Genomic DNA, 497543 nt, shown 5'->3' with positions numbered 1-497543 from the left:
CTTTCTACTTTGTCATCCACGCACACTTGTCATCCCCGTTACACAAATCTGTACAAAGTCCCCCGCCCCACTGTCTGCCAGTGGAGCAGTGCCACAAAGAAGCATCCTGCAGGGGGAGCTGGTCTGCATACTATTTGGTACCAGCCCATGGAGAGATGAAAACAAAATTGAGAGGAAACTTTTATAGCAATTTGACATTGCTACAGTGTTCTTAATTGCTTTAACAAAAATATTGGTCTGCAACAAATTGGAAGTTAAGAGGAAGAAAAATCTGGCCCCTCACAGATAATTTGAAATAGGAAAAACATCTGTTTTTTGTTAACCCCATACCCTTCACTTAGCACATAATACTTCCTCAGCAAATTTTTGTTGAGTGAATATATAGTAATTGATCGGGCTCTTGAGTCAGATCTAGATTTGAATTTTGCTCTGTCCTTCACCGTGTGGCCTCTTTTTTTTTTTTTTTTTTTTTTTTTTATTTATTTATGATAGGCACACAGTGAGAGAGAGAGAGAGGCAGAGACACAGGCAGAGGGAGAAGCAGGCTCCATGCACCGGAAGCCCGACGTGGGACTCGATCCCGGGTCTCCAGGATCGCGCCCTGGGCCAAAGGCAGGCGCCGAACCGCTGCGCCACCCAGGGATCCCGTGGCCTCTTAAATTATATAACCTTTATAGTACTCATCTCCTAGGGTCGTTGAGAGAACTGAATGATTTTCTGAATGTGTCACTAAATTCTGTACCTGGCAATAACTGGTTATTGTAACTGATTTTTTTTTTAAGATTTTATTTATTCATGAGAGACACACAGAGAGGGGGGCAGAGACACAAGTAGAGGGAGAAGCAGGCTCCATGCTGGGAGCCCAACATGGAACCTGATCCCTGGTCTCCAGGATCACGCCCTTGGCCAAAAGCGGCGCTAAACCGCTGAGCCACCCAGGCTCTGCCCTGTTGTAACTAATATTACTGTTTCCTGGAATGCTTTAGGACTAGTGGTTGAGTGTTCTCACTTGTCACAAAGACATAGAATTTTAAAACAGTAAGAATCATTAGCCACTGATCCCTTCAGTGTTCAAATAAAATCTTTAAAAATCAAAATCTAAAGTATGTAAATCTTTAGATGCCCTAGAATCTTAGTTTGAAAATTACTGATAAAAGCACATAGATTGGGATCCCTGGGTGGCGCAGCGGAGCCTGCTTCTCCTTCTGCCTATGTCTCTGTGTCTCTCATGAATGAATAAATAAAATCTTTTTTTAAAAAAATCTTTAAAAAGGAGGATGAAAAAAACGTTTTCAGATTTTGCTGAAAGAACATAAGATTTTTCTTTAGGAAAGAAGTTGAGTTTAGAAGGAAGGACTTAGGGCAACCCCAGTGGCGCAGCGATTTAGCGCCACCTGCAGCCCAGGGTGTGATCCTGGGGACCCGGGATCAAGTCCCACGTCAGGCTTCCTGCATGGAGCCTGCTTCTCCCTCTGCCTGTGTCTCTGCCTCTCTCTCTCTCTGTCTGAATTTAAAAAAATAGAAGGAAGGACTTAGATGCAAGAAGCAGGGTGAATGAAGAAACTGATAAACTGAAATACTCATGTAAAAACAATACATTTTTTATTAACTGGTAGAGAATAATCTTCAAGACATAACATGAAAAAGGCAAGAAAAAAACGAGGTTTACCAATACATACGATATTCTACTGTTATATAAAAGGAAAAAATACAATATGCATTTGCTGCTTTATATATAAAATACCTCCAGGAAACACATGAACTGTTGGGGGAAGACACCTGAGGTGCCAGGGGGGACAGAGGTGTTAAAGATTTTTCACAGTATATCTCTCTCTCTTTTTTTTTAAGACTTTATTTATTTATTTGAGCAAGAGCAAGCATGAGCGGTATGGGGGCAGGGAACAGAGGGAGAGGGAAAAGCGGATTCCCAGCTAGCAGGGAGCCTGACACAGGGCTCAATCCCAAGACTCTAAGATCATGACCTGAGCTGAAGGCAGATGCTTAACTGACAGCCACCCAGGTGTCCCTTCACTGTATATCCTTTTATTCCTTTTGAATTTTGTATCACGGCTATTTTATCTATTTAAATGAAACACTATAATAGGCGTCTATAAAAATATTGTGGAAGTGGGGATCCCTGGGTGGCTCAGCAGTTTAGCACCTGCCTTCGGCCCAGGGCATGATCCTGGGGTCCTGAAATCGAGTCACACATTGGGCTCCCGTCATGGAGCCTGCTTCTCCCTCTGCCTGTGTCTCTGCCTGTCTCTCTGTGTGTCTCATGAATAAATAAATAAAATCTTTAAAAAAAAATACTGTGAAAGTAAAAAATTGATTTGAGGTTTTAAAAACAAGGTGGAGGGATCCCTGGGTGGCGCAGCGGTTTAGCGCCTGCCTTTGGCCCAGGGCGCGATCCTGGAGACCCGGGATTGAATCCCACGTCGGGCTCCCAGTGCATGGAGCCTGCTTCTCCCTCTGCCTATGTCTCTGCCTCTCTCTCTCTCTCTCTCTCTCTCTGTGAGTATCATAAATAAATAAAAATTTAAAAAAAAAACAAGGTGGAGAGAAAAATGAGTGAAAATATCAGTGAGGGTGACAAAACATGAGAGACACTTAACTCTGGGAAATGAACAAGGGGTAGTGGAAGGGGAGGTGGGGGGTTGGGGTGACTAGGTGATGGGCACTGAGGGGGGCACTTGGCGGGTTGAGCACTGGGTGTTATACTATATGTTGGCAAATTGAATTCCAATAAAAAAATTTTAATAAAAAAACAAGGTGGAATGTACTACTTGATGATATGGAAGATAGGAGAAACTTTAAAATGTTGATGAACTTCAGAGTTTGTTAAGTGTGCGTATTAAGTTCTTAAGGATAATCAATAAAGGTGGAGATCAAATTGTAAAGGTGAAAAAAGGATTTAAAAAGAAAGTGAGGGATCCCTGGGTGGCGCAGCGGTTTGGCGCCTGCCTTTGACCCAGGGCGCGATCCTGGAGACCCGGGATCAAATCCCACGTCGGGCTCCCGGTGCATGGAGCCTGCTTCTCCCTCTGCCTGTCTCTGCCTCTCTCTCTCTTTCTCTCTCTCTCTCTCTGTGACTATCATAAATAAAAATAAAAATTTTAAAGAGAAAGTGAACACTCCCATAGAAATTCAAAAAACAGACAAACTGCACTTTTTTCCCCAAAAGCAATAACAGAACCTAGGGTAAGTGGGAAATACCTGTAAAGGGCTAATAGGCTAGATGCTCGGGGTGTGTGTGTGGGGGGGGAGATCAAGAAATCAAGAATAGAATTAATGCTGTAGCAACTAAATGTAATATTGGTGCAGGAATAAGTTCATATACGCAACTGAACAGAGTATAGATGAGATTTTTATATACACAAGAGATAGCATTACTGATAATGTGAAAAGGAGGACCTTTTCAACAGTTAATGAACAGCTGGTTCTCTATATGACATCTATTTGGATGCATATACAAAAATTGTAAATGTATTTTTATGTAGTACTCACATATGAAAAGCAAAGTATGTTAAATGTTTAGAAGAAACTATGAAAGACTTTCTGACTTGGAATGACGAAAGAACTTTTAACTGAGCTTTAAAGAATGCTAGCCCTAAAAGAATGATGAATTTAGCTATATTAAAATTAAGAACATCTGTTTATCTAATAACCTCTGTAAAGAAAATAAAGAGGCAAGTCATAAAGTGAAAATATTTGCAACACATACAAAGGGCAAAGGACTTAGACTATATTAAAAACTGCATATAATATGTATTTCAGTCAATTTTATATTTAAGCAAAAACTAGCCTCCTGCTTATGGGAGAAACATCAATCAAGAACCAGTCCATTATCACTAGTTAGCACTCTTCTAAAGGAGCTAACTGATACTATTAGCCAAGAGAAGGGAATATGTTAAAAATGTTACAGGAGACAAGAAAACTTTACTTAAAGTCGGTATCTGAAAAAAGAAAACTGAAAAAACTGTTACAGTAAGAAAATTCAGTAAGATGAGTTAGGTACAAAATAAGCAGAAAGTAGTAGATTTCCTATTTGTATAAAGGCAGTTGTGAGATGAAATGGAAGGAAATACTCCATTTGTAATAAAATATATATAATACCTAAAAAATATTTAATGCTACTTAGAGGCAAAATAAGCACAAAAAGAATACCATATGGGCTATTCTTAGAAAGATTCAATATTATAAAGATTTTGTTTCTCCCTAGATTAATGTATAAATTTACCATGACATAATAACATATCAAGCCTTTTTTTTTTTATTGAAACATAGTTGACACACGATGTAAACATTAGTTTCAGGTGTACAGCAGTGATTGCACAAGTCAGCTTGTGCCATGCACACCACATGTGTAGATACCATCTATCACACTTAACGTACAATCGACTATATTCCGTATGCTCTACCTTTGTACTGGTGACTTACTCGTTCTGTAACTGGAGTCGTCCCCCATCCCCTTTCACCTGCTTTGCCCATCCCCCCACCTCCTCCTGCAACCATCAGTTTGTCCTCTATGGGTCTGTTTTTGCTTTTTGTTTATTCACTTGTTTTTTAGATTCCATGTATAAGTGAAATTACACAGTATTTGTTTACAAGTCAACTTTTTGATGGAGTGGAAAACCAAACTGATTCTAAAGCTACCACGGAAAAATGAATATACAAGGATTCTTATTAAAAAAAAATATCTAAGAGGCACCTGCGTGGCTCAGTGGGTTGAGCACCTGACTCCTGATTTCATCTCAGTTCATGATTTCAGGGTCCTGAGATCAAGCCGAGTTGGGCTCCGCGTGGAGTCTGTTTCTCTTCCTCGGGCCCCCCTCCCACTCTCAAATAAATAAAATATTTTTCTAAAAATCTAAGAAAAAAATACTGAAGGACTACTAGCCATATCATGTATTACAAGTATTTTCAAACTATTAATAAAACAGTAATCCTGACACATGAGCTAATCAGTGGAGTGGAAGAGAGAACCTAGAAGTGATCTCACAATCCAGAGTATGTGATAAAGGTGGTATGTTATGAAATTGTTGGAAACATGGGAAACATAATGGTCTTGCAATAACTGAGCATTCATCTGGGAAAAATAAAGTTAGACCCAAGCCTTATTCCTTACACCAGAATATTTCAGGTGAGTAAAATATGAGAGGGACACCTGGCTGGCTCAGCAGTTGAGCATCTGCCTTTGGCTCAAGACATGATCCCAGAGTGTCCGGATCAAGTCCCACATTGGTCTTCCTGCATGGAGCCTGCTTCTCCCTTTGCCTATGTCTCTGCCTCTCTCTGTGTGTCTCTTATGAATAAATAAAAATTTTTTAAAAAATACATTATGATAGAAAATGAAAAGACCAAATTATAAGAAAAAAAGCAGAACAATGTTACTAATCTGGGCACAGAAAACATCTTTCTGATGATGTAACACAAAACCCAGAAGCTATGAATGAAAGGATGGATAAATCCAGCTTCCAACTGTCTGCAACAAAAAGACAAATGGCAGACTGACGAATATTTGCAATATGTACAGCAAAGAATTGATTCTCTTTAACATAAACTCCCGAAAACCAAAACAACAACCCAACATAAAATGAATATACAGAAAAGGACATAAAAATGGCATTTAAAGAAGAGAAATACAACTTCTCCATATACTGTGATACCATTTTCCACCTCAGTTACCAAAGATCAAAGAGTGATACTAAAAATATTTAACACCCTGGCACTGGTCAATCAGAACAGACTCTAAAGACTCCCTCATCTGCCTGATGTCAGTCCTTTAATTGGAGTGGGAGCAGTGGGGAAACTGGAGCTGAGATATCCAAGTGGAGCACTCGGGTTTGGGGCAGCAGCTTGTTACCAGTGGGTATGGAAGTATGTTGATATTTAACGGCCAGTACCATCCAACGGGTGCAGTACAGCTACCTATCACACCTGGTGGAGGAGAGTACCTCTCTTGTATTGTTGAAAAACAGCCTCGAAAAGGAAAACAGTAATATTTGCCCAAATTTTTCACTCAAAGGACCCATGATAAGAAAATACATCACAGTCTTATTTGAAAAGACAGAAGTAGCACTTCTATCAACAGGGAACTGGTTAAATAAATTGTAATGCATCCATACACCAGAAAGTCTGGAGTCATGAAAAGAATGAGCCAGTCCTATGTGTACTGATCAAGACAGATTATTAGAGAGGGGAGTAGGGGGTGAAGCAAGATTCAGAAGTGTGTATAATCAGTTACCATTGTTAAAAAAAAAAAAAAAAAAAAAAAAAAAGAGGAGAAACAACATACAGGCTTGTTTGCCCAGACTATCTCCAGGGGTAGAGACGGAATACATAGCAAACAGATGGTTAACAGTCATCTGAGGAAGAGATCTACAGATGGAAATGAAGGCTAACTTTCCATTTTGTATTCATTGCACTTAAAAACCTGTACAATGTGGACTCAAGTTGTTGTTTTTTTTTTTTAAGATTTTATTTGAGAAGGAGAGAGCAGGCTCCCCACTGAGCAGGGAACCCTCCCCACAACACAGGGCTCCATCCCAGGACCCTGCGTTCGTGACCTGAGCTGAAGGCAGATGCTTAACAGACCGAGTCACCCAGGTGCCCCTATGTGGACTCATTTAAAAATAATTCCCTTAGGGACGCCTGGCCGGTTTAGTTGGTAGGGCATAAGACTCCTGATCTCAGGGTTCTAAGTTTGAGCCCTGTATTGGGTGGAGAGATTACAAAATATTTTTTTTTTCTGTTCTTGTTTTGTTTTTAAATGAGATTAAGTTAGGTAATATCTAGGGTTCTTTCAAGCACTCAGTCTGCAAAACGGTAACCAAAACAACTGAGAAGTTCCCCCAAGCCTGCTCTGTCTTCAGGCCTTCTCTTGGAGTCCATGGCCTCTCCATTCTTCAGTTCAAAACAGAAACCTTGGAGTCATCTTTTCCTCACAGCCCACATTCACCCTTGCCCACCACCATCCCCCCCACTTCCAGATCTCATAGTCTTTTTTTTTTTTTTTTAATTAAATTCTATAGTCTATTTTCAGCTCAGGAACCAGAAAAATCCTGTTGAAGCATAAATCAAACTGTCATGCCTCTTGCTCAGAATTCTGCTGTGACTCCCCTCTTCACTTAAAAAGGTGAAGTCTTGGGCCTCCTGAGTGGCTCAGCAGTTGAGCATCTGCCTTCAGCTCAGGGCGTGACCCCTCGATCCCGGGGTCCTGGAATCGAGTCCCATATCGGGCTCCTCACGGGGAGCCTGCTTCTCCCTCTGTCTCTGCCTCTCTCTGTCTCTCATGAATAAATAAATAAAATCTTATAAAAAATAAAAAGATGGGCAGCTCAGGTGGCTCAGCGGTTTAGCGCCGCCTTCAGCCCAGGAGCCTGTGTGGAGCCTGCTTCTCCCTCTGCCTGTGTCTCTGCCTCTCTCTCTCTCTCTCTCTCATGAATAAATAAAATCTTTTAAAAAATAAAATAAAATAATAAAAAGATGAAGTCCTTTAAATGCATCAACATACATGACTTGCCTGTGCCACCCCTGTGTCACCATTTCCCACTCTAGCCCTGGCCATTTCAGCCTTCTGAACAGGCAGGCATGCTGCCCCCAGCGTTCCCCATAATTTATCCCCCTACTTCCTTATTGTTCAAACGTCACCTTCTCAGGAAAGCTTTCCACAGCTACCTTATTTTGAATTTCATTGCATCCTTCCTCTTCCCCATCTCACTCCAATCCTCCTTAACCTGCTCTATTTTTCCTATTATGTTTAATAGGTTCTAAATTCAGTATAGTGTACTTATTATATATATTGCCCATCTCCCCTCACTGAAAGATAAACTTCACAAGGATGATTACAGTGATGTAGCCCAATGCCTAGAACAGTGCCTGGCACGTAGATGACAATAAATGCTTGGTGAGTGAGTGGGTTTATACATTCTTCACTCAGTTCTTCTAAAGTCTACTTACATTATATGGAGAGAGTAATAGCTAATAATGGCATTACCAGTGGTAACAATCATAATGACAGTTACTTATCGAATTCACTGCCAGCGCGAATGTACTGTTAATTATAATTTTTAAACAATAATAGCAGTAATCCCAGTTACCTTGTATTAAATCCTTACACTCTGAGCCAGATAATCCTACATAGATTATCTTTCAGATAAGGGAATAGAGCCAAGAGTTAAACTTGCCCATGGCTAAGGCTGATAAATCTTTTCAGATTCCCTTTCGTCTGTGTTCTCAACCTTGGAAGTGCTCTTGGCAAGCTGGCAAGCTGTAGTCTTTTCTCCAGACTCTGTGGGAATGCCATTTGTTGCCTGAAGCATACAGAGATGCAGAATGGGCAAGTCTCTGAGTTTTCTGGTACTTCAGTCTCCAATCATGGGTAGTTATTGCTGCGTGTCTCTCCTGGAGCCAGCACTGCTCCCCACCTCAGCATACAGATTCAGGCGGAGGAGCTTTGTGTCGCTCAAGGCAGAAAACTAGTCCAAACGTGCCATCAGTGCCTCTCTTCTTGAAACAGATGCTGGAAAGGGCGTTTTTACTTAGGATCTCTAATCAACTGAATTTTCAACTGACCAGCTGGAAGAACAGATGGATTCTGGTGAAGCTGTGATGAAGCTGTAATCCAGAAGTTGAAACTGATTTCTGTTGGCAGTTTCAACCCTATTTGTCAGGAGGGAAGAGTGGGAACTCTTCTGGGGGAGTATTCTGTCCCAGGAAGAAAAGAATGTTTTCTGTTCTGACCACTGAATAAAGGGAGAATGAATCTAGGCAGAAATGACCTGGCTGAAGTTTAATAGATTTTAATATAAAAAGGCTAGCAGATTCCAGTGGAAGCGAATATAGTCAATTTGTATTTATAGACAAGGATTAAATAAACTAATCCGACAGGAGTCTTTGCAGGCAATTGTTCAGGAGCAAGATAGATCCATCTGCGTGCAAAGCATCGTGAATGAATGAGGATCCATGGCTCAGTGGGCAGGCGGAGCAGAGAGGAGACCACCAGTCCGGATAATCAGACATTCACATTTCCCACTGGTTTGTTCCATTGTATCCAAATGTGAGAAGCTGCTTTCCAGTGCCCCACATACAAAGCTCTTTATTGGACTTTATTGAGGCATGATCCTGACCGCTTTACTGAAACTGCCAGCCTCAGAAGGAGTTTTGCTTGATGGCGTCTGGCAGCTTGGCTTTGCCCTCAAGTCGATTTATGAGCTGTGAAAGATCGTCAAATTAACACCCTAAGCATTTCTGATAGGATTAGAGGGTTGGAGACATGCCTGCATTTGCATAGCGCCCTGATACAGGGCTATTGTGCCTTCCCAGCCCTCCTGAGTGGGGTGTGGAGAGGGCGAGTAGGAGGTGACACCATACTCCCCTCTCCCAGCTGGCAACAACACAAAGGGTGACCATGAGATTCCAGATGATGTTATTTGGCATTTAACATCGGCTAATGGCAGCATCTCCCAATCAAAAGGACTGAACTGAAGAGGTAAATGCACCCCCTTTCAGGGCTAGCTATCCGTCCAGGACTCCCCATGGAGAGAAAGCTCATCTCTTCCCTGGGGTGGGATTGACTTCCAACTGCCCTGACAAGCTCTGAGGGTGGGCCTTAAAAACATCCACGCACATCATTCCAGTCACTGATTGTTCTGATTGTAACAACAAACCACATTCATTGTAGAAAATTTGGAAAAGGCTGAAAAATATAGCAAGTGAAAATCACCCAGTATCCCATTTCTTAGAAATAGCTAACCATTAACATTTTGGTTATATTTATTTACAACCTGTCTTCTATACACGTAGATAAGTAACTTTTTGTTTTAACAAAGCCAGACGTTATTGTTTGACAATCTTTTCTTTTAATATTGTTATCAAAGCACTTTCCCGTGTTATTAAATATCTTTTTTCAGAAAAGCTTATTTTTAATGACTGCATAATGTTCCATCATAAATAATAAAGTAACTTAGGTTGCATTTGCCAGAGTAATGTGTTTTACTTTGGGGCACAGCGTGCATGAACCAGTATGTGCCCCACAAACAAGACGAAGTATTAAAGACTCCTCCCCCCCTTAATTTAGCCTGACACTGAAAGACTACAGGAAATTATATTAGGCTAATGGATTTTCTAAGTCTATAATTATTAATTAAATATGTGCTATTATTGCAAGAAGAGAATGAACATTATTGAAACAAAAAATGATATTTCAAATCAGTGAGGGAAATAATTACAGTTCTAATAGAAGTGATTGGGGAAATTTTAAATTAAGTTAAATGCTTACTTTCCATGATATTCTAAAATAAATTACAAGTGGGGTGCCTGGCTGGCTCAGTGGGAAGAGCATGTGACTCAACTTTGGGGTTATGATTTCTAGCCCCATGTTGGGTGCAGAAATTACTTTAAAAAATAAAATCTTTTGGGTTTCCTGGGTGGTTCAGTTGATTAAGCATCCAGCTCTTGATTTCAGCTCATGTCATGATCTCAGGGTCGGGAGATCAAGCTCCATGTTGGGCTCTCTCTCTAAAATAAACAGGGATCCCTGGGTGGCTCAGTGGTTGAGCATCTACCTTCAGCCCCAGGGCCTGATCCTGGAGTCCCAGGATCGAGTCCCACATCCGGTTCCCTGCATGGAGCCTGCTTCTCCCTCTGCCTGTGTCTCTGCCTCTGTGTGTGTGTGTGTCTCTCATGAATAAATAAATAAAATTTAAAAAATAAAAGTAAAATAAATAAGCAAGGGGCCACTGGGTGGTGCAGTTGGTTAACTGCCTGTCTCTTCATTTGGGCTCAGGTCATGATCTTGTGGTCATGGGATCAAGCCCCACGGCAGGCTCTGTTGTTAGTGTGGAATCTGCTTGAGATTCTCCCTCCCACTTGTTCTTTCTCTATCTCAAATATTTTTTTAATTAAATAAAATATTTTTTTAAAAAAAGATTCTCTTCCTTCCCTCTATCTTCTCTCCCCCAAAGAAAATAAATAAAATGAAACAAAATCTTGGGTGCCTGGCTGGTTCAGTAGATGGAGCATGCAACTTGATCTCAGGATTGTGAGTTTGAACCCCATATTGGATGTAGAGATTACTTAAAAAATAAAATCTAAATAAATAAAAATAAAGGACACCTGGGTGGCTCAGTGGTTGAGTGTCTGCCTTCGGCTCAGGGTGTGTTCCTGGGGTTCCAGGATCGAATCCTGCATCAGGCTCCCCACAGGGAGTCTGCTTCTCCCTCTGCTTATGTCTCTGCCTCTCTTTGTGTCTCTCATGAATAAATAAATAAAATCTTAAAAGAGAAACTAATCTAAATAAATAAAAAAAATCTTTTTTAAAAAATAAAAATCCCAAGGGGATTAAAAAAATTTTTATTTTTTTTTTAATTTATTTATTCATGAGAGACACAGAGAGAGAGAGAGAGAGGCAGAGGGAGAAGCAGGCTCCATGCAGGGAGCCATTCGTGGGACTCGATCCCGGGTCTCCAGGATCACACCCTGGGCTGCAGGCAGCACTAAACCACTGCACCACCAGGGCTGCCCTAAAAAATTTTTTAAATAGAACTACGGGCGCCTGGGTGGCTCAGTCAGTTGAGCCTCCCACTCTTGATTTCAGTTTGGGTCTTGATCTCGGGGTCATGGAATTTGGCCCTGCATCAGGCTCCATGCTCAATGCAGAGTCTACTTGAGATTCTCTCTCTCCCTTTCCCTCTGCCCAACCCCCTCATTTGCTCACTCTTTCTCCCTCCTTTCTAAAATAAATAAAATGTTAAAAAGAAAAGAAGAAAAAATAGAACTAGGGCACCTGGCTGGTTCAGTTGGAAGGTCATGCAACCATTGATTTCAGGGTTATGAATTCGAGCCCCACATTGAGTATAAGATTACTTAAAAAAATAAACTTTTTTAAAAATAAATTCTTTTTAAAAAATACTAAAAAAAATACAGAACTAGAAGATGATAAGGTGAATATTTATATGATCTCAAGATAAGGAAGCATTCTTTAAGAAATTATAAATCAAAATATTGAGCTGTGTGGGGCACCTGGGTGGCTCAGTCAGTTAAGCATCTGACTTCAGCTTAGGTCATATCTCACAGTCCTGGGTGTGAGGCCTGAGTTGGGCTGCCTGCTGAGAGGGGAGTCTACTTGTCCCTCTCCCTCTTCTCATCCCCCTGCTCATGCTCTTTCTCTCTCTTTTATCTCTCGCTCAAAGAAATAAAATCTTTAAAAAAATATTGAGCAGTATAATTATATTTTTTAAATTGATTTTGATATGTAAAAATATATAAATACAAAAATGTCCAAAATAGACCAGAAATATAACAAGGAAAAAAGTTCAACAGTAGACTTAATAATATGAATGAAAGCCAAAAAGACTTAATACCAATTTTATCTATCAAATGGCAATTTTTTGAGCAGCCCGGGTGGCTCAGGGGTTTAGCGACACGTTCAGCCCAGGGCCTGATGCTGGAGACCGGGGATTGAGTCCCGTGTCGGGCTCCCTGCATGGAGCCTGCTTCTCCCTCTGCCTGTGTCTCTGCCTCTCTCTCTCTCTCTGTCTGTGTCTCTCATTAATAAATAAATAAAAAAATCTTTTTTAAAATGGCAATTTTTTTAAAGAATAATACTATGTAGTGAAGATGCTAAAAGTAGATACTCTCATACTGCAGGTGGGAGTATAAATTGGTGAAAGATCAATCTGGAGATCAATGATATATATAACACCACACAGTAGATATCTGTTAACTATTTCTTTTAATATCTAAAAAGGAGGGCCTGGGGCACCTGGATGGCTCAGTGGGTTAAGTGTCTGCCTTTGGCTCAGGTCATGATCCCAGGGTCCTGGATTGAGCCCTGTATCCTGTATGCAGAGGGATCTCCCCCTGCTTGTGCTCTTTGGTACTGTCTGTGCTCTCTCTCTCCCACTCAAATAAATAAATAAAATCTTTTTTAAAATAAAAAATGAAAAGGAGGGCTGGGAAATGCTATTTTATGATTTACAGATTGTACGGCAGTTAAAACATCTAATGCCGTTATATTTCATAATATTGCTTTATGAAGTTGTGGGTTAGTGGATGCATGAAGAGTATGTAAAGGCCTGATCGTGGCCTGGGAGATTCCAGGCGGTATTGACCATAGGCCAGAGAATAACATTTCACTTTGCTGATCATGGGATATTTGAGTCATAGATTGTATCTAATACATAGTTATATAAGGAATGCCAATCTGTGCCCTGACGTGAGCGATACAGGCAGAATTCTACATATCCCGCAAGCAGTTTGATTTTGAAGTTCAGCATAATGCTGTGCCCACTGTAAGAAGGAATCATCAGTATAAATTGGGGAAAAGAGAATAACAAAGAGGATTACAACCTTCATTGTCATCTGAAGAGAAGTTCGAGGTCTTCCACAGGTTCACGGGAATAAGAAGGCATGTTAGCTGGCACAGTGGGCCCTGTGAGGAAGACACAGGTTTAATTCTTCATACATGAATCCATGAGGAGTGTCCTAACTTTATGCTGTGGGAGTACATAAAATGACCCAGTAGGGGCTCTTCCATTTTGGAGTTAAATCCCGTGCTGTATTACACTTCTAGTCCTTTAAATAAACCATATCTCCTGGGTTTACCTGAGGTAGGTTGCTAGTAACTGTTAAATCAGGTGTGGGGAGGATATGATCTATGTATTCCTGGAGAGATTTATGAATTAACCCAGCCTCAAATGAATAATTTAACAGAGCATTATAGTCTTCATCTCTTGGTAGGTCTACAGCGAGAAAAGGCTTCCCGTATAATAATTCAAAGAGGCTTAGCCCTGTTGGTTCTTTTGGGCAATTCTCATTCTGAGAAGCCCTACTGGTAAAAGAGTAATCCAATTTTCTTGAGTCTCACCTTTCCAGAGACTTGTGAATGCCAGGCCGAATGCAAATAGGAGCTAATGTTTAGGGCCCCAGTTATTTGTGCAATAAAAGACAGTCCACCATCACTTTGTAAAGACCAAGGGGATCCAAATCTAGGGACAATCTCCCTTAATAGAGTTTTTATCACCTTAGTGGCCTTTTCTGTTTTGAAAAAAAAAAAAAAAAAAGAAAACTAATGCAGGGATCCCTTCATCAGGCCTTTAATTGAATTGTACAATGGCTTGGCTAAGAGTCCAAGTCCAGGAATCCACAGGTGGCAAAAGCTAACCATGCCTAGGAAAGTGTGGAGTTGTTTCTTTGAAGTTAGGGGCTCGCGGGGATCCCTGGGTGGCTCAGCGGTATAGCACCTGCCTTCGGCCCAGGGCGTGATCCTGGAGTCCCGGGATCGAGTCCCACATCTGGCACCCTGCATGGAGCCTGCTTCTCCCTCTTACTAGAGCAAATCTGCTCCCTAGTTTATACATCAAGTCTCATCCAAGTAATGGAATGAGACATGATGGATGGACCAGAAAGACAGAGTAACAAACTGACATTTGTAAGTTAAAGGCCATTGTCTGATGGCACATTTTAGTTTCCCATTCTATGTCAACAGTTTTATGGTAAGAAAAACAAGTCGGACCAGGGATGCTGAATAAGGACAGAGTAAGTGGCTCCTGCATCAATAAGAAAATAATGACCTTACCTCCTACATCCAAGGTAACCTGGGGCTCAGTCATTTTGATGTCAAAGGAGACAGACCAGCCTCAGGACCCCAATATGCCAGATCCTCCAGTTCCAACTCTCAGGTGGGGAAGTGGGTGCCAGGTGGGGAAGTGGGTGCCAGACCTTCTGTCTCTCTGGAGACAAGGACAGTCTCTCTTCCAATGTCCTTTTTTTACAAGCAGGACATGGCCCAGGAGGAGAGCCTTTTGGGGGGATATTTTCTGCTCCATCTAAAACATGAGGTCTTATTTGACTTCTCATCATCCCTTGCCCCTGGATAATCTGGTGTGGTAGGGAGTCCACAACAGGGGCAGCCAATACTTCAGCCTCTATCTTACCCTGTAACCAAGCCCTTCAATCCTTTTCCTGTCTGAATATCATGTCTCTATTATTAAAATCTCCTGTAGGCACCTCCAGGATGCTTTGGGTGGGAGTTCAAGGGCCTAAGGCCATTTCAGTTATCTTTCAGTGGATGTCGGGTGCCAACTGATTCATAAAATGCATGTTTAAAATAGTTCTTCCCAACAGAATGGGAGAAGATATTTGCAAATGACATATCAGATAAAGGGCTAGTTTCCAAGATCTATAAAGAACTTCTTAAACTCAACACCAAAGAAACAAACAATCCAATCATGAAATAGGCAAAAGACGTGAACAGAAATCTCACAGAGGAAGACCTAGACATGGCCAACAAGCACATGAGAAAATGCTCCGCATCACTGGCCATCAGGGAAATACACATCAAAACCACAATGAGATACCACCTCACACCAGTGAGAATGGGGAAAATTAACAAGGCAGGAAACCACAAATGTTGGAGAGGATGTGGAGAAAAGGGAACCCTCTTGCACTGTTGGTGGGAATGTGAACTGGTGCAGCCACTCTGGAAAACTGTGTGGAGGTTCCTCAAAGAGTTAAAAGTAGACCTGCCCTACGACCCAGCAATTGCACTGCTGGGGATTTACCCCAAAGATGCAGATGCAGTGAAACGCCGGGACACCTGCACCCCGATGTTTATAGCAGCAATGGCCACACTAGCCAAACTGTGGAAGGAGCTTCGGTGTCCATCGAAAGATGAATGGATAAAGAAGATGTGGTTTATGTATACAATGGAATATTCCTCAGCCATTAGAAACGACAAATACCCACCATTTGCTTCGACGTGGATGGAACTGGAGGGTATTATGCTGAGTGAAGTAAGTCAATTGGAGAAGGACAAACATTATATGGTCTCATTCATGTGGGGAATATAAAAAATAGTGAAAGGGAATAAAGGGAAAGGAGGAAAAATGAGTGGGAAATATCAGAGAGGGAGACAGAACATGAGAGACTCCTAACTCTGGGAAATGAACTAGGGGTGGTGGAAAGGGAGGTGGGCAGGGGGTGGGGGTGACTGGGTAACGGGCACTAAGGGGGGCACGATGGGATGAGCACTGGGTGTTATGCTATATGTTGGCAAATTGAACTCCAATAAAAAAATAAATAAATAAAATAAAATAGTTCTTCCACAGAGCTGGCTCAGAGGAGCATGGGACTCTTGATCATGAGTTCGAGTCCTATGTTGTCTGTAGAGGTTACATAAAATAAATAAATAATTTTAAAAAATAAATGAAATACTTATTCCCTCAGGTGTAGTCAGGTCCAGGCTTATATTTTTAGGGATAGCCTCTATTAAGCAACCCTGAACTAGAGCAGGATTTCCATCAGCTCTTTGACTGACTTCCCAAATTTTGTCAGTTTACAGGTTTCATAAATCCTCTTTTCATTCCTTCTACCAGGCAGTGATCATATGATGTCTTTCCTGACTATCCTGATTGTTCCAATGGGATCCCGTAATTGGGACAGCAGTGCCCCCTACCGGACAACATTGCCTACCGATCGTGGTCCGTTTTTGTGTCGAGCACATCCAGCTCTTTTCCTCAGGGGTGCTACAACGAGTTAGTATGATTATATACATATATCTTGCCAGGTCAAATCAAATATAATGGATACTTGTTGAAAGCCTCAATAAATTGAGAAGAGTTTTCGGAATATCGTCCTAATCGTTTTATTTGAGCCAGGTCTGCCATGGAGAACAGGACATGGACTCTGACAGTATCCATTTCTCCATTAGCAACCTCCCTACAAGGATCAAATCCTGATTTAGGGGGTATTCCAGGAAGATAAGGAGTCCCGCTCCTACTGTGCCCTGTTGGGCTAGGTGCAGAAGACTCTCGGGACTTGTGAGGAGGAGGAAAAGTGATGGAATTAATGTGCCCTTTATTTGGAGAGGCCCGTGTTTCCTCCAGTAACCTGAGCTCATTAGGAGGAGGAACTGTGAGAGGGTCAGCATCCCCTTCATTAGGGATGGCCTGTGATTCCTCTGGCAATCTGGGTTTTAAATTAGGGGGAGGAAGAGGTCTGTTTAGATAATCATCACCCAATATATCAGGAGGGGGCTTGTTAGTCTGGTTAGCAGCCAAACGCATTCTACAAGAGGTCTTTAGGTTGGGGTCCTGATTTAGGGCCATGAAGACCTGAACATAGGGTACCTTAGTCCATTTGCCCTATTTTGTGCAGAAAACATCTAACTGATAGATTGTAATGGAGTTTAGTGTCCCATTAATGGGCCATTTTTTCTTGTCTCCTAAGGAGTACTGAGGCCATGCAGCATTACAGAAGATCAGTTTTTTCTTCTAAATCTTGCAATCCAAATTGTTTCCATTGAGTTAAAAGGCATCCCAAGGGAGAGTCCTTGGGAACTGAAGAACATCCCATGCTCCCAGAAAAGAAGAGAATGTCCATTACTAAGAAAATCCCACCCTACCCTCGACTCCCAGGTGGTGTCTCACTCAGGATACATCAGAAGTTCCTGGTATCAAAGCAAACTGTGGCATCCCTTGAACAAAATCGAAAATCGCTGTGACCACTGCCCTACTCTGTAGGAGGGACACCAGCATCTCCCCACTTACCCTTTGCATCCTAGGCTACAAATGGGTGCCAGTGAATGGACCAAAGAAGAAACTACTGTTCTAACCCATGGAAAACACTAGAAAAATTTTACAATATTGTAAGGTAAGTAGTCAGTAGGGGTCACTGATGAAAACCAGTTAAGGGGCAGCCCGGGGGGGGGGGGGGGGGGGGGGGGGGGCGGGGCGCTCAGTGGTTTAGCGCCACCTTCAGCCCAGAGCCTGATCCTGGAGACCCCGATCGAGTCTCACGTCAGGCTCTCTGCATGGAGCCTGTGTCTCTGCCTCTCCCTCTCTCTCTCTCATAAATAAATTAAATCTTTTTAAAGAAAAACAGTTAAGGTAGAAATCCATCATGGTCTAAGCAGCATTCCAACACATGTAGTCTTTTCAGCCAACTTTCCTGGAAAATGGTCCCCAGTTGGGTTTTAATTCAGTCAAGTACTGGTTTCAGCCAGCTCTAAGTGGAAGTCTCTTGGCCAGAAGTGGCTAGCCTAAAGATGTGGAGGGGAATCACATTAGACCAATGAGGAGGAAAACTTACACGGAGTCTTAAGATTAGCAGCTGTCCTAGTGACTTAGATGGCTGTCCAGTGCCCCAGAAAGACAATTTGTATAAGAATAGGGACAAAGAGAGGGCATCAAGTTTCGGGTCTCATTACCATGTGGTCCACAGTACTAGCTTCTAGCCAAAAGGCAGCATTTTATTTCCTCCCAGCAGAGTAACCAGAGGCTGGAGGATTGCAGCCTGAGCAACGGACAGGAAAGTGTTCCAATAAGACTGTACTCCTTGAAGAGCCCCTGGAATGAAAGTAAAAAAAGAGAAGGAGTACTCACCAAGTTTGCACCGAGGCTCCGAGTTCAGTTGAGAAGACTCAGGGCCCACGTTTTGGTGCCAAAATGAGGTGACGTGGGCCAGGAGCGAATAGTTAAGAATTCTTGAGACATTTTCTGTGCAAAAAATTTCCTTTATTATATTATATGAGGACAGGACCTGTGGGCAGAAAAAGCTGCACTGTGTCTATGAGAAGTGACTGATTAAATACCTTGTAGTTAGTTGGGGACAAAGGGTAGCATTAAGTCTCTAAGGAATTTGGAAGTAAAGCTTTCAGGACTGTGAGTGGCTAAGTGCTGCTAAGGTAAAGTTACTTACTATTGCCTCTTTGTTTTTTTTTTTTTTTAAGTTTGTTATTTATGTATTCATGATAGTCACACACACACACACACAGAGAGAGAGAGAGAGAGAGAGAGGCAGAGACACAGGCAGAGGGAGAAGCAGGCTCCATGCAGGGAGCCCGATGTGGGACTTGATCCCGGGTCTCCAGGATCACGCCCTGGGCCAAAGGCAGGCGCCAAACCGCTGTGCCATCCAGGGATCCCTTACTATTGCCTCTTAAAGCATCAGACTTGAGACTCTTCCGATGTATTATCAGTGGTCCCAATGATGGCTAACATGTATCTTGGGGAGTGTTACGGCTCTCAGGGAAAGCGACAGTAACAAGAGTGAAGCTATAGTGGTAAAGCAATACAGTCCTTGGGAGAGCTGTAGGAGTGTAACAATCCATAAGCCTCAAGAATTTTCCCCAGAGACTGTGAGCTGCAGCCAACTCTGGCCTTCACTTCTTTTTCTCCCATCATGACCACCAAGATGGCCCAGGCTGTCTCATAATAAGCCATGACCCCTCTGTGGCACGTTAGAATATTGTATGCCTATCACTGGATATTTTTTAAAGCACACATTTGGGCTTCTTGTCTTTTATTTTCAGGAATAAATTGTTGTTTGTAGTATGAAATAGGTTTTCAGAGCAGTACCCTAGTTCCTAGCCTTGTGTCTATAGAAAATAAATTCAAATTTTATTATTCGGGATCCCTGGGTGGCGCAGCGGTTTGGCGCCTGCCTTTGGCCCAGGGCGCGATCCTGGAGACCCGGGATCGAATCCCACGTCGGGCTCCCGGTGCATGGAGCCTGCTTCTCCCTCTGCCTGTGTCTCTGCCTCTCTCTCTCTCTCTGTGACTATCATGAATAAATAAATAAAATCTTTAAAAAAATTTTATTATTCAAATAAGGACTGTCATCTAGGAGTCATTTAGATTGTATTACTAAGTAGGTGGTTCCATTGTGCTAGAGAGGGGTTCCCTATGTTGGCTGTCATTTGAATCACCTGGAAAGTTTTAAAAATACTGCTGTTTGGGCTTCACCTCCAGGGATTCTGATTCAATTAGTCAAGAATGTACTTAGAGTATTAATGTTTTGTTTTGTTTTGTTTTAATCCTGAAATGTCAGAGGTGCCTGGCTGGCTCAGTCAGAAGAGCATGGGACTCCTGATCTCAGGGTCGTGAGTTTGAGCCCCATGTTGGGAGTAGAGATTACATACATATGTAAATACATACATCCCCAAAAACTCTAAAGTGCAGCTAAGAGTTGAGTAATGTGGGATTTGATTCCTTGTTCAATTGCCTTTCTTTTTTTTTTTTTTTCAAAAAAATTTTTTTTTTCAATTGCCTTTCTAACTGGGCTGCTGGCTCCATGTAGACCGGAACCACTTCAGTCTTGATCATGACTATCTTCCCAGCACCCAGCCCAGTGCCAGGGACACTTGTATTAAATGAATGTAATGATGCCCTTGTGAGTTCGTTGCTTCAAAGACTGAATGGCAGCTTGTTTAGAACCAAATGGCAGCTTTGGGCAGGCAGGGGGGTAGGTGGAGTGGGGAGTTCAATGTGGTGGGGGTGCTGTAGGCTCTAAGAACTAGTTTGAGCAAAATTTGGAAGTACTGGAGGAAACAGATGAAGATAAGTATATGATGGGTGACCAGGGTATGTGGGTTTTAGCAAGAGCTGGGGACAGGTTCAGCCAGCCTTGAGTGTGAGTAGACCGATTCAGTGTGAAAGGCTGAATTCACTTACTCCTTGAAGAACAATGGGATATCAATTGTATGAGAAAAGGTGAGATGTGGGGCCAGTTAAGAGCTTGCAGTAGAGACAGAGTTGGCCAAGCCCAGAGAGTTGTTGAGACACCCATGTTCAGAGACATGTTCCTGCTTTCCTATAATTCCAAGAACAAAGTTGTACTATAAATCAGAGCTATGGCAGTGACCAGACGAGAGCCCCCAGAAGACTGATGAGAATTGAGTAAGGGGGATAGGTAGGGGAAAGAAGGATAAAAAGCTGGTGTAGAACTGTTCTGAAACTAGGAAGCCAGAAGGAAGAGATGCTGCTTTGGATTTTCTGCAAGTGACTATTTAAAAGGATGAAGGGAGGAGCCACAAGGACTGGCTTCTTTAAAAGAGTATTTTGTTTTGTTTTGTGTCTGGCCCTGAAGCAAAATCATGACAGCAGTGCTGGGTGTAAAGTAGGAGGAAGCCAAAGTGTAATTTTTTATATATTAGCTTGTTTTGAAATACTATTTAGTTTTGAATATATTTATCATAATTCAAAATTATTAAAGTATAAAAATATATTCAATAAAGCCTCTCTCCTATCTTCATTTCCACTCACCCAATTCTCCCACATATGATAAATGCTATTATGGTTCTCGCCATACTCTGGTATGGTGCAGTTGCACTCATTCCTTTTCACTGTGTTTCTCATCCAGCTAGAGAGCAAGTTAGCTCCAGCCTGAGATTCTCATGGAGTTGGAAAAACTCTTAGAGGTTACATCTGTTTTTAAGATGTGTGTGATTTCAGGGGGTTATTATTTAAATATCCTATTTCCATTTCCAACTCTGAACCATAATGGGAGGAAGAAGGAGGATTCAGGAGGGAAAACCTAAAATGAAGCCTCACAAATGCTCTGTAGTCTCTGACTTGCCCAGTCCTGGGGACTCCTGGAATCTACCATTTCGAAACTCCTGCAAATCTCCTATCCTGTTCAGCCTTCACCTGATTTATGCATTGGTGTTCAGCATAAGATTTTGTTAGAAGTAAGGATTTGTGTCTTATATACCCCCTTGGATTTCAGAAGAGGGGAGTGAAGCCAAGAGAGATTGAGCAATTTACTCAAGGTCACCCCACTCGTGTAAGCAGGACCAGAACCTGGGTCTCCCATTGCAATGCCTATATCCTTCTCTCCTCATGCCAGGACCCTTATCCATCTTCTCAGGACAGACCGCGTCCTAAATTGGCAGCAGGGCCTTTAGCCAGCTCTTCCAGATGGCATGTATGCATGTTATCACGCACCACCCAAGCCAAAAGAACTTGTACGGCAGACATTCTGGGCATTCCAGCATCACTGGGAGAAACTAGGGGAAGAAGGCAATAGGTAGATGTCCAATCTCTCCTGCAGCACATGAGTCTAATCAGTGCAAGGCCAAAGAAACACCAGATCTAAGAGTTCACAAAAGAACCATGAACCAAAATGAAACACTCCCGGGTCTTGTCCAGATGAGTTGCATGGTAGTTGCCAATGGCAGTATTTTTTTTTTTTTTAAGATTTTATTTATTGGATAGTCCAAGTGGCTCAGTAGTTTAGCGCAACCTTCAGCCCAGGGTGTGATCCTGGAGACTGGGGATCGAGTCCCACGTCGGGCTCCCTGCATGGAGCCTGCTTCTCCCTCTGCCTGTGTATCTGCCTCTCTCTCTCTCTCTCATGAATAAATAAATAAAATCTAAAAAAAAAAAAAGCTTAGGTTGTTTATCTCTCTACCAAAGCATTAACATTTTTTAAAAAAGATTTTATTTATTTATTCATGAGAGACACAGAGAGAGGCAGAGACACAGGCAGAGAGAGAAGCAGGCTCCCTGTAGGGAGCCTGACGTGGGACTCGATTCCAGGACCCCAGGATCACAACCTGAGCCTAAGGCAGATGCTCAACCCCTGAGCCACCCAGGTGCCCCCCCTCCCCATGCTGGTATTCTTATCAGAAGCATCAGGGCAATCTACAGGTTAAAAATAGTACCCCAGGTGTTGCCACACAGGGTCATTTTTGGAAGATCAGAGTGGGGTCCAGAAATCTGTATGTTTCACAGACTGCCTGAGTGGTTCAAACAGAGCTACTGCTCAGCCCAGATTTGAAGAAATACCAGTGAATAGGAAGAGCACTTTAGAGTCAGATGTGGGTTCAGGGGCAGCTCTTTCCCGCAGGACACCTGCTCTGAGCCTCAGTTTCTCACAGTATTAATTAAATGTAGAGAAAGATCATGCGTGCCTCACAGAGTGGCTCTGAGGTTCAGAAGAGGTAATGTCTGTGAAAATGTTTGGCAAATTATAAGCTGCATATAAATGTGAGGAGGCGTTACCTTACTGTGCCCAAGAGGAAGATATTTGGAAGAGCCTGATTTATTTTCAGAGCTCACCAACAGCTCCCAGTTACCCTTGGGAAGTCTGCTTCAAAATCCACGATTATTCTCCTACTGAACATCCTTTCCTTCCTTTCTCGGTGGGCTTTGCTTGTGGCTTCATTTTACATCAGCTGCCACTTTTTAGGGTTTTGTACAGACTGGTTGGTTTCAGAGGCTCAGACTCCTTCTGCCATCAGGTATGGGACAATGAACGGCCTTCTCCCCACAGACCCATTCTCGGCCCTGCCCGAGTGTACCACGGATTTTAGGAGTGCCTTTGTGGTTGACTCTAGGTCACAAAATTGCCCTTAGTAATCCCACGGGATCATGGTTGCACCCAGTGCGTCAGAGGGGGACCGCTGCAATGGAATAAACGCCTTCCATTTGCCTCCCAGCTTTCCTAGGAAGGATGCAGAGGGGCCTAAAGGTTAATCAGATAAAGCCCTAGTGAGGCTGGCTTCTGGGGCTCTCCCCGAGGAATGTGATGTTGATTCACAGGTTGTTCAGTGAGACCCTCAGTAGGTCTCTTAGCATATCAGATGACAGCACCTCCTCCTCCCCCAAAAAGCAACTCCTGCTCTGTGGTCTCGATCTAATGAAAATGCAGCCTGCCTCGGCCTGGATTAAAAGCGATTTTCTTTTCTCTCTTCCTTTTCCAGTGTCTTGGAACAACAATCTAAAACAAGAGGTAAATTGCAACAGGCCCGAGGTTGTAGAGTAGTAGAATCTCAAACAATGTCAGTACAAGACAGTGATGGGCAAATCCTTCCCCTGCAGAGAGCAGCAGCATAGAGGCGCCCCGCGGGGAGAGCCCCAGATCCCGCCGCCCGGCGGCCTCAGCTGACACCAAGGGCTCTTCCTTCCCGCGGCCTCCGCCTTAGGCTGGCTGTTCTTGACCATTCGTGACTGGTGCACTCATCATTTTGGCGGGCCTTGTGATTTTTTAATAGAGAAGGGGAAGGAGGGGCAGCTGGGTGGCTCAGTGGTTGACTCTGCCTTCAGCCTAGGGCGTGATTCCGAGGTCCCGGCGTCGGCGTCGGCGTCGAGGCCCGCGTTGGCCTCCCTGCGGAGAGCCCGCTTCTCCCTCTGCCCGTGTCTCTGCCTCTGTCGCTCACGAAGAAATAAATAATACAATCTTGAGAGAGAGAGAGAGGGAGAGAGAGAGAGAGAGGAGGGAGAGGAAGGGGAGAGGGAGGATGGAGAGAGGGAGAGGGAACGAACCCATTTGAAGATCGGAACAATAGTTATCAGCTGTTGCCTATGAAGGGCCAGTGACCGCACACAGCCTAAGATGAAGCAGGAAAATCGAGAGAAGAGTACATTTTTTTTCAGTCATCAAAATGTTGCATTTTACCTTCTCTTTAGATGAGGACCTGCCGTTGTAAGTTTTACCTCTAAATTAGTCCACGATGAATGCGAAAAGGGCATTCTTTAGGAAGACCTGGGTTTTTGTCGTTTTGTTTGTTTTAAAAGATTTATTTATTCACTTGGGAGAGAGAGAGTGAGGGGAGGAGAAGGGGCAGAGGGAGAGGGAAAGAGAGAATCTCAGGCAGGAGCCCAATGCCCGGCTTCATCCCATGGCCCTGAGGGCAGGACCTGAGCTGAAACCAGGAGTTGCACGCTCAACTGCCAGAGCTGCCCAGGCGCCCCAGGACCTGGTTTTCTTATACATCTAGATTTTGATTAGCTTTTGCTCCAACTTGAGTAAACATTTCCTGAATGCTTTTTAGAGACAAGGCAGTGCAAAGGAGGAGGAGGGAGCAAAGAACAATTACCAGCACTTCTTAACCTGCCTTCCAGCAAATGTTTTCCTCCAAAAAACTAAAAACTATCAGCTTCCCTCCCTTTGCCTTAGTAATTGCCCAAACTTTGCTATATATTGGAGTTACCTGGGAACTGAAGGAAAGAAAGAAAGAAAGAAAGAAAGAGAGAGAGAGAGAGAAAGAAAGAAAGAAAGAAAAAGAAAGAAAGAAAAATACTGACATCACAGTCTCATCCCTATTTTGATTTAATAGGGGTGTGACATAAACTACCAGGATTTTTAAAAAGCTCCCCAGGTGATCTAATGTCCACAAAGTTAGGAAACCACTGGCCTAACTCCTTTCTCTTTCCTCTGGAGAACTTCCCTGATTTCCCTCCTCTCCTATCATCACACACACTCATGACTCTGACCCTGTGGGGCAGCCCTCCCATGGGCTCCTACAGCACCTGCTACTTAGCCTTTCATAATACTGGTCACTTTGCTCAACACTCTTCCTTGGGAATACTGGGAGATTCATCTTTTTAAAAGATTTATTTGTTTGTTTGTTTATTTATTTATTTATTCATGAGAGACAGAGAAAGAGAGATGCAGGCAGAGGGTGAAGCAGGCTCCATGCAGGAGCCTGATGCGGGACTCAATCCTGGACCCCAGAATCAGGCCCTGAGTCAAAGGCAGAGAGGTTCAAGCACTAAGCCACCCAGGCATCCCATACCGGGAGATTCTTGAGGGCACGACCGGTGTGAATCCCCATAGCTGGGCACATCCTGAGCTGTCTAAATTGTGAAGGAGTGAATTAATTTTGTGTGTATCTGTGTGTGTGTGTGAATTAATTTTCTATTTGGACATGTCATTTTACCCATTGTGACCATGCCAATTTACCTTCTCTGATCATAGATAATAAATGTAATTGTGTATTTCCCACTTAAACACATGTTCAGTTTTCAAGGTCATTAGATCATGTAATAAAAATGAAGCATTTACAGTATTTTATCTTTAAGATTTTTTATTTGAGAGAGAGAGCAGAGCAAGAGAGCACAAGTAGGGGGAGGGCCAGGGGGAGAGGAAGAAGCAGGCTCCTCACTGAGCAGGGAGCAGGGATGCCACTGGATCCCAGGAGCCTGGGATCATGACCTGAGCCAAAGGCAGATGCTTCACGAACTGAGCCAGCCTTATCTTTAAGGTATGTTATAAAATATTTGAGGCGATACTACCAGTTCAAGCTATCAAATCAAAGATCCAAAGATGTGGTTTTCCACAAGACAAGGTTAAATGATTAGACTTGGTTCAGGAGCATTATATGTGAAAATACATATTTTCATTTCGATTTCTGTAGAGTTGAAACCTGGTTTTCCCGTTTTATTAAAGAAAAAAAGTTGATAAGATACGCTGTACAAAATTAAGAAAGGCAGATGTCCACTTTGCTCAGTCCCTATGGATTTAATGTGCGCGCGCACGCGCACACACACACACACACACACACACTTAAGCTGAACCACGCTTTATTCCCAAAATCAGACAAAGAAACAGATCTGCACACACAGGCCCCCAGCAACATCACGAAGGGGTCGGATTACACGGCGGGGCGCCGGGGGCCTCCAGAACCCCCTGATTGTCTCCACGTTCCCGGCCGCGCATTTCCAGCTCCTGCGACGCCCGCGGACTCGTTAATGTCCCGCTTTGTCGCCCCGGCGGGCCGCGGGAATGACTCGCCGCGCGGGGTGGCCGCGGGAGGGGCGCGGGCCCGCCAGTGGGAGGGTCGGCCGCGGAGCAGCCACATCACCCCACCGGCATCAGGCCACCGCCTCCATTCAGCGGCGGAATGTGGGCGGGCGGGGGCGCGGGGGGGGCGGGGGCGCGGGCGGGGCCGGGGGGCGGGCGGGGGCGCGGGCGGGGCCGAGCGCGGGGCGGGGCGGTGAACCCCCTGCGCGCCCCCGGCAGCGGGAGCCCCGCCCAGCGCCTGTCTGCACGCGCGCGGGGCGCTTTCGCTGTGGTCTTTGCTTTTGCTCCCATCTCGCTCTTTAACCACTACGATCAGATCCCCCGGAACCACGTATTCTCACTACAATTCAACAGGTTTTCAGGTCGCTGGGGGCCTCCCTCCCGGCCCGAGCAGCCCCGAGGCGAGCGCGCCCGCGGTCTTAGGCGGCCCCGCCCCCACGCTGTGCACCTGGGAGCCCCCAGGCCGAAGCCGGTCTCTTTTCTCCCCTTCCTCGGAACTTAGTTATATTCCTAAACAAAGACGGGATCAGTTTCCAGTTAGTGGGGGGTTTTTCCCCCGTTAGTTTTTCTTCAAACTCTTTATTTAGGAAATACCCAAACTCACAGAAAAGTTGTAGTGCCGTGATATAAATGAGTGTTCCCTCGGTCCATCTGCATTTCACCACTTGGTAGCACTTGGCTTTAGGAGCTTTGTCATCCATCTCTATAGAGAGATTTCTTTCTCCTGCATCATTTGAAAGTAAATTGCTGATCTCATGACATTTTGCCTTGAAATAATTTGCCTGGAGCAAATAGAAATAAAGATGTTTTCTTTTGTAACCACAATTATCACACTGAAGAAAATTAACCCTAATGAAATAATATCACTTAAAATCTAGGCCACATTTAAATGTTCTCAGTTTAAAAAAAAATTACTTTTAACTATTTTTTTCTGAAAGATTTTATTTATTTATTTGAGAGAGAGAGAGAGAGCGGGGTGTGTTGTGCCCAAGATTGCGAATCCGAGAAACCACCAAGGAGCCGACACCGATGCAAACACACGAGGGTTTATTACAAGCTCGAGCTTGGGTCCAAGTGCACCCGACACAGCGGAGCAGGGACTTGGACCCGAGGTGGGTTACAGCAGGTTTTTTGTTTGTTTGTTTGTTTTTCCAGCTGGGTTTTTTATAGGCTGGTCTAGGGGATTTTTCAGAAGGGGTGGAGGAATATCTCAAGTTCTGTTTACATTCTGATATGGGGCTTAAGGGCATTGAGCTCTGCTCTCATTCTAATATGGGCCTTTCTACCACAGGTGTGGGCTCTGTTGTCTTTCTGATATGGGATTCCCTGCCGAGGACATTGAGAACATTCTGCAGTTTTTCCCCGTAAAGTTCAGCTCTTATTCACAGGGGCCTAAGATGGCTGTACTTGTGCTAATGCTAAACTTTAGGTGGGGTGGCCTTGATTTTTCTCGGCATCCAGGGGGGAAGGAGAGGGAGAAGCAGACGCTCTGTTGAACAGGGGCCCCAGCTGGAGGGCTTCATCCCAGGACCCTGATCATGACCTGAGCTGAAGGCAGGCATGCTTTACTGCAGGAGCCAGCCAGGCACCCTTTTACACTAATTTTTAAAAATTCAGAATCTAATAGAGATTCATACATTGCATCTAGTTATGTTTGTTAGGTTTTTTACTTTTTACAGTCATTATGTAATTTTTATTATTTTCAGCTGCATGTCACAGTTCTGGAGTTTAAATTTGGGGACTGTGGTTGTTCCACATCCATCTTATCCCTAAGGCTATTTAGCATGTTTTTAAACCAAGATTCTAAAAAACAACAACGGGGCACCTGGGTGGTTCAGTCAGGTAAGCATCAGATTCTGGGTTTCTGAGCGGATCATGATCTCAGAGTTGTGGGATCAAGACCCATGCCTGGCTCCACCTCAGGGTGGAGTCTGCTTGTCTCTCTCCCTCTGCTCATCTCCCTGCTCTCACTCTCTCAAATAAAATAAAATCTATTTAAAATAACAGCAACAACAAAGATTTTTGACAGAAATTTCTTTGTTGCAAAACTTCTGGTACAAACCATGGGTTTCATATGCAGACCAGTGGGCCTCTGTGCCCTGGGGTTTCACCCAATGTTTATGCAATAAAACTCCCTTTCACAGATCCTCCTCTCCAGAGCCAAGTGTGCCCTGGTGGCTCTTAGTCTTTTCCTTTTCTCTTGTTTCTCCTTTTGATCCCAACGATTTCCTTGCTGCTTTATGACAAATCTGATTAAACCTAAATTAAACCATTCTGTTTTCTCTTTTGATGTTGACCTTTAAAAAACATTTTTGAACTTCCCCAAAGTCTTGTCACTCTTGTCCCATTGTGTGGACCTCAGAATTATTTTTCCTATAATCCTTCTTGCCTTTCTCTCCTGGCTTAGATCCAATGAATGTGTATTGATGCTTGCTATATGGCAGACACTATATTGTTTTTTATATATCTCAGTAGTTCTCAGAGCAGTCTTAGAAAGTTGGTGCCACTAATATTACCTCCATTGTCTTAACATTTTTGACGTAAGCTCTGTGCCCAACATGGAGCTTGAACTCACCACCCCAAGATCAAGAGTCTCATGCTCTACTGACTGAGCCAGCCAGGTGCCCAATGTTACCTCGATTTCATCTATCTATTTATTAAAGATTTTATTTATTTATTCATGAGAGACACATAGAGAGAGGCAGAGACATAGGCAGTAGGAGAAGTAGGCTCCTCATGGGGAGCCTGATGCGGGACTGGATCTCAGGACCCTGGGATCATGACCTGAGCCGAAGGCAGACATTCAACCACTGAGCCACCCAGGTGCCCCTATTTATTTATTTTTATGTTTATTTTTTGTCACCTCCATTTTATTTTTATTTATTTATTTTTCTTTTTTTTAAGATTTATTTATTTATTTTTATTTATGATAGACAGAGAGAGAGAGAGAGAGAGAGAGAGAGGCAGAGACACAGGAGGAGGGAGAAGCAGGCTCCATGCTGGGAGCCCGACGTGGGACTCAATCCCGGGACTCCAGGATCGTGCCCTGGGCAAAAGGCAGGCGCCAAACCGCTGAGCCACCCAGGGATCCCCTATTTATTTATTTTTCAAGTAGGCATGTGCCAGTCTCCTGCCTCTGGAGCCCTACATGGGGGGAAGGAGTGGTGCCTGGGTGGCTCAGTGAGTTAAGTGTTTGCCTTTGATCTCAAGCCCTGCATCAGGCTCCCTGCTCAGTGGGGGTCTGCTTCTCCCTCTCCCTCTCTCTTCCCCTGCTTGTGGTTCTCTCGCTCACTCCCTCTCTCTCTTAAATAAATAAATAAATAAATAAATAAATAAATAAATAAATAAATATATTTTTAAAAAATGTATCGACAAATACAGTTGCTACTGCCTCAGCAGAATGAAGTATCTCAAAATTGGATTGAACAAAAACCGTCTAAGAACTACAATGATTGAAAAATTATTCTCTAATTTGGCATTTCTTGCAACAGACCACAAATTATGCTGTTGGGGATCCCTGGGTGGCTCAGCGGTTTAGCCTCTGCCTTCAGCTCAGGGCGTGATCCTGGAGTCCCACATCGGGCTCCCTGCATGGAGCCTGCTTCTCCCTCTGCCTATGTCTCTGCCTCTGTGTGTGTGTGTGTGTGTGTGTCTCTCATGAATAAATAAATAAAATGTTTCTTTTAAAAACAAAAACAAAAAAAAAACAAATTATGCTGTTATAATCCCAACAGCATAATTAGCACTTTTGCTGAAATGAAGACAAAAAATAAATATATAATAACTTGTGAATTAGATTTTGCTATTACTCATCGTCCTCTGCTCTATCAATAGAACACCAGACATGCACCATAATCATTAACTTCATTGTCTTGGGCATTTTGCCAACTTTTATTCACATAAAATTATAGTCTTCATATGTACATATTTAAAATTTTGTGGGGTCTGCTTCTCCCTCTCCTTCTGCCTTGCCCCCCAAGCCCTGCTCGTGCTTGCTCACTTGTGCTCTCTCTCTCTCTCTCGTGTTCTCTCTCTCAAATAAATAAATAAAATCTTTAAAAACAACCCTCAGTATTGCCCACTCCTATTTCCACAGCTCTGAGACCCTTACCTCCATGACCTCTCCTGGTACCTTACCCTCTCCCACTTGGTTTCCAAAAAGACATGAGTGGGACCAAGCTTCTTTGACATGTGCTGCTCAGTTCAGCACAGCTCACCCCTCCCTGAGGACTGGGCACAATTTACTAGGGGTTGGATCCCAGTCTATCTGAGCAACAGCACATGGTACAAGGTGCTTTTAGTTCCCACCAGCTCCCAGCTGGGGGCTTCATAGGGCAGCAATTTTTCCCCAAAGACACACAAGGTTCAGACTTGGAAACAGGCCCCTGGCACAAGGCCACAAGCTCATGGAGCTCACCAGGTACAGGCTCCCACATTTAGGTCCGAGCGCTCCCTCTCAATATTTAGCAAGTACTGGGAAGTCTATCAATTTCAATTCAGATCTAATGATGAACTTTGAGATAAACAAAGGAACTTGTGAAAAAAACAAACAAACAAACAAGGAACTTCTGTGTTATCTATATTGAATTTTGTAAAACTTCACTACCAAAATAACACACCAGTCGTGCCTAGATGATTTTCCAAATTATTTTCAAAATTCAAAGAAGATACTTTAGATATTAAACAATAGTTGCTGTTAATTTTTTTAAATGGTAAATGGAACTGCATAGTTATTAAAAGAGACCACCTCTTCTACTATTTTAATCTGTTTTTAAACAGATTTACCACTAAGAAGTTGTCAAATTTTCAGGCTGCAGCCAAATGCCCCTGCCCTTACATACTACTAGCTGCTCCCACCAGGCTAATTATCCCGTTGGCAAATAACCTCAGCTCTCCAGACTTCAATCTGCCCCCAGCCTTCCTAAGGCAGCCTACTTGCTTTTCGACACACATGGAAGCACACATGCTTGCAGTGAGGTCCCCCTTCATTCTGCGTGACTCACTTGAAGTTTTTATAACACTGTAGGCACCAGCCATTCACAGTTACTCAAAGCGGTTTCACTCTCCAGATTTTCCCAAAGGTTTATGTTGCAGAATTTACAGGGCTTTGTGGGAACATCCAAATCCATGTAAGGAACTGGTTGCATACCCACAGGTTGAGACTGCTGGTGTGAGCTAAGGAATTAAAGATGAGACTGTCCTAAACATCTTTCCTCTAAGCACACTGTTGCTGGTAAGTTTTCAAAATACTCCCATCGTGTTTGTGTGTGTGTGTGTGTGTGTGTGTGTGTGCTGTTATGTTGCGTATTGTTTTGCTTTGCCATTTTTTTTTTTTAATTGAGAGTATTCCTGAGCCTTGGGCAGGAAATGGAAGGGATAAGAAGAGAAGGGCAAAGAACTCCTCTAAATGTTGGTAAATATTTCATCCTGGGGCACTGTGAAGGAATACTTATTCATGGTTGAACATAAACTGTGACATCTCACCCTCCTGGGGATCCCACACTAGCCATCCCATCTTCCTTTCACCCCTCTCTCCATGTCTTCAAATCAATGCACAAGGGCCCTATCCCTGTCTCGATTTGGAGAAGAATCGTTCCCATTGTGATCATTGTGCCTGGGAACAAAAGAACATATGGATCAAAGGTTTAGGGGTCTTCAGCCCCACCACGATCACATGACCACCCTGCTCAAAGGAGGCAACTGTCAACTGAAGTGCTGGTCGGAAGCTTCTGGCCTTTCATGGAGAGTCCCTGTGGTTACCTAGAAACAGTCCCCTCACGCGTCATTTACATTGTTTTGCACTGTGCTGCCAACAGTCCTTTAGGAGATTCTGTATTTAGCCATTTCAAGTTGCATGCCTAATGAAAGCATCCTTTTTTTTTTTTTTTTTTTTTTTTTTGTCTCTCTAAAATATACAATCCCTTCAGCCCCTAAATTAATTTTGGGTTTCCTTTAGAATCAGTTGCTTAACACTCCAAAATCCTGTTGGTGGTTTTATTGTCCTCATTTTTACATGATTAAATATTTTACATGACATAAATGTAAATATTGTTTTAAATGAATAGATTATTTACAGATTGACATTTTTTAAACATTAGGACTTCTTATCTAATAACAGCATTAAATGCATCTGTATTTTCATTTATTTGAGTCTTTCTGTTCTGGCCTCAGAAGTGTTTCTGTGTTTCTCATATAGCTCTTGCAAAATTCCCGGTTTATTCTTTTTATCTTACCTTGTGTTGCTATTATTAGTAGCACTGTCCATGATCTTTTTGAACAGCTGTTGTCTACATATGATGACCACCCAATAATATTGCTGAAATGGCCTTCTTGCTTTAAAGGAGAGTGGTGGGCTCTGGTCTGCTTTTATGCCTGCTTTTAAAAATTGAAACAGGGAAGAGTTTGAATGTGGTGAGCTAGAGGTCACAGGAGGGACAAACTTGGTGTAAGTTCATCAAAGTCCTGCAGCTGTAAGCATTGGTCAAGAAGTAAGGAGGGCTGCTCTTTGAAGTCGTAGGAAAGCCGTGGAGCTGGGAGGTCAGCTGTGATTCCCGACCTTCCAAGACCACGAACATCCTTGCCTCTTTTCAAGTCTTCCTCACCAAAGGAGCTCTCACGTATCCCATTGCTTCCACATCAGGGATGCGAGCCCTGGCTATCGTACTCATCAGTTGGTTCTCTCTTCTACAACTACACATTTCTTGCATATTTCTTTTTATGGGCTTCTTAGCTAAGGTGGAAGACATGGATCACCATTTTGTGTAAGTATCCTTGCAGGCTGCAGGTTCCCCTTAGATGCTTGCACTGGTATACCAAAGGAAAGGGGGCACCAAGGATGTACTGACTACATGATTGCGATGTGTGGGGCTGTGCTTTCCATGAGCATCTCATTTAATGCCCCCAACAACCCTATGAGAAATTACTATTATCGGCCTCCCTGTTTTACATAGAAGAAAACTGAGGCTCAGAGAGATGAATAAATTGTTCAAGGTCACACAGCCAGTTAATGGGAACCCCAAGACTTGAACCCATGCATATTGGTCTCTGTCGTCTAAACTCTTGGTAGCTTTTAGCAATAATATCCTTTTGTGGTAGTGGAAGAAAGAAGACATAAATTATGTCTCAACCAAACTGAAACAGTTTCTTTTATTAAACTTATGTTGCAGCCGTGGGAGTGTACTGCTCAGATCTCCCCTTAAGTAAGAGCCTGTCATGAACACTATAGTTAGCTGACGGTGTCCACCAGTAGGGCCTTTAGGATCTACCATATTTATACCTGGAGCATGTCCTTCCCAGACCACTCCCAGACCATGGCTGTGCCTGCAGGAGAGCTGGAACCGGCCCATTCCTGTCCACTGTGGGACTCCTCCAGTCTCTGTGTTGGGGCTACTGGGGCTTCCCACCAGCCTGAGTGAGGTCTCCTCAGAGCTGCAAGAGCCAAAGCTCTTCCTATCCAATCCTCTTTCCTATCACTCTCCCTGCATAGGACTCAGAGGTTCTCCCCAACACGAGGCTCAAACTCATAACCCCCAAGATCAAGAGTAGGACATTCTACTGACAGAGACAGTCAAGCATCCCTGTAATGTCTCTCTTTCTCCTTTTTCTTTGTGTTGGAGTTTACTTTGTTGGATATTAACCTAGCCCCCTGGTGGTAGACAGCATAATGGCCCCCCAAAGATGTCCATGTCTTAATCCCCCAAATTTGTGAATAAATTGTGTTAGATAGCTATAGGGAATTAAGGTTGCTAATCAACTGGCCTGGAGATGAGGAGACTATCCTGGCCTATTTTGGAGGGCCCAACATAGTCACGAGGATCCTTTTATGTAAAAGAGGGAGGCTGGAAAGTGAGAGAGCAGGAGATTGTGGTTATAAAAGCAGAGGTCAGAGTGAGGTGATTGCTGACTTTGAAGATGGAAGGCAGCCATGAGCCAAAGCATATGGGTAGCCTCCAGAAACTGGAAAAAGCAAGGAAATGGATGCTCCATTGTTGGTTTTTTTTTCTTCCTCAGGTTGGCCTGACTGCCTGCTGTTTCTTGCTTGACCTTTTCAAGGACTCATTTTGGCCTTGAACCTTATCCTGTTGAAGTCTACGCCTAGAATTTTCTTTCAGTCATCAGAATGCAGAAAATTAAGAAAGATTTTTCAGGTGACAGTCTGCCCAGGCAATGAGATATGGTCGAAAGTTGGCATTTTATGGGCCTAATAATATTCCTGTACATATTTGCTTTCTGGATTGAAAGTGCAGAGCAGACTGACAGCATGCCAAGTATATTGTGACTAGCCATTTCCCATGAGTGCCAAGCAAATTTACAGTCCAATTGGGCCAGCCTTTTTTTTTTTTTTTTTTTTAAGATTTTATTTTTTCATGAGAGACACAGAGAGAGAGGCACAGACATGGGCAGAAGGAAAAGCAGGCTCCCTGCAGTGAGCCCAATGTGGGACTCCATCCCAAGACCCCAGGATCATGCCCTGAGACAAAGGCAGATGCTCAACCACGGGGCCACCCAGGTGTCCCTGGTTTTTTTTAGATTCTACATATAAATGAAATCGTATGGTATTTGTCTTTCTCTGTTTGTCTTATTTCACTTAGCATAATGCCCTCTAGGTCCATCTTTGTCAGAAATGTCAAGATCTCATTCTTTGTTTATGGCTGAGAGCCATAAAATATGGAGAGCACAGGATAAGAGAGTTATTGAATCACTATGTTGTAGACTTGAAACTAATGTAATATTGTGTGTCAGCTATACTCCAATAAAAAAAAGGAGGGTAAGTATTAAGCAAATCTATACCTATTTTATGTTTATACTTTCTTTGTATTGTGTACAAATAAATATGCTGTGTGTATATTTATATTCACATGTGCTGATTTAAAAAGATCTTGAAAACATTATGTGAAAAGTAAATTGTAGCATAATACAATACATATAACATGATTCCTACTTATGTAAGAAAAAACCCACTATATTTGTAAATACATATATGCACCGGGAGTAAGTTCTGAAAATTTACATATACCCTTGGTTAAGAACCTCAGACCACTTCTCAGTGGTGTCAGTATTTTTTTTCTTTTTTAAGATTTGATTTATTTATTTGAGAGAGAAAGTGAGAGCACAAACAGGGGAAGCAGCAGAGGAAGAAGCAGGTTACCCACTAAGCAGGAAGCCTGATGCTGGCCCCATCCCAGGACCTCAGGATCATGACCTTACCCAAAGGCAAACACTTAACCAACTGAGCCACCCAGGTGCCCCTCAGTGGTTTAAATATCTATTACATCCAGAGTGGGGAAAACAAACCCCTAGTGGTTTTCAGCAAGTTATACAGTCAGTGATTACTTCTGTGAAAAGGAAAGGGAGGAGTGAGAAGCTGAATAGAGATTTCACATTTTAGTCTTTTTACATCTATATTTTAAAATTATTATTATTTTATAAGTAGGCTCCGTGCCCAATGTGGGGCCTAAACTCAACCCTGAGATCAAGAGTTGCATGCTCCACTGACTGAGCCAGCCAGCCAGGCACCGGTATACATTTATATTTTAGAAAATTTTAATGAAAATATCTTTTTTTTTTTTTTGGTACAACGTTTTATGGAAGGCAATCTATCAAAACCTTTTATTTTTTTTAAGATTTTATTTATTTATTCATGAGAGACACACAGAGAGAGACAGAGAGAGAGAGGCAGAGACACAAGGCAGAGGGAGAAGCAGGCTCCATGCAGGGAGCCCAACATGGGACTTGATCCCGGGTCTCCAGGATCAGGCCCTGAGCTGAAGGCAGCGCTAAACCACTGAGCCACCTGGGCTGCCCAATAAATAAAATCTTTAAAAACAAACAAACAAATAAATAACTTTAAAAAATCTAAAAAATAAAAAAATAAAGTCCTAATGGTACCTGTCCTTTAAGCCACAGATTACATGTATAAGAATTTCTCTTGCAGATACACTTGCACATGTGCACAATAAAGTAATTTCAAAGTTATTTTTATGTATTTATATTAGTTACCTATTGCTACATAGCAAATTGCCCACAGATTTAGCAGCTTAAATAACATATTCATTATCTCACACTCTGTAGGTCAGACACAGCTCAGCTGGATTTCTTCAGAATCTTTCATGTGGCTGCAAAGTATCAATCTGGGCTGAGTCTCATCTGAGGCTCAGGTGGGGAAAGATCTGCTTCCAAATTCAGAATTGTTAGCAGGATTTAGTTTCCTGTAGATGTCATGCTGAGGGCTTCAGCTCCTTGCTGGCTGCTAGCTAGACTCTGTTTTCAGTTCCTAGCCATGTGGGCTTTTCTATATGGTTGCTTACTTCACTGTGTTCAGCAAAAGAATCAATAGAGAGGCTGCTAGCAAGAAAAAAGTTACAGGGGATCCCTGGGTGGCTCAGCGGTTTAGCACCTGCCTTTGGCCCAGGGCCTGATCCTGGAGACCCAGTATCGAGTCCCGCGTTGGGTTCCCGGCATGGAGCCTGCTTCTTCCTCTGCCTGTGTCTCTGCCTCTCTCTCTCTCTCTATGTCTATCATGAATAAATAAATACATCTTTAAAAAAAAAAAAAAAGGAAGAAGTTACAATATTGTGTAGTGTAGTTATGGAAGTGACATTTCATGTCCTTTGTTGCATTCTATTGAGGTTAGAAGCAAGCCACAGGTCCTGTCTGTATTCAAGGAGGATTACACAAAGGGTGAATACTAGGAGGTAGGATAATATAAATAATTATATATACTTATATACTCGTATATACAGTCAGCTATAGTATATAACTCATAGAGTTGATAAAATAATATAAATATTTATTCTTATTTGAAGGATTTAGATTTAACTTTGATTACTTTTAGGTAGATTTTGTTTGTTGTTTCAGGTCATAGGTGTTTAGGTTGCAAGGACCAAGAACTTACTGCTTTAATGTAATATGCAACTGTTTGTTCCAAATGGAGGGCCAAAATGTTCAGAATAACATTATCCCACCTTGTTAAGAAAATGAGGACTGAACTTCAAGCTTGGGAGTAAGTAGTTGTTGCATGGGATCCTGACATTCTTCCAAAAATTTTCATTAACAGTCATTAACTGGTATTCTTACTCTCTTCACCCCCACCCCGATTTTATATATATGTAACTTGTTTTTGTTTTGTTTTATTTAACAATGTACATGTGATAGTGTTGGATATCAGTTTATGTAGAGATCTTTCATTTTTTAAGTGGCCACTTAGTATTGTATTAAGTTGAACCATATAAAATTGTCATTTTAAAAAAAGATTTTATTTATTTATTCACGAGAGACAGAGAGAGAGAGAGGGAGAGAGAGAGAGAGAGAGAGAGAGAGAGGCAGAGACACAGGCAGAGGGAGAAGCAGGCTCCATGCAGGGAGCCCTACATGGGACTCCATCCTGGGTCCCCAGGATGACGCCCTGAGCGAAAGTGCTAAACCGCTGAGCCACCCAGGCTGCCCAAAATTGTCATTTTCTGTAAGTCAAAATGGTCAAATAATAGTTTCATATATATTCTGTGAAAGGGAAATGTATGTAAAATGACCTCCAAAGACTTGTAAGAGGCAAGGACCAAAGGACCATAAGAGGGAAGAAAACGGCTAAGAAGTCCAGCTTGACAAGAAATGGCTTATTAAGGAGACTTACAGACAGAAGCATATCTTGGGCTCTGCAAAACCAGCAGCTCTCCTCCACCCCACCTCCCTTTACACCTACTCTCCGTAGCCCTGGAGGCTGGGAGTACATGTTTGGGGGACCACCTACAGGGAAAATGTTTAAGAATATGGGTCTAGGGATCCCTGGGTGGCGCAGCCGTTTGGCGCCTGCCTTTGGCCCAGGGCGCGATCCTGGAGACCTGGGATCAAATCCCACATCTGGCTCCCGGTGCATGGAGCCTGCTTCTCCCTCTGCCTGTGTCTCTGCATCTCTCTCTATCTCTCTCTCACTGCGTGCCTATCATAAAAAAAAAAAAAAAAAGAATATGGGTCTGTTCTAGTCATATCTCTAGGGCAGATCAAGGATGTTATGCCCCTAGGCTGTGCTTAGTGGTATGGTTAAACAAAAGGAAAGAAAATGGGAGGGGATCCCTGGGTGGCTCAGTGGTTTAGTGCCTGCCTTCAGCCCAGGGCGTGATCCTGGAGACCCAGGATCGACTCCCGCATCGGGCTCCCTGCATGGAACCTGCTTCTCCCTCTGCCCCTCTCTCTCTCTCTCTGTGTCTCTCATGAATAAATAAATAAAATCTTAAAAAAAAAAAAAAAAAGAAAATGGGAGGGAAGGAGCCTTCTGTGACCTGAAACCACAGTCATCATGGTGGATATGTCCAAGATGACCTTAGTTTGGTTCACACAATATGGTTCAATCTAATATAAATGAATTGCAATTTCAATTTCAGTTGCAACATAATCAATTTCCCATTGATTGAAGTTGTTTCTATTTTTTTTGCCAATATAAAGAATGTTGCTATTAATAATTTTGTATTTCTATATGTCTTTGTACTAATAAGTCTTTAGGGTAAAAATATAGAACTCTAGGTTAAAGGGTATGGATATTTTAAATTTTGATAAAATAAACTGCCAACTTGTCTTCCATTAAGATTATGCCAATTTACACTCCCACCAATGTTCTCTGAGTTTTCTGGAAACTTCTGCAACATAGTATATACATTTTCCTCTTATGCCATATTGAGGCATAAGCATTTTAATGACTTGCCCAGATTTAGATCTAGAGGCAGAGCTGGGACTTGGCCCAAGAATTTTAGATTTACATCATTTCTTTTCACCATTTCATTTAGGTTTTCACTCATTTCCCACACCTGTTTTTTTGAGTTACACCAAAGTATATCTCAAGCTAATATCTTCTAGGTAGACTTCCCAAGTAACCAGACCTCTATGCTCACCTTTCATCTTCCTAATCTCTTACATGTAGAAACCTAATTTCTTTGGTTGTTGTTCTCATTGTTTTTCTAAGGGTTTCCTAAATTCCAGCTTGTTGAAGGCTGGTACTCTGTCAGTGTATCCCCACCTGCTTCCTCAACACCAAAGGCCAGGGCCTCTGGCACAGTATCAACGATAATTTGTTTATTGATTAATTAAATCTATTTTAAATTAATTGTGTATAGGAAGAAGATGTAATATTTATTGGGTATCTATTACATGGCAAGTATTGTGTGGTGCTGGGCAGTATCCAGTATGTCATATAATTTATTCTTCATGGTAACCCTGGAAGTAGGTAACCCTTCAACAAGAGAAGAGAAAGAAATATGAAGAGATTAAGCAACCTTCTCAAAGTAATTTGGAGTAAGATGTGGACAGAACTAGTATTCTTTTTTTTTTTTTTTTTTTTTAGATTTTTAAAATTTATTTGAGAGAGAGGCAGAGCATAGAGGGAAAAGCATAGAAGGATTAAAATGGTGGTGGTATGTCAGGGCAAACTGAGAGAGACTAAAGGACTTTGATGGTTGAAAAGATTTTGCCTAGGGGCACCAATAGAGCATGTGACTCTTAATCTCAGGGTCCTGAGTTCAAGCCCCACATTGGGTATGGAGCCAATTTAAGATTAAATAATAATATAATAATAATGATGATGATGATGATGATGATGATGATGATGAAATAAAAAAACAAAAGATTTTGCCTAGTGGAGATGAGTTCAGAAAAGCAAACTAGGAGAGGCACCTGGGGGATCCCCAGGTGGCTCAGCGGTTTAGCGCCTGCCTTCAGCCCAGGGCGTGATCCTGGAGACCCGGGATCGGGTCCCACATCGGGCTCCCTGCATGGGGCCTGCTCTCCCTCTGCCTGTGTCTCTGCCTGCCTCTCTCTCTCTGTGTCTCTCATGAATAAATAAATTAAATCTTTAAAAAAAAAAAAAAAAAGAGAGGCACCTGGGTGGCCCAGTCAGTTAAGTGTAAGACGCTTGATTTCAGCTCAGGTCATGACCTTGGGGTCATGGGATCAAGCCCCACATTGGGCTCAGTAGAGTCTGTCTCCCTCTGCTTCTCCTTCCACTTGCTCATTCTCTATGTCTAAAATAAATAAATAAAATCTTAAGAAAAAATAGAAAAAAAGGGCCACTGGGTGTCTCAGTTGGTTAAGCACCTGATTTTTTTTTTTTAAGATTTTATTTATTTATTCATGAGAGACATACAGAGAAAGAAAGAGGCAGAGGGAGAAACAGGCTCCATGCAGGGAGCCCGATGCGGCACTTGACCCCGGGTCTCCGGGATCACTCCCTGGGCTGAAGATGGTGCTAAACCGCTGAGCCATCCAGGCTGCCCAAGAACCTGATTTTGACTCGGGTCATGATCCTAAGGGTCCTGGGATGGAGCCCCCACTCCCACATCCCCCACCCCCTTGTCAGGCTCGCCCCTCAGCAGGGAGTCTACTGTTTCCCTCTCCCTCTTCCCCTCCCTCTGCTCATGCTCTCTCTGCCTCTCAAATAAATAAAAGCAATTTTAAAAAGGAGAAAAGGTTCGTGCCTGTGACTCAGCAGTTGAGCGCCCGCTTTCGGCTCAGGTTGTGATCCTGGAGTCCTGGGATCGAGTCCTGCATTGGGCTCCCTGCATGAAGCCTGCCTCTCCCTCTGCCTATGTCTCTGCCTCTCTATCTGGGTCTCTCATGAATAAATAGATAAAATCTTTTTTTTTATTAATTTATTTATTTATGATAGTCACAGAGAGAGAGAGAGAGAGGCAGAGACACAGGCAGAGGGAGAAGCAGGCTCCATGCACCGGGAGCCCGACGTGGGATTCGATCCCAGGTCTCCAGGATCGCGCCCTGGGCAGGTGCCAAACCGCTGCGCCACCCAGGGATCCCGATAAAATCTTTTCTTAAAAAAATTTTAAAAATAAAGAAAAAGAAAAGGCTAACTGGGTATGAGTGTAATTCCACCTTTCCTGATAGCTTTGTGCCTAATAATTCAGAAGTCCAAGAGAATAACATGGTTCAATGCTTTTAATAAATTCTCTGTGTCCAACAGACTGAGAGATGTCTTGCTACTTCTGATGCCCATGCTGATCCCAGCTCTGACAGTAAACTTGGATGTGCCCTGGCAACTTTCCTTTCACTTTTTTTAAAAGATTTTATTTTTAAGTAATCTCTCCACCCCATATGGGACCCTAACTCAAGATCCTGAGATCAAGATCCATGTACTCTACCAGCTGAGTCAGCCAGGTGCTCCTCCCTTCACTCTTGATGGTACCTGCAGGGAGAGAATACCCAAGTTCTCCCTGTCCATCCTCCTCCTCAGTATTTTAGAAATTTTGATCCTGTCTTCTCCCACCTGCAGATTTGTCCATCTGGCCCAAACTTCCAAATCTTTCTAGATGCTCCTATACAGAAGCCTTCTCTATTTCCCTCGCTATTTTGCTTGTCTTTCTCTGGAGCTTTTCCAACTCCATAATCTTTCTTGTGGTACTCTATACAGACTACTTGTTGATTTTCACATGCTATTATCACTATGCTATTCATTACACAAAACTATGTATAGGATCCTGGAGTTAGTAGTATGCCATAGGGACTTCAGATTTAACCTAGCCTAGTTCCCCTCAATATACATATTGGAGACATTAGGACTTAGTCATAATCACTCCAGAAGCTGATGGCAGGTTCTCTCCATTTCCTACTCACTGCAAGCAATTGGTCTCTATCATATCACAGTTCACACTCTGTTCTTGAGAAGAAGTCCTAATATAGTTCTTCTTAAAGAGTAAAGGAGCAGAAGCAGTAGTAATCTGCACTATGGACTTGGGCCTAGAGTTTGGCCTTTCCTTCCTTCATAGAGGTAAGCTCAGTAGATGGTCAAAAGGCACACAAGAAGGATTGGCATTTGTCTTGTATGTAGAGGTAAAACTATGATTCTAGATGGTGGTGTTTCACTTCTAATACCCTTCTCTGATGACACCCAAAATTTTCCAAGCTTTTTAGAGAAAGTGTACTTTAGTCCCTATCTTAAGGGCTTGGTCTCTAGCTACCCTGAACTTCCTTTACTTGACCAAGATGAATTTTATCTAATGGTCAATGTTACTCAGAATGTGAGCTTGTAAACCTGGCCTGGAACTACGTGCAATCTGGATGTATTGCCAATTGTATGAAGATAAGAATGTACAGAATAGGGGTGCCCGGGGGGCTCAGTCGAGTAAGGGTCTGCCTTTGGCTCAGGTCATGATCCTGGGGTCCTGGCATGGAGCCCCATCACTGGGGAGTCTGCTCACTGGGAGTCTGCTTCTCCTTCTCCTTCTGCCACTCCCCCTGCTTGTGCTAATGCTTTTTCTCTCCCTGTGTCAAATAAATAAAATCTTTTTTTTTTTTTTTAAGAATGTACAGAATAGTAAAGAAATAGTTAACATTTCCTAGAGGCTGGTCAAAGAAGAAAGAGTTCAGGAGATCCTTACATCAAGAGATGTAAGATTGTTGCATTTACCATAATTGTGACAAGCTGAGAAGCACAGATGGTCAGCAAAAAGGTAAGTCTTATATCTATCAGTGGCTTAAAAGTCTTATGGGCTCAGACCTGTAATGTAAATGAATAAAGTTTATTGGTGAGATTTGTAGGAGCAGTGGAGAACTCTAGAAAACACACCTAATCTAAAGGGGGCAGCCAATATTCCATGTCAGCTGATGGTTGTTGCCATATAGGAAGGTAGGTCCAAATGTTTATAGATCTAATTTTTCAAGGAAATTCAGATATCTGAATTTTTATGTGAAATTGTTTAATTTTTAAATGCTGGCAACAAATCCAAATTGGGAGGGAAGAAGAAGAGAGGAAAAAATGAAAGAGAACCACATGCAGGCCAAGCAGAGCAACGATACAACCCAGGGTTTAGCAGTCTGTCACTCTGGCTTTATGCAGACTTCTTATCTTTTCCTAACAATTCAAGAGGTGTTTGGGAATTTATTTCAAGGTATACTCAGAACTGTATCAAATGCAGTTAGAATTTCTATTGCCCTGCCAATTCTTTAAATCTATTCATGCAGTTTTTATTGAGCACTTAACATGTGCAAAATCATCACTACATTTTACTTAAAATGAAATGTTAATTAATTACATGAAACAGATATAACTTCCATAATGGTCCACATGACTCTGAGATACATACTTAATTTCAGCTGTTTTTAAAAAATATGATCACATATAAAGAAAATTCTTTTTTAAAACCTACCGGAGCATTACAATTCACCTCTGAATTTAAAAGGTTAATGGGAAAGTTTCAGAACACGAGGCATCCCTCTGTTTAAATGTAACACTTCTAAAAGAATTCAAGGGCAACCATCCTGAAAATCTACTCATTGGAGGCAATTTTGACCTCTGAATGGCTTCTATCCCAATAGAGGTCATCTATGACACCAAGCAGTACTCAAGTTCCTACTGATTCCAAAAAGAAAAAAAAAAAAAAAACGTTGGGAATCTTGCCAGCTGATTGGGTGAGGAGTCACTAAACTATTCAACCCGGCTGAGGTTATCAACTGCTTGTGATTACATTTCAATATACATGTGTGAAACAATGTACGCCGTTTCCTGCTTCGCACAGGAGATTTACTTGGCTTTCGTCACCCCCCGTCCCTTTTCCCCAGCCTTCTTCTGTACTCATCTCTCTCCCAATCTACAGTTGTTGCACATTTAAGGAATGGCTACTTCCTTCTCTTTTCACTATTTCTCCTGCTCTTAATCGGGGTCGGACTTTTCAAACATGTTAACGTCTCTGCCATCTCAGATTCTCCATACCCCTTACGCTCCCATCCCAAGGCCCACGCCCTCCCACCCCCCAGCCACATTCTAGAACCCGGACTCCTCTCCACTCCCCAAGCCTTAGCTTGGCCTAAAATGCGCTCAACTTCTCCCCGGCTGCGCACCCCTCCCCGCCGCCGCGTTCCTTCCCCGGCTGGCAGCCTCAGCCATTCCAGAAATTGACAAAGAAGTTGCAAAGCGAGTGCCACTTCTCGGCGCAGTAGGTCTCCGTGAGCTTCGCGTTCTCGTCCAGCCCGTCGGGCTCGGGCCGGGTCCCCAGAGGTCGCTCCACTCCCGGGTCGGAGGCCGCCTTCCTCTTGCCGGCTTTGGACTTCTCGGAGGGCTTCCCCCTGGGAGACGCGCTCGCGGGAAGGCGGGCCGCTGTGGCAGAGCCGGGGGCGGGCTCCCGGGGCGGCCCGCGGCTCCCGGCCCGGGGCTTGGGATCCCGGGCGAAGCCGGCCGCGGTGGGGCGCGCCGGCGAGGACGCGCGGGGCACCAGGCGCAGCTCGGCGCCGTGGCCCTCCTTGCCCGCGCACAGGCGAGCCTTGAGCGGAGCGGGGTCGCGGCACGGACGCCGCTTCCTGCGCAGCCCGCCCAGCACCTGCTTCCAGTAGTGCGAGCCGCGGGCGGCGTAGGCGGCGCAGCGCTCGGGCTCGCCGCGGTAGGCGCACTGCTGGCGCGCGCCGGCGGGGTCCCGGCAGCGCAGCGCCAGCTCGCTCCCCGCCGCGGGCCCCGGGGCGCGCAGCAGGAGCTGCCAGCTGCACGCGTGGCGCTCGGGGCTGACGAAGCGGCCGGACGAGCGGCCCGCCGGCCCCGGGGCAGGCTCGGCCACGCGGCCCGCCAGCCCCTTGTCTCTCCGGGCGGCCACGACGAGGCAGCCAGCCAGCAGCAGCAGCTGCAGCAGCAACAGCGAGAGCGACGCTCCCAGCCTCAGAGGCCTCATGGTCCGCGGGTCTGCGCTCAGCTCCGGTTTTGCGGGACGCCCGGGCGCTTCAGAGGCGGCAGGGCCGGGAGGGCAGCATCCCTGGGACCTGGGGACAGACGCAGAGACTGCTGCTGCAAACGCATCGACGACTTCCCCTTCCCGTGCGGTCTAGACGCTGGTTTGCAGCGGGCAGCAGCAGCCTGAGAGAGACCCTCTGAGAAAACCGCCGTCTAAAGATCGTTTTATATCTTTTCGAAAAGCAATGCGAAGACAAAACAAAGCGATGCCTGAAAATTGCCACCTCCACCCCTCCTTTCTTCACCCTCCAATAAACTATCTACAAAATCGTTTCAAATTATGCTTGGGAAACATACATTTTTACTGCACTTTGAACTTACCGAGTCCCAGGAGAGGTGGTGGAGCCCTATTAGGGCAGAGGGAGCGACCACACCGGAGATTAGTCCGCTTTAGCCGGTTCCCCGTGAATGAACGGGTTATGAATGGGACAGGAGGGGAGGGGCCTCCCCCCCACCGCCCGCCCTCCGGGACTTCCCTCACACCGAGAGATTTCCCACCCCCAGCACCACGCACACGCAACCCCAAGTGTAAAATGCAAGTGACACTGTGACATGAAATAGAAGTCTTGGATTTAGCTTTCAATGTTTCAAATAATCACGCAAATTTTAGCAAGTCATTCTTTTCTTTCCCTTTACATATTTAATCATCCGAATATGAAGTTAAAGAGAAAGATCCGAAATTTAAGAGTTAAACAAAAATTTCATGTTAGAAACAAAACAACTGTCAATATTCTAAACCAAACACTACACTCTCTTCTTCATATCATTCTGAGTTCTGTATTTTCACCCAGGTCTTTCTTATCCTAATAATAGAATCCTAATTTTAATAACTACTTTCTACTAATAATAATATATCCTGGTTTGCTAATATAGCATAGTGTCCTGCAGTTCACCCAGAGGTGGGCCTTTGGGCTTTTGGTTATTTTTAGGTATTATAAGTCAATTATAAACTGTTTGCAAAGATTAGAAGTTTAAAAATATAATTTATTGGATTATAGTTACAAGGTAAAATTACCAATTAAATGTTGTGATCTTTAAGACATTGTGTTCTTGAATCTCGAAAATTTTATATTTAAGCAAAGCTTAAAATATTCCATCATCTTTTAAAAAAATGTTCTCAGTAACAAATGTGAGGGTTTTTTTTTTTTTTTGGTTTCAAGAGTTGTTATACTGTTACAATTGTTTTATATATGTATTTTCCTAAAATAATTACCCAAGATGTCAAGAAGTCTCACTATATTTTCTAATGTTTTGTTGCAGACTATATTTTCTATTACTGACCTCACTTTAGATATCGTATTTAACAGTATAATTTGATTACTACTATAAAAATCAAAATATTGGGGATCCCTGAGTGGCTCAGCGGTTTAGCGTCTGCCTTTGGCCCAGGGCGCGATCCTGGAGTCCCGGGATCGAGTTCCATGTCAGGCTCCCGGCATGGGCCTGCTTCTCCCTCCTCCTGTGTCTCTGCCTCTCTCTCTCTCTCTGTGTCTATCATAAATAAATAAACCTTTATAAAAATAAAAATATTTCAGAATTAGAAGAATGTATTTAAATATATATTAGCATAAATTAAATCTATAGTAGGGTATATTGACCTAAGGAAGGATATTTTTTACTCCTCTGGTGAGATCAGAAAGATTAAATGATTTCCAAGGTCACACATCATCTAGTGATAAAGCCACATGCCACCTTTCAGTGATCAATAATCTTTACATTTCAGCTTTATATTACACTACTGTCACTTTTAAAGTTAATTATGTTTTTGTTACATCAATCTGATCTATAACGAAAAGCAATTAGTATCTATGAAGTTAACAACTAGTAATATAAGTTTCATAAACAAGAGTAGCTTATTATGTACTTCAAAGATGAAAACATTCTCTTTCCCAGAAAACTGTATTTGTACTAGTAAAGCACTGATGAGGAGAGTTAAGGTTTTTGTCTTGTTGCTCTGGTTTTACTTACTGTTATCAGCTACCAAACTGAATTGGAATAGTTTTGCAGCTAAAGAGTGACATCTTGTGACATTCTGCACTAATTACAATGAAAAAGTTCATTGTCTGAAAAGTCATAATCATTGAGAGATATTCCAGAGACCAAGTTTTCTGTCAGAAACATTATTCCCCAAGGAAAATGGACACACAGATGTGCTATGCCACATCAGAAAGAGGTAATGTCTTACCACAAGTTACATTTTATTTTATTTTAAGATTTATTTCTTTATTTTGAGAGAGAGAGAGAGTGAGCACAAGCCATGGAGGGGTGAGGTGGGCAGAGGCAGAGGGAGAGAGAGAGTATGAAGCACATTCCACCTGAGGCCGACATGGGCTCCACCTCACATCCCTGAGATCATAACCTAAGCTGAGGTCAGAGTGGGTTGCTCAACCGAGAGAGCCACCCAGGTGCCTCCCACAAATTACTTTTTATAAACTGTGGTAAAATATACATATCACAAATTTTACTATTTTAACCATTTTTCAATGTGCAGTTAAGTGGCATTAAGCGCATTCACACTGTTGTGCAACCATCAGCACCATTCAGCTCCAGAACATTTTTATCTTCCAAATGTACCCGTTAAACCTTAACTCCTTATGCCTTCCTTCCTCCTTCCTTCAACATTCTGTTTCTGTGGATTTGACTACTCTAGGCACCTCATAGAAGTGGACTTATACCATATTTGTCCTTTCTGACCAGCTTCTTTCACTTATGTCTTCAAGGTTATTCCATGTTGTAGCATTTGTCAGAATTTTCTTCCTATTTAAGACTAATAATATTCCATTGTATGTATGTACCACATTTTGTTTATTCATCAATCAATAGGTTCTTGAGTTACTTCCACCTTTTGGCTCTTGTGAATAATGCTGCTCTGAATCTGGCTGTACAAATATCTATTTGAGTTCCTGCTTTCAATTCTTTTGGGTATACACTTAGAGTGGAATTAGTGGCTCATATGGTATTTTATTTTTAACTTTTCAAGGAAGCTCCATACTGTTTCCTATAATGACTACACCATTTTACATTTCCGCCAACCGTGCACAAGTGTTCCAATTTCTTCAATCCTTAGCAATACTTGTTATTTATTGTTTGTTTGCTTACTTGATTTTGTTTTTATAATAGCCATCCTAATGGATGTAAGTGATATCTCATTGTGGTTTTTTAAAAAAGATTTTATTTACTTATTCATGAGAGACACCGAGAGAGAGAGGCAGAGACACAGGCAGAGAGAGAAGCAGGCTCCATGCAGGGAGCCTGAGGTGGGACTCCATCCCGGGACTCCAGGATCACGCCCTGGACCAATGGGTCATTGCTGAGCCACCCAGGCATCCCTCATTGTGGTTTTAATTGGCATTTCTCCAGTGACTAATGATGCTGAGCATTTTTTTTCACCTGCTTATTGCCCATTTGTATCTCTTCGTTGTAGGATGTCTGTTGAAGTCCTTTGCCCATTTTTTAATCAGGTTGTTTTGTTGTTGAATTGTAGGAGTTCTTTATATATTCTAGATATTAACCTCTTTTAAAAAATTTTAAAAGAAAAAGATTATTAAAAGATTTTATATTTATACATGTATTTTTAAAGATTTATTTGTTTGAGAGAGCACAAGCCGGGGGGAGCATCGGGAGAGGGAGAAGCAGGCTGCTGGCTGAGCAGGAAAGTGGATGCAGGGCTCCATCCCAGGACACTGAGATCATGACCTGAGCTGAAGGCAGATGTTTCAGCTGAGCCACCCAGGCACCCCTAAAGATTTTTAAAAATAATCTCTATACCCAACATGGGGCTCAAACTCACAGCCTGAGCTCAAGAGTTGTATGCTCCACCGACTGAGCCAGGCAGGAGCCCCTAAATATTAACCTCTTATGAATATATGACTTGCAGTATTTTCTCCTATTCAGTAGGTTGCCTTTGATATACAAGAGTTTTATTTTTTTTCAGTTGTTTTTTTGCAGTCTGTATGCAGTTTTTTCTTTCTTTTTTTTTTATTGGTGTTCAATTTACCAACATACAGAATAACCCCCAGTGCCCGTCACCCAATCACTCCCAACCCCCGCCCTCCTCCCCTTCCACCACTTCCACCATCCCAGAGTTAGCAGTCTTTACGTTCTGTCTCCCTTTCTGATATTTCCCACACATTTCTTCTCCCTTCCCTTATATTCCCTTTCACTATTATTTATATTCCCCACATGAATGAGAACATATGTTTGTCCTTCTCCGACTGACTTACTTCACTCAGCTGTACAAGAGTTTTAAATTTTGAAGTAGTCCAAAGGAAGACATTTTACACTTGATCTTAGCCAAAAGGCTGAGAAGCGATTTTTTTAAAAGACTTTATTTATTTATTCATGAGAGAGAGAGAGAGAGAGAGAGAGGCAGAGACACAGGCAGAGGGAGAAGTAGGCTCCATGCAGGGAGTCTGATGCGGGACTCAATCCTGTGACTCCAGGATCACATCCTGAGCCAAAGGCAGACGCTCAACCGCTGAGCCACCCAGGTGTCCCAGGAAGACATTTTAAAAAATATTATGATGTGAGATGTGTAAGGAAGCATGAAATAGATGTTTTAATATTGATTTAAAAATAATCTTGTTTGCATCAGTGTTCCAACATATCTGTTTGGATTCATACCATATGCTGCCTAATAGTTTAGAATGGGGTGAATTTCTTGATAATTTCAGTGATTAACTTCTTAGTCCTTCCTTGAGAATAATATGAAAGAAATATATTATCATGAGGAACTATGTAGCATCTCCTTGCCTTCTTCTCCCAGAGAAAATTAACTGCAGCACCTGACCCAACAAACTTCTGTGTTGCCTAAGTCTCCTGCCTCTTGGTTTCTCCCTTTTCTTTCCTTCTTTCTTTCTTTTTTCCTTCTTCCCTCCCCCTTTCCACCCTCCCCCTTTCTTTTTTTTAAAGTAATCTCTGCACACAATGTGGAACTTGAACTCACAACCTTGAGATCAAGAGTCACATACTCTACTGACTGAGCCACCCAGGTGCCCCAGAATAAATTAAATGTAATATAGCCATATAATGGGATACCGACAGCAGTAATTAAGTAAATTAACTAGATCTACATATGCCAATATGGATGAAATTCAAAACTGTAAGTAAAAAAAAGCAAGATGCAGAACAATATTTACAATACCACATTTCTATAAATTCTAAAAACTATACTTACAAAGCAATACTATTTGTATTCTTAAATCATGAATTATTTTAAATTTACAGAAAAATACAGAGAAAAAAATCTATGCATGGACTTCTCCCTCAGGTTTAACATATGTTAATATTTTACCATATTTGCTTCAGATAAGTTTTCGAGAAATTAAAGATGTAATTGAGGTCTTTTATTCCTCTCCAATCCCATTCTCCTCCCTGTCTTCCCAGAAATAACTTATGAAATTTGTGTATATACTTCCTGTCCATGTTTTTTTATTTTTCTACATATATGTGCATCCATAAACAATAAAAAGCAGTCTTTATAAGCTCATTTTTAATTAATTAACTTTGTTTCCAAGATCTAGTTCATTCTATGAAAATCCATTATTCACTTCTTTCATGCCACCCAGGTGTCTCAATAAAATAAAAATCTTAAAAAAAAAAGAATTAGTGGAAGATTTTTTTTCTTTCTTTCTTGAGGCAAACACTACCTCTTACTGCTTTGTTATCATGGATGTATGACACCTGGAGGTGAAGCAACCATCTTTCCAGTTCTCCCAGTAAAGCTTGTCTCAGAAGAAGCTGACTTTATTTTCATCTCCTGGGTGGTCTAAGGGCAATTCCAACCCAATGGTTTGCCAATGGTTAGTTTAGTTACGGGTGTGTGACCTAATTCTGCACACTTTGTGAAGTTTGCTGTCACCTTCTAAGAAAGTTCTTTCCTGCTTTTAAAAGAGACTCATGGAAAGCTAATCTTTCCCCTATCCCACATTGTCCTCTTCTATGTTTTCCTTTTACAATGTACAAATTTTATGGTTTAGTGAATTCAAGTTTACTTATTTTTTTTCCAATGGTAAATATAAGATGGTGCATTAAGAAATACTTTCCTACCCAGGTCAAATATTCTTTAATATAGTTACTGATAGTTTCAGAGTTCATTTTCAGAGTTCTATTTTTTCTTTTTCTTTTTTTTTTAAGATTTACTTATTCTTCAACAAAGCAGGAAAGAATATACAATGGAAAAAAAGTCTCTTCAACAAATGGTGTTGGGAAAATTGGACAGCCACATGCAAAAGAATTAAACTGGACCACTTTCTTACACCATACACAAAAAGAAACTCAAAATGGATGAAAGACCTAAATGTGAGACAGGAATCCATCAAAATCTTAGAGGAGAACACAGGCAGCAACCTCTTTGACTTCAGCCACAGCAACTTCTTGCTAGACAAGTCTCCAAAGATGAGGGAAACATAGGCAAAAATGAACTATTGGGACTTCATCAGGATAAAAGGCTTTTGCACAGCAAAGGAAACAGTCGACAAAACCCAAAGACAACCTACAGAATAGGAGAAGATATTTGCAAATGTCTGATCAGATAAAGGTCTAGTCTATAAAAAACTTATCAGACTCAACACCCAAAAACCAAATAATCCAGTCCAGAAACGGGCAGAAGACATGAACAGATATTTCTCCAAAGAAGATATACAAATGATTAACAGACACATGAAAAAAATGCTTAACTATTAAGCATCAGGGAACTAGAAATCAAAACTACAATGAGATACCACCTGACACTAGTCAGAATGGCTAAAATTAACAAGTCAGGAAATGACAGATGTTGGTAAAGATGTGGAGAAAGGGGAACCCTCTTATACTGCTGGTGGGAATGCAAGCTGGTACAGCCACTCTGAAAAACAGTATGGAGGTTCCTCAAAAACTTAAAAATAGAGCTACCCTATGACCAGCAATTGTACTACTAGGTATTTACCCAAAGGATGCACACACACACACACACACACACACACACACACACACAATGGAATATTACTCAGCCATCAGAAAATGAAATCTTACCATTTGCAATGATGTGGATGGAACTAGAGGGTATTATTCTAAGCAAAATAAGTCAACCAGATAAAGAATTATCATATGATCTCACTCATAATTCCCTAATTATGTGGGTATATTATATGATATGGATTCATATCATAATTCCATTCATGTGGAATTTAAGAAACAAAATAGAGGATCATAGGGGAAGGGAGGGAAAAATAAAATAATATGAAATCAGAGAAGGAGACAAACCCTCTTAACTCTTAACTATAAGAGACTCTTTTTTTTTTTTAAGAGACTCTTAACTATAGGAAATAAACTGAGGGTTGATAGAGGAGGTGGGTGGGGGGATGGGCTAACTGGGCGATGATGGGTATTAAGTAGAGTATTTGATGTAATGAGCACTGGGTGTTATATGCAACTGATGAATCACTAAACTCTACCTCTGAAACTAATAATACACTATATGTTAATTGGATTTAAATTTAAAAAAATTATACCCCCCAAAGTGATTTATTTATTTATTTATTTATTTGAGAGAGAGAGAGAAAGTTCAGGGGGAGGGGCAGAGAGATAGTCTTAAGCAGACTCTGCATTGAGCGTGGAGCCCAATATGGGGCTCAGTCTCAGGACCCATGACCACAGCCAAAATCAAGAGTTTGATGCTTAACAGTGCTACTCAGGTGCCCCATCTTTTCTTTCTTTTTTAAAAAGGTTTTATTTATTTATTCATGAGAGACACACACAGAGATAGAGGCAGAGACACAGGAAGAGGGAGAAGCAAGCTCCATGCAGGGAGCCCGATGCGGGACCTGATCCTGGGTTTTCTTACCTTTTTTTTTTTTTTTTTTTTTTAAAGCTCTATGCCCAATGTGGGGCTTGAACTCACAACCCTGAGATCAAGAATCTCATGCTCTACTGACTGAACCAGCCAGGTGTCCCTGGAGCAGAACTTTTTCTAGTTTTAGTAGAAAAGTTTTCATCTTTAGATCTCTAATCCATCTGAGATTTCTTTTGGGATATGGTATGAAGTAGAGATTTGATTTTTTCCCTGTACGTGGAGAGCCAATTGTCCAATATTCTTTGTTCAATAGTTTGTTCTTTTGCCATTGATTTTTTTTGTCCTCCACAGTTCCATCTTTATTATTATTATTTTTTATATTTTATTTATTCATGAGAGACACAGAGAGAGGCAGAGACACAGGCAGAAGAAGAAGCAGGCTCCATGCAGGGAGCCTGATGCAGTACTTGATCCCAGGACCCCAGGATCATGACCTGAGCCGAAGGCAGACGCTCAACCACTGAGCCACCCAGGTGTTCCCTACATTTCCCTATTTAATATAGCATTTTGCACCATATACATTAGTGAAATTTTGAAACAGACAAAAAGGACTTTAGCCAAACTCCCCTTCCTCTTCCAGCTTTATTGGACAGTTTAAAATTACATTTCTATTTTCTAGGACTTCAGTTGCTTTTGCTATCTGACTTTTAAAAACTGAAACACAGTGGTCTAAATGATATAGTATACAAAAATAGCATCTTGATTTCTGTGAAAATGCATTTCTCTGAAATTCCTGAATAACTCCAAATTATGCTAACTCTGAGCATGAATGTTTACTCTAGGTTTTAGATTTAGTCTTTCAACAAATTTGTTCCAAACTTTTGCCATCACCTTATATATATTCAGCCTCAATGCTGTGATGAAGTTTTTCCTGTTTAGGCCTTTATCTCGATTGTTCTCACACACCCATTAACACGTTTGTCTTTTTTTTAATATTTTGTTTATTCATGAGAGGCAGAGAGAGAGGCAGAGACATGGGCAGAGGATGAAGCACGCTCCCTGTGTGGAACCTGATGTGGGACTCAATCCCAGGACCCTGGGATCATGACCTGAGCTGAAGGCAGACACTCAACCATTGAGCCATCCAGTCATCCTCACATTTATCGTTGTATTTTATCCACTCAACTGTATGTTCTATATAGGGCCTGATATAGATGTTACTTGATATTATTTAATAGCTACTGAGGTCAGACAATATAAGGCCATCATTATGCTAAAATTAGAGCTATTTATGGAAGCTCATACATACTTACAGGATTGGTTTTACCTCCTACACAGGAACATGTTCAAAAAACCCAGAACAGGCTTACTGGTCTGATTCAACTCTTCCCATTCGTAGGAAATATCAGAAAGGGAGACAGAACATGGAAGACTCCTAACTCTGGGAAACGAACTAGGGGTGGTGGAAAGGGAGGAGGGCAGGGGGTGGGGGTGATTGGGTGGCGGGCACTGAGGGGGGCACTTTTTAAAAAATTTCTATTTATTTATGATAGTCACACAGAGAGAGAAAGAGAGGCAGAGACACAAGCAGAGGGAGAAGCAGGCTCCATGCACCGGGAGCCCGACGTGGGATTCAATCCCGGGTCTCCAGGATCGCACCCTGGGCCAAAGGCAGGCGCTAAACCACTGCACCACCCAGGGATCCCTGAGGGGGGCACTTGACAGGATGAGCACTGGGTGTTATTCTGTATGTTGGCAAATTGAACACCAATAAAAAATAAATTTATTATTACAAAAAAAAAAAGTCAAAAAAGAAAAAAACAAAACAAAAAAAAACTCTTCCCATTCATCAAAGCCTATTCACCAGTGGGGCAGAAAGGGAGTTCTTTAACAAAGCATTATCCATAACACCTCTAGCAAACTAAACATGAAACTTTTTTGGGTTTTGTTTTGTTTCGTTGGTTTGTTTTGTTTTGGTACTTAAATGTAGAAAGATGACTTTTTTCTGTTTTTTTTTTTAGTTAATTACTTACTTAATTAATTAATTTTAAAGCCTTTATTTATTCATTCATGAGAGAGAGAGAGAGAGAGAGAGAGAGGCAGAGACACAGGCAGAAGCAGAAGCAGGCTCCATGCAGGGAGCCTGATGTGGGACTCGATCCCGGGACTCCAGGATCACACCCTGGGCCGAAGGCAGGTGCTAAACCACCGAGTCACCCAGAGATCCCTGTTTCCTCCTTTTATATGGCAAGCAAAACTTCCTGGCTTAGGAGTAGACTCTATCTCTTTTTCCAGTGAGAGGATTCAGAAAAAATAATACAACCATCAATCAGAAAAAGGAAGAGCAATAAAGGAAAATAATAAAGCTGTGGCTTCAATGGTGCATTCCTTTACGAGGTGCCCTGGCTCACCACAGTGATAACAGTTGACTTCATTTGTTCTGCTGCAGTTGATGGCTATGTGACCAGTTTCACCACACCTTTAGCACTTCACTTTGGAGCAGTCTTTTTGTTTGTTTGTTTGTTTTTAATTTTTTTTATTTATTTATGATAGTCACACAGAGAGAGAGAGAGGCAGAGACACAGGCAGAGGGAGAAGCAGGCTCCATGCACCGGGAGCCCGATGTGGGATTCGATCCCGGGTCTCCAGGATCCCACCCTGGGCCAAAGGCAGGCGTCAAACCGCTGCGCCACCCAGGGATCCCTGGAGCAGTCTTTTTGAATGTGTCCAAAATGTCCACAAGAATAGCACTTCTGGGCAGCTCCCGTGGTGCAGCGGTTTAGTGCCGCCTGCAGCCTGGGGTGTGATCCTGGAGACAGACCCTGGATCGAGTCCCATGCCGGGCTCCCTGCATGGAGCCTGCTTCTCCCTCTGCCTGTGTCTCTGCCTCTCTCTCTCTTTATCTCTCATGAATAAATAAATACATAAATAAATAATCTTAAAAAAATAAAATATTAAAAAAAAAGAATAGCACTTCTGCTTATCCGCATGGTCACAGTCATGAGACAAATGGCCTAGTTTGCCACAGTGGTAGCAGCATTGCTCTTTCTCTTTCAGGCTCCTGGCAGTCCTTGATCATGAGGCCACCTCTAGTGCAATTACAGGAGGCATCCTTTTGAAGATCACAATTCTTGGAAGATAACCAGACTTACCACAGTGATAACAGGTGTCTGGAAGAGATAAGGAAACAAACTGGAAATCTCTATTGGAGGTAAAACCACCTCTGCCATGACTTCTCATTCCATGACCACAGCCTCCACCAGTAGAGCATTCCGGGGCCCAATAGCTAGATGGTCCACACTTGAAACATTTGTTGCTGCTCATGACTGCAGTTAGATCTTAGGTGTCTGAGCAGGCCGGCAGTGGTGGAGGTGCAGACACAGGCCCAGGGAAGGCCTGCCATTGATTTTTGAAACCACCTTTCTGTTGGTAAAAAATAATGGCTACTATTTATTTAGCACTTACTATTTTTAAGTGTATCATGTATTGTTCATTTAATCCTTACTATAACTTTAGAGAGCACAGGAGCACAGGTGCATGATCCTATTATTTAAAATTCCAAAACTGAGAAGAGTCTAAAAACAATATTTAAAAATTTGCATTTGGCAGCAAAGTCAGACGTGATTTAGCTTGCAGTTATTCATAGTCTTTGATTTATTCCTCTTAGTATGGCTATTCATACATTTGTAAATGTATTTGATCATAGGGTACTGTCCTAGAAGCTGCTGGGGTGTAACAAGGTATATGCACTGGATTACTAAATCCAATCAAAATCTAAAACCTATATCTGAATCTAAAAAAAGCTTTAAATTCAGAAAACCATCTGGCAGGTGGTTTCAAATAACACATTATGGACCAGTATGATGATCATCACCATTTCACAGATGAGGACATTGAGACATAAAAGTTAAGTCACTCGCTAAAGGTCACATAGTTGACAAAAAGAAAAATTGATGTAGTTAATAGTATTTTTGCATACTTATTGTGCCAGTCACTTGGTTAAATGCATTTTATTAATTATCTCACTTAATACTATCACCCTATGAGGTCCTATTATAATCCCCATACCATATCACAGGTGAAGGAACTGAAACTTACAAATGTTATACAACTCCGCTGGACACAGAACTGTTAACTGTGGTGAGGAAGGATTTAAAAACAAGACAGTCTCACATCAATATATTTGATTATTACATTGTCCCTTACAAAACTATTTTACCAGCCATTTCCTCTCTTCTAAATGTCATTTAGAACTATGTATCTACTTACCTCTTGGATATTAAAGAGTAAGATTTTGTATATATATTTATATCAGATCATTTTATTCAAATGTTAATACTCTTCTATGACTTTCTACTGTATAAAATCCAAATTTTTTACAATGGCCCCTTTTCCCAGTTTACCTCCCCACACAGCAGACTTCTCTTAGGCATTTATACTAGGTGTATCTTCTACCTTGAAATCTCCCCAGATCTTCCCACAGCTGGCTCCCTCCGGTCATTCAGGCCTCAGGTTAAGTGCCTCCTTGATTTCTCCCTAACTACCAAATAAAGAGTCTTTAATCATCTTATTATCCAATCATTCTGTTTTACATGGAATATAAACATGATATTTTGTTTATCTGTTTACTCTTTTTCCTTCCATTAGGATGGAAGTTCAACCAAAGTGGGCATCCTGTCTGTTTTGGGTTCTTTTGAAGCACCAATCTCTAGTAGAGTTCAGCAAGCGGTAGGTACTTAATTTTGGCTGAATAAATGAATGTAGTACATAATTAGTTAAGTAGCACCTATGTTTAGCTTCAGTGGTGGGAAAGATATTGAGAAGGGGTGTGTGTGTGAGAAGACTATGAAATGTGAAAATACTTGATCATCAGCTTAATCAGATTTTGTCTAACAGTACAAACAGTGCCTAGCAAAGTCTGACACAGAGTAGGTGCCAAATAAATATTTGTTGAATGAATGAACAACAGTAAATATTACTAGCTTGGATTGTGAGCAAATTACCTAAACTTTCTGAGTTTAGTTTCCTCACCTCTAAATTGAAGATTAATGGGGTGCCTGGCTAGTTTAATCGGTAGGGCATGTGACTCTTAATCTCAGGGTTGTGAGTTTGAGGCCCATGTTGGGTATAGAGATTATTTAAAAACTAAAATCTTAAGAACATAAATTTAAGATTAAAACTTACTTTACAGGGCTGGCCTAGGAATTTTATGAGGTAATGCATGCCAAAACGCCTACCACATAGCAGGCACTTGTTAGTTTCTTTTCACTTCCATTTATGTACTACTTCATGGTTTACAAAGCTCTTGTAAGCTCTCCGAGATGCATGGTCTCATTTTATTTCCATAACCTTCTAGAGTACTTCTCACCAGCTTCGTTTTATAGATGAAAACCAGACTCAAGAGACATAGATTCTTCAGGTAATGAAAAGCCAGAGGATAAGTTTTATAAGCAGAGTGACATGACAAAAAGCAGTGTTTTTTGTATATTTATCTGTTAATGACCTCTAAGATGGGCTTGAATGAAGCTGAATACTTTGACAGTTATAAAAATCAAAATGTTTAAAAGCCTAATGAATTAAGCGACTCAATAGCCAGATAAGCCACAAAAAGGGGGGGAAGGGTTGGGAATTTTCATATCTGGTTGAGAAATTATGGTACCTACAACATAAACAACCAAGAAATTAAACTTGATTTCGAAAATGGTGAGCAGATCTTCCCTACGATAGCTATGCATAATTTCTGGCGAATATGGCAAACACTGGAGCAGTGTTCTAAGTGCCATTGGAGATCTTTCTCAATTTCTGGCATCGCCACCCGGAGTTGAGCATCCTAAGGTCTTCTGGATCCTGTTTTCCCTAGCAGTCTGGTGGGACGAGGATCAGGGCAGTGAGGAGTTGGAAACCTAGGTTTTGAACTTCCAGAACCTTGGCTAAGTCGCCTTTTTTCCCCCTCTAGGAAATAGGAGTCCCTTATTTATCCTTCCTGCCTCGATAACGACAGATAGCCACACTTTTTTTCAAGCGAACGCCGCCAAGCAGAAATCACTCGCTCTCCTTCCTCTCAGTCGCGCGCAGCGGAGGCCCTGGCGGTGAGCTGACGTCACTTCCGGCGCGCTGACGCTCAGTTCAGCGTGCCGACGCCTGCGTCAGCAAAGAGCGGGGCTGGGGGCCCCCGGTTTGAAGTCGTGCGGGTCGGACGACTGCCGCCTCCGCCGCCGCCTCAGACCCCTGCTCCCCGGCCGCAGCGGGGGCGAATTCGGGCAGGCGGTGGGGCAGATGCTCAAGGGCCCGCGGCGGGACGCCCCGCGCCGCACCGGCCGCTCCCCTCTGACCGCGGCCTGGGCCTGCGCCGCTCTGCTGTCTGGAAACTAGCGCCTCAGCGGCGCGGCGCGGCGCGGCGCGGCGCGTAGCTCGCGGGGAACCCCGAACCGCCGGCGCCCGGCCATGGCGGTCTCCAGGTGGGTCTCGCTCCTGACGAGCGGACGGGAAGGTGGTCCAGGCGAGGCACGTTCTCCTCTCGGCGCCCCCACTCCTAGAAAGGAGCGGTTCCCATTGTCACTGGGCTCGGGCGCCTTCTTTCACAGACTTCGGAGTTCGCCCCCTCAGTCTCTGAGGGTTTGGGCTCCAGTTACTCTTGGTAAATCGGCTCAAAAACGTCTTTTTCTCGTGCCCTGTGCCACGCTAGAGCTAGTTTTTCGCTTTCCTCACCATGCTTCTCTTGTCTGGTTTCTCTTCCCTCTTTCAGTTCTGGATGGAGCCTGTTACCCTCTCGGTGTTCTAAGGCTGATCCCTAACCTCCATTTCATGGGAAAACTTGGTAGTAACTGTCGAGATCTGGGAGATTTGAATTACTATTATCTAAGTGAGCTTCTCATTATGTTAGAAACTATTTATGGCTTTAAGGATACGGACTTTCCTGAGGACTTTTTTCATACAGTGTAATTTTTTTGTTTAGCAGTAAACATTCAGTCGTCAGCATTGTTTTTGGCAAGTTATTATATTATTACTAACCTTCTTAGCTAAGGCGTGAAAGATGTCACAGATCTTAAGTTATTTTAAAATGTTGCCTATCAACAGGAACGTCTAGGAAAACTGTAGAAAAGCCAACAAGACGTCGTGATTGGGAGGAAAATCCTTACCTCCAATATAATAAGAATGGTGGGAAACCTTTTTGTTAGAGGTTTTATTTTTGGAAATATAAGTACGAGATAGTCTCTCTGATAGCAGTCAGGAATCACCTCATCACTAGAGTTGATGAGGTAAGTTTTGATGAGAACTGGTCTTTCTATCACATAGACTAAAGGAGGCAAACAAATAGTTCAGAAAACAAATAGTTTTCATTCATTTTTCACAATTGAGTACACTTCTTGACATTGTCGGTGGACATCATGGGTGCTCAAGCTCTGTGTTCCAAGCCAAAAGGATAACCCATCTCCTCACCGACTCCCTAGATAACTGATGAAATAGTGTGTGGAAGTCCATGGGAGTTGGTTTAAGGGGGTTGCTAGTATCTGTAGTAGGGAGCGTCTAGTTTTTATTTCATATGTTAATTGAATCCAGTCATTGTGAGGAAATTCTTGTTTTGTGATATATAAAATTGCCTTGAGAGAGTAAAGTGGTCTTTTAGCTTTTTGCAAATACTGAAAGGTGTATCTTCTAATTTGTGACCTCCCATATAAATATATGTTATAAATACACCGATACAGCAACTTAGTAAGAGATTTATTAGGGGATACATTGTTTAAGAGATTAAGTAGCTCCTGGGGCACCTGCCTGGCTCAGTTAGTGAAGCATGCTCTTGATCTAGGGGTCGTAAGTTCAAGCCCCACGTTGGGTAGAGAGTTTACTTATTAAAAAAAATTAAATAAAAAGAATGAATAGCTCTTGAAATTCCTTTTAGAGCAGACTTTTCACAGTATTGGATTTAGTTTTATAGAGACAAACCGAAGTATTTAAAAAGAAACTAATCTGCTTGGCCTTTGCTAATCTATTTACAGAAGTTGAGGGCATGCAAGTTTCTGAATGAATGAGTTGGGTTTTGAAGGCTATTGCCTTTTATTCTTCACATTGGATTTCAAAGAGTAGTGCTCTTTTTTTATGAGGATTCTAATTTTGCCAAAATCCTGTTAAATTCTTAAAAAGAAAAAAAAAAGCCTATCATGGTTATTTATGTAAACGCTACTACTCCTGTGTATATTTTGGTAATATGATGGTTCAAGAAAGACACTTTGAGACACCTTCTGCATTTTGGGGATACTGTCAGTTCTGGCCTTTATTATTAGCAGATTCACTTTGATTAGCAAACTTTAATTTCAAGCTCATCTTCTCCATACACTAAGCATGTTTCCTTTCCCTAACTGAATTTCCTTCCTTGTTGGTGTATGCTTGTAGAATACAGACTCATTTTAATATTTTATGTGGAATAGGTGGAAGATAGCTCCTTCTATATAAAAATATTTGCCACACACTTGACGGGATGAGCACTGGGTGTTATTCTATATGTTGGCAAGTTGAACACCAATAAAAAATAAATCTATAAAAAATATTTTCCACAATCAAATCTAAAATATTTTTTTGCACTGTAGTATTTTTAGGACCTTGTAAGATTTCCAACAGAAGAGAAATGGGTAGTTAGTATCATCATTCCCTCAATTGCCAGGTTCGGGAATCTGAGAATAATAAATTATTTTTCTCTCTCCTTCCTCCCATCCAGCTAGTCACTAAATCCAATCCTTTAAGTCTATATTTCCTTCTTCTTTTTTTTTTTTTTTAAAGATTTATTTGTTCATGAGAAACAGAGGGAGAGAGAGAGGCAGAGGGAGAAGCAGGCTTCATGCAGGGAGCCCAACGTGTGGGACTCAATTCCCGGTCTCCAGGATCAGGCCCTGGACTGAAGGCAGCACTAAACCACTGAGCCACCCGGGCTGCCCAAGTCTATATTTCTAATCTTTCTCTGGTCAGTCCTCTTTCCATACCAGTTACCACAGTCCTGCTCCATATACTACCACCATCATCTCTAATCCAAGGCACCTACAGCAGCAGCCACTTGTTCTTCTTGCCTCCCAACGCATCTCTAATTTATTCTTCATTTCAGACATATTTTGTGAATATACAAATTAATTAATTTGTATGTTGTATTAATGTCCTTTTTCTGCTTAAAACGTTTAGATGTTTTATTTTGCCTTAGCATAAAATCCAAATTCCTCAGACTTCTTACTAGATTCTTTGTGATCTAGTTCTGACTTCACCTTTTTAGCTTTACCTTGTGTCAGGTTCTCTGCATCCCTCTCTCCCTTTCATTTTTTTTTTTTTATGATAGTCAGAGAGAGAGAGAGAGAGAGAGAGAGGCAGAGACACAGGCAGAGGGAGAAGCAGGCTCCATGCACCGGGAGCCCGACGTGGGATTCGATCCAGGGTCTCCCGGATCGCGCCCTGGGCCAAAGGCAGGCGCCAAACCGCTGCGCCACCCAGGGATCCCTCTCCCTTTCATTTTGAATCTGTGTTCTCACCTCCCATTTTTTATCTCTGTAACACTTATTTTCTGCCCTCCCACCGCCTCCCCAAGTCTGGCTAACAGTTTTGGAGTCTAAGTTTATGTGTCCCTTTGGGAAGTTTTCTCTGGTTATACTTCATCTGAGTTATTTGTACTAATATATATTTCTGTCAGTCATAATATATTTTGTAATCATGTAATTGTTCTCCTCCCTACTTGGATTTACGTACACTCTGGAGAAAAGGGAATAAGTCTGACTTTTTTCTTTCCAGGAGAGTGGTTGGCTCCTCGAGTAGGTGCTCTGTACATTAAAAAAAAAAAAAAAAAAAAAAAAAACAAGTGATTTTGTTTCTTAATAGCTGTCATGATTTTGCCATAGTTAATGTATGTAGTAGAATATTCCAGTGTTTTTCAGTGAATCCTTACAGTTTTTCCACAGGAAGGCCAGTTTTCATTATAGCTTTGAATATTAACCGGGATTATAATTTTGTTTGTTTATTTATTTACAAAAGATTTTATTTATTTACCCATGAGAGACACAGAGAGAGAGAGAGGCCGAGATACAGGCAGAGGGAGAAGCAGGCTCCCCACAAGGAGTCTGATGTGGAACTCGATACAGGATCCCGGGATCACACCCTGAGCCAAAGCCAGACGCTCAACCACTGAGCCACGCAGGTGTCCCTGTAATTTAATTTAATTTAATTTAATTTAATTTAATTTTATTTTATTTTATTTTATTTTATTTTATTATTTTATTTTATTTATTTTATTTAAGATTTTATTTATTTATTCATGATAGTCACACAGAGAGAGACAGAGAGGCAGAGACACAGGCAGAGGGAGAAGCAGGCTCCATGCAGGGAGCCCGACGTGGGATTTGATAATCATAATATTATCAGAACTGTTTTTAAAAGTTTATAGCAGAATGAATTCTGTGATAGTGTGACCTTTTATAATGCAAATTGGATATAATACAACTTTGCACTCTGTGATCACATTTTTTAGACCCTGCTTATAGTTTTATAAAGGTCTAGTTTTACTGTACTTTAAATTGTAAGGATGTGGCAGAATTATCAAATACATGGTCAGCTCTTGATTTGTGGGAGAGTTAAATCTTGCAAACAAACAAACTTTGCAAATACAGCATTTGAAGTGCTCCATAACCTGCAGTGAAGTATTACTGGAAAATGTTTGTCTCCTTTGGACACTTGGTAAGAGAGGAGTATACAAATGTAGGAGTAGAGAACAATGTTGCCCTTAAGATGTGAATGCTGGAAGGTCAGCTAAGCTCATTCACTAGCTACTTGCTCCCACAAAACCAACCTTGGCAAAAAGACAAATTAGTATATATCACAGCTTTCAGTGTTGCTTGCAGACCATTGAAATAATAATTGTAGGGGATCCTTGGGTGGCTCAGTGATTTAGCGCCTGCCTTTGGCCCAGGGCGTGATCCTGGAGTCCTGGGATTGAGTCCCACACGAGGCTCCCTGCACGAAGCCTGCTTCTCCCTCTGCCTGTATCTCTGCCTCTGTCTCTCTCTCTCCTCTCTCCGTGTCTCTCATGAATAAGTAAATAAAATCTTAAAAAAAAATGTTAAATCTTTGAATACTGCTGTTTTGCTTTGGGAGCCTTTCTCCAGTATCATTTATCACTTGGTTGGGGGATGGGCCATCAATAGTAAATTAGGCAACCTCAGAGGAATTGTTAAGATTATGTTTATTACAGAAGATGGTGAATCTATGCCATTGTTGAGTATCATGGGTTACCACAGGTTTGTGTGTGTGTGTATTTTAAGGTTTCATACCTTTGCCAGTTTATGCCATAATTGAGCTGACTATTGTACATTGACTAGCTAATAGGAACATAGTTTCCCTCGATCATATAAATTTAAAAATACAATTTAAAGAATTTTTCATCAGTGATCTTAGCTATGCAGGTCATGTCTAAAATGTCTAGACAGTAATTATAATTTGACTGCATTATTAGAAACTGTTTCTCAGGGGGCACCTGGGTAGCTCAGTGGTTGAGCATCTTTTTTTGGCTCAGGTCATGATCCCACAGGAAGCCTACTTCTCCCTCTGCTTATGTCTGCCCCTCTCTTGGTGTCTCTCATGAATAAATAAAATCTTTTTTTTTTTTTTTAGCTTATGATAGTCACAGAGAGAGAGAGAGAGTGAGAGAGAGGGGCAGAGACACAGGCAGAGGGAGAAGCAGGCTCCATGCACCGGGAGCCCGATGTGGGACTCGATCCCGGGTCTCCAGGATCGCGCCCTGGGCCAAAGGCAGGCGCCAACCGCTGCTCCACCCAGGGATCCCTAAATAAAATCTTAAAAAAAAAAAAAAAAAAGAAAGAAACTGTTTCCCAGGTCTGTGACATTTTTGCATTTGAAAATCATGCAGTGTTCAGAAAGGTTTCTGGGGAAAAAGGGAACACACTCTTATGGAAGAAACAAATTGCTACATTTGATCAGACCTTTGCAGTTTTGTTAATTCTTTCTGTACTCCTGATACTTCAGAGAAACATTGTTTCAGCAGTCCTGTTCTGCCAAATACAAGGAAGTTTCTTTTCTTTTTTTTTTTTAAAGGTCAGATCTTTCTTTTTTTAAAAATTTTATTCATGAGAGACAGAGAGAGAGGGGCAGAGACATAGGTGCCATGCAGGGAGCCCAATTTGGGACTTGATCCCAGGACTCCAGGATCACACCCCAAGCTGAAGGCAGACGCTTAATGGCTGAGCCACCCAGGTGTCACTACAAGGAAGTTTCTTGACATGGAGGAAATTCCAGTGGTTCCTTCCTACTGACAGGGAAAATGCTAAAATGATCTTAATGATCTGTAGGACAGCACAGGTTTCTTGTGTTTGTTATGCTTTTTCTTTCATTACTGCTAATTTCAACCCATTAGAGGATTGACAGCTATTGTAAATTATAATGTCAAATATTTCATACTTTAAAAAAGTTAGGGACAAAAAAAGCTAGGAAAGGTAGAAGAGGTAGATAGAAACTTTTACATTTCTTTTTTTTTTTTTTTAAACTTTTACATTTCAATCTGTATGGTAAATTCCTCCCTATTTCTTTGGTTTATTCCTCAGAGTACTTATATACATCGATTCATTTTTAAGTTGTGATAAAATTCAACATTTTTAACCATTTTAAAGTACACAATTTTGTGTGAACTTTTAAAATAACATATTTCTTTTAAAGATTTTATTAATTTATATGACAGAGCTCACGCACAAGCAGGGTGAGTGGCAGGCAGAGGGAGAAGCAGTCTCCTCGTGGAGCAGGGAGCCTGATGTGGGTCTCGATTCCAGGACTCTGGGATCATGAATTGAGCCAAAGGCAGACACTTAACCAACTGAGTCACCCAAGCACCCCGAAAATAACATATTTCTTCTGAAGAAGAAGTCCTGTAAAAGGCTGTAGCTTGATGGATCAAGAGTAGAGATTAGAAAAAAATGTCCTAAAGGAAATAACTGATTGTACCTTTTCAGCATTCATTTATTGAGTATTTATAGAATGCTTTCTATGTTCTAGGTACTAGAGATAACAGCTGAGAACAAAGTAGAGTCCCCATTTTAAGGAATTTGTGTTCTAGTGTGGTAGTGAAGGAATGCAGCTGATTCTAGCATGCACCTGGCCTTGCACCTGGCATTGGTGTAGTTTCATTTTCATATTGATTCTCTCAGTGTACAGTGTGGTATCTTAAAGTAATTTTTCTTGTTTAAAGAATATAGCTTTCTTGCTTAATGATAATATGAGACTTAATACAGTGTTTATATCAGATATTTACTTTCTTACTCCCTAAGTCACAGAAAAGTAAAAGATTCAAATAGTTTATTTACTGCACTTTTGTTAAATGTAAAAAAAATGCATAACAAAATAGACAAACTTAACTGATCATTGTCTTAGTTAAGTTTATAAAACTTTCCTTGCGAAGTGTTCTGCTAGTTGACCATATAGTATTTTTCAAAGAGATTAAATTTAAATTTATTCGGAGGTTATTGAGTTTGGAAGTAGATTTGAAGAAGTTATATTTATATCCTTTTTTTTTTCTTTTTTAAAGTAATCTCTATCCCCAACGTGGGGTTTGAACTCATGATGCCAAAATCAAGAGTTGCATACTCTACTGACTGAGCCAGCCAGGCACCCCTATATATTTTTTTTCTTTTATCCTCAACGGGCTTTTTTACATTTAGTGGAAATGTAACATATACTTGTTTATTAATGGTGAAGTAGCAACCTAGGACATAGTTCAAAATATCTATGATTTTTTTCTGTACCTTTTAAAAAAAAAGATTTATTTATTTATTCAGAGAGAGAGAGAGAGAGGCAGAGACATAAGCAGAGGGAGAAGCAGGCTCCATGCAGGAAGCCCGACGTGGGACTCGATCCTGGGTTTCCAGGATCCCATCCCGGGCTGCAGGTGGCGCTAAACCGCTGCGCCACCGGAGCTGCCCTCCGTACCTTTTTATATCTTTACTTCATGAATTATCATAACGCAAACACCTGGAAGGGAAGAAGGGTTAGATAGAAGCTTCCTGCATAACCTCTACAAACTTCCATGTACTCTTTCCTTTTTCTGGGCAGTCTTTAGAGCAGTGTCCTGAAGTCACAAGTTGATACACAAAACCTGAATCAGGAACGCCTGGGTGGCTCAGCGATTGAGCACCTGCCTTTGGCTTGGGGTGTGATCCTGGAGACCTGGGATCGAATCCCACATCGGGCTCCCGGTGCATGGAGCCTGCTTCTCCCTCTGCCTGTGTCTCTGCCTCTCTCTCTCTCTCTGTGACTATCATGAATAAATAAATAAAATCTTTAAAAAAAAAAAAAAAAAACTTGGCCTTAGGAAACTACTTTTTTTTTTTTTATTTTAAGATTTTATTTATTTATTCATGAGACAGAGAGAGAGAGGCAGGGACATAGGCAGAGCAAGAAGCAGGCTCCATGCAGGGAGCCTGATGTGGGACTGGATCCCAGGTCTCCAGATCATGTCCTGGGCTGAAGGTGGCACTAAACCGCTGAGCCACCCAGGCTGCCCCTACTTTTTATTTTTAACTTATTTATTTATTCATGAGAGACACAGAGAAAAGGCAGAGACCTAGGCAGAGGGAGAAGTAGGCTCCCCGCAGGAAACCCAATGTGTGACTCAATCCAGGATCCTGGGATCACGCCCTGAGTAGAAGGCAGCTGCTCAACCACTGAGCCACCCAGGCGTCCTGGCATTTTTCCTTATAATTTTAATTATAGTAAATACAACTAAACAATTATTTGAATACTGAACAAAGACACTGTAGAGACACTATGCAGACTATTGTGGGGAACAAAAAGAATCACTGAAGGAGGTGAAGCCTCAGGAGTATAAGATACCATGTGACAAATTAGTGTAAGATGCCACAACAGAATTACAAATACCAAGAAGGTTATTCAAGATGAGAATTCATGTAGATTTCAGAAGTGGAATTCATCTCTATGATACAGCAGTCTAAGGTGGTTTCGAGAGCGTAAGGGACTTTAAATCTTAGTGAATGGGAGCTAGCTGAAGAATTAAACCAAGAAAAGACATTCCAGGTGGAGAAAATGGTATAGAAGAAATTGTAGAGGGGATCCCTGGGTGGCTCAGCGGTTTAGTGCCTGCCTTCGGCCCAGGGCATAATTCTGGAGTCCTGGGATCGAGTCCCATGTCAGGCTCCCTGCATGGAACTGGCTTCTCCCTCTGCCTGTGTCTCTGCCTCTCTATGTGTCTCTCTCATGAATAAATAAAATCTTAAAAAAAAAAAAAAAAGAAGAAATTGTGGAAACCAAAAAGATTCATGTTTGGGAGGCCCTTTTTTGATTTTTGTTTTGATAGGTAAGGATGAGCCATTCACAGTTTTAGAGTAAGATAGTAATTTGACCAAAATATGCTTGAGGAAGTAAATCTGGCAATAAGATAATGTTACCTTGGGGTTATGCTCACCAGACAGTTGAAAGTGTGGCTCCCAGATGGACTAGATTTGGGGATGATTTGTACTGTGTTACAGTTTAAACGAATAACAATATAGTTTCCTAAGGGAGGAAACTGATGAGAAGCCAAGGATTGAATATGGGAGAATGTTCATATGAAGAGGGAAACCAGAGGAAGAATTGAGAATTCAGAGTAACATAATGTGAAAATTTAAGAAGAAAAGTCTCTTAAAAATGGGTACTTGCTGGGATCCCTGGGTGGCGCAGCGGTTTGGAGCCTGCCTTTGGCCCAGGGCACGATCCTGGAGACCCAGGATCGAATCCCACATCGGGCTCCCGGTGCATGGAGCCTGCTTCTCCCTCTGCCTGTGTCTCTGCCCCTCTCTCTCTCTCTCTCTGTGTGACTATCATAAATAAATTAAAAAAAAATTAAAAAAAAATGGGTACTTGCTGATACCAGATGTTATAGAAAAGTCAGACTTAAGCAAAAAAAAAAAAAAAAAATCAGATTTGGAGTTTACAAGTTCATTGGTGACCATCAGGTGTGCTACTCAATAGAAAAGGAGAGTAGAAATTTGAGAGGGATTAGATTGTGTATAGTGAGGAAATAAAAGAATGATTTTAAACACTTGTTCATGATGCTTGGCAGGAAAAAAAAAGTATGCAAGATGACAAAATCAAGCAGTTTATTTTTCTCTGTAGAGACAGACCTCTGTATATTTGAAGGTAGGAGGGCATGGGTTAATAAGATAGTGATTTAAGGTAGTAGAGAAAAGATAATTGAATGAAAATAAAAGGGGATGGATGATATATCAAGGAAACAGTGGGACAATATCTAAGCCTTGAAGGTGAGTGAAGACAGTCTTTCCATTTGAAATAGAGAGGATGAGTGTAAAGAGCAATCTTTAGAGATAGTGAAGAGAGAACTTGAGATAATTTGGGTTCCAAAGCCTAGAGATCTATTCAGTAAAGTAATCCACTCCTTTTTAAGGAGTAGGGAAACTGGAAATGATTGGGGAAAACTTTGGAAACTATTTTCTTTTAACTTTTTACACACAGATTTATAAACAGGTCAGTATTATTACTTTCTTTTTTTTAATTTTTATTTATTTATGATAGGCACAGAGAGAGAAAGAGAGAGAGAGAGAGAGGCACAGAGACACAGGCAGAGGGAGAAGCAGGCTCCATGCACTGGGAGCCCGATGTGGGATTCGATCCCGGGTCTCCAGGATCGCGCCCTGGGCCAAAGGCAGGCGCCAAACCGCTGCGCCACCCAGGGATCCCGTATTGTTACTTTCTTACAGTGTTCATTTTGCAGCCAGCTTTTCTTTTGATCAGAAAAAGCAGAATCTCTGTTATGAAAAAAGAATTAAGAAGCTGTTGAAATCTTTCCAGAAGTGCAATCTAAGGAACTTGCCATCAAATAAGTCAAAGATAAGGCAAATATTATGTTATATAAGAAAAATTAAAAAGGAAAAAATCCACAATGATGTGAAACTGTAAAATATGCCTAAATTGTCTGTTTTATCCTCCAAAATAAGAGGTTAAGTGAAGTAGACTTCCTTAAGTCCTCCAACATGTGACAGAAGTAGGACTTTTAAAAGGTCTCCTTACTTCCAGTCTAGTTTATTATTTCACTACAGTTTTCTATAGGAAAGTCCTAAATCTATGCGATACATATAAGAGAGCCCAATATTATGGAATTTTTGTTTGTTTTGTTTTTAAGAGCCAAGGTAGGGGGATCCCTGGGTGGCTCAGCGGTTTAGCACCTGCCTTTGGCCCAGGGCGTGATCCTGGAGTCCCGGGCTCCCTTCATGGGGCCTGCTCCTCCCTCTGCCTGTTCCTCCCCCCGCCTTTTTTTCTCTTTAATGGGTCTCAAAATTCTGTGACAGATTTTTGGTCAAGTTGTTTCCATTAAAAAGTACTGATTTTAAAAACTAATAACTTAAAACTGCCACACACGTACAAAAACCACCAAATGGTCCACAAAACATTCTCCTTTCCTTCTGAAGTTTTTACGATGCATTGTTATCATTAATCAATCTTTTACTATTAGACTTAAATGGCCAATTGACACAAACAGTTCTGAGACCATTCTTCCACCACTGATTAAGACTGGGGTGGCAGGTATTGGGGATAGTATTCATTTAGCCTTCTGGGCAGACATGGTGACTTTGCCAACTCCAGCTGCTTTCTTGTCCAGTGCTTTGATGACACCCACAGCAACCATCTGTCTCACGTCACGAACAGCAAAACGGCCCAGAGGAGGATAGTCAGAGAAGCTCTCAACACATAGGTTTGCCAGGAACCATATCAACAATGGCAGCATCCCCAGATTTCAAGAACTTGAGACCATCTTCCAGCTTTTTTCCAGAACAAAGATCTATCTTCTCCTGCAGCTCAGCAAACTTACAAGCAATGTGAGCTGTGTGACAGTCTGGCACAGGTGCATACCCAGCACTGATTTGGCCTGGATGGATCAGGATGATCACTTGAGCCGTGAAGCCAGCTGCTTCCATTGGTGGGTCATTTTTGCTGTCACCAGCCACATTGCCACGACGAACATCTTTGACAGATACGTTCTCGACATTGAAGCCCACATTGTCCCCAGGAAGAGCCTCACTCAGAGCTCATGGTGCATTTCAACAGACTTTAGTTGTAACATTGACCGGAGCCAAGGTGACCATCATGCTTGGCTGAAGAACACCAGGTCTCCACTCGGCCCACTGGGACAGTACCAATACCACCAATTTTGTAGGCATCCTGGAGAGGCAAACGCAAGGGCTTATCAGTTGGACAAGTTGGTGGTAGAATACAGTCTAGAGCTTCAAGCAGTGTGGTTCCACTGGCATTCCCATCTTTACGGGTGACTTTCCATCCCTTGAACCAAGGCATGTTAGCACTTGGCTCCAGCATGTTGTCACCATTCCAACCAGAAATTGGCACAAATGCTACTGTGTCAGGGTTGTAGACAATTTTCTTAATGTAGGTGCTGACTTCCTTAACAATTTCTTCGTTTCTCTTCTGGCTGTAGGGTGGTTCAGTGGAATCCATCTTGTTAACACTAACAATTAGTTGCTTTACACCAGTGTATAAGCCAGAAGGACATGCTCATGGGTCTCCCATTCTTGGAGATAGCTGCTTCAAATTCACCAACACCAACAGCAACAATCAGGACAGCACAGTCAGCCTGAGATGTGCCTGTAATCATGTTTTTGATAAAGTCTCTGTGTCCTGGGGCATCAATGATGGTCACATAATACTTGCCGGTCTCAAATTTCCACAGGGAGATATCAGTGGTGATACCACGTTCACGTTCAGCCTTCAATTTATCCAAGACCCAGGCATACCTGAAGGAGCCTTTTCCCGTCTCAGCAGATTCCTCCTCAAATTTTTCAATAGTTCTTTGGTTGATCCCACCACATTTGTAGATCAGATAGCCAGTAGTGGTAGACTTGCCTGATTCTACGTGTCCAATGACGACGATGTTGATGTGAGTCTTTTCCTTTCCCATTTTGGTTTAGGTTTAGCGGTGGTTTTCATGACACCTGTGTTCTGGCGGCATACCCATTGCAGCAAAGCTCTGCCTGTGTCTCTGCCTCTCCTTCCCTCCCTCCCTCTCTTTTTGTCTCTCTGTGTCTCTCATGAATGAATAAAAAAAAAAAAAAAAAGAAAGAGCCAGGGTGGGGGTTGGGTCGGATAGGACAGGGCAGAGGAAGAGGGAGAGAGAAAATTCCAAACAGGCTCCACACCCAGCACAGAACCCAGTGCAGAGCTGGATCTCACATCCCTGAGATCATGACCTGAGCTGAAATTAAAGATGCTGAAATCAAAGATGCTTAACCTACTGAGCCACCTAGGTACCCCAAAAGCCTGATAATTGAATACATGAGCCTATATAGAATACACGTAGCAAGTCCATTTATAGTAGCTTAAATTTGACCTAAAACTAATCTGTTCTTTATAATAAAACTTATTCAATTTTTCCTAATATTTCCTGCCATATAATATAGAAGATTATTTTTTAAAGATTTTATTTATTCATGAGAGAGACAGAGACATAGGCAGAGGGAGAAGTAGGCTCTCTGTGCAGAGCCCAACACAGGACTTGATCCCAGGACCCTGGGATCACGTGCTGGGCCCAAGGCAGATGCTCAACCATTGAGCCACCCAAGAATCCCTAGAAGATTTTTTTTTTTTTTTTTTTTTTTAAAGTAAGCTCCATGCCCACCTTGGGGCTTGAACTTATGACCCTGAAATCAAGAGTCCCCCACACTACCAACAGTCAGATACCCCTAATACAGAATAATTAAAATGAATTTTTGTCTTGATAATTACAGAAAGTTGTTTATATATAGATGTTTGAAATTTCTTTTTGTGAATTTGTTTTCACTGACAAAATCATACGGTCATGGCAATATGCAGACATTTGTTGTGGAGGCTCAGAGATGATTTTCATGAACTTTAACATCACAGTTCAATTTAAAGATGAAAATAACTCAAGGGGCATTCTGAGAGTTACATATGGGTTGAGTGAGGGAAATCATTTTATGGGAAAGGAATTTGGGTCTGACTTAGTCTTAGAACTTTTAAATAACAGCAGCTGTCAAAAAATTTTTTTCTCCCTTTTGTTCCACTATCTCTGAGTCACTGTTCACCAAATCCTGTAGCAAAACCTAATGAATGGGTAAAGCAAGGATTTAGATAGCCTTGAATTAATAAGGAGAAATATTGTGTCAGCAGGTGGGGGATGTGTCTGTGTGTAGTGTATATATAAAATAAATAAATTTTTAGCATGTCTTATAAAAATTAATTTCATTATAATCACTCTGTGTGCCATTCCGTATATTGGAAGCAGAAACTGTGTTGTAGTACTCTGCTTTATATCTCTGGCTTTTTTATTACCTCACATATTTTTCTTGAAATCTGTCTTTCCTACATACCCTTAACTATAAATCTGAACCTTACCTCTTAGTGTTGTGTTCTGAAGCACTTGAAAACTTTTCCTAGTACCCTTACCATTCTTGATGGAAAAAGATCTATTTTAGTTCTATTTCTTACTACTTACAATGATTTTGTGATTAGTGACTGACTAGTTTGATAAATACTACCAGAAAAAGAAAAAAACAATCCTTCCCATTTCATTTGTCTCTTAAAGGTTTTTCTTATAAAAGGTTTTCAGAGCTTTGTTGTGTAATTTTTTAGCTCTTTGTGAAAAATAATCCCAGAAGTAAAATATGAGCTTCATTGCAGTTTATTAATGCTTAATGCTCATGGTTAGCTTTGGGACCTTACTTGCTTTCTCTTCCTCATTGGATAAAATTTGAAAATGTATTCCTATTCTCTTGTATAGGATTGGGTAGTCAGTATAACTTTGTCATTCTCCATTAAAAAAAAATTTTTTTTGCAGATTTATTTTAGAGAAAGCTAACACACGTGCTCGCCACGCACACGCACATGCAAGGTGGGGGAGGGGGCAGAGGGAGAAGGAGAAGAGTAGGAGACTCCTTGCTGAGTGCAGACCCTGACTTGAGCTAGATCTCACCACCCTGAGATCATGACTTGAGCTGAAACCAAGAGCCGGATACTCAACTGACTGAGCCACCCAGGTACCCCATCCTCCATCTTTTTAGAAGTACCCATTTATTCTTTATATGAAGTATGAAGCTGCCTTCTTTTCATTACCTGTGGCATTCACTTTGCCTTACTGAGCCTGATTAGTAGTGTGATAGGAAAGCTAGACCTATATTATGATATGTGGATAGCTGGTGGTAGTTACTTGTGACTTTGCCTTTCTAATACTTAGGATTTTCATGTATCACAGTAACACTAAAGTCATAGTAAGTGTTCCTTTTTTTTTTTTTTTAACCTATTCCAGGTAATATGGCACTGTGGTGTTATTCCAAACTTTATTCATTGGATAAATGGCAGAATTGGAATTTGAACTGTGTTGTTGTGGCTCTAGAATTGGTGCTGTTATGCTATATGCTTTTGGAGATGTTTTTCTTGGCGATCTTATTTATTGCCATTGTTTGTTACTTGTATACAAATGATCCCATATACCTATATGCCTTTATTCTCAACTCTTGTTGAACTTCAGATCTCTAGTCCAGCTATCCTTTTTGGTCTCTCCTAACTATCCTGTCCCTGCCACTAGTAAACTTGTCATCTAATTCCATATTTCCTCCACTAGTTCTTCCTTTTTTTTTTTTTTTTTTAAGATTTTATTTATTTATTCATCAGAGAGAGAGAGAGAGAGGCAGAGGGAGAAGCAGGCTCCATGCAGGGAGCCCGATGTGGGACTCGATCCCAGGTCTCCAGGATCACGCCCTGAGCCGAAGGTGGTGCTAAACTGCTGAGCCACCCAGGCTGCCCAGTTCTTCCCACTTTTTAAAATGACATCTTCATTTTCTAGGATTCAGAATCTGAGAGTCCTTTCATTTCCTTGATATTTCATTATTACACCATGTGTGTTTATCCCCTGCAGCATCTCTTCCAGCTTCTTTCTAGGCTTCTCGCCATGATTGTAGTTTAGGTCTGTACTTTCAGCCTAAAATTCTTTAAAACTTTTCTTCCATTATACTTCATGCTTCACACTGCTGCCAGATTAATCTTCCTAAAATGGAGCTCCAGTTCCATTGCTTTCTTGAACCAGGCAGGACCTTTGTGATTGACCTATTAAGGTCCATCTCATATACCACTTATTTTATAAAGCCTTTTCAGTATTACACAATTGGGGATATATAGTATTTGCTTCCTCTGTTCCCACTCTTCAGAGCACTTTTCTTTTCTGACACGTTATTGTACCCTATATTCTAATCATTTTTGTACTTGCCTTCCTACTCACCCTACCCTCAATTGCAAGTTCCTTGGGAGTAGAGATTCTCCTGTAGCCCTAGGATAGGTCTTCGTTCATTAATGCTCAATACATTTATTTATTCATTTATTTTTAAATTTTTATTTATTCATGAGAGAGAGGCAGAGACACAGGCAGAGGGAGAAGCAGGCTCCATGCAGGGAGCCCGATGTGGGACTCAATCCCGGGTCTCCAGGATCATGCCCTGGGCTGAAGGAGGTGCTAAACTGCTGAGCCACCTGGGCTGCCCTGCTCAATACATTTATTGACTTAAACTTACATCTATGAAGAAATACATTTCAGAGTAATCATTATATTTTTGTTATTTTAGGCTTGACCGTCTTTTTATTTTACTGGATACTGGCACTACTCCAGTTACAAGAAAAGCTGCAGCACAGCAACTTGGAGAAGTGGTGAAGCTCCATCCCCATGAACTAAATAACCTTTTATCTAAAGTAAGAACTCTTTTTTTCTTTTAGCATAATGCAATTGTAGAAATTTGTCTGTGGATAGAAATATAACAGTAGAATTGTCTTATTTTATTTTGTTGGCAATTTGTGGTCTTCAGATTCTATTAAATATCTTACTATTTCCATATATATATTATTTATATATACATATTTCCATATATATTTATATATTTATATTATATATATTTAAATTTTATTTATATATATATTTAAATTTGGTCTTTTTCATCACAAGATTTAAAATATTTTGGGTTTTTTTGCATCAAGTTTAATTGTCTAAGCAATTTGACAACATACAGCCTTTTGCCTGTGGCACAAATTTGAATCTGACCCAATTTGTTTATGAACTAAGTTGTTAATCTAATTTGTTGTTGTCTGACTTGTTCTTAATGGCTAGTAATTATATCATAGTTGCTAGTCTTCAAAAGGATTGAGTACTCATGGGAAATGATTGAAATATATGAGAAACTAGTTATTACATTTTTATTTATCACCTATTTGAAAGTGGAGGCTTTCTGCTTTGGTGGATCAGATTTTCATAATACTTGCCCATATTCTTTCCCTAAGCAATAGCTGTATTTTTACTGAACTCTGGACTTGAAGAAGTGTGCCTATATGATGATAAGCAACACATTCCATGTGTTTAATAATTCTCTGCCATGCAGGGGTACCTGGGTGGCTCATTTGGTTGAGCCTCCAACTCTTGCTATTGGCTTAGGTCCATGATCTCATGGGTTGTGGGATCAAGCCCCACGTGGGCTCTGCCCTCAGTGGGGAGTCTGCTTGAAGATTGTTTCCCCTCTGTCCCTCTCCCTACGTCTTCCCCCATCATATGTGTGCACTATCTCAAATAAATTTTTTTTTCTGTCATGCAAAGTGAAAACTGGAGTGCTTTGTGTGTCAGGGGCCTTGAATGGGAAGGAGGATGGAAATAGGGTTGAGGAGCGATATGAAAATCCCAAGATACCTCTCTTCCTGCTGGTCTTACCCCTTCCTTTTTATTTTTATTTTTATTTTTTAGCATTTTATTATTTGAGAGAGCATATGCGCAGAGGAGGTGGGGGGGTAAGAGGGATAGGAAGAAGCAGATTCCCCACTGAGCAGGGAGCCCAACATGGGGCTCAGTCTCAGGACCCCAAACTCATGACCTGAGCCAGATGCTTAACTGACTGAGCCACCAAATGACCCTTACCCCTCCCTTTCATTCTCATTTGTTCCTTCTTGATTCATATCAGTAGGAGTTATAAGCCCTTGTGAATAGACAAATCTGTATTTTATGGTTTCCACTATGAGGGCTGACAGTGACCGTCTTTTCCAGTATATTTCACATTTAGATATTATTAGGACTTTCTAACCAATATGTAGATGAAGAGACAGTGATTTGACATCCATGAGCTCCATGTTCTCAGAATGGAGAAGGATGCGTATTAGACAGTATTAAATATTATATTCATGTAGCAGGATAGAGAGGCATACCCATTTCTTTCTTATCCCAGGGGAAAGATGAAAGACTGAATGAGCTGAAACTGAAAACAGTGAGCAAAACTAATCTGTGCTGAACTGAGAAAAGGTTTCCAGCTTTCCAAGTGAATTCTGGTCTTCTTAGGTCCTGGCATATTGGCTGCCATGAAATAATTCCAAAAGAGGCATAGTTTGTTATACCTTCTCACCTCTTATCCTCATTTCTCTCCCCTCAGTGTTGTCCTGTTGCCTTTTGGTTTTGTTTTTTTAAACTACTTATTGTATACTTCAATTTCTTTATTGTACTATTTATTTATTTGTTTATTTATTTATTTATTAAAGATTTTATTTATTTATTCATAGAGAGAGAGAGAGAGGCAGAGACACAGGCAGAGGGAGAAGCGGGCTCCATGCAGGGAGCCCTATGTGGGACTTGATCCCTGGTCTCCAGGATCACACCCTGGGCTGCAGGTGGCGCTAAACCACTGCACCACTGGGGCTGCCCTATGTATTTTTTTAAGACTTTATTTATTTATTTATTTATTTATTTATTTATTTATTTATTTATTTATTTATTTATTTGAGACACAGAGAGAGAGAGGCAGAGACACAGGCAGAGGGAGAAGTAGACTCCATGCAGGGAGCCTGACATGGGACTCGATCCTGGGTCTCCAGGATCACGCCCTGGGCTGAAGGTGGCACTAAACCGCAGAGCCTCCCAGGTTGCCCCCTACTGTACTTTTTAAAAAAGGTTTTACTTTCAATAAATCTCTACACTCAGTCTTACTATTCCAAAACTAAGAGTTACGTGCTCCACCCACTGGGCCAGCCAGGCATCCCTCAATGATTTTAGATATGTGCAATCATTACCAGTCTAATTTTAAAACATTTTTATTTCCAAAAAGAAATTTCATGTGCATTAGCAATCATTCTCCTTCCCATTCCTAGTCTTAGGCAACTCCTAATCTACTTTCTGCCTATAGATTTGCCTATCCTGAAAGTTTTATATAAATGTGATTGGTTTCCTTCACATTTAAAATAATATTTTTAAGGTTTTTTTATATTGAAGCTTATCTCATTACTTCTTTCTTTTTTTATTGCCAAATATTCCATTGTATGGATGTGATATTGAATATATTATATGGATATACCATATCTTATTTATCTGTTCTTCAGTTAATGCACATTTGGGTTGTTTCCATTCTTTGGCCTTTGATGAATAATGCTGCTATTAAAATTCATGTACAAGTTTTTGTATGGGTGTATGTTCTTCTATTCTGTGTATAGAATTGCTGGATCATATAATAACTATGTTTAATTTTATGAAGAGCTAGGAGACTGTTTTCCAAACTGGCTCCGTTTTTTTATACTCCTGTTAGTGGTGTATGAGAGAGCTGATTTTTCTACATCCTTGCTGATGCTTGTTATTAACTGACTTTTATCATTTCCATACTAGTGAATGTGAAGTGATATGTCACTGTAGTTTTGACTTGCATTTTCCTGGTGATTAGTGATGTTGAACATCTTTTCATGTGTGAATTGACCTTTGGTATATCTTTTTGAGAACTGTCTCTTTAGATCCTTTGCTCATTTCTTCTTTTGAGGAGGGGGCAAAGGGAGAGGAAGGGAGAATCTTTTTTTTTTTTTTAAAGATTTTATTTATTTATTCATGAGAGACACCGAGAGAGAGAGGCAGAGACACAGGCAGAGAGAGAAGTAGGCTCCATTCAGGGAGCCTGACATGGGACTCGATCCCAGGTCTCCAGGATCAGGCCCTGGGCCAAAGGAGGCACTAAACTGCTGAGCCCCCTGGGCTGTCTGTCAGCTGGGATTTTGATAGGAATTTTGTTGAATCAGTAGATCGATTTAGGGAGTATTACTGCCTTAACAATTTTAAATCTTTAGATCCAAGAACATGAGGTATCTTTCTGTTTCTGTTTTTTTTTTTTTTTTTTTTTTTTTTCGTTGTTGTTTTATTAGCAGTAGAGAGAGAGAGAGCAAGCATGAATTTGGGGCACAGGGAGAGGGAGAAGCAGGCTACCCACTTAGCAGGGAGTCCGAGTGGGGCTTGATCCCAGGACCCTGGGATCAGGACCTCAGCTGAAGGCATATATTTAACTGATTGAGCCGCCAAGGTGCTCCAAGGTATCTTTCTGTTTGTTTAGATCTTATTTCATTTCTTTCAGTGGTATTTTGAATTTTTTCTAGTTTTCAGTGTATGAGTCTTATGCTTTAAGTTTATTTTTAAGTATTTTAAACTTTTCTATTATAAATGCGATTTAAAAAATTTTATTTTCAAATTGTTTATTGAAAGTATGTAGCAGAACAGTTGATTTTTGTATCCTGATCTTATATCTTCCAATCCTGCTAAACTCATTTATTTTTTTTTTCTGCTAGTTTTTACAACTTAACTCTTTGCATTAAGTAATGGGACTTAATGAAAATACACATTTTGTTTTTTACTATATTAAAAGGTAGGTTATTTTTTAAATGCATTTAACTATTTTTTAACTAAAAGTTTTCTGTTTCCTTTTTTTTTAAGATGTGATATTTCCTGTGAATGATAGAATCTTATAAATGATGTAATTTCAAGATTTTTTATATAAATTTATATATGAAGCCCAAGGGCTGATAAATTAAGAACAAGTAAATTTGTATTTCTCTGTTCTGGTTACTTTGAACAAATGATATTTTTGGTATAACTGTTTTGTCCTATGATTTTTTAAGGTGTTGATATATTTAAGGAGTACAAATTGGGATACTCGAATTGCAGCAGGACAAGCTGTTGAAGCTATAGTGAAAAATGTACCTGAGTGGAATCCAGTACCAAGAACCAAACAAGGTGCTTTTAAGTGGTAAAAGTAGTTTGCAGTAAAATCTACCTATAGAATTAACTATACTGCACATTTTATATTTCAATAATTTAATGATAATTATAATCTAAAAATTGTATTTTAAATTTTAATGATTAGATAATACAATTTAAAGGCTTAATTTTCAGGTGTAGCTTTGTCAGGAAATGACAATAAGGTGATTTTCACCATGCTTTTAAAAGACTACTAAACTATGTTTTTGTGTATGTTTTTTTTAAATTATTAACTGTACAGTATGCTTGATATAAAGAGATTATTGCTTCCCTCAAGGAATTTATGTCCTAAAAACAGAAACTAAATCAGTGCAATGTAAATATTTGAAGCAGTGCTTTTTTTCTTGTTGCTGGGAGAATTAGTGTAATTATTTTCTGATTTAAGCACAATTATGTATAGCTATTTGGCGGAGCCTTTAGTTTTTAATGTGACCTTTAGATGTCTTTGAGTGGAAATTATTTTTCTGACTGCTTGCAACAATATTTAAAAATGATTGTATGCTTTTAAAAATTTATAAATGTATACATCTCAATTAAGTGAAAATTTAACTTGGTGGTGCAATTTGATTTCATTTTCAACTCACTTTGATGACATCACTTTTATTATGCATTTTATTTTAGCTTGTCTAATATTTTGCTTTAATTATATGGCATCTTTTATGCTAAGTGACTGTATTAATTTGTCCTCTCTCATCAAATGAAACATAACCAGAAAAAAGTTATAACTTGTTTTAGTAAAGAGCTTTTTCTTTTTCAGCTTATTTTCCCTGCTTATTTTGGTATATAGTGATATTAGAACTCATATTCTTTTTATAAAACACTATATTAGTTACACCAGCATTAAGGTTTATGGTAAGGTTGCTTGTTATCACTGGAAAATTAAAGCAATTATACTTTAGTTTAATAAATGAATTATATGCAAGTGCCAGCTAAATAAACTGTTAAGTCAGTGAACAGTTACAATATATTTAAAAATTTTTAATGGCAGAACCTTTTTTTTTTTTTTTTTTTTGAGGAAAGAAAGCATTTTGCAGAGGATTTTAGGCCTTAGATAAATATGTAATTTTAGCAGTTTATCAGTTTATAATTTGCTCATATTATGAGGAGTCCTATTGAATGAATAATTGCTTTGTGTCATAGATATTCCTCAGGTATAGGGACAAATGATGCTTGTTGGCTTATATTTGAATATGTTCTGTGAATATATTTGTTTTCCAAGTTAGCACTGTAGTGTACTCAGGCTGTTATTTTGGTATTTTTAAACAGTTAATGGAGACAATATGATATTTAACATATATATTGCCATATGAGATGCATTTCTTTATATAATAATGTGCTTTTGTAGTGAAAAACAGCTATACATACACCAACTGATGTTCTGATAGTTTGTAGAAGGGGAGCCAACCAACTAAATAGTTTATTCATAAATAAGAGCTGATCATAAATCACAATAGCTTTTCTATTTCTGCTGCCTTTTACTTAAAATGTTACATACACAACCACCCCAAGTGGTGCTATTTTCTTTCATTCTACCCTTTGTTTTTGTGATCAAATTAAATATTTTCAACCTCATTTAGAATCTACTTCAGAAAGTGCTATGGAAGATTCACCTTCTACAGATCGATTGAATTTTGACAGATTTGATATATGTAGATTGTTACAACATGGGGCATCACTTTTGGGATCTGCTGGTGCAGAATTTGAAGTACAAGATGAAAAATCAGGTATGTAGTAGTCCTGTAGAAGAAAGTCTGAAATGTGTGTGTTTAATTTATCACTTGATATGCTACATATCAGTCATGCAAAGTCTTATTAATAGATGTTACAAAATGTAAATTGAAGTTTGTGGTTGGGAAAGAGGAGGCATTGTAGGTAGAGAAGATAACCAAAAGTACTTGGTCTAGGGTACCCCGGGTGGCTCAGTGGTTTAGCGCCTGCCTTCAGCCCAGGGCGTGATTGTGGAGACCAAGGATTGAGTCCTGCATCAGGCTTCCTGCATGGAGCCTGCTTCTCCCTCTGCCTGTATCTCTGCCTCTCTCTCATGAATAAATAAAAATTTAAAAATAAATGAATAAATAAATGTATTGAGCATTAATGAACGAAGACCTGTGTGTTAACATTAGTTAACTAATAACTAACATTATTAGTTTCAGGGGTAGAATTTAGTGATTCATGTTACCTGGTGCTCATTACATCAAGTACCCTCCTTAATGCCTGTCACCCAATTACCTCATCCCACAAATCCACCTCCCTTCCAGCAATCTTCAGTTTGTTTCCTAGAGTTAAGAATTTCTTCTGGTTTGCCTCCTTCTCTGTTTTTATCTCATTTTTCCTTCCTTTCCCCTATGTTCATCCTGTTTTGTTTCTTTAATTACACTTAGTATAATACCCTCTGGTTCCATCCATGTTGTTGTAAACAGCAAGATTTCATTCTTTTTGATGGCTGAGTGATATTCCATTACACATACACAACCATACCTCCTTTATTCAACTGTTGGTGGATATCTGGATTCTTTCCATAGTTTGTCTATTGTGAACATTGCTGCTATAATAAACATTGGAGTGCAGGTACCCCTTAGAATCACTGTGTTTATATTCTTTAGGTAAATACATAGTAGTGCAATTGCTGGTCATAGGATAGCTCTATTTTTAAGTTTTTGAGGAACCTCCAGACTGTTTTTCAGAGTGGCTGTACCAGCTTGCATTCCCACCAGCAGTATGAGTGTTCCCCTTTCTCCACCCTTTACCAACATCTGTCATTTCCTGACTTGTTAATTTTAGCCATTCTGATTGGTGTCAGGTGGTATCTCATTGTGGGTTTTTTTTTTTTTTTTAAATTTTATTTATTTATTCATGAGAGACACACAGAGAGGCAGACAAAGGCAGAGGGGGAAGCAGGATCCATGCAGGGAGTCTGATGTGGGACTCGATAAGACTCCAGGATCACACCCTGAGCCAAGGCAGATGCTTTAGCCGCTAATCCACCCACGCATCCCTCATTGTGGTTTTGATTTGTATTTCCCTGATGCTGAATGATGTTGAGCATTTTTTCATGTGTCTGTTAGCCATTTGTATGTTTTTTTTTTTTTTTTTTTTAATTTTTATTTATTTATGATAGTCACACAGAGAGAGAGAGAGAGGCAGAGACACAGGCAGAGGGAGAAGCAGGCTCCATGCACCGGGAGCCCGACGTGGGATTCGATCCCGGGTCTCCAGGATCGCACCCTGGGCCAAAGGCAGGCGCCAAACCGCTGCGCCACCCAGGGATCCCATTTGTATGTTTTCTTTGGAGAAATATCTGTTCACGTCTTCTGCCCGTTTCTGGACTGGATTATTTGGTTTTGGGGTGTTGAGTTTGATAAGTTCTTTATAGACTAGGCCTTTATCTGATCAGACATTTGCAAATATCTTCTCCTATTCTGTAGGTTGTCTTTGGGTTTTGTCGACTGTTTCCTTTGCTGTGCAAAAGCTTTTTATCTTGAAGTCCCAATAGTTCATTTTTGTCTATGTTTCCCTCACCTTTGGAGACGTGTCTAGCAAGAAGTTCCTGTGGCTGAAATCAGAGAGGTTGCTGCCTGTGTTCTCTAAGATTCTGATGGATTCCTGTCTCACATATAGGTCTTTCATCCATTTTGAGTTTCTTTTTGTGTATGGTGTAAGAAAGTGGTCCAGTTTAATTCTTTTGCATGTGGCTGTCCAATTTTCCCAACACCATTTGTGTCTTTTTTTTTTTTTTTTTCCCAACACCATTTGTTGAAGAGACTTTTTTTCCATTGGATATTCTTTCTTGCTTTGTTGATGATTAGTTGACCTTAGAGTTGAGAGTCCATTTCTGGGTTCTGTATTCTGTTCCATTGTTCTTTGTGTCTGTTTCTGTGCTAAGAATGTACTGTTTGAATGATTACAGCTTTGTAATACAGCTTGAAGTCTAGGACGTTGTATTTCAAAGAACAAAACTCCACAAGTGACTCTGATATGTAACTAGGATTGGGAACCCCAATTTTTGGGCAACTTAGATTTTAATGCTGATAAGTCTCAGTATACTGAACAGTGGTCATTTAAAATTCTCTAATTAGATTTTCTTTACATGTCTGCTTATCTGTGTTTGTTTTCTCATATATGAAGGACACATGCAGATTTAGTATAGGTGCTAGTTTGATTTTCCTTTGCATTTGTACAGGTTATTTTCTCCAGTAGGAATGAGAGGACTGATTTTGGGTTCTGTGTAAGTGTCATGGACTTGTGATCCAGCATTCTTCACTTTTGGCTGCCTATGGTTTTTCCCTCAAGGTAGAACAGTCTTAAATTAAAACAAAACAAAACAAAACAAAACTATTGAGATATAATTCACATACCATAAAATTCACCCATTTTTAAAGTGTACATTTCAGGGGCAGCCCCGGTGGCGCAGCAGTTTAGCGCCACCTGCAGCCCAGGGCGTGATCCTGGAGACCCTGGATCGAGTCCCACATCAGGCTCTCTGGATGGAGCCTGCTTCTCCCTCTGCCTGTGTCTCTATGAATAAATAAATAAAATCTTTTAAAAAAAAGTGTACATTTCAGTGGTGCTTAATATATTCACACATATATGCCGTCAATTTTAGAGTATTTTCCTTATCTCAAGAAGAAACCCTAAATCCTTTATCTATCAACCTCCTACTCCCTACTTCCTTCCGTCCCCTTCTAGGCCTTAAGCATCTTTCTGTCTCTGCCAGTTCTGGACAGTTCTTATGAATGGAATCATATAATTAATGTGGTCTTTTGTAACTGGCTTCTTAGCAGAATGTTTCTAAGGTTTATCCATCCTGTAGTATATATCAGTACTTATTTCATTTTGTTTTCCTAAATAGTTTTTATTACTGTTACCAGATGTATCAGTTTTTTAATTATGGTAGAATACAGATAACATAAGATTTACATTTTAACTATTTTTAAGCGTATATTTCAGTAATATTAAGTACATTTACATTGTTGTGAGCCAATCTCCAGAACTCTCTTCATGTTGCAAAACTGAAACTTTATACACTAGTCCCCCTTATCCACAAAGGACATATTTCAAGACCCCCAGTGGTTGCCTGAAACTGTAAGTAGTACCAAGCCATATGTATTCTGTTTTTTCCTATACATACAGAACTATGATAAAGTTTAATTTATAAATTAGGCACAGTGAGAGATTGACAACAATAAAATAGTACTATTATAATAATGCATTTTTAAAAAAATATTTATTTATTCATGAGAGACACAGAGAGAGAGGCAGAGACACACAAGGAGAAACAGGCTCCATGCAGGAAGCCCAATGTGGGACTTGATCCCAGGACTCCAGGATCACGCCCTGGGCCAAAGGCAGGTGCCAAACTGCTGCGCTACTCAGGGATCCCCATGATAATGTACTTTAATAAAAGTTATATAAATCTCTCTTGAAATATTTTACTGTAATGTACTTACCCTTCTTGTGATGATGTGAGATGGTAAAATGCCTAAGTAATGTGATGAAGTAAGGTGAATGACCTAGGCAATGTGATGTAGCGTTAGGCTACGATTGACCTTCTGACAATATGTCAGGAACAAGATCATCTGCCTCTGGGCTACACTTGAACCTCAGAAAGTGAAACCATGGATGAGTGGGGGTTAAACAATTCCCGTTCTTCCCTCCCTCCAGCCCCTAGTAACCACCATTCTACTTTCTGTTTTTGTGAGTTTGACTATCCTAAGTACTTCATATAAGTAGAGTCATAACAGTATTTGTCCTTTTGTGATTGGCTTGTTTTGCTTAAGATAATCTCCTCAGGGTTCATATATGTCATAGCATGTATCAGAATTTCCTTCCTTTTTAAGGCTGAATAATATTCCAATGTGTGTTTATGCCACATTTTGTTTATTCATTCACCCATCTGTGGATATTTGGGTTGCTTCTACATTTTGGTATTGTAAATAATGCTGCTGTGAACATGGGTATACAAATATCTATTTGAATTCCTGCTTTTGGTTCTTTTGGTTATATACCCAGAAGAGAATTACTGGATCACGTTGTATTTTAATTTTTAATTTTTTTAGGAACTGCCGAACTGTTTTAATAGTCGGTATACCATTTTACATTCACAAAAATTTCTAGTTTTTCCACATCCTTGCTGTGTTGGGGGGCCCATAGGTGGCTATTAAATTAACATGCAGATTATGACCTGCTGAATGAGAATGCTCAAACTACCCAGATGGAATTGGCACGTAGCCCCTCAACGTCAAGTTCCCATTTTGCAAAAGTGAAAACCCCAGATTGTTTTGATGGAAGGCACAATTTCAATTCACTCACACAAGGGAAATAAAATCACTTTGGGTGTGGAGCCTTCTTTAAAAATAAATAAGTTTATTTCCACAGGAATGGATCTCATTTTACATATATTTGATAATTCGTAGTAGGACAATGTGGGAATCTCAGTGAAAAGTCTTAGAGTGATTTGTTAGCTAGAACACTATTTTTAAATCATAGTTAGGACAGAGATAATGAATATGGTTGGTTTTATTGTCAGGAGGGGTGTTTTAATAGTTAAAATTAAAAAAAATTAATCAAGTTTGATCTTCATTTATTAGACTTCTTATCTGATTTGGAGGAAATCTATTTCTTTTCTGTGTAAAGGTGAAGTGGATCCTAAAGAGAGGATAGCACGCCAACGGAAACTATTACAGAAGAAACTTGGTCTTAATATGGGAGAAGCCATTGGAATGAGTACTGAAGAACTCTTCAATGATGAAGATTTGGATTATACCCCAACTTCGGCAGCCTTTCTAAACAAACAACCTGTAGGTAAAATCTTTGGTTGTTTGATTACAAGTAATAATACAGAGGTTTTGTTTCATTTTTCCATGTAATTGCAATTAAAAAAATACTATTCTTAATTCTGCTAATTCCTGCTTGTTCCACCGTAATTTAGTGTCTTCATAAATTGGATTTCTGATAACACATCCTAAAGAGACAGAAGTTCAGCCTATTGTAGACTCTGGATTGACAGATTAAAAAAAGCTGTGGTTGACCTTTTAGGAACCACTGCTACTGAGAGATCCTAGTTGCTTTTTCCTTTGTTCTTTAGTTAAAAAAAAAAAATGTATTTGAGAGATTGGAAGATAATAAGGGCTAGTATAATGATACTAGACATCTTTAGATCTATGATTTATTCTTTTGAGAAAGTAACAGACATGATAACAACACTTTCAAACAATACAAAAAGGTATACAATATGAAATAAAAGAAGTTTTAGATAATTGTTGGACACCCATGTCTCCATGCCCCATAAGCAACCCTTTATAAGTTACTTTACACAAGTATTTGTATCCTGTTAAGCCATATTTACATTTTCCCACTGCAAATAGCTGAATATGTAAGTATATATAGATTGATCATACATTTTTTAAACTTTTCTGCATATCCATTTAATTTTTTTTAATTGGAGATCATACATTTTTTTGATAGCTTGATAGTTCTGCTCTGTATTCCTTTCTTTTCTCTATTTTTGCAGTTCCCCTTGGATGCCTACATACTGCTGCTTTGTTTTGTTTTTGTTTTTATTTTTTTCCTGTTAATGTCCCAAACTGTTTAAGCTCCAGTAAAAGTTGTGGCTCTCTCCTCAGAAAAATTCACGTATAAGTGAAACATTACCATTCAGGGATTTGGTATTCTTTCCTCTTGCCCCTGCAGTATCTTTTAGCATTTCCTGGTCCTTGTTAAGAATTTCTGCTTTGTCCTGAAACGCTTATCTTCTCTCTCTTTTGGTCTTTTCCTTTGCCTTTTACGCTAGTTGTTTTCTAAACCATCAGAATTTGCAAACTCTTTTTTAGGGCTAAGGGAGTGTGTGTTGATGAATAGCTTTTGCAGACAAAATAATTGGAACATTCCAGAGGAAAAAAAGAGGTAGATGATAATAACACCAGGAAGGAACAGAAAAAAATGGGATGCAAAGCATGAAGTAGAAATAAAAAAGAAAGAAGAAAATAGAATAAAGGAGAATAAAAATGTAGTAATGTGATTACAATGTGGTAATTGTGTATGGTATCTTAAGAAAAAAGGTGGGTCAGGTATATTAGAGAAAATGGGCTGTTGACAGAATAGTTGTTTGTCGGATGGGCAACAGTCAGTTTGAAGTTGGCAAGATCCAAGTTGAATTGGCCTTATATGTCATGGACCTTTGGGAAGAGTTGTTTAATGCTACTTGTTGCTGTAGTTTCATCACTATTTGTATTTATGCCAGTGTTCCCTGGACCAAGACTATAGTAGGGCATCAGTACTAGTGACCCTGATTGGTTGTCAAAGTGTGGATTTCAGTTGAATCTTAATCAGATGAGTGCAGAAAGGATTTTTAGGCTTGAGTTCAAAATATTTCTACCTCACAGACTTTATAATGTCTCCCAAGAATGAAAAAGACAGCAAAAACAGTAGACAGGGTAACCTGGGTGGTGCATTCAGTTGAGTGTCCACTCAGGTCATGATCTCAGGATTGTGAGATCAAGCCCAGGGTCGGGCTCTGAGCTCAGTGAGGAGTCTGCTAAGGTTTCTCTCTCCCTCTACTTCTGCCGTTCCCTGTGCACACACACACACACTCTCTCTCTCTTAAGTGAGTAAATACATCTTTAAAAAAACCCAAAATAAAGAAGCAGAAGCGAAAAACAGTAGAAAGTGACTGCTTAAGAGGGAAGGAGCATATAATTTGGGTTATGTTGACTATAGGATGCTGGATCACTTAATGGCTGTAAGTTTTAGTTTTTTCAACAGATGATGATTCTCAGTTTCTTTTACTGATAATTCTTTATTATAACTTTTGGGGTGGTATTATGGTTATTCATTGATACATATGTGTGTGTGTGTGCATACATATATATACATATACACACACATATATATAGGTTTTATTTTATTTTAAATCCAGTATCATTAACATACAGTGTTATATTAGTTTTGGGTGTATGATATATTGATTCAACAATTCTGTATATTACTCAGCTCATCAAGTAAGTGTACTCTTAATCTCCTTCACCTATTTCACCCATATCCCCACCTACCTCCCCTCTGGTAACCATCAGTTTGTTCTCTATAATTAAGAGTCTATTGGGGTGCCTGGGTGGCTCAGTTGGTTAAGTGTCTGCCTTTGGCTCAGGTCATGATCCCAGCGTCCAGGGATGGAGCCCCACATCAGGCTCCTTGCTCAGTTGGGAGTCTGCTTCTCCCTCTCCCTGCTCTTATGCTCTCTCTTGCTCTCTCACTCTCTCCCTGTACCCCTCTCTCCCTCTCTTGTTCTCCATTTCTCCCTTTCCCTCTCAAAGTCTTTCTTTTTTTAAAGCCTGTTTTTGGTTTGTCTGTCTTGTTTTTCTTTGTTCATTTGTTTCTTAAATTCCACCTATAAGTGAAATCATATGGCATTTGTCTTTTTCTGATTTATTTTGCTTAGCATTATCATCTCTAAATCTATTATTGCCAATGGCAAGATTTCATTTTTTATGGCCGAGTAATATTCTGTTGTATCTCTGTACCACATCTTTATTACTGTGGTTAATTTGAGGTATCACCTTTTCAAAACCCTCTCTGTAGGTTATGATCATACATTTTTGTCACATCTGTGACAATAAAAGTTAAGAAACACACAAGCATCTGTTGGAAATTGGAAGAATATGGAAAAAGGAAGAAGAGATTGAAATTGTGGTAGAGCCATACAACAGAATAGCACAATGCTGTCAAAATATAGTTAATTTGGCTATAGTGAAATTCATAGACTTAGTCTTCTTCTGAGGCTATGACTATCGTTTATTTTAACTTCAAAAGTTCAAACTCAGCATTCTTTTATTCTTTTAGACTCTCCAGGCAGCTGAATTGATTGACTCAGAATTTCGAGCAGGAATGAGTAATAGACAAAAGAACAAAGCTAAAAGAATGGCCAAGTTATTTGCAAAACAGAGATCCAGGGATGCAGTGGAAACTAATGAGAAGAGGTAGTAATCTTTTTTTGCTTATTCATTTAAAATAGTGATGCTTTGTAGCTTAAATCTGTGTCTGCTTGATTTTTAAAAACATTTGCTGACTTTGTCTTTGGCTGTAGAGTACCTTTGGATTGTCTTGTCTATTGACAGAGATTATTTACTATTGGTGGGAACTAGGATAATTTACATATGCAGATTTTTTTGTTTGGATGGGGGCTGAAGCTCTTCCAAGGGAAGTACATTCCAAGTAGAGAGAACAAGTGTCAATGCCTTAATCATAGACTGTTCAAGAAACAGAAAGAAAGGCAGTACATCTAGGGTAAGTAGAGAGAAGTGAGGGCAGTACAGAGTGAAGTCAGAGAGATGGTCTAAGGGCCGCAAGTTAAGAATATTACTTGAGTATAGAACTGTCGCAGTATTATATTACCTGTCTTCCAGCCTGGGGACTAAGCCAAATAACAGGTAATAATGCAGGTTTGTTTACCGAATCTTGTTGTAGGAAAAATTCTGGATATACCTACTGTCCTTTTTCTTAACGAATTAATAAAAGTGATATCTGTATATGGTTTGGAAAAGCACTCCTAAGAGTAGTTCAGAACAACCCTTCAGAAGCACTTTAAGGGATGTATTAAAATACAGATTTTCATACCCCACTCTGCTGTGTTGAATCAAGATCTTGGTCTAGACGTGTTTGAGTAAATGATATAACGCATGAGGACTTACAAAGGCTTTTTGCAAGTGACAGAACCTTTTGTTTCCATTCACATAAAACTAAAAAGTAAGTTTACAGCATTTATTTAAAGACTAGATACAAGGGGGGAATAAGGGCAGTCCTGGTGGCGCAGCAGTTTAGCGCCGCCTGCAGCCCAGGGTGTGATCCTGGAGTCTGTCAGGCTCTCTGTATGATGCCTGCTTCTCCCTCTGCCTGTGTCTCTGCCTCTCTCTCTCTGTCTCTATGAATAAATAAATCTTAAAAAAAAAAATCAAAGGGGGAATAAATAATAAACATCTATTTGGTGTAAATTTCTTTGGGGTTCTTTTTAGTATGAAATTTTTATTAAGCTTTATTAAACAGCAGGTTTTTTTTTTTAAAAGAACAACTTACTAGGACTGCATATAGCAATCTGTGTCTTTTGGCTTTTTTCATATAAGCAGATTTCCCCAAATATTTGAATATTGAAATAGTAGATCTTACTTTTCAGAGTTCATGATTTATTCATTCTGCAAATATTTACTGAATAGCTTCTAAGTGCCAGATACTATTCTAGGCCCTCAGGATGCATTGGTGAATAAAATAGATTAAAATTCTGCCTTCATGAAGCTTATATTCTAGAGGAAAAAATGAAGAAGATAAGTAAGTAGGGGCACCTGCCTGGCTCAGTCGGTAGAGCATGCAACTCTGGGTCTTGGGGTTGTAAATTTGGTCCCATGTTGGGTAGAGATAACTTAAAAAAAAAAAAGAAGATAAGTAATATCATGTTAATGGTAAGGATTTAAAAAGACAAAGGAGATGAAACAAGGAAGTAACATGAAATGTTTTGTGGGGAGAGAGTTTGGAATTTTGGATAGCATAGTCAGGGAGGGATTCACAGAAGTGACTTTTCATTAAAGATTGGAAAGAAGTGAGGATGCTAGTCCTATGAATATTTGGAAAAGACATTACAAGTAGAGCCTGGAAAGAGAAACATGCCTAACAAGTTCATGGGCATATGGTGACCAACCAATGTGGCTAGATTGGAGAGAATTAGAGGAAGAATAATAGGGAGTGAATTAGGGGAATAATAATAAGGAATGAGATTAAGGAGGGTTAGATTTCTTTCATCACATTTACAAAAAATGGTTGGCCAAATCTAATTATTAAGATGGGGGAGGATATTTATGGAGAATAATCCTGTATATACCTTAACTCTGCTAATTGTGAATACTGAATAGTTTCATTTGCCTTCTCTTTTGTAATGTTTTATTACTATGCTAGCCTCAATATTTTTGTTCTAGTTATAAAGTAACATTTCCTCAAATTTTCTGGATACATTTTTCATTGGTCAGTTGTCTCTGTTTTTCAAAAGCTAGTAGGATTATAGTATGTTACTCAATATATTAGTTTCCTCCAGGGTACAAAAGCCTAGAAAAGTTATGCTGGGTCAGATTTAGGTTGTTAGACCAAGATCATTTAAAACAAAAAGGAGGGATCCCTGAGTGGCTCTAGTTTAGCACCGCCTTCAGTCTAGGGCTTGATCCTGGAGTCCCAGGATCGAGTCCCAAATCAGGCTCCCTGCATGGAGCCTGCTTCTTCCTCTATCTGTGCCTCTGCCTCTCTCTGTGTCTCTCATGAATGAATAAATAAAATCTTAAAAAAAAAAAAAAAAAAAAGGAGAAGAGCTGATTGTTGATAGGAAGTAAAAAAGACTTGTTAGATTTGAGATTCAGTTTGAAAGCAAGAATTCATGGATCTATTTTACATTCATCAGTAAGAGTAGGAGAGTATTTTTACCCAAAACTTTTTAAATGGTTAATCTTATTTGATACATGAAATTTAGGCAAACCATATAAGTAGAATATGGCAAAACATTGGTTCAAATGATGGATTCTCTGACATTCATTGTGGTTCACATTATTTTTCATTCACTTTTTAAAATGGTGACTTTTATTTTTTTAGCAATGATAGCACTGATGGGGAACCAGAAGAAAAGAGAAGAAAAATAGCAAATGTTGTTATTAATCAGTCTGCAAATGATTCCAAAGTCTTGATTGATAATGTTCCAGAGAGTTCTTCCTTAATTGAAGAGGTACTATTAAAATGCCCTGAGGTGTCTTTTGAAATCATTTATAATTTTTTCATACTAATATGATAGTAGATAGTATTTAATAATCTGCCCATTGAGAGAAATTTTATTGTATCTTTACTTCATTAGTAAAAATTTTAATTATTTAAATTTTAATTAATTAAATTATTTAAAATTTTAAAGCTTATTACTATAGATTTACAAATATTAAATTACTTAAATTGTGAGCATAAATCGGAACTTTTGAATTAGTACTAATTCTGTTTTTCTTATTCAGACAAATGAATGGCCGTTAGAAAGCTTTTGTGAAGAACTTTGCAATGACCTTTTTAATCCCTCCTGGGAGGTAAGATTTCTTTATTCCAGCTTCTCTCAGCTCTATATTTTTTGTTTTTGTTTTTTCTAATGAAGGGAGCCATGTCAAACACAATCTGTTAGGGTCCCTATTCTTTCCCTGTATACCTCTCAGGATACTTACTGACCCAGGCACTTCATATCATTCACCTTCTAAGTAGAAAACTTGAGACTCATTTTCACCTTTCATATACTTTTTGGTCGTTATTTCTTTAGTGATCTGTTAATTTCTTTTCATTTTTTTAGCTGTAGTATCTCTGGCATACCTCTTCCGAATAGTAAAAACTTCCTTTTTAAGTGGACAATTTTAGTGAAGAGCAGTAGTTTCCATCCCATCTTGTTAGTCTCAGAAATGTAAATCTTGATCAGATCCCAGTATATAAAAGAGATGAAAGTGAAATTCCTCTGAAGTTCAGGGTCGGTGGTCTCAAAGCATTCTGTCCTACGTTGGTTGGCTTCTGGGTGATTTAAAAAACAGTGCTCTGGAATACCTTTTAGGGGCATTTCTTCTCTTTGATGTCTTCTGTTTAAAAGTATTCAAGTCTTGAGTGCTTGGGTGGCTCGGTCAGTTAAACATCTGCCTTCAGCTCAGGTCATGAGTTCTGCATTGGGCTCCCTGCTCAGCGGGGAGTCTGCTTCTCTCTCTGCCCTTCCCCCCTGCTGTCTCTCTCAAATAAATACATAAAATAAAATCTTTAAAGTTATTCAAGTCTTACCGTAAATTGAATCTTAAGTGAGTGAATGCAGTGTCAGTGGCCCATTTGCTCCCTTCCAGATGATATTTCAGAAGGCCAGAGGGTGACAGTGAAGCACTAGTCACGAGACAGTTGAATTCTCTTCCTTTCACACTTACTCTGGTAGCTTTGGAACTTAGTTTTAATATATATATTTCTAAAATATTGATGTTGGGTCTATAGGAAACAACATATGATTCTTTCCTCTCTTTTGCTGAGGATAATGCTGAATGCAGGTAAAGGGTAGGGAAGTGACACCTATATAGATTAATATCTTAGAAGGATTTTAGAGGGACGCCTGAGTGGCTCAGCGGTTGGGCGCCTGCCTTTGGCTCAGGTCGTGATCCCTGGATCCGGGATCGAGTCCCGCGTCGGGCTCCCTGCGAGGAGCCTGCTTCTCCCTCTGCCTGTGTCTCTGCCTCTCCTCTCAATCTGTGTCTCTCATGAATAAATAAATAAATAAATCTTTAAAAAAAAATAAAGGGTTTTAGAATAATTGTTTTCTTAGCTTGATTTTAGAAAAATTCAATATAACCAAATCATGAAATTAATATACGTAATTTTTCTTGGATAGCAGAGGGATGACACATTCTCACTGTCATTTTGGTTTATTCTGATTTCTTAAAAATTTACTATCCCTTTTTCATATTGAAGAGAAGTTAAACTTAGTTTCTTAAGCATTTAGCCTCTGACAATTGCTTCTTGTTTGTTTTTAGGTTCGGCATGGTGCAGGCACTGGACTTAGGGAAATCCTTAAAGCTCATGGAAAAAGTGGTGGTAAAATGGGAGATAGCACTTTAGAAGAGGTATGTGTAGTAAAGGACCAGTTATCACTATATTTCAGTAGTTGAATTCTTTTCCCAAGCCAGGGAAGTTCCAGAGCTTGGGCCATGACATAGAAGTAATAAGTAGATAAATAATAAGAAATATGGAAAGCTGAATGTGAGGAAAAAAGTAAAAAGGTTGGGAAGAAGTCTGTTTACTAACATAGAAAGAATGAGCTCATGAGAAAGATATGTTCAGAAACACTAAGTAAGTAAAAAATAGAAGCAAGAGTACTTGAGCCAGGATATAATGGACTGGAAAGTAGAGTAAGAGGGACAGGGGGATAGTTTAGAGGTCATTAAGCAATATGACTGGTATAGCATGAGACACTGGTAGTAGGATAGATACATGACAGATATAATTGAAATCAGAGCAACTTTGAGTAGTTTCTTAATTTCTCTTGGAGTGCAAGTAACAGAATTGATGAATTTTAAAGATTTTGGTATGGTACATTTGAACCTAATTAATCAACAAACAAGATGTGGTTAATATTAGAGATAGTAATTGGACTATTCTATATTTTGGTTATTGTCCAGTCTGTCCCAATATTTAGTTTTGATTTTGGACCTAATGTTTCTTCAGCCGCCAATACAAAGTATGATCTTGATCTGTTAATTAAAAAATGATTGTTTTAACAGATGATTCAGCAGCATCAAGAGTGGTTGGAAGACTTAGTTATTAGACTTCTTTGTGTTTTTGCGTTAGACAGATTTGGAGACTTTGTTTCTGATGAAGTAAGTATCACCTAAGAGAGGCTTTGCCCAATCATATTTCAAATGTAACGGAATAAGTCTTTTGTAATTACGAGTTTTCTTCCTTTCTTGTTCATAGGTTGTAGCACCAGTTCGTGAAACTTGTGCTCAGACATTAGGTGTGGTGTTAAAACACATGAATGAAACAGGAGTTCATAAAACTGTGGATGTGCTGCTTAAATTACTTACACAAGAACAGTGGGAAGTTAGACATGGTGGTCTGCTAGGAATAAAGTATGCTTTGGCAGTTCGTCAGGTAAACACTTCAGTTTTTGAAGCATGTGTGGGAGAGTTATTCCCCCCTTAGTTTATTTTCATTAAGTATATGAAATGGCCCTGGATTCTTAGTGTTACAGATAAGCCAGCCTCTTTGAGGTAGTGTCATAGACCAAGGTGGTGCTAATAAGAATTTAAGTACAAATCAAAAGATGGTTCATTAGGTTTGAAAAACTGTTCCTGTTTCATAGCCAAACCAATTCTCAGAGAGGTTCCTAGTGTATGATCCTATGAGTAGCCCCTGTGGGGCCTCCTTTTGAGGAAACTGAAAGAATAGATTGGAGTTAGAAGCAGAAAGGGATGGCTTTTCCTGCCTTCTCTCACACCCGTTTTGATTGTCATTGGTGTTGAATAAGAGATACAAGTTGAGGTTCCGGCACCAGTGGTATATATGCGTGTGTGTTCAACACAGGGAGTTCATAGTCCTACTTGGAAAAATATTTTCTGATATTTTAAGCCATATTGAATAATAAAGTACTTGATACTGTTGTAGTCTTTTTCAAGTGGGATTAGTTACGCATAAGCTTCTGTTGATGTTATTTTTCTTTTTTGTTTATGTGATTCCTTTTTAATGAAGGTTGGGATTTATGGGGCACCTGGCTGGCTCAGTTGGAGAAGCATATGACTTGATCTCAGGGTTGTGAGTTGGAGCCCCACATTTAGTGTAGAGATTACTTAAAAGAATAAACCTAAAAAAATTATGATTTATGCTTTCATATGATAAATTTAATAAAAAATGTTTAAGTACAATAATTGTATTATGGAAGATTAATCTATTTTGATACACTGTTTTACAGGATGTAATTAATACTTTATTGCCTAAAGTTTTAACTAGAATAATTGAAGGACTTCAGGACCTTGATGATGATGTCAGAGCTGTTGCTGCAGCATCATTAGTACCTGTGGTAGAAAGCCTTGTGTATCTTCAGACACAGAAGGTAAATTAAATCTTTTCGCATTTTCTTCTATAGAGCTTGTTTATATTCACGGTGTAGAGTATTAGGAAAAACATTAAGTACTTTTTTCTCCTTCATCCTCCATTTTCTTTTTTCTTAAGATTTTATTTTTAAGTAATCTCTACATCCAGTGTGGGGCTCAAATTTACGGCCTTGAGATTGAGAGTTGTGTGCCCCACCAGCTGAGCCAGCCAGGCACCCCATCCTCCATTTTTCTTATGACAGATAGTCCTCTAATGTATGCAATTTCCGTTATATATTATCCTTGGAGGAGTGATTTTTGTCTATTAATTTTCTTCTCCTTCATGTAGAGAGTATATATAAGGAACTTCTTTGAGAAGAAAGCAACCGTTTTTTCTTTATTTTACTCCTTGTTTTTAGGCATATGGGATTTTTGTTTGTTTTGATTTTGGTTTTGGCTTTAGGTTTTTTAATCTGGTCTCATTTTTTGAAATGCCTCTTTTAAGATCTGATTTTCAAATTATCAAAATCAGAACATGAATATTTGGAAGTGCAGTAAGCAGTATTTATTTAAAAGCTCAAAAACTAAATTTGTCTTTTCATGATGATTAGTATTGTATTAAATATATTTAAGTTGCTTTACACAGAGGGTCATGTCTTGTATATGTACACTATATTGTTCTCAGAGTTTTTTTTTTTTTTTTTTTTAAATAAAATAGAGTATTGGCGTAATAATGAGTATTGGCTACCTTATTTCTTGAATTCTCCCTCCCGTTATGAGCCTGGTTTGGAAGGGAAGCACCAAAGTAGAGTTGAGTGGCATTTAAAGAGGGGTAGAGAATTAATATAAGTAAATAACATCTCCCTCCTCCTTAATTTTGCTCAAAACTGTTACTATCCAAAGGTGTGAGGATTATATGTTTTCGAATTAGTAGTGACTGAAGTTTGGCATAGCTTGTGCATATTTTGTGTAAAATGTTTTCTTAATAACTGATCTTATAGGTACCCTTCATTATAAATACATTATGGGATGCTCTGCTGGAACTAGATGATCTTACAGCTTCAACAAATAGTATTATGACTCTTCTTTCATCCTTATTAACTTATCCTCAGGTCCAACAATGCAGGTAATTATTTGTAGTTAGTGGAATAAAGTAAAAAGTGTTTACATACATTTCCAGATAATGAAACCTAAGAATACAATCGTAGAGCATCTTTAAGAACAGCACTGTGAGTTGGGGATGCCAAAGACTATATTCTCAAGCAGCCTTTTCTTCTTTAATCTCTAACCACTGGCGCATTTGAGGCAGGAAATTAAAAAGGTCATCTCCTTTACCCTTTCGTTGCATTGGTTTTATAATTCTTCTCTTGTTCATACTATTATAGTTAACTTCAGAAATATAATGGAATAGCAAAATAAGTGCCTGTAAAAGCAAGTGAAGAGAAAAAGTGGCAGGGCATATATGGAATTTCCTAATTTTCAGGTATTTTTAATTAATAATGAAAGCTATAGGCATTAAATGAGTTCATCTGTGTGAAAGCCCTTTTCAAGCTGCAAAATTCAAGAGTTATTTTTAATTGTACTAAATCAGAGGTTGGCAGACTTTTTCGATAAAAGTCCAGATGGTGGTATTTTGGTTTTGTGGGCCATGTGATCATTGTCAAAAGTACTCAGCAATGCCATTCTAATACAAAAGCATCCATAGACAGTATATAAAGGAATGGATATGGCTGTGTTCCAATAAAACTTTATTTAAAAAATTGGGTAGAGTGGGTTTGGACCATAAGCCTTTGTTAATAACTACCCTAAATAAAGGACTTAGGACTTAAAAGAAAAATCATTAAGTAGACAGTGTCAGGAAAGTTAAATAACGTAAGAAAATGAAAGTAGTAGTGAAAATTCTGTTAATTCAATGTGATAGATATAATGTGGTTTTTAATTTCTTTCAAAGTTGCCTTATTAGAAAGTTTGCTTCATATATTTGGCAGATACTTTCCATCTTATGTAAGAAATAAATGCAGCATGTCATTAGGAACATGAATAGTTACACTATTAACAAGACCTTATTATAATGTTTTTACATAGTTGGAGTCTTATGTCTCTGTGTGCATGTGTTTAAATTAAAATTTTATAAATAAATTTACTAAATGTTTAAGTAAATGTAAGAAGTGATGTTCATACAAACCTGTAAGTAATGAAAATAGTGTTAAAAGATAGACATTCTGAGGGGAACCACAAAAGAATGGATAGTTACACCTGCCATATTCTTTTTTATTCACGCCTTTTTCTACAGTTACATATTTTAAATGCTGTTATACATCATCATTTCCTAATTCAAGGTAATTTTTATAGTAAATGACTCATGTATGTGCGGGAATTCTGTGGTTCAAGTTGTTAGCATAGATGTGGCATTTCTTGCTTTTCCATTTAAATTCTAATCTGTGAGAAGGAAGATATTTGAGTTTTCTTAACTTAGTAATGTTAAATAAAGATAATGAATTTCAAAACTACTACCATACAACCTCTTGCTCATTTGATATGTGACAGAGATGACCCCAAAAGGAAATGTAAGTTATGTGCATCTATTGATTACCTATTGGGGTTAGCCATGGGCAAGAATGAATTAACAATCTTGATTTTGTGTAGCCTGACTACCAGTTAGGATACATATCCCATTTTCATGAGTAAGAACAGATTGAAAATAAGGACAGTTATATTAGAAAGTTTATTTGAAAAAGGTAATTCATGCTATTAGTGCCGTAGAACCTAATATTTCTTTTGCCTGCATTTGCTCTGGCTATTGTGGTGCTATAATACCAGTTCTGAATGAGGATGTTAAATGAATGTTCATATGAAAACTGTATTATCTTTTTAAAATTTATTCATCAGGAAAGATACTAGGTCCACAAGGACATATTTAGATAATGTATTAACATAGTTACAACTGAGAATGAGTAACATTGTGTTTTCTTTATTAGTATTCAGCAGTCACTCACAGTTTTAGTTCCACGTGTCTGGCCTTTTTTGCATCACACTATATCATCAGTTCGAAGAGCAGCACTGGAAACTCTATTTACATTATTATCAACACAGGACCAGGTAAGAACTAATAATTATGTCTAGTGATCTTGAAATTATATAAAATAATTTTATAAAATAAATCTGACCACCAGGTTACTCTTGCTACATATCCAAAGATCAGAAGAATGCTGGACTTAATAGCGGTGGTATGGTGACCATGTAGACACATAAGAATATAATCCCCATGAGGGCAGGAACATTTTTATATTTTGCTCTAGGTCATATTCCCAGTGCTTAGAATAGTACTCAACACATAGGAGGCCTTCAACAAATTTTTTGAGTGGAAGATGGATTGAATAGTCTGTTAGAGACCTATTCAGTTTTTGCTTGCTTTTTGTGGTTAACAGCTGGATGGTTGTTAGAATTGGCAGAGCTCATTCCAGATTAGGAGGCTACAGTTGGAGCTCTACAGTATGATTCCTTAAGAATGATGATGAAATTGCTAGGCACTTGCCTCTTCCTTAAGAATTACTCAATCTTAAGAGCATAGTATTTCCAAGGATAGTATACTTCAGGAGTCACACATGGAAATGCTTTGAAAGATCATCAGGTAATGTCACTGCTGACTTGAGGAGTCTTTGCCCTGCTTATAAAAGGCTTCACATTTTTATTTTAAAAATAACAATAGGTTAAAAAAAAATAAAAATAAAAATAACAATAGGTCAAACAAAATACTAGAATTTGGGGAAATATCATAAAGAGTCATTCTGACATGCTGTTATTTGTGGGTACCACAGTTTGAGCCAGTGATCCTTAAAAAGCAGCAGTTGGGGCAGCCCGGGTGGCTCAGTGGTTTAGCACTGCCTTTGGCCCAGGGTGTGGTCCTGGAGACCCGGGATCGAGCCCCACGTCAGGCTCCCTGCATGGAATGGAGCCTGCTTCTCCCTCTGCCTGTGTCTGTGCCTTTCTCTCTCTCTCTGTCTCTCATGAATAAATAAATTAAATCTTTAAAAAAAAAAATTGATTTTTTTCATTTTACTTATTTATTTTTCTTTTTTTCTTTTTTATACTTACTTATTTTTAGACAGTAGATTATAGTATAGGTAAATATCTCTCTTGTGTTCATGCCCTTCTGTGTGAATTAGGAATATTAAAAGAGGGGAATATTCCACATAGACTTGCTTTAATCAGCATGGTATTGTGTTGTATTTCTGTGATTCTGTATCTGTAAATTTGGTTTTGCCTTATTTTTAAATTTTATCTAATCAGAATCGTCTGAGGAAAAACCTTCAGATTTGTTTTATAACCCCCAGTTGATCAGGCATGGGTTCATATGACAACTGGCATGGGTTCTGAATTTTCATTTCATTTTTGTATTGTGGTATTTGATTCTTAAATAAATTCTTTTTTTTTTTTTTTTAATTTATTTATTTATGATAGTCACACAGAGAGAGAGAGGCAGAGACATAGGCAGAGGGAGAAGCAGGCTCCATGCACCGGAAGCCCGACGTGGGATTCGATCCCGGGTCTCCAGGATCGCGCCCCGGGCCAAAGGCAGGCGCCAAACCGCTGCGCCACCCAGGGATCCCTGATTCTTAAATAAATTCTTAAATAAAGTTCTTAAATTTACTTTGGTTAGCCCTCTTGAAGTTACCAGATTTCTTCACTTCATGGTTTTCTTTATTATTTTTCTAACAGACTTTTAAGAGCAGTTTAGGTTTACTGAAAAATTGGGCAAGAAGCACATATTTCTTATATGCCCCTACACACACACACACACACACACACACACACACACACATTTTCCCCATAGTTAACATCTTGCATTCGTGTAGTACTTTTTAAAAAAAATTTTGAGGGAGGGTGAGGGGCAGAGAGAGAAAGAATCTTAAGCAGATCCCATCCCATACCCATTGTGGAGCCTGATGGTTTGAACTAACAACCCTGAGATCATGACCTGTGCTGAAATCTAGAGTTGGGTAGTTAACCAACTGAGCCACTCAGGTGCCCCAGTATGTTCCATTGATCCATTAACTAAAGTCCATAGTTTACATTAGAATTTACTCTTTGTATTGTAGATTGTATGGGTTTTGACAAATGTCCAGTGATATGTTTCCACCATTGCAGTATCATACAAAATAAAAAAGTGCCTGTGCTCCATCTATGGATCCCTCTTTTCCTCTTTCCAAATTCTTTTTTTTTTTTTTTTTTAAGATTTTATTTATTTATTCATGAGAAACACAGAGAGAGAGGCAGAGACACAGGCAGAGGGAGAAGCAGGCTCTCTGTGGGGAGCCCGATGTGGGACTCTATCCGGGGACTCTGGGATCACACCCTGAGCCAAAGGCAGATGCTCAACCACTGAGCCACGAGGCATCCCCATTTACTGACTTATTGAAGGATATCTTGGTTGCTTCCTGTTTTGGGCAATTATGAATAAAGTTTTATTATTTTTTTTTAATTAGAGCAAGCACATAAGATGGGAGGGGTAGAGGGGGAGAGTGAGAATCAGACTCCCCTCTGAGTGGGGAGCTGGATGCAAGGCTCTATCCCAGGACCCTGAGATCATGACCTTAGCTGAAATCAGACACTTAACCAATTGAGCCACCAAGGCGCCCATGAATGAAGTTTGAAACATTATGTGCAAGTTTTTATATGGGAAAGTTTTCAGTGCACTTAGGTAAACCCCAGAGAGCACAAGGAGTATGTTTAATTTTATAAGAAATTGTCTTCCAGAATTGCCGTACCATTTGGCATTTCCATCAGTGGTGAATGAGAGTTCTTGTTGCTCCACATCCTTACAAACATTGAATGTTGTCAGTGTTGCAGATTTTAGCCTTTCTAATAAATGTGTAATGGAATCTTATAGTTTAAATTCCCCAATGATAGATGATGTTTTGAGCATCTTTTCATATGCTTATTTGCCATCTATATCTCTTCTTTAGTGAAGTGTCTATTCAGGTCTTTTCCCTTTTTAAAAAATTGAGTTGTTTTCTTACTCTTGAATTTTAAAATTTCTTTGTGTATTTCTTTTTTAAGTTTTATTTATTTAAGTAATCTCTTTACCCAATGTGAGGTTCAAGCTCATGACCCTGACTGAGATCAAGAGTTCTACGCTCTCGTGATTGACCCAGCCAGGTGCCCCTCTTCGGCCGTTGTCAGTCCTTTCCCTTATTATTTCCTAATATTAATCTGGAGTCAAGAAATATTTTCAAGTCCACCTCTGTAACCCAGCTGTAACCATGTTATATTTATTTGATGAAAAAATTTTTTCTGTAACAATGTTATATTTATTTGATGAATTTTTTAAAAAGATTTATTTATTTATTCATGAGAGAGACAGAGAGAGGCAGAGACCTAGGCAGAGGGAGAGGCAGGCTCTTCACGGGAGCCCAGGATCACGACCTGAGATGAAGGCAGCTGCCCAATCGTTGAGCCACCCAGGTGTCCCTATTTGATGAATTTTTAAAAAAATCCAGTATAGTTAACATAGTGTTATATCAGTGTCAGGTGTACAACATCGTGATTCGGGTACCTGAGTGGCTCAGTTGGTTAAGCAGGCACTTACCTTTGGCTCAGGTCATGATCTCATGGCCCTGGGATTGAGCCCCACATTGAGCTCCTGGTTCACTGGAGAGTTTGCTTCTCTTCTTCCTTTCCTCCTGCCTGTCACGCCTCTCATGCTTGCTCACTTGCTCTCTCAAATAAAAACAAAACAGGGGCAGCCCCGGTGGCTCAGCGGTTTAGCGCTGCCTTCAGCCCAAGGCGTGATCCTGGAGACCTGGGATCGAGTCCCACGTCGGGCTCCCTGCATGGGGCCTGCTTCTCCCTCTGCCTGTGTCTCTGCCTCTCTCTCTCAATGTCTCTCTCATGAATAAATAAATAAAATCTTAAAAAAATAAATAAAAACAAAACAAACCCACACAACTAATACAGTGATTCAATAATTCTATATATTAGTACTCATCACGATAAGTATCCTCTTGATCCACTTCACCTGCTCTACCCATCTATCCTCTGGTAACCATCAATTTGTTCTCTATGATTTAGTCTGTTTTTCTGGTTTATCTGTTGTTTTGTTGTTCGTTTTGTTAAATTTCACATTTATGATTAAAATCTTATGGTATTTGTCTTTCTCTAACTTATTTCACTTAGCATTATGTTCTCTAGATCATTCGTTTTGCAAATGGCAAGATTTTATTTTGTCCGTTTTTATGGCTAGTATTTCTGTGTATGCATGTGTGTGCGCATAACGTATCCCACATTTTCTTTATCCATTCATCTATCACTGGACACTGGGCTGCTTCCATATTTTGACTATTGTAAATATTGCTGCAATAAATGTAGAGATGCATGTATCTTTAAATTAATGTTTTCATATTCTTTGGGTAAATACCCAAAAGAACAATTAACTGGATCATTTGGATGTTTTAACTGTTTGATAAATCTCCATACTGTTTTCCACACTGGCTGTACCAGTTTGCATTCCAACCAGCAGTGCACAAGAATTCCTTTTTCTCCACATCCTTGCCAGCACCTCTTGTTTCTTGTGTTGTGAATTTTAGCCATTCTGACAACTGTGATGTGATATCTCATTGTAGTTTTGATTTGCATTTCCTTGATGATGAGCAGTGTTGAGCATCTTTTCATGTGTGTGTTGGCCATCTGTATGTCTCCTTTGAAGAAATGTCTGTCTTCTGCCCATTTTTAAATTGGATTACTTGGCGGTTTTTTTGGTGCTGAGTTTTCTAAGTTCTTTTTTCTTTCTTTTTTTTTTTTAAGATTTTATTTATTTATTTATTTATTTATTTATTTATTTATTTATTTATTCAAGAGAGACACACAGAGAGAAGCAGAGAGAAAGGCAGAGGGAGAAGCAGGCTCTCTGTGGGAAGCCCGATGTGGGACTCAATCCCAGGACCCCAGGATCATGCCCTGAGTCAAAGGCAGACGCTCAACCACTGAGCCACCCAGGCGTCCCTCTAAGTTCTTTTTTATATTTTGAATACTACCCTTTTATTGGATATGTCATTTGCAAACATCTTCTCCCATTCGTAGGTTGCCTTTTAGTTTTGTTGATTGTTTCCTTTGCTGTACAGAACCTTTTTGTTTTGATGTAGTCCTAGTAGTTTATTTTTTGCTTTTGTTTCCCTTGCTTGAGGAGACATGTCTAAAAAAATGTTGCTATGGCCATGCCAGAGAAATTACTGCCTGTGCTCTCTTGTAGGATTTTTATGGTTTCAAGCACACATGTAGGTCCTTAATCCATTTTGAGTTTTATTTTTGTGTCCAGTTTCATTCTTTTTTTTTTTTTTTTTAAAGACTTCATTTATTTATTCATGAGAGACAGAGAGAGAGAGGCAGAGACATAGGCAGAGGGAGAAGCAGGCTCCCTGTGGGGAGCCTGATGTGGAACTCAATCCCAGGACCCTGGGATCATGCCCTGAGTCAAAGGCAGATGCTCAACCACTGAGCCACCCAGGTGCCCCTGGATCAAAACTTTCTAGTTTCATTTTACTTTTTTTTTTTTTTTTTTAATAATGGGCCACATTTAATATATGGCCCACCTTTTCAATAATGTATCTCCATTCCTCTCTCTGTGATCCCACTACCATTGCCTGGTTCAAGCTTGTGCACTTCTCAAATACATCAATTCATCACCTTTCAAACTGGTCTCTCTGCCTCCATTTTGGTTCTCACCCCCATTTGGTCTTTCATGGTGCTGAGTGGGATTCTTATAAAATGCAATGCTAATCATTGGACTCCTTATTTAGACTCTTCAACTGTTTTTTTATATTCTTCACTAGTTTGGCACAGAAGACTTTCCAGATATTGGCTCTTCCTCCTCTATAGCCTCTTTTTTTCATTCAAGTACACTTTGTATAGCCAAACCAAACCACTTCGTAGGGAGCATGAAATAGGAACTTGTAAGCACACCTGAACTAGTTTCATTTGGTAAGAACATAAAAACAAGGTGTAACCTTTTTGTTAAACTAGCAGTTTGGTGATCAAAGTGAAGAAATTTACTACTTGATTTTACTTTCTGTACTGTCTCTTTAGCCCATGAGTGTTTTTATGCGTACAAGAGTGTATCTGTGAATCTGTATGTCTGTCAGTCAACTACTTTCCTGGAATATCTAGTATTGTTACCAGTTAGCGCTGTAGCTTGAACTTGACTCCTTAATCTAGAAAAACATGTTGGACTTTAATCTTTTGTTCTCCTGATAGGGTCAACTTTTCCATTCCACTTGCATCACAGCCACTTTGAGTTATTACAAAATTTCAGTTACATACATCATTGACTATTTGAAAAGCAAGCTTTAGCATGAAACATATTTAGCATGAAGATATATATGAGATTGAGTTGGAATCTCAGGATCTAGGATGTAAGAAATTTCTCATATGCATATGTAGAGGGGAAAAGAAAGACCAAAAGACTATATTTAACTAAGACTGGCATTAGAGAACATTAGCTAATTAGGTGTTGGCCAGATTTTACAAAGGTATTGAAGGGCAAGAGCAAAGGTTAAAATAACTCATCTGACTTTCAATAAATATTGATTGGACAAATGAGTAGAACAGAGCATTATAAATTGTGTAAATATGGACTTTACTTCATTTTTGTGTTGTTTTTTTTTTTCTTTCAGCAGTGGCCCAAAATGGGATTTCAGATCAAATTAATGAAAAAAAAAAACTCTGTAATTCATTGCTTAGTTGTGCTTCTTTCCAAATCTCCTCCCCTGAAACCCCAAATCACTTGATAACAGAGATAAGAAATGATGATGAATTTATCTACAGGCAGGAATCAAGTGTTCGTGGGAGTGATGATCAGACTTCTGCTTTTTTCCACATCTATAACCATTTTGTGGGAATGCTTGTGGGAAAATAAAAGAAGGGGTATAGCAAAAAGGTATCGGCAAGAGCTTACCCTGTCAGTTTTACAAATTTGGCATTTATTGCCAACTAAAATTGTGGAAAATTTCACATATAACTAACTACTCTCCATGACATGGGACCATTTCCTGTAAGAAATATGAATTTATTCAACAAATAATTTAGTGCCTACCTATGTCCTTACAATTCTTTAGATACTCATCAGTAAAAGACAAGGTCATTGCCCTTCTGTAGAGCTTAAAACAGGAAATTTTTTTTTTTTTTTTAATTTTTTATTTATTTATGATAGTCACAGAGAGAGAAAGAGAGGCAGAGACACAGGCAGAGGGAGAAGCAGGCTCCATGCACCGGGAGCCCGACGTGGGATTCGATCCCGGGTCTCCAGGATCGCGCCCTGGGCCAAAGGCAGGCGCCAAACCGCTGCGCCACCCAGGGATCCCTAAAACAGGAAATTAAACAAGACAGGAGAAACAGGCAACTAGACAAGCTCTAATAACAAAATGAGGTGTAAGCATCTGGTAGGGAAAGTAGACGATGCTGTTGGATCCTTGCTAGTGGGGTGAGTGAAGGCCAGGGAACACACCCTACTAAAAGTGAAGTTTAAGCTGAGATCTGAAGGATGAATAGAATTAAGGGAAAAGCAGAGTAAAGGTCAGGAACAGCATGTGAAACTCTGGAAGCAGGAGAGTGCATGATTGTACTAAAGAGGAAGTGAAAGCAAATTGGCTGGAGGGTAGAGTGTGAGTGAGTATAGTTGGCTAGAAGTTTCATCTTGATCTTCAGGTACAGTGAGCTGATAGTCCTATTTCTGTTTGTCATCAACTCAGTTTACTCTGAGTTCCAAGAAGGCAGAAGACAGCAAAGAACATCAATCTTAATAAAGCAACTGGAGGGATCCCTGGGTGGCGCAGCGGTTTAGGGCCTGCCTTTGGCCCGGGGCGTGATCCTGGAGACCCAGGATCGAATCCCACGTCGTTGGGCTCCCGGTGCATGGAGCCTGCTTCTCTCTGCCTCTCTCTCTCTCTCTCTCTGTGTGTGACTATCATAAATAAATAAAAATTAAAAAAAAAAATAAAGCAACTGGAAAGAAACTACCCCATCTATGTCACACTCCATAACAATTAGCCATTTCCTTAGTAATTCCCACAAATGCCTTCCCCTCCCATCTGATGCTTACTACAAAAATGTTGGGGACTACATTTAGGACTAACATAAAATGCTAATAATTGCTCTGTTAATTATTTAATACAGACCAAAAATTTTTTTCAAAGGCATTTGAAAAGCTTGAATTCACATATAACTTGAGTAATAGTGTTCCTGATTATAGTTAATTTAAACTTGGTGAAGGTATGGGACGCCTGGGTGGCTTAGTGGTTGAGTGCATCTGCCTTTGGCTCAGGGCGTGATCCTGGAGTCCCGAGATTGAGTTCTCGCATTGGCTCCCTGCATGGAGCCTGCTTCTCCCTCTGCTTGTGTCTCTGCCTCTCTCTTTCTGTGTCTCTCATGAATGAATAAATAAAATCTTAAAAAAAAAACACAAAAAACTTGGTGAAGTAAACAGACTGGTAGGAATTTTTCTGTATTTTAGTTTACACTATGCTAGACTAGTGCTAGGTGGTCATCAGCACTTTGTAGATATTCCCTAGATTGGGGGGAAATTTTTGATAAGTAGAGTCCTAGTTAGTAGCATACTAAAAGTCTATTAACTACTTTAATTAAAAAAGTTTGGAAAGAGGAATTCCAAGGAGGGTAGTCTCTAAGGGACTGAGGAATAATATGCTCCTCAATGTACTTCATTCCCCCACCAATCTAGTTAAAAAAACTTATAAATACAAAGCAGTAGCATTAGATTTCCTGCCTAAATCATTGTATACTGGAAGACAGGTGCAAAATTAGTCAAAACAAGTGGGCAGACTTTCAGATCTGCAAGAGATAGATTGGCCCTGGATGGGCCAGATTATACATTGTGATTTTTTCAGGTAATAGTAAGCTAATTACTTTCTGCAGCCAAATCGAAAAGATGTTTGCACAATTGTTCAGGTGAAGTGAATTTGGCCTTCAGGTGTTTCCCCAGTTTTATCTTGTATTTTCTACTAAGCAGACTTTATGCTATGCTACTAGAGAATCTGCATTTTTAAAATACTAGTTTTTCTGGTGATATTTAATTTCTCCAAATCATTAGAATAAGAAGTGCAATACTGTTGCTCCAAAATCTTGTAAAAATTTATCACCCAGTCGAACATTTTGGTAAAGTCATACCATCTTTTCATGGTAACACTTGTATTATTTGACTTGTAACTCTTCAAATAAGCTAACACTCAAGAATTATATACTATAGATTTGATGCTGTTTTTGTTTTCAGAACTCTTCATCTTGGCTTATACCTATCCTGCCTGATATGCTTCGACACATTTTTCAGTTTTGTGTTTTAGAAAGCAGCCAGGAAATTCTGGACCTCATTCACAAGGTACACAATAAATATATCTGTACTCTTTTCCCTGATAGCTTGGTAGATTTTTAAAATTTTTCATAATTGGCGTATGTTATTGGTCAAGGATTTTACGAAACTAGAAATCAAGACACTTGAAAAGTGTGGAGATCTATAAAATGAAACAAAGAAATAGGCCTTTTATGGAGTATAATAGTTAATTCTACTAGGCAAGTATTTTAAGCACTTTCTGATAGCCTCAATACAGAAAATAAATGAAAACACTTTTTCTGCATCATTTATTTTGCTGTTTATCCATATGCTTATTGATCCTGCAAAGTATCTTTTGGGATCATTGGTAATATATAGAGTCTTGATTGTTGTGGTTTGGATTTATATTTTTTTCCTTACTTAGCAAGATTGGTCATATGTGTTAGAATCTTTAAAAAAGAGGCACTTGATATATATAATAAATGCTTATGTAGGGAAATGGTACTCTTGTAATTCAGTCTTGAGTTCTTGCCCCTGAGGCAGCTTGTTGTTAACAGCCTTGGATTAACAGTGGTATTTTTATGTGTTTTTAGTTACATTTAATATTAGGCATCAAGAAAGGTACCTTATTGAGTAAGATCATGAATCAAGATTTGTTCTTAATTTTATGCTAGGATATTATTACCTCTAACTTTAGCAGAGGATCTCTATCAGAAGCTGTTATATCTTGAATATGTGTGTGGTTTTGTTTGTTTTTAAGATTGTATCTGACAGAGCATAAGTTGAGGGAGGGGGAGGGGCAGACTCTGCACTGAGCACAGAGCTTGACTTGAGGATTGATGCGGGCCTCGATACTAGGACCCTGAGATCATGACCAGAGCCAAAGGTAGACTCTTAACCAACTGAGCTACCCAGGTGCCCCTAAAGTGTGTGTGTTGACTATAGGACTGCATTAGTATCAAGATTTATGATTATATGCAAAGGATTTCAATGACTGAACTTTTGACAACTCTTATATTTATGGCTATCTTATATTTTAAATGATATTCACAAAATATTGAAGGAAATTCTTTGTATTCCTCTCTTGAAAACTTTTTGTTTTTTAGTATACAAACCTATCAAAAAGCTGTATTTAAAATTAAGCCTTTAAAAAAAAAAAAAATAAAATAAAAAATAAAAAAATAAAATTAAGCCTTTATATTGACTTTAAAATTGGTTTTTCTGCTGTTTCCTACTTTTTTTTTTAAAATTCAGTATCCCCCCAAAAAAATTCAGTATCCCTAAAAATAAGTGTTAGATTTTTTAAGTATTAGATTTTATTATTTTTTATTTATTTTTTATTTTTTAAAAGATTTTTTACTATTTATTTAAATACACAGAGAGGAGAGAGAGAGAGAGAGGCAGACACAGGCAGAGGGAGAAGCAGACTCCATGCAGGGAGCCTGATGTGGGACTCGATCTTGGGTCTCCAGGATCACGCCCTGGGCTGAAGGTGGCGCTAAACTGCTGAGCCACCAGAGCTGCCCCTAAGTATTAGATTTTAATAAGTATTAGATTTTACTAGCCCTTACTAGAAAAATTTCACTTTTCACGGTTCTCTTTTATTCTGTAGGTTTGGATGGAACTGCTGAGCAAGGCTTCAGTTCAGTATGTGGTAGCAGCTGCTTGTCCATGGATGGGTGCTTGGCTTTGCCTAATGATGCAGCCTTCTCATTTACCTATTGATTTAAATATGTTGCTAGAAGTAAAAGCTAGAGCCAAGGTAAGTGTAGAGGGACATAATATATTTGTATGTTCAGTTCTGGTTATTAATATGGTAACCATGTAAGAAATTTGTATTGGTTTATTTTAACCATGATTTAATTAATTTAATGTATGGAGAAATTATTATTTTATGAGGACCTTGGCAAAATGCATAATAACCTTGACAAAATACATAATAATTTTTATCCATGAAAATTTTGTGAAAAGAACTGTGTTTTACTGGGATAACAAATGAGAATATTTTTGTGTAGAGGAGAGTTGCCTATTAAGTTTTTTATTTTTAAAGATTTTATTTATTCATGAGAGACACACAGAAGCAGAGACATGTAGGCAGAAGGAGAAGCAGGCTCCCTTTAGGGAGCCTAATGTGGGACTCCATCCCAGGACCTTGGGATCAGGCCCTGAGCCAAAGGCAGACGTTCAACCACTGAGCCACCCAGGTGTCCCTGATGATTAATCTTTAATTATTTTTTTTCCTCTTTCCCTCTAGGAAAAAACAGGTGGTAAGATACGCCAAGGCCAAAGCCAAACTAAAGAAGTCCTTCAGGAATACATTGCAGGTGCAGACACCATCATGGAAGACCCCTCTACTAGGGATTTTGTTGTTATGCGGGCCAGAATGATGGCAGCCAAGTGAGTATACAAAATTCAGAAGCCCTTTAGCTAAAATATTCTTCTGATATGTTTGTCAGTACTTCCTCTAGCACACTATTACAGAAAAAGTGTAAGAGAACATTTTTAATTTTCTTGAAGTTTTAAATTACATTTATATCTTTTTATAAAGATAAAATAGGAGTTATGTCTTTGTTGGGAAAAGTTATAGCTTCAATAAGGAAAATGTTAAGAAATTTCTGTAGTAACTTTTTTCTCCCTCATAGGTTGTTAGGGGCGCTTTGTTGCTGTATTTGTGATCCAGGTGTAAATGTGGCAACCCAAGAAATTAAACCAGCTGAATCCCTTGGCCAATTACTGCTCTTCCATTTGAACTCCAAATCTGCCTTACAGAGAATTAGTGTTGCTTTGGTAATCTGTGAATGGGCTGCTTTACAAAAGGTAAGATTTTGCCCAAAAAGTAATGAAGACAAATTAAGTAAACCAGTTTCCATTAGCTGTTAGGATTATTCTTATTACATTTTATAAACAAACAAATCTTCTCCGTATAAAAACCCAACAGTTATAGAAAAGTTTTCTAAATTATAGTGAAACATTGTTTCTCTTCCATTTGCTTTTAACTTTAGGCTTTTTTTTTTTTTTTTTTCGTAGAATCCCTAATCTGGTACCTGAGACTACTAGCTAAGACTATACTTAATGTTTGCTCTTGATATTATAATCTGTTAAGAGATGTCCCTGCTAAAAAGACATGTGTGTGGAAGCAGTCCAGAAACTATTAGTCATTCATTCCTTTATATTTCAGATGTCACTGAAAACTACAAAAGATAAGAGGCTTTGAGTAATAGAAATCTATTTGTATGAGTAGTAGCAAGGGCAGAATTTTGGGTCACAGGAAGAATAAAACCTCTACATTTAAATGAAAATCTTCATGTTTTCAATTAAGCTATTCCTGCAGCCCCTTTAACCTTTAATTTCTAATAAGGTGTGTGATTTTGTGTAAGACTTCTGTAAATCAAAGAAACTTCCTGCTGGCTTTGTTTATTCCATTAACTGGAATTCTGGAAATTTAACTGTCTGCACTTGCTGTGAGAGTTTCTTGTTACTGCCTCTTAGCAGTTTGTTAAAGCTATAAGCTATGTCTAAAAGTAATTGAGCCATGCTCTGTTGCAACTGAGACCCCAGCTTTGCCTCTGGAAAGAAGCAAGGCTCATCTGTTTTTAGGCAGGACTCGGTGTGCTGGAGAGGCAGTGATGCTGTGTTTTTGTGCCTCTCAGACTCAGCAGCAAGTGTTGACAGTTCGGTTTCTGGACCCTCACAGAGCTTCTCTGGACTTACTCTGTGAAGCCCAGGCTGATCACCCAGATCCCACAGAACCCCTCATGGCTCACCACTGAGGCCATTCCCCCTCTGGTTGGGGCAGGCAACAACCAGAGAGAGTGGGAAGGGTTAGTTAAATTTGGGGGCAGGTAAGTAGCTTTTAAATTATATATCCATTTCTACAGTATGGCATGTGAAGCTATGGGTTCAACTATTAAATCTAATAATGAGTTTTCAAATAACATTTTTAATGCATGCTAAGTGTTCTTTTCTGACTGATTTCTTTTTACAGTTACATATTTTTAAATCTGTGCTATATGTATGTACACTTGGTATAAATTCAGAGTTAAGTAAGAGTAATTAGGTGCAAAATTTATGGAATTGTAATAGTTCCATGTGCATGTTCTGTGGTCATTCATATTAAAATTTTAGCATAGTTTGGGTGTGATACCTTTTCTACAACTAACGATGTTCTGGGAGGTAACAGAATGTAGATTCAAAATGTATAGGAATTTAGAATTTGGTAGTTTGCAAGTGAAAATGTATGCATCTCTAAGAATTATGTTTATATATTGGCCCTGATGTTTTTTGTCTGTTATATTTTAGGAGTGTAAAGCTGTTACCCTAGCTGTGCAGCCACGTTTACTTGATATCCTTTCAGAACATTTGTATTATGATGAAATTGCCGTTCCATTCACGCGAATGCAGAATGAGTGTAAACAGCTTATTTCATCATTAGCTGATGCACATATTGAAGTTGGTAATAGAGTAAACAACAATGTTTTTACAATAGATCAAGCTAATGACCTGGTGAGTAAAGAAGTAACTTTCTTAATTTTAGATTGAGCATGAAATAAAGATTAGAAATTTGTTATGTGGTGTTTACCACAAAAACACTATTTTGAATATGTCCGTGGCCTGATAGCTTGCCACCCCAGCCCTATAGGAAAGTTATTGTATTGTATTGACTTCTTTAAAATTAGAGGATGGGGAAGGAATTTTCTTTAAATCTCAGATTCTAACAAGCCCATGTACCTTTATCAGAAAAAGCTGTTCCATTTTTTGGTCATTTCTCAGTTTTGCTTAAAACTGGCAGAGTATTAGGATGCCTAGGTGGCTCAATTGGTTAAGTGTTTGAATCTTGGTTTCTGTGCAGGTGTTGATCTCAGGGTCTTGAGATCAGCCTTGCATCAGACACTGTGCTCAGAGTGCAGTCTGCCTGAGAGTCTTTCCTTCTCCCTCTCCATTCTTTGCCCCACCCTCTGCTTGTGCACAGGCATTCTCTCTCTCTCAAATAAAAAGCTTAAAAAAAAAAAACTAAACTAAAACTGGCAGAGTATAGAGAAAACTACTTCTATATAAGTTCCTGAGTATTTCTTATCTCCTCTCTCAACTTACAATGAAAATAGTCAAACATAAAGAAAAGGTAAAAAAAAAAAAAAAAAAAAAAAAAACATAAAGAAAAGGTAAAAGAATTACACAGTGAACATTCATATATTATTCATCGACTAGATTGTATAGTTAACATTTTACTAAATTTGCTTTATCACATATATATGCAGCTCTCTACTTAACCAGCCATCAGTTTATCTTATTTTTTTTGATGCATTTCTAAGTTGCAGACATTAGTACACTTCAGCATGTATATATATCATTAGCTAAAATTCAGTATTTGTTTTTTGCTCTTTTGTGAGGTAAAATTTATCTCCTATGGAGTACACAAATCTTAAACTATTTGATGAATTTTAACAGATGGGTGTATCTATGAAACCCAAACTTGGGATCCCTGGGTGGCGCAGCGGTTTGGCGCCTGCCTTTGGCCCAGGGTGCCATCCTGGAGACCCGGGATCAAATCCCACGTCGGGCTCCCGGTGCATGGAGCCTGCTTCTCCCTCTGCCTATGTCTCTGCCTCTCTCTCTCTCTCTCTCTCTCTCTCTGTGTGTGTGTGTGTGACTATCATAAATAAATAAAAATTAAAAAAAAAAAAAAAGAAACCCAAACTCCTGTCAAGTTACAGACAGTACCATCACTATTTCAAAGTCAATCCCTGCCCTCAAGTAATCATTGTTCTGATTTTTCCACCATAGATTACTTTTGCTTATTCTAGAATTTTATATAATCAGAATCATACACTTTGTGCTGTTTGATATAAGTTTTTTTTTTCAGCATGATGTTTTTAAAATTCATCCATGTTATGTGTTTTGGTGATTCATTGTTTTTTATCGATTAGTTTTATTCCATTGTATAAATATACCACAGTTAAACTCTTCTCCTATTGATAAAAACTTGAGCTGTTCCAAGTTTTGGGCTGTTATGAACAGAGTTGCTATAAACATTCTTGCACAAGTCTTTTTGTAGATCTGTATTTTCACTTCTTTGAATAAATATGTATGAGTAGAATTGCTGGGTCATTGGGTAGGTGTTTGTTTGGTTTTATAAAAAATTGCAGACCTTTTCCCAAAGTGGCTATATCATTTTACCTTCTAACCAATAATATGTGTGAGTTCTGGTTGTTCCACACCATCACCAGCATTTGGTGTGATTGCTCCATCACCAACATTTGGTATGATTGCTACTTTTATTTTAGCCATTCTGGTGGTTATATGATAGCGTCATTGTGGTTTTACTTTATGTTTCCTTGATGACTAATATGTTCAACACTTTTTTGTGTCATATTGGCCATTTGTAGACCTGTCTGAAATCTATATTCAAATTTTTTGTCTATTTTTTAATGAGGTTGTCTTATTATTATTGAGTTGTAGAAGTTTTGGTTTTTTAAAAAAGATTTACTTGAGGGAGGGAGGGAGAGAGAGAGAAAAAGAGAGAAAGAGAGGGCCACAGAGGAAGAAAGGGGCAGAGGGAGAGAGAGAGAAAGAGAGAATCTTAAGCAGACTCCAGGCTGAGCATGGAGCCCAACTCGGGGCCTTGATCTTATAACCCTGAGATCATGACCTGAGCTGAAACCAAGAGTCAGATGCTTGACCAGCTGAGCCACCCAGGTGCTCCTAGGAGTTGTTTTGTTTCGTTTTTAAATATATCTCAGAATACCAAATCTTTTTAAGAAGGGTGCTTTCTGAATATTTTTTCCCAGTATGTGGCTTGCCTTTTCTTAATTGTCTTTAGATAAGCAAATATTTTTAATTTTGATGACATCTAATTTATCAGTTGTTTTCTTCTATGGTTATTGTGTTCTGTGACCTAAAGTACCTTTTCTTACTCCAAGTTGTGAAGGTATTCACATACATTTTCTTGGCAGTTTTAGCTTGTTTCCTTGCTTGTTTGTTTATTTATATCTAGATTTATAGATTTTATTTATTCATTAGAGACACAGGCAGAGGGAGAAGCAGGCTGCATGGAGGGAACCCAATGCAGGACTCGATCCCAAGACTCCAGGATCACACCTTGGGCTAAAGGCGGCACTAAACTGCTGAGCCACCCGGGCTGCCCAGCTTTTATGTTTAGATTTGTCATCCATTTTGAATGTATAGTGTGAAGTACAGATTGTTTTCATGAAGATAACCATTTTTTCCAGCATCATTTATTGAAAAGATTTTCCATTCCCCATTGGATTGCTTTGGCACCTTTCAAAAATTTGTTGAAGTGTAGATCTATATTTGTACTCTGTTCAATCTATTTGTCTCTCATACCATCACCAATGTCTTAATTACTGTAAGCTCTGTACTTTAGTAAGTTCTTGAAGTTAGGTGTAAATGAGTTCTTCCTTTTTTGAGTTATAGTATCAGAAAACTGAGTTACTTGTGTTGGTTCCTGTGAAAGAGCAGTCTTCAATTTTTTATCCTTTTCTAATTAGAAACTTATATATTGAATTTTTTTTGTTCTCACCTGTGAGAAAAGTTAAATTGCTATTTTTTGAGTTGTTTATGAGGTGGTTTTTCTGGTTGTTGCTGTTCTATAATTTATCCATTTTTCTTCTGGTGGTTTTTTTTTTTTTTTTTTCCATCTTGGAATTAAATCTCAAACTTTACAGTCTGTCTTCCCTCTCTATTTTTGACAATTTTATTTTTCTTATGACGAAAACTTTCAAGGTTTACTGTCTTAGCAATGTCCACATATACAATGTAATATTATTTACTGTGGTTATCATGCTGTACATTACTTCCCCATAACTTATTTTATAACTGGAAGTTTGTACCTCTTGACCTCCACCCATTTTGCCCTCCTTCCCCAAATCTCCCTCCCCTCTGGGCAAATACCAGTCTACTTTGTATCTGTTAGCTTTATTTGCTCGTGTTTTTTTTTTAGATTACACATGTAAGTGAAATCATAATGTATTTGTCTTTCTCTGATGTATTTCACTTAGCATAATGCCCTCAAGGTCCATCCATTTTGTTGGAGATGGAAAAATTCAATCTCTTTTGTGGCTAAATAATATTCCATTGTAAATATATGCTGTATCTTCTTTATCCATTCATTCATCCGTGAAAAGCCATTGCTTTTTTTTTTAATTTTTATTTTATTTATGATAGTCACAGAGAGAGAGAGAGAGAGAGAGAGAGAGAGAGGGGGGCAGAGACACAGGCAGAGGGAGAAGCAGGCTCCATGCACCGGGAGCCCGATGTGGGACTCGATCCCGGGTCTCCAGGATCACGCCCTGGGCCAAAGGCAGGCGCCAAACCGCTGCGCCACCCAGGGATCCCAAGCCATTGCTTTTTAAATCTTTACATTGACTTCCTGTTTTTCTCTTACCTGCCAGTATAAGCGTATTCCTCAGATCTTTCTTTGTCACCATTCTCACAATTTAGTTCTTATCCAGGTGTTACGCTATCTTCTCTTGATCTCTTGAAGTTCTTCGATTGGGCATTTTTAGTTGGATAGCTTCAGTTTAATACAACCAAAACTGGAATTTAACAGTAAAATGCCCTTTTCAATCCACAGTTGCAAATTTTGCTACCATTTTCTTTCAGAAAGCCTCAGATGTTTATCTTTTCTCTGTTTTCATTACAATCTGGTCAAGGGCCTTAGTACTTTATGACTAGGTCCTGACTCATCTCTAAGGCTCTAGGTGGTCTTTGGCCCATTTCATCTTGCGTGTTGTGCCAGACTTGTAAAGTCTGTTAGTGCCACTCTGAAAGTATCCCTCCCTTACTTAAAAACATTATTTTTGTTTTCCTTGATTTTAGTTTTTTCTTTCTTACTTTTTTTTTTTTAAATTTTTTATTTATGATAGTCACAGAGAGAGAGAGAGAGGCAGAGACATAGGCAGAGGGAGAAGCAGGCTCCATGCACCAGGAGCCTGATGTGGGATTCGATCCCAGGTCTCCAGGATCGTGCCCTGGGCCAAAGGCAGGTGCCAAGCCACTGCGCCACCCAGGGATCCCTCTTTCTTACTTTTTACACCTTTTCTAAATTCTTTATCTCTTTTCATTATCTCTCAAATGCCCTCCCCTTCAGTGTAGTTTTTTTCTTGCAGAAATAAGCTATGCTCACTCAGTTTCTATGCCTCACTCATTCTCACTTCTGAGCCTGAGCTCCTATTTCTTTTGTCAAGAATTCCCTTCCTTCAACCCTCTATGTTTATCCCAGGTTCATCTCTTAACATTCCTCCATCTGCACCCTCTACTCAGTCCATGATGACTGTTCTCAATTCCCTGAAAAATGCCTCACTTTCCACTCACCACCTCACACTATTTGCCAAGATATCCTTACAACTCCTGGCTTAACACATTCTTTAAAAACCCATCACAAAGGACGCCTGGGTGGTTCAGTTGGTTGAGCATCTAACTTTTGGTTTTGGCTCAGGTCACATCTCAGAGTCATGAGATCAAGCCCCCACACCTGGCTCTGTGCTGGGCGAGGAGTCTGCTTGTACTACTCTCCCCTTGCTCATGAGTGCGTGCTCTCTCTCTCTCTTCCTCAAATGAATAAAATATTTAATAAAAATAAAAATCACAAGTGTTAACTTCATCTGGCAGGCCTCCACTAATCTTATCACTAGAGAAGAGTTATGCAACCCAGGTGTCCCACAGTAACTTGCACTTACTTCGGTTATATGTTACATTGTCTTGTTTACTTATATATCTCTCTTCCACATTAGTCTCTACATTTTTGAGAGTATGAAGACATTGGGTCTTATTCATCTTTTAGTATTCCTCAATAGAAATTTTTTGGGGATCCCTGGGTGGCGCAGCGGTTTGGCGCCTGCCTTTGGCCCAGGGCACGATCCTGGAGACCTGGGATCGAATCCCACGTCGGGCTCCTGGTGCATGGAGCCTGCTTCTCCCTCTGCCTGTGTCTCTGCCTCTCTCTCTCTCTCTGTGACTATCATAAATAAATAAAAATTTAAAAAAAAACCTTTTTGGATGAGTGAATTAATGAATTTGAGGTATTTGGAAAGCTGCTTAGAATCATTGAAAATTGACAGCATAGTATATTTAGGACAGTGTTTTCAAACTTTTAGCAGTGAAATCCTCTTTCCGATAAATCTTATGCAGAACCTGAATAAATAAAGTGGAAAGTATAAGCTGAAAGTGATATGTGATTATGTTTCTTTCTAGTGAGCAAGTGGACAAGGTCAAGTAGATATATGGCTCAATTTAAAGTTTCGTATTTTATAATAAAAGAGGATCTTAGTTGTGTCCCTGTTTTGTTGCTCATAATAAGAGGCCAGTATTATCAGTTTTGTCCATAATAGAATTATTTGTAAGTCTGAAAAAATCATACTTTCCATTTAAAAAAAAAGTTCTTCAATGTTACAGTCTTCTCTGGCTAATAGTCATTAGACTGGATCTACTTATAGAGGCTGCATATAATTATAGTTACCTGTCAAACAAGAAGACTATTTTTGTTATGTAAGCCATCACACAGTCTTTAGATGGTAATTAAAAAAACATGCCCATGCAAAAACTTGTACGTAAGTCTTCATAGAATCATTATTAAATATAGTAGCCGAAGGGTGGAAACAACCCAGATGTTCATCAACTAATGAATGGATAAATACAGTGTGATACATATCCATATAGTGTGGGATATTATTTGGCAAGAAAAGGGAAAGAAGTACTATATTCATTACTACAACATTGGTGAACTTTGAAAGCATTATGCTAAATGAAGGAAATCAGTCACTAAAGGTTACATACTGTATCAGTCCATTCATATGAAATGTCTAGAATAGGCAAATCTATAAAGTTAGAAAACAGATTAAATGGTTGCATAGGGTTAGAAAGAAATGAGTGATTACTAATAGGTATGAATTTTATTTTGGGGACAATGAACATGTTCTAAAATTGTGATGGTTGTAGGACTCTGAATAGAATAAAAATCATTGAATTGTACACTTTAAATGGGTGTATTTTTTGTGAATTATATCTCAAAATTGTTAAAGATGTATTGAGTTTTTTAATGTGGCTTGTAAAGTAATCTGATGTCACAGGGTTATAACTTTAGGCAGCTTTTGGTAAGTAGAATATTCATGACTATTGCAACAGTTTCTTTCCCTTTTTTTTTTTTTACACCTCCTACTCCCAGCATTTTCATGAGAAGGGAGGTCAAAGAAAGAATGAAAATAATCCAGTTAGCAATACTTAGCCACTTAGCAATAGCTGCCCCCCCCTGCCAAATTTCTAAGTTGAGAAGAATATTTTTCCCTGAAAAGTTTGTGAGATTTGGTATTTCTTAATTTAGTTTATATTTGTTGATAGCTTTCTCATTTCACCAAACTACTGTGTCGACATTCAATGTAATTTTCTCTTAAAGTCATTTGATATATTTAAAGGATAGATGATTTTGTTCTGTGTGTATAGTTGACACACCAGTGTTACATTAGTTTCAACTATAGGACTTAGCATAGGCAATGTAGTCAATGGTATTGTAATTAGTGTTGCAGGAAAACAGTCTTAAAGAATACAATGCTAATGTTACTCAGATTAAAATAAAATTTGATGTTGAGAGGTTTTAGACCTTTAGTTTTACTGTATACTAAAATAATACTAGATATTATGAAACAAAATTGAAGCAGAAAGCTTGCTGTTGCCCTTTAGTTTACAGACTATTTGGGATTGATGTCACTAATGATTTTTGATTTCTCTTTTTTAATAGGTCACTACTGTTTTTAATGAAGTCACATCATCTTTTGATTTGAATCCTCAAGTGTTACAGCAGTTAGATAGTAAACGACAGCAGGTCCACATGACAGTTACGGAGACCAACCAGGAGTGGCAAGTGCTGCAGTTGAGAGTGCATACTTTTGCTGCATGTGCGGTTGTGAGTTTGCAGCAGCTTCCAGAGAAATTAAATCCTATCATTAAGCCATTAATGGAAACAATTAAAAGAGAAGAGAATACACTAGTGCAGAACTATGCAGCTCAGTGCATAGCAAAACTACTTCAGCAGTGTACAACAAGGACACCCTGCCCCAATTCAAAAATTATTAAAAACCTCTGTAGCTCACTTTGTGTGGATCCATATCTAACTCCTTGTGTCACATGTCCAGTACCAACACAAAGCGGCCAGGACAATTCTAAAGGTATATATTTAAACTTTCATTTGGGGTAGAGAATTAACCACTTAAATTTGTTTTTATTTATTCATAGGTATCATTTAAACACAAATCCAGTTTATGTTAGAGCTCTTTCCTATTTTGCATATATTGGTAATCAGATAACAACCCTCTAAACTCAAACTACTCCTAAAAGACCTGATATTTCATATAAGATGATTGAAATCTGAGACAGGTGTTAACCTTTACACCTCTCTTTGAAGACCATCATTATAAGGTTTTAATGTTTAGGGCTAGGAAACTTAATTGTATCAAATGTTGAATAAAAATTCTTCCTATTGGGGCACCTGGGTGGCTTAGTGGTTGAGCATCTGCCTTTGACTCAGGTCATGATCCCAGGGTGCTGGGATTGAGTCCTGCATTGGGCTCTCCATGGGGAGCCTACTTCTTCTTCTGCCTGTGTTTCTGCCTCTCTCTGTCTGGGTCTCTCATAAATAAATAAAATCTTTAAAAAAAAATTCTTCCTATAAAACTCTGATTTCTCTAATTTAGTGCATGTTGTATAAGTGAATTCTATTATCTTTAGTAAATAATGCGTAACCATTCTGATTTCATCTGGAAAAAAATAATTGCTCTCTGCAGGCTAGTATCAAGGATGAATATTTTTTTACATGCCAGTCCTATATGATTTACTTTTTGTTTGTTTATAAGATTTTGCCAAAGCAAATTATTCAAAATGTAATAGATTTACAACTTTGGTACAGTATAGGTCTTAAAAAAATGTGAACAAACTGGAAGAAGAAAGTGGCATTTGGAATATCCACACCTTAAAACTATCATAGGATAACAGTCTCCCTTAGCCAACTCCTTGTGTTGTTTAAGCCAGTAATATTTTGCAGTGATCAATGTCAGGGTCTCAATTTATGGCGACTATGGACATTTCTTTTAGAGAGAACTTGCTTGCAGTGTTTTTTATTGTTTCTTTTTATGCCTAAAAGCAATCATTCATTTTTTAAAAATTATTAGACCTTAACTGAAGGCTCAAAATCATTCTTGCATGCCATATTTCTTATTAACATGATTCTGCAACTTTATATTAAGTATGATCCTATGCAAATATCAAAACATTTAATGTTGTAAATTATTGCTGTTTTGTTACCATTTCATTAGCCAAAGAAAATGTCATCAGCTTATCAAAATTGAGCCTTAAAGACATAGTTTTAAATATATGTTGTATCTCTTTTGGAGCAGGAAGCATTTGGTCACCTGTATTATACTTAAAAAGTTATTTACTTTTTTTCCTTTTAGGATCCAACTCTGAAAAAGATGGTATGCACCACACAGTCACCAAGCACAGAGGTATAATTACACTCTACAGACATCAGAAAGCTGCTTTTGCTATCACAAGTAGGCGAGGTCCTACCCCTAAAGCAGTGAAAGCTCAAATAGCAGATCTTCCTGCAGGAAGTAGTGGAAACATCCTTGTTGAACTTGATGAGGTAAATAATTGTTTTGGGTTTTTTTTGACTACTGTGATTTTTTAAACAAGAAGTCTTACAGATTGAGAGCTAAATATGAGCCTCCTTTATTGTATTTTATTTAATTTATTTTAATTTAATTTAACTTAATTTTTAAGATTTTTATTTATTTATTCATGAGAGACAGAGACAGAGAGGCAGAGACCCAAGCAGAGGGAGAGCAGGCTCCATGCAGGGAGCCTGATGTGGCACTGGATCCTGGGTCTCCAGGATCATGCCCTGGGCTGAAGGCAGGCACTAAACCACTGAGCCACCCAGGGATCCCTTTTATTGTATTTTTATATTTTTAAGTGAAAGATGTGGAATTAATAACCTTTTGTAGTATTCTCACATGATCTAGAAAAACTGCAAACTTCTTCAGATTTCTTTTGTTATTTAGTTAATAAGTATCAAATAATTATCACGTGGTTGACTTTTTAGTCAGCCTGAAATTTATTAAATGTGTGATACAAGATAGGGATCTAAATTTTTTTTTTTTTCAATATGAATAGCCAGTTATCCCACTGTTGAATCATTTCCTCCCTGGTTTATAATGATACCTCTGTTATATACTATGCTTCATATATGTATCTCTTTGGGCTTTCTTTTCTATTTCATTGGTCTGCTTGTTCTGTAGTACAATCTTCTTTAAAGATAATTTAACAAGTGTCTATTTTTTTTAAATGTTTGCGGTGACTGTATTAACAGTGGAATGATCTAGGTAGCTCCTTTGGTTGGCATGACATAGAAACTTACCTGGTTTAGCAATAAATTGTCAAAGCTAAAAGATGTGTATCTAATATATTTCTGAAAGATAGAGATATATTTTCAATTTCTTTTTAAATAAAAATCTTACCTTCTTACCTGTATTTCTTTTAAAATATTCTATGAATAGAATTTTTTTTACTAACTCTATTCTTCCCATAATAATTTTAATAAAAAATTTACTGTGATTTGGGTATTTATATCTCTGTGGTTTACATAGTTCTTCCTTAACTTAAAAAGTAATTTCAAAAATAAATGCATCTTTCTGGACGCACAGTTTTTTTGTATAATAATTAAATTATTGCTAAGTAAGAGGTTATTAATCCTGTGATTAGTTTAAACTGATGCTCTTATTGTATCCCTTAAGTGAATATAAATTTAAAGACAGATAATTTTCTCTCCTTATCTTCTCCCTAGCTGGTAAGTTTCTTTGGGGTAGAGGGAAGGAAAAAAAAAAACATGTCACTTAGAACTATCTCTAGAAACTGTCTATTCTTCTTTTCCTTATTTTTCAGTTCCAAAGAAGCATTTTACTTTGGATGGAAAAATCTAGTTTGGGGTTTTATGCCTATATAAATTTAAATATTAAAAGACATTTATAGTGATAAATAAGTTTATAGTTGCTTAATTGGTTAATAGTAACACCATGAATTTTTACGTGGTGACTTTTAAATTCTCTTAATAAAATTTAAAATGCATTAAACCTTTTTTTTTAAACTCTCTTATCAACTAACGTTTTATTTTAGGCCCAGAAGCCTTACCTGGTACAGCGAAGAGGTGCTGAGTTTGCCTTGACTACTATAGTGAAGCATTTTGGTGGTGAAATGGCAGTGAAGTTGCCACATCTGTGGGATGCTATGGTTGGTCCATTGAAGAATACAATCGACATAAATAATTTTGGTGTGTACATATTTTTCTGAGTTGGACTTTGAAAAATTATTTACAAGGTGATACACACTTAAATCAACATATTTTAACAGATGGAAAGTCCCTCTTGGAAAAGGGAGATGGTCCTGCCCAAGAATTGGTGAATTCTCTGCAAGTGTTTGAAACAGCAGCAGCGTCAATGGATTCTGAGCTTCATCCCTTGGTAACTAACTAATGCAAGTGTAGTTTTCTTCTAATAAAACAAGTGGTTTTATTAAAAAGTCCTAAGGCTTAAAAAGTAGAACTTTGATATCATCCCTAGTAATTGTATTTTCTTTATGTGGTATGACTAGATTCCTTCTTTATTGACAGCACATTTCTTGTGGGCTTTGAGGCAGACCTGGGCACATAAATGTTAGAAAACCCACTTTGAGGTTTTCTAGAATATGGGGCAGTGGGGACAAGGCTTTGATGACACACAAGCCAGGTGTAAACAGGAAAGAAAGCTACAGCCCTATTAATTTATGCTATATTTAATAATACAGCTCCAAGAAAGGAAGAGCACAAGTAATGAAATTTCTTCCTAAGATAAGTGTAAAGTTAGTGGAAGTTGAAGCTAGTCAGTGACAAAGAAAGAACATTGGTTTGTATTTTTTAACTATTAAAATAAATATTTCTGGGGTGCCTGGGTGGCTCAGTTAAGGTTAAGCATCTGCCTTCAGCTCAGATCATGATCTCAGGATCCTGGAATCTTGCCTTGCATCAGGCTCCCTGCTTAGTGGAGAGCCTCTTTCTTCCTCTCCATCTGTTGCTACTCCTGCTTGCGCGCGCGCTCTCTCTCTCTCTCTTGCAAATAAATAAGTAAAATCTTAAAAATATATATTTCTTAAAAAAAATTGTGAGAGGAGAAAAATAGACTAGAGAATTAAATGTTTTTTTTTCATAGAAGGAAGCAATATTCTTTCCATTTAACTGCAGTAGGAAGCTCTGCAATTTACAGCATTAAGTGTTAAGCTCCAATTTTCTATTCATTTTTTTTAAAGATTTTATTTATTTATTTATGATAGACACAGAGAGAGAGAGAGAGAGGCAGAGACACAGGCAGAAGGAGAAGCAGGCCCCATGCAGGGAGCCTGACGTGGGACTTGATCCTAGGACCCCAGGATCACACCGTGGGCCGAAGGCGGCGCTAAACTGTTGAGCCACCCAGGCTGCCCAATTTTCTATTCATATCTAAAAGAAAAGGGTGAATCTAGGAGAAAGAGTCAAACAAAACTTTTCTGTTTATATACAGTTATGAAGTTATATTTTTATACTTCATAAGTTTCGCTGATTTATCATTGGTAGAGAAGGGCAGAATCCATCTATAAAGTTAAAGAAACTCTTACTTTTTCTATGATCAGCTTAACATTCATCTGAGCTGTAAGGCTAGTCTATTGAGCATATATCTGATTCTCATCAGATGAGTTCTAGTATTCCATGCAGCAGGCATTTATTAATGAGATATATTGTGTTACTGTGATCATAATGTCTATGGTAAGCCAGAAAGTTAAAGTGGAATATACCTACCAAAGGATGGTGCCTAGAACAAGATCAGGATCACTCAACCCAGTGAATAAAAAGTATGTATGTAGGAGTACCAGGCTGGCTCAGTTAGTAGAGCATGTGACTCTTGATCTTGTCATGAGTTCTGCCTCACATTAGGCATAGAGCTTACTTGAGGGGGAAAAAAAGTATGTACCTAAACCTAAGCCAGAGCTACCAAATTGGGAGGGAGACTGGTGATGTGTGGTGTCATTTCTCTAGCCTCAGAAGGAGAGTCTTAACAGATACCTTTTCATGTGCACCCTGATGTCTTAAGATAAGAACAGGAGAAGTTCTGCAACTTTTATTTTAAGTAGAGTTTCAGTACCTTAGTTCAGATTTAGATAAATTTTTTTGTTGAGGATGTTTTTACAATAATGTTTGAAGTAATTGGAGATATTCTTGGATTTAGAGTCATTTAGAACATCAAGAACCTCTGAGTATGGGCTATAATAGTTATATTTTAAATGATAGATCCCTTATTGAATATTCTGATTGTCTTAAACTTTTTATTTTTAGTTGGTACAGCATTTGCCTCATCTTTATATGTGCCTTCAGTACCCCAGCACTGCAGTGAGGCACATGGCTGCTCGTTGTGTAGGCATCATGAGCAAAATAGCTACCATGGAAACAATGAATATTTTTTTGGAGAAGGTTCTTCCATGGCTGGGAGCAATTGATGACAATATCAAACAGGAGGGTGCAATTGAAGCACTTGCATGTATCCTTTATGATTTTTACAAACTTCAGAAATTATATTCATTTTATTTAAGGATGACTAAAATAAAATTATTTAAATGTTCATAAGTAACCTGTCTTGTTCCAAAATAAAACTACTTTGTTATATTTTATTTTGAAGTATCTTTATATTACATTATAAATACATTATAAAAATATATTTACATTTAATTTGAAAATATTCACAGTTTGAAGAATTGCTATTTAAGAGATTTTTTTAATCATCAAAAATAATTTTAGGTACTTTATGAAATATATTTCTGGTAACTGACATTGGTATATAATCAGTATTGTATTAGTACTAATCAGATACTTGTATGTAGTCCATATATTATAAACATGTTTGCAAAGTTGATTATGTGGATGGAAAATGACTAACTGTACTAAATAAGTAGAGATACACAGGCAAGCTTTTTGCTATGAGTACCATAGTATCTATTGACATTCTTTAATTCAAAGTATCTGAAAGATGTTTCTGAGAGCAAGAAATATGGATGGAGATCAAATCAGTAGATACCGGATCAGAAATGCTGAAGATTTGAGGAGGACTGAACTTACTGGGCCTTGCTGTGTCCAGTTTATGATTGTCAGGGTCATGGTGGGAAATTTGGAATTAATCTTTGAGTGACATTGAATTGTGCTACCTTGCTTGCAGTGTAACTCATTTTATTTTGGTATTGGAATTCTAGGAACTTGCAAGAATTTCTCTATGAGAAAAACCTGATTAAAATTTCTTCCAACCTCTCTCAGATGAAAAACCCAATTTTATGGTCTTAAGAGAAAGTTACATAATATTTACAAAGGAGGAACAGTGTACAAATGCTGTTAGAAGTTACAATCTTGATATATCTGTTTGTGAAAGCATTTACCTCAAAACAGTTTGGAAATTTCCTTAATAACTTAATCAGGTGTAATGGAACAACTGGATGTTGGTATTGTTCCATATATTGTCCTTTTAGTTGTGCCTGTGTTGGGAAGAATGAGTGATCAGACAGACAGTGTAAGATTCATGGCTACACAGTGCTTTGCAACACTAATTAGACTCATGCCACTTGAGGTAAGTTGAAGTACTTGGTTTACAGACTTAAATGTTTTCTGTAACTTCATCTGTAATGTAATTCTTTTAGAATGATGTCAGGTGAAAAAAATATCATGAATATGTTTATAAGCATTAGGATATAAATTTTATATTTTAATGGATATAAATATTTATATTTTCAACATAGGGTTTTAAGTAAAACTGTGGTTCCTAAAAGAATGATCATTTATTGATGCTATTCTAGAAACAGAATTGTTCCCAAGTATCCCTGATAACTTCTAGGTAAAGATTGTGTGCCAAAGTTTACATGCAAGGTAAATTTAAGGGATGATAATTGAAAGTGTAAAAAGCAAATGAAGTGTCTTTGGAAGTGTGGAGAAAGCAAACTAGAAGGTTGGTTGGAGACTTTTGGAATATACTCATGGGCTGGAAATAATATATGTGGCCAGTGCAGGAAGTAAGTGACTTGAAGTAAGGGAAGGGCCAGGACCCTGCCCATAACTGCTTAACATATTTTGATGGGATTTTTATAATTCAGGAAATTCAGTGTGTATCAATTGTTCCTTTTTACGGCTAAATAGTATTCCATTGTATGGCTATACCATGTTTTGTTTATCTACTTACCAGTTGATGGACTTGTGAATTTTGTTATCACCTTTTGATAGTTAACAAGTAATGCTACTATGAACATGCACTTAAAAGTCTTTGTGTGGATATATGCTTTTATATCTTTTGAGCAGATATCTAGAAATGGAATTACTGGGTCATATGATGTTGAACTTTTTGAGAAATTGCCAAGTCATTTTTCTAAGTAACTGTACCATTTTACATTTCTACTGCAAAGTATGAACATAAGTTGGATAGCTTCTATAAAAAAAAGTTTGGCTATGTCTGCTGAAGTTGAAGTTTCCTATCCCAGTAACCCAGCAAATTCATCCTAGATATATGGCCTAGAGAAATTCATACACATGTACCAAGACATTTATCCTTAAGAATATTTATCATAGCAGTAGTCTGACACCACTCAAATGTTATCACCAGTGGAGTAGAGGTGTTAACTGGATAACTATGGTGGGGGTGATGATGATACTACGTAAGAATGAATAAAGTAGAAAAACAACAATATTAATCTTTCACATAAGATTCCATTTTTATGAAGTTCAAAATAGATAAAAGTACATGGAATGCATACTTACTTGATAAAGGCATAAAGAAAAGTAAGAAAGGTTGCCTTGAAAGTCAGTAAAGTGGTTACCTTTTGGGGAAAGGAGAGTGGGTTATCACTGAGAAGGAGCATATGGGATCTTCTAGGATTATGGCAGGGCTGTTTTTATTGATTTGCTAATGGTTATAAAGTTGTTTTTATAAAATGGTACATTTATTTATATATTTCTCTACATGGTTTATTCCACAATAAAAAGTATTAAAATAACTACCATTACAAAAAAAAAAAAAAATAGGCTACTATATGGAAAGGCACAAGTTATTTCCCGAATAGTTTCCATCCTCTGCTTCCTAGGTCTTATTCATATTTTCAAATTCTTGGTCCTTGGATCGTCTTTGTAAACTAAATTGTCAGTCCCCTTGGTCCTTTCCCATTTTGGAATCAATGAGTGATAGGAAACCATCATGTGTTCTTTTTTTTTTTTTTTTTTTTAATTTTTTAAATTTATTTATGATAGTCACAGAGAGAGAGAAAGAGAGAGAGGCAGAGACATAGGCAGAGGGAGAAGCAGGCTCCATGCACCGGGAGCCTGATGTGGGATTCGATCCCGGGTCTCCAGGATCGCGCCCTGGGCCAAAGGCAGGCGCCAAACCGCTGCGCCACCCAGGGATCCCCCATCATGTGTTCTTTGAGGAAAAGAGTAGATGCTGAAAACAGTGTTTTAAGAAAATTAATTTAACAGTCGAAAGCTTAATAGCTGTTAGGAAAATCAGTTTAGTAGTTATTTATGGATTAGAATGGAAGTACCCCAAAACAGAGCCCAATCCATTGTGAGGTTATAGTCTTTTTTTATTAATTTTATTTTTGAAGTAATCTCCACATCCAGCTCTAACTTACAACCCTGAGATCAAGAGTCGCACGTTCTACCAATGTGCCCCAAGTCTTTTTTTTTTTTTTTAAGGGTATACTAACAATATTTGATAAACAGATTGGCAAAGTAAAGAGACTTTGACCATTAGAGATTGAGAAAAGTTTAGTAAACTTCTCTATGTTGTCAAAAATGATAAGAATGTGATCCATATTTTACTTTTGGCTATGATAGAAAAACAGTGACCAGGGCACCTGACTGGCTCAATTGGTAGAGCATGCAACTCTTGATCTACGGATTGTAAGTTCAAGTCCCATGTTGGGAGATTACTTAAAAATAAGATCTTTAAAAAGAAAATAGAGGGATGCCTGGGTGGCTCAGTGGTTGAGCGTCTGCCTTTGGCTCAGGGTGTGTAATCCTGGGGTCCTGGGATGGAGTCCCGCATTGGGCTCCCTGGAGGGGGCTTGCTTCTCCCTCTGCCTCTCTCTGCCTCTCTCTGTGTGTCTCTCATGAGTAAATAAATAAAAAATCTTAAAAAAAAGAGAGAAAAAGAAAATAGAAAATCAGATTTTTCCTCCCATCTTAACTAGAAGACTAGACAAAATGAATCCAAAAGTGATTTCAGATATTAACTGGCAACATGAAATAGTAATTCATGGGAGAAGAGAAACAAATGGAGTATCCTACCTTGCTTTCTGGAGTGGGATTCAGGCCATAGGACAAGGAAGTGAAAACTAAACTGAGCTTTCACAGTCTCACCAAGTTCAAATGGTCAATCATTCAGAGCATAGGTTAAGACAAGAAGGCTAGAATTTATAACACAGAGTACCCAAAAAGAAGTTGCTGCACAGAGAAGAAGCTCCAGAAGTACACACTAGGGCCGAGTATTCATCTGGGTATATGTGTGTTTGAGACTAGAAGAAGAAAAATGATGGAAAGGAGTAGGTGGAAGAATTCCCAAAGCTCAGAAAGGGCCAGGAATAGTTTGTTTCCACCAAGCTGAATCAGAAGATCTTCCACCATTTAGAGCATTAACTAAATACAGTCTTTAGAAGTATATTGCCTGAGTGTGTTGTAGGATCAGATTAGCCCTTGACAAAATGCTTATTTGAACTTCCCTTAACAAAGCTTTAAAACCTTAATGGGTAGCCTGGGTGGCTCAGCGGACCGCCTTCAGCCCAGGGTGTGATCCTGGAGACCTGGGTTTGAGTCCCACACCAGGCTCCCTGCATGGAGCCTGTTTCTTCTCCCAATGCCTGTGTCTCTGCCTCTCTCTCTCTGTCTCTCATGAATAAATAAAATCTTAAAAAAAAAAAAAAAAAAACAATCCTTAAAAGGGAGATCAAATGATTTCAAGGGGACGCCTGGGTGGCTCAGCGGTTGGGCGTCTGCCTTCGGCTCAGGGTGTGATCCTGGAGTCCCTGGATCGAGTCCCACATTGGGCTCCCTGCATGGAGCCTGCTTCTCCCTGTGCCTCTGCCTCTGTCTCTCGTGAATGAATAAATAAAATCTTAAAAAAAAAAAAAATCATTTCAAGTAACTTAAACTGCACCCTAGAAAATGACTCTAAAATATTAAAACCAAAAAACTCCAGCATCCAATAATGTAAATGAAGTTTAGCACTCACCAAAAAATGACAAGATATGAAAATATATCCAATAACCGTTAGAAAAGTCCATCAATAGAAACAGACCCTGAAGTGACCTAGATAATAGAACTAGTAGACAAGGACATTAAAATATACCCTATATGTTCAAGAAGGCAGAGGAAAGCATGAATGTAATGAACAAAGTGGAAGATAAAAGAACAAACCAAGTTGAACTTGTTGAAATGAAAAATACAATTACAAATAAAAACACACTATATGGGATTAATAGCAGGTTGGGTACTACAAAAGAAAAGATTACTAAGTTTGAAGATGTTGCAGTAGAAGCAAGAATGTCATGCAAATATATTCCTATTCTACTCTATCTTGATTTCCTCTGTTATATCTTCACAGGAAGAACATGTACTTTTCTGAAATATATACTGAAAAGGATTCAGGGAATATCAGCCAGTGATTTTGACAAATGCTCTAATTCCCTGCATTATTAGTAACTGTTGCTGATTTTATAGGAGTTGGAATGAGGAAAATACAGGAAGAGTTACTGGCACTGCATATTTATGACTCTTAGGCTTTGGGTTTTGTTGGTAGGGAGTGGACCTTGTTAGATGGCCTTATAGCTGGTTGTCCCTTATCAAAAATTCCATGAAGACAGATGTTTGAAAATTTTGTTATTTCTTTGTAAAGCATTGTCCAGAAAGGCCTCATTTTGATGATTATCATTATGCTATTAGATGTGCTAAAGTATTAGTTTCTATCTTACTAGAGTTATTAAAACCTTTTGAAAATATAGCACATAGTTACTTTAAAAAATCAATAAATATACTTCCTTCCTCTGATACTATTTCTCATGTTATATGGAATATATATTTTAATTGACTTTAATTGAAATTATGTTTGCAGAATTTTACTCCCCCCACTGCCCCAAGAAATTTACATTTTTCTTTTTTTTTTTTTTAAGATTTTATTTATTTATTCATGAGAGACACAGAGAGAGAGAGAGAGAGAGAGGCAGAGACACAGGAAGAGGGAGAAGCAGGCTCCATGCAGGGAGCCTGACGTGGGACTCGATCCAGGGTCTCCAGGATCATGCCCTGGACTGAAGGTGGTGCTAAACCCCTGAGCCACCCAGGCTGCCCGAATTTTACATTTCTTATCTTTAGAGACACCATAGGGTAGTAGTACTCAAACTTTTTGGTCTGAGGATCTCACTACATTCTTAAAAATTAAAGACCCCAAAGAGCTTTTATCATATTTTCTATAATAGAAATTAAAACTGAGAAGTGTAAAAAAGATTAATTCATTTAATAAGCCCATTGGATGTTACCATCAAAAATATTACCATCAGTAATATTTTTTAAATGAAAAATAACTTTTTTCTAAAACAAAAGTAAGTGAGAAGAGTGATATTGTTTGACATGTTTGCATATTTCTCTTATGCCTGGTCTAATAGATAGCTGGATTTGCTTGGGCATTCACTCTGTTGCAACATGTTTCTCTGGTTGAGGTATATCAAGAAAGTCAAACCTCAGGGATAGGTAGTCAGAAAAGTGAACAGTATTTGACAGCCTTTCCAGATAATTGTGGATATTCTTTTATCTGATAGCATACCAAAGTTCAAAAAGAGAAAACTTACTAAATTTATGTGCAGTGTGGAATATGAAATCCTATCAATGAATGTAAAATCTCTCATTAAAATTTATTGATTTCTCTTACACTTTTGAATAGATCTTTTACCCATACATGTTTTTTGACATCAGCGTTGGTCATTTGGAAAATATTAGTTCACAGAGTTATGTAAATCTTTTAAAGTTAGTATATTTTAAAATTAGTATATTTCGTTGTAAAATAGCAAAAAATCAGGGCAGCCCCGGTGGCCCAGCGGTTTAGTGCCACCTTCAGCCTGGGGTGTGATCCTGGAGACCCAGGATCGAGTCCCAAGTCAGGCTCCCTGCATGGAGCCTGCTTCTCTCTCTGCCTGTGTCTCTGCCTCTCTCTCTCTCTCTCTCTCTCTCTCTGTCATGAATAAATAAATAAAATAAAAAAGATGAAAAAAACCAAAAAATCAGATTCATAATATCACCAACAGAAAATTCCTTTTAAGTATTGGGAAGCTTATCCTTATGCTCAAGCTTACAGTGCTATTTCTTTTGGAAGATTGAATTTTATGACTAACAACAAGTTATGTCAGTTTTCCTTGAAGTGACAAATTTATTTTTTGAGAAAATGTTGGCCAAGCAGGCAACTCAGAATAACTGTAGTTATAGGTCAGTCCATTTGAGTAAAACGTTGTTCTGTGAAAAATAGCTCAGTCAGATCATAATTTAAACAGTGCTTTTCCTCAGCATATTGTATTTTGAAATGCAGCAAATGTGTTTTATGTGTACTTCACCTTTTATTGCACATGTTAAAAAGTGTGCATTCAAGGGTTGGGGTCTAATAAAATAATTTTTACTGCTTTAACTGAAACTGGCTTTAAAAAAAATGCTGGTTTATAGCTGTAACACAGTGACTACTGGTACATTTAGTGCTGTTGCCTTGATTCTTTCTGAGACATAAGCAGTTTTGCCTGCCATTATTTTGCAGCATCAGTGCAAATGTCAACACAGTGAAAAAAGCAAACAGTGTCTTTTATTATGAAATAGCTTTGACCTGAATGATCCTTTGAAAAAGTTTTGGGGATCCTGAGGGAATCTGCAGCCTACATTTTGAGAACCAATATTGTAACACTAAAATTGAGAAGCTCCAGTAACAGCATTGTATTTAAAATAAGCTTGGCAGTTCTATCTGCCTCTTTATCAAGTAATGCCTGGTATGGGAGGGGAAAAAAATAACTGTTCTTTAAAATACCTCAAATGTGTTTATTTAGTAGTCTTATAGCAATTTTAATACCAGTCACATTTAAACTGTTGTCCAGTCTTTAAAATTTTGTTATTGGGGCACCTGGGTGGCTTCAGTTGGTTAAACATCTGACTTCGGCTCATGTCGTGATCTCAGAGACATGGGATTGAGCCCAGCATCAGGCTTTGCATGCAGCAGGGAGTCTGTTTCTCCCTCTTCCTCTGCCACCACACCCGCGGGCCCCCTCCCCCCCAACTTGTGTGCTCACTTGCATGTGTATTCTCTCTCAAGATCTTTAAAAATATATTACTTATGTTTATTTATTACTATTTTTGAATAATTTTTTTCCGTGTTTATATTTTGAGAAGACTTAAATTATTGCATAATCTGAGTATGAAAACATTAACTATGGTAAATAGTTTTAATATACTTTTAAAAACTCACTTCAGGCAGGCATTCCAGACCCTCCAAATATGTCAGAAGAACTAATCCAATTGAAAGCCAAGGAGCGACACTTTTTGGAGCAATTATTAGATGGGAAAAAATTAGAAAATTATAAAATACCAGTACCCATCAATGCTGAACTCAGAAAATATCAGCAGGTAAAGTTTTATACTTACCTTATAGATCATGATTATTCCTTTCAATGTACCTTGAAGAATTTTTAAAATTGATTTAGTAAAATCTTGTGTTTAGTGTCTTTATACCTATTTTTCTTTTGCCTACAGAAATAAAAATTTTATAGGAAAAAATTTTTCATGATTTGTTCACATTTATAATTTTTCTCTTTCTCCCAACCTTTCAGGATGGTGTGAACTGGTTAGCATTTCTTAATAAGTATAAACTTCATGGAATTCTATGTGATGACATGGGTTTAGGAAAAACTTTACAGTCCATCTGCATTCTAGCAGGAGATCATTGTCATAGGTAATTTAAAATGTTATTTTTTGAAAAGAGCTTTCAGATGCTGAGAAATGTAAATAAGCCAATTAATTCATTGTGTTTTATTGTTGAAAAGGGCCCAAGAATATGCAAGATCAAAATTGGCAGAATGTATGCCACTTCCTTCTTTGGTGGTCTGTCCTCCAACATTAACAGGTCACTGGGTGGATGAAGTAGGTAAATTTTGCTCCAAAGAATATCTCAATCCATTACACTATACTGGACCTCCTACTGAAAGAATAAGGTAAGAACTATACAACAAAAAAATGTTTAATCTTTGCTTTAAGAACTTTAGAAGGGTAAAGTTTATTGAAAATGAATTCTAGTTTTTTGGTTGTCAGAAACTTTAACTTATTTAAGAAAGATGAATATACATTATAAAGGTATAATCAATGAAACCCATCAAAGTTTAAGGACTTTAGCCATTGTTAACAGTCAATTGGGTTTTCTAAGTATTTGACCTAGGAACCAAAGCCATTCTGTATGCTCTTCTTGGGAGCCTTGTGGTCATAATATATTTCTCTAAGAGCTCCCTCATCCCCAAAATGCTTTTGCTCCACAGTGGCTGCTCTGGCTGCCCTGATAACCATAGCATCACTAGAGTTCTATTAGCCTTACCCTTTTTCTCTTAAACTAGTACATCCCTTATGTTCCTAAATACAAATTTTGAAGAGCAGAATTTCATTTATTTCTGTTCATCTTTTAAAGCATGGGGAGTCATAGGTTGCTGATTAGTCTGTAGATTTGCTTCCCTTCTGTATCTGTAATAGTTAACATACACTAAGCATTTATTAGCCGGACGTTATTCTTAGTAGTTTTACATTTATGTAAAATTGTGTATTTGCACAATCACCATATGAGGTATGGTTATTATTTTTGTTCCCAGTTTGCAGATAAAAGCCTAAGACATGGGGCCTGGGTCCAAGGTCACACAGCTAATTAAATGGGCAGAGTGAGGATTTGAACACAGGCAAGTCAACAGCTTGCACTCTTAAAGAATTTACTGTAGTGTCTGTCAGAATTTCTTCATTTAAAAGTGAAAACTCAAACTAGCTTAAGCAAATAGGAAATTCGTTAATTCACTAAATTGAGAATTTTGGGGGTAATTTCTTGCTTCAGGCCCATCTAGATTGCTCTATTTGCTCTTCCTCCCCATACATAGCTTGTTTTTTGGTCTCTGCAGTTGTTGGATAAGATGACCATAGACAGGATGCTAGGTGGCTCAGTCAGTTGAGTGTGCAACTCTTGATCTCAGCTCAGGTCTATCTTGAAGTTGGGAGTTCAAGCCCTGCATTGGGCTCCATTGGACATGGAGCCTACTTAAAAAAACAAATCACCATAGACAGTCTTAAACCCACATTCTCTTAGCTTGGCAACTATAGTAAACAGAGATCTTCTCTCTTCTATCATGGTTATTATCAATACTGGAAGTGATTTGGATCATCCTCCCAAACCAGTCCTTATGGTCAGGAGATAAAATATTGTGATGAATGACTCAGCCTGGATCAGTATTCCATCTCTTTGGTGATTATGGGGACATGTGGCTCCCTCTTCCCCAGCACAGCATGGAGTTTGGAAGGAATAATGCCTTTAAAGAAGAGGTGTTAGCAGATAAAGTGTCCATCACAGTTTGAATCAGGTACCCACCTCTTTTCTAGTCAGACTGAGTTAGGCTAACAAGGCCAAGTCAAAAGAATAGTCTTCAGGTAGCAGGCTCATGGATGTAGAGCAGGCAAAAAGGAAAGTTGAATTTAGCAGGCACATTGAAAACACCTTGTCAGATGGTAGCTGTAATATCCCCTTTAAAGTTACATTATGGACTTCACAGATTGCTTGCTTCCTAATCTTACTTATTTTTAAATCTAGGTTACAGCATCAAGTAAAAAGGCACAATCTGATAGTGGCTTCATATGATGTTGTGAGAAATGACATAGATTTCTTTAGGTAAGAATTAAATTTTTTTTTCTTTAGAAAAATTTAGTATCAAAATTTGAAGAGAGTTAATATCTTCCTGTCTGAAAGACTCTTCATATAGTTCTTGCCATATTACTAAAAGATGGTAATTTTTTTTTTGCTTATTCTCCCTTAGAAATATTAAATTTAACTACTGTATTCTTGATGAAGGCCATGTCATCAAAAATGGAAAAACAAAATTGTCTAAAGCGGTAAAACAACTCACTGCTAATTATAGGATTATTCTTTCTGGAACACCAATCCAGGTGATTATGGACTGTTCTCTCTATATAGATTTGCCATGTGGAAAGAAGACTTGACATTTGGCAGGGATTTAAGGAAGTGTTTTTCTTTTTTTAGTTTATAAGAATGTTAATTTCCAGTTATTGTGTTTTATAGTGGTTCATTTGGTTTGTAATAGTATCTGAGCAAAACAGGTTTTAAAAGCAATGTGAAGGAGTGCCTGGATGGCACAGTAGATTAAGTGTCTGACTCTTGGTTTTAGTTCTGAGTCATGTTCTCAGGGTCATGAGATCAAGTCCCCACTCAGTGTGGAGTCTGCTTGGGACTCTCTCCTTCTGCCCCTTCCCACCATCCTTTCTCTCCCACTCCCCCTCCTTCTCTCTCTCTCTCTAAAGTAAATAAGTCTGGGGCACCTGGGTGGCTTAGTGGTTGAGGTTTGCTTTTGGCTCAGGTCGTATCCCAGGGTCCTGGGATCAAGTTCAACATCAGGCTTCCCGCAGAGAGCCTGCTTCTCCCTCTGTGTATATTTCTGCCCCTCTCTGTTTCTTTCATGAATAAATAAATAAAATCTTTAAAAAAATAAAAACATTGGAAAGCTAGAGCTGATTCAGAGGGGAATCCTCATTTGGTAGGGGTGTGAATACCTGGGGTTAGAAGGGAATTGGAAAAGATTTAAGAAACTTGTGATGGAAAAGGAAGGAGATGGGTAAATTCATAGAAATCTTTTGGGATTCCTGGTGGCTTGGTGGTTGAGTGTCTGCCTTTGGCTCTGGGTGTGATCCTGGGACCCAGGATCAAGTCCCACATCAGGCTCCCTGTGGGGAACCTACTTTTCCTCTGCCTCTCTCTCTGTGTCTCATGAATAAATAAATAAATCTTAAAAAAAAAAAAAAAAGAGAAATCTTCTGATACTTTTGAGAGATTCTGTAATGTTCCAGAGGAATGGTTGCCAATGTTCACACTTAGCTTCCTAAGAAATAAAAATGGGAAGATACCCATTCATTATTCTCCAAAGAGTAGAAGGGTGAACACTAGGTGACCTCTGAGATTCCTTCTGACTCTTAAAAAAATGGACAGTTCTTTGTTTACATCTTTGTTACTTTTCTTTTAAATTTAATTTTGGTGATGGACTGATCAGTGTGTTAGGATTTTATTCTTTAAGTGAATGCTTATTGTTCACAATATTACTTTCACAACATGTTTGGTTTTGGGTTTGCTTAAAGGCCATCTTTCTTTCTTCCTTCCCCACCTGAACATTTTAGCCCTGAATCTGTAAGGGTTTTTGCACTGAAGACCCATGGTAGTCCAGAGTTAGGAGGCAGAGCCTATGTCAGATTAGAAGGGTGTCCATATGGGAGGGCAGCCCACCATGATGAACCAGAGTCTGAGGGAGATGAAGAGGGCTTCTGGAAAGGAATAAGGGGGGTGGGGATGGTACCTTAGGATCCACACATATTGGCAATGCATCCAAAATGAAAAAGTGCTGATTTCTTTCTTTTCTTATTTTTTCTTACGTTTTAAAAAATGAAATTTCAGTAATAGAATTGGAAAAGAACCTGTGTTTATTTGTCATGACCCTTGAATACTGGATAGACTTGACCTATAATGAAACTCTTCTAGGTTTTCCTTAAGAAATACTGATGTTGGCCAAGGTCTTTAAATCTTGCTGTTAATTTTAGTATCAGAGATAAAAGAATCAGAAACATCCATCTTTCTCCTTTCTTTACTACTTGATAGATGCCATCAGTAGGATTTAAACACTATGGGCCAAGGCTTATTCTGGTGGAGGAGACTTGAAATTCTACCCAATGAGATAGAATATTTTCTCCAAGAATACAGATGTGAATTTTACACATTAAAATCTGACTATATGGGGATCCCTGGGTGGCGCAGCGGTTTGGCGCCTGCCTTTGGCCCAGGGCGCGATCCTGGAGACCCGGGATCGAATCCCACGTCGGGCTCCAGTGCATGGAGCCTGCTTCTCCCTCTGCCTATGTCTCTGCCTCTCTCTCTCTCTCTCTCTGTGACTATCATAAATAAATAAGAATTAAAAAATAAAATCTTTAAAAAAAAAAAAATCTGACTATATGTAAAAATGTGGTTGATTACCCCCCTCGCGTATGTCATCATAATGAGCTTTCATTAATACTCCATTTTTCGGGATCCCTGGGTGGCGCAGCGGTTTAGCGCCTGCCTTTGGCCCAGGGCGCGATCCTGGAGACCCAGGATCGAATCCCACGTCAGGCTCCCGGTGCATGGAGCCTGCTTCTCCCTCTGCCTAGGTCTCTGCCTCTCTCTCTCTCTCTCTATCATAATAAATAAAAATTAAAAAAAAAAAATACTCCATTTTTCAAGTGTAAGGAAATAATTCCAGTACAAAAGATAACTGATGTTCCTTTCTTATACATAGAACAACGTTTTGGAGCTGTGGTCATTATTTGATTTCCTCATGCCAGGATTTTTGGGGACTGAACGCCAGTTTGCTGCTCGATATGGTAAACCTATATTAGCAAGTAGGGATGCTCGAAGCTCTAGTCGAGAACAAGAAGCAGGTATGAAAAAGATGTAATTCAATACTGTGCAAGTGACTCTAACTTATTCCTAACTTTTTTGAAGTCATTTTCTCTTACTGTTAATAGGTGTTCTTGCAATGGATGCACTGCACCGCCAAGTCCTGCCATTTCTTTTGAGAAGAATGAAAGAAGATGTTTTGCAAGATCTTCCACCCAAAATTATTCAAGACTACTACTGTACTCTTAGTCCTCTGCAGGTTAGAAATCTGGTGATTGTGGTTGTTGGTGGTATGTTTATTAGGAGAATGCTTTGAAAAAGTCACACAAGTATTGAATAAAGGGGATTAGACTTTGCTTTATCACTCCAACCTAGTTTCCACTTTCATAGAGTTTAGGAATATTCTGTTTTAAATAGGTAGAGATAGGATCTGAATGGATCTTTTTGGACATGTAGATACACATTTGAATATGTGCATTTTGCATATGGCATTAAAACAAAAGCCAGTATCATAGTTGCTTTCTTATATGTTTTTTTTTTTTTTTTATTTGTGATAGTCACAGAGAGAGAGAGAGAGAGAGAGAGGCAGAGACACAGGCAGAGGGAGAAGCAGGCTCCATGCACTGGGAGCCTGATGTGGGATTCGATCCCGGGTCTCCAGGATCGCGCCCTGGGCCAAAGGCAGGCGCCAAACCGCTGCGCCACCCAGGGATCCCGCTTTCTTATATGTTGAATTAATCAGAAATTTTGCAAGATTAAATGATAAAGAAATGAGCCAATGTTTATAAGACCCAAAAATCTGCCTGTAATGTCATATCTTCACAACAGCATTATAGGTATTGTCAGTCCCCTCTTTTGCAAACAAGGAAAGGGAAGCTCAGAAAAGTTAAGTAATTTACTCAAGATTATATAGCTAATATAGATCAGGGCTGAGTTTCAAACCTGGGAAGTGGGACCTCATCCCTTTAAAAGTACTATTGCATTACCAGTAAATTTTTGAAATAAGATGGCTTTTGCACAGTTCTGATTTTGTACAGAGACCATTATCAAGGGAATTTATTTTAGTTTTTTTTTTTTTAAAGGAATTTATTATATGCCTTTCCTTGTGTAGTATTTTGTAAGGGGAAACTATCCCTTGTCTTAGGAAGACATGCCTATAATTAGAATTTTATTTTAACTTTATGTTTTAGGTTAGTTTGCATCCATCCATTTCAGCATTAAGAGTTGCTTTAGCATGGTAAAATGAAGAAAAGATATATAGACACACCCAGAAACTTAGTCTTTCGTCTTCTATCTGTACAACTTAAGTTTAGAGCTTAACAGGACACTAATCTAGATGCTGAGATTTCTGTGATCATTTATGTTATCTACTTCAACTGTCTGGGCCTCCAATCCTCATTTGTAAAAATTGGATTAGTATTTCTTGAAAGGAATATTTTAGGAGCAATGAGATGAAGACTTTTTGAAGTAAGTACAATAAAGAAAAGCTGCCATATGAAAAAAAAATCCATAGTAGGGGCGCCTGGCTGGCTTATTCAGTAGAGCATACAGCTATTGATCTCAGAGTTGTGAGTTTGAACCCCATGTTGGTTACAAAGATCACTCAAAAAATTGTTAAAAAAAAAAAATCCATAGTATGCAGTTGGTATAAAACACATTTAAGTAGCCTGGAGGAGAGGAGCTGGGAAGGAAGTGACATTTGGCTTTATTTAGCATTCACATGTTTTTTACTGTTCTTTTAGCACTCTTGATTTTCTTCCCTTTCACATTGTTTTAGCATGTATAATACAGGAACCCAGACTCCAAGGTAATGCTTCAACATTCATGAGTTCTCCTTTTAGGTAGTAGTAGTCTTTTACTTCTTTTTACTTTTTTTCCTTTTTAAGTTTTACTTATTTAAGCAATCTCTACACCTGATTTGGGGGCTTGAACTCATAATCCTGAGATCAAGAGTCACATTCTCAACTGACTGAGCTAATCAGGTGTCCCAGCAGTGATATTCTTTAAAAACTTGGTCTTTTGGAATATACTTATAGAGTATCACATAATTTCACTTAGGATTTTCTTACTTGTAAGGGTTTAGGTTCTCTTTTATTGGTAATACATTTATCTTCCTCAACAAAAATGGAGTCTAGGACTATTTGACTAGTTTTTAATATTTTAGCAGCCAAGCGTAATGTGTTATACTTGTTTTCTAAATATAATTTTAAAGGAATTTACCAAGATGTAGTAGATAATTTGTAATTAGGAGTAAAGCATAGATATCATACTTTGTTTAATGAGGGCTGGGTTGGGCGGCCCGGGTGGCTCAGCCATTTAGCACCGCCTTCAGCCCACGGATTGATCCTGGAGAGACCTGGGATCGAGTCCCACATCGGGTTCCCTGCATGAAGCCTGCTCCTCCCTCTACCTGTGTCTCTGCCTCTCTCTCTGTGTCTCTCATGAATAAATAAATAAAATCTTTTAAAAAAAAAAATGAGGGCTGGGTTTAAATGACTGCTTTTATTGGCATTTGCTAGCTATGTTTTGAACAATTGAAAATAAATTTACTTAACTGCTTTTGTGGCGGCAATTTTACAGGTTCAGCTCTATGAGGATTTTGCTAAGTCTCGTGCCAAGTGTGATGTTGATGAAACAGTTTCTTCAGCTGCACTTTCTGAAGAAACTGAAAAACCAAAGCTTAAAGCTACAGGCCATGTATTCCAGGTACATTCCTTTTTCATTCTTGAAGAATCATGTTCTTCAGTGCAGCAATTTTAACACAGAATACTAAGCATGGGTTTATTTAAATTTTTCAGTATTGTGTAAACATTCTTGAGAATAAAGAAAAATACTAATGTATTTTCATATTTATAGTTATTAAGCAATTTAATATTAAAATTATACAAAATGCAACATATTTTTGTATATTACACGAAAAGAAGAGTTTGAGAACTTTTGCTTTACATTTAAAAATACTGAAATGCCTGCTATAAGGCAGTAATTTTTGTTAGCTCAAGGATTAATTAAAGCATTGGAAAAAACAAACTCCTCCCTTGTAGCATTGAACAAGGAGTAAGTAAAATACATTTTATGTAAGAGAAAATAAAGCAGAATATAGGGTTATACAGTATAGGAGTTATCATGATTGTGGTTTTTAATAGAGGGATCAGGGATGGCCTCACTGAAAAGGTGATAAAGCAGAGATCTGGAGGATTGAAGCATGCAGATATGTGGGGGGGAAACTATTCCAGGCAGAGGATACCAAAAGTACAGATGTCATGAGACAGATGATGCCTGATGTGCTCAAGGGAATAGCAAGTGAAAAAAGAGAAAGTGTTAACTTAGTCTTCTGTCCCTTTTGAAATATTCCACTATAGGAAACCTCCTCAAACCCTCTTGCCACCAATAACTAAATACTGCTAACATTTTTAAAGATAGAAGAGGGGGGAAAATGGTTGTGAAGGCTAATACCTCTCCCATAGTTGCTATGGACACTGCTTAGTGTCCAGCAGTCTCTTGAGTTTTGTCAGTGGAGCTTGATTTCTAATACAAATCTCAAGACCCGGGCTCCTGGGTGGCTCAGCAGTTGGGCGTCTGCCTTTGGCCCGGAGCATGATCCTGGAATCCCAGGATCAAGTCCCGCATTGGGCTCCCTGCACGGAGCCTGCTTCTCCCTCTGTGTCTCTGCCTCTTTCTCTCTCTCTCTTTCTCTTTCTCTGTGTCATGAATAAATAAGTGGCATCTTAAAAAAAAAAAAAAAAGAAAAATCCCAAGACCCAAATCATAAGCCAAGTAAAAGGCAAGAAAGAATATAACAATTAGAGAAAAGAAAGAATGGACCCGGAGGGTTCTGATTCTTAAACACAACTACTTGAAATAACCACTGTGTTCCACCTTCTCCTCTTCCTGACTTGCTGAATTAGAATACTGTGTAGGGGAGAGACACATTTATAAGGTCCTCAAGAAATTTTATACTCATTGAAGTTTGAGAAACCTTTTGGAAATCTTTAGGAAATGTTGCCTATTCTAGAAGTAATTGTAAGCATTTTCAGGCACTTTGGGAAAGAGGTCTTTCTGCCATGAGAAGCTCATTGTCTAGTGAGGGAGACAGACATAAACTGTATAATTTATACGAGCTTATAAGTGCTCTCATATACTGCACAAGAAGCACAGATGAAGGCATCATAGATGAGATGTTTGAACTGGTCCTTGAAGAATGAGTGGGAGTAGCAAGAATAGGAAAAAGGGCATTTTATGGATGGAATAGAATAGGAAAAGATACGGAGACACAGACATTTGTGGCACGTATGGACTTGTATAAACTTTTTCCCTTTTAAAGGCATTACAGTACTTACGTAAGCTGTGCAACCATCCAGCATTAGTCTTAACACCTCAACATCCAGAATTCAAGAGTACTACTGAAAAACTAGCAGTTCAGAATTCTTCTCTTCACGATATTCAACATGCCCCTAAACTCTCAGCTTTGAAACAGGTAAGTAGGTCTCATGAGGTTAGTAGATGTGTGTTACACATTCTTGATCTGTAGTACTAAGTAAATTTGCTTTTCCAAAAGATTACTGATGTGTTTACCATATCTTTTATTTTTTAATGTGGTTTGTCCCATTTGTGGTATAGCTTTTTAAAAAACTGTGGTAAATATATGTAGTATAAGGTATGCCATTTTAACCATGTTTAAGTGTACAATTCTGTGGCATTAATTACATTCACAGTGTTGTGCAGCTGTCACCACTATTTCCAAAAGTTTTCCATCACTCAAACAGAAACTGTACACATGAAGCAATAACAGCTTCATGTAAGTGGAATCATATAATATTTATGCTTTTGTGACTGGCTTATTTCACTTGGTTTTCAAGGTTCATTTGTGTTTGTAGCACGTATCAGTACTTCATTTTTGTGGCTGAATAATACTATTATTATTTTTATGTATATACCTCATTTTGTTTATCTAGTCCTGTGTTGGTGGACACTTGCGTTGTTTCCACCTTTTGGCTTTTGTGAATAATACTGCAATGAATGTGAGCTAATAAGTATCTGTTTAAATAGCCCCTCTTCTCAGTTCTTTTGGTTGTAGATGTAGGAGTGGAATTGCTGGATCATTTAGCAGTTCTACATTTAACTTTTTCAGGGACTGCCAAACTGTTTTCCATGGTGGCTGCACCATTTACATTACCATCAGCAGTATGCCATGGTTTTAATTTCTTCACATCCTAGCCAACACTTTACTTTTATTTTTTTATTGTGGCTATCCCAGCAGGTATGAATTGCTATCTCATGGTTGAAAATGCCTCCTAAGTCTTTGGACCATTTTTAAATTGTATAGTCTGTCTTTGGTTGAGTTTTAAGAGTTCTTTTATATTCTAGATATTTTTAAGCCCTTATTAGATACATGATTTTGCAAATATTTTCTTCCATTCTGTAGATTGTCCTTTCACTTTCTTCAATAACGTCTTCCATGGTTTCTGATAAGAAATCCAATATTGATCTTCTTGAGGATCCTTTTTACATGACACATTCACTTTTCTCTTGCTCTCTCAGGATTCTCTTTCAGTGGTTTGATTGTAATGTGTGTCAGTGTGGATCTCTGAGTTTTATTAGGAGCTACCCACTCTGCCATTTTGCTCTTGTCACACTCTTGGTATATAGCTTCAAAAACAGAATCTTTGACAATTCTAAGATTTCAAAAGGTTGAACTTCTTAAAAGAACCAATTTCAAGGACCAAAATGTTAATGCTAATAATATTTAGTTCTAACCTTAAAAATTAAGAGCTTACCGGGATCCCTGGGTGGCGCAGCGGTTTGGTGCCTGCCTTTGGCCCAGGGCACGATCCTGGAGACCCGGGATCGAATCCCACGTCGGGCTCCCGGTGCATGGAGCCTGCTTCTCCCTCTGCCTGTGTCTCTGCCTCTCTCTCTCTCTGTGACTATCATAAATAAATAAATTAAAAAAAAAAAAAAGATTTTCTTTCTAAAAAAAAAAAAATTAAGAGCTTATTGTAAAATCTGGATTTTAGTAATTGTTTTTGCTTTCTGTAATTATTCTGGACTAAATTTCATTGAGAAAATGAATGAAGATTTTAGATTTCACATGGGTTAACATAGAAAATGTTTTGTAATGGCATATATGACATCCAAGCATGTATCCTTATATCACTAAATGTGAAAGAATGAGTTTTTACCATAAAATGGAAGAATGACTATTGCCTTTATTTATATATGGAATAGTTTTCTTATTTGACCAAACTAATTTTGTATATAAAATGTTCACAATTTTCTTAACATAGCTGATACATTTTCTAAAAAAGATTTTATTTACTTATTTGAGAGAGAGAGAGAGACCATGAGCAGGGAGGAGGGGCAGAGGGAGAAGGAGAAGCACAAGGCAGATGCTTAACTAACTGAGCCACCGGCACCCAACATACCTGATATATTAGATAAAGCTATAAGATATACTTAGTCAAGCAGTCAGCTAATTAGATTTCCAAAAAATATTGGATTACATTCCCACTTTAATTATAGGCTTTAAATTATTTTTAGTTTATCCTTTTGCACATTATTTTTTTTTCTGTGCAGTTATTAAACTGATCTCTCATTTTGTAGTGCTTCTGGTCATTCTAAAGTGTCTGGAATTAAGATGCTTAGGAACTCTGCAAACCCAAATGGTTTGGACGGATTATGGAGGGCTTTTCTAGAACCTGTCTTTTCCATTTTCTCAGTTCTTTTCAGCCATTCAGAACAGAGGTTCTGTCTTAGGAGAGAACTACGTTGCTTTCATCTAAAATATGTTTATTCTCTGAATTAGGGGAAAAGTCTTACTTGCTTTTTAAAAATCTGACACTAGATATGTAGGAACATATTTATCACCGAGTAATAGTGCCAGAATTATCTAATATTGCCAGAATTTTAAAATTTCAGGATACCGGACTGATGAACTAAAACAGGTGAAATTTAATGGAGATAAGCAAAGTCAGTTTTAAAAAACTTAACAGATTCTGTCAGGCTTGGCAAACATTTTATACAATGTAAAGTTGAGTTTGATTTGATGGCAGGTTTTCTGTAAACTTGTATGAATTAGTTACCAGTAAATAAAACTCCTAAGATCTTGGGTGGGATTAATAATAGTGTAATGACCAAAATGAGGGCATCAAAGTTTCATTGTCTTTCATAACTGTCACACCAAATTTTGATTATCATTTATAGTTCTGAGCACTCTAAGTGGAAGATGAAGATCAAAAGAATCTGGAAACCATTTTATATGAAAAATAGCTTGCAAAACCTGGGGTAATTTATCCTATGCTGAAGTTAGGGCAAGATAAAATTGCTCTCTAGGGAAGGCAACTGGCCTCTCAGACACCCATATCAGGTGGCCTTGGTAACCACTTTCTAGAGTCTAGTAATCAACTTTTCAAGGCTGCAAACTAAATTTTGTCAGAATACTTGGAGTTCATCTCTCCAGTCTCTCAGGGCAAACTCAGGTTATAAGAGATTATTGGAAAAACCAGAATGCCAGTTCTGCTGCCAGACAAGGATATTTATGTCAATGATATGTCCATACATCCAGTAGGATAGCTACACTAAAAGAATATATTAGGAAGATTGTATGTTAAGTGTGGACTTGGAGAAGTCATAGGTGGACATTCTGAATATGACTGGTTATCTGTATGGTTTGATATTGCTGCCTAAGTGATTATGATAATTGAATGTGCCTGACACAGACATTCTGATAAATTCTCTCTCTCTCTCTAGAACTCTTTTATAGAAGCCATGTAGAATGTCCCACTGATAACACGTTCTTTATATTGGGTACTACCTAGTTATACTCTCCTAAAACACACTAGGTTTTTTAAAAGAAAGTTAGATCGTAATCTTGATTGCAGATTTAGGGGCAGGGGATAGAGATAATTACATTTATCAGATTTTTAAATTCCACTTAGAGGTGTTCCTTGGTAGTATACCATATATGTACTCTATATCAAGAAGTGGGGGAAAGCTTAGGCCAACCTAATTAAAATTTACAGTTTAAGGGCTACTAAGGTAGAAGAGAAAGAACGTTTATTCTTCCCCTAGCATCAAATTATGACAACACATGTGAAATGTTGCCTATCAGGTAGGGCCATTAGAGACTCAATGCCAAAAGTTTTTATTGGGTCTGGTAATAGAGACTCCCTCTGTGTAGTATATACCAAAATTCTAGACTCCCCGAAAGAAAGCCAGTGTCAGCATAATCCTGTTGTTTGTATAACAGTTTGAGCAGAGTAGGCCATCCTTATCAGGTAAGAAACAATGGAAAGATCAAACCCAAGTTTCAAGACTTCTTTCAGCCAAGACCTTGCAAGCTGGACTTTCTGAAAAAGCATTTCAAGTCTGCTATGTTAACTTTTATTTTACACAGTACTCTGAGAGTTTTACATTTGATTTTTGGAGTTTGCCTAGATGGCCTTTTGGTTATCTTGCCCATCTGAGCTTTTGGTTTCCTTTTTCTTTTCTTTTCTTTCTTTCCTTTTTTTTTTTTTTTTATTTTTTTTTTTTTTAAGATTTTATTTATTTATTCATGAGAGAGACAGAGAGATAGGTAGAGGGAGAAGCAGGCTTCCTGCAGGGAGCTTGATGTGGTACTTGATCCCAGGACACCAGGATCACAACCTGAGCCAAAGGCAGACACTCAACCACTGAGCCAATATTGGGTACTTTCGTTTCCTAAGCAAATAAAAACATGATTCTCTTGGATTTTATTCACTTGTTTATTTATTGTACCTGCTGTGTGCTAGGCACTAAACCATAATGTAGCAGGAAATACAAAAGATCTATAGTAGCATGGTTCTTGCTGTTAAAGTTCTTGGTTGATAGCTATAGTAGTAAGCTCAAGAATCCAGAGATCTTACTAGATGCTTTTGGTTCTCTTCTTTTTTGTAATTTTGATGCCTGCCAGATTTAGCTACTTCGTTATGTTTTCTTCACACTGTTCTTTCTGATCTTTTCTTTTTTAATTAGGTAGGCTCCACACTCAACATGGGGCTTGAACTCACAACCTTGAGATCAAGAGTCGCATGCTCTACTGACTGAGTCAGCCAGGTGCCCCTACTCTGTTTTTTATAACTTTTTATGAACAATTTTGCCTGGAGATCTTCACTTTAAGTAAACATTTATTGAGACTCTAGTGACCCTCAGGTAACTCAGGAAAGGAAAGGGGAGATGGGCTGGTTAGGGAACCTCCTGAAGAAGTGATCAGGAAATTCTAAGCCTGAGCACCTCAAAAACTGGTTCCAGAAGTTGCAAGATGACAGGTTACAGCCCAGAGTAGCAATCTGCTTTCCAGGTAACAGATAAACTTAACCGTTTCTTACTACAAAAAGTATTTGTCACAGTGAGATTGGTTGCCTACTCTATTGAACACCTGTGTAACAATTGATTCTTTTTTCAAGTTGCTTTTGGACTGTGGTTTGGGAAATGGCAGCACTTCAGAGAGTGGCACAGAGTCTGTTGTGGCCCAGCACAGGATACTGATCTTCTGTCAGCTTAAAAGCATGCTTGATATAGTGGAACATGATCTTCTCAAACCTCACTTACCCTCTGTCACTTATCTGAGATTAGATGGCAGCATACCTCCTGGTCAGAGGCATTCCATTGTTTCACGGTAAGTGGCTTCGAAAACTCTTAGACAGCAAGTTATACTTAGTTATTAGTTACATAGAAGTTTACCTCATGACTAAATGTCTCCACATGTGTTTTTTTATTTTATAATTCAACCCAACTAAACCCTTTTATTATTATTTTTAAATTTTTTTAAAGATTTTATTTATTCATGAGAGACGCAGGGAGAGGGAGAAGCAGACTCCCCGCTGGGAGCCTGATGCGGGATTCAATCCTAGGACCCCAGGATCACAACCTGAGCCAAAGGCAGACGCCCAACCACTGAGGCACCCAGGTGCCCCCAAACCCTTTTTAAATACAAGAATATAATTGAATAGTTTTAGTTTAAAAAAAGAAAAAAACGTGACAATAGTAGGAAAGCACTCTGAAGGGCATGGAAGAAATTTAAGGCATCAATAAAAAATAGAGACAATGAACAATTAACAAAAAAAAAAAAAATAGAGACAATGACTTTCCCACTGACCTTTTTGGGGGGAGTTAGGGTAGGAAGAAGCAAACAAGTGGCTTAGCTAAGATCTCTAACATCCCTGTGTCTGCTGAGAACAAGTGGGAAGTTGGCATAGGTAGGAAGCAGAATTGGTAAGTGCAGTGTTTAAAACCTGTAGTCTGCCTTCTCTGCTTTAGAAACCTCAGAGGTTGGGTTTTTAAATTCAAGTTCCTAGGTTTTGTCCCAGACCTGCCTACTTTAAAAGATTATTAGGCACAGTAGTATTAGAGACCCACTAAGGAATTTTGGAGGCAGACAGACCTAGGTTTGACTCCCGACTCTAGACATGTCCAGTTGAGCCTATTTATTGAAAATTATAATATCTACAAGGACAATAATATCTTTATAAAGCTATTATAACAACATAATACACATAAAGCACTAACTCCATCATTTGATTCATAGTAAGAATGGAATAAATAGTAGCTTGGTAATGTTACTTTTTCTTTTTCCTAGAAGCTATCTCTCAAAACCTTTATCAGTATCTTCTGGGATTAGCACAATACTAGCAACTACTTCATCCTCTAATTTTCCTGACTCATGGAGCCTTTCCCCCAACTCTTCTATCTCCATATGTTAAAGGTTCATAGTTGAGTTTTATCTTCATTAGTGTTTAATTACATTTTTACTAGTTGGTCTTTATCTGGCCTCCTAAAAATATAACCCAGTTGACTTAGGTTTTTTTGTGAAATTTCTGAAATGTTCTAAAAAAACATTCTACTACTGAAGATGTGTATTTTTCATCTCAAGTGGTCACAGAAATGTCCACATCTTTTTTTTTATTTTTTTAAAGTAAACTCTAGGGACACCTGGGTGGCTCAGTGGTTTAGCGCCTGCCTTCGGCCTAGGCGTGGTCCTGGAGTCCCAGGATCGAGTCCCACATCGGGCTTCCTGCATGGAGCCTGCTTCTCCCTCTGCCTGTGTCTCTGCCCCTCTCTCTGTGTGTCTCTCATGAATAAATAAATAAAATTAAAAAGTAAAATAAAGTAAGCTCTATGCCCAATGTGGGGCTTGAAATTATAACCCCGAGATGGGGGTCACATGCTCTACTCACTGAGCCAGTCCGGCACCCCCATATCATAGTTTTGTTCAAGATTTATTTATTTGCAAGAGTGAGCGAGCATGCAAGTGGGAGGAAGGACAAAGGGAGAGGGAGACAGAGAAACTCAAGCAGATGTGGGGCTCCATCATGACCCTGAGGTTATGAACTAAGCCAAAACCAAGAGTGGGATGCTTAACCAACTGAGCCACCTGGGCACCTCCCCCCATATCATAGATTTTTAAAGCAGTATCTTCATTTAGGCTCTTTAATTTTTTTTTAAAGAGTCCAGTTTATTACAGAAACCTTAAGATATGCTAATTTTATTTTTTAATATCTATACTTTTAGGTTTAACAATGATCCATCCATAGATGTTCTTTTACTTACAACTCATGTTGGCGGCCTGGGGCTTAACTTAACAGGCGCTGACACAGTAGTATTTGTGGAGCATGACTGGAATCCTATGCGTGATCTACAGGCCATGGACCGAGCCCACCGCATTGGGCAGGTAAAAAAATCATCACTCACAGGGTGTTAACCTGCACTGTGGAAAAAATACCCAAAAGAGCCAGGAAGCCTTGGTTTTAGCTCCTTCTCTGATACTAAGTGTTGTGACCTTAGCAAGTTACCCAGTATATTGCACCACATCCTCAGGCATTAAGTAAGGTAGTTGGACTAAGGAAACCCCAGACACTGTCCATTCCTAATATTTAATTCTCTGCCAAATAATAAAATTTTAAACTCATGAAGTCAGGTAAATAAAATCCAATCCTTATTAGATAGTATTTAAGTACTTAGTTCAAGTATGCAAGCCCCCTGATTTGATGAACTTCAAAAGCTTATCAGTTTATTTGTGCTACAGTTGCTTACCTTCTTTCTGTCATTCAGAAACGTGTGGTTAACGTGTACCGGTTGATAACCAGAGGAACATTGGAAGAGAAAATAATGGGTTTGCAGAAATTCAAGATGAACATAGCAAATACTGTTATTAGCCAAGAGAATTCTAGTTTGCAGAGTATGGGGACAGATCAACTTCTTGACCTGTTTACTCTTGATAAGGTAAAGAACTTAAACAATTTGCTATATCTTTTACTGTGTTCACAGACTTCCCAGGACTGCTTGGTGAAAGTATTAAAGTGAGCAGCAAAAGGCATTCACTTTAGTATTAACTAGGCAACCCTTTGAGAGAATTTTTGATGTCCAGATAAAACTCTTAAGTTTTGACTTTCTGATTGCTGTCTTTAGTGTCTTGCCTCAGGTTTCTTAGCCCTTTCCTGCTAAAAGACAGCTATTACTGGAGTCAGCTAGACTTGGGTCTGTGTTTCTTGCCTTGCTACCTATTAACTGGTGACCTTTGGCAAATTAATTTCTCTGCTCAGAGACTTCTGTGCCCTTGGGAGGATAAAAAGGATGGTATTACATGGTTGCGAAGATAAAAATGGAATAATATCTGTAAGCACTTAGAAAGGTTACCTAGTATAAATCCTCAATAAATACTAGCTGTTATTATTGTGGATGATGGAACCAATATATCAGATAACAGTCCATAATCAAAGGATGCAACAGCCAGAAATATTGGTCTAATAATGTAAAACCAATAGGGTTGGATTTAAAGTCCTGCATAGGTTCTTGGAAAATGCACTGTGCACTCAGTATAAATTATAGTGAGAAATGGCCTTATATAATAAACTAGCTCTAATAATAGAATTGTAATGTCCAAATATGAGAGAAAGTAGTTCCATTGTACTCTTTGTGTGTTCAGCCCACATTTAGAATATTAGGTCTGGTGTGCTGAGTGCTGCATTTTAAACAGTAATTAATTAGTACATCCCCATGAGATGGCCAGATGGAGGAAGGTTCTTCAGTCATGTCATATAAGTAAGGTTGAACAGGATAACATATAATCTAAAAGAAGACTCAACAAAACCTGGATTGCTATTTTCAAATAACTTTTGATCTGTTCAGAATATTCTTATGGGTGATTTTTAGCAAACAGAACTATGCTCGGGGGATTATTGCCAGAATTGCCATAAAGGATCTTATTGTGACAGTTGGAAAAATTTGAATATGGACTTATACAGCAGTATTAAGTTTCCTTAATTTGATAATTATACTTTGATTATGTAAGAACATCCTTGTTCTTAAGAATACAGGCTGACTCCTATATAGGGATAAAAAGCCATAATATATACAACTTACTCTCAAATGTTTGGGAGAAGACATATATATTTATATATATGACAAATATGTACATCTACAACTAACAATGAGTTCTTTGTAATGTTCTTATAATTCTTTCTGAAGAAAAAGCTTAAACTGATAAAATTGTTAGGACTGTGGGAAAATAGAATTAGGTTAACTTATGAGATCACAAACTTGCTCATCATTTAAAGTGTCAAACTCTGTTGAATGAGTGCAATGTTAGAAACAAGTATTAATTTTAAAGTAGAATATTATTTCCGAAGTTCATAATCTTTCATTTTATCTTTCTGCCAATTTTTCTGAAGGATGGCAAAGCAGAAAAAGCTGACACTTCTACTTCCGGAAAAGCAAGTATGAAATCAATTCTTGAAAACCTGAGTGATCTTTGGGATCAAGAGCAATATGATTCAGAGTACAGCCTGGAAAATTTTATGCATTCTCTCAAGTAACTATCAAATATTGGAAATGCAGTTGCTGCTAGTTCAGTTACATTTCTGCTGATATTCAGCAAATTTCAAAGTTTATGGTGAACTTTTAGCTCAATGTGTAAATAGATCTGAAGAATATTCAGCATAACGCTGGTTCTTGTTTCACTGGGGGGAACAAGTTATTCTCAAATATTTGCACTGTATTAAATTTAAATGTTAATGTGAAATGGTTTAAATTTTACATGCTGAATAGCTGCAGAGCAGAGGAACCAAACCAGGTTTACATGTGCTACCATGAGGTGTTCTTACTGGGAACGAGCCTCCTATCTTTATGTAGTCACTTTGTACAGGATAATATCCATGAGTACTTTAGTGTTCATGTACATTTTTTCTTTTAAATAGAACTTGTTTTTATAAATGATTAAAAATAGGGCTTTTTTTGTATAAAAGCCTTAATGAGCCATAATTTTAAAAAATAATGACTATGATATTGGTCACTCTTGGAACATGAAAATCTTAGACAATGAATTGAACCTGACCCTTGGTGGAAACCTTTATATATTTAATGCAGATACATAGTGTTTTTCAAATCTTTAACATCATTTTGTCAACTTTTAAAATATATCAACTATTCTGAATACAGGTAATGGTCTATTTAAGGCTATCATAACATCCTATTAAGAGGGTGTTTTTTTAATTTATCTAATGGCTAGGATATAGCCAGATTCAGAGAACATATGTACTCAATAGGTTTCAATCATATATATATATATATAATATATTTTTTGTAACTATGAACATATACAGTTTTCCAGAAGTAGATTTTACACTGTTTAGAATTCCAAAACCTATGGTGAAAAGACTGTTTATTGTAGTAATGCATGACGGAAGCATAAAAGGGAGAAATAATTCCTTTATATACACAAACATACATAAATACACATATCTATATGCACACACATACCTATTCTGCATCCTACAAGGTGCTTGGTATTGGCACTAAAATCATGTAGTTATACTGAGCAGCAATAATAATTGGGCATGAAGCTGATTAGTTGTTAGGAAAGTGAGCTCAATGGTGAGGGTGGGTATATGCATATAGATATGCATGTATATGTATGTGTATAATTTTATAAATTTCACACATAAATTAATACATGCCTGTGTGCATATATATGTATGGAATATATTTGTATATACATGTACAGGTAATAAACATCCCCAAGGTTTGTGGCTGGCCATACACATAGGCATTGGTTTAAAAACCATCAGACCTCAATTGTAAAAGAACTTTTTTGTTTAAAATCATTAAAGTTATACTGTTCTGCAGCATTTAGACATGGACATTTGTCACATTTCATTAGCTTTGACAACCATACTGTAACATTAAACCTAGCATTCCACAGAGAATAAAAAATAAGATTGAAACTGTAAAATATATGCAACTGTGTGTTATTTGTAGGAAATATCACTAGAAAAATCAAAAGACTAAAATTAATTTTTCAGATATAAAGGTTCTAAGCTCAACACCTTTTTTTCTTACTAAATTTTTATTTCTTCATTGTTTAGGATTTATTTATTTATTTATTTATATTTATTTATGATAGTCACAGAGAGAGAGAGGCAGAGACACAGGCAGAGGGAGAAGCAGGCTCCATGCACCGGGAGCCTGACGTGGGATTCGATCCCAGGTCTCCAGGATCGCGCCCTGGGCCAAAGGCAGGCGCCAAACCGCTGCGCCACCCAGGGATCCCATGTTTAGGATTTATATTCAGATTATAGAAGACCAAAAGGAATCTCTTATGTAGAACATCCGTTGTAATAGCACTGGGTAGCTAAACCAGTATACATGAGTTAAATTCTTATTTGCCATTTATGTAAGCCAGCTTAAGCTCATAATAACTGAAGTTTTGTAAGAATATGTAGGCAACAATATATAATTAAAGAAATAGGAAAGGGCAGAAGAATTCACACCATAAAACTTAAAGATCCTTTTCCAATTTGAAAGGTCAGACAGGCTGAAAGATACTTAACTAGTTTAAATTTTAAGAGAGTAAAATATTTCTAGAAGCATACACAGGAAAATGGTTGCCTCTTAGTGGAAAAAGGTTGTAGGTCAGAGGAAGACTTAGTGTGACATAACATTAAAAAAATAACCTTTTGAATTGAATAAAATTGAACCACACATTCCAGAGTCACAGTAGTATAGCTTAGGAATAAATGGATACATAGGGAAAATTGAACTTAATATATGATATTAAAGATATTTATAGTTAATTTTGTGAATGTAATAAGGGTATGGTAGTTAACTTTTTTTTTAAGTGTGCATGTGGGAAGCAAAAAAGCATAAGAGGCTGTTGGTATTTTAAGCTGAATAATGGATTCATGGATATCCATTGTACTAGTTCTCTTGTTTTATGTTTATTTTTAACTTTTTGAAATTTTCCATAATAATCAGTCATCAGTAGTAATTCCTATAGGAAAATCTTACATATTTAGCACTATAGAAACATTGTTACAGGTATATATCCACGAACATTTCTCCAAAAATTATTCAAGTCTTTCAAGAAGAGCTTATTAAAATGGTAACAAGGATGAAAGTCTTTAATACTGGGACCGATTGAACCAGTATATTATAGCCTTATTCCTTCTGGGTGGTTATTAAAAGTTTACTTTTGAATAAGCTTACATAACACTTTACGAACCATATAAAATATAAAGTTTTATAAAATACTTTTTTTTGTAAAGATTTATTTATTTATTCATGAGAGGCGGGGGGGGGGCGGAGACAGGCAGAGGGAGAAGCAGGGAGCCCGATGCGGGACTCGATCCCGGGACTCCAAGACCACGCCCTGGGCCAAAGGCAGGCGCTAAATCACTGAGCCACCAAGGGATCCCCCTATAAAATACTTTAAAAAAGTAAAATGTGAAGCTGTTTGAGAATGTGACCACTTAGAGGCAAAAGTGGGGTAATTGTAAGAGTGTAACAGAAATTATAGAAAAACAGCTAGTATTGCATTGCATATCTGTTACAAATATTTAATCCCAGTACAATCTTATACCTCCTGATTAAAGATAGTACTCAGTGTGAATCTGTAAAGCAAAAACTTGAGTCTTGACAATTAATAAAAAAATGTTTACCGGGATCCCTGGGTGGCTCAGCGGTTTAGCGCCTGCCTTTGGTCCAGGGCATGATCCCGGAGTCCCGGGATCGAGTCCCACGTTGGGCTCCTGACATGGAGCCTGCTTCTCCCTCCTCCTGTGTCTCTGCCTCTCTCTCTCTATGTCTATCATAAATAAATAAATAAAATAAATCTTTAAAAGTTAAAAAAAATGTTCGCTATTCACACAAATTAGTGTTGATCATCATCTCTAAGATGACAAAAATTGTCTCCTACTTCAAGACAGTTCCTGCCAGTCCATGGTAGATTCTCTCAAACCAGTGAAGTTCTGTTAAAGAATGTAGAGGCTGCGATCCTATTACCTGTGTAGGGACAAAAGACTTGGTTTCAGGCTTTACTAGAAAATGGAGCTATAACTTAATTTTCTTTATAGAGCCTCATAGAACTCATGTATTCAAATGGGACCAGCACAAATTATCCATCAGCCTTCAGAAACACAGTCTGAAAAATCAGAATCCTAGGCTTGTACTACAGGTTAAGTTTAAGGTCTGGATGTAATAAGTATTTACTGTAGGAACCATAAATCAAGAAAATAACAATTCTGGGACCCTAGCAGAAGCAAATACAAAATTGCCATTTAGGAATAGTTTCAGATCAGGGTCCCATGGGGGAAAGATTCTAAGATTAAGTTTACACAGACAATCTATAGAAGGCAGTGAACTACCAGGAAGAAAATTCAGGAGATGCAAATAGAATTAGTTCTTAAAGAATTGCAAATAGGGCAGCCAGGGTGGCTCAGCGGTTTAGAGCTGAGCTGCCTTCAGCCCAGGGCCTGATCCTGGAGACCTGGGATCGAGTCCCATGTTGGGCTCCTTGCATGGAGCCTGCTTCTCCCTCTGCCTGTGTCTCTGCCTCTCTCTCTCTCTCTGTCTCTCATGAATAAATAAATAAAATCTTAAAAGAACTGCAAATAGAATAATGTCAGTAACCATAAAGTAAGATGATTCAAATAATTAAATATAAAAACAAATTTCAAAAAGATCCATAAACGAATACTGGGATTGAAAATTTGATAGTTATTAGTGCAGATTTCACACAACAGGAGAGATTTTGACCTGGAGGATTGATTTTACAAAATCACCTATAATGGGGTATAGAGATGAATAATAGAAACTGAAAGAGCAGGCAAAAATCCTGGGGGATGGAATGAAAGCATCTAGTATACACTGAATAGGCCCAGAATGAAAGGGAGATTTTGGGACAAGAGACAAGACATCCCTACATCTAGTCCATCAGCAAGCTATTTCTAGCTCTAAGATAAATTCCAAATCTGTTCACTTTTCTTCACTACTACTATAGTTTCCATCAACTTAACTCCCTCGAACTACTATATTCTGACTGGTCTTCCCTGCTTGCCAAATTCTCCAGTAGCTTCCTCTAACACTCACACTGAATGTGAACTCAGTACAGTCTACAGGATTTACAGTTTCTGGCCCCTGCCCCTCTCTGACTTTCTCTAAGTTCACCATATTTACCCCAGTCAAATCAATCTGCCTGTACCTCGACATAAAACCAAATGCTTTTTCATCTTGGTTTGGTTCTTGCACAACAGTGGTATAGTGGGAAGACCTAGAAAATGAAAAAGGGAGGAAATCTGGAAGAAAAGAAAGGTTAAGAAATCATGAATTGTCTTTTGGTCATTAAATTAGAGATTTCTATAGCAAAGTAGAGATAATGAGTAGAGCCTAGGTTATAGGTTAGAGCTCAAAAGAAAGGTCAAGACTGGAAACAAATTTGGAAGATAATTAAAAGCATGAAACCAAATAAGATCTGGGAGCTTATGTATGTAATGAAATACTATACAGCAGTGAAAAATCAACGTGTAAGAAAACATGGATAAATCTCAAGGGTGAATGATAAAAATAGAATGTGTAGTCTGCATCCATTTATATAAAGACTGGGAAACAGGCAAAAATGAAACACTGGGGAATTACAAATCACGTATATGGTTATCTCACATTTAAAAAATGAAAAATGGCAGTCATCTGCACATCATTTATTTGTCATTTTCTACTCTGTGCCAAGCACAATGGGAGAAGCTCAAAGACTAGCGAGGAGTGGGGATACCAAAGTCAACAGCTGGTACAGTTACATTAATTTCAGAAAAAGGACCCTTCTAGGTAAATAGTATTTTCAATAAAAGAGTATCTCATAATGATGAGACTCAGTTAACCTGTTATAACAATTCCAAATTGATACACATCTAAAAAATAGACAAAACCACAAAAAAGAAATGGAAAACTCGAAGGTCATGATGAAAGATTTTAACACCTCTTTTTCAGTAGAACAAGCAGACTGGGGAGTGGGAGGTGGGAGATGACAACACGATATAGATAATTTTAATACAATGAAAAAACATGACTTCATTGACATATACACACACACACACACACACACCCAGAGCCACTCAACAACTCCAGAATACATTCTTTGAAAATTTGTGGAACATTTACCAAACTGACCGTGTGCTGAACCATAATGCAAATCCTGGCAAATTTCAAGAAATCATATGTTGTGTTTACTTCCTCCAAGAGCATAAGTATTGGCATAAAGACAGAGATACACTTGACGCCCTCCCCAGTGCATGCAGGCCATAAAAGGAAGCTATACAAATTAGAAAATAAAACTTTCTACTTATAATGATTATATAAAATTCCAGAGAATCTACCAAAAAAACTACTAGAAGGAGTTGAGTAAGTTTGTAGGATATAAGGTCAATAGACAAAAAGTTGCATGTCTCTATATTAGCAATAAAAAAATTGGAAATTAAAGTTTAATTAAAAATTAAAGTTTAAATAAACTTTTTGTAATTGCACCAAACTATATAACACCCACAGCTACAGCAAACATTAAACAGAACCAAACTCAGATAAACATAAAATCTCACTCTAAAGGCCCATTGACCATTCATGTCCAGCTTTCAACACAAAATTACAAAACATGCTAAGGCAAGAAAGACACAATATGAAGAGACCAAGCAACACTACCAGACTCCTATGCAAAGACATTTAAAATAACTGATTAACATGCCATGGGCTTTAATGGAACATGCAAATAACATAAAAGGATAGATGAGTAATGTAAACCAAGAGACTGAAACCTGAGAATAAAAAGGGAATGCTAAAAATGAAAACTGTAACAGAAATGAAAATACCTTTGATGGTATTTTCAACAGACTCATCAACAGACTTGATACTGAGTCAAGTGACCTTGAAGTATGTCAATTGAAACTTCACAAACTGAAATGCAAAGAGGGGGGAGAAAGATGAAAGACAATACCCAAGATTCGAAGGATAATTACAAATGGTGTACCATATGTGTAATGGAATATCGGAAGAGAGAGAAAGCAAAAGAAATATTTTAAGTACTGATGACTGAGAGGGTTTTAAAATTAATGTCGGGAAGCTCAGAGAACAGCAAGCAGAATAAAAACCCCAAAAATCTACACCTATGCATATCATATTTAAACTGCATAAAGCCAAAGACAAAAATTTTTGAAAGAAGCTGGGCAGGAAAACATCTTTACCTATAAAGGAACAATGATAAAAATTTATCAGACTTTTCTTCACAAATCATGCAAACAAGAAGAGTAGAGTGAAATATTTAAAGTGGTAAAAGTAAAAACTCCCAACAACCTGCAATTCTTTGTCAAGTGAAATTATCCTTTAAAGATGAAGAACTAGAGACTTTCTCAGACAAAAACTGAGGAAATTTGTCACCAAGGAGACCTGCCTTGCATGGAATGTTGAAAGGAATTCTTCAGGGAGAACGAAAATAATAAACAGAAACTCAGATCTACATAAAGAAAGGAAAAGCATGAAGGGGAATAAATGAAGGTAAAATAGCACCTTTAACTTTTTGTGCTTAATTGATTTAATAGAAAACTGTTCAAAATCATAGTAAAAAGACAAAAACTAATTCAAAGGGCTACATGCTCCCCCATGTTTACTGTGGCATTATTTAAAATAACCAAACTACAGAAGTAGCCTAACTGTCCATTAATAGGTGAATGGATAAAGAAGATGTGTGTATGTACACACACACACACACACACACACACACACACACACACAGACATAAACTGGAATATTACTCAGCCATAAAAAGTGAAATATTGGGATCCCTGGGTGGTGCAGCGGTTTGGCGCCTGCCTTTGGCCCAGGGCACAATCCTGGAGACCCGGGATCGAATCCCATGTCGGGCTCCCGGTGCATGGAGCCTGCTTCTCCCTCTGCCTGTGTCTCTGCCTCTCTCTCTCTCTGTGTGTGTGTGTGACTCTCATAAATAATAAATTAAAAAATTTTTTTTAAAAAGTGAAATCTTGCCATTTGCAATGACATGGATAGAGCTAGAGAGTAAAATGCTAAGTGAAATAAGTAAGCTCTTTCTCTGAAAAGACAAATACCATATATTACTCATATGTGGAATTTAAGAAACTAAAGGCAGGGGAGGGGGTGAGAGACAAACCAAGAAACAGACTCTTTTTTTTTTTTTTTCATTTTTTTATTTATTTATGATAGTCACAGAGAGAGAGAGAGAGGCAGAGACACAGGCGGAGGGAGAAGCAGGCTCCATGCACTGGGAGCCGGACGTGGAATTCGATCCCGGGTCTCCAGGATCGCCTGGGCCAAAGGCAGGCGCTAAACCGCTGCGCCACCCAGGGATCCCCAGACTCTTAACCATAGATAACAAACATGATTACCAGAGGGGAGGTGGGTGGGGGCATGGGTGAAATGGTTGATGGGGATTAAGGAGTGCACTTGTTAGGATATGCACTGGTTAATGCATGAAATTTCTGAATCACTAAATTGTACACCTGAAATTCATATAATACTTTATGTTAATTGTACTGGAATTACAATTTAGTAATAAAAATAGCAACAATGTACTTGGTAATTATACATAAGTGACATGAATGACAGCCATAAAGGACAAGAGGAAGGAAGTGGAAATACTCTCTTATATGGTATCTGTACTACCCATGAAGCACAGTATAGTGTTATTCAAAAGTGGACTTAGAATATTGTCAATGTACGCTGCATACCCTAGGGCCACCAGTAAAAATTTTGTAAAATAAATAAAATTGACATTCTATTAGAGAATCTAATGATTTGCTTAAAAGAATCCAGAGAAGGCAGAAAAAGGGTTTGGGAGTCTTTAGAAGATACAAAAAGCGAGAACAATGAGTAAAAAACAGCTATAATATGGTAGATTTTAATCCAACTATATCAATAATCACTTTAAGTGTAAATAGCCTAAATACATCAAGGCAGAGACTGAGTAGATTTAAAAAATAAGACCCAACTACATGTTAATCTACAAGAAACCCACTCTCTCTTTTTCTACTCTGCAAAAGACACTGGTAAGAGAAGGAGAAGAGAAGCTACAGACTGGAATAAAATATTTGCAAAATGCATAGAGGACTTGCATCCAAAATATACAAAGAACTCTTAAAACTCAACAATAAGAAAACAACCCAATGTAAAAAATGGGCAAAAGATTTGAATAGACTTCTCACCAAAGAAAATACAGAATAGCAAATAAGCATATGAAAAGATGCTCAACATCATACATCATTACGGAATTGCAAATTAAAGCAATGAGATGCCACTACACACCTCTTAATAGCTAAAATCCCAAACCTGATGACACTAAATGCTGACACGGATGTGGAAGAACAGGAAGTCTCATTCATTGCTGGTAGGAATGCAAAATGGTATAGCCACTTTGAAAGACAGTTTGGCATCCTATTGCAAAGCTAAACGCAGTCTTACTCTGTGATACAGCAATCATGTTCATATTTACCCAGATGAGTTGAAAACTTACGTTCACCAAAAAGCCTGCTCATAGATGTTTATAGCAGCTTTATCCATAGTTGCCAAAAACAAGAAGCAACCAAGATGTTCTTCAGTAGGTGAGTGGATAAACTGTGGTACTTCTAGACAATGGATAATTATTCAGCACTAAAAAGTAATGAGCTCAAAAGCCATGAAAAGACATGGGAAAAACTTTAAATGCATCTAGCTTAGTGAAAGAAACCAGTCTGAAAAGGCTTTCTACTATATGATTCCAACTATGTGACATTTTGCAAAAGGCTCAAACTATGGAGACAGTATAAAGATCAGTTGTTGGCAGGGGGAGGGGGTATGAATAGCTGGAACACATGGGATTTTAACAGTTAAACTGTCCTAATTTTGTGTGCTGCTATGATGGTGGATATGTGATATTCTGCATTTGTCAAAACCCACAGAAATGTACAACACAGAGTCAACCATAATGTAAACTACAGACTTTAGTTAATAACTTATCAATATTGATTGATCAATGATAAGTGTACAGTACAGTACACATCTTGCATGAGTACACATGCAAGATTTAGTTAATAGGGGGATCTGGGGAGAGATATAAAGGGGGTACACGGGAACTCTGCCCTATTTGATCAGTTTTCTGTGAACTTAAAATTGCTCTATGAAGTGAAAGGATTTTAAAAATAGGCACATGACGGTGCCTAGGAGACTTGGTTAAGCATCCAACTCTTGGTTTTGGCTCAAGTCATGATCTCAGATGGGGAAAATTAACCAGGCAGGAAACCACAAATGTTGGAGAGGATGCGGAGAAAAGGGAACCCTCTTACACTGTTGGTGGGAATGTGAACTGGTGCAGCCACTCTGGAAAACTGTGTGGAGGTTCCTCAAAGAGTTAAAAATAGAGCTACCCTACGACCCAGCAATTGCACTGTTGGGGATTTACCCCAAAGATACAGATGCAATGAAATGCCGGGACACCTGCACCCCAATGTTTCTAGCAGCAATGGCCACAACAGCCAAACTGTGGAAGGAGCCTCGGTGTCCAACGAAAGATGAATGGATAAAGAAGATGTGGTTTATGTATACAATGGAATATTACTCAGCTATTAGAAACGACAAATACCCACCATTTGCTTCGACGTGGATGGAACTGGAGGGTATTATGCTGAGTGAAATAAGTCAATCGGAGAAGGACAAACATTATATGTTCTCATTCATTTGGGGAATATAAATAATAGTGAAGGGGTATGGAAGGGAAGGGAGAAGAAATGGGTGGGAAATATCTGAAAGGGAGACAGAACATGAAGACTCCTAACTCTGGGAAACGAACTAGGGGTGGTGGAAGGGGAGGAGGGTGGAGGGTGGGGGTGACTGGGTGGCGGGCACTTAGGGGGGCACCTGACTGGATGAGCACTGAGTGTTATTCTGTATGTTGGCAAATTGAACACCAATAAAAAATAAATTTATTATTAAAAAAAAGTCATGATCTCAGGGTTGTGAGATTGAATCGCACATTGGGCTCCATGCTCAGCACAGAGTCTGCTTGGGATTTTCTCTCTCCCCCTCTGTCCTTACCCCAGCTCACACATGGGTGTACACACATGACTTCTCTCTAAAATAAATAAATATTTATTTATTTTTAAAGATTTTATTTATTCATGAGAGACACAGAAAAAGGCAGAGACATAGGCAGAGGGAGAAGCAGGCTCCCAGGATCACGACCTGAACCAAAGGCAGATGCTCAATCACTGAGCCATCCAGGCATGCCAATGAACAAATCTTTAAAAAAAAAAAAAAAATTGGCACATGATTTAAAAAAAAAGTCAATTAGAAAATGGACAAAAGACATTTCACTAAAGAGGATACAGAGATGACAAATGTACATATGTACACGAAGAGATGTTCAACATCAACTAGCTTTCGATGTTTGAAGCTCAACCAAGTGTGGAGATTAACAGATGGAGTTTTTTTATACTTCTCTACCTCTCTCCGCAAATTGACAAAATAAAATAAAACCCTTCCAGATACTGGTAGGCTTAAGGAAAGGCAAAAAGGAGCCTGGAGATGAGGAGCAGGGAAATTGAGGTTGGGAACAGGAAAGCAGGCCAGTCCGAAGGAGCAACTGGTAACCATGACCAATGGAAATCACTTCTAATTATTCAGGAGTTGAAAAGTGGATTATACGGAGGTTCAACCTACAAATAATTCCATGTTCATGTTATCCACACATCAGCTTTTACCTTTCACAGAGCCATCTTTAAAAAGTGTTCCATTGAACAAAAAAGTGCAGATTGCAGCGTGTAGCTCAATTCTCACACCTGTGTATTCAACACCCATATCAAGAAAGTCACCAGACCCCAAAAGTCACCTTCATGCCCCCTTTCAGTAATTCCTGCACCTGTTTATATAAATGGAGTCCTAAGTTGCTTACTTTTTGATCATTAAGTTTGTGGGATCCCTTTATAATGTTGCACAAACTTTTGGATCTTCATTCTGTTGCGATACAGTATTCCATTTGTGGGTATACTGCAACTTATGCATTCTAACATTACAGGGCATGTGGAGAGTTTCCAGTTTGGGGCTGTGTGAGTTATGCCATGATCATTTTTGTACATGCCTTTTGGGAACATGCTACATATTTCTGTTGGGCATATGAATGAAAAACCTGAGTCATAGGATAGATTCACATCTTGCTCTTGTAAAACAGGTTTCTAGAATGGCTGCACCACTTTACATTTCTACCGGGATTTATCTACATTTCTACCGGGATTTATCTAGAGCCTCCCTAATATTTGGTATTTTCATTTTTATTCATTCTCATGGGTATGGGTTGGAATTGTGGGTTTTTTATTTTATTATTCTAGAGGTGGAGGGAAAGGGCAGAGGGAGAAAGAATCGCAAGCAGACTCCATGCTGAGCACAGAGCCTGAGGCGGGGCCCCATTTCATGACCTGAGCTGAAACCAAGAGTCAGATGCATAACTGCGCCCTCAGGTGCCCCAATTGTGTTTCGGTTTTAATGATGAGTAATGAAATTGAGCTTAAGGGCCTGGTCTTTGAAAAGGGAGGCCAAGCACCCAAGACAGTTCCTCACCTAGGGACCAAACCCAGAGAGCTCTTCCATGTAGAATCTCATTGGGTAAGGCCGGCACTAAAGGTGACAAGTTGGAATATTTCTAATATACTTAACAATTCAGCTCAAACCATCTTTTTTATTTTTATTGAGGTATAATTGACATATTGTTTTAGTTTAGGGTGTGCAACAGTGATTCAACTTTTGTGTACATTTGACAAGGTCATCACAGTGGGTTTACCTACCTGTCACCTTACAAGGACAATACAATATCACTTCCTCATGACTTATTTTATAGCTGCCAGTTTGTACTTTTAATCTCCTTTACCCAATTTGTGCCTCACTCCCTATCTCCTCTTGGGGAGATTGGTGGTCGAGCAACCACCAATCTGTCCTCCACATCTGTGAGCCTGGGTTTTATTTTGCTCTGCTTTTTAGAATCCACATACAAGTGAACTGGCAGTTCATCTTAAACCAAAGATTTGACCAGTAATCACAAAGAAGAAAATGTACAAGACTGGGGCTGCGCCTTGCGGGGCCTGAAGGAAATGCTGGCGGAAGTGGGTGTGTAAGCGGGTGCAGCCCAGTCCTCCTGGTCAGAACCCCAGCAATGCCCACGCTCAGAAGATCATTTTGTCCATCACACTATTCAACGAGACAGACTAAGGGTAACTTTCACTTATCTGTTCTAGTGACCGCTTCATTCCAGGCCTTTATCTGTGGGGACCCCCTCGGCTCCCCAGTGTTGATCTGAAGAGGATTTCAAACTGAAGGCATTGGAGGTTGAGTAGAGGCAAAACCAGCTGTCAGTTTCCCTTCTCTAAGGGCAGAAGCTCCCTGGAGCCAGGCTGGGCGCTGTGGCCTTTCTCGGGAGGTCTCCCCTGGCTGGAGGGAGGTTGGGGAGAGCACCCGCACCTGCATCAACAAACTTCATGGCCAGCTTGCTCATTTTTTCTCCTGGAAACCCACTGTCTTTCCTAAATAAACCCTGTGAAGCCCTGTTCTCCCTCTCGCTTCCTCCCAGGAGGTCACGTTCTAAGCCCCGCCCTTAATTCACATGCACGTGAACAATCCCACGTGTTGAATATTCTCATTCACACGCAGAAGCAGCTGCTCGGATTCACCTTCCTTTTGTCAGTTCATTAGAAGGCTCCAAATCACCGGACCTAAATGGGGAGAGGAAAGGGTTCTCCCCTTAGCAGCCCTGTGAATAGCAGTAGGACCCATCAACTGGACCCCCCCCAGCCCCCGGCCCTTTCCGGAACAGGAACCGAAGGAGGCCACAGCCATTCCAGTTTGAGGGTGCCCAGGGGACCCATGTCTGTGCCAAGGGGCTGGCGAGAAGCCACCAAGCCCGGTTTTAAAGCCGAGTGTGCATCTGAGCTTGCGGGTGAGGGGCCCCGCAGCCTGGTGGGCGTGGGCGGCCAGGGCCCGGCTTGCACGACTGCTGAGCACCGTTACTATCCTGCAAGGAGGTGGCTTCCGGCCGCCGTCCAGCCCCCGCGTTGGCCGGGCCGGGCCTCGGGGCTTCTGCCCCTGGAGCAGTGCCCGGCTCACCGAGGCGCCTTCGCTTCCCAGCCCCCTCCGCTCCAGGGCTCAGGACACGGGGGTCCGAGCCGGCCCAGCGGCCTGATAGCGGGGTTCCGGGGTTCCACCTGTGGCTCAGTGCGGGCGGAGGTATCTTTAGGAAATCAAACGGAAAAGGGACCGGAGACCTGACCTGCGTCCGGCCCTGCCGGGGGGGGGGGGGGGGGGGGGGGGGCGGCGGCAAGGGCCCCGGAGCAGCGCTCTGTGCTGCCCGCCGCTAGCTCCGCCCCGGGGCACCCTGCCGGCCGCGCACGCCCAGCCCCGCAACCGAGCCGCGCCTCCGGCCGAGGGGCGCGGCCACCCCCGGGTCCGCTTACCTGTCGCGCTGGGCGAGGGGCGAACCGGGGCCTCCAAGGGGGAGGCGCGGCCGCGGGGCCCGGTCTGGGCGCCCCCAGGTCGCGGCCGGAGCGGGGACCGGGACCGAGGGGGCCCGCGGACGCCGCCAGCGGCCCGGTCCCTTCCCGGAGCCGAGCCCCGCCTCCCCCGGGGGGCGGCGGGCGGGCTCCCCTCGGGCCCCAGCGCTGCGCGGCCGCGGGAGCCTAAGACGCCCGCGCCAGAGCCCGTGAGGCCGGTCTCGGGGTGGGACCCCCCACCTGCGCTTCGCGAAGGTTCTCCGGGGGATTCGGCCGTGCAGCCCCTGCGATCCATCGTCTAAAAGGATTAAACCGTCCCTACGAGAGAGCTTCCAGCGCGTCCGAAGTCGAGAGGGGACCGCAAAGACCCATTTTCTGAAATGGCCAGAGAGAGTCTAGTGTAAAAAGTCAAACGAAAGGGGCGTACTTACGTTGTCGCTGACTTTTTTGGTTCGGGTTTTGAAAATTGGTCTCAAGTACCGGCATAAAAACCCAACCGCCCCTTAAAAACCTTGCATTGACTACACGTGCATTGTGTCAACAAATACCTCCCTTTTGCAAATGTGCTTAAAAAACAAAAGTGTGTCAAAGAAAAGGTGAATTTTGCTGTAGTCTGCTGTAATTTGTCCCCCCTCCCAAAAAGGCTAACCAAGCAAATCTGAATGTGCGAATGTCCCCAAGATGCAATCTGTACACTCCAAGCTACTCCTTAGCAAATGCAAAGGATGACAAGTGTCAGTACTTCATACAACTATATTTAATAAGTTGTTATTACAGAAAAAAATGAAGTCCAAACTACAAAGTTTAAGCAGTTGTAAGCAATAGCTGCATTGAGCTCCATGTGTAGTCACAGTACTGCAGTTCCATACAAGCAATATTCGTCCAAGCCCCAAAGGCGGAAGCTGAGTAAGGGTTACTAGCAAAAACAATCTAAGAGAACAGGTAATAAAAGATACACTTAAAATTAGTTGTTAGTTGAAAAACAAATACAGAGATCTTAGCTGTGAACACTCTAAAAGTTATGTCCATTATTTTGACAGCAAAAATACAAATACCTAATACTTTATACCCCAACAGAACTATATCCAGAAAAGAAAGAGAGCAGAAGTTATCCTGTATTAGCACCCGAGTTTTCTACTTGTTGCCATTAGCATCGCCATACAAATTTAAACATCCCCAAATCACATATCCACTTCTTGATCCATTTTGGGGTATAAAGTCAACAGCATTAATTATAAAATACTTTATGGTAAAATGGAACACTATTGCAGCTGAGATAGAGAAATTTGGTTATTATAAAAAAAAAAAACAACCCAAAATGTTAGCTGACATACCATACAAACTGGTGAAAAAGCAACATTCCATACAAATAAGCCAGTTTTAACAAAAAGATACTTTTTTTTTCACTAATCTGTGACTAATCTTTCACTCAAACCTTGCAAGTAGAGATGTCACAATACTCAAATATTTAGGTAGGAGCTTTACCCAGTTAAATGCCAGTTTGTTGCTAATATAGTAGATAAAATGAAAACTAGCAGTTACTCGCTAATTGCATAAATGCAGTACACTCTGCATTAGCCCATGCCTCACTAACAAGCTATAAAACACAAGAAATAGGCAGAAATCTAAGCATAATCTTTGTACCACTAAGCAAGAATTTCCAATTTCTTTTCTTCTGTTCCTAATCGTTTATTTGTAGCTAAAATGTAAAATTCCAACCCGTAGTACCCACTTTGAGTTAAAATTTTACATCATGACTTGATCTAATCTATATATTATTTACAAAACTGAATACATAGAGCATACCCAAGAGCCAACTCTGGACACACGTGTCTCCAAGTTATTGATGAGCTCGGCTCCGTGGCAACGGAGCTGCACGAGGCCATCAAGGACTCTAGAAACACCATCATCTAGAGCAAGTCATCGAATGTTCTGTTTACGCAACACCAGTCTCGCAGTCGTAGAGGACCCAGCGTCGGTGCCATTACAGTGACGCGGGGCCTTGCCGGCACGGCCTCCGGGGCCCAGGGTGTTGGCGGAGCAGGAGGGCGGGCAGCTCGTGCTCCGGCGGCCCGAGGTCGCCACAGTGAGGGGCGCACGGGGGCACCGTCACGGGGAGGCTGGGGTCGGGGAAGACGGGGGCGGGCACCGTCCATGTCCAGTGGTGACGGCCGAGGGCGCCGGCTCAGCCAGCCGGCCCCGCCGCAGACACCCTCGGAGGCGGCGCCCCCGCAGCCTCCCCCGCTCTCGGGCGCCCCCAGCCGTCGCCACTGTGCATGCACCGGAGGCTGAGCCCGCAGCGAGGCCGGCTTCCCGCCCCCGGGCCGCGGCTCCCTCGCGCTCCCACGCGTGCGCGCGCGCAGGACGGAACGCAGAGTCCCGGGGAGAGCGAGGAAGCGCTCTGGAGGCCCAGCCGGGGTCCAGGCTGGCGGTGCTCGGCGGGGCTGGCTCCGCCATCCGGGCCCCCGACCCGCTGCACCTGGTGTTGTATAAATCCACTGCGACAGCCCTAGACAACCGTACTGTGACATCCCTAGTCTTACACTAAACCGCTGTAATAAAGGAAAAGGCTTGTCAAAATCTCACATGTTCTGCTCATTCTGTCATTTTATTACCCAATTATCCATTACATTTTCCAATCGCTTTACATAACCAACCATGTTCATCGTTGTCACACTATTGTAAACCACATCAGCAAGTTAATACATAAAGCTTTGCATTTCAAAAAACTAGACACTTTAGTAACAATATTACAAAGGTTTTAGCTTCAAAAATAACTGAAAATGAAAAAAATAAACTTTTAAAGAATTAGCATCATAAAATTAATTTATTCCAAGTAAAAATACAAAATAATATTATGACATTGACCAGATATGAAAGTCCCTCCCAGAAACAACTCTAGTAATGATTGAGAAAGCACTCCTTAAAGAAAATACGAAATAAAATGAAAAATATGTAAATATGTTTAATTTTTTTCTTAGCAAAAAATCTTTCTAAAAATAACAATGAAAATTTGTCTCAGTACAAAGGCTACATTACTATTGAAAAAATACCAGCATGAAGAAAAGGTACATATTTGACAGTAGAAAAATGATTTCAGTGAATCACAATGTCTAAAGTTTGCAATGAAAATAAATCTGCAATAAAGATTTATGCCTTTTTTCTTTTCTTTTTTTTTCTATTTTTTATACAAACAGTACAAACAGTATTGCACATAACAACAAATAGTCGAGGTTAGGTTATAGCCTTCAAAAAATCGACTAGTTCAAGTGTCACATCAAGGAAAGGCCACAACAGGACCTGTGATACCCAGGGGCTTCCCAGTCAAGTTGCAGGTCAGAACACCTCTTGTGTTTTAAAAAATAATTTTTTTGAAGGACCCTCTCTTTTAATATAACATTAACAACTTGGGGGCACATTTATTTACAAAACAAAAGGGAACATGTTATAATTTAATAAACTAAAAAAGTTCTCTTTAAAAAAATACAAACAGAAGAACTCTTTCACAATCCTGGTCAGCCGAGCACAATCAACGCTTGATTATAAATATACAAATGAAGGGAAAGTAGTCTCCACCATCTATCCACAACTTTCAGCACCAAAGGGAGTTTATTCTTTGTAACCTATTCTTCATGACAATGGTTTTCACCTCCACATCAGCTTCCCGCTGTACAAAGCTTCCAGCTTTTTTTTTTTTTTTAAATCTCAGTGTTGTTTTAGTACATGAAAGAGGGGTGCTTCTTCAAAAAGTTTTGCTTCTTTCACATAATTAGGTAGATTTCTGTAGGTTAGATATGATCTTTAATATTATAGTTATAAAGCTCTAACTTCTTCATTTTCAAAAAACACAAATAAGCATGAAAAAAATAAAGTTACCCATCTGTTAAATCATTTTTTCTTGCAGAATTAAATTAATATATATTTTTCTGAATAAACTTACTTAGAAAATATCATTTTCTTTCCTATATTTCAAAATTGAGGTATTGCAAAAGATCATGTCAGTCAGAAAGCATGCCTTTTTCCTTAAAAACAAACAAACAAAAAAATCTTCAGCCAACTTTTGAAAACTGTCTAGAATACAAAAAGTAGTAGTGCATAACAAAATTTCTTGTACAGATGAAAAAAACCACAAACATAGAAAAAAACAAACAGAAAACCACAGCTGGGCTGGAAAAAAGCAATTATTACCAAAAAGCCCAGAGGTAACCTCAAAAGGGGAGAATTCTAATATGCATTTTTAATCCAGTAAAAAACTATTTTGTTTTTTTCCTTTTTTGAAAACAAACTATAGTTTGAAAGCTGGTAATTGCAACTAAACACTGGAGAAACAAAACAAAACAAAAAACAAGCAGTATTAACTTAAGACACAGGACAAGGACATCACAGCACATAAAACACAGCGACTTAAATCTATTCTGCAGTGTCATATCCAGTCAGATTGTCCCCAGAATTCCAAAACATAGGAAGAAGATAAAAAAAAAAAAAAAAAAAAAAGAAAAAGAAAAGAAAGATTTACATAGTCTCACAATCATTGTGTTTATATATTACTATCTGCAGCCCAAGAGTGAATGCTAAAAAAATGTCCACGGTCATTATAGCAGGTCTTAGTTCTATTCAAGCTTTACAGGATAAATCCAGGGAATTAAGTAATTTCTCACCCAGACAACCAACCCTGCCCAGGCCATCTTGTTTTGGAGAGACATTTCTTTAGCATCACTGCCACGCAACTTTCTTAAAATGTGCCTAGTCTGTCAATCTGACATCTTATCTCTATATACTGTATATATTCCTAGTGTTTGTAAGCTAAGATGAGCTCTTTGGTTTTCTGGACAAGGTCTGAAGCTAATGTAAAATGGTGCGAGCACTAGGAGATTGTAACTAAGAGCTCATGTGTTAGTTAATAGTATACCAGTTATGAACTGTCAAGTTCGTTAATGTCTGACACAGAGGCTTTAAACAGTTAAGTTTGATCACAGTTAGACATAATCACTTTACTATATAAAATAAATTGCACAATATATAACAGAGCACCGCAAAGTACTTCATCTACCATCCACAAATTTGCTTTAAGAATATCCTACACCTAGGTTTTATATTGGTTGTAATATAGGTCATTCTGTTATGGGCTCTTCCTAATTTCAGAAGCATTCCATTTATTGAGGCATGCCTTCCTCCAGTCAATTACCAATTCTTTTGAGTGAAAAAAACTCTTAAAAAATCAGTATTTTATAGCTTATATAGATTCTTAATTTGTGCATTGTGGGAAGGTTTTATACTAGACATTGGATATAAAATTTATTGCATGCAGCAACCTGATTAAGTAAACATGCAGTCAGAAATAGTGACCTTCCGTTGAAGCTTTCTGTTGTCTACTCTGATCTCCTTTCGGCAGCTGATTCTACCCCTAAATCACAAACATGTGTTGTTGGGTTTCTTTAAATTGATACCTTAGCCTGAAGAGAGTATTATGGTATTAATAATACCATCTTAATAGCAGCAAAAGCTATTGCAGCATAAATTTACATAACACTAAAAGATCTAACCAAAATCCTCAGCAAAACAAAAATCAAACATGAAGGAAAAATAAAGATTCAGCTTATGAGGTATCCTTACATGTCAAAATAGAAAACTAAAGGCCTATTTTCATTAAGGGTTACCCTTACTCTAAATGACCCCAACTAATGATTGCTGAACTGTTGTGAAGTTTTTGCTACATCTGCCACCTACTCATGAGTATTACCTTTGGTAAGTCTTCTCCTAGGGGCAACTCTCTAAGTTTCTGAAAATAAGTGCATGCTCCAGTTCAAAAACAATCAGAACAACAACAACAACAACAACAACAACAACAACACAACAAACAAAAAAAAAATCACAGACGTCAACCTGATGGCCGCTGATGAGAATGGCAGTCTACGAGTGACAAATCAGGTGTAAGAAATTAAGGTACCAAGCAGACAAAGGTGTGAATCAAAGTGCAAATCAGTACCGTTATACACTCTGCAATTCTGCATTATACTGGACTGAGTTCAGTAATATGACTGTAAATAATAGTAATAATAAAAAGACCCATTTCTTCTTTAAAAATCGAGAACGAATGCACAGATTTCCAGAACACTGTAAGCCCTGAGGCAGTGCCCTCTCTTTTTCCCTCCTTGTTATCTACTCCAGTACTTGTGGCTGGGTCTGCCCTGGGCTCAGCTCCAGCGGAATGGGACATGCCGAGGGCGGTCGCCTCCCTCCTTCACCAGCGGTTTGTGGAACTCCCGCCCCGCACGGGAGTGTATGCTCGCCCAGCAGTATTCACAGTAATACTGCAGACAGGTGACGTTGGCACAGAAGAACGGGGCAAACTTCCCGCCACAGCGCGTGCCCTGGCACTCATCACACATCTGATCATCCAGCACATATGGCTTCACTTCCACCTGTACCCAAAGAGAAGAGACAGGAAAACATGTTTAGCAAAGCTTCATCACGTTTCTTCCTTTGAGGACTTACAGTATAGCTTAAGGTGTGTCAGGCAGACAAAGGTGTGAGTCAAAGTGCAAATCAGTACTTTGAATTCAGTGGTACTGGATGGCAGCTGAGAGTCTGCGCTTTGTGTGTTTTTTTTTTTTTAAGATTTTATTTATTCTATTCATGAGAAAGAGAGAGACAGAGAGGTAGAGACACAGGCAGAGGGAGAAGCAGGCTCCACACAGGGAGCCTGATGTGGGATTCGACTCCAAGTCTCCAGGATCAGGCCCTGGGCCGAAGGCGGCGCTAAACCGCTGAGCCACCTGGGCTGCCTGAGTCTTCACTTTGGAATTGGTTGATTTACAGGTTGTGTGATCACAGGCAAATTCTTAACCTCCTTCTGCATTTGTTCGCTTTTCGCTCTGCTAATCTGTCAAATGGGTATATTTTATACATAGTAGTGCACACATATTTGCATATCTGTAAAATGGGCACAATGATGCCCGCCTCCAAGGGTGCTGCTACAGATCAAGAGAGGTAGCGCATGTACAAGGACCTGGATCTGGAAGGCCAGGCGGCATTGGCCATTGGGGGCGAGAGAGAAAGGGGGTCAGGAAGAGGAACCAGCTGGGACAAAGCTCACAAACAGGCACAGGCAAGGAGCGAAGTTGGGGAATGGTGTGGTGTGAGCCAGCCCGGAGGGGCATAGTCACACTGGCTGGCAAGACAGGCTGGGATGTGATACCACAGCGAGGCTCGAGGCCTTAGTATTTTAGTGACAAGGCTTCCAAAAGTCTGTCATCCCAGGTCTATCACACCATGTCCAGGGGACTAGAGGGAAAAGTGGAGGGGACTAGTGACCTGCTAAGCTACTATAATAATTGAGACTTTCATATTTTTTGGACTTTATTCCTTAATCTCCTCCTATCACAGCCCTTCAGGGGACAATTCATAATTTAAACAAAGCAATGTGGTATAGTGGAAACCAAAAGCAAGGAAGAACAAAGTTGCCAGAGTTTTCCCTATGCCCTCTTCCTAGAACCGCAGAAAAGGGACATCATTCATGTTTGCATCTTGAATGTTAGAAATTAGCACAAAGGTGACAAGTCTGTGATCGGGCCCCTTCCCATGCAGCCCTCCAGGACAATTCTGGGGAAGAGTGACACCGTGGCTACCGTGACAAAGACACTGGGCTTTGGGACAGGGGGTAACTGCCTGGCAATTCCACCTGCTTCTGGGTGCAGACAGGAGGTTCTAGCAGGGCACGAGGCAGGGTACAGGTAAGGGGCAGCAGGGTGGACAGAACGGGGTGAGCAGGAAAGATGGCCTACCTAGGATCAGACACTCAACTTTCCTGGCTCCTCTCCTCCATGGGAAGGCCCCTCTGCTGGCCTCCTCTGGAGTTCTGTCTCTGGCCATGAGCTCCAGTCCACAGGACCAATGGCCAGCCAGGTACTCCAACTTGGAAGACCCGCCTGAGAAGACCTGTAGCAGCTCTTGGTTACCCAGGGGGAATTGTCCTCTGGCTGGAGTTCCCTACCTCCAATCTCCTCCCCCTCTTCAACCTGACAAGTTAGTGAATGGGCTTCAAAAACATCTTTTGCGTTGATCTCTGCATCATAATTAAAACTGTATTGGGGGCAGCCCGGGTGGCTCAGTGGTTAAGTGCTGCCTTCAGCCCAGGGCCTGATCCTGGAGACCAGGGATCGAGTCCGACGTCGGGCTTCCTGCCTGCTTCTCCCTCTGCCTGTGTCCCTACCTCTCTCTCTCTCTCTCTCTCTCTCTGTATCTCTCATGAATAAATAAATAAAATCTTAAAAAAAAAAAACACAAAACTGTAGTGCCTCTGGGCCACGTCAGTAGCTAGGCAACCTGAGGCAAATTTCTCTTAGGCAAGGCCACTCTGAGCCTATGTCCTCATCTGTGCACTGGGGGAAAAGGAGAATTCACACCTGATGGGGTTCCTAGGGGGATTAAATGAGGTCAACATCATAAAGCTGCAGAACAGGCCTGGCTTGGTTTGGATTCCTCCTGCATCCCTTCTAGTCCCGGCCATCCCAGCCTGTCCCAGGTACGTTCACTACTGACAGCCTCTGCACCAGCCACCAAGCTCCAGGCCTTCCCTGGCTCCCCCAATGACATGCTGACCTTTCATTTAATCTGCTCGCAGTGTTCCTTCCCTGGTCACAAGCTATTCCAATTCTTCAGTGCTGACAGGAGTGGGCCAAGCTGCCTAAGTCTGACAGGGTGCTCTGCTTCCCAGGACTCAGACATAAGCCAGAGGCTGCACCATCTGCCCCAGGCTCCTTAGCTGGGCCCCAACTCAAACTCCACCTGGGCTCTACCTTTACTTGTACCTTCTTTCCACCTTAAATGCTCAATCCACTCAATTTTATGTACCTATTGAGAGGTCAGGTCTTTTCTTTTTTTTAAAGATTTATTTATTTATTTATTTATTTATTTATTTATTTATTTATTTAAATTTACCTATTCGTGAGAGTCACAGAGAGAGAGAGAGAGAGAGAGAGAGAGGGGCAGAGACACAGGCAGAGAGAGAAGCAGGCCCCATGCAGGGAACCTGACGTGGGACTTGATCCCAAGGTCTCCAGGATCACACCTTGGGCCGAAGGTGGCGCTAAACCACTGGGCAGCGCGGTCTTTTCTTTTTAACATAAAATTAACAATTTTAAAGTGGGCTGCCCAGGTCTTTCTTTTTAACATAAAATTAACAATTTTAAAGTGATCATTCAGTACCATGCACAACCACCCCCTCTAGTCCCAAAACAGTTTCATCCCCCAAAGGGGATCCATTACCTACAGAACAGTTATCCCTCCTCTTGCCTCCCCAACCCCTGTCGACGGCCTGCCTGCCTTCTTTCCCTATGGATTTACCTATTCTAGATATTATATATGAATAGCATCACACAGTATGTGATCTTTTGTGTCTGATATCTTTCACTTATTATCACCATAAGTGGAGGTTCAATCCATGATGTAGCATGCAGCAGTATTTTATTCTTTTTGACTGAATATTTCATTATACATGTGTATGTGTGTGACACACACACACACACACACACACATTTTGTCTATCCATTCACTCACTGATGGGAGGTTTCCACCTCTTGGCTACTGTAAATGGCGCTGCTATGAACATGTACGTACATATATTTGTTTGAACACTGGTTTTCAATTATTTTGAGTATATACCTAGAAGTAGAACTGCTGGGCATATGGCAATTCTATGTTTAACTTTTTGAGGAACTGCCCAATTATTTTCTATAGAGGCTGTACCATTTTACACTCCCACCAGCAGTGTCCCAGGGTTCTAATTTCTTTACATTCTCATCAACACTTGTTGTTTTCCATTTTTGTGATCTACCATCCTAGTAGGTGTGAAGATGTATTTCACTGTGGCTTGATTTGCATTTCTCTACTGACTAATGACACTGAACATCTTTTCATGTGCTTGCTGGCCACATGTATATCTTCTTTGGAAAAGGTCTATTCAATATGAATATATTAAGTGCTCTGGATTGTTCACTTTAAAATGGTTAATTTTTCATGATTTGATCTCAATTAAAAAAATTGATTTAAGCTCTTAAAAAAACTGGAGGGGGAAAACCCATATAACTAACTATATTCTATTATCATTTTTTATACCTAAACAAAAGTAACCTTTAAAAAAATTACCAAAACGTCTCTCTGTGCTAGACTTGAATCTCCTTAGTTGCTCTTTTCATATCTGTATGTATTATAAACAGCTATTGTCATTCTAGAACTGGACAATCCCCTGCCCATTTTTAAATTGTATTGTCTTTTTGTTCTTGAGTTGTAAGTTCTTTATATATGCTAGATATTAGATTTCCATTAGACATATGATTTGCAAATATTTTCTAAATTGTTTTACTTTGCTGACAAGGTCTTTTGATGCACAGAAGTTTTTAATTTTGATGAAGTCCAATTTATCTATTTTTTTCTTTTGTTGCTCTTCCTTTTGATGTCATATCTAAGACTCTACTGCCAAGTCCAAGGTCATAAAGATTTACCCATTTCCTTCTAAGAGTTTTATGGTTTTAGCTCCTGCATTTATGTTTTTAGTTAATGTTGTATATAGTGTGAGGCACAGGTCTAACTTCATTCTTTTGCATGTGGATATCCAGATACTTCAGCACCATTTGTTGAAGAGACTGTTCCTTACCCAATGAATGGCAACCTTGTCAAAAATCAATTACAGGCCCAGCCTTCCTTAACTATTTCAGTCCTACAGGGATCTATTCCTTTCTCCTTTGAGCTTAATACTCCTTATTGCTCCTCTGGCATTTCTTATCTATAGCCTTTCCTTGGTCAACATCTCTCCTGAGCTTCAAGTAACTTGATGACAGAGTCCTGGAGCAAGACAGGACAGTGGCTGGTCCAAAGAAAAGGGTCTTCAGGGGTTGTGGACTTTTGTGGGAATGAGGCTATTGGCTTATGAGAGTATACCTAACTTGGCCTGATCTCCTTGCATCTGAAAGTCAACAAGGAATCAAAATGGTGGAATGAACCCCCTCTGCCCTGAAACTAGAGGATTATTGGTAGAGGCAGGGCATTCAGGGAACAGGTAGCAGCCTGCTTTTCCACCTCAAGTCCAGGAGCTGAAGACCACTTTGCTACTACCACTATACTCAGGGTACTCCAGGTCAGAGAGAGAACTGGTCTGAACAAATAATTCACATTCAGCAAAAGAAAGCTGCTGGAGGAGAAAGACAATAGTCATTTAATTATAAATACAAATACAAACTTAAAAAGAGCATGTAAGGAGAATTTTTATTTATACAAATAAAAAAAAAGCATGTAGATTCAAGTCTAGCACAAAGGAGATACTCTGGTAATATATATTTTTTAAAAAGGTTACTTTTGTTCAGGTGTAAAAATGGTATTGTGGTTGTATGGGTTTATCTTTCCTCTGTTTTTTTTAAGAGCTTAATTTTTTAAAAGATTTTATTTATTTGAGAAAGAGAGAGAGCATAAGCAGGGGGAGGAGCAGAGAACATGTGAGAAGCAGACTCCCCACAGAGCAGGAAGCCTGAGGCAGCTGGATCCTGAGATTGTGACCTGAGGTGAAGGCAGATCGCAGATGCTTAACTGACTGAACCACTGAACCACTCAGGTGCTCTTAATTTTTTAAAATTGAGCTTAAATTCATTAAAAAATTAACTATTTTATTTCATTTATATTTTTAAAGTTTTATTTGAGAGAGCTAGAGAGAGAGGGGAGGGGTAGAGGGAGAGAAATCCTTAAGCAGACTCCCTTCCGAGCATAGAGCAGGACATGGGGCTCAACCTTGAGATCATGACCTGAGCCAAAATCAAGAGTTGGCTGCCTGACTGAGCCACCCAGGTGCCCCTGAGTTTCTTAAAGGCACTCCCAAACCATTTGTAATTTTCGCCTTACCTTAATGCTACCTACATGATGTTTTTACTTGACTATCCAGATTGTTTTTCTCAATACACAGACATGTAGCTATTAAAATAAAAATGGATTTTTCTGTTAGTCAACTAAATCACCTGGAGTATCAATAAACTCTAACACACGGAGATACCAAGCTATTGGGATTATATTACTGATCTACACTTCCATTATTAAAATCCAAATACTACAATCCTATGCAAAGCCAGTCTTATCATCAAATAGACCTTATGCTTTAAAGGGATTTGTAAGTACAGGAGATGAAAACTTCCTACACAGAGAATCTGGATTCATACCACACACCTAAAGAAGATGACCAACGCCCAAGGATGCTGACAATTATGTGGAACTTATTGATGAACTGTGAAAACCATTAAGGATAAGAAGGACTGATATGGATAAGCAGCTGTAAACTGGATAAAGGGAATAATATATTTAGAATGACAAAGAGAAAGCCATACCTGAACAAACCGTTCTCAGTGCTGACACTGTTTTGTATCTAACAAGCTAGAGAAAATATTTGTCTGGAGTTTTTTTGATATCAGTCAACAAAATGACCTTCCAATGTAAATAAAGCAATGACTAAATAGCTCTTGGTGGCAGAGAGGAGATACCTAGGGAGAACATAAACAATTTATAGGTCCAGAATTCCCTCTTCTTGAGCCTGAAAGGTTGTAGAAATGAGAAGGGGGGCATTAGCCAAGATAAAAGCTCAGTTTGAATGATGTGCTAAATGTCCTCTTAAGGACAGCTAAAGAATGGTCCCTGTTGTAGTCTCCCACATGGCCACAGGAACCACCAAATTAAGTCTGTCAGATACCTAGCCAGCCACCCCCAGGCAGGTAAGGCATGCTTAACAAGGGGCTAGAGGGTGAGTAGAAGCAAAGATTTTATTTTATTTTTTATTTTTTAAAAAATATTTTCTTTATTTATCCATGAGAGACACACACACAGACACACAGAGAGAGGCAGAGACACAGGCAGAGGGAGAAGCAGGCTCCATGCAGGAAGCCCGACATGGGACTCGATCCCAGGACTCCAGGACCATGCCCCGGCCGAAGGCAGGCGGCAAACCGCTGAGCCACCCAGGGATCCCCCAGAAGTAAAGATTTTAGATAATGGAGTCAGAGTGGACACATCAGAGAAAGAGGCCAACAGGTATATTTTGATAGGGATAAATGAAGAGGCTTGCTCAGAAGTCAGGTAGGCCATTTCTTATCATCTTGAACAACATGCTTCTTGGAAAAACCATTTTATTTGGTGTATTAAAGCTTATAAACATGATGTGCTCCTAATCTCCTTGGCATGTGTCACAGAGTACATCTATCTATGCCTAAAAACCACAGTAACCTCATTAACATTCCCACCAAACTGGTGTCTTTACAGTTGCTAACATAAGTCCTCTACCAGCAGGCAATACTAAGATTGTTCAGACATAAATTTTCAGTTTTTCAACAGACCATGAGCTGGAATCCTGCTGTTTAGAAAGCAGATGACAGATGCCTAGGAAATTAAAGCAGTGATGTGAAAATGGCTTTTCTTTAGCAACAAAGTTATCCACAACCTTCCAGATATAGCAAATTCACAGTTATTAATTTTAGAAGCCATCTGGGGTAGATTAAAAAAAACATACGGGAAAGGGTTTGAATTTTCTTTTTACCTGATTTCAGGTAAAAAGATAGTAGGATAGGACCTACTGTCTTTCATATTCTTAAGTGTAAGGGGAAGAAAGATTTTAAAATTGTCCTTGTGTCCTTCCCACAGCTCAGAATGTGCTTATGTTGACACCTTTGCCACATGTTTATAGAGTGCAGAGAGATAGATGAGTGCTCTGTTTGGCCTTAAGGTAACTTGTTCATGAAACAACGGGCCAGCTGACAGTATCCCACGCAATCCATAGATCCACTCCCTAGTCTGGTTTTCTTTCACACTGATTGAGAATGGGGCTGGGGTTGAGGATATAAACTAGCCTCAAACCAGGTTCTTAGCAGAACAGTGTATCATGTGGAGAACAAAGGGTAAGCAAATCATTAAAAATCTGTGACATGCCTAACTGCTATGGCTTCACCACCCTCTCAGAACACAGAAGTGTGGAGTGCCCTGGCTCCTTCCATTCATTGGCTATATCACAGTCTTGCAGGCCTCAGTTTCTCCTACCCTATGAGAGGTTTACACCAGCTCTTCCAAGTGAGAATGAGCACCCACCCACAAACTGCTAATTGACTAATAGTCTTGGACTTCTGGGGTTAAAGAACTTGAATGTCCTACTGAGATAAGTACTTAGAAAAATGGAGGTGCTCATTTTTCCATTAGTATTCTCACAAACAGCCTATCCTCAAATATGAGCAGGAAAGAACATTAAATCATTCTAATGAGTTTTCATATTAAAAATTATTCCAATTCCAAGAGAAAAGACATAAAAAGAGAGAACAGGACAGGAGAAATCAAGGGTCAAGACTAGGAAGGAGAGACAAGACAAAATGGTTCCAGGCTCTTCAGAGAAGAGGGATATAGCTTTCTTTAAATTGCCCAAACTCCATTTAAAAAACTATTTCTAGTCAAAGGTTCTGAGATCCCCAGGGCTTCAAAATGAGCCCAGGAAGGATTACTTCAGATGACATTTGAACTCACTTCTGGGTGCTGCTTCCTCTCAAAGGGTCAAATCAAACATAGCTATAGCTACAGCTGGGAGGTTTTCAAGCCAGATCCAGCAGGGACCAGTAGCAGCGGTGGAATAAAGGCTGGGCTGTCAGAGCCCCAGACCAAGGCTGGGGGCAGAACTAGTCTAGGAACAGGCCATCAGAACCTTCACATCTTTTGCTATTGAGTCATCATATATATTCCAGCTGTGGCTGAGGACACAGTGATCATCAGCATTTCTGTTCATATGGTTACTGGGTCATATTAATCTTCATGCAGGCTAAAAATATAAAGCCTCTGACAGTCTGTAGCTAAAATTCAGGCCCAACATGTTTCTGGGAAGAGAGAAAAAAAGATTAAATATGTGAAATATTTGAAGTGCTTGCAAAGAAAGGTGCAATGGATAACATCTCATTAAATAAAAAATGGGTTATTCTAAAGTATGCAATTCAAAGCAAATATTATGCACTATGACTTGGCTATCACAATGTTCCCTAAATAAAAGTATCAGAAAGCCTCAAATTAGCTAACTGAAAGGCAGTCTCTCTGGTCCTCTGCATTCAGCTAAAACAGAATGGTCAAGGGAACATTATTTGTCAATCATATACTCATTTCAAAACTATGGATTTCCCTTCTCACATAGATAGAGACTGGTATGTTAGAGAGAGATATTAGATAATCTCAAGTAGTCAAAAGAACTATAGATACTAAGGGGAATCATCAAACATCAAACTTCAATGTCCCACTACCACCATGGACATACAGTTGTTCTTCTTCTGCCTTACTCCAACTCTCTGTAGATAGAAAATATATATCCAGCACCCCTTTCTGGGTATTTATTCAAAAGAATTGAAATCAGGCCCACATCAACTGCAGCATTATTCACAATAACCAAGATGTGGAAGCAACCTAAATGTCCATAGAACAATTAATGGATAAAGAAAACGTGCTCACACACACACACACACACACACATATACAATGGGATATATTATTCAGTCTTAAAAAGGATGGAAATCCTGACACACTCAACAACATGGATGAACCTTAAGGACATTATGCTAAGTAAAATAAGTCAGTCACAGAAGGATGAATGCTGCATAAATCCATTTATGTTTCTTTAAAAGCGCACATAAAATGCCATAAGTATCTTTGCCCTAAGTATTTTCACTAAAACATTTTTGTTGCATAACTAATTGGCTGTGAAGCAATTTTATTGTAAAAAAATAATGAGAAACAAAAAAGGAACGTTCATTAAAAAGGACATAATGAAACATGAAAATGGTAATAAAATTAAAATGACTATATTGTGAAATACAAAATATCTGAATACATTCAAAATGTATGGTGTAAATACATGGCAATATTGCACAAATAACTGATTTTATTTTGTGGATTATACCTAGGCATTTGTCTTCAATGGCTTTCGTTCAGAGTATTAAACATTTTTTTTTGCTTGTTGATTCATCTCTTTGATATCATGCTTTTTCTTTTATTCACTGAAATTCTTTCCTTCATTAAGAGAGGTTATTAGGATGCATATTTGTGAGTGAGCTTTGTATTGCTTTGTGAAAACCTTCTACACCATTGTTTGTTCTGGACATGTTGTCACATGTCCAATGACAGATGTTCCAAAGTTCTATGGGAAATGTGAGTTCAAAACTTTGTGCAACTGTGTAGACCATTAGGAGGGCTAAGATTTATATAATATAAAAATGGGAGTACTGCATCAATGGAGAAATGAAATCAAACTGTCAACCAGCTGATGACAACCAAACTGTCAAACCAAATTGTAGACCAGTTTTTTTTTTAAATTTTATTTTAGGGCAAAATTGCCTTAAGGCCAATTAGTTATGTGGTGAAAATGCTTGTGGCATAAATATCTATGGCAAGATGCTTACAGGGAAAATACTGGACCTGTCAATTTATATGACAGATCTAAAGTAGTCAAACTCATAGAAAGTAGGAAGTAGAATGGTGGTTGCCAGGGACTGGGGATGGGAAAGTATCAGCTGTTCAAAGGGTATCAGCTTTCAGTTAAGCAAGGTGAAAAACTTACAGAGATGTGCTGTACAACATAGTGCTTATAGTTAACAATACTGTATTGTACACTTAAAAAGTGTTAAGAGGGTAGATCTTATGTGCTTTTTCACCACAATAAGAAAAAAAAGAAAATACATGGTGGGTAGGACACATTTGGGAAAAACAGGTTAAGAAAAGGAAAAACAATCACTACTTATTAAAAATAGAACTACCCTACGACCCAGTAATTGCGCTACTAGGTATTTACCCAGAGGAAATAAAAAACAGATTCAAAGGGGTATATGCACCCTGATGTTTATAGCAGCATTATCAACAATAGCCAAACTATGGAAAGAGCCCAAATGTTCACTGATTGATAAATGTAGAAAGAATGGTGTGTATACACACACACACACACACACACACACACTGGAATATTACTCAGCCATAAAAAGAAGGAAATCTTGCCATTTGCAATGACATGGATGGAACTAGAGGGTATTACACTATGTGAAACAAGTCAGCCAGAAAAAGACAAATACTGTATGACTTCACTCATATGTGGAAATAAGAAAAAACAGATGAACATAAGGAAGGGGGAAAAGAAAAAAAGGAGAGAAACAAGGCATAGAGACTGTAAACAATAGGGAACAAACTGAGGGTTGATGGAGGGGAAGAGGTGGGAGAAATGGGCTAAATGGGTGATGGGTATTAATGAGGGCACTGGTTGTGATGAGCACTGGGTGTTGTATGTAAGTGATGAATCACTAAATTCTACTCCTGAAATACCAATATTATACTACATGTTAACTAACTAGAATTTATTTATTAAAATATTTTATTAATTTAATTTAATTTATTTATTCATTCATGAGAGACACAGACCTAGGCAGAGGGAGACGTAGTATCCCTGTGGGGAGCCTGATGCAGGGATTTGATCCCAGGACCTCAGGATCACAATCTGAGTTAAAGGCAAATGCTCAACAACTGAGCCACCCAGGTGCCCCAAATATTTTATTTATTTATTTGACAAGAGAATGAGAGAGCCCAAGCAGAAGGAGAAGCAGGCTCCTTGGTATGGGAGCTCCCATGACCCAGGGATTATGATAAGAGCCAAAGGAGAATGCTTAACTGACTAAGCCACCCAGGTGCTCTACTTGCTTGCTTGCTTGCTTACTTACTTAATTCATTCATTCGTTCATTCATTCATTCATGCATTCATGCATTCATTCATTCTAACTAGAATTTTAATAAAAATCGGAAACAATAGAACCTAAAACCAACACTACATACATATTAAACTTCTGAATTTGAGCATGAAGAAATTGAAAACACAGTATTTTCTCAAGTGGATCGCTTACAACATTATTCCCAAGAGATGGTAAATTTCAGAAGTTATATGATCAAAAAATTTATGAAAAACTGCATTCTTCCCTGGGTCTTCACAATGGACACTGATATATAAAAGATTCTAAGAAGTTCTAGAACATACCTGCTTATTTAATTTTCTTCAAGAAAGCATTTCCAAACTCATTTGACTCAGTAAAAGAGTTTTGTTTTTTTTTTTTAAATAAAATAGTCATTAAAATTGAAAGAGCCTCATGTTTTACACAGAACAATTTAGGAAATCATGGTTTAGGGGAACTAATTTTAGGGACAGATTTCAAGGCAGGCCAGACCTACCTACTGAGAGCTCCTTCTCTTCTTTCAAAAACTGAGCTAACCAACCAATGTTACCCCTGTCTTGCCTGACATAGATAACTCCTTTAATCATGTGAAATTCTAATTAATTGTCTTATGAGTATCTTCTAGAAGAGTTCAAATATTAGTCATGGTTTTGTGTAAATTAATATATTCTCAGTACCACTATATACTGAGTGCTTTAAGCTTTTAAAATTGCTTTCAATAGGGGTGCCTGAGTGGCTCAGTCGATTAAATGTCTGCCTTTGGCTCAGATCATGATCTCAGAGTCCTGAGATTGAGCCCCATATCAGGCTCCCTGACCAACAGGGAATCTGCTTCTCCCTCTTCCCCCTGCTCATGTTCTCTCGCGCACATTCTCTCTCTCTCATAAATAAGTAAATAAAACCTTTTTTGAAATCAATCAATAGAATTTTTTTTTAAAAAATCGCTTTCATCAACATACACACACCCATACACTATCCTTCCTTCAAATTTATACAGTAAGCGGTTTAGTGACAACTAAAGTCCAGATTGGCTGGTTTTACCCTTTATAGTAGTAAAAGGTCTCTGTGGACTGAGTTGGCAGCCCATTGGCTTTAACCAATGTCTGCTGCATGATGAATTTCAAGTTCTAAATATCTAATTTACAAATTTCTAGGAAAGGGAGTCTAGGTGGCTCAGTCGGTTAAATGGCCAACTCATGATCTTGCTTAGGTCATGATCTCAGGGTCATAGGTTTGAGCCCCACGTTGGGAGTTTGCTTCAGATTTTCTCTCCTCTCCCTCTGCCCCTCTCCCCTGCTCACGTGCTCTCTCATAAATAAATAAATAAATAAATAAATAAATAAATAAATAAATAAATAAATCTATCTTAAAAAAAAATTCCAAGAGACAAAATGACCAAGTTGTGGTAAACAATAGCTGTATGTGAGGGGGTCCCCTCAGATTTTTATAGAGAAGTTGTTCATATTAATCAAATATGCTTTTGTTAGACTAAAGGAGATTCAACTGATTCTATCCTTATGAATTTTCTCAGGACCATACAGAGTAGACAAAAGGATAGAAAATGGACATATAAAAAGATTACCTATTTTCTAATGATCTCATTTTTCACAGTACAAAAATCTTTCATACGTGTGAGTAGCCTAGCCTTGAGTTATAAAGAAACTGGATTTAGCAGAGCTTTCACATCCTAAGTGTTCCTTTGGCATCACTTCCAAAAATACCATTAAAACAGACAGAATGAGTACAGGTGCCCTCTTTTGCCCTTATTGTACTTAAATAATTTAAACTGTTCCAGTTTTTCACAGTAACACTGCTCATGGATTATAAGCAAAATTTAATTCTAACCTTCTACTCAACTTAAGGTTCAAAATCTTTTCATCATCAGAGAAATGATACTGGTAAAAATACTTTTTTTTCTGGACAGGACTTTCCTTCTTCCTTCAATCTTTTACATGGAAAATGTATTTAGGTGTTTACATCTATAAAAGGGACTTAAGAGTCTCTGTGTGTGTCTCGACAAATATCCAACCAGCACATTGGCAGACTGGCAGCTAATTTTTTTTTTTTTTTTTTTTTTTTTAGCATCAACTTCCAACTATTTCATTGTCTCTATACTAAAGATCCTTAGTGGAACTAAGTAGGTGCTTTATTTTTTTATTTTTTAAAGATTTATTTTTATTTATTTATGATAGAGAGAGAGAGAGAGAGAGAGAGGCAGAGACACAGGCAGAGGGAGAAATAGGCTCCATGCCAGGAGCCTAACGTGGGACTTGATCCCGGGACTCCAGGATCGCGCCCTGGGCCAAAGGCAGGCGCGAAACCGCTGAGCCACCCAGGGATCCCAAGTAGGTGCTTTATTATTTTTTTTTTTAATTTTTTTATTTTATTTATGATAGTCGCACAGAGAGAGAGAGAGAAGCAGAGACATAGGCAGAGGGAGAAGCAGGCTCCATGCACCGGGAGCCTGACGTGGGATTCGATCCCGGGTCTCCAGGATCGCGCCCTGGGCCAAAGGCAGGCGCCAAACCGCTGCGCCACCCAGGGATCCCTTACTTTTTTTTTTTTTTTTTTTTAATTTTTTAATTTTATTTATGATAGTCGCACAGAGAGAGAGAGAGAGAAGCAGAGACATAGGCAGAGGGAGAAGCAGGCTCCATGCACCGGGAGCCTGACGTGGGATTCGATCAAGTAGGTGCTTTAAATGAAAAAAAGAGGGAGTCAACAATTAGCATTGTATGCATGATTAGGCAACTGCACAATTTAAATAAGACAGGCTCAGCAATAATACCAATCAATATTCTGCACAGGAAAAAATTTTTCCAAGATGCTTCTTCAATCTGTCATTGTCAGTCCAACAAACTGCAAAACAGATTGGTGTTCTTACTACTATTGGAAAAAAAATCAATAAAATTAGGTCTCTAAAAGGTGGTAAGTTGTCCAAGGTCACACCAATACCAGGAGAAGAGCTAGGAGTGTTGACTCCGATCTCACAATTTCCAAGCCAGAAGAGAACACTTCTTTCACTGTCGTCATGGTTCTCTGGTTGGTAAGGACAGAAGTGGGCATGGGGTGTTACCTCCACTAAGATACTGATGGTCATACCGCAGAAATGGTCCACCCTATTAGTGTTCTAGGGAACCTGTTACTCAGGAGTGCATCACATGCCTTGTCTGTGCCAAGGCAGAAGAGACACTGAGAATTGCTGTGTTGTGCATCACACAATCTTAATATTGTCAACATGGGGACAAATTACCAATTGGCTGATAACTGGTGAATATTAGCCATCACATATGTATAATATAACCTTTAAAGGATTTATTTCAAGATGCTAACAATATTTCCTTGAAAGTAAAAACTGAAGCATAAATTGGTTTGTGTCATTTAAAACATTTTTTTTATCTTTCCCACCCTTTGTGTCATTTATAATAATTTTTCATAACAACAGTCATAATGGCACTTAAAATCCCATACATTTCCACCAAATGCTATATAACCCAGTGGAGTTGCACTGGTTCACACGGACTTGTAAAAGATTTCATATGAAGACAACGTAAAAGTGAAAATCAAAAGCAAAACAACTGCAAAAAGGCACAGAAAAATTTCCAGCTCATTTTGCTAATGTTAAAAATGACCTACAGACATATTAGAAACTCTTGCTAACAAACCACAGATATACTTTGCCTTGTGTAGAATATGTTCACCTGAGAAGTTAAATGAACTACTGGAACATATACAAAACCCACAAAGGGACATGTAATCTAACTCAGAAGTTCTGAATCTAAGGTTTGTGGAAAAAGGACTTCATGGAAAAGTGAGTGTGAAGAAACATTAGACTGTAGGTGAGCCCAAGGTTCTGGGAGGGAGTTCCACAAGCAAAGGCAGCTCTGCCCTTAATTGACAGGTATCTTGAGTCTCCAAACCTCTCCTTTGTTGCAAAATAAAGGAGGTTAGACCACGTTATACCTAAGGTTAAGTCCAGCTTTAATGTCAAAGAACACTTTTTGATATTCTAAATGTTTAAGGCTTTACTTATTTATTTGAGATACAGTGCACATGCACACTCATGCACATGCACAAATGAGGAAGCAGGGGTGGGGTAGAGCGAGACAGAGAGAATCTCAAGCAGACCCCCACTGAGTGTGGAACCTGATGTGGACCCTATGTATCCCAGGACCCTGAGGTCATGACCTGAGCCAAAATCAAGACTCAGAAGCTTAACTGACTGAGCCACCTAGGCATCCTGCACAAGTGAGTGTTCTTAATGAAGTAGAAGAAGAAAGCTGTGCAAAGTGCCTTTTGGTCGGCAGCTGGATATGCCAAAGGTTGCTACCTAAGGGCTTCCCATCAGAGCTACCTTTCAGTCGATATTCATCCAACAACTCACTTAGTTATTCATCTAAAAACAAATAATTAATGTGTGTCCACTATGTGTCAAGTATTAAGTATACAGTAGATAACATGAAAGACACACAGTAATTACCTTCATGGATTGGATAATCTAATAGGGTAGATGTACATTAAATGAAGCAATATTTCATTATGGAGGTATTTAAGGCTGCAAAGAAATGGTAGGTGGTATTATGACAATCACCTATGATGGAGATGTAAGCTCCACTGAAGAAAGGATTCCTAAAAATGTTATAATTAAGCTGAGACCCAAAGGGAAAGTGGGTGTTAGGCAGGCAGAAGTAAGTATGACCTTAAAAAAATAGAGAAGAGACCAGTCGTGACTGCCTCAAGATGGGGAAGGCAGGGCCAAGGCAAAAGAAGTGTACAGTGAATGGGGCAGCCCCGGTGGCGCAGCGGTTTAGCGCCACCTGCAGCCCAGGGCGTGATCCTGGAGACCTGGGATAGAGTCCCACATCAGGCTCCCTGCATGGTGCCTGCTTCTCCCTCTGCCTGTGTCTCTGCCTCTCTCTCTAGCTGTGTCTCTTTGAATAAATAAATTTAAAAAAAAAAGAAGCGTACAGTGCATGAAGGGTCATGTAGGGAATATTAATTAAGGATTTTGACTCTATTGTAATGGCAGTAGAACATAACCAAAAGGTTTAAAGGAGGGGAAGACATGATTCACATTATGATTTTAAAAGATCACTCTGGTTTTTATGTAAAGAATGCACTGGAGATTGGCTAAGCTGAACTGGGGAGACCAGTGGGGAAGCTCCTCTAGATGTCCAGATAAGAGATGAGTGACTCATTCCAGTATCCTTGACAGCTTTCCATGGTCACATCCAGGCCTTGTCCCATACATCATCCTGATTTATTCTACACATTTTACTGAGTGTCACCCATGTGCCGAGCATTCCCATTCAGACTTTTGGGCACATGTGGAAGAATCAAAACCCTGGAAATTCTGGAAGGAAGTACCATTAGAAGCCCCTTTCACCTCTATGAGTCCTCCCATTGCCAACCATACCACAGCAAGAAGTTTGTTGATGTGTAGATTTATCAGCCAACTCGAATAAGTCACATATTCTTGGGGGAGTCTAATTACAGCCAAAGCTGGCTCCAAAGCTTGCCCCAGCAGCCTGGGCTACCTTGTCCCTGTGACTTCAAGGAGTACAGGTTAAATAAGGAGGGTCTTCTTCCTATAATAACCAAACAGGATAAATGCAGTGTTCCCACTCCCTCCCTCACTGGGGGTTATTGTTCAGTTAATTCTCTTACCAGAGGCTTGAAGGTTATACATTATAATACTTCTACATATATCAATGCTTCTTCCTATATTCTAAATTTTACTGTGGTGATGGCTGCACAGCTATGTAAATCATGAATATGCTAAAAATTGTTGAACTATACACTTTAAATTGGTGATTTATATGATATGTGAGTTACATCTAAATAAAGCTATTACCAAAACAAAAAACAAAAATGTCACTTCTTCCTTAAAGATGGTAGCATCATGGATGAGTGAAATGACAGTAGATATAAAAGTGCCAAAACTATAGGATGGACAGTTCCCATAGATGTTGCATATTGATGTATTTTATTTTATATTCATAGGCAAGCCAAAACGTCTCTGGGACTATGAGAAGAAATCAAATCTGTAAAGATTCTATTTTCTCTAATAGCCACTTCATCTAAAAACTTAGACAAAGACCAGCAATAACAACAACAATAAATATGTAAGAATTTAAATTCTCAAAAGAGATGTCTTTTTTGAGAAAAGCTGGCTGGATACGAAAGAGTAAAGGAAATACATCAGTCAAATTCTTCTTCATTTACCTCCCATGGTTTACCTAGGAAAGATGCAACCTGAGAACACACACCTTAAGCAGTCCTAGAACTTCCATGGTTCCTGGCTGCTCAGCAGATGGCCCTCTTCCACTCTCCATATGGGGCAAAAATGAAAAGATTTAGGGGCTGTAAACAGCAAGCAAGTGGCTTTAAAATGCTACCTGTAGGGTTTTAAAAAAATTCGCTGATGGCATTATATCTGCATTCATAGTGATGCAGACAAAAAGGAAGTTCCTTTGAACAGAAGGGTAATAAAGGCTGATGCTATTTAAAATAGTCAAGGTCTTGGTTTAAAGTTGCTAACATAAGAGGCTAACATAAGAAGGAAGGAGACTAGGACTTGGAACCTACTATAGCAAGGAAAAGGGATTATGGGCACAGGAAGATATCTGCCACCGACTTTTAGAACAGCAAGTTACAAAACCTTAGCTAGACTACCGCTAAAAAACCTAAAGGGATTATTCAGGAAAGAAGGTTGTGCCTAATGAGAAATTCTCTGTAGACAATCAAGAATAGAGGCCCTGAGAAATAAAAAGAGCATTACCTAAGGAAAAACTGATGTGCTTATATAAAATGGGGGCTCTCTGGAAAGCTCAAACTTATGCTTTAGGAGAAAGATAAAAATAAAACTAGTGATGAACTTTAAAAAGCATCTAAGAAGGATATAGTTAACAGAGGTTCAAAATGCCAGAGTCAAAAAATTAAGATATTGTTGGCTATGTTCAAAGTATAAAGAAAACAAGAGGACAGAGTAACTGTCAGGGGAAGGGAGTGTAATGTTCACAAAAGAAGAGTGATAAAGGAGCCTATCTCAGGATGGAAGCTGGTTTGCATCTCTCATAATGAAGAAAATGGCCTCCATATTGGGCAGGGCAAACAAAGAACATGAAGATGGAGCTGGGAGATAGAAGAGAGGAAGGACTGTGCCACTTGCAATGATTTCCAATTGTCTCCCTCAGATGATTCTCATTCCAGGGCACTGCAGAATGGACAGGTCCATTCTGGACACCATGTGGATGGAGGTGGCGTTCTTGTGACCTCAGCAATAGTCCCACTATCCACATGTTACATGCTGCTTTCTGTTCACTTCCTCTCCCGGGCTTCTCACAGGGCTATTGCTACTGCCTTCATTTATACACTAACACTCAGCATTTAAGTGATCTACCCAAAGTCACACAGCCCATGGGAAACAAGACCAGATGTAGACCCAGCCACATGACTCTGACCCAGTGCTTTTTTAACTAACCAGTTTGTCTTTTCACTACATCTTCAGTGAGCAACTGATAAAATTCAAGCTACGTAATATTAATGATGTTAGTATTAAGTGCACTTGTAGCAAGATGAATACTGTTAACCATCAAGTGCTAGTTACTAACCATCTATCCAAAGGTCATACAGCTCTGGCTGTTCAATCTTCAAATCCCATTTATTCTTCAGACTTGAGGTTCCTGGCATTAAGTAAGTTACTTGGCATCACCAGTGACTACTGCATCAGAGATTTAAAAGTACTGAAATCTATTCTAGCTCCAAACTCCATACTCTTTCTACTACAACGAGGAGGTACTCTAAATATTTATCAAGGACTACTCCACAAGATGGAAGGTGCGGTTAACCCAAATGCAGTGGGCAGAAAATAGTTCAATGGCTTTCTTGAGTTCTCAGAAGTTTAATGTTCCAAATATCTTCTCACAAGCATGGCCTATGATCATGCTCACAAAGGCAAAGCCACCTCTCTTTTACCTAGTTCTAAGTCTTTGGGAAGAAATATGGAGGGCCAGAGTATAGCAGGGGAAGGAATAGGGGTGGGCAACAAAACAAACAGTATCTGAATTTACTGTGATTTTAAAAGGGGCTCAAAGATTGGCATATTCCCTGGAGCAAGTGTACTTCCCTCTATTAAGGAACAGGTCGGGAGGTTGTTTGCCTGGGGGCAAAGGGAAGACAGAAGCAAGGGAAATGGAGCCTTGTCTATCGACTCTAGTACCATCTCCTGTTTAGTCACTAGTTCTGGCTCCAGAGAGGAACAAAGAAAGCATACAGATGAGAATCTAAGGCTTTTTGGGTTAAGTTTATTACCTGGGGTCACCAGTGGTGAGTGCAATAGCAGTCTAAATGTAACAGAGCCTGGTGTTTCAGACTCACAAAAGTATGGGCACAAGCAAGTCCACTGCCACCAGTAGCAAAAGAAAATCTTCCAAGTATAACCATTCGTCGATTCAACCAAGGTTTACCAAGCACCTACTACTGTAGTTATATGTCAAGCAATGGGTGAGCAATGGGAATGAAGCAGACCCTGTGCCTATCTCTGTGGAGCTTACAGTCTGTAGGGGGATTACTGCTGCAAAAGGGAAGGGTGGGTGACTGAAAGCTAGGAATGGAGTTGAATCTTTATCACACCTCTGAATCTCCATTAATTCAAAGAATGTTTCAAAATTCTGGAAAAGAATTATTTTATTTTATTTTTTAAATATTTTATTTATTTATGACAGATACAGAGAGAGAGAGAGAGAGAGAGGCAGAGACACAGGCAGAGGGAGAAGCAGGCTCCATGCACCGGGAGCCCGATGTGGGATTCGATCCCGGGTCTCCAGGATCACGCCCTGGGCCAAAGGCAGGCGCCAAACCGCTGTGCCACCCAGGGATCCCTATTTTGTTTATTTTAATTAAAAAACAAACCACCACTACTTACTTTTAAGGAGCCGAGTAATGTGGCAAGTGTTTATTTTAGGCACTGCCTTTTGCAATTTGATCAGATATATATGTCTTAATAAAAATATAACTTGTTGAATATTTAAAAATCCATCACCAACTGAAACTTTCACCTTCTAAGAACTTAAGTCAGTTATACAAAATTAGTCAAAGACAATCATAGAGAGTATAGGTGAAACTTCATGACAGATCATATTTGAGGAATCTGGATGGTGCAGTCAGTTAAGTGTCCAACTTGGTTTTGGCTCAGGTCCTGATCTCAGGGTCCTGGGACTGAGCCCCATGTTGGGCTCTGTGCTCAGCTCAGAGTCTCCTTAGACTCTTTCTCCCCACTCTCCTCCATTCTCTCTCTCTCAAATAAATAAATAAATCTTTTTTTTAAAAAATAACATATTTATTCCAGTCCAGTGTATGCCCCAAGAACATCCTTTGCTGGAAGTGTTAACAGCCATTGCACAATTGCAAAGGGAGGTGTGTGTTCATTACCTGATCTATTCTCTACTTCCTCTGTTAATCCATTAACATAGGTCTCAGATTATCTCTTCCTACCACCTTCTATTCCCCCAAACTTCCAAAGAATGGTAGAGCTGGGATTTTAGGGATTTAAACCTATGTCTCTCCGCAAAACCAACTAAGCACACCAACTCCCTCCAACTCTATCATGTGTCCCCTCTTTAGATCAGAGGTAGCAAATTAGAATGCCTTTAGTGGCCAGGCAGGCAACATCATGGAGCAAAAGTGTAGGTAATGCACATGCATATGTGTTATAAACAGGACCACAGGGAGGTGGAGGGGACTGGAAGGGACAGTAGCTATTTGGCTCCAATGATTGCAGTTATGTGTGATCTTGCAATTTTAAGAGAAATCGGAATTTCAAAATTTTACGTATACTCTTGAACATTAAATATCAGTCCAAACTTATTTAAATCCACCACATGGGTCAAACAGGTCACCAGCTGGCAACCTTTTTAATGTACTGTTGGCATCATCTTTTGGTATGCTAAATTCTGCAGGGTTACTTTCATAAGTGTAACATCACCCTGAGGATGGGTGAGACAGAAGGTTCATTAATGCCTGCAATACCATGGGTACTCTTTTTCAGGCAGTCTAGAGAGATTCATGGACTGATACCATGTAAGGTAGAACTGCTCACTTATGATCGCAACAGGAGCCCAGAAAATAACTTCATTTCTTTCCAATTGCAATTATACCCCAAGCAGTTGCTTACCCGTTTGTCAATGTCATTGTGTTGGAGCTGCACAAAGCGAGCGCTGATGGCTGCAATGTAACTCTGCTGATTGGAGAATGCCACACGGCCAGCACCTTTGGGGTACTTCAGCTCTGGGTCCGTATCAATGCCAGCATAGCAGACACCACCGTACAAACGGTCCATGATCATTGCCAACTCAACTACAAGAAAATAAACACAATTTGGTATAAATGTTTAGAAGGCACTTTTGCCCAGGAGAAGGAAGAACTATTTAAAGATCACGTAGTATAATTAAGAAAGGGAAAACCCACATTAAGTATCATGAAGAGTGTCCATATCAGTCTTACAACTCAAGTAGTAGAGCTCCTCATATTTAAAAATAAAATGAAAAAAAAAAAAATAAAAATAAAAATAAAATGAAAAAAAATCAAGAATTTATAAAATATATACACAAATTTACATAATCAGAACTTCAGCAACATATAAAAGGAATGATCTATCAGCAATCCTCCTGTTTTAATTTTTTTTCCTGTTCTAATTTTTAACTGTTCAGTCCACTGGAGTGGGCCCTGGGTAGGCAAAGCTTTTCAAACAATGCCCTAAACTAGTTAATTATAAACAGCCCTACTTACTGACCCTAAGACTGAAAGCAATTACTAAAGTCATACTGCTATATTAAGACTAAGCTATAGAAAGAATTAAATGTTCTTTTAATAAGAGGCAAAATATTTATAACCTTAAGATAAATCTCTACAATTAAAAATATATTTTTTAGTATATTCTATCCCAACTGAGAAATCTCCACACTAGCCTCTCACACTGAATTCTAAATAATAACAATACTAGTAATGATAATAGCAGCAATGAACATTTATTGAGCACTTACAATGTACCAGGAAACAATAAGCTGCAATGAAGGCAGTAAAAACATACCCATCTTATACGCTGCTATAAATCCAGATATCTAGTCTGCACTCCTTGCCACATTTCTTCTAAATATACTTTTACATTGGTATATTTACAAAACACCTAGACAGAAGGTATTTGAAAACTGGACATTTCAAAGGTCTGATATTCTAGAAGTATCCTCACCATAAAGGTATCAAGGAGAGACATGTAGCAGTTACTTACCTGGATCCAAATTGCCTGAAGGTAATTGTTTACTTGATACTGGATGTCACTTCCTCCACGTATGACCATTCCTTTCAGGCTACTCATGACTTAAGTCCAGAAGACTTAGCCCTACCCCTGGGGAATGATCCAAGAACCAACTTCCCTACAACACCTACATATGGTGTTTAGAAAGGAGAAGACAGGGTAGGTGGATGCTGACCTGGGTCATAGCCAGTGTGCAAAGACCGTCTCATCACACAACAGACCTCCGCAGGAATCAGTATTTGGAGAGAAGGAAAGCAAGCCATTGGGGTAGAGGAACTTTGTAATAGATACAAGAGTTGAATGGTATAAAAACCTCACCAGATTTCTATGAACAGAAGGAAAGCCAAGAATTACTGGTTCCCATACTATGAAGCTATGTCATCATAACAGAAAGGTTTTCTACTTAATGTCTTCAAAATTTTTCTCCATACCAGACTAATATTGGTGATTGTTTTCTAAGTGCCTGTTTTTAAGAGGAATGATCTGCAACCAACAGATTCTGGGATTTTCAGAAGGTAAGAAAATAAGCTAGCAATAACTAAACCCTAGAATAGGTACTATTGAGGTAGAACAGCAGAAAGCTATCCCAATTATCGCATTATGATCAGAATTTCTGAGTCTTATCAACCAAAGAACATTGCTGATTATAGCCCAAGTGGACTCTGACTGCAGTTTTGGGGCAGGATCCAGGAATCACTTTCATTCAAATTACACAATATGAATCATGCATATACCCTTCATATCAGAGTTTAGTGTGTCCTCATGTTTAAGCCCAACAACCTCTAATGGCTTGAGGACTTCCTCACATGGCTAATGGTATTCCAATAACAAGGAAGACAATGAAGGTAGAAATAATTAAATGCAGTCATTAATGGATTTCCTTTATTAGTCAATGGGCTTACTAAAATAAATAACCTCAGGAAATGGAAATTAAACACCAAAGCCCGAGCTTCTCATGGAATGGAATAAGAGAAGAAATACTTCCTCAGCCTGGTGAACAGCCAGGAGAAGGAGGCTGGCAAGGAACTGAATGGCACTTGTCCACCCTTAGAAAGGACTCAGGAAAGCACCTGATTTAGAAAGAAGGTATATCATCTGTAAGCTCCAGCTAAAGAGAAGAGTTACTAGAACCACAGACTTACTAGAACCACAGGTTCTTCTAAACCATAGTGGTCTCCAAAGGAATTTTAGGGATCCCTGGATGTCAGAGAAGGTGACATGTCACAGCAATGTCACAGCAAAAACATTCTATTACTTCATGAATCTAACTGCTAGAAAATCATCTTCACATGCCAAAGATGAGGTCATGACTGATGTTGCTGGCAGTTAAGTACTTTTGATAGGAAGCAAAACCCTTACTCACTAATGTTTTATGAAAGCTAATTATAAATAAATAATTTCCATTTATAATCTTATATATAGTCATTTTATTGGCCACCAAAAAGTCTCCAGACATTTGAGCTAATAAAATCTCACTCACATGAAGAGCAATTTATTGAGGAGCTAGAAGAAATCAAGGTGACTAAAGGCTGTTTTGGGAAAGAGTATGAAGATTTCCCATCTCTTTTTCTACCCTAATCTCTGTTTTAACTACAGAAGGTCTACTACTGTGTGATTACCCTTGAAGAAAAGTAAATAATAGTCAAACAACTGCTATTTATATTTGGTCCTTTACTCAATCAGAAAAAAAAAAAAAAAGCACACTTCCTGTAGGCTACCCTCATGCTGGGCTCTAACACCATAGTGGTATTATTTAAGTACTAAACAGCGTTTCTAATTATTGAGAAAAGTAGCCATGCTTGGTAAAAAACAGTATTAAAAAAAGAGAGAGAGACTAACTTAATTCATCTACCACATAGGTGACTAACAGAAACAGAACAAGCCTTCCTTAAGTCCTAAAAAATTTTAATCTGAAACACTTTTTTTTTTAATATAGAACATAAAAATTCACCTACAGATGTCAAAGTGTACAACTACTTTTAGAGATTAGGGTCTTTAAAAAATTTTTTTAAATTTAAATTCAATTAATTAACATATAATGCATTATTGGTTCCAGAGTACAGACTAGGTTTAAAAAAATTCCTTAAAGTAAAGTATCACCAGTTAATATAGGAAAGTCCTACATAGACTCCCTTTCTCTGATGTGGGTGAAACTGTGCCATGAGGAGGGATACCCACTTGACTGCTTGGGAGGAGGAGAGACAAACAGAAGAAAGGCAGTAAGGATCTGACAAAAGTCAACTAAAACCTTGATGGGTTTATCTATATCTTGTGATCTCAACCTTGCTCATGAAATGTGAACCTTTGATCAAGGATATGTCTTATTCTGAAAATATAGTCAAACTACCTACTAAGCCTATGACAGTGAATCCTCATTCTAAATCTGTAGAAGGCAGAGACAGTGCAGTTCCCAGAAGCTTGTTCCTAACAACTGACCTGAGGGAAATGAGATGAGAGGAAGGCATAGAGGTGAGGGTTGGAATTCAGAGAGATAGATGCGATAGCAGGCACAGCCAGAGCCCGTGTGGAAGTCAGGAGTTTTCAGAACACTTTTGATTTTTTGCTTCCTATCCAGTGTTCATAGGATCTGTCTGGTCACCACAGGGGTAGAAATGAGCAAGTCTGGTAGCCATATCCAATGGCATTTTATACTTTGGGTGAGATGCTCTGTGCTCCTAAGGCAACTCAAGTTATCTCATGAATGGTAACAGCAACACTACTATTACTCTGATTTACATATTGGCTCTTGTGATGAGCTTCATTGTGCTGCAGGTGGAGAGGGCAACAAGAATACTGTAGCTGTGTGTAGCATTTAGAAATCTGATAATTCCTCTAGGTTGTGGGGACAATGCCTTTGAAGTGGAATCTAAGCCCCAATTATGGTTCCTTGGATTTGCTTCTGAATCTTCACAGAGATATGAGAGGTATTTTAGTTCACCAGAGAGAAAATCATGATGACTCTTGCATCCTACCCGACACCGGGATCCTGTTCCTACTACTCAGCCATAATAAGCAGTGTCTAAAAGGCTGAGATACCATGAGAACCAAATGGGGTAGAGACAGAGTAAGAACTCCCAAGGGAAATATCAACACATTCAGCTTTCTAGATTCTAAACTGTGAATCTAGAAGCCATATTTCTTCTCTGGAAATAAGAACAAAGCAGACAGGAAAGAGGCATGAGGCACCTCTGGGGGACAAAGAAGTCTGGACTTTGGAAAAAAAGCACAATTCAACTAGAAGCCAAACTGTCTAGGTTTTCCACAATTGCCAAGTTGGTTCACAAGGCAATTCACATATCTAACATGGAGGAGGAAATGTACTTATAAGCTTCTACTCTGCATCAAATGTTGGGAAGTAATGAATTTTTTTAAATTTTTATTTATTTATGATAGTCACACACAGAGAGAGAGAGGCAGAGACATAGGCAGAGGGAGAAGCAGGCTCCATGCACCGGGAGCCCGACGTGGGACTCGATCCCGGGTCTCCAGGATCGCGCCCTGGGCCAAAGGCAGGCGCCAAACCGCTGCGCCACCCAGGGTTCCCTGAATATTTTCAAATAAGTGGCATGAACAACCAAACTAAGTCAGAGGGATTGTTCAACTTGATTAAATAGGACTGGTAACCAAGTTGACTGTTTTTGTTTTTGTTTTTTTAAGATTTTATTTATTTATTCATGAGAGACAGAGAGAGGCAGAGACACAGGCAGAGAGAGAGGCAGAGAGAGAGAAGCAGGCTCCATGCAGGGAGCCCAATGTGGGACTCGATCCTGGGTCTCCAGGATCACGCCCTGGGCTGAAGGCAGGCGCCAAACCGCTGAGCCACCCAGGCGTTCCCAAGTTAACTGTTAATACTGTTATTGAGACATCTCAGATCTCAGCTTGATAAAGAAGTTTCCTCTGCACAAAGAACATCAATACTTGAAGTCTGGAAATCAGAGTTAAAGTCTTGGCATTTTTACTTATTGTGGCCTTGGCCAATCACTCCCTTTGAACTCTGCTTCCTTATAAATAAAACGAAAAGTCTACCACTTACAACTTCACAAGGTTATCATGACGATTAAACATACATAAGAGCTCTGAATACACTGGTGAGCACAAGTGGTGCTCAGATGTTTAGTTTTGCCCGGGAGGTGTTTTTCTCTTTACTCAGAAATCTTTGCTTAATATTAACTTGGCCCGGTTTATGCTCCATAAGCACCGATTCGTCCCAGTCTTACTTTGGCTTTATGCTAATGTTACTAAACCTGCCAATGATATGGCAAAGTTTGACATCAGTTGTGGGTGAGCATTAGCTTTTGGGGTGAGGGGGGGGGGAGAAAGAAGGCAAGCATGTACTAGCATTAGAAAATACTTAACCTTAAAGGCAATCTAGTTAATCAAGTCAGTGTACCAAATTTGGAATTTATCTGATACATTTCATACTGAACTTGGGACTTGGTGAAAAAAAACTTCTACTACTGAGAAACACCTGGTATGATTTCTGCCTACTACCACTTTACAGAACAACAAAGAAAGGATACGGTTATTCCTATTTCCTAAATTAGAAATCAGGATGTGGTTCCTAATACACATAAATTATCAGAATGTACAGAATGTCTGAAATAAATGCTTCTAGAAAAATTCAAGATGTTCTCTAGATGTATGGCATACATCACTGCATATTTACCTCAAAAGTTTTTATATTGTTTTGTTTTCCTCTCAGAAAAGCCATCCTCATAATAGTCAGAGAGAGGAAAAAGGTGGAGAAGGAAATGTCAGGATCCATCACAGAATATTAGTAGGGGAGAAAAAGACAGTAAAAAAATTAGAGCAATAGGAAAGGCAAGAGACCCAAAGATGATGAGCAAATGTAGGCTCCAGGACTTAGATAAGCAATCTCGCAAGATTGATCTGTTCTGCAGGATCTGGTTAGATAAACTGTCAGAAGGAAGTCATGAAGTGAAAGAACAGCTCACATGCCCCTAATTAGAGAAGTCTAGGGGTTTTCGAAGCGTGATTAAAGTTGGAAGTGGATGGGCCCCAAAGTTTGATCACTGAGGCAGTCCCTATATGAGACATCTAAGCGAAGAAGCTGGGGTTGCAATACTCAGGTTTATAAACTGGGGAGCATACAGGGACTAGATACTTCGTTCTCTACTTTTTCTGTTTTTTTTTTTTTTTAAGATTTTATTTATTCATGACACACACACACACACACACACACACACACAGAGAGAGAGAGAGAGAGGCAGAGACACAGGCAGAGGGAGAAGCAGGCTCCATGCTGGGAGCCCAACGTGGGACTTGATCCTGGATCTCCAGGATCACACCCTGGGCTGAAGGCGGCGCTAAACCTCTGGGCCACTAGGGCTGTCCTCTCCACTTTTTCTTGGTGGCCTCTTCATAGTCCCCAAGCCTGGCACTTATTTCTCCTCAGAGTAAAGAGATGCATTTTACAGAGGTCCTAATGCCACAGGAATATACAATAGGGCTATTTCTGTACGGAGATTCAGAAAGACATGGTGTTCACATTACTTGAATGAAGAGTGGCAACTGTTGGATTTTCAGGTGGTAGCAAGCAGAGAACCAGACAGACTACTCCTTTCCCAGTACTGACTCTCTGAAGAATATGTAAACTTTAGCCACATGATGGCATGGTGAGTCTACCTATAGCCTTTCCTAGGATGGGGGTGGAAGAGGTGGGGAGGTGGGGAGTGGAAGCGGAGAAATGCCAAGAGACTTAAGGCAAACTGTTCTTGGCTTGCCACTGTCACTGATGAGTGAGGGAAGGGAGGGACAAGAGACAATAGGAATGTGTCAGACAGTTTAATTTCGGGTAAACATCTAGATTTTCCATTGATAATTTCTCATTTTCAGGTTGATATTTTTAGGCCTGTGATTTTTTTTTTCCCCAACCTGAATTTTTTTTTTAATTTTTTAATTTTTATTTATTTATGATAGTCAGAGAGAGAGAGAGAGAGAGAGAGAGGGGCAGAGACATAGGCAGAGGGAGAAGCAGGCTCCATGCACCGGGAGCCCGACGTGGGATTCGATCCTGGGTCTCCAGGATCGCGCCCTGGGCCAAAGGCAGGCGCTAAACCGCTGCGCCACCCAGGGATCCCCCAACCTGAATTTTGAAAAGGAAGGCTTGTCAAAAGGACTGGAAGAACCAACTTAAACTTAGCCAGGGTAATACTGCTTAAAACAGGTTGCCTTGTTTCTTTAGAAGAGTTTGTATGTGTCTATTGGGTAGGATAGGGACTATATTTCAAATAATTTATTAGTGATAATAGTCCCTAACAATGGGAAGATATCAAAGAGAAAAAGATTCAAAGGAGTAATCCTTGAGTGATAACATTTTAGTTACTGTAACATGTTGAAGGACAGTTTTTGGCCTAGGGTGAGGTGAAAACCAATCTGGACACCTAAAAATCTCACCTGTCGAGTATTACCAACCATGTCTGGTCCAGGATCACCCTGTACAGAGTGCCTGAGATAGTTTAAAGACTTCAGAATTCCATGACCACAATAGCCCCTAGAAGTAATCAAAAACGCCCTGAAGTATTTAAAAACCAAATCTGAGAATCACCGTGTTGAAGTTAATTTAGTATTCAATTACTTCTGAGTTAGCATTCTATTAATACATTTCTTGTTTTCTTCTCTTCTGAAATCTCTGACTCTCTGTAGATGATGACCTGTTTAACAAGATAGTGGGATGTTCATTCAGTTTGGCACAGATGTGTACTTGCTCTGTGCCAGTAACATGTGGATGCTCAATAAATGTTTATTGTTCAAGTGAACTGCATTGTATTCAATTCAAGACTGCCCAGCAGAGTCAAAATGAATTCCTTTAAAAATAGTCTTCTATTCTAAGGCACACACCAGTCCACAAAGCTCAGTGTGTTCCAAAGAAACCCAATTCTATGCACATGGATAAAAGCTGCAGATGTTAATTCTTTTTGTTTAGATGACATGGATTCCAATCTGGAAGGCTTGGATAGAAAGTAAAATGCTAAGATGCTAATATTGATTGCTTAGCCATCTAGAAACAAGCTACATGTATGGGAGGTGTTGGCATGGGGGAACATTTTCACTAAACCAAGTGAATGTAAATTACTATCCACACAAATGTAAAAACAAAACAAAACAAAGTCAAAACAGGAAATTAATTTTAATAATATACTTTAACTTTTAAGACAAAAAGCTTTAGCTTAGCTTAAAAAAGGAGAACTTTGAAGATTATAAAAGGTCTATCATCTAGGTAGGGAACACAAAATCCCATTTTGGACTAGATAACTAAATATAATTCTTGCCTAATCCTAGGACTTGTAGCATCTTGTGAATAATAATAAAAAGAATAAATAATAAAAGAGGGAATTTAGTTTATAAACTTTTGTGTCTATAACTTAAAAACAGACATAAAAGTTAACCAGTTCTATTATTTTTATAACTATGGGACTTTTTCTTTCAGAATTTTTTTTTTCAGATCCCCATCTAGAAAAAAAAAGGAAAGGGGCTAGAATATTAAAAATAATTTGTACTTGTAGTTCGCTGCAAAAAAGAATAGCATGAATGCCCATTCTTTTAGAATACATATGTGATTAAAAGACTATCAAAGGGGATTCTTCTCCCTAACATAACACCAGTTAGAAAAAGAGGAATATTCCATGCCCCACCCACATTTCTCTTTTTTTAAAGCACAAGCAGTTTAGAAACAAAGGGCTACGTTTGCCCTCATCTCATAATGCTGTTCACGTTTGAGTCAGCCCTTCTTAGCCTCTATTCTCTGACAGTAGATAAAAGGGAGGCATCTCTGCTGCTTGGCTTTCTTCCTCTCCGCACAGTATTCCATTAGAGTGAGAACAAGACCTAAAGATATTTGGCTTTCTGAAAAACTGTAAAATTACAAACTTCGGTACAGTTTATGTGTTTTAAAGTCCTTCAAAATGGAATTATGAATATATCTTTAAATAGGCCTACTGTTATCTTTTAGGAGTAGATTGAAGTTGAAATTTGAACAAATACATTAGAAATGTTGATGAACATTCAGAATTAAGTCAGAGATGAACAGCTGTAGATACATTTTATAATTCTTTTTTCACTACTTGATTTTAATGGTGTCTGCTTTTTCTTTTCTAAGTAGAACTAAGTCTGCTTGCTTACAAGTAACAGAGAGAACATTGTACTTTTGCAACTATGGGGCAATGGTAACCTTATTTTCTCATCTTACTTTTGAAAAATAAACTCAATTATTTTAAGCACTTTAAAAACTTTGTTCTTACAAATAATTTTATTGTATTCTACTGGTAGAACACTGATCTGCCACTGATTAGATTTGTCTTTGGATTTAAATATTGAAGTCATCGGCTCAGCATCACTTCAAATGCCCCAGTAAATTATGATTCAGCTCAATCTCAGTCCACAATTATTTCATAATTGGAAAAGAACTTAAAAAAGAAAAAAAGGGGGAAGCTTTTAAAAAGTTGTAATAAAGATGCTCAAATACATTAGTCATTTTTCAAAGTGCATAAGAAAAAACAGGAACCTGTTTCACTTGGGAAGAGTTCAGTTTGTTTCCCAGTGACACAAATCCTAGCAGTGGTTTCGCTTGTCACTGAGGGGTACACAGCTGTGCTGGAAAGATTTCTGATGGAATGATTTCTTCTTCTGTCATACGTAATAATGCTAACATGAGAACACACACTGTCAAATGTATTATTATTATTTTTAAAATATGTGGTTGAGAGCACTAAATAGAATTCATCCTTTCAAAATAACAGTTTAATGAAATTCACTCTTGCACCAAAAGAAATAAAGCACTTGGGGAGAAAATGTTTAATCCTGAAAGAGCTCAAAGAAACTTCTTTTTGGAGACTGTGTACAGCTGAGCAGAAACCTAGAAAATATTGAAGACTAATACATTGGGGATTTTGTTGTTGGTGGTTTTGTTGTTGTGGTGTTACTATTTCCACTCACCAGCTCGAAGGGGTCGTGGAACTCCCCCAACAAAGATAGTTTTTCTGGGGTCCAAAGGCTGAGAACCATCCATTACAAAGTCACTGTCACTTAGGTTCCATGGTCGAATTTGCACCTGAAAAAAAGTTGTTTACTTGGTCCTTACTTCATTTCCATCAACCCCAAATGAGAATAAGGTGACTAAAGACAAACCCACTGATTCGTGCATTTTACAACATATACAACCCAAACAAAATCCAGTTATTAATTTATTATCTGCATTGAGTGCCTTTCATCAGAACTCAGGGAATCTACTTAACAGGTACTATACTCAACACTCTAAGACATATACCATGAAACCTTCTGAAACCACCTGTGATTTTGAAAAAAGGCAGTCTTTTAGAGACAGATTCTGGATTTTGAATCAGATCTATTTTAACACATGATAGATGGTTTATAAACTGTCACAGATAAGCACTTAGCTTTTTAAGAGCTCACCTAAAGAACAGGAATAGGAACATTAGGAATATTTTCTAAAAATTATCTATAGGTTTGGCTTTTAAATTTTTATCAACCCCTGAAATTGAAACATTTATCTTTTGGAAATATTGGTTTAACACAGATTGACACTCCTCAGGTTAGCATGGAATTACTAATATCAAATACTGAAGCATTATACAGCATTATCTATTTTTCATTTATCTGATTTTCCTAAATAAGTTTGGTTAAATAAAGGTGAGCCTAGATAGAAATAGAACTAACTTTTCAAAGAGTAGAAAAATAAATCTTTATGGAGATAATTTTTTCTATTTGGTAATATCTCTTCACTGGTACTCTGACTTTCTGCCTACAATTCATCAGAATCCTAACCTTAAACATATTCCTTTCAATCCCTAACTCAATCATCAAAGGATAGCTTAAAAGAAAAATGCAAAAAAACTCTCTCATACCAAAAGGAGAGTTTCAGCACTGCCTGAGAATCAACCAGTTTAGTCAGCCGCTGCTCTGGGAAATGAGCTACGTGCAGAAGCAGAGAAACCAGTGTCTGTCTTTATAGAACGTGCCTTTACTTTCCCGTCTCACCAATAGGATAGGAAACAAAACAGCTGAATTTTCATTTTCTTAACATCAACACAATTCTTCATTTTCCTCATTGTTCAACTATCGACACAATGCAAAAAACCACATAAGATGATTTCTTATATGGCTTGATATATTAAGTACTCTCATTTGAAAGTTAGTAAAACTTTCAAATGAGAAAAACACCTTGAATCAACTCCAAAACTGGCATTGCTCAGTTAGAAACAGTCCACACGTTCCCTATGATTGCTATAAAATTCACCCTTCACCGAACTTTTTGCCATTTATGACACTGTTGCCTTCACGTTAGTGAGAAGTAGTAAAATCTCCATTTTTTCCTTAGACCCTGAAAACATGTTGCAATTCTGCTAACATTTAAGCATTTGCTCCACCTTTATCGTGTGAAAAAAAAAATCTAGCTCTTTACTTTGAACATTTGGTCTATTTGACTAAATTTCCGTTCCCTTGACATTTAGCACAAAAGCAGATTCACGAATACCATAAAGCACCATTTTTAAATCCTTTCATGAGGGCCCAGTTTTAATTTTTAATTAAAAACATAATTTCTTCATACTGTGAGAACAAAGATTCTAATGTCACCAATAACAAAAAAGTAGGACATTTCTTTTTCTACACAGAGCCCTCTCTTCTTCTAGTCTTATCCCTGATAAATTTAAGGCAACTTCAGGATCTGGTAAGGCAATTCTAATCACTGAATGTTAATTAAATTTAATTGTGGGTCACACTTTGTTTCACAAATGAAAACAATTCCCTTGTAGTATTCATGGCATTCTGGTTTCATTTAATCAGAGTACAGAAAATGCAGCCTTCTAAAATAGCTGTAGGTTACTGCTGCTCAAAAGAACTCTGCAGGCTATCTCAAACCTTCCTGCTGAGAGCTTTCATTACTGCCTCTTCTCCCGCCCACCCTTGCTTCATTACATCACACGCAACCCATTCCCTTAGCCTATTCCTGTATTATAGATTAGGTAAAAATACAGGAAGAAGACTCAAGAGACACTAATGATTAAACCCTAGTTCCAGAACCTGCATTTCCCAGCTGCCACCAGAAAATAGCTCCTCAGAGCTCCCACCATTACAGAATCAGAAAAATGTCAACATAGGCCAACATCAGCACATTCTGCACACTAAGCAAAAAATAATATTGTGGTATTGTTTGCACTGGGAAGTTCCATTCACACTCTGGTTTCTCTCTAAAATAGAAGCCCACTCTCACATAAGGCATGTTCTCTACCTTCTACATTTATTCTCAGCCCTCTAGGCCTGATACCCATATTTTATCTTTCTGACTTATTCTTTGATATATTTTCTGGTCCTCATTTATATACATAGATATTTCTCTACTTTTAAAGTATCATGCTTTTTTTTTTTTTTTTAAGATTTATTTATTTATTCATTCAGAGAGAGCGAGAGAGAGGCAGAGACACAGGCAGAGGGAGAAGCAGGCTCCATGCAGAAAGCCCGATGTGGGACTCGATCCCCGGTCTCCAGGATCACACCCCGGGCTGCAGGCGGCGCTAAACTGCTGAGCCACCAGGGCTGCCCAGTACCATGCTTTTTAAGCTAACTCAAATATACTGTAGAAAGAGGTGGAATACAAATAAGAGAACTGCTTTTTGATTTTTGTTTTTTAATAACTATTTTTGAGAATGGATGAAATTAGAGCTCTGTTCTACTTCAATATAAATCTCCTACAGCAAAATAACCTTTAACATATATAGGGATCACTGGGTGTATGTGTAAAACAACTTTTTCAGTATGCTGTCAAATAGATTATACTCTGGGCAATAAGAGCCTCAACATTCTGAGGGGTGAGTGTATAGGGACTTCATCAGACATGGTGAAAATTCCCTTAAATGAACCTGACACAGATTCCAACACTTCTTCATGGAGACACCTGACCACGTTTGCTTATAAAGGTAACTCTAGAAAGAGGCGCCGCCCACTAGCCCTTCAGCCACGCCATGGCCTCACAGTAGAGGTTACACAAAACTAAACGTCCATAGGGATGGACAGGTAGCATAAATTTATCCAGTCACCAGGACAATAGTTGGTAAGGCAGGCTATGACACACCAGTGTAAACCATCCTTTAAACATTTTGCAGCTTCAGCAAGTAGTTATCATTTGTGAATGTGCTGTCAGACTTTTCCATTTTTCAAGAGTAGCTAGAAATTCAGATTTTTATGTGAAACTTCAAGATTTTAAAATGTTGAGAAGTAATTCATTTTTTTAAAAGATTTTATTTATTTATTCCTGAGAGACACAGAGAAAGAGAGAGAGGCAGAGACACAGGCAGAGGGAGAAGCAGGCTCCACTCCATGCAGGGAGCCTGATGTGGGACTCGATCCTTGGCCTCTAGGATCACACCCTAGGCTGAAGGCAGCACTAAACCGCGCGCCACCCGGGCTGCCCTTGAGAAGGAATTCAAATGTTAAAGTCACTGTGCAGTTAAACAAAACCAGATCTATCCTGTGGGAGAAAAAACAAAAGTGGTTTTTCCTTAGTTTCTTTTTTTTTTTTTTTTTTTTTTTTTAAGGATTTTATTTATTTATTCATGAGAGACATACAGAGAGTGAGAGGCAGAGACACAGGCAGGCAGAAGGAGAAGCAGGCTCCATGCAGAGACCCCAACTTGGGACTCAACCCCAGGACTCCAGGATCATGCCCTGAGCTGAAGGCAGATGCTCAACCACTGAGCCACCCATGTGTCCCTCCTTAGTTTCTTTTTTAAGCATATGTTCCTACAGAAGCTCTGATGAGGATTGTGAAAGCTACTCTTTGGCTGAATTATTTGTTTCTTAAATCTTAAGAATAATATGAATTATCTGAATTCATAATCTTCTTTGCATAATTGCGTATCTCCAAAGGCAAATCTTTTTAAGGAAAAAGGTAGAAACCAAACGTAAAGGTGGTGCTATTAATATATCAATTTATGCCATATAGTGACTCTAATACTCTTCAAGAAACTTAAGAGAATGTAACATTAATCATATCAACAGTTAGTATGGAAAGCACTCATTTTCCTTTTCAAGGTTCCCAATGTGTGTTCTGTGAACAGCAGGTCTATAGGGTTGTTCTTTCAGACAAACAGTGTTTAGAAAAGTTACAGGCTATCTTTCCCTTCTTGGAGTTTCATGGCACCCACTGATGTATATTAATCAAAGGCTCTAAGAAGTTCTACAGGAAAGAAATCTGTTCAAATGTTTTATCCAGCATTTCCAAAAATTTTTTCATAACACCTATTAATAATCCATACTTTGGATAATATTGCCTTATTATATCTTACTCTTAGTCTGTATCAAAATATGGCATAGTAAGGTTGAAGCAACTGAGCAAAATGTAAAAACTTCACTCCAATCAAGGCCTTTTTCTCACTTATTTTCTACTATTGCTCTAAAAGGGATGTTCTTGTAGAAATTAACTTTAAATGGTTAAGAGTATAGAAAATATAAATAATAAATAGCTGTTCAAAAAATTCAAAGCTTTCTGGCTAAACTGCACAAAAGAGATGTTTAATTATTTTGATATCAATAAAGAATAATTATAGTTCTATGTAAAAATTGAAGTTGCGTCCTCTATAAAACTAAAAGTCATTAATGGGGATAAGATATGGCCAAGTTCTAGGAAAAAGAAATCTAAGAAATAGAGTATAGGTCACTTATTTCGAGAAGAAGCTATAAGATCATTTTCTAAAAAGTAAATTTCACTGAAAATTTGCAAAAGCCTCTAAGTAAAAATTCAATATAAGATGTAGTTTTATTGATCTTTAATAACCAGATAACAGAAAACACATAGCTTTATATGAACAGTTTTTTAACATAAACCTTAGGGCTTTATGTTTCCAAACATAACCAAGCCACCCTATGGTTCTAGAATTCTAGATTCTAGGGATCCCTGGGTGGCGCAGCGGTTTGGCGCCTGCCTTTGGCCCAGGGCGCGATCCTGGAGACCCGGGATCGAATTCCACATCGGGCATCCCGGTGCATGGAGCCTGCTTATCCCTCTGCCTGTGTCTCTGCCTCTCTCTCTCTCTCTCTATCATAAATAAGTGAAAATTGAAAAAAAAAACAAAACAAAAAACAAAACTAGAATTCTAGATTCTAGACCACTATTTATTTATTTATTTATTTATTTTTATTTTAGTTTTTAAAAAATTTTTATTTATTTATGATAGTCACACAGAGAGAGAGAGAGAGAGAGAGAGAGAGAGAGAGAAAGGCAGAGACATAGGCAGAGGGAGAAGCAGGCTCCATGCACCGGGAGCCTGACGTGGGATTCGATCCCGGGTCTCCAAGATTGCGCCCCAGGCCAAAGGCAGGCGGTAAACCGCTGCGCCACCCAGGGATCCCTAGACCACTATTTAGAATTTAGACATTCACCTATCAATAAATAATAGTATCTTGAGCTCATTTTGAACATCTTATCCTATACTTCATTCTTGTCTGGTCATCTTTTTTTTTTTTTTTAATTTATTTTTTATTGGTGTTCAATTTACTAACATACTGAATAACCCCCAGTGCCCGTCACCCATTCACTCCCACCCCCCGCCCTCCTCCCCTTCTACCACCCCTAGTTCGTTTCCCAGAGTTAGCAGTCTTTACGTTCTGTCTCCCTTTCTGATATTTCCCACACATTTCTTCTCCCTTCCCTTATATTCCCTTTCACTATTATTTATATTCCCCAAATGAATGAGAACATATAATGTTTGTCCTTCTCCGACTGACTTACTTCACTCAGCTGGTCATCTTCTTAAGTTACAAACATCCAACACATGAATGTCCTACTGCATAGTGCCTTCCTTTTCATCTATTCATCTCAAGGCGGCTCTACAAAGCAACCAAGCTGTTCAGAGTCAACAGTGCAATCTGGTGGCCAGCTCAGGAAATGACCTGATCAAAACCGCTTCCTACTATGTTTTCTTTCCCATGAATTTTCCACAAGACCCATGGCATGGCCCAACCTCCTTACTCTCCCATTTCCTCTTTCCTTTTCAATACCCTTCAAACTTCCTACTCAAATTCTGCAGAAGGTCTCCGTTTTTCTCTCTCTAGTCTTACAATCCTTTCAATCTATGTGAATCACAAAAGCAATGTTGCAGAAGCATCAGGACTGCTCTCCCCAGCAAGAGCAGTATCGGGGCTCTTGGGACCATCAGGATGAGTCAGCTAAACTTAGGTCCGCTGACATACAGCTGCAATAGCTTGGCTGTGCTGGTAATGAACTCAGGCCCACCCCAGCTGTCAGCAATTCTATTTTAAGCATCACAGACCTCAAAGAATGACTGGAGTACCCCACAGTATCACAAATAAACTAGTTTGTGAGGCATCTTTGTCTCATCCATGCTATAAGGGGTTGTTTTATTATTATTAATCACCAAAACTAATAGCCATTAACAACAATAATTGTGGTTTGGATTCTCCAAAGTACGTTCATATTTAGTTTCTCACTTCAAAAAAATTTTTTTTAACCATACAGCTCCCTAACAAACAGGTCAGCCAATTTCTAGGAGTTTAGATGTGACCTATTATTCTCAGGTGCTGCTTTCCACCCAATGGAGAGGTGGAGACACCCTCCCTGTATCTTCTGGGGGAAGTGGCCAGATGATAAGACTTTTCTACCCTGTGCTGCACTGGGGTCTCTACTCAGAACTCCACTGGGCCTCCAAGCAAAAGACTAACTTTCACACTCAAACTATTCCTCCTATTCTTGGATACAAATAGATCACAGGCCCCAGAGAAGTTCATCAAAATAGGCAGGATTCTTCCTAGACAGGGAGCCAAAAGCAACCCTGGGAAATTCTCTCATGCCCTCTCAGAATGCTCTAGGTCCCCTATGAGGGTCAGAAAACAGTCCAGGTACAAAAAAGAAACCTCTGCCATCACTACCAAGCGGCACAGCCTGCCTGACATACAGAAACCACAGGCTTTGAACACTTCAAATAGCATTCTGCATACTGTTTCATAAGGGCACCCAGTATAAAAACGGAGCATGCATAAACTGTGCCCTGAAAAGTATGAGGTATAGCCTTGCTCTAAGCTTGACTTAGTAAAGCCATTATCAATTAAATGCAATGATTAATATTTATATTTATAACCCGAAGATTCAAGGGAATACCTTCTTTCTAAAGGCTTTTCTGACTCCCTCAGAAACATCTGACCACTTTGCCTTTGAGCCCCCACCCCATGACTACTTATACTTTTATCATAGCACCTTTGACTCCTTATTTCACTTTGTATTTACATGTCTATTTCCTTCCACTGGGCTCTAGGGTCCTCTAAAGCTGAGATCATGTCTCTGTGTGGGTCCCCACTGCCTGGCAAAGTGCCAACCCTTAGTGAGCACTCTGTGTTCATCAGTGTTCTGGTGAATTAACAAAGGTTTTCCTGAGGGGCAGACGCTGATGCGGCAAGATGTCCAGCCCTTCTACAGCTCCCAGATCACTCTCTTCAGTCTACTGAAAGCCACCTTCCAGGGATATGGAAATACAATGTGTCTGATCACCAGTGGGTACCTCAGGGCTTGGTCTAATCAGTGCAAATTTCTGATGCCCCTCGTGACCTACCCAGTGATCAGAATTACCTATTGTTCATCACCGCTGCTGATATTCCTACCTCACTTAGAAAATTTAAACATGATAGATGGTTTCCTTTTGAAGACATAAACTACACCACTGTGCTAGGCATTTTAACACACTGTCACACTTAAACTCATCATAACTGTTATGCTGTAAACACTACCCCTACGACTTTAGAGGTTAAGGAAACTAAGGCTAAGAAGAGAGAAGTCCAGTTGGAACTGAAACCCCAGTTTATCTGACCCAGTGTCTATATATATCCTCTTTCCAGTGCAATGATGTCTTCCTATGCCTACAAGACTCCTTGTCCTCCAGGCTACTGGCCACCAGTTCTGCTTCCTGAGAGTCATCCGAACAAGTCAAAATGCATTTTGTGAATGATTAATTTCTCTATTCTTTCTAAATTCATTCTTCTCCTTTTCAATGCAATAAGAAATGACTAATGGATTCTTCTTAAACCTAACAAAACTAGCAGTTAGAAAAGCTGAAGAAAATGATTTAGCAATGAATTGGCACTATATTCAGCTATTTTAACTTCCAGGTTCATAACCTCAAGCAATAGTGCTCTGCAGCCAGACAATTTTGTCCAGTGTCTACATAAATGTGTATTTGCAGCTCCATGGTACTAGGACAAGGATGTTGTTACTGGCATGCTGATCACTAAAACTCTTGAGAGTAATGTACACATAAAAGTTCAAGTTACTTAAGTTTTTCCTGGGAAGAAGCCTATTTTTTGAATGAGCTTCATGGAATACTAATTCTACCAAAATCTTCACAACTATAATCCCCAAACAGATATAGCAAATGCTGGATTAAAAAATATTACACACTTATTTACTGCAAGACTTCTCAGAACCTTAATATATCAATTTTTCCCAAATGTTCTTGGCAATGAAACCTTTAATTGAAAGAGAAAATGGATATAAAATGCACAAAGTTCTCAACAAATGACACCTATTATTGTTATGAGCAAACGTTTTGTTAATGATCCTCTCAAGAGATCAGTGTCTGATGGCACAGGTGTTCTTCAGGACACACTTTGGAAAACACTAAACATGGTCCCTTAGGGGATGGTATGAGCTATTTTGTCCACTAGAAACTATTTTAGTATATCAGAACTGCAGCATCATTTAGACTGCCCTAGAAAGGAATAATATCTCCAAAGACTCAAGCACTAAGAAACTCTGGACTCAAATGCAAATACAGAGCCTGGGGAGAGGGGAAGGATTTATTATGAATAAGAGGTATTTCTCTCATTTTAGAGGAGAAATTCCTTCCTTGGAGAAATTCCTATGATAGAAGGTGCCCAAACCACAGATTTAGACCAAAAGGAATAAATAAATAAATAAATAAATAAATAAATAAATAAATAAATAATAAATAAATAAATAATCAGAGATGCTGAAGATTTCCAAGGAGGGATATGACAAATCCAATTTGACTGAGCCAAGATAAAATTACAGTTATTGTCTTAGGAGATATTAAGTGGAGAACAAAAGAGTTTAAGTAAATATACCACAAACCCAAGGGCTGAGGCCATCAATCAAGTTGCCCTATAACTTAGCCCCTACTTATTTTTCCAATTTAATGTCCTACTCCCTTTCATACATTTGTGCCCCATATAACCAACCTAAATGTTCTTCATTCATTCTGCACAGTTTCTCATTTCTGTGTTTATACTGTTGGCTTTCTTGAAATGTCCATTTTCCACACTTTCACAGCACCACCTCTCCCCTGGCTAATCTCCAAACCCTTTTCAACTTTCAAGGTCTAGTTCAAATGACACTTCCTCCAAGAAGCTTTCTTTCATCACTCCAGGTATATATAAACTCTCCAAAGCACTTAATCTTATCTTCACTGTATTTGTTATTTTTCCTAATTTGACAAATATTTAAAAACTTTCTATGTGCCAGGCTCTATAGGTTCATGTATTTATATACTTTATCTGCCCATTACACTATTAACTTTCTGAACACAGAATTTTATGTCTAATTCAGAGTAACCAACTGTAATGTCTTGCCCATAGTTGGCACTCAAACATGGTTTAAAGGAAGGAAGGCATATTATTTTGAAAAGATGGCTGTATGTGGGTTGGAGATAGCTATAATAGTAGGTATGAGTCACCATAAATGGTGTAGTGATCAGAGAAGGCTTCAGGAAAAAGATGACATTTGAGAGGGGTCTTAAAATAAGTATAGCAATTAGAAATTGAGACAAGAACAGAAATATTTCAGTTGACTGGAATACAGGGCTCAGAAGGAAAGCAGAAAAAATAAAGGTTGAAAAAAACTTGAAGTCAGACTGGAAAGGTTTTAGGTCCAAGGCAAAGGGATCTGAACTGTCTTTGAAGGTAAAGAAGAATGACTAAAAGTGCTAGAGATCCTGCTGATACATAAACGGGAGTAGGAAAGACCAGAATTATTGGCAGGTTGGACAGAATTAAAAATTAAAGAACTGAACCAGCCTCTAATTGGTTTCCAGCTTCCTTGCTCCCAACATTTTTTTTTCAATTTTTGTTTTTCAAATTCTGAGTGGATGACCATGTTGCCTGAGCAATAACCAAACTTCAGTTTTAAATATACAGTTGACCCTTAAAAAAAAAAAAAGATTTTATTTATTTATTCTGAGACACAGAGAGAGAGAGAGAGGGGTAGAGACATAGGTAGAGGGAGAAGCAAGCTCCCCTGAGGGAGCTCGATGTGGGACTCGATCCCTGAACTCCAGGATCACGCCCTGAGCCAAAAGCAGAGCTTAACTGCTGAGCCATCCAACCATCCCTACAGTTGACCCTTGAACAACACAGGTTTGAAATGTGCAACTCCACCTATATGCAGATTTTTTCAATAAATTCAGTATAGTATACTTTTTCTTTTCCTTATGATGTTCTTAGTAACATTCTCTTTTCTCTAGCTTACTTTATTGTAAGAATATGGTATTCAGTCTATTTAACATACAATATATTTAATCAACTGTGTATGTTATTATTAAGGCTTTTTGTCAATAGTAGGGTATTGGTAATTAAGTTTCTGGGGAGTCAAAAGTTATATGTGGGTTTTTCAACTACACAGGGGTCAGTACCCACCCTACCCCTATCTCATCCCATTGTTCAAGAATCAACTATATAGTAAAATCAACCTGTCACATTTCAGGATATTTATAAATAGTGATTATGATATAAATTGTAAGGAAGAAGAAGTAGAAAACTTCTGATACTCCTTTCAAGGTGTCTACTATCCCACATCTCTGGCCAAAGTGTTTTAGAAGGTAAGAGCCATAAACATCTCCTTCCACACCTTGTTTTCAAAGTTACTATTTTTCAGCCTCATCTCTGTTAGACTCTGGGAAGTTTCCTGCTCTATTAGTTTGCTATTTTGAACCTTCAAATTTAGTCTATAATTCAAAAAGTGGATGGAGTTAGTTTGACAAGAGAGACCACGATGTCTGTCCACTTCACTGGAAACCTGGACAAGAACACAGCTATCCTCTGGGATGCCTAGAACATCTGAGCAATAGAACTCCTCTTACTAGAGTAGGAAAAATATCACAAATCTAGGAGCTTTGCAATAACTCCTGCTCTTGCCAATTTGTTTACCCACTCTTTTGGGACTGAGAAGTCAATCGAACAAGCTATAGATTGCAGTGTCTTCTGCTGTTTTTCAGGATCAGACTTATACATAGGGTAGCCCGAGTGGTCATAATTGAAAGGTAAATCACTCACCAAAAATCTTTTAATACTATCTGAAATCCACTGGTTAGGGATTTGAGTTGAAAAACAAACAAGATTTTAGAAAGGTGAGAGGGACCTTGCTATCAGGCTCTGTATTAGGAAAACAATCTGATTAACCTAATCCATACAAACAGAATGTGGGTTTGATTTAGGGGGAAGAGATAAGGAAGAAAGTCAAATGATAGAAATCTGTGAGATCACAGAAATTCTGTGAGATCATTCTGGAACGCTGTATATTTCCAAGGAGAAATCCAGGGAGGATCAGAAAGAACTAAACAATAGAACGAGGGCACTAGAATCCTGAAGGGTAGCCAAGCTAAGAAAAAGCAAAAAAGAGCCATAGCTCAGGAAGTTTGGTGAATAAGTTCCAAAGGTTGACTTTACCTTGAGTTATTGCCAAGGTCCTCATTTACTCCCAATAGTTCAACCCTGCTCTTACTTTCTGTGGGGGCATCCAAAATGAGGTGGAATGTACCGAAACCTGAGTGGGGAAGTATGGCCAAATGAGGCTGGGAGTGATAGATGTGGAGTTGAAGCCAACAGAAGGTTTCAAAAATGGAGCCAAAAGAACTAGAACCCAAAATGGGATCCAGTTCATTAGAATAACAGGTATTTGGGGACTTTTCTGTTTCCCATCCTAGGTTTTATTCAAATTGTTTATGCTGGAAATTCTGAGTATGCCTGGGTTAAAGAAATACGTGATCAGCGGCCATCATTCAGAATTCACCAAGCTCCAATAAAACTGCTTCACTTGAGTTCAGAAAATGAAAACTGCAATAAGCAAAAATTTGTAGAAACACAAACAGTGAAAGTTAGTTTCCCCATAAACATTTCTAAAACAGATAATTACACTAATTATTTTTGAAAGTTCTTCAAGCCCAGGGTAATACATGTATTTGGAGGGAAAACAACATACCACCACCATCTGTAACTGCCACTGTTCATTCCCTTCTCAAGAGATGTCCAGTCCTGGTGAAGGCCTGCTCAGACAAGGCATAATATCTTCCTTCTCCCACAGAGCCAGTGACATGACTCTTCCAAGGTACACAAGCCCATCTGCTCAAGTCCAGTCTCCTCCCCTCAATTCAACAGCTTCTTAATCTACTTTGGGCATAACTATCTTTATGTGGACTTCTACTCCTCTGCTTTTTTTTTTTTAATGTATAAATATATGTCAAATCCTCTCCTACAGTGGCAGAGGCTCTCTTGGACGTTAACCATTTACCTTTCAGACATCTAAACCTGCCAAATTGGGATCAGTCTTTCTAATCTCACACTATTCCAAAGAGGTTTATAGAAGTTATGTCAGCTTTCTTATTATTTACTTAGATGAAATACTGCACACTCTTATTCTAATCACAATGCACAGCTTCTCCACACTGTTTAAATTAAGATCAAAGCTAACAAAGGTTCCCTACTCTTTTTTCCCACCTGTATAGTTACCTTATCCAAGTCTGCTAACTGCTATAAAAATTTGGTAATAGTCCCAAAATTTGAAAAATACAGCACTGCTTGTACTGTCACACTTGCTAAAATCCTTGCTTCTTCTATTGCATTGATTATTCTGTGACTCAGTATCCCCATTCTTTATTAACTCCTTCTACTTTCCATGCTGCAGTCTCCCTCTTATAGGTAGACAAATCCCAACATCATTCTTTTGCAACCAACCATAAACTCTGTTCTAGAAGTCACCATTCTTTTCAACAGACCTTACTATGTAGATATGCTCTAAACTTTCTCTCCTCACTACAGCACTATGTGACACCAATAGCATCATCTAGTTATACTTGCACAAGTCCCAAATGCTTTCATATTCATTTTTCTCTCTTACCTGAGCTGCTCAACATCCTAGAGAGAAACCATATTCCTTCCATTTTATAGATAAGGAAACCAAGATTCTGTAAGGACTAGATGACTTATTCTGAGCCAAGCAGATAATGTAAAATTAGCTAGAGTCAAGACTTCTACTTCTCTTCCCAACTCTTTCCGCATGCATATTTCTGAGAATAAACCTAAACGCCAAGCAAGCCCCACATGTCTGGTGTAAGTCTGAGAGGGCATGTTGCAGGCCCTGTGAGAGATACCTACTTTGGTCCCTTGGTTTGTATCACTATTTTTACCCTATTTCCCACTCCTAGCACCAAATCTTGATACACAAACTCACCCTCTCCTAATTTCCCTCGATCCTACTTCTAACATGTTAACCAATTTCTTTTTGCTGTTATTCTGAATAGTCTTGCTCCTTCTATACCGATAACCCCTCTGTCAGGAGAAAGGACGCAGTCTTCTCTTAACCAATAACTTCTAACACTCTTTGGCTTAGAAGCCACAAACTCTTAACATAAACTCTGTATAAGTGTACATTTATTTATGGTTTTGGGTCCATGTTCCCTGTCCTTGCCTTCTCCTGCCCTGTTCGAAGTTATCCATTTGAGAGTGTAAGCTTCTGGCCCAGAAGGATCTAGTTAGTCAGTTGTGGGTACCACCCAACACAATGCCTTGCATTCACAGGAGCATAAACATTGCCGATTATGATCATTTTTTTAAAAATAATAAATTATTCCTGTCCTTGATCTGAAATAATGACAGAAACCAGCTGCCAAAACCACTAAGAGCATTGTTTACTTCAGAGTTACTGAATAGGAATTAGCTTAAAAGAGTTGTAAAGTGAAAGACAAGGACACATTTGTTTACACACAGTCCCAAAGGTATAAAACAAAATACTGAGTAATTTGTTATTAGTTTCTCATCCACAACAGTCCAGCTCTACTGCATAGCAAGGTCACCCTGGGTAAGAGGATCCAAGTTACCAGTATTCCCATTACAAAAAGGTAGTCATCAGCTATTCCAAATGCTTGTGTGCTCTAGAAAAGCAACAGCTGGCTGCATATTACTTACCGGTTTATCCTTGATAGTGGGGCTTGACACGCACAGGTACAGCTTCCCGTCTTCTTCCAGGCAAGCATCTATCAATGCTTGTACTGAGCTCTCCTCTTGGAACAGGAGAAAGGCATAGCCTTGGGAGGACAAAAACAAAAGGGTATAGAGAGAAATCAGTACATTGAACTTGAGGTACCAAATAAAAATTTACCTGTTGTTTCACTTTGGCGAATTCTTACTAAAATCCAAGAACATAAAATGGGACATAGGGAAGTAATAATCACTGAAGCCCTCATATGCCAAGCAATGGATTAAGTACTCATAGACAATATCTTGCTTAATTCTCATAATTACTCAGGGGAGCAAGTTCAGAACTCTATGGAATTTCCATGAAATACAAGCATACCTCATTTTATTGTGCTTCATAGATATTCAGTTTTTTAAACATTGAAGGCTTGTGGTAACCCTACATTAAGTAAATCTATTGGAGCCATTTTTTTCCAACAGCATTTGCTTACTTTGTGTCTTTGTGTCACATTTTGGTAATTCTTACAATATTTCAAACTTTTTCTTCATTATTATTACATTTGACAAGGTGATCTGTGATCAGGGATATTTGATATTACTATTGTGATTGTTCTGGGAGCCATGAACTCGGCCCACATAAGACGGTGAACTTAATAGACATTGCATGTGTTGTAACTGCTCCACTAACCAGTCATTCCACTGTCTCTCTTCCTCTCTGTGGGCCTCTCTATTTCCTGAGATACATCAACAGTGAAAGTAGGCCAATGAATAACCAAGGGCCTTTAAGTGTTCAAGTAAAAGGAAGAGTCACACATCTCTCACTTTAAATCAACAACTAGAAATGATTAAGCATAGTGCAGAAGACATGTCAAAAGCTGAGAGAGGCTGACAGCTAGGTCTCTTGAGCCAGTTAGTCAAGTTGCACATGCAAAGGAAAAATTCTTGAAGGAAATTAAAAGTGCTACTCCAGTGAACACATGATGATAAGAAAGCAAAACAGCTTAAAAAAAAAAAAAGAAAGATTATTTATTTATTTATTCATGAAAGACACAGAGAGGCAGAGGCATAGGCAGAGGGAGAAGTAGGCTCCCCATGGGAAGCCTGATACAAGACTCGATCCCAGGGCCCCAGGATCACAACCTGAGCTGAAGGCAGATGTTCAACCACTGAGCCACCCAGATGCCCCAGAAAGCAAAACAGCTTTATAGCTGATATGAAAAAAGTTCTAGTGGTCTAGATAGAAGATCAAACCAGCCACAATATTCCCTTCAACCAAAGCCTAATCCAGAGCAAAGCCTTAACTCTCCGCAATTCTGTGAAGGCTAAGAGAGGTGAGGAAACTGAAAGAGAAAAGTTGGAAACTAGGGGATCCCTGGGTGGCTCAGCAGTTTAGCGCCTGCCTTCGGCCCAGGATCCTGGAGTCCCGGGATAGAGTCCCACGTCGGGCTCCCAGCATGGAGCCTGCTTCTCCCTCTGCCTGTGTCTCTGCCTTTCTCTCTCTCTCTCTCTCTCTCCTCTGTGTCTTTCATGAATAAAAAAATAAAATGTAAAAAAAAAAAAAGAAAATTTGGAAACTAGCAGAGGTTGATTCATCAAGTTTAAAGAAAGAAGTCATCTCCATGACATAAAAGTACAAGGTAAAGCAGCAAATGCTGATGTAGAAGCTGCAGCAGGTTATCCAGAAGATCTAGCTAAAGGTAATTAATGAAGGTGCCTGCCATAAACAGCAGCTTTTTCAATGTAGATGAAATAGCCTTCTATTGGAAGATAATGCCATCTAGGACTTTCATAGCTAAAGAGGAGAAGTCAATGCTAATCTTTAAAGCTTTGAAGGACAGGCTCACTCTCTAGTTAGGGGTTAATATAGCTGGTGACTTTATGTTGAAGGCAAGGCTCATTGATCATTCTGAAAATCCTACAGCTCTTAAGAATTATGAGAGATCTATTTTGCCTGTGCTCTATAAATGCAATAAAGCCTAGATGACAATACATCTGTTTACAAGATAGTTTACTGAATATTTTAGGCCCACTATTGACCTACTGCTCAGAAATTATTTCAAAATATTATTGCTCATTGACAATACACTAGGTCCCTTAAGAGTATTGATGGAGGTATACAGTGAAATGAATATTGTTTTCATGCCTGCTAACCCAATGTCCACTCTGTAGCCCATGGATTAAAAAGTCATTTCAACTTTTAAGCCTTATTTTTTAAAAATTTATTAACTTATTTTAGTAATTTCTACACCCAACCCCTGTTGGTGTAGAAATTACTAAATTTGTTTGAGCCCACAAATTTAGAAACTACTAAATTTGTGGCCTCAACCCCACACCTGAGATCAAGAGTCACATGTAACTCCAACTGAAACAGCCAGGCATCCCCGCCCCACCAAGTCTTATTATTTAAGAAATACATTTCATCAGACTATAGCTGCCAGATTCCTCTGATGGATCTGGGCAAAGTAAATTGAAAATCTTTTGGAAAAGATCCACTATTCTAGATGTCATTAAGAACAATCATGATTCATGGGAAGAGGTCAAAATATCACCATGACAGGAATTTGGAAGAAGTTGATTCCAACCTAAAGATGACTTTGAGGGGTTCAAGACTCGAGTGGAGGATGTAACTGCAGATGTGAAATAGAAATAACAAGAGAACTAGAATTAGAAGTGAAGCCTGAAGATGTAACTGAATGGCTGTAATCTCAGCCAGTTTTAATGATAAAACTTTAACAGACGAGTTGTTTCTCATGGATGAGTAAAGAAAATGGTTTCTTGAGATGCAATCTATTCCTGGTGAAGATGCTATGAAGATTGTTGAAATGATAACAAAAGATTTAGAATATTACATAAACTTAGCTTATAAAGCAGAGGCAGGGTTTGACAAGACTGACCTCGATTTTGAAAGAAGTTCTACTGTGGGTAACATGCTATCAAACAGCATTATATGCTATAGAGAAATCATTTGTGAAAGGAGTCAACTGATATGGCAAAGTTAACTGTTGTATTATTTTAAGAAACCACAGCCATCCTAACCTTTAACAATCACCACCCTGATCTGTCAGCAGCCATGAACACAGAAAAGATTCTCCACCAACAAGATTATAACTCACTGAAAGCTCAGATGATGGTCAGCATATTTTATTATTTAAGATATGTACAGTTTTTTAAGATATAATGCTATTGCATACTTAATAGACTACAGTATAGTATAAACTATATGTATGACTTTTATATGTACTGGGAAAAATTACTTGATTCATTTTATTAAAATATTTGCTTTATTGCAGTGGTCTGGAACCAAACCCACAATATCTCTGTGGTATGCCTATAGATCCGGTCATCATAAGAGCAGGCAAATTCATTATTGGCTTGAGCCACAACCACTACCCAAAAAACAAACATCATCTGTCCCCCAGCTTCCATCAAGATTTAGGCTTGACACATGTTATAACATGGGTGCACCTTGAAAATATTATGCTAAGTGAAAGAAGCCAGGCACAAATATTATATGATTCCATTTATATAAAATGCCCAGAATAGGCAAATCTATAGAGACAGAAAAATAGATTAGTGATTGCCTACTGCTAAGGACTGGGGAGACTAGGTACAGAACTTCTTTTGGGGGATGATGAATATTTTCTAAGACTGACTGTGGTAATGATAGTGGCATAACTCTGAACATACTGAAAACCACTGAATTTTACATTTTAAATGGGTAAACTGTATGGTATGTGAATTATATCCCAAAAAAAGTTGTCCAAAAAAAGAAAATAATAGCCTAGTGTTTTTACATGTTACTTCTGATGATGATGCTTGCTTTCTCCAAGGATACTCTCTTATCTCATGGCAGAGTATACAACTGATAAACAGGGACTAGCTGCAGAACTTCCATGGAGACAGGCAGCTTTGCTCACTTTGATTCAGTAAGATTTACTGAAGCAACTGTTACAAGTGGGACACAACCTATGGATTACGAGAAAACTGAGATGGAAGAGAGTAGGTTCCTACTGTCATGAGCCTTATGTGGTAGAAGAAACAGACATTTAGACAATGAACTATTTGCTACAAAGCTGAAAGAGATACATGGAGACAAAAGGTGCCATGGTAGCCCAGAGGAGCAAGGACTCTGACTTCAGAGAATCAGCAAAGACTTCAAATAGGTCAACAGATGTTTCAGGGACCAATTTTATCATCCATTGCCACATCAGCATTCATGTATGGCAGCTGGGCAAAGGCCCATCACAAGCTAGTCTAAGTTAGACTATTCAACCCGTCTAGTTTTGCTTAGTCTCTCAGCTGTCATCTCACTCCCAGTCCTGCTACTGACCTCAAAAAAACGTATCACCAGTATGGTTCTACTCTGATGCACTGCATGCCAGAAAGGTGTAAATGGTGGAGAAGAGTACGACTTCCATATTCAGAAGATTCTCATGCATCAAACAAAGATGTTAATTGACTGGCCTAGAGCAAAACTCTTGGAGTCCTGGGCAACACATAACCACAGTAGCAGTAGATAATGAATAATGGGTACTTAGAGAAACAAAACAAAACAAAAAAACCCTTTTTCTCAACCTTTTGTCTACTATACAAAGTATTCAAGTAAATACTGTAGAAGAAAGATCTACCACTACCATCCAAACAAACATAGAAGGAAAAAGATCAACCATTACTTGACAAACCAAGAGTGGCCAATGCAACAGGCAGAAGTCAACACAAACGGGACAGCACTAAGCCCACAGTAGTGAGTATGTAGATACATCAAGGAAGCTGCCTACATGGGAGGACCCAGAGCTGTTTTCTGGGCTCTGCCCCCAGGCTAGATGGGTCAAAGGATTCAGCAGGTGGCAAGGCAAGAAAAATAAAACCTAACAACAAAACTAGAAAAAATGTAATTCCTTCATATCCTTTCTCTATTGGAAATAGTATCAATCACCAAGCCCCAAGAAATATATTAAAAACTCAGTGTTTTCATGTAATGTGAGAATATTAATTCCAGGGATCCCTGGGTGGCACAGCGGTTTGGCGCCTGCCTTTGGCCCAGGGCACGATCCTGGAGACCCGGGATCGAATCCCACCTCCGGCTCCCGGTGCATGGAGCCTGCTTCTCCCTCTGCCTGTGTCTCTGCCTCTCTCTCTCTCTGTGTGACTATCATAAATAAATAAATAAAAATTAAAAAAAAAAAGAATATTAATTCCACTTGCCAAAGTGAGTATTAGAGATGAGTGGGTTAAAAAATGCAAATCACAAAGAGGAGGTCTCAGCATGTTCTCTCAAACCTCCTACCTCATCACATCACACCCTGGTACAGATGGTCTATAAAGGTCCTCAGAGGCACACTGGATATCTTGTTCTTGGAGAGGACCTCATCTGTGTACATGAAGCACAGGAACATCAAAAAGGCCTGGGGAAGGGCGGCTGTGTGGCTCAGTGGGTTGGCTATCTGGCTCTTGATCTTGGCTTGGGTCTTGATCTCAGGGTCTTGAGTTCAGGCCCCGTGTTGGCTCTAGGCTGGACATAGAGCCAACTAAAAAGAAAAAAAAAAAAAAAGGCCTGGAAATGGTGTATGCACATTGAGCTGGGGCTTTCTCCAGCTCTTTGCCACCAGAAGGCCATCAGGCTGACTGCATTTTCTGGCATAGTGTTGCCCATCTTCTGAAATCTTCCACATTAATTCCAGCACTAAGCTCAATTTGTGCATCAGAGGAGAGGGAGAGTATCTCCCCATAGCAGATGAGTAGTTACCATAAAAGCAAGCAGATCTTTAATCAGGCCTCTCTTATAACCATAAATGTTAACAGTAACATAAGACAGAGTAAAAACAATGGGGAGTCAGAAACAAAAACCTGCTACAAATATTATTACCAAGAAAAATATCTACAAACAACTTCTCCTTTCCCAAGCAATGGCTCATAATACTTTACCAATTTCTTCAGGATAACTCTTACAACAAATAATCTTTTATACTAAATCATTTCTACTCCCTCCCTGATCAGCAAGGTGCCATTCTCAGTAATAACATCCACTTAGCATTAGATAAGGGAAATTGTTAAACTTGAGTCACACCCCTTATTTAGTATTTTGATTTCATATATCACTAGCTATTTCCATCAAGAGAGAGAATTATCAGATGTGATATTATTTGCTTATTCTAACACATTCTTTAAATAAAAACCTACTATTGGGGCACCTGGGTGGCATCTACCTCTTGATTTCAGCTCAGGTCATGATCTCAGATGGTGGCATCAAACCCTGTATCCTGTGCTGGTCTCTGCACTCTACAGGGAATTTGCCTGGGACCCCGTCTCTCCCTCCACTTGTGGGGAGCTTTCTATTATATTTACAAATAGGGCTCCTCAAACTGTCACTCTGGTGGCAGGTTCTTCTATTAGTTTGAAAGGTATATAAAAACGCTTGACCAAAAAATTATAAGCTCCCTCTGTTCTCCGCTGCCCTCTGATCCAGTAAGAGACAAAAAGGATCATAAAAATTCAGTTTCAGAAATGGTGACCTTGTTTCCCACATACCTGAGGAATGTGAGGGGGCTTCAGCGATGTGGTGAGATATGGGAGGCCCTCAACTCAGAGCCAGTCTGTGGGTGGAACTATGGGCTCTGGGGGAAGCAACAGGAATTCTTAGCACTATCACCATCATAACTCTGGGTTAGGTACAATGGATGGCAGGAGATTGCTGGCTTTCCCACTGGTGCCAAATAGGTTGGGGAGGAAGAGTTAAACAGTGAGAGATTTTTTGACATGCCTGGACTGACCATACTTCTCTGGGGTGAAGAGGAACAGGAAGTATGGGGTTGAGGGGGACTTAATTGGGATAATTCCATCTTATTTGGCCAGGTTTTTGCAGGGTACATTTAATTAACAATTTTTTTTGCTCTTAATACCTGAGAACACATTAAGTATAACAACCTCCAAAATGTTCTTGGCTACCTGTCAAAAAGAATGCCTCCTGAGCTCTTAAATACATAATTTTTCATGTTAGAATTTTTAAATACTTGATCCCTAGTACAAATAACCATCACCACCAAATTCACCACCACAAACATCACTTATGAAGTGCTTACAGTGTGCCAGGCACTTTGCTAATAATAAACACTTTACATCTGCAAGCTCTTTTCATCCTCGCAGTAATTCTGAGGTAAATATGGTTGTTATTCTCATTTTACAGATGAGGAAACTGAAACTTCAAGGGGTTAAGGGACACTCGGATTAAAACCTAGGTCAGCTTACAGAGCCCTCATTCTTAATACATTCACTTATACTATCTCACTTAAAAATGATGAGGTAAAAAATTCATTATCATTAGTAAATGAGGACTGCCTGTTTATTATTTATGGTTGCTTTCACAGTGTTTTAAGAAGCATAAAATGGTCATCTGTGCTTTAGTGCTACAATTTAAGGCCTGTGCAGATATATTTGTTCTAAAGCCCACAAAACTATTATTAAGAAGAAATGATGAATTTCAAAATCATCAGAAGTTTTTTTTTTTAATTTTTATTTATTTATGATAGTCACAGAGAAAGAGAGAGAGAGAGGCAGAGGAGACATAGGCAGAGGGAGAAGCAGGCTCCATGCACCGGGAGCCCAACGTGGGATTCGATCCTGGGTCTCCAGGATCGCGCCCTGGGCCAAAGGCAGGCGCCAAACCGCTGTGCCACCCAGGGATCCCTCATCAGAAGTTTAGATTCAGTTTTATTCAGGTCAATCAAATTGTCATATTTACTAAAGATGCTTATTGGCTTTCAATGTATTTCTAAGTTATTTATTTACTTAGATTTTATTTATTTAGTATTTATCTTGCATGTATGTATTTGTATGTATGTATATATGTATTTGAGAGAGACCGTGAGCAGGAGGGAAAGGGAGAGATAATCTGAAACAGATATGGGGCTCAATGCCACAACTGTGAGATCATGACCTGAGTCTAAACCAACAGTCAGACCCACTGAGCCACTCAGGTGCCCCATAAGTGATGTATTTAGAATAAAGGTACTCAAGGGACTGAAAAAGCAGATATCTCACTAAATAATATTTTAATAAAATGAGTATCATCGGGGATCCCTGGGTGGCTCAGCGGTTTGGTGCCTGTCTTTGGCCCAGGGCGCGATCCTGGAGACCCGGGATCGAATCCCACGTCAGGCTCCCGGTGCATGGAGCCTGCTTCTCCCTCTGCCTATGTCTCTGCCTGTCTCTCTCTCTCTCTCTCTCTCTCTCTCTGACTATCATAAATAAATAAAAATTAAAAAAAATAATAAAATGAGTATCATCATCACAATAATAATCGACTTAAGCTAGAATCATCAGTGGATTCTAAAACCAATCAGTGAATTTCAGAAGGGGATACAAGATATTTAACATATTCTTAAAGTATCACTTCAGAGATTAATCAGTATTTGCAAAGGGAGAGAGAGGTACTTTTAAAATGGAGGAATCTGGCAGATAACACCTTACCCAAATGATCAAACTTAACATCACCAACAACAGGGTAAACTTAACATGCCTCCTGTACTATGTCCTCCTCAATGCAGCACATCATCTACATACTATTCCTGCCAACAGTGTTTTACTTGAATCTCGTTATGAGGAAACAATCAGATAATTCCAAATTAAGTGATATTCTATAAAACATCTGACATGGACCCATCAAGTGATACGAAAGATAAAAAGCCTAGGAAGTGGTCTAAATTAAATTAAAGGACAGTAGAGAGATATGACAACTAAATACAAGATTAAAGTTGGATGTTAAGGCCACATGTTTGGATCCTGGATTTTAAAAAAATATCTCTAAAACATAACTAGAACAATCTGGATATTTCTTGTTCATAGGAGACATGCAGAAGCACTTAGGAGTGAGGGGTCTTAATGTCTACAACTTACTCTGAAATAATAGCCACACACATACACATACACACACCACACAGAGAAAAAAAAGAGAGAAAGCAAAGGTGCAAACTCCTGATAACTGGTGAATCTAGAAGGCTATATAGGTGTTTGTTGCATTATTCTTAAGGCTTTTTTGTAGGTTTCAATTTTTGTTTCAAATTTTTGTTTAAATTCTAGTCAATATATAGTATAATACTGGTTTCAGCAGAATTTAGTGATTCATCACTTACATATAATACCCAGGGCTCATCACAAGTGCCCTCTTTAATACCCATCATCCATTTAACCTATCCCCCTTCATTAACCTTCAGTTTGTTTTCTATTGTTAAGAGTCTTTTATGCTTTGCTTCTCTTACCCTTCCCATATGTTCATCTGTTTTCTTTTTTTTTAAGATTTTATTTATTTATTCATGAAAGACAGAGAGAGAGAGAGAGAGAGAGGCAGAGACACAGGCAGAGGGAGAAGCAGGCTTCATGCAGGGAGCCGGACGTGGGACTCGATCCCGGGTCTCCAGGATAACACCCTGGGCTAAAGGCGGCGCTAAACCACTGAGCCACTGGGGCTACCCCGTGTTTTGTTTCTTAAATTACACATATGAGTGAAATCACATGGTATTTGCCTTTCTCTGGCTGACTTATTTTGCACAGCATAATATACTCTAGCTCCACCCAACTGTTGCAAATGCCAAGAGTTCATTCTTTTTGATGGCTGAGTAATATTCCATTATGTATATATGCCACATCTTCTTTATCCACTCATCACTCAGTGGACATTTGGGCTCTTTACATAGTTTGGCTATTGTTGATAATGCTGTTATAAACATCAGGGTGCATGTATCCCTTCAAATCTGTATTATTATATCCTCTGGGTAAATACCTAGTAGTGCAATTGCTGGGTCATAGGGTTGTTCTGTTTTTAACTTTTTGAGGAACCTCCATGCCATTTTCCAGAGTGGCTGGACAAGTTTGCATTCCTACCACAGTGTAAGAGGGTTTTCCCCTTTCTCTGCATCTTTGCCAACATCTGTTTCCTATGTTGTTAATTTTAGCCATTCTGACAGGTGTGACGTGGTATCTCAACATGGTTTTGATTTGTTTTTCTGTAGGTTTGAAATTCTTAAAAATAAACATTTGTGGAGAAAAAATTAAAACCACAAGGTCTTTCTGGGCAAAGAGAATAATATATTATTCCATTCTCTAAAGAGCTATTTTTGGTACTTTTAAAGATCCAATAGTTTTTTTTTTAAGATTTATTTATTCATTCATTCATTCATTCATTCGAGACACAGAGAGGCAGAGACACAGGCAAAGGGAGAAGCAGGCTCCATGCAGGGAGCTCAACATAGGACTCAATCCCAAGTCTCCAGATCACTCCCTGGGCCAAAGGTGGCGCTAAACCGCTGAGCCACCCGGGCTGCCCAGATCCAATAGTTCTTAAAATCAACTAAAGCTCTTAGTGGTTTTTATGTTTCAATTATCAACTACAATGGGAAAACAATTCCAGCTTGTAGGGCTGTTCCCCAAACCATTGCTATATTCATAAAACAGTAGCTGACCTAAGGGACAGCCACTTTCGATTGAGATCAGCCCCAGAAGGAAAAATCCATGGTCTGTGTACACACACACACACACACACACACACACACACACACAACCTCTCTCCTTGCACAGAATCCAGGCTCCCTTACTTCCTGTGACCTTCCTAGACAGACCTGAAGGGCACCTGTCCAGCCAGACCTGTTTGAGTTCAGACATTTTTTTGGCACAGAAGTCTGTTCCAAACATTCTCACTAACCTTGGCTCTCAGGTCAGAAGACTTACCTAGTTTGCCTCAGGAGTCTTTGTCTTTGGATTCAATTCAATGGAACCAAAAATATTTATGAGGTACAAAGCATGAAGCTAGGCAATAAAGCTACAAAGATGAAGAAGTCAAGTCCTGGAAAAATCCTACCTTTAAATAAATGACTAAAGTACACTATGAAGAGTGTGGTGTTGGGGGTGTGTCCTACGAGCACTGGTGAGAGAGAAATGGAGCAGAGATGTCCAAACATCAGGGAAAGCCACAGAACAAAGGCCATATATGAACTGGAGGATACTTAGTCTTCCAGTAAGTAAAGGCATTCCAAGTTTAGGAAAGAGTACAGGCCAAGGCACAGAAGGTCAAAAGTTTGGCTCATTTGGAAAACAGAGACTAGAGTTCATTAGTTAAGAGTATAGGATTGGGGGCAGTGGACAAGGAGAGCTGAAGCACCCATCAATTTCCTGCCTGCTGCCTAGAGAACACTGTAGGTCTCTGAACTGGATTCCCTATTCATTTTCCCTCTTGGATGAAAACATCCGATTTCCAAAATTTACCGAACACTTACTATGTGCTCTAAGCACTGCAGAAGAATACTAACATAAACAAGGTTTTATTCTTAAGGAATTTATAAGCTAGTACAAGAAAGTAATGAAGAATAAATATATAGAGAACTCTAATATAGGAACACATTAAGGATTCTAAGAAGTATTTTTTTAAGTACTTGTAAAAGTTGAACTTCATAGAAAGAAGACAGATCTTTCAGTGAAGAAGACATGGATAGAAAAATCAGGGAAGTCTTTCTGTAGGTGGTAACAGATCTTAATGGCATGACATAAGTGAAAAGATGGAGGACATTCCAAGGGAAGGGATTAGCCTAAGATAAGATGTAGAGATGTCTCTGCAGATACTACCCAAATCCATGGATTCCTGAACGTTTCCCATGGATTCAGAACTAAATATATTTCTTTGACTATATTTACTAAATGCAGATGAAGCTCAAACATTTTGGTCTAGTCTGTTTGGTTTTTTTTTTTTTTTTTTTTTATTGCACTAGTAACTTCTGGCTTGGGAGGCAGGGGTAGGGAAGGTGGGAATGGACTAGATACCAAGTCTGATGGGTAGAACCACCTCAGAGTTGAAAATTGGCAATCTACTTCCTGTGTCCAGGGCAGTGACCTGGGGCGTTGGGCTTAAAAGTTGCTCTGTTTATGTAACCTCACATTTCCTACATAAAGAGGTCCTTGTGAAGTCGGCCAGTCTGTCAGTCCTAGTCACAGTCAGTTCTAACAAGCACCTGACCATGAAAACTGAGACCAGACTGAGGGTGTGGGAGGAAACTGGCCAAACTAGTTGGGCAGTTTTATTATTACTGAGCATTACATTTTCATCAGGGGGAAGGACACTAATATTATTTGACAGTATATTATTTGACAGAAAAAGTGCCTGCTTCTCCCTCTGCCTGTGTCTCTGCCTCTCTATGTCTCTCATGAATGAAGGAATGAATGAATGAATGAATAAATAAATCTTTAAAAAAAAAAACAAACGAAACTATTGGATCTTTAAAAGTACCAAATAGCTCTTTAGAGAATGGAATAATATATTATTCTCTTTGCCCAGAAAGACCTTGTGGTTTTAATGTATGTGCCCTGTTTCACATAATCCATTTAATAACCCAATGAGTAGTATTAACTCAGATGAGTAAACTGAGGTTCAGAGATTAAATAACTTGCTCAGTGTCACATGGCTAGTAACTGCTGTCCACATGAGTCCACAAATATCCAGCTCTTGTCTCACTGCTTATTACTTTCCCTTGTTCAGCATCAAACAAATTTTAACCTAATAGACACTTCCCTACAGATGAAGCTTTAGTCCAAACCTGCTTGTACAGTGCTTGAACTTTGACAATCTAATTTCTCCTCCTTCTTGTACTTTAATATTCCTCTGATGAGCTCCTGATGCTGCTGCCAATAGATTTTCTCTGTGCCACCATCTCTCCTTCACAAGACTAAAGCCTTGACTAAAACTATCCATTCTATTTTTTTTTTTAATCCATTCTATTTTGAAAGACAACCCAAGTCTTTGTTCTCAGATCTCAAAATTATTCACTAGATCCTCTCAGTTTCCCATTCTAAGCCTTTCAAGCAAAATATCCTCTCTTGGTCTCACTTGCTCATTCAATTCCTGTCAGCAAGTCCTGGCCCAATCTACCCCTCTGCTAAAACATTCACTCTGTCTCAGTGTGTCAAATTTGCACCTTCCATTTCAGTTCCTGTGAACTACCCTATTCTAAAGAAGGTTCTTGTCAGAGATGCTTTGGCTTCTTTACATTAAATAAGCATCTCCCCCATTCATAGCACTTCTGCCTGGACACAGCACACACAGGTACTGCTATGACAGAGTATGTCTCTGTTATTTATGTGGCTGCTCAGGCTCTGTATTGTCACCTGTACATTCCTCTGCCTACTCCTTTCTATACAGTCCCTCAAACTACAAATGCTTTGAAATCAAACACTCATTCTTACAGTTCACCTTTAATACAATGCAGAAGAGAGATGTTTTTTTTTAAAAAGATTTTATTTATTTATTCATGATAGTCACACACAGACAGAAGAGAGATGTTTAATAAAACAGTTTAAACTGAGGCTGCGCTAAGCTTTTATTTTATTTAAAACATTTAAAAAATATTTTATCTATTCATTCATAAGAGACACAGAGAGAAGCAGAGACATAGGCAGAGAGAGAAGCAGGCTCCCTCTGGGGAGCCCCATGTGGGACTCGATCCTGGGACTCCAGGATCACACCCTGAGCCAAAGGCAGAAACTCAACCACTGAGCCACCCAGGCACCCTTGTGGTAAGATTAGATTAGATTAGATTTTAAAGATTTTACTTATTTATTCCTGAGAGACACAGAGAGGGGGCAGAGACACAGGCAGAGGGAGAAGCAGGCTCCATGCAGGGAGCCCAACGTGGGACTCGATCCCAGGACCCCAGGATCATCCTTGAGCCGAAGGCAAACACTCAACCGCTCAGCCACCCAGGCATCCCTGTGCTAAACTTTTAAAAGTAGTAGTAGGTCGGGGATCCCTGGGTGGTTCAGTGGTTTGGCGCCTGACTTTGGCCTGGAGCGTGATCCTGGAGTCCTGGGATCGAGTCCCACATCGGGCTTCCTGCATGGAGCCTGCTTCTCCCTCTGCCTGTGTCTCTGTGTCTCTGTCTCTCATGACTAAATAAATAAAATCTTTAAAAAAAAATAAAAAAATAAAAGTAGTAGTAGGTCAAAACAGGACAAAACAAAAAAAGCCCACTCTTGCTGCCCTGCAATACAGTTTGCATGTTTTTTATAAGAAAATCCTTCCTGAGAATGAAACCTTCAATCAACTAAATATTAGTTGATAAACCAGGACCTGCATTTTTTTTTAAGGCAAAGTATTACTCAATAGCTTATAAACAGCAAAAGGTTAGGTATGGGCTAAAACCCTTAGTTTCCCAACTTGGATCAGTTTATGCAACTCAGAAAGTAGAAAAACTTGGAATCTGGGCCTAAAACAACACTGACTTATTTCCATTCAAGTTATATTACAAGGGCAAAAAAAAAGTGAAGTTTGAAACTTTCCTTTCCAAGGCCAGATTCAGATAAACTGAAGGAAAAAGAAATAAATGCCATAAATCCAGCCTATGCAGCTTCACAATGACCTATTTATGTCCATTGAAAGTAATCTTCTTTCCTGTTCTTCAAATAGTATCTCTGTAGCTGCTGCCTCAAAGTTCACCTGAAACCCATGTGGCCTGGCTTGTGCCAGGTTCACAAACCACGCTGGTAAGTATATCCTTCCCAAATTGCATGACCTTGGTCCCAAGGACCAGCAAGCCACCTGGCTAGCGCAGAAGAAATACATAATCACCAGAACAAACAGCAACTCAGAAACAAACTCTTTACTCAAGGTGAGTGGCAGTCATCCGATCGGAAGGCATGGGTTATTCTTGCAAAAATCTGCATGCCTGTTACTGTTCCTGTTCACCCAGCTGTGCACCTGAATCCTGTGGCCCTGGACTGTCAGAACTGAAAGTGGCTGCCCAAGTGGGCTGAGACGGCCTCCTCCACTCTGCTGCCAGCATCACCAACTTCTGAACACGGTTTCAGAGCCATGTGGTCCATCTCCGGTCCAACATCTGCAGCTGGCTGCTGTCCTTACCTTTGTCCCAGAAGTCTCTGCCAATAGTGGTAGTACAGCTGTACTGACTAGCCAGGAGATGCCAGTTCTTCACCCTGGTGCCCACCCCGTCACAAGAGGTGAGACTACTGGCAGTCTCAAGAACAGCTGCTTAGTACAAAATGAGGGGTAGAAGGCTAAGGGTGGACAGACAATTCTGTAGCTCTAGTGATAGCAACTCTGGACATAGGATATTCTTCCAGGAAGGAGGCTATGATAAACATACCTATCATCATAAAAGCTTGTCACGTCCAACTTATCTTCCTAGTAGTGACATTCACTGCCCCACATTCAAGGAAGCAGAACTAATGTGTTTCTTTACTAAACAGTCAAGATTCTACGGCACTGTCTTTAAAATGGCCTATGTCTCAGCTAGGTGTTAAAAAATGAACTGGGCCAATCAGATTCTCTCTTTCTGGAATTCAAGTAGAAATGTGTAAACAATTTTCCCACTGGAAGCACAATCATGCAGAGGAGAGCTGAATCACGATAATGCTGGAATACTGCAATGAAGAATTAATAGCTCCCACTGTTTGAATCCCTGCAGCCACCCCCTAGCATGATACCTCCACGATATCTGGTTCTACCACAGCTATTTGGGGGCTCTCCTTGTCATTGATAATCACATCCCCAATTTGAAGTAGTACAAGAGAACCTCTGATCCTTGTAGTCAAAGAACTCAATTACAAAGCAGGACACTGCATCACCCAAGGGGCAGACTCCCAGGGTTAAACTATTTGGGATGTAATCCCATGCTCACAGCCACAGCAAAAGGGCAGCTCAGACCCACAACCTCAGCCTAAACCAACTCTTGGAGAAACCCCTTGTATGTGAGCATAGCCAACAGAACAGAAGGATTCAGGAAAAAGCCAAGGACCACTTTGATTTTTAAATAGCTGTGAAGGTATCCCACAGGTCACATAACTTAAGTTGCTAATTTTTATATAAAATCCAGTCTTGTAAATAACAGCATAATTTATCAGATTTTATATTTAAACTCATATTCCTTTCCCACAAATGATATATACTAGTCAAACAAATAAAAACTACTTTGTTTATAATTCACCAGGTAAAACAGTATAAACTATTGGTCAGCCATACTGATAAAAGCTATGTGGTTTTAGGAAAAGACACTTCACCTCTTTGAGTCTTAGTTTAAAATAAAGATTATATTAAAATGAGATGATCTGTAAGGAACTTTCTAGCTTTATTTTTTTAAAAGATTTTATTTATTCCTGAGAGAGAGAGAAATAGAGAGGCAGAGACACAGGCAGAGAGAGAAGCAGCCTCCTCGCAGGGAGCCTGATGTGGGACTTAATCCCTGTACCCAGGATCACACCTTGAGCTGAAGGCAGATTCTCAATCACTGAGCCACCCAGACATCCCAACTTCCCAGCTTTAAAATGTGACGGACTTCTACTCTCTGAGCAATATAGTGAACTCATCATTTGCCAAGATAAAAATTCATTCATTTAACAAATACCTGAGGGTCAGCCACTGAGGCAGACATGCAAGGAACCAGGCATAGAGCAGTGAATAAAACATAAAAATATCCTACTCTCATAAAACTTACATTCCAGTCTACAAAACAGACAGAGAAACATGTAAGTTTTTCAGGTCATGATAAGTACTTTGAATAAAAATAAAATGGGAGTAAAAAAGGAATAAAATGAGGGTAAGAGGGGCTAGAAGAGGATAGATAAGGAAATCAGGAAAGATCCCTCTGTTAATTAAGGTGACACGTGAGTAGATGTCATCTAAGGGAAGAAATGAGCAATCTATTCAGAAATCTGGGAAAAAATGGTTTCAGACAAAAGGAAGTACTAAGACCCTGAAAGGCCTGAACGAACCCCAAGGAATGGCAAAGAAGTCAGTGTGGCCAGAGTGGGTAAGGGAGAGAATGATAGGAGATGATGTCAAAGAACATCAAAGATTGAACAGATTTGACACGAAAGGAAAGGTTTAAATGCTTCCAGCAGAAGATTCATACCAATGTGGTTTTTGGCTTCTGTGGGGGTCCATTACATTCCAAACCCACAGGCAGAAGGTAAGTCCACAGCTGCAATGTACCATCTATCTAATTTGAAACTAAGCAAAAACCATGCTGCATGCAGATGTCCAAATTAGTATAAACTTCATAAAGAAAATTGCTTTGGGAAGCCATATGATATCAAATCTGGAGTCATTAAGATTTTCATTTCTTTTAACTCTAGTTAAGCTTCTGTCAATTTATCCTAAAGAAAATACTATGATGGGCAGCCCCAGTGGCGCAGCGGTTTAGTGCCGCCTGCAGCCCAGGGCGTGATCCTGGAGACCCTGGATCGAGTCCCACGTCAGGCTCTCTGCATGGAGCCTGCTTCTACCTCTGCCTGTGTCTCTGCCTCTCATTCTCTCTCTGTGTCTCTATGAATAAATAAATAAAAAATCTTTAAAAAAAAAAAGAAAATACTATGAAAGGAAAAGCCACATACAAGGATATACTAACAAAAAGGAATATTATTTATAATAGCCTATGTGACCAACAAGCAAATAAATTAAGGTGTAACAATAGATTAGGCAGACTCTTGAAAAATATGAAAATTATGTAGTAACATGGCAGAGAAGAAGGAGGATAGAAAACTGTATTTCTGCTATAAAAACACACCCAGCCCAAAGGATATATATGAACAGAGACTGGAAGGAAACAAAAAAATGATGGTTGGTTCTGCTGGGGAGAGAGGATTACTCTTTTTATAAAATAACATGTTCAGTGCAAACTAGATTTCTTTGTTCTGGTTTTCCTATTTTATTACAATACTAACACCCAGAATTAAGATAACAATAGAAATTCCTGTGATCACGTAGTGGACAAGAGGGCTACATCATTTCTGTTCCATGGAGGTTTTTTTTTTTTTTAATTAAAAAAATGTTTTTAAGTAATCTCCACACCCAATATGGGGCTTAAACACATGATCCTAAGATGAAGAGTCACCAATTCTACTGACTGAGCTAGCCAGCCACCACCCCTCCATAGAGATCTTCTTAGTAACCCTGCAATATGTGATGGTGCTGATGTACATTCTTGAAGCTATCTTCCCTAGCCTTCAAGGCCACAAACATACTCCCGGTCTTTCACCTACCCACCTCTCTACTGACATGTTCTCTTCTTCCTTTTGGATCCTAACAACATTTACTTATTATCTGTTTATCATTTTCTTCTCCCTCTTGAGATGACTCTCAAGAGATGTATGTCTTCAGCCCCAGTCTCTTTCCCCAAACTACCTAATCACAATCTCATTGCCCATTAGTAATTTCCAGATGTGAGAACACACCAAACTCTACATGTCTTTAATCAAATCCTAACTACATTAAATGGTTTTCTCTCAGTTGACTCCCCTACATTCAACAGTACCAAGACTCTCCCGTTCAGTGTAAGTGATTTTAAGCAACACTACCATCAAAGTCTACTACTATCATGATCTACTCTCATTCAGAACCACTGGTCTCTTACTGCCTCTGTCCTAGTAACATCTGAACACTAATATCTTAGGCCTTTGTGGTCCTTATTATTGCTTATAAACCAGATTACAGAAAATTCCTAAATAGTTTTTCTGATCCTGGCTAAAACACCAAAAACAAATTAAAAAAACTCAACCACCTATCCTTTGCTTTAAAAAAAAAAAAAAAAAAGGGATCCCTGGGTGGCGCAGCGGTTTGGCGCCTGCCTTTGGCCCAGGGCGCGATCCTGGAGACCCGGGATCGAATCCCACATCGGGCTCCCGGTACATGGAGCCTGCTTCTCCCTCTGCCTGTGTCTCTGCCTCTCTCTCTCTCTCTGTAACTATCATAAATAAATAAAAAAAAAAAAAAATTAAAAAAAAAAAAAAAAAGGCTTCAATGATATCTAGGTACTGTGAAAGTATCTAGGGGCACCTGGGTAGCTCAGTAATTGAGTGTCTGCCCTTGGCTCAGGTTGTGATCCCAGAGTCCTGGGATCAAGTTCTGCATCAGGCTCCCCATTGGGAGCCTGCTTCTCCTTCTGCCTATGTCTCTGCCTTTCTCTCTGTGTCTCTCATGAATAAATAAATTAAATATTTTTAAAAAGGAAAGTATTCTATATGCATTTTCTTATTTAATCCTCATAACAAACCAGAATTAGACACTATTTTTATTTCCATTTTGTAGATTTTAAAAAAATAGAGATTTAGGAAAATAACCAGCCCAAGGATACAGATATGGCAAGTAGTGGAACAGGAATCCAACCCAGGCAGCTTGATCCAGAGCCTTTCTTCTTTTTTTTTTTTTTTAATTTTTTTATTTATTTATGATAGCCACAGAGAGAGAGAGAGAGAGAGAGAGAGAGGCAGAGACATAGGCAGAGGGAGAAGCAGGCTCCATGCACCGGGAGCCTGATGTGGGATTCGATCCCGGGTCTCCAGGATCGCGCCCTGGGCCAAAGGCAGGCGCCAAACCGCTGCGCCACCCAGGGATCCCCAGAGCCTTTCTTCTTGATCACTGGTTACTCAGTCTAAGTCCTAGGATTGGCAATCAGACTACCACATAATCCTGCCTTAATTAAGCTTGCCATCTATCTCTGGGCTATCCTTATTCCCAAATGAGAATAGTAGAGTACAATATTTAAGATCCTTGGACTCTGAGGCTCAAATCCCAGCTCTAGCATTTAACACATGACCATGGACAAACTGCCCTCTTCTAAATATGTTTCTTCTTCTATATAAAATAAGAATACTAAGGGTGCCTACCTTATGCAGTTGGGAAGACTAAATATGATTTAGAAAATAGTAACCCAATGCCTGGCTCATGGCAAGCCCTCAGTAAGTGTTAGCCATCGTACCTATCATAATTCCAGCCCCCGGGATCCCTGGGTGGCGCAGCGGTTTAGCGCCTGCCTTTGGCCCAGGGCGCGATCCTGGAGACCCGGGATCGAATCCCACATCAGGCTCCCGGTGCATGGAGCCTGCTTCTCCCTCTGCCTTTGTCTCTGGCGCTCTCTCTCTCTCTGTCTCTCAGTCTTTCATGAATAAATAAATAAAATAAAATCTTAAAAAAAAAAATAATTCCAGCCCCCTGCAATTTCTGCATATTCTTTTCTTGCCTAGCTTTGAAGATCAAGGTCTTGCACAGCCCACAGCAATCTGTTCCTCTTCTGCATGCATAGAATGTTTTTTACTCACTTGTCATTAAGCATAAATTTATTTGTATTTTAATAAAAATAACAGTATCATTCATAATATCTACCGTATTCAGGGATTGCTTTGATCACTCCACAATCTTCATCATGACCTTCTGGAGTAGGTACTATCAGGATCCCTCTTTTGCAAGTGATCAAACTAAGGCACAGAAAGCTTAAACAGCTAACCTAAGGTCATACAACTAATAGGTAGAGGAGCCCAGCAGGTCTAGTTCCAGAATCCATGCTCTTTACCATTACTTAATATTTAACATATGTTTCCATGTCTCCTCTAGGAAACTGCAAAACCGAAAAACAAGGATGGTATCTTTTCTAGATCCTCCATGAGGCCAAATACCGGCTTTTCTACAGATTGACAAGCAACAAATATTTGATGGATTGATATTCCCAACGCTGCACAGTCACTTGCATCAGGACCTAAGCCTTCTGTATTTATTCTGTTCTCTCACCATCCCTTTTCAATAACTATCTTTTTTTAAATAACTATCTTTAAATTACCTGCACCCAGCTATTATAAACATAAGTGACATTGATTACTATTCTGTACAAATGTGGGATTGGGTTCATGCCCTAAGACTTGGAAGAACCTCTCTTTCTAGACCTCACAATTTTAACTCTGCTATTCCAGAACTAAAAAGTATGCAAAGACAATCCCAGAAAACTTTTCCTCAATAGTTTGGCTAGAATTGGATTTCTTTTCATCATCAACACTTTGCTTCAATTTCATCAATAGCTATTTGAAAATATATTTTTTAAAGATTTTACTTATTTATTCATGAGAGACACAGAGAGAAGGCAGAGATATAGGCAGAGGGAGAAGCAGGCTGCTCGCAGGGAGCCCGATGTGGGACTCAATCCCAGGACTCCAGGATCACAACCTGAGCCAAAGGCAGACACTCAACCACTGAGCCACCCAGGTGCTCCTATTTGAAAGTATTTTAAAATGATATTTCTATTTGACCCAACTCGATTCTTCTTCCACCCCAAATACAAACACTACACAAATGCCTTCATGTCTACTCTCTCTGGGGGATGATCAATTTAAGGAAGAAAAATAAATCCTACTGTTTCAAGGCTCTTTCTTTTGCATCATTTTCTCCTAACATTCCAACCACATTTCATTTATTCAAAGGGACTAAAACCCTTTTATACTCAGTCCTTCCATACGGTACTCCTCCACTTGGAATCTGCTTCCCTAACTTTCTCGCTAACTCCTCTCAATTTTCAGGGCTGCTTAACTGTCATCTTCTCAGAGAAGCTTTCTCCACATCCTCACTCTAAATTGATGCCCCCTTTTTAGAGTCACTGGACTCTCAATTTATCCTTTACAGAACTATCACAGTTTGTAATTGTGTCCATTTGTTGACTATTTAACTAATTTCTTATTTCCCCCACAGGACTATAAGTTATGAGGTATGAGACCAAATTATGAAAACACACATTCTGACTTCCATGTCTTCCTCCACCTTTCATGCTCCCAGTGGTGCTCTAGAGAACATGAAGCAATTACCTGCTTGCGGCCTACCAACAAACTGATCCACAGGACTTTGCAGATCCTCAAATAGCTGATCAAATACCTCAATGGTCTTTTGCTGGAGAAAGCCCCAGACTCCATTACCTCCCATTGTGTTGGCCTGACAACACTTAAAGGGACAACTGATGTACCTGGTCACTGTTTCTCTACATAGATTTTAAATTCTCCACAGTCCATTGAAATGGTCATGGTGTTACAAACCCTACTCTATATCTGTACAGGTGAACTTGCCAGATGAATGAATCTGTATTTCATTAGACATATACTTTCTGAGAAAAAGGCCAACAGGCTCAATGGTGGATGGTTCATTTCTGCTTACACATACACATACACAATAGTGGATGGTTCCTTTCTACTTATACATAAGCCAAAATGTAGAGCCAAACAAATTGTACCCAATGGCCAACCTAAGATAATCTAAAGAAAAATATACTCAGAATGAAGGGCATTACCAAGAAGGCATGGACCTAAATTAAAACCTAAGGAATTTAAAGAGAAGAAGAAATACCACAAAGAGGCATTATTAAGAAGGCACAGAATAGTTGGGGTGAACTCCTTAGATGTTCCCAACATTCAAAGCAATGGGCATGGATTCTCAAAGGTACTTCAATCTTGGAATAGCACCAAATTTCTTTAGGTCCTTTCAAAACACGTAAACCAGGTTTAGATTTTAGCTGGAAGCCAAAATACAACAGGAGTCAACAGTATAATAATTATTTCTCTTCCTAACCCCTAATCACAGAAAGGCAATCTGCTCTGCAAGGATGCAAAATCAGGACATCTAGATTCTCCTCTTGGCCTTGCTGTCATTAGCCCATCTCAACACTTTATCTCAGGTGTAAAATAAAGACATCAGATCTAATGTTCTATAGTTATATATTATTATGCTGTTATATAGGATTGGTACCCTAAACCATGGAGTTAACAGGACTATTAAACTTTGTACTGCTCAGACCAACCCAAATGTTTTCTCAATATTTAGTAACAAATTTGAGTAGGATATTGTAAACATGATATATATGCAGAAAAGGCAGACAAATGAATGGTGATACAGAAACCATTAGACACAAGGTGTGACTGTGAGAAGTGAAAATATTTATCTTTGGAAAGAGAAGTCTTAAAGAGAAACTAATAGTCCTTTAAGTACCAAGAGACAGATGTCACAATGATGATTTATTCTATTTTACTTTATAGGATACAACTGATCAGTAGGTAAAGATTGCAGGGAAGCATTTGACTCCATTGAAAAGCAAAACTTAAAAATTAGCTAGGTCTAGCAAATATATATACTTCCTCTAAAATAAACTGACCTCCTTTGTCACTGGATGTCTCAGAAGCTGCATGAGCAGCTTCAAAGACTATTTTAAGGCAAGAGGCAACAAACTTTTTGCAAAGGGATTTGAGGGCCACATATAGTCTCTGTTACACATTCTTTTTGCATGTGTGTTTTTACAACCCTTAAAAATGTAAAAACCATCCTTAGCTTATAGGCCACATAAAAGCAGGTAGTTTGTGGATTCCTATTCTAGAAAAGTGCTTTCCAATAGAAATATGAGTCACATGTGTAACTTAAAATTTTCAAAAACAAAAAAAGACAAAAAGAACACAAAAATTTTTTTAACATCCACATTCAAAAGGTAAAAAGAAAGAGGTGAAGTTCATTTTAGTATATTTTATTTAATCCAATGTATCAAAAAATTATCATTCTAACATGAAAATAAAATTACTAGTGAGATATTTTACCCTTTTCTAAAACTAAGTCTTTGAAATCCAGTGTATATTTTACACTTAGAGCATATCTCAATTCAAATTAGTCACATTTCAGATGCTCATTAGCTACTTGTGGCTAGTGGCTATCATACTAGACAGAGTGGTTCCAGAGAAACTTGTGTACTCCCACTGAGAAATAGAAGAGAGAACCTTCCAATCAACACTTTTTTTTTTCTTACACTTACTTCTAAAGATTCAAATTGATGAAGAAAGAAAATGTATTATTAGTAGTAATGTATTAGTAGTAATGACTGCTGAGATGACTGGCAACCTACTTGGAAAAAGAAAACTGGATCCCTTCTTGTGCCTTACTCCAATATAAAGTCCAGATAGAAATGAGAAGTCAATCTAAAAAAGTAAAATACATTCAAAGGCTAGTAAAGATAAAAGAATGCCAAAAAAAGGGGGTAGGGGATGTTATTTTTAACCACCAGATTGGAAAGATCGAGAAAGAGTGATTTCCTCAAACTCAATAAAACTGTTTTACAAATCAGATACTATAGGTGGGAACATACACATATATGACCTTTCTTAAGGGCAGCTTTATAATCTGTATAAATATGTACCTCACTTCTGGAAATTTACCCTAAGAGGGGATCCCTGGGTGGCTCAGTGGTTTAGCGCCTGCCTTCGGCCCAGGGCGTGATCCTGAAGTCCTGGGATCAAGCCCCACGTCGGGCTCCCTGCATGGAGCCTGCTTCTCCCTCTGCCTGTGTCTCTGCCTCTCTCTCTGTGTGGGTCTCTCTCATGAAAAAACAAACAAAATCTTTAAAAAAAAAAAAAAAAAAAGAAATTTACCCTAAGAGGTAGTGATACAGGGCAAAAAGATGAAGGCATAAGGATATTCACTGAAGCATGATCCATGAGAGGGAATAGCTGGAAGTAATTTAAATGTCCACCAATAGGACAGATCAAATAAAATAAGGTCATTAAAATAATGTAGGTTTCTTACAGAAAGATGTTGAAATTGCTGAGGGGGAAATGCAAGTTATTGAACAGCATGTAAGTGTTACCTCATTTATGTAAAATGCCAAGTTTCAGATAAGTTCATAAAGAGACATCAGAAGGGTATTTAATAAAATGTATGCAATGATTATGTCTGATAGGGGTAGGTTTGGGATCATTTTCTTTGGACACGATTATATAGGTTTATCTTCATTTTTTTTTATGATGATCACCTGACACCTTTTATCCCAGAGAAGTTTTTATAACCTTCTCAGCATGATGTTATTTTTCAACTAACACTTTTAGAAATATCTTTTATATGTGTAATTTTACAGAGTATGCTACATGCACCACAGTGTGGTGAACACATTTTTTCCACTGAGAGAACACTCTTGATGCTCACATGCAACTAGTACTCTTAGGAATATCTTTTTATACATGTGACTTTACAGAGCATACTATCTACAGCATAGTGTGGTGAATTCATTCACTCACTGAAATACTGCTCTGATTCAAGGAATTATTAGCACTCTTAGAAACACAGTTTAAACATGTGTCTTTACATAGTGTCACACATGTACCACGAAGTGGTGACATTATTGTAAATGCAATAATTAACATGGTGATTTTTATATTTTCTGATTAATATAAAACTTATTTTATTAATTTTAAAAATTCTTGGGGAAAATTAAAAAGGAAATATTAAAAGTAAACAGCCTCTTCTTTTCATAGGTTAGAGAGATAGTGGGGAGAACTATAGGTGGTAAAGAAACCTAATAAACCAGACACAAGAGGAAGCCATTTGCCTTTCCCAAGTTAAGCTATAAATTCATTCCTGTACAAAGCACAGGAAGGGTATTTTTGACTCCATTTTCTTGTGGTAATGTTATAATAATAATAATACATATCAAAAAACCAATTCTTAAGAGATGAAAGACATCCTTGAAACATATCTACAGAATATAACACATGAAGAAAACGTCCTTTTTAACCCAAAACACTCTCCTATATAATTCAAGGAACTTACCCAGAGTTAACATCACTAGAAAAGTTGCCTGAATTCTGCAGAAATGACAAACTATGAACAAAAAAGTAAGAACTTTCATGTCTTCGTAAATTACAATAAATAAATACATAGCAAAAAAAAAAATCCTACTAAACATAAAGGATGAATTCATGTGAAGAGTTCTTTGCTAGTTTGTCCTCCACTCCTCAACAAGCTAAGTCACTTAAAATACAGTCAGGAATAAAGGTAATTTTATATAATGTCATTTTTCAGCTACTAGGTTTTCCAAATTTGGAGTTTATAAGATCTATAAAACCACAGGACTATGGTATACAAATAAAATTTGACTCTAAAAAATCTTTTCCTCTCCTATCACTAACATTCTACAAAACCCTAGATTTTTTTCTCTCAAGTAATGAAAATTTAGCACATGGCTCATTCACAACAGACTCACAGGATGATTTCACTGGCATTACAATAGATGCCCTGAAACAATCAGTGTCCTTCTGGGGGAACAGTCTCCAAATGAAAACAGTAAGACACAAACAGGTGAACAACATTAAAATATTTTCTTAATTCAGGGAAAGAAGCCAACTGCTATTTCAAGAATTAAAAGGCTGTCTTTTATTGAACTGTCATGCTAGCTCTCCAACAGGCAGGCAGTGGAGACATTTTAAATGATTACCTTTAGGAGGAAAATACGACTTGCTTTCAGCTTTGTGAGGCCAGTCTACAACAAGAGGTCCAAACCTGCGAAAGCTGGCAGTGATCTCATCTATAAAAAAAAGAAGGAATCTTAGCAAGAGAAAAAATATATTGCAAGCATAAGGCATGTATTTTTATTTAAAAAATAGTTTGAGAGCTATTTCTAAAGCATTATTACAGAAGTCAAACCTACTAAGTGAAGTACAATTGTTTGCTGGGTATGTTTGGTTATGCACTTTCAACCATGCAGAGTGTGTTTCTAACTATAATTAATTGCTCTTCACTGCCAACAAATCTGATGTAAAGTATTTGCAAGAAAAAAATCTGACATTAGCTAAGATGACCTGTCAAGTTAAAAAAAAAAAAAAAGAATTCTAAATAGAGGAATGTTCTGTTTTTAGAAAAAAATGCAGAAGTACACAAAATATTTAAAATGTACTTTCACTTATGCAAAATAATCTCTAAAATATCTAAGATAATTAATATTAGGTTATGATTATTAGTATCCTAAGATTATTATCTGTAAGATTATTTTAGAAATAGATAATTCTTTTGGTGAGGAGTCGGGTATTATGTAGGTAATTCCATTTGATGATAAAAAGTTAAAAACCAATGATCTTTTCTCTCATACTTATTTACCTACTACACATCCTATAAAGAAAATGTTTCCAAAGTTATAGCTCAATAAATTTACCTTTTCCTTCTGACTCCTGACTCAAAGCAGGTTATAACTTAGCTCCTACTCAGATTTAAGTTGCTACTCTCTCAGCCATGATCTCAACTTTGTCTTAAAAGAAATCCAATTGATAGATGATATTAACACTAGTATGAGAATAGTTTGGAAGAAAATGAGTCTCCATCTCTGTACGGCTTCTTTTTTTATAATAAATTTATTTTTTATTGGTGTTCAATTTGCCAACATACAGAATAACACCCAGTGCTCATCCTGTCAAGTGCCCCCCTCAGTGCCCGTCACCCAGTCACCCCCACCCTCCACTCTCCTCCCCTTCCACCACCCCTAGTTCGTTTCCCAGAGTTAGGAGTCTTCATGATCTGTCTCCCTTTCTGATATTTCCTACCCATTTCTTCTCCCTTCCCTTCTATTCCCTTTCACTATTATTTATATTCCCCAAATGAATGAGACCATATAATGTTTGCCCTTCTCCGATTGACTTATTTCACTCAGCATAATACCCTCCAGTTCCATCCACGTTGAAGCAAATGGTGGGTCTGTACGGCTTTAAAGCAATAAGTCTTAAACTATTTATAGACTATTTCTTTCTCATCATGAAAAAAGAAAATCATGATAAACTAGAGAAATATCACAGCTAAAACAATACTGACAAAACAATTGTTTTATTATTATTATTTTTAAAACAATTGTTTTAACAATATTTTTATGGCAGATCCAAAGCCTACTAGAGCTGCAGTTGTTGTTTTTTCCCTTAAGTTGTCATAATTTTATTTCATTCATCCATTCAACAAATACTTATAGACAACCTACTATGTGTTGATTGGCTCTGGGCATAAGTGAAAACTCACTTTTATATCAACAGTATTGCAAGAACATTATGAAGAAAAATTCTAATTAGTCTTTATTCCTTTAAAGGCAAGGGGGCTCTTTATTAATAGATATCTATATTAAAATATGAGATGGGACAGTGTGATGAACATGAGCAAAAGTGCTGGAATCAGACTAATTTTGAATGTCAGCTGCGCCATTAACTACATAACCCCAAACTCTCTCTTCAGTTTCCTTATCTATAAAATGGAGTTGGTAGGATATGCTTCAAAGGATAGCTATAAGGATTTAAATCGGATAATGTGAAGTGCTTAGCATAATTATGGGCTAATAAAGAGTTTCATAAATGTTAACTTTCATTATTATTTTACAGCTTATCCCCAAATTAATGATTAGGAAACAAGAAGCTGTTGGGAGACCTCTCTATATGAACACAGTTAAACACCAGACTTGGAATGCTCCATTTATTACTTCCCCATCTATTGAATATTTTCATCCTCCAAACATGAAAATAGCAATGTTCCAAAGCTGCTTGGAGAGGAGAGGCAGGGTCAAATCACACAGAGAACAAACTTGGCCTTTATAAAGTCATTAATGAATGCATTGTACCTTCATCGATATCAGGAGGAAGGCCTCCAACAAACACCTTTCTTGAGTAACGTTCTACTCGTTCTCCATTTTGACAGCGAGTGGGAGAACTTAAGCCAGATGACAAGGATTGATCACCATGACTGTCATCCAGGAAGGCATCTTCAAAGGGAAAGAGAGAAGACCGACCTGAAACAAATGTGGAAGTTTCTACAGTTAAAATTATTTTCTTGGACAACAAATGCTTTATTAGGAGCCAAAGCATAGAGTGAACCATACAAAAAAAAAAAAAATGTATCCTGAATTGTGACTTTTACAATAGGATGAGTGACTGCATATTGCAGAGCTTAGACAATACCATCATTTTTGTGTAAAGGTATGTATAATATATAAATAACTAAATTGATAGGAAGAAGCATCAAAAATTACAGCTGTTTTCACTGTTAAAAATCATTACCTTTTACTCATACCATCCCTATCACTGCTGCTAAGAGTATTCAGCAGTTATTTTTTCCTTTCCCCAGGCATTTCTTAAAATATATGAAAAAGTAATCTTTATTCACAGATTTTTATTTGCTCAAAGGTTCAGACTGGCTGGCCCTGACAATGGAGGGAATATTAAACTGATAACAAAAGCTGATAACCTCTCTGGTTTAGCAGGACTATAGATGATCAAGTTTTCCCTGCCACTCTGAGCTAATCCAATTTGGGAACAAACATTTGCAATAATAACAGGTGGAACAAGTAAATGAGAACACATAAATTAAGATGTGGGAGTACAGATACAGATGTGGTTATGACATCCTTACCCTACTAATCTAGGCAGTAGTTTATATCGCTCAAAAAAATTTTCATTGTTAACTCTAAATCCAAATAGAGTCTATACAGCAAAGGCATTACCCTTTCCACATGACTGTAAGAAAGATGCCAGCAGTTAGAATCTGTTAATAAATGTAACACAATAATGCTATCCAGCATTACAAAATAAAATCTCAGTTTAAAAACAAATAAATATATTTCCTGTTTGAGTCAGTGAGTTCCTGGTAAAACTTTCCATTAGGTTACACTCTAAAAATGAACTGTCTTGAGCACTCAAACTTTTGAAAGAAAGAATTCCCCTCTAAAATAAATTCATACACTCTTCAAAAAAAGAACAAAACAAAACAAAACAAAAAAAGAACAGTATCTTCCCCATTTAGTCTACCCTGGCTATATTTCCCTGAAACCTACTAGTTTCTGCGTCACGACAGACTTTTAAAATAGAATATAAATAACCTTATAAAAATACTGAACATTTATTTCTTTTACCAAAAAATGGCTACTAATATAACTCTGTTTACTTCATGAACAATCCAAATGGTATAAGAAAGGCACTATTTTGATGTTGGGAGTTAATAAATAAAAGGACCTAAGAATTTTTTGTTCAGCTCTTCCCAGATTAGCTACAAAGAAGCAGAATAAAATTTGTCACCTCATGTCACCTAGCTTTCTGAGCCAGGCAGGAACAAACAATAGGCAGCAAATTCTCATCCCTTGATGTCTGTTTTGATCACTGGGGGTAAAAGAAATAGATTTGCAGCCAACTATAGGCAAAATGACCTTTCCAACGACATCCAGAGATGTACTCCCACAACTGTCAGGTTTGCTTTTCACATAGTCCACACTCAGAGTTACATGCTTACTCTGTGACAGCCACACACCCAAATCAGCGTTTCTTACAGAAAACTCCTATCCCCACCTCTTAATCTCAACACTAGTAACATGTGATGCTCAAAAAACAAAGGCTGATGGGGGCAGGGATGGAGGAGACAACTAAATAATACTGGAAAATACTGTACATCTTATGCCCTTCCCACACATTCACAATCCACATTAGAATACAAAAGGCTGGGAAAAGTTCTGCAGTAAACTAACTTGATCCAGCATTACCTGGATTTAGGATAAAGGAAATGTTAACATATATAACTCAGTGGGAAATACTTGAAGAAATATTTATCCATATCCTAGATCACCAAATAGGAGTTATTTGAAAATTCTTGACAAAGAAATCAAGTCTGGTGAAAGACAGGCAAATGCATAATATAAAACAAAGAAAGAAGTACTAAGAGAAGACCATACCACAAACACAATTTATTGTCCTATGGGAGATGGGGGTGGGCAGTGTCCTTTAGGGTGATTTCACAGGAAGGCAAACTTGAGCAGAAGGTCTTGTAAGGTTGGGAGTTTCTAAGGTAAAGCGCAGGAATCCATAGAGAAAGAACTTTCAAAACAGCTTTGATCTTGGGGCACTTGGGCCGCTCAGTCTGTTAAGCGTCTGCCTTTGGCTCAGGTCATGATCTCAGAGTCCTGAGATCGAGTCCCACATTGGGCTCCCTGCTCAGCAGGAAGTCGGCTTCTCCTTCTTCCTCTGCCGCTCCCCCTGCTTATGCTCCCTCTCAATCAAATAAAAATATAAAGTCTTAAAAAAGAAAAAAACAGCTTGATCTTTCTCTCCAAACCAAGTCCTCTAGCATTCTCTACAACCTCAAAACAGAAATGACTATTATCCACACCCAATTCAATCCAAAAATCTAGGAGTCCTCCTTGACATCTCCCTTTCTTTCTTACTTCACATCTAACCTCTCTCTCTCTTTCACTAAATTCTATCAGTTCAAGCTATGAAATAATTCGTCTATTTACTTCTCCCATCTTCAGTCTTTAACACTCTGGGGTCCAGATCACCATCATCTCTGCCTTGAACTAATGGGTCTAATAAGCCTATATGACAGCCTCTTTAGTCTACCAGATTCTATCTTCAACCCCACAATGCTTTCTCCATACAACAGCCCAAGTCACCATTTTCAAATATTAATTTGGACACACTCCTCACCTTTATCCTTAAAACCCCTCATTAATATCCCACTGTTTTTGAATTAAGTACAAAAAACACTACTGTAAACTATAAGGCCTCTGCCATCTCCTACATCATAGCTGCTGCCTCTCTCCCTCTGGTTCAGTAACCACCAATCATACAGACAGACCTCCCTCAAACTTTCTCCTTTGCCTCCAACATTAAGTACAAGGGGTTTCCCTCTCCCCCAAATAAATACTCTTCCCAACTCCCCAGTTTTCTAGTTAGTTCCCACTAATCCTTCAGGTCTCAGCTGAAAAGTCATTTCCTCAGGTGGAACTCTCCTGAATTTCTAAGATTACATTAGGTTCCCTTTTTTATCCATTCATAGCACCTCTCCTAAACTTTTCCAGTCACCATTACACTATCATGTGGGTTTATATTTGGTATCTCATTCTTCAGCCCCATTAAACTGTAAGATCTATTAAGACAGGGACCAATTTAATCTTGTTCAGCACTGTATCTTCATGTCCTAATGAGGGCACTTAAAAGGTATTCAATAAATATTAAAAGTGAAGCAGTATCCAGAAAAGGATAACAGTACATGCAAAGACAAGCTGCTGCAAGTATATGCTGGAACACAGCACACATGGGTGAGAATGGCAAGAGATGGAACCATGTCCTAGGAAATTGAGACATTTTCTATTGCTTCTAGTTGCTCAAACATATTCTATGTTCTATATTACAAAAGCAATAGGAAATTTCCCCATTTTCCAAATTTAATATTTCCTTCTAATAATAGCTTTCTTTTTAACTTCACTCGCTTCCTGGAGACTGATACTCCCATCTAATTCATCTTCCATCCTGTCAGAATGACTTTTCTGAGATGCCTGTGACCATGTCATTCCCTCCACTCCACATCTTACAATAGCTACTATCACCTTCACCAGCAACTTGCACCCACAGAAAGAGGGGGTGGGGTGAGAGTCTAAAGAACTGTGGGACCATCCAGATGAGAGAAAGAGGAAATCTTGAACAAGAACACTGAAGAAGGAGAAGATATTCAAGACATTCTGGAACAAAGAGAACTTTCTTTGTGCATGGCCAACATAACCATAGCTTCCCAGACTGTATTTGGTGAAGAAAATAAAAGCAAGAGTTAAATGTAAAAATTTGGACTGTTTTAAAAATTGGTTATGGGTAATTAAGAAACTTGCCAAGGTTTTAAAACCAAACCTCTGTCTTATTAGTAGTACCTAGAGTACTATAGACTTTAGTGATAAAGTTATCCTTGGAAATGAAACTGCGAAGAATCCACATATATATGATGTTTCTCTGTGGGTAAGAACTAAGAATATAGATCTCAGAGCCCAATATCCAGATCTACTTAATCTGAATGCATGGAGTTCAAATTTGAAAATCTGCACTTTTAACAATCTCCCCAGTGACCCCTATGCTCAGTTTAAGAGCAACTAAAATAGATTTTAACTGTCTAGTAGGCATCCACCAAAAGTGATACTGTGTGAAGTATATGGAGCCTTGGGAAACATCCAAGTTCAGTCAAGTTAGAGAAAGTATATCCTCAGGAACAGAATGTAAAATCTATAATCTAGTCAACCTTACTGTAACATGGCTGCCTTAAGTGCTGACAGAGAAAAAGTTAAGTCTGTAGGAAGCATTTAAAAGAAATATAGAGAAAAAAAAAAAGAAAAGAAAAAGAAATATAGACCAAAAGAAGAGAGTTTTATCATACTGGTAAGATTATTCCTCTGTGGACAGAATGGTTCATTTGATGATTCCATAGCATAAAAACCATCTTTCCCTATGCTCTAATTATTAGCTCTTGAAGGACTGTTCTATTACTTAATTTAGTACTTTGCTACTGTGAAGAGGTACCACTGTGACTCCTAAAGTAGTAGACACATAATCAGCCACTAGAATTGTCTTTCTGTTACATTCATCTCCATAAGTTAAAACATTGGTATTCGGATTTGTCGAGGTTCTTCATGAGGTCAGTATTTATGCATTCATTTGGTTGGCATAATTACAATTCCTCTCAAGACATCATCCTTGGGAAGACTAGTAAAATTTTAGTTTCCAAATATGTGTTACTAGAAACTGAAACTTTAAGAGGCTACACCCAAATTGTGTCCCACAAGAGGCGCTACTTCACTTACTAGCATCTCTCTGACATATTACGTTTCTTTAATAAAAACATTGCCCAGGACCAAAACATTTTAGGTAAGCTATGTTACTTCCCCAAAATTATATTCTTATGCACCTAGCATATTAGTCCGCTTTAGAATCTGATACTTCCATGTAAAATATTCATATTGAGTATTGCAAGAGAAGGAGAATACTTTTCAACAGCTGCAATTTTGGCCATTTGGCTTTCCCTTCTACCAATGGTCTGGTTTATGATCTCTATTTTCAAATAATAACCAGAATGTAGTTTTTTTGTCCAGTAACTGAACAAATAATCTCTAAATGTAGAGGGAACTTAAAAGTATGTTGAACGCTTTGTAAGAGGTAGGAGCCTTGTAAGAAAAGTACAAAATAAGAAACCCATAAAGCATTAGTTAAGCAGGAGGGCTTGTCCAAAGCTCTTGCTTACTTAGGGGACTCCCTTTCTTACAGTTTATTATGGTGAAACAAAAGCCCACTGGCCATGATGGGTTGCCACAGCAGCTCAGGCCTCACCTCTAAGCTCCCACCAAAGCCTCTGTGGTCAATCCAGCAGCTCCAGTATACTTCTAGCCCAGTACTTCCATTCCAAGCCTGACCATTTTCATCTTCGTTTTGCAAGTAGCTCAGAAATGAGTCATTTCAGGAGTTTTGCTTTTTTTTTTTTTTTAATGGATTCTGAGGTATGACTCCCCTAAGAAAAAAAAATTGCCTAAAAGTCAGGATAGTCAGGTTCCAGCTTTACTCTGACCTTGGACAAAACATTTCACACATCTGATTCTTATTTACATTACAAGAGATTTGAACAGATGAATGGTTTTCAAATCTCTGGGAGCAGTAAAATTCCTTTTATTACACAAAAATATTTCATAAAGCCCTAATATACAAATATTAAAGTGCATCTTACTTGGCATTACTATAGGGGTATCTCTTAGGCATCACAAACTTAATGTGTTTTTAAATGAACTCTTGACATCCACTTTGAACATATTCTCTCCCGGGCCCATTACAATATGTGGCATCGCAATTCACCCAATTGCTCAAGCTAGAACCTAAGTATCATTTTTGAGTCTGCCTTATTTACTCCCCACATTCAATTCTTTAGTTTAATGCCATTAAAAAAGGTTAATTCCACTCTCTAGAATTTATTTTCCATTTTTTCACTTCTTTCCAACTCTATTGCCATCACTCTATGCTAAAACACCATCATGTCTTGTCTAGACTACTACCTTCATTCTGAACTAGACAACCTACTTCTCTCACTTCCCTTTAAACAGTAGTAGTCAAAGTGCTCTTTCAAAAACATAAATCTGATCATTTGACTCTGCTTTAAAACATTCATAGATTTCCTCTGTACTTGGACCACATTCAAAATCCTCACAGGGATCTAAAGCCCAGCAAGATCGTATTTCCTTCCTTCCTCCAACTCCATCTTAATACACCCTTCCTTCTTTCCTACCAAGCTCATTCTGGCCTCTGTTTCCTCCAATACATAAAGCCCCTTTGGGCCTCACTTACCCCCAACTATTTAAATAAAAGCTTGATGAAGATACAATTCACCTATTATACAATTCATCCATTTAACACATTAGCAGCCACTCTCCATTTTCTTTGAACTCTCTCAGACCTAGGGAAACACTACTTTCTGTATCAACAGAAAGGACATTTCATAAAAGTGGAATCATGCAATATGCAATCTTTTGTAATTGCCTTCTTTCACTTAGTACAAAGTTTTCAAAGTTTATCAATGTTGTAGCATCTATCAGTATTTTGCCTCAAGCCTCTTAAAATAGTTGTCTTATGTCTGGAATTTCCTTTAAAACATTCTAAGGGGGGAGAAAGAGGGAACATATGAAACAAATTGGCAAAAATGAAGCTAACTGGTGGGTAGATGGTTCAATAAACTATTCTATTTTTGTGTATGTTTGAAAATTTCCACAATAAAAATTTTTCTTTAAAGATACCTGTCTTTCCATCCTTTGGGTTTCAATTAAATAACATCTTTTCAGAGAAAACCATCCTAGGTTAGAGGGAACTTGCCATTTTTTTTTTTCCTAGTACTTTTCACAACTATTGAGTATGGAAATGTTTTACTTATTGTCTCTCTCCTACTAGAATGAACGAACACTTTATAGGGAGACAGAACATGTCCAGAGTCTAGCACAGCATCTGACCCCATAACAAGCACACAAACACTTAATGAATGAAATTAGGGTGGAGAGCCCAGAACCCCTCCATCATTGTTTAAGATCCTCCCAGACCAACTTCTTGCAAAAATGAAAAACTGTGATCTTAATCCCCCCACCATTTCCTGTGTTCAAATTTCCACATTACTATAAGGAATAACATTTCCCATATTATAATTATGAACAGTGAGAAATTTCTTCAGCTGTTCATGTTTCACTGAGGGATCAACCATTCCTTTAGACAAGAAAGCTCACGTAATTGGTTTTTTTTTTTTCTTTTAAGATTTTATTTATTCATCCACAAGAGACAGAGAGAGAGAGAGAGAGGCAGAGACACAGGCAGAGGGAGAAGCAGGCTTCATGCAGGGAGCCGGATGTGGGACTCCATCCCGGGACTCCAGGATCACGCCCTGGGCCGAAGGCAAGTGCTAAACCACTGAGCCACCCAGGCTGCCCTCACATAACTGGGTTTGAATTAACAGGATGACATGTCTATACCATGGTCTCACTGATCTAGATAATCTTTCCTCTCTTGGGCAGGCTTTTGGCAGAAAGACTCAACTTCAACTTGGCACATAATTGTTTCATTGGATTTTTTGAACCTCTGTTACTAAACTAAGATTAATACCTCATACATGTCAATAGATTTTTATGGATTAAATATACACAGAAGTATATTTTACAATAGTAACTGCAATACAACAGTAACCCCAATAGTAAAATAACTGATCATTCTTTGTGTTTTCTCATTTACATTGTTTAAAAGGATCTTTTATATTTTCTTTGCTGCTTTTTAAGAAATTCTGTTAAACATCAAGAGCACTGGCCCAGCCAACATGTGTACTTATGAACAAAGCTTCCTAGACACCTTAAGAGCTCATGTGAAATGAAAAACACAACATATACTTTAATCAGGTGTGAAATGTGTAGGCAAATTTCTTGTATGACACGACCTGTTGGACTAGTTTCTAACAGGGTCGGCAGTTGCACAGGAAGGTACATATGAAAGTTTGTGAAAGTGAGAATACTCCAGAAAGAAAATGTTAAATTTAGAGTCATTTCGATTCTATAAGGGAATATAGGAAGAGAAATCAGTATCTGCCTAATGGAACATTTCTTTAAAATAAAAGTGCATATTAAAGGGAAATATACTTAGATATTTAAATACTTTACATACAATCACTCATTTTCAAGTCCTATTCTTACACATCTTATTTCGCTTCCCTACTACCAACTATTTCAACTACACTGGTGGAAGTGCTTGGTTTGCCAAGGTCTACCCTCTAATATTTGTATCCCCAGCTAAGCCTTCTTCAGCTGATGTCCAAGTTCTCTCCTATTTTCGTTACTTGGTCACAAAACCCTTTCCAAAGCCTGACATAACTGTGTTGATGAGTCTTTTCTTTTTTTTTTTTTTTTTTAAGATTTTATTTATTTATTCATGAGAGACACAGAGAGAGAGAGAGAGAGAGAGAGAGGCAGAGACACAGGCAGAGGGAGAAGTAGGCTCCACACAGGGAGCCTGATGCAGGACTTGATCTCAGGACTCCAGGATCACGCCCTGGGCCGAAGGCAGGCACTAAACCACTGAGCCACCCAGGCGTCCCTGAGTCTTCTATTCTATTGAAAAAACCATTCATCAGGGTAGCACAGACTGTTTCACTGCCAATTTCTCCTCTCCAGCTGGCCCCCAATACATATACTCTAGGACATATGCTCCATCCATTTGGTCATGCCAATCTCACCTTGAAGCTTTCTTTCAAGTTGAATCACATACCTGGAGAGGCCTTCTTCCCACTCCTCTTTCATTATCCAAATAGTTCCTGAAAACTATTCCAACAAGCTTTTACAGGTTTATCAGGAGAGGTGAAAGATTCCACTGGCCTAATCTTTACTGACAGATCTCAAAACTGCCATGGATAAATCCCTTTGCTTTCTATTCCTAAATATTTACCAACATGTATATGTAATGTATAGAATATGAGTAACAGCTAAATCTTAATCACAGGTAAGGGAACATACATCAGCAAGTTCAGGTTTTTAATTTAACTTCCAGCCAAGTTCACTTTTTATGCTTTTTTGGGAAAGTCTAAACTTTGTTTGGAGGAAAGAAATCAAGCATTAATATAATCCCTGATTACATAAATAAATGAGCATGAGGAAATCTGCCAGTTCATCAAATTTATACTATGCAGCATTGGCCCAAGATGAGTATAGTTTAGGAAATGAGAGTAGATATGATAAAACACCTGCCCCATCTCATATAGCTATGTTCACATTTAAGGAAGATGACTTCTTTTTCAGCTTTGGGAATAGAAGACTAAATAAAAGTATGGAACAAAAATTATCTGCCTGTTCTTTTCTCATTACAAAAAGTCAACATTCAGTCTTCTAATGTTCTTGCTCTCTCACAAACACACACACACAGTTTCTCTCTCTCATCATTATCTTCATCTATAGTTATCAAACTACAGACTTATGGAGAGCAGGGACCAACTCATTCTGGGCAGTATTTAGCTAAACACTTGATGCAAAGATAACCAAGCTTGTGAAAACAATTAATTCAAACTTAACAAATAGATATGGGGAAGGTAACATGGAAAAAGGAAGAGTAATTTTTTCAGGCACTTAGAAATTTTGGTGATCTTACTATTCTTTATGTCTGTATTTAATATATTATGATTTGTAAAGATAATTTTTAAAAATATGATGCCAAACTGATCTACACAGGTGTAGAGTGTTACTTCAAAAAAATCTTCATCAATGAGCATTTAATAAGTGCTAATTATATGTAGGCCACAGTGTTAGGTACAAGATACAACAACTGTCTTCAAAGAACTTATCTCTAGTTGAAGAATTGGAGCATATGGAAAATACAAGAAGAATGCAAGGCAGTAGAAGCAGAGGAAAACACTGCCTGCAAGGCCAGTGGGCAAGGCTTCCTGGGAGAGATAAGGCTTAAATTTGGCTTAAATGCATGAACTAAGGATAGGCCTTAGATAAGTAAATGAAAGGAAGGGAGGACAGTATGTGTGATGCATCGCCAGACTGGGAAAGCACAGAGACTAGTTAGGGGAAGGTCAGGTGGGGAAAATGGAGATGAGAGGTTGGTTAAATAGGGAGAAGCTGGATGATATGGACAAAGTGGTGTTTCAGAAAGAAAGAAACAATAGAAATGAAATTGGAAGGATGAGGCCTGAGACACTAGAGGAAAAATTTCAACAAGATGCAGTAACTGAACAGTGTGTAAGAGGAGAAGCTAGTCTCTGCTATCTACCCTCCAGACGGTGTCTATTTTCTGTGTAAAACTGTCTATTCTTTACTCCTTCCCAAAAGTGATCAATTTTCTAGCAACATGAAAATTATATGTATAGTACAAAATGATTTCTAATAATATTTACTATACTTTCAATTTAAAAACAATAAGATTAAAAATATTAAATGGTATTTATTTCCACAGCTAAAAAATAATAAACTACACAAATGTTTTTTCTTCACCACGATTTGAAAACAAAACTGACTATATGATTCCACCATGAAGTTTTCAGTAGTAACTCAAAAACATATTAGGTTCTGTCAATATTTATCCACTCAACAAATATTTACTGTGGAATAAATACAAAATACTATGAATTTGGGGCATCTGGGTGGCTTAGCTGGTTAAGTGTTCAACTCTTGGTCTTGGCTCAGGTCATGATCCCAGTCAAGAGACAGAACCCGATGTCAGGCTCTGCACTCTGCACAGAGTCTGCTTATCCCTCTCCCTCCCCCTCAGTCTCTTCCTCCACTCTCTCAAATAAATAAATATAAGGGTGTCTGGGTAGCTCATTGGTTGAGCATCTGCCTTTGGCTCAGGTTGTGATCCCAGGGTCTGGGGATTGAGTTCTGCATTGGGCTCCTTGCAGGAAGCCTGCTTTTCCCTCTGCCTTTGTCTGCCTCTCTCTCTGTGTCTCTCCTGGATAAAAAATAAAATCATAACTAACTAACTAACTTAAAAGGAAATAGAAATGAGTACCAAAGCAACTTACATTTGTAGAATGCTTTTAGTGTATATGAATATGTTTTCCTCTCCTGTTTTTTTACACTATACCTTCACTAACTCTTAAAGTTGGACAAGATTTGTTTTAGTAACTCATAATTTACAGATGAGGATACCAGACAGAAGTAATAAAGCAGTAATTACAACCTAGGTTTTTGATCCTAAATCTCATACTCCTTTGAAACACTACATTAGGCTTAGCCTACCTACTTCATAAAATTATTAATGAATTATAGATATGGAAATGCTTTAGAAAGATAACAGCATTACACAAATAAAAGCAACATTATTTTGTTTGGGTATAATCAGGAGAGAATGCAAGTTTTATGTGGCTTAGAGCCTATACAAGTTGAGGATCCACTTCAAGAAAAAGAACACAAAGATAAGGTAAAGAACTTGGAGATGGTCCCCTTGAAAGTGAACGTCGCTGAAACTCAGCCTTCTTTAGTTTCAAGGTAAATCGGCCTCTGGATGTAACACAGAACTCAGCAGTCAATCTGTAAGATCAAGAATTGCCCTCTAAAACCTAACTTTTGCCTTCTAAGTAGTACGAAAAGAACACTGTGGATAAAGGACATCATGTAACAAAAATTTCCAGGTAGAAGTCGTCTTTGCTATGTCTATATTAGGATTAAAAGAACAAACTAACAACTAACAACAAAAAATAACTATAATGAAAGTGATGAGAATTATTTTGCTAAAATAAGCTAGAACATTCCATACAATAATTATTGTTTTACACACACACGGGTATAAACACACACACACTCATATTTACTCACAATTTGGCAAGCAAAAGATCTCATTAAAAAAAATTTACCTCGTCTCCGCCCATAGCTCCTGGCTGCATGTAAACACAGAAGAAAACCATGGGTATCTGTATCAAAATGGTGAATTTAGAGATAAAAAAAATATTCACATAAACCTTTTCTAAGTACTTTCAGTATTAATTAATCTGGAGATACTGTTCAAATTGACTGCAGAGATATTATATTTAAAAAAAAAACCTTCATGAAGCACAAGTTAAAACACAATCTTAAATAGAAATTCACCTGCTTATGGCAGCCACTGGAAAAGACACAATGGATTCTTAAGTTACAGAGTTTTATAAGGATTTATATTGTGGTCCATTATCTATATCAGATATAGATAAATAGAGCTCTTTTAATTTTCTTTTCTGATTTATAGATCTTCATATTACAATCAGATATCAGTTTAAAGAAAATCCATTCACTCTAAATTAAAAACCGTAGCGTGTGGTGGTCATTTTGAATTTCTTCATGCATTCGTGCGCACACACACCTACACACACGCCATAAATGGTGACCCTTGAAAACTGTATAGAAATTTAACACACAATTAACTCTGGTTTTATAGAATATGTTCGTGTGAAAATTTCAGTGAGGTTTCTTTTTCATGATCTCTCCATTTACTTTCCATACATTATCACAGATAGGCAGAAAACAACATCTTTTTACCTAAGAAGTAAACTGAAAAAGTAGAAAGGGATTAAGGTACTGGGTACATCAGGTTGAAAAACAGAGTGCTTTGAAGATTTTCTTCCCCTTCAAAACTCAAGGTCTACAGAATGCATTATTACAACATTTAATAGAACTAGACAATGGTATTATACATATAATGCTAGGAGATCCTGTCATCTAAAATAACTTTCAAAGTAGAAAGTTTTTCAAATTTGAAAACTTGAGGTCTATCAAGTAAATGAGAACTCTAATTCATTTTTAAAAGCAAGACATGTTATAATATTAGCTTAACACAAATCAAAAGAAAACAAAAAACAAAGATAATCTGTGGTGACATTTACAGTAAAAGGTAGTACTGAAGAAAACAATTTCTCTCCTAGGAAAATAAATTCAGACTTTTCAGCTAGGAAGTTGAAATCACATCTTCTGCTAGTTCCCTCTTTTCTTCAGACATCATACACACACATTTGGCCTCTTCACTTTCCCATTACATAAATATTAAAAAGGATTTTCCAGTTCAATCCCTACTTCTTCCCTAACTTTTTCTGTCACTATAATTCTCCATTAAAAAAACCCACAATCTTCTCTGAATTTGCATAGCAGTTTACATCACTTAGAAAAAGGAACACATTACAAAAAAAATTAAAGAATTTTTATACTTTTCATTATGTATATCCTGGAATTCATCTCCCCACAGAATGTATAATACATGGTAGTTATTTGCCTAGTTTGGCCCCCCAAAAGTCTACTTAATTTATAATAATAAGGGTGAGTTAATACTAATAAATGACACTTAAAAAGAGATTAAGTATGGGGTCACTTAGGTGGCTCAGTTAATCGAGCATCTGACTCTTAATTTCAGCTCAGGTCATGATATTGGGATCGTGGGATCCAGCCCTGTGCTGGGCTCTGCACTCAGTGCCCAGTCTGTTTGGATTCTCTCCCTCTGCCTCTACCCCAGCTTGAGCTTTTCCTCTCTCTCTCTTCTGTCTCTCTCTCAAATAAACAAACAAAATCATTTTTTAAAAAAGAGAGATTAGGTATGTTTTGATATCATACCATTATTTCTTTGTCCCTTCCCCCATGCCCAATGATGTCATGCCACCCAATACTCCCAACTGCAAATCTTTAGAGAGGAAATAAAACATTCTGTATTTCAAAAGTACACATTTCTCTCCCAAACAACAAATTCACATTCTTTCATTATATCTGATTTCTGGCCAGATGCTCAATGAAAAAGAATCTGATTACAATACTAAGGTACAAATGACTCATCAGACCTTAACACCCCTAAAAGTAAATGAGAAATGCTGTTCACTCAAGTCTTCAACTGCCAAATTTTCAGGTAATAGAGAACATGAAGTGAACAGATCCAGTCTTGGGGATGAGGAGGAGCATCTTGAGTTGGGGAGGTGGGTAAGACTTACAAAAGACATACTTGGGAGTTTTAGTCAAAGCTTCCTTAAGTAGTTCATGATTTTTATGTTTTTTTTCTTTTTCCATATCTAATCAAATATAGTAAATTGTTTCACATCAGTCTGGTGACTGATATGGGGGCAAGATAACATATAGGATAGGCAGCCAATTGAAAGCAGTAATGTGAGATATTTCAGTTTGCTTTCATCATTCACCGTGGAATTTAATTATGTGCTACCCTGGTCCTAATTTCAGTATTTTATCTATGATCCCTATGGTGATTATTATTATAGCAACTACCACTTAATAAGTACTTGCTATGCACCAGAACAGTTCAAATGCTTTATACATATTAATGCCATTTAACACACCCCATAAATTTATGACATAAGAATTCTTATTAGCATCTTCTCATAGATGAAGAAAATGGGACACAGAACTAAGTACCTTGCCTAAAATCTTATAGCTACGAAATGGTAGACTTGGAATATGAATCTAAGAGTCCAGCTCCAGAGTTCACACTTGTAACCACCTAACTGTACTGTTAAATTCCTAAAGGCCAAGGTCACTATCTTGTATTCCTTTTAATATCCTCTCATGTACCTAGTAGAATGCTCTGCACAAGCTGGTATTCAACAAATATAGGTTGCTAGCTGAGTGTGTAATCAAGGGAAGGAGTGCCTTGATGGCCTTTAGAATGTATGTCACCAGGATGCCTTGGTGGCTCAGTGGTTAAGCACCTGCTTTTGGCTCAGGGCGTGATCCTGGAGTCCCTGGATCAAGTCCCACATCAGGCTCCCTGTAGGGAGCCTGCTTCTCCTCCCTCTGCTTATGTCCCTGCCTCTTTCTCTGCGTCTCTTGTGAATAAAATAAAATCTTTAAAAAAATAGAATATACATCACCTCTGTTGGTGATTAAAAATCTGCTCATATGAAGGCCACTTGCAAATAGACTAATTAGAGTAAAATTCTTCCCTAAGGGAAAGGTAATGAAATGAATGCCATGGACAGAAATTTGGGAACACATAGGTAGTGTTTTCCCTTGAGAGAAAATATGACTTCTAAACAAGAATAGTGAACACATAAACTTATATGAGTCAGCCAAAAATGATCCCACATAGAAAAAAAGGGCAGGAAATATAAGTAATTCCGTCTGCACAAGACATCCTATGCTAGCATAGATTTAAACCAGATACACGAAGATATGATATGGTATACTTACAAAGTCCTAAGTAGTTCCTCCAAAAACTTTAATTATTTATCAATCATCATAATCATTACAGATAAAATTCTTTTTACCGTTTCATATGTATGATTTTTAGAACTCACAAAAAATCCCATTTAATTTTTAGAAGTCATGGTTTTGGTTACCCTGGGCTAGGGGTATTAACCAGAAGGTAGACTGAGAGGGGGCTTTGGGGTGTTGCTAATGTTTTGGTCTTGATCTAGGTACTGGTTAGATGGGTAAGTACAATCTGTATTAATATGTCAAGTTATATATATGTTTGTGATTTGTGCATTGTTTGGTATGTATATTACAGTGCAAAAAAACCAAAATATCACAAACATTTTAGATTGATTCACTAAGATAAAAGGTATATGAGTAATGTAGAAAATTCATAATACTAACATTTTTATAGTCTTTAAATCATAAATCTGAATAATTTAAAATTGAAAAAATTAAAGACTTTTCATCCATCAGGATAAACATAAAAAGGTATATGTACTTTATAATGGGATATGTCAGAGTTATTCTAAAAATAAGTTTACATGATCAATGACTAATACATTGTGAATGGTACTATCCCATAAATGTTATGGATTATTAGGTATATGAGGCAGCAAAGTAAAATGAATCATCTGCTACTCTTTATGACTTGGCCTGCACTGGGTCTTAAATGGTTGCACTCATACACGTGATCTCCCAACAGATGTTAATGATATGATTTTAAAATATAAACTAATTCTTCGTTTATGTGGATTCATCTAAATTTGCTGAGGTTTTTCTAAGCAAAGTAACATCATAAACGTTCTACCACAGGGGCTCAAAAATGATAGAGAGAGGGGGTAGAGAGGGAAAGGGAAGAAGGACAAAGAGAAAAGATCTCTGTTCTATTGTGTATCAAAGCAGCATGTATCATTTCAGGAACTTAAGCAGAGTCCCTGAGATGCTATACTGATATAAAAAAAAAAAGATAAACAAGATATAAAGACCTTAGTACAACATTTTATTAATTGGCTTGGAAATATCTGTCAAGACTGTTAAAAATCAACCAGAGGAACAAATAGTTAATTACTTTCCTTGTAATAAAATCAGTTTCTTAAAAACACCTTGTAAATGTGGGCACCTGGGTGGCTCAGCCAACTCCTCATTTCTGCTCAGGTCATAATCTCAGGGTGGTAGGATCAAGCCCTGCATCAGACTCCACATGGGACATGGGCCTGCTTAAGATTCTTCTTCCCTCTCTCTCTGCCCCTCTTCCCATCTCTCTCTTAAAAAAAACAAAAACAAAAACAAAAAAACCTTGTAAACTAATGTTCTGAATACCATTTCAGTATACAAAATTAAATTCTATACACACATTTAGTGGTCCATTTCAGCTTCCATCTATGTATCGTCATGCAAAAAATTCCATTTAAGGGGCACCTGGGTGGCTCAGTCAGTTAAGTGTCTGACTGGGTTTCAGCTCAGGTCATGATCTCAGGGTTGTGAAATTGAACCCTGAGTTGGGCTCTGCACTCAGCATGGAGTCTGCTTGAGATTCTCTCCCTCTCCGTCTGCCCCTCCCCCTTATCTCTCTCTCTCACACACACACACACACACACACTTTCTCTCTGTCAAAAAAATAAAAATAAAAAAAAATAAATCCTCTAAAAAATTCCCCACAAAATTGGTTAAGAACTTTTTTTTTTAAAGATTTTATTTATTCATCACACACACACACACACACACACAGAGGGGTGGGACAGAGACACAGGCAGAGGGAGAAACAGGCTCCATGCAGGGAGCCCGATGCGGGACTTGATCCCAGGATCCCAGGATCCAGGATCACACTCTGGGCTGAAAGCGGCACCAAACCACTGAGCCAACAGGGCTGCCCTGGGTTAAGATCTTAAAGTTAATATAAAAATACCCCTTTCCCTAATTAGATTAATTCCCAAAGAACAGGAGTGATGGAGTTTGCCCCATAAATGCTCCTCTTCTAGCTTTGCTTTATAATGGCAGGGAAGACACTTTCAGCCCAATAATTTTCAAATCTGGCAAATTATAATTGAAAAGTGATCAATTTTTCCACAGCCAATATGAACTTAGCAGGTAAAAATGATGCTTGAAAGGATGGTATTCATATGATCCTCTCAATAGATGCAGAGAAATCATTTGACAAAATACAGCATCCATTCCTGATCAAAACTCTTCAGAGTGTAGGGATAGAGGGAACATTCCTCAACATCTTAAAAGCCATCTACGAAAAACCCACAGCAAATATAATTCTCAATGGGGAAGCACTGGGAGCCTTTCCCCTAAGATCAGGAACAAGACAGGGATGTCCACTCTCACCACTGCTATTCAACATAGTACTGGAAGTCCTAGCCTCAGCAATCAGACAACAAAAAGACATTAAAGGCATTCAGACTGGCAAAGAAGAAGTCAAACTCTCCCTCTTCGCTGATGACATGATACTCTACATAGAAAACCCAAAAGACTCCACCCCAAGATTGCTAGAACTCATACAGCAATTTGGCAGCGTGGCAGGATACAAAATCAATGCCCAGAAGTCAGTGGCATTTCTATACACTAACAATGAGACTGAAGAAAGAGAAATGAAGGAGTCAATCCCATTTACGATTGCACCCAAAAGCATAAGATATGTAGGAATAAACCTAACCAAAGAGGTAAAGGATCTATACCCTAAAAACTATAGAAAACTTCTGAAAGAAATTGAGGAAGACACAAAGAGATGGAAAAATATTCCATGCTCATGGATTGGCAGAATTAATATTGTGAAAATGTCAATGTTACCCAGGGCAATTTACACGTTTAATGCAATCCCTATCAAAATACCATGGACTTTCTTCAGAGAGTTAGAACAAATCATTTTAAGATTTGTGTGGAATCAGAAAAGACCCCGAATAGCCAGGGGAATTTTAAAAAAGAAAACCATAGCTGAGGGCATCACGATGCCAGATTTCAGGTTGTACTACAAAGCTGTGGTCATCAAGACAGTGTGGTACTGGCACAAAAACAGACACATAGATCAGTGGAACAGAATAGAGAATCCAGAAGTGCACCCTCAACTTTATGGTCAACTAATATTCGATAAAGGAGGAAAGACTATCCACTGGAAGAAAGACAGTCTCTTCAATAAATGGTGCTGGGAAAATTGGACATCCACATGCAGAAGAATGAAACTAGACCACTCTCTTTCAGCATACTCAAAGATAAACTCAAAATGGATGAAAGATCTAAATGTGAGACAAGATTCCATCAAAATCCTAGAGGAGAACACAGGCAACACCCTTTTTGAACTCGGCCATAGTAACTTCTTGCAAGATACATCCCCAAAGGCAAAAGAAACAAAAGCAAAAATGAACTATTGGGACTTCACCAAGATAAGAAGCTTTTGCACAGCAAAGGATACAGTCAACAAAACTAAAAGACAACCTACAGAATGGGAGAAGATATTTGCAAATGACGTATCTGATAAAGGGCTAGTTTCCAAGATCTATAAAGAACTTATTAAACTCAACACCAAAGAAACAAACAATCCAATCATGAAATGGGCAAAAGACATGAACAGAAATCTCACAGAGGAAGACCTAGACATGGCCAACACGCACATGAGAAAATGCTCTGCATCACTTGCCATCAGGGAAATACACATCAAAACCACAATGAGATACCACCTCACACCAGTGAGAATGGGGAAAATTAACAAGGCAGGAAAACACAAACGTTGGAGAGGATGCGGAGAAAAGGGAACCCTCTTACACTGTTGGTGGGAATGTGAACTGGTGCAGCCACTCTGGAAAACTGTGTGGAGGCTCCTCAAAGAGTTAAAAATAGACCTGCCCTATGACCTAGCAATTGCACTGCTGGGGATTTACCCCAAAGATTCAGATGCAATGAAACGCCGGGACACCTGCACCCCGATGTTTATAGCAGCAATGTCCACAATAGCCAAACTGTGGAAGGAGCCTCGGTGTCCATCGAAAGATGAATGGATAAAGAAGATGTGGTTTATGTATACAATGGAATATTACTCAGCCATTAGAAATGACAAATACCCACCATTTGCTTCAACGTGGATGGAACTGGAGGGTATTACGCTGAGTGAAATAAGTCAATTGGAGAAGGACAAACATTATACGGCCTCATTCATTTGGGGAATATAATAAATAATAGTGAAAGGGAATAGAAGGGAAGGGAGAAGAAATGGGTAGGAAATATCAGAAAGGGAGACAGAACATGAAGACTCCTAACTCTGGGAAACGAACTAGGGGTAGTGGAAGGGGAGGAGGGCGGGGGGTGTGAGTGAATGGGTGACGGGCACTGAGGGGGGCACTTGACGGGATGAGCACTGGGTGTTATTCTGTATGTTGGCAAATTGAACACCAATAAAAAATAAATTTATTATTAAAAAAAAGAAAGGATGGTATACATTTTTAAAAAAAAAAAAGATGTTATTTATTTATTCATGAGACACACACACAGAGAGAGAGAGAGAGAGAGAGAGGCAGAGACACAGGCAGAGGCTCCATGCAGGGAGCCCTACGTGGGACGATCCCGGGTCTCCAGGATCAGGCCCTGGGCTGAAGGTGGCGCTAAATCGCAGAGCCACCCAGGCTGCCCAGCAGGCATTTTCATTGTTATATTCACATAAAGTATTTGCATGCTTTAAAATCTTTTTCCTACCCTTCTCACATTGACTCATCCATTTTTCTCAGAAAAATCTTTCCATTCACTTTGTTTTTTTCCTTTTTTTTCCCATTTACTTTGTAAGTCTAAAAATTAAAACAAGCAATTATCATAATATATATTTTCAGATGGGTAAACTGAGGCCCAGAAAGGATGATTGGCTCCAGGTTGCTCAGCTACACAGAGCTGGGACTGAATCTAAGTCTACACTTGATCTAAAGCATTGATTCTTTTTTTAAGTTAAGGTATTATTTACATTCAGTAAAACTCATCCCCTGTAAATGTACAGTTTGACCAATTTTGGTAATCATATATAGTTGTGTCACCACTGCGTTCATCATACAATTCATCTTCCTTAAAAATTTCCTTGTGTCCCTTTGCTGTTCATCTCATCCTCCAACCCATGGTTCCTAGCAAACATTAATCTACTTTTAGAAAACTATTTATTTTATTTTAAAGGGAGAGAGAGAGAGAGAGCACAGAAGAGGAACTAGGGCGAGGGAGAGAGAATCTCAAGCAGACTCCACACTGACACAGAGCCAATGGAGAGTTTGATCTCACCACCCTAAGATCACATCCTGAGCCAGAATCAAGAGTCAGTTACTTAACTGACCTGGTCACCTGGGCGTCCCTTAATCTGCTTTCTGTAGTATAGTTTTGTTTGCCCCTTCTATAACTTCATATTAATAGAATTAATGTATTTGACTTCCTTTAGTTAGCATAATGTTTTTGAGATTTATCCATGTTGTTACATGTGTTCATGTTTTATTTCTCCTTATTACTGTATAATATTCCACCATATGGAAATACCACAGTTTATCTATTCACCAGTTGTTATGGGCTGAAATGTGTACCCCCAAATATGTAGGCTGAAGCTTCCCCAGTATGACTTACCTGAGACAGGGTCTTTAAAGAAGTAATTAAGTTTAAGTGAGGTCATAGGGGTAGAACCCTAATTCAACAGCTACTCTTCAAAGCTTCTCTATACTATCCTCCAATATCCATGCATACTTAGTATTAAGTTAGTTTCCAAAGTACATTTACCATATGGGTTACTTATAGAATCTCAGTATGTACTGGGTTATGAAAGTAATCACTTCAGAACTTCCAAGTCCATTTCCTAAATTCCTCATGATTGTATGTATAACAAGATTTTTCTGGAAATAAACCTAAAGAATCTCTGGATTATGCTCTGCTATCCCTACTTGGAGAAAGTGGGCATCCACATAAACTCACATCAGGGGATGTCTATGCACCTTCACATCTGTAGTCTAATAGCATTCCACTGAGAGTAACTACCATATTACTTTTATTTCAGTAGAATGTTTATTAAATGATAGAATAATTGCCTCCCAGAAAAGGGAAGAAATCAAGAGTCCTGAGAATTCTAAGCACATGCCAGAGTATTTTGTATTTTACACAGATCAATCTGTCCAAATCAAGTCTGGCCTACTATAGACATATGTACCCAAATATTTGGCATATGTTCTCTCAATAAACCATCTTCTCTGAACCACTATATCAAAATCTGATGAGATCTCTTCAAACTTTATATAAAAACTCAATTTCTAGACTGTTCAGGCCACCCAATACTGCTAATCCTACATTTTTGAACTCTAAAACAATAGCGAATTATACAGAGAGAACAAAGGGTGAATAAAATGGGTGCTAGTGTGCTCAGGAGCCTAAGAGAACCAAATGCTCAGCCCCTTGGTCACTGTTCCTTGTGCCCTATCAATAAGGCCCTTCTCATGTGGGAAGGGGGTGTTCCTTCATGGAAGAAAGTTATGGAAAAGAAATGACTTGAGAATTTGGGAAGTGCTCCAGCAACATGGAAAGCTGCTCACTCCCCTCACCCCTGCCCTGACCTCCCCAAAACAGCTTCCTTTTCTGATCTGGACTTGGGAAAACTTCAGAGAACAATGAAGGAGAAACATGCTTTAAGCGGGAAGAATAGAAAGGAATGCATAACATCGTCCTTATGCTACTTGATTCCTTCATGCTCAGATGAAGACAAACATTGGCAAGGAATAGGAGTGGCACTGGGTCTTCCAAGAAGTAATTTCTAATTGTTCTTTTCCATCCACTTCTTGCCTACCTCTTACAGCCAAGTTTCACCCCAAATTAATTAAATTACAGTCTCTGGTGTGGGGTCACACACCAGAGTATTTTCTATTTTTGTTCCCATTTTGATCATATAGCTGGGATTAAGAATTACTGCTAACTCTTAAATTGCACATATGAGTGAAATCATATGGTATTTGTCTTTCTCTGACTTGTTTCACTTAGCATAATACCCTCTAGTTCTAGCTACATCATTGCAAATGTCAAGATTTCATTCTCTTTGATGGCTGAGTAATATTCCATTATAGATCTCTATCTATATCTATCTCACATCTTCTTTATCCATTCATCCGTTAATGGACATCCAGGCTTCTTTCCATATTTTGGCTATTGTGGACATTGTTGCTATAAACAGTGGGGTGCATGTGCCCCTTCAAAAACCACTATGTATTGTATCCTTTGGATAAATACCCAGTAGTAAAATAGATGAACATAGAGAAAGGGAAGGAAAAATAAAATAAAGTGAAAATTGAGAGGGAGGCAAACCATAAGAGATGCTGAACTCAAGGAAACAAATTGGGGGTTGCTGGAGGGGAGGTGGATGGGAGGAAAGGATAACTGGGCGATGGGCCTTAAGGAGGGCACTTGATGTAATGAGCACTGGGTGTTATATGCAACTGATGAATCACTAAATTCTACCTCTGAAATTAATTTAAAAAGAAAAAGAATTACTGCTAACTAAGAAAGCAAAAAGGGGGGACTAGAAGGAAGAGTGGGAAGAAGCAGAGCTTAGTATTTGTTTGGTATGTATTTCTTGCTAGGTCTGGTAACAGGAGCATTGCACACTCACCCTTACTGTTTGTAAAGAAGGGGTTAATAACTACATTTAAGATTAAAAAAACACAGGTAATTTGTCTAATATCACAGAGCAAATAAATGATGGATCTAGGATTTAAATTCAGATCTGTTTGGATTCCCAAAATTGCATTATTTCCACTATATTCACGGAGAAAACCTTTTAGTGAGGTAACAAAGGTTTAAGTATGCAGAGGATAACGAGAAGTCAAAGTTTCACCTAACTTTACTTAGGGATCATCTGTATACCAAGTTTTTGTTCAAGTCTCAGACTACCTGTCTGCACATACTAAAGACCTGAGTAGAAGGGTGTTTAAAATTCCTGCCACTAACAAGGGAGACTATGTTCTGAAAGTAAAACTGATCACTCTTGGAACTGCACTAATCCTCCACAATCAAAAAAGTATTATTTACTCTAGTGTTACTAAAGAAGCTGAATGAAACCTAAGTGATCTTTTTGGGAAAATCCAAAAAAAGTAGAAGTCATGCTAGATTGATTAAGGGGCTGGTTAGCAGAAAAATCTTTATGTCTAAGCTATAGATGGCTATTGATTGGCTGAAGGACATCAGCAAGCTCCTTTACCTTTTTCAGACAATGAAGATACTGCCATGTTTTAAACAAGACTGCAATAAAGGTAAAATGAATGATTATTATTCTTAACTTTTCTATCAAAGTGCCCCCAAAGTAGAGAGAAACAAACCACAGAGCATTCTTAAAATTTGTTAGTGTCTTAGGATACACTTTGAAGTTGATAGCTTTATCTTACAAACTGCATATCAATTTCATATACTACTCTATCACATACCCACATTTTGTTTGGATAAGAGAAGAATCCTGGGGTAAAATGGGTGTTCAGGAAAGTGGATTTTGACTATATCCTGGCAACCCATTATATGCCTTACAAAAGCACAGAGGTCTGAGAAAGCACTTTGCAAACTGTTAATTGCTGTATCTTTTTATGTTACTACCATCTTCCAAAAGAAAGAGTTAAAACAATTCTTCATAAAGGAACTAAGGTAGACTGGATATTCTCTAAGGTTGTTATACTTGGCTTCTCACGGTTTCTTGGAGCTATCTTTCCCTGTCTTTTCATCTTCAATATTGAGTACCTACTGAATGGGTTTGGCACTGCACTTGAAGCCAGTGAAGAACTGTGAATTAAAGCTGGTCTCCGCTCTCCTGAAGCATACATATTAAAGACCAACATTCAGTAGTTAATTATAAGGGTGCTGAGTGTTATACATGGGAAGTCCAGGTACAAGTAGAGAAAGCAAACAGGGAGGTCTACAGGGGAAAGTAGGTAACTTCTCAGTTCCCTGTATCTTTATTATTGGGTTGGAAGCACCCAATTCCTAGCTTTTTAGACATATTCACACACACAAGGAACTTTTTCCAAAATCCAAGTCAAAAGTAAGTCAAAAATATTTCAGATTTCACTTATTTACAATGCTCAATGTCAGACCATGTAGATCAGGTTTATCACCAGGTTTATCACTCCATTTTTCTGGAAAAGAGGCTTTATTAAGCTTTCAGAGCATAAACAAGGTGACAAGTAACATTAGATCAGCACTTTTCCCTGAGACAATGGATTTATGTGTTTGTGCTAAACTAGTATAAAAATAATACAACCATTCTTAACAATTAAATATTTAAAGCAAAAGTTATCACCATCAACCTGGAGGCAAAAGGTTCTGCTCCTGTCTCCCTCATGTCACCCTACCCAGTTCATATAATCTCTGGAACCTCAGCAGTCTCTGGAACCTCAGCTTCCCCATCTTTAAAATCAGAAGGTCAAAACAGAACAAAAACAGTAATGCCACTAGGTCTCCTACCACATTCATATGCAGCATCCACTCCGAATAGTTTGACACTTGAATACTTAAAAGCTATAGGACATTACATATCTCTATAATTACTGTTTTTCATTTTTAAATTAGCCATCTTTTACAATATATTCACACCATAGCTGTATACTAATTTTATTCCTAAATCTGTTCATATGAAAACAATGGCACAAGATCTGTCTCTAAAAGTTCGAAATGCCCAGAGATGACATCTTTAATCTGAGAATCTCAAAATGATTCTTTCACTATATCATTACTCTGCTAAATAAACTATTTACTTATATCCACTCATGGCGAGCAGAAATACAATGTACTCTTCAAATTTTGGAAAATTCCATTTGGAATTCTAGCAAACCTGGCTCTCTTCCCATTTTGGCATAAAAGCATCATGTGCTCAGCTCTCTGCCACTTCCTCTCAGCTGAGCCTTTCCCCAAGGAGCTCACCCTGGCACAGAAAGAAAGGGAGGAAGAAGAGGAAGCTCTGCAACCACATAGGAGTCTCTGCCCAACTTGAAAGATCAGAGAAAAACCCTTTTACATTTCCTCGTTTGATTCAATAAACGCTCTAGCAGCCCACAATTCAAACAGAGATATAAGCAAAATTTTCCAAAATATTTTCAAGAGGAAAAAGGTGGAAGACAGCATAAACTAAAGCTCCGAGTTTCCTAGTGCATCAGCTATTGTATAAATTGTTTAACAATCAATGACCTCAGAGTTTTTCAAGCAGGTGAATGTCTTTGTGGGTTTTTTTAAGAAATTAAAATTTTAAGTCTTCACCTCTTTTAACTTAGAATAGACTCTAGTTACAACCTGAAAGATCTCAGAAAACAAATGCCATGAAAGCTTTTAATTTAAATAAAATTGAAACACTGCTACATTACACAACTACTGTCTAAAAAAAAATCATTCTCTGGCACATGTACTTTGTACATGTACCTAATCACATCTAAATCTCACAAAACAATGAGGTAGAGTATCCTAACTGTCCTCTTCCAGGTTCTTAAACAAGGAGACATCATAGGAGATTCAGACTTGCTCAGCTAGTTGCCATCCTGATCACATGACTCCTCCAAGATCTAAGCCCTTACATCTGTCCTCTGGAAAAAGGGAGACAATATTACTTCAAAATATTCTTGTTACTATATATTAGTTTACATTTTCTAGAATTTTATATTAATGGAATCATCTAATACATACTCTTTGTCTAGTTTTACAACTCAGCATATTATTTTGTGTCATTCATGTTGTTACATGTATCAATAGTTCACTTCCTTTTATTGCTGAATAGTATTCCATTGTATGAATATATTACAGTTTGTTTATCCACTTTCCAGCTGAGAAACATTTGGATTATTTATAATTTTGGCAATCATGAATAATGCTGCTTTGAACATAGGCATACGATCTTTGTATGGACATACGTTTTCATTTTTGCTCTTAAGCAAATTCCTAGGAGTAGAACTGCTGCATCATATGGTAGGTGTATGTTTAACTTTTTAAGAAACTGCCAAACTGTTGTCTAAAATGGACATATCATTTTACATTACGAACATTACAGTAATTACATTTTTTTTTCAGGTGTCAGTGTACTTTATAACAGAGGAAGAGAGGATTAGAGGATTATGGGGAGATTTTTGTTTCAGCCTTTATTTAGTCCAAGCAAGATTTAAAAGACTTACAGAAAATGGCTTCATACAGAAGTACGGTAGTGGGAAAGAGGTTACAGGGGGGAGTGGTAAACATGTCGAGTAAACTTCAGGGATAAATGAAGACCCACACAAGTCCACAGAATGCAAAGGAACAAGGAGGAATACTTCCTGAGCCGTAAGTGCTCAGGGCGCAGGGTAGGTAGGGCCCAGTGAATGAGCAACTAACTAGCTTCAGTGATAATTCTGAAACCTGTTATAATTTATTTTTGGAGTGAATTCTTCTCCAGAACAGGTCAAAGATTGTGCTTAAAAAAATGTCCTTAGAACATATAACAGCTTCTCAAATATTCTTTTTGCCTCTTGATTCCAGGTGCTTTCCCTTTGGTTAAAAACCAGAAACATTGTAAAGCTCACAGGATGGAAGAAGTCTTTTGATACAGGCAAGGTGAGGCACAGGATGAACTTACACAGTAAGTGAGAGTCTGCCTTGGTCTTCTCCCTTGACCACTCCACATCTCAGAACCTCTAAGAAGGTAGTTACACTGACTTGGGCAGAAGCATCTGCAGCCTCCCAGGGATCAGAGGTCTTCCCTCCTCCCTCCTGCCATATTTTGTATATCACAGTTCCCATTAACCATGCTCATCTGAGTGATTCTGATACGATAGCTTTGGTCATCATTTATGTTTGCCACCTACCTTATCATTGCCCATGATTTCAGGGGACTCAGGACGCTCTGGCCTTGTGTCCTCTCCTTACATGTCTTAGGATTCTTTCTGTGTTGCATGGCAGATTCTCCCACTGAGTATGGAAGAAGAGGTGGGGGTAGAACAGACAATGTGTCTATTTTTATTGTGGGTGTTGGCTTTTTTTCTCCCCTGCTTTTTATGTTGCAGTTGCAATCTTGGCTGGCTTTCTTGAACTTTGACTTGGGGTGTAAGAACTGAACCAGACATTCTCTGCTTACTGTGGTCAGCTGACATAGTCACCACTAAGACTTAATGAACTCACCTTGCACTTTCATCATCAGGCTTGAAATTCTTTCCCATACTGATTCATAATGGGTGTGTCTATATGAATCACTTTCACATAATTTAGATATAAAAACCTATGAGAGGGAGAGGGGGAAAAGGCCTCCTTTCATTTTCATCCATACTTGCCAGATTGGCTGAATCCCTGATTATTTGATCCATCATTGTTATTAATATGATTAATAAACTACCTATTTATTGAAAAAAAAAAAAAACAAACCACCTTTAAGGTGCCAAATATCACTAGAGATAGAACAACTCTAGGCCCCAAAGAAGAACAACCCATGTCCCAAAGTCAGGTGACAGAGGCAGAAGGCATTTCATACAGAAAAAAAAAAATTATAAAAAAAAAACAAAAAAAGTGGCATTGTACCCTGGTACCATCATTGTAGCTTAAGAGTAACTTATAAGTGTGCTGCCTTAAATCACGTCACTAAAAGATCTATGTAAAAACAACCAATATAATATAAACTCATGCTTTGAACTATAACACACAAGGAAAAAAGAAATCTTTAAAAGGCAGCAACAAACCTGATGCAAGCAATCACAACAGCAGCTCACCAGTATTGGTGAGCTGGAGTATTATCTCCCAGTCAGGCACTATGCTAAGCTTTACAAGATTTATATATGGCTCCTTCATGATCACTATCTCCATTTTCCAGGGAAGAAACTAGAAGAAGAGGAGTTAAGAATGTGGCCCTAAGGTCATAGGTCTTGTAAGGCATGGAACCAGAACTGCCTGGCCTAGACAATGCTTTTCATGGCTATGCTAATTTACTGCTCCATCCTCAGGTTTTGCAGGCCTTCCATCCTGTTTGGAGGATGCCTTCTTGAGGCTGAATGATCCTACACCTTCAGCAACACTTATCTGTTTCTAATTTCATACTCCTTAAGCAACTTTCTGATATTAAACTGGTTTTCCAAGCTTATTCTCTATTTGGAAGAGCTGACCAGTCAAAAAACATAAAGTGGATACACTTGGCAGTGATTATCTCTTAGAATAAATTACAAGACCAGGCATTTTGGTTTTGAACATTAATTTGACCCTAAATTTGGTTCACCTGACTAATCATGGAGGTACCAATATCCTTTTCAGAGGATCATCATAACAGAGGAAAAATCATTGAAGTCAGGCCATCAACCCTATACAAGCCCACCCTGCTAAGCTCAATTCTATACCTAAGAGTGTAACAAAAACAAAACCAAAAACAAAAGTCCCTGTTGGTGTTAGAAAAAATCTGGCTGATAGAACTACTACATATATAGCTGGAAGCACTCTCAGTAGCTCCTTCCTCCTCCAGCAGGAAAAATAAAAATACATATTGCGAATTTCTACTGTTTTGGGTATAAATGTAAAGAGTTGAAAGGACAGAATTATTACAAAGTTGAGAAAAAATGTATTACCAGTTTAAACAGAAGGGACATATTGCTGCTTCAGCACTAATTTTATTTTGGAAATACCAGACAAGTGGCAGGTCTTACTTATAGATCAGAGTTTCTTCTTCCAACCTTCCCTTCCATTCTCTATAATACTTGAGGACCTAATATTTTGGGGAAAAGTCAAAATTTAGATGTGTCTCTTAGTTTCTTCCCCAAAGGCTAGCCTGCTAATTCTTACTAAAGTCATCATCTTGAATAGGAAAAATTAGTAGATTCTTTGGCTTAATACAAATCTTGCTAGTTCTTCCATACCTTACTTTAGAAAACAGGAAACCCATTTTCTGTATTCTAGATGACATCAGTGGCAGTGATTCTCAGAGGAAAGTATAACCGGAAGGAATGCTCTAAGAACACCAAAACATGGGAAACTGGCCCATTCAAAGTTGGGAAGTAGTATTGAGGAGTGAGAATAGCTCACTATGGCACCTCTTTCGTTCCCATCAAGTCAGGAGAGCTTAGAATATGGTGTCTTTAGAAGAGATTTTGGTTAAGGCCAAGGAAATAAATTAAGGATGGAAGTTTTTTGAAGACACAATGAATGGCAGCATTATGTACAGATTTAGGAAGCATGGATTTTGTAAACCAAAAAAAGCGGAGAAAATAAAGCAAAAAAGGTAGCAAAAAAAGGAATAACTGACATTTCTTTTTTTTAATTTAAGCATTGATTCAATTCTCTTTAATTTTCTTAGCCATTCCCTTCTTGTCTGAAAATACAATTCAACCCAGTCCCTTTCAGTAACTTACTGAAGTTTCAGTGATTTCAATTACGTTTGTATGAAGGGTGATGGGAAGGAAGGACAGACAAGTCACAGGATGGTAATGGTTGGGCCAACAAATGGTAGGTATGAAAGGAAAGACAATACATAGATGTGCTTGTGCATGTGTCACATCTATAAGTCACTGGATGAGTTAGGCTCAACCACACAAAAGGGAAGAAAAGCTTTATCACAGCAAGTATGTGAAAATCTGTAGTTCTCCTAATATTTTGTTTATTCTGATCATTTCAAATTCGAGTCAATTTTGAAAAAGAACTGACAGTAATGCAAGTGTCAAATTCTGGTTGTTTTTATGGTTTACTTTGAGGAGCCTACAGAGCAGCACCCAGAATAATTTGAAGACAGATTTACTCCCAATTTGAAGACAGATTTACTCCCATATCTGCCATAATGTTGTAAATATGCATAACTCAAGTGACATTTGATATAGATATTGGCAAATGACCATTTTGGGTACTTTAAGAAAATATTACATGGGGCTCCTGGCTGGGTCAGTAGGTAGAACATGTGACTCTTGATCTCAGGGTCATGAGTTCAAGCCCCATGTTGGGTGTAGGGCTTACTTAAAAACAATAATAAAAATAGAAAGTAAAAATAAGAAGAAAAAAAAAACAGACTCACAGAACCTTCATTCTGAAAACAATCATTAAAGATGACCTAACTCAGTCCCCTTCTCTTACAGATGAGGAAATTCAGAGGCTAAAAGGGGGATTTAAGCATCATACATAAACTGGAAAGAACATAAAATCTCTTATTTAAAAGCAGAGAATTAAAGAGAATCAAAACCTTTTAAAAAGAAAAGTGTCTTTTAGCTTCATTTTATGCACAGAACAATGGTAAATTATGTCTTCTCCCTCTTGCAGAAGAGGACTCACACCATAGCAAATCAGGCTTTTTCTAAAATACATACTCATTCCTTCAGGCAGATATAACTAACAATATTGTTCTTTCTATTTACATTCAACTCTAGATTTCATCACCTAACTGAAGTGTTTCCACAAGGTTTCACAAAATTGCTGAGGCTCGGCAAGTTAAGTTGTTTATTAATCTTCATCCCAATGTACCTGCTTCTAGGAAAAAAAATAGAAATACTATACTCTAAAGTTAAAGTGACCTTCCTTTTAGAAATTAGAAAATAGAGGTGGATAGTCTAGAATTTTTACAGCTTCCAAGATCTCCAAAAGAAGAGATACTAGCTTTTCAGAACAAAATAAGCATGCAGTGGATGAGGACCTGCATTGTCAAGCACTGCCAGTGGTTCCCAGCAGTGGCCACTGGGAAGCACACTACATGTTATGTCAGAACAAAAAGAAATGCGTAATACATATTTTAGAGATAATGTAAAATCTGCCCTAAAAAACTCCCATGGTAGGAAGGAAAGAGGTAATATTTTACACAACCTTAAATTTACCCAGTATGTCTCCTGTGTGTATCCACAGTCAGCTTGTATATATGGGAGGATGACAGGGAATAATCTGACGTCACTCATTTAACAGATGGAAAAAAAAAAAACTAAGTCCTAAAAGATTCAATGGCTTTTGTGGTCCTTCTGACAACTGATAATTTCTATTTAGAAACTGTTTTGCAAAGCTATTTGGTCCAAAGACACTAGGAAGCAGAACTGATGCCAACCAGACATTTCTTCCAGTATTAACTAATACAATGACTTTCTGGTTAATTAAGTTTTGATGCTCCAGAACTCAACCCAACAATTATACTGACAAAACTATTTCTAACCTGCAAAGCTGTTGACCACCTATACCGCACAAATTTCACTAATGGAAGACCCTTGATGTCCAGTTTGAAGCACCTGTTGGCAATCTACCAAAATGAGGCAAGTCTGAGTTATGTACAAATAAATTGGGTCTCTTCATTCATATTCTCCACCCTACTCTCTCTCTCTCCTTCTGCCTGCCTCCTTTCTTCCTATCCTCTTCCTTCCCCCACCCCAATAGTATGTAGCAGGAGTCTGCAAACTTCTCTGTAAAGGGTCAGAGAGTAAATAGTTCAGGCTTTTTGGGCTCTGCCACCCTGGTACAAAAGTAGCTAGAGATAATCCATAAATGAATGTGTGTAGTTGTGTTTCAATAGAACTATGAAACCAGGCAGTGGGCCAGATTTGGTCTTCAGGGCTGTAGTTTGTCAACCTTTAGTATAGAGTAGCAGTTCCCAACTTTTAGCCTGCATCAGAATCACCTATACAATACATAGATTTCTCAGCCCCATAAAGTTTGTGATGCAGCAGGTCTGAAGTGGGGCCTGATATTTTGCATTTTTAAAAAGTTCCCAAGTGATGCTGATACTACTGGTCTAGGGACCATGCTTCAAGAGGCACAGGTATAGAATGATGGTCTATCCTGCACTAAGTGGAAGGTTGAAATGTAATGAACAATTAAGAAAGTGGAAACTACATGCTGTAAACTTGACTGCTAATTTTATGAATATTTCACATAAAGACTTACTGTTAAGTGCCATAATATTATCAGTTCCTGGATGATGGAAATTTATTCCCATGCGTCCTAAAAAATAAAATAATTTTATTTTAAGCACAAAGAAAATAATGCTTAATATAATCATTTCAAATACATTGTAAAAGATGAACATTACAAAAAGCTAAAACAGATACGACATTGCTATAATCTATAACAAGGCCATAGCAGTTACAAGGTTTTAAATCAAGTCATAAAACATACAAATGAAAAAAATCTTAAAAACAAAGCCAAAATCTCAATAACAAATAAATAAAATAAAACAAAACAAAACAAAAAAGAAGCTTCCATTATAATATATTGAAATGTTAAAGCATCTTGCATTCCGATTTAAACATGCCAACTGGATTAAGCATTTTATTTAAACAACCATTCATACTGTCCTTCAAATTCAAGCAGCAAAAGAATGAATTCAAAGAAATATATAAGCTTGACGTTTAGAGGGAATATAAGATAAAAGCTTTATAATGGCTCAAAAATGCAACATAATTATCAGAATGGCAACCAGAAGAAAGATAGTACAATTTATACAACAGGTATAGGAGGGGGAACAACAATTGGTCTAAAAATCTAGGGTTCTTACGCTTTCCCTACCACTAACTAGTTATATGACCTTGAGCATAATGCTTATCTCCAGGCCTTCATCCTTATAGTAATAGGGTTTCAAACGTCTGACCACACTAGCTGGCTGCCTGTTTTTATTACACCTCTGAGCAAAGAATCATTTTTACTTTTTTTTTTTTTTAAGATTTTATTTATTTATTCATGAAAGACAGAGAGAGAGAGAGAGAGAGAGAGAGAGGGAGGCAGAGACACAGGCAGAGGGAGAGGCAGGCTCCATGCCAGAAGCCTGATGCAGTACTCAATCCCGGGACTCCAGGATCACGCCCTGGGCCAAAGGCAGGCAAACTGCTGAGCCACCCAGGGATCCCCCATTTTTACATTTTTTAAAGGTTGTAAAAATAAAAACTAAAAAACAAGGAATAATATGTGACAGAGATCATATGAACCACAGGTCTAAAATATTTCCTCTTTGGCCCTTTACAGACAAAAGTTTGCCAACCTCTCGTCTATAAAATGGTAAGTCTGAATTATGTTTTAATGAATACCCTCCAGGGCTAAGAGTGGAAGATGCAGACAAAAAAAAAAAAAAAAAAAAGGAAGATGCAGACAGTGGGTATGTCTTTCATGAATTATTTGGGAAAAGGAGGTGGATATATTAAAGGAATAATAAAATAGAGTCTCACATGGGAAAAAAATGTATTTAAAGTTTTCTTGACCACAATCTCTTCAACAAAATAATTATTGAAATAGGGCTTTTGTGTAAAGCTAATACACATACAACCTTGGTTCTGCGAAGGTCTTCATGCCCAATTAGGTCAAGGGTTATCATCATGAAATTCTCAGAAAAATGTTGATTTTATGTCATTACTACTGTTTAAATAAATGTTAACAGTCTGGGGCGTGATACAGAGAATGCTGGAGATATGGAAGTGACTGACTTTCACAACAAATACAGCGTTATATATAATTGCAAAAGGTCAGTTATGATTTGGTATTAATCTCTGTTATGGGGTACTGGAGGCAAACACCATTACCAAGCTCTTCTGGCCCAAAAGAGAGGAATCACAGTGGACAAAACAGAGTATTTGCTTCAAATAAAAAGGGGGAATCATGAATTCCTTGCCAACTCAATTTTTTTTTGCCTAGATAAGGCCATCCAAATCTCTTAAAAACACTCAGGTCAGGGATCCCTGGGTGGCTCAGCAGTTTAGCACCTGCTTTCGGCCCCGGGCATGATCCTGGAGTCCCAGGATCAAGTCCCACATTGGGCTCCCTGCATGGAGCCTGCTTCTCCTTCTGCCTGTGTCTCTGCCCCCCTCTCTCTCTTTCTCTCTGTCTCTCATAAATAAATAAAATCTTAAAAAAAACAAAACACTCAGGCCATAGTAATTATTGAAAGGTCATTTTATATTAAGGGATAAGGAAGAAACAAAACTCTGATAAGTGTAATGTTACTTGTACTGATGGGTGTGTGTGTGTGTGTGTGTGTGTATGAGATAGGATATGAATGAAAAAATCATCAACCACTGATGGATTCTGAAGTGATTATTCTAATTTTACCATGAAGCATCACAGGACTGTCAATAAATATTATTTTTAGTTTTCATTATTTTAAATTTATTAGGAGGAAGGTATTATATACACCTCTCTCTAATGTTATGGAAGCTATTTTGCTAGCATTTATATTACAGTAAAATTATTTTTTAGAATATATTTTAATGTTTTCCAGAGAAAAATAATTCTATTAGTAAAGATCCATTTTTTAAATAACTGTGTTTTATTTTTTATTGATTTCATAGATCTTTTCATATTTACTAGAAGCTAATTGAGGAGTTTCAAAAACTACTCATTATTTAAAAACACATTTAACAGTATCCCTATATGTAATTACTTTGTGCCTTATGTCTTTCCAGCTCCTACTTCATTTTAGAGTCTAAAAATTATTATACCTCATATGCAACAAGTGCTATCTCCTACCACCACTTTGATCAGAACCTATTATAGAAATATTTGTGAGAATAAGGCTTTGGCTCAGTAGGGAGAATTTACATTCTGGTTTTAGTTAGCTGTATCAATATTCTTTCTATTATTTTCAGATAATTAAGACCTTATTTGGATTCATTACCACCAAATACTAACATCCGTAAGAATTAGATATGATTTACTCATTGCATTCTGAGATACTCAAACTTAACAGGAAATAGTCACTGGAAAGTATGCCTAAGAACCCAACAAGATTTCAAAAATCACTGCCCAGCAGAACCCTAGCAAATGGTATATAGAGATGGTCTATTTCAATCTCTAAGGAAAATGTGTGTGGTTCATAAAAAGCTAGGGGTGTTCCCTAAAATAATAAAGAGTTATCAAGAAAACCAAGCAAACCTTGGTGCACCTGGGTGATTCAGTGGATTGAGCATCCAACTTTTAATTTCCACTCTGGTCATGATCTCAGAGTCTTAAGATCAAGTCCTGTGGAGCCTGCTTGAGATTCTCTCTCTCCTCCTGCCCCACCCACCCCCTCTAAAACAAAACCAAAAACCAAGCAAGCCCAAATTTAGATGATCTCATTAAGCTTATTCTGTTTCCTGTGTTACAATCATTTATGGTAAAGAATTATGTGGTTATAATTGCTAAATCAAGTAATAGTTTTTATGTTTCTGCTATTCCCACACTTAAAGGGGTACCCCTCTCTGCAGTCTTCCAGAAGCTGGGTTCTTTTGGAGCTCTTTCCAGGAGGTCTTAGGACTTTTCATCTTCAAAGATGGAACTGAAAGGAAGCTCAGTAGTTTTTAAATTATTGTCCCCTAGCTCACACTGATGACTTCCAAATCAATCTTTCTAAAGATGCAGCAAAAAAAGAAGCCTTAGGCAACATTTTGTAGATGAAGGCATCAGGAATTGCTGAAAAGAAGAAAACTTTTTGCCTTTCTGGTATCCTCCCTGATTCTGTTGGCCTCTTTGACTTAAATGGCTCTCTAGATCAACGTTGTCCACAAAAGATTTTATAAGAAACTCTGTGCTGGGACACCTGGGTCGCTCAGTGGTTGAGCATCTGCCTTCGGTTCAGGGTGTGATCCAGGAGTCCTGGGATTGAGTCCCGCATCAGGCTCCTTGCATGAAGCCTGCTTCTCCCTCCGCCTGTGTGTGTCTCTGCCTCTCTCTTTCTGTGTCTCTCAAGAATAAATAAATAAAATCTTAAAAAAAAAAGAAACTCTGTGTCAGGCCAGACCCACCAGAACCAAATATTAAATATAATCTAATTGTTTCCTAACTAAATGTAAATTCTTTCTAATAAAAAGACTTATGGCTTTTTAAAGCTACTTTCTTTACCTCTTCAAAAATTCATGTTTAGATTACAAAATGCAATATATTTCCATCAGACAAAAATTATGTAATACAAAAATGTTGCAATAATGCAAAAAATAAGGTCACCAATTAAAGACAAGCTCTGCTAACATTTTGATTTAGTCTTCCAGTTTAAGGAGGGTTTGTGTATAAAATATTCTTTTCTAAAAATAGAATTACTTTATATTTTTCTTAATATATTTTGCATCTTAAATTTCATAATTATGAGATTTTTGAAGGAGAAAATATATAACAGCAAAAGAAAAACTGATTCCAAATTCAGATGAGGCCATTTCTTTTTTCTTCCTTTTGTCCAACAAATACTGCTGTTTAATCAGCTGTGAAAATAGAATCAAGTGTGTGACATCTGGTGATTTTTGTTAATGCAGTCTGGTGCTGCCAGCGTGACATTTTGTCACCTGTCCACGGTCTGCTATTTTTAAATTGTTCTTGTCAGCCAGCTATCTTTTAAGTATAGTGTAAAATATAAGGTTTCAAAAATTGAAAGGTATACTTGGTTTTAAATGATGCTGTAGAAATCTGAAACCGTCCCACTTTTCCCACTGCACAGAGCCTGATAAATGGGGGTGAGGGGATGGAGGAAGAGGTTGGAGAATAGGATTACATATGTTTATCCAGACTGTAAAAATCATAGTCTCATAAGCTCAAGTTACATTCATATTTAAGAGACTAGTTATAAAAAACGACATTGTGTTATTCAAAGTTTCAGAGTCTGTATTTTTATATGCCCAAAATAAAAATTAGAATTTTTATGAATTCATAATTAATTACGAAAGTCACCTCTTCAGCTCTGAAATATGTTATGAGATAGGGAACAATCGCTGTATCTTCCTCTATCCCTATTTGCTCTAAAAAGTCAAGTCCTTCAGAGACTTTCACCTAATAGAATGTAAGTGCTGTGTTCTAGAAAAGGTTAGAAGAAAAATGCATATTCTGCTGGGTTGTTTCTTCCATCAATTTTCTCTATAAAATTGTAGATACATTCCTTCAGAAAAAGTATCCACAAGATGAAATATTATGTAAGAATACAATAAAATGGTGTTTTAAGGTCCTTTTAAGGAAAAATGATAAAATTTTGGCATTAAAATATTCTAAATATGGGGATCCCTGGATGGCTCAGCAGTTTAGTGCCTGCCTTCGGCCCAGTGCATGATCCTGGAGTCCATATCGGGCTCCTTGCATGGAGCCTGCTTCTCCCTCTGCCTGTGTCTCTGCCTCTCTGTCTCTCTCATGAATAAAATAAAATAAAATCTTAAAAAATATTCTAAATATGTTCCAAAGATCCAAGAAACAAAAGCTATGAGCTTAGAATGGAGATCAAATTCTAATTTCTTTTCATACCAGTAATGGCTAATTTTTGGCATGATATCAATTCCTTTGTTCCTGTTTACTCATTTCAGGCTGTAATCTAAAATAGTTAAATCATTCTTTTAAAACTCTCGGATAGGGGTGCTTGGGTGGCAGTAGGCTAAGTAGCTGACTCTTAATTTTGGCCCAGGTCATGTTCTCAGGGTCCTGGGACTGGCCCTGGTGGGCTCTGATTCAGCAGGGGGTCTGCTGGAAGAGTTTGTCTCTCTCTCCTTCTGCCCCTCTGCCTCTTCATGCTCTCTCTAAAATGGCCCAGGTCATGCTCTCTCTAAAATTTTGGCCCAGGTCATGCTCTCTCTAAAATTCATGCTCTCTCTTCTGCCCCTCTGCCTCTTCATGCTCTCTTCATGCTCTCTCTAAAATGGCCCAGGTCATGCTCTCTCTAAAATTTTGGCCCAGGTCATGTTCTCAGGGTCCTGGGACTGGCCCTGGTGGGCTCTGATTCAGCAGGGGGTCTGCTGGAAGAGTTTGTCTCTCTCTCCTTCTGCCCCTCTGCCCTTCATGCTCTCTCTAAAATGAATACATAAATCTTTATAAAAATTTAAAAAACCAAAACTCTCAGTTACACTGCTATATAGAAAGGACCACTGGGTAAATCAATGGGAGGTACTTATGTATAAAAAAAAAAATCACTCAACTTGTATTTACTGTCCCCCTCTTGTACAGAAACAGAACAATCACTTCTTGCTAAATCAGAACCTGCACCCCAAACAATGTGTGGACTCTGCTAACTTAAACAAGACAAACTGCTATGGGCCAAAGGTAGGTAGCACAAAAATAGAACTGGAGCAACAATGCAAGTTAAGAGACAGCATATTTTTCTGGAACAAACAAAATGTAATGAAGATGCACTTTTTCTAAAACAAGGGAACCTCAACATTCTACAAAAGGGACCAATTTTGTGAAAGGCTATATAATACTACATTTAAATTGTGATGAGTAAAGAAAAATGCTTCCATAATACCAAAAGGATGGCATTTATTTCTTCCAAGTTCCTGTCAATTTAAATATTTTAAAGCATTATTATCAGAAGATAGCTATTTTTCCCCCTAGATTCAGTATACATATGAAAAGCAAATCCTTCAATATCAGTTCTCAACTGACACCTGCTCTTTTCATTTTTCAAATTTCAGTTCCATGAATAGTGAGGAAAGAGAAAATTCAAATATATAGAAATGTTTCATCAGGTACTACCCCAAGGAGTCAGCCAGGTCTACTCTTCTATTGTAAGAGGGAGACTACATGGGATGACAGACAGAAAGGGGACTCTTTGCCAAGATATCTGCTATATTGTGCTAACCCAACCGGGGGACAGATCTTGCTTTACAATGTCACCTAAACTGTGCAATACAGTGTGGTTGGTATTTCCCTATTATTCCTCCTCTCATCATTTTGCACTCTTGAACGTTAATCCTAAACCAGGCTGTGATTAATCAAACCTAATGACCCTGGGTTTTCATAGGGGTTCCCCAGTGGCTAAACTTTCATCATTAGTAGCAAGCTAGGGAACAGCTATAAGAAAGGTACAGAGGTGAATCTTTTTCCTTATCTCTAATCCTACCTCTTCCATGCTAGAAATCTCTTTAATCTTCATAGTTATAAGGAGAGTTGTGGATTTCCTTCCCTTAAGCCCACCTGAAAAGAGAGCAGAGAACAATTCCTCTCTCCTAGGCCTCACTCATATCTCTACCAACCCAAGGATTTCTGCACTTAGAAAAGAAATGACAGACAGTTTTTATTAGTTCATCACCCTTCTCAAAACTGTCTTCTCATTTCTTGGAAACATTCTCTCAAATAAATAGGAAAAGTCATATATAATATGGTAAGAGACACAGTTCTGTTATAACCAAGAACTGTAGTTTGAGATCTTTAAGAAGCCAAAAAAAACTAGTCTAATTTTTATTTAAATAAGGGTGCTGTGCCCTGACCAACACTACTAAACACATTTCTCAGGTGCTGTGAAGAAAGCTCAATTCTACTTTTCCTCTACATTACTTGGCATCTTTATCATGGGGGAGGACGTAGAGACTTTTTAATATTTCCTACAAATATCTTCAAGGCTGACTTGGTTTTACTGAGTGTAAGTATAAATGTGACTGAAAAATTGTTAAAGCTCTTTACTAAAACAGAAGTCTCACTAGTTTCTGAACTTCCTGTCATTTCTCCCACTAACCCTTTTTAAAGAGAAGAGTTGAATAAAGGGATAAATGCATTTCTAATGCATTTCTAATTGCATATTTTTTAAAGGTTTTATTTATTTGAGAGAGAGAGAGAAGGAGGAAGGGAGAGGGAGAGAGAATCTGAAGCAGATTCCACTCTGAGCTCAGAGCTGGACTCAGGGCTTGATCTCACGACCACAATATCATGACCTAAATTGAAACCAAGAGTTGGATGCTTAACTGACTGAGCCACCCTGGCGACCCTCATTGCATACATTTCTAAGATGAAATATTGCTGTGAATAAATGTCATCAGGTTCAGTTCAAATACATCATGAAGTATTTTATTTATTTTTTTTAAAGATTTTATGTATTTATTCATGAGAGACACACACACAGAGAGAAAGGCACAGACACAGGCAGAGGGCGAAGCAGGCTCCATTCCATGCAGGGAGCCTGACGTGGGACCTGATCCGGGTCTCTAGGACCACACCCTGGGCTGAAGATGGCGCTAAACTGCTGAGCCATCCGGTATGCTCTATTTTATTTTTCATGAATGCGATATCCTACTATATTTTCTTTATATTATTTAGATACACAATTTTGGAAAGTCAACATAAAAGCATTATTTTCCTTTCTCCTTTAGGTGACTTTGGATAATGACAAAATGTTTATCCTTCAATAATCACTACTTATCTATGGCAAATAAAAAATTTTGACAACTTGCATTATCCTTTTAACATTTAGCTATAGTCTAGTTGGAAGAAAGTAAATATTGTAGGAATGTAAGGTTTAATTTATTACCCAGGCCAGAGAGTAGGCACACCACTACCACAGACAGCATGCATAAATAAATAAATAAATAAATAAATAAATAAATAAATAAACAAGATAACATTTGAGCAATTTCTAGTGTCAGGAACTTCATCTGACCTTTACAGCCACTCCATGAAGTGGGTGCTTTATTTCAATGTTGAGGAATCTAAGGCTTTGAAGAGGCTAATTTATCTAGATCAAGAGCCAGCTAAAGGCAGAGCCAGGATTCAAACCCAGGTTTGAATAACTGCAAAGTCAGAAAGGCTGAGTTTAAATTTAACTTCCTACTAAGAGAATATAAATGCCTGGAAGAATGTTAATAAAAATAATAATCTTTGCTATTTCTAAGTAGTAAGTCTCAGATTTTTTTTTCATTTTCCTTTTTTTTTTTTTTAATGTACTATTTGAATTTCCCACATAAGAACATATTTTTTTTTCTTAAAGAAAATCAAGGTCCAGGAAAAAAAAAAAACAGAACAAGCATACATAAAACCTATGATTCTGTAACTTGAACTTTGAGATGCTCAAAAAAGTGCTCCCATGTTCAAGTGGGAGAAGAAGATATTAAAGATAGGAAAAACAGGATGAAGTAGAAGGAAGTGCTTTTGGACAGAGTCACAGAGAAGCCACACGGTAAGTCCCCTAGCCTACCATTTTTCTCTTAAAGCTATTTACCCAGATGTCTAAGTCTTTTGACCCAGAGATTTTCTCTACGAATTTACCTTAAGGAAAAGCTATGTGCAAGAACTCATCCATGGCAGCATCATCTATTATGGAGAAAAAGCTGGAAACAATCTAAGAGTCCAAAGTTAAGGCCTATTAATAAATTATAAAGATCAGATAAAAATATGGATGTTTATTATATAAGATATGTAAAATAAGGATACACTGTCACAATGTTTATTTTTTTCAGTTATATTTTTGTTATAATTTTCTCCATTTTTAAAGTCAAAAATTACTTAAAATTATTCCTTTAAAATGCCAGCATCATAATTATGTTATTAGAAGTAATAAGGATCAAATACACGGTGCCAGATCTAAAGGTCTCCCAGCTGGAAAAGGGAAGCAGAAAGCTCAAATACTCTAACCAGAGGACAATGACATGGTGATGTAATTGACTATGGGAAGTAGTTCATTCAGAGGAAATCAAGGTGGGTGGTATGATGAACAGAGAAGTTGCAAACATAGTAAGGCTGTAAAAAAGTATATATTATGTGCCTTCCAACTTATTAGGACATAAGTACAACGCAAAAGACTTTCACAGATGAAACCTCACATTTGCAAGTGTGGCAGAGAAATATATGCAGAGGCAGTTGGATGTGCACTAAAAAAGTGGCTATCAAAAAGAGAATAAGGTATTTACATTACCCCATAGTGAAGTACTCTCTTTATACTTTTGTCAGTGCTACTCTCAATAAGCCACAATAGCTCCTATGTAAACAATATTCACAAAATTCTGGACAATTATTTATAGACTATAATATAAGATGCTTTCAAAATCTTTTATTGCTAGAAGAAAAGAATACAGACCAAGATAAAACAGGTATGCATAAAGAACAAGGCCCAAAAATTTTAGAATAATTAGGAGAGGCTTATAGCTGTTCATGGTAGAGAAAGAGGACAAATGCAGCCTTAGAAGATACTGAAAACACAAAACAAGTCTGTGAATATCATTGTTTTTTTTTTTTTTAACACCATTTACACTTCTAAGCGAAATATGCTCAAATTACCATACACCTAATCTTTCAACTGAGCAAAGACTTGGTAATGATGACAAATATAACAATGAATACATGAGAGATTTTTTTTCTACTTCTGAAGGCCTTAAAAATACAGCTTTTCTCAAAATCCTCTATTTTCTTCATAGTCTATTAACTACTTTCTTTTCACTGGAAATTGAGGGAAGCAGCAGAAAATCATGAGTGTGACAAGAAAATGATGAAATGGATTTCTGAGGTGGCTTGAGGAAATGACTATCAGGTGTTCATAGTCAGTCACACCTTTTATAAAAGCCTGGATAGAACCAGAGGGGATCAAATTCCTCACAGTTCCAGAGAACATAAGGGTTCAAACAAGATGGGCATCCTTGTAGCCAGCTCTTCACAGTTTTCAGATATTTAGGCTCTAAATCCAAGTGGATATGTCCACAGAAAATTTCCATTACAGTATTTTAAAATATCACAAGGCCCCTAAAAAGTCCTAGAACACATAAAAAGAACTATCTATAATCAGGAATGTAACATCAACAACTAATCTGAATTTACATGGGCTCTAAAAATAAGAAGTCCTAATACTGCTGACCTTGGGATTTTTCTGCCTTATATTAAACCCAAAACATTTACACATTTTAAGACATTCTTCTGTTTTCTTCTGTTTTAGCCTTAGAGAATGTGAAGAATCACTGGCTGTTCTACATGAGCAAAGTGATTATATTTTAATAAAATGGAACTCTTTTCTATAAAGTTTTATGAAGTCGTCTTTGGAGATTGGTTTACTAAATTTCACATTTCCTTGCAATATACTTTGACTTAAATGAATTATCCAGGTTCAGCTAAGGATTCCAAATGCACCAAGCCCAGAACACTTGACTTCCGGTCTCATGCTACCCAACACATGCTTCTGCCAGACATTATGTTTAAAGCAATCAATCTTGATTATTGTAGGTAGCTGAACCCAGGTTAAAAAAAAAAATCAATTTTAAATACATTCCACAATGCTTTACAGAAGCAAACTAAAACAAATGGGAAAAAAAATGAAAAAAAATCACAATTATTAAAAAGCTGATTTTTGTTTAAAACACCAAGCAAGGAATGGACATATGAATATTCCTAACCTGCAAAATGATTCCTCCACATTATATCAGCGAAACTCATTGGTGGGCCACTGGGAGGGTAGTGTTTACCTTTCAGAGGCTCATGATCAGTCCTTATCATATCCATTAAGGAGTTCTCCAACGAGTGCAAGTTAAAAGTGTCATAGGGCCTACTCCGGTCCTGAAAATAAAAACACAAAACAAGACAATACATAAAATTACATCATAAAATTAATTACTATATCATTTGCTTCTTGCCATGGATTGATGACATGAATCAAAGTTCCAGATAGTTCTAGTAACACATATTCTTTTTAATAAGAATAATGACTTGGCAACATTAAGCTTAATACAAACTTCTATAATTAACCTCAGCCTTTTCCCAATATTTTTTAATGTATATGTCCCACTACTTCAGACTTTCTCTCAAAATAACTTAAAAAAGTAAATTCAAAAGAGTCAAGTGAATTGACTTTGCCTTTGGCCCTTCACCCCAACCTCCACTGTCAAATAAACATTCTATTCAAATGAACAGAGAATTTTTTTATCTAGAGAAAGTCCATAATTAAGAACTCTCAGTCTATAAACAGAAACACTTTCCTAAAAAATTAAAAGATGACTGTAGCTTTAATGTAATTTTATCAGGTATCTTTAATATTTATTACTGATAAGTTCCATACATTAGATACACTCTATAAAATTTAACATGTGTCCAAAGTACTGCTAAATTAACTTTTGAAAAGCACTCACATGAAAAACTTTAACCCAGGGTAGTGTTTTCATGATGCTAGAGTCAAAAACATTTTGAAAATAAAGAGCTAACGCAAACTAAGTGAAGAAAAATCACTGTTCCACTACATTTCACTGAAGCCCATGGGAGACCATCATGTACGATTATTTTTACTAGTCTGAGCTAAAGGGAAGCACAACTCATAGATTAACATTATAGAATACACTACAGATTTAATTTGCTTTTATTTAAGAAAAGCAAAACGGGTGCCTGGGGGGCTCAGTCGATTACATCTGACTCTTGTTTTCAGCTCAGGTCATGATCTCAGGGTCTTGAGACTGAGCCCCTTGTGGGGCTCTGAGCTCAGTTTAGAGTCTGCATGAGACTCTCCCTCTCTCTCTATCCCTCCCATTCCCCCTGCCTCACACTTACACGCAAGCTCTCAAATAAATAAATATTTTAAAAAAGCAAAACACACAATTTAACAACCACACCAAATCAAACTATAGCAATGAGAGATTATTTTCAGGGTCCTGAACAGTTCATCCAGTCCTGCAAATGATCATTTATGGTCTTCATGAACAACAGTAGTAAGTAACTATCTGGATGAGCAAAAGGGGATATAACAGGTAAAAACTTCAACTTCAGTGACCATTTTCTAGATTAAGTCTTAACTCTTGGGAAGCTGTTTTTCTTCTGGTTTCTGGAAAGCATGGCTATATATCTATTCAGGGAGGCAGAAAGGAAAGTGGCATTTCCTCAGCACTGAACAAGAAGGAAGAATCAGAGGGTTACTGAATGAATAAAAGCAGTATGTATACTCACAGATCCTACGAAATGCCCTGAACTGAGAACCAGGAGGCAAGAGTGCTAGAATAACTACTATAACTGGGGGTTTTGGGTACATCATGATCTACCTCTAGTCTGTGCCTGAAATTCCTCCCTTTTTACAAATGAGAGGACTGAGTTAGAGTATTTCTAATATCGCTTACAACTCTATACTTTTTTTAAAAAAAACTCAGAGATGAGGAGTAGGAGTTGAGGGTACAGATGTTTTCGAATGCCAGAGACAAAAATTCCATTTTTACCAACCTTTAATGCACAAGTCAAGGGCCAACTCCTATACTAAGCCCTGGTGATTCAGAGATGAATGTTGCAACCTAGTCCCTATGTACAAGTAATTAGTAAAAGGAGAGAGACACAACCAATTAAAATAAGAAAATGACAGGTATTTGGACGGGGTAATGTGTACAGTACAATGGAAACTAAGCCACGTTCTATTTCTTAAAGAGTATGTATGTTTATATTATAATTTTTTAAAAAATCACATTCTGAAAAGTCCCAAGTCTCTTGAATCTGGACCTGCCATCTGACGAGGTATGAAATTTGTCTTAGTTATCATCAATGGTCTTTAGTATTCTCATTGGTAAAATAGGATCTTACCTATCAGGATTGGGTTGAAATTACTTAAGTATTTATTCCACTCACATTGTGTTTGTCAAAGAGTAAAGCATTCAACATTTCTTAGTTTACTGCCTCCTCTCACTTGCTACCTCCCTCCCTTTTTTTTTCTTTTTTAAGATTTTATTATTTATATAAGAGAGAACATGAGGTGGGGGGAAAGAACAGAATGGGAGGAAAGTGAAAAGAATCCTAAGCAGACTCCATGCTGAGCCTGGAGCCGGACATGAGGCTGAATCTCATGACCTTGAGATCATGACCTGAGCCAAAATCAAGAGTCAGATGCTTAACTCACTGAGCCACTGAGGCCCCCTCCCATTTTTTTTTCCTTTTTAACAATCACCAATTATCTGTCTACTGTTGGATAAGAAAGAGACATGGAATATTTTCTTTGGTTCTTCATTTTGGGCTCTATATAATTCTAGGTCTCTTCTTCTTTAAGGTCTTCCTGTATATCATTTTTTTTGCGCTGGGTTCAAGTTATCTGTGGAAACTCCAATTACTTAAGGAGTAAATCTGAATTTCCAGAAATGTAGGCTTATCTGTCTCCATAAGAGGTATCATATTCTTCGTCCAGAGGAAAAGCCACAGGTTAAAAAAAAAAAGTGTGCTGGTGAGAAGTCAAAATGACAACCTACTTCCAGCATTGACAATCCTGGAATGGAAGTCTAGGAGTCTTCTAATATATATAGATCTCCACACTTCTAAATAGAGCCCTGCAGGCGTGGGACTGTTTCAAAAAAGGCTGATAAGGTGAAGGGACTATAAGAAATGGCTGTTTGAAGGCATTCAAGAATCTTTCCAGCCAGGACAGTTTTTTTCATTTAATTCTTCACATAATCCTTCAAGGTAAATAACAACATATTCATTTCACACATGAGGAAGGTGAGGTTCAGAGAAGATTCTAGCCTGGATCTAACCACAGAGCCAGTACCTAAGGAGTATAAACATAAGCTCAAAGAAATTGATCTAGTTCATACAGGATAGTAAATGAAAGTTCCATAGAAGCACAACATTGTATTTATTTATTTATTTATTTTTAATTTTTATTTATTTATGATAGTCACAGAGAGAGAGAGAGAGAGGCAGAGACTCAGGCAGAGGGAGAAGCAGGCTCCATGCACTGGGAGCCCGATGTGGGATTCGATCCCGGGTCTCCAGGATCGCGCCCTGGGCCAAAGGCAGGCGCCAAACCGCTGCGCCACCCAGGGATCCCACAACATTGTATTTAATTACCAATGAAATGACCTTCCTGGCAAGATGGTAGTGAGTCCCCATCAGAAGACGATATTGGATTATTAGATTATTAGGTAGTCAGGAAAATTAGAGGCGTTATTTGCATGGGGATTCATGCATCTGAAGTGGTTCTCAAACCTGTCAGTTTGCCAAAATCACATGTAGAATGGCTTAAATGCACATTCCTGGGCTCCAGGTAAAACCAACTTAGTCATAATTTTAAAATAAGTGTTCCAGGTAGCTCTTTTGACTGGCTCAATTTGAGAGCCACCAGACTGGATGGTTCTTCAAATTAAGCCTTTATACCTGCAACTGATCAGTAGAATGGGATAGTAAAGTGAGGAAGGGACTAGAAGGATGGCAGCAGGCAAGAAATAAGCCTGGTCACTTTGCCAAAGGTCAGCTTTGTAGTGTTCCGATTGTGGGTTAGGAAAACAGTTGATGGTCTGGTATTTATAAGTACACACTCTGAAATCAGCCATCTGATTTTCAAATTTGGGCTCTGCCAGTTGCTGGCATGTCACTCTGAATGAGTTTCTAAGCCTTGGTTACCTTCATCTGTAAAATGATGATTATTTTCCCTATGGTTATTTTCAGTACTAAATGACAGAACGTACAAGGCATCTGTATAGTGGTGGCTACTGGAATATTAGGGAGAACACAAAGAAACTTCTATGATGCCACCTTGGAGTACTGGGACATCTATTTTAAAACCTAGAGGTTCACTAGTACTCAACAGATGAAAACATGACAGGTGAAATGCAGGACACAATTTGCACAGCCTTCTTAATTGAACAAATTTCAATGTGGAGATTTACTTTCTCATTAAAATTTATTTATCTATGCCTTACTGGTTTATATTTGCAGGATACTATTCATCCTTTTTGTTTTATAAGTAGTAAACATTGCTAAAACAACTGATTAATCAGGAAGCCTACAAGAAATAGAACAAAAAGGACAGAAAAACTACAAAAATTGCAGTGAAATGCAAAGAGAAATCATAGAGAAAATTAGACCATAATTTTTCATTCAACAACAAGTTAGAAGTAGAAACTAACCTTTTAAGTTTTTAAAAATAAGTTTTGGTTCCCAATATAGGGAAAATAAGGAAAACATCTTTTTTTTAACTTATTTTTTGCAAGTAAACACACCAGGAAGTATTAGAATATTTATAAATAATGCATCCCATTATTGACTCTTTCTTTGATGATAACCAATGACAAATGCTATATAGCAGTTAGTTGTATATAGAGGGAGCTCATTCCTTTGCGTGGTTCACTAGCTCTGCTTTTTTATTCCCCTCAGCTTGACTTAATATTAGTATATTTATCAGGTACTTAATATGGGCTTGCCACTATTCTAAGCATGCTAAATGCATTCCCTCACAACTCTATTTTATAGATTAAGCAATTAAATTTTGGAGAGACTAAGTAACTGGCCCAATATTACAGGGCAGTAAGCAAGAGAGCCCAGGTTCCAATCCACTCAAATCCAGACTGCTCTCAAGGACTCTCACTCAACTGCCTCTCTGACTTCCTCCTACTCTCTATACCTTAATTCTTTTTCACAAACATTCTTTCAACCTAATCTTAACACATTCAGATAGGGGTTTCTTTAACCACCACCCTGCCACATAGGCAACCTAATTAATCCTCACTTGCCCTTAGTCATTTACTCTCATTCAAATGACAGTTAAACTCAAGAAGTAGCTTGATCTAAACCTCCAGGATTACCATAGGCCCACCTCCACCAGCCCTATCCTATTCACCTGCCTTTTTCTTGTGAGAGAAATTTAGGACCCCTTTCTACCCTTTCTGGCTTATCTCCAGACATATCCTTTCCTAGAGATACAAGATAGAAGGCTGCAAGAGCCCACAAACATCTGAGAAAAAAGCATTTTCAGAAGCAAATGATAAAATTTTTTTAATAATAAATTTATTTTTTATTGGTGTTCAATTTGCCAACATACAGAATAACACCCAGTGCTCATCCCGTCAAGTGCCCCCCTCGGTGCCCATCACCCATTCACCCCCACCCCCCGCCCTCCTACCCTTCCACCACCCCTAGTTCGTTTCCCAGAGTTAGGAGTCTTCATGTTCTGTCTCCCTTTCTGATATTTCCTACCCATTTCTTCTCCCTTCCCTTCTATTCCCTTTCACTATTATTTATTATATTCCCCAAATGAATGAGAACGTATAATGTTTGTCCTTCTCCGATTGACTTACTTCACTCAGCATAATACCCTCCAGTTCCATCCACGTTGAAGCAAATGGTGGGTATTTGTCATTTCTAATGGCTGAGTAATATTCCATTGTATACATAAACCACATCTTCTTTATCCATTCATCTTTCGATGGACACCGAGGCTCCTTCCACAGTTTGGCTATTGTGGACATTGCTGCTATAAACATCGGGGTGCAGGTGTCCCGGCGTTTCATTGCATCTGAATCTTTGGGGTAAATCCCCAGCAGTGCAATTGCTAGGTCATAGGGGCAGGTCTATTTTTAACTCTTTGAGGAGCCTCCACACAGTTTTCCAGAGTGGCTGCACCAGTTCACATTCCCACCAACAGTGTAAGAGGGTTCCCTTTTCTCCGCATCCTCTCCAACGTTTGTGTTTTCCTGCCTTGTTAATTTTCCCCATTCTCACTGGTGTGAGGTGGTATTTCATTGTGGTTTTGATGTGTATTTCCCTGATGGCAAGTGATGCAGAGCATTTTCTCATGTGCGTGTTGGCCATGTCTAGGTCTTCCTCTGTGAGATTTCTGTTCATGTCTTTTGCCCATTTCATGATTGGATTGTTTGTTTCTTTGGTGTTGAGTTTAGTAAGTTCTTTATAGATCTTGGAAACTAGCCCTTTATCTGATACGTCATTTGCAAATATCTTCTCCCATTCTGTAGGTTGTCTTTGAGTTTTGTTGACTGTATCCTTTGCTGTGCAAAAGCTTCTTATCTTGGTGAAGTCCCAATAGTTCATTTTTTTTTTTTTTTTTTTTTTTTTTGCTTTTGTTTCTTTTGCCTTTGGGGATGTATCTTGCAAGAAGTTACTGTGGCCGAGTTCAAAAAGGGTGTTGCCTGTGTTCTCCTCTAGGATTTTGATGGAATCTTGTCTCACATTTAGATCTTTCATCCATTTTGAGTTTATCTTTGAGTATGCTGAAAGAGAGTGGTCTAGTTTCATTCTTCTGCATGTGGATGTCCAATTTTCCCAGCACCATTTATTGAAGAGACTGTCTTTCTTCCAGTGGATAGTCTTTCCTCCTTCCTCCTTTATCGAATATTAGTTGACCATAAAGTTGAGGGTGCACTTCTGGATTCTCTATTCTGTTCCACTGATCTATGTGTCTGTTTTTGTGCCAGTACCACACTGTCTTGATGACCACAGCTTTGTAGTACAACCTGAAATCTGGCATCGTGATGCCCCCAGCTATGGTTTTCTTTTTTAAAATTCCCCTGGCTATTCGGGGTCTTTTCTGATTCCACGCAAATCTTAAAATGATTTGTTCTAACTCTCTGAAGAAAGTCCATGGTATTTTGATAGGGACTGCATTAAACGTGTAAATTGCCCTGGGTAACATTGACATTTTCACAATATTAATTCTGCCAATCCATTAGCATGGAATATTTTCCCATCTCTTTGTGTCTTCCTCAATTTCTTTCAGAAGTGTTCTATAGTTTTTAGGGTATAGATCCTTTACCTCTTTGGTTAGGTTTATTCCTATGTATCTTATGCTTTTGGGTGCAATCATAAATGGGATTGACTCCTTCATTTCTCTTTCTTCAGTCTCATTGTTAGTGTATAGAAATGCCACTGACTTCTGGGCATTGATTTTGTATCCTGCCATGCTGCCAAATTGCTGTATGAGTTCTAGCAATCTTGGGGTGGAGTCTTTTGGGTTTTCTATGTAGAGTATCATGTCATCAGCGAAGAGGGAGAGTTTGACTTCTTCTTTGCCAGTCTGAATGCCTTTAATGTCTTTTTGTTGTCTGACTGCTGAGGCTAGGACTTCCAGTACTATGTTGAATAACAGTGGTGAGAGTGGACATCCCTGTCTTGTTCCTGATCTTAGGGGAAAGGCTCCCAGTGCTTCCCCATTGAGAATTATATTTGCTGTGGGTTTTTCGTAGATGGCTTTTAAGATGTTGAGGAATGTTCCCTCTATCCCTACACTCTGAAGAGTTTTGATCAGGAATGGATGCTGTATTTTGTCAAATGCTTTCTCTGCATCTATTGAGAGGATCATATGGTTCTTGGTTTTTCCCTTGCTGATATGATGAATCACATTGATTGTTTTATCAGTGTTGAACCAGCCTTGTGTCCTGGGAATAAATCCTACTTGGTCATGGTGAATAATTTTCTTAATGTACTGTTGGATCCTATTGGCTAGTATCTTGTTGAGAATTTTTGCATCCATGTTCATCAGGGATATTGGTCTGTAATTCTCCTTTTTGGTGGAGTCTTTGTCTGGTTTTGGAATTAAGGTGATGCTGGCCTCATAGAATGAATTTGGAAGTACTCCATCTCTTTCTATCTTTACAAACAGCTTTAGTAGAATAGGTATGGTTTCTTCTTTAAACGTTTGATAGAATTCCCCTGGGAAGCCATCTGGCCCTGGACTCTTGTGTCTTGGGAGGTTTTTGATGACTGCTTCAATTTCCTCCCTGGTTATTGGCCTGTCCAGGTTTTCTATTTCTTCCTGTTCCAGTTTTGGTAATTTGTGGCTTTCCAGAAATGTATCCATTTTTTCTAGATTGCCTAATTTATTGGTGTATAGCTGTTCATAATATGTTTTTAAAATCGTTTGTATTTCCTTGGTGTTGGTAGTGATCTCTCCTTTCTCATTCATGATTTTATTAATTTGAGCCTTCTCTCTCTTCTTTTTAATAAGGCTGGCTAATGGTTTATCTATCTTATTAATTCTTTCAAAGAACCAAGTCCTGGTTTTGTTGATCTGTTCCACAGTTCTTCTGGTCTCGATTTCATTGAGTTCTGCTCGAATCTTTATTAACTCTCTTCTTCTGCTGGGTGTAGGATCTATTTGCTGTTTTTTCTCTAGCTCCTTTAGGTGTAAGGTTAGCTTTTGTATTTGAGTTCTTTCCAGTTTTTGGATGGATGCTTGTATTCGATGTATTTCCCCCTCAGGACTGCTTTTGCTGTATCCCAAAAATTTTGAATGGTTGTATCCTCATTCTCATTAGTTTCCATGAATCTTTTTATTTCTTCCTTAATTTGCTGGTTGACCCTTTCATCTTTTAGCAAGATGGTCCTTAACCTCCATGTGTTTGAAGTCCTTCCAAATGTTGTGATTTAGTTCTAATTTCAAGGCATTATGGTCTGAGAATATGCAGGGGACGATCCCAATCTTTTGGTATCAGTTAAGACCCTATTTGTGACCCAGTATGTGGTCTATTCTGGAGAAAGTTCCATGTGCACTTGAGAAGAATGTGTATTCAGTTGAGTTTGGATGTAAAGTTCTGTAGATATGTGTGAAATCCATCTGGTACAGTGTATCATTTAAAGCTCTCATTTCTTTGGAGATGTTGTGTTTAGAAGACCTATCGAGTGTAGAAAGTGCTAGATTGAAGTCACCAAGTATAAGTGTATTATTATCTAAGTATGTCTTAATTTTGGTTATTAATTGATTGATATATTTGGCAGCTCCCACATTCGGGGCATATATATTGATGATTGTTAAGTCCTCTTGTTGGATAGATCCTTTAAATATGATATAGTGTCCCTCTTCATCTCTCACTACAGTCTTCGGGGTAAATTTTAGTTTATCTGATATAAGGATGGCTACCCCTGCTTTCTTTTGAGGACTCCAAATGATAAAATTAATCATGGTGTTTACTATATGGTAGGAACTGGGCTAAATGCTTTATAGCCACGTTCTCAATCCTCACCACAACCCTACAGGGTCAATATTATCTCCATCTTGCAGAAGAGAAAATTGAGGATCACAAAGGTTATGTGACTGCTCAAAGTCACAAAGTTGGGTGGAAATCAGGATGTAAACCCAGGTCTGCGACTTTCAAGTCTATGCCAGTATTGTTCCAAAGCTTCATAATATGTTCATATTATGAACATATTAATATGTTCATATTATTGGGGTTGTGAAATAATATAGAAAAACTGAAGGAATTCTTGAAGGAAGGTTTTTACATTTATCATATGTTTTCAACATATGTATGGATAAAACATTTCAAAATTAAATGCATTCAACACATACAGGAGGATTCACTCACAAAACTAGCCATTTCTGAATTTCTGCTCTACTGCTCTTATTTTCTAGTTTTTTATTGGGGAGAGCGGGTCAGAGGGACAGAGAGAATCTCAATCAGCTCCATGCCCTTGCACAGGGCCCAACACAGGGCTCGATTCCATGACCCTAAGATCATGACCTGAGCTGAAAATAAGAGTCAGATACTTCACTGACTGAGCCACCAGGCACCCTTACCACTCTTACTTTCTAATGAGTTTACATTATTTGAAACTATCTCAGCTTCCTTATTTTTTTTAAGATTTTAAAAATTTATTTACTCATGAGAGACACACAGAGAGAGAGGGGCAGAGAGAGAGGCAGAGAGAGAGAGGGAGAAGCAGGCTCCATGCAGGGAGCCCGACGTGGGACTTGATCCCCGGTCTCCCGGATCATGCTCTGGACTGAAGGCAGTGCTAAACCGCTGAGCCACCTGGGCTGCCCCTTGGCTTCCTATCTACACTACAAGCACTGTTTAATGGTAATTAATATGCTTTACCTATTTTATTTTGTTAAAGATTTATTTATTTATTCATGAGAGACGGAGAGAGAGACAGAGACACAGGCAGAGGGAGAAGCAGGCTCCATGCAGGGAGTCTGATGCGGGACTTGATCCTGGGACTCCAGGATCATGCCTTGGGCGGAAGGCAGGCGCTAAACCATTGAGCCACCCAGGGATCCCAGGTTTACCTGTCTAAATGAATATTTAATCACATAACACATAATTCCATTCTTCTTGAACACAAACCAAAGACTATTACAGAAAAAGCAGAAGTCTCCAATCCTACCTTCTTGCACTCTTCAGATCACTATGTACATTTGGCATATATTCTTTCAGATGTTTAAAACTACATTCATGTATATATGTACCCACAGAATAATATTTCATGTTATTTCTTCCCCTAAACATAGAAATATGCATAGTGTTCTGCATTTTCTTTCTTTGACCAATATTGTGCTTCTGAGACAGATCCATTTTAATAGATATGTTCTTGCCTCTCCCCCACCCAACCATGTACACATCTCACCTACAAAGCAAATGCATAGGGACTATGTTAAAAGAAGTAGCCACCTCCATATACATTCTATAAAATAACTTCTGATTTTGAGATTTATTTCCCATCCCCTAGTTTTCTCAAAATTTCTGTTCTGGCCCTTTAACTGCACCTCTTCCATGCTTGGTCTACTCTGGCACAATGGTTTTTTTGATCCCCAGTTTCTGTGAAAGACTGTACTAATAAAATGTAAGAAACTATGGAACTTCTCAGACCTGAGTAAAAACCAAAGAGCCAATACAACCAAAAAGCTCAACGTGTAGTGATTTCGAGCACAGAATCTGCTTAAGATTAAGGATCTTAAGATCACCATAAAGAGCACCATAAAGAATGGACAGGACATGTAGTAATGTATACTAGATAGGGGCAACAAACAATTATAGGAGCAGTAACATAAAATCTCTATGTATCACAAAACAGAGGTCTAGAAATTTATAGTTCCAAACCAAATACTGCCATTATTTGTCAGAATTGACCAAAAACATAAGTTCTTATATCAAATTAACTTTATTATAGTATTAAGCAGATTGATATGCATTTGCCCTAAGATTAAAACCTTTCCCAAATGAAGGAAAATCTGTCACTCATGTGAGAGAAAGGGGAAAAAATAACTTTTCAAATGAAGATTTTTGTGCCATCTTCAGAAAGTATCAAGTCCTTCAGTCTGTGGTCAGTTTTAACCATCCCAAATAAGACTATTACATATGTAGCCCTCTGGAAAACATGACTGTAGATTCTCCTTGTCACAATAGCAAGCAGATAATGCTCCTTTTATCTAACCTGAAGTCCTTGCAAAATTAAAACCTTTCTCTGTTCCCTAGTCTCAGAAAAGAAATAACTGATCAGCACCTGCTGCAAATTTTAATATTCTTTAAGATTATTGTTAAACCTAGTCTTCCACACAAGAAATTCACAAGAACCCTCAATACAGCCTAGGATACAATTAGGGTATACAAAGAAATTACGATTTCCTCATCTTTTTCTTCTTGAGGTTGACTAATTCCAGTTACTTTAACCTTCTTTTAAGGCAGCTTGTGTTTTTTCTTGCTGTTATTACAAACCAAGCTGACCAAAGTTCTTACTTAAAAAAAAAAAAAAAGAGGATAGTTTCACTAAACAATCAGATGAACATGACAACCAGCAATTTTCATTTAGCCTCTTCCAGCTCCCTGTCATCCTCAATCTTCCTTCACAGCTCTTTCCTCATTGGTTTGCCACGCAGACCAGATAAGAAGCCCAGTTTATCAGACATTGGGAAATCATTTGGAATCACCTTATTCACTGGAAATAACTTACATATTAGGGACAAATCTAGATGGGCGAATGGTAAAGAGGTAAACTGGACAAAAAGTACAAATGCCTACTGCTACCACTTCTGACTATAGTAAACAGTTCAGAGCTAAGCATATATGCACTTAAAAAAGAAGGAGTACAGTTTAGCATTGTGTTAGGTAAAAGGCAGAAAGTCAGACCTAGGAAGGATACAGAAAGGGAGAGAAATAAATACAATGGTCAGAAGAGCAGGCTAAGGAACTAATTAAAGTTGTCCCTTCTTTGGTTATTGAGTATATATGACTAGCTGGTGTTGCCTCAAATCACCAGGTTGTTAAAAGAAGAATATCATCCCAAATAGCTTATTAGGCATTGGTTTATTAGGCATGATAATGTAGGGGAAGCTTAACCTTTGCAACCAAAACCTACCTTAGAGCATTAGGCAAAGTACATGTAGCTCTTCATACTGTTATCTTTTTATGGATCACAAACATTAAAATCCTTCCACAAAATTGACTAATTCTAGGTAGAGTTGCAATTCTCCTTCCCCACCCCAATATTTTAGCTCCAAGTAATTAGCATTAACTCAGTATATTGTTGTTACTTCCTTACATGCCTACCATCATCAATAAATTGAAAATTCTATGGAAGCAGATGTGTCTTATTCATATTTTTATCACCTAGCAGAGGCCTCATCATAGGCATTAGTAAATGCTTTTTTCTCACTTAAATCATTCTTCAGATGGTTTCATATTACATGAGTTTCATTTAAAACTAATGAAGAACTGCATACCTACTAGAATGGCTAAAAAGCAAACAAAGAAAACCCCCGACAATTCCAAATGTTGACTAGGACACAGAACAACTAGAATTCTCATAAACTACTGGTGAGAATGCCAGATAGTATAGCCACTCTGGAAAACCAATTTGGGAGTTACTTAAAAAGTTAAACATACCCTAAACCATACAACCTAGCAACCCTAACTCCTAAGTATTTACTCAAGATAAATAAAAACACATGTCCACAGAAAAACTTGTAAGCAAATGTTTTTAACAACTTTATTCATAATTTCCCCAAACCAGAAACTACCCAAATGTCCATCAACTTGTAAATGAATAAACAAATTGTGGTACATCCACATAATGGAATATTATTTAGCAAGAAAAAGAAATAAAGTATTGATATATGCTGTAACATGAATAAGCCTTGAGAACACTATAAGAAGCCAGTCACAATGGATCACATGTTGTATAATTCCAATTACATGAAATAACCACAATAGTCAAATTAGCCATAGAGACAGAAAGCAGATTGGTTGTTGCCTAGGGCTGGGTTAGTCAAGAGGGAAACTGAAATTAAATGTTGGTGGTTATGGGGTTTCTTTGTCAGGGTGATGAAAATGCTTTAGAATTAGATAGTGATTACTGACACACAATTTTGCAAATATACTGAAAACCAAAACATTTAAATAAAATTGTAAAAGGTGAATGAACTTTGTGGTATGTTAATTATATCTTAATAAAGATATATTTTTTTAAGTTTTCCTAATGTGTTAACAGTAACTATGATACTACCTGCAAATTGTCCGTTTTAGGTATAGGACATATGACTGAAGGAAGGCAAAGTATTAACCGTTATCTGTTTCATTCAAGAGCCACAACAGGACTCAGGTAATAAAACCTAACCCAGACAGTAGTAAAGCTCAAAAAGCAAACCTATTGCCAGTTAAATAACTAATACCATCCATGTCACCATATGTCATTGCATTTCTAAGTATGTCTTTAACACTCCTGCAGAGACCTACAAGCAGTTAACCATATTACCCACAGACAACATCTTCTCAAGTCTCCCATTGTTTCTAAGGAGTTTTTTTTATTATTATTATTCCAGAGATTCCAGTCTTAGAATGATATGCAGTGTCTTTCAGAGACCCAATTCATCCCATTTGTAACCTAGGCACATTTTAAGAAGGAAATACTCCAGCTTTTATCTAGAACTATTACTAGACCATAAAGGATACCTATATCCATATAGACCAAAGTCAGACCTGCTCCTGTTCATTTAAATTGCTGTTTGACTTGAATGGATAAATGAGGAGTTACACAGCAGAATTCGCAGATTCCCCAGAATCTGACAGGGGCCATGACGTGAACACTTTTGCTGTGGCCCCGTTATCCTCTATGATCCTTGTATTTAAAAACTGAGCAGCAAAACACTACTGCTTTCACACAAATAGTCCTGGGGCACCTGGGTAGTTCAGTCAGGTTAAGTGTCTGACTCTTATTTTGGCTCAGGTCATGATCTCAGGGTCGTGAAATCAAGCCCTGCACTAGGCTCTGCACAGGGCATGGAGCCTGCTTAAGATTCTCCCTCTCCCTCTGCTCCTTCCCAACTCTTTGTCTTAAAACAAAACAAAACAAAATAGTCCTTTGACACCAAAAGCAATAAAGCAACACCTGTGCCAATTTGATCTAGCAGCTAAGGATCTTTTTTTTTTTTTTTTTTGGTCTTTTCAGCTTTTTAATTTAAATTCTAGTTAGTTGGGCAATGCTCTTGGTTCCCCTCCCTCTTTGGGAGCTTTATATGCTATCATCCAATAAACTTAACTATCGCTCAAAAAGAATTCTAGTTGGTTAACATACAGTGCAATCTTGGTTTCAGTAGAATTTGGTGGCTCATCACTTACATACAACCTAGTGTTCATCATAACAAGTGCCCTCCTTAATACCCATCATCCATCTCACCCATCCCCCGCCCACTTCCTTCCATCAACTCTTGGTTTGTTTTCTTTCATTAAAAGTCTCTTATGGTTTTGGGCACCTGAGTGGCTTAGTTGGTTAAGTATCCAACTCCCGACCTCAGCTCGGGTCTTGATCTCAGGGCATGAGCTCAAGCCCCATGTTGTGCTCCACACTGGGCATGAAGCCTACTTTTTAAAAAGTCTCTTATGGTTTGTTTCCCCCTCTTTTTTTCCCCTTCCATATGTTCATCTGTTTTGTCTCAAATTCCACATGAGTGAAATCATATGGTATTTGTCTTTTTCTGACTTATTTCACTTAGCATAATATGTAGATAGATAATAGCTCTATCCATGTTGTTGCAAATGACAAGATTTCATTCTTTTTGTAGGCTGAGTAATATTCCATTGTAATATTCCATACACACACACACACACACACACCACATCATCTTTATCTATTCATCAGTCAATGGACATTTGGGCCCTTTCCACAGTTTGGCTATTGTTGATAATGCTGCTATAAACACTGGGGTGCACATATCCCTTCAAATCTATATTTTTGTAGCGTTTGGGTAAATACCTAGTAGTGCAATTTCTGGATTAAAGGGTAGTTCTATTTTTAACTTTTTGAGGAACCTCTATACTGTTTTCCAGAGTGGCTGTACCAGTTTACATTTCCACCAACAGTGGGAGAGGGTTTCCCTTTCTCTGCATCCTCACCAACACCCGTTGTTTCTTGCGTTGTTGATTTTAGCTATTCTGACAGGTGTGAGGTGATATCTCATAATGGTTTTAATTTGTCTTTCCCTGATTATGAGTGATGTTGAACATCTTTTTATGTGTCTGTTATAGCAGCTAAGGTTCTTCTCCCTTTCAGAAACCAGGGTGATGCCATGCCCAGTGTACATACAGATTAAGAGCTATGGACTATAAGTCTTTACTGTCACTCCCTGGCCACCACTGAAGAGGTCACCAATGCATATGAGTGTTTATTTTTAAGAAGGGAATCTGGTAAGTACCAAAAAATTTCACTTCAAGTTGATGGACTGCAACCAGAAGAAGAAAAGCACATTATTTTTTCTCAGTTTTCGAATCCTTCTCTTCCAATGGAAGGAGAAAGAAAAACAGTAAGCCCACATCTCAAGTTTATTGTGTAATTCTGATTCCAGATAAGACCAGTAATAAAAATAGATTAACAAAACAAATATAATAGGATAGTATAGTCAAAAGCCCAAACTGTCCTTTTTTTTTTTTTTTTTTTTAAGATTTTATTCATTTATTCATGAGAGAGACAGAGAGAGAGAGGCAGAGACACAGGCAGAGGGAGAAGCAGGCTCCCTGCAAGGACTCAATCCCAGATCCCAGGATCATGCCCCAGGCTAAAGGCAGATGCTCAACTGTTGAGCCACCCAGGCGTCCCCCAAACTGTCTTAACTATTTTTAAAGCATCATTTCTGATTTTAAGCAGGGCTTACTTCCTAGCTCCCTTTATGCCCAGCCTCTTTGCTATAAGATAATGCTGGTTTATAAAAATATTAATCTGCCTCTACCAATCTGTCTCTGGGGAGACAGAAATGAATGTGTATACTGGTGCTTTCCATAATAAGCCTTGTAGAATTTGTCATAGTTACCATATAAAGATTAATATGCTGACACGTGGGATCCCTGGGTGGCGCAGCGGTTTAGCACCTGCCTTTGGCCCAGAGCGCGATCCTGGAGACCCGGGATCGAATCCCACGTCGGGCTCCTGGTGTATGGAGCCTGCTTCTCCCTCTGCCTGTGTCTCTGCCCCCCTCTCTCTCTGTGTGACTTTCATTAAAAAAAAAAAAAAAAAAAATGATGACACATTGTGTTTCGGCAACAGACAGACAGGCAGACAGAAAAGATTAATATGTGCCAGAACTTGTGCTAAGTCCTTTACTTAATCTTTACATCTTTAATCTTCACAACTGTGCTATAAGTTTAATATTATAATGTCTATTTTACAGACAAGGAAATGAAATATTAAATTCAGTTCTTAATATAAATCAGGTGCCCTTGAAGAAGACTATCTATACACAAATTATTTGTTATGTAAGCATTCCAGGAAGAAAAGAACATTTATAAATCCTTAACCTAATCTTCAGTTTAAATATTACCACATATAAGAGGAACATATTAAAGGGATGCCTGGGTGGCTCAGTTGGTTAAGCATCTGGCTCTTGGTTTCAGCTCAAGTCATGATCTCACGGGTCATGGAATCTAGCCCCTATGGGGCACCACACTTAGTGGGGAGTCTGCTTTAGGATTCTCTTCCTTTGTACAGCCTCCGCCCTCCCCCCCCCCCATGCACACACACACTCTCTCTCTAGGATAATTAAATGGGTCTTGAAGGGAAAAAAAGTATATCAACCATTCCTATTTTAAAAAGATGAACATATTAAAGCATCTAAAATACAAAGCATCTACATTTATTAAAATATTTGGTATGTGGAAGGTTAAAAAATTTACTTTAAAATAAAGCCTGTATAATTCTAGTAATGCTATTTTAAGGTACTTTAGAGATCATAACATAAATTGCAATAATTTAGATTAAGAGAAGTTCAGTCAAAATGTCCACATCATTTTTTAGAAGAACAGCTCTCTTGGGATGCCTTGTTGGTTCAGTCAGCGAACTGTGCAACTCTTGATCTTGGGGTCATGAGTTCAAGCCCCATGTTGGGTGGATATTGCTTAAAAAATAATATCTTTAAAAAAACACCTTTTTTAAGAAAAGATTTTATTTATTTATTTGAGACAGAGAGAACATGAGCAAGAGTGGGGAAAAGGGGAAGACTCCGCTGGGCAGGGAGCCTGGAGATCATGACCTGAACCAAAGATAATATGCTTAACTGATTGAGCCACCAGGTGCCCCAAAGAACAGCTTTCTTTATTACATTCAAATGTTAGTGCTAACAAAATTTTGTCATTAATGCTGAGAACTATTTATTCTTCATTTATTCCACTTAGATGTATTACAAATTTTAGTATGCCAGGCATTAAAGATTAAAAAATGAGGCATAAAAGGCGCAGGGTTTCAGACTGGATAAAAAAGCAGGACCCATCTATTTGCTGTCTACAAGAGACTCATTTTAGACAGAAGGACACCTACAGCCTGAAAATAAAAGGTTGGAGAACCATTTACCATTCGAATGGTCCTCAAAAGAAAGCAGGGGTAGCCATCCTTATATCAGATAAACTAAAATTTACCCCAAAGACTGTAGTGAGAGATGAAGAGGGACACTATATCATACTTAAAGGATCTATTCAACAAGAGGACTTAACAATCCTCAATATATATGCTCCGAATGTGGGAGCTGCCAAATATATAAATCAATTATTAACCAAAGTGAAGAAATACTTAGATAATAATACACTTATACTTGGTGACTTCAATCTAGCTCTTTCTATACTCGATAGGTCTTCTAAGCAAAACATCTCCAAAGAAACGAGAGCTTTAAATGATACACTGGACCAGATGGATTTCACAGATATCTACAGAACTTTACATCCAAACTCAACTGAATACACATTCTTCTCAAGCGCACATGGAACTTTCTCCAGAATAGACCACATATTGGGTCACAAATCGGGTCTGAACCGATACCAAAAGATTGGGATTGTCCCCTGCATATTCTCGGACCATAATGCCTTGAAATTAGAACTAAATCACAACAAGAAGTTTGGAAGGACCTCAAACACGTGGAGGTTAAGGACCATCCTGCTAAAAGATAAAAGGGTCAACCAGGAAATTAAGGAAGAATTAAAAAGATTCATGGAAACTAATGAGAATGAAGATACAACCGTTCAAAATCTTTGGGATGCAGCAAAAGCAGTCCTAAGGGGGAAATACATCGCAATACAAGCATCCATTCAAAAACTGGAAAGAACTCAAATACAAAAGCTAACCTTACACATAAAGGAGCTAGAGAAAAAACAGCAAATAGATCCTACACCCAAGAGAAGAAGGGAGCTAATAAAGATTCGAGCAGAACTCAACGAAATCGAGACCAGAAGAACTGTGGAACAGATCAACAGAACCAGGAGTTGGTTCTTTGAAAGAATTAATAAGATAGATAAACCATTAGCCAGCCTTATTAAAAAGAAGAGAGAGAAGACTCAAATTAATAAAATCATGAATGAGAAAGGAGAGATCACTACCAACACCAAGGAAATACAAACGATTTTAAAAACATATTATGAACAGCTATACGCCAATAAATTAGGCAATCTAGAAGAAATGGACGCATTCCTGGAAAGCCACAAACTACCAAAACTGGAACAGGAAGAAATAGAAAACCTGAACAGGCCAATAACCAGGGAGGAAATTGAAGCAGTCATCAAAAACCTCCCAAGACACAAGAGTCCAGGGCCAGATGGCTTCCCAGGAGAATTTTATCAAACGTTTAAAGAAGAAATCATACCTATTCTCCTAAAGCTGTTTGGAAAGATAGAAAGAGATGGAGTACTTCCAAATTCGTTCTATGAAGCCAGCATCACCTTAATTCCAAAGCCAGACAAAGACCCCGCCAAAAAGGAGAATTACAGACCAATATCCCTGATGAACATGGATGCAAAAATTCTCAACAAGATACTGGCCAATAGGATCCAACAGTACATTAAGAAAATTATTCACCATGACCAAGTAGGATTTATCCCTGGGACACAAGGCTGGTTCAACACCCGTAAAACAATCAATGTGATTCATCATATCAGCAAGAGAAAAACCAAGAACCATATGATCCTCTCATTGGATGCAGAGAAAGCATTTGACAAAATACAGCATCCATTCCTGATCAAAACTCTTCAGAGTGTAGGGATAGAGGGAACATTCCTCGACATCTTAAAAGCCATCTATGAAAAGCCCACAGCAAATATCATTCTCAATGGGGAAGCACTGGGAGCCTTTCCCCTAAGATCAGGAACAAGACAGGGATGTCCACTCTCACCACTGCTATTCAACATAGTACTGGAAGTCCTAGCCTCAGCAATCAGACAACAAAAAGACATTAAAGGCATTCAAATTGGCAAAGAAGAAGTCAAACTCTCCCTCTTCGCCGATGACATGATACTCTACATAGAAAACCCAAAAGTCTCCACCCCAAGATTGCTAGAACTCATACAGCAATTCGGTAGCGTGGCAGGATACAAAATCAATGCCCAGAAGTCAGTGGCATTTCTATACACTAACAATGAGACTGAAGAAAGAGAAATTAAGGAGTCAATCCCATTTACAATTGCACCCAAAAGCATAAGATACCTAGGAATAAACCTCACCAAAGATGTAAATGATCTATACCCTCAAAACTATAGAACACTTCTGAAAGAAATTGAGGAAGACACAAAGAGATGGAAAAATATTCCATGCTCATGGATTGGCAGAATTAATATTGTGAAAATGTCAATGTTACCCAGGGCAATATACACGTTTAATGCAATCCCTATCAAAATACCATGGACTTTCTTCAGAGAGTTAGAACAAATTATTTTAAGATTTGTGTGGAATCAGAAAAGACCCCGAATAGCCAGGGGAATTTTAAAAAAGAAAACCATATCTGGGGGCATCACAATGCCAGATTTCAGGTTGTACTACAAAGCTGTGGTCATCAAGACAGTGTGGTACTGGCACAAAAACAGACACATAGATCAGTGGAACAGAATAGAGAATCCAGAAGTGGACCCTGAACTTTATGGGCAACTAATATTCGATAAAGGAGGAAAGACTATCCATTGGAAGAAAGACAGTCTCTTCAATAAATGGTGCTGGGAAAATTGGACATCCACATGCAGAAGAATGAAACTAGACCACTCTCTTTCACCATACACAAAGATAAACTCAAAATGGATGAAAGATCTAAATGTGAGACAAGATTCCATCAAAATCCTAGAGAAGAACACAGGCAACACCCTTTTTGAACTCGGCCATAGTAACTTCTTGCAAGATACATCCCCAAAGGCAAAAGAAACAAAAGCAAAAATGAACTATTGGGACTTCATCAAGATAAGAAGCTTTTGCACAGCAAAGGATACAGTCAACAAAACTCAAAGACAACCTACAGAATGGGAGAAGATATTTGCAAATGACATATCAGATAAAGGGCTAGTTTCCAAGATCTATAAAGAACTTATTAAACTCAACACCAAAGAAACAAACAATCCAATCATGAAATGGGCAAAAGACATGAACAGAAATCTCACAGAAGAAGACATAGACATGGCCAACATGCACATGAGAAAATGCTCTGCATCACTTGCCATCAGGGAAATACAAATCAAAACCACAATGAGATACCACCTCACACCAGTGAGAATGGGAAAAATTAACAAGGCAGGAAACCACAAATGTTGGAGAGGATGTGGAGAAAAGGGAACCCTCTTACACTGTTGGTGGGAATGTGAACTGGTGCAGCCACTGTGGAAAACTGTGTGGAGGTTCCTCAAACAGTTAAAAATATACCTGCCCTACGACCCAGCAATTGCACTGTTGGCGATTTACCCCAAAGATACAAATGCAATGAAACGCTGGGACACCTGCACCCCGATGTTTCTAGCAGCAATGGCCACGATAGCCAAACTGTGGAAGGAGCCTCGGTGTCCAACGAAAGATGAATGGATAAAGAAGATGTGGTTTATGTATACAATGGAATATTACTCAGCTATTAGAAATGACAAATACCCACCATTTGCTTCAACGTGGATGGAACTGGAGGGTATTATGCTGAGTGAAGTAAGTCAGTCGGAGAAGGACAAACATTATATGTTCTCATGCATTTGGGGAATATAAATAATAGTGAAAGGGAAAATAAGGGAAGGGAGAAGAAATGTGTGGGAAATATCAGAAAGGGAGACAGAACATAAAGACTGCTAACTCTGGGAAACGAACTAGGGGTGGTAGAAGGGGAGGAGGGCGGGGGGTGGGAGTGAATGGGTGACGGGCACTGGGTGTTATTCTGTATGTTAGTAAATTGAACACCAATAAAAAAATAAATAAATAAATAAAAAAAAAAAATGAGGCATAGTCTCCACCCACGGAAGCCAGTTGTCTAGTTTACCGATAATTACTATATCATGAGGTAAATGCAATGACAGAGCTATGTGCTGGGAGCACAAATGAAGGAGAGATCAAAAAGGCTTCCAGCAAAGGAAGGCCAGAAGCACAGTGACTTGCACAGACGTCTGGGCCCAACTTCCTCAAGAAATTTGGAAGGACCCAAGAAGAGATTCTCCAAAGGATATATAGGCTACATACAGGCTACAAATAGGTAACACTTTCTTGTGAATACATTAAGGATGTAGTTTAGCAAATCCTTTCTACAGGACAATATCAGGTAACTTATATGTAAATAAGCACAATTTCAGAATAATATTCTACCACAAAAGAATCCAACTTTACATTAAAGACTTGTGTGTGTGTGTGGCCTTAAATCTTTTTCCTGGTATTCAACTCTGAGGATCTATATTACCATTATCTATTGAGTTAGATCTACAAACATCCACTCTCCAGGCTATAAATAATCTAATTTCTTCCTAATACCTTTTATTTATAGACTACTTTACATTTCACAAAGCATTTTCACACACATCACTGCTCATATGAACCTTATCAAGATGTTCTTTTGAGCGTTCTTTAGCACACCCTATCCCACTGTGACATATACTAGAACCTTCCTCTATTACACCAACAACAAGATTATCAAAAACTTTTGGAACTAAATAATAGCAGAACTACTCAATATTGGCTATGTGCCTAGTACTGTTTTAAACACTACACGTTTTATCTCATTTCCTCCTTACAAAAGTCTATGGAGGTAAATACTATTATCACCCCATTTTACAAATGAGAAAACTGAGAGACAAAGATAACACTCAAAGTATGTGAGACAGGAGTCAAACCCAGGCAACTCAGAGCCTTAAAACCATTGTGCTCTTCTTCCTCTAAGGTTAAGAATCATTCCTAGTTAATCGTTCTCATTTCTGTTATTGTCTAATCATTACTTTTCTATTCATCCTGGTATATGTGACGGTGGGGCATGAAAAAGAAACATACTTTCTTATATATTGCTTCCTATTCATTAAGCTGAATTCCAGATCTATTAAAGAACGGTAAAAACCCTTAATGTGTGTCAAGTTCCATTTTGGGGAAATAATTTAATGAAAAACATGAAGTAATCATTTGCTCCTGAAAAGTAATTAAAGGGGTGCCTGGGTGGCTCAGTCAGGTAAGCACTAGACTCGGTTTCAGCTCAGGTCACAATCTCAGGTGGTGGTATAGAGCTGCGTGGTGGACTTGTGCTCAGTGCAGAGTCTACTTAAGATTCTCTCTCCCTCTGCCTCTCCCCCAACACTCTCTCAAATAAAGAAGTTTCTTTCTTTTTTTTTTTTTTTTTAAGAAAGTAATTAAGGTAGATCCCCTTTAATATATAGCTATTTGGAGGTTCTTAAACTAATTCAATTCATAATTAATTTTATTCCCAAAATGTTGTGGAAACATTTACTGCCTAAAAAGTGAGATACCAATATAAAAAAAATTATATATAAACATAAATGCACGCTTATGTATAAATACACATATATTACTCTTTCCAGGGATTCCACGGACTCCATCATCACTGAAATACATTATGCCTTCTGAAGGCAGAGGAAAAACCAAGCAAGCTGACTGGCAGTGTTATGATTACCTTCATTCAATTTAACTATAGGGTATATACAATATTACAGAGATTTGTTTATTTATTTATTAGAGAGAGAGAGGGAGGGAGGGAGCACATGTGTGTGCACATAGGGGGAAGAGGCAGAGGAAGAGGGAGAGAGAGAATCTCAAGCAGATCCCGACACAGGCCTCAATTTCATGACCCTGAGATCATGACCTGAGCGGAAACCAAGAGTCCAATGCTTAACCGACTGAGCCACCCAGGCACCTCCTCCCTTTTAAAGAGTTATTTATTTATTATTTTGGGAGGGTATATACAATATTTTAAAAGCAAAGACTAAAAAGAGTAATTTCAAGGCATGATTTGAGGATGGAAAAAAGAGAGAAAAACTATGAAAATATAAAAAGGAAAAAGCAGACAGAACTTATTATTTGTAAAATTGTATCCACAAGATAATCAGTTTCTTCACTGGGAGAACCAATGGTAGCCAGAATTATAATGCTCTGTGCTCTGCAGTTAAGTAAAAGTAAAAATACTAAATCACAACACATCATAGCACTCAAATATCAGAATTGGACAAGTTAATCTCCCTGTGAATCAGTTTCCTCATGTGTGAATAACAGTAACAATAAAAATGTGGTAACAGTAATACCTACCTCATGGATATTATGACTATAATCTTTGTAAAGCACTTAGTACACTATGCAGTATAAAGTAAGCACCAAATAAGTGTTAAATAAAATATGCAAATGAATACCAATCTTCTCTATCACCATACAGGAAGGTGAAGGTGGTCATATACCACAGTATCAAAGTCCAGAATTAACCTCAATTCTGTTTCATGAAATGATGAACCAATGTAAATGTGAGGCATGATTTACAGGCTGAAAACTGTGGAACTATGAAAGAGGCAAGTGGCAAATAAGATACATTCAACTAAGTGGAATTGAATATACAGAAGGCATGAGAAAAATCTACTGATTATTTTGAAGTAATGGAAGGTAGGAAAGTTGCTGAAGACCAAAAGAAAGGAAGGAAAATATTATACACACATACACATGTTAAAAAGTAACACCTAAATTATTGAACAACCTATAGTCACTTATAAAAACTGTAGGTATGAACAAAGCTTCAGTGGATATACAATGCTTTTTAAAAATTTTTTTTAGGGATCCCTGGGTGGCGCAGCGGTTTGGCGCCTGCCTTTGGCCCAGGGCGCGATCCTGGAGACCCAGGATCGAATCCCACATCAGGCTCCCGGTGCATGGAGCCTGCTTCTCCCTCTGCCTATGTCTCTGCCTCTCTCTCTCTCTCTCTGTGACTATCATAAATAAATAAAAATTAAAAAAAAATATTAAAAATTTTTTTTAAGATTTTATTTATTATTCATGAGAGAGAGGCAGAGACACAGGAAGAGGGAGAAGCAGGCTCCCTGCAGGAGGGACTTGATCCCAGAACCCTGGGATCACACCTTGAGCCAAAGACAGATGCTCAACCGCTAAGCCACCCAGGCATCCCTTAAAATGCTTTTCACTTGAAAAATTTTATGATTTTGTTGACAACTCATCTATCCTATATAAAAATAGTTTCATTTATAATGTAAACATAAAAGCTCGAAGATAATAAACTAGGGATATCTTTAGTGATAAACAATGAGAACACATTTAAACCTTTTTCTAAAATGTAAAGAAAGCACTGTATAAAATTAACAGAAACAATGGCAGTACATTATATGTATTTACCCATTTCTGGGCATTATCTGTTGTTCCAAAAACTCAATAGCTGTAGAAACTGTGATGAAACATTCTGTCTACTTGAAGCAAAGGCTTACTCTAGCAGAGAGTCTATCAAGTATACAAGAAAACTCTTACATCCTCCTTGTAAATTACACTTTGTATCTCTCTATATAATGTTTTACTAATAATGGCATGCTAATGGGAGACCACAGATTAATGCATAAAAGTGCAAAATGAAACAGAAACCACAAATTACAAAACTATATATTACAACTTCTAGTACAGATAAACTGTGCCAAATCATGACATGGAACATAAACTATCTAAGATCAAATTGTTTTAATATCAGCTCATTAAGACCCATTTGTTCTAAAATAGGTCTATATATCTTCACTGTTCAATATAGTAGCTACTATCTACATGTGGCTATTGAACAATTGAAATATTGGTAGAACAAATTGAGATATATTGTAGCTATCACATACACCCTGGATTTCAAAGACTTAATATGAAAAAATATCTAATAATTTTTATATTGATCACATGTTGAAATGATATTCTGGATATAGCAGATTTAAATACAACATATTATTAGAATTAATTTTACCTACTTTTTAATTCTTAAATGTGCTACTAGAAAATTTAAAATTATTTTATGTGCCTTGCAGTCTATTTCTATTGGCCTACAGTCAGGTTTAACAGAAACTGAGTTTGAATTCTTATATTCCAAAGTTAAAACCACTGACCATAATCTCTGCCCAAACTTCATCTACGAATTTCTGCCTTCAAATCACCGAATTACGAACCTCAGCCCCCAAAACTTTATTTAAATGCCCTAATTCTCCCCTCTCCCTCTCCTAAGACACTCTTGAGCCACCATCAAGGTAGCCCTTGCTCAAGCAAGTTTAGGAAAGCCAGCTCTGTGTGATCAACAGGTTTCCCTGGTGGTCTTTGCATAGGGATCTGCCAAAGTTAATTTGAATAAGCCTTGAAAAATGCAGTAAGTTGTGTTGAAGATGTATAATGAACAGAGACAGTTAGAAAAAAATAATTACAGTTGACCCTTAAATAGCACAGGTTTGAACTGAGCAGGTCCACTTATATATGAAAATTTTTTTTCAATAAGTACAGTACAGTACTATAAACATATTTTCCTTATGATTTTATTTTTTTAAGCTTTATTTATTTGAGAGAGAGAGAGAGAGAGAAAGAACAAGTCAGGGGAGGGGCAGAGGGAGAGAATCTTCAAGCAGACTCCTCATTGAGTGTATAACCCTACGTGGGGCTCCATTCCACAACCCATGAGATCACCACCTGACCCAAAAAACAAGGTCTGATGTCTAACTGACTGAGCTACTCAGGCATCCTCCTTATGATTTTCTTTCTTTCTTTTCTTTTTTCTTTTCTTTCTTTCTTTTTCTTTCTTTCTTTCTTTCTTTCAGATTTTAAGATTTCTTTAAGATTTTATGTATTTATTTGAGTGAGGAAAAAGCACAGAGGGAAGCGTGAGAGGGAGAGGCAGACTCTCTGCTGAGCAGAGAGCCTGAAGCAGGGCTCAATCCCAGGAACCAGAGGTCATGACCTGAGCCAAAGGCAGATGCTTAACCGTCTGAGCCACCTAAGCGCCCCTCCCTTATGATTTTCTTAATAATGTTTTCTTTCATCTAGCTTACTTTATTGTAAGAATATAGTATACAAAACATATAACATGGAAAATATGTGTTAATTATTTGTATTTTCAGTAAAGCTTCTGGTCAACAGTAGGCTATTAAGTTCTCAGGGGGTCAAAAGTGATATGTGGGTTTTTGACTATGCAGGGGGTCCGTGCCCCTAACTAACCTTTGTATTGTTCAAGGATTAAACTGTATGATTAAATTATCCTAAGTGATTTAAATGACCTAAATTAAAACCCACACTTGAAGAGTAAAAGAGCAAATCATGTGGGCCCTAAGGTTCCTGCTATGCCAAAGTAGAAGATCATAACATTTAAGTTAGAAACAGGTTTCACTGAGGTTTCTGAGTCTTATTTATAAACAGGTTAAAATCATGATCTAAATTTTTAGATATCATAGAACTCTATTATTTTCATGATTTGGTACCCAACTCCTGACTCAGTCTGCAGAATGGAAGGGGGTAGGGTTTTAGAGGAGACACAAAGCAAATGTGGCCATCTCTACTACTTTTCTTTTATTCTCAGGACTCAGCGGAACACCATTTTTAAATTTAACAGGCAGGATATACTCCCTGTTCTAGAGCTGATTATAATGTGGCAAGTTAACTGAAGTCCACCAAGTCTTCCATTACAGTGAAGTACACTGCTATTTTGATTCCAATTAATGGCCACATTTAAACTCTAGAATTATAGCTACTTAAATAGGCCATATTTATGAAAAGCTAAACTTATTCCCAAATCACTAAACAGAAAACCATATACATGACTCAATTTTCAAATTTTTTACCATTGAACACATATTAATCTCAATCAACACATATTTCACTTATCTCAAAATAGTCATTCATCTCCCCCAAACTTATTTTAACCATTTACTTCCAACTTTCTCAGTGTCCTCCACATAAATAAATCCAAAGGTTTTTTTAACAAACAAAAACATCAGGGTCACCTAGGTAGCTCAGTCAGTTCAGTGCCCAGCTTTTGATTTCGGGTTAGGTCATAATTTCAGAGTTCTCACAAGTCCCATGTTGGGCTCCAAGCTCAGTGCTGAGTCTGCTTGAGATTCTCTCTCCTTCACCCTCTGCCCTCTCCCTGCTGTGCTAAATAAATAAATAAATAAATAAATAAATATTTTTGAAAAATTTTTTAAATAAACAAGACATCAGGTACATTCTAAATCCTATGGCAATCTAACTACAGAACATCAGAATAAAAATCTTTGCCAACTTGGAGCCATACACTGATGACAAAACCCATTGTGGCAGCATCTAAATAGCAACACATTTACTTGATTTATCAATATAATGATCCATGATCAATTCTGCAACTTTGGCTACTTTGATTTTTAGCATGCTTAAGCCTTCCTACCATGAATGAATGCTCAAATCAAGTTAAGAGTAACTGAACATGAGTAAGAATAGCCAATGACAAACAGCATTCCAAAATCAAAGAGAAATCTTGACGTTTAGATCATTAATATTACTTCATGACTACATGGTCTACTCTAAGATGTCTCCTACTCAGTCTCTACAAGGGTGCATGTATATGTGTGTGCATATATACATATAAGAAAGATGTAGCTATGTTTTAACGTAAAAAAATTACAAGTACAGACACTGTTCTCCAGACTACCTGATAGGGTCCTACCCAGTGAGTCAACATAAAATGGTTAAATAGACAAGACAGCTCTTTTATGAATTCTATGGAGGAAAAGCAGAAGTTGTTATAAGGAACACTACAGCATATAGAGATGCTCTCATTCACTCCCAGGTCCTAACCTTATATCCATTCTACTTTCTCACTTTTAATTGCATGCCTGCTGCTCATTCTCATTTGGATAGCACCTCAGCACCATAACACTCAACTTATTAGGGGGGCAGAGATTCAAGAAGTGGAAATATCCGCATCGATAGTTTTTTTTTTTAAGCTTTTATTTATTTATTCATGACAGACACACAGAGAGGCAGACACACACAGGCAGAGGGAGAAGCAGGCTTCCCGCAGGGAACCCGATGCAGGACTCAATCCCAGAACCCCAGGATCACAACCTGAGCCAAAGGAAGACACTCAACCACTGAGCCACCCAGGCGCCCACCACATCAGTAGTTTAAAAATGAGAATAAGCAACTGCAGTTTTGACTTCTTGAACTTCAAATAATAAAATTCAGAGAGAAAGCAAGTTTGATGCTCTAGAAGTACCAAAAAGAGAAAGGGGGGAAAACCATCTTCTTTTCTTCTTCTTCAAGCCTTTTAATGGATAGGGACATCTATGAAGAATAGTATGGGCAACACACAGTGTCACCAAGTTTCAGCTGGGATGAAGCCATGTAAGGAAAGAGAAAGATTTTTTTTTTTAAATCTAAAAGTAGATATGATTTAAGCCTAACAGCTCAGAATGATCTAGTTCTCCTTCATATCCTCTACTCCAGCAGTCAGCAATTGTAACATATTTTCTTCTGAAAGGATTCTCAGTTTTACCTTGCTAGACTTGTGCTAAACCCAAGATAACTATCATGCCTTCTTACCCAGCCTCCCTGACTCCAGGTTGTACTGTGGCAGGCACACATATTTCTCCAATCCACCTGCCTGGTCTTTCTAAACATGTTTTTATTGTCCTACCGTTCTGATCTCAGTCCTTTAGGGTTCCTACTGTCTGATGCAGAATCCACATCCCTACACCAGATACTGAAGACTGTCACTGTCATGCTAAGTATCATCAGTAATAGTCTAATTCTGGACTCCATTCTGGATCCCTACTCTTACTTTACTTTTATTTCATCTTTTTCATCTACTTCTAATCTATGTTCTCTTGCAGTGTAGTATGTACAAACACATCTTTTTTCTTTAAGATTTTATTTATTCATGAGAGAGACAGAGACAAAGGAGAGGGAGGAGAAGCAGGCTCCACACAGAAGCCCGATGTGGGACTCGATTCCGGAACCCCGCGATCACGTCCTAAGCCAAAGGCAGATGCTCAACCACTGAGCCACCCAGGCATTCCCATACAAACACATATTAAATGCTTTTTTAAACCAAGTAGAATCTAGTAAATAAAAATGCATTGGTTTTTTTTAATCTAAAAAAATTCAATCCATCCTATCTCCCAGTAAGATCTAAGAGTCCCCCACTCGAGTCAGAAGTTCTGCTTAATAACTCCAGTTATTGCTCATGTTTCTTTCCTTACTTTGGATTCCCATTCTCTGTAACTTTGGATTCCCATTCTCTGTAGCTAAACCCTATCTATCCTACAAAGTGGAGCTACAAGGACCTTCTCTATCACTTTTTTTTTTTTTTTTAACCATTCTAGGCCAAATTCTTGCCCTTCCTTGGCTGTTTATGACAACTAATACATCACACCATCTAGTACTTGCTTTCATGTAACACTCTGTTGTATGTATGTTAGTTCCTAAAGACAGGATTCAGATAATTTGTGTCATCCACAATACATAACACCAGTCTAAGAACATAGTATGTAACTTGTAAATACTGAATTCAAACTCCATTTAACAGCATTGTCACATATAATACATGTGAATTTCTCTGGATTTAAAATAAAGGGAAAATATATAAAAGACTAAGAATTTTACATAGCATGATGGTTTATATAGCTGACTCTATGGAACATAAATCTACAGGACATTTCTACATAGGTTGTCTTTTGACAATAACTGAGTACTGTAAAAAGTCATCAGACTAGATCTCTAATAACATACACAATGCAAATTACGCTGAACACATGGTCTTTGGTGGTTTAGAACAAACATGAAGTGTCTTAGAGGCATCATAAATATTATGATCATGCCACAAGAGATTAGAAGATTGGGTTTTGAACTTGCTCATGACATTCCCTAGAAGAAACTTCTTAATATAAATCCCCGATGTCCGCTTACTTGCCTATGGCTTGCTTGCATAAAACTAGAATATCAAATGAGCAATTGCTTAACTTCCTGGACAGTATAAAATGGCTGCCGTTTTGAATATTTAATTATTGTAACAAAAGCTGAAGCATCCTTTTACCAGCTTTGTCTTCTTCATTGAAATCTTCATGTCTTTCAACATCCTCTGATGTCTCAGCACTCAATACATTTTCTATTATTTATGTCCCTCTAACAGAATGTGTCACTCCAACTCTCCTGTCTGCTTCAACCCTCCATTATGTCCCTCAGTGTGAAGCAAAATATTCACAATCAAAAGATTTTTCTTTCTTTCCTCCTCACTCAGGCCTTACATTTTTGATATTAAGCTATAATTTTCCTTAAGTCTCTGTGTTTCACATTTAACAGAATCTAGGCTTAAATTAGAATATCAAATATCCCATTGTATTTTAAAATGAAAATCATGTTTTATACTTACATGATTCATCAACTTTAATTCTGCTCAATAACTTTAAAATAGCTACAATGGAATAACATTTCATATGCTAGATCACACCGAAGTTGATAGGTCAAATAGGATCATCTACACTGGCAAAGAAGTACACAGTAAGCTTTAAAATGTTAACTGAATAATTGCTACCTTCAGATGAGCTCATATCTTTGGAATGTTGAGGAATTCAAGGTCAAAATATGATAAAATCAATCTCCCCACCCAGTCTCAAATCTTCTAAATGCTAAATTCATAATGCCTTTGAAAGTGGCATTTCAAAGGAAAATGGAATGGAAAAATTTTCCATTCATCAAAGTTGCATTTTGCAACAGTCTGAAGCATTAATACAATTCATGTTTTTATTCTACTTAAAATCAATACAAGTTTAATCTGACAAACATTGCAAAATGTTTCATCAGCATTATAAAATCTAAAAGTATTTAGATTGTATTTTTGCAAAAAAAAAAAAAAAAAAAAAGATTGTATTTTTGCAACGTAAGGACTAACCATTTTTTAACCAGATTCAACTATTTTGATACACAGATTTAAATAATAAAGTCTTTTTCTTTCTCCAGATAACTTTTGCCCTTTGAATGAGTACGATGGCAATAAGGAGCCTGGTAAAGTTTTAACTTAAACTATCAATTAAAAAACAGCAACTACCTCCCCCAAATAGACAATAAACAAACAAAACAGGGTCTCTTTTAATCTAGATATATGTAGAACATGATGCTGGATAATATTAAGAACTGGCAAAACTCTGGTCAATTGTTCTTACTAGGCTTTGATATCACACATCTTAACCTGTATTCCAAAATGCTCTGTTGTTAAAATGCTCTTTACCAATAGAAACCAGGAAATAGATGATGGATAGGTTTCCACAAGAGCTTGTAAGTAGTTAATTGGTTACAAAGCTAAACAAAAATACCTGATCAGCAGCCAACATTGTTTCCATGTGAAACCTCAAAGTCTGATGAACTTCTGTTCAGTGAATTGCAGGTCTTATCACTGAGATCTAGGCCAACTATGCCTCTATAGCACAAATCTCCAACTTCTATCCCCACTCCTAGTTCTACTCCCTACTCTTCTTCATTAAGTTACAGTAACAGGAATTGGCCTTCTAAGGTCATAGCAATGACAAGTGAATGGGAAAGTACAAATGTTCCCTCTGAAAAGAGGAGGCTATTTGTATATTAGCAATTTCTAAAAGTGAATATTTTGAAGTTGTACTTCCTATATCAAAATGAAACAATATCCCTTTCTTGAGTCAAAACTTGTTGGCCATTTATTATGAAAATACATAAGCATCTACTATAGTTGAAGCTTTGCTTAATTGACTTTCCATATTAACCCATAATGAGTTACATCCTCCCTATATAAAATGCCCATAGTATACTCAACACCTATTATGGGATTAATCCATAAACTTCTGTCCTATCAGATGAGCTGCAAGCTTACCTAGAGGTGGTAGGTTTGTCTCCAAGCCTTTTTAATGCTTGTGTTACTGTAATTATGTGATTTAATATACGCAAACCAATTAAATGAATGTCAAAAAATTATTTGTATTATGAAAAGTACTTTGAATGCTCTAGAGAAAGCTAAATAAAAGGAGTTGGAACCGTTCTTATTTAGAAAGTTCTCAAATTAAAATTGGGCAGAATTTCTCTGTGAAAATATGAAAAAGAAGAAAAATTTTATGAGATATCTAAGTTTTCCAAATCTTTTAAAAGTTTATTGGAAGCCATGTAGCAGTGCTTTTACTCTTAATTTAGGATTCTTAACCATTTTTGAGTTATGGCCCCTTTGGAAATATAATGAATGGTGCAGTCCATCTTTCTCCCTAGAAACACAAATGATTAACAACATACAATTCTGGTGGTTCCTACATCCTGGCCCCATTTATTTTCCCCCTCCACCCTTCCAAAAAGCACATCTTGTGGCTTTTATGGATCCTAAGCTTCTAAACATTCTAGTCATGTTTACACTCATTAAAAAATTAAGCACCGGGCAGCCCTGGTGGCGCAGCGGTTTAGCGCCGCCTGCAGCCTGGGGTGTGATCCTGGAGACCCGTGATCGAGTCCCACATCTGGCTCCCTGCATGAAGCCTGCTTCTCCCTCTGCCTGTGTCTCTGCCTCTCTCTCTCTCTGAATAAATAAATAAATAAATAAATAAATCTTAAAAATAAAAAAAAAAACAAAAAATTAAGCACCATTTTAGTGTAGCCAACTAAATTCCATAAGGTCTAATCTCAACTTTGTTAAGACCTTATTAATGATATTTCAGATTGGTTAATAATACCTACTACCTCTCAAGTGAGTCTATTCAACTTAAAAATAACAGATTCTAGGTTTCATTTCTCTTATTGTCTATGATCCTCATATGATTGATTGGTTAGCAATTCCTTATAGTTCTTTGCAATGCCAGGCTGTAACTCATAAATAAGGGTTAATCAGCTAGCATACACTAATCAGCTAGCATACACTCTAATTCTCAGGGTACAATAAAAATATATACATCAGGCTAGAATCAGAAAAAGCTCTTGACTTAGAATGGTAGTTATTTCTTCTCTCAGATTTAGTGTTCTAATAAGTAGTCCAAGTAATCTATCTTAATAAGGTTTTCCTTCCCACACATTGAGAGTCACATGAGAGTCACACAAAAGCATGGGTGGGTAAGAGATGTCAAATCACTTGTTCAAATATTCCCAACACATAGCTTTTCCTTCTGAAGTTCCTCCACTCTAAACCCACCGGGTTTATGAGTCATGAAAATTCTAATCTGCCACTATTGAGCATTTTCACCTCTAGATCATTTTCTCCAGCTGCCTAAAACAATTCCTGGGAGTCATTCTAAACTCCTTCTCCTCTTCCTTGCATCCAAGCAATCACCAGTCCTTTCAGTCAGCCTCCTAATTTATTTCTCAAGTCCATCTTTTCCTCTCAATTACTTTAGGTCCTTCCATGTTAACCAGCTCCTTGCCTGTGTTTGGTCCCTGAAAATATATATCCCAGAATTATCTTTCTGAAACAAGGTTGTGATCACTTCACTCACCATTTAAAAGCCTAAAAATGGTTATCTTTCTCAGCTTAAAAATTCTTCAATGTCTCCACTGCACAAAGTTGAAGGCAAAGAATGTTCGAATGTTTTTGTGATCTGGCCCCTCCTGCTTCGTCGGCCTCACTTCTCACTTGCCTCACCCCTACCCTGAACCATCTGCTCTGTCTGCATGGCATGTTGTTTTCTTTCGTTTGTTTGTTTGTTTGTTTGTTTTTTAAAGATTTATTTATTCATGAGAGGCACACAGAGAGAGAGGTAGAGACACAGGCAGAGGGAGAATCAGGTTCTCTGCAGGGAGCCCGATGTGGGACTCAACCTGGGTCTCCAGGGTCACGCCCTGGGCCGAAGGTGGGGCTAACTCTCTGGGCCACCGGGGCTGCCATGTTGTTCTTACCTGTATAGCTGCTGTTCCCTCTGTTAAAAGCAAATCTTTTTGCTGCAACTCCTACCCCTGTTCCCTGGTCTGCCTATGGAACCCTGACAATTCAGCTCTAAATAAAGCTTTAAAATGCCCAAAGATGTTCATAACAGTATTGTTTAACAGTTAAAAACTGAGGGCACCTGGGTAGCACAGTCAGCTAAGCATCCGGCTCTTGACTTGGATGCAGGTGGTGGTCTCAGAGTAGTGGGATGGAGCTCTATATTGGGCTCAGTGCTCAAAGTGGAATCTGCTTGAAATTCTCACTCTACCCCTGCCACCTCCTGCTTGTACGCACACACATGCTCTCTCAAATAAATATTTTTTTAATTAGTTAAAAACTGAAAGCCACCTAAATCCTCCAAATATAAAAATGACTTTTTAATTACAATGGATTCCTGTGGTGGGATATTACGTGGTAATAAAAGTGTTTATAAACTTAATGATATGAAAGGCTAAAAAAATATGACTATAAAATTATTTATACAGAATCGTTCTCAACCATATAAAACACATTCACATAAAAAAGAGATCATTGGCACAATTGCACCAAAACAACAGTACTTCTCTCTGGGTAATAGGATTATGAGCAATTTTTTTCTTCCAGTTTTATTTTTTTTTTATTTTTATTTTTTTAAAGATTCCATTTATTTATTCATGAGAGACACACACACACACAGAGGCAGAGACACAGGCAGAGGGAGAAGCAGGCTCCATGCAGGGAGCCTGACATGGGACTCAATCCCAGGTCTCCAGGATCAGGCCCTGGGCTGAAGGTGGCGCTAAACTGCTGAGCCACCCAGACTGCCCTTTCTTCCAGTTTTAAATGGTAAACATGTATTACTTTCAAAATCAGAAAAACTGAAAATATTTTAAACTGTGAAGACTTTCCTGGAGACTTCTCAACCCACAAACACACACACACAAATTTAATCATTCCCTCCTCTGATTCAAGTACACACTGTCTTTGTTGTATATATTACATACTGCTATAAACATTATCACCTATACTTTAACTCATGTTTATCAAGGAACTGTCTGATAGGATTTGGTTCAGCTTTATTCCCTACTTCCTGACCTCTAGTAGAGGCCAGTTAAATATCTATAAAATGAATGTGCTTTTACATTGCTAGCTACATGCAAATGACCAATAAATGATTAATCAATCATTTTTAAATGTAAGTCATTTAAAATAGTCAACAAATATTTGCCATATGCCTAAAACATCCCAGGCTGTCACAACCCCTGCAGATACTGCACTGAAAAGGTCCTTGCCCTTGTGGAGGCTACATTCTAATGTGGAGAAACAAAACAAAAAATAAACCAGCTCATTTCAGAGTGACAAGTGTTATAACAACAATGTGGAATGAGGGGAATCAAGAAGACCTGGGGAAAGAGTGTGACATCAAAGGCATATTGAAAGATGGTGCATGACAAGAGGTAAGCAGGGATAGTAGAATGGAATAACTGGACATGGAGTCAAAAGACCTAAGTTTCCATTCCTGCTCTGTCACCCACTAATCAGGTAATCTCTGAGTCTCAAGTGGGATGATAATCCCTAATTTACAAGAACATGTAAGGATTAAATAAGATAATTCATGTGAAAGGGTGAGGCCAGACATTCAGGGTTCCCTGTATTTTTTTTTTTACCTGTATCTATTTGGAGAAGGACATCAAAAATAATATAATACCCCAGACTGGAGTACATGGATTATGACTGTGAGTGAAGATGCCAAAAGAAACTCAACAATGTAAATCTCATCACTTTGATCAGAGAATTCCATAATAGATTTGTAGTTAATAAAAATACTGCATATGCTATCCTTAACTATTTATCTGAAGTTAGGATTCTACTATCAATTACAATTGCATTAAACAACAACATGGCAAAGAGCTGAATGGTCTACCTACAAAATCAAATGCAAACATATAAAAAACAGGTTCATTTCCAAAAATTGTCTCTCAGCCTTTCCTCACAATCTCATAAACATTACCAATCTTCACTATTTTTAATCCCCTGTGAATCTCAGTTATATTTCTAGGCCAAAAGAGGAAAGGAAATTTTCCACAGCAGATTGCAAAAGAGAGGTACTGGGCACATTTACTTCTTGTCCTTTTTAATTGCTGTGTATCTGAAACCTAAGAATCAGGTCTCCTGGACTCTGAGTAGGGGGGTAAGTTGTCAGATCACGAAAATGTTTCCTCTGAAGTATTCCAATCCCTAATCAATCCCCTCACTTTATATTTAGGATAGAACGTCTTTTGTCCTTTACCTCTCTGCTTTCCAATCTCACATTCCTCAAATGACTGGCTGGTTGAATGGGCCTACTATAACCTACTCGTCAACCTCTTAGACCAAAGAATTCTCTTCTAGATATTTCTAGGTGCTATTTTCAGAATTATTTGGACCCTAATTCTGGTCAGTCCTAGTATTAATAACTTGATTTGAGACATCAGGAACAAAGCAGATTACCATGACAGGATAAATGAACTCCACAAGAATGAATTAACAGTGAGTAGGTAAAGAAAAATTTAACTTGTAAGATTCAAGCTAGTGTTCACATCTACTGGCTGCCAAAACCTTTTACGTCAAAATAAGAACTCTGCTTGCTTTTTGGCATGCCAAACCTGTAAAAAGAGTCATAGCCTGGAAATTCAGATGTCCCCTGAGTTTGGGAACACAGATAATATTTTCTATTTTTTAAAATTGAAGATGTCCTTTATGACATTACATATATTCATGTTTCCACATTCTATGGACATCTTGTAGAGAAATGGTACAATGGCAAATCTGTCTCAAAAATGTTAAAGTATACTATATTGTAAAAAAAAAACCACAAAACTATAGCACTGTGTGTTTAAATGTTTATACAGTCATTTAATGAGCACCTACTAAGTGTCAGGTGCTTTTGAACTTCTAGACACTGCTTCAGTTGTAGCACTGACCATTTAATTAGTTGCACTCAGTTACTAAAGAGAGTTCTTTCCCCCCTTGTACTTGATCTTGACTTTGAAATAAGTCTAAATGCTTAAGAAATGAAGATATTTGGCTGTACAACACAAAATTAGTACATGTTGTTTCCTTCCCTTCATGTGTATTAATTCTACAATCATATCAAATGATATAAAGGCTCTTTGGTGCTTATTTCTGATGCTCTCCTCTGAAGTATGCCAACAAGGGTTCATATCACATATTTATTATTTCTGAAAATTATATAATAAAGCTTCTGGGAAAAGAAAAGTAGGCTTGATTCCAAGATACTAATTTATGGTATTATTTTCATTTAGTAGTACCTTTCTATTTCAAGTTAAGTCAAAATGCAAATATTAGAATGGTTTCATATTAAAAAATTTACAAGCCCAGCATCTGTAAAGAACACTAAAGGAAATGAAAACTGAATGTAATAGAACCAAAACATAAAAGAACCCCATACAAGTCATTTACAAGGAATAAGGACTAGTTGCGGAAAATTCCTTGTTAAGCTGGATACTACTGTAAGCATAGCGATCTCTCCAGGAAAGCCCCCTTAAAGTGGTGGTATATCCCACAACTCTCAAGATCCAAACTGGGGTCTCTATACTGAATTCTATCTCTGACAACCACACTGGCCTCTATAGAGAGCCAAGCATGGTCTTCTAGAAAGTAAGGATAAGGAGCTTCAAATTAGAGCCCTTGTAGCTCCAGAAATACCAATATCAACACTGGTAGCAGTCAGGAAATTATAAGTTTAAGCAGCCCTTCACCAATTAAAATGTTATGTTCACAGGGCAAGGAAAACGCTTATACTTGCATTGGTAAGTCAACCAGAAGCAGAAGCAGGTAGTTACAAAAAACAGGTAGTTATTGCCTTTCTAGGTCAGGCAGTCACCATAATACACAGAGCCTTTCATTGCTCTTCCATCCCTGATGGACTCTTCTTTCCAGCCCCTCTTCATTTTCAGATGCCATCAACCAGTGTTTAACTCTGGACTACTGATTATCAACAATATTTCCTCTATCAAACTCCTACTGACTATAATCTGAGGTAGTTAGGCAGGCATCTAAGAGCCGTAACAAGATCTAATTTTCTGAACACTTTGTACACATTCTTTCAAAAGCAAACCCAGAAGATGGGTGCTCTCTCTTATTTTTGCAGACTGGGAAAAAGAATCTTTTGATAAATGATGTGACCCAATCACCACTGACAGAGCTGTGGCTTTGACCAGTATTTTTCTCATTCCAAGCTTCATGGACTGTCCACTACTCAATTATGCTCCTTTCCATCTCTCTCCTTAGTAAAGTCCATATGACTTAATCAAACTCTTCATATTGTTGAAAACAAAGCCATAATCTTCTGATACTTATGGATCAAAACACTACAAAAATCACCTGCACAATGACAAGATCCAAATGGACAGGCATTACCCTTGTGTAGCACTTGAAAAACAGCAAACTAAGCCAACCAACGGAGAAAGTTATTTAGGTAGAAAATTGTGTTTTATAAAATATCTAAAAACATTACATTTCTGAGGGTGTACTTTTGTATCAACTCACTGCAAGGTCATGAAAAGTTTAAAGCTAACTACTTTTCAACATGCAACTTTGAAGTATTCAGTTTATATTATTATATTTATGTTTTCAGTAGCCTAGAAAATCTTCTAATATTTCCTAACCAACCAGTCTTTTAAATAGAATATAGATAATGTGGCTCTTTGTTGGCATTCACAGTAACCATGCCATAATAGGCTCTGAAACAGTTTGTGGGGTTGGGTGGACCTTAAGTGGTTTTGCATTAGAGCAGTAGTTAAGAAACCAACTATAGAAGAGTCTCTAGTTTTAAATCTAGGTCATACTATCCTTAGTCAAAAGTAAGCATAAACTAGACAATTTATACTACTTCCTAAAAAGATGGTTTACAAAAAAAAAAAAAAAAAACCTTGACTGGTTGAAGATATCACTGTTTCCTCAAAATGTATTATGAATAGATGTATGTATTGACTTTTTAAAATAATCTATAAAATAAATAAATAAAATAAAATAATAAAATAATCTATATTCCCAGGGTGCCTGGGCAGCTCAGTGGGTTAAATATCCAACTCTTGATTTTAACTCAGGTCATGATCTCTAGGTCCTGAGATCTCCCCAAGTTGGGGTCTGGGATGAACATAAAGCCTGCTTAAAGATTCTCTCTCTCCCTCTTTCCTTCCTCCCTTCCTCCTTCCCCCACACTCTCTCTCTCTTCAAAATAATCATCATCATCATCATCATCATCATCTATATTCCCATTAATTCATGTAAGGAATTTGTTCCTCTGTTATAAATAACCCACTAGCAAAATTAACACTAAATTACAATTAACTAGACATGCCAGAAAATATAAAATCTGTATAATTACTTTCAATTTGGGGTAAGGGAAGAGGAGAGATAAAGTCAGAGATGCAGAAAGAAAGCAAAACCTAATTTGAATTTTTTTCAAAAATACAATATTCAAAAATACATAAATTAAGTAAATAAGTAAATAGGGGGATATATTGACTACTGTTGCAAATAAGTGGTAGGAAATGTATGGGCACTATATTTTTCTTCCTCCATTTCCATCAATACAAATTTTTTAAAAGCAGTATTTCCAGGGTATATCATAAGGTCAAGTACAGATTCATCCCAGTCTCCTGCTTCTACACAACACTGTTAACTGATGTTCTAGAGTTATTATACTCAAGGTATTATAGTGGAGATTGGCTCTGGACGCAGATTACCTGGGTTCAAATCCCAACTCTGTCAATTACTGGCTGTGTGATCATGAGCAGATAAAGTAAATATATTAACACTCAATTTCTCTGTCAGCATAACGAGGGTTATAATAGATCTGAACCTCAAAGGAGTTTCAATGAGGAACTATACCTAAAGTATTTAGCACAAGGCCTGGCCCATAAGTTAATGGCAAATCACCTTTTGTTACAGTAACCAAAGGGTACCTTAAGACAGAAAAAAAAAGACCAAAAGACATTATATAGAAGTTTACACTTATTCAGACTGAACTGTATGAAAAATCAGTAATCCCTACTATAAAATCATCCAGAACCTCTGGTCACTATTACAACAATGATAATCATAGCCCAACATTTATGTGGTACTCTACTATGGGCCAAGCACTGTGTTAATATGCAGTTTCTCACCTGAACTCAATGAAGCAAGGAATTATTATTACCATCTTACAGATGAAGGTCAACATGTAGACATAATTTGCTCAAGATTATAAAGCAAGTAGCTGGCAGAGTTAAGATCTGAACCTAGACAATCTGCCTCCAAAGCCTGCTTCTGACAGAAAATACCTACTCAAACTTGGGCAAGGAATTTCGCATATTGGGATTTCAATTTTCTCCTTCGGCAAATGAACACAGAGTGGTGGAACAGGTATTCTTAAAAGTCCCTTCTAAACTCCTCTGGACAAAAATGCTATTTAAATCCAAATCCACTACATATAGAAAACATCTCTGCTTTGGTCCTTTTATATACCTAGGCTTCTCTGCTTATAGAAATATAAAATGATGCATATTTATAATTCCCCCAGTGGAATGTCTCATTGTTCCTAAGCCCATTAGTGGGAGGTACATCACCAAGAGGCATCAACCAGACAGAAAACCTCCCTAGATAATTCCAAAACTAAGTCCCTTTGAATGGAGCCAAAGAGAACCTGACTTAAAATGAATTTTACCTGACACCACTAGTGCTACAGGGAGGTTAAGGATACACATCAACAAAATTAGCCAAACCTCTAGGACTGGAGCTATGTCATCCTACTTCTTAGGACCTTGGTTTCCTTATTTACAGATATCTATAAAGTAGATACAAGTAAACCTGAAGGAAGCAGGAACCTCAACTCAGGGAAACCAATCAACTTTGTTAGAATTGAGGGAAGGGGGTAAGGAGATGTATAGTTTGGAAAACCACATTCAAATACAGTCATTGCTTTTACAATATAAACTATAGAAGTAAAGCTCAAAAAAAATCTATTGTGTTGGTTGGCAAAAGAAAGTGAAGCATCACTGACGGGATATGGATTTTAAAAATACATATTAAGAGGGATGCCTGGGTGGCTCAGTGGTTGAGTCTGCCTTTGGCTCAGGGCATGATCCCGGGGTCCCCACAGGGAGCCTCCTTCTGTCTCTGCCTCTGTCCCTCATGAATAAATAAATTAAATCTTTAAAATAAATAAAAATACATATTAAGGCATATTAGAGTAGATTACTGTTGCAAGCCCCTTTTAGCTCAGAGTCTGTAAAATGAATCTCTAGGACTACTTAAGATATTTTCCCCCTTTCATAGAAAAATGATTTAAATAAATGCACAAACATGTAAAATTCTATGCACAAGACTCAAAGTGTTTAGTTTTTGCTTTTTAAACATATGTGATATATTTAACACAAACTCTTGGGGCACCTGGGTGGCTCAGTGACTGAGCAATCTGCATTTGGCTCAGGTCATGATCCCGGGGTCCTGGGATCAAGTCCCACAACAGGCTTCTCGTGGGGAGCCTGCTTCTCCCTCTGCCTATGTTTCTGCCTCTCTCTCTGTCTTTCATGAATAAATAAAATCTTAAAAAAAAAAACCACAAAGTCATAATATTCCAACCCAAAACTAAAACACAACCAGGTTGTGTGTTCTAATCTGGTTCTAAGATTATTTCAAAACCCCAAAGTTCCATTTTAGTAAGACAAAGAAGTGAGACATAAAGTCCACGTAATTTTTCCTGAGACCAAATATATACAGCTCAATTTTTAATACAATCTCAAGTCTTTTGGCCATCTTTACCTACTCAATAGCACCACCAGGGATGAAAATAAGCTGACTTCAAATCAGTCTGTCCAGCTTCCATGAGCATTGCTGGTAAATGGTTTGCTGAGAAACCACTGGCAAACTACATACTACTTGTCAATATCAGTTTGGGGGAAATTTTATAATCTCTTCCAGAGACAATTAATCAAAAGCTAGTCGTATTCAGATTCAGGGCCTAGAAAAACATAACTAATGTCTACACTATAAGCTCTCACCCCTAAAACTTCCTCTCAGATTTTAGGTTATCTTCTAAGACTGAACTTGGATAGGGAGCATCAGTATAAAAAGAACTGTTTGAAAAGAATGGTTTTCCTACCAAATGCAGCCTCACGGTTCTATCCCCTCACCACAAAAATAAGCACAGAGAGAAATTCCAGAAAGCAGATTCCTCCTTTTCTCTACCAAACTAATCCCATCTTGCAGTTTCTCTTCATTTTATCAAAACAAACTTTAGAATGGAAAGAAATACACTTTAATATTAAAATCTTCCATTCTTAAAGGATGCCTGCGAAAATTTGTTAAGATCCTCTCTCATGAAAAACTCTCATACACACAATTTACAAGTTTCACGGGCTCCCTTGAACTGTCAAGGTTAAAAATCCTTGCGGTAGCCTAGGGAATCATGTGCTTCTCAATAACCCTATCACCTTCTTCATGGATGGGAGTCATCTCAAACATCACATCTAAAATGTAAGAACAACAAAATTCCAATTGCACCTGATGCTCTAAACTACTTCTGTCAAATTTCGGTTCTGCCATGTTTCAGCAATGCTCAAAGAATTTGTTTCATTTCCTTGACGACCCCAAATAGGTCTTATTCAAAGCCCTCTTCTCTCCTTCATTCTTTTCTTTTTTAACTGAGCCTAGAAGCTTATAGCCAAATCAATTTGTTAAGTGAAGAATAAATGTTTGCCTAGAACAAAAGCCCCCAGTGAATACTCACCCTCATCATACCCCCCTTTTTTTCCATACCCCCTTTTTTTAAAAGATTTTATTTATTCATGAAAGACACAGAGGCAGACAGAGAGGGAGAAGGCAGGCTCCATGTAGGAAGCCCAATGTAGGACTCGATCCCAGGACTCCAGGATCACATCCTGGGCCAAAGGCAGATGCTCAACCACTGAGCCACCCAGGAGTCCCTCACCACCCCTTTCCACCTTAAGATGTTCAGGACATTGCCAACTGATGTGGCCGTGGGCTGGATCAGAAAACAAGAACAGAATTAAGGACACTCCATTCAACCTTTTTGTCTGGGGCACTTCCTGGGTTTTTCACTGGTATTTAACACCAAGACACAAGGCTCATTTTTCATTAAAGTTGCAAGACTTTCACTCTGCCCAGTTTCAAATGGTGTAATTGATCTGTATTGTCTTCTTAAATAACCCATCTGAAGGACACTGCAGCTTTAAATATTTCAGTGCTAGCTAGCAAATAGACTCCATTGCAATATGGCTCTGAAGGTCGCGTCCTATTGTCTCTTTGCTCTAGAAAAAAACTATGTCTAGTCCTTCTTCTGGGTAACATAGGAAGGGTTACCCTAGAATTTCTACTCTTCCAACTTGGTCCCTAAAGGAGTTCATGAGTTTATTGGAATCTCACACTCATAATCTTCCCGGCAGGGACAATATGCTGATTGCTATTAATGATGCCAGCACCTTAGCGAGACATAAACACATGTGCTCACATTAGTTTAATTGAGCATATGCAACTGTCTGAAATAGCACCACTCAAGGGCTGTTAACCTCTTTAAGAGTAGGCCCAGGGTAGTTTGGGAGCGGATAGCTTTCAGAAGGCACTCAGGACCCAGGATTGCATAACTTGAAATGTGTAGCTACTTAAAATGACAGGAATCTCAGCCTACTCATTCTGGGACCAAGCCAGTATCTTGCCATAGACTGCACCTTGTCAAAGAAGGTCAAAATAAAAGGCACACACACGGTGAAGGAAAAAAATATGCCAAAAGAAAAAAGCCCTTTTCTATCTTATCAGGATGCTTAAATATGATTCCTCAGTCACAGTCACAGTGTTCCCTCACCCTTGTCCCCGGTACTGGAACAGCACCGGCGAAACGGAGTCTTGGGAATGGGACAAGGGAGCTGGACATCGCAGCCTTTTTTTAAAGAACAAAAATCACGATTAAATGGCAGGGAAGAGGGGGTATAAAGGGAGAGGAGTAGAAACGGAGGTGTGTGCAGGTGCACTGGAGCATTACCTGAAATGGCAACAGATTGTTACCATTATCCGTCCGGAAAGCGTTATCCTCCATCCAGGACTTGGAGGTGAGCGGGGCTGCCCGAGGAAACTTGGGCGGCGCGATCACATTGCTGGAGAAGGGCTTTTTGAGCGGCGAGATGGGGTTGAGCGGCGAGGGCACCCCGACTCCCACGCCCACACCCACGCCGACAGCCCGGCGAGGGTCCCGGCCAGCCGGCAGGCCGCCCCACGGGTTGGACGGCGCGCTCCAGGCGGCGTTCACACTCTGGTGCGTGTTCCAGCTGGACGAGGCGGACGAAGCGGCGGCGGCGGCCGCAGCGGCTACTGCAGCCGAGGACGAGGACGGCTTGCTGGTCATGATGGGCTGGTGGCCATACGCCGCGGCTGCACTCCTTTGAGCGTAGGGCGCCTGGCTGGGGCTGGCCGGCGAGCGGCGCTGCTGCGGGGGCTGCCCCTGCGGGGGCTGCGCGGGCTGCGCGGGCTGCGGCGCCGGCGGCGGCGGCTGCTGGTGGTGCTGGGTCTGCGCCAGGCCGATCTGCGGAGAGAAGGTGCCTCCGAAGACTGGGTTGACGTGGTGCGGGAAGTTCTGGAAGAGCATGGTCCCGTTGACTGGGGTGATCCCCTGGAAGAAGCTGTCCTCCACAGCGTTCGTGGTGCCCGTGGACCAGGTGCTGCCGAAGGACGGCGACAGCGACGCGCCCGGCGCCGTGGGCTCCTGCGGCGGCGGCGGCTGCTGAGGGGGCTGGTGGAAACTCAAGCCCGGCAGGAGCGGCGATTCCATCTGCATCTTGTCAGGGCCGTTGGGGGCCGGCGGGGCCGCGGCGGGGCTGAGGGCCGGCACTGCGCTGCTGTCCTCCGGCTTGGGGGTCTCTGAGGAGAGGGGCGTGGACGGGGCTTCGGCTGCGCTGGGTTCGGGCTGGGGCTGCTGCTGCTGCTGCTGCTGCCGCTGCTGCTGGGGCTGGGGCTGGGTTTTGCTTTTGTCCATCAGTAAATCATCCTGCATGGTTTGCGCAGCTGAAACGGGGGAAAAAAAGAGATGCGTTATTGTCAATGTGATCGTTAATGCCCCTCGCTAAAGCGGGCGGGTGTTTTACTTGCGAAAATCCAGTGCCACCGCTACTAGCCAATTGCAATGCAAATCCATAATCTCCCATTTAGAAGAACAGGTCGGGCTGGGGATGGGGGGGGTGGTGAGGGGCTCGTGCAAGGTCTCTAAAAATACTGTGAGAGCGTCTTCACCCTTTCTGATGTCTTGGTTCCTTTTCTGTATTAGTGAGAGATGTGCTTATAAAATAGAAAGACAGCAATTTCGCCACGTCTCTTTTCCCTTCACCGGAACTCAGAGCGTTCACCCTGCAATAAGAAACTGATTCTGGTTCCTGTTTTTTCCCAAGCACCACCCTCCCCCAGTTATTTGCATACGTCAATAAATACTGCTGCGTCCTTCAGCAAGGTTAAAAAGACACCGCACACGACCCTTTCTTTCCCCTTCCCTGCTCGGCACTTTAAAGAAACAGCAGTCTAATCCCTCTTGATTAGCAAACTGCCTTCTTGCGTTGATAATTGTTTCATTTAACAGCAGCGAACCACGAGGGAGGAAATCCTTGGCATTTGTTAGGAGGAGGACTCAGCTGCACAATCATTCTCTGGCCTCCCAGTAGCTGCAGCTACTCCATTTTGTTAGGAGACATTAAAACAACAACAACAGCAACAACAACAACCAACAAACCACCGTTTTTAAAGAGGTAAAAATCTACTGAAACGTTTGTAAGCGCTTGCTTCTTGTTACAGTCTAAGGATTAGGATTTTTTCTGCTTATTCTCCAATCTTCTTGCCTCCAATTCTGCCACACAAGAAATTTCTTGACTTCTCAGTGGTTCGGGTCTCAACGGGAGCCTGAGAATTTCTCTGCAGGGTGGAGAAATGTTCTGGTTGGATTTGAGGTCAGAGAGAGCGAAAGACAGAGACAGACTGCCTGTGAGATGGGGTGGGGGCGGAGCTTTAAAAAAAATCCCCCTGAGATTAAAGTAGAAAGTCAAGATACTTCTGGGGTTGCCAGATTTTCATTTTTGAATCCTCCTGATGCTGCCTTGGTCACAAGACTTTGGCAAATTTAGAATCCATTCTCTTATCACTGGTATTAGCAATGAAAGATTATGAAGACCCTGAATTACCATATGCTAGCAAACGTGTTAAAAATAGCATAGTACAAAGTCCCAAATTCTCATACATTGTAATTATAGTGCATTGCCATCACTGCTTCGTTTAGCCATAAAAGGAGCGTATGGTATTTTCCATCTCTCATAGAAGGGCTATATTCACCTCTGCCATACAGCCTATTTTCTCATTCAAGGATGAAAATAGTAATCACTCAAAATCAGGAGATTTCCATACACGTAGTTATCACTGAGCTATCTTGTCCTTTAGAACATGTTAATTGTTTTAAGTACATGAATATTACAATGCTGAAACCCTAAAAACAAATATTTTGAGATGTTAAAGGAGCATATGACCAAACACATAATTATTTTTAGATGATGATTCAGTATAATTGCAACAAAGTTATTAATATATTTAATGCAGTTACTTAATTAACTCAGATACTTGGAGAAGCATCTTTCCCAGATCATTTGTGAAAGGACATTCAGAATCACACAGAAGCTGTCTTTGGACATCTTCATGATAACTGTTATAAAATAAATGTATTGAAAAATGGAAATGCCATCATTCTTAACTATTAAGCAAAATATGTCAGATCAATGAGATTAACGTAGTGCCATTTTATTAAAGATTATCTTTAAAACGGTTATCTTCAATTTTAAAGTTTCATACACAAAATAGTGGGCTCAGGGAAATGCTTCATAGCCACCTCACTCTACTCTTTCCTCCCCTTTTCTCCCCCACCAAAACCCAGTCCAGTATACCTCACAAATTGCCAGCTACTACCAATATAACCCACGTAAGATTGACTTTGTTCCTCAGTTCCCTTTTCTAAAACCATGACTTTGATCAGTATTGTAAAATCTGACACAAAGAGACAAGTAAAGCTTGGATTCACAACAGCACAAAGTTCTATCATTGCCAAAGGAAATGGTCATAGAAAAAGACATTTTCATACTCGGTTTAAGCAGTGCTGCAGTAAACCATTAGAATCTGGGATCTGAGTTGCTTTCAGTAGGCTAGAATTATTTTTACAATAGCCATATCATCATGGCTGAAATATGCATTTGATAATAATTTTAATATCACTCAGTTTTTCCAATACTTGTATCGATGCTTTTTGTTAATGCCTTCAGTTTAAACTACATTCTCTTGATAGAAAAATTAATGCTATACTACAGCAAAAAAAAAGCTAAAAAGTAAGCTGGACTCAATCTTTTATGAAGGCTATAATTAATCTATTTATTGAATTAAAAATTTTTATCATAACAGGAACACCCATTTTTCTTCTCTACATTCCTTAAAGATATAAATTTCACTTTCTGCATAAATTCATTCTGTCAAGGTCAAGACCCACATTTAATAAATAAGACCCTTTAAACAAAAGGAAAGCAATAGATTAAGATTACATTTTTAAAGTTAATATGCAATGTCTCTCGGTAACTGCTTATATAGTTTGTTTGGCTGTGTTTCTCTTTTTCTTTTTTCTTATTTACAGCAAAGTCCGAGAAATAGATACCTCCTTCCCCTCCCCCCAACCACACACACAATAGATCTTCCTTTACATGCAATCACCCAATCTCAAGTAACAAATTCATAGTAGCAGTTACCTTTGAGTGTCCAGTTTTTAAGGATCGATAAAATTAAAAATTGTACAATATTTATTTTCTTCTTTCAGGTTGATTATGTGACCGCTCGGGCAAAAGCACTTTGACAACTGTAAGAAAAGAGGGCATGCGCACACAGGGAACTGTGGGGGCTGAAGTCCTTCACTAGGTACTCTGCCTGACTTAAGCACGTTCAGCCAAGGAAAGGAGGAAGCCTCGCAAGTAGTGATTCCAAGGGGAAGAGCTTGTGCCCGATTACATTATATTTTCCTACCAATCTGAATCACAAATTGTTGAAATGAAAAAGGAGAAAAATTAAACTGGTTTGTCAACTTGGTTTAGAAAGCCAGGTTAAAAGAGAAACTGGATTGAAGGACTCGAATAAACCCAGCAGAGCTACCTTAAATGGTATTAGAAGGGTAATGACTGGGTAGCCAGCAATAGGAATCCTACCCGAGCAAAAAGAGATTGGGGTGGAGAGGGATTAGAAAAGGAGAGAGGACCAGGAGAAGATAAATATTTAAAATCTGACCATCCTTAAAAGAAACATTTTTAATATTATAGAATGAAAAATATCTTAATATTAAATGTGATATTAACCGTGAAGATCAGGTGAAAATAGGTTTCAGTCACAAATTTCTGACATTTTATCCACCAAGATTTCTTTGTATTTGAGTTTTCAATGAAGGCACAATTCACTTAAGATTCTACTCGATATGCTCTGAATCAACTCACCACCTTATTTTACTTGTCAAAATGAAAGTTTACTTTGCATTATTCATACAATGATCAATCAAATAAAATTCAACTCTTTTAAGCTAAAATAGTATTTGATGAAAAACTAAAAAATAATTTGACATTTAGTGTTTCATTGCATAGGACAGTGACTTCTTTAATAACACAAAAAGTAAATACAGTTTCTATTTTTCAAAAAAAAATGTTTTTGGTGTATAGTTTTCCTATCTTAACCTCATGACTCCAAGGCTAGAATCTCACAACATATCAACATCAACCCTTATTATCCATAGCTTCTGAGAGCAATAGTTCAACTACCAGTTTGCTCACGTAAGCAGAAGATATTATTACTTGTGGGATTTGGTTCAATGCCATTCACCCAAGGGGTTCAGAGTAAATGTCAGTTGATGACTATGCCGATTGAACTTGGAACTAAAAATGTTAAGCATCATTTAAAACTGTCTTAATTCTCTATTTCCTTTCTTTGCCAATTAGAATTAAAGTAATACCAGAGACTACCACTTTGCAGCGTTAGTGGTCTTTGTTTCTAGTTATTTCTTTTTTTTTTGTTTGTTTCTAGTTATTTCTAAGGAAAAATCAAAACAATTTAAGAGGAAAAATTGTGAATCAATTGTGAATCAACCTGTGAAACGCTTTTTTAAAAAGAACTAATGGACTTCTTATTCCTACTATGAACTTATTTTATATTCCTTTTTTCTCTTCCTCTGCTTTCCTAAAGAAAGCCTCACTTCTACCAAAGTGCTGTACTCATCATTTGCATTCCAGAGTCTGTCAGGATCACTCAAGGTTAATCTTATTCCTGAAGATTTCCCTAATCTACCAAACTTCTACATTTTCAAGTACATCAATTAGGTGTAAAAAAAAAAAAAAAAAAAAAAAAAAAAAAAAGTTCTCTCATAAAATCCTTACAAAGGCTTGTTTAAAAAATAGATTTTAAAAATTATTTATAATTAATTTGTCAAGATATTATTGGTAGGAATTCTTAAGTAATTCAGGTGTGCTTGAAAGTGGTTTACTTGGGGGCAGCCTGGGTGGCTCAGCGGTTTAGCACCGCCTTCAGCCCAGGGTGTGATCCTGGAGACCTGGGATGGAGTCCTGAGTCGGGCTCCCTGCATGGAGCCTGCTTCTCCCTCTGCCTGTGTCTCTGCCTCTCTCTCTCTCTCTGTCTGTCTGTCTCTCATGAATGAATAAATAAAATATTTAAAACAAAACAAAACAAAAACAAAAAAAAAGTGGTTTACTTGGGCATTTATTTATGCACCTGACCCCAAGTGAGGGTTTAATGCTAATTCACACAATAAAGAAAAATAAACATTGGCCCTAACCCATGATAAATGGCAATCAGTAATTAGCACTGCCCATACTTAATGTAATTTTATTCTATTTCAAAATGAAGTAATTTCTGCTCTTTCTTTCTTTTTTTTTTAAATTTTTTTTTAATTTTATTTATTTATGATAGTCACATAGAGAGAGAGAGAGAGAGGCAGAGACATAGGCAGAGGGAGAAGCAGGCTCCATGCACCGGGAGCCTGACGTGGGATTCGATCCGGGGTCTCCAGGATCGCGCCCTGGGCCAAAGGCAGGCGCCAAACCACTGCGCCACCCAGGGATCCCTGCTCTTTCTTTCCTAAAATGAGCATTCAAATCTAAAAAGAAAATGACTTGGGGCACCCGGGTCGCTCAGTCAATTAAGCTAGTCTTCAGCTCAGGTCACAATCCCAAGGCTCTGGGATGGAGCAAACTCTCCATTCCTTCGCCAGGCTCCCTGCTCCGTTGGTCAATGGGAAGTCTGCTTGTCCCTTCCCCTCTGCTCCACTACCCCCTGTGCTCTCTCTCAAATAAATAAAATCTTTCTTTTTTTTTTAATTTTTATTTATTTATGATAGTCACAGAGAGAGAGAGAGAGGCAGAGACATATGCAGAGGGAGAAGCAGGCTCCATGCACCGGGAGCCCGATGTGGGATTCGATCCCGGGTCTCCAGGATCGTGCCCTGGGCCAAAGGCAGGCGCCAAACCGCTGCGCCACCCAGGGATCCCAAATAAAATCTTTCTAAAACGTAAAAAAGAAAAAAAAATGACTCAAACATAGATACCAAAGTGTAAATAAATACCAAACAAACAATAAATTATAGGAGAACCCCCAATAAGGATAAAGATCTCTACTGAAATTCTGTTTTTTACTTAACCAAAAAGGAAGCACCTTCTAAAATTCTGTCTTCGGGTCACAGAGCTTAACCATATATCCTTTTGAACAGTCATGGAAAACTAAAAATAGAGCCTGCAGCGTTAACTCATTGGGATGTACTTGGGTGAAATACATCTTTTTAGGCTTCCTTCCATTCCTTTCCTACTTACATCTCGAAAACAGTGTTTATGAGTCCTGGGTAATTGGTGGTTGCTCCATAGATGTTTGCTAAATGCATGGATGGATGAAATCATTTTTGATTATCTAAAACAGCCAAGGTTTGAGTAAGTATTAAATTATTCTCCACTTAGGCAATTACTTTTTCAACAGCTGCATGAATGGATATGAAGGGGAGTGGTATAAAACAGGAAAACATTTTTGGTTTTGACCCTTACGAAGTTGAGCACTATTAGATTATCATCATGAAATAATAGTCACTCAGCACTAATTGAACGGGGAACTTTGTTCCCATCTAAGAGTTTACAGTCTAATAAAGATACCCCCCTCTCCACCCTAGAAACTGCTTAAGTTCACAATAGCACTCAGAGTTAAATCCAATGGATGTTTTGTCAGTCTTTATCTTGCTTGATCCTGCAGCAACAGTGACATAACTGACCACACTTTCTGGATATACCTTCCCTTTGCTTCCTTCATGCTGTCCTTTCTTGCTTTTTTTCACATTTGTGGTTATGTGTCCTCTGGCATGCTGGTGTTCTCTCTCACTAGCTCTCAGTCTTCTTTGCTGACTAAATATTGAATTCCTCAGGGCTCTATCCTAGGCTATTTTTTTTACCTCACTCTATGTGAGTGGCTTTCCCAACTACTAAAGGACGGACCAGGCCTATCATATTGACAGCTATATTCCCAACATCTATCACTGTGCCTAGTATATATAATAAGTAGGTATTCAGTAAATATTTGTTGGATTAAAGTTACATTTATGTGTAAAGGGCCAAGAATGCCACGGCAATCTAGATGGCAAAAAGTAATAAACCTAGAGGACTTACACTACTAGATATCAAGACCTAGCATAAAGCTATAATAATTAGGCTGTGATTATTGGCACAAGGATAAGCAAATAGACACAAAGAATAAAATAAAAAGTCCAGAAACAGATGCAGATATGTGTATGGTCACCAGATTTGTGAAAACAGTAACACTACAGTAGTGAAAGGATTTTTTTCAGTAAAAGATATTGATGTTGGGGATCCCTGGGTGGCTCGGAGGTTTAGCGCCTGCCTTTGGCCCAGGGCGCGATCCTGGGGTCCCGGGATCGAGTCCTACATCGGGCTCCCGGTATGGAGCCTGCTTCTCCCTCCTCCTGTGTCTCTGCCTCTCTCTTTCTGTCTATCGTAAATAAAATAAATAAATAAATAAATAAATAAATAAATAAATAAATAAATCTTTAAAAAAAAAAAAAAAGATACTGAAGTTAACTGAATACCCACATGGCAAAGAAGAGACTTTCACCCTTGTCACACCATACACAAAAATCAATTCCAGATGGATTGTAGGTCTAAATGTAAAATATAAGCAATATAGCCTTTAAAAGAACATAGGAGAATATTTTCATGACATTGGAATAGGCAAAATTTAACAGGTCACAAAACCATTAACCATAAAGGAAAAATTTAATAAACTAAACAAATTAAGAACATCTGCTTACCAAAGGACAGAATTACAGTGAAAACCCACAGAATGAGAGAAATATATACAATATGTGTATTTTTCAACAGATTTGTAATCAGAATACATAAAGGACTCTTACAAAATAATAGTAAATATCCCAAAGAAAAAGACAAGCGACTTCAACAAAAGATACTCAAATGCTCAAGAACATATGGGGAAAAAAAGCATATGATTACCTAGCTAATCATCAAAGAAATATAAAACAAATCCAAAAATGCTAAAATTGGAAAATGCAGATAATACCATACATTAGCAAAGCTGTGGGAGCAACTCATTCTCAAACACTGTTGGTAGAAGAATAATATAACTATACAACCACATTGCAAAACTATTTAGCAGGATCTATTAAAGCAAACGTTCAGGGGCACCTAGATAATTACAGTCGGTTGAGCATCCAACTCTTAGTTTGGGCTTAAATAGAGATCTCAGGGTCATGGCATCAAGCCCCATGGTGTGCTCTGCGCTCAGTGCGGAGTTACCTGTGGCTTTCTCCCTCTTCCTCTGCCCCTCCCCACCCTCTGTGTTCATGAGCACACGCGCTCTCATCTCACTCTGTCTCTCAAATAAATAAATATATTTTTAAAAAGCAACACTCATACGCCTTATGACCCAGCAATTCTGCATCTAGATATATACCCATCAGAAATGCAAACATAGGGATCCCTGGGTGGCGCAGCGGTTTGGCCCAGGGCGCGATCCTGGAGACCAGGGATCAAACCCCACGTCGGGCTCCCGGTGCATGGAGCCTGCTTCTCCCTCTGCCTATGTCTCTGCCTCTATCTCTCTCTCTGTGTGACTATCATAAATAAAATAAACTGAAACTTAAAAAAAAAAAAAAAGAAATGCAAACATATGTTCACCAAAACACATATTCAAAGCAGCATTAATTAGAAATAGCACCTGGAAATAATCCAAATATACATCCACAATCAAATGGATAAGTAAATTTGTGATAGATTCATATAATAGAATATCATAAGGCAAAGATAATGAAGAGACTCTTACTCTATTCAAGAACAGAGATGAACTGCATGAATACAATGTTGAGTGAAAGAAGCCTAACAGAGCAGAGGACATACTATATGATTCAATTTATATAAAGTTCTAATAAAACTAATTTATAGGTTAGAATTCACTATAGTGGTTACCTCTGCTGAGAAATAATTGGTAGGGGACATAAAAGGGGACTGCAGGGATGCTGGTGATATACTGTTTCTAAAACTGAATGCAGTTACACAGGTGTATTTACTTTGAAATTTCAGAAAACTAGACATAATTTATGCGATTTTCTGCATTTTTGTTATATTTCCATTAAATTTCTAAAACTTACATATATTCATAAAGATTGACTATCTTTTGTAAGATAAAGAGAAAAAAAAAACAGTACAGTCTGGCCAAGTAAAAAGAGGAGCTCTAAGTCTAGGTGATGAAACTAGAAAAATAAGTGGGGGCTTCCTACATGCCAAGCCTGTGCTATGGGCACTACATGCAAAGATAAAAAAAAAAGCCAAAGTCTCTTGACTTCAAATACCTCGCAACCTAAGATGATAAAAATTATTGTGGTCAACTATGGTAAATTAGATATCCCCTAGGTAACCCAGAAAGCTTTTAAGATTTTTAAGCCTAAGGCAATTTACAGGTAGGAAATCCACAACCTCTGAGTGAGGATCTATCAAGCAATTCTAGATCAGACTAAGTTTGAGAACAAAACAAGAGGAAAAGGAGCAAAAAAGGAACCAGGTGAGCCAAATGCAGTTTGGTGGGCAATCTGGAGAGCACCTGGAGTTCTTTGTTTCTTGCCTCTCCACTAGCTTTGAGTTCATTCATTCATTCAACAATTTTATTAAAGGCCTCCTAGCCACAAAGTAGCAATTCTAAAATTTCACCTGCTTTTTTATTGACCTTGTCTTTAACTTGTAAGAGAAAACTTGCCCTCAATTTCTCAGCTGCCTACCAGCAAGTGCCCCCTTACAAACTTATCTGTAAACCCCACCATACTTCCTTTCCTTCTATCTCAGAGAAAGCTGAGTTCCCCTACAGGTCCATAATTAATTACTCCATCTATAGTTTAGAACTCATTCCTCCTAGTTTCCTTGAGACTTAGTTCATTAGTTAATTATTCCCAGCATCTCCTTCCCATTCAGACAGGCTGTTTGAATGAAACCTCTAAGTCCTAGCTCTACGTTCATTTCCAGTTGACTCACAAACTTAACTGCATGTGATTTCTGCCCCTACTATCCTGCTAACGTAGTCTTGCTATGATCTTACAAAGTCACCAATGACCAACTAGCACTTCTCAATTCTTATTTTATTTGCCATTCATCCTTCATAATCAAAACACTTGTAATAAGCAGAATTCTAAGATGGCCCTCCAAGATTCCAGGCTAGAAGGACAACAAGAACTATAACTGCAATTCTGCCAACAAGAATGAGCTTGAAAGCAGATTCAACGATCTAAACAGAGAACCCAGTCATGGTGCATCAGACTTCTGGTTCCTAGAACCATAAATCATAAACGAGTGTTGTTTTAAGCCATTAAGGTTGGGGTAATTTGTTACATAACAATAGCAAACTAACAAAACACTATTCTATTTTCTTTGAAGACACTGCTTTCCTGGTTCTTCTAAAGTTTCTTTGGTCTCCTGGCTACTAAACAGAGCTTCCTCCAGGTTGTCCTAATTCTACACTCTCTCTGAACAATGTCATATTCATAAACTGGAAAAGTGAGTTCACTACCATCTAGGTTTCCAGATCGAATTTTTTTGCTAAGCTCCAAACCACTATTTAACTAACAACTTCTCTGTCTGAGGATCCTACAGCACCTCTTCTCCCACATGTACTTCTGCCTTTCTTTCTAGTTTACTTATCTTTATCCCATCCATCTAGTCACTCAAGTTAGGAATCTGAACATGGTTTTGTCTTTTCCCTTCTCTCAGAGGGACAGTCCAATTGGTCACTAAAACGTATTAATTCAGCCTCCTAAATTTCTGCTTGACATCCCCTCCTCTTCATTTGCAGCCAGTTTAACACTTCACCTGTAGGGAAGTAATACCCTAATGTCTCTCATCTAGTCCCCTTTCAAATGACTTCCACACTAAAGCCCAAGTAATCATTCAAATACAGTTTTATTCTGATATGCCCCTTCCTAAAACTTTTAAATTATTTTTCCCCTGACAAGAGGATAAAATACAAACTTGATTCTTCTTCCCAGCCATACCTAACTACTACAGGTCCCTGGATGGACCATGCTCTTCTACCATAAGGTGTCTGCACATATTACTTCTGCCTGAAATAACCTTTCTATCTCTTGATAACCTATTCTTACCCAAAAGAACCTAGTTCAAATGTCACCTCTTTGAAGCTTTCCCTGGACATGTAAGCAGAATTGTACATTCCCTCCTTTATATCCCTCTGTAATACAAACATACCTCTATTACAATATTTTTTATACTTTAGTGTAATTATCTGTTTATACACCAATCTTTCCTAGATAAGCTCCAAAATCAAGATGCTATTCATATTTGTGACCCAGGCACTGGGCCTGATACTCAGAGATAAAATAAAAGTTTTTGGATAAAAGTTTGTTGACCAAATCAAAGAACAAGGTTCTTTTACCTCAAATTATAGAAGCTGAGGGCACTCCTTTAAGTGAAGAGAAATTCTCTTGCCATTAACAGTATTTCAAAGCCATGTTTAATGACACTATACTTAACGTTTAATGAACATATTCCATAATAAAATTTGATAGAATTAATCTACTCTTTCTCCTATCTCATAGGACATTTGTCTACAAATTTTCACTATTTTCCAAACTGAATGTCTCTTTAAGCCATATTTCTAAAGAAAAAGTTACTTGGCTGAAAGGCATAAGCTTAAGGCCTTAGATACATATTAACAAATTGTTTTTAAAAGGTTGCAGCAGAAGTCACCTCGGTGGCTCAGCAGTTGAGCTGCCTTTGTCTCTGCCTGTCCTGGGGGGCAGGATCAAGTCCCACATTGGGCTCCTTGTGGCAAGCTTGCTTCTCCCTCTGCCTGTGTCTATGCCTCTCTCTCTCTCTGTCTTTCATTAATAAATAAATAAAATCTTTTTAAAAAATAAAAAGGTTGCATCAGTTTATAATTCCTGCAGAAATTAACTTCTAATATGAAAACAATGCACAATTAGTATATATAACAAAGAATAATATAGTTACTGTTCTAAACAACCTAATGCGAAAAAAGCCTCTGTTCTTTTAATATGCCAAATAAAATTAAGTCTTTTTCAGCATTTTAATATATTCAATACTTTTGTCATTCTTCATCATACCTTCATGTGATAAGGAAATACTACAGATAAATTTGAATACTTATGTTTATTGTATGTTTATTACAATATGTTTATTAGCTGGAGATTCCATTTCATTTTTTTTTTTTTTTATTTATTTATGATAGTCACAGAGAGAGAGAGAGAGAGAGGCAGAGACATAGGCAGAGGGAGAAGCAGGCTCCATGCACTGGGAGCCCGACATGGGATTCGATCCTGGGTCTCCAGGATCGTGCCCTGGGCCAAAGGCAGGCGCTAAACCGCTGCGCCACCCAGGGATCCCGAGATTCCATTTCAAATGACACATCAATGTGCATATGTGTGTATTCCACCAGAATAAAAAAAACATGAACATGTTTCATCTATGTTTCCTATGTTTCTAGACTTCAGTTGTAATTTTTATTTTATTTTATTATTTTTTTAAATAAATTATTTATTTATGATAGTCACACAGAGAGAGAGAGAGAGAGAGAGAGAGAGAGGCAGAGACACAGGCAGAGGGAGAAGCAGGTTCCATGCACCGGGAGCCCGACGTGGGATTCGATCCCGGGTCTCCAGGATCGTGCCCTGGGCCAAAGGCCAGCGCCAAACTGCTGCACCACCCAGGGATCCCTAATTTTTATTTTAAAACAAAAGATTCATGAAGATGGACAAAGGTACAAATTTCCAGTTATAAAATAAGTAAGTCTCAGGGCTGTAATGTCAGTGACTATACATAGTGACTATAATTAATAATACTGTAGTGACTATAGTTAATACTGTATTACATATCTGATAGTTGCTGACTTTCAAATAACATGACATAGTGACTATATTTAATAATACTGTATTACATATTTGAAAGTTGCTGAGAGTAGCCCTTAAAAGTTTCACAAGAAAAAAAAATTGTAATTTTGTGTGGTAATAGATGTTAACTTATTGTGGTGATCATTGTGCAATATATACAAATATTGATCATATTACACACCTGAAACTAATACAATGTTCTATGCCAATTATACCTCAGTTAAAGAATACTCATACATATTTTATGTATCTGTATTCATCGAGGGTCTAAATAATGGACAGTAGCCCACATATTTTTACATTAAAAAGTTTTATGCATCAAAAATTTGTGAACTTGAGGAGCCTGGCTGTCTCAGTAAAGCATGTGACTCTTGATCTCTACCCCTACATTGGGTATAGAGATTACTTAAAAACAAAATCTTTAAAATAAAAATTTATGAAATTATAGAGTAACTAAATTTGTACTCTTTAAAAGTGTGCCTTGGGCACCTGGGTAGCTCAGTTGGTTAAGCATCTGCCTGCAGCTCAGGTCATGATCCCTGCGTCCTGGGATAGAGCCCCATGTTGGGGCTCAGTGGTGAGCCTGCTTCTCCTTCTCCTCTGCCCCTACCCCCACTCGTGTGTGTGCACTCTCAAAAATAAATACAATCGTTACCAAAAAAAAAGTGTCCCACAAAATAGATAAAAAGGACTGGGAGGTACTGGCTTCCAGTTATGGAATGAATAAGTCACAGGAATAAAAGGCACGGCATAAAGAACATAGTTAACGGTATTGTAATAGCATTGTATGGTGACAGACAGAAGATATACTTGTGGTGAGCAAAGCATAATGTATAAACTTGTCCAAGGGTGCCTGGGTGGCTCAGTCAGTTAAGCATCTGCCTTTGGGCCAGGTCATGATCCCAGGGTCCTGAGACTGCGCCCTGAGTTGGGCTCCAAGTCCCTGTTCAACAGGGAGTCAGTTTTCTCCTCTCCCTCTGCCCCTGCTTGTGCTCTCTCACTTGCTTGCTCTCTCTCTCTCAAATAAATAACATCTTTTTAAAAAATAAATAAACAGGGGCACCTGGGTCGCTCAGTGGTTGAGCATCTGCCTTTGGCTCAGGTCATGATCCCAAGGTCCTGGGATCGAGTCCTGAATCAGGCTCCTCCCACAGCACCTGCTTCTCCCTCTGCTTGTCTCTGCCTCTCTCTCTGTGTCTCTCACAAATAAATAAATAAAATATTTAAAAGTAAATAAATAGATAAACCTGTCCAAACACTATGTTGTACACCTGAAACTAATGTAACATTTTGTCAACTACACTAAAAAAAAAAAATACCCTACAGTATTTTTAGATTTTATTGAATTGCAAATCGAGTCCCCTTACTACATTGTCACCCCTCTTTACAACCTGATTTGACACAGCATACTTCCCTTTAATCAACTAGATCTTCTTCATTTTCCTACTCTCATTATGGTAACTCAGTCATAAGAACCCTTTGAAGAATGCAAAAATTACAGAATAATTTCAGAAAATATAGATGTTTAAATGGGTTATTTTTCTCCCCCAAACTAATTTCATTTTATATTTTAAATTTCTATTAAAAAATTATTGAGAAGCCACATGTTCTTTCAGAAGACTTCAGAGAAGCAAACCTTACCCAGTTAATGTTTTAAGTTGTCTTCAAATCTCCTAAGTTTCACCATTTCACTTTAAATGCTGTTCAAAAGCCGCCCTCACTAAATTGGAATCAACAGGCACCTTTCAGGGAGCTGGCCTGAGAGGTATTACCAGCTTCCACAGTTTCAACTTCTATCCCCAAAGTTTTAGCTATGGCTATGAGCCTTTTCCTAAGAGCTTTCCAACCACCTGCGAGGCATTTCCATGCACAAGGTTCATCGTGTCACTCATCATTATCTATAGGACAAGGGTCAAACACTTACCCTAGTATTTAGGGCTCTCCCCCTTCTCATCCCAACCTATGTTCCCAGATAGTATTATCCTCACTTCTCCAGTCAAGTTGGTTTACTTAGGCTCTCAAGCTTGCCAATGTTACTGATCCCATATGGAATGCCTTCCACATCTTTTCTACTTATCAGAATCTCACCTTTCTTCAGAGCTTCTTTCAAACACCAGTTCCTAACAATAGCATCTATCTGTATCATGCATTTATTGCTTTGCATTTCTATTTATCTTTTCTGGTATAATTATGTCAACTACTCAACTAGAATTCTAAGCTTCTTGGAGAAGGTACAGCAAAGTCTGGCAGAGTATTTTGCAGGGAGCTTAGTAATAAGAGCTAACACTTAGGGGCCCCTGGGTGGCTCAGTCAGTGAAGTGTCTGCCTTCGGCTTGGGTCATGATCTCAGAGTCCTGGGATTGAGGTCCATGTCCAGCTCTCTGCTCAGCAAGGAGTCTGCTTCTCCCTCTCCCTCTATGCCTATACTCTCCCTCTCCCAAATAAATAAAATAACCATTTAAAAAACCCTAACATAAAAAAAAAAAAACCTAACATTTATGGAACATATACTGTGTACTAGATAAAATGCTAAGTGCTTGCCACATACTAGTTCATTTAATCCACAGTTACTGTGCCTAATTCCAGATGACAAAATGGAAACTTAAAAAAGTGATTTACCTATCCAAGTAACAAAACTAGTAAATGCCAGATCTAGGACCTAAGTTCAAGTTTGTGTAATTCTCAAGCTGTGGTTTTGGTTTGGTTTTTTTTTTTTTTTTAAAGATTTTATTTATTCATGAGACACACAGAGAGACAGAGATAGAGAGGCAGAGACACAGGCAGAGGGAGAAACAGGCTCCACGCAGGGAGCCCAATGCAGGACTCGATCCTGGGTATCCACTGAACCACCCAGGCTGCCCTAGAGCTGTGTTTTTGTTAGTGACTCATACAAGCAGATCCTCTTGTCCTACTTGATCCATAGAGCCCAGGACACAGCTTGGGCTTCAAAGGTATGAAAAGAGGGAAAATTGTGGCTCAGCAACTTTTCTTTCTCCCATTGATACAAAGCTTTTATACAATGACCTTTGCCTGAAAACCAGAGATAAGCTCTAACCAAAGGATTCCAAATTCCACCCATGGGTAAGAGCCAGTCCCACTTCAGGGTGTTCTATAACATCCTGCCTTGGAAAATAAATGAATCATCAAAAGAACTGATTTTAGTTTTCAAGGATTTCAAGAGCAAGAGTGGTCCAGGCCTAAAAGTGATGGAGAAAACTTTTCTTTGCCATAATCTGCTTTAACAGCCAGTAATTTATAGGTGCTGTACAAGTTAATGATCAGAGGATCATCAGAACAAAAGGAAGGGCAATGGTCAGTAGTCTACCCAGGTAGCCCTTGGGTCCTAGTATTTGAAACCAAGTGGTGTTTGTGTAATACCAGTGCCTTACATTCACAGAGAGGATTCAACTTTACCAAATTCTTCCACCTTTATTATCTCACTTGATGTTAACAGTCCTGTGCAGTGGATAGACAGCATAGGGTCCTCACATTCACTTCTGCAGGTTATGCAATACACCAAAAGGCTAGCTTATAAGGCTACTGGAGAATAAAATCTAGTAAGTGTTCTGCTCACCCAATTCATGAGCCCTAAGGTAGAGCTTCATCTACTTGGAAAAAGAGTACCTTTTCCTAATTTCCACAAAGGGATTGTATGAACAGGTAACAGTCTAAAAGATAACCACTGGGATCCACACTTCAAAGATGTGGATGTCAATTATACCAAAATAAAGCTAGAAAAAAATAAAGATGTAGAAACCCAGGCTCAAAGATGTTTCAAAATATAGTTAATAAGTAGTGGATCTAAGATTAGAATTCAAGTCTTCCAACTCATTCAGAAACACACTTTTTCAACTGTACTACAAGTCTCCCATTGGTTCAGTTTAATACAGGCTATCTCTGTCTTCTCATGTGGTAGACGAGTATCTTCAGCACTTTGCTACAAACAACTGAACCAAAATCTAGAGCTTTTTGGTGTAGCTCTATCCTGAGGCCATAACTGTTCTCTTATTGAGGAAACTGAGAATCAGATATGTGTGCCAACTGTACCAAGAGGGATACTTTATTTTTCTTTAAGATTTTATTTATTTTTTCATGAGAGACCCAAAGAGAGAGAAAGAGAGAGGCAGAGACACAGGCAGAGGGAGAAGCAGGCTCCATGCAGGGAGCCCGACGTGGGACTCGATCCCGGGCCTCCAGGGTCAGGCCCTGGGCTGAAGGTGGCGCTAAACCACTGAGCCACCCGGGCTGCCCCAAGGGGGATACTTTTTTATTTTATTTTATTTTATTTTATTTTATTTTATTTTATTTTATTTTATTTTATTTTTTTTTAAGAGGGATACTTTAAATGGCTTTCCTATTACTTTTGGAAAAAAAATTTGGACCACCTGCCCTAATGTTAATGGATCATACATCATCACAGTGACAGGAAATCAACATTATTAATATTATGGGAGGTGGTATGTGGAAAGGATATTAGATATGAAATCTAATTATCTAAATTCAGATACCAGCATTACCACTTGTTAGCTTCCTGGCCCTGGGAGATAACAAAAACAAAGATTAAGCACATACTATTTGCTTTGGCATATATTTTGTTTACATGATGAATAATTGCACACAACCCTAAGATGTTATGTACCTTTATTATCCTCCATTGTACATATGAAAATATTGAGGCTCTGAGAAGTCCAAGTTAACTTACCCTAGGTTACACTGTTGGTAAGTGGAGAAGCCAAGATTCAAACCCTGCAATATGATTCTAGAAACCATGTTCTCAATTTCTCGGTCTTTGTTTCCTCTAGAATTAAATAGAGATTATAATAACAACTGCCTTACCTAAATCAGACTTACATTAGTGTGTATAAGGGCATTTTTAATAAACTATAAAGCAGTAAAGGTCAATATATGAAATCCAAAGCTAATACTGACAGGCAGATGAGTTATCTGAAAGGTCTACATTCAAGTAAAAATTTTCTTGTCTCTTTTCTATTTAATATTGGGAGTCAAATGACCTATGTTAAACCCATGCTTTTTGTAGTAACAATGATCTTGCTATACAGACATTTCTCATCCCACCTCTTTCTATACCCTCTGTTTTCTACAATGAAAGCAGAGTACAGTGGGACATATCTTTTTAAAGTGCCATAGGATATAGATTTTATTGTTTGTTTCAAAATCAATGGATTGAATTTCTTCATAATCTGGTGATGACAATGATGATGATGATATTCATACTAACTGATCACTTAGTCTATGTAGGCATCTAGTTAAGCATTTTATATGCCTTAATTAATCTTCATAATAATTTTAAAAAGATAGAAGCTATCATTCTTCTCATTTTTCAGATAAGGAATCTAGGGCTTAGAAATGCTAAATAATTAGCCCAGGGTGACATAACTTGCGGTAAATAAGCCCAGGTCTATTTTGACTCCAAAACTCAAGTTCTAAAGCTCATCTCTCATCCCTTACCTTCTGCCACACCCAGCTACAACCCAGAGGACTTATAATGGTCCATTCTCTTCTTTACAATCAGGCTCTGCCTCCCACTGCTTCTTACTTTAGTGGCCATCTATTTTCCAAACCAAAAGTGAAAACATGTGCTCTGACAATCTTAAATAAATTCTAGAAAAATCTCGGACCTCCTCCATACCTGATCACTGAGAACAAGCCCCATTCAGAGCAGTGTTGGCTTTTCTTTTGAGCCCAGGCCTGGCTCATCTTAGCATTAAACCATCTCTTTATCGTTAAACCCATCTTCACCAAAAAGCCTGAGAGTCTCTTAGAGAATGAAACCTCAATTAGTTATATAATTCTGAAAAACCTCTCTCAAAAGAAAAAGATGAAAGGAATAAAGGTTTTCTTTACCTTTTTTTGGAAAGATTTCATTTATTTATTCATGAGAGACAGATAGAGAGAAAGGCAGAGACACAGGCAGAGGGAGAAGCAGTCTCTCCGCCAGAGCCCGATGTGGGACTCGATCCCAGATCCTGGGATCATTCTCTGAGTCAAAGGCAGATACTCAACCACTGAGCCACCCAGGCATCTCTTTTTTATTTTTCCTTTTTTAAACAAGAAGTTTTTGAGATATCCCTTTGAAACATTCCACTTTTTCAGAAATGCTCTTTCCCAGGGAGAGCAGAAAAGAGTAAAAGAGAAGTTTGTTCTCTTAAGGAAGGGACATTGGTTTGCTTCTCCTTTTTATTTCTTTAAGTTTATTTATTTAAGTAATCTTTACACCCAGTATGGGGCTTGAACTCAAGACCCCAAGATCAAGAGTCACATGCTCTTCCACTGAGCGAGCCAGGTGCCCCTGCCTCTCAGTTATAAAGTGGCTCTCTGTTGCTGTTTGCACTGTAGGTCCTCCCTACAAAAGCAAGAATGAAAAAAGAAACCACAAACCCCAAATTTCATTTACAGAAATAATCTGCAAATTCATTCATTCAACACATTTATTGAGCACCTACTACACAGTAGCCTCCCAAGATTTACTATTGCTCTCTTCCATCTAAATTCACGATCAAGAACACTCAAAAGTAGTAAACAAAGAAAGGATCTTCCTACCTGGTTGTTGGAAAAATAAAAATAAACAAAATATTAGATAAATATGAGTTCTACAAAGAACAAAAGAGTGGTATGATTGAAAGAATCTGGTAGGGTATTTAGATTAGATGGTCATTAAAGGTCTCAATGACAACTGAATTAAGCTCACTCCTGAATTAAAAGAGGACCCATCCATGCAAAGACTGGTGGTGCAGGATGCAAAACGAACAGCTAAAGAACAGATCTTAATGGAAGAGGAATAAGCCTTTAGAGCAGAGGCTGGCGAACTTTTTCTGTAAAAGAGCCACATAGTCAATATTACAGGCTTTGCAAGTCACATAAGTTCTCCTGAATATAATTATTTTTGTTCTTGTTGCTGTAGTCGTATTACAATCCTTTAGAAATGTAAAAATCATTCTTAGTCCTCTGACAGTATAAAAATAGGCCTCTGGCAAAATTTGGCCCCTGCCTTAGTTTTCTGACCTGTTTTAGAGGAACATCTAATCTACTGCAGCAGAGAGCAAGTAAACAATGAGGAAAGTGGTACAAGATGACATCTGGAAGGTAAGCAGAAACCAGATCATGTAGGGTCTTTTAGGCTAAGATTTTGGATTTTGTTTCTAAGTGTGATGGGAATCCCTTGGAGAGTCTTAAGCAAAACAGTGACATGATCTGCTGTAAGCTTTAAAAAGACTACTCTGTGGGACTCCTGGGTGGCTCAGTGGTCGAGGGTCTGCCTTTGGCTTAGGGCATGATCCCAAGGTCATGGGATCCAGTCTCGAATCTGGCTCCCCACAGGGAGCCTGCTTCTCCCTCTGCCTCTCTGTGTCTCTCATGAGTAAATAAATAAAATACTTAAAAATTAATTAATTAATTAATAAAAAGACCACTGTGGTTCTCTGCAGGGAACAGACCTTAGTTGGGGTAAGAGCAGAAGCAGAGTTGATTAGGAGGCCAGCTATTGTATCATCCAGGCTAGAAAAGACTACGGCGCTAGTGGGAAGGACTGAACACTCTCAGTCAAAGCTCTGTTTATCAGCGATGAACAAATTATAGACGGATTCTTGAAATTTTACTTTAATATCAAAAGAGTAGTATAAAGATGAGCTATAAATAGTATTAAGTTTGATTCATCAGAAAATCTTAGTTACTCAAATTTTTAGCAATATTTTGACTTTTTTGATTTATAGATATTTGACTTTCAGGAAGATCATCTTTTTCTCTCTCCTCCTAATGAAATGATTCACAGTTTCTCTGCTGGTTCCTCGTATTATTTTTCCCCTTTTCAGCTAAATGTATCATAGACTTAAAATGTTTCTCTCAATTCAGAGTGCACTGCAGTCAACCAAAAGATAACTACTCTTAAAATCTAAGAAACTTCCAACTTCCCTTCACAACACACCCCTCTCTCAAAATTTCCACTATAAGGAAATTATAAGTGGTTTTCACACTAGCTAAAATCATTTCCTTGTTCTTTCTTTCATAAAAATACTGCTGAGGGGCACCTGTGTAGCTCAGTTGGTTAAGTGTCTGCTTTCAGCTCAGGCCATGATCCCAGGGTCCTGGGATCCAGTCATGTGTCAGGCTCCCTGCTCAGTGAGGAGTCAGCTTCTCTCTTTCCCTCTGCCTGCCCGCTTTGCTCACACCTGAACATGCTCTTTCTCCCTCTCTCAAATAAATAAATTCTCAAAAAAAAAAAAAATACTGCTGAGTTTTGAAAATTCATCAAGCTGTACATTTACTTTGGGCACTTTTTCTGTATATTTCTCACAACATTTTTTTTAGAAGTTGTGTGTAGGGGTAGAATATCCCGACACACACACACACAGAGGGTCCAATGATCACAATCTTTAGAGGGTAGGTTGAGTTCCTTGGAGACAGATTTGAGATCAAGTTCTGCATGCAAATGTTTTATTGAGGGTAGGATACAACTGGCAAATACATCTACAATGAAATGAAGAAGGCAGGAAGAGTCAGAGAAATACATTGACCCCCAAAGTGGTTACAATTGAGTACTCAGCTGATCTTGTCATGAGCCCTATAACTGAAATGGCCCTCAGACTTGCCTCAGATGAAGTAAGGAAGCTAAGTCTTTGCATCTTAAATCAGCCAGTCACAGACTGTGGGCTCCCAGAGTGAGGCAGTTCCCTGCTTGCCCAATAAAAACAAAACAAAGCAAAGCTTCATGCCATCGGGAGCTAATATTCCCATCAACTATGGGATAAGCACTTTAGCTATGAAGAGAGGATCTGGACTGGAGCATCACAGTATCCACTAGAAAGGATATTCAGATTTTCTCATGTAGTCAGTTACACTGTTTAATGTTTATCATGGTGCATAGTATTTTACCATTGGTATATAGTATTTTATTTTTATTTATTTATTTTTAAAGATTTATTTATTCATGAGAAACAGAGAGAGAGAGAGAGAGAGAGAGGCAGAGACACAGGCAGAGGGAGAAGCAGGCTCCATGCAGGGAGCCTGACGTGGGACTCAACCCCAGGTCTCCAGGATCATGCCCTGGGCTGAAGGCGGTGCTAAACTGCTGAGCCACCCAGGCATATAGTATTTTAATTAAAATACTCTAGTAAAGTTGATTATATCAAATATATTAATTAGCATGCTAATTAGTATTTTCCCTAAAACACTAAGTTTTACTATGTAATATAGTATCTTACTATGATCACACACATTTTTATTAAAAATAAAGACTTCATATTCAAATATTTAAGAATGTACTTTTAAAAAATACTGCTGGAAAAGTGGCTCAAGTGCCATTCAACTGTGCACCTTTAAGCAGCTGATGCGTAAACTTAAGCCATTTTTTTACTCTTCTTCTATCAAGTCATATGGCTCCTCTACCCTTTCCTGTCACTGCCACCAATTCTGGTCCGCACTTTCATCTCCTCAAACCTAAAATGTCTCCTGTGTCCAATTTCACCCAAGTTTTTACAGGGATTAGAGGAATGCTCCACTGCATGACTTGCATTAATTCCTCAAATAGTCACTGAAAGCCCGTATAAGGTTTTAGGGAAATAACTTTGGGCAAGAAGACACAACCCCTCCATTTCTTATAAAGATTAATTTTGAGTGAGTGAGGCCCTAGACAATATCCTGATAATTTCATATGATAAAAATGCTGTGAAAAAGTACCAGATAGTTACGAAACCATATGATGCCAAGACCTAGACTGGGAGGTCAGAATGTTTTCTAATGTAAGCAAGATGAGCCTTAAACAACAAAAGGATAAAGTTCAGAGGAAGTATGTTCTATGCAAAGAGAAAACCATGCTTTTTGCTACTTCAGGCTCTAGAAAGAAAGTGTACTCAAGGAACGAAGAAAGAAAGCTAGTAGCCACATTCTGGAGATTAGGGTTTAGTTGGGAAACTGGTAAGTAAGCAAGGGCAATATAAAGCCACTAGAAGCAGGATTTTATTTTGCTTTTCAAGAAATATTTTCATTTTGAAATAATTTCAGAATTGCAAAATTATAAAAAATAATTTCCTTATACTTTCAACTACATTCTCCAAATGTTGACAACTTAAATGATCACAGTGGAATCATCAAAATCAATTGATTCAATACTATTATCTAACTTACAGACCTTATTTGATCAATTTCTCCACTAATATCCCTTCTAAGAATCCAATCCAGGATTATACATTGCTTTCAGTTGTCAGGTCTCCTTAGTTTCCTTTAATATGGGATAGTTCCTCAGTGTTTATTTTTCATGACCTTGACAGTGTTGAAAAGCACTGGCCAGTTATTAGTAGAATGTACCTCAATTATGGTTTATCTAACATTTCTTCATGATCAAATTCAGGTTATACATTTTTGGCAAGAATTCCTTACAAAACGGGCAGCCCGGATGGCTCAGCGGTTTAGTGCCTGCCTTCAGCCCAGGGCCTGATCCTGGAGACCCGGGATCGAGTCCCACGTTGGGCTCCCTGCATGGAGCATGGAGCCTGCTTCTCCTTCTGCCTGTGTCTCTGCCTCTCTCTCTCTCTCTCTCTCTCTGTGTCTCTCGTGAATAAATAAATTTAAAAACCTTTAAAAATTAAAAAAATAATAATAATACCTTACGAAAGTAACATTGTGTCCTTCTCAGTGCATCATTTCAGAAGGAAGATGATACAGATTTGTCCCACTGTGATGTTAACATTGGTTACTTGGTTAAGGTAGTGTCTGCCAGATTTCTCTGCTGTAAAACTATTATTCACTTTCTACTTAAATAACTTTGGGAATATACTTTTTTTTGTTTTTAAGATTTACTTATTTTAGAGGGAGAGAGTGAGAGAGACAGCATGAGTCAGGGGAGGGACAAAAGAAAAGAATCTTCAAGCAGACTCTCCACTGAGCTCAGAGCGTGATATAGGGCTCTATCTCATGACCCATGAGATCAGGACCCAGGAGATCACAACCACAGCCAAAATCAGAGTTGGATGTTTGACCAACTTAGCCACCCATGTGCCCTATCTTTGGGAAGATTTTTGTATATAAATATTTTATTTCTCAGCATATTTTCACCCAGTAATTTTAGCATCCATCAATGATTCTTGCCTGCATTAATTATCTGTGGTGTTTGCAAATGGTGATCTGCTCTTACATCACCTCTTCTACATTAGCTGCAATGCTACTCTAAGGAAGGTTTTTTTTCCTTCTCCCCTGATGTATTCATTTGTTCTTATCATAATGACTCAGGAATTCATACTTTATTCCATGAGTTATAATTCATTACTATTATTTTGTTACTCAAAATGTCTCCTGTCCCATTAAAATACCTTCAGGTTGATTGCTGGGTCTTTTTTTGAGCACATCCCTACTTTCTGGCACTGCAGATGTCCCAGCTCATGTACTTTTCCTGCCCCAGTTTGGAACTAGCAAAGAACTAATCTCTCTAAAGAGTCTGAGTTGAGACACCTCTTGGTATATTCGCTGGTTCTGGAGTGTCATTGCCTTAGGCTCTCTCAGCAGATAGAGCTTAAAAGTATATTTATGCATACATATGTGTTTATGTATTTATATTTATAAAATCATGAGTTTGTATTGTATCTCCAATTCCAATGAAACATTACAGGGTTCATTCTAGCCTTAGAAGGTTTTTTTTGAGAGAGAGAGAATGCATGCATGTGCATGCCTGTGTGAGTGGGAGGAGGGGCGGAGGAGGAGGGAGATGGGAGAGAGAATCTTGAGCAGACTCCACACAACACAGAGCTCAACATGAGGCTCCATCTCAGGACCCTGAGATCCTGACCTGAGCTGAAACCAAGAGTTGGATGTTTAACTAACTGAGCTACCCAGGTACCCCAGAAGAGTCCTTTTAAAAAAAAAAAAAATTCAATAAATATTTACTGAACATCTGCCACTGCCCAGGCTCTGTGCTAGATATTGAGGATATAACATTGAACAAAACTGGCATGGTCCCTGTCCCTGCCATCATGAAGCTTAGATTCTAGTAGGCACAATTTATATATTATTCTTTTCTCCAAAATTGCTAAATTTAAATTTATGCCTGTCATTGGCTCCTTCTCACCAGGCTTTAAACAGGCCACAGAAGGATTTTAAGCAGATAACATGATCAGTTCTACATTTCTTTTCTTTTTAGTTCTACAGTTTCCTAAGATTTTATTTATTTATTCATTCATGAGACACACATAGAAGCAGAGGCAGGCTCCTTGGGGTGCCTGATGTGGGACTTGATCCTGGGACTCCGGGATCACGCTCTGAGCCAAAGGCAACGCTCAACCACTGAGCCACTCAGGTGTCCCTAGTATACATTTCTTAGAAGGTCATTGTATTGGAGAATCAAAGGAAGATAGAGCAGACTGAAGGCCAATTGTCAAATTAGTTGAAGGGGGATGAAAGTGTAAATGTGGGGAAACCAATTTGAGGCTATTAAGTAGTCCAAGGTAAGAGATGACTATCAACTAAACTGAAGTAAAGGCAGAAAGAATGGGAAACAAATGTATTTGAGAAATATTTGAGAGATAGATGGACTATCTTGATGACTGACGAAAAGGTAGAAGGATGAGGTAAGGGAGAAAAATGACTCAAGGAGGACTCCTAGGTTTCTCAGAGTACATACAAAAATACTGGTTCACATTTCCGTATATTGTAAACATGACTACATGTTTCTTCCATTAAATTGTAAGCAACCAGGGCACCTGGGTGGCTCAGTTGGTTAAGTGTCTGCCTTTGGCACAGGTTATGATCCCAGGGTCCTGGGATAGAGTCCCACATTGGGTTGCCTACTCAACAGGGTGTCTGCTTCTCCCTCTCCCTCTCCCCTTTCTCCCTGTTTGTGCTCTCTCCCTCTGAAATAAATCAAATCTTAAAAAGCAAAAACAAAAAACTGAAAGCAACCTGATGACAAGAACAGTGTAAGAGTGTACAGTTGATATCTTTGTAACAGTGTCTATACATAGTTGGAATTCAAAAAAATGTTAAATAAATGATTGAATGGATAACTTTCCTCAGAATTACCAAGTTGAGATTTCAGCTGTAGAGACTCAAATTAGAACACCCTCATAAAGGCCTAGGCAAACTACGTATGCTGAATATCTATTCTCCCAAAACGGTATATCCTGATCTATTAATTATATATGCTTTCTTTTCTATCATTAATTCATCTTACCCAAGACTTAAAACCCAGAACCCAGAGGTGTTTGGCTATAATAATGAATTTCAGGGACACCTGGGTGGCTCAATGGTTGAGCATCTGCCTTCAATCCCAGAGTTCCAGATGGAGTCCCACATTGGGCTCCCTGCAGGGAGCCTGCTTCTCCCTCTGCCTATGTCTCTCCCTCTTTCTTGGTGTCTCTCATGAATAAATAAATAAAATCTTTAAAAAAAAATCAATGAATTTCACTTCACACCTATCAGACTGCCAAAAATTAATGCCTATAAATTGCCTATCCCTGGCAGGGGGTGGAGGTAAGGAGAAGCCTCTGTTTCTCACCTCTTGAATGGGGTTATGGGATTTAGGTGAGAAGTTTCTAGCCTCAAGCAGGTATTCTGTAAAAGTTGACACTCCGCCTTTCTCTTCATGTATCTATCTATTCCTTCAAGACCCAATTCAAACCACTCCAATTAGGAAGCCTGACTAGACCACCAATACACAGCAACCTCTTTTTCCTTCTCTGAGCTCCTAAAATACTTATCTACTAAAATTCTTCAAAAATTAATCAAGGGTGGTCCTATGATTGATCTTGTAATAAATTGTTCTTTTTTGTTATTTAACTATTCACATACTCCTACACTGTTCTCCAGTGAAGCCAGATATGTCTTTATCTGTCAATGTGAAGTCAGCTATGCCCCTTATTTGCTATGACTTCATCTACCTGTCAATGTTCTCATCGGTAAAACGGAAGACATGGATACTTATCTGGTAAGGTTGTTGTTAGGATTTGAAATGATGTGTGTAAAGGTACATGCCACATATTTGGTGTTCAATAAATAGATGCCAATAAGCACCAGTGAGGGCAGTTGTCAGATCTTTTCAAATTTTAATCCTGTCCCAGATATAGCACCTCGCAGAGTGCCTCACACATCGCTGCTGCTTGATATTCAGTTTATTTATACTCTATCTTTTCCAAAAAAGATAAAAAGATTTAAAGCAGCTAGGTGTTCAACAAATATTTGTTGAATGATTACAGACCACACTTTCCAGTCAGATGTTCTTTCTTCCTTACAGCTTTTTCCATAATAAACAAAACACCACACAATAGTGACTTTATAAAAGCTTTTAATCATCCTTTACTTGCACCAAGGACTTTTTCTGCTATTTTTAATCTAATCAAATAAAGTTTTTTAACCCTAAAATACACGCTCATGGTGAAAATGAAAACATGAGGTAATAAAATGAAAAGTAGGTTCTTCTCCCCATATAAAGGTAATATTTTTTTTAATTCCTATATATCCTTCTAGAAGTTTATTTATAGATCCTAAAGTTAAAATAAAACAAGTGAGTGGGATAGTACTATACATATTATCAACTATCTGCTTTTTTTCACTTAATATGTAGGCAGTATGTACTGGTTTTGGTGTTTGGCAACAATTCTACCTTCTTTAAGTTATTACTTAAAGATTTGCCCGGATTTAGTATCTTAATAATATAAGCTCCACAAGGGTCTTTTCATCTCTTTTGCTCTACTCAATCCCCAGCACCTAAACAAAACCTGGAACATAAACATATGGTCAGTAAGTATTTGCTAATGAATGTACTTTTTTTGTAAGATTTTATTTATTTATTCATGAGAGACACATGGGGGGGGGGGAAGAGGGAAAGGGAGAGAGAGAGAGAGGCAGAGACATAGGCAGAGGGAGAAGCAGGCTCCATGCAGGGAGCCTGATGTGGGACTTGATCCCAGAACTACAGGACCAGGCCCTAGGCTGAAGGCAGGCGCTAAACCACTGAGCTACCTAGGGATATGTTAAGATTTTATTTATTCATGAGAGACACAGAGGCAGAGACATAGGCAGAGGGAGAAATCTGCTTCCCATGGGGAGCCTGATACGGGAATCAATCCCAGAACCCTGGGATCATGACCTGAGCCAAAGGCAGACACTCAACCACTCAGCCACCCAGGTGCCCCATGGATGTACTTCCTTTTGCAGAATAGTCTTCATTCATTTAAGGTATACTGTGCACTCTTAGCTAAGTGGCAGGAAAGATTAATGAGATACTCTTGAGATTTTTGGACTGTGAGCAGAATAAAAACAGTCGTAGTTTCTTTATTCCAGTACTGAACTCATTTAAATATGTTCCTGCTAGCAATATTCTCTGGGTAGCTGCTCTTCACTGTTCATTTAGCCTGGTTCTCCTGCCTTACCTCCAATCTTGTGAGTTAACCCAAATAGTCCCAATAAATTTCTCTTCAGTTGTTAGTTTGTCACTCCTCAACCCTCAGCACTACTGACATTTTTTTTTAAGATTTATTTTTTTAAAGTAAGCTCTATACCCCACGTGGGGCTCAAGAGTCCTGAGGTCAAGAGTCCCATGCTAACCTCTGAGCCAATTAGCTGTCCCAGCACTACTGACATTTTGAGCTACATAATTCTTTGTTGTGAGGGGCTGTTCTGTGCATTGCAGTATATTTAGCAGCATTGCTGGTCTCTACCAATCAGAGGCCAATAACATCCCCTTGTGTAACGATCAAAAATGTCTCCAGACATTAACAAATGTCCTCCTAAAGGGGCTAAATTAACTAATTGATTTGTGTGGAACAACAACAAAAAAATCCTGATGGCTACTATATCCATGGCAATTTTTCCTTAAGGTCTGTATAGAAATATCTCATTTGTTTCAATAGCTCAGTTATATGATATATATGTGTGTCATAGTTATTAAATAGGTCTACTAATAATAGATTTTAAGATTTCCTCTAGTGTTATTTTATCATTTTTTTTAAAAGATTTCATTTTTAAGTAAGCTTTATACCCAATGTGGGGCTTGAACTCACAATTCCAAGGCTCAAGAGTCACTTGTTCTACTAACTGAGACAGGCAGGTGCCTTATCTGGTGTTATTTTATTTTTGTGTGTGTGTTATTTTAAATAGCAGCTTTATGGAGATATAATTCAAACACCATTATTATGAAATAATTCATCCAATGAACATATACAATGCTTTTAGTATATTCAGAGTTGCAATCCTCACAGCAATAAATTTTAGAACAATTTCATCATCTCAAAAAGAAACTCCTGGGATCCCTGGGTGGCGCAGCGGTTTGGCGCCTGCCTTTGGCCCAGGGCGCGATCCTGGAGACCCGGGATCGAATCCCACATCGGGCTCCCGGTGCATGGAGCCTGCTTCTCCCTCTGCCTGTGTCTCTGCCTCTCTCTCTCTCTCTCTGTGACTATCATAAATAAATAAATAAAAATTAAAAAAAAAAAAGAAAAAGAAACTCCTGCACACCTTAGTTGTCACCAAACCCCAAAACCCTGTTTGCAACAGCCTGAGGCAACCATTAATCTATTTTCTATCTCTGCAAACTTACCTATTACCTACTGTTAACATTTCATGAAATGGAAGCCTAGAACATGTGCTCTTTGGAATTATTTCACTTAGTGTAGTGTTTTCAAGGTTCGTCCATGTAGCATATATCAGAACTTCCTTTTTATTGTTGAACAATGTTCCATTGCATGGACATACCACATTCTATCTATCCATTCATCAATTGATGGGCATTGGGTGCTCCACTTTTTGTCTATTATGAATAATACTGCTATGAGTATTCATGTACAAGTTTTTACGTAGACATGTTTTCACTTCTCTTGGGAATAGACCTGGAGGTAGAACTGCTGGGTCACACGGAAACTTTGTTTTACCTTTTGAGGAGCTGTCAGACTGTTTTCCAAAGTGCCCACACCATTTTATCTTCCCAATAGTAGCGTACTAGAGCTCCAATTTCTTCACATTCTCACCAACATTTATCTTTTTTTTAATTTGACAGTAAATGTTGGAGAGCATCTCTTCATGTGCTTACTGACCATTTGTATATCTTTGGAGAAATGTCTATTCAGATCCTTTGCCCATTTTTTAATTGGGTTATTTGCCTTCCTACTACTATAGATTTGTAATAAATCTTCACATGTTCTAGGTACAAGTCTCCTTTCAGATACATGATTTCCAAAAATTTTTTCCCACTCTGTGGGATATCTTTTCAGCTTCTGTTAACAGTCTCCTTTAGAGCACAAAAATTTAAATTTTTATTGTCTTTTGAAAGGTAAAAATAGTGTGCTATAAACAGCCAGTTCAGTTTGCATCTCAAATATGTGTGTGTTTCTCTGAGACAACTATCATATTTGGATGCAAGATGTGTACACATTTCCCATTTCACCAGAGAGAATATTAAAAATGTGCATATGTAAGGGTCAAGATTTAATAAAATAAATATTTTTTACTGCTTACTCAAGAATAATTTTTTTTGAGGGGCAGCCCAGGTGGCTCGGTGGTTTAGCGCCTTCAGCCCAGGGCCTGATCCTGAAGACCCAGGATGGATTCCCATGTCAGGCTCCCTGCATGGAGCCACTTCTCCCTCTGCCTGTGTCTCTGTCTCTCTCTCTCTTTTTCTCTCTCTCTCATGAATAAATAAATAAAATCCTTAAAAAAATATTTTTTTGAGAGAAAGAGAGAATTACAAGTGTGTACAAGGGAGTGGGGAGAGGCAGAGAGAGAGAATCTTAAGCAGGCTCCATGCCCAGTGTGGAGCCCAACCTGGAGCTTGATCTCACAATTCTGAGACCACGACCTGAGCCAAAATCAAGAGTTGGAATAACCAATTGAGCTACCCACACAACCCAATCAACATCCTTAAGTGAACTTCTGTTTTGCTTTTACTGCATGTGCATGGTGGTGAAAAGTATATAACATTAGTACAGTGTAGTGCCAATGCCTTTAATGTGCTAAGGTACAAGTAGTTTCATCCATCATTATTTATGCATCAATGTAAATGCCAATGCAGTGAAAAGGGCAAATAATATTTAACTATTATTATGAAAATAATCTTAACCTCACATACTCCCAGAAAGGTTCTCAGGGAGCCTTAGGGGTCTACTAGACCACATTTTGAGAACTATGACTAATCTTAACCTCACATACTCCCAGAAAGGTTCTCAGGGAGCCTTAGGGGTCTACTAGACCACATTTTGAGAACTATGACATTCATACTTGTTTGAAATGTGACTCTATGACATTCATATTTGTTTGAAAAAGAAAATAATTCCTTATACATAATAAACTGATACCCCAGGAACAAGATACAAAAGGGAATATGTGACATGTTATCTTGTGATTTTTGCCTACTTTTGACATACTATTGCATATCCCAGGGACACATAATGCAGAGAGGGGAATTTAAGCAAGGATAGTGAAAAATAATAGGTCTTCCACCATATTTATGAGTAGAAAGAGAAGGCAAGTTAGTAGGTGATGATATTATGTAACATTATTTACCCTTTATAAATATTACTGCATTAGAGTGGATATAAACTGTTAGGATTTTAATCTCTAAGGAGCAAATAAAGATAGACAGGTCTTAGACTGTCCTCTATCAGGCCAATGAAGCCTCTGTCGAGAATTAGGAAAAAGTCAATTCAAAGTAATCCTACAGATCCAAGCCAGTAAAATGTACTCTGGGGGCCAAACTCTCCCCATAAAAGTCCTTTAAGAGATGGGGACATTATCTCTTCTAAAGAACTACTTAGTCTATATAAAGATGTTCAAGAACTAATAGCTGTGTTAAAGCAAACTTTTGAAAACAGTTATAGACCATGGCCAGGTTACTGATATCTAACTTGTCTTTATTTCTAATGCATGCTGCATACCACTTCAAAGTTAATCCCCCTAAACCACTCTCACCTTTATTCAAGAACTTTTAGTAATAATTAAAAGTTAACATTAATAGAACTCTTAACCATGTGCCCAGCACTGTACTGAACAATTTAAATGAATTTTCTCATTTAATCCTCCCAGTAATCCAATGAGGTAAAATCTATAGTTTTCCTGGAGATGAGGAAATTTGGCCTAAACAGATTCAGTAACTTGTCCCAAAGTTGCTGCTTCTGAGTGACAATACTAAGACTCAAACCTAGGCTCTTGATCACTGCAGTATTTCTGCAGAGATACTACTGTTCTAATAATCACTTAGGGAACTTGTTTTTATAAAAAAAACAAAACAAACAAACAAAAAAACAGCTAATTGGGCACAACAACAAGGCACATGCCTTAGAATTTCCAGGTCAAGTCTCTGACTCACACCAGGTTTAGGAACCACAAGTTAACTTCTCATTTCCTAGAGAATAGAGTTGATTTCCTATATCTAAGCTACTCTCAGCAGGATTCTAGGATAAGAGCAAAACTCCTTAAATTGGCCTACAAAGTTCTTCATTGTCACCTGATTGACATTTTTAGGTCTCATCTTTCCCCAAATTCCCTTTTTGTTTCAGTCTCCCCTATTTATCACAGGGCTTTCCTTCATAGGATATTTGCACATGCTGTTCTTTGGTCTGGAATGTTCATCCCTCTTCCCCTTGTCTAGTTAACATTTGCTCTTCTTTAGGCTTCAGCATAATGGATACCTCCTGAGAAACTTTCTTGACCTCCCTGTCAGGTCAAATCCCTAGTTATAATCCCTCATAACACTGTAACACATTTGCAAATTAAAAAGTATTTATGTGATAATCTCTCTCACTATAAACTATACAAAGCTGGGTAATATGCTTGGTTTTGCTCATTACTGTATTCCCAGTGCCTAGCTTAGTGCCTGTCACATAAATACTACATGTTCAATAAATATTTGTTGAAAAAACTAATAGATTCAAGGCCTTTTAAACTATTGCCTACTTAACCAATCAAATGTAATTTTCACTCTTACTCAACAGAGACCTACAGTTACATTAATAGAGGTTAACTCTTCTCTCTACATCTTTTCATTCAGACCCAAGATCTTTCTCCACCTCCTCACCTATATACACTTACAATTCACCTATTCACTTAAAATTCCTCCTAGTGCTACAAGGTCAAACCTAAATCTCCTTTGTTTCACAAAGTTCTTTTTAATACACCAGCCCCTAACAAATGCCTCTAAACTTCTAAATCACTTTGCATTTCCATGCCATTCATTTGCTAATTCATCATATGCTTCATTACGTAGTATTTCACAATGAAATACTATTCAAATGAAATACTATTATTGTTTTATTTTTTAATGATTTGTCTTTTAGAGAGACAGAGGGCACAAATGTGCATGAGCCCATGAGCAGGGAGAGGGAGGGGAGAGAGGGAGAGAGAGAATCCTTAAGCAGACTCCCCACTGAGCCTGATGTGGGGCTCCATCTCACAACTCAGAGATCTCGGTCTGAGCTGAAATCAAGTGAGCTGAAATCAAGAGTTGGATGCCTAACCAACTGAGCTACCCAGGTGCCCCCCCCCCCCTTCTTTTACACATAATCATTGTTAGGGAGTTTGTATGTTGTTGTTGTTTTTTTTAAAGACTTACTTATTTATTTATGATAGACAGAGAGAGAGAGAGAGAGAGAGAGAGAGAGGCAGAGACACAGGCAGAGGGAGAAGTAGGCTCCATGCCGGGAGCCCAATGCGGAACTCGATCCCGGGACTCCAGGATCGCGCCCCGAGCCAAAGGCAGGCACCTAACCGCTGAGCCACCCAGGGATCCCCAGTTTGTATGTTCTTAAAGAGTACTTTAATATGCTACTAAAGTACAGGCAGAAGAACTTTCTGTGGCCTGCTGTGTGGACTCAGCCTGCAGCTTATCACCAAATTTAGCAAATGATAATTCTCTTTGGAGGACACCGGTTTGTTTTACACTATTTCTCCAAGGAATACCTCCGGGTCCCTTTTGGCAGACCGTTCAAAACAAGTGTGATGGAAGAACATTTAAGTAAGATACTATTTTAAATTTCCTGATGTATTTAGAGTGGTTCTGTACTCAGGCATTTCCAAATCCATTACAAAATGTTTAATGTATTCCATAACTCTCTTGGCTGAATATCCTTTACCACAAACTTTAACCCTATGTAAAATGCAGCACATTTCAACTTTTTTCTCTCTTTGGTGAGACTAAGATTTAAGTAATTAAGATTTTTTTCCTTCAAAATCAAAGTACATTATAATTCCAATTATTTAGGTTTTTTTAAAGATTGATTGATTTGAAAGACAGCACACACACGGGGCAGGGAGAGCAAGCTAGAGTCCCAAGCAGATTCCACACTGACCATAGAGTCTAATATGAGACTTGATCTCAATGCCCTGAGCCTAAACCAAGAGGCAGACACTTAACTGACTGGCCCACCCACACACCCTGAGTCTTATTTTTAACTGCAAGAGCTGAGGACAACAAAGTTGACAGACAATATTAAAATTTAGGCCATAAGTGTCACTCATTTCAAATACAAGGAATTAATTTATTTCATGAGTTTTATCAATCATGATTCTTGCCCATACTAATTAAAAAATTAAAGTTTGATAATAAAGAATTATGAGTTATCTATTTATCTGTTTCTATTTAGATGTCCTTATGAACATTTCATATGGAGCTAATTACTTTTTTAACAGCTTTATCAAGATATGATTTACATACCATAAAGTTCACTCATACTAAGTGTAAAATTCAATTTTTTTTAGAAGAGCTGTGCCACCATCACTAGAATCTAATTTTATTTTACATTATTTTTTAAATTGAGATATAATGCATATTGTGTAACTATTACCACTCTAATTCTGGAACATTTTTTTTACCCCAAAAAGAAACCTTGTACTCATTAGCAATCTCTCTCCCCTTTACTCTCTTCTTACCCCCTCAGCCCTAGCAATCACTAATCTACTTTCTGTCTCTATGAATCTTTTTCTTAACATTTAATATAAACGGAATCATACAATAAATACGTGGCTTTGTGACTGGCTCCTCTCACTTAGCATGTTTTCAAGACTTATCCATCTTGTTGCATGTATCAGAACTTTATTCCCTGTTATCACCTAATAATATTCTTTTGTCTAGATGTACCACATCTGATTTATCCTTTCATTAGTTTATGAATATTTAGAGATTATCTTAAAAGATTTTATTTATTTTACAGAGAGAGAGCTTACATGCACATGCAAGCAGGGGAAGCAGCAGGCAGAAGGAGAGGGAGATGGAGAGGGAGAAGCAGGCTCCCTGGAGTGGGGAGCCCCCTGTTGTTGGGCCGTGGGGCTCAATTCCATGACCCTGGGATAGTGACCTGAGCTGAAGGCAGATGCTTAACCGACTGAGCCACCCAGGTGCCCCAGGTTGTTTCCACCTTTTTGGCTATTCGGAATAATGCTGCTATGAACATTTGTATACAAGTTTTGTCTAGACATATGCTTTTATTTCTCTCGGGTAAATAAGAAGTGGAATTGCTAGGTCAGGTGCTAATCACTCGTAAGATGAATAACATATACATTATACATTTTTTGCTATTCCAAAGGATTTTTGACACACCCAGGAAATACTTTTCATAAAAATCCTAATATAAAATCCTTTTAAAAAAAATTAAGGTTAATTTGCACACAGCACTCTATCAACAGAAGTGTATCATATTACTTTCCAATTTCGGATTCAAAATAGAAATTATAAAATGAGGTGAAAACTGCTTTCAGTGTAAATCAAAACTAGATGGAGCTTGCACTAGCCTATTTAATCAATATGCTATGATCAAATTCTATCTTTTATATTAGGATGTATATATATCCATCTTCTTGTGGCGCACAACTGCTTAACAGATAAATAAAGGGAAGTCTTACCCAGTAGGAGGAGTAATAAATAGGAATTTAAACTATCAGATAAAAAAATAAATAGACTATCAGATACCCTGAGTAAACTAAATTCTTATTTCCCTCCAGGGGGCCTGTTTTACATTTCATGAGAAAAAGGTGAATCTTTAATTATAATTAGTCATGTAAATTCCCAAAGCCTTTCATAACAGCATCTTTCAGAAATTGGAGGCCAAATAAACTTCTGATCACATGTTTTCTTTCTTTCTTTCTTTCTTTCTTTCTTTCTTTCTTTCTTTTTTTTCTGGCAACGTACACTCTAGTTCAAATATATTCAGGAAGCAAACTTTAAACAGAATTAAAAGCTGATTGTAAAATTCCACCTTAAAAAAAGCATAAAGACACATTTTAATTTTAAAGAAAAATCAAACATCTTGCAGCAAAAATGAGGCATAATCGAGGGAAAACTACCAGACGTCCTACCAATCACAGCACTGGAGAACGCCACAGGTCGTCCAAAAGACGCATTCGTTTTAGCCAACAGCTCTTTCCTCCCGCCAAAGCTGTGCCTAGAGCGTCAAAGAATAACCCAACTAATGATTGATGATTTTTTTCCCCCTTTGATTCCCCTCCGCCCCCCTCCTCCACACACATCCACCTGCTTGGAGGTGTCAAAGCGACTGGAAATGGTTAACAGTGACCAGCAGCAAAGAGAGAAACAAACACCCCTGACAACCCACAGCTGAGTAAGCAAGAGCTGTTTATTCACGAACATGTTCCATTTGGAGACTTGTCGGCGAGCCCTTAAAAGACCAGGCACATTTTAGAAGGCTCCTAGAGAGGGAGAGAATAATCTTTTCTCCCCCGCCACTCCCCCAAAACACACAGAGGAGCTCCGGTGGGAACCATCTGGTCAAGGCAGCCCCCTGGTCCCCTCAGGAATAACCTCCCGCACCGGTGCACCCGAGCCCTTGCACGGGTTGTGTAACTCCCCCAAACGAGCTCAGACGCGGCAGAGACTGGCCCCTGCGCGGAGGGCTTCTGAAGGCTCTACTGCCACCCTCATCCCCGCCACGGCCCGCCCCGACGCCGCGACTGGGGCCGGGGACCCTGACGAGAAATGGCCCTTCAGCCCCCTCCGCTCACCTGGCTCGGTCCCACCTGAGGGCAAGAGCTGAGAAAAGAAACAGGCAGGAAGGGCTGACCTTGTTGCTACTGACAGTGGAGCGGCACATCCTGCTGCTTCCTGGAAAGCGGCCCGAAGGACATTTTTCCCCCTGGAGGAAGGAAACGGGAGGGCGCCGGCCGGGCGGCGGCGGGCGCGGCGGCGGTGGTCCGGGCGGGCTGTGCAGCCTCTAGCGGGGACGGTCCGAGGACTACATCTCCCAGGCTGCTCTGGGCCGCCTTGCGTCGTGACCCCGGCGCGCACGGAGGCGGTGACTCTTACCTCACAGAGGTAGCTCCTCCGCCGGCAGCAACTCGGCGCCCGCGGTCCATGGACCGGAACCCCGGGCCGACGGGCAGGAACCCGGGCCGCGATCGCCGCCTCCCCGCCCCAGGCTCCTCCTCCTCGCTCTCCACCGCCTCCTCCGGACGCCCGCTGGACGCGCACCGCCGCCTCCGGGCTCGCGGAGCCACCCCAGGAGGCTGGGCGGCGGGTTCGCGGCTGCCGCCGGGCTGAGGCCTACTCCGCCGCCTCTCAGTGCTATTGTCCCTGGGCCTGGCCCTGACCAGGTCCACTGCGGAGGGCCGAGTGCGCCGGCTCCGCGGAAGATGCCGGACCAAGCCCTACAGCAGATGCTGGACAGGTACGGGCAGCCGTGGGGGAGAACGCGAGCCGCGGACCCTCGCTCTGGGTCGTCCTGCCGGTGTTCGGCCTCGAGGCTCTCCGTAAGCGGAGCCTGGGGTGCCGGGAGGAGTTCCACGGCCGGGGGGCCGTGAGGGGCAGAAAGTTTAGAGTCCGTGCTGGGGAAGGACAGAGCAGGTGGCTCGGGTGCGTAGACTTAAAGAGAAGCTTGGGGAGTGGCGTCTGGTTTTGCTGGAACGCCCTTTGGAAGTGAGAGGGGTTTGGGTTAATCCACGGAATTAGTTTCTTTTTCTGTGTCTTGCAGCCCTCCCCTCCCCCCCAAACTATGTTGTAACGTGTTTGTTAGCGATGTCACTGGCAAGAACAACTAGACTATCTTTCAAGGGAGTGATCTCCTACAATTTTAAGACTCTTTCCAAAAACCAAGGGCGAGCATTCTTTTGGGAGGCCTGAGAGTCTGATTTCATTTCTCCTTTCCCCCATCCCCACCCCAAAGCTGTAAGGTCTAGAGTACCCGCAAGGGAGCTTTAATGGTCAGACTAGAGTAGAGGTCATGGAAAACAGCCACATGGGCCCAACACTGAACAGTTAGCATATTTTATGATTCGTTGAGTTCACCGAGAAAGTTTTATATTATACTGGGGTCAGTGGCCCATTTCTGGGGGGCTCCAGTCTGTGAAACTCTTTTTTGTGAGGTCGATTGCACCGCCCTCTGCTGTTCAGATTCTAGTGCATGGTTCCTACCCTGAGTTTTTGGAAGACTAAATCTACATTTTTCCCTGCCCAGGTCTTAAATTCCTGGCATAGCTAGTGCTACAGGCTAATGCATAATGTTTATGGTTGCTTACATTGTCAACAGACCACTTGGACCCTATGAAGCAGGTGGTACAGTTCTTTGTACTGAGTAAAGAAGATTCAACTGTAAGACATTAAATGAAAGGCCTCCCTTAACTGACATTATACCCAGTTAATCGCTGTTTGGATCAGCCACACCCAGAACACAAATCACCCAATGTACATCTCTTCCCAGAGTGACAGACATTTCCTGTGAAGCCCAGAATTTTGAGACATCAAAGTTGATAAAAAATCATGTTACTGTATTCAGTTGGGATGATCGAGTTCTTATGCCAGCCCTCTTTTGAAGTCAGCATTTAGGTCAGGTTGTATTGACCACCCCGTTTTTAATGTAAGTAATTTATAAACTCCTAGAAGGCAGAAACTTCCTCATTTATCTTAAATCCTAGAACAGAGCCTGGTACTCGGTGTACATCAGTAAGTATTTGTTTGATGAACAAATGCATGAATTTTTTTTCTCATTTTCCCCAGTCATCTAGGGATCTGACAAGTTACCAGGTTTTCCCTTCATTATAATTTAACATACTGGCAAATTACATAGGACTACTTAATGCCCAGAGGAAACCTTGTCATCCACTGCCAGTTCCAATCAAATGACAACCTATTCTGGTGCAGGATATGTTGTAATTCGATTTGTTCTTCCCCTTTGAGTGTCTGCCACTTTCACTCTAACACAGGTGACTTTTAGAAGAGTTTTTGGCTTTCATATATTCTTTGGAGATTTCCATAAAAGTAAAAGCCAGGGAGTACTTGTGAGGCATTTACAACTTCTTAACAGAAACTTGGAAATTCTGACCGCATTTACTGAAGCCTATGACTCTAATATTGGCTTACCCTTATCTTTTGTACCTTTTTGACATAACCTTAAGGTAGATTCATAAGATGACATTCAAAGACTATTATCCCAGTCAGTAGTTTGCAACCTGGCTTCACATCAGAATCATCTGGAGAGCATTTTAAAATATGGATTTGGGAGGGGAGGGGGAGATGGGCAGCGCCTGGGTAACTTAGTAAGTGGCTGACTCTTGATTTTGGCTCAGGTCATGATCTCAGGCTTGTGATGGATCACCTCCCACCACCCCAGGGTTCCCTAACTCAGCTGGGAGTCTGCTTGGGATACTCTCCCTCTCTCCTTGTGCCTCCCCTCCCCCAGGTGCCCTCCTGGCACCAGCTCTCATAAGCGCTCATGCTCTCTCTCTCTCTCTCAAATAAATTAATTAATTAATTAATTTAAAAAATATGGATGGATGCCTGGCTCTGCCCAAGACATGTCAGATCACAGATTTCTAGAAGGATGAGGCCTGAGCATCTGTATTTTCAAAAGCTTTCTAGATGTTTCTAATGTGGTTGAAAATACTGCCCTAAACCCTAAGGGATTATTTCATGATAAGAGTATGAATTCGTGAGAAAAGTTTGGGCCTTAGAGACTGTAATTGTGAAATTTTCATTTTGCTGCTAGTAAGTGGCAAAATGTGATTTTGGACTTAAATTCTGAGGCGGTCCATCATTATTTATAAAATGAGAATGTCCTGCCTCACAGGACTGTATCCTATGAGAACACATGTAAGCACTTATATAAAACGATAAAATGTTATTCATTATTTAGGCATAAGGAAGATGCTTAAGATTCTCCTATGTGTGGCAATTCCTCCCATCTCTTTTGTATTTACTATCATCTTAATCTGGGCTGGCCCTGCATACAAATTGAATACAAAGATATTTGATTGATTCATTTGAGGAATATTGACAAACGTAACAGATTAAAATGTGTCAACCGATTAGGGTTCATAATTCTTGCCGTGAATTTGGCTTCTCCCTGGCTTGGTTTTCAGGTGGCAGTTTTTGAGGGACAGAATTTAGCTCAGAAACCTGGCCATATGTTTAATTCTCCAATGTAGGTTTTATCTTGAGAAGATTAAGGAATATGTTTAACACAAAATGTTCTGTTGCTTCTAAGTTAAAAGTTAGGTATATGATGGTGAATTATTAAGTATTTGTATTTATTGAACTTATATAGTAAATATTGAGTGCCTGCATATACCCAGTACCATTCTAGGCCCTTGATTTATGTAGTGAACACAACCAAAAATGCTCATACGGAGTTTAAATTATAGTGAGGTTTGTGTTTCATTAACTGTCAAATAAAATGAAAATTGTGTTTATTTTATTTATTTATTTTTTAACTTTTATTTATTTATGATAGTCACAGAGAGAGAGAGAGAGAGAGAGGCAGAGACACAGGCAGAGGGAGAAGCAGGCTCCATGCATCGGGAGCCCAACGTGGGATTCGATCCCGGGTCTCCAGGATCGCGCCCTGGGCCAAAGGCAGGCGCCAAACTGCTGCGCCACCCAGGGATCCCAAAATTGTGTTTAATAGTAACATGGATTGTGCATTCAGTTTATACTACTTAGTCTTTCAGGGTTCTTAAATTAAATACAACTTATTAATAACTGAAGTCGAATTGCCCTGTCCTTTGTGAATAAATTTCGTTTAGCGATTGTTAGTTTATCTTGATAAATTTTATTCCAGTATTTGTAGGTGAAAAAAAAAAGATATATATTTAGATTGCCTTTCATTTTGGTAACAGTAAGCAACTGTCCTGTATAAATTTATTATTCAAATTTTTAAAATTTTTGTGGGTAAACAATTTTTGAGAATAGTGGGGAAAAGGGTAGTTTTCTAGTATCATTTGTGACACTGCTCTGAAATTATAAGCACTTATAAACTCAGATGCTTAGTATCATTACTCTATCACCATCTATTTTCTTGATTTCTCTTGTGTTTCTCAAAATTGGGATTAAATGTATTGAGAGTACAAAGAATATTGTAATAAACTGCAGGAATGGACCTAACATTTGAAGCCTGGGCCTGCTGAGTGTTGCTTCTGGAAACCTGACTTACGTCTACTCCCATCTCACAGTAAACACTCAGGATTTTGTTGAGGTTGTCTTGCATCACTTACTTTTACCTGGTGAGTAGGCAAGGCACTTAGCCAGTGTCCCAAAACAGTCATATGGAAGGGAAAGTGAAGAGAATAATCTCTTTCCTGCCCCTCTCCTGCAGTGACAAAGTGAATTAGAATCCTCTCTGTGAAAGTGTTATCAATCACAGTGTACATCCCTTTGGGAGGTGTACATCCCTTTGGAGGATGTATTCTGATAGGAACATACCATATTATCTTTGGATTTATATAATCATCTCTTAGTTTCCATTAAAGCAATTTCTCATTTTCTCAGTTGGCATCTTTTCCTCATTCACATCACTATCCTATTTTGACAATTACAGACCAATACCTAGAATTAAAAACCATAGCAATTAGTTATAGTTGCATCTATCTGTATGTTAAAAGTGAAAACATAACAGAAATCCCCCTTGACCACTTTTAGTTGCATATCTTCTCTCCATCCCCATTCTACTATCGTAAATGAGTTTATATTCTTCCAGTCTCCTTTGTTTAATGCTTTTATATATACCATATATAAGTCATGGTTTTGTTTTTGTTTCTAAAATTTAAATATATCAATCTACAATTTGTTGTTTTAAATACTACTTTGAGGAACACCTGGGTGGCTCAGCAGAGTTGCATATGGCTCCCCGCAGAGAGCCGCCTTCTCCCTTTGCTTGTGTCTCTCATGAATAAATAAATAAAAATCTTTAAAAATAAATACATACATAGATACATTCTGAGTTCTGTGATGCTCAGCAATTAAAGAGAATTTATATAATATTCATTGGATTGACATTGTTCTTTTTTTACTTAATCTATTCCCATTTATGATATTTAGGTCATTTTCTCTTTCTTAGCTCTCCTTATAATTTGACTTTCATTCCTCTTTCTCTTGTCCTTAGCTCTACTTAAAGTATACTAAAGGTCACCAATAATTTCTTTCTTTTTTTTTTTTTTAAAGATTTTATTTTAGAGTGAGAGCGGGGGATGGGGGGAGTTGGGGGTAAAAGGGAGAGTTAGAGAAAGAATGTCAAGCAAGCTCCACCCTGAGCAGGGAGCCTGATGCAGGACTCCATCTCACAATCTGAGTGGGATCATGACCTGAGTTGAAATCAGGAGTTGAAAGCTCAACTGAGCCACCCAAGTGCCCTGTAAAAGTCACCAGTAAATTTCTTAATTAATAAACTTAGTGCCTTTTTTGCTTGGTCCTCATATCCTTGACGTATATGTAATGAAGATGAAACTGATAACCACCACCCCATAACTTCCTGAAATTATATTCTATTGTTCCATATGATTTCTCTATCTTTTGCTTTTTCCTCCTTCATGCATTACCTTACCTTTACTCCCTTCAATTACATAAGTACGGTACCCACTTACTATTTCACTTTCACCTATTTGAATGACTCCCAGATGTGTGTCTTTATTTCTGACCACTTACCCATACTTTAGTGTCTCTTTCCTAGCTGGCCTATAGACATTTCTACATGTATATACGTGGTATTACTAGCGTCTTAACATATCTAAAACTAAACACCTGATATTTCCCTGGCTTTTACTTTTCTTCCTAATTTTTGGATCTTGATTAATCCATCTGTCTAGTCCACCAACCATGAAACCTAAATCTTTCTTTTGTTTTTTGTTTTGTTTTTGTTTGTTTGTTTCCCTCCAAATTCACTCATCAAATAGAGATTCTTTCTTCTCTTCCAGTTTGACTTATAGAATGGTACCAGAATTGACCAAGCCATAATTATAATAACCTCATGTCTGTGCCTCAAATGCTGCAGTCTGTAAATCACCTGTAGGATAAAATGTAAATTTTCAAGACCATAGTGAAATGGCTTAGGTCTATTAATGTAATTCAGTCTCAATCTACCTTAATTGTACTCTTCTGTATTCCACTACATTGCCTGTGGGTATATCCTGTGCTTTCTTTTTAAAGATTTTATTTATGTATGTATGTTTGTATTTATACACACATATATATTATTTTTGTATATTTTATATATTTATTTATATATATACACATGCATGCATGCACTGGGAGAGGAGAGGGAGAAGGAGAGAGAATCCTCAAACAGATTCCCCACTGAGCACAGAGCACCCTGTGGAGCTTGATCCCAGTACCCTGAGATCATGAGCTGAGCTGAAACCAAGAATCAGACACTTAACCACCCTGGGCACCCTAATATTCTATGCCTATTTTTAAGCATATCCCATTTCCTTATTTTTGTTTTAGATGACTTCCTCTCTTTTAACACCTGGCTCTTAATCATCTTAAGAATTCAGCTCAAATATCACCTTGAAGTATTACATAGCTCCTTTAGACAGAGTGAGTTTCCCTTCCTGTGTTTCCATAGAACCTTTATGGGTTTATCACAGTAAATCCCGTGTCTCAGAGCCTTCCACACATCTGTTACCACCACCATCATGCACATTCAACTGGAAGTTCACTGAGAACAGAAACTATTCCCTATTGCTTTTACCCACAGAGCCTTGAAATACACTGTTGAATCTGTGTCTCTTTTCATTTTTTATGACATATCAAGTGCTTAGAATAACCTTGCAAAAGCACCACTTAAAGAATTATCTCCTTTGCTCAAAACCTTCTGTATTTTATTAATTCTCTTTACGAATGAGTACATACATGTTATTGCCCAGCCCAAACTGATTTGCTTACTGTCCTCTGAACACAAAATTGTTTTTAGCATCTTGCCTTTCAAAGTTCTCCCCATTCTTTAAGACCCAGTTTAGGTTCTGCCTCATTTATAAAGCTTTTCTGGACACTTTAGCCAGAAATATTTCCTCCCTCTTCTCCAGACTTATGTAGCAATTCTTTACATACCTTAGATACATACACAGCTCCTAACTCTTTACATGCCAAAGTTTTTAAGTTGATAATATTTATATGGCACAGAGAAATAGACTGGAAGGAATTTAGATCTCTGGTAAAACCTCCTTATGGCTGCTTAAAAGTACCCGAGCAAAAATGAAACAATTTCTTAAACTGGCTATAATTTCCTATGAAATAAATGGAAAATTTTCTCAGAATTCACTGTATATATATATGGCAGTGTGGTGCAGTGAAAAAAGCCAGTGTTTTGGAGTTAAGGCCTAGGTTGCATCTGTGCCTCTCTATGAGGCTTTGGGCAAATAACTTTTTTGGGCTTTTGTTTCCTTATTTATTTATTTATTTTTTTTTTTGTTTCCTTATTTATTTAAGACGGAAATAATTGCAGAATTTATGAAGATATATATATATATACACATATATATATATGTATATATATATATATGTGCTTTATTGCTTTCATTGTGGTGTATTTCCCTTCAGTTTTACACTTTGGTAATGTGTCGTAATTGTGGTTGTATCTTTGTGATGAATCCAGATACTTTAACTTACATTCCACTTGGGTGAACAGACATATAAAAGGATTTTTAGTCTTCTTGATAGTATAGTTCCTGTTCCAGAGTACATGGGGTGTGACACTTTTAATCCTGAGACAAAGCAAGCAGTGTAGTTCTTTCCATTGTTAAATGAGGCCTTTCTTGCATTAACCAGAGTATAGCTCTCTAAAGCATGTTCTGAATTAAGGAGTGCTTGTTCTCTTTACTTAAAACAGTCCTGCAAACACATTGTTGAGGCACCTTATATAACACAACAGCAGCAGTTTAAAGCCTGAAACAGCGTTCTCTCTCCTATCTCCTGGATTTCTTCTATTCTGCTGCACCAGTTTTAATCAAAGTGATCTCTAAGGCAGGAGCCCATGATTTCCCACATCCTTCTAATAATCCAAGATAAACACCTACAATTTGGGTCTGGAAAGATAGACTTTACTGCCAGTTGTTTAAATTAGATAGTCATACCTATCTTGCTTAGTAAATTTATGTGCTATTGAGAAGCTATTTTATTGATAATTAAAGTTTCTTCCCCCCACCCCCCCGCCAACTTTTAAAAAATAATCATATAAACAGTGGATGAGTCACAAATGAGCCCTGAAATGAGGATATCTTTGTCTTCCATCCTTTCCCAACTGGTTTTAAATATCTGTATGGTATCTATATAATAGCTTTATCTTAAAACCTGCTCCAGGGCAGCCTGAGTGGCTCAGCGGTTTAGTGCTGCCTTCAGCCCAGGGCGTGATCCTGGATACCCAGGATCGAGTCCCACGTCGGGCTCCCTGCATGGAGCCTGCTTCTCCCTCTGCCTCTCTCTCTCATTCTCTCTGTGTCTCTCATGAATAAATAAATTTTTTTAAAAATTAAAAAAAAAAAACCTGCTCCAACCATGCTGGTCTTCTCATTGTCCATGACCATATGCTCATTTCTGTCTCTAAGCTTGTTTATGCTATTCTTTTTTTTTTTTTTTTTAAGATTTATTTATTTATTCATGAGACACAGGGAGAGAGGCAGAGGCATAGAAGAAGCAGGCTCCCTGCAGGGAGCCCGAAGTGGGATTCAATCCCAGATCCCAGGATCATGCCCTGAGCCAAAGGCAGATGCTCAGCCACTGAGCCAACCAGGCATCCCTTGTTTATGCTATTCTTACTTGGAATACCCTTTTCATTCCCCAGTTCAGCGTGAATCCTCATTTGTAGTTCCCTCCTTTTCATGAAACCATCTCAGCCCTTTCATCCTGTTTTTCTGTCATCATATTTCTGTCTTATGGTCTCTAACATCTTTTCTTGACACTTAGTGTATTCCTTCTGGCATGAAATAGTGAATGTTCTTAGTAGGTACTCAAGTTGATTTAAGAGATCTTGAATCTTTGTTTTAAGGCAAACTAGCCATGTATTCTTTAAACAGTTTATATAAAGTTTACTCTTAAGGATCTATAACTGGAAAAAAGGTACAATTTTAAAATGTGGAATAAAATCTTTTATAAAGAGTGGCATGTTATACATACAGATTTAGTGATACTACCATTGCCATTAAGGTAGTATACATTTATGTTAAGGAATGAATAATATTCTTTAAATTCATCTAGTTCTTTTCTCTTCATACTTTAATAATAGTGATATGTTCTTTAACCCCTGAGCCAATTGTGATAATTCCCCGATTTCCTTTTTCTTTTTAAAGTGATGTATTGGAACTTGGCAGGGGGGAAGGTGTGGAAGTAAACAGTGTGAATATCAGCAAGCAGGAGGCATTTAGAAAAGACAGTGGAAGAAAATGAATTGATAGGATTTGAATGAGTATCTTAAGCAATGGTAGTGGCCTGTTGAAAAATTTGGAGGAATGATTAGGAATCCAGGACTTTTTCCAGTGAATACAAGGGTGCCAAGCAGAATTGCTCTATGTGTTAATTTAGGTAACAAAGTGCTTCCATAAAATCTAGGCATAGATGTAAAGTTGACACCATCCTTCTCATCTTTATCAGCGCCATTATTGCTAGTGTTCATTTGGTGGTTATATATATGGCAGACAATTGCGGGGGAGGGGAGCAGAAAGGAACAGAGAGGAACTTAAGCATGCTCCATACCCAGCAAGGAGCCCTGACAAGGGGCTGAATCTCACAACCCTCAGATCATGACCTGAGCTGAAATTCAGAGTCAGAAGCTTAACCGACTGAGCCACCCAGGCACCTCTGCCAGGCAGTTCTTAGGCAGTTTCATCATCACTTGTTAAATCCTTAACAATAAGGGATCTTAACATTAAACCTTTTTTGTGCAGAGAACTCCTTTGGCTGACTGGTTAAGCCTGTGGGTTCCTGCTCAGAATGTTTTGAAAGAATGAAAACATATAGAATCAGAAATGAAACCAATTATGTTGAACTATAGCAAATCAGCATATTAAAAATCTGACATAGTAATATGAGCTTTCGCAGCTTAAAATACAAGCTCTGTTGGTTGGTCTGAGAGCTAAATTCAAATTAACCATGAGCTAAATGTTATTTTGGGATATGCATATCTAGCTGTAAAGTAATATGAAAATTTCTGGTCACTATACTAGTATTACTATGGTTTGCTTACCTTCATCATTGGAAGAAAATTAAATTTTATATAGAGGTTAGCAAAAATATATGAGTTCTTTCCCCATCCAAATTTACCAGAACCCTGTAAGTTTTCATGAACCACAGATTAAGAACCTGTGCTTTATAATACAAGAAATTGTGTCATTACACCTGTAGTAAATGGTGAGCAGGGATTTGAACTCTGGCAATCTGGCTCCAAAGCCCAGATTCTTTACTCATTTAGAACATCCTGAAATTGCATAGTCTTCTCCCCAAATTCAGCTGGCTCTTTTCCTTAGGAGAAAAAAAAAATTTAAACATTTTACTTACTGTTTAAATTAAAAACCAAATAATCTTAAAATGCTTACATTGAGTGTAAAATGAAAATTTAATAGTGAGTTGAAGAGACGTGCAAAGGAAATCAAGAAGTAAAAAGGAAAGAATAGCTAGAGCAGAGATTCTTAAACTTTAGGTATGTTATAATACAATGTCAGCAGTTCCTCAAAAAAATTAAAAATAGAATTGCTATATATAATCCAGCAGTGCCACTTCTGGGTGTATATACCTCAAAGAATTGAAAGCAGGGTATCAAAAAAATATTTGTATACCCATGTTCGTAGCAGCATTATTCACATTAGCTAAATATATACATACACTAGAATATTATTCAGCCTTAAAAAGGAAGGGTATTCTGCAGTATGCTACAACATGGATAACCCTTGAGGACATTATGTGAGGTGAAATAAGCCAGTCACAAGACAAATACTGGATGATTCCATTTATATGAAGTACTTAGAATAGTCAAATTCATAAAGACACTATAATGGTGGTTGTCAGGGCTGAAGGGAAGAGAGAATGGGGAGTTGTTTAATAGGTATAAAGTTTGAGTTTTACAAGTTGAAAAGGAGCTACAAGGTGGGTGTTGTGATGGTTATACAACGTGCATTTTTTTAAAGATTCTATTTATTTATTTATTTGACAGAGAGAGGGAGAGAGAGCACAAGTAGTGAGAACGGCAAAGGGAGAGGAAGAAGCAGACTCCCTGCTGAGCAGGGAGCCTGATGTGGGGCTGGATCCCAGTACCCTGGGATTATGATCTGAACTGAAGGCAGATGCTTAACCTACTGAGCCACCCAGGTGCCTCACCATTATGTATTTAATACCACTTAACTTATACTTAAAAATGGTTAAGATGGTAAATTTTATATGTATTTTACCACGACAACAAAAGAAAAATAATTTTTAAAAAAAATTTTAATAAAATTTTTAAATGTAGTGTCAGGTCCTACTCCCAGAATTTCTGATTCTATATGGTCTTGGGTAGAGCCTGAGAATTTGCATTTCTAGTAAGTTCTCAAATGATGTTTGTGCATCACATTGAACAGATTGGAGGATTGAAAGGGAGCAGAGAAACTTGGAGTTTCTCTTTAAGAAATTATAACCTCTTCTTCGGTGTGGACTTTGAAAGGTTTTTGGCTTTGTCTTTTCGGAAAATAGCCAGTTATTGTCACTTTTTATAACCTTCAGAATGCTTCCCAAAAATTATAACTTTAAAATTCTATTAACTTGAATTAGATTTTTTAAAAAGATTTTATTTATTTATTCATGAGAGACACAGAGAGAGAGGCAGAGACATAGGCAGAAGGAGAAGCCTCCCAGGACCCCCGGATCGTGACCTGAGCCAAAGGCCAGATGTTCAACCACTGAGCCACCCAGGTGCCCCTAAAGTAGGATTGTCATATTTATCCTGAAATGCAAATATTATGGCATTATCAGTAAAAATTTTTAATTTAAAAATGTTGGGTTTTATCTTTGTTGTCTGTTTTTATTTAAAACCTGATCCAATAGCAAAGTCAAGAACATATTTTTCCCAGTGTAAGAAATAGAAAAGCTTGCAAGACTCAGAGTACTTAGAGTGAGAATTAGGTTTAAGATTTTTTTGTTCAAGTTCTGGTCAGTAGGAAACAAAGCTGTTGACAAAAAATACTGTGTGTACTTATAAAAGCTGTTGGAGTTTATATCATAATTGTTCTGGGGTTGTCTCATATCTGGGGTTGTCTCGTAGAGGTTTTCACATTCTATCAAGATTGTTTGTGTTGCACATGGTTGGAATTCTGCCCCAAACTGATTAAGCTGAAAAAAACAACTATAGGTTTATGTAAGTGAAAGTACAAAAGTATATTTAGCTTGAAGCACAGCTTGATCCATGTCTCAAAGCCATCAGTTTCCATCTTTCAGCTTCCTCTGGGTTCTTTAGGCCCCACATGGTGGTTCTCCTGGCAGTAATATAGCCTTATACCTTCATTTAGCTTCACACTTTTCTGCCTTCAAGCTCAGCAGAAAAGAGAAAGCCTATGTACCAGCTTTCCCAGCAAAAATTCTGAGATCCAATCTGATAAAACCAGCTTCGTGGGCCAAGTCTTCAATCACTATAATTTGGGAGTGGGATACGCCCTTAAATCAATCTAAGGATTACTTTTCTTGCAGCTGGGGATGGGAGAAGACTAAACTGCCTAAACCACATACAGGACTGAGGTTAAAGAGAGGGTGGTTTTCCATAGAAAACATGGAATACTGTTTATTCCTAAAGAAGAGAAATCGTGCTATCCGTTAAACTATAAGTTTGTACTCTGTCCTCCTTTCTGAGATATTCAGAAATTGTAAAGCCATCACCTCTTTTCTCCCTAAAAGGAGGAAGGTGAAGAATTAGGGAATAAATAGCGGAAATAGACTGCACCAAGAAGGGAGGTAGGGTTTGGGGAAGGAGAGAGGGAAAGCATAATGATAAGACCTTCTCAGCTGATATTTCTTGGCCAGTCTATCAGAAATTTTAAGAAGAGAAAAGAAAGGATTTGTAAACATATGTATTTTGTTCCCTCCCCTCTTGTTTTCCAGCCCTGAAGACTAGTAACTGTCTTATAAGCTGTTTGCCTAAAAACATTCATGTGACCGTTTTTATAGCTTTAAGTTCATCTCCCATGTGCCTGGCCCCTATATCACAGATTATATTTCTTTACATATTAGGTAACTATATCTAATAAGGTTGTAAGTCAATTAATAAATTCTTTAGAACTTAACACTTTCTGTACTGTCACATATTAAAAAAGCAGTTATTTCTAACCTAAGCAAATCCAATAAAAATATCTCCTTCATAACAGTTTGCTTTCACCAATCTCTTTGCTTTTTTTTTACCTGCCATTTTTCTTTTTCTTTTTTTTTTTTTTTAATTTTATTTATAGTGCCTATGAGCCAGTGAGGGGTAGGGCAGAGAGGAGGGAGAGGGACAAGCAGACTCAGTGCTGAGCACTAAGCCCTACATGGGGCTCAGTCTCACAACCCTGAGATCCTTACCTGAGCCCAAACCAAGAATCCGATGCTTAACCAACTGAGCCACCTAGGTGCCCCTCAGCTGCCATTTTTCTGTACTAGCAGTTCTCAAACTTTACCTCAGGATCACCCTCACAGAATTCAAGGCCCTCCTCCTCCAGAGTTTTCGATTCACTAGCTCTGGGATGGAACTAGAGAATTTGCAGGTTACCAAGTGATGCTGAAGTTGCTGGTCCAGAAAACTTTGAGAATCTCTGTAATCACTTGTCCCTGCCTCTGCTAATTTCTACTATCACTTCTCCCTGAAGCTTTCTCTGATCTCCAAATTGATCCCTCAGTTTCTTAAAATGGATATACCTATGGTAATTTCACTGGAACCTTTAATCTGTCTACTGAATGTGGCCCTAACTAAATTAAAGGATTTTCTCAAACAGATACAGTCATCCATTTATTTTGTTTGTGCAACAACATGGACCCAGTGAATACTCCTTAAATGTTGCTGGCAACATCTGTACTATTGTTAAAAAATTCCTTTACATATTTATCTGTATCTAAACCATAATTTTTAAATGAAGTAATTTGGTGTTACCAGAAGTTTAGTATTTGATCTCAAATGACCATCATCAGATTAACTGTAACAATTGGAATAAAGAGAAAATGGATATGGTAAGTTGGTGGATTTGAGAGTTTTGGTATCAATAAGGTTTCTTTTAATATGTCCTCTGTAAGGTAATTTCAGTTAATCTGTAATGAGCATTAGCTCATTTGTAACCATGAAGCAAACAATGAAAGCAAGGTTATTTGTATTAGCTCTTCCTATTGGGCTTAATTCCTAGTATGTTTCCATATAAATCATATGGAAAATAAATCCTCGTTCAACTACCTGATCTACCATAGTTTTGAAATTAGAAAAAAATGCTATAAATGTCAGTTGAGTACCTTCTGAAAAGTAAAACTATGAAAGTGTTTAGGGGTATACTGATGCTTCCACTTTGAAATGAATAAAAAAAAAAACGTATTGATGAATGAATAGTAAAGCACATATAAAGCAAAATGAATTATAGAATCTAGATATTGAGAATATGGGTAGTCACTGAACAGTTTTCCGGTTTTTTTTTTTTTTTTTTTGAAAGTTTAAAATTTTTGGTAATAAAATTTTGGGAAAAATAACCTTAACAACTAAGCAGAATTTATGGGGACTATAGCTACACAAGTATTTGCATTAGATTGAAATATGAAATTGCCATTTATATAGGTCAAAAACAGACAAATGTAGACAATTTCATTTGGTTTAAACTAATATTAAAGTTGTTCTGATATATTTTTACATTTTATTTTTTTCCTCATGACTGAAATTGGCTTTATTCAGTTCACCTTAACACTAATTATGCCTGTCTAGATGTACTTAGCTACATATGCTCATTGTTGAAATGAAATACTTAGAAGAACCTAGAAAGTTTCTAGGTGTTCTGCCTATGTGTTGTTACCAAAACTATATATCTCATTTCTCAGAGGTATACAAATTTACCAAATTACCTCAGTTGTGGGGTACATTAATACTAATACCTCAGTTAATCAAGTCCGTTTGCTCTCTACTTGTCAATTGAAGTTTTGTGCAAAACTTCATAGATTATATAGTTACACTTCAGTCAAACCATGGGTAGTGATGATTACACAGTAATATGAACACACTTCATGCTACTGAATTATACTCTTAAAAAATGGTTAAAGTAGTAAGTTTTATGTATATTTTCCCACAATAAAATTTAAAAGATGGAAAGGAAGAGGCACTTTTGGATAACCATGAGGTAGTATGAAGGCCCAGAAAGCTTGGTTGAGGTGGGTCAGAGTGCTAAAGAAACACTACCTATCTCCCATTTTTACCTGGGCCATATAAAACCTGATTGAATTTGAAAGCTGAGTAAAATCACAATTTTGGATGTTGTTGCCATGAATTCAGTTAAGTTTTTTTTTCCCCTATTCTAATTGGAAAGCTTTAATTGGAGCACACAATTAAAATGTATGTTCTTCTACAAAGACTGGAGATCTCACACATGTATGGTACCTGATTATATAGTCTTTCCCATTGAGCCTAGTTAAGCTAGTTGTTCTGACAGAAGCCACCTATCTAATTAAAGGAAAAGTGAACAGTAGGTAACAAGCTTTAATTAGCAGTTTCCAGTTGTATAAACTTTAATGGGGGAGGAGTGAATGGTCTCATTGAGTTAAGTTATATTTGCCCTACTGTCAAAACTTGTGTCAATTGGGGAAAAACATAATTGCAACCTAATTCCGCAAGAGCAAATTAGACTTCATGAGGTACATTTTTTTTTTTAAATAGTAAAGCAAAATTGAGGGGCACCTGAGTGCCTCAGTGGTTGAGCATCTGCCTTTGGCTCAGGTCGTGATCTAGGGTCTGGGGGTTGAGTCCATCAAGTTCCCTGCAGAGAGCCTGCTTCTCCCTCTGCCTTTGTCTCTACCTCTCTATGTGTCTCATGAATAAATAAAATCTTTTACAAAAAAAAAAAAGTAAAGCAAAGTTTATTGAGTGATAGTACAAAGCTCCTGGACCTTTCCCATGCCCATGAGGTACTTTTTTTTTTTTTTTTTTTTTTTTTTTTAGGGTGCCTGGGTGGCCCAGTTGGTTAAGTGTCTGACTCTTGATTTTAGCTCAGGTCATGATCTCAGGTTGTGGGATTGAGCCCCATGTCAGGCTGCATGCTCAGAGGGGAGTCTGCTGGAGACTCTCTCTCTCTCTCTCTCTCAAGTATTTATTTGAGTAGGGTGTGGAGCGGAGGGAGAGGGAAAGAATCTCAAGCAGACTTCCCACTGAGTCAAAATCAAGAGTGAAATTTAACTGACTTGAGCCATCTAAGTACCTCCATAAAGTACTCTCAAAAGCAAAATAGGAAGCGTTTTAAAATTAACCATCTCAATAGAATTTTTAATATAAACATCTCAGAGTTGAGACTTCTAGATTTCAAATATAATAAGTATAATTCCACACGCACAAAAATGGAAACCCATTCATATCTATAATGGTAACATGCAGGCCCAAATTTACTATATTACTATCCTAAAACAATTTATGCTAATGTCCTCATCTCTTCCCTTTGTGCTTTTTTAAAACTTAATAATCTTTCTCTCTTCTCATGATCATACTTTACCAGAAAAAGAAATGTTTTTTTCTTAGTTGAAAATTGAATGATACCATAGTGAAATTACTTGTGTAATACTTCAGTTTTCCAAATTGAAGAGGTTAGTGCTATTGAAGTGGGCAAAATACTGAATTTCACATATTCCTGTGCTTACCACTCCTCAAAGAATTATTAGGTCTTTCAAAAGCAGCTTGAGGGTTGTCGTTTTGTGCTCTGATTCATAAAAGAAGGTGAAGAATTATTAGAAAGGGGGAAAAATTACATAAAAGCAAAATTCAGAAAACACAATATTCTGCAGAAGAATACAAGAAAAAGAAGAAACTCCTCTATTGGAAACGTATTGATTGTTTTTTTCCTTGGGTATTTAAATATAAAGTAGAAGTTCTGTAATAGAAAACAGGTTTATCTCATTAAGTGAGAGCTATAGTAGAAAGGAGGCTGGGGTCTTAAAGATAACATCATTATTTCTATTCTCATTTACAGAAGTTGCTGGGTATGTTTTGCCACTGATGAAGATGATAGAACAGCTGAATGGGTGAGACCATGCAGGTGCAGAGGATCTACAAAATGGGTTCACCAGGCTTGTCTGCAGCGCTGGGTAGATGAAAAACAAAGAGGAAACAGTACAGCCAGAGTGGCATGTCCTCAATGCAATGCTGAATACTTAATAGTTTTTCCAAAGTTGGGTAAGCAGATCCTTCAAAACAACAGAGATATATGTGATGTTATTTTACATAATTCAGTCATCTCAGGTTTATTTTAAAGGGACCCATCTGTTTGCTTCTTTGTAAATTTCTCTATTCCTTTTCTGTCGTTTCCTCTCTAAATGTTATTTGTCTTGCTAACAGTTTACGTTATCCCTAATATATCCTCAAATCCATTTGTGTATTAAATGTTTTTATTTTGATCGAGTGGATTAAAACTTGGACATCTGACTCTGTAGATAAAATCAAATAACAAAGCTATAATAAAAAACCTGACCAAAAGAGCTTTTATTCTCTAGAGACCATTGATGTAGGAGAAGGAAAACAACAATGTGTGTTCTTTCTAATACTTCTCCTTAATTCTTCTATTAAGGAATAAAAGTAGGGAAGTTAAATACTTAATAGTGTTCATCTCATCTTTGGAATTTAATTTATGTGGTTGTTCTTCATGAAGACTGCTTTATTCTTTCTGCAACTTGGCAGGCAGGGAATGACCAAAGATCTTTTAGAATGGGACTAGCATTGAAAAAAGTAGAGCACACTTTCTTTTTTTCATTTGTTTTTATTGAAGTTCGATTTGCCAACTTATAGTGTAACACCCAGTGATCATCCCATCAAATGCCCTCCTCCGTGCCTGTCACCCTGTTACCCCAACCCCCTGCCCACTTCCCCTTCCGCAACCCTTTGTTCATTTCCCAGAGTTAGGAGTCTCTCATGGTTTGTCTCCTAGAGCACACTATTTAAAGGAAGCTGTAACTAAGGCTAATACTTAGTTACCATGTTCCATTGCCATGTGATTATGAACTGGTGACTGTGTATACCATACCAGTTGTTAAACATTTTTAGTATCATCCATGGCTGTAATCAAGAGATATATGAAAGCAGTTTGGGTTCTGGGAAGGTCAGACAGAAAGAATGACTTTCAGGGGGAGTAAAGTTCAAGAGAAATTTGAAGTAATTATTAAGTGTGTGTTTTCTAGGTACTATAGATACTGAAATAAGACCCTCTTTTAAAAAAATAAGGCAACATAAATGCAGATAATGAAGCACTTTTCTAATGTGAGACAGTTAATAATAGGACAAACAATTTCCATGGTTGTCTGTATTTCCTACCATAATTCATAAGGAATATGAAGGAAGAAATAATAGCTTCTTAGGAAAGTAGTAGAGAATGTAGTGTTTCTCACATTTAGAATTTGTAGACCACATGATGGGTCTTCATGTATGTAATGGATTTTGTTTTATTTTATTTTTTTAAAAGATTTTTATTTATTCACAGGAGACACAGAGAGAGAGGCAGAGACATAGGCAGAGGGAGAAGCAGGCTCCCCGCAAGGAGCCTGATGTGGGATTTGATCCCAGGACACCAGGGTCACGACCTGAGCCAAAGGCAAATATTCAACTACCAAGCCATCCAGGCATCCAGGTGCCCCTACACCATGGATTTTAGATAAAGGCAAGAGAGTAATCCAAAAGTTGGTCTTTGAACAGCATAGTGGTTGAGGGCTCTGATTCTACACAGTTAAAAATTCACCTACAGCAGGGTGCCTGGGTGGCTCAGTCAGTTAAGCGTCCGACTCTTGATTTCAGATCAGGTCATGATCTCAGGGTAGTGAAATGGAACTCTGTGTCAGCTCCATGCTGAGTGTGGAGCCTGCTTGAGATTATCTTCTCCCACTGCCCCTCCCACTTGTATAGGTATACATGCTCTCTCTTCTCACTCTCTTTCTTAAAAAATAAAAATATTGAAAATTCACCTACAGTTTTTTGACCCCCCCCGAAACTTATGTACTAATAACCTTACCAGTAAAGTAAATGTTGATTCACGGTAAGCTGAAGAATATCATGAGAAAATACATTTACAGTACTGTACTGAATTTATCACATTTATCACAAAAAAAATCCTATAACATTATAGGGTCAACTATAATATTAAAGCAGTAATCTAAAATAATTTAAACATCAGGAAAAGTAATTACTACTGCATTCTTTCACCATACTGATACCGAGCTCACTAAAGTCAAAAGTTTCATATTTAACTGTTTTTTTTCTTTCTTTTTAATTCTAGTAATCTTGCTTTGCAACTATAGTTTTTTGAGAACAGCAGCAAGTACAGGATGATTCTGTTAGATGTTTTAGACACTTAAATGGATGGATACAAAAATTATTGCAAGAATTCTCACTGAAAATTACATACTATGTCAGATGAGGCACTGAGTTGACAAATGAATGGCACTCAGAGCAGCGAAGCTGAATATTTCATTTTGGACGATGGCATTGGGTAAATCTGTCCTTTTGGTTGTATTCAGTTCTAGGAAATAAATTTTTAGAACTAGTGTGGTATTATGATTTATAGGTATACCTAATACTAAGACCTTGATTTTTTTTTTTTTTCTATAGCAAGGAAAGAAAATAGGTAGATGTTGAAAAGGTCAGACTGTTTTTGGTTAAGTCATTTGTATCATGATTTGGTCTTTATATTTTATCCTTTTTATTTTTTTAATTTGAGAGAGTGTGTACATATGCTTGTGAGCAGGGGGAGGGGCAGAAGGAGAGACTCTTAGGTGGGCTTCACACACACCCAGCACAGAGCCCAACACAGTGCTTGATCTCGTGAACCTGAGATCACGACCTGAGCCAAAATCAAGAGTCAGATGTGTAATCGACTAAGCCACCCAGGCATCCCTTCTGTGCAGTTTTCAACACTAATTCAAGAATACAGGGCTTGGGCAGCCCAAGTGGCTCAGCGGTTTAGCACCGCCTTCAGCCCAGGGTGTGATCCTGGAGATCTGGGATCGAGTCCCATGTCAGGCTCCCTGCATGGAGCCTGCTTCTCCCTCTGCCTGTGTGTCTGCCCCCCCCATGTCTCTGTCATGAATAAATAAATAAAATATTAAAAAAAAACCACAGGGCATACTATCAAATGCCAGCTATAGTCTGTAAATGAAGCCATGTGTGAATTAGCTTTCCGGTGCTATATGTACTCTTTCTTGCTACATACATGTCTAGTGCTCCTGGCTGTGATCCCAATATACCTTTCAAGTCGAGGTTCAAAAATAATTGTTGGTTAAAAGAAAATCCCTTCTCTATAGCATGTTTTCACTGAGGTTCAATTAAAAGCTCCATATATCTCTATGTATATGCCAGGAGTTGATTTCGTTCTCTGAACACTAGTGGTTTCTTCCAGCCATAAAACAAAATATTTAAGAACATACATCTATAATAGTAATTGTTCTTCCTTGTTGTGTACTAAACATATGATGTACTATAGTGTCATCTGATAGAATTTTGCCAGCAGATTTTCTCTTTTAGCATATTCACGATTAATTTTGCACTTACCATTTGTACTTGTTTTTGTTAAAATAAGTTAAAGTGCCTTCGACTACAGTTTTTAATCATTGTTTCCAGTGACAAAATTCTTAATGCAGACTTTTTTTTTCTTTCTTTTTTTTTTACTGGAGTTTGATTTGCCAACATTTAGTATAACATCCAGTGCTCATGCAGAATTTGATTGCAGGCTAGAGTGGTTGAAAATTATATGAATACTTCCGTGGCTTCTTGTCCCTGTTCTATGATGTTTCAGTCCCTGTTTAATAATATATTATGGTACAGTGGGAAAAAGGAGGTTTTCTTGTGCAAACTAATCCTACCTAATTCATTGGTCACAGCCCATTCTAAGACCACACTATTTTCACTCTAATACTATACTATATAATTTATCACTATGATATTCTGAGCTAAATGTGAACATTTAAGGCATTGATTTGCTCTCTTAAATTTGGGATTTAATACATGATGATATTAACAAAATACATGTTTAAATGTAAGCAACTAACAGTCCCCTTTTAACTATCCTTGTAGAGTATGTGTGACCTTGGAAACATAACAGTTAAGAACTTCTAAGAATTTTCTAGAAAGTCATTATTTTTCAAATTTGGAAAATGTTATTAAAATTTTTATTACTTTTTCATCTAATTGTCTGTAGACCTGTTAATAGATTACCAGGGACTACCATTGGTCTCCAGACAACACCTGAGAGACAAGGAATACAAAAAAAGAGAAAATGCAGAGAGGAAGAGGTGATGGTTAACAATATGTGGGATGATCTCCGTGTAGCAAGTGTTTTTAAGTTTCATATGGATTTAGACTCAGTCGAGCTGGCTAGCTGACACATCTGTGTCTTTTCTAATACTTAATGGTGCCAGAATGGAGGTGTGGTGGCAAGTGTGTGTTAATTATTAATTAAGGAATATACTGTGCTCAGTTATGGAAGACTTAGTGGACTCCTCAGACTTTTATTCCTCTCACTATTTGTCACCCATCTTATGGTTTGCTTTTTTTCTTTCTGATAGTGAGTTAGGCCAGGTGCATGTATGCAACCACTTACAAAGCTCAGTGTTCTCTGAGGACCAGCAGCATTGGAATCATCTGAGAGATGTTAGGAATGAAGAACCTTAATCCCTCCTACTCATCCTCTGTTTGAATCAAAATCTGTATTTTTATGAGATCATCATCAGATAAGTTAAATTTAAGAAGCATTGCTTTAAAATATGAAGAGAATACCAGCTGGAAAAAGTTTGTCTTTTATTAAAAATAAAGCATTTCCATGAAGTTTAAGTCCAGGTAGTAATCTTGTTTAGCTAAACAGAATTCAAAGGAGCATAGCTCAAGGGGAGAGTTCTTGATTGCCAAGAGTAGCAGGGATTGATTCACCTTAGATTCTTTCTCTTTCATTTCTTTCAACGATATTTTGTAGTTTTCAGTGTGAAAGTCTTTTGCTTTGTTAAATTTATTTCCAGGTTTTTCACTCTTTTTTTTTTCCACTTTTTAAAATGGAATTATTTTCTTAATTTTATTTTCAGATTGTTTATTGTGAGTGTATAAGACACAACTGATTTTTGTAATCTCATGTCCTAAAACTATGCTGAACTCATTTAATGGTTCTGATATTTTTTTTAAGTGGATTGCTAAGCATTTTCTATACACAGGATCATGTGATCTGCCAATATAGTTTTACTTCCTCTTTCCCAGTCTGGATGCTTTTATTTCATTCTCTTGCCCAAGTGCTCTGGTTGCAACCACCAGTATTTCAATGGAAGTGGTTAGGACAGATATCCTTGTCTTATTTTTAATCTTAGGAAAAAAAAACAGTCTTTTGCTATTAAATATGTTATCTCTGAGTTTTTCATATAGCTTTTATCAGGTTGAGAATGTTTCCTTCTGTTCTTCATCTGTTGAGTGTTTTTACATGCAAGGGTAAATACTTTTTCTGAATCTATTGAGATGATCATATGGTTTTTGTTCTTTAATATGGTATATCACATTGATCTTCATGTGTTAAACCAACTTTGTATTTATAGGATAAATTCCACTTGATCGTGGTATTTAATGCATTTTAGATGTTGCTGGATCTGGTTTGCTGGTATTTTGCTGAGCATTTTTCTGTCTGTAGTCATAATGGATATTGGTCTGTGGTTTTCTTGTGATTTCTTTCACTGGTTTTGGTATTGGGGTATTACTGAGTGAGTTGGGAAGTAATCTCTCCACTTACATTTTTTGGGAAGAATTTGTGAATGATTGGTTGTTAATTCTTGAAATGTCTGGTGGCATATGGCCCTGGGCTTTTCTTTATAGGAAGTTTTTGGATTACTAGTTCATGTTCAGATTTTCTGTTTCTTCTTGAGTCAGTTTTAGTAATTTGTGTCTTTCTACAAACTTGTTCATCTAGATTATATAATTTATATAATTATATAATTATATAATTTGTTGGCCTATGATTGTAGTATTCCTTTATAATTCTTTTATTTCTATAAGGTTAGTATTAATGTCCCCTCATTCATTCATGATTTTAGTAATTTGGATCTTTTTTTCTTTGTCAGTCTAGCTAAAGGTTTGTCAGTTTTGTTGAGCTTTTTAAACACCCAAATTTTGGCTTCATTATTTTTCTCCATTTTTCCATTTTCCATTTCATTTATTCCTACACTAGTCTTTATTATTTCCTTCTTTCTGCTTGGTCTGGATTTAGTTTGCTTTTCTTTTCTGGTTTCTTAAGGTAGAAGTTTAGGTTATTGATTTGAGTTTTTGTTTTTTTTTAAATAGACTTTATTTTTTCAGGCAGTTTTAGGTTCACAGCAAAATTGAAAGGAAGCCCAGAGATAGCCTGTATACTCCCTGCCTGGTCACATGCATAGCCTTCTCTATTATTAATATCCTTCATTAAAGTGATACACACTTGTCATAGGTAATGAACCTATATTGGCACTTCATTATCATCATTATCATTATCATTATTGGCACTTCATTACATTAGGATTTACTCGATGGTTGTTTATACTATGGGTATAGACAAATGTGTAATGACATATATCCACCGTTACAGTATAACACACAGTATTTTTATTCCAGTGAAAATCCTCTGTGCTCCACATGTTCATCCCCTCTTCTTTCTAACCTCTGGCAATCACTGATCTTTGTACTACCTCCATATTTTTGCCTTTTTCAGAATGCCATATACTTGTAATCATACAGAATGCAGCATTTTCAGATTGGAGCTGCTTTCACTTAGTAGTACATATACATATATAAAATTTCTTCAGACCCTTCATGGCTTGATGTTTCATTCCTTTTTTTTTTTTTTTTTTTTTTTTTTTTAAGATTTTATTTATTCATGAGAAACTCAGGGAGAGAGGCAAGGACATGAACAGAGGGAAAAGCAGGCTCCTTACAAGGAGCCCGATGTGGGACTCAATCCCTGGACCTGGGATCATGCCCTGAGCCAAAGGCAGACGCTCCACCTCTGAGCCACCCAGGCATTCCAATAGTTCATCACTTTTTTAGCACTGAATGCTATTCCATTGTCTGGATATACAGTTTATTTAACCATTCACCTACTAAAGGGCATCTTCTTGCTTGTTTCCCAGTCTTGGCAATTAAAGCTACAACAAACATCTATGTGCCAGTTTTTGTGTGGACATTGGTTTTCAGTTTATTTAGGTAAATACTGAGAAGTGTGATTGCTGGATCATGTGGTATGTGTTTAGTTTTGTTAAAAATTGCCAAACTGTGTGACTAAAATTTTGTATTTCCACCAGTGATGAATTCCTATTCTGTATCAACAGCATTCTATGACAACAGCATTTGATGTTGTCAATGTTTGGATTTTAGCCATTCTAATAGATGTTTAGTGATAACACATTGTTTCAGTTTGCAGTTCCCTGATGATATATGTAGAGCATCTTTTCATTTGCTCATTTGTAATGTTATGTCTTTAGTGAAGTGTCTGTTAAGTCTTTTGATCATTTTAAAAATCAGATTGTTTTCTTAATGTTGAGTTTTAAGTATATTGTGGATGACAGTCTTTTATCAGATTATGTCTTTTGCAAATATTTTCTCTCAATCTGTAGGTTATTTTCTCATTCCTGCTCTTCTTTTTTTAAAGTAGTCACTTACAGCTATACATTTCTGAGCACTGCTTAGATTTCTTCTTTGACCCATTGATTAATTAGAAGTGTGTCATTTAATTTTCACATACTTATAAACTTGCCAGATGTCCTTCTGCTTTTGATTTCTAATTTTATTCCATTTTGATCCAAAACCATACTTTGAGTCCTGTCCTTTTAAATGTGTTAAGGCTTCTTTTGTGGCCTAACATGGTTTATTCTGACAAATGTTCAATGTACACTTGAGAAGAAAGAGTAGTCCATAAATATCTAGTTGGTTTGTAGTATTTTCAAATCTTTTCTATTTCTTTGTTGTCTTTTACCTATCCTTCATTGAAAGTAGGGTATTGAAGTCTCCATCTATTGTTGAATTGTCTGTCTCCAGTTCTGTTTTTGCTTTATTTATTTTGAGCTCTCTTGTTAGGTGCATATATGTTCCTAATGTTACATCTCACAGATGAATTGTCCTTTTTACCATTATAAGATGTCCTTCTTTATCTCTAATAATTTTTGTCTTAAAATTGATTTTAACTGATTTTAACATAGCCACTTCTGCTGTTTTGTCTTCGTAGATTATTGGTATATTCTTAGATTACTTTTTTTTTTTTTTTAAGTAGGCTCCACACCTGACGTGAGGCTTAAACTCACAACCTTGAGATTAAAAGTCGCATGTTCTACCAACTGCTGAATTTTTTGTTACTGTCCCTCAGTGAATCAGCTGCTGGGCCACATATAGATAAGAAATGGTTTCAGGTATCGTAAGACTAATAGGGATGGAGTGAATTTGAATTTATTTGAGATAACTATTTATAAATTATGTGTATGATGTGTAAATAAAGATTTTCAGTGATTTGATGCTATTAGAATTGAGGGAGAAACAGGACCAGGAAGCAAAATGTTGCTAGCTGCTTGCACCAATAAATGGTCTCTTCTCCTTTTTTCTCTGTGTCCATATTTGCGCTGCTGGACATGGCAAGGAATAACAAATGTGTGAAAGAAAAGATGCCCCAACTACAGTATTTCTTAGTATTTTCATTTGTCTCTTAAATGTTTGAGTTTACTTTATATATTTTCCCTCTAGATAATACATTCACATGAACCAATTTCAAAAGATGTTGAATACAACAGGGTGTTCAATGAAAATCTTTTTACCATATCCGCCAGCTATAAAGCCAAGTAACTTTCATACTCGGAGGCAACCATTGTTAGAAGTCTGAATGTTTTCATTCTAGAGTGTTTCTCTTTTTCTCCCCCCACTCTTTTTTTCCCTTCCTCTCTATCCTCCACACCCTGAAAAGCTATAAATATTAGGGTAGAATTCAAGGAATAAACAAGGGACAGGAAAATACCTAGGGATTAGCAACTATGAAATAATTTCCACTCGTAGGACTGAAAGTGCAAAGGAAGGGAGCTATTAACAGAACTTGACAAGAGCTTTAGCAGAAGGAAGAGAGGCTGCTTAACAGGATCTATGGTTTTAGAGAAAGAAATGCTAACTGTCTGTAGTGAGGGATCTGTTGGGGGGGTGACCTTCACACTTTTACCACTCTGATTTTTTTAGCCATATCACTTACTGTTTGAACACCTCCAAAGCTAGAGAGCAAGGTTGCATGGAAGGTCCAATTTGTTTGGCAAATCATGCACAAAGCAGAGTGGAGACAGAGAAGTAAACCTGGAAACACAAACAGTATTGAGCATGATTAGATTATATGTCGAAATATACTAGACAAGTATACTATAGATTATGTTCTATACTTGTTTTTCTTTTCTCAGCAAAATATGGTAGATACCATTTTATATTAGTGTATAAAAAGCTTTTTTTTCTTTTATAATTACATAATACTCCATTACAAAGATGTATGGTTATTTATATAACCAGTTTTGTTAGTAGACATATAGGCTGTTTCTAGTCTTTCTTTTTTTTTGTTGCTGTTTCTAATCTTTCACTACTACAAACAGTGCTGTCATAAACAACTATGTAAAATAATTTCATGCACATGTGCAAATATATCTAAGATAAATGACTAGAGTAGAATTGCTGGGTCAAAGAGTATGTACATTTATAACATTAATAGATATCATCACATTGGCATTTGTAGAGATTATACCTATTTAATCTTCCCAACAGTGTATTGGCGTACCTGCTTTTCCATTGCCTTTGCCAGCATGCTGCTATCAATATACAGAACTAATTATATCTACTGCCTTAACATTGGTCAAAGCTCAGCAGAATGTTCACTCAGGTATTTTTTTTCTGTTATTATAAAATATTTGTTGAAAAAGAATATATCATAACCATATATGATATATGATATGTAGGAATAAAGACTAATAAAACTTCACTTGCTGACCTACTCCTCAGGTTTGGAAATAAAATATCCTGGTGAGTTCAGTACTTTATCATTAAGTAATGACTATTTTATCCACAATAATGCTTTTTTTGTCTTGTATATAATACAGATATGATAATATGGTATAGACATAATCATATAGCTACACAATCTTTTTCTAAATCAACTTTTTGTTTTAGGACAATTTCTGATTTATAGAAAAATTACAAAAATACTATAGAGAGTTCTCCTATTTCCCACATCTAGTTTCTTCTAGTTTTTGATGACCTCGACAGTTTTGAGGAGTGATGGTCAGATGTTTTGTAAAATATCCCCCAACTGGGATTTTTTGATGTTTTTCCTATTATCTGTTGGGCTATGAGTTTTAGGGAGCAAGACCACAGAGGTGAAGTGCCATTTTCAGCACATCACATCAAAGACAAATATTGTCAACATTACTTATCACTGGTGATACTGACCGTGATCATCTGGCTAAGGTAGTGTTTGTCAGATTTCTCCACTGTACAGTTACTCTTTTCCTCCTTTATATCAGCTTTCTTTGATGATGTTGTATTTGCCTGTTTATCTTTTCTTATCCTTTTATTTTCAGTTCTTCAGAGTTATTTTACAAATTTATTGTGATACCGATATAGTTGGGTTTTTACTGTCAAATTTTGTGTATTTTATTGTCCAATTTCTCTACTCCCCTTTTCTTGGCTATCACCTAGGTTGAAGTGTTTTTGTTGATACTATATATCCTCCTGTATTAATTTTTAAGTGTTATGCTTTTCCCCCCTATTTAAATGGCTGTCCTTGAAAAGTTTTAGCTTTTATCTCTTCAAATATTGCTTCTCCCTCATCCTAGAACTCTGATTAGAGTTATGTTAGACATTTTCATTTTCTTTCATGTCTCTTAACTTTTATGGATTTTCATCTTTGGTCTTTGTGCTACAGCATTATAATTTCTTCTTAACTGTTACCTGGTTCTCAGATTCCCTCTTCAAGCAATGTCTAATCTGCAAGGAATTTTGTTTTATTTTCTGTAAGTTCTTGTTTTTTTGTTTTTTTAAAATGTGCCTGCTGATGGTTTATAGTCTCTTGTATTTCGTTCATTTATAAGTTATCTTGTATTTTTTATTTTTATTTTATTTATTTTTTAAAAGATTTTATTTATTTATTTATGAGAGAGGCAGAGACATAGGCAGATGGAGAAGCAGGCTCCATGCAGGAAGCCTGACCTGGGACTCGATCCCAGGACCCCAGGATCACGCCCTGAGCCTAAGGCAGATGCCCAACTACTACGCCACCCAGGTGTCCCTATCTTGTATTTTATTACATCATTTTTATGATTAGGTTGATAATTCCATCATCTAAAGTCATTGGTAGCCTAAATCTGTTGTTTTTCTTTAGGTTCTTGTTCATGGTGCTTTATTTCTCTTGAACGTGGAGAGTACAGTTCACATTCGTGTTGATATTTGTAAACTGTGGATATTCTGAAGGTGAAGGAACTCTAGAAAGAATTTGCATTTGGAATTTCTCCCTTAGCACTGATGGATTTCTAACCTGAAATCAGCATGCCAGTTGACTATAGTTACAAATTCTTTAAGGAAACTGCTTTTCTTCATACTTTTCTTCTTGAAGATAAGACATTTTTTTTATTGCTCACTTTGTTGTCATGTGGATTTTTTTTTCTGGTTTACCCTTTCATTGACGGTTCATACAACCCTTCTGAGGGTCTGAGAGTCAGCTTTCCAACTTCGTATGTACCTAAAACCTAGTATGACTTGTAAACTCCAGTATTTTAGCTTTTCCCCTTATAATTTTTTCATTAGATGAAAGGGTCTTTTGTCATCATAGAATTTCCCATATTCTGGCTTTTGTTATTATTGACACCCTAAGAATACTAGGGTAATATGTTGCTCTGTTCCCTGCATTTCTTATCGTGTTGGTTAGATCTCATCATTGAAGTTATATATGATTTTTTTTTTCAGGGATATTTCATAGTTCTGTGTACTTCTTACTGCATCATGAGGCATATAATACATGGTTGTCTTTCAAAGAAGAAACATTACAACTGACATCTCAAAAATACAAAGGATCATAAGAGACTTCTGTGAACAATTGTAGTGAACAAACTGGATAACCTAGAAGTAAATGATAAATTCCCAGAAATATACTACCTACCCAGACCAAATTATGAAGAAATAGAAAAAATGAACAAACAGCAAGGAGATATAAACCTCCCAATAAAGAATAACCCAGGACCAAATGGTTTCACTGGTGAATTCTTCTAAACATTTAAGGAAGAATCAATGCCAGTCCTTCTTAAACTCTTTCAAAAAATTGAAAAGGAAGAAAATTCCCAAATATTTTATGAAGCCAGCATTATCCTATCAAATCCATATAAAGGCACTACAAGAAAAGAAAACCACAAACCAATATCCTGATAAATATAGATGCAAAAATTCCTAACAAAATAGTAGCAAACCCAATTCAACAGTACATTAAAGGGGTTATACACCATGACCCAGTGGGATTTATCCCCGGGATGGCTCCACATCTGCAAATCAAGCAGTGTGATATGCCACATTAATAGAATGAAAGATAAAAATCATATGATTATCTCAATAGATGGAGAAAAAAGCATTTGACAGAATTCAACATCCTTTCATGATAAAAACTCTAATTTTATATGGAAGGAACATGCCCCAATAATCATACAGGTTGTATGTGACAAACCCACAGCTAACATCATACTCCACATTGAAAGGCTGAAAGCTATCCCACTAAGAACAAGAACAAGACAAGGGTACTCATTCTTACCACTCCTATTCAACATACTACTGGAAGTCTTAGCCAGAGCAATTAGGGAAGAAAAAGAGATAAAAGTCATCCAAATCAGGGGGGATCCCTGGGTGGCTCAGCGGTTTAGCGCCTGCCTTTGGCCCAGGGCGCAGTCCTGGAGTCCCAGGATCGAGACCCACGTCGGGCTCCCTGCATGGAGCCTGCTTCTCCCTCTGCCTGTGTCTCTGCCTCTCTCTCTCTCTGTGTGTCTATCATGAATAAATAAATAAAAATCTTTAAAAAAAAAAAAAAGTCATCCAAATCATAAAGAAAGAAGTAAAGTTGTCTTTGTTTATAGATGATGCCATACATAGAAAATCCTAACTACCCAAAAAACTATTAGAATAAATTTAGTAGAGTTGCAGGGTACAAAGTCAACATACAAAAATCAGTGCACTTCTATACACTAGCAACAACAAATTATTTGAAAAGAAAATCCCATTTATAATATCAAAAGTAATTAAATACTTAGGAATAAAACTAAAGATTATAAAATTTTGATGCAAGAAGTTGAAGACACAAATAAATGAAAAGATATTTCATGTTCATGGATTGAAATAATTAATATTGTTTTAAAATTTCCATACTACCAAAGCCATGTATAGATTCAGTATAAGCCCTGTCAAAATCCCAGTGGCATTTTTTACAGAAGTAGAAAAAATAATCCTAAAATTTGTATAGAGGGACTCCTGGGTGGCTCAGCGGTCGAGCATCTGCCTTTGGCTGAAGGAGTGATCGCAGTCCAGGGATCAAGTCCCACGTCAGGCTCCCTGCTTCTCCCTCTGCCTGTGTCTCTGCCTCTCTCTTGCTCTCTGTGTCTCTCACGAATGGATAAATAAAATCTTTAAAAAATATATTAATAAAATTTGTAAAAAAAAATTTGTATAGAACCACAAAAGACCCCAAATGCCTAAAGCAGTCTTGAGAAAGAACAAAATTGGAAGCATCATATTTCCTGATTTCAGAATTTATAATGAAGCTGTGGTAATCAAAACAATACGGTACTGGCATAGAAAGACACATAAGCCAATGAAACAGAATTGAGAGCCCAGAAGTGACCCATGCATATATGGTCAACTAATATTTGACAAAGGAGCCAAGAATACTCAATGGGGAAAGAGTAGTTTTTTTAATAAATGGTGTTGGAGAAACAGGATATTCACATGCAAAAGAATGAAATTGGACCCCTATCTTATACCACGTAAAAATTAATTTGAAATGGATTAAAGGCTTCACTAGAAAACCTGAAACTATAAAACGTCTAGTAGAAAATGAGGTTTTCTAATTCAGTTCTCTTACATTAAATTTCTCCGGATTAATACTTTTTCTCTCTTTGTACTTGGTTTGGATACAAAATCTTGTGGATTTAATTCTAGTTTATTATGACTTTAAACAATGTTCTAAGATTAGTTTTCCTAAAATATTATTTTCATTTTAGCATGACTCTCACCAGGAGCTTCCTTCCTTCCTATTGTGTCAAAGATCTAGTCAAGTTTTCTGTCAATTAATGCTAATTTTACTGGTAGACTAGCTTTTAAAAAAACATGTAAACCTGTCGGGATGCTTGGGTGGCTCAGCAGTCGAGCATCTGCCTTTGGCTCAGGTCGTAATCCTGGTGTTCTGGGAGTTCCAGGATCACATCCCGCATCAGGCCCCTTCAGGGAGCCTGTTCTCCCTCTACCTATGTCTCTGCCTCTCTCTGTGTGTCTCTCATGAATAAATAAATAAAATCTAAAAAAACAAACAAAAAAAAAAAAAAAAAAAACCCCAAACATGTAAACCTGTTGAGTCTTTTGCCTCAGTTAGAAGGTCTTTTAGAAGGGGGTACCCTTTTCAGATCATAGACTTCAAGTCTAGGTCAGGATTCACTTCTGTTAATTAGTATATTCATAGAACCATCAGTTTAAAAAACTCTTCGTATCCTTATCCCCCTATAGTCTTTACTTAAAGTTTCGTTAACATGGACCTCTTAAGTTTGTACCATACCACTGTACTTAACACTAAATTTACCTGAAAATTTTTCAGTTGTTGGAGTGCCTGGATGGAGCAATTGGTTAAGTGGCCGACTCTTGGTTTCAGCTTAAGTCGTGATCTCAGGATTGTGGGATTGAGCTCCACAAGGGGTTCATCGTGGAGTCTGCTTAAGCTTCTCTCCCTCTCCTGCCCTTTCTTCTTCTCTCTCAAATAAATACATAAGTCTTAAAAAAAAAAAAAAAAAAAAAAGCCTGTACTTACCTCTTAAAAAAAAAGTTTCTAAATTGTTTAATGTATATTTACTTGTCCTTAAATAGATTAGAGGCTCCTTGGAGGCAGAGGCTGGTGTGTTAAATTTTATTTATATGTATTTTAATGTAAACTGCTATGTGTACAGTAGGTGCTTAATAGGTACTTAGTAGTTGACCTTTAGCCCACAGATAATTCTATTCTTATGAGGTAAATTTAAGGTTTCCTTTGGCACAAACTATGAAATAAAGAATTACTTTGATGATCTTTAGTTACTGTTCATGGTAACATGCTATATTTACACATGGAGGAATGGTACTCATCTGCTTTTTTGACTCATCTTTTACTCAGGAGTTTTTGTTTTGTTTTAAGGGCTTTGGGTCAGTTATCTAAAAAATGCCCAACAATACATCCTTTCTTCTCTGTTTATAATTTAATGTCAAACTTATTATTATTAAGCAAAGTAATTTATAGCCTGAGTTGCAGGATATTTGTTCTTACATAAAATTGGTAAAACCTCAACCTATAAGCAGAGCAATCAAAGATGACATTTACATAAGCTTGTTTGAGGCTCTGCAACCTGGCCTCTGAAGTCTAGTGTTTAAAGTAGTGATGAATGCTACAGAAAGAGTTAAAAACTCTTTACTGTCCCATCAGGATTTCCACACACTTTTAACTTTTGAGTTGGTTGTTGTGATATTACTTCATGTCTTCAATAAAATCCATATTTGTTGACTTGGGACCATATACTTTTTTTTTTCTTTTTTTTTTTTTTTAATAATCTCTACACCTAATGTGAGGCTCACAACAACTCTGAGATCAGGAGTCACACATTCAACTGAATGAGCCAGCCAGGCGCTCCTGTTAAAGGTCCTTTTTTTAAAACAATGGATTGAGTCAAGTACTTGCTACAGAGTGCTGCAGCTAGATCCTATGCCATTCTATTATAATGTCCTGTGAACAGGCCAAAGTACCCCAATGTACTGGCCAAGTACCATGTGCTAAGATAGCTGTGGCCTATATCCCTGAGAGTGATGGCAATCATCAAAAGCATTTTTTAAAGCACCTATCTGTACATGGTTCTATCCTAGGCACTGTACAAAACGAGTTAAACAGACTTGGTCCCTGCCCCCTGGGAGTTTTCAATCTAAGATGATGCTGACATGGACAGACATAAGGATATTGAGACAACTGAACAAACATTGAACAAGAACATAAAGTACTAACATTATGCACAAGCAAAGGGGTAAGTGCATTTTATGGGATAGTATTAAAGGAAGCCTCATGGGACTTAAACAGGGTGGGATAGAGCAATTAGTCAACCTCTATCAGGTTAGATTAGTTTTCATTGGGAAGTCGGGTTTTCATACAGACTTAAAAGTAGGGACAGGACATTCCAGAAATAGAACACAACAAAAATAAGACTTGGAGTAAAGAGAGAAGTTTAGAATTGTATTGTTAGACTCTTGGTGGCATCCAGAATCTGTAATTCTGGATGGTTCTGAACCTGAACATGCGGTTGACATTGTGACCTAGCAAGTTGACATTAAGATTGGGTCTAGATCAAAATCAGCTCAATGCAGAGCAAGAAGCAGACCAAAAAACCTGGAAACGTAAATAGCTTTTGCAAACAGTTTGTTTTGCTTATTAAAGCTCTTCTGTAAACCATTGGCCACTTAACAGAAAACCTGACTAGGGCTGTTATCTTCTCAGGAACTTCTACAAGCTTATCTTATAAAGCACTATTTTTTTGCTCATTAAATTCTGTTCTGTATCAGAAACTTCAGTACTCTAGGAACATAAATTATTTCTTAAGAACTGATGAGAAGTTTATTTTTTAAAGGATGCTTTTCTGTCCCAGAGAGAGGTCGAAGAGTTTCCCCAATAGTTTTCAGCTTACTGTTTGATGTCATTCACATCTGAAATGTGAAAATTTGAATTTACCCAGAGTATTAGGGTGTAGTTATTTTCTTTACAAAAGCTTCTTTGTTGTACAAAAGAATTCACAATAGACTTTCTTTTAACTGTAAGCTTCCTTCTTGCCCTTAAATTATTGAGTTTTCAAAACTTACGTTTATACAGAGCTTCTTCAATTGCTATCCATTGCGTAAATACAGTACATTGAAAACATAAGTGGTGAAGCCCACTGAGACATTAAAAATTCAAAAAAAAAATTCAATAATGCCTTTTTAAAATATTGAAGTCTTTTTATGACCTTAGGTATTTAACTTGGTGATGTGCACTTACTCATACTTCTTCCTTCCCATCGGAATTAGTTTTAAAGGGCTAGTCTTGTCTTTACTTGCTTCCCATAACTCTTTGTGCTGTAATCTAACAGTAAGAAGAATCTGTTAGCTTGCTATTTTTCTTTTGACCCCAAGGCATGGGATAGTAGCACGTGGTAAGCTTCCTAACAGGAAGAGTATGAGTTAGGGACTGCCATTCAGAGAAATTCAGTGATTGTTTTTATTCACTGAATAGCTTGCCTAGATAATCTTTAGCTCTAAGAAACATCTCCCCTGGGTGGCAGTTTATTATTCTCATAGTATGTTTACTACTAAACATTTATCTTTTCTTTAAAATGTTAAATTATTCTTGGACTAGTCTATCTATAAGAGCCTGTAGAGGTTTAGGCAAAAAAAAGACAGAATCCTAGACAAAATTATTTCAGAAAAACTAGAAATAGGGACCATAAAATCCATTCAGTGCCTTCATTTAATCTAGCACATCTTTTGATGACCCGAAGAATGAGTAGAAAATTTCCAGAAGTGTGCAGATTTTTTGTTTTCGCTTGTACAAAAAGAATTCACACCCATTGATTCGGGAAGAAAACTGAAAATTGAACTTGTTATAATAGAACTTTATGAGATTTTTAAAAGAGAGTCAATTCAGACATCTCTAGATTGCCCATATCCATGAGAGATAAAAGTGGTAGTGATGGATTACTTTTTTTAGGAATTATGTTTTCTTCCAAATAATCAATGAGTTTTTTTAGGAATTGTATCGCTTCACTCCACGGGTAGATAATTCCAAATACCCTGTAGAAAGAAGAGGGGAAGAAGGTACATTGGAAGCATGTAAAATACCTTCTTTCCTTACCAATTGTGATTCTGACTGGGTAGAAAATAGTCCTATAGTTAACTTGGGCTTGGTACAGAATAATGAAAAGGAAAGATTAGAGATTTTCATGTCATAGTTTTAAATAAATACCTCAGAGAATCTAGCAAATATTTGAGAGTCATAAGAACTTGAGATTCATCAATAACTGAAAAAAAATTATTTTTCCCTTTGGAGCTTTTGTTCTAGTTCAAAAGTCAGCAGATTTTCTGTTAAAAACCAGGGAGTAGGGATCCCTGGGTGGCGCAGCGGTTTGGCACCTGCCTTTGGCCCAGGGCGCGATCCTGGAGACCCAGGATCAAATCCCACATCGGGCTCCTGGTGCATGGAACCTGCTTCTCCCTCGGCCTGTGTCTCTGCCTCTCTCTCTCTCTGTGACTATCATAAATAAATAAAAATTTTAAAAAAAGGGGGGAGTAAATATTTTAGGCTTTGCATGTGGCCATGTTCCATACAAAACTTTATTTACAAATGTAAGCAGCCAGCTGGATTTGGCCCATGGCCCATAGTTTTCCTAACCCATATTCTTGTAGGTAGAAACATAATTAGTAAATTAGAGTATGTATTAGAGTATGTTAGGTGATAAGTGCTTTGGGAAAAAGAGAAATAGAAATAGTACAGAGTAATTAAATAGGGAGTTTCATGGTGTAGAAGTTGGCAGAGTGGGTCTCACTGAGGTGGAGAGGAACCACATAAGACTGTAAAATTAATGACTGGTGTAGAAAACAAAGAGATAGTAATGTCCTAGAAATATTATAACCATATATTGGGAAGAAGGGAACATCTGTGTCAGATGTTGCTACTAGGCCAAATAGGATTAAGGCTGAGATATACCACTGAATTTAATCTTAGGTTGTTAGTGATCATTATGAGCAGTTTTGGTGGAGAGAATTGAAGGAGAGTGAAAACAGGTAAGTTTTTTGAGGAATTTTGTTGTAAAGAGAGCAAAGATGAGAAATGGGGTAAGAAGGATCAAAAGAAGAATTTAGTTTGTGTTTTGTTTTTTTTTTTAAGATAGAAGAAATAATGACATGTCTGATGGAAATAATCCAGTAAGCGGTAGAGAGGAAATGATATGGGAGACAGTTGCTGGAGCTGTGGCTTTGAGTTGACAAGTGAATGGATCTGGCATGTCAGTAGAGAGATTGACCTCAGATAGATGTGATGTTGGTAGGTGGGTACATGTGCCATGGAGAGTCTGGACTTGTTCTCTTGTGGCTTTAATTTTCTGATTAAAGAATTATCAGTAGAGAATATGAAAGTTGAAGTGTGGAGGTTTCATATATACCTATGGTCTTTAACTTTTAGTACCAGCATTTGAGGGATCTTTGGTGATTAACTAAAATGACTTTTGTACTCTCTGAGGGAGTTTTAAACGTAACCTAGCAAATTTGTATATTTTAAAGATTAAACCCTGCATTATGAGATTGAATAATGATGCATATAATGCCTGTAGCACAGCATCTGGTATCGTGTAGACACTCAATAAGTGCTATTATTTTTTTTTCAAGAAGTGGTATTATTAGAGGACATAGTAAATATGCTAAATTGAAATCATAGGTCCTTTGACGTCCCTCCTAATGTTCTTTCTACTTCACAGTGTGGTCTTTCTTTATACAGTGACTAGTGATATTACTGGCTCCAGTGATCAGAGGCTCCATAAATGGATGCTTGTTCTTAAATATTTTAATTATTTTATCATATTACTATGTTAATTTCTTTGTACAATAAAAATAAATTGTTTTGTGTACAGCATCCTCCTATAGATTGTAAACCAAGAGGTAGGTAATAATTCTTAATCATATCTAAGAAAATGTCTCAAGTAATAATTTGTATGTAGAGAGTATTTAACAAATATGAGAAAAAAAACAAATATGAGGATTAATAAATCAAGTTTTCACATTTCTGTGATCAAACTTAAGATACTCAGGTCTTAAGGCCTTGCTCTAATTCAGGCCTGAGACCCTACCACTATTCTGAAAAATTCTAAAGCTAAATTATTGGGCTTAAGTAATTAGAATACTACCAAATATAGCTATTCTAAGTAACTTCAGAGAAAGATAATAGCCAGATTTCACAGTAAGCACATAATAATAGTATAATTGACACACACAGCTGTTGGAATGCCATAAAAACTAGCATTGTGATCCTTAAAAGAAGTTTGTTAAATGAGTATTATATGTAAGTGATGAACCACTAAATTCTACTCCTGAAACTAATAGTACACTATATGTTAACTAACTGAAATTTACATACAAACTTAAGAAAAAAAGAAAAAAGTTTGTTAGACAATAATACTCAACTAACTATTGCATTTTGAAAATCAAAGTAAGATAGATTGACTTTGTGTAACTTCAAGAAAATAGCCTTGGTTACCTTCACATACTACACCAAGGAAGTAATGAGTGAAGTCATAATAAGTGATATTTTTACCAGATACTAGAGAATCTAATTGTGAGCAGGGACTGTTTGGGAAGAGCAAGGTGAAATGGCCATTTCATTCTGCAGTACCCAGTGTGAATAAAAGAAGTGAGAACTATTTTCTTCATAAGAAGCCGTTGTGTTTGAGGCTTTAATCTTAGGTTTACTGTTAAAGATAAAAATTTGAAGAGGTAATATCTCCTAGAATTTAGGAAGCAAAACTTAGCTATTCAGACAACTGAGAAAATCTAAATTTATTCAAATCTAGATTCCTATCACATTTATAATAGTTCTCTCTAAAGCATTAGAACATCCAGCTTCATAAAAATATTTTAGATCAATGGAAAATATTGGATAAGTCATTTTTTAAAAATCTGTCTTGTGTTGAAACATTACTTTCTTTTTTTTATTATAGGTCCAGTTGTTTACGTCTTGGATCTTGCAGATAGACTGATCTCAAAAGCTTGTCCATTTGCTGCAGCAGGAATAATGGTTGGCTCTATCTATTGGACAGCTGTGACTTACGGAGCAGTGACAGTGATGCAGGTTCACTATTTTACTCTGTTCAATGATAATACTTCTTACATGAAGATCTTTTAAATAGATTTCTGTTAGGAGTTTTAAAAATTATTATTTTGAACAAGTAATAACCTCATGGCTTAAAAATAAGAAATAAGAAAATATAGGGGTGCCTAAGTGGCTCAGTTTATTAAGAGTCTTCCTTCAGTTCAGGTCATGATCCCCGGGTGCTGGAATCAAACCCAACATCGGGCTCCCTGCTCAAGAAGGAGCCGTTTCTCCCTCTCCCTCTGCCTGTTGCTCCCCCTGCCTATTCTCTCTCTTTCAAATAAATAAAATCTTTATCGTATATATGAAACTAGTGTAAAGTCTTCTTATTCCTCCCATTTGCTCAGGTTCCCCCTCACTTCTCCAGGTAGCCACTATTATTAGTTATATAATATATTCCTCTAGACTTTCTTTGTGCATGTGCAAGAAAAAATATATTTGTTCTCCCACACACATACACTTTTTTTTCCCTTAAATGGAAGCATATTAGAACTGTATCCCTTTTTTTCATAGTGAATCTTGGCGATCTTCTCATATAAGTATTCAATAACCTTCCCAGCATTCTGTGTGGAATTAGAACAATTTACTAAACAGTCTGTTTAGACAATTAGTTGTTTCCTGGTTTTTTGCTACAATCAGTAACTGTTGGTCAAGATTATTAGAGAAACTTAAATTTTAAGATTTAGTCCCATGCCCTTATTTCTTCTCTTTTTATACTTCCTCCGTAAAGATTTCCAGCTATCATCTCTGTGCTTCTTGTACTTAGATCTATGTCTTTGCCCTTATCTATCCTCAAATCCAGTCCTACAAACACAGTTTGACCCTTCTCCTTAAATGACCTCTTGTGATTTCTAGTCTTTCCCTCAGTTTGAAACCTAAATTTATTCCCCATTATAATTTTTCTTTTTTTTTTTAAGATCATATTTTTTGATTAGAGAGTGCACATGAGAGAGAATACGAGAAAGGGGAGGGATATGGAGAGGGAGCAGCAGCAGAGACTGGATCCCAGGACCCTGGGATCATGACCTGAGCCCAAAGGCAGACACTTAACAGATTGAGCCTTCCAGGCGCCCTCCTCATTATAATTTGTCTATACCTTCGATTGCTACTATTATTTTCCCATCTACTCGGTTTGTATCCTACATTCTTAGGATTACCTTTAACTCTTTTTACCTCATAGCCCTGTACTGGTTCACTGACCAAGTTCAAGCAGTTTCCAGTTTGGTGTCTTATATCTGTAGCTTCTTTTCCACAGTCTTAACCACCTGACTTCTTGTCACTCCCTCATGATACTTGTGGGCTAAAGGAGTTTCTCTAATTTTGTTCTCTTTTATTAGTCCATCCTTCTAAATCATTCTTCCTAAAATAATACCTTCAATATCTATTCCAAGCTCACCATCTCCTCTGCCTTAAGTAGTTCTTTTCCAATGCAGTGCTTAGAGTGTTTCATAAATGACTGAGTAATAGTGAACACACTATGTAATATTCTAGAAATTGCACATAACCTATCTGTGCTGGGTCCACAGTGAGTGACGTTTTTGGTTACTTCATTAATAGTCATGGTGAGACAGACTATTGCAAGACTTCTTCATGAAGTATTGAGGACACCTCCAAAATCTGGTTAGACAAGTCAGAGAATGAATCGCAAATAGTAAATCATCATTTGTCATGTGTGTAATGGATAAAGATTAAGAACCACTGACTTGAAAAAATTCCATTTCCTTACCTTGATTTGTTACACAATGCTTCACAGTCTCGCTTGATTCTACTTTGAGACCTGTTGGGCTGTCTCCTCCAACCCATCCTTATGCTGTAGAGTTTTTTACCCTGTCCTCTGGCCTTTGTCACCCTCCCTGCCTCATACCTGTCCTTCCATTCCTATCTCTACTTATCCAAATCTAAACTCTCCTTCGAGGCTTCATTCATCTGCTTCCACCCGCTGAAACCTACCAGGCAATTCTTGCCCACTGTCATTTCTTTTTCCTCTATATTCATGACATTGTCAGTCCTCAAATGGCAGCTAATCTTGTGCTGACCAAGTGATGTTTCTTATATAGATGACCTATTATTTAACTTTTCCTATGTTTAGGCCTTGCCTTTCCCATGAGAAGGTAGTTTTCTTGAAAGTAGAGACTATCTTACACTTACATGTTCCTAATATAGCATATACACAGAGACTAACACTTAAAAGGCTTTCATAAATATTGGGTTTTATTTTAAATATTTTATTTATTCATGATAGAAAGAGAGAGAGAGAGACAGGCAGAGGGAGAAGCAGGCGCCTTGCAGGGAGCCCAGTGCGGGACTCGATCCCAGGTCTCCAGGGTCACACCCCGGGCTGAAGGCGGTGCTAAACTGCTGGGCTACAGGGGCTGCCTGGTTTTTTTTTTTTTTTTTTTTTTTTTTTTTTTATGACTGGTTCTATCAGGTAGTAGCAGGTTTGTTTGACTGACTATATTCTCTGCAGTAATTTGTTAAAACTTCAATAATGAGCACATCATTAGTTCAGGAAAGTTTAGGATGATTCACAAGGACTGACAAAGACACATTATTTAATGCACAAATGCATTATACAGACATATTTTTTGCAGATGAGTAAATTTAAGTCCCTCTGATAATGGAGTGATTTCTCTTAATACCTCATTGACTATAAGAAGTAGGATGGTTCTTTTGGGGGAAAGATTTTAGGCTCGCTCAATTTTAAAAGAAATTTGATAATGGACACATTGACAAGAGCTTAAGGAATATAGTTTGTATCCTCTAAAAAGGGCTTCAAGCTGGATTTTGGCACTTTGAATCCATATTGGTGTGATTCATACAAAAAGTTAGCACCAAGCTGAGGTCTTTATAAAATACAAGACAAATTGAAAGCTCTCTCCCCAGCTCTAAGGAATATAGTCTAAGACAAGGTGTACATAAAGGAAAAACTGGAGAACAGTTAATAATAACATTATATAAACAAATATGAAGAGTACAGAAGACTACATAAACAGTATTTTAATTCAGTAAAATGAAAGATCATTTGAATTATTAAAAAAAGTAAATCTTGAGATGACCCTTGAAGGCAATAATTTGAATTGGTAGAGGGGAAGAAATGATACAAACAAGGAGACAAAAATGAATATGTTGATTAATGGTGATAGTAAAGACTTAAATTATGATGATACATATATATTGTGTGTTACCATTTAGAAATAATCTTCACATGTATGTCTCACTTGAAAAGATTTTTTTTTTTTAAGCCTGGAATGAGAGAGATTACTTGTGATAGTAGGTAGTGTATGATTTAAGAATATTGGAAAGACTTTTGCCTATCTGAGCATATTTGATAGAAAATGTGCCCCACTATACCATCAGCAGTATTTAGGGGTTTCTTTTTTAATCCATTTTTTAAAAAGGTTTTATTCACTTATTAGAGAGAGAGCATGAGCAGGGGGAAAGGGAGAACCAGGTGCCCCACTAGAGCCCTATGTGGGACTCTGTCCCAGGACCCTTAGATCATGACCTGAGCTGAAGGCAAGATACTTGACTGAGCCACCCAAGCACCCCCTTTTTAACCCTTGACTGTTTCTTTTCCTTTTGTTCTCTGACTACTATGAAGTTCAGATAAATCAGATTAGGGAATCAGACCATTATTCTTTTTTTTTTTTTTTTTTTGAAGATTTTATCTACTTATTTTAGAGAGAGTGTGGTGTGTGCACATGAATGGGGTGGGGGAGAAAGAGAGAATCTCAAGCAGACTCTCCATGAGTATAGAATCCAACTCGGGGCTCGATCTCATGACCCTGAATCATGACCTGAGTTTGAAATCAAGAGTCAGACACTCAACCCACTGAGGCACCAAGACACCCCCAGTCCACTATTCTTTTCCCATTTATTTCCCCATGAACTAGTTTTATGTTCAATCCTTATTAGTTGGGAGGAATTTGAATGAGACCCTTTGCTTATGTATCGAAAAGACAACATAATAGGTAACTTTTTTTCCCCAGCACTGGGCTAAACACCTTTCCAGCACTGATCTATTTAATCCTTGTAACAATCTTGTGACCTAGATACTATCAATTATTCCTAATTTACAGTTTTGTCGAGTTTACATGTCCAATACCATACAGTAAGAAAGAAGCAGCAGGACCCCTGACCCCAATCTAGGGCTCCTTAGGTGAAACCTGGTTCCAAAGGCAATGGAAACATTTTACCCTGGAATAATAGAACTTGAATGTCCTGCCTCGTTCCACTTTTGCCTCTAGCTTAAAGATAACCTTCATAAGCATTGTCCATTCTTAACTCTTATACTATCCTTGATTATCCTTAATTCTGACTAAGGAAACCTATTCTCCACTGTTTCATTCTCCCATTTAAAAGTAGGTTCCTTTTTTTTTTTTAATTTTTTTTTTTTTAATTTTTATTTATTTATGATAGTCACACAGAGAGAGAGAGAGAGGCAGAGACACAGGCAGAGGGAGAAGCAGGCTCCATGCACCGGGAGCCCGACATGGGATTCGATCCCGGGTCTCCAGGATCACGCCCTGGGCCAAAGGCAGGCGCTAAACCGCTGCGCCACCCAAGGATCCCTAAAAGTAGGTTCCTAAAAGGAAGTGCTTTATAAAATCAGGCCTTAGTTGAAATTCTTAGCCTTTCAGCATTGGTGAACTCCTAGATATGAAGATCTAGCTTTCATCTCCTAAACAGAAAAGCCTTCCTCTAAACCTACAGTTCCTACGTCTTTATTTTATACACAGATAACAAATTCTTAGAGAAGACATTCTGTAGTTCCTGAATCTCATCCCAAAATCGAAATCTTAAAAATAATCTGTTTTTGATCTTGGGGCATAAAACCAGAATGCACATGATCATACACAATGTGCTAGATTTGTGTTGACCGAAGTCAGGTCAGCCCCATTGCTTAAGTCAGCTTTCAGTTGCTGCCCTTGGGTCTAACTGTAGTGCAGATGGCAAACTATAGTTGTTATACTATTCCATTTCCTCTGCAGCATTTCTATTTGCATGCTTGTTTGATTTGATTTGATTGTCTCTCACCTCCAAAAGGCATCTATTTATTTAGCTTACCATTTTTGCCCCAACACCTAGGCCTGAGTCTGACACATAGTATTCAGTAAAATGAATGTATACATACACGCATGCAAGTTTGTATGCATGATGAGTGCCGCTTGAGTACAAAGCATCTCTCTTCACTTTAGATGTAACAGGTGGGACAGTGAGTCTCTTGCTTACTGTTTGCTCTATTTCCTTTTTTGTTTCCTCATTCTTAGATACCAGGTTGTAAGGGTTGTACTACTACCCATGAGGAAAAAACTGACCCTTACTACAGTCTTTTTTTTTTTTTTAAGATTTTATTTATGTATTCATAGAGGCAGAGACACAGGCAGAGGGAGAAGCAGGCTCCATCACAGAGCCCGATGTGGGACTCGATCCCGGATCTCCAGGATCACACCCTGGGCCAAAGGCAGCACTAAACCGCTGAGCCACCAGGGCTGCCCCTTACTACAGTCTCTATGAATATTCACTCTGCTTTATATTTCTAAACCCCAAATTCTAAAAAGAATAGTATAGGGACGCCTGGATGGCTCTGCGGTTGGGCGTCTCCCTTCGGCTCAGGGCATGATCCCGGTCTGGGGATCGAGTCCCACATTGGGCTCCCTGCGGAGAGCCTGCTTCTCCATCTGTCTATGTCTCTGCCTCTCTCTGTGTCTCTCATGAATAAATAAATAAAATATTTTTTGAAAAAGGGGAAAAAATAAAAAGAATAGTATAACCCAACAGAAGAATTTTTGAGATTTCTGAATTTATTTGCTAGCACTTTGAGAATATTTAAATCACATAGTTGTATCAATATAGTGATCACTTATAAAGTGATCAAATAATAAAATGATATAAAAATAGAATATCCTGAAAAGGCATAGGTAAAAACACAATCTCTGGGCTAATCCATGTATGCCCCTAGTATGGGATTGGGTTTTATGAAATATAGTAGCCCCTTAAACAATATGGGGATTAGGGACACTGATAACCCTCCTTCATGTAGTAGAGAATCCATGGGTACTTTTGACTCCCCAAAAATTTACAGCCTACTGTGACCAGAGGCCTTACTGATAGCGTAAAATCAACTAACACATTTTGTATGTGTATTATATGCCGTATTTTTATAATAAACTAGAGAAAAGCAAATGTTATTAAGGAAATCATAAGGAAGAAAAAGTAACAGTACTGTACAGTATCTATCAATCAGTGTATATATAAGTGGACCAGTACAGTTCAAACCTGTGTTCATGGGTCAACTTTATTGTGAATCAGACACCTTAGAGCAACTCAGAATAATCATCCTTCACATACAAGGTATGAGGTTTCTGCATGGAGACACAGAAGAGTATCAGGTACCTATACCACGTTTTTTGAGCACTTGGAAGAGGTTAGCCTCCTGTCCTTTAATATTACAATGTATTTAGGTAAGTTAATGAAGTACAAGCCTGGACCAGCTGAGATTTTAAAAGCATAAATTTTGGCTCTTCCCCACATGTTTGTAAGATATTTTTACCTGGATCGAGTGTGTTGTCTAGAATTTCAGTTTGACTATTCTCAGCTTGACCTTATTTCACATCTCCTTATAGTAGTCCACTTAAAAAAATCTGTGACATAGAGTATCTCATTTTTTTTAAAACCTATTTACTTTTTCATGAATTTGTTTTCCTGAGTGTCCCTGACAGCTCTTAGTTTTCCCTATCTTCTCTATTCCCTTTCCTCCTTGCCTGTCCTTCCTTCCTTTTACCTCCTCCCTCTCAAAGATAGAGATAAGGTTCTAACCAATCTTTTCTTGCTGGTTGGAAGAAAATGTGATCAGAAAAACTATATGGGGGCAGCCCCAGTGGCTTAGCGGTTTAGCGCCGCCTTTGGCCCTGGGGTGAGATCCAAACTATATGGAGTCTTTATGGTAGTATTCTCGCAAGCGGTCCTTACAGTGTGATACCTGAGTGGGGTAAAAGCCCAAGATTCTGAAATAGTCTCCTTCTTCTGTCATAACTGCCAAGACTAATCACTCAGAGTAATAGGTTTAATTTGGAAGCAATTGAGACTTTGGCTAAAGGGAAGATCATTTCAGACCTTTGAAAGAATTTTCAGGGAAATTCTCCCATCAAAAGTAAGAAGCTCACCAATAAAATGGAGATGTTGAGAGAAATAGAAGGCCAAGATTGATAGTCCTCAGGATTTTCCTGAGAGGGTGAAGTATGGAGATTCACAAATACGAATCGTGTCCTTCTTGCCCTCTGGGATCTAACCGAATTGAGAAATAGACCCAAGACCCAGATAATTGTTTTAGCTTCATTACCCCATAAATAAGACACCTTAGGGTTCCTGGATTGGAAAAAAATGACTGGAACGTATAACAAAAACTACTGCAGTCCCCAAAATCTCAACTTTGGAATTGCATTTTAACAGAGTTGGACCTGTAGAACAGGCATTTAGCCAGCCAGAAAAATCACTCTATCCCAGACAACACCACTGAGTATGGAGAAAGAACCAAAGAGAAGGGAGCTTTCAGTCCATCTCCTGAAGGCTGGTCCTGCCCCTTGTCTGGCTGTGCTACCCTAGTAGGAAAAGCAGGAAAACAGATGCTCTGTTGGAGCACATATAGGATCTAAAGGGATCCCTGGGTGGCGCAGCGGTTTGGCGCCTGCCTTTGGCCCGGGGCGCGATCCTGGAGACCCGGGATCGAATCCCACGTCGGGCTCCCGATGCATGGAGCCTGCTTCTCCCTCTGCCTATGTCTCTGCCTCTCTCTCTCTCTCTCTCTGTGACTATCATAAATAAATTTAAAAAAAAAAAAAAAAAAGGATCTAAAATTATAGTCCAATCTAACCATACCAAATAAGAGGAATAAAAGAACCAGAAGTCCCCTCCACTATATTGATTTGTAATCAGTGTGAGTCAACCACATTTTAAAGCTTTTATTCCAATATAATATGAAATCGCTTAGATTTTTTTCCCCTTGAATGAGACACTTTATTTATAAAGTTATAAATAAATCAGGACTGATAACGTTCCAGTTTATTTTAAAAACTTTTTATTTTAAAAACTTTTATTTTGGTTTTAAAAACTTTTTTTGTTTGTTTGTTTGTTTGTTTGTTTTTAAAGATTTTATGTATTTATTCATAAGAGACACAGAGATCCTGATCTCCAGGATCATGCCCTGGGCTGAAAGTGGCGCTAAACCACTGAGCCACCCGAGCTGCCCAAAATTTTTTATTTTTGTATTCTTTCAAAATTTAGCATTTCCTCTAAGATGGATTCAATTCAAGCATGCAGCTCTTCATAGATAAGGAAATGATTCTAACAAATGCTGTCTGTTTCACAGGTTGTAGGCCATAAAGAAGGTCTGGATGTTATGGAGAGAGCTGATCCTTTATTCCTTTTAATTGGACTTCCTACTATTCCTGTCATGCTGATATTAGGCAAGATGATACGCTGGGAAGACTACGTGCTTAGACTATGGCGCAAATACTCGAATAAACTACAAATTTTGAACAGTATATTTCCAGGTAAGGTCCTGAATTGTGATTATAATGAGCATACCAAATTAATCTTGTGGAATAATCTTAGCATACGAAGATATTTTTGTTATTCTGATTTAATAGCACTAATACTCTGCATTTTCATTTTCTCTAGGCATTGGTTGTCCTGTTCCTCGAATTCCAGCTGAGGCTAATCCTTTAGCAGATCACGTCTCTGCCACCCGAATTTTGTGTGGAGCCCTTGTCTTTCCTACTATTGCGACAATAGTTGGTAAACTGATGTTCAGTAGTGTTAACTCTAATTTACAAAGGACAATCTTGGTAAGATGGTTTTAACAGTACTTTTTTTTTTTTTTTGAATGACTATACAAAAGAGAATGAATTGTATGTTTGTTCAAAAGAAACCCCAGTGAGACTATATAAATATTCATTCTGTGGGTCCTGTGCCTTAAGTTTCTGTTTGATCCTACTTGTCATCCAATAGCAAGAAAGAGGGGATGATCTGTTGCATTACTTTTGACCTTCCAGAACAATGGTGTGGGTGACATCTGTCATAGAAGAGGCATGAATTATCACACCCATCCCTCTTGCCGACAAGCTTCTGTTCTAGGGTCAGCCTGCCTAGTCATATCCTATCACAGATACTGGTTTGCTGAAGACGTAATTCAGATTTCTTGACTTATATGTGCCTGCAAAATACAGATCATATTGGTAGCTATATCAGGATTACTGGGAGGATTAAATGAGATAATTCATTTGAAGTGCTAACACATAGTCAGCCCTTGTGTTGATGTACATATTGATGTTGATATTATTATTCTCACTTCCCCCTCTGATGGCAGCCTGCACTTGTGCCCAGGCCTTCTCCCTGTTACATCAGACTGGATGTAGAGCTAAGGAGATTACTCCATAGGAGAACAGAAAAAGTGTCTCTGTTAGGTGTAGTGTCTCCATCTGTTTTATCCCCTAGTAGAAAAGTGATATTCATCTGAATTAGCAGCAATGGCTATGTCTTTTATGATCTAAGTAAAATTATTTTTATTATGTTTCTATAAAACTGCATTATAGGGCAGCCCTGGTGGCTCAGCAGTTTAGCGTCGCCTTCAGCCCAGGGCCTGATCCTGGAGACCCGGGATTGAGTCCCATATCGGGCTCCCTACATGGAGCCTGCTTCTCCCTCTGCCTGTGTTTCTGCCTTTCTCTCTCTCTCTCTCTCTCTCTCTCTTTCTCAATCTTCCTCTCTCCCTGTGTCTCTAATAGATAAATAAAATCTTTTAAAAAATAAAATAAATAAATCTGCATTATAAAAAGCTAATTTTCCTTTTTATTTTAGGGTGGAATTGCTTTTGTTGCCATAAAAGGAGCATTCAAGGTTTACTTCAAACAACAGCAATATTTACGTCAGGCACACCGCAAAATTCTAAATTATCCAGAGCAAGAAGAAGCATAAAACTTTGACTTCTAGTTATTCTGCAGTCCTTTCATCCTTAATGAGTCTGTTGTGTTGTTCTGATTCCATCATTAATGCACAGTAGTGGAGACTTATGATAAGCTGCTGCTCATATTTTTAAGAAATATAATAAAGCACTTAGGGCAGGGGAAATCCTCTCAGTAATCACGGAACCTGAGGTTGTGATTTGTTTTCATTGTTTTGTATGTACTTCTTTTATGGCAGTCATCTGAACCATTATCTTAGCATGGTAAACCTGGGTTTTGTTCATATTTTCTCCAGATAGAAATGTAAAGATCAAACTGTGCAAATATTTAAAAATGCACATGCTGTTTTATTCAAATGCCTCTTTTGTACGTGTTCATGTTCAGTGTTTTCTTAGAATCAGCAACTCAATGAAGGTACTATGAGGATTTTTCTCACTGGCATAATTTGATTACATGCTAAACAGGAGTATATGTTAATATGAGGATATGTAAATTAGTTATAAAAAATAACAAACCAAAAATGTATGTAAACATTCAAATTATTATCTGAACAAATGCGATTTTGTTGTGTTTTTCTGAACCCATGTGACGTCCTCCAAAATGTGTAGGGTAAAAATTCACAGGGCTTCCAAATCACTTTTTCACTATTAAATTTTATTTATATAATGTTGACATCTCATAGTTCATAATGTAATTTTGACTCATATAGTCATAATTACCGTGTGTGTGTGTGTGTGTGTGTGTGTGTAAAAGAGAGGGAGAGAGTCATCAGGTCCTTCAATCACTGGAGTAAGGTTTTTAAATCCATATTTCTAGAAATTAGAGCTGTCAGTTTATAGTAGTTTGAGCACAGAGAACGATTTGCAAAAAAAAAAAAAAAAAATCAATAAAGTTCTTTTACTCTTCTCTTTCATTGATTCAGTTATTCAGGTATTTGTTGATCACCTCCTATTTGCCCAGGCATTATACAAAGTGCTGTGGGAGACAATGGTGAACACGACAGACTTGGTTCCTGCTTTTATGCAGTTTACCGTCTAGTTTCAACAGATAGAAAACCAGCAGTGAGTAAACCAAGGTGAGGCCTTGAGCTCTTTGTTTTTATACCAGTCAGTGAGGAGATAATTATGAAAACAAGAAGTCTTGAGTAAATATTGAGGTTATTGTTTTTGGCTTAAATCAGTTTATTATAAAAACCAGTACTAACATTTTTAGATTTTAATTGCTTGTCATATTGATGAGGTTAGCACCTTAATCACTGTAACTAGTTTTATGTTCATTTTTAAAAAGCAATTATTTATTTTAAGCCATCTTTAATAGTGGCCTTTTTAATGTTGTTCAGCAATCTGGATGGTCTTGCAGTTATTTTCACTAATTAAAATTAAGTTTTTAAAAGATAGTTCCAAAAACTGTATTGAATTTCTTGTTCACAGTATCTAATGCATGACAATAATTAACGTTTCCCTTACTGATAAGTGGCCACTTCTTTTTAGGAGTGTAGCAAATATAGATTGAGCTATGTTAGATTGCAATAATGTATGTTAACTTTAGTAATTTAAGACTGGTACCTTTCTATAGTATGAATGTCTTAATTCTGTGTTATAAAGTTTATGTGAATGGCTGTTGAACAGAGTTGTAATTATTTTGGGAGGAAGGGAATATTTGACTGACAGTGAGCCTTATTAAGAACACTGCTATAGTTCTGAAGGGGAAATATAAAATCTATGATTATATATAAAAATAACTTAGATTATATAGCTGTAATTATAAAATATATTGGCTTTTCTTTAATTTTCAATATAAGAAAGACATAGTAGATATTTCCTGCATAATTTTGTTATATAGAACAACTTTTAGGCAGCCTTTAATAAAATTATACAAGCACACCGTTCCCCAGTTACTACTTTGTGGCCAAGATGGAGGGAGTAGCTGTTTACATCTACTGGCATCAGGGCTCATGAGTGCCAGAAAAACAACTCTAATCCTTTTGGGGGGTGGGTGCAGCAGGGAGGGGTTTCTAGGGCTGTGGGGAGGGAATTGCAAGTGCCTGGGAACCAGAGAGGCCTCTAGCCCTGGAATTTAACACTCTTAAATCTAAAAAACCTTAGCTCAGAAAGTACCACATACCAGTCTTCAGAAAGGTGACCTATACCACTATGAACAACTTAAGAGCTGACTAAAGTTGATAGACCTGGGTTCCAATTCTGATTCTGCTTTTACTAACTGGATGTATGACAATGGCCAACTGGCTGTCTCTCAGCTGCAGTTTTCTTCATCTCTGAAATACAAGTAATACTTCTATCTCAGAAGACCATTTCTAGGATTAACTGAGAAAGGAACAGAGGCACTTTAGGCTTGAGACAGGCCCTACAGAGCAGTAGCTGTTTCTTAATTGTTAAGTAGTCTTTTCATGCTCTAGGAAAAGGGAATGAAGAGGTAAGAGAATGGTGTTAGGAGACAGATTAAAGGGATGTTGTAGACTTTGGGATGGGTAGGTATATTGTGTTTTCCAGTTGGGTTGGGTGGGTATATTTTGTGTTTTCCCATTTATTTTCACATTGCTTTACGGTGTTATTTCTATAAACTTCAATGTTTTAAACCTCTTTTATAAAATTCAGTGACAACTAGTAGAATTTTCTTCTTTGCAGAAGTTAACTTATCTCCAAAGTGGCTGAAAATATTGTTCATCAGTACATGATTATCAAATGACTGTGAAGAATATAAAATTAAACTTAGTGACTTAATTAGTCACTGCCTTGCTAACTGTGCTGTAATTTTTTTAAACGTCTTGTTTTTAATATAGCAGACTATCTCAATAGTGGCTGGATTAGGTTAAATAAAGAATTTTTATGTTCTCTAGGTGTACTTTGTCTGTTGAACAATTTCCAAAGCATAATCTGTTAATTCTGTACCTAACCAATTTTTTAAAATTTTAGTTATCAAGATACTAGATTTTTCTTTTAGTAAAAATCTGAAATTTTAAAAAACTAAAGAGGAATTGTCTTAATACAAGCAGGCTAGCCTAAATTCCAATTATGTTTTGATTTTTTAAAATGTATACTCAGCCACTTGAACTATGATTAGATAAGCAACCACATACAAGATATGTGGGTGGCCTCGTACTACAGGGTATCTTAAAAGTATATTCAAGTGGGTTAGAAACACATTTAAAAAACAAGTTGGGGGATGCCTGGGTGGCTCAGTGGCTGAGCATCTGCCTTTGGCTCAGGGCATGATCCCTGTTTAGGGATCGAGTCCCACATCAGGATCCCTATGAGGAGCCTGCTTCTCCCTCTGCCTAGGTCTCTGCCTCTCTCTGTGTCTCTCATGAATAAATAAAATCTTTAAAAAAAAAAAAAAAGTTGGGATGCCTGGGTGGCTTAGCGGTTGAGCGCCTGCCTTCGACCCAGGGCATGATCCTGGAGTCCCAGGATCAAGTCCCACATCGGGCTCCCTACATGGAGCCTGCTTCTCTCTCTGCCTGTCTCTCTCTCTTTCTCTTTCTCTCTCTCTCTCTTGAATAAATCTTTATAAAAAAAAATAACAAGTTGCTTCCTTTGAGATACTAAGAAGTTTCTGAAGATTAAAGTCTTCTAGAATGTGTACATCAAATAAAGACCCTTCCATCCATAAGGATTGTATTTTTTCTAGGTTATTTCATCACCCTCATCTGAGAGACTAGCAGAGAAGTGGCAGAGTCAGATAGTCCTAGATGCATATTCTGATACTTATTTGTAGGGCAAGTTACTTTATCTCTCAGACTCTTCGTTTCCTCATCAATAAAATGAAGATTATAAAACCTATATCTGGTTATTATGAGAATTTCAAGTGAGGAAACATTCTACAACACTTTGATTTACAGAGAAATAAATTTATGCCAATTTAAGTAGACATTTGTTTGCCCGTAATCTTCCTTTGGTCCCCTGGGATCTCAGAGTTTCCTCTTCTCCGTTACCTGTCACCCCATACACCCATTAGAAATGATAGAGTGATAAAATATCTTATTTAACTGCCTTCCTGGAGCAAAGATTCTGAGCAAAGGGAAGAGAGAAAATTTACAGTTGAATCACTGTAGAAGTTTGGACATGCAGCAGAGGTTAGGCTATCATTCTGGTCAACCTGTGCAGATTTAAGCCTCTTATTGATAACCACATGCTAAGGTTACTATATGTCAGCAATACATACTATACTTTACCATGTGTTAGTTGAGCACCTGTATGAGCCAGACACTGCCAAGTCCTGGGGTAAAATGGGGAATAAGCCTGCTTTGAAATATTTATTTTCAAAAAATACACTCTAAGATTAAACTGAAATACCTTGACCCCCTAAAAGATGTGCCCTGCTCAAATATGGACTCTCTAGTTTAAAATCAGCAAGAAACATCTATAACAGGAACTAAGCGGTCATATGGATGTGATCTTTTAATGATACACATCTATCAGTGTATTTATCAATTCAGATAATTATACACCAAAAATAAGACCTGCAAAAAGTACACAATTTTTTAATACAAGTCAATGAATTTCTGCAAAATGATCCCATATGTCATATTTTTTTATTTTTTAATAATAAACTTATTTTTTATTGGTGTTCAATTTGCCAACATACAGAATAACACCCAGTGCTCATCCTGTCAAATGCCCCCCTCAGTGCCCGTCACCCATTCACCCCCACCCCTGCCCTCCTCCCCTTCCACCACCCCTAGTTCGTTTCCCAGAGTTAGGAGTCTTTATGTTCTGTCTCCTTTTATGATATTTCCTACCCATTTCTTCTCCCTTCCCTTCTATTCCCTTTCACTATTATTTATATTCCCCAAATGAATGAGAACATATAACGTTTGTCCTCCGATTGACTCATTTCACTCAGCATAATACCCTGTTCCATCCACGTTGAAGCAAATGGTGGGTATTTGTCATTTCTTTTTTTTTTTTTTTTTTTTGGTATTTGTCATTTCTAATGGCTGAGTAATATTCCATTGTATACATAAACCACATCTTCTTTATCCATTCATCTTTCGATGGACACCGAGGCTCCTTCCACAGTTTGGCTATTGTGGACATTGCTGCTATAAACATCAGGGTGCAGGTGTCCCCATATGTCATATTAGTTAGGGTCCACTCAGGAGATACAAATCACATCGCCTCTTTAAACAAGGAAAATACATGAAATTGTTAGCTGGTAGGAAGTAAATGATAAAAAGGAAAAAAAAGGCGGGGCAAAAAAAGCAGCTACTACTCCTAAGCTGAAGGAGGGTAGACATTAAGGGAACGAGGAGTTAGAGGTCTCTTTCCCTAAAAGGCTGAGTGAGATTCAGACACTTCTGAAAAGTGTGTGGTTACAATAGCAGTTGTGTCAAGGAGTGGTAGGAGATCTTGCCAGAGGGCAGGCTGGAGCTGGTATGTAGCTGGGGAGGGAGAGCATGAGGATGCAACTAGACATGTCCGGCTGCTGAGCTCCAATGCTTAAAAAGTTATAGTGGACGCTGGAATCTGGAAGAAAGGTGTCTTGGCACAATAGCCTTGTGGTATCACTCCTGTGCCTTCTGTTGAAAAAGACCGATGTTCCAAAGAAAATGTTTAAAGGATCCATTTCAGTGTCACAAAGTTGGGCAAAGAAGGGTGATTTACAACTGAGACAATAAATTGGCAGTATAACTACTCCTCTTTGTGACCCCTCCTATTAATCTCTGACACCCCATCCCTACCACAAGGAAACATAACCCTGATATATTTGATATACAAGAAGGGCCATAAGTGATTTAATAGCATACCATCCAGGATGATAAATGGTCCATTTTTCATATATTTTGGTTAGGGTATAAATTGGTATGGAAGGCAGTCAGTATATGTTAAGATTACAAATGCATGTACCCATTGACCCAGCAGTTCCAATCCCAGGAATTTATCTTAAGTACAGCAACATATCTAAAAAGTTATTTGTTGTCACAGTATATTTAATAACAAGAGATTGAAATCAAATGTCTGTAAGTATATTGGTTAAATAAATTGTGGTACATCCATAATGGAATAGTGCTACAAGGTATAAAAAAAAAGAATGGAAGCTGTTTACCTAATGTTATGAAAATATTTTTAATGTATATTATTTTTTTACCTCAAGATATAGAATAATGTTTATAATATGTTACCACTAGTGGAAAATAGGAGTTGAGGAACTTGAATAAACGTTTGTTTATGCCTTAAAAAAATCTTTGGAAGGACACATAAGAAAACTCCAGTTGTCTACAGGAGTTCTGAGAACTGGGAGGATGCAGGTTGGTATAGGGAGATTCTTTACTGTTAACTTTTATACTTTTCTCCTAACCTCATAGATAAATTTTTAAAGTAAGAATTAAATTTCCCCACTGAAGACAGTACTAAAAATCAAATGGGAATTTGTTTCTTTTGAAAATAGCAGTATTTGAACTGTATGACAATACTTTCCTCTCTAAAAACTGATCTGATTGTTTTTTGAGAAATAACTTTGCATCTCCCTCATGTAGCTCTTCAGGAGGGATTCACTAAATGCTATTGAACTGATTTTGCTTTCCATAAGGTTAGTTTTTGACAAAATACTTTACAACTAGTTTTGTCCAGCAGTGTACACAAAGAGTGGGTTTTGAGAAAAGCTATCCAGCCCATAGAAATGGATATTAGAACTTATTAAAGCAGGGAATTAACATATCCTAAAGGTCTATAAATTATTCATGTATTTATATATTCATTCATTTTCTGAGTCAACCTTTCTTGAGAACTTAGTATCTAATAGAATGCTAGACACAGAAAATTTAGAATTAATAATATTAGTAGCTTGTAGTATCCAATTACTTATTGCATGCTTATTATATGCCAGGTACTGATCCAGGTGAGTACTCATTTAATCTTCATAATTCAAACATACTGTTTTTATATCATAATTTATAGGATATTCCAAATGAGGCATTTGAAGCATCCTGTTTTGGGTTTTGGTTTTTAAGTAAATTACCCAGGGTTATATTTCCTCTACCTTCATACAACTCACAGTCTAGTGAAGAGAACAGGAAGGAAACATGAATCCCAATACAGAGTGAAAAGTGTAAGAAAAAAAAAAAAGTGTAGTGACAGAAGAGGTATAGAGGTAACAAGGGAGTAAAGATTAAGGGTGGATCTTGGAAGCTAAATATGAACTTGACAGATGGGAAGAAAGGGACATAGACAATCTTGAGAAATTTTGAAAAAGGAGAGTGGTATTGATGAAGTAGTATCATATACTCAAGTATATTGGAAGGGGGAACCTTGAAACCTAAGGTACTGTTATATAAAACAGTATGGAAAGACTAAAAGCCCTAAAATAGTCCCAAAAACAAAAGGGTGTTTTGTATATGAAAAAAGTAGCATCTAAATAGTGAAAATGAAGATGGATTAATCAGGATATAGTCCTGGAGCAACTGGTAGCCATCTGGAAATTCCCTTTACCAAAATAAACCACAGATGGAACAAAAATTTAAACATGAAAATTTTAACCATTTAAACACAAATAGAAAATATAGAAAAAATATTTTTTCTCATATCTGAGACACATATCCAAAATACACAAATAATACTCAGTGATTAAAAAAACAGCCCAAATAAAATTGGGCAAAAGATCTGAATATACCCCTTATTAAAAAAGACCTACAAGTGGCCAAAAAAAGAAAATATGATCAACAGCATATATCATTAGGGAATTGCAACTTAACATAACAATGAGATATCACTACATAGCTTTAGAATAGCTAAAACCCAAAAAACTGACAATTATCAAATACTGGTAATAATGTAGAGCGAGAGGAACTTTCACTTATTCTGGCAGAAATGCAAGTAGTATAGTTAGGTAGTTAATTACCTAAGCTCAACAGTCTTCTCATGTCATCCAACAGTTACACTCAAAAATATTTACCCAAATGAATTGAAAACTTAGGTCCACACAAAAAACCTACATACAAGTGTTTATAGCAGCTTATTCCTATTTGTCAAAAACTAGAAGCAGCCAAGATGTTCTTCAAGTTAAATGGATAAACTTGGTATATCCATACAGTGGATTACTATTCAGCAAGAAAAGAGGAATGAGTTATAAAGCCACAAAAAAGATGTGGAGGAACTCTAAATGCATATTGCTAAGTACAAAAAACAGTCTGGAAAAGCTGTATGAGTTCAACTATATAGCATTCTGGAAAAGACGAAACTACATAGACAAAATTTAAAAATAAGTTGTTTACCATGGGTTGGAACAGGATGTAGAGGAGAAGGATAACAAATAGGTGAAGCACAGGAATTTAAGGGCAATGAAAATATCCTATGTGCTAATGGCAATTAACATGTTAATGGTAAATACATGACATTATTCATTTGTCAAAATCCATAGAATTATATAATACAAAGAATTAACCTTAATGTAAACTGCAGATTTTAGTTAACAATAATGTATCAATATTGGTTCATTCACTGTAACAAATGTAACAAACTCATGTAAGCTGTTGATAATAAGGGAAACTAGGTGGTGGGAGGCAAAACTTTTGTACTATATGCTCCACTTTTATGTAAATCTAAAACTGTTCTTTAAAAATCTATTAATATAAAATTTAATACTACATGAAAACATAGAATTGTATTCATTTTTATTGCATTTTTAAAAATATTTTTCTTTTTAAATAATCTCTATTTCCAATGTGGGACTCAAACCCACAACCCTAAGTCACATGCTCCACTGACTGAGCCAGCCAGGCACCCCCAAAATTGTATTTTTAATAATGTCACAGCATAAAAACTTTTTAAGAAATCATAAGGTACATGAAAAGATGATCAACATCACTAATAGGGAAATGGAAATCAAGCCACAATGAAATATCACCTCTCACCCATGAAAATGGCCAATGTCAAAAAGATAATAAATACCATTTATGATAAGAACTCTCAACAAAGTACATTTAGATAGAACATACCTCAACATAATAAAAGCTATATATTAAAAACCCATGGCTAACATCATACATAATGGGGAAAAACTGAAAGCTTTCCCCTAAGATCAGGAACAAGACAAGGACATCCACTCTCACCATTTTTATTCAACATAGTACTGGAAGTCCTAGCCACAGCAATCAGACAAGAAAAATAAACAGCATCCAAATTGGTAAAGAAGAAGTAAAACTTTCACTATTTGCAGATAACATGATATAGATAGAAAACCCTAAAAACTCCACTAAAAAAACTACTAGAAATGATAAATGGATTCACAGGATACAAAATCAAATCCACTGCATTTCTATATACTAATAATGAAGTAGCAGAAAGAGAAATTAAGAAAGTCCCATTTACCAAATATAATAAATACCAAAAATAATAAAATACCTAGGATTAACTTAACCGAGAAGGTAAAAAACATGTACTCTGAAAAATATAAAACACCAATGAAAGAAATTGAAGATGACACAAACAAATGGAAAGATATTCCATGCTCATGAATTGGAAGAACAAATATTGTTAAAATGTCTATACTATCCAAAGAAATCTACAGATTCAGTGTAAGCCCTATCAAAATACCAATAGCATTTTTCACAGAACTAGAATAATCCTAAAATTTCATTGGAACCACAGAAGACTCCATATAGCCAAAGAAATGTCAAAAAAACAAAACTAGAGGTATCACAATCCCAGATTTCAATATGTAATACGAAGCTAAAGTAATCAAATCAGTATGGCACTGGCATACAAATAGACACATTGATCAATAGAATAGAATAGAGAAACCAAAAATAAACCCACAATTATATGGTCAATTAATCTTCAACAAAAGAGGCAAGAATATGCAATGAGGAAAAGACAACTTCTTCAATAAACAGTATTGGGAAAACTGGATAACTACATGCAAAATAATGAAACTTGACCATTTTCTTACACCAAACTCAAAATAAACTCAAAATGGATTAACGACCTAAATGTGAGACCTGAAACCATAAAAATCCTAGAAGAGAACACAGGTAGTAATTTCTCTGACATCTGCTTTAGTGGATATGAGTAGATATGTCTCTTGAGGCAAAGGAAACAAAATCGAAAACTATTGGGACTATATCAAAATAAAAAGCTTCTGCACAACAAAAACTAAAGGCAACAAAACTAAAAGGCAACCTATTTGCAAATGACATATCCAATAAAGGGTTAGTATCCAAAATATATAAAGAACTTAACACAAAAAAAATCCAGTTTAAAAATGGGCAGAAGGCATGAACAGACATTTTTCCAAAGAAGACATACAGGTGACCCAACACGTACATAAAAAAACTGCTCAACATCAGTCATCACCAGGAAAATGCAAACCAAAACCACAATGAGATATCACCTCACATGTATCAGAATAGCTAAAATCAAACACTACACCTGAAACTAATACTGTATGTAAACTGAAATTTGAATAAAAACTTTTAAAAAAAAGATTTACTTATTTATTTATTCAGAGAGAGAGAGAGAGAGAGAGAGGCAGAGACACAGGCAGAGGGAGAAGCAGGCTCCATGCAGGCAGCCTGAGGTGGGACTCGATCCCGGGTCCCCAGGATCACACCCCGGGCTGCAGGCGGCGCTAAACAGCTCTGCCACCGGGACTGCCCGAATAAAAACTTTTTAAAAATAATAAAAAACACAAGAGACAACAAGCGTTGGTGAGGATGGAGATAAAAGAGGAACCCTCATGCACTGTTGGTGGGAATGCAAACTAGTGCAGTCATTGTGAAAAACAGTATGGAGGTTCCTCAAAAATTAAACATGGAATTACCATTTGATCTAGTAATTCCACTGCTGGGTATTTATACAAGGAATATGAAAATACTAATTTAAGAAGATCCATTAACTTCTAGGTTTATAGCAGCATTATTTACAATAGCCAAATTATGGAAGCAGCCCAAGTGTCCATCAACAGATGAATGAATAAAGAGGTGGTGTGTATATATAATGGAATATTATTCAGCCATAAAAAGAATGAAATCTTGCCATTTGCAACAATATGGATGAAGCTAGAGAGTATAATACTAAGTGAAATAAGTCCCGTCAGAGAAAGACAAATACCATGTGATTTCATACATGAAATTTAAGACATAAAACAAGCAAAGAAAAAGAGACAAACCAAGAAACAGATTCTTAACAACAGAGAAAAAACTGATGGTTATCAGAGAGGAGAGGTAGTTGGAGGGATGGGTGAAATAGATGAAGAGAACACTGAGTAATGTATAGAATTATTATATCACTATATTGTACACCTGAAACTAATATAACACACTATGTTAACTAAACAGGAATTAAAATAAATTTCAAACTAAGCTATAGTCACAGACAATTCAGCAAAACCAGGTTGGTGAGAATGACTGAATTCTTACCAGGAGATTTTTTTTTTAAGACAAGAAATAGGGGCACCTCAGTGGCTCAGTCAGTTAAGTATCCCAACTCTTGATTTCAGCTCAAGTCATGATCTCAGAATTATGAGATCCAGCTCTGCACTGGGCTCTGCAATGGGCACGGAGCCCACTTGGGATTCTATCACTCCTTCCCCACCCCTTAAAAAAAAAAAAAAAAGACAAGAGGGATGCCTTGGTGGCTCAGCGGTTGAGCCTTTGGCTCAGGGCGTGATCCTGGGATCCAGGATCGAGTCCTACATCGGGCTCCTTGCAGGGAGCCTGCTTCTCCCTCTGTCTCTGCCTCTCTCTCTGTCTCTCATGAATAAATAGATAAAGTCTTTAAAAAAAAAAAGACAAGAAATAAGTGTTGATGAGGATGTAGAGAAAAGGGAACCCTTGCGCACTGTTGGTGGGAATGTGAATTGATGCAGCAACTATGAAGACAGTATGAAGGTTCCTCAAACATTTAAAATAGGACTACCATACAATCCAGCAATTCCACTTCTAAGTATTTATCCTAAGAAAATGAAAGCACTAATTGGAAAACATGCAGGCACACCTATATCCATTGCAGCATTATTTACAATAGCTAAGATATGTAAATCTTACATATCTGTAAGCAAATTAAGTATCCATAAATAAATGAATGGATAAAGAAAATGTACACACATACACACTGGAATAGAACTCAAGCATAAGAAAGAATGAAATCTTGCCATTTGCAACAACATGAATAGACCAAGAAGCTATTATACTTAGTGAAATAAGTCAGAGAAAGACAAAGATCATATGACTTCACTTTTATGTGGAATCCAAAACACAAAGCAAAGAATGAACAAAATAGAAACTCATAAATACAGAAATCAAACTGATGGGTGCCAGAAGGGTAGAAGAATAGGTGAAGTAGGTAGAGGGGATGAAGAGATACAGGTATAAAATAAGACATGGGGATGTAATGTACAACATAGGGTATATAGTCAATAATATTTAACAAATTTTTATGGTGACTGATGTCAACTAGAATTATTGTGGTGACAATTTCACAATATATAAAAACATTGAATCACTATGTTGTACACCTGAAACTAATACAGTATTGTATGTCACTTATTCTTCAATAAAAACAAAACAACAGGGACACCTGGGTGCCTGCCTTCGGCCCAGGGCATGATCCTGGAGACCCGCGATCGAGTCCCATGTCACGCTCCCTGCATGGAGCCTGCTTCTCTCTCTCTGCCTGTGTCTCTGCCTCTCTCTCTGTATCTCTCATGAATAAATAAAATCTTTTAAAAAATCAAAAAACTAAAAGGGACACTGGGTAACTCAGTTGGTTGAACATCCACCTCTTTTGGCTCAGGTCATGGTCTCAAGGTTTATGAGACTGATCCCCATGTTGGGCTCTGGCTCAGCATGAAGTCAGGTTGAGATTCTCTCTTCCTTTCCATCTGCTCCTCCCCGTTCTCTCTCTCTAAAGTAAACAAACCTTTAAAAAAATAAAAAATAAAAGATTGTATGCTAACTATAATGGAATGCAAATTAAAAACTTAAAAATAAATTTAAAACAGATTGAAAACTCTAAGCTACATTAAACACTGCATAAAAGAACACTAAGTTAAATATAAAAAGGGAAAAATTACAACTCATCATATAAAACCAATTTCTTTTTTTTTTAAGATTTTATTTATTTTTCATGAGAGACACAGAGAGAGAGGCAGAGACATAGGCAGAGGGAGAAGCAGGCTCCCTGAAGGGAGCTGGATGCAGGACTTAATCCCAAGACCCCGGGATCACAACCTGAGCAAAAGGCAAGATGCTCAACTGCTGAGCCACCTAAAACTAATTTCCTTTACATATAAAAGTCTCTTTAAGTCAATAAACAGAGGCAACTGGATGTCTCAGTTGGTTAAGTGTCAGATTTGTGATTTTAGCTCAGGTCCTGATCTCATGGGTCATGAGATGGGGGAGCCCTGCATCAGGCTTTGCACTCAGCAATCTGCTTGAGATTCTCTCTCTCCCCTGCCATTTCCCCTACTCACTCTCTCTTTCAAATAAATAAATCTTTAAAAAATAATTTAAAAAATAAATCAGTATACAATAAACAAGAGACTAATAACCTATTTTTTTAAGAGTGGGAGCAGGGGGAAGGGCAGAGGGAGAGGGAAAGAGAATCTTTTTTTTTTTTTTTTTCAGTTTCATGTCTTTATTTGACCATCAGCAGTTAGTTCTGATCCACAATAACTGTCTGTGATTTTTGAAAGTGGTGACAGGTACATAGGTAACCAACCTGTAGAGCTTGTTTAGTGACCCTTCATTCATTCCCTTTAGTTTTCTGGACAACTGCACACAGACACAGTACAGAACATTCCTGATTCCTTTGGCCCAGACAGCTTTGTTGAGCCTGGTGTCAATCTGGAGTCCCCATCTCCTTCATGGCAAGTCTCCAGAGCTCTTTAAGTACCCAAGGGGTACGCTTCTTGAAACCCACTCAATGGATGTGCCTGCAAATGTTGGCGATATATTCTCTGGTCACTACCTTGTTGTTGGCAGAATGGCCCTTCTCACCACCCTTCTTTGCAGAAGCCATTCTGTGGAGCCCTGGTTGGAAAGGAAGAGTGTGAGGTATTGTGGGAGAGGGAAAGCAGCCAATCTTTTTTTTCCTCTAAGATTTATTTATTTATTGGGGGGGTGGGGCCAAGAAGGTGCACACATGCACAAGCAGGGGAAGGGACAAAGGGAGGAGAGCGGGAGAGAAAAAGACTCCCCATTGAGCACAGAGACTGATGTGGGGCTCGATCCCAGGAACCTGATGAGATCATGATCTGAGCTGAAATCAAGAGTCAGTCACTTAACTGAGTGAGCCACCCAGTTGCCTGGAGAGAGAAAATCTTAAGCAGGCTCCATGGAACCTGACATGGGGCTCAATCTCACAACCCTGAGATCATGCCCTGAGCTGAAATCAGGAGTCTGATGCTGAACTGATCAGCACCCAACCCAATTTTTTAAAATAGTCAAAGGATGTAATTGGTTTACAAAAAAATGTGACACTGAAAAATATAAAAATATGTTTAGCCTGATTCATAAGAAATATCCAAATTTAAATTTAAATGAAATACTATGTTTCACCTATCATATTAGCAAATGGTGAGAATTATTGAGCACCTGCTCTGTGCCAAGTGGTAATCAAAATACTTTATGTGTATTAGCCCATTTAAATTCACAACATGAGTCAATTTAAAAGTCTTGCTATCCAAGATTATGGGTTAGGATGTAAGGAATCAGGGACTCTCTTATAATTGCCTGTCTATTCAACATCTCACATCCAATAAATGACCCCTTTACACTTCCTTCTCCCTCTTCAAATCTCTAACACTTCCTTGCCTATCTTTACTCAACCAATGATCTTGCTTCTTGCCTCCTGCTTCAATGAGAAATTAGAAGCAGTCAGAAGAAAACCCATAAACAACTCCAAATCCCTTACAACTATAGACACTTATATCTACATCCATCAACATTCATCCATATATAGAATATAATTACACTCATCCATATTTAATATAATCTACCTTTCCTCTTCTGACATTAGACAAACTGTCAGTATTCCTCCTGTCAAAGGCTATCTGTATAAGAAAATTTTCCCCTTTTAATGAAATATTAGCACACACACACACAGGCACACATCTTCCATCTTAGAAATAAAAGGAATAAAAAAAAAGAAATAAAAGGAATCACTCCCCTTCTAGATATTATCATTTCTCTACTTTCCTTACAGCAAAGCTCCTCAAAGGAGTTGTTCATATCTCAAATCTCTCTCCTCCCAATCTTTTTTTAATTTTGTTATTGAGATACAATTTATATGACAAAAATTGTCATTTAAATGTTTACAATTCAGGGGTTTATACTGAAGCATGTAGTATTTTCATAGAGTTCTGCAACCACTATCACTATCTAATTCCTGAACATTTCTTTTACCCCCCTAAAAAATACTGTACCTAACAGCAGTCAGGCCCAAATTCCCCCTCCTCCAGTCCCTGGCAGGCATGAATGTATCTTCTGTCTGGAATTGCCTATTCTGGACATTTCATTTAAATGGGATTATATAATATGTGGCCTTGTGTGTCTGGCTTCTGTCACTTAGCATGTTTTCATGGTTCATCTATGTCATAGCATGTTTCAGTGCCTCATTCCTTTTTATGGCTGGATAATATATTCCACTGCGTAAATATACTGTATTTTGTTTATCCATTCATTCATTGATAGACATTTGGTCCCTTTCTTTCTTGAGCCTACTCCAATCATGTTTTTACTCCCCGCATCCCATACTTCACGGAAACCACTTTAACAAGGTCATCAGTTACCTCATTGCTAAATCTAATGGTCAGTTCCTAGGCTTACCTTACCTAATTTATGTGGAGTATTTAACAAAGTTATAGCTGCATTCCTGAAACAGTCTCTGCATTTGGCTTTTGGAGTACCACACTCTTGATTCTCCTCCCATCTCACAGACTGCTGATTTCCAAGCTCTTTTGTTGGATCTTCTTTATCTCTCCAATCTCTAAGTGTTGAAGAGCCCCAGGGTAGAGTCCTAGGGCTTCTCTTCTGCATTAAAGTGAATTTATCCAGACTCCTGACCGTCTATCAGATAATTGGTCACCTATAATTTGATAATTCCCAAGTTTATATTTCCAGCCCAAATTGCTCCACTAAATTCCCAACTTAAGTATTTCCTATTCAGCATCTTCATATATATATATATATATATATATATATATATATATATATATATATATGAACAGGTATCTCACATTTATCCACGTTGTGTTGAGAATCTGTGGAGGATGAAAAGCTACATGGAGAGAGAGAAGGGATGGGGGAGAACAAGGAAGACAGAGGTGGCAGATATGTGAGTTTTGGAGCCATTCTAGAAATTAATCATCCAGCTCTGCCTGCCCGGACCTGTCCCAGTTAATGCCATATGAGAGGCAATATATGTGGGTAGGCCCTTCCTGAATTCCTAATATGCAAAATTGCCAACAAAATAAAAGTGTAGGGATGCCTTCAGCTCAGGGTGCTCAACCCCCAGGTCTGCAATTGAGTCTTCCATTGGGCTCCCTGTGGGAGTCTGCTTTTCCCTCTGCCTATGTCTCTGCCTCTCTTTATGTCTCTTATGAATAAACAAATCTTTTAAAAAAATAATTAAAAATAAATAAATATGTACTTTTTTATGAAGCAATAAATAACTGAGACACAGAGTGATCACTAATGTGCAGCATGTTAGAGGGTGGACCTCAAGTATTTCTAGTTCCATTGTCAGGGGCATCCCTGTGGTAAAGAAGGCATGAAGGCCCCTCAGCTGAGATGAATACGCTTGGAGCTAACTAGCTCTTCTTTCTCTGATGCCATGTCCACTGGATAAACTCTCTGAGGCTTGCAAAGACCAGCCTAAAGAAGATACTGCCTACATCTTGGGTGTCCCATCCTGGCCTTGATGGCACCCATGGTGAATTCATAAAATGATCTGTCTTTCCTGCAGCTTGATCTTTAGGCCAGAATATACTGATTATAAGGCCACAAGTATGCAGGTCTATCCATAAGAGAACTTCAGTTCTCATTGTAACTCTATAAACGGCCATTCTGATGAATTATTTAACTCTACATTTGAAACTAATATGTTGGCTATTGAATTTAAATTAGAAAAATAAGGGGATCCCTGGGTGGCTCAGCAGGTTAGTGCCGCCTTCAGTCCAGGGTGTGATTCTGGAGTCCCGGGACCGAGTCCCAGGATCGAGTCCCACATCGGGCTCCCTGCATGGAGCCTCCTTCTCCCTCTGCCTGTGTCTCTGCCTCTCTCTCTCTCTCTCTCTCTCTCTCTCATGAATTAATAAATATTTTTTAAAAAAAGAAAAATAAATAAATGAGCATTCTGAAATATGCCTCCTTACAGAAACTTTTCTCTTAGTTGATCTTTAAGGATAGAGAAGAACAAGTGTTTAAGTCTTCAGAGCAGAAGAGATACAATTTTAACTGTTTTTGCTTATATGACTCATTTATGAACCAATTCCAAATGTATCTGTCTTCTATTAGTTTATACACTCTTTATTCTCCCTGCTTAGCAAAAGGGAACATGGAGTTTAAGTGCTTTAAATGCTCTACTCTCCTCCGTCTGCCTGTTCTATCTATTCATTCCTCAAGAAATCTACCACATGTCTATGATTTTGAATTTGAGGCCATTTTTTATTGTTATAATTATGTGTAATAAAATACACAAAATTTTAAAGATAACAACCCAGCGGATTTTTATACATGTATAACCTCTGGGTGACCACCATCCATCCATGTAGAACATTTCTACCTCCCTAGAAAAAGCCCTCTTCCCAGTTAATACAACTCCCACCTAAAGGCAACTCTATCCTGACATCAATCAACCCTATCCTGACATCATTTTAATCTTAGCCATGTTAGTGCATGTATAGTAGTAGTATCCCATTACAGTGATGTGGTTTTTTAAAAGATTTTATTTATTTATTTATTTATTTATTTATTTATTTATTTAAGAGTGTGTGTGTGTGAGAGAGAGAGAGAGACAAGGAATAGAGGAAAAGGGAGAGGCAGATTCCCTGCTAAGTGGGGATCCTGACATGGAGCTTGATCCTGGGACTCTGGGATCATAAACTGAGGCAAGGGGAGATGCTTAACCTACTGAGCCATCCAGGTGCCCCTATAGTGATGTAATTTTGAAGAAGGTTGCTAAGGTTACAACTAATGTGCTACCTCAGTCTTCAGACTGCTACAAAAGAGAGTAAGAGGCAAAGAGTTGATTGCTTTGGTTGAATAATCAAGCAACCCCAATTTTTTTATTATTTAGATGGTAATAATTCAAATATAACCCTTATTATTTCCTTACTTCTATATAAAAAGGAATCTATTGATAAATGTACAATTAAAATCTTGTTATATTACTAAATCAGAAAAAAATAGCATTTAGAGTAAATATTTATTTCACAAATAATTATTATGTGGTTTTCCTGTATGCTACAGCAGTGAATGAGATAAGACATGGCCTTTGCCTTCATGGAGCTTGTGGTCTGCTGTTATAAGAAATCTCTAGGACACTTGGGTTGCTCAGTGGTTGGGCACCTGCCTCCAGCTCAGGTCGTGATCCCGGGATCCAGGATCAAGTCCCGCATCCGGCTCCCTGAAAGGAGCCTGCTATACTCCCTCTGCCTATGTCTCTGCCTCTGTCTCTCTCTCTCTCTCTCTCATGAATAAATAAATAAATCTTTAAAAAAAAGAAAGAGAAACCTCTAACTTTTAGTTAATACAGCCATTAATTTAATTTACCTATTTGATAGACTTCTAAGAGGCTTTGAAGGCTTTTCTGTACCCTCTTCTTTTACCAGCAACTGCCAGTCCTAATTTGCTTGGTTGTTCACACCAGTGTAATTATTTGTCAATTAATGGTCTTTTCTCTTCTTCCTACAGTAATTAATCAAAACATGAACTTTCTGACCAAATCTTGCTTAATCATTTCAACACTCCCCTTTTACCATTTCTTTTCAAAGTTTCTTGCCAAATTATCCCCTAAAAAGCAAATGGCTTTTTAAATTGTAGTTTAAGGGATACCTGAGTGACTCAGTGGTTGAGCATCTGCCTTCAGCTCAGGTCATGATCCTGGGGTGCCAGGATCGAGTCCTGCATTGGGCTCCCCCCTCAAGGAGTCTGCTTCTCCCTCTCCCTATGTCTCTGCCTCTGTGTCTCATGAATAAATAAGTAAAACCCTTATAAAAATAAATAAAATAAATAAATTGTAGTTTAAAAAATAGCTACCATCTCAACTCCAAAATGAGTTCTTAATATCTTAAACAGACTTATCTTTTAAAAAGTTTTCCTTCCTTCATACATTACTCAATAATGCCCCCTTTATCACTTTTACCTAATACAAACAATTCTGTAATTCCTCAGAGGACTCTCTAGGGTGATTTTTTTTTTAATTTTTATTTATTCATGATAGTCGCACAGAGAGAGAGAGGCAGAGACACAGGCAGAGGGAGAAGCAGGCTCCATGCACCAGGAGCCCAACGTGGGACTTGATCCCGGGTCTCCAGGATCCTGCCCTGGGCGAAAGGCAGGGGCCAAACCGCTGCGCCACCCAGGGATCCCCTCTAGGGTGATTTTTAAACTAGTAGTTAACTAGGTTATGAGTTAAAGTGTAGGACTAGACTCTTGCCAGTGAGTCTCTTTTGCAGCTTATATACATGTGGAGTTGCTAATGGTGACATTTGGATAGCCAGTGGCCCACAGGAGTCCTCTATAGTCCCAGGAAGTACTGAGCCATCAAAAAGTCGAGGGCAGGGCAGCCCTGGTGGCGCAGCGGTTTGGCGCCACCTGCAGCCTGGGGTGTGAGCCTGGAGACCCGGGATTGAGTCCCACATGGGGCTCCCTGCGTGGAGCCTGCTTCTCCCTCTCCCTGTGTCTCTGCCTCTCTCTCTGTGTCTATGAATAAATTTTTTAAAATCTTTAAAAAAAAAGTGGAGGGCATAAAGTGTGGGTACCAAGAACCAACTTCTATTAATGTGTTATTTGCCTAAAGCCTTGGTGAGAGTAACTGCACTGAGTTTGGCCTGACAACTCTATGTCCTCACTTTAATAAAAATATTCCCAGGTACCGCTTACCACATGCAATTATTTCATATCTGGATCTAGAAATCTATTTTTTTCTGGAAATAAATTTTTAAATTAGGGTTTTTTAATTTTTAAAAAGAATTTATTTATTTTAGAGAGAGAGCATGGGTGAGGGGAGAGGCAGAGGGAGAGAAAGAATCTCAAGCAGACTCCCTGCTAAACATGGAGCCTGATGCAGGGCTTGGGCTCTAAGATCTTGACCCTGAGATCATGACCTAAGCCAAAATCAAGAGCTGATACTTAACCAACTGAGCCACCCAGGTGCCCCTAAAATTAGTTTTTATTTTTATCAGAGTAATACATGATTATATTTGTAAAAAACCAAATCTCCAAGTCTCACTCCCTTAAGATAGATACTCAACAGTTTCAGCTACTTCCCCTGTCGTCAATCTCAACATTTCTAAATTTTATACAACCATTTCTTACTTTATTTTTTTTAACTTTTACCTATTGACTTCTCACTCTAGAGTATAGGAATTAGCTCTCTCAAAGACCAACAACTTATTTTCCCTTATCTTCATCCCCCCAATATATAGTTACATCACATTATCATGACTACATAAATTTATTACTGAAGCATACCTTGTTTGTTATCCCTTTATTTTTTCCTATATTTCATAATTGCCTCTTTTTTCCGTTTCCTTGTAAGTACTTATTAAAAATTTTACCCAAATTCTATACTACTTGCCACATGCCTATCAGTAATATTTTCCATTCTTCAAATATATTATTTTCACTTTTTTCCTAGATGCTTTCCTTCTGGAGACTTTTGTCTTCCTGCTCCAAACTGGAAGACTTGCTATCTTGGCTTACCACAACTGAAATCCTGGGATTTCACTCTCCATGTTGGTAGAGCTACTTCAGTTTGTGCCCAGTGAAGGAGGCAATAAGGTAGAAATTTAGTTCATCCTTAGCTTACCAAGTTGTGCATTCTAGCAGTTGCAACTGGCTGGAGGGAACCCTTTCTCTAATTCATCCTTACAGAGGGGGAATTTTTTTATAGTTCACACAAAAGTGCCAATTAGGCATCCCTGGTATTAGATTCCTATCTCCTTGATCTGATAATATCTTCTTTTCATTATTTCTTGTATATATTTTTAAGTAGAGTACATCAGGTACAAAGAACGTTTTTTGAAACTTTGTAAGTTTTTTAATGTTTTTGCTCTGCTCATACACTTGACTGAATGAATTCTGGCTCAGAAATCATTTTCCTACTGAAATTTAAAGCATTACTTCATTGTGTTTGGTTTTTAATGCTGATGTTGAAAACCTCAATACCACTAAATAGTAATCCTTTGACCATGGACTGTGTTTTCTCTAAATAATTTTAGAAATTTCTCTTTCAGTGTGCCTGAGTGGCTCAGTCGGTTAAGTGCCTGCCTTCAGCTCAGGTCATGTTCCCGGAGTCCTAGGATTGAACCCCACATGAGGCTCCCCACTCAACAAGGAGTCTCCTTCTCCATCTGCCCCTCATCCTGTTTGTTCACTCTCTCACTGTCTCTCCTCTCAAATAAATAATTTTTTAAAAGAAATTTCTCTTTTTCTCTGGTATTCTGAAATTTTGTGACCATGTGATAGTGGACCTTTTCAATCATGAGATTCATTAGTTTTGTTTATAATAAACATTCTTGGAATCATTTCTTGATAATCCTTTCCCAGTTGTTGGATCTTTTCTTTGCAATTCTAATTAGTCAGGTGTTGAATTTCCTGAATCAATCCTCTAATTTTCTTATCTTCTCCCTCTGGTGAACTCTTTTTTTTTTTTTTTTTAAGATTTTATTTATTCATGAGAGACACACAGAGAGAGAGAGAGAGAGAGAGAGAGAGGCAGAGACAGGCAGAGGGAGAAGCAGGCTCCATGCAGGGAGCCCGACGTGGGACTCAATCCGGGTCTCCAGGATCGGGCCCTGGACTGAAGGCGGTGCTAAACCGCTGAGCCACCTGGACTGCCCTGGTGAACTCTTTTTTTTTTTTTTTTTTTTTAATTGGTGTTCAATTTACCAACATACAGAATAACCCCCAGTGCCCGTCACCTAATCACTCCCACCCCCCACCCTCCTCCCCTTCTACCACCCCTAGTTCGTTTCCCAGAGTTAGCAGTCTTTACGTTATGTCTCCCTTTCTGATATTTCGCACACATTTCTTCTCCTTTCCCTTATATTCCCTTTCACTATTATTTATATTCCCCACATGAATGAGAACATATAATGTTTGTCCTTCTCCAACTGACCTGGTGAACTCTTTATCAACAATTACTTGGCTTTAACTTCCAATACTTTCATTGCAATTTTCATTTCAACTATCCTATTTTGAATTTCTAGAGTTCTTTCATTATTTTTGTATATTTTTTATTTCAGTTTGATTTGCCAACATATAGTATAACACCCAGTGCTCATCCTGTCAAGTGCCCCCCTCAGTGCCTGTCACCCAGTCACCCCATTCCCCCTGCCCACTTCCCCTTCCACTACCCCTTGTTTATCTCCCAGAGTTAGGAGTCTCTCATGTTCTGTCACCCTCTCTGATTTTTCCCATTTTCTCTCCTTTCCCCTATAATCCCTTTCACTATTTTTTATATTTTCCATATGAGTGAAACCATATAATGTTTGTCTTTCTCCAACTGACTTACTTCACTCAGCATAATACCATCCAGTTCCAACCATGTCGAAGCAAATGGTGGGTATTCATCATTTCTAATGGCTGAGTAATATTCCATTGTATATATAGACCACATTTTCTTTATCCATTCATCTTTCGATGGACACCGAGTTTCCTTCCACAGTTTGGCTATTGTGCACATGGCTGCTATAAACATTGGGATGCAGGTATCTCGGTCTTTCACTGCATCTGTATCTTTGGGGTAAATCCCCAGCAGTACAATTGCTGGGTGTAGGGCAGTTCTATTTTTAACTCTTTGAGGATCCTCCTCCACACAGTTTTTCAGAGGGGCTGTACCCGTTCACATTCCCACCAACAGTGCAAGATTCCCCTTTCTCCACATCCTCTCCAACATTTGTGGTTTCCTGCCTTGTTAATTTTCCCCATTCTCACTGGCGTGAGGTGGTATCTCATTGTGGTTTTGATTTGTATTTCCCTGGTGGCAAGTGATGCGGAGCATTTTTCTCATGTGCTTGTCGGCCATGTGTATGTCTTCTTTGGTGAAATTTCTGTTTATGTCTTTGCCCATTTCATGACTGGATTGTTTCTTGGGTGTGGAGTTTAATAAGTTCATTATAGATCTTGGATACTAGCCCTTTATCTGATATGTCATTTGCAAATATCCTATCCCATTCTGTAGGCTGTCTTTTAGTTTTGCTGACTGTTTCTTGTGCTGAGCAGAAGCTTTTTATCTTGATTATGTCCCAATAGTTCATCAAATTAATAAAATCATGAATGAAAGAGGAGAGATCACAACCAATACCAAGGAAATACAAATGATTTAAAAAACATATTATGAGCAGCTATATACTGATAAATTAGGTAATTTAGAAGAAATGGATGCATTTCTGGAAAACCACAAATCACCAAAACTGGAACAGGAAGAAATAAAAAACCTAAACAGGCCAATAACCAGGGAGGAAATTGAAACAGTCATCAAAAACCTCCCAAGACACAAAAGTCCAGAGCCAGATGGCTTCCCAGGGGAATTCTATCAAACGTTTAAAGAAGAAATAATACCTATTCTACTAAAGCTGTTCTGAAGGATAGAAAAGGAGGGAATACTTCCAAACTTGTTTTATGAGGACAGCATCACCTTAATTCCAAAACCAAAGACTCCACCAAAAAGGAGAATTATAGACCAATATTCCTGATGAACAGGGATACAAAAAAAATCTCACCCAGATACTAGCCAATAGGATCCAACAGTACATTAAGAAGATTATTCACCTGATCAAGTAGGATTTACCCCCAGGATGCAAGGGTGGTTCAACACTCGTAAAGCAATCAACGTGGTAGATCACATCAACAAGAGAAAAACGAGAACCATATGATCCTCTCAATAGATGCAGAGAGCATGCCTGGGTGGCTCAGCAGTTAAGTGTCTGCTTTCAGCCCAGAGCATGATCCTGGAGATCCAGGATCGAGTCCCATATCAGGCTCCCTGCATGGAGCCTGCTTCTCCCTCTGCTTCTGCCTGTGTCTCTGCCTCTCTCTCTCTCTCTATCTCTCTCTCTCTCATGAATAAATAATCAATAGATGCAGAGAAAGCATTTGACAAAATACATCATCCATTCCTGATCAAAACTCTTCAGAGTGTAGGGATAGAGGGAATCCTTAATATATTAAAAAGCCATCTGTGAAAAGCCCACAGCAAATATCATTCTCAATGGGGAAAAACTGAGACCCTTTCCCCTAAGATCAGGAACATGACAGGGATGTCTACTCTCACCACTGCTACAACATAGTACTAGAAGTCCCAGCCTCAGCAATCAAACAACAAAATCAAACAGCAAAAAGAAATAAAAGACATTCAAATTGGCAAAGAAGCCAAACTCCCTCTTTGCAGATGACATGATACTGTACCTAGAAAACCCAAAAGACCTCACCCCAAGATTGCTAGAACTCATACAGCAATTCGGCAATGTGGCAGGATACAAAATCAATGCCCAGAAATCAGTGGCATTTCTATATACTAACAATGAGACTGAAGAAAGATAAATTGACTCCTTAATTTACAATTGCACCCAAAAAGCATAAGATACCTAGGACTAAACCTAACCAAAGAGGTAAAGGATCTATACCCTAAAAACTACAGAACACTTCTGAAAGAAATTAAGGAAGACACAAAGATATGGAAAAATATTCCATGCTTATGGATTGGAAGAATTAATATTGTGAAAATGTCAATGCTACCCAGGGCAATTTACACATTTAATGCAATCCCTATCAAAATACCATGGACTTTCTTCAGAGAGTTGGAACAAATAATCTTGAGATTTGTGTGGAATCAGAAAAGACCCCAAATAGCCAGGGGAATATTGATAAAACCAGAGCTGGGGGTATCACAATGCCAGATTTCAGGTTGTACTACAAAGCTGTAATCATCAAGACAGTGTGGTACTGGCACAAAGACAGACACATAGATCAATGGAACAGAATAGAGAATCCAGAAATGGGCCCTCAACTCTATGGTCAACTAATATTCGACAAAGCAGGAAAGAATATTAACTGGAAAAAGGACTCTTCAATAAATGGTGCTGGGAAAATTGGACAGCCACGTGCAGAAGAATGAAACTAGACCACTCTCTTACACCATACACAAAGATAAACTCAAAACGGATGAAAGATCTAAATGTGAGACAAGAATCCATCAAAATCCTAGAGGTGAACACAGGCAACACCCTTTTTGAACTTGGCCACAGCAACTTCTTGCAAGATACATCTATGAAGGCAAGGGAAACAAAAGAGTTATTTCATTATTATTCCCTGAAGTTTCCTTCTTTTTTTCCATACAGCAAAAGTATCCTGTCCTTGACCTTGGCTTGTAGATTTAGTATCTTCTTTATCTCAGGAATATTAATTATAGCTTTTTAAAGATTTATTTATTTATTTTAGAGAGAGACAGAGCGGTGGGGAGGGGCAGGGGGAGAGAGAATCTCATACAGAATCCACACCAAGCACAGAGCATGACGGGGGACTTGATACCATGGCCCTGAGAGCATGATGTAAACTGGAACCAAGAGTCTGACATTCAACCCACTTTGCCACTCAGGCGCCCTTAATCATAGCTTTTAAAACATGTTTTGTTCTACTTTCTGCATTATTTTATTTCCTCTGAGTTCTTTTCCTTAAATGCCTGGTGATCCTTCACTGTCTTTTTTTTTTTTTTTAAGATTTATTTATGTATTTATTTATTTAAGAGAGAGAGAGAGAACCTGGGACAGAGGAAGAAAGAGAATCTCAAGGAGACCTCCTGCTGAGCACAGAACCTGATACAGAGCTCAATCTAAGGATCCTGACATCATGACCTGAGCCAAACCAAGAGTTGGGCACTCAACCACGTCCCCCAGGTGCCCCCTTGGTTGTCCTTTCACATTTAAAATTAATGCATTAGGGGCACCTGGCTAGAGTAGATCAGTAGAGCATGCAACTATCGATCTTGGGGTGGTGAGTTCAAGCCCCACACTGAGATTACTTTTAAATAAATAAAAAACAAAGTGTAAAATGACTGCATTAAAAAGCTAACTAAAAGTGCAAGGATGGCAGGTGCTTGTCAATTGGTGCCCCTGACTGCATAGTGAAAGAGTAGGAAGTCAGTTTTTCTTCTGGGGAGCACTTCCATAATTCATTATCTTTGTTAGCTTCTTTCCCTTACAAATAGCCACAAAATTGCAATGGCACATAACACAAGCATGTATTTTTTGCTTCTGTAGGCTGGATTCTGCTGGGCTTGATTCTAGGCCTCACATTAGTTTCAGGTCTGCTCCACATGTCTCTCATCTTCCTTAGACCAGTGTCTATCCATGGTTTATTTGTCTCATGGTGAAAAACAGGAAACCAAGAGAGCAAAGCAACCATGCAAGCCTATTTTAAGTTTCTGTTCATTTCATGCTGGCTAACAGGGCCAAGCAATTCACGTGGCCCAACTCAAAGTAAGGGGTGAGGGGGTACACTCTACCTACCATGAAACACAAGAACTCCTTATACAGGAGTTAAGAATTGGGACTAATAACCCAATCTAATATTCTAAATCTTTTATCTCAGGCCATTCAGTGTTTCCCAAAAACAGTACTCCAATCTACTCTCAGGCCTGAACACACCAGGCTATAGGTGTTATCAGGTGCAGGTAGGGGAAAGGGATTAGGGCTCTCCTTGACCAGTGACAGCAGTCTGTTCTTTTCTCTCCCCATTTGTCATCTAGCCCTTACGACTGTTCTCACTGCTGCTTTACATGTGCTTAGTGTTCCTTAGTCCTGAATTTCTCGGGTTCAATTCCTCCAGAATACACCTCCTATATATTGTGAAAGTGAAGGAGGAAGACTTGCCTTATTGCTTGAGGTGGTGTTGGTGTAAATGATTTTTGTAAAGACTCAAATTAACCTTGTTCTCATCCTGGTCTTCTGAGGTGTTATTTCCAGTCTCCCTCATTAGTTTTTCCTTCTTCAGGTGCTTATATTTTAATCTTTCCTCTACTAAGCTAAGTCAGTCACCACTCATTATCAGCCTTCCATTCTCTTTTTTTTTTTAATTTTTATTTATTTATGATAGTCACAGAGAGAGAAAGAGAGAGAGGCAGAGACATAGGCAGAGGGAGAAGCAGGCTCCATGCACCGGGAGCCCGATGTGGGATTCGATCCCAGGTCTCCAGGATCGCGCCCTGGGCCAAAGGCAGGCGCCAAACCGCTGTGCCACCCAGGGATTCCTCAGCCTTCCATTCTCATACAGAGTAGTTGGATTTACAATTTCATCAAAGATGGCAATTTGTGTTTTTGTTGCTCGTTGTTTTTGTTTTGTTTTGTTCTGGAGTGATTTACAAGAATTGGAGAGGAAAGGTCTTTTATTCTTCATCTTAAAACTAGTTATTCAGGGACGACTGGGTGGCTCAGTGGTTTAGCATCTTCCTTCAGTTCAGGTCATGAACTGCTTCTCCCTCTGCCTATATCTCTGCCTCAGTCTCTGTGTCTCTCATGAGTAAATAAAATCTTAGAAAAAAAAAAAGCAAACTAGAAATCCAAAGTACAATTTGTAAAGCTATCATTTATTGATTGCTTGTCATGTGCAAGGCACTTCACTAAGCAATTCACATGCATTACCTCATTAAATCTTTACAAAGTCCTGAAAACTAAACATAACTATGATTATGCCCATTTTATAGGTGAGGAAATGGGGCTGAGTAAGATACAGCAACTCAGCTAAGACCAACAAACTAGTAAACGGTGGCATCAAGATTAGAACACAAGCCTGTCTACGAATCTACATTGTAGGTAGGTTTTATACACAGTACTCACTTACCTTTCATTCTTTGTTAAGTACCAACTCCAGGCTAGGTTCTGTGCTGACTGGCTGTGATACACAGATGAATGCAGGGGGTGCCCTGCTCCCAGATTTGACTATTTCTTGGGCTCCAGCTAGAATTTTGATCCTTTCCTTTTGGTGTTACACATACTACCAAAGTGTCATTTAAAGAATGCACTCTTTAACATGCCATATTTTCCAGGATCTAGTATACATTTCCTAAGTTTTCAACATAAAGGTGCCAAGAAGGAAGTCTTTTTGTACCCTGTCTCCTTCTAATACATTAAAAATTAATATATTCCCCTTGTAAAAATGTTAACATTACAGAAATATATAATAGAAAAGAAAAATCATCCCACTCTCCAGCCCCCAGAAATGACAACAGATAATTAATAGTTTGAAGTATATTCTCCCACGGTTTTTCCATAGAGCAAAAAAATTTTTCCTTGGCTTTCCTTAACTTCCTAATTATGTGCTTGTAAAAAATTCAATGGATGTAGAAGCATATCAAAATTTAAAGCAAAAATTTCCACCCTTCCACATCCTAATTCATAGGGTTAATTTTGTTATTTATGTACCTTACCTTCCAGACCGTTTTCTACTTAGATACAAAGACATCTATATATTTTGGATTTTTTAAAAACATAATGAGTCTATTCTGTAACATACATTTTCACCAACAATATATCTTGGACTTCTTCCTATGCCTGCTCATGTAGATCTGCCTTGGCTATTTAATAGCTGCAGTGTTCTATGGTATTGGATATACCAGGTCCTACTGACCCAATCCATTTTGGTTGTTTCCTTTCCACACATTTGTGCAACCATATCTTGAGTCTACCAGTGGTTACCAGGATGCACTCTGGAATTTAAACTGCCTAGGTTGAAAATATCAGTTGCAACTCCACCATTTTGTAACCTTGGTCAAGTTGCCAAATTCTTTTGTGCCTCAATTTCCCCAGCTGTAAGATTGGAATCATAACAGATCTTGCATCATAGGGTGTATTGTAAGAATTAAATAACACAGAATATATAAACTGCTTAGCTCATTACTTGGCACACCTAAATACTCATTAAGTATTGGCTCCTAATTTTTTATTATCAATAAAATTAATAAACAGTCCTTATTATTATAGTTATCATCACTTTTCAAGAAAGCAAAAATAGGGAAAATTGAGAAAGTTGTAATTAGTTAGGAAAATTCTATCATTACTGCGTCAAGACAGGTCAGTTAATGGAAGTACATTTTCATATGTGAAAAATTTTATTCGGGTCCCGGCAGAGTCGCCAAAAAAAAAAAAAAAGAAAGAAAGAAAAATTTTACATTAAACTATTTATATGAGAAAATCCAAATAATATGTATTTTAAATAAAAATGAACAGGCTTTCTGAGGCCCAAAAGGAAAAAAAATTACTGGTAATTAGAAAAATCAATCCATTAGCTGAACGTTTTAATAGTTTCCTTTGTTCTTTTATCCTAATGTGTTACCTGGCCTTAAGCAGAGCTGGAGGGAGGGCAGAGCCATGAGGGTTTCTAGCAGAGCCTCCACTTAGTACCTCATAGAGACTAGCGGCACCTGAGGGCAGGGCTTGGATCATGGTCATTTTAATATTATTATGTGATCATTATTTAATATTATGAATATCTTCTCACTAGGGATTCTGTACTTCTTTTATAGGTTGGGAAACTATAAGGAAGCTTATAGCTTGGGAAACTTTTATAACTTGGAAATTGAGGCTCAGAGACCATATCATACAGGATTTCTGGATCACATCCTTCAGAAACCAAGGCTGGCCGACTGAATGGAAGGGGATTTTTAGGCAGGGGTGTTAGGAGCTCACAAAGTGGGAGGGTGGCTAGAGAGCCTACATCAGAAGCAGACAGGATCCTGCCAGTAACAAGGGACAGAGGCAAGAACCAAGTCTAAGAGCAGAAAGGTCTGGTCTGGGCTCTGCCAAGCTTTTCAACACTCAACTCAGATTCTAATTCCAGAATCTGGAACTGTCTGACTGCCAAATGCTTGAGAATGGGTACTTAGGCCAGCAGCTTCAGCATCACTTGGGAGCTTGTTAGAACTGCAGAATCTCAGTCCCTACCCTGAATTTCCTGCATCAAGATCTATATTTCAACAGTCTTCCCAGGTCTGTGTATGCCACAATTTGGGAAGCACTGGGCAGAGCCCCTAAAGAACATTTAATCTCTGACTGACTTCCCCATTGGCAGGGCATGATTTCGCCACAGGAAACTTGAAGTGCTGCTCACAGAAGGATAAGGAATGGACCCTAGGAGATCCACAAAAGGCATCCCTGGAATTCCAGCACAAGCTGGTCTCCAAGGACTGATGCGTCCTCTCCATTCTCAGGACATGTGGACAGATAACTCTTGGTGGCAGTGGATCAGGGTTTTTTTTATTCTACCTTGGCTTTCTTGGGGGGCTGCTGACATCTGAGAAATCTGAGCGAGGCCTCTGCTCTAACACCCTTGATCTTTATCAGTTTATACTGATAAATGTTAAAACCTTTGCCTCACTCTTAAACACAACTTTTTGGACAAAGATGGACTGGTAAACCAGTAGCTGCATTCTCCTTTTCTAAGTGGTGCCTCTTTCACAAGGAGCAGCTATAGAATTCTTGCTATATTAAGGGAATGATGAGGATTAAAGTTTTGTGAGGCCTTGAATCCAGGTGCCCAGGGAAAAAGCAAGCACCGAGCTTTGCCTGCACAAAGGCTCTGAACAGTAAAAGCAAGATCTGAATATTGGAATGGCAAAGAATACCAGTTTCACACGCCTTCATCTGGAGCTGCCTTAACAAGGGGCTTTTACAGGGGAGGCCATCTTTAGAGACTCTCTCCCTCTCCTGGAGCCCTGCCCCTGTTTCCCAGCAAGACTCTTCTGCATGAACAGAGCATACTCACCATGGTCTGTCAGGAGTAGGGCATGTGGGCCACTATCCTTGGTCCTGAACCAACATTATAAATTGCAGCCGTAATTCATAGCTGCAAATCTGAATCAATAAGGGAAGCTTGATAAATGTACTGATTGCAAAGCCTTATCCCCAGATGTTCTGATTCAGTAAGTCTCTGCATCAAACAAAACAAAACAACAAGAACACAGGTGAGTCTGCTAGCCCATGGATTACAGCTTGGAAATCACTTTCCTAAGGTAGGCTTATTGCTTCTAAGCTTATACAGTGAGGCATCTATTGTTCTTTTTCCTGTTAGCTTCATTTCCCAATATTCTAAAAATGTATCCTGGTTCTTTTTTTAAAAAGATTTTATTTATTTATTTATTCATGAGAGACAGAGAGAGAGAAAGGCAGAGACATAGGCAGAGGGAGAAGCAGGCTCCATGCAGGGAGTCCAATGCGGGACTCGATCCTAGAGTCCAGGATCACACCCTGAGCCAAAGGCAGACACTTAACCACTGAGCCATCCAGGCATCCCTGTATCCTGGTTCTTATTAGGAGATCCATTCCTCTTAATTCTCAGGTTTGGGCAAGGCTGGCCCAGCTCTAGGGAGTCTAACTTATCTCACCTTCCTGACCACAGTTACTGACTATAAGATGGCCCAGTCTGTAAGATGGCCCAGTGCAAGCCAAGGATGGAATTGGGAGGTGTGAGATAAAGCCTTTCATTTTAATGGGGCCAACCCAAAGGCAGTATAGCTGAGAGATAGAGAGAGGCCAGGCTCAAAGGACCTTGTTTGAGCCTCTGAATCAAGTGGCTTTGAAGTCAGAAATTCCCTTGGACTTTTCAGATAGTCAAGTCAGTTCTTGCTTAAACCAGTTAGGGTTGGGTTTCTGTTACTTGCAACCAAATCTCACTACTTTTCTTGGGGCTCTGGGGACTCTTATGCATCCTCTACTAAGAATTCTTTTCTACAAATTCTGAACCAAGCAAGAGAAGCAGCAGCATGGAGAAGAGCTGGAGCCAGAGTACGAACAAGGAAAAGAAGCTGAGAGGTTGCCAAGGAGGGAGGAATATCTCTAGTTTGGACACTGTTTTCAAATAATCAGCTAACAAGGATGAAGCCTCAACCAACCATAGCCTAAAGATCTTTTGATTAAAGAAGAGTCAAAAGTATGGGTGGGGGGAAGGGAAACAGGCATTCAGATCCAGGAAATAGAGAGATCCCCCCCTAAAATCAATAAAAACCGTTCAACACCTCGACATTTAATTGTGAAGCTTGCAAATTCCAAAGATAAGGAGAAGATCCTTAAAGCAGCAAGAGACAAGAAATCCCTGACTTTTATGGGGAGGAGTATTAGGGTAACAGCAGACCTCTCCACAGAGACCTGGCAGGCCAGAAAGGGCTGGCAGGATATATTCAGGGTCCTAAATGAGAAGAACATGCAACCAAGAATACTTTATCCAGCAAGGCTCTCATTCAAAATGGAAGGAGAGATAAAGAGCTTCCAAGACAGGCAGCAACTGAAAGAATATGTGACCTCCAAACCAGCTCTGCAAGAAATTTTAAGGGGGCCTCTTAAAATTCCCCTTTAAGAAGAAGTTCAGTGGAACAGTCCACAAAAACAAAGACTGAATAGATATCATGATGACACTAAACTCATATCTCTCAATAGTAACTCTGAATGTGAACGGGCTTAATGACCCCATCAAAAGGCGCAGGGTTTCAGACTGGATAAAAAAGCAGGACCCATCTACAAGAGACTCATTTTAGACAGAAGGACACCTACAGCCTGAAAATAAAAGGTTGGAGAACCATTTACCATTCGAATGGTCCTCAAAAGAAAGCAGGGGTAGCCATCCTTATATCAGATAAACTAAAATTTACCCCAAAGACTGTAGTGAGAGATGAAGAGGGACACTATATCATACTTAAAGGATCTATTCAACAAGAGGACTTAACAATCCTCAATATATATGCTCCGAATGTGGGAGCTGCCAAATATATAAATCAATTATTAACCAAAGTGAAGAAATACTTAGATAATAATACACTTATACTTGGTGACTTCAATCTAGCTCTTTCTATACTCGATAGGTCTTCTAAGCAAAACATCTCCAAAGAAACGAGAGCTTTAAATGATACACTGGACCAGATGGATTTCACAGATATCTACAGAACTTTACATCCAAACTCAACTGAATACACATTCTTCTCAAGCGCACATGGAACTTTCTCCAGAATAGACCACATATTGGGTCACAAATCGGGTCTGAACCGATACCAAAAGATTGGGATTGTCCCCTGCATATTCTCGGACCATAATGCCTTGAAATTAGAACTAAATCACAACAAGAAGTTTGGAAGGACCTCAAACACATGGAGGTTAAGGACCATCCTGCTAAAAGATAAAAGGGTCAACCAGGAAATTAAGGAAGAATTAAAAAGATTCATGGAAACTAATGAGAATGAAGATACAACCGTTCAAAATCTTTGGGATGCAGCAAAAGCAGTCCTAAGGGGGAAATACATCGCAATACAAGCATCCATTCAAAAACTGGAAAGAACTCAAATACAAAAGCTAACCTTACACATAAAGGAGCTAGAGAAAAAACAGCAAATAGATCCTACACCCAAGAGAAGAAGGGAGTTAATAAAGATTCGAGCAGAACTCAACGAAATCGAGACCAGAAGAACTGTGGAACAGATCAACAGAACCAGGAGTTGGTTCTTTGAAAGAATTAATAAGATAGATAAACCATTAGCCAGCCTTATTAAAAAGAAGAGAGAGAAGACTCAAATTAATAAAATCATGAATGAGAAAGGAGAGATCACTACCAACACCAAGGAAATACAAACGATTTTAAAAACATATTATGAACAGCTATACGCCAATAAATTAGGCAATCTAGAAGAAATGGACGCATTCCTGGAAAGCCACAAACTACCAAAACTGGAACAGGAAGAAATAGAAAACCTGAACAGGCCAATAACCAGGGAGGAAATTGAAGCAGTCATCAGAAACCTCCCAAGACACAAGAGTCCAGGGCCAGATGGCTTCCCAGGAGAATTTTATCAAACGTTTAAAGAAGAAATCATACCTATTCTCCTAAAGCTGTTTGGAAAGATAGAAAGAGATGGAGTACTTCCAAATTCGTTCTATGAAGCCAGCATCACCTTAATTCCAAAGCCAGACAAAGACCCCGCCAAAAAGGAGAATTACAGACCAATATCCCTGATGAACATGGATGCAAAAATTCTCAACAAGATACTGGCCAATAGGATCCAACAGTACATTAAGAAAATTATTCACCATGACCAAGTAGGATTTATCCCTGGGACACAAGGCTGGTTCAACACCCGTAAAACAATCAATGTGATTCATCATATCAGCAAGAGAAAAACCAAGAACCATATGATCCTCTCATTGGATGCAGAGAAAGCATTTGACAAAATACAGCATCCATTCCTGATCAAAACTCTTCAGAGTGTAGGGATAGAGGGAACATTCCTCGACATCTTAAAAGCCATCTATGAAAAGCCCACAGCAAATATCATTCTCAATGGGGAAGCACTGGGAGCCTTTCCCCTAAGATCAGGAACAAGACAGGGATGTCCACTCTCACCACTGCTATTCAACATAGTACTGGAAGTCCTAGCCTCAGCAATCAGGCAACAAAAAGACATTAAAGGCATTCAAATTGGCAAAGAAGAAGTCAAACTCTCCCTCTTCGCCGATGACATGATACTCTACATAGAAAACCCAAAAGTCTCCACCCCAAGATTGCTAGAACTCATACAGCAATTCGGTAGCGTGGCAGGATACAAAATCAATGCCCAGAAGTCAGTGGCATTTCTATACACAAACAATGAGACTGAAGAAAGAGAAATTAAGGAGTCAATCCCATTTACAATTGCACCCAAAAGCATAAGATACCTAGGAATAAACCTCACCAAAGATGTAAAGGATCTATACCCTCAAAACTATAGAACACTTCTGAAAGAAATTGAGGAAGACACAAAGAGATGGAAAAATATTCCATGCTCATGGATTGGCAGAATTAATATTGTGAAAATGTCAATGTTACCCAGGGCAATATACACGTTTAATGCAATCCCTATCAAAATACCATGGACTTTCTTCAGAGAGTTAGAACAAATTATTTTAAGATTTGTGTGGAATCAGAAAAGACCCCGAATAGCCAGGGGAATTTTAAAAAAGAAAACCATATCTGGGGGCATCACAATGCCAGATTTCAGGTTGTACTACAAAGCTGTGGTCATCAAGACAGTGTGGTACTGGCACAAAAACAGACACATAGATCAGTGGAACAGAATAGAGAATCCAGAAGTGGACCCTGAACTTTATGGGCAACTAATATTCGATAAAGGAGGAAAGACTATGCATTGGAAGAAAGACAGTCTCTTCAATAAATGGTGCTGGGAAAATTGGACATCCACATGCAGAAGAATGAAACTAGACCACTCTCTTTCACCATACACAAAGATAAACTCAAAATGGATGAAAGATCTAAATGTGAGACAAGATTCCATCAAAATCCTAGAGAAGAACACAGGCAACACCCTTTTTGAACTCGGCCATAGTAACTTCTTGCAAGATACATCCACGAAGGCAAAAGAAACAAAAGCAAAAATGAACTATTGGGACTTCATCAAGATAAGAAGCTTTTGCACAGCAAAGGATACAGTCAACAAAACTCAAAGACAACCTACAGAATGGGAGAAGATATTTGCAAATGACATATCAGATAAAGGGCTAGTTTCCAAGATCTATAAAGAACTTATTAAACTCAACACCAAAGAAACAAACAATCCAATCATGAAATGGGCAAAAGACATGAACAGAAATCTCACAGAGGAAGACATAGACATGGCCAACATGCATATGAGAAAATGCTCTGCATCACTTGCCATCAGGGAAATACAAATCAAAACTACAATGAGATACCACCTCACACCAGTGAGAATGGGGAAAATTAACAAGGCAGGAAACAACAAATGTTGGAGAGGATGCGGAGAAAAGGGAACCCTCTTACACTGTTGGTGGGAATGTGAACTGGTGCAGCCACTCTGGAAAACTGTGTGGAGGTTCCTCAAACAGTTAAAAATATACCTGCCCTACGACCCAGCAATTGCACTGTTGGGGATTTACCCCAAAGATACAAATGCAATGAAACGCCGGGACACCTGCACCCCGATGTTTCTAGCAGCAATGGCCACGATAGCCAAACTGTGGAAGGAGCCTCGGTGTCCAACGAAAGATGAATGGATAAAGAAGATGTGGTTTATGTATACAATGGAATATTACTCAGCTATTAGAAATGACAAATACCCACCATTTGCTTCAACGTGGATGGAACTGGAGGGTATTATGCTGAGTGAAGTAAGTCAGTCGGAGAAGGACAAACATTATATGTTCTCATTCATTTGGGGAATATAAATAATACTGAAAGGGAAAATAAGGGAAGGGAGAAGAAATGTGTGGGAAATATCAGAAAGGGAGACAGAACGTAAAGACTGCTAACTCTGGGAAACGAACTAGGGGTGGTAGAAGGGGAGGAGGGCGGGGGGTGGGAGTGAATGGGTGACGGGCACTGGGTGTTATTCTGTATGTTAGTAAATTGAACACCAATAAAAAAAAAAAAAAAAAGTATGGGTGGGGGGATCCCTGGGTGGCTCAGCGGTTTAGCGCCTACCTTTGGCCCAGGGTGCTATCCTGAAGTCCTGGGCCGAGTCCCACGTCGGACTCCCAGCATGGAGCCTGCTTCTCCCTCCTCCTGTGTCTCTGCCTCTCTCTCTCTCTCTCTCTGTCTATAATCAATCAATCAATCAATCAATCTTTAAAAAAAAAGTATGGGTGGGTCCAGGGGATCAAGCAGGATCAATATTGATACACCACCAGCAGAAATGTTGTCCAAGTTTCCTAGATGGTCACCAAAGTGTTAATAGATTTCCTTTGTTTTTATTTTCTATCTGAAAAATACTTTTATACTGTCCCTGATATTTTTTTTAAGTTATGCTACATGGTTTCCATGGTTGATTTCACTGCAGCTTTTTGTCTAACATTTACAATGTTTGTCCTCTCTGAGGAGCTGGGGCAGTGTGAACCCCTCCATCAGCACACTGAGCTCAATTTGCTCCCTCCTATGGCACTGCAGGGTAGTGAATGTGTATGATATTTACACTCCCAGGAGTATTAGATCCATAACAAAAAATACTGAAAGATCAAAAGGACTTCAGGACCAGAGGTAAAAACACCCAGTGGTATAATTCCAGAGCATCATTTCTCCAAGTAGAAGGTACATATGGGAGTGGGGAAACATGACAAAACACCTGTCCACACTTTCCATGTGGTTTTGAGAGTATCCCTGTCTGGCTAGGGTAGGAAAAATGTTCCAATTAGTGGATGTTGAAGTGGGTTAATGTTTGCATTATGGGAGAAGGGAGAATTGCTGGGCAGAGGTTTTGGGACAGAGGTAATTAAACAAGAAGCAAGGGCCCAGATGAGAGACCTCTAGGGAGATCTGAAAAACCAGGGTGAAATATAAAAGAAAGCTACTTTAGGCATGCAAGATCAGATTGCAGGACAAACGGATCTAGGCACCTGGGGCTGGTCATTAGAAATGGCTTGAAAGCCAGTGAGTCTAAACAGGAAAGTGTTAAGGCAAAGTTACAGTGTGTGAATGACTCTCAAGAGATGTGCAACTTTTAACAAATTCTGAGGATTAGATGCCTCTGAGCTATATGCAAAGCCCAAGAAAATAATTTGTCAGAAACAAAGGTTTCTCCTCTAATGTGGTACAGTCACTAGGTGACGAAAACCTTTATTATACTGACCTTTTAAGATGTTGTAGCTATATGTCTGGAGCAGAGAGGGAGACACAGTGAATTCTGGGGGCTGCTTTTTTGTCTGATTCTTGGGAAGTTGTTATAAGAGAGCTTGTCTCTGATTATTTGTTAAATTATACATTGGTATTATTTGGACTTTTCCATATATTTCAAAATGAAACAGTAAAAAAAATTATTCAAGTGCTAAGAGAAATATTATGAGTCACTGAGAGAGATTGAGGATTGGTAAAGATGGAGCATCCTCTGTGGGGGGGATGTTATTACATGCCTATTAGAAACAATGCCTGAAAAGTTTTTGAATGGGAAAATATTAATGATATGGTATTAAGTAAGTAAGGAGGCTATATATATACATATGTAGGTATAATAGTATCTATAAAAATATAAAGTGTATGTGTGCATAGGAGAAAGGTTAGAAACAGATGTGCTATCACCACAGCATTTACCCCTATTCCCTAAAATCAGGAAAGGTTGTTTTGGTAGGGTACTGTTTTTGGTAGGGTACTGATATTGTTCTGGCACAATAAACACAGTGTAATAGTTAAGAGCATATTTAAAGCTTTTGTCCCACTAATTAGTTGGGTCCCTTGGAAGAACTGCTTAACATCTATTAGCTGCTATAATAATGCTGTTGGGGAAATGGGTTCTGGGCAAAATGTATAGATAGTCTCCTTAAAACCTCCCTATCCTGCCACCAGGGCTTAGGGAGATCTGATTTATTAGGTCCACTCTGGCCCAATGTGGAAGAGGTTTTCACAATCTGAACCCTTTTCCTTACTTCGTATGAAGCTGGAGATGATTGTGAAGGACGCAGACCCCCCTTGGGACTGTGATTTGCTGCTCTCATATCTTTTTTGTTTGTTTTGTAATGATGTTATTTGATCCTATGGGGTGAATTGGGGCTCATGCCCTGCCCTGGGACATTACAATATACCTCCCTGGAGCCTGCCTACCCAAGCTCCCTGTCCCACAGACATCACAGTTGGTTGGCAGGGACCAAATTCCATTGACTCTGCTCCTACTTAGAGAGATGAGCTTTGGCAATACTAGAAACGAAAACATTTCTCTTGCCAGATTACCAGTATAGAAATATTTTAGACCTCTCAAATCTTCAAAACCAATTCTTTTTTCTCTCTGAACCTTGATAATTAATATGATCCATGATTGTCTTTTGAAAGTAAAGAACATTTATGATGAGATTTAGCAGAGGATAAATGCCTTTCATGTTTCCTCATTCTATCCTAGAGTACAGAAACACAATCAGAACTTTTTTTTAAGATTTTATTTATTTATATGACACAGAGAGAGAGAGAGCACAAGCAGGGGAGCAGCAGGCAGAGGGAGAGAGAGAAGCAAGCTCCTTGCCAAGTAGGGAGCCTAATGTGGGGCTCAATCCCAGGGTCCTGGGATCATGCCCCGAGCCAAAGGAAGAGAAGATCATGCCCCTGAGCCACCCAGGCGCCCCACGATCAGAACTTTAAAAGTATTCTAAAATGCCACTCTTGAAAGTTGTTTTGGAGATTTGCTGAGAACACAGCAGCAGTCTGGGACTCAGGTTCTAGTTCTGTAGCCAACCATCTGTGGAATTCAGGACATACTCAAGATCTGGCTTTCCACTTTAGAATGAGTTTGTTCTAGTCCACAATCTTCTAGATATAAGAGATCAAGGCCATACCAGGTAAACTGTGCATGTGCAGATCCTGAGTGAGCAGGTGGAGAGAGAACCTACAGAAGCCAAGCACAGAAAATGAGGGAAAACGGGCTGCATGGGAAGTTTCTGTCTGTCTCTCTTAGGGGGCAGTATGAGTGTATCTCTTGGATGGTTTCTGCTTCTCACTGGGTTTTTCCATTCTTTTCTCTCTGAGCCCCTCATCTTCCAGTTTGAGTGCCCAACAACTATAATGCTTTCAGTCTCTTAAATCAATGCCAGAACAGGACCTTTGATTGATCCTTTTGTATTCATCAGGGCAGTGCTCGTTTCAGCAGCACATATACTAAAAATGTGTTTATCAGGACAAGGATATAATAAGTTATAAGATATTAGCTGGTCTTTGAAAATAGCTGTTTGAGTAAAGTATCCATCTCTGGTCTAGTGGACTGTGGTTGGGGTAGGTGGGTACAGATCTGTCCTTGATGAGGCTTTGTTGGCACAGGCAACTAATTCTATCTTGTGCTGAAATAATGTAAGCATCATCTAACAAGGATCATATGACATCATTGTGAATCTGCTTTCAAGTGTAGGGGCGCATGGGGTGGCTCAGGTGCTTGAGTGCCCAACTTTTAGTTTTGGCTCAGGTCATGATCTCAGAGATCAAGTCCCACATGAGGCTCTGCACTCAGCATGGAGTCTGCTTGAGATTTTCTCCCTCACCCCTCTCCCAGCTCATGCTCACTCTCTCATTCTCATTCTCTCTGTAATAAATAAATAAATCTTAAAAAACAAAAAGAAATTGTTGGGGCACCTGGGTGGCTCAGTTGGCTAAGTGTCTGCCTTTAGCTCAGGTCATAATTTCAGGGTCCTGGGATCAAAATCCACATAGGGCTCACTGGTCAGCAGGGAGTCTGCTTCTCCCTCTCCCTCTCCCTCTGTGTTCTCTCTCAAAATAAAAATAAAATCTTTATTTTTAAAGATTTTACTTATTTATTCATGAGAGACACACGGAGAGAGAGAGAGAGAGAGGCAGAGACACAGGCAGATGGAGAAGCAGGCTCCATCAGGGAGCCCAATGTGGGACTCGATCCCGGGTCTCCAGGATTAGGCCCTGGGCTGAAGGCGGCATTAAACCCCTGAGCCACCTGGGCTGCCCAAAATAAAATCTTTTTAAAAGAAGAAATTGTCAAGGTAAACTTAAGATATTCTAATTATTATTCAAAATTATTAGAGGACTTCAAATAAAACAAAGAATGAGTCAGGGGATGACTTGAAGGAGCTCCCAATAGCCAAATCTGGTATACTTTGAGCAATGAAGTTAATAATAATGGTGGTGGATTATTGCTCACAATAAAATAAGTATAAGTACTTGGCGGTATAGTTGGATAAACTTAAAAATGCAGGAAAAGTGAAAGTTTTTCTTACAGTAGAATTCCAATTTAAAAATGTACAAGGGTTGATTGAAATAGAAAATCACCACTTGGCAAATACTATGGTAATAACATTGCAAGCAGGAATTATCAGTGGATGCTAAAATTTGTGGGTACATATATGATAGAAATAGGATAGTTACATAATCTCAAAGTATCTCTCCACAAAATACTTATTAGTTGCCAAGGGGAAAGTAGTAACTTTACAGTGGAGAAATCTGGCAGATACCACTTAACAGTTCAAAGTTAACATCCTGATATGATGCAATGAGAAGGAAACAAATTAACTTCTGTGGTAACCATGAGGAAACATCAAATAAATTCAAATTGAGGGATACTCTATAAATCATTACACAATGCTTTTCAAAAGTGTCAAGGTCATGAAAGACAAAGTCTGAAAAATTCTCCCAAACTGGAGAAAATTAGGAGACGTGAAAACTAAATGCAATGTATAATCTTGAATTTGATCCTGAGCCAGAAAAATATAATTCAAGAGATCATCAAAAATACTTGAATAAGGTCAGATTACTAATAGTGTTGTGTCAAATCTAATTTCCTGGTTTTGATCATTGTTTTGTGATTATAGATGATATTAGCATATGGATAAGCTGCAGAAAGGGTATGCAGAAATTCTTCTACTACTTATAAAATTTTCTTAAGATTTCATTTTTAAGCAATCTCTACACCCAATGTGGGGCTCAAACTCACTCCCTAAAATCAAGTGTTGCACATTCCACCAACTAGGCCAGCTAAGCCCCCCTACAATTTTATTTTTAAGCCTGAAATTATTTTATAATTCAAAAAAAAAGTTACCTTTTGTGTAAAAAGGGCATACATACACTCACATTCTTGAATCTACATAGACTATGTCTTAAAGAAAATGCAAACAATTGGTAATCTTGGTTGCTACTGGGGTGGAGAACTGGGAACCTGACAGGGTTGGAAGAAAGAGTCTTTACAGTATACATTCTTTTTTTTTTTTTGTAGTGTTTGAGATTTTAAAAATTATTATGTATGCATTATCTTTAAAATATCATTAAACTACCAAAATGAATTTGTCTTGTGAAATCTGGATTCATTTCAGCAAAGCTTAGAAGGGCAGATATGCCCTTTTCAGGACACTCACTTCTTACCCACTGTCCCTATCTCTCTAAGCTAAGAATATAAGCCAATGTGATTAGATTTCTTCCCAAACTCCTATATCCATGGAAACTAAGGAAATACAAACCAAGGGGGAGGGGAGCAAAGAATATTTATTTGCAATTATTTGAAATGCTTTGGGTGACTATTCAATTTCTGTTTATGTTCCATGAAGACTTATAAAATGCTGAATGTATAACTTAATTCTGCATTAAAAAGCATGAATTTTACTAACTAAAATCAAGTAAAAAGCCCCCTTTAGTGTTAGGCAACATCTGGATAACTAGGACCAATATAAAATGTAGTCTTTTTGCACTTTAAAATCTTGCTTGTGGAAGTAAAACCTTTTTGAGAGAAGTTTGACCACAGGTATTAAAAACTTAAAAATATACAGAAAGGAGATTTCCAGCTATGAGAGTAGGAAGAAGTAGGCAAATCTTCCCTCCCAAAACACAAGAATAAAACTGGACAAAAACTATCAAAATCAAACCGTGCCAAGGCTCTAGATACCATCCAAAGGAAAACAGTAAATTGAGAGATATTTATCCCTAGAGAACCGCTGGAACTTTGTGTAAGAATAACAGGAGTCTGCAGCCTTCTAGCCTAGGACTGTTTCCATCCCCTTACCCAGCTTGGCAGGTGCAGTCATTTTACCAGGGCAAGACGGTTTGGCTACAAGTAGGGGCAAACTGGAGTTGGTAGGGAGAGCAAAAAGTCCATGCCTGATAACTCTGTCAGTGAAAGTAGCAAGCTCAGTAGAACATGAACCTAGAAAATCTGCAGCCCTACAGCCTACAGCTGTGGTCCCAGGTTGGGGGTGGTGGTGCTGGATCAGCCAGAAATTTCACAGGAAGACCTTGGAAGTGATAGAGCAATAAAAGGCCTAAATAAGATCTTTACATCTCTCTGGCTAGCTGGGAAGGATGAAAGTGTTATGACCTCAAGGTGGTTAAACACAACATCTCCCTGAATCAAAGGCTAACTACTAAGCTACATAGACACAGGCATTCCCTGAGGAAGTCAGGCTAACACTAAGAATTAAAACACCCCCAGTTATGGCAAATAAAAATGTCTCCATATTTTTAAATGTCCTGGTTGAGGGAGGAAATCACCCTTAGCTGGGGACCACTGTCCTAGAGCAATCACCAAGAAAATAATCCAAATAAATATTTTTTAAAAACAGAAAAAATGTCAACAGAAGAATTAAGATGATATGATACACTAAAAATATTTGTTTAATACAAAAGTCAGAAAATGAGAAAGATATAGTACATACAAAAAGCAAATAGTGAGGCCAGCCTGGGTGGCTCGGGATCGAGTCCCACGTCGGGTTCCCTGCATGGAGCCTGCTTCTCCCACTGCCTGTGTCTCTGCCTCTCTCTCTGTGTCTCTCATGAATAAATAAATACAATTTAAAAAACCAAATAGTGAAGTGGCTGATTATAAATTCAACTATATTAACAATTACATTAAATATGAATAGACTAAATACCCCAATCAAAAGACAGGAGTTCTCAGATTGGATTTCTTTTTTTTTTTTTTTTAAGTTTTATTTATTTATGATAGTCACACACTTCGGGGTGTGTGAGAGAGGCAGAGAGCCTGACGTGGGATTCGATCCCTAGTTTCTAGGATCACACCCTGGGCCAAAGGCAGGCACTAAACCGCTGCACCACCCAGGGATCCCTCAGATTGGATTTCTAAAAAGCAAGATCAATTACACACTCCATAGAAGAGACACATTAATAAAAAAAAAGAAGAAGAAGAAGAAGAAGAAGAAGAGACACATTACAGTTTTAAAGACACAAATAATTTGGAAGCAAAAAGATGGAAAAATATATACCATGCAAACAGTATCTAAAAGAGAACTGGAACAACTATATTAATACAAAACAAAATGAACTTTAAGAAATAATACCAGAAACAAAGGGAGACGTGTCATAATAAAAAGGTCACTACATGAAGAAGATATAATGATTGTAACTGTTTATGCACCTAATAACAGAGACTCAAAATACGTGAAAAAAAAACCTGACAATTGAAATGAGGAGAACAACTAGATAGGACATCAGGTAAGGATATACGTACAGCACATTCCAACTTGATCTGACAATTATAGAATACTCCACCCAATGACAGCAGAATATACAATCTTTTTAAGCTCAGAACATTCTCCAAGAGAAAAACAACAGGATAAAAAAGGTAAGTCTCAATAAATATGAAAGGATTGGAATCACAGGAAATACGTTTTTTGACCACAATGGAATGAAGTTTAAAAAAACAGAAAGCAAAAACTGTAGAAAATTTAGGACTTCCACAAATATTTGAAAATTAAACAATGAATTATTAAATAAGTCACAAGGGAAACATTTCCTAAAAGGGTCGCTATATCTGTATCAGTTTCCCTGACTAGTAAGCCATTGATCCAAGAGTCACACAGAGGTCTGGCCCAGCGCAGAGACTTGAGCACTTAAGTTCCCTATGAAGGGTCAGGTCTTAATATGTGAATGAAAATCCTGCAACAAGATTATGTTCTTCCTCCTATTCCCAGTAAGATTGGCTTATTAATGAGAAAACAACAACAACAAAAACCAAAAAACCAAAACCAAAACCAAAAAAAAAAAAAAAAAAAAAAAACCCAACCCTGTGAGGCACTTGGGAACCCCTCTGCTTTCCAGAGAAATCCAGGATTGTTTTTGTTCCCAAGAAGAAAGCAAGAGATGGCAGAAAAGAATATAATGTCATATTTAATAGAATGTTCCAATTCACAAGAAATAATATTCCATTAGCGCCTCGCTTTCAAAATGCCTCATATCAGAGAATGAATTATTTAAGTAGGTGTTCAAACCATACTTCAGAAGGATCCATTCATAATACATCACAATATTCTCAAACTGAGAATGTGGGTCATCATGGCATTTCCCTTGCCCTGCTTTTCACTGCAGCTACTTCCCAAAACCGATGCACTGAGTGTCAGCACTAACATGTTCTCATTTAGAGAAGGAGGCACGGGCCCCCATTAGGCACATTTGCAGAGTCAGGACATAACCATCTTTCCGACGAATCCCTTGATTAGACCCCTACAAGTCAAAGTGAACACAGGACTCCAGAGGCAGTTTGCACTTGCTCAGGGATATGGGCTTTGGAGTTGGACACACTGGGTTTGAGTCTGGCTTTTCTGCTCTGTGCCTCCAGGCAGCATTTCGGGTACCATCTTTGAGCCCATTTCCATCTCATCTGCAAAACAAGGATGAAATCTACCTTCTGGGGCTGCACTGTGGGGAGGAGAATAGGAAGATGTGTATTAAGTGCTTAGAAGAGGGCCTGGTGTATATAAATTATTAGTAAGTGCTGTGACTCCTGAGTGACAGAATTGGTATCAGGGCTTGGATTTCTGGATTCCCAGTCCAGCAGTTGGAGCTCCTGGTCTTCCCCTACTCATCCCAACCTGCTCCTCCCATTCCTCCCTCACCTCTGTTAATCTCTGCCTTTCCAGTTGTTCAGTCCCAAAATCTTGAAGTCTTTTTCTTTTACTCCCCACAGCTAATCCATCAGCAAATCCTGCTGGCTCTACTCCCAAAATACCTTCAGAACCCAACCCCATCTCACCACACCGCTGGCCCCCCGCCTGGCCTCAGCCAAATCCAAGGGGCATCATCTTTTACCTCCTGCCTGGTCTCACCGCTTTGCCTTTGCTCCTTGCAGACCAGCAACCAGAGGGCTCCAATTAAAATGTGACATCACTTTTGGCCTTAGCTCAAGGCTTTCAGAAGGAAACAGTTTGACAGTTCCAGAACCTGTGGCTGGGGTGCATCCCGAGGCAATGGTGGTTCCCTGACCCAGAAAGAATGGGAAAGACTACACGTACAGGGAGGCGGCTGGATTTGACCAAGAGGCCAAGGCCACCAGTTGTTTTCAGGGCCCTGAGAGCCCCGCTTACTTCCAGCAGCTCCAGAGGCCGGATACAGAACCACACACAGCGCAGGCTTAAAGGCCAGAGGGAGCAGGGCTTACGTTTCTCCCTAAGTTTCTGCTCCTGCAACTCTAGGACCCTCTGAAGCAGCCACCCTTGTCTCCCCAACACTAAAGATTAGAGAATGGGAAACCAGCTGCACCAGTCTCCTACGAACGACAGACCAATGTAATCAAAGCTCACAGCATTCTGTTGTGCCGAGCGGATCGGCTTCACCTGCTGCATGGGCCGCTGCTGCTTTTTTTTTTTTTTTTTTTTTTTTTAAGATTTACTTATTTGAGAGAGAGTGAGAATGAGAGAGAGAAACACGAGTGGGGTGAGGGGGGGGGAAGCTGACTCCCCACTGAGCAGGGAGCCTGACATGGGCCTTGATTCCAGGACCCCGGGATCATGACCTGAGCAGAAGGCAGCTGCAAAACCAACTGAACCACCCAGGCGCCCCACTGCTGCTTTTTTTTAAAACAGCTCTACCGAGGTGTATTTGATGTACACAAAAAGTTACACGTGTTTAATATATAATTTGAGGAGTGTGGGCATGTGGGTACACCCACAAAATCGTCACCACAATTAAGGTGATAGGCATATCATCATGTGTCCCTTTGTTTTATTTTTGTGATAAGAACTCTCAATATGGGATCTACCATCTTTTTAAAAAAATTATTTAAATTCAATTTGTCAACATAAAATATAACACCCAGTGCTCATCTCATCCTGTGCTCTCCTTAGTGCCCATCACCCAGTGACCCCATACCCACCACCCACCTCCCCTTCTGCAACCCTTTGTTTCCCAGAGTTAGGAGTCTCTCATGGTTTGTCTTCCTAATTTTTTGCCACTCAGTTTCCTGCCTTCCCTTATGGTCCCTTTCACTATTTCTTATATTTCACATTTAAGTGAGACCATATGATAATTGTCTTTTTCCGATGGACTTATTTCACTCAACATAATACCCTCCAGTTCCATCCACATCAATGTAAATGGTAGGTATTCATCTTTTTTGATGGTTGAGTAATATTCCATTGTGTATATAGACCACATCTTCTTTATTCATTCAGGGATCTACCCTCTTAAATTTTTAAGTGCCTAAAAAGAGTATTGGTGATTTTAGGCACTATACTGTATGGCACATCACTGGAACTAGTTCATCTTGCATAAGTAAACCTTTAGTACCAACTGAACAACAACTCCTCATTCTACCACCCATCTAGCCTCTGGTAACCACCATTGTACTCTCTATCAGTTTGACTATGTTTTAGGTACCTCAATAAATGGAGTCATTCAGGATTTGTCCTGTGACTGGCTTATTTTTTTAAGTAATATTTTTTTTAAGTAGGCTCCATGCCCACCATGAGCTTGAACTTATGACCCTGAGATTGAGAGTCACATGCTCTACTACTGAGCTAGCCAGATGCCCCAATGACTGGCTTATTTCATGTAGAATAATGTCTGTGGAATTTCAAAGAGGTGTCTGCGCTCCCATGTTCATTGTAGCACTATTCACAATAGCGGACTTCTGGAGGCCATCTAAATGTCCATCAGTAAATGGATAAAGAAAATGTAGTATATACATACAGTAGACTATTATTCAGCCTTAAAAAAAAAAAGGAAATACCATGGGCTTTTTTTTTTTTAAGATTTATTTATTTATGATAGACATAGAGAGAGAGAGAGAGAGAGAGAGAGAGAGAGAGAGGCAGAGACACAGGAGGAGGGAGAAGCAGGCTCCATGCCAGGAGCCCGACGCGGGACTCGATCCCAGGACTCCAGGATCGCGCGCCCTGGGCCAAAGGCAGGCGGTAAACCACTGAGCCACCCAGGGATCCCCCATGGGCATTTTTTAATTTTTATTTATTTATGATAGTCACACAGAGAGAGAGAGAGAGAGTCAGAGACATAGGCAGAGGGAGAAGCAGGCTCCATGCAGGGAGCCCGACGTGGGATTCGATCCCGGGTCTCCAGGATCGCGCCCTGGGCCAAAGGCAGGCGCCAAACCGCTGCGCCACCCAGGGATCCCCATTTTTTAAAAGACATATTGGGGGGCAGCCCCGGTGGCGCAGCGGTTTAGCGCCGCCTGCAGCCCGGGGTGTGATCCTGGAGACACAGGATCGAGTCCCACATCGGGCTTCCTGCACGGAGCCTGCTTCTCCCTCTGCCTGTGTCTCTGCCTCTCTCTCGCTCTCTCTGAATGAATAAATAAATAAATCTTTAAAAAGAAAGAAAGAGGGATCCCTGGGTGGCGCGGCGGTTTGGCGCCTGCCTTTGGCCCAGGGCGCGATCCTGGAGACCCGGGATCGAATCCCACGTCGGGCTCCCGGTGCATGGAGCCTGCTTCTCCCTCTGCCTGTGTCTCTGCCTCTCTCTCTCTCTCTGTGTGACTGTCATAAATAAATTAAAAAATAAATAAATAAAAAATAAAAAAAATAAATAAATAAAAAGAAAGAAAGAAGAAAGAAAGAAAAAGAAAGAAAGAAAAGAAAGACATATTTGGGAGAGAGGGTATAAGCAGGACGGGTAAGGAGAGAGGAGGAGAGAATCCAAAGCTGACTCCCTGCTCAGCATGGAGCCTGATGTGGGGCTTGATCTCAAGACTCTGATATCATGACCTGAGCTGAAACCAAGAGCCGAATTGTTAACTGACCGTGCCACCAGGCACCCCTTATACCATGGGCTTCTGAGAGGAGGGCAAGCTACTGTGGAGCAGGAAGGACATGCAGTCTAACAAATAGGACATGGAAAGACTAGAATATTCATCTCAATGGTGAGGCAGGGATTGGAGGAGGCTGGGTTACTTTTGTGCTGAAGGAGAGATGGTATAAAGGAATACAGGGAGGGAGAGTGTTAAGGGCCCAGAGAATAAATCAGAGGAATTAAGGATTTTAGAAGTTCTCTCTGCTCTAAAAAATTGATGAATCTTGTAACTAGGTTTTCCTATTTCAGTTAGTTATTGCAACATAACCAATCACCCCAAACTTAATGGCTTAAAACAGTAAGAATTTCTCATTGCCCAGAAGTCTACAAGTCATTTAGGTGGTTCTTTTGTTCTTGACTGGGCTCATAGCTGCAACAGTTATCAGCTGTGAGACCTGATCATGGTTGAGTTTTCTCCCATGTTCGGGTAGGTTTGCAGGCTGGTTTAGGGTAGCTTAGGTTGGGTTGCTTCCCATGTGCTTCATTATCCTCTCTGGAAGGTGGCGAGAGACACCCGAGAGAGAGAAAGAACACAACTATGTAAAGGCTCTGCAGACCTAGATTCAAAATTGACATACCTGTCACTTACAGCAATTTTATTGGCCAAAGTAACTCATGAGACCAAACTCAGTCATTATGGAAGGATACTACCAAAGGTGTGGATATAGGGAGGTGAAAAATTGGAACCATAACCAATCTATCATACTATACCAGCCCCAATTTCAGGTCTGCTACCCCTACTGTTAAGGAGACCCAAAAAACAGCAGAATGAGTAAGACTTTGGGATCCACCAAATTTGAATTCACATCTACATTTTTGTCTGTGTTTGGGTAAGTTGCTTAACCACTCTGGCCTCAGCTTCCTCATCTGTAAATTGAAGATAATAATCTATCTCCCTCAGGGCTATGAAAATGAAATGATGTGAATTATGAAAAGACTGCCTGGCCCATAACAAGTGTTCAAGGATTGGTAGCAGGATTGGTGTTAGAGTATGCAAGACTTAAAGCTTGGCTCTGGAGTAGTAGGAGGTCCCAGGGAAGCCCTAGGTACCCCCTCTTTCCTCCAGGCTTTAAGCGAGAGTGGAGGATGAGCAGGAGCCTGGGAGGGAGAAGGGGGCAGGGCCAGGAGGGTTGGTGTGGTACAAACCTCTGTGCAAGGCTTCTAAAGGCACTTGAAGAAAGTTACAATGGCCAGGCAGTCCCAGAATCTGCAGACATTTGTCAACCCAGGAAGGGAACAAAACGGACTCCAAGAGCAATGAAGAGGCGATTCATTAATTCATCAAGTCAGCTCAATACTCCAGGAAGATGGTCTTTTGTTATGTTCACCTAACAGTGAAGGGGTTGTGGTGGCTCACTTGACTGGTTTCTGCACACATCTGCATGTTTGTGCGTGAGAGGCAGAGACATATACTCAAGGAGAAGAAACAAAGCTAGGAGGAACCAAGAGATTAGTTGGTTTACCCTCCTCATTTAACAGATGAGAGAACTGAGGCCATTGATGCCAAATGTCCCATCCTAGCTCACACGACCTGTTTGTTAGCGGGCCTGGACTAGGTATCCTGTTTCCCCTGACACCAGCTGCAGGTACAGGTTTCCCAAACCACCCACAAGTTGGACAATCTGCTTGAAGGGATCACAGAACTCACTGAAAGCTGTTATACTCATAGTTTATTTCAGAGAAGTTTTACAGATCGAAATTATTCAAAAGAAGAGACAGAGAGGGTAGAGTCTAAGAGGGTTCCAAATGTGAAGCTTCCACTGTCCTCAGAATGCATTACCTTGCTAGTATTGGTATCGATGTGTGTCAATATGCACAGAGTCTGGTCAACCAGGGAAGCTCACCCAAGCTTCAGTGTCTAGATTTTTTATTGGGGGCTTTTTACATAAGTATGAGTGACCAATTGCCCATGAAATTGGAGCTTAGTCTCTAGCCCCACTCCACTCCCTGGAGGTCAGGTTCCTATTACCTGGCCCAAGCAGCCTACCATGAGTCACCTCAGCATAAACTACCAGGGGTGGGCTTAGGGGCCTACCATGAATAACCCTCAGAAAACTTTAAACCAGGGTTTAAAGGTTACCTCCTAGGAACTAGGAGCAAAAGCCAGACCTCTTTGGCCAAGGCCAAATTCCTTATACACACCCTTTATCTTCTTATGCCTTATAAAAGCAGTTGCAGTTAACAGCTTTACTGAGCAGCACACTGGGTACCAGACCCTGTACACATACTTTGTCTAATTGCCATAATAATTCCACAAAGTTGGTATTAGACTCATTTTACAGATAAGAAAATTGAAGCTCATGAAATTGTCCAAAGTTTTAGAGCTGGAAAGTAGCAGATTTGACCAAGTTGTCAAGCATTCTCTTGGGGTTATTAGGTCCATGTTGCCAACTTTGTTTGTTCATTCATTCTACAAACATTTTTTCAAGCCTACTAGGTGCTGAAGACTAGCAAAGAACAAAATAAAAATCCTACTCTCTTGAAGCTGATGTTCAATTGAGAGAGACAGAGACAATAAGCACACAAATATGTAAAATGTATAGTTTTGGATGGTGATGTTGCCATGGAAACATTTTAAAGTGATGTACACACTTTGGACCTTAATTCAAACATATCAACTAAAAAAAATATCAACTAGAACAAGACATTTCTGAGACAAGTAGGAAATTTGAACATGTGCTAAGATTGTATGATGCTATTGATTTTGTTAGATTTGATAATGGTGTGGTGACTATTCCCCAAAAAAGTACTTATCTATTAAAGATGCAGATTGAAGTATTTATAGACAAAATAAGATTGCAAAAAATGATGCTAATTATTGATGCTGAATAATAGATACATGTGGAAAGGCCTTTATGCTAGTCTAATTTTGTGTATGTTTGAAAATTTTGTTGGTAGAGAGTTTCTTTTTTAAGTGATGGATAAGGGTGGCAGATACAATGTACGAAAGCTGTTGTGAGACCAAACACATAAATCAGAGAAGACTTCAGCAAGAAAGGGACAATGGAGCAAAGACCTGAAGGAGATTGGGAAGAGATCCATAAGGATCTCTGAGAAAGAACATTCCAGGCAGAAATGGAAGCTTGTGTACAGCCCTGAGGTGGGAGTGTGCCTGGCAGGGTACGTTCAAGGAATAAGAAGTCAAAGGCATGAAAGGGATGATCAATGGGTAAAATAGCAGGAGACTGGCATCAGAACAACAGGGATGCACTCATCCTGGAACTGGAAGAAAGGAACTTCATACAAGGCCATATCCAACAAAGAACCCATACCCAAACTATATAAGAATACTTAGAAACCCTTAAGAAAAATGCAGGTAACCCAATAGAAAAAGGGGCAGAAGACTTGAATGAGCACTTCACAGAAAAGGGAAAGGCCGGTGAGCATATGAAACGGTGCTCCGCCTCATTAATCATCAGGGAAATGCAAATTAAAACCACGACGGGACACCGCTGCACCGCCTCAGAGGGGTGGGGAGGAAGCGGCTGGCACCCCTGGGAATCAGCCTCGGTGGGTGTGGGGGTTGCTCCAGGCTGCAGCGTGCGCCGCGACCAAGCCCGCGCGGCCGTCGGGGCAGCCGGTCGGCTCCCTTCTGGGGGTGCAGGCAGCGCAACACCGGGGGAGCTCACCGCGGACTGCCACGAGTGTGCAGGGCCCCGTGCTCTTGACACGCGCGCCCGGGACCGGCCCGGAGGCCCCGGAACAGCCACGTGGCGGAGCGACGGGCCGGCCCCGCGCGACCCGCACAGAAACAGGGAGCGATCACGGAACCGTCGGGGACGAGCCCAGCGCCCAAGCTGCCGGCAGACGGCCGGGGGCGCCCCGGGGCGGGGAGGGCCGGGAGGGGCGGCGGGGGCGAGCCGGGGCGGGGAGGCCGGGGCGGCGGGCGCGGGTGTGGGCGGCCGGCGGGCCCACGCGGGGCTGCGCGGCTTTTCCGTGGCTGCCGCTTCGATAAGGCGTTTTTCAGGAAGCCTGCAGGGGCTCTCGCTTCCCTCCCGCCGGGTAAGCGAGGACAGGTCCACCGACCGGACACCCCTGTGCCACCTCCCGCGCCCACCGAGCTCGGGGATCGGCCCGAGAAAGAGGGAAGACGCGCCTTCTCGGTCGCGGTCGCGGTCGCGGTCGCGGCGGCAACCTCTAGGGTTCAAGGCGCTGCACCGGCAGGAGGGCTCTCTGGCTCCTGGCCGAGGATCTACGCCAAAGAAACAGGGCAAAACTGTAAACAAGAAACGAAAACATGCCACCCCCCTCCCCCAGCATTAAGGATGTGATAAGGGGCCTCATTGTGTCTTATCCAACAGAACATTCCTACACGGGATCCTGATGCCAGTTAAGTTGTGGCATTATTTTGAGATCATTTAAAGAAAACAAGGATTGAATAGTTTAAATGTAGACACTACACATTCTTTAAAAGCCAAAATTAGCACAGTTTTTTCAATCTAGAAATAAAAAGGCACTGAAGCACCCTGCAGGTTTTAATTTCTAGTGAGATAAATATCGATAGCCATAACCCATATAAACAAAAGGCTCTTTGGGGTCCCCAACAAGTTTAAAAGAGTAAAGTGTCTCACTCGGGACCAGAAAGTGATAAGACCACTGTGGATAATCCCCACTCAACCTTGTTGATAGGTCTGTTTCTTCCTATGACCTCATATGGAGCTATTGTTTTTGGAATTTCCACAACCAAATAAACCCCTAATTGCACCTGGGTTAGCATTCTTCTAGCTCTGGAAGCTGCTTTTCATTGACCTGAAGGACTTTGACCAAAGTTAGCTTGTTTCCTCCTTGGCATTTTGGGCTGTTTTGGTTGTTGGGGTCTTTTTTCCCCCTTCTATCCTTTTTTTCCTAATTTATTTTTACTTTTGTCACTTTTATTGTTTACTCAATTATATTTTAGTTTGTTGATATTTGCTTTCCTTATTCTTGTCTAGCGCGTTGCGTTTCGATTCCATTACAAAGGTCAGTTCCTCAGGTGAAATTTGAGCTGATTTTCTTTGGAGGCGATTTGGACCAAGGCTCTCACCAGCTTTTCCCAAATGTGAGCCGACCTTGGGACACCTTGACCCCACGCACAGCAGTAAGGCCCACAGGCTGCCGGGCCTGCCAGCCGCCTTCTGCTGAGGAGAGGCTCGTGGTGCCAACGTCCCCCGCAGGCCACTGGCAAGCAGAAGTCAGCTGTGGGGAGCTTGGCCCAGCGCCTGACTGGGAAAGCGACCGCGGGCGGTGAGGATCACCGATGAGATGCAGCAGGTCTCCACCTTGCAGAGACTCCCCCCGCCAAGCAGGAATGGTGGAGGAGAGGCTCCCCCCAACACAGCGAAATACCAGGGGGGCCCGACGCTGAGGACACTCCTGGCCTTGTTCAGCAGGCGCTGGCGGAGGCGCTTCGAGCACCTAGTGGCTCGTGGCAGCAGGAAAGGGAAGAGGCAAGTTCCACCAGGTGGTGACTGCTGTGCAAACTGTCACCGGAGGCCGGCTGTGTGCGGAGACTTGAGGGCAGAAAACCTGCTCTTGGAAGCTGACAGGAACATCACGATTGCAAACTCTGGCTTCAGCAACAAATTCACCTTTTCCAACAAGCTGGACACCTTCTGTGGCAGGGCCCCCAAGCTGCCCTCAGCTCTCCCAGCGGAGAACCGGCGGAGTCATCCTACACACACTGCTCGACACTCTCCTGCCTTTCGAGGGGCAGAACTTCAAGGAGCTGGGGTGCCGGGACCGAGCAGGATACACCACATTCCCTTCTAGCCCGTGGAAGGTGGAAACGCGCTTGAGAAATTGTCCGTTCCCATCCCAGGAAGAGGCAGGTGGAGGATACTGGGAAGGCTCCACGGATTGCTGTGGGTCCCGAATCTGAGGGCCTGAAGGCCTGCGTGGAGCCACTCTGTGACTATAAGGACCCTCAGCAGACTGGATTCGGGGTGCCGGGGTTACACATAGGAGAGATCTAGGACTGGGTTATGAGACCCGAGGGTCCGCAGGCCCCGAAGCCTGAGCCTCCGGGGGTCTACCCAGCAGCAGCCCCCCTCCCGATCCCCACGGCCAGCACCGGGTCTCTGCCACCTGCCGCTGAGCAGTTTCAGCGGCCTCCCTGCCCGCCCCAGCCGCTAACCCAGGAACCCGGGAGGAGCCTGCAGCACGGCCCACGTGCCTGCCAGCCCTCTCCCGGCCTGAGAAGACCACCCTGGCCCCGCTGCCGTCACCAACCTAACCCCAGCACAAGTCAGAGCCGGAATTCCGCCCCCCCCCCCCCCCCCGCCCGGGCCAGGCTCCACGCAGAACGGCAGAGACAACCTAAGCCAGCCAGGGCCCCGGCCCCAGGGCCTTTGCTTCTGCCGCTGTCCCCCAGCGCCCCTCCCCTCCCCTGACGGGGAACCCAAGGCCGGCGGGCCCTCCAGGCTGCGCCCCTGCAGAGTCCTCGCGAGGAGCCACCGCCCAGCACGGCCACCCCCACCCAGCAGGTCGCTGTGCCCCCCCCGCCCCCCCCCCCCGCAGCCCGGCAGGTGCCGCGCCCGGGGAGACCGCCCTGGGGGGACCGGCCTTTCCAGGGGCCCCTGCGAGCGTCTTCGGGAAGTTGCAGCTCAGGTCTCCAGGCCGGGTCTTCGGCTCTTCGAGCGCCGCCGCCGGGAGGAGCCGGACGGGCCCGAAGGCAAAGGCGGAGGCGGGAGCCCGGAGCCCGGGCGGCCGCGCTGCGGGTGGAGGGCGGAGGCGCGGGGGTGACGGGGGCCCGGGCGCCGGGGCCGGCCGCGTCGTCTCTGCGCCCCGCGGGGACGGCCCGGCCCTGGAGGGGGACAGACACGGCGCTGGCGAGCGCCCGAGGCCGGGACCGGCCGGGCCGCCCGTCGCCCCCTCCCCGCCGCGCGGGAGCGTCCCGGGGCAGAGCGAGGGCTCCGCGGCGGGGCGGGCCCCAACCCTCCCAGGGCCTCCCGGGCCGCCACCCCTCCCCGACCTCCCTCCTTCCCTCCCAGCGGCCCGGCCTGCCCGACCTCAGCCCCCCACCCCCGCAGGTGGGCACCTGCCACCCCACCCCTGCCCGCCCTCCCTCCCCAGAGCGGGCGCTTCTCCCCAGGGTGCTGCCAAAGGGGTGCCTTCACCTGCCCCACCGCCCTCCAGGGCTTGGAATGTGGGGGGGACCGCAGGGCTCCCCTGGGGCCCACTGGGCTATTTGTCTCCCTAGTGACAGGGGCACTGAGCATTCTCCGCCCTCGGAGACTTTTGAGAGCACCCACTGCCCATCGTCACCCTCTTCCCCTTGGTTTGCGCTGATCTGGACACCCTCTCGTTCCCACACAATGACCTTGTCTCAGCCCACCCTGCTGCCTCATCACTCTGCCCCCCTCACTGCCCCTTCCGGACAATGTGGCCCCTCCTTGGGCTGAGGGACAAGCAGGGCAAGTGGCTTCCCGTCTGCTAGCCTCGCTGCTGGTGTCCGAGGGAGATGTGGGCGCGGGCTGGCGGTGGCCCCTGCATCCCTCAACTTAGTTCTCTGCTCTGTTCTTGACAAATAAGACTCGGCTCTAGGGCTCCTCTTCCCTCCAGTGCCTATTCCTGCCCTGTGGAACTGTCCAGATGCTCCAAGGGCTCCAGAGGGCAGGGCTTGGCTCCTAAAGGTGGGGGGGGGGGGGAGGCGCCCCAGCCAGGGCCCCAGCCTCCCTCCAGCACTTAGCTTCTCCTCAGGATCAAACACAGAGTAAAATGAATGTTTGGGTGGGGGGAGTGAGCCTGTAGGCCTCTGTAAGATTTTTAATCTCCGAGGAATGGGAGACATTGGAGTTTTCAGAGAACTGACATAAACTGACTAATATTTTAACAGGATCCCTGTGTTTGGTAAAGTGTTTAGGGGACCAGGGCAGAAGTAGGGGAATACCAGGGAATATTGCCATAATCCAGGTGAGTGGTGATGGTGGACTGGACCGGGGTCATGGGAGCAAAGGTGAAGAGGAGTGTGTCCCTGTGTCTGGCAGCTTGTACCTGCTGAATTAGCGATCAGGGCTTGATTTCCAAGGGGCCTCAGGCAGGGCTCTCTCTGCCTCCCAGCCCCAGTGTGGCCTTCCGTCCTCTTCTATCTCTTCTCCTGGACTCCCTCTTCCAACTAATATCAGAATATCAAAAAAAAAAAGAAGATCCAAGTAGCAGAGCCCAAAAGAAGTAGTCTAAGATGCAAATTAGTAAGTATAGAGCTAAAGGAGAGATAACACAGAGGAAGAGAAGGCCCTCCTCAGCTCAAGGTCTCACTTGTAAACAGAAACCAACTCAATTGATCTCAACAGGAAAGGAATTTATGATAAGGATATTGGGTAGATCACCAAATTGCCAATGGGCTCGGAGAGCCAGGTTCTATGAGACACAGGGTCAATGCCCACTACCACATGGCACAGCTCATCAAGGGTGGACACCCCTACCACCACCAGCAAGCTACAGTCTCTACAGCTTGCACCACCCACCTCTCTAGCACTGCACCCGCATCCGTCCCACCCCAGCCCTGTTGCCACGACTGCCCTAGAAACTCAAAGCAAGTAGAGGCTCCCGGTGCCTACCTCTGTGAGTCACTGGCTCCTGCCTCCAAGTCAATGCTAGTCACCTGACCATGCTATAGCTGCAAGGGGCTCTGGGGAAGCCAGCGTTTATCATTGTCATCTCCCATTGGGGGAGGCCACCTCTGCATCCCACTATGACTTATAAGGTCGGGGAAATACCAAGCATACAAGGGAGTGCAGGTGCTAAGCAGACTTAGAAGAACACACGCACAATTGTCCATAAAAAAAAGTATATCAGATGGGGACCAGCAAATGTCCTATGATTATAAAATTACCAGACTGATTTCCTTCTGTGCCTCTAATCAAAATACCAGAAGAAAAACCCAAAGAAAAAAATTTCTCTCCCAAGGGAACTGCCTTAAATTAAAACACTTGTTTGGGTATTTGTTATAATATTATTGTCAGCAGCATATAAAAGTTTTATAAAGCTATATTTGTGACAGAAGACTCAAATCCTGACAATATCATTTGACACCCCCCCTTGATCCAGCTCTTACTAGAGCTGAGTAAACCCTTGGAATTCCCAGGTATTCAAGCAAATTACCTTTTCAATTCCAGCTAGTTTGAAATAAGTTTCTGTTCCTTGTACCCAAGAGATTCTGGAATAAATAACTATATTTGAGAAAAATTAGCACTTAACATTGGTTGATTCTATCCTGACTACAGACATAAATGGACTTAAGTTTTTTCCATAAATGGAAATGACTATAGATTTATTTTTGTAACCATCTGTGAGAGCCTTGGTAAATTTTCTTTATAATTTTTTCTTAGTTTTTAAGGTTTAATTTTCTTAAAGTGGGACAAAAGCATGTGAAGAAGAAGAAGAAGAAGAAGAAGAAGAAGAAGAAGAAGAAGAAGAAGAAGAAAGAGAAGGAGAAGGAGAAGGAGAAGGAGAAGGAGAAGGAGAAGGAGAAGGAGAAGGAGAAGGAGAAGAAGAAGAGATCCTACTGTACTCTGAAAACATTTTAAGTTCCAGGCAAGGCAGCTTCTATTTGTTCCTGGAAAGAAACAAACTTTGACATAAATTTTATGTCAATATGTGAAAGAATAGATTTTAAAACTATATGAGGGGAAATGAGTAGGGAGATTGAATCTGTGATTAGCTAATAGCAAAAATTAAGATTCAACTAGCATTGATGCTGATCTTCAACATGCAGGCGCGCGCGTGTGTGCATGCATACACACACACACACACACACACACACACGGCAAAATAGTGACTTCCCTGTAAGGGTTCTAGGACACTAGATTAACCTTAAATAATGCATTAAAATGTAAGAATTTTGAGACACTTCCCACGAATCATCAAAAAATGAACATGGACATCTACCTCCACCCCCTCCTCTAGCTCCACTGAGAGATTAGTAAAGGGATTGGATGAAAAGGTCAAGCCACAGAGAAGTGGCACAGAGATAAGAGCATTAACATGTGGGGAGCAGGTCTACAGATGGAGGCGGGGTGACTTTTTTGCAAAAGTGAACGAGCCTGAGCCCAAGCCCCCAGCGACAGAGCTCCTGTGAGCAGGCTCCTTCCTGCCTGGGGTGCTTCTCAAGCTCTGAACTGGAGGTCAGGGACCCTGGGGGTGGGGGAGCACGTGGGTGAAAAGTCAGGAGTCCCTGGAAGTGTGACTACAGAGTGGTTAGAAGCCCATACCTGCTCCCCACTGGCAGAAGGCTGGAGGCTTACTCTCTGGAGCTGTTCATTGAGCAAAACTCTGTGGACTTCAGGGACCCAGGCTCTCCATGCAGGCAGTAAGCTGTGCTGAAAAACAGGGGAACAAGTGAGCATCCGCACACCAGGCAGTGGGACCCCCGGCCCCCTTGAATCCTGCTGGGTAATTTAGGGTGCAGCTTTCAGACTATCTCAGACCACCTTTCCTTCCTTCTTTCTGATTATATTTATGTTTTGAATTCTTTACAATGACATGTATTATTTATGTATATAAGCAAATGTTCAGGAGGTGAAGTATTTCCAACTCAAATATACCAGCCACCAAAGAATGTGTCAATCTGCTTCAACCATGAAAAGACATCTGGAACAGCAGCTAAATTGGGGTGGCCATCTGATTAACTTGATAATCACTATTATTCACCAAGATCCATCTGCCCTTTGCAAAGATCTAATTGAACAATCCTTTCAAGAGTTAGAAATTGGCATTAAGACAGCACAAGTGGGCAGCCTCAGTGGCACAGCAGTTTAGCGCCGCTTGCAGCCCAGGGCCTGATCCTGGAGACCCGGGATCGAGTCCCACGTCAGGCTCTCTGCATGGAGCCTGCTTCTCCCTCTGCCTGTGTCTCTGCCTCTCTCTCTTTCTGTCTCTATGAATAAATAAATAAAAAATCTTAAAAAAAAAAAGACAGCACAGGTAATAAATGTCCGACCAGAATTCAAACCATCTGACTCAGAAATGTAAGCCCACGTACCCACACCTTAAGACCTCAGTGCCTCTGTAAATCACATCCAGTTGCCACCCACAAATCAGATTTGCAGAATTAGTCTCATTATTTTGATAAAGAATACATTAAAATAATTCAACGTCTTTCCCCCAATATTAGATTGCAAAGTAGGTACCCAGAATAAGATCCAGTCCTTCTGCAGTAATTGGATGGTGGCTGATGGAAATCCACAGGCTGTCTGGCTTTCTAAAGGCGGTTTCATAACGTACCAATGACCTTAACCGCCGTGATGGGCGCGAGGCCAGGTCCCCACCGCCCGCGCAACGCCCAGATGCGGTAGTCCTCGCGGCCGCAGCCCCAGCTCCGGGGGGGGGGGGGGGGGGGTGCTGGGAACACAGGACAGCCAAGTTTGGCGGAGCTGTAAGAGGCGTTGAAGAACCAGGAAAGAGAGGCTTTGCACAACGAAAAATTGATTTGCAAGTTGCTCACTGAGGATGAAAAGACCTTAGACTCTACAAAACTGCAACCGATCGTTGCAGAACGTGAAGAGTGTAAGCCAAGGCGAGAGACCACGGCGGGAGTGGGTGTGGATGCGGATAAGGCTCAGAGTTGTGACACTGATATTTGGCGTTTCATGACTGGCTCCTGGCTGTTCCTCTGTCGATGACAGCAGGTCATCTAAAACAACTTCAGACAAAGGAAAATCCATTCCTTCACAAGGGGACAGAGAGCCTTCCGAGGCCAGAGTCTGCAGTGGCCCAGGGCAGGGCTTCCTGGATTGAGCCAGGGCAAGGAAAATGATCAGGGATAAAGAGGTGCATTGCATAATGAAAAATGAGTCAATTCACTAAGAAGACGTAACAATCTTTAATGTGGGTGAACCTAACAACAGAGCACCAAAATACATGAGCCAAGATTTGGTAGAACTGCAAGGAAAAATAAACCAATGACTCTACACCTCTCTATTAAAAATGGCCAGATCCAGCAGGGAGGAAAGCGGTAAGGATATAGTTGAACTGACCAGCACAATCAATGAGATCTGTTGACGTTTATAGGATACTCCATCCAACCAGTGCAGAATACACATTTTCTTCAAGCTCATGTGGAATATTCACCAAGATGGACCACATTCTTGGGCATAAAATACATGTAAAACAAATGTAGAATAGAAATCAAAGTATGGTTTCAGAACACAATGGAATTAAACCAGAAACTAATAACAGAAAACCCCCAAACAGTGGAAGATTAAGCAACATACTTCTAAATAACACATGGGTCAAAGAAGAGGTCTCAAAAGAAATTTTAAAATGTTTTGAGCTAAATGAAAATGAAAACACAACTTATCAAAGTCTGTGGGATGCAGCAAAAGCAGTGCTTGGAAGGACATTTATAGCATTGAATGCATATATTAGAGAAAAAGAAAGATCTAAAATCTATCATCGGGGATCCCTGGGTGGCTCAGTGGTTGAGCGTCTGCCTTTGGCCCAGGGCGTGATCCTGGAGATCCGGGATCGAGTCCCACGTCGGGCTCCCTGCATGGAGCCTGCTTCTCCGTCTGCCTGTGTCTCTGCCTCTATCTCTCTTCGTGTCTCTCACGAATAAATAAATAAATAAATCTTAAAAAAAATAAAAATAAAATCTATCATCTAAGTCCCATCTTCATAAACTAGAGAAGAAGAGCAAATTAAATCCAAAGTAAATGGAAGAAAAGAAAGTTCTAAAAATCAGAGTGGAGATTTCTCTGTTTCTTCAATGCAATTGAAGAGAGGAGATTAATAACGAAAATCAAAGAAACCAAAAGCTGGTTTTTTGACATGATCAGTAAAATCAATAAACCGCTAGCCAAGCTACTGATTATTTTCCAGGAAAAAGAGAGGACACAAATAACTGGCAGAAATAAAAAAGTTATTACTACCAACGTCACAGACATTAAAAGGATAATAGAGGAATGTTATGAACAACTCTATGCTCACAAATTTTGTCGATCTTCTTCAATAACCAAATTTTAGATTTTTTTCTATTTTCATTTATCTCCTCTCTAATCTTTATTATTCTCCTTCCTTCTACCTTTTATTATTTCCTATCTTTCTACCTTTGGATTTAGTTTGCTCCCCCCCCCCCTTTTTTTTAAGATTTTATTTATTCATGAGAGACACAGAGAACAAGAGAGGCAGAGATACAGGCAGAGGAAGAAGCAGGCTCCTTGCGGGGAGCTTGATGCAGGACTATTTCCCAGGACCCCGGGATCACGCCCTGAGCCAAAGGCTGACGCTCAACCATTGAGCCACCCAGGTGCCCCAGCTCTTCCTTTACTAATTGTTTAAGGTGTATAGTTAGATGATTGATTTAAGATCTTTCCTCTTGGGCAGCCCCGGTGGCTCAGCGGTTTAGCGCCGCCTGTAGCCTGGGGTGTGATCCTGGAGACCCAGGATCGAGTCCTGTGTTGGGCTTTGTGCATTTTTCTTCTGAATATATGCATCTACAGCTGTTAATTCCTCCCCTAGCATTGCTGTGCTGTATCCCAGAACTTTTGATATACTGTATATTCATTTTCATTTGTCTCATAATATTTTCTAATTTTCCATTGTGGTTTCTTCTTCAACCTGTTGGTTGCTTAAGCGTATGTTGTTCAATTTCCACATATTTGTGAGTTTTCCACTTTTTCCTCTGTATGTGATTTTCAGTTTCATTCCATTGCAATCAGAAAAGATATTCCGTATGATGTCAACCTTTTAAAATTTTTTAAAATTTTTAAAAATTTATTTATGATAGTCACAGAGAGAAAGAGAGAGGCAGAGACACAGGCAGAGGGAGAAGCAGGCTCCATGCACCGGGAGCCCAATGTGGGATTCGATCCCGGGTCTCCAGTATCGCGCCCTGGGCCAAAGGCAGGGGCCAAACCACTGCGCCACCCAGGGATCCCCCAACCTTTTAAAATTTATTAAGATTTGATTTGTGGACTAACATATGGACTATTCTGGAGAATGTTCTATTAGTACTTGAGATGAATGTATATTCTGCTATTGTTGGGTGAAATGTTCTGTATATATCCCTTAGGTCTAATTGGTTTATAGTCCTCTGTTTCCTTATTGATCTTCTGTCTTGTTGTTCTTTCCATTATTGAAAATGGAATATTAAAATATCCAACTATTATTGTAGTTGGATATTCACCTTCAGTTCTGTCCATTTTATTTCATATATTTTGGAGCTATGCTATTAAATGTGTATATGTTTAAAATTGTTACATATTCTTGATGAATTAAAACTTTTATAAATAAATATTCTTTTTGTCTCATAACCTTTTTTTGACTTAAAATCAATTTTGTCTTAGAGCAAACTCAGCTCTCTTTTGGTTACTATATGCATGGAATATCTTTTCCATCCATTAACTATTATCCTCTTTGTGTCTTTGGTGTTTTTTTTTTAAGATTTTATTTATTTATTCATGAGAGACACACACAGAGAGAGGCAGAGATGTAGGCAGAGAGAGAAGCAGGCTCTACGCAGGGAGCCCGATGTGGGACTCAATCCCAGGACTCCAGAATCACTCCCTGGGCCAAAGGAAGGCGCTCAACTGCTGAGCCACCCAGGCGTCCCCTCTTTGTGTCTTTGAATCCAAGAGAAGTCTCTTGTAGACAACATAGGATTGGATTATACATATTATAAAAATATGTACAAATTCTAGATGAGGAAAGCTACAAAAGTTTGATGAAAGAAATCAAAGTTCTAAATAAATGGAAAGATAGTCCATATTCATGGACAAGAAGACTCATATTGTTAAGATATCAGTTCTTCCCAACTTGATCTATAGATACATCACAATCCCAATCAAATATCAACAGATTGATTCTAAAGGTTGTATCAAGGGTAAAAGACCCATAATTAAAAAAAAAAAAAGACCCAGAATAACCACCCATATTGAAGAAGTTGGAAAACTGACACTAACAACTTCAAGAGACTATACAATCAAGTATTGGTGAAAGAACAGACAAATAGATGAATGCAGCAGAATAGAGAGTCCAGGGATCCCTGGGTGGCTCAGCGGTTTAGCGCCTGCCTTTGGCCCAGGGCATGATCCTGGAGTCATAGGATCAAATCCCACATCGGGCTCCCTGCACGGAGCCTGCTTCTATCTCTGCCTGTGTCTCTGCCTCTCTCTCTGTGTCTCTCATGAATACATGAATAATATCTTTAAAAAATAAAATAAAAATGAAATAAACTGCCTTTAAAAAAAAGAGAGAGTGCAGAAATAGAGCCACACCAATACAGTCCATTCATATTTGACAAAGGAGCAATGGGAATACAACAGAGAAAGGATAATCTTTTCAACAAATGGTGCTGGAACAACAGAACATTCACATGCAAAAAAACTGAATCTAGGGAATCCCTGGGTGGCTCAGTGGTTTAGCGCCTGCCTTTGGCCCAGGGCGAGATCCTGAAGTCCCAGATCAAGTCCCAGATGGAGTCCCAGATGGAGTCCCAGATGGAGTCCCGGGATCGAGTCCCACCTCAGGCTCCTGGCGTGCAGCCTGCTTCTCCCTCCTCCCTGTGTCTCTGCCTCCCTCTCTCTCTCTGTGTGTGTCTATCATAAATAAATAAATAAATAAATCTTAAAAAAACAAAACAAAACCTGAATCTAGATACAAACTTCACACTTTTGACAAAATTTAACTAAAAAGGAACCGTATGATGCACCTGGCTGGCTGAGTTGGAAGAGCATGAGACTCTTAATCTCAGGATTTTGGGTTCAAGCCCCACATTAGCATAGAGGTTACTAAAAAAATAAACTTAAAAAATGAACCGTACTTCTAACTGTAAAATATAGAGCTCTAAAATTTCTAGATGATAGTATAGGATAAAATTGAAGTGATCTTAGGTTTGGCAAATTATTAGATACAATACCAAAAGCAAGGCCCATGAAAGAAAAAATAAGTTGGACTTCGTTAAAATGGAAAACCTCTGGGGGTGCCTAGCTGGCTCAGTTGGTTAGGCATCTGCCTTGGGCTCAGGTCATAATTCCAGGCTGAGTAGGAAGCCTGCTTCTCCCTCTCCCTCTCCCCTTCCCCCACTGCTTGAGCTTGCGCTCTCTCTCATGTGCTCACTGTCTCTCTGTCTCCCAAATAAATCTTTAAAAAAATTTTTTAAACCTCTGTTCCATGAAAGACCACTGTTAAGAGAATGAAATGACAATCTACAGGCAGGGAGAAAATATTTGCAAAACATTTATCTGATAAAGGACTTGTAACCAAAATATGCAAAGAACTTTTAAAACTCAATAATAAGGAAACAAACAACCCTATTGAAAAGTGGACAAAAAAAAAAAAAAAAAAAAAAAAAAGAAAAGTGGACAAAACATTTGAACAAACACCAAATGTGGTCAATAGCAGATCAAAATATGCTCAAACATCAAATGTTATTAGGGAATTGCATATTAAAACAATGAGATAACATTCTACATCATCAGATAATATTCTTCAAGGGAGGATCCAGGCTCGTCCTGCTTGCCCTCTTCAGTTATACTGGCTTTGTCCTCACACTTGTCTTTTCATGGACAGTGATGGTTATTTCATCTCCAAGTTTTGCATCTCCAAGAAGATGGGGGCACAAGGAGGAAGGGAGAACAAGGGAGAAAAGAAATTTCTTGTATTAAATCTTTGTCATTTTATTCTGGGAAGCTCTCCCCAGTGGTTTTTACCTACATCTCACTGACCATCTGTCGCCACAAGAGGATAGAGATCAAGCCCGTAGCTTTTACAGCTTCTGTGATAGAGCTTAGAGATGGGAGAAACGAAAGCTGAAAACTGCCAATTGAGTATTTCAGATTTAGGAATAAATGTAAGTTACATTATTGCATCTGCATCTTTTCTAAAATCATGTTGAGCATACCTTAAGGTAATTTGCTCATACTGATGTCAATTTCCATTTGTATAGAGTGGTCATATTTCAAAAATGTCCAGTTGGTTATATTCCCATCTTTTTTTATTTTCAGTCTTGATGTTAGTTTATATGGCCTATTTTATTAAAGTAAACTCGGAAAGGATAGAAAATATTTCTAGATGCTAACGCAGGTAATTGGGAGAATAAGATATATTTTTAGCCACCTGTTATTTTTTAAATTGGTTCCTGGAATTTTTCCCCAAGGGCGGCAAGAATATATTTGGTTGGTAAGCAACAGGACCGTGGATATTTTTATCTATCTTCCCACATGTTTGCCCTGCTAGCTACATTACATAAATTGGAATTTGTACAGATGTAAAGTCAGAGAATGGGTTTTGTGCGGAGGCTTTTCCACGGAGCAGTGCTTTGTCGCCATCTGGTGGACAACCTCATCTTTGCAGTGTCAGTGACAGTTCTCAAGGCTGGCTGCGCTTTGGATCAACAGTGGTGCTGGTGAACAATCTGGACACCCAGGCCCCTCCCAGACCAATTCAGTCAGGTCTGGGAGAGGATCCAGGCCGCAGTATTTTTTAAAGATATGTAGGTGGGGACTCTGGCTAGCTCAGTTGGTAGAACATAGGACTCTTTTTTTTTTTTAAGCTTTTATTTATTTTATTCATGAGAAACACAGAGAGAGGCAGAGACACAGGCAGAGGGAGAAGCAGGCTCCAGGCAGGGAGCCTGATGCAGAACTAGATCCTGGGACCCCAGGACCACCACCCTAGCGGAAAGGCAGACGCTCAAGCACTGAGCCACCCAGGTTTCCCGAACATATGACTCTTGAGCTCAGGGTCGTGAGTTCAAGTTCCACACTGGATATAGAGATTAGGTTACTTAAAATCTTTTTATTTTATTTTTAATTTTTAAAAAAGATTTTATTTATTCATGAGAGAGAGAGAGAGAGGCAGAGACACAGGCAGAGGGAGAAGCAGGCTCCATGCAGGGAGCCCGATGTGGGACTCGATCCCGGGTCTCCAGGATCACACCCCAGGCTGCAGGCGGCGCCAAACCGCTGCGCCACCGGGGCTGCCCAAAAATAAAATCTTTTTTAAAAATCACAATATGTAGGTACTTCCAATATGCAACTAAAGTTAAGAGCAAGAGAAGCTCTAAATTGGTGAATATTGGACAATTACTCGTCCTGTAAGATTTCTGTAAAGGAAGAAGAGCAATCTAATCGGGTAAATTCTATAATCTTCCTGAGGCCTTTTCCCATCTTCCAGAGGGGAAATTGGCAAGTGTTGCTAATACAAGAAATCTAAATTACTTCCTGCGTGACTCTGTGTAAGAAGCTGAATGTGCTGAGAAAAGATACACACAAGATCAGACTGGTCCCTGATAATTTCAATCTGATATTGATGTTATGTATTTAATGAAAAATTCCTTACATATTTTCTCATTGAATTCTCTCAGGAACTTGGTAAAAAGAGTAATTTTTCTTCCCACGAGTGGTACTACTCCCCTGAGAACACAGAGCCCTAGAGCATCCTAGATGCCCCCCTCAGATCTTGTTTGTCCTTTCATCTTTTTGCTTAAATCTTACATTGCCAGAATCTGCTTCCTGTTCAGCTTGCTATCTTTAAAAAAGCTTCTAAAACTAATTCCCACTGACAAGGGCGCAGCCGTCATCACGCTACACGCATTACCAATATAAAATCCAGTTATTAAAAGGATGAAGTTCTGGGGCATGGGGCTGGCTCAGTCAGAAGAGCATGAGACTCTTCCCAGTGATTCTTATGAATAGACAAGTTTGAGAAGCCCTGGATTAAATGAGTCTCAAGTTCTCTTCTTTTAGTGCAATGTTTCTAATCTCCTGCTTTGCTGAATCATTAGGGGCTCTTTACAAATATCATTGCCTGAACCCCATCTGTAGAGAGAGGGATGTGTGTCATTGGTGATTCTAATGTGCATCCAGAGTCGAGGGCCATTGTAGCCCATCGTTCAAGGTCTCAAGCCTATTTGGGGAGGGCTGCTCCTTCTGAGATCAAGGGGAGCACCCTCCTTTTTAAGGGGAGCACTCTTAACCCCAAATTATCACCAGGTTGTGGATGTTGGGAGATATTGGTCATGTTGTGGCTTCTAAGGTATATCTGATTCTAGTGTGGGGGGAAGGAGGGTGCCCAAAAAGCTCATTCAGATAAGTGTCCAACTCTTGATTTCAGCTCAGGTCATGATCTTAGGGTCATGAGATTGAGCCCTGCACTGGGCATGAAGCCTGCTTAGGATTCTATGTCTCCCTCTGCCCTTTCTGCCCTCCCCACTCACTTGCCTCTCTCTAAAAAAAGAAGAGTATGTGACTCTTGATCTCTGTGTCATGAGTTCAAACCCCACATTGGGTATAGAGATTACGAAATAATAAACTTAAAAAAAAATCAAGTTCTCCTTCTGGCAGTGGTTCTGACTCTGTCACTGAAAACAATTAGAAAACATATATGTAAGACATACTGCTGAAAGAGTGAAAAGGCAAGCCAGAGAGTGAGAAATAATATTTGCAAGGCACATAACTGACAAAAGAGCTCATAATCAGAATATACACGACTTGTATGACTCATTAAGAAAGAAAAAGACTAACAATGCAATAAATACTGGACAAGAGACTTCACAAAAGGGACGACTGAAGTCGTCAGTAAACATATGAAAAAGCTCAACTTCATTAATATTCAAAGAAATAAAAATTAAAGCTACAGTGTACACACCTTCAACACCCATCAGAACGGCCCAAATTGAAAAGACTAAGAATACCAAGTGATGGTAAGCAGCTGCAACTCTCATACCTGGCTGGTGAAGTGTAAATTGGTGCAACCACTTCAGAAAATTGGCAGCATCCCCTAAAGTTGTACATATGCACATATCTATGACATAGCCATTTCACTCCTAGGTATATCCACAGAAATGCATGGAAGTGTGTACCCAAAGACATGTTTAAGAATGTTTATAGCCATGTTATTTATCAGTAACCTCACACTGGAAGCCTCAACGTCCTTTAATAGAATGGATAAGTAATGGTGATATATTCGTACAATGGAATACCATAGAACAATAAAGGTGGTGGTAGGGAGGGATCTATGGCTACAAATAATAGATGCATAAACCTGACCAATGCAATGATGTACAAAGTCAGACACAGTGCATATTTAAAAATTTTTATTTATATAAAGCTCAAAGCAGGCAAAACTAATTCATGCTGTTAGCAAGTTGAGATAGCTGTTATTTTAGGTGATAGTGACTGCAAAGGGGAAAGAAGGGATAATGATTTATTTCTTGCCCTGACTTGTCATTACATAGGTGCGTTCACTTCGTGATAATTCATTGAACTATATGTCATTTTGTGCAATTCAATTTAAAAACAAAAGTTAAAAATACAAAACAGGAGGAGTGGCTGGGGGGTTCAGTTGGTTAAGCGCCCGACTCTTGATTTTTGCTCATCATCTCAGGGTTGTGAGATCAAGCCCCTCCTCAGGGCTCCATGCTCAGTGTGGAGTCGGCTTGAGATTCTCTCTCCCTCCCCCCCTCCCTAAGATAAATATATAAATCTTTTTTTAAGGTTTTATTTATTTATTAGAGACACACAGAGAGAGGCAGAGACACAGGCAGAGGGAGAAGCAGGCTCCATGCAGGGAGCCTGACGTGGGACTTGATTCTGGGTCTCCAGGGTCAGGCCCTGGGCTGAAGGTGGCGCTAAACCGCTGAGCCACCGGGGCTGCCCATGAATAAATCTTTTTTTTTTTTTTTTTAAGTTTTATTTATTTATTTTTATTTTTTAATTTATGATAGTCACACACAGAGAGAGAGAGAGAGAGGCAGAGACACAGGCAGAGGGAGAAGCAGGCTCCATGCAGGGAGCCCGACGTGGGATTCGATCCCGGGTCTCCAGGATCACGCCCTGGGCCAAAGGCAGGCGCTAAACCGCTGCGCCACCCGGGGATCCCTGAATAAATCTTTTTAAGAAAAAAGATACCCAGGGTACTCAAAAATAGTTTTGTAAAAACAAAGGAGTTAAGTCTTAGTACTAAGTTGCATTCTTGAGTGTTATACTTACTAGGCTACTAGCCTAACTACACTATAGTTTCTCAGAACTAGCAGCATCAATCAGGAGATTACTAAGCTGGTTATGAACTGCATAGAAACAATAATGTATCTGAATGTAGATTCCCAAGATGGGCTGAATTTAGGAGTCCATCCAAACCATCAGGCTGTCAAAGATAAATGAAACTGGGGGCATGTAGCTTATCCCAATGGGATTTTGATAAGGATTGCTTAGCTGGCTCAGTTTGTTAAGCATCTGTCTTCAGCTCAGGTCATGATCCCTGGGTCCTGAAATTGAGCCCCACATCAGGCTCCCTGCTCTACAGGGGGCCTGCTTCTCCCTCTCCCTCTGTCAGCTGCTCCCACTGCTTGTGCTTTCTCTGTTAATAGATGATAGATGATGATAGATAGATAGATAGATATAGATAGATAAAGCCGGACTTCAGTTAAAATGGCAAAACAGATTTTTGTTGAGTAACTACTGAGGGCTGGGGCAAGAGCTGAGCTCCATTTCAATTTTGAGGTTTTAAAGAAGAATGTGGGTGTAGGGAGGAAAAATGATCCAGGATTCAAGTGAAAGATGACAAATGGTTGGTCAGTATAAATCTCATCAAACCAACCATGTCTGATAGCTAGCAGTTATTGAAGACAGAATTTTATCTTCCCGCAGAGACTGGCAGACAGAGGCCCCATCCCTCCTGATGATCACATTTCAAAAGAATAGCTTTCTGGTCCTTGAGAAAGCCACTCCAGAGTTGTAGGATATATATAGATAGAGCCTCTAGTGGGGCTCCACACTGGGGGAGGAGCCTGCTTGTGATTATCTCTCTCCTTTTCTCAGTCTCTAAAAAAGTAAAATATAAAGAGGAAGGGAAATTGTCATCTTTGGGGAGGGGCAGGAAGAGGGAAGAGAATCTTAAGCAGGCTCTAAAGGGCTTGATTTCACAACCCTGAGATCGCAACCTGAGCAGAAATCAGGAGTCGAATGCTAAACTGAATGAGCCACCCAGGCGCCCTGGGAAATGGCCACCTTGATTAAACTGAAATCACTGTGATCGCAGTAGGCAGAGATCAAATAGCCAAGGTGCTTTTATTATGCTCCAAAGTAGTGACAGAAGTAAGATCAGGATTAGGGAAGCCAGGCAGTGCAGGGGTGAAGCACAATTTGATTTGACAAAATAACCAGAATATCATGTTTATTGGTTCCTCCTTCTGGCTGAATTCCCTCCTGAGGTTTAAGGAGAATCAGGTCAGTAAGAACATTCATTTATATTGGACTATGACTTTACAAAATCTGGTACCATTGGACCATGTGATCAACGAATCTCCTGAAGGGCATTAGGGAACAAACATAATAGGCTTGTTTAACATGCCCACCAAAAATAATATTCCCCTGAATTTCTTTGAAGTTGTTCTCTGATTTTAACATTTTTAGAAGATTTTATTTATTTTTTTGAGATGGGGAGAGTATAAGCAGGGGGAGTGGCAGAGGAAGAGGGAGCAGACTCTCAGCAGGGAGCCTGATGTGGGGCTCAATCCCAGGACCCTGAGATTATGACCTGAGCCAAAGGCAGATGCCCAACGGAGTGAGCCACCCAGGCACTCCATTCAACTCTATATTTCTAACTATCATACCTTATGCTTGTCAAAAGCTACCTCCAAAATATTCTTCAAAATATAACCTTTTACTACAAGATCAAGTGCATCTGCTCTATAGGTGAAAATAAACCTATTATTGTTTTTAAAAAATGCACTCTAGAAGCTTTCACTTGGTATTATATTTCTAATTTTAGTTATTCTGGTCTGTATGGAATGGTATCTCATTTTGGTTGTTTCAAAAATATGTTTTCTAGCTTTTTATTGATAAAGAACGTTTCCATTTCTCTAAAAAGTTTTACGTCCTTTGATCTTATCTCCTGACCACAGCCTCCAGGCAATCACTGATCTCATTGTAATTTTGTCTCTCCTATTGGCATTAATTTGCATTTCCCTAATGACTAATGATGTTGGGTAAGTCTTCGTGTACATATTGACCATTGCCCAAATCTCCTTTAGTGAAGGATCTATTCTACTCTTTTACTGGATTTTTGTCTTCTCATTTTTTTTAAGATTCTATTTTTAAGAAATCCCTATACCCTATGTGAGTCTCAAACTCACAACCCTGAGATCAAGTGTCACATGTTCCACTGGCTGAGCCAGCTAGGCATCCCTCTTATGTACTCTTACATAGAAGTCCTTTAAGTGTTACAAATATTTTCTCCCAGTCAGCAACTTTTTATTTTCTTTATGGGTATTTTTTAAACAGATTTTTTTTAACATTTTTAAATTTGAAAAACTTCAATTTGTGCATTTTTTCTTTGATGGTCAGTGCCTTTTGCACTCTAAGAAAACTTTTGTGTACCAAACTTAATATTTTTTGTTTCCCCATAGAAATTTTATAGGTTTAGTTTTTAATTTGTATATACTGTGGGATTAGAGTCAAGGTTCATTTTTTTCCCCCATGAGGCTTGTTTTTAAAACATTTGTTGAAAAGTCTGTTTCTCCCCCATCTAATTACCATGGCATTTTTTTCCTCAAAAGTCAATTGAGGGGCACCTGCGTGGCTCAGTGTTTGAGTATCTGACATCTTTGACTCAGGTCGTGATTCCGGGGTCCCAGGGTTGAGTCCCACATCAGGCTCCTCACAGGGAGCCGGCCCATGTGTCTCTCATGAATGAATAAATAAAATCTTTAAAGAAAATTGAAATAAACCTGGAAAAAAAAAACAAAACCTGGGGATCTACTTACGGACACTCTCTTCTCTTTCATTGGTCTAGGTCTATCCTTAGGCCAATACCATTCTACCTTGATTACTATAGGTTTTGGGTTTTTTTTTTTTTTTAAGATTTATTTTAGGGGGGGGTAGGGGCAGAAGGAAAGGGAGAATCTCAAGCAGACTCCCCTGAGTACAGAGCCCCATGTGGGGCTCAATCCCATGACCCTGAGATCATGACCTGAACCAAAATCAAGAGTTGGACACTTACCTGAGCTACAGGTGCCCCTTGATTACTATAGTTTTATATAACATTTGCTATCAGAAAGAGTAACTTTGTTCTTTTCCAGAATTATAGCTATTCAAGATTCTTTGTATGTCCATGTAAATTTCAAAATCGATTTGCAAATATCTGCCCAAAAATCCCAATGGGATTTTGATAAGGATTGCTTAGAATCAATAAGGGAGAACAGATACCTTAAAGATACTGTCTTTCAGTCCTTGGATAGGACACATATATTCTTTCATTCAGGTCCTTTAAAGCTTTCAGTAATGTTTTGAAGTTTCCAGTGTATAGGTTTTTCACATTTAAAAAAAAATTATTCCTAATTTTTGGTGCTATGAAAACTATATCTGAATTTCGTTGACAGTATATAGCAACCGATTTAATGTTGATTTATCTCCTGCTAACTGGTTAATTATTAGTGTTTTTTTTAATCCTTAGGATTTTTTTGGTACGTGCTCACATCATTTGTGGAAAGATAGTTGTACTTCACCCCTTCCAATCTGCTGCACTGACCTGGATCTCAAATTCAAGTTTGAATAGTAGTAAATGCATACATCTAGTGCAAATCTAGTGCAGATCTTGGGCGGGGGGGGGGGGGGGGGGGGGAGTGTAGTGTTCAACAGTATATCCTTTTTTTTTTTTTTAATTTTTATTTATTTATGATAGTCACAGAGAGAGAGAGAGAGGCAGAGACACAGGCAGAGGGAGAAGCAGGCTCCATGCACCGGGAGCCTGACGTGGGATTCGATCCCGGGTCTCCAGGATCGCGCCCTGGGCCAAAGGCAGGCGCCAAACCGCTGCGCCACCCAGGGATCCCTCACAGTATATCCTTAAAAATGACATTACCACTAGGTATTTTACAAATTCCCTTTATTATATTGAAAAAGATTCCCCCCTATTCATTTGCTGAGAGCTGTTACGAACCTTGTAAATGCTTTTACTGAATTTTGTAAAATGATCACATGGTTTCTCAATTTTGTTACTATGGTAAATAATAGTAATTGACTTTCAAATATTATACCAACCTTGCATTCCTAAGAAAATTCCACTTTGTCATCAAGTAAGGTTGATATATTTGAAAATCAACTGCAGGGGATCCCTGGGTGGCGCAGCAGTTTGGCGCCTGCCTTTGGCCCAGGGCGCAATCCTGGAGACCCGGGATCGAATCCCACGTCGGGCTCCCAGAGCATGGAGCCTGCTTCTCCCTCTGCCTGTGTCTCTGCCTCTCTCTCTCTCTCTGTGTGACTATCATAAATAAATAAAAATTAAAAAAAAAAAAGAAAATCAACTGCACAAAAATTCCTTTTTATATTTGCTAGATTCAAATTGCTCATATTTTGTTAACAGGGTTCTCTCCTTGTTTTCTAAAATGTTATATAACATGGTATAATTTCATACTTAAATGTTTGATAGAATTTACCAGTAAAGCCATCTGGGTCTAGAATTTTCATTGTGGGAAGAATAATTATTCAATTTTTTAAAAAAGATTTTATTTATTCATGAGAGACAGAGACGGAGACAGAGACATAGGCAGAGGGACTCTGCCTCCATGCAGGGAGCACGATATGGGACTTGATCCTGGGACTCCAGGATCACACCCTGCTGAGCCGCCCAGGTGTCCCTAGTTATTCAACTTCTTAAACAGATAAAGGAATAATATTCAACTTGCTATTTCTTTTCACGTCTGTTTTGATAATTCATGTCTTTCAAGAAAGACACGAATTTGACTCATTTATCAAATTTACCAGTATACTGTATATATATAAAAAAAAGGGGGGGAACAAAGGTCAGTCCTACCTTTGGGTGAGGCCAAATTCCTTACTACACATTGTCTTTGTTATTAGGAGACATTTGATGAATTTAGGGGTAAGGACTCATGATGCCTATGACCTACTTAAAATTGGGAGGGAGCAATATGTAGCAGACAAAACTGGTGAAGACATATGGGAATTTAACATACTATTTTCACAACTTTTCTATGGATTTAAAAGTTTTGAAAAAAGGTAAAATGATATATTCATATTCTATAACCCAGCAATTTGGAGAAATAACCAGAAAATCACACACATATTCAGCACAAGGAGCTTTATCACAGATCAAAGTTGGAAAACAACCTAAATATCCTACAAAGAGGATTCAATAAACAAACCACAATACATGACACCAAACACCCAACAACAAAAACAAATCACATTTTTTTCCTCAAGAGTATCTATGTGGAAACATTTCAGGATAGACCATTGAAGGAAAAAGTTGCAACACTAAATGTATGACCCCATTCTATGTGCATAGGAAAAAGACTGCAAAAAAACCCCATGATCTAAATGTGGTTGTCTCTGAGTGCTGCGGTCACAGGTGAACTTGACTCTTCCTCACACTTCTTTTATGAATTTCTTGAAGGATCCCAGATACTGTAACTCCAAGGGCACCAGAAAGGACTCCCTGCATTGACTTAAAGGTTTAGCAGGCCGGGAGGCATAGGTCTGGATTAACCTGAACAGAGAGATCCTGTGGGCAGCAGTTATAACTGGCCACAAGACAGCCCAGCAGAGGAGTGGAAACCACTGTGGACTGGACAGATGCCTCCACCGTGAAACCTGGTCTCACTCTCTCCAAAACAGGCAAAGGTTTGGGAGACTAAGATGGTACATGCGAAAATGGTGAAGTTTCACACAAACACAAAAAGCAAGTGCTTTTCTACCTTGTTCCACAAGTATGTTAATGGACTTGGTAGCTGCTATTATAGGAAACCCACATGGAACAAGGAGGTCTAGAATTTAAAGATCAGAGTGAAGATTTGAATCTGTGCTTCCTGCATGGTCTGGGGCCAACTGTTTAGCCCCTCTGAGCCTATTCTCACCTCTGAAAAACTGGCATGACGAATACTTTTAATCACTGTCCTTCGATGTCGAAAGATTATTGTGGAAGATGTCTGTGAGGGTGGTCTGTAATTCCATAAAGTGCTTTATAAAGATTAATGTTCATTTAGGGCATGAGTGGTCCAAAATGCTGTACTATCTTAGAAGAACTGGGCTTGGGTGAGAACAGCAGCAATTTAGTGCAACAGAAGCTGCCACAAGAAACATGGGTGTACAATGTTCAGGTTGACAAGGA

At 38.8% G+C, this 497543-nt stretch overlaps 4 protein-coding genes and 2 long non-coding RNA genes across 21 annotated transcripts; 3 read left to right on the top strand and 3 right to left on the bottom strand.

The window, feature by feature from the left end:
• Positions 1-43244: 43244 nt before the first annotated feature.
• On the bottom strand, positions 43245-45466 carry FGFBP3 (fibroblast growth factor binding protein 3). Its single transcript, XM_077877036.1, has 2 exons — positions 45341-45466; positions 43245-45048 (listed from the first exon to the last, which is right to left on the bottom strand). Exon 2 carries the CDS (start codon positions 44958-44960, stop codon positions 44181-44183), a length of 780 nt encoding a protein of 259 aa, XP_077733162.1. The 5' UTR covers positions 44961-45048; positions 45341-45466; the 3' UTR covers positions 43245-44180.
• A 13485-nt stretch (positions 45467-58951) lies between these two features.
• On the top strand, positions 58952-154845 carry BTAF1 (B-TFIID TATA-box binding protein associated factor 1). Its single transcript, XM_077878414.1, has 38 exons — positions 58952-59248; positions 75416-75539; positions 79743-79857; positions 81459-81605; positions 86515-86678; positions 89716-89852; positions 92497-92626; positions 92901-92969; positions 94428-94517; positions 95175-95270; positions 95368-95544; positions 96362-96502; positions 97484-97608; positions 99461-99581; positions 108760-108864; positions 110429-110578; positions 111071-111213; positions 111459-111633; positions 113116-113319; positions 120566-120992; positions 122274-122464; positions 123994-124147; positions 124228-124337; positions 126218-126419; positions 127345-127493; positions 134402-134554; positions 134758-134879; positions 134971-135138; positions 136761-136838; positions 136984-137113; positions 139501-139642; positions 139730-139860; positions 142182-142307; positions 143923-144075; positions 149024-149235; positions 151128-151287; positions 151668-151838; positions 153287-154845. Exons 1-38 carry the CDS (start codon positions 59235-59237, stop codon positions 153428-153430), a joined length of 5550 nt encoding a protein of 1849 aa, XP_077734540.1. The 5' UTR covers positions 58952-59234; the 3' UTR covers positions 153431-154845.
• Positions 154846-168149: 13304 nt separating this feature from the next.
• CPEB3 (cytoplasmic polyadenylation element binding protein 3) lies at positions 168150-373555 on the bottom strand. Of its 15 annotated transcripts, XR_013368227.1 has the most exons (14): positions 373305-373549; positions 372642-372727; positions 335877-336892; positions 291198-291357; positions 280066-280122; positions 259953-259976; positions 247915-248082; positions 245764-245853; positions 219713-219831; positions 205433-205547; positions 195338-195519; positions 173582-173832; positions 171351-171432; positions 168150-168340 (listed from the first exon to the last, which is right to left on the bottom strand). XR_013368227.1 is itself a non-coding variant. In XM_077878400.1 (13 exons), the coding sequence occupies exons 1-12, from the start codon at positions 373391-373393 to the stop codon at positions 173605-173607; spliced, it is 2334 nt and encodes a 777-aa protein (XP_077734526.1). In that variant the 5' UTR covers positions 373394-373549; the 3' UTR covers positions 168150-171432; positions 173582-173604. The 15 variants fall into 15 exon arrangements, 12 of the variants coding, with proteins under 12 accessions (XP_077734526.1, XP_077734527.1, XP_077734525.1 ...); XR_013368225.1 differs by having other exon boundaries at positions 169217-173832; positions 373305-373548; XR_013368226.1 differs by having other exon boundaries at positions 171351-173832; positions 373305-373548.
• Positions 373556-373608: 53 nt separating this feature from the next.
• On the top strand, positions 373609-424665 carry MARCHF5 (membrane associated ring-CH-type finger 5). Its single transcript, XM_077878412.1, has 6 exons — positions 373609-373966; positions 390690-390892; positions 411700-411830; positions 420220-420403; positions 420531-420697; positions 421710-424665. Exons 1-6 carry the CDS (start codon positions 373932-373934, stop codon positions 421824-421826), a joined length of 837 nt encoding a protein of 278 aa, XP_077734538.1. The 5' UTR covers positions 373609-373931; the 3' UTR covers positions 421827-424665.
• Positions 424666-451134: 26469 nt separating this feature from the next.
• On the top strand, positions 451135-469091 carry LOC144301404 (uncharacterized). The gene is made up of 2 exons (XR_013368228.1): positions 451135-452952; positions 467380-469091. It is a non-coding gene; the product is annotated as an uncharacterized LOC144301404 (long non-coding RNA).
• Positions 469092-478197: 9106 nt separating this feature from the next.
• Positions 478198-481760, bottom strand: LOC144301401 (uncharacterized). 2 transcript variants are annotated; one of them, XR_013368223.1, is made up of 4 exons: positions 481604-481760; positions 480686-480793; positions 479577-479631; positions 478198-478587 (listed from the first exon to the last, which is right to left on the bottom strand). It is a non-coding gene; the product is annotated as an uncharacterized LOC144301401 (long non-coding RNA). The 2 variants fall into 2 exon arrangements; XR_013368224.1 differs by lacking the exon at positions 479577-479631.
• Positions 481761-497543: the final 15783 nt, after the last annotated feature.

The sequence above is a fragment of the Canis aureus genome, chromosome 29, assembly GCF_053574225.1.
Source record: "Canis aureus isolate CA01 chromosome 29, VMU_Caureus_v.1.0, whole genome shotgun sequence".
NCBI classification, from domain to species: Eukaryota; Metazoa; Chordata; class Mammalia; order Carnivora; family Canidae; genus Canis; species Canis aureus.
This window is presented reverse-complemented; position numbering and strand designations above follow the sequence as displayed.

Coding starts and splice junctions, on each gene's coding strand:
- FGFBP3 (XM_077877036.1), bottom strand. CDS start 44,960: ATGAGGCCTCTGAGGCTGGGAGCGTCGCTCTCGCTGTTGCTGCTGCAG.
- BTAF1 (XM_077878414.1), top strand. Junction 96,503..97,483: donor TGTATCTTCAGACACAGAAG/GTAAATTAAATC, acceptor CTGATCTTATAG/GTACCCTTCATTATAAATAC. Junction 139,861..142,181: donor GTACTCTTAGTCCTCTGCAG/GTTAGAAATCTG, acceptor GCAATTTTACAG/GTTCAGCTCTATGAGGATTT.
- CPEB3 (XM_077878400.1), bottom strand. CDS start 373,393: ATGTGCCGCTCCACTGTCAGTAGCAACAAGGTCAGCCCTTCCTGCCTG. Junction 336,893..372,641: donor GTTCTCCAGTGCTGTGATTG/GTAGGACGTCTG, acceptor CCCCCGTTTCAG/CTGCGCAAACCATGCAGGAT. Junction 173,833..195,337: donor ACAATGACATTGACAAACGG/GTAAGCAACTGC, acceptor CTTTGGGTACAG/GTGGAAGTGAAGCCATATGT.
- MARCHF5 (XM_077878412.1), top strand. CDS start 373,932: ATGCCGGACCAAGCCCTACAGCAGATGCTGGACAG. Junction 411,831..420,219: donor GAGCAGTGACAGTGATGCAG/GTTCACTATTTT, acceptor TCTGTTTCACAG/GTTGTAGGCCATAAAGAAGG. Junction 420,404..420,530: donor TTTGAACAGTATATTTCCAG/GTAAGGTCCTGA, acceptor CATTTTCTCTAG/GCATTGGTTGTCCTGTTCCT.